The sequence below is a fragment of the Pleurodeles waltl genome, chromosome 8 (assembly GCF_031143425.1).
Source record: "Pleurodeles waltl isolate 20211129_DDA chromosome 8, aPleWal1.hap1.20221129, whole genome shotgun sequence".
Taxonomy (NCBI): domain Eukaryota; kingdom Metazoa; phylum Chordata; class Amphibia; order Caudata; family Salamandridae; genus Pleurodeles; species Pleurodeles waltl.
In genome coordinates this window covers 182,042,948-182,619,663 of record NC_090447.1, presented here as the reverse complement: position 1 = coordinate 182,619,663, position 576,716 = coordinate 182,042,948, and the positions used below count along the sequence as shown (strand labels likewise).

At 44.4% G+C, this 576,716-nt stretch overlaps 1 protein-coding gene across 2 annotated transcripts; it reads right to left on the bottom strand.

Moving 5' to 3' along the window:
- Positions 1–177,753: 177,753 nt before the first annotated feature.
- On the bottom strand, positions 177,754–528,708 carry EVA1C (eva-1 homolog C). Of its 2 annotated transcripts, none has more exons than XM_069204028.1 (8): positions 527,195–528,708; positions 308,982–309,187; positions 306,199–306,322; positions 247,452–247,604; positions 240,999–241,142; positions 209,583–209,654; positions 185,517–185,609; positions 177,754–178,612 (listed from the first exon to the last, which is right to left on the bottom strand). In XM_069204028.1, the coding sequence occupies exons 1-8, from the start codon at positions 527,316–527,318 to the stop codon at positions 178,236–178,238; spliced, it is 1,293 nt and encodes a 430-aa protein (XP_069060129.1). In that variant the 5' UTR covers positions 527,319–528,708; the 3' UTR covers positions 177,754–178,235. The 2 variants fall into 2 exon arrangements, with proteins under 2 accessions (XP_069060129.1, XP_069060131.1); XM_069204030.1 differs by lacking the exon at positions 527,195–528,708 and adding an exon at positions 321,803–321,868.
- Between the last annotated feature and the right edge of the window lie 48,008 nt (positions 528,709–576,716).

The window sequence follows — 576,716 nt, the reverse complement described above, 5'->3', positions numbered from 1 at the left end:
ACGGGTGCTGTAGATATAACGACGGGAGAGTAATATCTCAAACATGTGTCGAAGATCCAGTGTCGCAGTGATGGTACAGTGATGGTGTAAACAATATATGACTGTGTGGTTGACGAGGCAGTGCGCACTATCATGGTGGCGGTGACCTGGGAGCATTACAGTAAAACTGTTAACAATAAATGTAATCCCCTTTCCCCTCAACTCTGTCCTCACCCAATACTTCTACTCCGAAAGCATCTGTTGTCCTAGAACTAATCATAATGCAAACCACAAACAACGCACTAAACTTGGGTATACGATGGGAATTCTCCTCCATTACATGCTAAGTACTGAAACATATTTCCTAGTGTAGTTTAGGTTAGTTCAGCTCCCCTCTGGAACGTGATTCTCCTCTATCATGAGGCAGCATTTTTCAGGTGAATAATCTCAGTAGGTCAGTGGGTTTCTTGGCTTGAGGATCAGAATGGTCTGGTGTGTATGTTTGTCAGCCGATCTGCTTGTTGCTTTCTGTAGTCGTATGTTCCACCTCAGCGCCAGAGGAGTCTGGGTGATTGTGAGTGAGGTTATGGTTTTTACAGGATCTTGTTAGCTTCCTCCTTGGTGGTTTCAGGTCCGAATGGAGAGAACTTTGTTGTGCCCTTGCTGCAATGTCACCAGTATCGCCAGGGGAACAGAGTAGTCTTTTCTCTGGAGCCCACTCCTAGGCTCCCTCGTATGTCTTAAAAGGTAGGCTCTGGAAATAAAGATTACCTTAAGTTTGTCTGGGAAGAGAAGCATGTATTAGAGGTTGCGAGCACAGGGTTTTTGCTTGAGTTTGTCAAAGGATCGTCTACATGGTTGAACTGCCCGGGTGTCATTGGAGAAGACCATGAGATGTGGGTTGTGGAACCTTAGGTTGGGTTGTTTTTTAGCCTCTGTAAAGATGGCATCCCTATTACAATCAGTGGGTGCTCTGGGGCCTCAGGCGGGGGTCTTTGGGCCCACAATATGGGGTCCCATTCCACCACAAACCATGGCAGCACCTTGCTTTCAGGGACCCATAATCTCTGCTATAGTTCCAAGAGGCTCTCTGTGTCAGAGGTCTCCGAGCCTTCTTGGAAGCCACTGAACCAAAAGTTGTTTCTATTTGATCTGTTTTCAACAGCTTCAACTGGCGCCTAAAGCACCGCCATAGAGAAAAGCAGTTTGACACTTGTTTTTTAAGGATATTCACATCATCTTCCGCTAAAAATACATGGTTTTCAGCCTCACTGACTCTAGTGGCAACATTTTGAAGGGCCTGGATTAGGAGTGAAATGTTGATGTTAATTCTATCCACTTTACCCTCAACCATCTTAGATTGCCTGGAGAATGGTAACTGGGTCAGATTGTGCATGGTATTGTTGTAGTGCTGACGAATCAGAGGCGTGAGGTTGACTGCTTGTGGCTGCAATTGCGTACTGGTTCATCCTGGTCTGCACCTGTGTAGGGTCTGTAGGTTTATCCTTCCCCATGGTCCCAGCAGTGTATTGGGTTCAGAAGTAGGACAGAGGCAGTCAAGTCTACCATGGCTTCATACCCAGGAAAGGTAGCACAAGCAGCCAGGGTGGAGGACTGTAGCACAGACCTGAAGGGGGGTGGGGGGGTCGCATTGACGGTTTCAGACCCTGAGAGGGTCTTGGTGCCAGTATGGAGAAGCCTCGCCCACAGGTAGTGTAGGCCGATGCAGCCCTAAAGAATGTCCAGTAATCCTGCTGGTGTGCCACTGTGGCGAGCCCCCATGGGTATCTTATTTTGCACAGTTCCCAAGGGGCTGGTCACTGTTCAGCCTCAATGGTAGGTGCCCCAGTCCTCTGTTTCCCCCCAAGCACTCTCCAGTCTTCAAGTCCCTGTCGGGCTCCAGCATGGAGGTCCCCGCAGTCCCATCTGGGCCAAGTGTCTCTGGAGGGGGGGAATCAGAGTCCCTCAGGCCAGAATTTTACAATCTCTGGGGGAGGTTCCAGTCACTCTCATAGGTGGGGCTCGCTGGGGGTATAGGCCGCCAAACAATGTCTAAGGTCCCAACACATGAGGATGGACCAGTCTGGTCCCCTGGCAGCGCAGGAGGTACACACACACCGGTCCATATGTTACCTACCTCTGTCACCTTACAGCAGCTCCAGCAGGCCCAGGCTTGCACTCGCCTTCACATAAGGGTGCGCCACGTCCCTCTAGGTGGTGCTAGTTTTCCACTCAATCCTCCCAGACAAGCCTCAGGATCCTACGGTGGGCCTCCAGGCCTTTGGTATTGCAGTTGCAGTGGTCAGAGGGCCGCCATGTTGGGTGGATCAGTACCACAATTGTTGATCTCTACCTGCTTCCTTGGGCCCCAGCGGGCCTCCAAAGTCAGGCTCTAGTTGGCCAGCACAACGTAGGGCAGGGAGCATGCCTAGTGGAAGCTGCTGCAGTTACTCTGGTGGCAGATTGCGAAGGATGAAGGTAGAGATTGGGCGCAGTTCTGAATTACAACCGCCATCTTAGCCCTCTTGGCTACTCCTCATTCTTTCAGAGTTGTTTTGTATAGATTGTAAATTTTTATATGTAATTGACATTTAAAAAAAAAATAATAATTAGCAGCTAATTGATGGGTTTGTGGGGGAATAGAGCGGGGAGCAATTAAAATGATATTTTCTTATAAAATATTTTTATCTTAATTATATTTTTAATTGTAGTTAATTGTGTAAATTGCTTAATTGATTCATTGTTATTTTTATTATTTAAGTGTAATTTGAAATTTTTGATATGTAAATTTAATTTTCTAACATTCAATTAGTAATTTGTAAGCAGGTTGTTGGGTTTGTAGGGCAAAACGGTGCTTGGTTATTGAAACGATAAATTGTTTCATACGTTAAATAAGTCTTTAATGCTCAATAAAATTGTAAATATGCAAAATATTTAATTAATTATTATTTACTTATATATGTGTATTTTGCAATTTTAAGGTGTAATTTAAATTTTCTTTATTTTAATTACTAATTTATAATTTAGTAGGCAAAAAGGAGCAGCTTTGTCATTTTAAAAGTATTTAAATGCATGTTTGCTCACGCAATATCACAGAAGTGTACAAACTATGAATAATATTTGTTATAAAATATTCTCAATTTATATTTTGTACTTTGCAGGACTTGCAGGACTGCATTTTAATGCCTATCACCTATAGCCCACCCAATAGTTACAAAAGTGCTTTTTGGTCTGTATAATTGTTTGGTGTTTTCTTTTCTGGCAACAACTACAAATAAAAGCATATTTCAAGAGTAGTTGACATTTACAGCATAAATTTGACCATCAACCTCTATATATCTTGAAAGCTCCTCCTTCTGTCTTCCTGGCTCAGCTTGTTTCTCCTTCCACCCTTACAGTCGCCAAACTCGCCACACCCAGAGGTTACTGCAGCAAAATATCACCAGCAAAGTAATCGGGTCTCGACTTAAGGACTTTGCTTGATGAAAACTACTTGTAAAGTGGGTTAGGATATGGGCTGAAGCAACGCGCAGGGCAGGGAGAAGCACACAGACGAGCTGAGGAATACGGAGAGTGGTGGGGCAGAGGAGCACGTTAACGTAGAGAGTTGACTGGTAGACTTCCACCTAAAAAGGAGTTAGGTTACTTTAAGAGTATCTATTCCCCTTTAGCTTTTTTTTTTAATGAGTAGCAAGTGTGACTGTCGACCTGTACGCAAACACAAGCAAGTAACAAGGACACAAATAGATATGCGGCAGCATTGTAATTAAACTATAGGACCTTATGCAAATACATTCTTGGTTTGTCAGTGCAATTAATTTATTTTTTAATAGGGCCTACTTTCAGCCATACCTTGAAGAGTACCATACCACACTGATGGAGTTATACGATTATTCGTATAAGAACATCCGATAATAAATATTTCTGATGATCAATATTGGGCTAAATTTAATCTCTGTAAATCGTCACATTTACTAAAATAATGTGTGATAAATGATGGAGCGCTCATTCGAAATACTGGCCATAATAAAATCGTATAAAAAGTGGCAAATTGTTTGGAAAGAGTTCTCGTTACAAAGGGCCTCATTATGAACCTGGTGGTCACAAGAACACCAGGTTCGCGGATGGCGGTTGAACCACCTCCAATGCGGCGGTCCAAGCACCATATTTCAACCCTGGTGGTCGGGTCGCCAGGGGACAGTCAACTGCACCAGGATCGGCGATCCTGACGATCTGGAGGTGGTGGCAGTCCTAATCTGCCAGGGCAGTGCTGCAAGCAGTGCTGTCCGGGGGTTTGCGACCCCCTTCTCTGACAGTGGGATCAGGGCGGTACCACTGCCATGAAAATGTTGGCGGAGAACGGGTGCATGAAGCACCAGGGGGACCCCTGCACTGCCCATGCACTTGGCATGGGCAATGCAGGGGCTCCCATGGCCAGCACCATTGCAGTGTTCATTATCTGCTTTGCACCTTGCACTCTACAGCATTGCCGCTGGCTCGATTACTGGCTGGAGACAATGTTGTAGGATGTTTTCCGCTGAGCCAGCGGGCAGAAACTAAGGTTTCCGCCCGCTGACCTAGCGTGAAACTCTTAATGGGTCCAGCTGGGAGGTAGCAAGTGTGGCGGCCACCTTCCCGTAGGAAGTTCGGTGGACCGTGAAATACGCCCACCAAACTCCTAATCAGGCCCAAAATGTTTAACTAGATTTGGTGGTCAGAATAACATGAACTGCCCCTTCGATTATTCAGGAATTGAAAACTGACATCGTATTAAAATATATCAGATCAAACACATGCTCAAATATGTTGCTGGAGCTACTTAAATGAATATATAAGAAATAATTAAATACAGTCCCGATTCTACCTGCACCCTGCTCTCCAGTCACATATCCGTTGAACCCTGTCTTTCCAAAGAGGAGCTTGGTCTGGTTAATATTCCAGACAAGGCTAAATGCACCAGTGATTGTAGACATATTTAGAGTCCCTACAATACAGCTCCTATGCTAGCATAAGCCTACCTTTCCCACCGGTACCTGTGAGCGTACAGATGACTGCAGCAGTTGCACTGGCGGCAGCAAGCCATGTGTTTGGAGGCTTTGAAGAAAACTGACAATTTATTTCCTCTGGAAAAGAAGAATCATAATAATGGCGAAGATTAAAGGGCTTTTGGAATGATTGGTAAGAGCTGTAAGGTTCTGAATGAATGGCTGTGTGTACAGGAGTGTATGGGCGAGTGGAAGTTTAAATTAGTAATTAGTCAAGTTGACCACTGCCCTCTTTACAAAAAAGAGAGGATGTCATGGGCTATGACCATGGAGAGAAATGTGGTCCCTTTGCCTGGTCAAGCTAGCCATGGATGGTGTAAAAAAAAATCTAGTTATACCCCTAGTGAAGTCTGAGCAAGTTTATTTAAGGAAAATTAAAGTCTGTCAATCACAGAGTTCCCCCTGAACCAACTGATCATAAATAATGCATATCTGTTCATAAACAAATGTATGAGTTTTTTTACATTGCTCAAATAGTGGTTACAAGGCTGTGTGAAAACCTAAATCCTGTTTGTATCGTGCTTATGTACATCTATGCATATTTTCACAAATATACCAATGGTTCACAATCAAATGCGGATGTTGTGTTACAATTGCTCAATCAATCAAACAGAACTTGAATAACGAAGCACTGTCACCCCTAGAGGTATCTGGGGGCTGTGGGTAACAAGGGGGTCATTCCGACTCCCACCGGCGGCAGTAACCGCACGCCCGGCGGGAGCCGCCAAATGACCACACCGCGGTCAAATGACCGCGGCGGCCATTCTGGCTTTCCCGCTGGGCTGGCGGGCGACCGCCAGAAGGCCGCCCGCCAGCCCAGCGGGAAAGCGCCTTCAACGAGGAAGCCGGCTCCGAATGGAGCCGGCGGAGTTGAAGGCGTGCGACGGGTGCAGTGGCACCCGTCGCGATTTTCAGTGTCTGCTTGGCAGTGTCTGCAGTGGGGTGCAGGGGAGGGAGGGGCCCACTAAACCCTGACTGTGGCTGTTTTCTTGTGTACTTGCTGCATGTCGCCGGCACTACTGTCCTTATGGACGAGCAACAGGGAAATGGGCTTTGACTTTGTTTGCCAGGAGGGTGCTTTTGTCTACATATATTTGGCCCACAGACATTGCCACGTGCTTTCAATGTCCCTGACAGGGAGCAAAGGCTCATCCCTGAGAAGGCAGACTAGCCACTTCCAAGAATTTTTGTTACATCTCCATTTGGTGCTAGATACTACTTGGAGCCTCCTGTTAAGGAAGGTGGAGATACCCATGGACGTGTAAAAGTGGAAAGAAATGAATTTGCCTCCATAGTCTGTATGTACTCTACTATAGTGCTTAGAGTGGTTCAGGCAGAAATGTATTCATACCCTATTTCCTGTGGAGAGAGAAAGAGTACCAGCCATCAATGTTGAGAGACGGTACTAGTAGGAATAGAGGGCTGCTCTATAAAATAAGCTAAATGCAATTTTGATTTAGAAGATAGTACCACTGAAGGCTGCATAGTGTTTGTACAAACGCTGCAGTTGATAATTCCAGGCTTTCGAATATGCTATTTCCACAGTAATCATCATCTTAACAGTGACCCATACTTTCTCTTAATGACCTGTTTTTTTCTTTTTTTAACTTGTGAACGTTTTTTTCAGCTACTGAAATAGCCAAACTTCACGTTGCATTGTTCATGGTGTGGTTTGTAGTGGTGGCTGGTGACTGAAAGCAGTGGTGGGGCACAAATACAAGACGGAATTGCACCTTGTGAGAGAGCCTCACTACCCACGTATTTCCATTCACCTACTTACCCACTGCCTTTGGTCACCTACCCATTTACTCATCCACATTGTCATCCATTCACACAACTCTTATACACAGACACCCACATTTTCTCAGCCACTCTGTGAAGCCCTGCAAACACATTCAAACAAACACACATTGCCTCACCCATACAGTATCCAGCAGTTTCAGTGATAAAAGGTACACGTTTATTTGAGCTGCAGATTACATGTTTAATATGACATATCACGTCATTAGTCTGCAGAAGAAATAAAACAATAACTAGCCATGATAAATTACTGGAACCATTACTGCCTTTGAGAATCACCTACAGAGGCAGTGAAAGGAGAGGAGAGCTGAGAGAACAGATTTTTTTCTTATTGTCTGTAAAAAAGATAGATCTCCAACTTACTTGTGTGCAGGGTTGTCTTTGGCATATTTATGACTTGAGGTCTTCAGGTCACACTCCTGTCTCCAAGAGAGCCCTGGATGGAGTTATTTATTGTATTTATTCAATTTCTCTGCCACAGACTGCTTGTAATGCAGGAAAAGGGGATTTTCTTTGCACAATGCCACATTCTTTTAATATAATGTGATCTCTGGTACGTAGACCCTTCTGATCACACCCCACCATTTGAGTAAATAGGAAAAGGTGGAGAATAATATCAGAGTGACATGAAGTTTTCAGAAACCTGGGCTGAACAAAAAACGCTCCAGGCTGTTTAATCACTCAGAAAATGTTGTGCAGAAAATGTTTTACTTTCATCATGTAATTAAATATATGCTTCACTAGAGAGGCCAGAAAAGGCTAGGGGCGCAGCCCCTTAGCCCTTGAACACCAGCTGCCCCTGGTGGTTTGTCATTTACCTTTGGTCTCCCATGACCTTGGGTGCAAATACACCTCAGCTGGATTGACCAAGTACTTGTTTTGCAGGCCCGACTCTGAAAAGGTAGTTGGGGCAACCAATTAACCCTCGCTTATGAATTGTAACTTTAGAATTCAGATATAATATGACTGTCGCTCAGAATATAGATCAAAGTCCAGCCAGAACTATACTTTATCAAAATATTATGATTTTTGTGAGTATTTTTTAGGTGAGCACAATTGCATTCTGGGACTACCAGGTGTCACTTGTGGCAACTGAGGTCATTTACCACTGGCATCCTGTAGTCCATACACTTTTTATCCCAAATCAAAAACCAAGCACACTCTTTCAGTTCTTGACTGCTAAAGCACCGAAGATGGAGCAGACCAAGACTCGCTCACAGAGGTGTGATGGATTTGAAACCCAAAACTCATTAACACACATAATGACACGCCATAAATCATTGCTTACTCAGTGCTTCTATTTTTTATAAAGGAAAACTACTTTATTGAATGCAAAACTAAATACTATGCACAGAATCACAAATATATAAACATTAGTTGACAAAATAGTAGACTAAAACATAATCACCATGACAGTGGGTACTCTGTTTTAACATCTCTCTTCAAGAGAGTCTTGCGGATAACCAAAGCAAAATCAAGCCTACAGATTTTGCCCCGGTAGCTCACAATCAATGATGAAGGCTATTGCCTATGGAAAGACATATGGCATGGTAAAACACAAGCCGATTAGATTTACCAGAATTATATTTGTCACACATTATTAAAAGCCACGCCAACCGGCTCTACCAAATAGCATTCATGAAAAATACATGTCTCAGCAGCAACACACTTTTCTATGTTTGAACTTTGGTGCCTAGCAACCTCTGACAACACAGAACACTAAGGGGCAGTGTTTTCAAGGCTTTGCACTCGTAAAAAGTCACCAAAAGTGATGTAAATAGGCACAAGTCTTTTGTTCTGCAGGAAAGTTGCCTAAAAGTGGTGCAAATGGTGCTTAGTAGTACTTTGTGTTATTTTGCATTAAGGGTGCGCACCATGGGGCATATGTAAGAAAAGTGGAGCTGCACCTAGTGCAGCGCCACTTTCCTTGCGCCCCCTTAGTGCCCCCCTTACTGCCACCAAGTGTGTGCCATATCCAAGATATGGCGCACCATGGCGCAGGGTAGGGGGGCAATAGCGTCATTTTTATTGTTGCTTTTGATGTAGTCTCCAGGAGTAGCGCCAGTATTGTGGTGCATAGGGCCCACTATAAATAATGGAAGCTCCCTTTTAAAGCCTGCTCTGAGCAGGCATTAAAAGTGCCGTAAAAAATGACACAAAGAAATCTGTTACATTTCTTATGGCCAATTTTTCGGCACCCCTAATGGGGGAACGTCCCCTTTACATACATTATGCCTGGTGCAGGCATAATGTAGTGCAAAGGGTTACACAGTGGCGCAATGCATGCATTGCACCACTTTGTAAATACGGTGCAAGGATTTTAGCTTGGCTGGGCAACATTATAAACCAAAAGGATGCTAATGTGGCGCAAGGTGGTATTAAGGGGTTATTAAGGGGTTATATGCCCCCATGTGTGCTATATGGGCTCTCCCATGCAACCACCTGCGTATTTTTTATGCAAATCCTACATACATTTGTAGACAGGGCTTTGAGCCAAAACATAGGCCCATATTTATATATTTTTAGCGCCGCATTTGCGTCATTTTTTGATGCAAAATTGGCACAAACTTACAAAATACAATGGTATTTTGTAAGTTTGCGCTGCTTTTGCATAAAAAAACGACGCAAATGCAGTGCAAAAAAAAGTATAAATAGGGGCCATAATGCCTCCCTGAGTCAGGCATTAACTTGGGCTAGTGTTTTAATTTCTCCAAACTTTTTTAACTTTACATAAATGCTGCACTGTACAGCATATACAAGATGTTTAAAACATTGTAAAGTATTTCTTAGTACAGTTTTTTGTATTTGAAGCAGTGCTTAATTTGTGCTAGTTGTTGCCGGTGCTGTGCATTTTTGAGGGCCGGGGCTTATTCTTCTGCCTCAAGCATTTGCTGCAAGCAAAAGACACATATGGGAAAGACGGACGAAGGGAAAAACGAAAAAGCGTCACAAAGGGAGAAAGTAGAAAGCAGCTAGAGCGAGCTGAAGGGGCAGGGAGTGGCTTTATATGGATTGAAGAGGCCGGAGATGGCTTCAGGATAACGCTGCCTCAGTATTCCGTGTTCACATATTTAATTGCAGCAGCCACGTGTTTAAGAGGAGGGCTTTAGGCACTGGCACCTTTTTATTTACAAATTAAGCACTGATTCGAAGCATACCGCTCCAGTACAAAACTTGAGCTAGACATCACACACACACACATCTTTACACCATGATGCAAAGGCGTGTGTGTTGCATTAGGCAGTCCAAAAGAATGCTGAGGATGAGAGCAGTAGCTCCGTATCCAAACAGATTTGGCGCTTTTCTGCTTTCTCCTAGCACAACAACTTTGGTTGTTGTACAATGTTGTGTTAGATTTTAGTAAATCTTCCCCAAAGTGTCCCACTCTCCCTAGACCTTCACTCAAGTACATCACTGTGAGTTCTTGAACCTGACCCAGCCGCTCTCTGATCCATGGCCCCAGGAGACATTGTGTGCAGTTGGTTTCCCTGCCACATAAGAGGGCACGCCACAATTCCAGGGGCCCTCCAGAACTTCATAATGTACTCTGGCCCATATTTATACTCTGTTTACGCCAGATTAGCATCTTTTTCTTTTTTACGCTAATCCGGCGCAAACCATACTCCATATTTATTCTTTGGTGCTAGACCCGTCTAGTGCCAAAGTTTTGGAGTTTGCGTCTGTTTTTGCTTACAGAAAACTACCTTGTTTCAATGAGATGCAAGGTAGGCGTTCCAGGGCAAAAGCCCACGCTATGGCCCTAGCGCCATATTTATCCTCCCTTGCTGAATTCACGCACGGGAGGAGGGCCTTAAATAATGGCGCTAAGCCTGCTTAGAGCCATTATTTAACACCTGGGTATGGGCAGGCTTTAGGGGACCTGTGGGCCTTTTTCCATGGTCAGAGACCATGGGAACAGCCCACAGGAGCCCTTCCCTGCCCCCAGGGACACCCCTGCCCACCCACACCTGGAGGACACCTAAGGATGGAGGGACCCATCCCAGGTAAGTATTTCTTTTTTTAAAGTGCCACAGGGGGGGGGGGGCTAACCTGTGCCCCCCTACATGCCACTGACATAAGTCCCCTGGGCATGGCCATTGGGCTGGGGGGGCATGACTCCTGTCTTTAGCTAGACAGGAGTCATGTCCATGGGAGCTGTGCATGGAAAAAATGATGCTAATCAGGCTAAGTCATTTTTTTTTTACTCTAACCTGACTAACACCATTCTTTCATGCACAACCTCCAGTTTCCCTTAAGCCTCCCCCACCCGGCTAGCGTCAATAATTTTGAAATTAACTGGGCCTTACCGCCGGCCAGCGTCATAGCATAAATATGACTCCCGGCTGGGGTCCAGGAATGGCGCTAGCCGGCGGTATACTTTTGACACAAACCTGCGCTAACGCAGGTTTGCATCAAAAAGTATAAATATGGGCCTCTGTGGTTTACCCTGTATTTCAGGGAGCACTAAAATAAAAATATACAATTTTCAGGCAACTCCTGGACCTCATAGGCCGTGCCTTTAGCTCACAGCACTTTTGAAGTGGTTAAGGGCTGGAGAGGAGCTTCCTTCTCTCTCATCTTTTTATATTTTTAAAATGAACCATTTTAAAAAGCTTCATACATCCAATAGGGGTGCCAGTATCCCTCCTGTGGGGCACTTGCACACAGTTTTCACAAGGGATGCAACAATCACATACCCTCTAGCTCCTGTTCTGCCACCACACAACTCTTCAGTGGTGGATAGGAGGGTCAGCTATTATTCTCACTCCACTCTCCACAGACAAGGGTGTGTGATGGTTCTTCACAAATCTGGGATGCCCCTGCTGCACAAAGTCAGTTTGGTTAGGCCTGGAGTGGGGGGCTCCCTCAGTGGGTAGCTGTTTCTGGCTGCTCACACCTCTTACTTACGAAGACTTTTTTGAGAAATAGTGCTACTGTACTGGCGGTCCCCTGGGGTATCAACCCTCCCTAGGGGATATAAACCAATCCACTGTATGTGATTGGGATTTTCTGTTGTGGTGATTTCCCCAGTCCTCCAGACAAGGGCACGGGGATCTCACAAAATCCTCCATGAGTGGGCTTTTTATTTTTAGTTTGTTTCCAGCCATGGTGCACCACGGTGCATGGATTTTCATGGGTTTTTTAGCCAGCTGCTTTTGCTGGTGAGCTTACACCATCTTTTCCACCTTCCATGGGCCTCCTAACACCTAGATCAGTTTGATATTATTTATTTTTATGTCCTGAACAGTACTTCTTTCTTTTCTAGCCATGGTCCTCCTGCAGGACTCTGGCAGCACCCCTTCACACCGAGTTGGCCTTTTCCCTCATCTCAATCAGGTTTAAGATTACAGTCCCTTGCACAGCTCTTTAGTCATCAGACAGCAGAAATTATTACTGAGAAACTAATTAGGACCTAATTTACAAGAATTTGGTGCATCAGAATCGATGCACCAGTTTTCTTGTGCCAGCCCTCGACCACCTAATGACAACATGGTAGCACTGAATTTATGATAAAGCACTCCATGGGGCACGTTTTCACAGATGCATCAGAAATTCTGATGCATCTGTGCCGCTAAACTGACGCATTGCTGGACTAGCGTCAAATAAATAACTCCACTCCAGCAATGCGAAGGGGGTCCAATGAGCAGACGTTAAAAAATTGACACTGTGAAGGCACAGATCTTGTAGATTTCACTGCACCAGTTCTGCATTGCTTTTAATGGGGAAAATCCTAACTTGCATACATTATACCTGGAGCAGGTAGAATGTGGCACAAGGTGATGCGTCAGTTTGTAGATGTGGTGAACTGTAGAGGACTGCTTTGTGACACCGCTGTGTTACAAAAAATGACGCAATGGTAGAGCAACAGGCTTGTAAATAAGCCTCTAAGCTCTTGTAGGAAATGCAGCAGTCCCATTTCAGTTTTAAAGCCAACCCGACTCTAAAGAAGCCAAAGGTAATGGAAAATAGTTCTTAGAGAAGCTCTCCAGTTTCTGACTCTCACAAACTCCCTAACTATGAAGCAGTGGGCAGGTGAAGTCTTAAAAGTTGGCTGCAAACATCTCAGATGAGAACCATATGGTATAACTATACTACAATTGGATTGGCCCGCCTCCAGGTTTTCTCAGCACTGGTGTAATTTACAGACAGGGGACAGGCGGGAAACAGGCAGACAGGGAATACAGACATGTAAATATATATAAAAGGGTCCTATTTGTGTAGTCATATTGTTTCTGCTTGCTTAATGCTGTTCATGTCACCAGATATCGGGGGTGTTGCATCCTTATACTCAATCCTTTTATGTGCTAGCCCTAAAATAAAGTGAGATGCCTTTGAACAGTGACTCTCTTTATACTCATTTCTTCATTTGTCAGTAAATGACAGTGGATCATCTGAGAGAAACTTGTTTTCATATAAGTCTGCCTGAAGTACCTTTTCTGTAGAAAATTATTTCTGTGAGAAAATATTTAGTTGCATACACTATATCTTTGATTTCTTTAGGGATTTGGTAGTTCCCAAAATTGAATTAAAATTGGTACTACATTTCCTTCAAATGTTTAGTTTATTGTATCTATGTATAGGGACACCAATGCAGTTGTCTCCTCTGTTTGACGAATCCCCACATAACTTTCCAGAAAGTTTCTTTTTTTGCTTGTCAAGTGACAGAAGAGGAGGCATTCCAGAACACAAAATCCCCCTGCATTTCTCATTGATTTTTTTTAGGAAGCACTACCGCAAAAACTTTTAAACCGAATTACACCAGATTAGACAGGAAGCTAGATCTAGGTCCAGAAACTGTGTTTTTTGTGATTTGATGTAAATCAGTTGAGCAGTTTTGGGGAAATTAAGTGGGAAAAATATTTGTATATCTGGACGGTTGGGTTCGAGGTACTCTTGTGAGGGTGCCTCAAATCCAATTTTAAAAAATAGAGCATTCTGATTGCCATAGAAAGTCTCCCCTCCCATACGAAACACTCTCTGATTGGCTGCCAGCAACATGAAGAAAAATATTGGAGGCAACCATTACAGGACTGGGGGACTTAGGGCCTGATTTAGATCTCGGCGGAGTGGAATATTCCATCACAATTCCATTACATCCTATGGAGATCGTAATGCTGTGGATGGGATAGCTGCCACGTTTGTGACAGAGTATTCCATCTGCAGAGATCTAAATCAGGTCTTTATTCCCCTGTGCTGCGTTTTGTTTTCTAAAAAAGGATAAGAAGGCAGAATAAGGATACCCTGCTCCCGAAAGCCCTCTGGGTGGACCCAGAGGGGCCCACTTAGGCCCGAAATAAAAAAATAAATCTGCCATTTTTGCCTTGATCCTGCAGAACTCTCAGGTCCCCATCCCTCAGGTTGAACTGAACAAAAAAAGGGGAGAGTGCTATCTGTTCCTGGGGCCATGTGCTTTTTAAAAGGGGAAGGGGCCACATGGCCCCCGTCCCTAAGTCTTAAAAGGCCTGGGGGACACCATCCCCCTGGGCTCACTGAATTACCGTGTTCTGGGTAGCCCAATCCTGGGACGAAAGAGTTTTCCTGCCTACATCAGTGAGGGCAGGAATACAGATGTTTGCTCCCGCCCAGAGGGAGCATATTTCAATTTCCCACTGGGCGGGATCAAACATAACTTTCTTGCCTACAGCAGCTTGGGCAGGAAAGGCTTGTCTGGTCCCTGCTGATGGATGATTTAAAATTGCTCTCACCGGGTGGGAGCAGACTTCAGTTTCACTGCCCGCACCTCCTGGCTTAACATATGGTGATATAATAGTACTCTACATAATAAAACCTTAAAAATTCACTGAAAAATAACATTAAACATAGGTGAAATTGGAAGATAAGTCAAAACATTTAAAACTATAAAAAAAAACTGAAATTCACAGAAACTATAATGTGCACCCTTCCCTAGCTTTCTGCTAAATTTGGTGTAATTTCGTGCAGTTGTTTTGGCTGTAGCCTTTTTCAAAGGTCCTATGGGAATTAACATGGGAAACACAACTTTATTGCCCCCCCTTTTTCTCAGCCACTGCTTGATGAATCACCACGAAACTTTCCGTGCATAAAAATCACAGGGGCATTTTTTTTGGTAAATTTTATGAAGGTTAGTCATACGGTGCCTAAGATATAGGCAAGTCAAAAAATGTTTTGTCTGGGGAAACATGGTCCTAGGTGATATATACATACCATTAGTTGATGCTGTTTTGAGTATCTACTATCCTCTTTCTCTATAGTTTCAGTATGGGCACACTTAAGCATTACTAGCTTCACTACCTAGTTTTAAGGCTCAGAGCAATTCATCAAAATAACGTAAAACCACTTTTTCTTGAGAGACAGATTAAAATAAACTATTAGTGTGGTTTCCAATCTTAAACATTTTTCATTCACCTAAATTGTGAACCTTTATTATATAGGATGAAGAGCTGTAAATAAATAAAACATTGTTCCAAGATGGCACTGCTGGTGCAATGTTGCATATGATGACCCATGATGATGCCACCTCGCTCTGGGAGAGCTCAACCGATTAAATCAGGAGTCTTCAACTTTTTCTGAAATAGCAACTACCTATGTTAAATGAAAATCAACAGAAGCTACTAATATTATTAGTCTTGTAATAGTGACCGTAACAGGCAATATTGCATTAGTCGCCACCATATACAAGATTATCAGCAGTGATCACCTCAGTTCATCAGGCAGGGTTTCTAGGAGTAATGTAAAAAAGGCTTTAACATTGTGGAACAGATATTCATGGGTAATATGAAATAGCCACATCTGCTGCAATGGTCTTTGCATCAAGGTAATAATGTTAGTAATTACCAGCTTTAAACATGGTTTGGAAATTCCACCAATATTCTCCAAGCTAAGCTAAGCTTAGCTAGTGAGTTCTGAAATTGTGCACATTTTCGTTTCAAATAAAAGCTTTTACATTTACATTTTGATATACATATACTAATATATCCAAGCAAAAGTCTTCAAGTTAGTAGTCCGGGCTGCATACACGAGAGCTCGGTATAGGTAGTTGGGGAGTTACTAGTAGTTTGCAAGCTAATTTTTGGAGATGTTTTGGTGAAATAGACCAATGCGCTCCTTGGTATTATCTGAGTGTGGCATTCTCCTGTTGAGTGACCCTTGGGCTTAGGGTCAGCTAACTTGATGGAGGGCACTGGCGAGGCTTGTCCTTGTCACCCTCGGCTCTCTATTTAGATTCCAGTGCAGAATCACAGAAGACCACTAATAACACAGCGCCACGAAAGGTACAGTCTGGAAAGGATTGTGTTTATGCTTGAGTGACAATTGACTACGAGTATGAGCTTACTAGGGCACATAGGGGCATATTTATACTTTGCGTGTGCCAAATTTGCATTAACTCCATATTTATATTTTGAAGCTAGAGTTTGCACCATTTTTGGGATGTGTGAACCCACCTTGCATCAATGAAATGCAAGGTAGGCGTTCCCATTCAAAAAACTACGCTATCTCCATAGCGCCATATTTATCTCCCTGTTCTAAAATGATGCACGGGTGGGAGGCGGACCCAAATAATGGCGTTAAGCTTGCTTAGCGCCAATATTTAATGTCTGGGTCAGACCAGGCGTTAGGGGACCGCTGGACCCATTTCCATGGTCAAACACCATGGAATGGGTGCACAGGTGCCCACTCCAAGTCCCAGGAACCCCCCACCTACACAAGAGGGACACCAGAGGATGGGGTCACCAAGTATGGTTAAGTATTTGTTTTTGTTTTTAATGTGCAATTGGGGACCCAACAAAGGGCCCCCTGCCTAGCACTGGGCGCAATGGCCATGCCCAGGGTACACTGGTCCCCTGTGCTGGCCATTGGGATGGTGGGCATGAAGTCATGTTTTAGGATGGTTGTGTGTCAGGAAATGATGCAGGGCTGGTTAGCGGCATTTTTTTTGCCGTTAACCAGCCTAACGTCATTTTTTAACGCACAACCTCCTTTTCCGATACCGCCACCTCTACCCGGCTAGCATAATTTTTGTTGATGCTAGCCCAAGCTTACCACCTGCTTGTGCCATTCCATAAATATGGCACCATGCTGGCGCTCACGAATGGCGCAAGCCTGCGGTAAACTTTTTGGTGCAAAACGGCCCCATATGCCCCATAGTGCTGTGTGACTGTGGCATATATGCATATTTTCTAGATACATAGTAAGGCGCAACAGAGGTTCTTTTTTGTAGAAGATAAAGGTTTTTGACAGTATGGATACTCCCACTTCAGTAGTCTGAGGTTATGGATCTTTTATGTGACCTTCAGCATTGCCTATACCTTGTAATGTGTAACTGTGTGTCTTTGTTTGTCTATGACATACTAGTGTGTGTACGCTTCAGGAATGCAAAAGACTGCTTCTCTTTGTCCTGTTTTCCTTTCAGATGCATATGTGAAGCACTCATATTTAAGCTGATCAGTCCTTTTTTGATCATAATGAAAATTGGCATAAATTGTGCTGGCAATGAGACATGTTGGCCTTTGTCATTACAGGTCTGAGCGTGACCTGAATTTTTAAAACCCATGCTAGAGTTGCAACACACAGTAAAATAATTAGGCATCAACCTGATATGTGTTTAATAAATGTGAGGACAACCACTGCAGCTCAACCAACATCTGACCCTTTATTTCTTTGTTGTAAAAGGGCTAGTCAGTAGGAGGTACGCTTACTCAAGGAACAACTGTTCAGCTCTGTGGAACTAGCATCAATCACAGGACTGTTATTGCCTTCTAATGAGCAATCACCTATGATGAGACACCAGGAACACAGCTGCAAGCAGCACTTATCCTTTTGTTGCATCCACGAGGTGCCTCCTCATAACTATGGCAGTTGTGTGCAGGAGCTTTATTGTCAAATGTAGCTGCTACTGCTGATAACATGTTGAAAGCTGCACAACTAGCCAGAACCAGGTAATGGCAAAGTTGTCTAGTGTAGATGTTTTTTCATAAGAAGTAGCCTAGAGGCTCCAACTTATTTACATTGTAATATTCTCCCTGGGGTACGAGCCCTCGCAGGTGGTGTGTGGTGAAGAACACGTCTATGCAAGTGTGTTGTAGGTGTAGGTTTGAATAGTAAGAGTACTCCCAAGGAGTCGGAAAAGCAGCTCTTCAAACCACTACCTGGTCCCAACCCTTTGTCCATTCCACCACTTTTTAGGTTGAAGCCTACCAGACAGCGCAGCTGTCTGGTTTGCTAAAGACATCTCAGGGACATTCAGACAACTGACATAGGAATGCATTCCGCTTGTTGCTTACCATTGGCTTTGTGTTTTCTAACTCACATTTTCTGGCTTTCTATTTACTAACTTTATTTGCTTTCGGCTGTGCAGCTTAAGTTCATCCCTCACATTGCCCAAACCTTGTTTACTGCATTCTTCCACAAACTTGCTTTCTGTTTTTATCTTGTCACATTTGCTGTGCATTCAAAGACAGATGTCAAATGTCAAGCTCTCTCTTCTGAGAGCTTCATGTTTTCTTTCTCTGGCTTCAAAGGGAGAGGATTTAAGTGACAATCTTGCGTATCCATGTAAGAGGAGTTGGTATGGGATGTTTTTTTTCCCTACCACACAAAAAACAACTGTGCTGATGTTTCAGAATATATAAGAATTAGTACAAATGAAGCATGTTTTTTGTAATTCTGAAGTGTGGCGGAAACAAATATTTGAACATGATCAAACTATATCTATACACTAGGTGATGACATTTGCACACATTATTGTTTGTATGCAATAAAACTGTATTACGGTGCAAATGTACTCGTCACTTCAATTGAAAATGTGTTGTCTAGAATGGCAGTGCACTGCCATACCATGCATACTCCACACTATGCCGCTCCACTCCACTCTAGTCCATGCCCTTACACTCTATGCCATGGCATTCCATTCTACGATACTCAACCAAACTCTAAGACATGGCACTCTACTCTAAGGCACTCTACGACACACCATGCCACTCGACTCTATACCACTCCAATTTACACCACTCACTCAATGACACAACATGCCACTCCACTCTAAGCCCCTCCATTCTACACCACTTGCCTCACTCCACTCCAGTCTACCCTACTCCACTCCAATCTATTCCACTCTACTGTACTCCAATGTACCCCAATCTACCCCACCCCACTCCACTTCACTACCCCAATCATTTCCGCTCTAATATAGCCCACTCCACCTAATCCACCCCTCCTCAGTTTACCCACTCCACCCGACCCCAATTTACCCACTCCACTCCAATCTACCCAAATCCACTACACTATGTTGCAATCTACCCCACTCCACTACAATCTACCCACTCCACTCTACATAAATCTACCTCACTCCACTCAAATCCACCGCACTCTACTCAATCTAACCCAATCAACCCCACCTTACTACAACCTACCCCACTCCACCCCAATTTATCCCACTCCACTCAAATCTACCCCACTGTGCTCAAATCTACCCCAGTCTACCACACTCCACTCCAATCACTCCAGTCTACCTCAATTCACTCCACTCCACTCCAATCTACCCGGCTCCATTCTAGTCAACCCCACTCCATTACAATTTACTCCACCCCACTCCAAACTCCACTACAATTTATCCAAATCCTCTCCACTCTAATCTACCCCACTTTACTCCAACCTACCCCAATCCACCACAATCTATCCCACTCCACTCCAGTCTACCACACTCCAATCTGCCTGATCTACCCTACTCAACTGTAATCTACCACACTCCACTCTACCATACTCTGCTCTACCCACATCTACCCCACTCCACTTCACTCCAATTCACCCCACTCTAGTCTACCACACTACACTCAAGTGTAACCCATCCATTCTAACCCATTCCACCCCAATTTACCCCACTCCATCCTACTTCAATCTACCCCAACCCACCCCAATCTACCATACTCCAATCTACCCCTACCCAATCTAGCCCACCCCAATCTACCCTACTCTAATATACCTCAATTTACTCCATTCCAATCTACTTAACTCCAATCTCCTCTCCTCTATCCAAATCTACCCTACCCCTTCCCCACCTCACCGCAACCTACCCTGCCCCACTCTACGTCACCTCACTCTACCCCACCCCATTTTACCTCACCCTGTTCCAATCCAAGCCTCTCTACTCCAGTATACCTCACTTCACTCAAATCTACCCAACTCCACTGCACTCCAATCATCCCTTTTCAATTTACTCCGCTTCATTCTCCCCCACTCCAATCTACCCCTCTCCATTCCAATCTACCCTTCTCTAATCCACCAAATCTACAGCAGTGCACCCCACCCCACCCCACTTCACCCTAATCTACCCAACTACACTGCACTCCAATCTACCCCATTCCACTCTTCTGCAGTGTAGATTACTTCACTCCAATCTTGACTCCACGCCAATCTACCCAACTCCACTCCAAGCAACTCCACTTCACTCCAATCTACGATATGCTACCCAAATCTACCCTGTCATATCTAACCCACTCTACCCACTCCATCCCACTCAAATCTAACCTACCCACTCCACTCCATGCTGCCCTACTTAATCTACCTCAACCAATCAGCCCAACTCCATATAACACACTCCAGTCTACCCAAATATACTTCACTAATCTACCCCACTCCAATCTACACAACCGTAACCCAATCTAGCCCACTTCAATCTACCTCACTCTAGTTTATCCTACCCCATCCCAAACTAGCCCACACTACTCTTTCCAACTCCACTTCAATCTACCCTACTCCAAACTACCCACTCCTATCTATCTCACTGCAATCTATCCCACTCCACTCCAATCTACCTCACTTCACTCTAGTCTACACTACCATTATCCATCCAACCTATGCCACTCCACTCTACCCGAGTCCACCTGAATTTACCACACTCTACTCGAATCTAATCCTCACCACTTCTGGGTACCCCATGCCACTCAAATCTACCCCACTCCAGTCTACACCACTCCACTCCAACCTATGCAAATCCACTACACTTCACGTTTCCCCCATCTACCCCAATATATCCCATTCCACTCTACTGTGATCTATCGCACTCCAATCTATCGCACCCCAATCTACCCCACTTCCCTCCAGTCTACCCCACTCCACTCCAATCTACACCACTCCACCCCAGTCTACTCCACTTCACCCAATCTACCCCAATTCAATCTACCCGTCTCCAATCTACCCGCTCCAGTCTACTCCACTCCAATGTACTCCACGCTATTCTACCCACTCTAACCCAATCTACCCCATTCACCCCACTCCGATCCAACCCACCTTAATCTAACCCAACCCACTCCAATCTACCACACTACCCCAATCTACCCCATTCCAACCTATCCCAAACCCTTTCCATTCCATTCCATTCCATTCTACTGTCCTACAATCCACCCAATCTACCACACTACAATCTACCCACTCCACTTCAATCTACCCGACTCTAACTCCAGTCTACCCCACTCCACTCCAATCTACTCAATCCATCCCACTCCACTCTTCCCCAATCTACCCCACTCCACTCTAATCTACCCCAATATATCCCCTCCACTCTACCCCAATATACCCTTCTCCTATCTAACCTATTCCAATCTACTCAACTCTACTCTACTCCAACGTAATCCATTCCTTTTCATCCCACTCCACCCCAATGTACTCCATTCCACCCCATGTACCCCATTTCAGTCTACCCCAATCTAATCTACCATGCTAACCTACACAACTCCTCCACTCCAATCTACCCCACTCCAAACTACCCTAATCTACCCCACTCCAATCGACCTGAATCCACCCCACTCCATTCTACCCCACTCTACCCCTTCTCTACGTCAATCTACACCACTCCAATCTACCCCACCCCTCTAAATTTTAGCCATGCTGAATACCAGCCACACTGGTGTGAATAATGGACAAAAACACATTGTCATAGTCACTGGCTCTCACATTGGTGAGACCTTTTGGCTTTGCCAATGCTTGTTCTGTCAGTACCTTTGTAGGTACTCCCTGCAGGGTGTGCGTAACTTATCTGCAGTCACACAGTTAAAGGTCCCACCTAGAAGGAATAGTTTGTGTGGAGCTGTTCATTCAATGTGGTGATGATAGTAAGGTGACTTGTTTGGTGTTTGGGGAGTGGAGGTCCAGTGACTGAATTTGCTTGCCATCTAGCTGTCCACTGCTGTGTACATATTCCCTTCCATGCTAACCTGCTGTTTCTCCATCGTAAAATGAATGCTTACTGATAATAGGATGTCTGTTGCATAGGCTGAGTATGTCATAGAAAATAGATGCATTTCCATCTGTAGTGTATCCTCCAAACTTCTGTTATGTTAAAGTGCATATCCTGTAGGAATGTGAAGTGGGCCTGTGTCTTTTCAAATGTGTATAGATCTGATATCTCTTGGCTATATTACCCAGTCTTCTAAGATTTCAAGTCAGTAGGGTATTTATGTGAGTGTTTGACACGTATGTACTGTGATTTGGTAAGATACCCAATTAATAGGGTTCTCATGCTTTTGTTTAGTGGAGGGTATAACGTCTTCAGATGTGCCAGGATTTCTTAACATCTGTCTCCATTTATTTGAGCCTCTGTGCATTGGGAGTGTGTGCTAGTTTTCTTAGTGTGTCCCTGTCCCATGCAATGAAATAGTAAACTCAAGATAGCCCAGGGCGAGGCTTCAAACTCCCTCCTTCCCTGGAAAGTACTAAGGCCACTTGGAGTGCAAATTAGACCTGCAGGTCAGTCTCTGGTGGTGACAAGCAATGATTTGGGTAACATGATAGGGGTAAGATGGGGAAGTGGGTGTCACTATCAGTGCTGTTGTGGTCAGGGGCGTAGCTTGGTCAGTAAGATTGGGGGAGGGTTGAGCTTCAAATTTCCCAAAAATCACCCTAGCATATCATGGTAAGATAGATTATATGAAAAGCAGGGCACGAGGGGGCTTAAGCAGCAGTGGAAAGGGAAAGCAGTGAGGATTAACATTACTTAAAAGACAATGGGGGTTGGCTGAAGCCAACCTGCCAATGTACCACTCCGAGCGCCATGGCGGTAACAGCTGCCGGGCTGGAGATATCTATCTCCAGCCCCGTGGCCGTCACTGTCCGCCCGTGGGATTATGACCCCGCCTACCGTCATGGTTTTCGTGGCTTCCTTACCGCCACAAAAACCATGGCGGTAGGCACCATTCCTTCCCTGTCACTGATAGGGGTCCCCCTACCTCTCAAGTTACCCCCCCTACATTCCCGCCCCATCTCACACACACACACATACACACACCCTTTCCCACAAACACATGCATACATCCACTCACACACACACCCGCACACACTTTCAAACATACACGCAGACACAAAACACAACATACACGCACTAACCCCTTCATACATGCACACTCGCATCCAACATGCAACACACACCCACACACACACACAATAACCCCCACCCCTCTCCCCTGTGTAAGACCCGACTTACCTGTGTTCAGGGGGTCCTCCGGCAGGAGACAGGACGGGGAGCTGCTGCCACCAGTAGCGTCCGCTGGCGTGGTGCTGCTGGTGGCAGCAGCGCCACCTTACCGCCATCCGCCAGCATGGCCGAAAACTGGATTTCCGCCATCCTTATGGTGGAAATCTGGCTATGGTCATAATACGGCAGACAGCTGGTAGCCGCAGCGACGGTCTTTTTGCGGCCGTCGCCACAGCGGTAGGCGGTTTTTACCGCCATTGTCAAAATGAGGGCCAATATGATGTAAAATAACCAACAGTTTTAAGAATTTAAAAACAGAGAGGAGAGAGACAGAGAGTGTGTAGGATTCTGCATGTGTGTGCATGCAAAAATCCTGGATTAAATCTGACAGATACAACATCATACCCCGATGAAAGCAACTGTATGCAACTATTTACTAGGTAATCCATTTATTAGGGGGTATAACACCCCCAAACCCCTGTAGCTACGCCCATGGTTGTGGTGAACATCTCCACCCAACCACCCTGGATGACTATAGTTGGCACTTCCTCCTTGAGTGTAATGTGCAGGTGTTATGTCATCAACTCCAGGATGAACAGGGCATTCTTCATTAATCATACAACGTTGTCTGCTGTTTCTCTCAATCAGGTGAGGAAGGGTGTTGTTATGGTTATTGTCAGTTTCATAGATGTGGTACTAGATTCATGCACCCTCTTGACTGAGTCTATGTTGTCAGATGACTTTGGGCCCAGGCCAAGTGTGGATGCCTCAGATAGTGCTTCCCTCAGCACTGTGGTTGCTTAGTCCTCCAATGGTCTGCTCAGGGATGTACATTTTTGTCTCTTTCATCTTCTTTGGTGCCGTTGTATGGAATCTTGGTTTGCAGTCCCTCTGATCTTTGCCTTTCTCTGTTGAGTCAAGTTCCAGGCTTCCTAGAGGCTTGTGTAGAAGATCCCTTCTCCCTTGGTGATGATCTTCATTTTTGCGTTTGAAGTACAGTTGAGACAACTATGCTATTGCTGCAAGTCATAGTGTGGTCTAGGAACAGCAAGAATCTGAACCATGGGTACATGCTTACTGTGGGAATCTCAATATCTATAATGCAGCAGTCTTGCTACCATCATTCTGGGCAGAGCTCCTGCTTTCTGACACGACAAGAGCCAAGTGCACCCTCTTAGCTTTGAAGATATTGGATAGCCCTGCCAGAGACAAAAAATGAGCTAGACCAGGTTTCAAGGAATGTCTCCATGCTCCTTCTCTCTTTCCCTTCAGTCAGCCCAGCAGCCTTATCAGAACCAGTTTGCCACAGCACCTCAAGACCCTCACTAGTGATTTCCCATGCTCTATACATGTTTGATTGAATGCCATCGTCAGCCTGCTACTCTAGGAAGCTTACTTCTTCTAACACATCTGCCATCTGGGTTTTGATGACAGCCATCTCTGGGGTGCGTTCTGCCAATTGTGCTTCATTTTACGTGAGTCTTTCAGCTTAATTCTTATAGTTTGCATGTATTCAGTGTAGTTTATTACGTTGTGTGCATTTGTCTCTGAGTAGTGAAGCACCTGGGGATGCCTGAAGGCAGCTCTTTAATTGTTTGGGCAGATCCCAGGCGAAGTCGGGTGGATACCACTTTTAAGCTGTTTGGTTTACCATCTCTTTACTTGGAAAGTGGCTGTCAAGCCTAAATCTTGCCATTAGGTTTTGACTTTTCCTGAAGTGTTTAGCTCTCAACAGTTAGCAGCATTCCTTCGCTCTTGCTTTCCTCTTTGGGGGACCTGTTGTTGACTGAAGGGGTCTCCAAACTTTTCTGTAGGAAGAGCTAGTTATGCTCAATGAAGATCATAATAAGTTACTAAATATTACCAGTGTGATAGTGACCACAGACAAGATGGCCACTCTATTCAAGATTACCAGCTGTGATTACCTCAGTTCATCAGGCAGAGCTGCCAGCATTATTGTGAAAAAGGATTTATCATTTTGAAAAGTTAATTATCATGGAAATAAGCCTCTCCATCGACTTTTGATGTATCACTCTGTTGGAAAATGGCTCTCTCAGATGTCCCCCGAACTTTTTGCCTTCCTCCTCCTCTTTTTCTGACCTCATTTTCGTTGGCTTTAGGACCCTGGGCAAGTGCATTTGCTTTCTCCCTAACACATGGTAACTTGTAAGTCTGAACTAAAATGCACTACATGTGCCCTGGGCCTATAAATTAAATGCTACTAGTGAGCCTGCAGCACTGATTTTGCCACCCACATTTTTTTTGCTTGAATCTTTTTATTGTTTTAAATCTAAATTCACGGCTAAGAGCAACATATGATGATATAGAGAACATAAGTATTACAGGCAGCTTCATCAAAGAACTGCATTTCAAGGTGGAGATTCAGCATAACTGGGATGCAATTACAAACCAACAATTGACAATTGGAGTCCATTTTGAGCACCCCTCCCCCACTCTCTCCTCACCCCACCCCCCACAGTCCCAGCATATCTCAAATGCCCAACATCCTTTTTCGCCTGCCCATGGGGGTCTGTCCCCCCCATCCTCCCCCAAGCAGGCTGGTCCTTGCAAGCAGGAACAAAAGCAGTACAAACGCGCTTCTGCAAGTGCGGCAATCAACCCCTATGTGCGGACATTGCATCCAGTGACGGGCAGTTTATCATTGGCTGCCGTGGTGCCCAGGTTTGTCAGCTGTCCCGCCTCCTTCAATTTATCAAGCATCGCATCCCAGCTAATGGCCAATGGATACTTCCGAAGGCCCAGGTAGTCCTTCCTGCCCAACGCCACCCCCTCCACCTCCACCCATACTGCAAAGGAGTTCTCCTATGCCGCTAATGTGGGTGAGACCGTGGCTTTCCAACCTCTGGTGATGAGATGCTTAGCGGTCAGGAGACCAAAGTCAAAAGATATTGTTGAGGCTTTATGCTTCCTGGTCCTGAGGTATAACCCCAGGAGGCAAGCCTCCCATGTGGACAGAAGTGGGCGCGACATGCAGTCCGACAATCGCGCTGTGACGCCACACCAGTAGGCTCTAAGAGAGGGGCTGGACCAAAGCATATGGAGCAAGCCCGCTCCCGCCAGCGCTCAACGGGGGCATGCAGCATTTAGCTGCTGTTAGTATTTGTTTAGGGTGGCCGGCATGATAGACTCTGTGAAGAATGTAAAACTGGATGAGGCGGAACCTAGAGTTAGGGGCTTGTTAGAGTGGCTAGACAGCACAGCAGCTCATGTCGTGTTGGAGCAAGCCCCAGTCAAGTCTGCCTCCCACCTGGCACGCAGAGCAGCGCAATTGTGAGCCATGTGGGAGCGGAGGGCACCAGTGAACCACCCTACTAGGTGCCTACCTAGCTCCATGATGTGCATGTATTGTAGTAGTAGGTGTGTTGATGGTTCGACTGTTATATCCCTCCAGTGTATCTTCAGTGTCACTATCAGGGAGCTATGCAGCAAGAATTGCCCTGTGGACAGACCTGTCTCCGCCGCCAGCATGGCGAATGGGATGAGCGTGACCTCCTCCTATAGGTCGCCTAATGTGTGGAACTCAGTCGCACGCCAGAGTCTCAACGCAGTGCTGCTGGTGTATTGCAAGCCACGTGGCATGCCCAGTAGCTCCACAACAGATGCATAGGTGGTGCTTAGGCGAGTAAGGTGCAGGCTTCTGAGGTAGCAGCGATGCACTACGCCCAGCAAGGACGCCTTGGGCTGCTTTGATTTTGTAGGGGGGTGGAAGAGGTGTAGAATTTTGGGTATTGTCCAGGGTGGTGCTTTAGTCTCCGTGTCCGCCAATTGACTGCCACACAGTCACCACGCCACCCACTGAAGTTGGGAGACCAGATAACACTGCTCAGTGTTCAGAACTGCCAGGCCTCACCTGTCCAGGGGCAAGTACATCTTACTCAGTGCTACTCTATAACGGCCCTTACCCCAAAGGAATTCTCTGATTCTAGTCTCCAGCTCCCGAAATAATTTAGCTGGAACATAATAGGGTAAATTAGAGAAATAGTAGAGCAGCTGGGGGAGAACTACCATTTTTAGGAGGGCAATTCTGCCCATCACCGAGAGGGGCAGGGTTTGCCATATTGTCATCTGTGTTCTAATGGAGGTTACTGCTGCTTAAGGTTGCCATAATGTAGGTCATCTTCTGCGTGAACTACATTGATGCCAAGATAACAGAATGTTCTAGGTTGCCAGGGGGTAGGCACACCGGACAAGCAGAGGCCGGGTCAGGTGTGTCAGGGGTGAAAGAAAACAGACATGACTTCACCCAGTTGATCCGCAGTTCAGAAAGTGAGGCAAAGTTTTGCAGGATATCCACAATGTCAGCTGGGATGTTTTCAATGTCTCTGAAATATAAAAGGAGGCCGTCCGCATATAAAGACACGATGTGGGATCTGTCCCCTAACGGGATGCCCCAAGCTTCCCTCCTCCAGCGAAGCTCAACCACCAAGGGTTCCATGGCAAGTGAGAATAATAATGAAGAGAGGGGGCAACGCTGTCGGATCCCCCTGCCCACCTCAGTGGGGTCAGAGATGTTTACACTAATCTTAACTCTAAGCTGTGGTCGAGTGTATAGCAGTCTTATCAGGCACAAGAAGCGGGGCCAAGTCCGAAATGCTGCAATTCCTCAAACAGATAGGACCACTCCTGGGAGTCTACATCAAGCACTAGGCAGCCTGCCCGGGGCCAGTCCTGGATCGAGTGCCTCATGACCCTTAATAGGTGCCATATATTCAGGGACGTGCCGCGATCCGGCACAAATCTGTTTTGGTCCGAGTGTATCAGTTGGGGCACTAGGGGTGTTAATCGCGTTGCCAGAGTTTTGGCCAGAATTTTATAGTCCATATTGAGCACTGCAAGGGGTCTGTAAGAACCCATTGTCAGCGGCTCTTTACCAGGTTTGGGGAGTGACACCAACAACGTCTCCCGTTGCGATGCAGACAGGGTCGCCACTCTCATCACCTCCTCATAAAGGCCAAGGAGGCGAGGGGCGATGGCAGAGGAGAATATCCTATAGAATTCTGACGGAAGTATGTCAGGGCCCTGAGTTTTGCCTGTAGTCAACTCACGGACACTGTCTTGTATCTCAAGGAGCACTAGAGGCGCATCCAGGTCTTCGTGCTGCTCATCTGTCAAACAGGGAAGAGTGTTCAGGGAAAACAATCCATTGTAGTCACTGGAGGTAGCTACGGTGAAAGAGCGATATAATGTTTTTTAGTATTTGGTGAATTCAGCATGTATCTCAAACGGGGTATGGAGCGACACACCCGTCACCAAGCGCAGCTCTACCACAGGGCCATGATCCTGCTCCTGGCGGTTCAGCCAGGCCAGCAGACAGCCTGACCCGTGAGCCACGGCGTGTGTGCAGGCCGAATGCGCTGCATAGTTAAGACACCTCAACCTTTCCGAAAGGAACATGTGCTCCGCCTGGGCAGCTGCCAACTCGGAGGCAGCTGTGGGGTGCCGTACGACCCTTTGTTCATGCGATAGCAGGGACCTTTCCACCCCAGACCAGGTCATGTTCAATGGATCTGCACAGGTTCCATTGTGCGCCCAGACAGTGCCCTCGTATAAAGACCTTGAACGCCTCCTACTCAATGAGATTTGATGATGCGACATATAGTTCAAAATATTCAGACATCACTTTGTCTAGCGATGTCCTGAACGCAGCGTCTTCTAGCAATTCTGGCCGCAGTCGCCACGTGGGAATCGCGGGAGGAGATATGTCCCAACCAAGCTGAAGGAATTGTGGGTTATGATCAGAATGAGTGCGGCCTAAGTAATCTGTCTGCAAGACCGCAGAGTTTAGGTTGGGAGTGCATAGAATTCTGTCAAGTCTCACATGAAGCTGATGTGGGGCTGATAAAAAGAATAGACTCTAGCTTCCGGATTACGCTGGCCCCAGATATCCAGCAGCTGCAAGTGCTTGAGACACTCTTGCAGAGCACGTGCAGCGACCACTGTGGGTGCGGTGGGTAGCGGGGGTAAGGAGCGGTCCATCCGGAGGTCCAGGACACTGTTGAAGTCTCCTCCCAACTGCCAAGGGAGGTCACTCCATCTAGAGAGAGGGCCAGAGAGCCTGCTGAGAAAAGAAGCCTGATCCACATTTGGTACATAAATGGACCCCAATAATATCATCCTGCCTCACAATCGCACACGTACTAACACATATCGTCCCTCAGCATCAATCTCACAGGCGTCAGTCACAAACGGAGTACCAGGTCGAATCCAGATCAGGGGCCCCTGGCATAGGAAGAGTACCTGGTTGCAAACAGCTGCCCTCACCAGCTCCTCCGCAGCTGCGCAGCCTCCAGGTGCGTAAGGTGGGTTTCCTGTAAGAGCGCTATTTGAATTAAATGTCTCATAAGGTATGAGTATATGGAATATCTGCGCACTGGCGTGTGATTGCTGTGCACAATCCATGTCAGGATGTTGGTAGAGGTCATGCTGTGTGATGTGTGAGCAATGCCCTAGAGATTAGGACCCGGGGGGGGGGTCAGACCCATGTGGCCACTGAGCAGGGCGCATGGGGAGGGTACAAAGGCGGGGGACCTCGGGCCCCAGTCAAAACCTAATTTGCGCAGTGCAAAACGGACTGATGTCTTAACAATAAAATTGTGAAATACACTTGGAGTGGAGGAACACCTGGTATCCACCCAAACTATATACCTTGCCTATTGGTGTCACCAGTGTAAGCAGGAGGGCCTACTAACAACAGGTAAAATGTAAGGGGGAGGCAGCCGGATGTCAGCTAGGGAGCCTGTGAAGGTGGAGGCCCCAAACATGATGTGGCTGTGGGAGGCGGATGAGCGTGCCGTGCAGTGTCCGACATGAGATTAAGTGGTCCACGCGGGAAGCCATTATATCATCCCTAGCAATTGTAAAAAGCAGTGCAGCACTTCAATGCCCAACTAGTCTGCATGAGGGACAAATAGAACATATGACACCACGCATTTCCTAGATCTCGCTGCGCAGCGTCACCGCATGCCCGACAGTAGGCCGGAGTGACCATACATGCCAGGCGCGGCAGTTCAAATAATGTTGTCTGCAGTTTGCGCGTCATCAAAGGGGAAGCCGGTGATCTGGTGCCCGAAAACAGGTCAGCAAGGAAGCCATTCTCAGCGTCTAAGTCCACCAGCTCTGGTTCTGGGTCAGGTGTGGCCAGTAGCTCAATGATAGTGGCCACATTCTGTTACACCTGCCTGCGTTCCCATATGATTTGCTCTAGGTCAGGAGCATGGCAGGCATCTGGGAGGGGGTTTTGCATCGTTTGCAGTTTCTCCACCTGCGTGATTGAGAGCTTTCTTGCGTGGTGCTCTCCTCTGTTGCCTCTTGCTGGCTGCTCAAGCTTGTCGATTCCAACCACTCCTAGGCATCATCCAGACTGCTGAAGAAGTGCGTTTTTCCATGATGCACTACTCGCAACTTACCGGGGAAGAGAAGGAAATATGCGGAGATGGAGGGTCTGAAGCTTATGTTTCACTGTCAGGAAAGATGCTTGTTGCTTTTGTACAGCGACGGTGTAATCCAGAAACATCATGACTTGCATATTGTTCACCTGAAGTGCCAGGAGTGATTGCACCTCACGCAGAATGCTACCTCTGTCTGTGAAATGTAGCAGGCAGATAAAGAAAGGGCGAGGGCCCGTCCCCGGCGGCCTAACTCTTGTCAGGACCCGGTGGGTGTGCTCCACTGAGAAGAAGAATGTCAGTGAGCCCTCAGGGACCAGTGCCCTAAGCCAGTTTGTGGCGTAGGCAACCGCATCCGTGCACTCTACACCCTCCGGGAGACCCACGATGCGGACATTGTTTCTTCTGGCGCGTCCTTCATCATCCTCCGCGCTGCATTCCAGTGCTGTCAGTCTACTCACCACCTCCTACATGGAGGTCTCAAAATGAGACGTCTGAGGGGCAATTTTGTTGAGGTGGCTCTCCAGGGAATGGGTCATGTCCGCTAGTTTGCAGAGGTCAGTGCGAAGCAGAGTGAGATCACTAGCCACCTTGTCTCTTTTACCCTCCAGTGAGGTTCAGGCCTGATCTAGCGAATCCCCGATGCGGTCCATTGTCGCCAGCACCACATCTAACTTGTTGGCCTCGGTGTTTAGAAGTCTGCCCTTGAGTGCTGGGTGTTTGGCCTCCGTGCCAAAGCGTAGATTGCCCATATCTGCTGATCCAGGGTCTTGGTGATCTAGGCTCATTGAGACACTGTAAGTCTCCGTGACCGCTGGGGCACATTGTTAACAGCTAGTTGCGCATGGGGGCCCACTTGCGTGCACGGTGAGCAGGTCCCAGCACGCAGCAGCATGAGCAGCCCCCCGAAGTTAGTGACAGGATGCAGCCTCTCCTTTGTATGTGCTCAGGACCAGGTGTTGTGCCAATTATATGGCAGGTTTGTGAGTTTGGTGAGGGGTCAACAAACATCAGCCCAACAACAGAACAGTCAGTTGGCTAGACACAGTCCACTTGGGATGCAAGAAATGACAGGCTGGTGGGCCGACCAGTAATTTCCACGGTCCCAGTAGCTCATATAAGTGAGAACAAGAGTAGGGCCATGGATCAGATGTGCATCAAGCCCACGACCATCAAGAGTTTTCCCAGTTGCAACTGGCCTTCAAGGCCCCTTTTGCCTCATTGTGACATAAGTAGCCCCTTAATCATGTCTCAGGTGTGCCATTGCAAAGCCTGTGTGTGCAGTTTCACTGCCTCTTCGACTTGACATTTAAAACTACTTGCCAAGCCCTAAAACTCTCCTTTTTCTTCATATAAGTCACCCCTAAGGTATGCCCTAGGTAACCCATAGGGCAGGGTGATAGGTAAGTAAAAAACAGGGCTTGTACTTATGTTTTACATGTCCCGGTAGGGAAAAAGTCACAAATTTGTTTTTCACTACTATGAGGCCTGCTCTGCTCATAGACCACCATTAAGACTGCCCTTATAAACTTTTAAGTGGTAGATTCAGATCTGAGAGGAGTAGCCCTGTCATGTTTAGTATGGTCAGAATGGTGGTAAAAATCCTGCTTGCGGGTGAAATTGTATTTAATATTACTATTTTAGAAATGCTACTTTTAGAAAGTGGGCATTTCTCTGCACTTACTGTCTTTTATGCCTTTCAGCCTGTCTCCAATCCATGTCTAGGCTGTGCTGGTTGACAGCTCCCCTTGTGTATTCCGCCCAAACAGCCGTACACACAGGACACTCAGCCACATCAGCATTCATCTGCATTCTGAATGGGTCTTCCTGGGCAAAAAGGGTGGAGGGGCTCTCGCCTACACTTCAAAGGCATGTGGTCTGACCCCACACAAAGGACTGATAACCGCCCGCAGGGATCCTAGCAGACAGGGCTGGGTTGAAAGGGGACCTTCTGCACTTCAAAACCACTCTTTGAAGTTGCCCCCACTTCAAAGGCATTTATGAATATATATACTGGGTCTCTGACCCCACCAAATTAAACACTTCTGGATCTACACCTGGACTCTGTCAGAGAGACTGCCTGGCTTCCCAAAGGACTCATCTGACTGCTTTGATGGAAGTACTGCTGCCCTGCTTGTTGCCCTGCTACCTGCTGACCCCTGACTGTGCTAGAAGTACTCCTCCTTCCCCACAAGTGCTCTCCAAGGGCTTGGGTTGAGCTTGACTCCTGTTCTGAAGTTTCAGGGCCACCAAGATTTCACCCAAGAGAAGAAAATCTCTGTGCGTCAGAAAATTAATGCAACACCTGCAGAAATCTGATGCAGCGCCTTATTTTTCAACGCATTTCCTCCTCTGTCCCTGTGTGTCATTATTTTTGACGCAGCCCAGTTACTGTTTGTTAACAGGATACAACCACTGATTCTTAAGGATTGAGACTCATTTAAACCTTGACTTGTACATATTGGATTTTTGTCGTTTTGGTCTTATTTTATTCAGATAAATATTATCTATTTTCCTAAACTGGTGTGGAGTAATGTTTGTGGTGTTTTCACTGTGTTACTACTAGAAATAGGGTCTCTAGTTGGCAGTCAATTTGTACCCTGCCCAAGTAGGGGCCCTCACTCTAGTAAGGGTAACGGAGATGCACAGCTCAGGTAACCCCTGCTCACCCCCTTGGTAGCTTGGCAAAAGCAGTCAGGCTTATCTCAGAGGCAATTTGTAAAGTATTTGTACAAAAACACACAGAAACACAGTGAAAAACACCACATAAGGACTTCACACCAGTTTAGAAAATTGCTAATATTTATCTAAATCAAACCAGATCAAAACAACAAAAATCCAACATATACTAGCACAGATATGAATTTTTAAAGTGAAAAGAGTCTTAATCCATAGAAATCAATGGATGAGTTGTTTTAGCACACTGTACCTGGTATGTGTCAAAAATAAAGCGGCATTGGTGAGCGTGCGTCAGAAAAGCAAGGGATGCATCGATTCCTTATTCTCAAGTGAGGCAGTATGTCGATTCTTACCTCGCAGGGAAGGGATACATCGATTTCCAGGCAAGTAGCCTCAGGTCTGTGCGGGGATGTGGAAGACTTTGACGCCCAAAATCGATGTCTGTAAACATTTTGTCACCCTGTGCGAAGGGTCCGCATTGAGAACAGTTGCTGTGTTGATTCTCGAGCCGCGAGGCAGGCGCTGCATCAAATTTTAGGCCACCAAACAGGTGCTGCATTGATTTTTCTGACGCACACACAGCAGTGCATGGTTTTCCCCTTACAGGTTACCAGCTTACACTTCTAAGGGCCCAGGGACTGGATTTGGTGCCACTTAGCCTGTCAGGACTCTCAGAAGAAGGGCCCAGGCTCTGGCAGATGAAGGGCCGTATTTATACTCCGTTTGCGCCGAATTTGCGTCGTTTTTTTCGACGCAAATTCGACGCTAAACTAACGCCAACTAACGCCATATTTATACTATGGCGTTAGAGGCGAATAGCGCCAAAGTTCCCGGAATGTGCGTCATTTTTTAGCGTGAACCCCTTCCTTGCGTTAATGATATGCAAGGGAGGCGTTCCCGTCTAAAAAATGACTCCCAGGCCTTTACGTGGTATTTATACTCCCGGGCAAAAGAGACGCCCGGGAGTGGGCGTGGCTAAAAACGGCGCATTTGCGCCGCTTTTTAACGCCTGGGTCAGGCATGGCGTTAAGGGACAAGTGGGCTCAAAATGAGCCCAGAGTGCCGTCCCCTGCCCCCAGGGACCCCCCCTGCCACCCTTGCCCACCCCAGGAGGACACCCAAGGCTGGAGGGACCCACCCCAGGGACATTCAGGTAAGTATTTTTTTATTTTTTTTTAATATTTTTTTTTGGCATAGGGGGGCCTGATTTGTGCCCCCCTACATGCCACTATGCCCAATGACCATGCCCAGGGGACAGAAGTCCCCTGGGCATGGCCATTGGGCAAGGGGGCATGACTCCTATCTTTACAATGATAGGAGTCATGTTGATGGGGGATGGGCGTCGAAAATAAATGGCGCAAGTCGGGTTACGACGATTTTTTCGACGTAACCTGACTTGCCCCATTTTAAGACGCCCATGCGCCATTTTCCCCCTACGCCGGCGCTGCCTGGTGTACGTGGTTTTTCTCGCGCACACCAGGCAGCGCCGGTCTGCTTGCGCCGGCTAACGCCATTCAATAAATACGGCGCCCGCATGGCGCTTCAGAATGGCGTTAGCCGGCGCAAAACTTTTTGACGCTAAACTGCGTTAGCGCAGTTTAGCGTCAAAAAGTATAAATATGGGCCGAAGTATTTGGGCCCATATTTATACTTTTTGACGCTAAACTGCGCTAACGCAGTTTAGCGTCAAAAAGTTTTGCGCCGGCTAACGCCATTCTGAAGCGCCATGCGGGCGCCGTATTTATTGAATGGCGTTAGCCGGCGCAAGCAGACCGGCGCTGCCTGGTGTGCGCGAGAAAAACCACGTACACCAGGCAGCGCCGGCGTAGGGGGAAAATGGCGCATGGGCGTCTTAAAATGGGGCAAGTCAGGTTACGTCGAAAAAATCGTCGTAACCCGACTTGCGCCATTTATTTTCGACGCCCATCCCCCATCAACATGACTCCTATCATTGTAAAGATAGGAGTCATGCCCCCTTGCCCAATGGCCATGCCCAGGGGACTTCTGTCCCCTGGGCATGGTCATTGGGCATAGTGGCATGTAGGGGGGCACAAATCAGGCCCCCCTATGCCAAAAAAAATTATAAAAAAAAAATTAAAAAATACTTACCTGAATGTCCCTGGGGTGGGTCCCTCCAGCCTTGGGTGTCCTCCTGGGGTGGGCAAGGGTGGCAGGGGGGGTCCCTGGGGGCAGGGGAGGGCACTCTGGGCTCATTTTGAGCCCACTTGTCCCTTAACGCCATGCCTGACCCAGGCGTTAAAAAGCGGCGCAAATGCGCCGTTTTTAGCCACGCCCACTCCCGGGCGTCTCTTTTGCCCGGGAGTATAAATACCACGTAAAGGCCTGGGAGTCATTTTTTAGACGGGAACGCCTCCCTTGCATATCATTAACGCAAGGAAGGGGTTCACGCTAAAAAATGACGCACATTCCGGGAACTTTGGCGCTATTCGCCTCTAACGCCATAGTATAAATATGGCGTTAGTTGGCGTTAGTTTAGCGTCGAATTTGCGTCGAAAAAAACGACGCAAATTCGGCGCAAACGGAGTATAAATACGGCCCTTGATCTCCCTGAGACTTCAGAACAGGGGACATGCTCAGTCCAAGCCCTTGGAAAAGCTTCACAAGCAGGATTTCAGAAAGCAAAGTCCAGTCCTTTACCTCTTCAGGCAGAAGCAGCAGCAGCAGGCCAGCACAGCAAAGCAACAGGCAGGGTGTCTGGTCAGCTCAAGCATCAAACTTTTCTTTTTTGCAGAGGTTCCTCTTGATCCAGAAGTAATCTGAAAGTCTGGGGGTATGAGTCCACTACTTATGCTCATTTCTATCTTTGAAGGAGGCAAACCTCAAAGGAAAGTCTTTGTAGTGCACAAGACCGTGCCTCTTCCTGGCCCTGCCCCAGACACACAATAGGGGTTGGAGACTGTATAGTGAGAGGACAGGCACAGCCCTTTCAAGTGCAGGTGACAGCTCCTCCCTGCCACTCCAACACAGGAAAACCCATCAAGATATGCAGGACACACCTCAGCTCCCTTTGTGTCACTGTCTAGAGTGAATGCACAAACAGCCCATCTGTCATTCTGACCCAGATGTGTATTCAGTAGCCAGGCAGAAGTACAGAATGGTTAAGCAAGAAAATGCCCACTTTCTAAAAGTTCAGAGACCTCAAACTCCAAATATCTATCTGCTCCCAATGGGAAATTACACTTTAAAGATATTTCCAGGCAATCCCCATGTTAACCTTAGGGAGAGATAGGCCTTGCAATAGTGACAACTCAATATGGTAGTACTTCACTATCAGGACTTGTAAAACACACAAGTAAATGTCCTACCTTTTAAATACACTGCACCCTGCTCATGGGGCTACCCTAGGGCTTACCTTGGGGGCAACTTACATGTAGTAAAAGGAAAGGGTTGGGCATGGCAAGTGGGTACACTTTCCAGGTTGAATTGGCAGTCCAAAACTACACACACAGACACTGCAGTGGCAGGTCTAAGATAGGTTTACAGGACTACTCATGTGGGTGACACAATCAGTGCTGCAGGCCTACTTGTAGCATTTGATTTCAGGCCCTGGGCACACATAGCACACTTTACTAGGAAATTACAATACAATTTAGACACAGAGCATATGCACTTTAGCACTGGTTAGCAGTGGTAAAGTGCCCAGAGTCGTAAAGCCAACAAAAACAGGTCAGAAAAAGTAGGAGGAAAGCGGCAAAAAGTTTGGGGATGACCCTGCAAAAAGGTCCAACAGTAACTGTATGAGTTATTGCACAAATACTTTACACATTGCCTTCTAAGTTAAGCCAGCCTGCTCTGTGCCAAACTTAAAGAGGGTGAGCGCAGGATAATTTGGATTGTATTGTGACTTACCCTGACTATGATTGTGGTCCCTGCGTGGACAAGGGTGTGTACCTCTGCCAACTAGATACCCAATTTCTAAAACACTCAAATTCAGGTTTTAATATGATTGGCAAATCAAAAAAAAAATTCCAACACCAACTTTTGAGTTCTAAAAAATACACACATTTTTGTCTCAAATACATGTTTTAACTTTGGGATGCATATAATAATTCAACTTAGCAAACACTGCTAATTTATGAGGCTGGGTGCACAGAGGAGAGCTACTTACAGGTAGTTGGAGAGCTACAGATAGCTGATGAGCTACTGGTTGAAGATGTCTGTAGCCTTTTTGGCCATGTCATATTCTTTCTGGGAGTGTTTTCTCTCTGCATGGCTCTGTGTCATTTAACCCATCCAATGTAAATATTGGCAGTGCCCCTTTGTGTTTTTGGGTGGCATGGGCAAGTCACAGACCGCCAGATTTTTTTAGGGTCCCGGATGGGTCCAGTCACTGCTCTGGCAGTCTATCTTTTTCTGCTTTCACTGTCAGCTGGATTTCTGGCCTATTCTCTGTGGGATGCTATTGAAAGCCCACCAGACTCTGCTCTCCCTCACCCGGGGCTTATATCCAGTGAGGGTGCCTCTTCTTGCCAGTTCTTACTCTTAGCATCCCTGGGCCCGCCACATTTCTTCAGGCCTCCATCTATGATTTGTTGCCAAGTGACCACATCTACTCAGGTGATGCAGGCTCCGATCGCAGTCTGGAATCGTTATCTTTTCACACTGGACATGGCTGCCATCTAAGGTACAAAGCATGTTGAGTTAGCATCTGCATTTAGGAGTGTTTGCTTTGTTCACTATCTGTTGGTGATCTGTGGTTGATTCTCTATAGAAGCACAATATGTGTAATATCTCAGTCAGGAGAGAAGCCCTTTCAATTACAGGATGTTGATCAATGCAGGGCAGCCACCTGAACAGCCTGCTTGGTGTGTGTGTTATCCCTTCATCCATTACCTTTTTGCCCTAGTATCAGTTTCAGTTATGTTACCTAATCCCAGGGTTTGTCATACCCTCATTGGGATGTCCTTTTCTAGATATTATCCCTGTCAGTTGGTGTGGCCTTATCTGTGGATTACTGCAAGGATCTTCACTCCGCCTGTCTCTCTTCCAAGTAACCATGATCCCTCTTGTAAGCATTGTCTGCACCCATGACATCTATGTCCGTTTTTTCGCTGATAACACCCAGTTCATTTTCTGCCTCTCACATACAACCCCAACACCCAGAACAAGCTCAGAGCCTGCGTGACCAAAGTCTAAAACTTAACTCTGACAAGACAAAAGTTGTAATCTTTGGAAGGAACCCATCATTGTGGGACTCCACCTGGTGGCCAGCGGAAATAGTACTAACTCTCACCAGCCTAGCTAAGAACCTTGGAATCAGCAGCAAACTCAACATATCCACCCAAGTCAACACTTTCTCAGCCTCCTGCTTCCACACCGAGTATGCCGGAGAATATCTTCAAATGGCTCCAGACCAGCAACTGCTAAAACTTCGCACAGGCCTTTGTCACCAGCAAGTTGTATTATGTGAACACCCTTAATGCTGCGATTATCCTGCAATTCAGCAGCTGACTGTACACCATCCAAAGCACAGCAGCAAGAATCAGACTTAGATCCTGTTTTAGAGTTTGACGAATGGCATTATTCTGTCACAAATGTGACGGATATCCTGTCTGTCGTATTACAATTTCATTATATCCTATGGAAATTATAATATGGTGGATGGAATACCCATCCCGTTTGTGACAGAGTAACCCGTCCGCCCAACTCTAAATCATGGTCTTAATCTCTCACACTTAATCTCCCACACCCCACACACATCACATCACACCTCAATGAGCTCCACTGGCTCCCAATACACAAATTCAAACTTCTCACACATGCATTCAAAACATTACACAACGACATTGCAACCCACCTCATTAGGTGTATGTCTTTCCACAAACCAGCCAGACATCTCAGCTCAGCTGGACTCCTACTGACACATACCATGCATATACAGAACCACAGCCGACCATCTGGCTTTCTCCTACATTGTCCTAAAGCATGGAACAACCTGCTGTTATATATCAGAGCCTCTTCTTCAATTCTTGGCCTTCAACTATACCCTTTTACCAGTCACAGGTGACACTAGATCCACACTTTCTCAGTGTCAGGATACCCTTCTGGGTGATTTACAAAATAACATAACAGACAACACAGACAAAAACACATAATAAAACACATAACACATAATCAAACACATAACACAACACTTAACGTAATACATAACACATAGTATAATATATAACATAATAAATAATATAACATATAACATATAACACATAACATATAACATAACATAACACATAACACAACTCTGTGTCTCTCGCCTTCCTGTCCTTAACCAGTTGGTCAACCCAGCTAATTACTTAGCCAATATTGAGAGTGTTCCGTATGAAAAGGCTCAAGTTGTACAACTGAGCAGCTGGATATGTAAGCAATACATGTGCGAATCAGACAAGAACAAGGAAAGCACGGTGACCCTTCCTAAACTGAGACCAGAAAAGGATGACTTAGTGGAAGGATGTACTCTCACCTCTTCTCGCTGTTCTTGAATTAACTCTGGTCTTCACTGATAAGATGATCAGTGAAGAGAGTTCTCCTCCAAAGAGCAAAACATATAAGAGGCCAGGAAAAGTATATAAACATAAAGGCTGAAGTGACTACGATACAATAACAAGAGTAATTAAGCTTTCCAAAAGTCCATTGGCTAGTCTCTTCATGTTATTTCAAATAAGGGTTGACAAATCTAGGCTTCTTTGTATACAGTTAGTGTTAAGACTAAGATTTAGCACTAGAGGACCTCCACCAATTTAAGGGTATGGCCTTTAGGATAGCAAAAGCAAAAGTCTGCTACACCAGTGTACCAACTGAACTGGATGAACTCTGTGTCACCTTTTTGGATGATATCGCTATCTTTGGCACTCGGGGTATGGGGAGACTCCAGAAAGTGCTGGTAGAACAGAATATAACATCAAACAATTCAATCCTAGATTGGTTAGATGTTTGCATTGTACCATTAACACTAGCTGCAAAGTGTCCAACCTTCTAAAGATCCAACATGTGCTAAACCTGGAGGTCGTCATAACCCAAATTCAGGTAAGTGTTTTAATGGGACCACTGGCTGCTATGAAACATTTATAGCAGCTATGGCATCGTAGCTGCCCCTTGATTCCTGAACCATTAAAAGGAACTATTTAAGGCAAATTTTATTCTAGTGTGTCAGGAGACCTTTGAGGTGATGAAGTAGTCTTTGTGAAGAACTTGTGCAAAAGGCCTACTCTAGTCAGCTGTTCGCAGAACACCAATAAAGAGGCTTCTCATTATATATGTTGCTCTGCCAGCACAGCATTAGTCTCTTTTAAAGGAAGTTTGGATGTACAATGTCCCCCCATCCACAGTAAAGGTTAGCTTCTGCCCTCCTTACAAAGCTTTGAGAAGATAAATGGTTGGTAGGGGCTAGTATCGGGGGGCCTTTAGTTTCTCGATTGTTTGCTGTGGGTTTGTGATTAGGTGAGAGATGTCTGGGAGTCCATGTGTGGAGCTTGTGATTCCCTCATTGATGTCATACTGACTGATGCACAAGACAGAAGTTCAAGTTACTGTAGTTATGACAACACAAATGTACCTGCTTTTGACACTCAAACATTGAAGACCCTGTTGTTGCATTGAAAGGCTGAGGCAAGCCACACCCTTACAGGCCCTGTCAATAAAAGCACACTGTTGTCACTGTGTGAATGGCTTATAAAAAAGAACTGGTCCTCTCAACAATAGTGAAAAGCCAGGTGCTAATTGAGAAATAAAATGGCCACACAAAGATGAACTGTAAGTATTTAATCAGAGGCATGAATTGCGATTATGAGGGTAATGAAACACAACACTATTACAGCAGTGACCAGGAAAGTTAAACACAGGAAGAGTCCCACCATATTGTCACAATAGGGTCTCTAATATCCCTATCTACCCTACTAAGTTTCTACTTGAGAGAAAATAGCAGTGGTAGCCCTAATCCACCCATCTAGTCCCTGGAAGGAAGCCCAAACCCCATACCTGTGCCAGAGATAACAAAGAGGTCTGTTAGTCTGCTGCAGTCCTCTTGCGTAGACAAAGAGAAAGCGTGAGGTTTCAGCAGAAACTGCAACGAAGTACATCATGAGATGGTAAGCTAGCTGGAATGTCCCCTCTAAGTTGGTTGGGGCAGCATGTTGTTTTATAACAAAACATCTTGTTGTTCTGAGAACTGCCCTGATGTGACAACACATATTATTTTGTGTATGGTAGACATTGTACTCTCTGGACTGGCAATACTCAATAAACTATTGTGTATAGCCTTGGAGTAAGCACAGGATGAAATGTTGTGCACAGAAATGAATAACAATCTGCGTTGAAGGGGAACTGATATAAAATAATAAAACATTTCCACAAAAAAGAAGCCTTGCTAAAATGATAAGTGGAACACAATGACAAGTGACTAGGTGAGAGGGCACAGGCCTCAGACTCAAGCTAAAATAAATGTGCCTACATAAACTCTAAAATAACCTCATGACACCCTCCCCATTTTTCGGTCAAGAGTGCCAAGGTCTACAAAAATATATCCTATTGCTAAAATCACTATTTCTGCACCAAGTCTTATTAAAGCAGCTAATTTAAATGTACATAAAAGGAGATCAAGGGGGTGATTCTAACATCGGCGGGCGGCGGAGGCCGCCCGCCGATGTTCCCCCACCAAAATACCGCTCCGCGGTCTAAAGACCGCTGAGGGTATTTTGGGATTTGCCCTGGGCTGGCGGGCGGCTGCCAAAAGGCCGCCCGCCAGCCCAGGGCAAATCTACCTTCCCACGAGCCGGCGTAGTGGGAAGGTGCGACGGGTGCAGTGGCACCCGTCGCGTATTTCAGTGTCTGCTATGCAGACACTGAAATACTTTGTGGGGCCCTCTTACAGGGGCCCCTCGGCACCCCCTACCGCCATCCTATTCCTGGCGGGAGACCCGCCAGGAACAGGATGGCGGGAGGGGGTGTCAGAATCCCCATGGCGGCGGAGCGCGCTCCGCCGCCATGGAGGATTCTGCAGGGCAGCGGGAAACCGGCGGGAGACCGCCGGTTTCCCGCATCTGACCGCGGCCGAACCGCCACGGTCAGAATGCCCTGCGGGGCACCGCCGGTCTGTCGGCGGTGCTCCCGCCGACCCTGGCCCCGGCGGTCAGAGACCGCCGGGGTCAGAATGACCCCCAAAATGTCCATGTTGACAAGCAGGACAGACCAAGAGCAAGCCAATTTTAAATTGGTCAATTTTGAAGTGTGATAAAAATGTCTACCAAATTAAAGCCGAATGTCAGCAAATATCATGATCTTTTTTTTAAAAAACGATGATATCATCAATTTATATTGAATCTAGGAAAGGAATCTACTTCGGCAGGTAACAAACTAATCAAGTAATTGACAAGGAAAGCAAGGGAGTGCTCATGCTCCGTTGCCTCAGCCACAGCTCCAACCGAGGCGGCAGCATCCTGTGTAGTGCCAGGTGTTGTAGCTCCAGGTGCCATTTGATCCACAAAGGGCAGCATATAGGAAGCTTCTCTTAGCAACCATAATCTCAATGTGCAACTCTAGTAATGAGCCCTCATCAAGAACATTAAAAGATATGCGTCCAAAGAAGGTACGCGCTGCATAGCAAGACACACTTCTGGTGCATGTCCAAAAGGGCACCACAAACATTGAAAGATGGGCTGTAATTCAGTACTGGTCTGAATGACAAAGACCAGCTGGACTCCAGTTCTTCCAGGAGTGGTGCTCTGAAATACTGCATCATGCGTTCACGACACAGTTGGGCTGGTGGGAGCGATATCAGTCCTCCTTGTTGAGATGGGGCAACTGTTGCGAAAGAAAAACTGCAACAGCAAAATAGTGCCAATTAATGCCAAAGTAACAGGGAATCCCCCCAAAACACTCAAAAATATGGAATGTATGGCTGAAGGTATTATGCGAAATATAAAGTAGAAGGTGCTGACAAAACCAGAACTGACAGCCTTAAAGAATTGTGCAATCACAGCAGTTAAAAATAAAAAATGTGACATACGAGTTCACTGAAATGCTTTGAAAAGTTAGTATTTAAAAGGGACTGTGTCTCTGCAGATGACATTGCCACTTGAAGGGCATAGGTCTCAAGGACAGATGTGAGATCCACGCATTTTTTAAACAAAAGGGCTTTCAGTCCAGTCAGCTTGTTAAAATTTACATTTGAAGTAGCAATATGAGGACATACTTCTGCTACAATTATCTATCGCGTGGGGGGGGGAAGTACATTTACGCAACAAGTTACAATTTGAGAGACCTAAAATACGTAGGGAATTTTGGCTTGCATTCCACAACATTCAGCATCACATAACTCCCTTTCGAGAACACCTGGAAGGCTGGACGAATCAAAGGGATAGGAACACCCTTCAGATAACAGGTTAAATTCACAGCTGAAGCATTACATGCTCCATGCAAGGACAGCTGTTTACAAATCATCAAATGACTCACAGAAGTATTGCATTCGCTTCTGCTAAGAATGACCTCTTTCATGCTTTTGAAACATTTGTACATAAAGGGTAGCTCCCACACCTCATGGATGTAACTATCTCCTTCCAAGCTAAATCTTCCTACAGGAATGTGCTTGAAACACAAGGGGAACTGAAATGTTGAAATCGGCAGATTAATAAACCTGTGTATTATGCAAACTGCAAATGGTATTTCCGCCACAGTGAAAGGCAACTTTTCACTGTTTAACTAAGTATAAGTGCTTCTTTCTTAGCCATTATTTGTTGCTTTTGCATCAAATTAAACGCAGAAAACCGGTCTGTGGAGCTGACATGTTGCCAGGGTACACAACCACTTTTCAGAACTTGTAACGTCCAACGACCTAACCTTACTGTCCTTGGTGTAAAAATGACATATTGTTTTGTATGATGTCAAATGCAAATTAACAATTTTGTTTAGGGTGTAAATGTGGTTGGACAAAGTGTTCCTACCATTTTCTACAACAACTAGAGCTTTCTGGAGAATGTCCTGATCTATTTGCCTCAAGTGGGTGGAGGCTTCTATTTGTGAACGTTTCCAATTTTTTGTATATATTGCATATAAAAAGCACTTTGTGCTTGGTTTTCTTTGACCCAACAAAAAATCTTGTAAGTCTGTGTGTTCTGACAGTAGACTAAGTTGTTCTTTAACCGCTGCTAGTGTGGAAGCTTACTACCATTGTTGACCCAAGCTATATGTGGTAATGATGTTGGAGTGTTGTTTTGAGGTATAACTTGGGTCAGGTCCATTCGTTTTAAAACCCTGTGTGGAGTTTGCAAAATGCAAATGACAACAATTTGTGTCCACTGGCCACAATAGCCACTCGTTTGGACTGGAAAGTGTTGAGTTAAATGTTCCATTTAAGCACCCACCCATTAAGCTGTTCTTCAGTGACATTTAAATCTTTTGCCATTTGTCAAATTTAGCAGGTGACAGTATACAGGGCTCATTCAATTGCTTAATCTTTGATAGGCCTACACCACTTGAGCTTGATTACGAATTTGGCGGCCCACAAAGCCGACTCCCAGACCCGTGGGGAGGAGGCCACCCTAGAGGTGGCGGCCTCCCCACTGGCCCTACTACGACATTTGCACTGGGCTGAAGGGCGGGATCCAAGGTGCCCGCCCGACAGCCCAGTGGGAAAAGTGCAGCAGTAATGCTGCATGTTCATAATAGAGCCGAAGGCAATGCTGCTGCACGCAGAGGGCACCAACACCCTCGAAATGCGCACTGTTTGCATAGAAGACAGTGCACATTTTGAGGGTGCAGGGCAGGGGGGCCCCTGCAATCGTTCTCTGCCAGCTTTTTCATGGCAGTTTAACCGCCATGAAAAGGCTGGAGGAGAACAAGGTTGTAATCAGCAGGGTGGCACTGACTTCAGCGCCGCCCTGGCTGATTAAAACCTGCACTGCTGTCATCCCGTCAGGATCAGAGATCCTGGAAGGGACGGCAGTAGGTTGGCAGGTCTGCCTGGCAACCTCATAATGTGGCAGTCGGACCACCACAACCACGGAGGTCCAACAGGCAGTAGAGTCTGGCAGTCTGTTGGCCGCTAGACTCGTAATAAGGCCCCTTGTTTGTTGTACTGTGTAATTTAAAAATATAATCTGCAACAGAATAAGACATGCTCTAAACAAAGCTTCTCGTCCCTGTATTTGCTCATTTCTAGTCCCACACACCCTTTAAGTCAATTAATTTTAATTAATTTGGTGTTAGTTAACAATACATTTGCTGATTGAGTTGGACAATGTTCCCATTGTATAATTGTAAGCAGTTTTTGGTGTGCTGGCTTTATGTATAAAAAGGTGTACGGAATTATGGTAACAGAACATTTCCCCATAACTTGCTGTTGTTTGGTAAACATCTTCACTTTCAAACGCACTATAATATTCAAGCTCAGAAAGCATAGAATCAACTGTTTTCACGTCCCAATCATCAGAAACCACCCCAGGTGTTATTATACAATTAATTGAGATTTAAAATATATGGAATTTTAATAATTTTCATGGGCCCAAATATACCCAAAGTAACTTTATCCTAAACAATCCCATCAGGAATTGGAATAGCTGAAATGTTCACTAGGGACAAGTCTCTTCGGAACTTATGTGAGGATAGGTGAGGCTTCAAAATCTCACCACCAGTTCAACAGCAAAGCGTTCAGGAAGGTAATGACCAATCATCAGCAGAACAAACACAATGACAAAACCAATCCAAAGAAGGAAGGCAAGCACTGTTAACAGGACTCATAGATAACTCCATGGACGAATCAGATAGTTTGTTTTAAGCCAATTGTATAGCATACGTGCTTTTGATACAGGTGAAGTTAAAAATGCTGAAGAATTTGAAAAGGAATCGTTGATGTTGGCAAAATATCCAGAAGTGGTTTGTGCAAGTACTGGATCTGGTGTTGGAGAAGGAGAACTTGCAGATGTATCCCTTGGTGGCTCAAAATAAATGATTGCATCCATTTGTGTAGTTTAGATAAAGATAACTCAGAACTTTGGGCATCTCTTGACAATGATGTAGAGACAGGTACAGAAAGTTCATTTTCCACCCTCCCCAAGGTCGTGGAAGTCTCACCATTATTGCACAAATTTTGAAGAAGTACATCCTGGCTTGCAGTGAGGGGAAGTTCGGGAACTGCTCAGGAGTCCTCTTGGTCTACTGTGTAGGACTGGCCACATGGTGTAAGTTGACATTGTCAATTGATACAAAACAGCTTTCTTCGGAACCAGGCAGCAGTGGTAAAATGACAGTTCTGGTATTGTGTATTCCCGGGACTAGAACCGGTATGCAGGGCCAAATTCCTTCTTTACAGCAATCTTTTCATGCACTAGATCCCCAACTTTTGAAATCCAGCCAGTAGATGTTGTTGGTGAATCGCTAGTTCCCATGCTGGCGGCACATGCAGATGAATCTTTATCACAGAGTTGCTGTAATCCCTGCAAGACAGTGAAATGTTCATTTATGTCAAAAGATGTGGCTGCTGCCACTGCACCTGGGCCATCAAGATCAGGGACATACATAGGTATGCCGAACAGAACCTCATATGGGGTGCACCCTGCCAAAGACCTTCTGGGCAGATGATTAAGTGCTCTCTGGGCTCCAAATAGGTGGTTCAGCCAAATACGACCCATACGTAGTTCTCTTGCTCTTAAGGATTGCTTTAAGCCTTGTTTTTTCTGTTTAACTCCCACATTTCCCTTGGGATGATAAGGAGACGAGAAATGGAGTTGAACACCCATCATCACCATGGTCTCCTTGAACACCCTTAAGGTAAAGACAGAGCCCTGGTCCGAATGGAATGCCACAACTGCATTTGTCCCGATGAAGACTTGCAAATCTTTCATAACAGTTTGAGTGTCAGCTGATCACTGTGATCATACCCACAGAAGTTTGGAGCAAGAATGAACAACAACTAGGATGTATTTGTATGCACCACCAGGTGTTAAGGGGTCACAATGGTCAAGGTACACACATTGTAGTGGTTTGTTTGAAATTAGGAGGGTGTCTGCAATGGGCATTTTGCGACGGACCCTCTTATTTGTTGGTAGATGTCACAACAAATGACATACTGTCTGGTCTGTTTATATAGACCTGGCCACCAATAGCATTTCTGCAGGAATCATATTGTAGCTGCCACACCTGCATGGGCAGAAGCAACCCTTTCATGCAATGCTTTTATTAGATCTAATCTTTGGTCTTGGTTAGGGATTACACAATCACCCACCCCTGGTATTGTTATGAATGCAAAATTTGGGGCATTTAAATGGTGGGACTATTTGTCAGGATACACCTTTGGCAAGGGCTTGCTGTCAGTCGAAGCTTTCACAGTAGCAAGTGTTTCATCATCCATCCTCAGCTTAGAATGAGTACTCAAAGCAACAGAAGCTGGGGCTACTGCTTAGTTGGCGGCTTAATCAACCAAAGTGTTTCCTGCAACGTGTATTCCTACACGTTGATGGTCCATTGTATGTACTACATGGGTATTTGGTAGCATCTGCTTTAGATCTGCTACCTTCTCCTACAGAAGTCTATGTTTGACAGGGTTCCCTTTTGAATCTTTGAACCCATTCTGCTGCGAGTACTGTAGATAGTCAATAAAGGACTGGACAGAATAGTACAAATTGGGCACAATGAATTATCAGAAGTTCAGGATCAGTGTGTTCCAGTGCCAATATTAGAGCATTAAGCAATGCCATTTGTGCCGTGCAGTTCCTAAGGTATGTGTTCTGAGGGTGGAACTAGCCATCCTTCATGTATCCGCTCACAGCAGTGCAAGCGGCGGTGTATTGTTGCTTAGTGCCTACAGCTGGTTGTGCTGAACTGTCAATGTAAATAATCATTTGGCATTAATCAAGAGACAAAGGCCCTCTTTATGACATCGTCGGTCTTTTTCCAAGACAGCGATGCCATGTGCGCCAGAAGACCGCCAGTGCTGGCGGTCTTCCACCAGCCATAATATGGACACTGCCAGATTTCTGCCACAATTAGGATGGAAATCCAGGAGAAGCCATGCTGGTGGGCGAGACGCCTGGGCGGTGCTACCACCTACACCACCCTGCCAGAAGGACGCCGCCAGCTGTAATATGGCCATTCTTATGGCTTGGCGGTGTCATGCTGGCGGTAGCAGCGCCCCTTCCCGTTCCCTGCCGGACGACCTCCTCGCCGGACAAGGTAAGTCGGGCATCAGCCAGGGGAGGGGGGTGGGAGGTGTTGTGTGTGAGTGTGTGGTGTCTGCATGTGTGATCAATGTGTGTTTGCACGTTTGTATACATCTGTGAGTGTTGTGGTGTATGCGTGGTTGTATGCATGTGAGTGAATGCATGTATGAATGTTACAGTGAGTGCGTCTGCATTTCAGTGTGTATGCGTGTAAGCATGTGTGGGTGAATGCGTGTATAGATGAGTGTGAGTGAATGTGTGTATGGATGAGTGTGAGTGAATGCGTGTATGGAAGTGGGGGTGCATGGGTGCATGCGTCATGTGTGTTTCCATAATTGCGGGGGTGGGAGTTGGTGGTCGCTGTGATTCTAGGGGGTGGGGGATTGGGGAGCGCTGCGCTTCTAGGTGGGGTGGGGGTGCTGTGATTCTAAGGGGATGGCAATGGGGGCGGGAGGGTTTGGTGATTGCTGGGGACGTGGGGAAGCCTTCTACCGGTGATATGGAAGGAATTCCCTGTCACCGGTAGCCCTACCACAATGGTTTTCATGGTGGTGGTCAATGTTCCCGCTAATTTTTTTCCACTGTGTGCAGCAGTGTGTGGTCTCTGTGCGCTGCAGCCAAGGATACGTGCGCCAAGAAATTGACCATTCACGCGCGCGCAGCGCATAACTAGTCAAGATCTTTGGCATTAGCCTCTCCATACCACTAAAGCAAAAAAGGGATATCATTGCTCCATGCAATAGGGCATCAAGGCAGTTTTGTGACCTGGTTGCACACCCCAAGGACATGACCTGTTAAGTGCCACCTACACCCCAGTTAGAGAAACCAGAGGAACATTGCCCGCGGCCTTTAAACGCTGTTTTCATTGACTTTAATCCAGATTCAAATATGAGCATTTTCTGCAATAGGAGAGCACGACTATCGCTCTAAAAGGCTTATTTGAGCTGAGAAAGTGATAATGCATATAAACAACTATGAAGTATGACAATGATGGAAAAGTTGATAACAGCACATTTCCTACTGTTCTGAAGCATTTCCTAGCTCATTAACCATTAATTTTCAACATAAATATCACTTGCTCGCTTGTATGCTAAAGTACGCCAAAGGATGTTTAAAACACTCCCCGCGGCCTTTAAACGCTGTTTTCATTGACTTCAATCCAGATTCAAATATGAGCATTTTCTGAAATAGGAGAGCACGACTATCGCTCTAAAAGGCTTATTTGAGCTGAGAAAGTGATAATGCATATAAACAACTATGAAGTATGATAATGATAGAAAAGTTGATAACAGCACATTTCCTACTGTTCTGAAGCATTTCCTATCTCATTAACCATTAATTTTCAACATAAATATCACTTGCTTGCTTGTATGCTAAAGTACGCCAAATGATGCTTAAAACACTCCTGCGGCCTTTAAACGCTGTTTTCATTGACTTCAATCCAGATTCAAATATGAGCATATTCTGCAATAGGAGAGCACGACTATCGCTCTAAAAGGCTTATTTGAGCTGAGAAAGTGATAATGCATATAAACAACTATGAAGTATGACAATGATGGAAAAGTTGATAACAGCACATTTCCTACTGTTCTGAAGCATTTCCTAGCTCATTAACCATTAATTTTCAACATAAATATCACTTGCTTGCTTGTATGCTAAAGTACGCCAAATAATGTTTAAAACACTCCCCGCGGCATTTAAACGCTGTTTTCATTCACTTCAATCCAGATTCAAATATGAGCATTATCTGCCTTAGGGGAGCACGTATATCGCTCTAAAAGGCTTATTTATTAACGTGCGCGCTTGCCGAAGGGGCCTGCGCGATGGGGGAAGGAAAGGTGCGCGCGCGCTCGCGCCTTACAGGGAACATTGGTGGTGGTACCACCACAAAAACCATGGCAGTAGGCCGGTTCATTATACCGCTGGCGGTCATGTGTGGACCACTGAGTCGGAGATGCTCATCTCCGGCCTGGCGGTCCATATCACCATGGCGGTATGAGTGATGATGTGGCGGGGTGGCTGCGGCCACCCTTCCACACATAATGTGGCGGTATACACCGCCAGCCTGTTGGTGGTGATACCACCGCATTAACCCTGGCGGTCAAAAGACCGCCAGGGTTCAAATGAGGGCCAAAATGTTTGTAGAAGTTGGGTATTCACGTTCATATTGAAGGAACTCTTATGTCTGAAGTTTTGGATCAAAAACATACAACATCGGTGGCAGTCAGAGAGGTGGCCCATTGAATCCAACATGGATGTAATGCATTTGTGTTTGGAACGCTGTCTTTTGTCACAGCCGCTAAGGCTGGTATTGGGGTCAAGACAACAATGCGTTTCCCCTGGACCAGAGGTCTCTCTTTTATAGCCTCCCGTTTCAAGAGCAGTCAAAATATTCTGGGAGCAAAGCGTTGTTCGGCTGTTGAATACAAATGTGATTTGGATGCTATGGGGACGATATCACCTTCATTAAATGTCACTTAGGTGAACCCAGTGGTACCAGCAATTACTCTGATGACCAAGTCTGTTTTGTTATCACATGTATAAGTGTTTTGCTTCAAGCATATCCTGTTGTAATGCTCTGAGAATGCATGTGTTCAACTGTCCAATATTTACTTGAAAAGTCTGGATGTATCAAGTCATTAAGTGGTTTTATGCGTTCTGCATAATCTGGAATGTAAGTTCTGCCAAAATTGAAAAAGTCCAATAATGATTGTAGTTTTTTTAGGGTATTTGGTAGTTGTATTGTGCACTAATTTCTAGAAAGGGGGGCCCCAGGCTCTTATCTTCATCTGATAACTCGTATCCAAAAAACAGTACACTGAGGAAAGCTATTTTTGTTTTCTTAAAATTAAATTTGTAGCGTATTTCAGCAAAACCCACCATGATACGATCTACCTGTCTTAGGTGTGTGACCAGGTCGTCGTCTGTCAGGTAGATGTCATCTAAATAGGACAACGTCTCAGGGTCAATGTCATTTAGTGTGGATGTTATACATGCTGAGAACAGTCTAGGACTGTTCTTATGCCCTTGTGGGAGTCAACAAAATTTCCACTGTGAGACTAATGCGCTTAAGGAAGTCAATACGGTGCTTTCAGGCACAATATTTTGGCAGACAAAATATTGGAAATATCCAAGTTGTTTTGTATTTTCAGTGCACTAGATTGCTGTTATGTGCTGTGCTGTGTGCATATTCTACAGCAAATGTGCATGTGTGACTGTTTAAATGTCTGTAATCTAAGACTATTCTATATTAATGGTTTGGCTTAGCTATGGGGAGTGAAGTATTGTTCATTGGTGATACACAAGGTTCTATTACAACCTTGTACTCAAGTTATGTCGGTATTTCCCTCACTGGTACCTTAGCTTCATGTTTAATGGGGTACTCTAGGTGTGGTAATGGTGTTCATCTTACTGGTACTGTGTGGTAGGGGGAGTCTTTCTCCCATCCTACATGATTGAAATACAGTGCTGGGGCTTGTGCCAATGCCCAATCTACTGTGTAAGCTTATCTTAATTCTTCAAGAACAAGGACCGAGAAAGATGGCACAATGACATCTTTCCCGAGCTGGAGTTTACAAATAAACTCTGGTGGTCAATCTTTTTCTGCCAATAGGATGTCATAACATAACGTTAGTTTTTCCCAGAATATAACTTTAATTGGCACTCTATGTCTCCCTCAATATGTATTTTCAATTGGTAATTCTATCTGGGGGGAGACTTGCATGTCCGCAGTCTCAACTTCTAAAAAGTTGCTAGTTCCTGTCACATCCAGATCTAAGGCAAGGGCAGCCCCATATTCAGTCTGAATTTGTTTCACTACAAGTGTTGGTGTACCGTGTATGGTAGTGTAGAGTGCAGCAAACACTGCACCCCAAGTGGCACAGTTGTCCATTGAGGGAACCTTCCCAAATGGCAAGCATATCATGAGAATTCTGTGTTTATCTTGGGATCCCGTATGGGGACCCACTGCTTCCAAAGTGCAAATTTTTAGTGCTAACCAAAACAGAATCTCTTCATATTTGGTGAGTACTTTACCCATAACTGAATACATGGCAGCATGAGAATCCCTTGTTGGGGTGGAGCTCAAGGTCTGCATAACAAATTGTATTAATTGTCTATATATTTCGACTAAATCAGTGTTTAGGTGGCAAACGTCTGCTACTGCCATTGTATCCGTGTTAGAATGTGGTGTATAGATAGCCACCTCTGGCCACTTAGGTTCGTCATTCTTTAAAGGACCTAGTCTAACATTCTGTGGAACGTGTGGTAGGGTGCATCAAGACACTTTTGGTGTTCTTGATACAATAGTGATATTTCTAAATACCCGTAGCATCTGTAATGTGAGGGTGCATTTACTGGAGTGTAGTGATGAAATGCATGTGTGTTCCCATCTACTGCGGGAAAGGTGACCCAACAGCATCAGTTCTGTATGCTGCATGAGCCTTAACAACAAATGTAACTTGTCCTTCCTCGTCTGTGAGGACAGTATTTCTGAAGTGTGTTGTGAGGGGAAGTCTCATGTTTGCTGCAATTATGACCCTGTTTGGTCTGCCATTTTTAAAAATGGAATTGAATAGTTTAGATGAAATGAAATGTAGATTTATATAGTGCAGCTTATCACCCGTGAAGGTCTCAAGGCGCTGTCCGTGGGCACAGAGAGATTAAGGCCCTCATTATGACATTGGCAGTAAATCCCACTTACCACCGCGCTGACTGCCGCCAACAGACTGTCCCGGCGGCAGATAACCGCTTACCATATTATGACACACACACATACCAATCCGTCAGTATTCAGTCACACACACAAGTCCACCAGCCCAAAGGTCAGTGATAAACTGGCGGTATCAAAACCCACACCGTTACGCCAACAGCACAATGCCCACAACATTATGACCCACGAATCAACACAGTGGGTATTCAAGGGACGCAAACCATTGGTGGTACATACCGCCATGCTCAAAATACACACACACATACAAAACACCACCACGTTGGACAATTTAAATAAAACACACCTGACACCCATACACACACCACACCCACACCAATATAAAGCACGCACCCACACTACACACAACCCTTTACCATTATAAACAATTACCAACAGAGAGAGACAGCAAGAGCACTCACAAAACCAGAGCCACATACCACCATCACCTATACACCACCCACGCAATGTACATCACACATCCCAACACATCACCCTACACACCCTCACCAACACCACTCACACTACACCCATGGCACCACAATGACACCCCAGATTCTCTGAGGAGGAGCTACGGGCCATGGTGGAGGAAATCATCCGGGTAGAGCCACAGCTATTTGGATCACAGGTGCAACAGATATCCATTGCTAGGAAGATGGAGCTATGGCGGAGGATCGTGGACAGGGTCAACGCCATGGGATAGCACCCCAGAACCAGGGATGACATCAGGAAGAGGTGGAACGACCTACGGGGGAAGGTATGTTCCACTGCAGCAAGACACCAACTCGCTGTACAGAGGACTGGCGGTGGACCCCCACCTCCTCCCCCACAATTAACAACATGGGACGAGAAAGTCTTGGCAATACTGCATCCTGAGGGCCTGGCAGGAGTAGCAGGAGGACTGGACTCTGGTAAGTCAACTCTATACTACTATTACCCCCTACCTGCATGCCATCACATACCCCTACCCTCACTCCCATCACTCCACTTCATCCCACACACTCCACCATCACAACTCACCCATCCCAATGCCAAGCCCTGCATGCACCACCAATGCATGGACACCACTCACAGACCTCCATGGACACCTATCACTAAAGTATGCACACTAGAGACAATCACCTAGCCCACCACATAACAACTCACACAAGGCAAAGCTGCCAGGACAATAACAACCATAGAGGGCAACTCACCCATGCACAGTATCTCACACACAGAAACAATAACACTGCATTTACATCCCCACAGGTATCCCAGCCAATGTCACCAGAGAAGAGGTGCCAGCAACATCCAGTCCCCCCACAGTGATGACATCTGCTCTGGCCGCCTGGATCTGGATGAACAACCCGGCCCATCAGGGACCTCTTGACAGTTGGTTACCCAGGCACAGTCACACACCACCACAGAGCCTCCCCCTCAGGAAACACCACCACAGCACCCACCCAGCGGGCCCATACTTCTGTCCCCAGGACACGTCAACCAGCAGTGTGTCCACCACTACAAGGACTCCAGGGCACCCCTCAAACCCAAGACAATCAGGTACCTGGGGTCAGTGGCAGTGGGCACATGGTTCAGGGGATGGAGGCACAGGACAACAGCGAAGCTGGGAGGACTGCTGTGTGCCACGGTGAAGACAGGCCCATGGATCCGACTCTCCAGGAGGCACTCACCGCGATCCTGGGAGCATACCAACATTCCCAACATTCCCAGGATACGCTGGGCCAGATCCTGGACAAGATGCAGGAGAACATGAGGCTGCAGGAGGGACAGTGTCTAGGGATCAGGGAGGACTTGAAGTCCATTAACACCAAGATGGTCTTCATTGCAGTGGTGCTGGCAGGCATGGGCAACAGTATGAGGGAGGCAGTGGCACACCAGCAGGCCCGTGCCACTAGCCAGACTACTGAACAGCCCTCCACCTCCGCTGTCGCTAGTGGACAGGAGGCCCCGCCACAGGACCAACAGGCCACCAGCACCCCTCCCCCTGCAGAAGGAGAACCACCCTGCAAACGTTCCCTGCGATCTAGGCAGAAACCAGAGACTATTGCCAAGACCCCCCACCAGGAAATAAGACTCTCCTGACTGTCACCCTTGTGTCCCACTCTGCTACCCTGTCCACCTTAAACTGCCATTGCTCCCCTTCCTATGCCCCCTTGGACAATGCCACTGTGCTACAAATAGACTGGACTCTAACCTGGACTTTCCTCCATCATCACCCCAGCCCACTGCACATCCCCCTGTTCGTCAGAGTACTGCAATAAATACAATTTGAAAAAACTACAAGTATGGAGTATGTCAAATGATTTAAGTATGTATTCGTTTAACAAGGTTTCAACATTGCAATTCAACTGTACAGTAATGTATACATAGAAAAGACCTGTAGTTGGCTGCAGTGAACACACCAGGAGCAATAGTGGGGCACCAATATCTGCAAAGAGAGATGCCAAAAGGTACAGTGAGTGGGCATAGAAGTAGGCATTCACAGCCTGCCAGTGACAAGGTCAAACATGACATTGTCAATGAAATGTGAAATAACATTGTCTTACCTGTGTGTCATTGGAAGTATTGAAGAATCACCGCACTTCTGTCATCATCCTCATCCTCTGCCTCCTCATCTTCACTGTCCACAGGGTCCACTGCTGCCACATGGCCATCTCCCACCTCCTCCTCCTGCAGAAAAGGCACATGGCGTCTCAAGGCAAGGTTGTGCAACATACAGCATGCCACGATGATCTGGCAGACCTTCTTGGGTGAGTAGCACAGGGATCCATCTGTTAGATGGAGGCATCGAAACCTTGCCTTCAGGAGGCCAAAGGGGTACGTTCAATAATCCTTTTTGTTCGCCCACATGCCTCATTGTAACGTTCCTCTGCCCTTGTCCTGGCATTCCTCACAGGGGTCAGTAGCCATGATAGGTTTGGGTAACCTGAGTCGCCTGCAAATAATGAGGGACAACTGTTAGCCACACACTAACCCTTATGGCCCACACCATACCCATACACCAACATCCACTGGGTGGGAACCAGGGCTCACCTCTTGGCCATACCCTTTGCCTCTAGAGTTGGGCCATCACAATTGGAATGCTGCTATTCCTAAGGATAAAAGCATCATGCACCAAGCCTGGATACTTAGCATTGACATGGGAGATGTACAGGTCCTCCAAACACACCATCGGCACACTCTTCGAGTGAAAACTTTTTTCGATTTCTGAAACCTGTTCATTTTGCCGGGGCGGGGGACAAATGCAATATGTGTTCCATCAATAGCCCCAATGATGTTGGGGATATGTCCCATTGAATAGAAGTCACTTCACTGTGGCCAAATCCTCCACCAGGGGGAAAACGATGTAGCGGTACATGTGTTTGATCAGGGCAGACAACAGTCTGGTCAGCACTATTGAGAACATTGGCTGTGACATTCCTGCTGCCAAGCCCACTGTCACTTGTAAAGGACCTGTTGCCAAGAAATGGAGCACTGATAGCACTTGCACAAGAGGGGGGATCCCAGTGGGGTTACGGATAGCAGATATCAGGTCAGGCTCCAACTGGGCACACAGCTCTGTGATTGTGGCACTGTCAAGTCTGTAGGTGAGGATGATGTGCCTGTCCTACAATGTTGCCAGGATGTTGTTCATCCGCAGCGATTGCAATCTATGGGGCAAAAGAGTGAGCAGCTGGTCATTATCTGTACATTGTAACCACTAAAGTTCAATGCATATTGTGATTTTTTTAATTTATTGGTGGCATATGTCCATAATGTGAAATTGTGAACTGTGACGCAGTTAGGATCTATGGCCTGCCCCCACCATGAAATGGCATCTGCCTGTCCTGTATGGATGGACAGGTGAGAGTGAGGTAATTCTGCTGACGTTGTGTGCCGTTGCGGGAGGCGGTCAGGAACCGCCATGCAACTCCTCATTGGTTAGAATTGGGCCCTATGGGGTCAGTGGCCAATGGTGATGTACGTCTGCGGTGACGGTATGCACTGCCGCGGATGTCACCGCCAATTTCTATCTGTTCACTCACTTGCTACCTGACCTTCAACAGGAGAGGACCTACACTGCATGTGCTGCTGTGACCTGTGTCTGGAACCTACCATGGGTTGTGTGACTGGAGAAAGGGTCCCTGCCTTCACCTCAGCGGAGTTGGAGGGACTGGTGGATGGGGTCCTACCCCAGTACCGGCTACTGTATGGGCCTCCAGAACAACAGGTGAGTACACTGTGAGTAGGATCCATGGAGCACAAATGCATGGAGTGGTGTGTGTGAAGGCCTCGTGTAGGGGGGTTGGTGGATGGACCCTGGGCAGCGTACAGAATGTATTCTGGGCCATGTGTGTGCAAATGGGGGTGGGAAGGGGTATGGTGGGCCATGAGTATAACAGGCAGGACGGTGTGACTAATACCTTTCCCTGCGTAAATTTCCTCTGCAGGTCAGCGCCCATCAAAAGAAGGGTATATGGCGTGCCATCGCCAAGGACGTGCGGACCCTGTGGGTCTATGGCAGGCGGAACACCCACTATCAGAAATGGTGTGAGGGCCTGAGACGCTGGGCATGGAAGACGGCGGAGGCCCAAGTGGGGATGGCCTCCCAACGAGGAAGGGGTGCCCGTCGAACCCTGACCCCCCTGATGGTGCGCATACTGGCGGTGGCCTACCCGGAGCTGGATGGGTGCTTGGGGGCATCACAGCAGCAACACGGGGGTGCGTACAGTGCCCTTCATTACTACATACGCCTGGTGGGGTGGTATCCGGGTGGGGGATGTGTGCCTGTGGGTGCCCCTAGGACAGTCCTGATATTGTAGAGTAGGTCCCATGTTGGGCAGGGTTCTGATGTGAAATTCCTCCAAACTAGCTAGTAGGCATCCACTACTAGGCAGGGGTGTGTGGGTCCCAGATATGCTGCAGTTGACTGTATGTGTCCCGTCCTATGCCCAGGCAACTAGCATTGTAACTGGTAGTGCATTGCATAGTGCGTAGGGCAGTTCCCTGTGTGTGAGTGTGTTGTGTACGGCAACCGTGATGTTGGTGGCGCCATTGACCAAGTGTGCCCTTTGTCTCTCCCTCCCCTTTCTTGTTTTGTCACCCTGTCCTTATGTGCATTAGCATCATCTGGTGGAGGAGCAGAGGCACCGTCGACGGAGGGAGCTGCATCCCACAGGACCAAGGAGGCAGAGTCTTCCGACGGTGTGGGCACCAGTGGGATGGAGGGGGAGGGGAGCACCACGGTGGAGACTGGAGGGGACATTTTGGACACGGATACCTCCTCCGATGGAAGCTCCCTGGTAGTGGTGGACACCCCAGCTACAGGTACAGCCTCCCCCTGTACCAGCACCGCCCTCCCAAAAGCCCCACTGCTAGTTGCCCTTGCCCTGGAGGGTGGGCATTTCCTTTGCCCCAGGCACCTCAGGCCCTCTCCCAGTTAGCCCTGCTGCCCTGAGTGAGGAGACTATTGACCTCCTGCGATCCATCTCTGTTGGTCAGTCAACCATTCTGAAGGCCATCCAGGGGATGGCAGCCCAAATGCAACAGACCAATGCATTTCTGGAGGGCATTCACATTGGCTTGGCAGCCCAACAGAGATCAATCCCTGGCTCTGACCTCCTCACTGATGGCAGCCATTGTCCCTCTTTCCACCCTCCAACTTCCTCTACCCAATCCAATTCCCCTCAACCCCAACCTATCCCAAGCACACAGGCAGACGAGCATGCACACAGGACAACACACCAGAGTGGCACACGCAAACACAAGCATCACACTTCATCCCCCAGGCAGCCACACAAACACCATCCAGATGCAGACATTCCAACATCCACTGCCTCCACTGTGTCCCCGTCCTCCTACTCCTCCACCTCCCTCCCAGTTCCTTCTACACTCACACCTGCATGCATGACATCTTCATCCACTACCTCCATCACCAAAACACATCACTGGCAGTCACCACCCTAACAGCCATGCACACGTCCCATGTGTCCTGTCCCACTGTGTCTGTGCCCCCTCCTCCAAAGTACACAAACACAAGCACTCAGACACCCAACAGCCATCCACCTCACAACAGCATCCAGCCCATGCACCTGCACCCAAACACAGCAGACAGACACCCCCTACAACCACTCCAACTTCCTCCACTCCCAAACCTTCTCCCTCTTCCCGCCCCAATGTCCCTAAGAAGCTTTTCATCTCCACCGTTGACCTCTTCCCTACCCCTCCTTCCCCCCCATCCTTCACGTCAGGCCTGGGTGGTCAACACCCAGGCAAGCACCTCGGCCACCCAATCGACGGGCCCGTGGTGTCCCCAGCAACTCCAGGAGGGAAAGGATCCCGGGCACCAGACAGGCAGACGGAAAGGGTGCCTGCACCAAGTGCTGCAAGGAAGGGCAAGGAGGCACCCCATCTGCTGCAAGGAAGGGCAAGGAGGCACTACCAGCTGCTGCAAGGAAGGGCAAGGAGCCACCCCCAGCTGCTGCCAAAAGCAGCAAGGAGCAATCCTCAGCTGCTGCAAAAAGGAGAAAGGAGAAATCCCGAGCTGCTGCAAAAAGGAGCAAGGAGCAATCCCCAGCTGCTGCCAAAAGGAGCAAGGAGCCATCCCCAGCTGCTGCCAAAAGGAGCAAGGAGCCATCCCCAGCTGCTGCCAGGAAGGGCAAGGGTCCTGCACCAGCAGGCAGTAAGGACAAGGGGCCTGGTGCTGGGACTCTGTCGGAGCTCACACCACCAACCATGGTGGTGCAGCCGTCCGAGGCTGCAGGGGACAGGCAGGAGCTTCCCTCCACCACCAGCTCCGCCAGAAGCACCGCCACGAGCAACACCACTAGCAGCAGCAGCACCAGTGGGCAGCCGTCCGAGGCTGCAGGGGATGGGCAGGAGCCTCCTCCCACCACCAGCTCCACCAGCAGCACCGCCATCAGCACCGCATCAGCACCGCCACCAGCAACACCACCAGCAGCAGCAGCACCAGTGGGCAGCCGTCCGAGGCTGCAGGGGATGGGCAGGAGCCTCCCCCCACCACCAGCTCCGCTAGGAGCACCACCACCAGCAGCAGCACCAGTGGGCAGCCATCCGAGGCTGCAGGGGATGGGCAGGAGCCCCACAACTACCACCAGCAGCACCACCAGCAACACCACTGAACAGCTGTCACCGCCTACGGACATTGTGTAGTCCTCCCTCCATGGGCTGTTGTCCGACCTGCCCCATGCAAATCCTGTGGGTATGACACCCAGCTGAGAGACTGTGACCTTGCACTCCCCAGGATGTGAAGGACAGGGAATGATGCCCCCTCCAGAACCAGTGGAGAAGCCATCCACTCACCCCATCCTCCCCAGGATGAAGCTCACAGGGCATGATGCCCCCTCCAGAACCAGTGTGTATTGCACCCACTCACCCCATCCTCCCCAGGATGAATCTCACTGGGCACAATGCCCCCTCCAAAACCAGTGGAGAAGCCATACACTCACCTCATCCTCCCCAGGATGAAGCTCACAGGGCACGATGCCCCCTCCAGAACCAGTGGAGAAGCCATCCACTCACCTTATCCTCCCCAGGATGAAGCTCACTGGGCACGATGCCCCCTCCAGAACCAATGGAGAAGCCATCCACTCGCCCCATCCTCCCCAAGATGAAGCTCACAGAGCATGATTCCCCCTCTAGAACCAGTGGAAAAGCCATCCACTCACTCTAACCTCCCCAGGATGAAGCTCACTGGGCACGATGCCCCCTACAGAACCAGTGGAGAAGCCACCCACTTGAGAGACTGTGGCCTTGCACTCCCCAGGACCAAGCACAGGGCATGTTGCCCCCTCCAGAGCATGTGGACAAGTCACCCACTTGAGAGACTGTGGCCTTGCACTCCCCAGGACCAAGCACAGGGCATGTTGCCACCTCCATAGCATGTGGGCAAGTCACCCACTTGACAGACTGTGGCCTTGCACTCCCCAGGACCAAGCACAGGGCATGTTGCCCCCTCCAGGACCAGTGGTGTTGTTCCATCTGCCAGCTGAGATGCACCCCGTTCCCCATCCCCCTGAGGTGCCTGCCTATTTTCTGACTGATGCCCCCGCAGTATTCTCTCTGTGTTGTTGCAGGAGTCAAGTGCGGCCTTGGACTTTGTAATGTGGCCCTGTGGCCCACGAACATTGAGGACTGGGCAGTGGCCCTTCATTTTTAAATATGTATATACTTTTTGTTTTGGATGCACGTATTGCTACTATATTTATCTTATTATGTTCACTTTGATCTATTGGAGTTTTCCTTGTATTATTCCTGAGGGGTACGGGGTAAATATGTTATGTTACTGCATCTGAATGTGTGTATGGTGTTAAGGGCGGGGTGTTGCGTGTGTGTGTCATTCTCCTTTTCTTCCCTCCCTCCCCTGTGTGCTAGGCGGCTGTACTCACCATGGTCGTCTTTGCTGTCGTTGGTGTTTGTGATGGAGCAGCATGTAGAAGATCATGGAGAAGACATGCAGCTCAGGCTCCATGGCGGTGTGGTTCTTCCCTGAGTCTCCACAGGTGAGTCCTTTGACTTCTGAAGTCTGTTTCCACCAGGCTTTGGATGTTGTTGGTACCGCCCCGGAAAAGGTGGCAGATTGGACTGTCATAATACAGTGGGCGGAACATTGTTTTCTACCTAGATGTAGGCGGTTACCACCGTAGTGCCTGTTGATTCCGCCTGGCGGTCGGTGTGTTAAAGTGGCTGTCTGTCTGAGCTCTTTCCGTCATGGTCATAATTTGGCAGTATTTACCGCCAACCTGTTGTTGGTATTACAGCCACTTTATCACCAACCGCCAGGGTTGTAATGAGGGCCAAAGTGATTTGGCCAGAATCACAGGACGTTCCATCCAGGCTCGAACCCAGGGCTCCAGCTCCCGAGGCGTTTGCTCTGAGCGCTGAACTACATCCTCACCCCGGTACAGGGAATAGAAACACTGATTGGGAAATACTTTTGAGAGTCCAGGCTTGAACAACCTACAGAGTCAAATAGGTACTACCTATCTAGCTAAGGAGGATATTCCCTAATACCACAGACATATCCGTATAAGGTAATTAGAGTGCCTTTTGCACAAAATGAGACAGAGATATTTGGGAGATCTGTAAAGTTGGTGCCTAACCAACGTTGGTGGTACCATGTTGTAGACTCCCGTTATAGTACCAAGACTGTTGGATTTTGGGTGGTAGCACCGTCGAGTCTGGGAGACAGTCTGAGCCCACACTGTGTGACAGCTGTCTGCCTAACCCTTCTGACTAGCTCGCAGCACCTCACAAATGCCAAAGGTAGAAGTGATTTATGGCAGCCTATGTCATACCACTCAGACTCCTCAGGGAAATTGTGGTAAAACAGATCACAGCCCTTTCTTTTAGTGATACACGTTTCATACATGCAAAGACAAACAAAAGCAGAATCTTAGTCCAATAGGTTTTATTGAAGCAACTGTGTTCTATGTAAAAAGGCATAAATTGCGATTATGAGGATAATGAAACACAACACTATTACAGCAGTGACCAGGAAAGTGAAACACAGGAAGAGTCCCATCATATTGTCACAACAGCATCCCTAATATCCCTACCTACACTACTAAGTTTCTACATGAGAGCAAAAAGCGGTAATAGCCCTAATCCACTCTTTTAGTCCCGGGAAGGAAGTCCAATCCCATACCTGTGTTAGAGGTAACAAAGAGATCTGTTAGCCTGCCAGCAGTCCTCAAGCCTAGACAAAGAGGAAGTGTAAGGTTTCAACTGAAACTGCACTGACCTGCAGCATGAGACGCCAAGCTGATTGGAATATTCCCACTAAAATGTTGATGGGGGCAGCATGTTGTTTATTAATAAAACATCGTGTTGTTCTGAGAACTGTCCTGATTTGACAACACATATTATTCTGCGCAGGGTAGACATTGTACTATCTAGACAGGCAATACCCGGTATACTATTGTGTATAGCCTTGGAGTGAGCACAGGATGACATGTGCAGAGAAATGAATAATAATTCTGCTTGGAAGGGCAACTGATATAAAATAATAAAGCATCACCACTAAAATGAAGCCTTGAAAGTCAGTGAAAAGCCTTTCTCTTTGGAGGTACATCAGCTCAAGTAAGGAGTGTCGCAGAGCTCCTCTTTGAGCCCACTCTCTTCAATGTGTACGTCCGTCCTCTATCAGACATCAGCTGCACATCAGGTTTTACCATGGAGTCATACGTGGATGACACTCAGATTAGTTCCCTGTTACCTAATATTGACTCAATATCTGAAAGACTGTTCATCTGTTTGGAACAGGTAACCAATTGGATGCCAACCAACTGTCTCAAGCTGAATAGTGAAAAAACAGAGGTCATGGCAATTGGTAACAACCCGTCACTCTGGGATAAACTCTTCTGGCCCCCAGCTTGGGTGTGAGCCCCTCCCAAACCAGAAGTGAAGAGCCCTGGGCTAATATTGGACAAAGATTTGACCATGGCCTCCTAGGCCAAGAAAGTTGCGGGTACATGTTTCAGCCTCTTAAGAGCCCTTAGAAAGATGCTCAAATGACTCCCTATGGAAACTCGGAGGACAGTGGTCCAAGGCCTTGTACTCTCTCGTCTAGATTATGGCAACTCTCTTTATCTAGGCAGACCCTCTTATGTGATCAAAAAGCTGCAAGTTATTCAAAATGGCACGGATTGAGTTTTGCTGGGTTGACCAAAAACCTAATCAGTGTGGTCGGCTTAGGCCAAACTTCATTGGCTGCCAGTTAACAAAAGGATTACATTTCAAGCCTCATGAACTGTACATAAGGTAAAATATACACGTTCCACATATCCGTAGGCCTCTTATTGCCCCATATAACACCTTGAGAGAGTTGAAATCAAACAACCTCTCCCTTATGTCCATTCCCGGAATCAAGAAACTAAGAAGTGAAGGTCGGTCGTTTGCATACTTGGGCCCATATTTATACTTTTTTAGCGCCGCATTTGCGTCATTTTTTTACGCAAAAGTGGCACAAACTTACAAAATACCATTGTATTTTGTACGTTTGTGCTGCTTTTCCATCAAAAATCAACGCAAATGTGGCGCTAAAAAAGTATAAATAAGGGCTTTGGTGTCCAAGCTCTGGAACTCCCATCCTATCTATCTCAGAACAAACAGCAATCTGTTAAGTTTTAGGAAGCAATTGAAGATCCATCTTTCCATGTAAACAGCTTATTTTCATCTTTACTAATCTTGTCAGCGGTTGGAAGCCCCTTTTGGGTAGCTGTGCCCTTTACAAGAACCTGATAATAATAATAAAAATATATTTTTTAAAATAATGATAAATAACGTCTTTTTAGCAAGCCAGTTTATTTTTCCAAGGAGAATTGATGTTAGCCAGTTAGTAATGAGATTCTTCCATCTGCAGTTGAAAGGCCATATCTGCTCTCTCACCTGCTGGACTATCAAACCCTTCATTGCTTAGAAGAAAAAATACAGAAAGTCAGGAACAAATTTTTAGTGTGCGTTTAACAATTAAGACAAGTGGCACTATAACATATAATACATCAGCAATTCCTGGCTTTTCAACCAACACCATATTGTGTTGTGGGACCTTATCACTGTCATTATGGACTCAAAACTCCGGGATGCTAATGGCTGTTGGCTAAAATGCCAGAATTGGCCGAATGTGTTACACATGAGCTGGAGCCACTTGTCAGCTATGTTTTAAAAATGTATAAAGTTTTTTAGACCATTCCAAAAATGTATTTGGCGGGGTCTGGCTGCAACACACAACCTGATGGACATCCAATCCTGGAGCTCCTGGCACCGGTCCAGCCATCCGTCATCATCCTGTGGTGATCAGGGGCCCTCAGCCAGTGGAAGTAGAGGGAGGCACAGCCAAGGCATGACAGGAAACACCCCCCCGAACAAGCAACAGATGCAGGGCACCCACAGTAGAGCATAGGACTGCTGTAACCTACAGGCGGTGGGTCGCAGTGCAACCACAGCCACAGGAACGCCACGCTGACAGATCCAGTGCACTGAACAATAAGGGGAGGACCATGGGATTCTTGTAGGGTCTGGTGCAGCAGAGACAATGCAACAGCGGTGGGGGCCCGTGCACGGCTGTGCACCCGTGATCACCTGGGAATGATAGATGTGCACTGTGGCCACAAGGGACAGAGCCCAGATAGTGACTGGCCCCCCGCAGAATGGAATAGCTTAAAGGCCCAAACACCCCTCGCTCTACTACAGCTCCACCGGGACTTAATGAGCCGCATGTGTGCATCTCGGCCTCGGAAAAGGCCATAACATAAACACAGAGGAGAAATAGGAGGGCATTATCCTCCTCCTGGGGGTTGAAAATGTAGGCCCTGCTTCAAGTCGGACTCCATATATCAGCCCACATCACTGAGGAACCCCTTAAGGGCACAAGGAGGGGAGAGGCCCTCAGAGGAAACAAGCAGATGCTGGTGTCTCATGACTATTTGAGGGCCACTAATGCTGCCCCGTCTGCCCGATTCTTACCTTGAGTGGGGTAAGAGGGAATGGAGTGGAAGGAGGTGAAGGGTTGTTCATCCCCCTTTACAACTCTGGGGGCTCACTTGCCTTCTACCGACTGACGGACACCTCCCCCCCCCCAAGACATTCACCAAGGAGAGCCGGTAGGGCTGTCTTCCCCTACCTCAAAGCTCACAACCTGGTAATGGGGACAGACAAAGCCAACAAAGACAGCAGCACCTTCTGTGGGCTCCTTGGAGGGCGTCCTGAAGGAAGTGGAGACTGCACTCTGAAGGGGAATACTAGATGTCATATTGGCAGCCATGGAGGATCAGTCTGGAAACAAAGGCAGAGGAAATCGACCAGCTCTGATATGATGATAAGAAGTGCTCAGACCGATGCATTCTTACAGAGAGGTCCAAAGCAGACCTACAGCCACAGACATCTGACTTCCAAAAGCAACTATGGGACCGCACAAAGAGGGTAAAATTACTAGGAACAAGGGTAGAAGACGCAGAGGGGAAGGCTAGGCACAGCAATAACTGCATAATAGGACTCCCTGAGAGTCATGTGGACCCAAATTTGGTGAATGATCTGGACATTGGTTTAAAGAACTGGCCCCAACAGGACAGCTCACTCCACTCTTTTCCATTGAAGGTGCATATTGGGTCCCGATACGGTGCTCAACCCACCGGAGTCCCACCACATCCAATTGTGGCCCAACTTCTCCACTTCAAGGACCGTGACACAAACATGAAGGCGGCTGAACAAGCAAATCCCATTCTCCATGACAATCAACAGATTCTCCTGTCCCAGACTATACCCTGGCAGTTCAACATAAACAAGACTCCTTTTTGGGAGTTAAACGTAACCTACGTGACCTGGGTCTACAATATCCACTCCTGTTCTGCCTGGGACTGGCTGGAGGCCGCAATACTAGGCGCAAGCAAGCCAAGAGACCAACCGGGTCCCACTGATCACAGTCATACCCATATTCAACTATGCCACTGGATGCAACGATGCCAGGCTGACTGAGAGCCACCACGGAACTTGCCTTCACTTGAACAGGTCCAGGATGGCCATCAGTCAGCACTGGAGGTGGAGGCATTCCTGGGAACTATCCAGGGGAACAGTCAGTCTCCACCTCAATGACATCAGAGGAGGGTAGTTCTTGTACCTCTGCCCAGTCAGCCATAGAGGTGCCCCCCGCCATGTGACACCCCAAACAGCAGACAAGGTCATATAGGTCAGCGAAGAGTGGGACGTGGTGGATCTCAGAGAGGCCTAAAGTATGCGGCATCGCCCCATCCAGGCCTGACTAATGGGTGCCCAAAGAGCCAGGGACCTAGCTGTGGAACACCTCTGGAAATGTCTTTCCTGACACCACTCCCTCACTTAAGACGTCTTGGACATGTTGTTTGGGCATCATGCCATAGCCTTGCTGTCCGCAGTATTGCTGTTATTTACTGTTTGATGTTACTTTGCCTGCAGTGTTATCTTTCATGACCTTCTTTTGTCACTTCTTGGATGAGCTTCCCCTTTGGCCCTCTCCATAGCCCTCCACTCAAGATAAGTTGAACTCCCCATGGGAACAATGGAGAGGGACCACTACTTTGGACCCTTGATCTCTCGATCTAAAACCTGCTATCCTGGAAAAGCTCAGAATGCATACCCCTGCAAAATGGCATTGGGTCCATACATTTCTCATGAGCAAAGGGATACACATTGGTCAGTTACAAGTGTTACATATCATGCACATTGAGGGGACTCAACTACAATTGAGATGGTGGGCACAGGTGTACACAGCTAATAACTGCATTTGCCAGGAGGTCCTAATACGGGTACGGGCGGGACACTAGTGGAGGTACTGTCGCAAGAAATAGACCCAGAGGGCAGATTTGTTCTCAGTCACATAGGTGGTCATTATGACCTTGGTGGTCAAGTGACCGCCACGCCGGCGATGGCGGTAATATGGTCGCCAGGCTGGCAGTAATGACTGCCAAATAATGACCATGGCGGTGATCCCTTCCATAGACAGCAAATGAACCACACCAACCGCAGGCACGGTATGACCAATGAACACGCAGTAGCCACCTACAGGCAGGCGGAAGACAAGGATCCTCCCACCATATTATGACATAGCACACCACCAGGATTTCCGGGGCAGTAGGAACGCCACTAAAAGCCTGGCGCAAGCACATCATATAAAAAGGAGACACTCACCTTCAGGGACACAGGGGAGTCTGCGGTCGTCATGGAACCAGAACTGCAAGTCTCCCTGATGCTGTACCATGCCATGGCCGTCCCGGGGCACCAACGCTGACGAATACGATGATGGTGAGTACAGCCACCTAGAACACAAAGGAGGGAAGGAGGGATGGAGGGAGGGAAGGGGGCAGAGTGACACACACACGCACAACACACACCATACATGCACACCACACATCCAGAACCAGCTGCAGAGTAAATTGACTGTAACAATTTCCAGGAGCAAAGAAAGCCAGGACACATACCTCTGTTCGAACCACTGTAATCATGTTGGATGAAAATCCCAAATTCAAAAACATACACAACTGCATATTTACATGCATGCCCAAAGGCCAGTTCAAAGTCTGTAATGCCCACATGGCAAAGTCCAAGCCCGAACTTGACGCCTGACAACATCGGGACTCCACTGTTCCAGGTCATCATGTTGTAAATGGGCAGCCACCTCAGATGGCAGGGGGGTGGGTAGATGGGGCTCTCACTGGGAGGGGCCTCCTTGGCCACCGGTTCTGGAGGGGGGTCCTTGGCCTCTGGTGATTGAGGAGGCTCCTTGCCCTCTGGTGATGGAGGGGGCCCCTTGCCCCCTGGTCCTGGAAGGGGCTCCTTGTCCACTGATTCTGGAGGGGGCTCCTTGGCCTCTGGTTCAGGATGGGGCTCCAAAGCCTTAGTTTTGTGAGGGGCCTCTGTGGCCTTAGTTTTGTAAGGGGCCTCCTTGGCCTTAGTTTTGGGAGGGGCCTCCATGGACTTTGTCTTGGGAGGGGTCTCCTTGGCCTGTGTCTTGGGAGGGGTCTCCTTGGCCTTTGTCTTGGAGGGTTCTCCTTGGCCTTTGTCTTGGAGGGGTCCCCTTGGCCTTTGTTTTGGGAGGGGTCTCCTTGGCCCTAGGTTTTGGAGGTGGCCCCATGGTCTTGGTTGTCTGTTTGGGAGGGGGTGGCACTTTAGCCCTCTGTTTTGGGGGCAGAGGAGTGTCCTTGGGGAGGGGGGCTGGTGTCGCATTCATGTGCCCCTTAGTGGCAGCTGGAAACTTTGGGAGTGGAACAGTGTCAGACTGGGTGTTTGAGGTACTGGGCTGGGGGAGTGGGACCTTCCTCTTCCAGGCAGGACAGTGAGTAGGGGGAGGGAAGAGGTCAAGGTGGGAAAGGAAAAGCTTCTTGAGGCCAATGGAGTGGGATGTGGTAGGAGGGATGGGAGTGGAGGTAGAGGGAGTGGTTGTAGGAGGAGGAGGTGTGCTGGACTTGGGTGCAGGTGCATGGACAGTGTGCGTGTGTGAGGAGGATGGCTGTTGGGGGTCTGAGTGCAAGCATTTGTATGTCTTTGGAGGGGGCAGACAAGGTGGGGGAGGTCAAACAAGACGTGTGGATGGATGTCTGTTGGTGTCTGCAAATGAGGTGGGTGTGCTGAATGAGGTGGTGATGGTGGTGACTGCGCATGTGGTGTGTGGGGTGCATGTGTGCGGGTCTGCTGTTGTGGTGACTGTGGGGAGGGGCTGTGCAGGTTGCAGGTTCAGGGACTGTTGATGCAGTGCATACAGGTGTGAGTGCGGATGTGACTGTGAGGGAGGAGGAGGGGGAGACAGTGAAGGCAGTAGATGTGTTTGTGGGCTGAAGTGTGCTACCTGTGTTTGTCTGTGCGAGTCTTGTGTGATATTTTGTGTGCATGCTTGTCTGAATGTATGCGTGGGATGGGGTGCGGGTGAGAAGACTGAGAAGTAGTAGTTGGAGGGGGGACGGAGGAAACAGGGACACTGGCTGCCATTGGTAAAGAGGCCAGAGCCTGAAACGATCTCTGTACGGCCGCCAAGCCACCGTGAATGCCCTCCAGGAAGGCATTGCATTGCTGCATTTGGGATGCCAGCCCCTGGATGGCATTCACTATGGTTGACTGCCCTGCAGAGATGGATCTCAGGAGGTCAATAGCCTCCTCACTGAGGGCAGCAGGGCTGACTTGGGCAGGGCCTGAGGTGCCTGGGGTGAAGGAGATGCCCACCCTCCTGGGTGAGCGGGCACAGGCACCTGGGTGGGGGGCTACTGGGAGGGCACTGCTGGTAAGGGGATGGCAGTAGAACCTGTAGCTCGGGTGGTCCCAGAGGGGTCCACCACCACCAGGGCGCTCCCATCGGAGGAGGAATCAGAGTTAGTGGTATCTGCTCCTGTCCCCGACATGGTGCCCCCCTCCGCCCTCCGTCCCACTGGTCCCCTTGGCGCTGGTGGGCTCTTCCTCCTGGCTGCAGCCACCTCACTCACTGGTGCCCGTGCTCCTTCACCAGATGATGCTAATGCACACATGGACAGGATGACAAAAGTAAGCAGGGTGGGAGAAAGAAAGAGAGCACAGGGTCAATCACTGCACCAACAGCACAGATGGTATACCTATCACTGTCACACACTGAGACTGAGAATGGGCAGTATGGACCACACAAGCATACCATTGGCTACGTATCACAGCAGGTAGGAGCCAAAAGCTGCTAGCTACACACCAACTGGCACCAACTAAGCCCTGTCTGCCATGGAAAGCCAGCTACCTCGCTATCAAAAACATGCAATTCACCCTATTAACCTAAGTTGGACCACGCAACAATGTCTTTTTTTTTTTTAAGACATTTATTATTGAGTGAAATACAAGAACATTAACTTAACATCGCCAGAACAGAGATATGCATTTGTGAATATATATGAATAAAGAATATTGTATTTATAAATGCATATATGTAAATGAATAAGGCATATACCGCAATATAGTATCAAAGACTCCAAGGGTCTCATTCTGACCCTGGCGGTCCTAAACCGCCAGGGCCGCGGGCAACGGAAGCACCGCCAACAGGCTGGCGGTGCTTCAGTGCCCATTCTGACCGCGGCGGTAAAGCCACAGTCAGAAAAGGGGATCCGGCGATTTCCCGCTGGAATACCCCTGGCAGGGCTGAACCTCCATGGCGGCACTGCAAGCAGCGCCGCCATGGGGATTCCGACCCCCTTTCCGCCAGCCTGTTTCTGGCGGTTTTGACCGCCAGGAACAGGATGGCGGGAACGGGTGTCGTGGGGCCCCCTCACAGGGCCCCAACATGATTTTCACTGTCTGCATAGCAGACAGTGAAAATCGCGACGGGTGCAACTGCACCCGTCGCACCCCTGCAACACCGCAGGCTCCATTCGGAGCCGGCCTCTGTGTTGCAGGGCCTTTCCCGCTGGGCCGGCGGGTGCTCCTTTGGCGGGCGCCCGCCGGCCCAGCGGGAAAGCCAGAATGGCCTCCGCGGTCTTTTGACCGCGGAGCAGCCAAATGGCGGTGACCGCACGCGGTCAGAATGACCGCCCAAGTTTGAATAAAGAAAGAAGAGAGAGAAAGGCAGAGGGAGAAGACCTATAGGGATAGAAAAGGGAATCAAGTGATAGCCATGTGGAGAGAGAGGTAATAGACAGTAGTTACAGCGAATGTAAGATGAAATAAGTACATACAAGAAAAACAGGAAATATATTGACATTTTTAAAAAGGAGGAGGAAAATCCATTTCCTTCACAGTGCGTGGTAGAAAGTTACTTAATGGCAACCATAGCTGATTATATTTGAAGATTGTTCCTGTTGAATCAAGCTTGTGGCTGTCAAGTCTATGATGATAACACAGAATTCCACCACTGTCTGAGAGTAATGTTCTCTGAAGATTTCCAGTTAGAAGTGATACTAGAGCTTGCAATAGGAAGCAAGAGGTCCACCAATTTTCCAAGAGGCTTGAATGAACTCTAGACTTCGTGTATGCCACCCAAAAACAGCAATTCATGTGACATTGGTAAGGAGATGTGAGTTATTGCTGAAATGCGAGACTATATTGAGGACCAAAAAGTAGATAGGGATGGACAATAAAAAAAACATGTGAAAATCAGTACCCTGCTGAGAGTGGAAGCGCCAACAATTGTCATTTTTAGTAAGTTTGAGTTTGTAAAGGAGTTCAGGAGTGTAGAAAAGTCTATTATAAAACAATATAGGATCTGCCTATGAGGCTTGCAGTCTGTGCAGTGGAATGTATCTTACACCATATTCTATCCCATAAAAAAGTTAGCCAAACAATACCAAGATCTGATCCCCATAATGTCTCAATAGGTGATTTGAGTCTAGGTGGAACAGACGTTCTTAAAATATTTTAAATCTCAGCTGCCCTAGGATAATTAGAAGTTAGGATCAGGTGTGGAGATGATGCAAGAGAAGAATGATTGTGATGTACAAGTTTATTGAGGGCCTCTTGGACCAGAGTAGAAAGAATGATAAATTGGGATTTCATGCAAATAGGGAGATTACAAGTTGCTGAGAGAGTAGTAAAAGGGATGAGAGAGTCTTTATGATATCATTGGGAAATAAGAAGAATACCTTTAGTCATCCAAGCCTTCCAACACAAGGTTTTACCTTGTTTCCTAAGAGAACTATTGTGCCAAATAGGACTGTTAAAGTATTGATTAATGGGGGTAATATGCAAAATAAAAAAAGGTTTCAGTAAGTTGACTGAATGGGAGATTGTGCTGGGCAACCAGAATTTTGGGGGGTTAGACATAAATATAATTTTATCAATTGAACTAAAAATAAGTTTAGGTATCTTAATAGTAAGCGTCTAAGGAAGAAGTTAATGATAGTGAGAAGCATCATCTTAATGGTGTCGAAGCGGCCCCACTACGTGAGATATAATGTGCAGATAAGATTTCTGAATTAGTCTTTAGTGTACCCTTGAGTGTAGTGCAGCACCATACCCCCAGGCATTTAATCTTAGAAGAATTCCAAGATAATCCTGCATCAAGGAGTACAGAGCCAGTGCAATGAGCATTAAGTGGTAAGACCACTGTTTTGTCTATATTAAGTTTATAGCCAGATAAATTAGAATATAAGTTGAGCTCATGCAGGAATGCAGGAAGAGAAGTGTCAGGGTGAGACATGAACAAAAGAATATCATCAGCATGTGCCATAAATTTAATGTATGTATTACTAATTTGAAACCCCGTAAATTGTTCAGAAGTTTTTAATTGGTATAGAAATGGTGCGAGAGGCCATCTGGGCCTGCAGTCTTACGCTTGGGGAGAGATTGTAAAGCTGTATATAGTTTGGTAAGTTGTAGGGGTTGGTCTAAAGATGAGAGGTCAATCTGCAATGGCTCTCTTGGTTTGAGATTAGAGAAATATTGGTTGATAGATTCAACTGATGGTGTGTGTTCTGGAGTGTATAGGTCCTTATAGTAAGAAGTGAAACACAATGCTATATCTTTGGGGGTCATTCTAACTCTGACGGGCGGCGGAGGCCGGCCGCCAGAGTTCCCCCCTCCAGAACACCGCTCCGCGGTCATAAGACCGCTGCAGTGATTCTGGGTTTCCCACTGGGCTGGCGGGCGACCGCCAAAAGGCCGCCCGCCAGCCCAGTGGGAAACATCCCTCCATGAGGATGGCGGCTCCGATTGGAGCCGGCGGAGTGGAGGATGTGCGACGGGTGCAGTTGCACCCGTCGCGAATTTCAGTGTCTGCTCAGCAGACACTGAAATTCTTTGTGGGGCCCTCTTACGGGGGCCCCTGCAGTGCCCATGCCATTGGCATGGGCACTGCAGGGGCCCCCAGGGGCCCCACAACACCCCATACCGCCATCCTGTTCCTGGCGGACGACCCGCCAGGAACAGGATGGCGGTATGGGGTGTCAGAATCCCCATGGCGGCGCAGCAAGCTGCGCCGCCATGGAGGATTCTGCAGGACAGCGGAAAACCGGCGGGAGACCGCCGGTTTTCCTGTTCTGACCGCGGCTGAACCGCCGCGGTCAGAATGTCCTGAGGAGCACCGCCAGCCTGTTGGCGGTGCTCCCGCCGACCCTGGCAGAATCAGGCCCTTTTTCTCTAAAGTGTTTAACACCATTGTTATCTGTGATAGATTTAATAGCTGTTTTTTCTTTTCTTAGTTTCAAATATCTAGCTAGAAGAGAACTAGCTTTATTGTTACCACCATAATATCTGGCATTTATTTTCAGGAGGGTGCTGCATGCTTGTTCAGTGGTATATTGGTTAAACTCCATTTTAGCTGAGACTAGTGCATCAAGATGTGATTTACTAGTTTTGTGAGTATAGTATTCATGTTCAAGGAACTTTATATTTTTAAGGATGGAAGTCGATTGTTGTTGAGCAGACTTTTTTTTGAGTGAGCGTAACTTTTGATGAAACCCCTCAAAGCTGCTTTGAATGCATCCCAAACAAAATGAAATGATAGTTGATCACTATCATTGATGTGGAAGTATTCTTCTATAAACTTACTGTAGGAAGCGATAAAAGTAGCATCAGAAAGTAGAGAGTTATTAAACCTCCATGAAGCCGTTTCAGAACCATTAAGAAAAAGATCAAGGTCAGTAATCACAGAAGCGTGATCTAAGATCAAAATAGTACAGATTTCAGAGTTGACCATATGTTGCAATAAACCTTTACTCAGAAAGATATAATCCAGCCTAGCATGGGAAGGGTGGGTAGGAGAATAAAAAGAGTATTCCAAGAAGTCGGGATTGTATATTCTCCAGGAATCAGAGAGAGAATGCTATAAAATAAAGGCCCTCATCATGACATTGGCGGTAAGTACCTCTTACCGCCATGCTGACTGCCGCCAACATACCTCCGCTGCAGCAGATTACTGCCACCACATTGTGACCCACACATAGCAATCCGTCACTATACAGCCACACACACAAGTCAGCCAAACCAAAGGTCAGTGATAAACTGGCCGTAGCAAAACCCACACCGTTACACCAACAGAACTACACCAAAGGCATTATGACCCACGAATCACCACGGCGAACAATCAATGGCGCTAAACCATTGGCCTTACATACCGCTGAGCTAAAAATACACACAACCTAACAAAACTACACCACATTGGACAAATGAAACTACACACACCTGACACACATACACACCACACCCACACACACACACCACTATAAAATACACACCCACATCACCCACAACCCTTTACCAATACAAACAAGTGCCACAAGAGAGATAGCAAGACCACAGACACACACCACCATCACCTGTACATCATCCACGCACCTTACATCACATACCCCTACACAGCACCCCACACACCCTCACCCACACCACTCACAATACACCCATGGCACCACAACGACACCCCAGGTTCTCTGAGGAGGAGCTAAAGGTCATGGTGGAGGAAATCATCTGGGTAGAGCCACTGCTATTCAGATCACAGGTGCAGAAGATGTACATTGCTAGGAACATGGAGCTATGGCGGATAATCGTGGACAGGGTCAACGCCATGGGACAGCACCCAAGAACAAGGGAAGAGGTGGAACGACCTACGGGGGAAGGTACGTTCCACAGAAGCAAAACACCAACAAGCTGTACAGAGGACTGAAAGTGGACCCCCATCTCCTCCTCCACAACTAACAACATGGGAGGAGCAAGTCTTGGCAATCATGCATCCTGAGGGCCTGGCAGGAATAGCAGGAGGACTGGACTCTGGTAAGTCAAATCACTATTACTATCACCCCCCTACCTAAATGCCATCACAAACCCCCACAGTTTCCCTCACTCCCATCACTTCACCACATACTCCACCATCACAACCCACTCATCCCATTGCCAAGTCCTGCATGCAACACCAATGCTTGGACACCCCTCACAGACCTGCATGGACACCCATCACTAAAGCATGCACATTAGAGAGAATCACCTAGCCCACAAAATCACTACTCACACAAGGCAAAGCTGCCAGGGCAATAACAACCATACAGGGCAACACACCCATGCACAAGATGACACACACAGAAACAATAACACTGCTTTTACATCCTTACAGGTCCCCCACCCAACGTCACTGGAGAGGAGGTGCCAGCAACTTCCAGTCCACCCCCAGAAGAGGCCCTCAGTGATGACAGCAGCTCTGAACGCCTGGATCTGGATGACCAACCTGGCCCATCAGGGATCTCCCGACAGTCGGTAACCCAGGCACAGTCCTATACCATCACAGAGCCTCCCCCTTCAGTAAACACCAGCACAGTACCCACCCAGCGGGCCCATACCTCTGTCCCCAGGACACGTCAATCAGCAGTGTGTCCATTACTACAGGGACCCCAGGCCACCCCACAAACACAGGACGATCAGGGACCTTGGGTCAGTGGCAGTGGACACACAGTTCAGGAGACAGAGGCACAGGACAACAGGGAAGCTGGGAGGATTGCTCTGCGACAGGGGGAGGACAGGCCCAGGGAACTGACTCTCCAGGAGGCACTCACCAACATCCTGGGAGCATACCAACATTCCTAGGAGACGATGGTCCAGATACTGGACAAGTTGCAGGAGACCCTGCGGCTGCAGGAGGGACAGTACCTGGGGATCAGGGAGGAATTGAAGGACATCAACACCACCATGGTCTCCATTGCAGGGGTGCTGGCAGACATAGCCAACACCATGAGGGAGGCAGTGGCACACCACTGGGCCCCTGACACTAGCCAAACTGATGAACAGCGTTCCACCTCCGCTGCCGCTAGTGGACAGGAGGCCCTGCGACAGGAACAACAGGCCACCAAAACCCCACCCCCTGCAGAAGGAGAACCACCCGCAAACAGTCACTGCGATCCAGGCAGAAGCCAGAGAACATTGCCAAGACCCCCACCAGGAAATAAGACTCTCCTGAATGTCACCCTTGTGTCCCACTCTGTCACCCTGTTCACCTTGAACTGCCATTGCTCCCCTTCCTATGCCCCCGGGACAATGCACATGTGATACAAATAGACTGGATTCCATCCTGGACATTCCTCCATCATCGCCCCAGCCCATTGCACATCCCCCTCTAATCATTAGCACTTAAATAAATACCATTAGAATAAATACAAGTTTGGAGTCTGTCACATCATTTAACCATGTATTCGTTTAACAAGCTTTAAACACTGCAATATAACTGTACAGTAATGTACACATAGGAATGACCTGTAGTTGGCTGCAGTCAACACACCAGGAGCAATAGTGGGGCCAAATATCTGAAAATGGAAATGCTAAAGGGTACAGTAAGTGGCCATAGAAGTGGGAAAATCCGCCTGCCAGTGACAATGTCAAATACAAAACTGTCAATGTAAAGTATATTAACAGTGTCCTACCTGTGTGTCATTGGAAGAACTGTTGTATTATTGCACTTCTGTAGTCCACATCCTCATCCTCTGCCTACTCATTTTCACTGTCCACAAGGTCCACTGCTGCCACACGCCCATCTCCAGCGTCATTCTCCTGCAGAAAAGGCACCTGGCGACGTAAGGCACGGTTGTGCAACATACAACATGCCACGATGATCTGGCACACCTTCTTGGGTGAGTAGTAGAGGGATCCACCTGTTAGATGGAGGCAACAAAATCTGGCCTTCAGGAGACTGAATGTCCTTTCTATTATTCTTCTTGTTCACCCATGTGCCTCATTGTAACATTCCTCTACCCTTGTCCTGCAATTCCTCACAGGGGTCCGTAGCCATGAGAGGTTGGGGTAACCAGAGTCACCTGAAAATATTGAGGGACAACTGTTAGACACACACTAACCCTTAGGGCTCACACCATACCCATACACCAACAACCCCTGGGTGGGAACCAGGGCTCACCTATTAGCCACACCCGGTGCCTCTGCAGTTGGGCCATCACATATGGGATGCTGCTATTCCTCAGGATAAAGGCATCATGCACTGACCCAGGATACTTTGCATTGACATGGGATATGTACTAGTCCGCAAGGCACACTATTTGCACATTCATGGAGTGAAAGCTCTTTCGATTTCTGAACACCTGTTCATTTTTTCCAGGGGGGGTACAAATGCAATATGTGACCATCAATAGCCCCAATAATGTTGGGGATATGTCCCATTGCATAAAAATCAGCTTTCACTGTGGCCAAATCCTCCACCTGTGGGAAAGCGATGTAGCTGTGCATGTGTTTAATCAGGGCAGACAATACTCTGGTCAGCACTATTGAGAACATTGGTTGAGACATTCCTGCTGCCAAGCCCACTGTCACTTGGAAGCAGCCACTTGCCAGGAAATGGATCACAGATAGGACTTGTACGAGATGGGGGATCCCGTGGGCTGACGGAGAACAGATATCAGGTCAGGTTCCAATTGGGCACACAGCTCTGTGATTGTGGCCCTGTCCAGTCTATAGGTGAGGATTATGTGCCTGTCCTCCATTGTTGCCAAGTCGACCAGGGGCCTGTACATGGGGGGGTATCTCCATCTCCTATTCATCTGCAGCGGTTGCAATCTAGGGGGCAAACGGTGAGTAGCTGGTCAGTATTCCAGATTTCCAAACACTACACTGCATTGCATGTTTTGACTGTAACACAATATTGTTGTATAGGCCCAAATGGTGCCTATGTGTACTGTGACGCAGTACCCCCTGAAATGGCATCCGCCTGTCCTGTATGGAGGGACTGGTGTAAATGAAGTAATTCTGCTGCGCTGTTGCGGGAGGGGGTCGAAAACCGCTGTGCAAATCCTCATTGGAACCCATTGGGCCGTATGGGTTACAGTGGGCAATCGTGATGTACGCCTGGAGTAATGGTACGCACCGCCGGTGACATGACCGCCATTTTCAATCTACACTGCAAGTGCTGCTGTGACCTGGACCCGACCATGGCTTGCGTCACTGGGGAAAGGGCCCCTGCCTTCACCGCTGCGGAGTTGGAGAGACTGGTGGATGGGGTCTTACCCCAGTACCGAATGCTGTATAGGCCTCTAGACCAACAGGTGAGTACACTGTGAGCACGATAAATGGGGCATGAATGCATGGAGTGTTGTGTGTGAGAGCCTCGTGGAGGGGGGGAGTTGGGGTAAGGGCCCTGGGCAGCGGGCTGCATGTATGGTGGGCAATGTCTGTGTCTAATGGGATTTGAGGGTCTATGGTGGGCCATGAGTGTAACTGGCAGGACGGTCTGACTGATACCTTTTCCTATGTGTATTTCTCTGCAGGTCAGCGCCCATCAAAAAAAGGGTATATGGCATGCCATCGCCAAGGACGTGTGGACCCTGAGGGTCTACGGCAGGCAGAGCACCCACTGTCGCAAACGGTGGGAGGACCTGAGACGCTGGACATGGAAGATGGCGGAGGCCCAGCTGGGGATGGCCTCCCAACGAGGAAGGGGTGCCCGTCGAACCCTGACCCCCCCCTGATGACCCGCATACTGGTGGTTGCCTATCTGGAGCTGGATGGGCGCTTGGGGGCATCACAGCAGCTGCAAGGGGGTGAGTACAGTGCCCCAATATACTACTTGCGCATGGTGGGGTGGCATCCAGGTGGGGGATATGGGCCTGTGGGTGCCCCTCGGCCAGTGCAGAGTAAGGCCCATCTTGTGCAGGGTCTGATGTCAACGTCCTCCAAACAAGCCAGTAGGCATCCGCTACTGGGCAGGGGTCTGTGGGCCTCAGGTATGCTGCAATTGGCGTTAGGTATCCCTGTCCACGGGCTGGTGACTAGCATTGTGACTTGTAATGCATTGCCTAGTGCGTAGGGCTGTTTCCTGTGTGTGAGTGTACGCCAACGGTGGTGTTGTTGCCGCCATTGACCAAGAGTATCCTTTGTCTCATCCCCCCCTTTTTGTTTTGTCACCCTGTCCTTATGTGCATTAGCATCATCTGGTGGAGGAGCAGAGGCACTGGCGACGGGGAGAGCTGCATCCCACAGGGCCCAGGAGGCAGAATCCACTGATGGTGAGGGCACCAGTGGGACGGAGGGCGAGGGGAGCACAACGGCAGAGACTGGAGGGGACAGTTCTGACAGTGATACCTCCTCTGATGGAAGCTCCCTGGTGGTGGCAGACACCTCTGTGCCCACCCCAACTACAGGTACAGCCGCCAACCCCCGTACCAGCACCGCCCTCCCAGCCGCCCCTCAGCGTGTTTCCCGTGCCCTCTCACCCAGGAGGGTGGGCATCTCCTTCGCCCCAGGCACCTCAGGCTCTGCCCCAGTTAGCCCTGTTGCCCTGAGTGAGGAGGCTATTGATCTCCTGCGATCCATCTGTGTTGGGCAGTCAACCATTGTGAATGCCATCCAGGGCCTGGCAGCCCATTTGCAACAAACAAATGCATTCCTGGAGGGAATGTCTGGCTCTGACATGGCTGCCCAACAGAGATCAATCCAGGCTCTGGCCTTCTCCCTGATGGCAGCCATTGTCCCTGTTTCTAGCCTCCCCCCTCCAACTTCCTCTGTCCAATCCCATTCCCCTCAACCCCAACCTATCCCAAGCACACAGGCAGACCAGCACGCACCCAGGACAACACACAGGACCACACATCTTCACACAGGCTCTCAGACAAACACCATCCAGATGTAGACATACCAACATCCACTGCCTCCACTGTGTTCCCAACCTCCTCATCGTCCACCTCCCTCCCAGTAGCGTCTACACTCACACCTGCATGCACTACATCCTCATCCACTATCACCATCATGCCTATCACTACACACCCCTCACTGGCAGTCACCACCCCCACTTCCATGCACACGTCCCTGTGTCCTCTCTCGCTGTGTCTGTGCCCCCTCCTCCCAAGGTACCCCAATGCAAGCAATCAGACACGCAACAGCCATCCACCTCACAACAACATCCAGCCCATGTACCTGCACCCAAACACAGCAGACAGACACCTCCTACAACCACTTCCTCTTCCTCACCCCCAAACCTTCACCCTCTTCCCGCCCCAATGTCCCTAAGAAGCTTTTCCTGTCCACCATTGCCATCTTTTACCTACCCCTCCTGCCCCCCGTCCTTCACGTCAGGCTAGGGTGAAGAAAACCCAGGTAAGCACCTCAGCCACCCAGTCCAGGGGCACAGTACTGTCGACAGCTACTGCAGGTGGGAGAGGATACCGGGCACCAGGCGGCATCACTGACAGGGTGCCTGCACCAGGTGCATCAAGGAAGGGCAAGGGGGCACCACCAGTGTGACTAGGAAGGGCAAGGAGGCACCACCAGCTGTAGGGGTGAAGGGCGAGGGGCAATCCCCCACTGCTGACAGGAAGGACAGGAGGCATGGTGCTGGGAATCATTCGGAGCCCCCACCACCAACCAAGCCATCCGAGGCTGCAGGGGATGGGCTGGAGCCTCCCCCCACCGCTGCCAGCACCGCCACGAGCACTGCCACCAGCACCACTTGCAGCAGCAGCAGCCCCAGTGGGCAGCCATCCGAGGCTGCAGGAGATGAGCTGGAGCCTCCCCCCACCACTGCCAACACCGCCACCAGTACCACTGCCAGCAGCAGCAGCACCAGAGGGCAGCTGTCCGAGGCTGCAGGGGATTGGCTGGAGCCTCCCCGCACCACTGCTAGTCCGACACCAGCACCGCCACTGCCACCACTGAGCAGCTGTCACAGCTGGCGGATAGTGTGTAGTCCTGCCTCCATGGGCTGTTGTGCATCCTGGCCCCTGCAAATCCAGTGGGTCTGACACCCAGGTGAGAGACTGTGACCTTGCACTCCCCAAGATCTGCATCACAGGGCTCAATGCCCACTCCAGATCAGTGGAAAAAGCCGTCCACTCACTGCATACTTCCCAGGATGAAGCACACTGGGCAAAATGCCCCCTCCAGAACCAGTGGAAGAAGCCATCCACTCACCGCATCCTTCCCAGGATGAAGCACACTGAGCACAATGCCCCCTCCAGAACCAGTGGAGAAGCCATCCACTCACCCCATCCTTCCCAGGATGAAGCACAATGGGCACAACACCCCATCCAGGAGCCAGTGGAGAAGCCACTCATGGGCGTACCAGGAGGATTGTTGAAAGGACCTTTGGGCTCCTAAAGGCTAGGTTCAGGGGCCTCCATCTGACAGGTTGATCCCTGTGCTACTCCCCTGAGAAGGTCTGCAGGATTGTTGTTGTGTGCTGCATGTTGCACAATTTGGCACTCAGATGGCATGTGCCCTATCTGAAGGAGGAGGGGGTGACAGTGCAGCTGTGGAGTCTGAGGACAGCGAGGAGGAGGAAGAGAAGAAGGATGTGGACAACAGGACACATATGATCCAGCAGTACGTCCAATGACACTCAGGTAAGACTATTGAACTAAACATTGCTCCATTTCAGTGTTGTGCTGTGTGGCTGTAGCATAATGCAAGTCATTACCTTTGCATCCCACTTGACTGTCACCCATGACTTTCCTTATTGCAGATGTTCCTGTGGTTACAACAGTGTAATGATGTCATGTGTACAGACTGCTGAGACACATTTGTAGGATGGATCAACATATTACTGGATATTCACACAGGATCATGCAGTTCATTACAGTTCAATACATTGTACATTACCTTCAGATAAATCACTATTACTCAAATTGTGTACAAGGGTGTTTTTAAAAATATGTGTCTACAATGCAAAGTGCAATAGAGAGGGGTTATGGTTGGGAATAGTCCAGTGTAGTGGGCCAGTCTGTTTGTAGTACATGCCCAGTGTCCAAGGGGCCATATGAAGGGGAGCAATGGTGGTTCAAAGTGGACAAGGTGACACAGTCGAACACAAGGGGGACATTCAGGAGGGGCTCATTTCCTGGCGGTGGTCTTGGTCTTGGCAACTGTCTCTGGTGTCTGTCTGGGTCGCAGGGACCGTTTGTGGGGTGGTTCACCTTCTGCAGGGGGAGGGGTGATGGTGACCTGTGGGTCCTGTGGCAGGGCCTCCTGTCCACTAGCTGCAGCAGATGTGGAGGGCTGGCCAGTACACTGGCTAGTGGAAGGGGCCCCTTGATGTGCTGTGTAGTCCCTCATGATGTTGGCTATATCACCCAGCACCCCTGAAATGGAGACCTTGGTGGTGTTTAGGGCCTGCAATTCTTGCTTGATCATCTGGTGGTGTTCCTCCTGCAGCCACTGGTTCTCCTGCATGTTTATCATCTGACCCATCTTGTCCTGGGATTGTTGGTAAGCCCCCAGGACATTAGTAAGTGCCTCCTGGGCAGTCGGTTCCCTGGGCCTGTCCTTCCCCTGGCGCACAGCTGTCCTCCGACCATCCCTGGCCCCCTGTGCCTGTGTCCCCTGAACGTTGTGCCTACTTCCACTGACCCCAGGACCCTCATTGTCTTGCCTGTGAGGTATGGACTGGAGTCTCTGTACAGTTGGGCACACTAGTGATTGATGTGTCCTGGGGACAGAGGTCTGGGGACGTTGGGTGGCTGCTGAGGGCAGAGGCTCTGTAGTGGACTGGGAGTGGGCTCGGATAGCCGACTGACCAGTGGTCCCTGACAGGCCAAGGAGTTCATCCAGATCCAGAGCTCCAGAGTTGCTGTCATCACTGGGGGCACCTTCTGGTGGGGGACTGGGTAGCTGTGGCACCTCCTCGCCGCTGACATTGGCTGGGGCACCTGTGGGGATGTAAGTGGTGTATTATTCTACATGTCTGTGACATATTCTGCATCACTAGCTTCCCCTATATTTTTGCTGTTGCCCTGCCACCATTATTTGTGCATATGATGGATTGTGGGATTGTTAGTCCTCCATGCTGTGCATGCATTGGTGATGGGTGTACATGCAGGGCTGGAAGGGATGTGCATGCAGTGGATTTGGCATGCAGGGCTTGGCATTTAGGTTTGTTAATTGGGGTGGTGTGGAATGGAGTGGGGTGAAGGGAGTCAGGGTGAAGGGTTGAGATGGCATGCAGGCATTGGGGGAGGTGATAGGTAGTAAATATTGACTCGCCTGTGTCCAGTCCTCCAGATACTCCAGTGAGTCCCTCAGGATGCAGTATTGCCTAGACTTGCTCCTCTCATGCTGTCAGCTGTGGGAGGAGGTGGGGTCCTCTGGATCTAGAGCTTGTGCCTTGCTGCAATGGAGCACACCTTCCCCCGTAGGTCGTTCCAGCTCTTCCTTATGTCGTCCCTTGTGCATGGATATAGTCCCACGGTGCTCACCCTGTCTACGTTCCTACGCCATAGCTCCATCTTCCTGGCAATGGATATCTGCCTGACCTGTGCTCCAAACAGCTGTGGCTCTACCCTGACTATTTCCACAACCATGACCCGCAACTCCTCATCGGTGAAACGGGGGTGACTTGTGGGAACATGGGTGTTGTGTGGTGTGTGTACGTTGTACAGAGGGTGATGCCTGATGTGGTGGGGTGTATGGTGCATGTTAGATGAATTGGTAGCTGTGATATGTGTGATGTTCTCTTTTGTATTAGCATCACAAAGTTTAGCCGTCTTGTTGTGTTAGCAAAGGATTGTGGGTAATGTGGGTGTGTGTTTTATAGTGCTGTTGGTGGATGTGTGTATTTGTGTCAGGTTTTTGTTCTGGCCAATCTTGTTTTGTTTTGGATTTGGGTGGTCATGCCTGCTGCGGCGGTGTTCACCGCCAGTGGTTTACCGCTGTTGAATGTCTGCTGTGGTGATTCGTGGGTCATTATTTGGAGGGCATAGTATTGGTGGCGTAACTGTATGGGTGGTAGTTCCGACGGTTTATCACGTACAGTGGGTCTGGTGGATTTGTGACTGTGGCTGTTTTCTGTCAGTTTTGTGTGTATGTGTCATAATTTGGAGGACGGATGTTCGCCTCGTCAGTGGTATGTTGGCAGCAGTCACTGTGGCGGTATTCAGAATTTACCGCCAGTGTAATAATGAGGGCCATAATGATAGGTAGCATGTATGCCCCCAGTATAGGGCATTCTCAGTTTCTACATCATCTATCACTCAGCCTGGCCAAGTGGGTGCATATTCCATGGTTTCTTGGAGGAGAAATTAACACAGTGTTAGACCCCAACCTAGACCGATCCAATTCGATCCGCCACTCCCCACTGCCCACTCCCTACTCCCCACTGCCCCTGCGGTCATCATGGCTCAAAATCTACAGCTGTGGCTGCAATAATGGACCCTGATAGATGCCTGGCACCAACAAAACCTGCATCCAACTGTATTATTTTTACTCTCCAGTCCACAAAGTTTGTGCTCAGCTCGACCGTATAGTTTGCTCCCACACTATCTGCCCCTTCATAACATCATGCCGTACCTGGGCAGGGGAATCTCTGACCTTAACATTATGGAAGCAACCCAAACTACATTTCCCAAGGCAACAGCACTTGTGCCGAATATCTACAAAGCATTTTACTCCCTTAACTGGGATTTCTTATTTGCGGTCTTGGAAGGGGCTGGCTTTAACCCCTACATAACCAAATTAATCAGCTTGCTCTATACTTCCCCTACAGAGTGCCCTCATTTCTGGGGGTGCCTATCCGACTCCTTCCTGATCGGACGGGGAACCAGGCAGGGTTGCCCCCTTTTGCACCTTCTCTTTGCCCAGGCAATGGAGACTCTTGCGGCTAGGGCATGAGCTGAGGGGGAAGAGTGGTGTATTCCTCTCGCAGATGGCCCAAAAGCCATTTCTTTGTATGCAGACAATGTTCTTATCTACTTAAAGGATGTGACCTCTGACCTAGCACCTATAGCCACAGTCCTCGGAGAGTTTGGTGCAGTGTCAGGACTTAAGTTGGGATAAGTCATGCTTGTCCCTCTGAGGGTAGAAGCAACCGTGTTCGATAAATCAATAATGGGGGGCCCTATTTCCTGGGAGCCATTCTCAGTCCAGTAACTGGGGATCCGGGTATTTCATATGCTCTCAGATATGAAGGACGGCAGTTTGGGGATGGCAGTTGCGTTCCTTTGGTCCTGCCTGCCCTTCTGGAAGTCCCTTCCTCTATCATTGGCAGGTCACATGGCCAATGCCAAGATGGTGGAACTTCCCAAGCTCCTTTCTTCGTGAACCTACCGGTGATCCTCCCCAGATCCTTCTTCCAAGACCTTCACACTCTCCTGGGAGAGCTAAGTTGGCACACATCACACAGGTGCATCGCCCTGTCTAAGCCTCAACTCCCACCAGACAGGGGCGGACTAGGGGCGCCTATTTTAGAATTCTACTCTCAGGTTGCCCAACTACACAGCCTCATAAATTGGTTATTGATCTAGCTCCTAGAAGAAACGGTCTCAACTGACCCCCCCACTGACTCGGGGCTCTTTTTCGACTCATACACCCATGTTCTCAAACCTACCGGGGAGCCCCTCTTCTCATGAGGGTGGCCCTTTCCTGCAACACCACGCATCCCACCTATCTAATCTCTCCCCTCCCTATGCCCCGGCAATCCCATTGCTCAGCCTTTCAATGAGAGAATGAGAGAGGGCCATATCTCCAGCCAACAACTGAAGCCTTGGGAGGAGTCAGGACTGACCAGACCAGTGTGGGGAACTGTTTCAGAATTGCCAGTTAATGATGTTTCAGACCTTGACTGAGCAATATGTCCTCCCTGAAGGGGGGTGCTCAAAAAGAGACCCTGGGGGATATGTTGGTGGCCCACAAGAGCGAATCAGAAATGCACCAACTTTTGCAAACATTACACATGATGGGAGAGGGTCAGAAGCTGATCGGCTGGATCAACCAAGCTTTAATCGTGCACACTCAAATGTCATTGCACCTTTTGTGGGCACCTGGGGGGCAGAATCTGAGTGACTATTTTAAAATAAAGAGGGGGGCTTGGCTCTGCTATATCCATGGAATGGGTCCTGCAACACTCAGCTGAAGCTGATCCTGTTCTATATTTTGCATAGGGCATACCTTTCTCTGTAACGGCTTGCTTTCATCTTCCCTAGAGCCGCGGACACCTACACCAGGTGTGACACCCAGCAAGCTGATCTGAAGCACATGTTGTGGGTCTGCCCACAACTTAGACACTACTGGACCTCGATTATATCCCATATGGAGCATATCACAGAGATCATGGGCATTTTCACATGAGAGGTTGGACCCTGGGCATTTACACAAGATCATGCAGAACCAAAACGGTGAGGCGTTTCCTAGACCTGGCCCTCATGATAGCCAAGAAGTTGGTCACAACATGATGGATGCTCCCAATTCACCTAACCTAGAACACTGGCAGTGCTGTATGGACCTTCGTAGCTCAATGAGACTGCTGGATTTGGGGTGGCAGCACCTCTGCTTTTAGGTGACTAAGGGGGTCATTCTGATCCTGGCGGTCATGGACCGCCAGGGCCAACGACCGCGGAAGCACCGCCAACAGGCTGGTGGTGCTTCCGGGGCAATTCTGACCGCGGCGGTAAAGCCGCGGTCAGAAAAGGGAAACCGGCGGTTTCCCGCCGGTTTTCCCCTGCCCCAGGGAATCCTCCATCAGCGCCGCCATGGGGATTCCGACCCCCTTACTGCCATCCTGTTCCTGGCGGTTTTCACCGCCAGGAACAGGATGGCGGTAACGGGTGTCGTGGGGCCCCTGGGGGCCCCATAAAGATTTTCAGTGTCTGCTTTGCAGACACTGAAAATCGCGACGGGTGCCACTGCACCCGTCGCACCCCTTCGACTCCGCCGGCTCCATTCTGAGCCGGCATCCTCGTTGAAGGGGGTTTCCCGCTGGGCCGGCGGGCGGCCTTCTGGCGGTTGCCCGCCGGCCCAGCGGGAAAGTCAGAATGACCGCCACGGTCATTTGACCGCGGTACGGTCTTCTGGCGGTTCCCGCCAGGCGGGCGGCTTCCGCCGCCCGCGGGGGTCAAAATGACCCCCTAAGTCACTCCCACACCAGCTAGCAGCTGTAGGCTCAACCTTCACGGCTCTCTAGTGGAACCTCACCCAAACCCAAGCGGTAAAGGTGATTTGTGGCAGCCTAAGGCATGGAACTCTGAAAACCTTTCAGGGAAATCGCGGCGAACAAGCCTTACTCTTTTCTCTCCAATTAAATGTTTCTTACATACACACAGAAAGAAAGAAGATGCAGGATAGTTTTCAATATATTGAAAAGACTGCAATCTATGATAACATGCATGAGCAGCAATTATTAGGATAATGAGGAATAACAAAATCAGGATTGCAAAAATTAGAGAAGTGAATATAAACAACCTTGATATATTGCAAAAAAATGAATATATAATTCCTACCTAAAACCTATTCTTAACCCCTTAGCGAGAGCATGGCGGTGTAAGCCAAATCTGTCCATGCAGTGTCCATGAGAAGCACACTCCACCCCCATTACCTTGGTACAAAGTCAGGCCTCCAGTCTCCAGATCAGGCTCCGTAGAGACACAAAGGCTGAGGTCGGCTGCAGACTGACATGCAGTGTGGATGAAAAATCCTTGCTGGATCCCACTCTAATGCCCTTTGTCCTACAAGATGTTTTTAGAGGGAACATGTTTTGCTCTTGCAAAATAAGCCTGACGTGGGTGTGTACCTAAGTGCTAGACTGTATACGCAGTCTTGTGGTGGCAAATCAAAATATTATCTTGTGTATTTTGCATTCTGTCGTTAACCTCAGGTAGAAGTACACAATGAAAAAGATGTCATTCATAACACTGACAATGACGCTCTCGCAGAATAACAACTGATTATGAAAATAAAAACATTACTGCTAAAACAAGCTGTGCTAAAATGAAGAAAAAAAATGAATATAGAGCATGTTATCTGGGTAAATAGGCAAAGGCTGCAAGCATAAGCTAAGCCAAATACTGTCCCCAGGCAGGGAGCTAAAAATGGACCCACGACAAAAGAACATCCTCTACCCCATGAAGAGGCCAGGGGTATCCGTTGTCAGCCAATGGCCCATGGGTGGGAGACACTACTCTCTCTGTTGACAGAAGCCCCCTCTGACTCCTCCACCTCCCATTCTAAGGTGATAGAATTTAGCACCCCCTCTCCAGGCTCAGTAAAGACCATTATCTCTCTTCAGGCTGCCCAAGTGAAACACACACCTCTTCACATATTCCTGTCCCTTACTCCCACAAAACAACACTGGGGTAACCCAAGAGCCACATCCCCTCCTCCGCAAACCCTGATCACCAGTGGCCTTGCGTGGACTGACTGGCCACCTGCTTCTTTTCATCCAAACTGACCTATTTCTCTGGCACTCCCCATTAGGCATTTAGGCCCATTAGGCGATCTGTATTACCTCCAAACACAGAGAGGCATTATGTTTTGTTGAAGTTTTCTTCCAAATGGTTGCAATAAAAGATAGTGACATATTTTTGTACCATAGAAGAGAGTACAGTTATGTTTACTACAGTTGCAATTTCGCTATATACATGTCAAAAATGCTTTATTAATGTACAAGTTAACAACAATTGTTTCACACGTAAAATCAAAAGTAAACACTGCTTATATATTTTGTGAATGTTCACTATTTCATTCACATCATGCATTTAAGCAAGCTTTGGGAATTCATATCTTTGTCTTCTGTGTAGTGGAAACCTTTACACCAAGCTTCCCAACACAGGACAACATTGGTAGCAGAAATGTAACCTTCCCTAACACAATATATTAGCAAAGGACTTGTTGCAGTAGCAGGAGCAACATCACACAGTTCTCTCAAACAAACAGAACAATTTCCAAACAGGTAACTAGAACACTAATGATTGACAGCGAGAGGTTAAAGGGCTGTTGTACGCTCTCTGTAAACAAACAATACAAGAAGTACATCACTTCTGGGAGAAACAGCCAGCCCTCCCATGCAATTACCATACAATAATGTACTCACACATTTTAAGGAACCCTCACCAACATTGTGTGGTATACTTCATCAGTGTGTTACACATCTAGCACTGGGAAGAACCTCAAAGTAGCACTATTCACTGGTTTCACATCATAGTAATAAGCTGAACAGTTTGGGTGAGGTTATGCTCCTTATATTGATATGTATGTTCTCACTTTGTAAAAATGTTTTTTACTTGTGTCTACTTACTGCAAGAATAAAAACTAGACGGTAGAACAGTGACCTATGCATCTCCTCTCTGTCAACATATTTTGGCCGTAGAATCTTGCTCGTTAAGCGGCAGACACCTTCTTCAGGGTATTAGGTTTTAGTATTACACATCAAATATTGTGATACTTTCCGTAGTTCATAGAGCATGTTATGCAATTATATTCAATATACCCTCTGTTTTCACATAACCTCATGCAACTGCACTGGGAAACACCCCTTCTTCATGCACAACCTGGACAGAAGCAGTGCAAGCACCCTGTTAAGAACACGATTCGCCACACACTACTACATGAAAGTAGAAATTTAACTTATGCTTTATTTCTTGTGTTTAAAAGGAGCACAGGAAATAAGGAGCTCCATTGCCAGCCTCTGTCCCCTTGACAGCCACCGGATAACCGTCATTACAGAACCCTCAGCTGGTCGTTCCAATCATTGGAATTCTCAGCATGAGACACAATTTCTCAGAATTCCTTCCTGAAGTACAACACAGCCACTCCCTTTATATAAAAAAAAATACATTTTGCCACATATGCTATAAAACAAATACAAAAATACATATAAAAAACATGTATAGATTAATAACCCACTATATAATTTATAACATTTAAAAAAGATACATACTCCTCTGACTGACTATTAAACTATATATAATAAATTAACACAACCTTCGATCCACTGCCCTTGTATGAATTGATATTTACATAACATAATAAGGCAAATACTTTGGAAGTCTGTGATACCTTGGATTCACCTCTCTTATTTGAATTCTATGACTGATACCCGGTGTATGACAGATACCCGGTGTCGGATCACAGTTCCCTCCTGTTGTTCCATTACCATTCAACAATTCTTCATCACTCATAAGTAAAAAACTGCTACACCTCTCCCAATCAGCTTTCCTCTCCTTCCCATTGTTACTTCTACTGTAAGGGGCTACTCTCCTTTTATTCCACCGTTCATCTTCTCTAACACAACATAAAAATCATGCACTTCCTTAACTTTGTATGGTCCACGGAATATCTACTACCTACACGCCCAGATCTTATTTTCACTAAATCCCCTCTTTGTATGACCCCAAGTCCTGGGTAGGTGACCCACCTCACCTTCAATTGCACCTTCCCCATCAAATAATGTAGACATCCAAGCAGGATTCATTTTCATGGCCACCCACCTTCTTCTCATTACTTCGAAAGGTATCCTGCCTGTCACACCATTTTTAGTAGTGCAATAAGCCCATATCAAATCATTCACCATTGTACGGTCATTCTTTCCACTGCTTAAAGCCATTTTAATAATATCCTTCACCTTCCGATTACATCTTTCAACTATTCCATTTGCCTGTGGATTATATAAAGAGGTGAAATAGTAACATATTCCATACTATTTTAGAAATCTTTCCATCTCAATAGATACCAATTGTGTCCCATTATCTGTAATCAATCTTACAGGGCATCCTTCCTCTCAAAATATTTCTTGTATTACTCTAATAGTGTTTACAGTAGTGATCTCCCTCAAGAATTTAACAGTCAACCATTTCGAGTGTACATCCACTGTCACTAGTGCACGTTTCAAATCAGATGCAACTCCACCAAATGGGCAAATAAAGTCCATGCATATGGTGTGCCAAGCTTTTCCAGGGTCTGGTATTACTCCTGTTATGTTTTGTTTCCCCACCTTCAATTCTTTTCCACTTTCTTTACAATCTATTCATTGTCCAACCCAATTGTTCACATCACTATCAATACCAGGCCACCAAAAATGTACCTTCAGCCTTCTCTTAGTTAGAGTTTGGCCTAAATGTCCTTCATGTGCTAATATGAACAATTTGTGTCTTACACCCTCAAGAGGAATAAATCTATACACCTCACAACAATATCCTTTGTAATCAAAGACAATTCTTCCAATATCTTTACAATTAGTTGTATCTGAACACTCACTCTACTTTCTCTTCTCCCTCCTTCCTTTATCATTTTAATCACTCCCTTCATAACTACATCATCTTCCATACTCTTACACCATTACTTTTATGATACTATGCATTGGGTACTCTCTATTACATCATCAACACCCGCCACTGCTCCTTCTTTTTCACACGTTCTTTTTCTATGTCTTGCCAATCTTGTGGTAGATGGGATAGACAGTCTGCCTGGACATTGCACTATCCTGGGATATACTCAATTATAAATTGGTATTCTTGCAATCTTGATGCTAATCTGGCTAACCGTGCTGACACTTTGCCAACATCTCCCGGCAATAACAGCCTTAATAATGGTTTATGATCTGTGCAAAATATTATTCTCCAACCCCACACATAGGTCCTAAAATATTCAATGCCCCATGTAGCAGCAAGAGTCTCTCTTTCAAATACAGAGTAATTTCTTTCTGTCTTAGTCAATGATTGTGAAGCAAATGCTAGTGCTTTCTTCTTCACACCATGTACTTGTGACAAGATCGCCCCCAAATCAATAGCTCTTGGATCAACAGTAACAATAGTTTTTGAGTTCACATTGAATGGCACCAACACTTTTGCTTCACACATATCCTCTTTTATGTTTTGGAAAGCAATTTTCTATTCTTCTTCCCACTGAAATTTTTGTTCTTTGTGCAAAAGCTTTCTTAGACTTTCTGTTTTGTCAGCAACATTCCTTATAAACTTCCAATAATACTTGATAAGTCCTAGAAACACCCTTAATTGATACTTATCCTGGGGAGAAGTGGCCTTTCTGATTGCTTTCAGCAAACTTTTTTTGGTTTTACCCATTGTTCTGATAAAGTATAACCCAAGAACTCAGTTTCGTTGACCAAAAATGTGTATTTCTCTTTCTTTAATGTATGGCCTGCCCTCTTGATTTTGTTCAGCACACACTTTAAGGTGTTGTTATGGTTCTCTATTGTGTCACCAAAAACGAGTATATCATCCTGAAAATAAATAACATTACCTACACATTTAAATACTTCACTCATCATCCTCTAAAATACCCCCGCAGTGGAGGCAAGACCAAATGGCATCCTCGTGAACTGGAAGACTCCTTCCATTGTGATAAATACTGTAAATTATTTGGAATCATTATTTAATTTAATCTGGTGGTAAGCACTCCTAAAATCTAATTTCAAAAAATGCATTCCCCCTTTTAACAATAAAATTAATTCATTTATGTTAGGTAATAGATAGTTGTCTACTACCATATTTTGATTGAGTGAATGCAGGTCAAGACCAAGTCTCAAACTACCATCTGATTTTTCTGTAATAACAACTGGAGAGATCCAACTAGATGTTTCAATCTGTTCAATAATACCTTCCTGCACCATATTTAAAATCGTTTTTTGTACTTCCTCATGAGCAGAAATAGGTACTTTCCTCAACCTGTGTTGAATCAGAACTGCATCCTTTCTTACCACAATTTTATGAACATATCCCTTGAGTTCTCCTAATCTATCAGTAACAATGTCCTTATTTTCCTCCAAAATGTTCTCAAGAGTCCTGTCTTCTACTAACATAACCCGATTATGTGCCCATGGGTTTACTTTAATGTGTAAGTCAAATTGGTGATACCATCTCAAAATTGGTGGACCATTGCTCGCTACATAAACCTTTCCCTCTACCCGTCTCTTTTCAAATTAAATTTTTGCCAACATGTAACCAATTATATTTATTTTTTCTACCCGGTAACCACCTGGATTAATGTCTTTAGGTAGAAGACGCACATTAGGCTATTCTTGTATAAACATTTCTTTGGGTATGATGGTATACAGTGATCCAGAATCTACCATAAGCTAAAGACTCCTCCTACTCACCGTAAAATGTGCTGTTGGTGTGGGTGGCCTGACTAAATCATTATGACCTTCTATTTTGTTATCCACTGACAACACTATCTGTTCCTTCATCCAATGCTAAACATTATTCGTGGACAACTCCTAATCTAGACTTGGATCCAGTTTTAAACATGCGTGCAAAATGCCCCTTTCTCCCACACTCCATCATAATTTCTTTTGCCCTTATTTTCCATTTTCCTCATGCAATATTCAGATTGCTCCACTATCTTCGCTATTTCAACAGCATCTTTTAATGTTGGATTTTTCGCTGCCCACAACCTTTCTTGCATTTTTTTGCTTCAACACTCTACGGTCAATTGGTCGCGTATTAACTCATCAGTCATTGTTCCAAATTGGCATTTAATAGACAGTTCTCCTAATCTTGAAACAAATTGATCTATACTTTCGTCCATTCTTTGTGCTTGGGTATAAAATTTGTGCCTAGTCATCACAAAGTTAACTTCTTTTGCAAATCTTTTTTCCAGTCTTTTGCTTCTTTGTATACATCTGCCACTTGTTGCCCATCCTGCTCTAGTGCTAGGGGCAAATATTTGAATATACGTTGTCCTTCCTGTCCCAAAGTGCTGAGGAGGATTGCTTTTGTTCTTGCAGGTCTCACATCTTGGCTATCTAGTGCCACCAAAAGTGTTTCAAACATATCCATCTGCTGTTTCCATGGAACAGGTAGGTTGCCTGGCTGAGTAAGGAATAAAGGTGGTGGTATTATCCCTTGGTTATTATTAGCCATTATAACTATTATCAATATAAATATCCAGGGGTTATTTATATTTTTTTTATTTTTTATTATTTTGATTATTATTGTATATATTTTGTGCTCATAATTTGCTGGTAAGCAAACACTGTTCAATGTCTCATTAACATTAATGGTTTCCGCATAGTTTGTGAGTAATCTTGTTCCCAGCTTCCCAAAATGGCTGCCACAGCGTCGTTGTACGTCTGTTTCTGTAGGTAAGCGTGCCTGTCGCTGATATACAAGCATGGGATGTATAAGCATACCTGTCGCTGATAAGCAAGCACTGTTCAATATTTCATTAAAATCAATGGTTTCCGCATAGTTCCTTAGTAATGTTGTTCACAACTTCCCAAAATGGCTGCCACTGCGTCGTTGTACGTCCGTTTCTATAGAAAGTGGGACTTATTATGATGCTACGTGCTTGCACGTGGATCTTTGCAGTCACACGCGCTTGTTGTTGAAAGAAGAACCAGCGGCTCGTGCACCGTAAGTGTCCGTGTGCCAACGCCTGTATTAACTAAGGTGCCTCAGTGCTGATTACAATTTTATAAAAAATCTGTTGTTGAAGACAAATTTCATACCTGTATGCGAACTTCGATGTTTCTCAAAGGTATTATGTTCTTTATTCAATTCCTCCTGAGTCCGTTGCTCCCTTGACCTGTGTTCCTTTTATACCGCTGGCGCTCGCTGCCAATGTTAAGATGACGATTCTCCACACACCACTACACAAGGAGCTCCCTTGTCAGCCTCTGGCCTCTTGCCAGCCTCCGGGTAACCGTGATTACGGAACGTTCAGCTAGTCGTTCCAATCATTGGAATTCTCAGCATGATACACATGCTGAGAATTCCTTCCTCAAGTACAACACGCTCCTCCTTCAGAAGAAATATACAGGTAGAACAGCAACGGCACAAGTGTTCGCCATTACAGGACACATACAAATCAGGCAGCTGCAGCACACGCGTGGCTTCCTCACAGAATCAGTACAGTATGGCAGTAGCAAAGCAAACTTCTCACAGAAGGCTGCAAATGTATCTTCAGGTCCCTGCAGAACACACTCAGCAGGCCAGATTAATAAACGCTTTAATCACTCACAGAACATGTATAGTTAAGCTTTGAGCGAAATGTAGATTGTAGATTGATCTCAGGAGTGGAGCTTACCTCGCAGAGAGTAATGTATAGGTGGAAGCAAATATGCAAGTTCTAACACCATTGCCAGTTAGGTGAGGCTCCACGTTAGCATTCTGAAAGCTATCTGGTGATGTTACTTAGAGACACCCTGTTGCTGCTGTAAACCCTGTTATTTTATATTGTGCTCTTGCTGCTGTCACTTCCTGTAGATCCAGCTGCTACCATTCGCATGCACATTTATCATTGAACCTAAGATATTAAACTCTGTACCCTTGCTATGCCAGTAGAGACCTTCCCTACTTGTGGTGTGAAAGGTTGAAGCCGCAGATGCATGTGACCATTCTGGCCTTTTAAAGACAAAATGGTAAAAACAAAAAAACACACCTTTGTGCTACTCTTTTGTCCCCCGTCGCCAATTGCCACATAGCTCTATATTCCTCCTCTCTCTGCTATATATTCTACCTGTATCTCCCTTCCTGTCTGTCTGTCTCTCTCTCTGTCCAGTCTCTACCTGTATCCATTATCTCCTTCCTCCCTCTCTTTCATGGTCACTGCTTCAGCTTACATTTCTCTCTCCTCAGACTGTCTTCTTTTTCCTTTTGTTTCACTTTCAATTGACTTTCCACCCCTTTTTCTTACCCTCAATCCCTCCTATTCATTCTCACCTGCCTCTCTTTTGCCCTCTTGTATCCAGATGCAATCTATTATACATACACTCTGTTACACTGTTGTCATTTTTCCCCCCTATTTTACCATTTATATCATTCATCTACCTTCTCTCTTACTTCCTTCGCACTAATACTCCCTCTGCACAACTTAGGATCAGCAAAAGGATATGTGCCATCCTAGTTCAACGTACATTTTTCTATTCCACCCAATCTAGTAATGGTGCCACATTTGCTGCTTTGGTTGGTAAATTGACACCCCAGCTGTTGGCAGCCTTGAACATCCACCTAGAATGCTCTTTCACCAAAATGTTCTGAGTCTCACACCATCCTCTCTTCATAAAGCTACTGAGTTGAACTCATTTATTATTCTTCCACTTTGCAAATGCTTAATCCTCATAATTTCCTTTCTAACTCCTCCACCTCCCTTTCTCTGTCTCCCATACAACCACAAACACAGCCAAACAAAACTGGAACAACATCAAGGTCGCCACCTGGATAGACACCCTACCCTCAATCAACCAAACTCTAAAAACGGCATTAAAAACCAGGACAACTGGATCACAAAATGTGCAGACTCCTTGGCACAACCCATAAAGAAGAATATGGAAGCAAGCCAGCTGGTATACAGAGGAACTCTACACAACTAAATAATGCTACAACCAACCGAAAAGGAAATGGAGAATGAAGCACCTGGAAGACAATAAAAAAATGACACGATATCCCTGAGACGCTACCACCAACAAACCAAAGAAACAAAGAAGGCCTTAGCGGAGCACATAGACAGCAGCTCCAATAGTGGAAAATAAATCTTCACAATCATCAAAGAGTTCACCTCTCCAACTGCTACCATCAACTGCATCACCCCCTCACAGGATTTGTTACAACCTCTTGTATTTCTTCAGTGACCAAATCAAAATCACATACAATAACTTCGACCCTCAACTAAACCCTTACACCTCCTGTCAAACACCAACGGCAAAACCATGATGGCCTGGAAGACACTCACCACAGAAGAAATGGCTAGCATCATAAGGGGGCACCTTGTGGTATGTTGAGTAGTGAGCATGCAGCAGAGTATGGAATTCTAAGTGGTAGTCCTGATGTCATCTTTGATGTCAGGTTGGAATGTAGAGTGGTGGAGATTCTGTGGGGAAAAGAGCTGTTGGTGAGAAGCTGCTTTGCTGTGTTGTGGATAAGGTACTTCTGAATAAAGAACCATCTATCAAGACTTAAGACTACTGCGTCTTCACATTTGGCGACGAAGGTGGGATGGACTGAAGTACCTTAACACTAGGATGTAAGAACTTTTAAATTTGAGACTTCTACTTCACATGGATCATCATTTTTCATTTTAATAATATAATATTGGAAGTTAATTCGGTGGTGATCACCATCTAAGATTTTTTTTGTGTATTCAACTCTGGCACCGTGGTGGGAATCGATGTCCTGTTTATTTTGCTCATTTTGGGAGATTTTAAGGGTGTGCAACGTTTTTTTTAAAAATCGATCTTGGTCTTCAAAGAAGGAAAATAACTAATCACTTTCTGCAAGGTTTTGAGCTCATCCTCATTTTTTTTTCTCAGAGTTTTTTTTCTGCCTAGTTTTCAAGATATATTTATTTTTGACTTTCTGTAACTGGCTCCATATCAAGCTCGAGCGCTTCTGATTCTGTAGCGCGTGCTGTTTGGAACTCAGCGCTCGCAGCTGAACAATGAAATGTGAAGCGCGTGTGATTTTACATGCGTTTCACTTCGATGCGTTTCGGATGCTAAGGAGTGTTTTCTTTTAAGTATTATGGACAGCTTTTAACGCGTGTGTAACAGCGTGACAGTTGTTAACGCTTATGCTGGAACTGCAAACGCGTTTACTACGGTGTAGTTAGAAAGAAAATATTGCTGGAACTGCTTACACATTTCTACGGAGTAGTTGGAAAGAAAACATACCGTCTTTTTCCTCACGTTCTGTAGATTCGTGTTCAAGGATTAAAATGCTTTGAAGCTGTGAGTGCACAATTTTATAACTTTGCTATGAAAATGAACCAAAAGCTGTGATTTTACACAAAGACTACAAGCGCTTACAAAATAAAGATTTAGCATAGTATATTTACGATGCAGAACATTTCACCACCACCTTTTTTTAACGGTGCCAGGGGAACCGCTTATCAAGTAGTCGAAATGGAAGAAAACGTTTCTTCATTATTCAAGAGTGTGTGGAACAAATTTATCTAACGAGAGGAAAACAGCCCTCCTTATGCATTGTTTGGGATGTGAGGGTCAAGAAATTTTTGGAACTCTGCCTGATACAGGTGATGAAGACAATGAGTTAAATGAATTTGAGTTATGTTTAAAGAAATTAGACTTACATTTTCTCCCAAAAGTAAGCACAATTTTAGAAAGATATCATTTCCGTATGAGGGAGCAAAAACCTGGAGAAACGATTGAGGAATATATCACTGCTCTCAGGAAACTAGCTTTGACGTGTAAGTTTGGGGTAACCATAGAGGAGCGGATTAGGGATCAATTCATGTTAAGATGCTCAAGTGATAAAGTGAGAGAGGAACTGTGGAGCAAAGATGATCCACCTCTTCATGAAGTTGTTGCCTTAGCCAAAAGAGTGGAGCATACTTTGGCTTGTGTTGAAGAATTGGAAAAGGGAAAGAGTTTAGCGGTGAACAAAATCTCAATGAAGAAAGAGATGAGCAAAAAAGAAGGAGATTGTGAGAAACAGGAAGATAAAATTCAGCAGGAACAATGTGCTAGGTACAAGGACATGAAATGTTACCGTTGTGGGAATATAGGTCATTGTGCGTCTTACAAAAAATGTCCAGCCATTAATGTGATTTGTAGATTGTGTAACAGGAATGGACATTTTGCAAAATGTTGTAGTTCTTTTAAAAGCCAAACATCGATCAAAATGGTGGAAGACTGCATTCTGTCAGTGTCTTCTCCGTCTCAAAAGAAGAATTACCCGAAGGATACAATTTCTATTCTAGGAGTTTCTAATGAAGTATTATTCGATTCAGGAGCTTGGTTGACTCTGTTATCAAGCGATATTTTTGATAAACAATTCAGTCATGTGATACAGGTAAATGAACCTGATGTTGTTCCAGGTGCATATGGTGGAAAGACTATTGATTTGAGAGGGTATTTTGAGTCGGAAATAACATTTAAAACTAACACCATTTTTGGAAAGATCTATGTTCCTGTAAAAGGAGATAGTGTTTTGAGCTGGCCACATCAAAGAGATTTGAAAGTCATTTTGGATCCTAATTCGTGTACTCCTGTCATGCTGAAGGATGATTTGGTTAAAAGTCTTCAATGCATCTGCACAGTTACTTCAAATGGTTCCAAGTTTCCGGAATTTATAAAGGAATACAATGAAGTGTTCAGTGATAAGCTTCGTTGCTTAAAACACTACGTTCATCGGATCAAAGTGAGGGAAGGATCAGTACCAAATGTGGCTAAAGTGAGACAAATTCCTATATCAATGAAAAGTGATGTTGAGCTAGAAATAAAGAGATTGTGCGAGGAAGATATTATTGAGCCTGTAGAAGCTTCGGAGTGGGTTTCACCGATTGTAGTAGCCTGTAAACAGTCTGGAGACATCCGTTTGTGTGTGGATTTGAGAAATTTGAACAAATGTGTGATCACTGACCAATTTCCGTTGCCAAACATAACAGAAATGGTCACGTTGTTACATGGTTTGAAGTTTTTTAGCAAGGTAGACTTGAGGTCAGCATATCATCAAGTTAAACTACATGAAGACTCTAAAGACTTTACAACTTTTATCACCCCTTTTGGGACTTACAGATTTAAAAGAATGCCTTTTGGTCTTGTATCTGCAGCGGCAGTTTTTCAACGTATTATGCATAGTTTGTTCGGGTCAGAACCAGGGGTTAAGTTCTTCCAAGATGACATTCTGATACATGGTCAATCAGAGGAAGAGCATGAAAAGAGAGTCCGGAGAGTTTTATCCATTTTGAGAGAACATGGTCTAACTTTAAAACTTAACAAATGTTCATTTGGTAGAACAGAAATCGATTATTTGGGCCATAATATATCTTCGTGTGGTGTTCATCCTAAGAAAGATCTGGTGGAGAACATTTTGAAACTGAGAGATCCAGGGAAAAAATAAGAACTTTTGTCTTTTCTTGGGATGGTTGAATTTCATGCAAAATTTCTCCCAAATTTGGCATCTAAAACTGTACACATGCGCAATTTGCTTAAGAAAGGATGTGAATATGTGTGGAATGATGCTTGTAAGGCAGAATTTGAGAATGTCAAGAGAGAGTTATCCAATGCGAAGAGTTTGAAATCTTTTGATCCCAGTAAAGAAAGTATTGTTATGACTGATGCTAGCATGTTAGGTCTTGGGGCAGTTTTGTTACAAGAAACTAAAGCAGGTGTGCATGAACCCATTGTTTATTGTTCAAGAACGTTACAAGGTGCAGAAAACAACTATTCTACCATAGAAAAAGAAGCTTTGTGTGTTTACTGGGCGATCAACAAACTTAGAATGTTTTTATGGGGCAGGTCATTTTGTATTTTCACTGACCATAAACCGCTAGTAGAAGTGTTTTCGAAAAAGGGTCTTGATACCATTTTGAGCAGGATTAGTAGATGGGTAGTTGGTTTGCAGGAGTTTGCTTTTGATGTCCTTTATGTACTGGGTACTACAAACAGGAGAGCAGATTGTTTATCGAGACTCTGTACTGAAACAGATGGTTGTGAGGATAAAGTCAGGGATGATGTAGTAAGTGTTTGTAGTGTAACTGAAGGTATAATTGGACGTGATGAATGGATTGAGGCGGTAGGAGAAGATTCTATGCTTCAGAGTGTGTGTAGTAGTCTTAATGAGGGTTGGAACAAGAACACTAAAGGAAAGGATTTGGATGGTTTTTGTAAGATAAAAGATGAATTGTCAGTAGAAGATGGCGTTCTTCTGCGTGGGTCAAGATTAGTGGTTCCTGCAAGTTTGAGGGAAAAGATTATGGAGTTGGGACATGTGGGGCATCAGGGAATGAGTAAAACGAAAGCAAGAATTCGTCTCAATTATTGGTGGCCAGGCATGGACATAATGATTGAGAGGAAAATCAGAGAATGTATTGATTGTTGTAACAGTGACAAGATATATAAAATCAGAGTGCCACCTATGGAAATTCGAGAAACTTCGCTGAAACCCTGGGATGTTGTTGCAATAGACATTGTGGGACCTATACATATGAAAGGTGGATGTAATTATATTCTGGTTGTCATAGATCAATTCTCTAGATGGGCTGAATTGTGTATCAGCTGTAGTGTAGAAACTCAGAGAATTTTGGATTTTTTGGGTGAGATCTTTAGTCGTGAAGGTTTTCCTAATGCTATTGTGACAGATAATGGTCCCCAATTTGTGTCACGGGAAATGGAAAAGTATCTTGAAGACAGGGGTATTAAACATAAGAAGTGTTCCTTATATCATCCTCAAGGGAATGGAACAGTTGAGAGGTTTAACAAAAGTGTGAAAGAGTGTATACAGTTGGAAAGAGCAGCAAATAGAAATTGGAAAGTTGGTCTGAAGAGTTTTTTGCAAGCTTATAGGGTTACCCCTCATGCCACTACAGGTAAAGTTCCTTTCAAATTGTTTAGAGGAAGGAAAGCTAATACTTTATTAGCTCCTGGATGGGTGTTTTGGGGCAAGAATGAGGGGGTTATGTGGAGTGACAGGAAAGGGGAAGAAGAACAAGAAAACAAGTGTATAAAAAAAAGGAAGGAATATTTTGATAATAGAAAGAACACAAGTGTGATTGATGTGAATGTTGGTGATAAAATTTTAGTAAGACAACCTCTTATGTGTAAAAATGAAAGCAAATTATTTGGTCCTTTTAAAGTAAGAAAGCTATTTAGGAATGCTTCAAAGGTCGATGATGGGAGAGTATGGAATCTTAATCGTGTAGTTATTTCAAAGAAAAAGTAATGTTGTAATTTTTATTCTAACCTTTGCCCGTAATTCTTATTGTTATATATTGTAATTCTTTATTGTATTGTTGTTATGTTATTTTCTGTTGTTTTATAGTGTTGTTAGATTAGGTTGTTAAGAGGGAAGGTGTGTGGTATGTTGAGTAGTGAGCATGCAGCAGAGTATGGAATTCTAAGTGGTAGTCCTGATGTCATCTTTGATGTCAGGTTGGAATGTAGAGTGGTGGAGATTCTGTGGGGAAAAGAGCTGTTGGTGAGAAGCTGCTTTGCTGTGTTGTGGATAAGGTACTTCTGAATAAAGAACCATCTATCAAGACTTAAGACTACTGCGTCTTCACACACCTACTGCCACCATATCTACAGCACGGGAGCCAATCCCATCAGTGAAGTCCTCACGTGCATCATGAACACTTCCATCACTTCTGAGCCGTTTCCAGATGCTTGGAAACATGCAATCGTCCATGCGCTGCTCAGAAAACCCTTGGCAGACCCTGCACAACTAGCAATATACCGCCTGATCTGCCTTCTACCATGCTCGGCCAAAGTAATGGAAAAATCTATAAATACACAGCTCTGGCACCACCTCAATGCACACCAAGCTCCTTGACAAGTCGCAATCAGGTTCCTGATCAAATCAGAGCACTGAGACTGCCCTCATCACAGCAACCAATTAAATCAGGATGATCCCAGACCTTGGAGACACAGCAACCCTCATACTACTCGACCTCTCTGCCACTTTTGACACAGCCTCCCACCCCACCCTAATCAGAAGACTACATGAGACAGACATACAAGGACCTGCACTCAACAGAATCTGTTCCTTCATCGCAGAAAGACACCTATCACCCCACGCAGCAAACTCTAGGTAACTCATATGTGAAGTATCCCAAGGATCATCCCTCAGCCCAATGCTGTTCAACACCTGCATTCCCCCACTAGTGGACCTCATCAGATCTTACAACCTCAACATATTGTCCTCCGCAAACGGCACCCATCTGATAGTCTCCTTCTTGGGCAAGACCCCATCATGAACAACAGCTTCACACCATGCATTACCACTGTAGCCTCATGGATGTAAACATTTTGCTTCAAACTCAAAACATCCTCAGGACTCCACCTGGTGGCCTACTAACCTCAGACTCTCACCCACCCCCACCAACAACGCAAGACATCTGGGAATCATTCTAGACACCAAGCTGGACGTGTCAGTCCAAGTTAACGCAGTGATCTCCACCTGCTCCCACATCCTCAAGATGCTACAAAGGATCTTTAAATGGCTTCCGGAAAACACCAGGAAAACAGTAAGTCAGGCCTTGATCACCAGCAGATTCGACTATGGCAACACACTAAGAAGCAACTGAACTGGCTCCAGACGATTCAAAACACTGTAGCAAGATTATACTCAATCGCTCTTGCTGCACCCACATCACCCCATAAACTGGTGCTAGCTGGACTCACTGGTTGGTTAGCTATCTGCTTCTTGAAAGACTCAACACAACATGGCACAGACCGTCCCTGCTCCTTAAGCAGACTCCAGAATGAAAAAAACAGTGAGATATGAGCAGGTATGCTGGTGTCGGGCCAATTAGGAAAGTCCTATTGGTGGCATTTTGATAGTAATCTAGACATTTTCTAGGGAAAAGATTCCATCATAGATTGATATAATCTGATATGTTGCCATTTCTAATGTTTTTTTCACGTATTACATTTATTCTATTGACCATAATTTTAAATGGATTTATTCTCTTATTAAAACATGTCACATTAATTTCAACACATATCATAATTCATACTAGCACATGTAAGATAAATTTCAACATGTCAGAATCTTTTCAAAGCATGCCATAATCATTTCAATACATGTCAAATTCAGTATACATGGGTCTTACTTATTTTAGTAGAGACCTTAGTCATTTCCTTGCATGTTATAAAAGGTTTTGCATTATCTTCAACAAGTGTCATTTTAATTTTAAAACACATCGTATTCATTCTGACATGGGCAGTATTTATTTTAACCAGCGCCATATTCATTTCAAGAGGTTATATTAATTTCAGCGCAAGTCATATGCATTCAAAATGTGTCATATCTATTTCAACCCCTGTAATAAACATGTTAGTGTGTTATATTAATTTCAAGATGTCATATTAATTTTAATGCATGCCACATATGTTTCAACAAATGTTTATATCCATTGCAGTGTGGATCGTATTCATGTTAAGGCATGTAAAATTCTTGCCACTGGGGTTCCTTTTATTTTCAAAGTATGCCATATTCATTTCACTGCATGACATATTCATATCACCATAGGACATGTATAATTTAATGCTTGTCATATTCTTTTGAAGAAGGGTTACATTCATTTCATCCCATCATAAAGATTTCAATGTATGTCAGATTTTGTTGAACATGGTTCATATTACAAGTCATATAAATTTCAATGCATGTCATATTCCTTTAAGCATAGATCATATTCATTTTTGCCATTCTCATATTTATTTTATTAACGTGTTTCATATAATTTTACAAATCTTTGATTACTTTCAACACATGCTATACTAATATCAGTGTCCAGTATGTCTCTCAGTGCATTCCATGTTCATTTCAATACATGTTACATTCATTCTGCGTGGGGCACAATCATTTTAACACTACATATATCAGCACACATTCTTTTGAACATGTATCATGCATTTCTGCATGTCTTATATTCACAATGCATGTCACAGTCTTATCAGTTTGGTCCATAGTACTTTCTATACCAGTCTTGTTAAATGCATTACATTTAATGTCCCTTTGAAGATATCATATTCTATTGAACAAGTATTACACTAATTTAAATAGTATTTTAACATGTGTCATGTTAATTTCATTGAAAGTTATATTTCACTTGATTGGATCATAATGCTTTCAACACATCGTATTTTTCTTAACACTTGCCAGTTACCTTAGCAAAATGACACCTTTTTCATCTATATCATATTTTTATATTCTTTTCAGTGAGGGCCAAAATCATTTTTATATGGTTGACATATATTTTAGTATATATTTTATTAAATGTATCAAATTATATTCATATAATCCACTAAGTAATGTTTTGATACTACTGTGTTTTGTATTTGTTTTCACACATGGTATGTTGATTCTATCACGTATTGTATTTGTTTTGAGACATGTTATATTCATTCTGGTGAGTCTTATGTCCATATTGCTTTGTGCTGTGCATTTCAGGATTTGTCATGTTGTAGAGCCGGTTACTTGGGAAGAATTCCTCTAACTGACCTTGCAATGCCAACAATGCTTTTCACAGCTCTTGCTGCCATCTGGCCTTATTTCATATGGTGCCTCCCATCAACGTTAGCATCACCTCCTTTGCAGGGTTACCTGTCACGCAGCCCATCCCCCTGAGATGTGTGCAGGCCAAATATTTCCTCCTCACATAGAAGGCACTGGCATGACAGCTTAAGAAATGTTCTTAAGTAACACCCACCAGTAAAGTAGTGTAGTGCAAATAATGCAGCTGATTTAGGGCCACATATACGTAGCTTTTTTCCTGGTGCAAACGGCCCAATTTTCAGGATTGGGCTGTTTGCGACAAGAAAAAAACATTCTGGTATGTACAGACCCTTTTTTGCGATCCGGTAATCTATTTACCAAATCGCAAAATAGGTTTGCAAATCAATTGGGGAGGGAGGTTCCTTTCCTAATTGCGAGTAGCAGTGCGATGTAGGATTGTTTTGTGAATGCGGTCACAAAACAATTGCAGTTAGCACCATGGATCCCCTTCCCCTTTGTGAATGGCAGCGAAAATGTTTTTTCAGAGCAGGCAGTAGTCCCACGGACCACTGCCTGCTCTGAAAAAAAGAAAAGAAAACTTTTCATTTTTGTTTTTGAAATGCATCCCGCTTTCCTTGAAGGAAAACGGGATGCATTTTTTAAAAAACTGCTTTATTTAAAATCAGTCCCCGAAATGGTGGTCTGATGTCCCCAGCATGCCAACATCCCTGTGAGTGCAGCCATTCCTAATAGGATCGCAAATTGCGACATACCTCATGAATATTAATGAGGTAGGCCATTTGAGACCCCATTGGGAATCGCAAACAGTGTGAAGTGTACTGTTGTACATTTGCGACTTGCAAATGAATCGCAAATTGCAAGTGGCATAATTCTGGGTCGTACATCTGGCCCTTAGATCCTTCTCTCCATTAGCACTTTCCTGCTGGTGCAGTGAGCAGCACAGCTCCAGCGATATATCTGTTAGGTGTGTTACTTAGTGAGAATAGTGACATGCTTTTATACCTATGTGTGAGGGAAATATGCAAAGAAACTAGCCAAGAACTGCTCCACACCACAGCATCAAATTTTATGAATTCCGTTCCATAAGAGGAAAAGTGTTTACTATCCACAGGAAGAGTGATTTTCTACTAGATGCTTATTTCAAGTGACCCATATTCAGAAGAAACAAACATACCAGTGTCCTTTTATATCCACACCCATATCCACCTTCAAAAGCTCATTGAACTATGCCGGAAAATGGATTGGAATTTAGGGAAACAATGTGGAAATCCATGTGATGACAATGATTTCTGCATTTTATTTCCTATAACAAACATTAAAACTCATAATGAGTCAGCAAAGACATGGAAATCTGCCCTTTACCGGTTATACGGTTTGCAGTATTATCAGGCCCCATAGGATTGATTACAGGTGGATCTGTAATCACTTTTTTCACCCAAAAATCTACTCTTTTCAGTTGAAGTGAGATTACAAGTGTCTCAGTTATTCCGGACACATATCAACTTGAAAAAAAGCAAGTGGACGTATGTTTGGAAAATGGACTAGGATTTAAGAAAAACATGAGAAAATCAGCATTAAACTGCCCAGTATTGGTACTACACTGTGCATTGTTACTGTTTTTATTAGAGGGGCTCTTGTAATGAGCTCCTAATGCAAGCCTTCAGTAATAGCTCTAAATTCTTCCCATTCTATAAACCAGCAACCAGGCACAACCTAGATCAGGGCTATGAAGTGCTCTACAAATAAAGCACTTTACACATGTGGGTACAAAACTACAAATACGGTTCAATCTGTATTCTACCACAAAGATGTCTCTTTGGCAATATGCCATGAATCTTGGCTTAAGAATGGTGGCTGAGAAAACCAGAGGTGCTCCCAGCCCTTGCTACTTTGGCAAACACATCTGGGAGTCATTATAATTCACCAAACAAATCGTTGTTGCTGCTACCTTTTTCTGGATCTTAAAATATATACAGTTTATTGTGTCTTTTATCTATGTCCTGTCTTGCACTCATGTTGCTTGAATGAGAATTTACCTTAAAAGACAAAAGACAAAGGACCTCTTGCTAAACAGGAATGGGTGTTTGATTAAACATTATGGTTGGGAGAGCAGTTACAGAACCACGCACTGAGGACGGTCTCTCAATGTACATCAGGTTGGAGTAGGTTTTTATACATTTCTCTGAGTACCATAAAGCAATAAAAAACTTTCCTTTCTTGCTTAAAATGTGAACAGTTGTCATGGAGTCATAAATATAGTTCCAGTTAGCGAATGCAGGTTGGCCTCGACCTTGTGTGGTCACAATAGGGACCAGCAAGTATGTGTCCAGATGTCTGGCCTGAGGGGTGCACGGTTGCTGCCTGTGCTGTCTTGAGTGGCTATGTATTCCTAACTACATGTGTCATCTAACTTTATGGTGTATTGGAAATGCATGCACCCCTTGGCCATGTGTGTTTTATTGGGGCCAATCTCCGGGGACAATTGGGATGTCGCTGTGCCTATCTGCTGGATGTGATCTAAGTTCTCCTGTTTGTGTGTGTCTGCCAGCTAAGTGTTACCCTGCCTGTGACCTTTCAGTCAATAACCTCATACTTAGGTCTCAGAGCCTGCCCAACCATGTACCTATGTGCCGGGGTTGACGATGAGTACACGACGGGGAAACCTAATAATGGTGATGCAAGTTTGTTTGTTTGTATATAAATGTATTGCTGTGTGCATCAACATCGATTATTCCAATGTTAACATTCCCCCCTCTCGTTGAATTTTCAGCTACACCATCAAATCCAACCGTCATGACAGCTAAATTGCTGGGAGCTTGTTGGCCCACTTCCTAACTACTTGTACTCTAAACAATATGGGACTGAGAGCATATTTATAGTCCCCTAGCACCACCTTGCACCATATTAATGTAATTATTTTTTACATTAATGTGGCCTAACAAGGTCGTCATCCCCGCTCCGTATTTACATGCATGCATGGGGCACTCTGTAACCCTTTGCATACATTATGGCTGCAACAGGCATAATGTATGCAAAGGGGGTTTTCCTCCTTTAGGGGAGCCGGAAAAATGGCGCAACGAAATCTATGAGATTTCCTTGCGCCATTTTTTATAGCATTTTAACACCTGCTTAGGAGCAGGCGTTAAAAGGGGGCTTCCATTCTTTAGAATGGGACCCTTTGTACTCTTCAGGAGTAGCACCAACATTTTGGCACTACTCCTGCAGAGTACATCAATAGTGTAATGAAAAATTATGCTATTGCCCCCTACCCTGTGTCATGTGTGCACCATATTTTAAATACGGCTCACACATGGTGGCGGTACGGGGGTGCTAAGGAGGCAGGGAAAGAGGCGCTGCACTCAGTGCAGCGCCACTTTCCATAAATCTGGCCCTGTGTTTTTACAGCAGGAAACCTCCACTTGCAGGAAACCACACAAAAGAAGTAATACGACAAAAATGGGTAACAGTGATGTGCACAGACGGTCCAGCCACTGGGAGAATGAGGAGAACCAGTTCATGAACCACCTCCCTCTTCATGCATGTCTTTCTGTAGTCGGTGCGGTGTTTGAATGGCAAGTGTCAGATTTCCACTGTCCATCTCATTGGTAGGTATGAAAATACAGCAGGATGCACCAATCTTCATGCAAACCCCACCCTCCATTGGGGTCATCAAGCCCAACACATACCAATAATGTATCACCATGAGGCAGAGGGCCATTAGTTCTTCTTTGATTGCATTAAGGCTGAGGTCAATGTTGTTCATCATTTTGAGCATTTTCCATTGGGTTATTTGCAACCAGCGGGCATTCACTTTTGTCTGCAAGGTGAAGAAGGGTGTGGACGCTCCGCCTATACTTGGGCATCGGTGAACAGTCTGAACTCTTCAAGAATGTCCTTGAGCTGAGCCCAGCCAAAATAATCAGCAGGTCTTTTCTCTCAAACCTGATGCTACTGTGTTGTTTTCTTCCTCAGTGGGTGTTGGAAAAGTTTAGACAGATCTTTGTTGGGGGTAACCAGGGCTGGGGTGTGTCTGGTGAATAGGAAGCAGAGGCAACACCATCCAGGGACGAGCTGGGTATAGGCAAACTTGCTGGATTGCCAGTAGGTGCCCATCAGCGTGGAGATGCCCTATTGCATGCCCAGAATGTGCAGTGTTGTGCCACAATTTCCCATTTGTACCCAACAGGAAGGTTACTTTACCTCTGAAACATAAGGAATACAATGTGAGTTTCTGTACATTTAGCGGTTGCCCCTTTCCTTCCATCCATGTGCACCTATCTATCTCCATGTCCCAGATCTCCTGACACAGGGTATCTACACTGTTGTTCCAGGATCCAAGTTTCCCTGTCCTTTTTGCTTTTTGGCCTGAGCTCTTGTAAAAGCAAAAATATGCCCAGGAATGCCCAGCATTGCTGCATGAGCCTCCAACTCCACTTCAGCCCAAGCTGATGTCTCCAAATCATTGCCTAGTAAGCAATCTACAGGTAATCCAGCGGCTACCACAACTTTCTTTGGACCAGTAATCCCCCCCCAGTTGAGATTCACAACAGCCATGGGGTGGCTAAGTGTGTTATTGTGAGCATCAGTCACTTGGTACTGCTGACCAAGTAGGTGTTGATCAGGGTGAACTAGTTTCTCTAGAACCATAGTTACACTGGCTCCTGTGTCCCTGTAGGCCTCAACCTCAACACCATTAATTAGGGGTAGTTGCTTGTACTTACTCATATTAAGGGGACAAGCAATCAAGGTGGCAAAGTCAATGCCACCATCAGAGACTAAAACAGCCTCTGTGGTCTCCCTAACAAGACCAACCCCAAGTACACTGCCAATAGTGAGCCCAGCTACACCCGTGGATTGGCTATTTGTAGTAGACTTCCCACCACCACTGCTATTACTAGGGGCACAAGAGGTTGCAGTTGGGGTTGTGGTAGTGGGAGCCTTGGTGTTTTTCTTTGGACAAGTGGCATCACTTGCCCAATGGCCTTTTACTTTACATAAATAACACCATGGCTTTTTCTGATTGTGAGAAGAGGATTTGGACCCACCACCCCAAGAGGATTTTTGTGGACCTGTTGAAGACTCAGAATGTTTTTTTATCTTTGTCCCAACCCTTGTCAGAAGACTTACCATCCTTCTTCTTGCCATCCTTGTCACCCCCTGTATGAACTTTTCTGTTCACTCTTGTTCTGACCCATTTGTCTACCTTCTTTCCCAATTCTTGGGGAGAGGTCAGATCTGAGTCTACCAAGTACTGGTGCAACAAATCAGACACAACATTGTTCAAAATATGCTCTCTCAGGATTAGATTATACAGACTTTCTTGGTCAGTCGCCTTACTGCAATGTAACCAACCCTCCAAGGCCTTCACTGAACAGTCTACAAAGTCTGTCCAGTCTTGAGATGACTCTTTTCTGGTGTCTCTGAACTTAATCCTGTATTGTTCAGTGGTTAAGCCAAATCCATCCAAGAGTACATCCTTCAAAACTTTGTAATTGTTAGCATCACTTTCTCTGACAGTAAGGAGCCTATCCCTACCCTTACCAGTGAAAGATAGCCACAAGATAGCAGCCCACTGCCTTTGAGGGACCAACTGTACCATACAGGCCCTCTCAAGTGGAGCAAACCACTTGTTAATGTCATCCCCCTCCTTGTAAGGGGGGACTATCTTATGCAGGTTTCTGGAATCTTGCTCTCTAACAGGATTACTATCAAAAACACTGCTGCTGCCACCATGGGGAACTAACCCCAACCTCTGCCTTTCCCTGTTCCACATCGAAAGATTCCCTGTCTAAGGCCAGCTGTTGCTGTTTAAGCTTCAGCCTGGCCTCTTCCAACCTCAGCTTTCAGAGTTCCCTTTCCATTAAGTTATCCTCAGGGTTAGAGGCTTGGGAATTGTGAGACACAGAAGAAATGTGGGAATTGGCAGAGAGAGACCTGTCCCTAACTGTCTGGACTCTAGTAACCTGGCCTTTAGGAGTGAAAGGTGCCCTACTAGTGTGTGACCCCCTCCCACTACCAGTGTCACTAGATGGCTTGTTAGCTGACAGGTCCTTGGAAGAACCCTCTCCAGCACCCTCAGGGGACTCCTCTTAGTCCTGCTGGGTACCCCCCTCCTCTACCTTCTGATCCTGGGGTGGGCCAGACTGGTTCTGGTCACTTTCTAGGAGAAGGCTTAGGAGAAGATCTTTGGTAGGATTCTTACCAATTGCTAAACCTCTTTCAATGCAGAGACCCCTCAAACTTTTAAAGTTTAGATTCCCATATGTTGCCTGGACAACTGTGGGAGTAGGCTCTACTGCAGACATGATAGAAAAGGTTTAGGACAGAGAGAGAAAAAAGTTTTTAAACTTTTTAAAGAAAGGAAAACACTTTTTCAAACTTTTAAAAACTTTTGAAAGTTTTCAGAAACTTTCAGAAACTTTTTAGAATGTTTTAGTGAAGGAAAGTTAAACTGTTTAGGTTACTGTGTATATTCTGAAGTATTTGGTATATGTTTTTCTTATGAAAAGCACCAATGACAAAGTGGTAAAGTGCCACCAATATAGGAGGCTGGCCTGACTTATAGTGGGTACCTTGTGGTACTTAAACCTTGTGCCAGGTCTAGTTATCCCTTATTAGTAGATTAGTAGTGTTCTAGCAGCTTAGGCTGATAGAGGTAGTTATAGCAGAGCAGCTTAAGCTGATTTCTTCTTGGCTTCCAGTGCAGGGTGAAGGCAGACAGCCCTCAGAGCATGCACCACCAGGAAACAGTCGAGAAAGCCGGCAGGATTAGGTGCTACAATGTTGTCTGAGCTCCCTATGGGTGGCAAAAGGAATGCTGCAGCCCATAGGGATCTCCTGGAACCCCAATACCCTGGGCATATATTGTACCATATACTAGGGAATTATAAGGGTGTTCCAGTGTGCCAATCAGAATTGGTAAAAATAGTCACTAGCCTGCAGCGACAATTTTAAAAGCAGAGAGAGCATAAATACTGAGGTTCTGGTTAGCAGAGCCTCAGTGATACAGTTAGGCACCACACAGGGAACACACATACAGGCCACAATTATGAGCACTGGGGTCCTGGCTAGCAGGATCCCAGTGACACAGGCAAAAACAAACTGACATATAAGTAAAAAATGGAGGTAACATGCAGGCAAGATGGTACTTTCCTACAGGGCCAAACAGTGTCTTCCCCTGTAGCTCCCTTTCTGCGCATCATGTCTAGCTCAGTTTGGCTATTGATAGGCTTGGTGAGAAGGTACAGTGCTGTAGGATTGGTATAGTAGTGGGTCAAATTTGCTACTACCCTATGGGGCTCTACTCTATTAGGTTGTATTTTGTCCCTAATTCTACATAGGTACAGGTGCGTTTTGCTTTTTCAGGGGCTGTCTCTTGTGATAACTAAAGCCTATCTGCACCTACTGAATGTGGTATCAGCAAACAGACATAACAGTACCCGGCTGATGTCTTGGAATCCCATGTTGGTCATTTGCTGGTACCACATGTTATGTAAAAGGGTGCTGTGTAGTGTGTGTGGAATGCTGGTGTTGGGTTCAGTGTAATTACAGGTGATGTGGGAGAGGTCCCCACGCAAGCGCTGTGACATTTTCTGAATAGATTCCATTAGACTAGACTGTTCTTTGGAAATTAACTGGATGCTTCAGTACCCATAACAAACAAAGAATGTACATGTAGGCAACAATACATAACTTTTGAACATCTTGGTATGCATCGAGGGGGGATGTCAGTAGCCCTCTGGTGGTTGGTGCTTGCCAGTTTCAACAGTTCAAAAAAGTTTGTGGTGCAGTTCATGGCGTGTTTGCTATGAAAGATTCAAGTCGTACTTCAGATAGGTGGACCCATGCATCTCTCCCATGGACTTTGAGGGTTGTGATTACTCAGTAGGGTCCTTCAAATTTGGCTTGCTTCCATTTTCTTACAAAGTTTTGAATGTAAACTTCTTATCCAGGTTGAAGTATTTGATATGGTAGCTTGGAGGTGGTGCACTTGGAGTTCTGATGGGTTTTGGTTCGTTCTGAGAGATACACATGTAATTCGTACCCTAGTGCTTGAGAGCTAGCCTCAACACTCAATTTTGCCTGAATTTTTGGGATGCATGTCCTCATCAGTCTACCGTTTACTATCTGGGGTGGTGTGAGGTGGTGATCGCTGCTTGGTGTGTTCCTCTTTGCAAACAAGACTAGGGGCAGACAGTGGAGCCGCTTATTGTTGAGACTGGCACAAATTTTACTTGTTTTATTTTTTGACAGGCTGTTGAGCCTCTCTACTATGCCGTTGCTTTGGGGGTGGTACACTGAGGCTAGTTGTATGTAATTCCTAATAGCATACAGATGTGATCAAACATGGAGTTAACAAAGTGCTTTACGCTGTCTGACCGGATCACATCTGGTACCCCCTACATGGGTATTACCTCTCTAATCAGAAACGTCGCCATTGTCTTGATGTCACAAGGCAAGCAATGACATGCTTTGATCTACCTAGAGTATGGGCAGACCACTACAATCAGGTATTAATAGTTAGCACATCGATTGATCATGTCAATGAAGTCGACGTGTAATGACCTGAAAGGCCCTGTTGGTCTGGGGACAGCCCCGTTGGTCGGGGATAGCTGAAGTCACAACCTTGACAGTAGGTTTGAGGGAGTACAACTGAAAGACAGAGAATTAGTTCAAGTACATTGTCACAGTTTCAGTGAGGTTGGAAATAAACCAGTTGCTTTGAAGTTCTGCTAGCATGTTGTCTTTGGCTGTGTGTTGGTAAGTGTAACTGCAGCAAAGGTATATTGACTAAGCTCTGTGGCATGACAGGTTTCCCTGTGGGTGTGTGTCTGTATATGAGGTTGTGTGCCTCTGTGCAGTCCTTGGCTACCGATTTCTCCTTTTCTTCAGGCAATACAATTTACTGCAACTCCCTCAAGCACAATCCTGTGGTTTCTGTGTAAGGCTTGTCCTGAGGGGTTCGCCTTCTGATGCCTGTTGTAAGGGGAGTACACGAGCCTCCTCAGCCATACCATATGCTGCCCCTTTTGCAATTTGGCCAGCTAGTGCATTTGTATGCTTGCCCCCGGTATGAGCAGCTTTTTTTTTTACCAAGGTCATGCATCTAGGCAGGATCAGCACATTGATGAGTAACACTAGGAGGTCCCGGTCTGCGACAGGTGTGCTGTCTGACTTTAAATCCCCCCTCCTTTTCTACCTTCCTATGCTTGAGTGTACCATGGTGGTGACATATGCTAAGTCCAATAAAATTGTTACTATCTCAGCAGAGCTGTAGGCGAGGGCTTCAATTATTGCTGTCAGTTCTGCTGCCTGTGCTGAGCGGTGGGGGAGGAGAGTTAGCTGCAAGATAACCTGCAGCTTTTCCGAGGGCACTTGGCTATGGGCCAAGACTACCGCTGTCTCTGTTTGTCTTACCCCCGTCTCTTGATCAATCATGGAGGAACCATCGATGAACATCGCCCCACTCTCTAGGATGGGATCCTCCTCTGTATGGCTGATCCCCTTGGGGGTGTATGTCAAATAGTCATGGATCTCCTCCCCCTCCTGAACCTCGGAAGGCGGCTGGGTTTACTGGGTGGCACAGTACTACCTTTAGTGAAGGCCTGTAAAGAATCAGCTTGTAGCCCAAAACCTTTTGTGTAGTCAGCGTACTCTTGCTCTTTTGGATAACTGCATACACTGACTGGTCTGTATTTAGCATCAGCAATGCCCCAATCACAATGGATGTTCTTTTGTCGACAGCAAAGGTCGCTGCTGCTAGCGCCTGCTCGAATGGAAAATGAACCTGCATGACTAAGTCAAAGAGCCCACTGTGGTACATAAGAGGTTTGTGCCTGAGGGGATATTTTGGAGTCAGAACTGCTGACATGACTCACCTTTCGCTGTGGCTGAATAGGAAGCATTCCTTCCTATAATCCAGCACCCTTAATGCTTGGAAATTTGTGAAGTTGTTTTGAGTTTGCAGAAGGAATTGTGCATCTCAGGTGTCCAGGTTATTTCCTCATGGCCAGTTTTTGCCTATATAATAGCCTCGAGTAAGGGGGCAACAAGTGTGCTGCAGTCAAAGATCCACTGCTGGATATAGTAACACAACCTTAAAAACTTTTGCATGCCCTTTTTTGTTATTGGTGGTAGCATAGCCCTAATACAGGCTGCACAAGGTCCTTGGAGAGACTGCATATCAAACTGTTGTCAGCATACCATAACAGGGTGCTGTTCGATTGGAAGTTAGCAAGGTCCTTCCTCAGTAATCTATTGAAGATACTGGGGACTCTGTACCCTTGCTGTAGTCTCCAGTATAGCAGCTGAACCCCCTTGGAAAGTAAACAGGGTTAGGCACTCACTGTTAGGATGCAGCAGAATGCTAAAGAATTGATGTCTATCACAGAGAAATAGCGGGCTTCTGAAGGTATGTTGGTTAGTATGATGGAGTCAGGCACCACAGCAAATTCCTGGGCCATGATGTCGTTGAGAGGGTGCAGGTCTTGCACCATGTCCCTCCCTTGCTATTTTTGACCAGGAAGATTGGTGTATTGCAGGTGACATGGTGGACCCACTGATCAATTAGTGCTTTACTGTGGGTGCTATACCCTCATCAACCTTCTTGGAGAGCAGGTACTGACGCGCCTGGGGTAGGATGACCCCTTTTGCAAAGTTATCCTTACAGGCTTGGTGGTATTGATGTGCCCCATGTCATAAGGGCTCTTCACCCATAGCTGTGGTGGTACTGCTGACAAGTCTTCTTCCTGCCCTGTTGCCAATACCGCCATGGGCAATGGATCCCCATTCCGCAGTTCTACCCTAACCTTGACTGAGTCAGCAAAGATGACGTTGAGGCTCCTGTACACTCGCTGAACAGCTGTTCCCGTACACTGAAACCGACTGTTACGAAGATGATGCATGCCCACATGGCATCCGCTTGATCAGTGGCCAGTAGGACCTGTATTCAGACTGCACCTCGAGGGCCTCCAAACAAAGCAGTGCCTCCTCTTGGGGTTTCATATCAAGGAGACCCTCCCGGCAGTACACAAATTCGCTGGGGAGCTGTAGCCTACGACCCAGCAGTTTCGGTGTGTTAGCGATGATTGTGAGAAATGTGTCAATCAAGGCCGTCTGGCAGGAACTGTGCTTATCAAACGGTCTGTGTAGCGCAGGCAGGTTAAAGACATTAGCCTTGATGGGGTAACCCTAGGGGTTGAACCGGTTATTGTCCCATCTTCTGAGAAATAAATGGTCATGTTTAGTCTTTGGACACAATCCCTTCTTGTAAACACAATTCTGTTGCCCCTTTATCATTTAGGAAGCAATAGGGTATTGTTAAAAATGGGGTCTTTGGTTGGCAGTCAGGTTACCCTCTGTCCAAGCAAGGACCCTCACTCTAGTCAGGATAAAGGAGAATCACTCTCAGTTAACCCCAGCCCACCTCCTTGGTAGCTCCTTGGTAGCTCAGCAGAAGCAGGTAGGCTTAACTTCAGAAGCAATGTGTAAAGTATTTGTACCAACACACACAGTAATATAGTGAAAACACTACAAAATGGACACCACACCAGTTTAAAAGAAATAGGTGATATTTATCTAAATCAAACAAGACCAGAACAACAAAAATCCAACATACACAAGTCAAGATATGAATTTTAAAAAGAATAAGAGTCTTAATCCTTAGAAAACAGTTCCTTCTCCAGTCAGGTCGGCATGCGTAGTTTCTTCTCTCCCGGAAGAGAGCGATGCATCGATTCCCCTGACAGGCACCTCAGGTCCAGGCCGGCATTGTGTTGATTTTACAGACCCAGTGATGTTGCGTGGAAATCGGGTTGCACGGTGTCAGGAAACCGTGCTACATGGGGCTTGCATCGTTATTGGCAGACCCTAGCGGGTGTTGCACATCGTTTCTCTAGCTGCGATGCATCGATCTCCCAGCGGCGATGTTGGTGGAGCATCAATTTTAGCCGCGAGGTCAGCGTTCTATCAGCCGCGTTGTGGGTGGTGCGTGGAATGTTTCCCTGCACGGCGGTCTGTATGTGGATTTCTGTCCTTTTCCACAAACTTCACCTTTTAAGGGTCCGGATATAGGTTAGGGCACCACTTGGCAGGGCAGGAGTCTCAGCAGAGAGTCCGGGTGCTGGCAGAGAGAGGTCGTTGATGTCCCTGAGACTTCAACAACAGGAGGAAAGCTCAGTTCAAGCCCTTGGAGATTCTTTATCAGTGGGAAGTCACAGAAAAGTCAGTCTTTGCCCTCTCTCAGGAAGAAGCTGCTACTGCAGGCCAACCCAGAAAAGCACAGTCACAGGCAAAGGGGCAATACTCCTCCTCTAGCTCTCCAGCTCTTCTCCACACAGAGGTTCCTCTTGGTTCCAGAAGTAATCTTGAAGAAATCTGATTTTCAGGGGGTTTTGGGTCCAATACTTATACCCCTTTCTGCCTTTGAAGTAGGCCTACTTCGAAGGAAAGTCTCTGTTGTTCACAAGATCCTGCCTTGCCCAGGCCAGGCCCCAGACACACACCGGGGGGTGGAGACTGCATTGTGAGAGGGCAGGCACAGCCCATTCAGGTGTAAGTGACCACTCCTCTCTCTACTCTAGCACAGATGGCTCATCAGGATATACAGGCTACACCCCAGGTCCCTTTGTCTCACTGTCTAGAGAGGATTCACAAACAGCCCAACGGTCAAACTGAGCCAGAAAAGTAATCCACAAACAGGCAGAGTCACAGAATGGTTTAAGCAAGAAAATGCCTACTTTCTAAAAGTGGCATTTTAAAACTAACAATCTAAAAACCAACTTCATTAAAATATGTATTTTTAAATTGTGAGTTCAGAGAACCTAAACTACAGATTTCCATCTGCTCTCAAAGGGAATCTGCACGTTAATGATATTTAAAGGCATCCCCCATGTTACCCCAAGAGAGAGATAGGCCTTGCAAAAGTGAAGACTGAATCTAGCAGTATTTCACTGTCACTGTTAGGACCTGTAACACACATCAGTACATGTCCCACCTTTAACATACAATGCACCATGCCCATGAGGCTAACTAGGGCATACCTTATGGGTGCCTTGCACGTATAAAAAGGGAAGCTTTAGGCCTGGCAAGTGGGTACACTTGCCACGTCAAATTGGCAGTTTAAAACTGCACACACAGACACTGCAGTGGCAGGTCTGAGCCATGTTTACAGGGCTACTAATGTGGGTGGCACAACCAGTGCTGCAGGCCCACTAGTAACATTTGTTTTACAGGCCCTAGACACCTCTAGTGCACTCTACTAGGGCCTTACTTGTAAATCAAATATGCCAATCAGGGATAAACCAATCACCAATACAACTTACACAGAGAGCATATCCACTTTACCACTGGTTAGCAGTGGTAAAGTGCCCAGAGTCCTAAAGCCAACAAAAACAGGTCAGAAAAAATAGAAGGAAGGAGGCAAAAAGGGATGACCCTGCAAAAAGGGCCATTTCCAACAGGTATGTTAGTTACTAGTACTGTCACGGTAGGCTCCTCCTCAAACTGACAGTATGGGACATGTGAGAGTGGGTGAGTGTGTGTCATCCACCGGATGCATGGCTGACCCATGTTGGCCCGGCACTTATCTGGTTCTGGGATTAGAAGTGGGATTGAAACCTGGTCCTGGCTTTCAGAGGCCTCTGTATGACTTCCTTAGATCTTGCTACTGCGTGCTTTATTCTCTTTGAACCTCTGCAGTGGTACCTTCTGTGCCATTGAGGCCACAGCTGTTCAGACCAGGACCGTCTGTTCCCACCTCAGAGATTTTGCAGTAACAACCTGGTTTCATCCTAAGCACTTCTTGCTCTCTCTCTTCCCTTTGTGCCTTAACCTTCCTTCTCTCCCACCTTAAAAGGTAATGCTGCATGTAGGGGAAATTGCAGTCGGGGTTTCCCTTCTCTTATCTGATGCAGTCCTCTACCAATCAATCAATCAATCAGTGTTTTTAAAGCGCAGCTACTCACCCGTTAGGGTCTCAAGGCTCTGGGGGGAGGGGGAGGGTGTAGCATATACCGGTGAGGTGGTTCAAAAAAGCCATGTATTCAGTTCTTTAGTGAAGCTGAGGAGGGAGGTGGTTTGTCTGACGTGGATGGGTAGGGCGTTCCAGGCGGTGGCTGCAAGGTAGGAGAAGGAGCGTCCTCCTGTTCTAGTTTTCCTGATGCGGGGTACTTCTGCGAGAGAGAGCTGGGCTGAGCGTAGGGCCCTGTGGGGTACGTGAAAGTTGAGTTGCTGGTTCAGGTAGGCTGATCTGGTGTTGTGGAGGGCTTTGTGCGTGGGTGAGGATCTTGAAAATCATTATTTTCTCTATGGGGAGCCAGTGCAGTGTACGTAGGTGTTGCGAGATGTGGCAGTGTCGGGGTAGGTCGAGGACCAGTCTGGCCCTTTGGATGTTTTGCAGTTTGCGGGTCAGTTTTTTGTTGATACTGGCGTAGAGTGCTTTGCTGTAGTCCAGTCTGCTGGTGAAGAGGGCGTGTGTGACGGTCTTTCTGTGTTTGAGGGGGATCCATTTGAAGGTCTTGCATAGGAGGCGGAAAGTGTGGAAGCAGGTGCCATAACCATGTCCTCTGGCTCAACTACCGTCCCATAGGCCATGACTGGTCATTGATTCTCCTCCATAGTCCAGTCTGCCAGCAAGTCACAGAACAGGTGTGCAAATAATTTCCCATGGTTTTGCGCTACTATCTCATGAGGGGTCAGCCTGTGTTTGGGCCTGGCAATGCCCATTCTTGTTGTTGGGTCCTTGAAAACTGGGATCCCTTTCCTCACCGTCACTAGTTGTCTTAATGTCAAGAACTTCTATGAATCTCCCTGTCACTCAGGTGAGTTCCCCGGAACCAGTGGTAGTGTGTTCTCCATGCTGCTGAGGTTTGGTGGCCTGAAGGCGATGGACGGGGGGTTAAACTTCAGGGAGTTTTAGCGCTGGACTGGGGTGCTGCAGTGAGTGCTTGGGATTGCTGGCCTGTTGGTCTGTCGTGTCTTTATCTGACAGCTTGTTGTTTGGTAGAGGCCCCTTGGGATCCTTTGACTGGCAGATTGGTGTAGCCTAACACTGGGATAGCAGGCATCGGGGAGAGCACCTCCATACCTACATCTGGTGGGGGAGGTGCGGACGCCTTGCTTGCTGATGGCAGGTCAGTGTTATCGGCCTGGGCTTCCTCAAACATAGCCCAGAATTCTCGTACTGCTTCTTTTTTTTTACCTTCTTTTGCCCTGTGTATTTTGTTCGTATGTTGTATTCTTGTATGTTCAATTGTGTTGGTGTGGTAGGTTCCTTCTTTTGGCCCGGGCAATGTGTGTGTCTTGGTGTGTGTGTGTGTAACGTGTTGCAGAACTTGCTAAGCTTTTAGCCTGTGTGGGGAACCTGTTTTGCATATGATTTAAAGTTGATTCCATGATGAACTGGGTAGTATTTTAGGAGATAGTTACTCTTTTTACCTTTTACATTTTTTAGGGATTTTAAGTTTCATGTGTTCTAACTTTTCTGTTTATATAGAATTTTAAGTTTTACTCTGGTGGCGGGGAAATATGTACACAGGAATTACTAGATCTACTCTTGTAGCGGGAATAATATACACAAGGGGATTACTGGATCTAACCTGGTGGGGGGATATACACATGGGGATTACTGGATCTAATAATCTCAACATTATTCACAGACGCATCAAAATAAACATTTAATGAACACAAACATCAATGCATATGAAGAATCACAACCTAGGAAAAAGTGCAATTGTGAACTTTAAACAGCATGAAAATTGGTGACAAAATAGCAAGCCTTACTTTGGCATCACATAATAATTTGTAAGAATAAGCAATGTCTTTATAACATAATAAACCATTGACAAAACACAACACTCAACACTCAAGGCAAACACAGTCACATTAATCTACCAGTATCACAATATCAAAACAATACCATTTCAACTGGTAAGAAAAGCTGACAAGGCACAAAAAATAAAAGGGACGACCTGTCAGAAATACCTTAGCCTGCTCCTACCTCACTGTATCCTGTGACCAGGGGAAGCTATGCGCAGTGCTCGGGACTAAGTGAGCCTGATACTCTTGTTGAGATCAGGTCTGGGCGAGGATTACAACAATTTATACGGAGAAAGAAAAGAATAACTTCAACAACCATGGACCTTCCTTGGCCAACAACAAGCTATGCCTTATCTTCTAGATCCCAATTGTTCTAATTCCCTAATGTCCAAATTAACCCTATGTCACACCCTGGGGTCCTGCGTACCATCTGTGTCACACCCAGCAGTCCAAGAGAACACACCTCTTAGTTCTTTCAGATACTAACAGTGTTAAGAAACTGGTAGCACTGAGAAAACCTCTTTACCTAGTAAGATTGAGGTGGGGGTCCCATATCTCACCCAGAGCTTATGCATACCATCTGTGTGACGCCCAGTCGTCCAAGAGAAAGGCACCCTTTAAAACAGAAGTGCTGGACCTATATTACACTCAGAGCCTTATGCCCACCCTTAGTGTCACACCAAGCAGTCCAAGTGATCAATAACCCAAACCAAAGAGAAAGAGACAAACAATATTCACCTTTCCCATCACTGACAATTAAAGAAAGTGACTCCCGCGGGTTATGCTTTTCCCTAGTTTGCCACATGCCAAATGCTAGGGCTAAAGCTCTGATGTACTCTATTATCCTTCTGATGGCGGCTTCAGGACACACCTACGCCCTGCGGATTCAGCAGAACCTCCAGTCAATTGCGGCGTCTGCTCATCTTTCTTCTTGTGCAAATGTGAATCTGTCCTGCAGGGTTCTCTTCCTTTGGTCGCAGTTGGGTCCGAGGAACCAATCAGCTCCTATTTGTCTTGCCAAAATGTTGCTCAAATGAGAATTTACCATAAAAAACAAAAAACAAGAGGTGCCTGGCAAAACAGTAATGGCTTGTTTAATTAAGCATTACAGCCGGGAGAGCAGTTACAGAACCAGGATCTGAGGACGGCCTCTCTATGTATATCAGTTTGAAGTAGGTTTTTATACATTTCTCTGAGTACCATAAAGCAAAAAGAAATTCCTATTTTGGTTAAAAATGCGAACAGTTGTCAGGGAGTCATAAATATCTTTCCAGATAGCAAATGCAGGTAGGTCTCAACCTTGCATGGACGCTATATAGGCCAGCGAGTACGTGTCTAGATGTCTGGCCTGAGGGGCACGTGGTCGCTGCGAGTGCTGTTTGTGCTGTATCTTGATTGTTTAAGTGTTACTAACTACATGTAGCATCTACCTTTATGATGTTTTGGGACTGCACGCACCGCTCTGGCCATGTGTGTTTTATTAGTGCCACTCTCCAGGGACCATTGTGGTGTTTTTGGGCCTATCTGTGTCATGTGATCTAAGTTTCCCTGTTGGTGCATTTGTCTGCCGGCTAAGTGTTACCCTACCTGTGACCTGTCAGTCATTAACTTCAGGCTTAGGTTTCAGAGCCGGCCTGACCATGTAACTACGTGCCGGAGTTGACAGAGAGTTCATGGCAGAGAAATCTAATAATGGTGATCTGACTTAATTCGTGTATATAAATGCATTGCTGTATGCATCTATATCGATTACTCCAATAGCAACACTCACAAAACAGTCCAAAAGGAAAGGCCCCTCCTACATGACATATGCATTTTGTATGTGCCCATTCATTGGTAGTCTTCAGTCAGCCAAGAGTCTAGTGCGATAATCTTTTTTGGCACCCCACAATGATCTCCTTCTCCACTGATTCCCTCACTACCACCCTCCAATAGTGCCCCTCATCTCTCTATATACTTTTCCAAATTCATTTAATTTGTTTTGTAGTCCAATTCATATCAGTGAAGGGAGTCAGAGCACTACATAGTGAACACACATAATTTGGAGACAAAGAATCATACATGTGTAAATCCGTCTATAGAAACTATTACATAAGACAATGGGGTTTACAATGTCTGGGAATCATGCCATCCATACTAGTAGGCAGTATATTTTAAGCGTGTTTGGTCTGGAGAAGCACAAACTCATGATTTGAAATGTATCACAATGGTTGGTACTGGCTTTACTAACAAAAATGTACTTCTACTCAATTAACCCTTTTTAGCAACATTAGGATATTGAAAGAATGTGGATTAAAACATAACATTCTTTACCATGACGTTGGAATGAAGCTCTTTGATGACAGTTCATAGTTCACTGTGCTATATTAGGATTGTAATTTATGAACTGCAAGTAACAAAAGGATGTCCACGGCAAAAGCAGTTGCCAACTGAGCTATCCACATAAAATACAGTTGTTATCTGCAAGGTATACTTCTTTGCAGAAGGCTCATTAACCCCTCTGCTCTACCTTAGGATTAATCAAAACGGCCACTTTTCAATGCTCTGATCCCTCACCAGCCAAAACATAAGTCACGTCATCCCAATATCTTGACATTTTTACTGTTGCCTGAAAAGTGCTGAACACACAAAGAACTCTGCAGCAGATGCTTTTAAACACACAAGTTATTTCTACGCACAGCCTCCCGCCCCAGCGGCCTCCTCCCCCACCGTCTCCGCCCAAAGATCAGAGCTCTGAGGCAGCCTCTGGGCATCTGGTGGTTGTTTTAAAAATCTCATGCTGCTCCTTACAAGCTGCTAACCCGTGAAACTCTCTACCCCGCCATCGAAGACCTAAGGTCATTCATAATCTGTTCAGCAAAAATATCAAAATGTGTATATCTCAGCTGAAACCTTGGTGCTCTTTACACCATTCTTAGCTGAAACTATAACGGAAAGTTAAGTATTAGGTGCATGCTATAAAACTCTTTTTCATTCATTCATTCATCTCTCGATACTCACATCTGCCGTGATCTGAAGGTCCGAAGGTAAAAAACCGGCAAACTCAGCCTTCATAATTTAGTGACGTGAAATTGATTACCATTAAATGTTGTAACATAAACATCTGTTTTTTTTAAAGCGTTTAGAACCGCAGGTGTGATTTAAAGCGCTACATAAAACAAGTAACACTTTTAAGCAGCATCTTCGGCATCAATTCATATATCCTACGTTCAAGTGTATTGGAGGTTGTTCGTTTTTCTACATTTTCGAAAGCAGGTGCCTTTTTAAAATACAACACTTTTCTTTTCTTCCCTTCTGCCCTTTCCGGCAATCTTGCTTGTAATAAGCTAGTCGAAAAACACAATACGCTTCTCTGATGCCTGCCCGTTAACCATCTTCCCCTGGAAAGCGAAAACTCAGATTGCCACAAAAGACACATTTTTGCTAGAACCGAACAAAGTCCAGCTCTGTGTAGGTCTGTGCACTGAATAATGAATTCTGCATATCTTTGTAAACGTGTGGGCTTTACATGACTGTCGGCTCAGCCGCAGTGCTCCAGAAGTCCGCGGGTCACCCCACATTCAAAGTGAGCTGCAATTTATTCTCACCTCCCTTTCACCTCGGCTCCCTCCCTTCCTGGGAATCTAATCAGTTGGGGCTCTTTCCAGTTCAGCGTGAGAGGCTGCTGCTTAGTCATCTGGGCAGGAGGCCCTTCCGCTTTCTCAAGATTCAGTTAGGCGTTTTTCCAACAATAGGAAGTAACCTGCCCTGCTTTTCCCTTTCTTTCAGAGAATTTTCTTTTCGCTTTTGTGATACCCATTCTCCAACCCTGGTGACCTCTGACCTGCTCTGAATTAAGCCTGCAAAGAAGAATGAAGTCAGTACATTAGTACTACTCACCGGAAGTGACGTGTTTCCCCCTTTTGTTGAAGTGAGCTCCTGCCGACAGCAGTTACCAAAATTGGAGCCATTAAAAGGCAAGGCTGTGTTGAGAACTCGGATGTATTCATGATTTCATACTCTGTTCCATTGAACTAAATTTGGGATACTGAACCAAGAACTGCACTGAACGCAGATATAAAAGTTAATCAGTTACAGAGATTCCACACAAACCATAGGTCATTGATTCCATCAAGACTATATTTGATTTAATTGTAACGTGCTGCATCAGAAGAATTTGAGTAATAACTATTAAAGTATGTTCTGTTATGCAAATGTATGGTATTTGTACTGTATATCGGTACATCAGTTTTTTTGAAAGTCAGCGTCAGTTTTTTAAGACTCCCCTACAGACAGCTTTCTAGTCTCCTACGACTTTGCCAACGGAAACACCAAAACAATACCAATACAGTAGGCTTAGGGTCAGCCAATTGCTTCTCATTGGTTGGCTTTCCTGTCAAACTAATTTGCATCCTTCTTGTTCAATAGCGTATGAACTGCGTTTGCCTTTCTGCTGGAGTAAACTCCTTTACTACCCTATTGATTGGATATCTTGAGGAAATGCACTATTGTGCTTTTGTGCCAATGCAGAATAGCAAAAAGCATTTGCAAAGCCAGCTCTTGCAAAGCCAAAAGACGCAACCTATTGGCTTTGACAGTGCTTGTTAACAGTGCAGTAGAAATTGTAAGACATTATTTTCTTAAAGTCAGAAATCTATAATTGCTGATATATGACTTAGATTTGTACATATTTCTTACTTTTTGGAGATTCTCAAAAATCCAAGGACTAGTTATTAAAATCAAAGTCAAAGTGGTGCACTTCCAGTAGTGACTGGAGTGTATATGTAGAGTCCAGGGCCGTCGGAAATTCGTCCAAATTTCCCTAGCCTTTCTCATTAATTATGCCTATTGTAAAAATGATCCTGGACTGTTGGACCTGGCCTTCTCTGGCCCCAAATGTTTTGCCTTTACCCTTCACTTTTTTGCTCAAATTGTTTTTTTTTGTTCCTAGGATTCTGTGTGCCTTACCACAATTAATCACTGCGAATGTGCTTGTGCTCTCTCTCCTAAACAAAGCTGGTTGGCTTACAGCTGATTGGCATATTTAATTTACTTATAAGTCCCTTGTAGAGTGGTATATCGTATTCACAGGGCCTGTAAATTATATGCTACCAGTGGACCTGCAGCACTTTAAACATGTCCCAGACCTGCCATTGCAGCCTTAATGCAGTTTTAAACTGCCATGTTGACTTGGCATTAAAACCCCCTTGTCAATCCTTAAACTCGCCTTTTACTATGTATCAGTCACCCCTAAGGTAGGCCTTGGGTAGCCCCTAGAGCAGGGTGCTGAGCAATTAAACAGTTGGACATGTACGTTTAAGTTTTATATGTCTTGGTAGTGACAAACTCCTACACTTGTTTTTCACTACCCCACTATCCCTAGGATAACATTGGGGTTTTTAATTACATTTAACAAGCTGTAATTTCCCATTAGGAGCAGGTAGCTATCTTATGTTTGGTGTCTATGAAATTGTAATGATAAATCCTCTTTAGTGGTAAAGTCAAGATTTTCATTAAAATTTTGAAAATTGCACTTTTAGAAAGTTTGTATTTTCCTGCCCTTTGTGCCTATAATCTGTCCCGGGACACATAACTGGGTGTATTTGACAGACTTTGTGAATTCCTCCCAGACAGTCACACAAAAGATGGATTAGGTCTGCCTTAATGGGCCATCGTCTGGCAGGATGAGAGGGCAAATCAGAGCACAGCCCCACTTGCATCTTAATAGGGTGTGCTCTGCCTTCACAGAAAGGGCCTAACACCTATCCATTTTCACTGCAGCCAGCTTGGAGCCAGAGAAGGGGAAGTAGGAAATTCCATGCACTTTAATACACCTTTCTAGAAGCTTTTCCCACATGCAAGAAGGAGGGCACCAGGGTATAAAAAGGGGACCTCAGACATCAACTGTTCATTTCACTACTTGACCTGCGACCAACTTTTCAGTTCACTACTTGACCTGCCTGCTGCTGTGACCTTCTGTGCACTCTGCCAGATTGCTGAGGTACCTGGAAAGACTGTTTGCTGCCTGGGGCCTGTCTTGAACCATCAGAGTCCAGCCCTGGTGTGGAGCCCTACATCTTCACCTGCAACCAGGGCTACCAGAGTGACTCCAAGGACTAGTTTCCTGGCCTCCTGTTCAGAACCACATGGACATAAAAATCCCAAAATCCATATTTAACCCACACCTTGACCCAGCCTGAGTGAGTCCTGAACCCCCACAAGGTGTCCTACCAGTCCTGTACCGTTGGTTGTGGTGCTAAAGGTGCCCAGATGGCCAAATTCCAAAACTTAGGACTTAACAAAATTTGCTCTAAGAACAGGAGGCGATAAGGACCAATCTGCTCTACTATCTGCCCGAGGTGCATCACCAGTTGGATTGACCTGCCGACTTCTCCTGCTACATTCTTTTTTTTGCAGCAACTCTTTTTCAGCAGTCCTTCACCATAGAGGTATCTGATCTTGTGCAACCTGCTTCGGCTACAGCCCTCTACCTCATCCTACTGGAGATTCTCGACTTCCATTTCAGTGACTAAGTCCAAATGTAGAAATCTTCAACCAAGGTCTTCTGATGATGGCACTCTCTCTTTTTACACCTCTGCCCCACTGAACTTTACCTTCTCAGACACATTTTCTCAGAATTTCTTTTAAGTCCTTAGGTAAGCACTGACAGGGCCAATCCACTCTTTATATCTAAACCAAGCTCCATTGAAGTCAGCCATATGTTTTGATTTTGACCCCGGTCTCGCTTGACTAGATGTCAGCAGTTGGCACTTTTATTTTTTAGGGGCAATTTTTTTACTAAAAACTCATAACTCCAGTTCTACTGATTGGATTGTTGTTGTTTTTGTGTCAAATAATTAATTGAAATTTACTCTATTTTTCAAAAAAAAAATTCAAATTGTTCTGTTTTTGTGTTTTCACTTTGCTATTGTTTGTGTGCTGCATAAATATCTTACTTCATTGCCTCTAAGTTAAGCCTGCCTGCTTTTTGTGGTTTATTTAGTGTCTTTTTGTGGCTCCCCCTACAAGTGATTGTGACTGTTGCTTGACCAGGGCTCACACCCCAGTCAATGCAATCAACAACCAAATTAATAACATGGGCCAACATCACAGGTCTCCTGTGCCTCCTGGAAAGTAAAACATAACTCTTTTCGGTAGAGATCTACCAGCATGTGATACTCCTAGACCTTTCAATGTGCCACTGACATGTCTTGGGTTATGTTTTGAAAGGCTACAAAACCCTGATCTTCAGATCTCTCAATAATGGCAATTTTCCATCTGTTGTATAACATAGGGATAACTGCTCGATATGACCCGTCCACACATTTAGTAATAATGGAACTGAGGCTATTGTCTGCCTTAGGTATATCAGTTCTTCTAAAGGGCTAATTTTGACTTTGATGAACAAAGGGTTCTCTCTCGGGATGGCAAAGGACATTGACCTCACCATCCTGAGGAACCTCCCCCACCAAATCTAGGTTTGTCTACCAGCCCCTCAGTCAAACCTTAATATTGACAGTAACCCCACCATGGAGCTTCCTGTCAATTTTGTAAGAGTTCAACGAGCTGCTCCAAGGCCAACTGGCAAAATTTCACATTCTTTTTTATTTTTCAAAACCACACTCCCAAACAAGGAGTTTGTTTTAAAAAAATGAAAAACTAATGACCCTCCACCCTTTGGTGTGGAGGGAGTCATTATTTCTTTACTGTCTTTCAGGGCCAGGTTTTACCAGGCAGTGACAGAAAGTGAGAAAACAGTTACCCAACCACCCATTCTAACTAGAGTGGGGTGGCCAGGTGGCTAACTTTCAATGGTTTATACTGCATTGTGGCATTAGAGGAGTATGTCTGCGATGGAGCTGGGGTAGGCTCTGTCATCAACATACTTTCATTCCACCTGCATATAAATAAAATGGGTGGACTAACAGTTTGCAAAGGGGGTACACCATCGCCGTTGGCCCGAATACCCCCGATGACAAACTCTAAATCAGGTCCTATATTTTCCATCTGCTTCACTCTAATTTACCACATTTGGAGTACCTCTCTGTTTTATAATACTAGAGGTGCCACTGCTGGAGCAAATAGCAAGGGCGAGAGTGGACACCCTCTCTGGTCCATGCTCCACCCCTCAAAAACCCTTCCTTGAGATTTAACCCTTGTTGGTGGGTTGGTGTATAACACCTGCATTTAGACCATCAGATATGGGCCAAGCCGTATATGTTTCAATACTGCAATTAGGTAAGCCCAACTCAGTGCGTCAAATGCCTTTTCAAAAACTATAGGGGTCATTACGACACTGGCGGTCTTGAGACCACCAGGGTCGCGTGGCTGTCAGACCACTTCCAATATGGCGGTCTGACAGCCACAATACGACAGTGGCGGTAGCGCCACTGTCGGACTTCCAGCAGCACCAGCTTTCCTCCACAGAAGGGACTGGCGGTGCTGGCGGTCCTAATCTGCTGGGGCAGAGCTGCATGCAGTGCTGCCCTGGGGATTACGAGTCCCTTATCCGCCAGCGGGTACATGGCGGTAGCACCACCATGTAACTGCTGATGAAGACAGGGTGCAAGGCGGCCCATGCACTTGGCATGGGCAGTGCAGGGACCCCCCTGGCCAGCCCCATTGTGATGTTCACTGTCCGCTTTGCAGACATTGAACATTGTGACGCGTGGTGGTGCACCCTACGCACTACAGCTTTGCTGCCAGCTCTATTATGAGCCGCGTCAATGTTGTAGGCCATTTCCCGCTTGCCCAGTAGAAAACTCACAATGGGGCCTACGGAAAGGTGGCCGAACTGCTGGCAACCTGACCATCGGGACTTCGGCAGACAGCCTTTTCTGTCCACCGAAGTCGTAATCGACCTCTATGTGCCCGATTACCACCTTCGTGGATATCCCGGACGCTGTTTTTCAAGTTCCATGGGATATAATGGAACTTGTAATGCGGCGGACAGGACATCCGTCATGTTTGTGATGGAGTATCCCTTCTGCCAAGGTTGTAATCAGGCCCTAAGATTGAAACTGTGCATTCCTCCTGCCATGCGTTCACAGAGTTAATTACATGTGTAAGTCCATGGTTGCTCATTGAGATATTACGGTCCGGAACAAATCCACACTTTTCCTCATTCACCAGGGAAGTCACAGCTCTCTGGAGCCTGTTAGCAAAGGCCTTGCACAGGAACGTAGTAGTGATGTTTATTAGATCTTTACCAGGTTTTGGAACCATGCAAATGATTCCTTATCTCATTGTTTCAAGCAACATGCCTGCCTGTCTAGCTTCATTGAGAATGGCAAGCAATGTTCTACCTTTTTTGGTGATAGTTGGATAAAGCTCAATCAGGAAACCATCACTGCTAGGCCCTTTGCCCTTTGGGCATCTATTGTATTGCCTTTTTAATTTCCTCTAATTGTAAGTCTATTTACAGGCTTTCCATCATTTCCTCTGGTAGTTGATAAAGCCCCACTTTTTCTAGACAGGTCTCTATCAAGGGGTGCACGTGCCCGGTCTTTGAACAGTTGCTACAAGCGATAGCTCAACAAGTTAAATGTTTATCACCTGAACAAAGTGGTAATCATCAAGTCAAAATTTCAAGTAGTCAATTCCTTGAATTATGTGAATGAAAACATGACAGCTCTTTAATGATAATCCCGGCAACACCACCAATCTGCAGGGTACACAATGCAGTGGTGCTTGGAAGCTCTGTATCTTTGGACACATTTAGCAGTAATTTTTACTTTAAACTTACAGACACAAAGTAACAAAGGCTCAGCGCCTTCTGGACCAAAGGCCAAAGTCACTGTTTTCTGTCCTGTTTGGGTTTTGTTAAGGTTAAGGTTAAGGTAAGAATGAAACATAGTGGCTTACTCTGTACTTTGGAGATAGTAGAAATCAGGACTGGGTCATATTCCTTCTCAATGTACACCATACTCCTTAGAGTTTTTGTAATAAACAATAACAGCATTAAACATTATTACCTTCATTGATGCTTAAACGGCAATTCTGGTTTCTGTACATCTCACCGATACACTCACAATGAAAGTCTAACCCATCTCAGGAGCTTGTTACCCTTCATAGCTCTTTTCCATATGCCTATCCTTGATTTCAATCACCATCCCTAGGTTTGTTACCTCACCATCAGAGCAATGTCCCTCTGCGCTCTCCAGACACTATCGCCAGCCTTTATCATCCAATAATCATTCAGCCTCAGATCTCCTCTGATACTGTGTTCTGCTCTCTACTGACACCAGCCATATTCAGACCATGCCACTCTGCCCTGCTCTTCCTTGTCACTACCCAGTCACCTTACCATCACTTTATCTTGGCCTCCTCTATACCTCCCATCAGCCTATACCTAGAACTACTTTCCTTACATTAGCCCTGAAGAAACGGTTGGTGAGCCACAAAATACCTGTTGGCTGTGACTATATCAGAATATTAAGAACTATCCACGGGACTTGTACTTTGTTTTAAAATGTGATATAAAAGTTATCTCTGTACAAAAATGTATGGTATGGAATGATATTGCAAGTAAAAAGTGTTTTGAAAGAGAATTTTGAAAGAAAATAGTTTTTCAATAAAATAAAAAGCAAAAAGAGTGAAGGTGTGTAGGTTAATTAATATGTAGCTAGTTGACAAAGTCTCCCCGCTGATGTGTATGTATGATTCCTTGCAGCATATCTGTTAATTGGGTTACTAATATAGTGGGTAGTAGCATAGCACAGGACTGTTCACATCTGTAACCGATAATATAATCAAACTGTTGATATATACCCACGGTTCTTCCATGCGGCAGTCATTCCCCACCCTACAATCGCACATTCAAACACTTTGTTGCCTTTTTTGGACCTCCCAAGACTTCCCAAAATAACTTAAAATCTGGATTTGCCCAAATATTTTCTCAGCTAGCCTTCCTTTACACAAAATCTTACCAAATTCAAAACTTGATGTTTTTCATGTGAGCTTTTCCACTCTCCCCTAGTAATCTCTAGAAATAGTTAAAACTATGAATGATTGTAGCAACAACTACCAACATCCACATCAAGCACACTCAGAGTACTCCGGTTTTGCCAACTATCTTCATCACTCTCTCTTATGGGAAGAGGGATTCTGCTCAAGAATCGGCCACTACTTTTTTGCACCATACAGATATTCAGCACTGTAGATAAAATCTTGCACTGACATTCTTTCAATTGCACTGACGTTCTTACAATTGTTACCCACACCCAATGTACAATGGTTACAAACAATTTAGTCAGTTTATTATACACCTACTGCTTCTGTCTTTCTCATTCGATGGTGCCTCTTCCCAAGGTTTCTTATTTTACATCCCTAGATGGAAGTACATTGTAAAGGTGGAAATAGAGTTAAATTACTGATGCATCAATAGGAAGGTAAATTCAGTTTGCAGTTCATGGAGTAGCAGTGGAGTCCACAGACACAAAGTGAAGCTTTTCGAAAAGGGAAAACGGGGATGCCCTGTAGGAGCAGAAGGAGAAAGAACAAATACCTTTTAATTTCCTGAAAGAATAAATGTACACCTATATGTAAGTGCATAACTCACCCATGACCAGCCTTGTTGTTTTGGGATGTTCAGATCCTCAATTTATTAAGTGACCATACATGGGCATTTGTACTGGTCCTGGCCTCTTATTTAATGGAAGAACAATGTTTGCTGTTCTGGAGATGCTCTTTCTCTGAGCTGAACAGACCTTGACCTTCCACTCTCATGCCATGCTCTTTCCCACATCCAACCCACACTTCACAAACCCATAGGTATGACCCTGCCGATAGATTGTGTATATATAATGATGCCTTTTGTAGAGCACACCTTTGTGACAAGGTACTCTAACAACCCTTACTACTGAAATCACTTGTGAGGATTCAGTAATACCTAATGTCAAAGCTAGCTTCATCCCGTTCTGAAAATCCTTATTCAGCACATACAACTTTCATCTTTTGTCGGGATAACCCTGATGTGGACATCTAGAACCATCCATCTTTCTATTTGCCCTGCAGTAGCTTCCCAATAAAAGTTTGGAACCTGTGATATACCGTCTTAATCTTAACATGCAGTGACTATCATTTTCATCACATTCATTTGCTTGATAGTTGTATGATGTGCTGTGTGTTACCTTTTAGATATATGGAATAAAGTGCACACATAGCAAGGATTTTAAAGAGCATTGTTAGACAATAGAGACTGCATCACTAAGGATATTAAAGGTGACACATTTTTGTAGCAATTTCTACCCAACTCAGAAGCAAGAAGTAAGAAAAATAACTGTGCATTGACAAAAAATATAATAACAGAAACTGAAAATGCTTGCAAAATGTAAAATTGTTGTTATTGGAACTATCTTACATTAAACCACTAACAGATTGGAACTCACTTCCCATTAGCTCCTGGTCACTTCAGCCTCTGATATTTTAGAATGCATGCTGCATAAAAAGTGGACACAACAGGAACAAACTGAATATTTCTTAATGATTCAAATGTAAATCAAGTTAATATAGTGTACTGCACACTCTTAACATCCACTGTTTCTGAATCTGCCCACTGCAGCATTTATGCTCATAGCTGCATGAATTTTTATGTGTCAGACATTTTCTCTTATTAAATGCAATCTAGGCGTAAAATAGATCGGATGAGCAAATTTGTAAGGCCTGCATGAGTGAAAGCAATTGCATATTGCACTACATGGATTAAATATTTTAAGGACTTTTGTAATACATTTAACATTGTATATGTATATGACTGCATTACATTATGTATATTTATTGGACATTGAAGCATATTTACAAACCCCTTGTGTTATTTTTTTGATGCTAAGGTGGTGCTAAGGTGGCTTTTCTTCAGCACCATATTTACAAAGTGGCCCAATGCTTGCATTGCGTCACTTTGCAACCCCTTGCGCCACATTATGCCTGCATCAGGCATAATGTATGAAAGGGGGTGCATCCCGGTGCAGGGAGGCCTGAAAAAATGGTGCAGTGAAATGTACAAGATTTCACTGGGACATTTTTTCAGTAATTTTTAATGCCTGCTCAGAGCATCCATTTGGAATGACACGCTGGGGTAGGTGATGGAGGAAGGGACTGACGCAGAAATATTAGCGACAATCCTATGCTTGTACCTCCTAAGGAGCCCTTCCTACAGTTGGGGATGGGTGACCTATATGTGTTTAGTTGACCGGTTGGACAGTACGCCTCATTGTAAGTGACTGCTAAGTTTTGTTTGGTTTATTTGATATAGATAGACTGTACTAGTTACTTTCTTCCTTGTGATACAGGAGAAGTTTCTTTGTTCTTGATGGTCCTGAAGAAGCATCATAGGATCTGTTAGACCGCTAGACGTGAAACATGTCGACCAATATTTAGGTGGCCATGAGATAGTTTCCCACCCCCTAGTATTCTAGAAAGTGTTTGAGCATTATTTCTCATTTTACCACTTACGAGTTGTTTTTAATCTTGGTCTTATCCCTTTGTTGATTATTAAATTAGTGATTTTGATGGGGTACAGAACCAATTTTAACTCTCTCCTGTCTTGAGCTATTACCTGCCTGTAGGTTTTAGTTTCACACATTCCACCACGGCAGTAATTATAAAAGATCTCCAGCAAAGAGCCCCCTCACGGGGAGACCGTCAGACATTGCAGCGCCGGTCTGACGAGGAGCACCCCGATGATGAAGCATGACATCCGAATGGATGTGTGAGGGCTCTTGCTCCTAAACCAGTGGGTTTTCCGCTTTTCTGTCAGGAACAGTGTATTAATTATTGTTTATCGTTAAAATTATGCACCCATTATATTCAATAGGCCTCCCTGTGCTTTGGTGCACTAGCTTCAACATTTTGGATGCTAGTGTGCAAAGTGCCACAATAGCATCAAAAATATTGATGCTATTGTGCTAATGACTGCCAATGTGTGTCATTTTGTAAATACGTTGCAACAATGGTGTCGTTAGGTGCCGGTAGGGGGACCCAAGAAAAGTGGCACATCAATTATGATGAGCCACTCTCTTGTAAATATGCCCCACTGTTCTTAAATATCACGGATTAGTAGTTATCCCATACGTGCCTACTTGCATGTATTCGGATGTATCCAAAAAATGAAACCAGAGCTTACAGGATAACCTCATAAGAGGAATATTCAAGCTTCTTAAATTCAGCCGCCAAATGTGAAAACAGCAACAGTGCTTTTTTTTCTTTTTATAGGAAGGAAGTGTGCTGCATGATCTGTGATATAATTTTAGAAGTATTTATTAAAATTGAACTTTGTTAAGGCTCCTTACCCAGTCAGAGGTCTGGTGTGGCATCTGAACAAATCACATTCTGCAGACTTATAGAACAAAGGCAGGGTGGGGGACTATAAATTCTTCCTATAATTTTCATCAACCAATCTCCCAGTTGAGGTTGGTGCCTGGTGTGAAGTGAGTCACTACTATCGCACTTGACACAACTAGAGGCAGCAGGGACGTGATGAAGATGGCTGGGCAAAGATGAGTGTAGAAAGTTTTGAAGTAAAATAAAACATTTTCTTACCAACAATTTATTTGGCGTTTGAATATCTGAAATGCATCAAACTGCATTTGTAGCTTTATAGAGGCACTTATTTACAGATTTTGATCAACAATAAACTTGAAAAAGCATTTCAAAGTAACCATTCTGATAATAATAATAGACACCAATTTTAATGATCTGATCACATCTGTTGATGTCATCTGTTAACTAAACTTCCCACCACCCATGTTTTGTTACTGAAGCAGCCCACCCAACTGTGCCTCCTTACTTGCCAATGCAGTCTCGGGACTGTGGACCGTGCCACGCTTCTCTATTTTCCTCCGTCCCTTTGCAGCCCTTACTGCCCCACCAAACCCTCACAGGAGACATAGCCCTAGTGATTAATTTATTAACAAAATAGAGAAACACCCCAGGGACTGCCACAGCCCTTGTTGATGAATACAAATGATGTTTAGTTTGGATCCTGCTTCTTGCCACTTTCTAACCCCATCAAATGACACTTCCTGTCTCTTTAGCGTGCTGTCACAGGTTCCTTTTCATCCCTGCTTTCTCCCTTTATCAGTTTTCCTAGCTTCCTCGTCCTTTCTCTCTCTCTTGCTGTTGACCAAAGACTGAAGAAAAGTAAGTCAATGTCTAGACAAAAACAACGATGCTTCAGTACCCTTTTGTATTGTAAACCAAAATTACAGACCATTTATTTACACCTAGAACCAAATGATCTGATTTTATTACAAGGCACGGAGGCTCCTATTATGCTTTCTTTCCTTGCCTTTAATTCAATAGCAGCCAAGAAAAACTACAACTCCCAGCATTCCCAGCTGGAGAAACTACACAATATGTCATAAAGAATAAACAACCAATCAGCATACAGTATGACTATAAATGGCTTGACTGAGAGCAACAAGTCCTTTTTTCTTGCAGCTCGCAGTCAAGATAAGTACTATATTTTCTTTGTCTATATTTATACATTTATGTATATTGTATAGTATTTTAGTGGTCTTTATTATTATGTGTAAATTCTATTTGTGTGGTGCTTGTTATTGCCGTTTGTCAGTCAAGACGCGACGTTCTAAACGAACGCTGTTGTCTATCAGAGCATGCTCCTCTAACCGTTGTTTCCAACGGAACCGTGTTGCGGACCTGCGCATGTCGTGGCTGTGTGGAGAAAGGTGCTGACTCCTTTCTTGTTCCCCATTGCTTCTTTCAAGCCTGTTTCTCAATTCCTTCCAGGTCGCATTGTTGCGTCCATCTGCCTTGGCGTTTAAACACACGCCCCTTTCTCTATTTAAGACAAACGCTTCCTGCTTCTGGTGTCGGCTTGAGGAAAATTAACCCTTTCAATTCTGGTGGGTTATTTCTTTCCCTTTCTAAATCCTTAACTCTTTTGTGCCCTCATCCTTTTAAAAAAAAAATATGGACATTTTTTCTGAAGGAGAAGAAGCTCAGTTATTCAAAGATAATTTGGATTCCTTTATTAAGGACTCTGTATAAAATGCTGTATCAAAGTCTATGACAGATTTTTCCAAATCTTTTGAGGCTTCTGTAAAACAATTATTAACATTTGATACCTCTGGTACTGGTACTAAAAAAAAACAAGAAAAGGATGGCAGATAAAGCTGATTTAAATATTGGCTGTCCATTTTTTTCTGTTTCTGAGCCTGGTACTTCCAGTAATCCTATTTTTCCTTTACATATCACTAAGTTGGGAGATACAGATGATGATATGGGTGATTCTGATAAGGATAAGGATGATCCAGACATAACGATCTGGTCAGGGCCTGTGGAGAAGAGGCGTAAAACTTCTCTTTCTGAATTGGGAGAGTCTTCAAAGGCTGGTAATAATGAAACCATTTTGGACTTTTCAGGTAATCAAATGATCCTGCTCTTATCCATCACCTGAACTCCACTGAGTGGTCGCCTTGTGAGCATGTTGCCTCTTATGTCTCTAATAAATTAAGGCAACCGTTAGATAAATTGTCATGCAATAGAATTAGATCAGAATGTCCTAGACCATCTTTGTCTAATAACATCTCAGCTACTCCAGTTATTGATCCTAATACGATATGTTCTTTACTAAGTTCGGAAAAGACCCCCCAAAAAAGGGGAGATAGAGCCTGGACCCATTGCCAGGACAGATTGTTGGAACTTTATGGTCCTCTCACAAGGATTTTAGATTTGGTTGAAGATGCTAGGATGGAGGGCACCAAAGTCGACCCTGTGATTCTATCCAATTGGGCACAGAGAGCGATTTGCCTATTAGGTAATACCAATGCAGCAATGGCACAAGAGAGACGTAAAAGCCTTCTTTTGAAGATTGATCCCAAGTTAAGAAATTTAGGCCCATATTTATACTTTTTTACAGCCGCATTTGCGTCATTTTTTGACGCAAAACCGGCGCAAACTTACAATATAAAATTGGATTTTGTAAGTTTGCGCCGCTATTGCGCCAAAAAGCAGCGCAAATACAGTGCTAAAAATTATAAATATGGGCCTTAGCTTCATAAGAGATGGGTCAGGATGCTAATGGATTGCTTTTTGGGGACTCCTTTATCAAGGAACTTAGCAAATATGTGGCCACTTTTGCATCCATTGACAAAGCTCAGACTTCTTTACAAAAAATATTCAAGTCTTGTGTTTTTGGCAGGGCTGGCAAAGGTAGGAGTCGCTTTGCTGGCCGATTTGGCCACAGGGGTGCGGTCAATCAGACCAGAAGCTCCTTTGGATCCCAGCAGGATTTCAAGCTACAATTCCATCCACAGACGAATCGATCTTTCAGACAACGTGGATACAGAGTCAGAGGGTTCCAAAATTCAGGTAAGAGGTCTGTGTTCTGGCCAGTTGTTCGTAGGAGGTTGGACAAGTCTGTTTCTGTTTGGCAAAAGATAACAGCAGATCCGTGGGTTTTGCAAACTGTTTCAGGTTATTGTATAGAGCTCTATACCACTCCAGTGCAGGAGTTTCTACCAAAACCGCTTGTGTTTTCCAAAGAACAGGAAAGGCTTCTCAAACAAGAGATTCAATCCCTTCTTCACAAACAGGCTAAAGAAAAATGTTCCCCTCACCCATCAGGTTTTGTAAGTACTTTGTTTCTAATTCAAAAGAAGAACAAAAAATATTGACCGGTGATAAATTTAAAGTTACTTAAAAATTGCGTAGTATATCACCATTTCAAGATGCAAACTATTCTACATCTCAGGAACTCGTTGTTAGAGAAAGATTGGATGGCTTGTTTAGACCTCCAAGATGCGTATCTTTCAATTCCAATCCATCAGTCTTTCAGGAAGTTCCTTCAATTTCAATGGAAGGACCAGTTTTACCATTTCAAAAGCCTTCCCTTTGGCCTGTCTTCAGCTCCATGGTCCTTTACCAAGGTTCTGAAACCAGTGGTGCCTCACATGAGAGCTCAGGGGGACAGACTCTTGGCTTATCTAGACGACTTTCTAGTTTTACATCAAGACAAATTTATCCTGAAAGAACAGTTAACAAGTTTTGTATCCCTCTTGCAGAGTCTGGGTTTTATCATCAACAAATAAAAATCAGATCTCAACCCTTCTCGTCAGATGGAATTTCTAGGTTTTCTAATAGATTCAGACAATTTTATTCTCCAGCTTCCGGTAAAGAAAATGTCTTAAATAAGGAAAGAGATTCTCCATATTTTGAACCAGTCAGGGCTAACTCTCAGGTCGTTAGCGCACATAATATCTTCTATCCAGGCTATTTTTCACGGTCCTCTTCATTACCGAGCCCTAAAGCTTCTAAAAATCCAACATCTTCGCAAGGGTCGCGGTTATGGAAACCTTGTCTCATTAGACCAAGACTCGCGTGTCAAACTCCAGTTGAAGCTAGATCACCCGGAAGCATGGAACGGGAGAGCAATTTTCTCTACAGCACCAGATCTTGTCTTAGAATCCGATGCAAGTCGGACTGGTTGGGGTGCAAGATGTCGCCAGTTCTCAAAAGAGGAGTTATCGTTGCACATAAACTGTTTAGAGATTCTTGCAGGTTCCTTTGTGATCCGAACATTTGCCAAAGACAAGGTAAGTTGTTCTATACTCCTTCGAATGGACAACCTATCAGCGGTTCGGTATGTAGATCATTTGGGAGGCACAAAATCCAAACCATTGGCCGAATTAGCAAAGTGTCTTTGGGAATTCTGCCTCCAGAATCAGATATTTCTTTAAGCAGAATACCTTCCTGGAAACATGAACACAATAGCAGATTGGTGCTCCAGGTTTCTTCGGGACTCTAGTGACTGGCGTCTTCATACTTCAATTTTCAGAAATCTTTCTTCCAGATTCGGTCCCTTCTCTGTGTACCTTTTTGCTTCTCGCTTGAACACCCATCTTCCTGTTTTTTACAGTTGGAGACCGGATCCACAAGCTCTAGCTACCAATGCTTTTCTTTAAGATTGGTCCAACCAGACAAATTATGCCTTTCCTCCCTACATTATGATATCCAGGGTTTTGGCTCAGATCAGACGCCAAGCTACAAAGGTATTATTGATCACCCCATTCGGGCAGGGTCAACCTTGGTTCCCGTCAGTTCTGGAGTTATCAATAAACTTCCCAGTCCTTCTAACCACAATTTCCTTCCCTACTTCAGGATCCTCAGGGTGCTCCTCACAATTTAATCATCAATCAATTGCTATGGTTAGTAGAATGGATGGTTTTGTGTCTTCCTGGAGAGCCCCAGGAAATTCGTAGGTGGCTGCTAGCTTCATGCGACAAGCCTGGGCTCCTGGAACAACCAAGGCTTACAAGTCAGCCTGGGGAGTGTTGAATAATTGGTATATGGACAGGGGTGCCAATCCCTTTTCAGCGGATGTAGTTTTGATTGTCAACTGTCTGGCTTCCTTAGCTTCTCAGGGCAGAGTGTATAGAACGGTTAATATTTATATGTCAGCAATCTCAGCTGAACATGCTCAAATCAATGATGAACCAGTTGGAGAGCAGCCATTGATATGCCGCCTTTTGAGGGGAGTAAGATTTTCTAAACCTCCTTTACCAAAGTATAGTTCTATGTGGGATGTTACTGTTATTTTACAATATTTTCTGAAGGAACCAGCTAATTCCACTTTGTCTTTGAAATTTCTTTCTGCAAAATTAAGTGTGCTTTATGTTTAGTATCATTAAAACGTATTTCAGATGTTAAAGCACTAGATGTCTCCTCTGTACAGTACCCTGCTGCAGGTGTTTTCTTTCAGGTTCGAAGAAGAACAAAAATAAATGTAATGTCTGTATTCTATCCTTATTTCCCAGAACATCCAAACTTGTGTGTAGGAAGTTGTTTGAGAGAATATATTTCTAGAACAAAAGATTTGAGAAAGTCAACGGAACCTCAACTCCTCATCTCTTTTAAAACCCAGCACAACCCTGTCTCTTCCACTGCCCTAGCCCATTGGGTGAAATGAATTATGAATTTGGTGGGCATTGATATTTCTGTGTTTGCAGCACGTTCTACCAGAGGTGCTATGGCATCCAAAGCCTTTTGGGCGGGATTGAGTTCAGCTGACATTCTGTAAACCTGTGTCTCATGTGGCCAGTTCTTTAGTTTCTATGATTTGAACTAGCATAATAGGAGCCTCTTTGACTTGTAATAAAATGGTGATTTTCTTAGCTTTCAGTGAAAGAAAGTCTTGATTTTATTAAAGACACAGAAGCGAGTATTATCCTTCCACCTTTATTAACCCTCCCTTTGTTCTGTTAGGTACAGCCGTTACTCCTAACCAGATGTCTTAGGAAGGATCTTCAACCTCGCCTCTGTCATCCCACTGGTTTGGTTTCTGCTGCTCTCAAGTTCACGTTTATGGAGGTGCACAAAGATGTTGCCATGTTCCCGACTTCAGTGTTAAGACTTTTAAAGTTATCAGTTATTTAAAAAGCTTTTTTATGGTCGTATTGGCTTTCTCCATTGTGATGCTTATATGTCCTTTATTTAGAGTTTATTAACTGCTCAAGCAAGAAAAGAGGACTTGTTGCTCTCAGTCAAATAATTTATAGTCATACTGTATGCTGATTAGTTGTTTATCTCTTATGACATACTGTGCAGTTTCTCCAGCTGGTAATGCTGTGAGTTGTAGTTTTTCTTGGCTGCTATTGAATTAAAGGCAAGGAAAGAAAGCATAATAGGAGCCTTCGTGTCTTTAATAAAATCAAGACTTTCTTTCACTGAAAGCTAAGAAAATATTAGATTCTAAAGCATTTAATGTATTTTGCTGCACCATTTTCATGAATTTATCAATATCTATTAGGGAATATAAGTGTCAATAGAATCTGGAGACCCCTTACAGCAGGTGCAAGCTCTGAAAGTGTTCAGTGTTGTAACAATTGAATTAGAACTTAATGAAGTCATATTAGGTTTATCTGCATGTTTACCTGTTAAAACACATACGATTGTACGAATTGTACTTAGTATTGAGCAACAAAAGTGTTCCATAACCCACACACATAAAAAATGGCACAATAGTTTAAAACAAAAAATGATCCTTCAAAACTGGTAAATACTACTACAATTAACAATAAATCCTTAAGGGACCTCTTGAGGGTCTAATGTGCACCTTTGCACATTTAGTCCCATATTTATGGAAGGTTAGCGTCGCCTTAGCGCCATTTATTTTGGTGCTAAAGCGGCGCTAACCTAACTCCATATTTATAGTTTGACGCTAGACCCGTCTACACCCCATTGGATTACATAGTGTAAGTGCGTTTCAGGAGATGCTACTGGAGTGGAGAACAAGCTGAGGTTGTGGAGGCTGGTGCAGGGGTTGTTTGTGGAGGAGCCAGTGCAGTTAGGAGAGTAAACTGAGGATGTGGGTTGGTGCAGGAGTGGGGGGGCTGGCAGGAAGCTTTTGGACACAGCAGCCATTTTGGATGAGGGAAAACCCTTTACTGACATGCTTTATTCACCAATTCTTCTTCCAGTCATACTGCTCCTGGCTAACAGAGTAAATAGTCTTAGTCAATACAATCAGAGCATGATTGAGGAGTCCTCCTCTTGCACATTGCCTGGGCATTACGTTTTATGACCCAGTTATGTTAGGTAAGAAAACACCCTTCCAGAGCCTATAGCAGTGCATCAAGCACTCTTTCTTGACAGCAGCACAAAATGTCTACGCAATCAAGTGCTGTATTCAAGGTAAACAACATGGGCAGAGGCAACACACACTCTCGGTTTTACTCCTTAAAGCTCTTGTTCTGTTGATCACACAAGCTCAGCGATAACTGCGCCATCAGGCCAGACCCAGAAAGTAAGGGGCATATTTATAAGGCCCTAGCGCCACCTTGTGCCACATTAACGTAATTATTTTTTATGTTAATGTGGCACAACGAGGCCGTATTTACAGAGTGGTGCAATGCCTTCATTGCACCACTGTGTAACCTTTTGCACTATATTATGCTTGTTCCAGGCATAATGTATGCAAAGGGGGCGTTCCCCCATTGGGGGAGCCAGAAAATTGTGTCATTTTTTACAGCACTTTTAACGCCTGCTCAAGAATGGGGCCCTATGGGGCACATGCTTGGTAGAGCCCTCCAGGCCATAGGGCAGGTCCAGTACCTCAGTCAAATTAAAGGACATCATGGGCCTTTGCACATACACTAGATTGCCATGCGGCTAGTGATAAAATCAAAAACTGGGATGACAGGTGATCACAGTCTGCTACTCAGAATAGGGCAATGTGACTGCACAGATTGCAGGGTCATTCTTGCCCCAAAAAAGCATGTTCAGGCAATGTTATATTTTCTCTTATGGTTTTTCATTCTGACATGTAGTTGACTCCTGTGAATCTGATGTTTTATGGATAAAGTTAATGAACCTCAAGACCTGATGTCTGCCGGGGTTCAGGGAGACATTCTCTATGTCTTAGAGAGCTGAGCTGCAGCCTGGAGAGCTGACATTGGCTAGGAGCCCATAAAATGGGACAGGAAATCTAAATAGGGAGAGCAGTGGAGGAGCCTATTGACCTGGTGAGGGTTATCCAGGTCACAAACAACAGTCCCGCTTGAAGAGTGAAGAGAATCTTGGTTCCTTGGCAACACAGCAAAAGGCATCCTCACCTCTGACCCTTGCTGTTTGCAAGGCACACCTGAATTACTTTCCACCCAGCACTGTCTGTCTCCTTCCTTCCCTTTCCACTGCTCAACCACAATTCCAGCAGCAGACCTCAGTTCACCAGATAGCAAAAAATTAAAGCAAATACAGTTGATCACCTTTATCCTCTTGACCACATAATGCTTGATCAATGCTGCAAACACGTGTAGGCCAGCAGAACAACAGCAGATCAATGTCCTCTTGAATATCTCTGTAGACAATCTAGACAGAATTGTCACCAACTCATTGAATATAGGTGTCTTCCAAAAGCAATGTCTTACATAAAAGCCTAACTAAAACAAAAGTTTTGAAACAAGAGGTCCTTCTCAAATATGGCCAATAACAGACTTTTTAAGTCAAACAGATTCAAAGATTTAAGACAAATATCTAGATGGGAGTACAAGCATGCATATGTTAGCTCTCCCTTGCTTTTGAAGCTGTTCATCATTCCAAGCTTCTACAGAGACTTAACAACATTGGAGTGCAGGGAGTGAACTGAAACCGATTGAATCTTTTCTATCAGACAGATCATTATCTCACTTTATACTTTCAGGTCTCTCCATTCAATACACAACTAATGGACCTGACAGTTATACCTCCTCTTTAACATCTGACTTAGCTCTCTACCAGACCAAGAGCCAGATTTATGGAAAGTGGCGCTGCACCGAGTGCAGCGACACTTTCTCTGCCCCCCTTATCACTCCCTACTGCCATCATGTGTGCGCTGTATTTAAAATACGGCACACCATGGCGCAGGGTAGGGGGCAATAGCATCATTTACCATGAGGCTATTGATGTACTCTGCAGGAGTAGCGGCAAAATATTGGTGCTACTCCTGCAGAGTACATAGGGACCCATTCTAAAGAATGGAATTCCCCTTTTAACGCCTGCTCTTGAGCAGGCTTTAAAAGTGCCATAAAAAATGGCGCAAGGAAATCTCATAGATTTCCTTACGCCAATTTTCCAGCTCCCCTAACAGGGGAACGCCCCCTTTGCATACATTATGCCTGGTGCGGACATTATGTATCGCAAAGGGTTACAGAGTGGCACAATGCATTGCACCACTCTGTAAATATGGCGCAGAGATTTCTGCCTAATGTGGTGCACGGTGGTGCTAGGGCATTATAAATATCCCCCTCAGTGTCATCTACACAGATACGACCATCATATGCTTCCCATAGTCATAGACAATTAGAGACTAAAATGCACAAGCATGCCCCAAATGCTCATTTGACCCTTAAACAGGCATGCATAAACTTCATATAGCCAACTACACCAAACATAACCTGGATTTTAGCCTCACAACATCAAGTGTAGCTGCATATGTCATGCGCAGTCTTTAGGATGACCATGTTACTCAAGGTCATTACGAACACTGTCTATAGTCCTAAACTTTTTACCTTTGGCTACGCTAGTGCACTTGGCTCAACTGAAGTGAACCAAAAATACAACCAGCAGAGTGCATTTAGTTATATGTAGGCTCAGGACTGGAAACGTGAAGTACTGCCATCTTGTTATGAATTGGCAAGCCCTAGGCATTTTTTTATGTACAGAGGTGTGAGGTAATAAAGTCTAAAAGAAGGAGAGTACCCTATTTTCCCAGGCGAAACAGTGCAAATGAATGGAAACTACAGGACCATGGCCATGACAATGCAATGAGGACACATCTTCAAACACCTTTTGGTCAGGGGAGCATTCTGAGAAACTGGACACAACTTTGCATATAGGACAAATAACTACCATTTTTATTCCTTGCCCATCGCACCCCTTTTACTCCACAACCCCGTTGCTGAAAGAATCATGAATAGAGTTCTGAATTGTTCTCACAAATCCATGTTCCAGTTGAGGTGGATTTTTGTAAGGCTAGAATTTTTCTCGATGATCGTTCTCCACAAGAGACCTTCTACTACTTACATTTCTTTTTGAGCCCTGCAAACCGCTGCCACACTAGGCTGTAAATCCTATGCAAACCATTACTGAGCTGTGTGAAATAATCCCAGTTTTCAAGTGTGAAAAATCAGAAGGCCCTTTGCTGTGCATAATCTGCACAAAAAGCTGCATGCCATCTGCAGGCCCCCCTGAATTGTAAAAAATCTTTTACTCCAATACTGCCCTCCCCAACCCTGCCTCAACAATTGATGAACAGCGGAAGTGGTTGGCTGCAGCCACTCTGAATCACCTCCCTTCTGTGTCCTTGGCTTCAGTGAGCTACAGGTAGCAACATCTGGTATCACCCCAAGCCCTTATAGTAAACATCTCAGACCATCCTGAGGTTATGATAAACTCTATCGACAGACCCTCAAGTCAGCCCACTCCTCACCCATCTTTTGGTTACAACCCTGCCCCCGTCCAGGTGCTGTGAACCGCGAAGGGGATATCTGCTTTAGAGTTCCAGCATTTGAAGTGCAATTTAACTCCAATTGTCTCTTGTGTTTCACACGAACACTGAAGTGTTACTGCAATTAACTGTCATAGTTTATGCAGTCAACAAGCAGAAGAAATGTAAAGGGCTACAATGATTCAAGCACATTGTCCCTTGCTGTGTTAGGAACACAAATCTTTAAGCATGACTAGCCACGCCTATAATTCTCTAAGATCTGGGCTTGACACACTGTGTCAAATGTTGCACATAATAACAAATGTAACAGCCCATGGAAAGCCAGGTCATGCTGGGTGGCCGAAGGGGCTTTGGAAGTGGCGGCTAGGTGATCAGATAAGTTGTAGCAGTTTCCAAACGCACGTGTTTAAATACGGCCCAGCCAAAGGCAGCTGGTTTGAAAAATGGAAAAAAAGAAAATGGCACCAGGATCCATTTTTACTGACTGTCTTTGTGACTACAGGGGCTAGGGGTCGCAAGGCCAATGCCAGGGGTTGCAGGGGACAAGCCAGGGGTCGCAGTTGCAGCCTCTGTCGACCTCTAAATGACAATGGACAAGTAGCCTTTAAATATGTTTTTAAAATATTTCCAAGTCGAGAGGGGCCCTGAGTCGTTCCTGCATGCCAGGGCCCTGCTCCTTTCAAGTGCCCATGCACACCCCACCGCCAGACATCCCTGAGTGCCCCAGCGTCACCTCTGCCCTGGGAGCACAAGCCATCAGTCGGTGTACGGATTGGACGTTTCATTGGCACCTTTCGGTTTGATTGTAATCGGAGGGGTAAAGTGTTGCCTTGTCTGCATGTTCTTTAACACGATTCTCTGTAGGGCTTAGGCAGCAGGGAGGTGGGTAAAACATGACAAAAAATAAAAGAAGCGTAATAGTCACAGAACCAGCTGAGAGCCGTCTCAGGTGACAAGAGCAGGCCACAGAGGGGGGAAGTTGCCCACACAAAAGCAGTTGGAATCAGTATGGAGTATCTGGAGACCAGTCTGGCCCCAGTACATCTTCCGATGCCAGTCTAATAAGTGCCTTTTAGATTAAATCACAGGCCGATATTATGTTGACCATGGCAGCAAGTCACCCTGCTGTGCTGACCTGCGTCAAAGGGAAATGTCAGGAATGTGCGGTATCCGTGGCAATTGCACACTTCTGTCCTTTACCACTGCGTTGCATGCAAGGTTGTTTTTGTGCAGGAAGGGGTACGTTCCTGCACAAAAACAAACCTGGGAGGCTTTTTCCTCTTTCTATGTGTGCTACAAAATACTGCACACATAGAAAGAGCATCTCCAGGTATATAAACTCTTGTATATGTGGGGACGTGTCAGAATTCATGGGTGTTGCATGGAAACACCCACTGCAAAACCTATTGAACGCCTCCCTTGCACAGAGTAAAGCAATGCGGCCATATGCTCTGTCTTCCCTTACTCCATATCTATGAGGCCATACAAAGCCATGCAAAGTGGTTTTGCGTGGCCTCATAGATATGAGTTCAAGGTTTGTGCCGCCGTTGCATCACAAAAAGTTGACTGAATGAACACTGGCCCATCAAGTGCTTCGCCCTTTAAAAGCCAGTCCGGGATGTGCTCTCATGTCAGGGAGAGCAAAACGGGATTATGATAGAAAAGTGTTTTAGACAAATGTTCAACATTCTGTACAGCCTCATGCCCCACTGAAAAGCAAAAGAATGAGTCGAGGCGGACATGTAACTCATGCATATCGGAAAAGAGTAGTCCCTGTCAAGAGGGTGTGTGGATCTCCACGTTTCAACCAACCTTGAGTGAAGCTGCCAAGTGGAAAACATTTGTGCTAGGCAGACAACCAGGGAGTTGCCTAAAGGATGTGGGTTCTATCTAGTGCGGGGACTGCAACACTTTGAAGCCCCCCAGGAGCATGACATTCAGCATGTATGGGGTCAGGACCCTAGACAACTCATGTAAAAACCCCAGTTGGTCTGACTTAGGAGAAGAGATACTGACCACGGCCAGGTCTCGGCCAGGCAATTTGCCATGACCGCCACATATCTCCCAGCTTGGTCCACTAGTTCTCCAGTCTTCTGGAAAGGGATCTCAGGTTGTATCCCCAGTAGAACACCCCTCGCAAAAGCTGAGTACATAGTAGCACAGGTCTGACCCCACCATCGTTTATGGAGTGCCAGACTCTTAGCCGCAGTCAAATGAGTCTCCTGTCGGAGGGCGATATGAATGCCTCACCTCTTGAGATAGGCATAGTCTTTGTATTGTTTGGACATATTATTAAGCCCATGGACATCCTGGGATATAAACTGGGTCATATCCCGTATTCTGGGTCATAGGGGCAGCCATAGTTGGATGGCATACAAGGAACCCAGCAGCCAGTTAGGGGACCTCGCCCTCACCCAGGGCTCATACACCCAGGGCCATGGCTCCTTGAGAACACAGCAACAGGCACGGCATACCCAACCAAAACAATAACATCCCCAAACCTTGGACAAGGAGGAAACATACTCCAATGCAAACCAGTAGAATAACAATCAGCTGAGGTGCAGACAACACAGCAATAGGGGGCTACACCAACGGGGTGCCTCCCAGCGTCACCACACACCATCCAGAGGAAGCAAGTAATTCAGTCATATATCAGACCAGCCCAATGCAATTGTAAAGGAACAGTATGTGTCACATATTTCTCATCCTCCCAACCCGCCCCATGCATTACAGTGGAAACCATTCCTCTTTAGAATAGCTCATCAGCAGTTCTGAGAATAACCTGGGGCAAGGATTCATCTGTGTCCTGTGTAGTGGCTGTGGCCCTGTCTGAGTCCAAGTCTTTTATTCCTTCATCTCCCACCATAGACGAATGGCTTGCTCCAGCCACACTCATGGTTGCTGCCACCGCTCTCATTTGTTCATGGTGAGCCTGGGTTTTGGACGGAATCGCTCTGCTGCTATTCTGCCCCCTTCTTCTGGGCAGTCTCCGGGAGTACCCCAGATCAGCAGTACCAGGGATATTGGTCACCTGTAAATGCTAGTCAATCCAGCCCGACAGTTGCTATGGTGACGTGAAGAACTGTACCCCCTCCCCAGTAACCACTCTCAATTTCACTGGGAAAAGAACTGCATACTAGATTCCCAGCTGGCGGATGCATTTCTTGGTTACCAAAAAAGTGGCCCTCTGTTTATGCAATCCATGAAGTCTGGGAATATCATTACTCTCTGGTTGTCTACCATTAAATCATTCCTCTACCTGGCTTGGCTCAAAATATCATCCCAGTCTTTGTAGAGCAGCAGTTTGGCCACCACTGGTCTGGGAGCCACCCCAGATATTGTGGAGCTGTGCTGGGACTCAGTGTGCATGTTCCAGTGTAAAGAACGGGGAAAGACCCTCTGGCGCCACCTTAGTTTTTAGCCACGTTTCCAAGAAAGTAAGCACATAGGGACACTCTGAGTGCTCCAGCAGGCCTATCACTCTATTTTTGTTCTGCTGGTCCCTGTTTTCAGCGTCCTCTTCCCTAAATTATAGTGTCTTAACTCTCCATTCCATGTCCGCTAGACTTCTCTGCAATGATTTCATCTCTGGTGGCAAGAATCCCAAGGTATGTTCCATGGTTGTGACTCGCTCCACCAGTCGCCGCTAATCATCTTGCAGAATCCCCAAGTCCCCCACCATGGTATTGTTTTTCAGCTCAAGGGCCTCCCAGGAGTCTGCAATTTCCTGCAAGAATGTATGTAAAGTGGCGCAGGGTGCCCCCGTGTCGGGGACGACAAGGTCTGGTCGCCCTCCTCCATATCACTGGTCACAGGCATGGGGGTGGAAGGTATCGACAATTTTTTTTTTTTTGAGTATTTGCCCATGGTGTTGATCTGTTGGGGTGCCAGCAAGCACTCCTCAGCGCTCCCACAGAAACTTGCAGCCACTCCCCACCCCCGGTAGGTAGGGCAAGCAATCCACTCACTTGTGTCGGAAATGCAAAGTTCGTCAGCACTCTCCGAGCTAGGCCGATTTAAACTGGAGCCCAAGTAGCAATTAGGGGGGTCCCCTGAGGTAGGTCCCAACAGTTTTCCACCGAGATAACACCTCCAGGGGCCATAGGACTACCCTCTCTATCACTCTGTGCCAGGAGGATTAAAGCAGGCACTGTTTACTAGTGTTCGCCACATCCAAGCAGGCCCACATTCGACAGGCGCTCCACAGACTTCAGTCTCTCAACTTTCCGCTGACCCTCAAATCACTACCAATAGCGCATGTCTCTCATAGGTATCGGCGCAAACCTAAGATGTAGCCATCCAGCGCTGCTATTGTTAGGGCTGCTTGTGGCTGCTCCTGAGACAATTGCCACAGTAGCTCAGTCATTCCAAACGGCACGCTCCCGTCTCAGCAGGGCTGGCAGCAGAGCTCACCACACTCCTTCAGCGCCCAGTGAGATGCAGGGACACAGGCTCTCACAATTGTGCAGCCTCAGCAGTGCCGTACAGATCCTCCTATGCCGCTCGTTACACCCATCGGGGCTGCGGCTCCACTGATGTCCCTCCAGGTGAGTGCATGATCCCACAGGTCTCTAGGCTCGCCTCTCAGCCCGGAGGAACTCAGAGTAACAGCTGCGGGCAGTGAATGTGGGATGGGGAACCTTGGCATCCACCTCACCCTGCCTGAGTCCAGGTGAAACACAGGGATATGCACGCTCACCAGCCTGAAGCTCAAGGGTTATTTGCTCGAGAAGCCCACGCCGCCAGTATCTTTTTTGCAGGCCCATGGCGTCGCCATTTTGTGAGGAGAGCGCTCTGTGCTATCTGTCCCCGCTCTCAGGGCCTCTTGCACTGCCCCAGGGACACATGTAGGACACCGGGGATACGAGGTAGGTATGGGGAAGGGCATCTTCTTCCTTCTGGAGGCAAATCTGGGCAGGATAGACACAAGATTCCCCTGGATGGTGGTATTCAGCCTGGAGCACCACAGCTCTCATCCTACTCCATTGGCATCGGACCATGCCCCCCCACTAGTTGGATTTGTTGTGTGTACAGTGAGGTTTGTACATGTAAGGTAGGGTACTACTTACTGGGTTAGCTGCTTACAAGGTAGAGTACTATTAGTTAGATTTGTTGCATGTAAGATAGGATACTCCTACTGGGATTTGTTGCATGTAAGGGAAGGTACTGCTAATTAGGTTAGTTGCATACTAGGTAAATTACTACCAGTTCGATTTTTGCCATGTAATGTAGGATACTCCTAGACGGATTTGTTGCATGTAAGGCGGGTTCTACTATTTGGATTTGTTATGTCCAGTTTGATAACAGCCTGTATAGTGCACTTCTCAGATGCCTATGTAAATAATAGTGGAAGAGATAAACGAATGTTTTGTGGGAGATAAACAGTAACACTTCCTTCAGAAAAAGAAAATAAGTACAAATGCATGGATGCTCAAAAATAACACTCCTGGAATATTTTCTCGAGGCGCCGTATACCAGTAATCGATGATTACCTGCAACAGTGAAAAGCTACTCAGAGGCCAAACGTGTCTTTGTGCATTAACTTTTTTTCCTGAAGTTTATGGACACACCTAGTGGCACAGTGCCTAAAAATGTATTTTAAATAACCCTGATTTAAAACAGATGCCTTTCATTCCAGTTCTAGTTCGATTTCTGACATTCAGAAAATATTATTTGCGGCTGACAGATAGGGCCACACCTGCTTTCTTCACTGAGTACTTACAATATCCCAAACAAATAAACATGGCGCAGGGGGAGTCCTGAGCAGAGAAACGCTCAGTCATCCCACGCGTAAGGTGATCCTGCATCAACAGAAGCGCCCACGGTGCAGTGCTCTGCGTAGAACAAACCTCCTGTGTGCTTCAAACAAAGATCCCAAAACTGCTCAGGACCGAGACACAACGAACACTTTCCAGCTGGCAGGATTAACACGCTGCCCTAGCTAGAGGGAACATGCACTGAAAGCCGCCCTTGCCCGGGTAGGGCAGCTTGTGGTGCCACTCCCAGGCTGTGCTGGCATCGAACAGTGTTGTGTGGGACTCAGGCCGCATTACAGGAACGAGGCTGTGACGTAAACCTCGAACTGTGACAGTGCTAAACAGCACAAGGTAGGCTTTGATTCTACTCACCCACACATATTCATGTTACAGCTATGCATATTTATATTATACCTCCACAGCCTGAGCCACAATGGGTCAGATCACAAGTTAATTCACTGGCGCTCTTACGTTTACTTGGCAGAAGTATGGAAGCAGACATGTGCGATTGGTATTATGTGAAAAAATACATTTGTGTATATTTGTTGTGTTGGTGGCATGGTACGCCGTTGTGCTTTTGAACTGCATTTTTGGATTGTATTATTCTTGTGTTGCACTGTCATGTTGCATTCTGTTTTGGTTGTGTTCTTGAATTGTGTCATGTTATTTTCGTTGTGTTTTTTTTGTGTTGTTAGTTATTTTCTGATGTGCTCTGTACTTGCCTTTCTGATGGCAACAAATACTGCTACATTTCTAGTCCAAAAGCACAACCATGCATGGCCCCCTCTATAATACCAAAGTGTCCTGGTTGCGCAAAAAGTGGCTGCACACTGCTTTTGTGCTCTCGGGGCACTTTTTGTAATACGACAACGAGGTGCTGAGGTCAACAATCAGCCAGTGTTACCAGAGCATGTGGGTGGTAGTGTTGTGTGACAGTGCATGTATGAGTATGATTTTACTTTTTTGTTGTAGTTGCATATTCCTAGGGAGAATGTGCTGTGCTGATGCACACATGATGCCTTGTGCCAGGGGTTTGAAGTGCAACTACCGACATCTATGTAAAATGTACATGACTGCCCGTGATGGCGGGCCTTGGATGTATAAGTACTATGGGGCATATTTATACTCTGTTTGCGCCAAATGTGCGTCAAAAATTTTGACGCACATACGGCGCAAACCTTGCCCCATATTTAAACTTTGACTCCCGACCCCGTGGACGTCAAAATTCCACTGTGTGTGTCACTTTTTGGAAGCGGGAAACTGCCTTGCGTTAATGATATGCAAGGTAGGCGTTCCCTTCCAAAAAATGACTTTAAGGCCTGTGCGCCTTATTTATACCCCAGCGTTATTTTGACGCACAGGAGGGGGTGGGCCTTAAAAACCGGCACACAGCTTGATGTGCGCGTTTTTAACACCTGGGTCAGGGCAGGCGTTAAGGGACCTGTGAGCTCGGAAGGAGTCCAGAGGTGCCCTCCCCTGCCCCCAGGGACACCCCCTGCCACCCTCGCCCACCCCTGGAGGACACCCATGGATGGGGGGACCCATCCCAGGTAAGTTATGGTAAGTTCAGGTAAGTATTTTTTTAATTTTTTTTAAGTGGCTTAGGGGGGCCTCATTTTGGCCTCCCTACATGCCACTGTGCCCAATGACCATGCCCAGGGGACAGAAGTCCCTTGGGCATGGCCATTGGGCAAGGGGGGTGTGGTAGGCTGTGTTACGAGCGGATCAAGTAGAGTCAGAGAAGGGGTATCTGCTTTTTATATTTGAAGTTTTATTCTCTGTTTTATTCACAGGACATTCCCTTATTCAATGTTTTTATATATTTGGTAAGCCTTGGTTTTCTGCTCTTCACAATTTCTTTCCCTTTTCCTTTAGGTTTCTTCTCCCTCTGGTCGGTCCTGGTTAGGAAGGATGTGGGCGTCTCCCTCAAACTCCGGGCATGAAAGGAAAAGAAAGGAACAGGTAAGTCCTTCTGTGGAACTGGGCTGTTTATTGTGCTCGTGAGGGAAAAGGCAGCAAGCAGGGTGAGTCCGTGAGGGGGTGGTCAGTGGTGGGGTTCAGGGTTCCTGGTGTCCATAAAGTGCTGGGTTCCCTTCCTTTCCCTTCCCTTGTGTCTCACTCACCCCCCAGTACTTCCTCCCGCCTCCCTCGTGCCTTTCCCGGTGCCCGAGGTTCCCCGTAACCCTCCTGTCCCTAGGAGGGACCGTACCTTGATAAGCCACGACCCTCCGAGGTCAAGGCGGCACTCTCGTCTCTCTGGCGTCTCTCTTTTCGCCGTTTCCCGTGGTTTGGTACGCCTCCGGCGGTCCAACTCCTGTTTCCTCGATGTGGCTGCCGTGACTCTGTTCTCTCGGTTGACGTTCTCTCCTGTTCGCACTGTTTCTCTGACGCGTCTCCTCTCCTTCCTGGATCGTTGTCCTTCTTTTGTATTGCTCCCGGAACCCGGAAGTCGTCGTAGCTGTTCCGGCGTGGCGTCCCCTCGTTGTCAGGGGAACGCAACATCGTCTCCAGGGAGTCTGCCGAGTAATGGCGAATTCGGGGTAAGTTAGACGCGGTCTCCGAGACCCGTCTACAATCCCCTACCCTTGATCGGGACTGCTCGAGGACCGAGGAGGAGGAAGGAGGAAACCGGGAGAGGTAGTCGGCTGGACCTTGTTGGGAACCAGGGATGTGGCGTACCTGGAACGTAAAGGGTTGGAGTTCTAGGAACCATCTCAAGATTCTGGAGTTAGAGTCTTTGTGAGAAGCAAGCCATGTGAGAGGAGCATGGTCAGTAAACAAAAGATAATATTGCAAGGAGTCTACCGCCCATTTGATGGCGAGACATTATTTTTCAATAGTTGGGTAATGGGTCTCTCGCGGAAACAGTTTTCTACTTAGAAAAACCATAGGGCGGTCGAATCCCTCTTCATCTGGCTGAGTGAGTACAGCTCCAAGACCGACGTCCGAAGCATCAGTATATAAGTGAAATCTGTTTGAAAAATCAGGGCATTTTAGTATCGGGTCGGTGGGAAGGGACAGTTTTAGCCTTTCAAAACTACTCTGTTGGGAGTCGGTAAATGGAGTCAGTTTCGTGGGTCTTTGTTTGGTCAGGAGATCAGTCAGAGGGGCTGCAACGGTAGAATAATTGGGGATAAATCGGCGGTAGTATCCTACTAAGCCTAGGAATGATCGTAGGTCTTTCTTCGTCCTGGGTTTAGCTGCTTGAATTATGGCCTCAACCTTGCTTTTCTGCGGTTGTAAAGTGCCACTCCCTATGATATGACCTAGATATGAGACTTCAGTGTTACCTAGTAAACATTTCTTAGGGTTGGCAGTTAGACCGGCTTCCGTTAAGGCGGAGAAGATTGAATGGAGATACAATAAGTGATCTTGCCAAGTTTCACTAAAGATGACAATGTCGTCTAGGTAGGCCGCGGTAAAGGTCTGGAAGGGTTTTAAGATTTGATCCATCAGGCGCTGAAAAGTTGCGGCAGCGCCGTGAAGACCAAAAGGTAAAACAGTGAATTAATAAAGGCCGGAGGAGGTTGAAAAGGCTTTCTTTTCTTTGGCATCGGGGTGGAGGGGTATCGGCCAATATCCCTTGGTTAAGTCAAGGGTTGATAAATAACGAGCCTTCCCTAATTTCTCTAAGATGTCATCCACTCTGGGGATAGGGTAGGTGTCGAACAGGGAGATCTCATTAAGTTTGCGAAAATCAATACAAAATCTTATCGATCCGTCTGGTTTAGGAACCAACACTACTGGGGAATTCCAGGGGCTGTTAGAGGGTTCAATAACCCCTAATGCTAACATTGTTTCGACTTCGGTTTCAATGATGGGTTTTCGTGCTTCAGGGATGCGATAAGGGCGAAGACGCACTACATGTCCTACAGGTGTTTTAATGTGATGATGTATCAATGAAGTTCTTCCCGGTATTTCTGAGAAGAAATGGGGATGTTGTTCGATTAGGGTGTTTAATTGGGTTTTTTCAGTTTCGGTGAGTTCTTTATTAATACTGGGTTTCTCTTCTGGATGTGTTGTTCGTAAAGGGTATAGATCTATTTCCTGTTCTTCGGTAGAAGAGACGAAACAATCGGCGTTCGTTTGCTCTTCAGTCTCTTCTGAAGGTCTCCATTGTTTTAATAAATTTATATGGTAAATTTGGGTTTTCCGCGGGCCGGTGTTTATCTCTAATAGATAAGTAACAGGAGAGACAGCTCTAAAAACCCTATAGGGTCCTTGCCATTTAGCAATCAGTTTATGTTCAGATGTCGGTCGCATGATGAGGACCTGGTCATTGGGGAGAAAAGAACGCATTTTGCTTCCCTTGTCATAGTAGGATTTTTGTTGTTTTTGAGCCGTGGCTAAATGACTATGGACATCCTCCCAGAGGGTCTGCAACTGACTTTTGAGTTGGTGGATATAGTCAATCAGGGGTTTCCCTTCTTCCTGTTCTTCCTCCCACGTCTCAGCGGCCATATCTAGGAGACAACGAGGCTGTCTCCCGAAAACTAATTCAAAGGGACTGTGTCCCGTGGAAGATTGTTCGTGGGTTCGTATGGCATATAGGACCAAGGGAAGTTTCTGATCCCAGTTGCGACCTGATTCATCCACAGTTTTCCTCAACAGTGTATTTATAGTACGGTTATATCGTTGTACCAGCCCGTCTGTCTGGGGGTGATAGACCGAGGTCCGTAGTTGGGTGATCCCTAATATCTGACATATCTGTTTCATGAGTTTTGACATAAAGGGTGTACCTTGATCTGTCAGTATTTCCTGGGGAAAACCTATTCGGGAGAATACTGTTATCATGGCTTGTACTATTGTTTTGGTGGTCATGCTGGAGAGGGGTATGGCTTCGGGGTATCTCGTCGCGTAGTCAACTATGACTAAAATGTAAGTATGTCCTTTAGAAGAGGGAAGTAAGGGTCCTACAAGATCCATACCCACCCGTTTAAAAGGGATATCAATAATGGGTAAAGGGTATAGTGGTGCTTTCCTGGGCATTCCTGGTTCAGTTAATTGGCATCTAGGACATTGGGAACAGTATCTGCGTATCTGTGCATACACCCCGGGCCAATAGAATTTTCGCATCAGATATTCTTCTGTTTTTCCCCGACCATAATGACCTCCCCCGGGTTGATTATGGGCTAAAAACAGTACTTGGGCTCGAAATGGTTCAGGGACTACTAACTGCTGCTTGGTTTCTCCCTTAACAGTTATAGTTATTCGGTATAGGAGGTTTTTCTTGATAAGAAAATAAGGACCCACCTCATTGGTGATTTCCGTTTTGGCCGAGTTCCAGGCGTGGGAAAGGGTAGGATCTTCTCTCTGGCTGGTTTGAAAGGAGATGGGCCTGCTGCTAATTTCCGCTACTAGATTAGGAATTTCCTTCGTCTTTCGGGTTTCCTGATACTGTCTTCTCTCAAGTCTTTTCTCCTTTCGTGTGCGTTTCTTTCGGTGGGGTGGTACTTCTATGGTAGAATCGGAAAAGGGGGCCTCGGTCCACCACTCAGGAGTTACAGCGGTTCTGCGGACTTGATCTAATAGGTCATAGAAACGAGTATAATCCGTCCCTATAATGCAGTCCTCGATTAATCGATCCATCACCCCTATCGAAACCATATCCTGAAAGGGACCCCATTCAATTTTAACCATTGTGAGGGGATAACTTCCTTTGTCTCCATGTATACAACAAATGGAGACCCAGCGGTCAGTACCGAGGTATCAAAAGGGATTAGATCCTTTCGGATTACAGATTGGCTGCACCCTGAATCAATTAATGCCGAAATGACCTGTCCATTTATGTTGACAGCATATCTAAATTTCTCATTCCCTTTCCCTGTACATAGGACTCTATGTTGCGTGACCCCAATTTCCATGGGTTCCGGTCCTTCAGCTTTCCTTGGACACATTCTTGCAAAATGGCCCCACTCTCCACAGTGGAAACATTGTGGGGACTGCATAGGGTGATATTCAGCGGGTTTAGGGAACCGTATTTCTTCTGGGATACACCTGGGAACTGGTTTTGCTGGAGGGATGGGAGGTTTTTGGAAAGGTCTCGGAGACAAAGGCTTAATTTCTGTGGAGCGATGGAAAGCACAAGCCAAATCAATAGCAACCTCCGTGTCCACTTTTGGATGTTGTCGTATCCAGTTCTTAGTACTAGGGGGTAGGGAATCTAAGTACTGCTCTAAAGTAATTGTCTTAATGACATCCTCCCGGGTTGTCCCTATGGGTCCCAACCATTTTATGGCCTAGTCTTTCACCCGAAAGTAGAAGGAACGAGGGTCCTCGTTCGTACTCCATTTTATTTTTCTAAATTTTAAACGATAATATTCCGTATCATGTCCGACTCGTCCCAGGATACTTTTTTTTATATCTTTGTAGAGGGTAGTCCCATCAGGGTTGGCGGATTGGTATGCGGTCTGTAGGAATCCAGTAAGCAGGGGTGCCACATACTGACCCCAGCGGTCCTCTGGCCATTGAGCAGACGAGGCTACCCTCTCAAAATTAGTAAAGAACGAGTCCGGGTCTTCCCCCTCTTGGTACTTTTGTAGAACCGAACTGGGAACGTTTGGATGTACCTTACTGGTCGCTATTGTATCTGTTAACTTTTGTAATGCGGTCTCATGCACTAGTTGGTTACTGGCTAAGATTGTAGCCTGACTTTTTAAGGCCGATTGTAAGGCCTCCCAGTCTTCCTTGGCCTCTCTTTGGTGTGCTTCCCACACCAACTGTAGGTGTCTTTGTCCTTCTGCAAGTTGCTTAATCATCTCCTCGAGGGATGGAGATTCACTCATGATAAACCACGCTCGTAAGCCCACCGGGAACTGAATCCCACTTCTGACACCCCTGTGGTAGGCTGTGTTACGAGCGGATCAAGTAGAGTCAGAGAAGGGGTATCTGCTTTTTATATTTGAAGTTTTATTCTCTGTTTTATTCACAGGACATTCCCTTATTCAATGTTTTTATATATTTGGTAAGCCTTGGTTTTCTGCTCTTCACAATTTCTTTCCCTTTTCCTTTAGGTTTCTTCTCCCTCTGGTCGGTCCTGGTTAGGAAGGATGTGGGCGTCTCCCTCGAACTCCGGGCATGAAAGGAAAAGAAAGGAACAGGTAAGTCCTTCTGTGGAACTGGGCTGTTTATTGTGCTCGTGAGGGAAAAGGCAGCAAGCAGGGTGAGTCCGTGAGGGGGTAGTCAGTGGTGGGGTTCAGGGTTCCTGGTGTCCATAAAGTGCCTGGTTCCCTTCCTTCCCCTTCCCTTGTGTCTCACTCACCCCCCAGTACTTCCTCCCACCTCCCTCGTGCCATTCCCGGTGCCCGAGGTTCCCCGTAACCCACCTGTCCCTAGGAGGGACCGTACCTTGTTAAGCCACGACCCTCCGAGGTCGTGGCGGCACTCTCGTCTCTCCGGCGTCTCTCTTTTCGCCATTTCCCGTGGTTCGGTACGCCTCCGGCGGTCCAACTCCTGTTTCCTCGATGTGGCTGCCGGTGACTCTGTTCTCTCGTTGACGTTCTCTCATGTTCGCACTGTTTCTCTGAAGCGTCTCCTCTCCTTCCTGGATCGTTGTCCTTCTTTTGTATTGCTCCCGGAACCAGGAAGTCGTCGTAGCTGTTCCGGCGTGGCGTCCCCTCGTTGTCAGGGGAACGCAACATCGTCTCCAGGGAGTCTGCCGAGTAATGGCGAATTCGGGGTAAGTTAGACGCGGTCTCCGAGACCCGTCTACAGGGGCATGACTCCTGTCTTTGCTAATGAGGCATGATTTTTGCCTCAGACCTGACTTGCACCATTTTTTGACGCACAACCCCCATTGTTCCCTATGCTGGCGCTGCCTGGTGTGAGTAATTTTTTAAAACTCAGACCAGTCCGCAGCGCCGGATAACGTAATTCCTTAAATAAGGCACCCGCACGCCGCGTTGGAATGGCGTTAGCCGGCGGTAAAATTTTTGACGCACAACTGCTTTGGCGCAGTTGTGCCTCAAAAAGTATAAATATGGCCCTATGTGACTTTAAAGAAGTATTATGGAGAGGGGTGCTAAGAAACTGTTACCTGTGGGTTGGCCTGGGGTATGTTATGTTTGACTGTACATATTTCCAGAACGGCTTTTGAGTTGGTGTGTGCATGATGTGAATCGATGTCTAATTTGATGGAGTGATTCTAGGTCACTCATGTGCATGCTATGTAGGTATGCTGTTTGTGTGAGCATATGAGGGATTTCCATCTTGCTCTGAGTGGACTCCTGTGAGCGGTTCTGTGCGAGCCACGTGTTTCCTTTCTGTTCTTACACTGAGAGTGGTTTTGGTACTGATTCTTTGTTTTTCTAGCTCTCTCATTCTGGAGGAGACTTTTTGCTTTCTTTCTTTTCAGTGCTGATGTCAGGCCGATTCCAATAATTCAACGTGGGAAACGACAACCCCTCACTGCACGAGCCCACTGCAAACAGTCTTGAAAACAACCAGGTCCAACTTAGTGTCTGCCATTCCCTCAGTGGAGTAAATTAATAAAATTACTTTTTGGTGAATTTGTTATGCCTAGTCCTTAGAGCCTCTCCAGTTTCCAGCCTATTGATACCATGTTGCCTAGGGTTGGACTTAGAAACTTCTCTTCAAAACTCTTCAGCTCAGAGCTTTGCACAGCCACTACCAAGGGTCACTGCTTGCACATGGTGGCACTCTCTTCCCACCAGGAGTGGCTCCTCCATGACAGCGAAGGACCGTTTCCACGCTAAAAAAATGCTGCCAGAGCTAAAAAAATAGAATGGTAATAAATACATTTTATTTATTACCATTTTATTTTTCAGCAACCCGTACAGGGCGGGGCAATTATTGCTGAGTGACAGCAGTAGCTCTGCACTTAATTTTAAAGTGTTTATGTCCCTTTGGCCAGCCGTCTTGCGACGGCCAGCCAGACATTCGCATTTTAAAATTATGTAACACAACTGGGTTAGAGAAAGCACAGGCCCCCAGCGCTCTTATGAGCACTGAAAGAGGCCTATCTCTCCAATCCTGACACTTGTCTCATGCTGTTTAAAAGCATGAGAGCAGGGTTGGTTAGTGCAGTGTCCTGGCTCTTGCGTTGCAGCTTCGAGAAGAGGCGATAAGTACGCCGTGTGGCAAGCCAGGAAGGTAAGTGACTTTTTTTATTTTATTATGGTACCACTGTAAATACTGCTTCCCACAAGCAGATGTGCAACCTAGCTAGTTCCCTCTTAGAGCCCAGTGGTGAGTTTTGAATAATGCTTAAAGGTAGTTGTGATGGTGTGGTGAATAGAGAATCCCTTACACTTGAGGAATAACAATCACAACAGAGGTAACTTTATCCTACTCTTACATCCAAGGCTTTTTCCTGTTCCTCATCTGTGGTTGGATTCAACAGCACAAGAAAAAGTTAAGGGAAAAGGAGGATTGGGTATCCAGAGAGTTAAGGCCCTCATGTAGAAGGGAGAGGCAGCCAGGCCATAGGAGGATTTGGCCTCCACTCCCCTTGCAGAGGAATATGTGCCACATTTAGAGTATCCTTTCTGCCTGCATCAGAGCAACCACACATGCAGTGGTTGTGGTGAAGGATGGACAATTGTCAAGCAAGTGTCATGATTATTACACCTGCTCTGCAAACTAATTTGTGTTTCAACAGCAAACTCTTTAAATGGGAGTTTGTTCCTGGGAAACAAAACGCTGTGGCTCTAAAAGGCAGGCAATTTTTATGCAGAGCTCTGGGCCATCCTGCCCTAAACAGGGTAGGATGAGAGTCACTATGACCTTGCGACCCAGTGACGGGTCAGGTTGAGGGTTTCTGACTGTGGTGCTGGTTGAATGCTGGTGCCCAAAGCTCTGCTCCTGATGCGCTATTCAAAATTGTCACTGCCTATTGTTGAATTCACTCAGCCCTCTTGAATCCACAACCAGACACTGCTGTCCCTTTATCTCACTCTTGCTGTTTACCTTGCACCCGTTTTTTGCATTTGTGTGTTTTTCACTCTCTTGCTCGCAATCAATATCTTATGAGAAAAAAATAAGTGCGAGTCCCCACAAATGAGTGCAAGTGGGCTCTACTGGATCAATTTAAATATTGCTTCACCATCGGGATCCCTGTAGCTCCCCCACCTCTCAATCTTGTTTTAAGGGCCACAGGTTTAGTTGGCGTGGCATCCACCATTTTTTGGCAGATGTTCCTCATCCATTAAACACTGAACAACAGCCTACATGTTCAATTTAGCATAACCACTGGAAGGAGCATCTAGGACATTGTGCTTACAGAAGGCATGTAGAGTGGCACATTTAGCTGGCCTGACAATGTTTCTGACAGGACCCTTACTGGAGAATGCAATTTCCCAGGTGGAAAGTGCTAGTAACACTCAATAGAAGACACTTTCCCTAAAAAGCATGACAATTAGAGAAAAAGGAGTGATCCATCTGGCAAAATATTTTTGGATGCAGGCTTTCCTGCTCCTATAGAGCCATAGATGGCAGGCTGGTTACGAGGACACAGATCACTTGTTCTGTCCAGTTAAAATCTGACAATATACAAATGATCAATGTTGTTCGAAACAACTTTGGCTGTGGAGGAGTATGGGTAGAGGAAGAAGTCTGATAGAAAAATCTTCTCATTCAGATGAAATTCAGTCACCACTTTTGTGATGTAGCATAGTTGAATCCTGAATACTACCTGGTCCATCAGAAAATAGTGTATGCTTTATAAGTCTATGGGATTTGCAGATATTGTGGTAATCAGGGAAGCAGTTTTCCAGCTTTATCTCCCGAAGGAAGTACTGTTTATTAAAGCTTGTGCTTTCGACAGGATTGGAAAATGCTGAAACAACTTCCAATGCAGGACTTCTGACAGGAGAAAACAAATGCAACAGACCCACAAGGAGACGTTTGATGACTTCAGGGGAGAGAAGCAAAAATATTCCCTCAGCCTACTTCTGTGTGCCCCCGCTGGCTTCCAAAAAGGTCTGCAGGTGTCTATAGAAGACTTCGGGCCTGATTCACAAAAGTTAACTTACACATCACAAAGCAAGTAATATCTTTACAACTGTGGAGTCTCTGTACTCGTGGTAGAGACTCAGCACAAAAATATTGTACACTTATACAAACGTATAAGTTTACCTTTGTGAATCAGGCCCCCAGTTAATTACACTTGAAATTGTCTAAAGACTAATGCTCTTTCACCTGATTTGTACCAACTTGCTTTTGTGCTGTGACCTGGGCCCAGATTTACAGGCAAAAAATCTGCACTCCACGGGAAGTAGAGAGCTGGAGAGTATCATATTTACAGAAATCTACACTCTGCTGCCCTGTCCCCTCTCCATAGGGCAATGTGCATGAGTCTAGCATAGGCTTTGTACTAGAGGGATACCCTTGCAGTACAAAATACTACGCGTAGACACACTTTAAAACTTTTCCTACATTGTATGTGTGCTGCACAGTGCAGCATGCATGCAAAAGTCGGAAAAGAAAAAAGAAATGAAAACATTTCTCCTTTGTACACCTGCTTTCACATGGCATTAAGTTTTGGTGAAAAACCATGTCTACTATTGTTTGTAAATACGGTTTTGTGTCAAAAGTCATGGGTGGTTGCACAGGAATGCCCATGTACCACCCATGTAACCTACTGCCCCTTGGCGCTAAGTAACGCAAAGCAGTGCTTTGTGTGTGCTGCTTTGTGTTACTTTTAGGGTACTATCCAGTGCAAAACAAGTTTTGCGCTGAAATGTGAATAGGTTAAAAATAATTGCGTTGATTTGCATCATTTTTGTGATGCAAACATGCAGTGAAATCTTAGTAAATAAACCCCTTGGTTGTGGGTTTTCTGACAGAGCCAAAATCCACAGCTTGTCAGTGAAGAGACCCAGATGAGCAAAGGCAAGCTATCTAAGAAGGCACACAGGCCAAGTGTCTACAGGGAGACGTGTGCTCTGAGGTTTTTTAACTGAATGGATTTAACTCCTCTTTGGATCTTGCTCTTTGCTTGCCATTCAGAAGCCCTCTATGTGGCAAAAGTGAGCAGTGAGATTTATCTTCTTGAATGATCCTCTGGATGGCAAATCCTCTCTCTGTCATTGATTAAGTTTGGTGCTGTTACATTAATGAGCACCCCTCAATGCCGAATACCTTTTATAGGACTTTTTGAAGGAGTCAGAGGGAATGCATTGTCCACCATGAACCCATCATCTGGGTTTAAAGGTGTCAAATTCCTTGTTCAGACATCTTCCAACAACATAAACAACACAGAAGATTGCCTGGTTCAGTTCTAGTTTGTGGAACGAGCATAGATGCCTAATCAGCTTTCTTCGACCCTAATTTAGAAACTCTGCAATGTGGTAAAACAAGGAACAAGCCCTGTCTAATGGCCATTCTTACAGGTACACTGTCAGCCAACGGGAGTTGAGAAGAATAAGTGCCCATGATGTGCAACAGGGCTTTGTCGTTGATGTTCACTGTCACTACCTTTCCCTTGAACACATAAAGGAAAACTTACAACAGCAAGATTTCCTTGATCTCAGACATTATTAATTTAAGTATCAAATCAAATTTGTAATGGAAGGAACGAATCATGTCAACAAGTCCGACCTCAATATGTCTTTGGTGACAATGACCTGCAGTTTTGAAAATTAGAACGTTGAGACCATGGATTCATCATCTCAAGGAATGAAAAATCTCCTGGTGAGCTCGAATGGAGTTGGACTCACTCTCCATGAACTGGTTCCAGTTATCTGCAGGTGACACAGAAGGGATTAACTCTCTGTAGTTAGATGCATGCAGTAATATAGACTTCTGAAACCACCTGGCTAACATGGAGCCAGTTTCCCTGATATCGAAGACGCTTTTTTTCCTGAGAGGGTCATGCTTTTGTTAGACCTGCTTACAGAAATGATCTACGGGCATTGGACCTACTTAAGTAGTGCCAAAGAGGATTTTGAGTAGTTCACTGAGAACCCAAGATGGTAAAGAGTTTTGAGTAAAAAAGGCAGTTGTTTGCAATCAAGGCTGCAAAAGTCACCTTTACAGGAGAATATTTCACATTGGTGTGTCAATGGCTAGTCTGCAGCCTCAGAAGGCTGATACTGGAGCAAACGTTTTTGCTAAAGACGAGTGAGGTGCTTTCAGGCTGCAACGCAGCATTGTGTAGTGATAGTGTTGATTTACCAGGTGCAGCCATCTCAAATATACATTCAGAAGGAAGACAGAACACAACCATTCATTGGTATAAACTGCTTCTCCCTCCTGAATTAGATGGACCCCCACCCTCAGAAGCTTGACAACCAGACGCCATTGCAAGACCTTATCAGGTGACAGTCAATTCATTGTTGTTTGACCTGATGTGTTTGTTTTCCCAGGTGATACATGCACATGTTGCATATGAAAAATGTGGGTGTGCACCACACACAAGACGGTTGTTATGGTAGGTTTTTTCTTTTCACCATTGACAGAAACTCGCTGTGTTTCTGAACCCCTGTACCTAGCTCGAAATTCATCATCTAAACAATAAGCGGGAGATTTACAAACATTTTGCGCTTTGTTAGTGTCACAAATGTGATGCTAACCAGCAAAGAAATGTTTTTTCCTCCTTTAATTTCCAGTGCAAAACCTGTTTTGTGCTGGAAAGTACCCTAAAGGTAACGCAAATCAGTTTGAAGCATTGCTTTATGTTACTTAGCGCCATGGGGGCGTTAAATGGGTCGTACATGGGCGTTTCCATGCAACCACCAATGCTTTTTGATGCGAAACCCTATCTACACACAATAGTAGATAGGAGCTAGCACCAAAAGATAACACCTTTTGAAAGCAGGCATTAAAAGAAGAAATGTTTCCATTTCTCGTTTCTTTTCTGACTTTGCATGTGTGTAGCACACATACAGCATGGGAAAAGTTTTTAAATGTGTCTAAGCACAGTATTTTGTCCTGGCAGGGTACCCTTCTAATACAAAACCTATGGTAGAGTTACACACACACACACCCTTGCACTATGGTGCAAAGGTATGTGTGTGGTGCACGGCAGCTAAAATCATTGCCAGCGCTATGGAGAGGGGAGGAAAGAGCCATATCTCTGTAGATATGGCACGTTCCTGCTCACTCCATGTTATGTAGCACAGGACAGCATTTTTTGCTGCTGCACTGTGCTGCTTGGCTATTTGGCAAAAATGGACCTAAGTCTGCATTCACATGAGTCGTCTTTACAGAGAGGTTGGCTAGATCTTCATCCACAGTGCAGGAATGCACCAGATAGTTGTTTCACAGATAAGCTGTGCCATAGATATGAGTAAATGCATGTCAGCTGCTGCAAACGTCTTGTGGCACTATGCTCATAGCTTGAACTTAGGCCCATATTTATACATTTTGACGCAAACCAGCGCCGCCGCTGGTTTGCGCCCAAAATTTTACCGCCGGCTAACGCCATTCCAACGCATCAGGAGGGCACCTTATTTATGGAATGACATTAGCCCGTGCTGCGGGCTGGTTAGAGTAAAAAACAATGACTCTAACCGGGCAGCGCAGGTGTAGGGAAGAATGGGGGTTGTGTGTCCAAAAATGGTGCAAGTCAGGTTAGAGTAAGAAATCATGGCTCTAACCGGACTTGCGACATTTTTTTACGCATAACCCCTATTGAAATGACTCCTGTCATAGGAAAGACAGGAGTCATGCCCCCCTGCCCAATGGCCATGCCCAGGGGACTACAGTCCCCTGGGCTTGGTCATTGGGTACAGTGGCATGTAGGGGGGGACAAGTTAGGCCCCCCAATGCCACTTAAACAAAATAAAAAAGAATTACTTACCTAAAATTACCGGTACTTACCTGGGATGGGTCCCACCATCCATGGGTGTCCTCCAGGGGTGGGCAAGGGTGGCAGGGGTGTCCCTGGGGGCGGAGACCATGGAAATGAGCCCACAGGTCCCTTAACACCTGCCCTCACCCAGGCGTTAACAAACGCGCAAATCAGGCTGTGCGCCATTTTTTAAGGCCAGCCCCCTCCTGTGCGTCAAAATGACGTGGGAGTGTAAATAAGGCGCACATTCCTTAAAGTCATTTTTTGGACGGGAACACCTACCTTGCACGTCTTTAACACAAGGCGGTTTCACGCATCCAGAAAATGACGCACACTGCTGAATTTTGACGTTCGCGGGGTCGGGCGTCAATGTATAAATATGGTGTTAGGTTTGCGCCGAATTTACGTGAAAATGTTTGAAGCAAATTCGGCGCAGACAGAGTATAAATATGCCCCTTAGAGTGCTATAACTTATAATGCCCAAGTTGACATAAGTACTTGATCCTAGGTTATCCATACCCAAAAATTAACACTATAAAAATCTATATATTCATATATATAAAAGAAGTTGATAGGTATTTAAGAATGAAAAATAGTGAAAAGTTTAAAAATTCCCAAGTTTAGGTACTATCTTTATATTGTGTCCAGCCCTACTGTACTTAGTCGACCTAAACTCCGACTTATTAGTTAATAAAGCTGATCGTGTGTTGTCTTTTTGAGGCTAATTAATTCTATTTATAGGTGTGTGAAAGGTTTGATGATTTTGTGATAAAATTTATTAAGTAACACTATTGAGCATTGTTAAATGGTGGTTGCGTGGAAGCATGTTGGTTAACATATCAGTATAGAAAGGTGATGTTGTTAGTGTATGTTGGTAGATTTACATGTGTATCGTGGTGAGCGTTTGGATGTATGCTGGGCTTTGAGGTTGCGTGGGTACATGATGGTGTCTGTGTCACCTCTGTTATTACTTGAGTAAGCTTGCAGTGTCTTGTGTTTGAGACAATTGCTTATTATGTTTGTACGTACACAAAAAGATGCATGATTGCATAATTAAGGTTTTGTAGTCACACTGTTTAGCTCTGGTAAATTGAGTTGGTATATGAACATGGTATGTGATAGCTGAGGTGTGGTTGTATCCAGATTATTGTGTTCACATATAATGTTGGTTCAGCAGTCCTACAAGGTGCTGGGTTGATGGCTGTTGGTTATTGGTGTGTTGTCCTGTGATGTTTGGTAAAAGAGCCTGAGGAACACCTCTTTAAAGAACACTACATAGCAATGCATTAACAAGTCAGCAACCAGCTAGCCTTCCTATCACTCACAGACTTTACGGTTGTCTTCGAATCGGTAGAGCACTTCGCTGTCTTTTGGCTAGCTTCGGCCTATACACATACCACATTCATACAAACATACATACATAGGCAGTATCCATGTAAGACTGTGGGTTGATTGTATGCACCAATATATGGTTTTGCCATATGATTCACTCGATGATGTTTTATTTTAGAGGTGAGCGATACAACAAGAGGAAAGCTGACTTCATATGGAAGATTTGGGACACGAGGAGGAAAGTAGCAATTTAATAGGGTCATTTCTGAACATTTTATAGGCTTTATGGCAAAGCCATTGTAAATATGTTTGTTAACCTTAACTACCCTTCAACTTTGCTTTTTCAGAAAATGTATTTTTTAATGGTTTTGTAAGAAATGCCTTCACATGCTAGAATGACAATGGATAAACAGGATGAGGAAGAATCCAAAATCAAATTTGAAGAGGTACTAATTGAAAGTATAACGAAGCTAATACTGGTAAAATCGAACTGTTATACTAATAGCATACTGGAAGTGGCAAACAAACAAAAAGAGACGTTTAGCATTTTAAAAGAACTTACCCTCCCCAGAAAAGATTTCGGATAATGTGAGATACAGTCCAGAATTTTATGGTAAACCTAAAAGTTTTTCATAGAAGCAATTAAAACGATCTAGGATAGTATAATTTCTAGTCATAAACATTTACCAGAGCCCAAGAAGGTATTCAATAATGCAGCATTAACTTGCTTTGCTAAAATTGATGAAGCTCAACTAAGTGAATTAAAAGCCCAATGTGAAATCTGCATCACCAAGGGATTCTTGTCCGCCAGTCATCTTAAAAGAAATGTCCACAGTAATATATAATTTGCTGAGGACTCTAATAATAAATCACTCCCACAAGGTATTGTGCCGAATACCTTTAAGCATGCAAAAGTAATTCCTCTAATGAAGAAGCAAGTCGAGGACTCCACAGTGTTGAAAAATGATAGACCTATATTCTTACTTCCATCCCAGCAAAGCATCTAGAGCCCCACGTTGCTGAAGAACTCTGCAGACATTTACAGAACACCGCCTTCCCCCCTTCTGCGCAAACCGGCTTTAGACCTTTTCATAATACAGAATCTGTTAAAATGTCTGTTCTAGACAGGGGCTTAATGAAACGTTAGCTCCCCCCTGCAAAGTACATGGAGGGGCCCCACTCCTCCCTGGCTCACCACCTACCAGTTGTGGTAAGGGGTCCCTTTGGAGTTTGGAGTCCCCCTCACCGCCGGGGCTGCAGTGGCTTTTGTTATGCCACTGGTTCTAGATAGATGAACTGAGATTGGAAGATGAAAGGGGATAGATATAGCCCTGGTGTTGCTAGATTTATCAGCAGCATTTGACACGGTCGGACAGAAGTCATTGATGAACTGTGTGTAAGGTGCAGGTATGTAGGGCGGTTCCTTGAATTCAATTAAGTCCTTCTTAGCCAAGCATACACAGGCAGTAAAATTAGGGCTGTTCTGAGCAAAAGCAGTTAGGCTAGACTGCGGAGTTCCCCAAGTATTATCTTTATTTCTACATCTATTTACCTTGTATATTAAACATCTGATAGTGGAGCTGGTATGTAGTGAGTGTGGAATTAATGGCTAGGTAGACGATTGTCAGCTATTTCATCTAGCTGGCACTGCCACATCATGTGAAGAATTTCAAAATACTATGAGATTAATTGCCAGCTTGATGAGTATTAATTAAAACTGATTGTGGGCAAAACGGAGGTAGTTTTACTGAATTATTAAACCAGTATATGGAACCTTGTAAGCTGGCTAAGTAAACTTGGCCCTTTGTCGATTCATACAACCTCTGCAAAGAGCCTGGGCACTGTGATTGATGGAGGTTTTATGGTGTCTATTGTGTCTTTTTTACTTAAAATGCTGAGGCAAATTGCCCTCTTTTATCTGTCCAGACATAGAAATTGATAATGATGGCAAGCATCACTTCTAGATTTGACTATGCCAATTCTTTCTATGGAGACTTCCCTAATATCACTCGGTATAAACTTCAAATTATCTATTGTTCAAACGTATGACTGGGATAGCTTCCAAATTTGTGACCAAAAAAGTAGAGAAGTATATTCATATACGTAATTTGAGAATGACATATGGAAACTGGATTTTGGTCCCAATGTTCCACAAATGCAGATTAGGCTCACAGAGCTTTTATGTAGTCTTGTAACTTGTAGCTCGCTACCGGATAAAGTTCAGTATGAAACTTACTAGGTTATTTCATAGATTTTTAAATACGTGGCTTTTTAAACAAGATTACAGGACAAAGTAACCCCTAACTTATTCTTACCCTAAGGGAGTGTTATTTATAAGCACCAAGAAACCACAGGTGAATGTGCACTTTATAAGTAGCACTAACAACATGGTGTCATATCCCCACAGTAGTCAACTTTAGATGTGCTTGAAAGAATCAATAGCTACTGTTGTGAGAAAGGGCCTTTTTACATGGTTATTCCCAATTTATTTGGATTGCTGTTCCTATTTTTTTACTTTGCACCCCGGGACAATGCTGTTCAGTCTCCAGTTTATATGTTCTGGCCCCTAAAACATGGTAAAATTGTCTAATCCCTAATTTACATATTTAACTTTGCAGTAAAGCCATTGAATACGGTGCAGGAAACTACAACAATGGCATGGAAAGTTAAATGTCACCTGTAGACTGCAGCACATATTGTGCCATCAACTAGAGGGACAAGGAAAACATGGCTTCAGGCCTACCTGTCCAGCCTGACTTTTGAAGCTTTCAAATCTGCTGGTGAATCTATCAAAATACTTCATCTTGACAGGAAAGTACACTTCTTTTTATTATTAAATAAAACACTCCTAATTAGGCCTTGTAGCTCACACAATAGGGTGCTGAGTATTTAAAAATGATAGATACATGAATTTAATGATGGCATCTACCCACATTAATTAGTCCTCAAAAGCTAGTTTCACTGTAAAGGGACGTGGCTGTCCAGTGGAAAAAAACTTGAGCTCAGAATTAAATCATAGCAATCTCTGGTTTGGGACAATTCAAACACTATTTATAATGTTTAATAAAAGCCCAATTCAGTGGTGAACTAAGCTTTTCAATTAATGGTGTGGAAAAGTAACTTTTAAGAGACACACATTTATTTTTACCAGCCTGAGCCTCCAGTAGGCTACTTTGCATTAGCTTACTGTTAGATTGCCCTTCCAGTGTTCACCCTCAATGAGGTGTGAGAATTAACTGCTACCTGTGTAGGAACAGTCCTTTGGGCCTTTTTACAGGATGACCTACTGGTCAGGTGGGTGACAGCTATCAACCGAGGATGGCCACCTTGGAAGGGTCCAGGAACGTCATTAACTTGAATGGGACCTATTCTTGCCATTGTGGTACAGCACAATCATGGGGCTTCTTCTACAGAACCTACTGTGTCGTGTATGTTTTTGGCTGCAACAATGCAGTTTTATTTGTGAAGCCAGAGAACATACCAGAAAAACTCAAATTGTACTAGGCAATTGTGGGTGGTAGTGTTTCAGTGTCTAAGAAGCACTCTTTATCATTTTAGTTGATAGTTGTTCAATTGGAAATTGAGGGTTACATATTAGGCAACTGCTATAAGTTGTAACGAATGGTGATTTAAGATTTCTAGAGTCTTCATGCTTCTTAAAACATATAGGGCCGTATTTATACTTTTTGCTGCACAACTGCGCCAACGCAGTTGTGTGTCAAAAAATTTAACGCCGGCTAACGCCATTCCAAAGCGCCATGCGGGCGCCTTATTTATGGATTGACGTTAGCCGGCGGAGCTGACTCGGAGTAATTTTTTAGAAGGGAACGCCTACCTTGCATATCATTAACGCAAGGAAGGTGTCCACGCAAAAAAATGACGCAAACTCCAAGATCTTTGGCGCTAGACGGGTCTAACGCCAAAGTATAAATATGGAGTTAGTTTAGCGTCGGATTTGCGTAAAAAAAAACTACGCAAATCCGGCGCAAACAGAGTATAAATATGCCCCATAATCTGGCAACTGGTAATATTCAATAACTTGCAGCGGTGATATTGTGCAGACCTCATTTGGTTAATGGTTGAGACATGAACTCACATATACCATCCAGAACTATGTTTTTGCGTTAGTTCAACATTTCAGAATTATCATGGATGCCTCATTGGAAAATTATTTCTTTTTTTAGTGATGCATGTTCCTAGGATGTCGATTTGCATATGCGTGCATGGTTCTAAAAAGTGACTTGTACTGGTTAGGACATATGATCATGCAGCTTGTTTAGTGCTAGATCTAGATAACCAGGTCCTAAGAGTGACAACTAATTTCCATTGTCGAATACTAACATCTTTCAATTCAAAATAGACACCAAAGAAATATGTTGGACGCATAACCGAACATATGATGAGAGTAGTCACAGAGCACAACAGAGGTGTCCTATCATCTTTTTAAGATTTTATTTGATTTTTCAAAACATGTGTCAGTCATTTAACATGAGAGGGCTTAATCTTTGTAATAATCCCTCATCTGCTATTGTACTTGCATGGCAAATGAATGTAATCTGCGTGTTTTCTACAACTTGTGAAAACTATAAATTCTAAATCAATTATAAGACTTTTAAAAATAATGTAATGCAAGACAAGGATTCGTACATCATATGCAGTATTTCTCTTTAATTGCTATTTCCACACAGAGAGCAAGTACTTTTACGTCATAGCAATGTAATCGCCAAATACAACTCTGCTGTGTATGCTCCTGGCCTTCTTTGTAGCTGCTACCTCATCAAGATAAGTGCCTTTTGCTGTTATTAGCTATGTTTTTCTCCAATTCTGCTATTATGGGCTTTCATTTGCAATTAGCCTTGTATCTCCATTTAGGACTGCTGTGTTTTTGTTGTACCCTTCCATGTCTCCTTTTGGGATTGTGTGTTTTCCTGCCCCAGGATTACTACCTATTGGGCCTTACATTTCCTGTTGCATTTCCAACTACGTGTAATAAATAATTCTACCATTCCACCCCATTTCTTGTGTCAACGTGGTGTGATTCAGTGTCACTTACTGTGTTTGTGAGCTTACCAGTCCAAGCAGCTTACGCCAGTTGTGCAGCCTCCTACATGGTGTCAGGCACTGCTCACATTTTCTCTTGGGTGTGGTGTCACTCAGAGCCGGCTTTAGAGTTGGTGGCCCCTGGTGCGCCAATCTTTTTTGCCCCCCCCATGACCTTCTCCTCGGATTCCCTCACTACAACCCGGCAAAGTGCCCCTCATCCCTCCATAGTCCCTCTCTCACATACATTTCATTTGTTTTAAAGCGCTGGTAAAGGCTTCCTTTGCTAATTCACTCATCTGTTCACATGAAATACAGATCTGGTCTTTGCAGCAGGCATATTAAACCTCTGCACTACTTTACGGGAAGTCAGAACTTCCACTGGAGAAAACTCAGATCTTTCTCTCTAGCAGAAACATGAATTGCATGAGTAAGCTTGACTTTTTTTGTTTCTTGAAAGCTGGAAGCACAAGGAACTCTGCAGTAGGTTCTTTTAAATTGTAAGTTATTTCTAAACACAGCACCCCCCCCCACCCTGAGGTCAATGGTCAGTGTCCCCCCTCTAGGTCAGCTCCCAGTGTGGCCGCATGGTGCAAAATGATGCTCAGTGTCACTGTTTTGTCATGCTCAATGTCACTGTTGTGTTTTCACATGACAAAAGTGAGATGATGCACTCATATGCATAGCCATCTTTGCTTGGGCTCCTTCCCTTTGCCGTCTACAAGGCAGCCATCTTACATTAGACTTCAGTTCCTAAACTAAAGCCCTACACCCACACATCTGCTGCTGTACCAACACAGCCTCTTTGTATTCCACTCACCACCACCCTACTTGAGTAACTTTCTTATAAAAAATAACATTGAAAACAAGGGATGAGAAACAGAATTTAATGGAATGAGTGTCTGGTACTTACAAGCCTTTTTGATTTGGCCAGGACGGCGTGTACATCACCACTTCCCATACCAAGAAACCGATGACATGAAATTAGTTGGCAAAACAGAGAGTGGGAGCATTTCATAATTTCATATTTTTTAAACAGAATCATCCAATAAGGGGTTTAGGAATCATAATTGTTATTTCAGAAAGTTGATGACATCACTTGATATAACTGATGATTTAACGTGCTGTGATGAGCCACTTTAACAGACATCACTTGGTATAACTCTCTAGTGATCCAATGTGCTGTGATGAATGACTTCAATAACCATACCGTGGAGATGGCTTTGTCCCCTTACATTAGCCTCAATTTGGTACCCCAGGATCATGTGGGGCAAGCCATGTCACACTCCAATACCCACCTACAGGCCATTGTTAACACCACCATGGGAAAGCTTGTTTTCCACCTGGCGTTCTATTCATGCATTCACTGGGTATCTGAAAGAAATTCGCCTCACTCTAATTTTCCTCCTTCACAACTTTCTATCACATTTGTTGAAGTACTGAAATTTCTACCAGCCAGAGTAATACCAGCAAGCCATCTGAAAAATGCACGTTACAAAAGGCCTTTCGCCCGGCCTCTGCATTTTGCAAGAGATTGCACAAGGCTAGAGCATCCAGGCTGCATGATTTTCATCATGATCCTTGTTTAAACAGACTTCTCCTGAGGCCTTACCAGCTGGATTTTCTTGTAATGATGACTTCCATTCACTAACCACAGTGACTAGTGGTGGCAATTGGGAAAATGAGAAGGAGTGGTTTCATCTGGTCCAGACCCTCCACTCTTGGGCATTTTTCCTTCCTTCAAGCTATTTCAGGGGCTTGGCTGCCAAAGCAACCCACATTATCTAACTGCTGAGGGATTCTGTTGACAACCCTTCCAAGCTGAACCACCTAACTTTCACTGAATGGCTACCAACCAATTACACTGCCGTGTTTACCTGCCCCTGGCTCAGCACCCCATTAAGAATTCAGTGCATAAGAATATGTACATTGAAGGTTCTTGACAAGCAAATAAGGTCAGAGTGCAGTCGACGCCTGAAATTGCTTGAAACCTCCTCTTCTCCTTTGAGTGGAACCTGGAAGAGCTCTGTCTGTCAGTAATGTAAATGTCAATTTAGTATCGTCAAGAATTCGGACAATGATTATCCCTTTGACTCTAGTAGAGTGGCTTCTTCGCTGGGTGAGGAAAACCTCAACTGTGCATGTGGCTGGGGCCATCATGCCCTCTCTGTGTTTGAGGATGCTGAGATGTCTATTTCTGTGAAACACAGAAAGTCAGAACTCCATTTTATATAGCTAAAGTTGCCAACAAATGTGCAAAGGACGTTATTGGTCAATTCAAAGTTGTTTGACATGTGTATCAAACTCCTTGCAAATAACCTTCCTTGAAAGGGCACCTTTCCCACTTAGAGGGGCTTTCTCAGAACTTATGTTTTTAGTTTTCCAGTGATTTTTGGAAGTCCTCAGTTTTCCTGTCACTGAACTTGCTGTAGCCAACCAGAAACAAAACAGTTTACATCCCACCTGAACCATCAGCTTCCGAAGTTCATCAGCTTGCACAACACCCAAGTGCTTGGGTGACCTGTCCCTTTCTTATGTGACTGGACAAAACTCTTTTGCTGTGCAGTGCCATATTCTTATTTTCTACCCAGACTGCTCATGATTTTGAGGAGATCATGGAAATGATGTGGCATATCACCCTGTCTTGGCCAACCCTTTCAGAGATAACTACGGACAATCCTAGCATCTTGTCCACCTACAATAATCTTCCCCGAGTGCAGACGGACTCAATCAGCATATTGACTATTTCCCTTAGAAGTCCTCGCCATTGATGTCCACTCCTCCTTTATTCCCGTGGGTGAGTTTGAACTGATACCAATGCTGATAAAATCCACAGGACAATGGACACCAAACTTCTGACTGGGCTCAGAACAGAGAACACCTTTCAAGAGGCCGGCTATTCCTGTGTCTTTTTTTGTTGTAAAGTATTCTACTTAAAACCTTTAAACCTGTAGACCACACAGATAGCAGTCCTTATTACGTTTTAAGCATGTAATGTGTGTTTCCTTGTCTTACCTTGAAATAGGCATTTCCGAAGAAAGTGCAGAGAAAATCTAAAATTGTATTAAAGACAAGGAAGCAGATTTTATATATCACCATCCTTCTCCTTTGAGACCAAAAGTTCTTGCTCGTATGGCAGTGTCAGTTTCTGAAATTCTTTGCCGATACTGTACATTAGATGTCCTTTTTATCTAGGTATTCAAGTTGTTCAATCTTCATTGTCATACAATGCTTTGCTTTTAGCATGATTTCTAGCCTTATTTCTAATATTATTTTTCTCTGTCCCAGACTTATCAGAAATTCTTGTGGGTCCAGATCAAAACTGAAGGAGGGCCCACTTTTTCCACTTGTGTCAGGTGGCATGAACGATGTATAAAAAAGCACTGGCAAAGCAAATAGGTCTCACCTTTGAGACCTATTGGCTTTGTTTGTGTTTTTTAGCCATATTGTGCAACACTGTCGATGCTGTGCAGCACTGGTAAATATTATTTGCTGATCCAAGTTGGCCTGGCAAATAAAATGAAAAAGAAAAAAATGTGTGAAAGCATTTTGTGAAGCCCAGGTAGAGCACACGTGGGGATGAGCAACATGGAGGGCCTGGGAGGCAACACAGAGGACATGGGTGGGAGGAAATGACGTGGAGGTAGAGAAGAGAAGCAAGGGGAGACAGAGAAGGAGGTCAAAACGGAGGGGCACGGGATGGATGGAACACAGAGAGTGGGGATGGGGAGGAGAAGTAATGGGGGATGGAGTAACGTGTTGCAGGAAAGGGAGGAGCACACGGGCAAGAAAGCGATGAAGGGAGGACACGAATGAGCACCACATAGAGTGGGCAGGGAAAAGCAGACAGCCTATAGAGAGCAACACAAAGATGCTTACCCAAAAAAATCCATGGGAGGGGCAAACACAAGATTGACAAGCTAGGACATGAATAAGAAACAGGTTAGTGAGAGCAACTGGAAAGGAAGGCAACTGTAAGCAATGAGCACACTGCATGCCCATGTATGTTCTTTGTAAGCCCACAATACGTCTTCTGCAAGCAGATAGCTGCGACGTCTGGTTGGCTCCATCTAAACACTAGCCTCTAGGGAAAGAGAAAACAGCAGCTAGAGCATATGGCATCACCTAGTGGCTGTCCCTTCATTGGCAAACAAAAATGGTAGGCTTGTTTTTTAACAATAAATAGATTTGGAGCAGGAACGTGGGGCTCTACAAAAGCAAGGGGGTGGGGGCACAATGCCCGTTCTACCCCCGGCCCCTGCTTTGGGCTACAAAAGTATCAGGGGAATGTAAAGCAGAAGACTACTTTTTGTTAATACCAGAGTGCTGCAACAATGCTTCCTGGTGCTGCAGAGGGAACAGTGATGCATACAATCCCCTCCTTTCCTTAATAAATCTCAGAATTTCTTTGCACAAAGTTGAAAAATTCCCATTGGACAATCAACGACTTGTGAGTTTAAAGGCACACCTCTGATTTAGCCCCAAAAATGCTGTTACTGGTTGAGAAGCAGGGAATGCCCAATGTCAAATCGCTGATCTTCTTAGCAGCGGAAGAAGCCAAATCCTAAAATTAGACTCCCACGTTTTGACATGGGAGAGGAGTATCTGGCCAGCTACTTCAGAGCAATGGAAGGCAAACTTTGGAAAGGACGTGCTCTTGAAATTAAGAAGGCCTATGTTTTCATTTAAGCTTATCCATCCATTGGCCAAAGTGTGTTCTAGCACTGGCTACGGAACCGATCGCAGCTTGGTTTTCATGGTGACAGAATAAGTAAATTGTGGATTTCCAGAAACGTTTGTACCCCTTTTCCAGGTGTGGCTAACAATTTTGCAGTTATTGTGTGTGTTCCTATGTTTTCTTCTTTTATGTGTTCCTATGTTTTCTTCTTTTATGTGTAGCAATAATCGTATCCAACTTCAACAGCAATATGTGCGTGTGGTTGGTGCCTGTAAGGTAAACACTATATTTTAATGTTCCTCAAGTGCAGTAAGTGTTGGTTGTAATCCAGTGTTAAGAGTTACTGCAAGAGCAATGCCCTGGCATGCCTCGCACAGGCCAGAAATCTTCCTTGGATGGAAACACTCAATGCTCTGCTCTTAACCAAGAAAAGCTATTTACTTTACAGTACTAAGTGATCTCTTAAGATGGTGCTGATAAATACAAATCAGTAAAAAAATATAAACGTAAGCCCTACACCTGTTCCAACAATATCCCTGAAAAGGATGCATATAAACATGGTCTAAAGCCATTTAAATACCTGTTTCCTTACAGATGTTTGGCTCACACAATTCTCCCTTCACAGAAGGCGTAGGTGAGAAAAGCAAAACAAATCCAACACAATGTGTATTATCCTTTCAACATACATTGGTTCTCTAGTAATATGTGTTCAGATGTCTGGCAGCAGGCATATCCAAACCACTGTTCATCCAGATTTCTTGTATGATCTGTTCTCGACGATCAATTCTTTCTGCCAGATCAGCTGGATCCATTGAAAAGTGAACAAAGTGAGAGGACTTGCAGAGTCCAACCATCTCATCGGAACTGTCTGAAGGTGCTGGGTCCTCCTCCTCGTCATCCTCCTCACTGCTGTCCTCTTGGTAGACACTCTCCTTTGGTAGCTGTCTTTGCTTTTGGTGACGCTTCTGGAAATCTGCGGTGCAGGATACCCTCACAACCAGGGTGCACAATGTCAGGACTAAGCCAATGCAAATACTGGACATGAAGAGCAGGGCCGCTCGCTCAGGATGGTCTGCAGAGAAAGAAGAAGTGGTCAGAACTGGAAGTAATAAGCGATAAAGACAAGGTCCTGAGTATCCAGATTATTTGGAACCTGTTATTTATCATTCATTAACCAGGACCAGCTATTCAGTCAGGAGGGGCCCAATTATAGAGAGCCACAACATTCCATATGCTCGGGCAGTCAACAAACGGTCAATCGCAGGGTACCAGAAAAAGAAAGAGTCCACCACCCCAAAACCAAAGTGGTTATTTAACTCATGGCAAATCATAGTTCTATAACTGAGCGTGCGTGCGATTGAGCAAAAGCTAACCTTACTGAGAGACTACCCCGATCAAAACTGAGAAGATCGAGTCTCTCCGAGAGTAATGATCTCTGAACAATACCAGCTTGTGTCAATATATGTAAAACATTTCCTTTTGTTAAGAAGTGAGTGGGCGCCCTATGGGACAAACATCCAGGGCTACAAGACCAACCGTAAGACCATGGGGTACCTCGCTATACAATCATATTAAGGCAACAGTGGTTTTCAGTGAAAACCACTGGTGCCCTTAAGGAACAAAACCATGGGAATTGTGAGGTCGATGACAGGGGAGCAATTATGTAGTGGTGTTGGGGTTCACCTAAGTGGATATGTCAACGCTTAACCAGAGAACTATGCAATATTATAAATGGTTTAGCAGATCAACGAGAATTCAACATGAGGTTTGATATGTGTTGTTTTCCACTTATCGTTGTCGGACTGTAAAGTTCGTTTCAGTCCTATACAGTGTCAAATATAGTGTATCCTTTAAATTGCACATAAAACATATCACACCGAAAAAGTTTTTCCATTTTGAAAAACTTCACTAAGAGTTAGCACCCCCCCCCCTGAAGATGCGACAATGATTTACAAAGGAAAATGGATGGAAAGGGGACGCATTCTCCTTTGCGAATCAGCTACCAATCCAACTTGGGAGTCAGTAACTTTTCAATGGTTTGCGGCTGGAATTACAGATAAACAGGATACTAATTCTGAATTTAGAAGTAAAATCCATAACACACCAGTTCCAAATTGGAAATCGGTATTGATTCCTAAACCCATTTAGTGATTCAGAAAACTGCTCTTTGATTTGCAAAATAGGTTTGGTGTATTACAAAAATATTTTTAGCCGTTGCAAGCCTTCTCATTTAATAAATAAGTTTGGTTGTGAGCGTTAAAAACATTCACACATCTATCCTGCATTATCTCTTCTCCCAACTAAAAAACAAGTCTGTAACATGAAGGTTTTACATTTATTTGACGCTCAAACGTAGTGCTGCAATAATCATGTGTGACTTTAACCGAACTAATAAAGATTGGACGGGGACAAAATGTGCCCTCAGAGTAGTTTGCCGACATTTATAAGCGTGCTTTATATAACGTGATGTATTGGAATTGCACTAATCCGACATAATCGTAAACGTGTGCTATGATTTGCTTGTTTGAAATGTTTTAGCTTAGCCTAACTTTAGTGGAGGCTTCGGCCTAGTTGCCTGGTCTCACGATTTAGATGCTCGTATTTTTCCAATGTGCTGTTAAACGTGTATTTTTGCTTGAAGCTGTACTTTTCCACTGAGATCGTTCACATGCTTATCTTAAGGTTTCGTGCCAGCCCGGCATTTTTCTCTTTGCTCCAAGGTCAATCTGCAGGTGCGGACAATGGAAGCTCTGAAAATGAGTTACTTGGTATAAAATGTTGCAACTTGCGTACCCGTCTCCAAGGATAATGTATGCTTAAGTAAAAGCTTGAGAACTGTTGTTTTTGATTGGACAATTTGAAGCCAACCTATGAACCCTCCAATGGAAGACCCTACTGGATTTGAACTGTTGTCTATTTAAACTAGGTGCACGAGAAGAAAGTAGCCATTACCAGCTATTGCAGCCATTACCAGCCCGATACCCGCCATTTTGCAGGACATTGCAGCTATTATGGCCCACCTTGCTGCGACGCCATTTTGAAAGAGACTTTGATGCTTTCTCTAATCGAGAGAAAGAGACTTAAATGATTCTTACCCTAGAGACTTTAACTTTGATTTGTCCCTTTGCATGAAGTAGTAGTTTATCTTGCCGCCGTGAGGCAATTGCCCCGTCCACCTTGCCCCTTTGCCCCATCCCATGCTGATCGAGAAACGGTACCTGTGAGACGAAGACTTCCTTGAATGCTGATTGTAATTGGTAAATATGAAAGGAAATTGTACAATTGCATTGTGTTTCTTTTAGGTATCCAACTGCTGATTTTTTGATAAGAGCCCTAGTTAGGAGTTTTTCTAAATTAATGTTGCTAAATTGTTTTTGCATGAAGTCCCACATGCCGATGCTAATTTGAGGTTAGATGAGGATTCCTTTTGTTGCACGATGCAATTTGAGACCTTGTTATGCTGACCAATGTATGCAATTAGCCCATTACAGATTATAGTTTTAGTGATTTGCATTGCTATTATCGAATGCCTTGTTATTCAAATGCTGCATAGATTGCATCTGTTTCGCCGTTATGGACAGCTATTAATGTTCATTTACGTTTATCATTTGGTGTTGAGACACATCTATATTGTGCTAGCTTTGTTAATATAGGGAAATAAATTCACTAACTTTGAATAAACTGGTGTGGTTATTCCTGACTGAAAGGCCAGGGTTCGCCGAAATGTATTCTGGATTAATTGTTAAGTGTTATGTTGATCAGGGCATTGCTTATGTTCGTTATTGATTATTGATTTGATTAAATTGACTGTTAAAGGGTGGAGAAGGTCCCACTTAGCCAAAAGATTCATCGGCCTAAAGAGCGTCCAAATACAGGTAAATTATTGGTACGGAGGTTTGATATGTGTTGTTTTCCAGATGCAGTCGTAGAACAATCACAGTTACCACCAACTTCAAGTTGGTGGTACCCCATTCCCCTTTGTGAATGTGTGAGCAGGCAGTGGTCTGTGCTTAAAAAAAGAAAAGAAAACTTTTCAGTTTTATTTTTGTAATGCATCCCGTTTTCCCTTAAGGAAAACGTGTTGCTTTATTTAAAAAAATATTGCTTTGTTAAAAAGCAATCACAGACATGGTGGTCTGCTGTTCCCAACAGGCTACCATCCCTGTGATTGTGGCCATTCTCAATGGGTCACAGAGTGCGCCCTGCCACATGAATATTAATCAGGCCGGTCTCTTGCGACTCATTTGGAATTTCAAATAGTGTTAAACACACTGTAATACATAGCAGTTTGCAATTTCCTGAAAGCGAATCACTAATATATGTTATTAGGAAATCACAAAGCGCTTTTTTTAAACATCTGGTCCTAAGTCCATAATGGAGTTGGAAAATTTAATCGTAATGAACCCTGAATTTAGAGACATTAGGTACACATTAGACACCTAGTTCATCTTGGATCTTTTACTACTTAGAGTGCTGTGGGGCATAAATTCAAAACCATTTTGGGATAAGCTATGTAGTTAAATTACAATAGGGGGATCTACAAATTTTACCAGGGAGATAGCTGGTACAAAACAGTGATCCCTTTCTTGTAAGAAAGTATCTGTGGACTTGTTCAACCAATGACACTAGTATTACTACCTCAATGTGAGTTGGAAGGGAAAAGCAGCTGCCTTTTGGTCAATGTGCCTATACATTCAAACTTCTGTGATAATACTCTATTCAGGCAATGGTCCCGCAAAAACAAAGAATGATAAATAATACAGGTGCTAGTGGTCACACAACCCTTCTTATTTATTTTGCGCAGTGCATTACACACCACATGGACCTATTTTACCACTTTTTGTTATGATCTTACTGTGTGTGATGTCTTTACATTACAGCAGCTCATCTACAGAACAATGCCAAATGCCAAAAAAGCAAACAATGTCTTTAAGGGGTACATCTTAATTACAGATATCTTGTTTGTTTTTAAATCCATGCGCAGTTACACTGTGTCTGAAGAAACAAGTGCAATGTGCACCAAGTAGTTTTGCTGTTGCAAATTCCACAATTCACAAAATCCCAGGATTTTATACTGCAAAATCCCCTTTTCATATGTATTAAGCCCATTTTGTTATATGGTTTTGTTTCCAAATTGCAAAATGGAGTTTCTGATCCATGCCAATCACAGATTTACAAGGGTGTGTAAGGGGCCTCCCTTCCAAATTGCAAGTCCGAATGGTAAATATCAATGGTTTTTAATCACATTTATTTTGGCAAATCATTGATCAGTTTCTGACTTCTAAGTTGGGATGGTAGCTGATTCACAAAGGGAAAGGGATTCCCCTTTGAACCCCTTCCTCTTTGGGAATAGGGGGTGCACCTTTGAGGAGGGGGGTTAGGCTTCTTTGTTTTAAGCAATCTTAGGCTACATTAAAAAAACACATTTCCATGTTGAAATGCATTTGTAGGACTGGTGGTCTTCTGTCTCTTGCAGTCCTTCATCCCTTTGATTGTAGCCAATCGCAGAGGGTCACAAATAACAACCTGCCTAAATGTTTTTAAATAGGCAGGTGGTTTTGTGACTCCTTGTGATTCTTTAGTTTGAGAACTGAACTATTAGCACATAGGTCAGCGGGGAAAATAAAAGAGTGGTTGCAAAAGTAGGTACGCAATTTGTGCTTGCTTTTAGTGAACAAAAGGTTAGTACCGCTGGCCATATATCACCATAACACAGAATGGAAGAAAAGCAAGTATTTATTTACCTAAGTATTTATTTACACAGACACACATATAAGATAACCTAAGGGTATCTTTTGATGGTTGAGTGGCAGCAGAGAAAACGAGATAGGGTTAGTTTGCAGAATGGCAGAACAGGGACCAAAATATACATGTACTATATGTTGCCTATATCATAGGCTTTTCCCAGGTATTTGCCTATTACAAGGGAGCTTGTAGCCCGAAGAAAGACATTGTAGCTCTACACAGCATTTGCAGTTTTCGTAATTGAAATTTCATAGTTGAAGGTGTCTCATTTCAGATGTAACTTTATGATCACTGGGGTGCCCATATTAGTTTAAGGGTGGCGGGTCCTTATTTGCACCATACAGACGCAAACAGGGACAGTGTGCCCTATTACTATGAATGTGTGCCAGTGGGGCTGTCCCAAACTTGCGCTGCCCTGGCAGTAGCGCATTCAGTGAAATACCAAGCGGCTACTTCCAAGTTGCTCCGTGTTTCACAAAGCAAGAGGCATGCTGCCTGCACTTTAAAGAGGGAAACAGACCCCCATGCAGGCAGGTGCAGTGATTCACAGCAACTGCCTTCAAGGTTATAGCTGAAGAGTGTCCATAGGACCCCTTTCCCCCTCTAGAACGCTGCCCTGAGGGGGCACACACACAGGGTGTAACCTTTTTGAGGTGCACTCTCAGTGTGCCTCCTAAAGGGCATGTTTGCGAACGCCACGAAAACCATGGCGGTAGGCAGGCTCAAAATGCTGCCGGCGGTACAATAGTGGCCTCCGGGCTGGAGATTGTTATCTCCGGCCCGACGGCTGCTCCCGCCATGGAGGTAGGAAAGGTAAATTGGCGGGTTGGCTCCAGCCAACCCGCCAATGTCATAATGTGGCGGTATGTACCGCCAGCCTATTGGTGGTAATACTGCCACATTATTACCTACTGCCGGGGTCATAATGACCCCCTTAATGTGTTACTTCTAATTTTATGTGTGTATGTGGAAAAAGTTTGCAAAAGCGGGTTCTAACTCTATTAGCGCTTACTATGCATCATTTCTCAGGACAGCATGATAAATCCAGAGATGAAGCCCAACATAATCAATAATTGAGTTGTCATTTTTGCCTCGTAATGTAGCACCAAACAATAAATGAGGCCAAATATTTATATGATGGTCCCTATATCCAGAGAAGCCCACATTCCAATTGGGAAAATTCAAGGTTTAGACATGTTTCTGCTTCAATGGCGAATTTAAAATGTATTATTATGTTGGTGGATTATTATTTTAATAGCAACTACATTTGAAATGACATGTCTTGAGAGGTATAAAAAGATCACATTTCCTTTGCGTTGCTGAAACCTTTACTGTGCTGAATTTCATGCAGTGATCATTATTGATATCAAGGACCGTTTAGCAGGGCGGTAGTCATTTTTCCCCCTGCAGTGAATGATGCTAGGGTTCCTGATCAGTCGCGGCTCGCTCTCATTTGAAAGGGCAGGATGGGTGCAGCGCATGGGGGGTGTTGAGCGGGGCAATTAATAATACAAAATAAAAAATAATAAATAAAAAAAGTACCTTCTCCGTTGCTGACGCCGCTCCCCTCTCCTCATCGCTGCCGCTGCAGGCACAGGCTCCCAGCCTGCCCTGTGCCAATCGCGATGCTGCTCAAGTAGCGCCAGGATTGGCTGGGCGCGCCCAGCCAGGGTGCTACCATACAGACTGGGAGCCTGTGCAGGCTCGCTGGAGAGAGCCTACAGCATATGTGTGTTTGGCCACACATGCACTCTGAGGGGAGTACTCTGTGCACTCCCCTCCGAGGCTGTCATCCCCTATGCCCCTTTCACCCCGAAGGAATAATAAACCTTGTTTATTATTCCTTTGTGGTGAAAACACTACCGCTTCTGCTGATGGTGGGGGGGGCGACGCTCCTCCGCCCATATGGAGGAGCCGCCCCTATTCCTGATAACCAATGTGATGCAGAATCAACAGGGTTTCAGGCTGAACGTGGCGAATCCCACGCAGCTTCTCAGGATTTACAAAGGGATCACTAATTAATGGTTCAGTTCCAATCGTAATTCATAATTTTCCCCTCCAGTGTCCAATTTCAGCCGCCAAAATCTCCAGGGCAAATTTAAAAAGGCTGTGGCAACACCCCAGACCTTATAATTCCCATAGTGGCCGGTGACAAGGGTACCCGCCTCATTTCAATTACTGGCCTAGCATAATGTGGACCTTAGTTAAAGGCACAGAAATATGTTCCTTACCTTTAATGTAGGCAAACGTAGCCAGAAAGCTGCTGAGGATGATCCCATCATTTACTGGAATCCTGGATTCTCTTGGATGGATAATAATTTCAACTACAAAATATACAACACACAGTAAAAGTTAATTATCTCCTCAGGACATTGGAAATTAATGCATTGGGTAATTTCAATTTCTTTTTTATATAACTTTATTTTTATTTTCCATTATCAAGAATACCATACAAGACAAACACGTGTTCCCACATGAGAGTCTTCAATTGGTTGTTTCGTAAAATACATAACTGAGGACAAAACATAACAAACAGTGTTTAAGATTTAAGACGGTCTAGTGCCTCTTTGCACCACATTAGCATCATTTCTTTTTATGCTGATGTGGCCCAACAAGGCCAAAATCGGAGCGCCAGATTTACAAAGTGGCGCACTGCATGCATTGTGCCACTTTGTAACCCCTTGCACCAGATTATGCCTGCTCCAGGCATAATATATGCAAGGATTGCGTTCCCCCATTAGGGGTGCTGAAAAAATGGCACAAAGAAATCTAAAAGATTTCTATGCGTAATATTTCGGCATTTTTAACGCTTGCAAAGAGCAGGTGTTAAAAGGGGGCATACCATTATTTGTAAAGGGCCCCTATGTACTCTGCCAGATTAGCGTCAACATGTTGGTGCTAATCCTGCAGAGTACATCAATGCACCAAAAATGTTGATGTTATTGCCCATACCCTGTGCCATGCTGCGCCGTATATTAAATCCTGCGCACACATGGTGGCGGTAGGGGGGCACAAGGATCCGCAAGAAAAGTGGTCCTACATGTAATGTAGCGCCACTTTTCTTAAATTTGGCCCTCAGTTTTTTATCCATGCTATTGGTGTAGGGGAGTTTTTACTGTCCCAGTAGATTGATATTTTCCGTTTAGCCAGGAGGAGAGCACTTGCAGCAAATAGACGTAGTGATTTAGGTATGTCTCTGACATAGCCCAGGAGGGCTAGTAGCGGGTTGGGCTCAAGAGTAACATGAATCATCAAGGATAGATTATCGAACACCTCCCTCCAGTATGATGCATTGGCTTTGCAGGTCCAGGACATATGCGCAAAGTCAGCCCTCGGTGCCCCACATTTCAGACACTCCGTGGATCATGTAGGGTCTACGTGTATCTGTGCTGCAGGCGTGAAGTATGCTCTGTGTAGGAATTTATAGTGGATGAGCTTATAGCGATGGTTGAAGGAAACTAGCTGCATCTGTGAGCAACAGGAGTACCAGACCTTGTCCGACAATGGATGGCCCAAGTCGGCCTCCCAGGTGGCCTGAAGTCTAGAGTGTTGAGTCTGCAGGAGATTAAGGCATGTGTGATAGAGTTTGGATATCAGCCTATCTCCGTCACCATCAGTGAGTAGTGAGTAATGAACTCATCCGGAGCGAGTGGATATGACGGGACCCGGGCTCTAAGCACACTCTTAAGGCAATGGAGTACAAAATGGTCCATCTATGTGGCAGCTTGGAAGCTATTGTTGTCAGTGCAGGAAAACATGTGGCCTTGGGAAAGAGTCATCGAGGGTATGTAAAGTGAATTTCGTCAGGGTGCGCTGCACTCATTAAGTGATTGCGAGTCAGGAATTGCTAGCCAAAGGGATTGCTGGAGAGTAGAGAGTCTAATCCCCCAGCATCTGAGTACGTTTACGCAAAGCCAAGCTAGTAGTGACCAGTGGCTGTATGTTCTACAGGTGTAACTGCAGACCTGCAGGTAGCAGCGCTTTTAGGGGCGTCAGATCTGCAACGTTTTTTTCAGGTCGGGAGTAGGATATTCTTATATCTGCGTGGTACCAATGATGGGCAAAATAGCACTGCGCAACTAGGTAATATAGGTGGAGATTAGAAGTTCCAAACCCCCCTCACTCCTATTACAACACCAGAGTGTCCCAACTCATCTGTGGCTACGTCCCCACCCAAATGAGTTGCAATTGCGTACACCGCATTGGTGAATGGGATGAGGGTGCTACGGAAGATGTGTAGAAAACTGGATGAACACTACTATTTTAATGATAGCAATACATGCAGCTATGGATAATGGGAGACGGATCCAGCGCTCAACCTGTATATTCGGGTCCATTGCCGGCCCATATACCCTGTTCCTTGTGCAGGAGGATACATATACCCAAGTAAAGGACTGTATCCTCACACCAGGCAAAGAGAAATCTGAGTGGACCTGAGTAGTGACCTCAGTGAGGGGGAAGAGCTCTGATTTAGCCCAATTGATATGTACCCCACGTAGCGACCCAAATCTGTCCACTTTGCGAAGAATTGATCCAAGTTGTCACCGTGGTTTTGTATGAAGAATAAAATGTCATCCGCGTAGAGCGAAAGAAGTAACGGGCCCGGTTTGAATTGAGGCCTCTGTGGAGGTCTTTTTTCCTGCAGTTGCCACACCAGGGGATCCATCACAACTATAAACAGTAATGGTAAGAGCGGGCATCCCTGCCTCATCCCTCTGGTGATTGCAAATGGGGACAACAGCGCACCATTTATCTGAATTCGAGCTGTTGGTTGCTACAGATCGCAATGTAATCAAGAAGGAAAAGTAGCGTGGAAAGTCCATTTTGCAGAGAATAGCATGTAAAAAAGGGCATTCTATGGAAATTAAGGCTTTTCAGCATTTAATAACACAGCCGCAGCAGGGACTGTAGGGGAAATTCTATTAAGAAGTGAAAAAAGTGTACTTAGCTTGAGAACTGTGGGGCAGTGTGGCACAAATCCTGACTGAGCTGGGGAGATGATCTGGTCCATAAGGTACACCAGGCGGGTGGCCAGTACTTTGGCCAGGATTTTGTTATCAAAGTTAGGGAGGGATAAGGGTCAGTAAGATCCGCATAGCTGGGGATCTTTATCAGGTTTGAGAAGAAATGTGAGTACTGCCTCTCATAGCGTAAGTGGGAGTACTCCTGTCTTTAGAACTTCTGAATACATAGCAAGCAGATGTGGTGTTAGCACATATTTATAGGCTTTATAGAAAGAGCCTGGGAAGCCGTCCAGGCCCGGCGCCTTGGAGCCATCCATTGAGTCTATGGCTGTAGTGACCTCCCCACAAGAGATTGGTTCACTGAGGAACAGTTGCTGTGCAGTTGTTAGCCATACCATGGCCACTTCGAGATAGGCCACCCTCTCGTGGGGTCATCAGTCAATTATGTGGAGTAGAGACAGGAGTAATAAGTAAGTATTTCAGTCCATACACCCACGGTATCCTCAATGCAGGTGCCATCTGAGCTTTGTAGTTCTGAGATATATGAAGCCTCCCAGGGTTGCCGTTTTAGTCTAGCAAGTGGCTGTTCCAGTCACTCCCCCTCACAGCACCTGCACTATCTAGCATACTTACCCAGATAGTAGGCCTCCTGTTCTGTGAGCTCACAAAACTAATGCGGGACAAGCTTTTCCGTATGTCACGCAGTACTCTGGAGTAGTAGCCAAAAACACGGCCCTAATATAGTGTTGTCTGGGATCTGGCATGTGGGTTAAGGAGCATGTTGAAGTACCCACCCAATATGATGTGGTCTGTGTTCATTTGATCAATCTGACTCTGCGATGCCTGGAAGAATTCCGGGTCATCAATGTTGGGGGCTTATATGGTGGCCAGCAACAAACATGCATCAGTCTGGGTGGCAAAGGGCTTGAAAGTTATATTTTTATGAACCAATGTGCACTCCCCGTGAGTAAGGGCTGTAGCCGGCAGAGAAGCGATGTGTCCCCAGGGAGTTTCAATGCTGTGGGAGGGCCTGGGCACCAGGTGGGTCTTTTGTACAAAAGCAATATTTACATTGTGTTGTTGTAGATATTATAATACTGGCTTCCCCTTGCAAAGATTATTGAGGCCCCAGATATTTCATGATAGGAAGTTGACATCAGCGAATGGGTGTATAGCACTATGTGGAGACGTGTATGTGTCAGAAATGTACAGAAACAGAGCGTGTATAGTGTGTATGTGGTGTAGTGTATCACTGCTAAAGAACAATACCAGTTAAGCAAACAACCCAATGAAAAACACCCCCCACCAGCCACACCAGGCTATAATACACCAAGTGTATCCCAAACAAAAACATAAGCAAGAACACAATTTCCCCATTTTATCCATGGTGTAAAACCTGAGGGTGGTGGCAATGCCACGGCGGTGAGGGTCCGACAACAAGAATAGTCTGCTAACCAATGAAATTAGAGATGAGCACATACAGGCTACCTTGTACGAGTGGCGTTTGTGTGCTTACAACATGTGTGTGTGACACAAGGGACTAGGGTCCTGGATATACATTTAGTCCAGTACTTAATGCACATAGGGACAACGTGGCTCAGTCTTGTGGAAAGAGTTCCATACTTGCGGGGATTTGTGATGTTGAAGGAGAATGGTCTTGTGGGAGTGCGTCCCGGGGACTGGCAGGCGGATGTTCGCTGCTTGCAAAATGCCATGGTTTCCGTCGGGGTGTCAAAAAATCTGCCCTCCCCATCAACATTCATGTGGAGCTGGGCCATATACAACATTCCATATTGGAGACACTGTTTGAGTAGCATTGCCTTGGCTTTAATAACTTTTGTTGGGTCCCTTGGAAAGCCATGGTGAAGTCTGGGAACATGGAGATTACGCTTTCCTGATACCGGAGTGGCCCTATCTCACGTGACCGTCGGGGCACCACATCGCAGTGCCTGAAGTTGAGGAGTCTAGCGACGATCGGGTGCGGGCCACTGGCACTGGGAGCAGGCGAAAGGATCTATGTGCATGTTCCATGACAAATGTAGGAATTAAGTTTTGACGTCCCAGGAGCTCCGAGAACAGTTTCATGACAAACAGGTCAAGGCGCTCTGTGCCCGTCGACTCTGCAATACCCAGAATGCGAATATTGTTGCAGTGTCCCTTTGTCACCAAGTTCTCATTCTTAATCGCCACTGTCACCATGCAAGGCACCCCTCGCTGATTATGCAGGTAGCGAAGGCATTACTGCATGGGCTGCACAGTGAGACCCACCCATCCTGCGCATCAGGCTCACCTGAAGCCCCTATCAGCTTCGGGTTTCCAAGGCACGTGGCAGTTGCTGAACTGCATCTTCACCACCCCATGTGCCTGCGGGGCCCGCGCCCATATTTTCGGCTCCTGTGTCTTCAGGGCATGTTTAAAGGGCACAGAGACCTCAGGAGTTTTCTTCTGGTTCTATCTGAGCTGTGTGTTGTGTCCACCACCACCAGAGCTTCAACACCTCATGGCCGTCTTAGTTGCTGGCATGACCATGCCCCCACAAATCTAATTTCTTAAGGCTACTCACACTTACCATAAATGCGAGTTACAATACTGCGTTAAAAAGATGGGCTCAAATAAATAGGCAAATACTTCACAACCCAGCATATGGATTATTCATCCAAACACATACTGTGTGCTGACTCACATTTGAACATATTCAGTCCCAAATAACAAGTAGTGTCTGAAAAAACATTTGTTTTTTATCATTAGTGACATTAGTCGTTGTCACTCATCATCAGCTGACTACAATGGCAATATATAAGTGACACACATTTCTTACGGAATAGGTGGAATTATGTTTTTAGTGGCACAAACGGTGTAAGCATGCAGCACCGTCACAAAGAATGGACCACTGACACAATATTGTGGTAAATAATATTGTTGGCAAAAATATTGTTTCCCATAATATTGTGCATCTATACTTATAAAGGTAAGTACAAAAATATTGTAAAAAAATATTGTTGTCACTAACATCCTCCAAAAATACACAGAAATATTGATTTTTTTTCAATATAAATAGAGTTTACAATGGTGAATGTTAAATAAAATTTTAATATAAAAATTGAATATAATGTACATTAAATATATTCTAATATATATGTATGTGAACTAACAAACGCACATTTATATGTTTAGATAGATATATTTTTTCAAATATATATATATATATATATATATATATATATATATATATATAGTGTAACATAATTATTAAAAATATATAACTTTCATTTTATCAGATTTTGGTATATTTTAAATCATTACTATGATTCTATATATTATATATATAATGTAATTAATTAGATTATTTATTTTACATGATATTCCTTTTTAAATATTTGAAATGTATTAATATGGAAATATAAATATATACATATGTATGTGGTAATATGTAGTTAATAAAATGTAACTACAACTATAACTACCTAGCTGTCGCCACCAGGTAATTATAGTTATAACCTAGTTCCTATATAAAAGTGTTTTTTTACTTTCCTATATCTTTGGCGCGGCTTGGTGAATCTTTGCAAAACATTAAAAAAAAATGTGCCAGTCACATCAGCTGCTGTCTTGAAAGTTTCGGGGTGACTTGTCCGGGGGGTGGGAGGGGGCGGTCAGGAAAAGGGGGGGGGGGGGTCACAAAACACTTTTTCCCCATTCATTTTTCCATAGGAAAAACTGAACAGAGATAGCGCCGAAACTACTGGGCGGATTTCACCAAATTTGGCAGAAAGGTAGGTCCTGATTCAGAAAGCGACCTATTTTACTTTGGTGTACATCCGTTCAGTAGTTTTAAAGAAATGAAAGAAAATCCAAATGTGTATATCTAGTGACGCGAAGGATTCGCAAACCTCCTCAATCTTGTGCAGAGATCTGATTGGCCGACAACACTTCAAGAAGCCGTTGAAATATTGTCAGCCATGTTGGGACTTGCCTTCAGCTGAGCCCCTCAAAAAAAGAATAAAAAATACAAAAGGGACCAGGGTACAGACACCCTGACCCCTTAGCTCTGGTGCTGGGTTCCCAAAGGGACCCGCCCAGGGCTAAAAAGCATTTATTTTTTATTTTTTATTTTGCCATGGAATTGCAATAAGGTCGCAAATCCCTTGCAAATGTTTTTTTTTAAATGATGTGCGGACTGCTGCGCTTCTTCTTTTTGAAGCTCCCAGGTGGGCCAAGTCCTGAGAGCATTAGTTAAGTGCGGGGGGCCTCCCGGGGACCACCACCTCTCCAGGGCATTAATGAAAGTAAATGCGGGTAGGCACGAGCCCCCCGCAGCCTCGGGACCACCACTTCCCCGGGGCATTTATGTCATTGTATGCGGGGAGTCCGCACGGCCACCCCAGCCACAGGGACCACCACCTCTGTGTGGCCCCCCTGTGCCCCAGGGATCACCACCTCCCCAGGGCTTTGTAAATATTCAGGGCATTTATGATATTCTGTTCAGGGGGGCTGTGTGGCCCCCCTGCATCCCCAGGAACCACCACCTCCCTGGGGCATTTATCTCTTGTACGGGGGTCTGCATGGCCCCCCGGCGCGCTGGGGATCACCACCTCCCCAGGGCTAAATTCATTACTGGCGTGGGGGAGGCCCATCGGGGAGACCTATACATCAAATTAGAGCAAACAAAAAATAAATATCAGACTCTTGGTATCTGAGTAGAAAGATGACAAAAGCGAAAAAAATAACAAAAAGCCGGTACAAAATGGTCTGTCACTTACCCTGCTCCGGTGAGCTCAACTTAGTCAAGAAATAAGATGTCACTCAAAGTACAATCCTGTCTCAGCTCACGGAGTCGCTCAAATGCTCCTTTCCTGTTCTGCTCAAAAAGCCAAAAATGTTATGGTCACAGAGCAGCAGAAACAGACACCACTCATTCCGCACTCAGCAGCAAAGAGTTCTGAAGGTTATCAACAGCGTCGAAGGGACAAATTCCTGGCTGACCGGCGCTAGAAGAAGGACAAACCTTATAAAAGCGTCCTCCTGGAGTTCAATGAATTAAACAACCAGAGAAAGGATCGTAAAAGTTGTGGCCATCTTGAAGTGCAGCTGTATTTAGTGAGGTCGACTTGGATTCGGATGTCCAAGAAATTACTGACCTCTACTAGGATCCAGTTGCCAATACCAAAGGAAAGGCAAGTCTATTCGAAACGTCCTTCTTGTGTTTGATAGGTTGAAGAACACTAAAAAAAAAGGATCGTAAGAGGCAGCCACCTTAAAATGTAATGGTGCTCGATAGAGTGGCCTCAAATTCAACTATCCATGACATCACTAGCCTTTACTGAGGTCCAGTTATCAGCACAAAAGGAAAAACAATTATTGTAGAAGCATCTTCCTCTTATTCAATTTCTCAACGAATGAAAAAAGATTGTAAAGACGGCGGCCATCTTAAAATACAGTTGTACTTAACAAGGCCAACTTGATTTGACTATCCCTGAGATCACTAGCCTTTTTCTAGGTTCCAAATGTGAAGGAGGTTATTAACAGGAGCAAAAGGAAAGAGGGATAAAAAGGAGAAAAAACTCCAGGAATTTGATTGGATCGGGGGAGGCTCAGTACTACATCGCAAAAAGTGAATTTAAATGCAAAACACCGTTCATACTACATGGCTCTATGATTATAAAGCAAAAACAGGTCAGAAATCAGGCCGTTCGCCACAGGTCAAAATAAAAAAAAATGGAAAAGTTAAAACTCTCCTAAAACTTGGTCATGGCACCAATTGTATACCTTGAGTTTGTCTCTCATAGAGTGAAATACAAAACAGACTAAATTAAGGCCCACATTTCATCCAGATCATTGAGTCCATGGTGGGCTGTTCCATATTTCTCAATCAGTCTTGCTTCCATTTTGTCCAAAATAGTTGACATAGGTTTTCCACTTTGATTTGCGAGTGCTCCATAAAGTACTGACCACCAAATGTCGTCTTGCTTGTGGTGCAATTCACTGAAGTGTTCCACTAGAGGTGTGCCCCTTATTGCTCATCTGATCTTAGATCTATGTTGAAGTATCTGTGATTTTGCTGGCTCACAGGGGCATTTAACACAATAGATCACATTTTTAGTATTACAGTTGGAAAAAGATGACTGGTTGTGTATTTTCCCATTCAACAATACATCTTTGGTTTCACTGGTGAACTGACAAGCTACACAATTTGTACATTTATAATGGCCATTCAAGAGAGGTAGTTGAAGCATTGCCCTAAGACCCTTCTTCTTTGCTATGAGAAATGCAGCTTTAACCAGATATTCCTATAGGTTTTGCACCCTCTTAGATGCAAACAGTGGTTTCTGACTACCCAATGTGGTCAGAATTTTCCAATTTGTTTCTATGATAGCTCTAGGAGTATATGTAATCACACAAGTCAGAGGGGTTTCTTTTTCCTTGTTTCACAGACTAGTAAGGTGTCTCTAGGGGGAAACCACGCTCTCTTAGAGGCTGCTTTAACCAATGTCTGCGGTTATCCTCTGTTCGTCACTTTCTGCACCAACTTAGTGGCATTTTCAAAGTAATCATCTCTATTAGTGCAGTTCCTTCGAATGCGAAGGAACTGACCATAGGGTAAGTTATTTTTCATGGCCCTAGGATGGCCAGATGAAAGCATTGCTCCAGCAACCAGGCAGCTGCTGTTAAAAGCTCTTGAGGAGTCCCCTGCGGTCCCTGGTAGCCCGTAAAGGTATATTACAAAATAAATTCAAAAAATTGTGAAGGGCCGCGGGGAAGGGCTTGAGGCTTACCCCGCAGTCCCTGATAGCCCATAAAGGGCTAAAAATAAATAAATTACATAGCTCAAGTATGAAGATCGCAGACCTTCACACTCAGCATTGAGGGTTTGAATCCAGATGTGTCCCTGGTTGTTTCCTTCTTTTGTTTTTTTATTCAAGTGTTTAAGGCTCATACCGAGAGGGGATCTTACTCTTTTTCATTGACAAATACATTTGACTTTTTAATTTGTGCAGAAATATCTCATTCTAAGAATATCATCCATCAAAGCCTACAAAACTCCCTGTCTCCCTCTCACTCTCTTTCTCTCTCTCTTTCTTCCAATCTCTTTCTCCCACTCACGCACCCACTCAGACACTTAGGCACCCACTCACAGGTCCACTCAGACACTCACACACCCACTCTCAGACCCACTCAGACCCTCGTGCACCCACTCACAGCCCCACTCAGATCTTCACACATCCACTCACAGACCCACTCAGGCTCTTCGTGGTGACCACCCTGCTGGACCTATTAGGAGTTTCCCGCTAGGCTGGTGGGTGTAAACGTCGGTGTCAGCCTGCCGGCCTAGCAAGAAACAGACTACAGCATTGTCTCCAGCTCTTAATTGAGCTGGCGGCAATGCTATAGCCAGCAGGGTGCACCAGCAGACAGTGAACATTGCGATGGTGTTGGGCAGGGGGACCCTTGCACTGCCCATACACTTGGCCTGGGCAGTGCAGGCCCCCCGTGGCCCCTGCACCTGTTCTTTGCCAGCCTTTTCATGGCGGTGACACCGCCATGAAAAGGCTGGTGGAGAACTAGGTCGTAATCCCCAGGTATGATCTCTGCTACTGTCAGTCCGTGGGGATCACCGATCCTGGTGAAGACAGTAGAACCCTGGTGGTCTGACCCCCAGGGACCTAATGTGGCGGTCGGACCGCCACAGTAGCAGCGGTCCTGACCCCCACCGTGGGGCTGGCAGTCTAAAGATCTCCAGCCTCGTAATGATGCCCAGAGGCCTGTAGGAATAAGCAGACCTGCACATTGGGAAGAATGGTTTCTACCGACCTGTCTTAGAGAGGGATGGTGACAGAACTTGTTCCAGAAACAGTACAAAGTCCTATCTACCAACCTCTACATTCCCCCGCCTTTGTACAAGGGCAGGGGAAAGTGGCTTTCCTATAAGTGGAGCACAGCCAGCTCTACTGTCAGGAATGCTCCTGGTCAAATATAATGCCATGAAAATGGCGTCAAACCAGGCACCCATATTGCTGAGATGCACTGTATGAAAGACAGAGATCAAGAACTACACCATATTTAAAAATATGTGGTGCATTTCTGCTGCCTCCTTGCACTGCACACTTTGTACTGCTTAGTGCCAACACAGACTTCCTTAAAGCACAAGGCAAAAGTGCCTGTGGTACAAGCAGGATTGATTTTTTGCAGGAAGGGAAATATTCCTGCACAAGGAACAGTCGTTAAAGGCATTTTCTTTTTTCTATGTGTGATGCAAAATGTATCACATATAGAAAAATGAAGTAACAAGGGGCAATAAAGATATTTCTCCTTGTTAAATCTAGTTAGGTAAGGCGTACCATTTTGACAAATTCCCAGGTTTACAACTCTTTGTAAATCTGGAAACGCCCCAAAATCCATTTGTGTATGCATTGGAATGGTCACAGTTCACCCATGGAATGCCTCCCTGTACCAAGGGAACGAATGTCAGCGAAATACGCTGCCTTGCATTACCGTGAATTTACTGAACCATGCAGTGGCAGCAAAGTGGCTTTGCATGGCTTAGTAAATCCCAGTTAAGGGCTTTTGTTGCCTTACGCTGTTGCCTTGTGTGACGCAGGGTCTTTAGTAAATATGGTTCTTTGTGTTTGAGAAAAAATTGAATAGGAAATGAATAGTGTTGACTTCAAGCATTTAAGAAATTCAGGGAAGCAGGGAAATAGTGTGTCAAGTGAATGGCTGATATTATACATTATTTTGCTTTATTCAGAGATGTGAAAACTCTCACTTGCATTCTAGTTCTGTACACAAGGAAATTGTACTGTAAATGTTGAGAGGTACATGCCTCCACTGAGTCATTTGAAAATAGCTTCAAGGATGAAATAAACTAAAATAAAATCCTTCAACAATCTACTAGAAGTGTGAGAGGTGTCTGTGTTCAAGTCATTAATTGTTGGTGGGTAGTCAAATGACATCACCTAAAACTCACTGAGTCAGGCATTGTAAAACGTGGTGAATTAAACAAGAACTCAAAAACTGTGAAAGATTAACCTGTAGTAGAATACGTTAATACACAGATTATGTCCCTAATTACGACTCTAGCGGTCTTCTGACTGCCAGGGCAGTGGTGGCGGTCTGACTGCTGCCAAAGTGGTAGTCCGACCGTTCTGGTGGCGGTCAGACAGCCATATTATGACCATGGCGGTTCGGCCAAGGTCGGACCGCCAGCACCGCCAGTTTCCCTCCACTAGAGGGACTGGCGGTGCTGGCGGTCCTAACCTGCCAGGGCAAGACAGCAGGCAGGGGTCCCATGGAAGTCCCTGCACTGCCCATGCACTTGGCATGGGCGATGCAGGGGCCCCCATGGAGAGCCCCATAGTGTGAAAAGTGCGACGGGTGCTGTTGCAACCTACACACCGCAACATCGCCAATGTTGTGTGCTGTTCCCCGCTGGGCCAGCGGGCAGAAACACAGTTTCCCACCTGCTGACCTAGCGGGGAACTTGTAATGGGGCCCACGGGAAGGCGGCTGCACTGGCATCATCCTGACTGTGGGAGTATAGCAGGCAGGCTTTTCCACCTGCCAAACTCAAAAGGACCCCCTATATATTTAAAAAGTGACATATTTTATGTGTCATATTATAAATACTTAGAATCAACCCTTTTTATGCCCAAGAAAACAAAAAGCTAAGTTGACGCTTATTTTAATACAAGCAAACATATGTTTGATGTACAGGTCACCTCACCCACTCCTATCTGTATACATATGACTGCACATTCCATACTGCTGGTAATGAAGTCCATAGGCCTGTAGTAACTGTACCCTACCCTGCTACTGAAATATTTTCTTTTTTCCAATACATTTAGAATTCCTCTGAATAGTTGACAAAAGTCTGCCCACTTGTTTTTAATTCCTTCCTTAAAGATTGTCTATGTGGTTACATGTTTTAACCCTTACTCTCATTCTGTAATTTTACTTAATAGTTGTCACTCTATGTGCAGTTCTCCTCACTCATACCCAGCAAATGAAGCATCTTAAAGCTGTTAGGGTTAGGTATGCAAGGCATAAGCTGCATCCCCTACAAAGCTAACTGATCCACAGTTATAGACAAATTACTTGTATACCCTGTTGTTTACCCTTTGATGTGTGGTGGTTGTTTCTCGTTGAATCAAATTAAAAACGCACACAGATTGAGCCGACCAGGAATTAGGTATAAGGAAATGCAGGAACTGGCTGCCTCAACTCTGTATTATTTCCTAATCTAATGCAGACCTACATATCCTTTATGGAAGAGCATCAGATTACTCCACCAGGTAAATAATGACCTTCAAGGGTCCAATACTCACTTTCTTACGAGGCAGGGACAACCCTCGACATATAACTTGGTTAGGTATGGGATGTCTCAAGACTGACCCCTACTATGGAATACCACAGAGAGGAAAACACTCATCATCAAAAAACATCACTCGTACTTATCTAGGCCACAGGACAGTCATGTGAACCCTCCATCATGGAGAATCTCTGTTTAAGAAACCCTCAACCCAAGTCCTAAGAATGGTTTGAGGCCAAGTGATCGGCACCGAGTACAGAGCTGGACAACTAAACAGGAGTAATCAGCATGGAGTGCCATAAATAAGAATAACAGAGATTTGATGGCTCATCTGAAGGTGATTGTCAGACAGAGTTATTTATGTTAAAGATAGAGGGCAGAAATTCCAAAGTTTTGAGAACATTTGTAAGTTGCTATCATAATTGCTTACACTGGTGTCTTAGGGAGGAGGTAGAAGAGGACCTCAGGGAACTGATGGGACAATGAGTGAGAATTTGAGGAAGGTCTGCCTGGTCCATCTATGGGTGCAAATGGAACAGGATAATGCTGTAGACTCAATGTTTCCAACTGGCGAGAAGAGAAATAGGTCCAGTGTTGAACACATGGGTTTTAAAGCAAGTTAGCTTTACAGTGTGTGGCAGCGTTCTGCCGGTGTGTTTTTGGGGAAGATCAAGGTCAAGTCATTTTAGTGAATAATTTGTTGCAGGACCACAAATCAGCTCAGCAACTTGTGGGAGTACGGCGAGTTGAAAGTCACAGCTAAGTTTCATATGTAATCTGAAGTCTATTTTGTGGAAATAAATTGTATAATTACTTCTATCTATCAAAGCGAAAAGGAGAGAGTCTAAGAATGAGTTGTGTATCATCAGTGCAATTGTGAAAATTAAAAAGTATTTCAGTTTAACCAATAGCTGGACATATGTATTGAAGAGTAAGGGTAACAATGTCAATCTCTAAGGTGCCTCCCAGGTGGAGAGTGAAATAAATATATCAAAGGTGGCATAGTAAATGATGAAGAACTGCTGTGGGCAGGACTGCCAGCTACTGGCCTTACAGATAGAGATGCTGACCTTAAGAGTTTCTCCCAAAAAGGTCATAGAGATGGTCTTTTATATATTTGAACAAACGCTGATCCACTGAGGGACACGACTCATGCTCACTATAACAGAGTAGAAGACCTGTAGCCACGCCACCAGCAATGTGATTGTGCAGCGATATCCCTGCAGGTGGTGTTAGTTCTACATAGTTTTTCTACCATTGGTAGGCTTCCGTAGTAAAGGAAAGGCTGAGACTGTGGCACTAATTTTAGGGTTTTTAAGGTTTGCTTGTATTTCTGTATGTTAAGTCCCTTGTGAAAGTATGAATGAAGAGCAGTGAGTCTGATAACAAAACAGGCTCTGAAGTCCTAAATCATTACTGGTTGGAAATCGTCATCTTTCAGGATTAAACCGCACAGTGCAGGCAGATCACTCTACAAGTATTCACGCTAAGGCGGTGGACACAGCAGGCATGCTGAGAATAAATGTAACAATGTGTGCTGGGTGCAAGTGTTTATTTACTAGTAAGGCAGGGAAGAAATATAGTTGCACAGAAGTGATTTCCTGGCACTTAGAAATGACTGCAGTGCCTTTGGTATGAAAGGCCACTTCAGGAAAGTCCACTAGTCGCTCCACTTGACAGGTCAGACTACATACACTGCTCTTGCTGGTTCCTCTAAGAGATAAGGAAATACATTTTAAACACTCTAGAATGTCACAACAATGTAACAGAAACATTGCTGTTCAGATCACAGAGAATGATATCACAGACCCTTTTCTGGGCATTAACATTGGTGACACAGAAAGTCCATTCCTGGTTCACACTGGGGTATCTGTTACTGCCATGATGGACATAGTTTGATAAGCTGCCAAGTGGCATTGTGGTTCAGCTTGTTCAAGTGAAGGTATATGCCTACAGCCTAGAGTCTGCTGAAAAAGAGAGATAAGTTTTCATTCGGTAGTAATATTATGGCTACTGCAGGTACTCTATCCTCTCATTGCAACTTCTGAATAATTTGATGTTTGAAGCATTTCCAAAAACTGTTTTAAGGCCATGGAAAATGAAGGTCAGATGTATTTGCTGCCACGTGTTAAAGGCGTCCCTTTTAACATTAAAAAACAGCACAAGCAGAAATCAACAGACTTCTTCAATAAAACATCGCTGCTTCGGTGACAGGTCTGACACCATGGATTTTTCTCCCTGTTCCAACGCTTAAGAGGCAGTTCGATGGACAAATTTGTATTTTTGTGGACATGCAAGAGCCCAGCGTGGCCATACATAGGGCGCATCACCTAGCTCCTAACATTCCGGACATAGTCCACCAGCTTAATGGAGCACAAGTATTCTCGAAAGTGGAGTTGAACAAGGGCTGCCATCAGCGTTAGCTGGAAACAATATCAAGATATGTCACCACATTTATCACACGTACGGGTCTCTTCTGGTACAAAAACATTTTGTGCATATCGTCCGTTGCTGAAGTGTTTCAGGAATATATATGTAAGAAAATTCAACGTGTTCAAAAGTATCTGAATAACAGTTATGATATACTGGTGTTTTTGCAAGACTCAACAGGAACAACAAGGACAATTTGGATTTAATGTTGCAGCACTGAAGTTCGACAGCCACATGTTCTCCCATGACCCATGAGGCTGGATCACGAGGAGACAGAAGTGCTCACCTCAGCTCCCTTTGCCGCAGGTGTTTACGCCATCTCTTTATTTCTTAGCATGGATAGCTACAAAACTCTGAAAGGATCAGTGCACTGATAAGGCAACTGACAAAAACAAGGGTATGATTTTCATTAGTCCTTGCACTAACAACCATGTATTGATGACTTATGCTCATGCATTTCAGATGCGAACAACATTGCCTACTTTCAACTAAAAATATAGTTGATGCTATCCGAGAACAATGCAATTACGAATACGGAGCTCCTGAAAAAGTCATTATCTATGCCAACCTGTGGTCCGGGGACTCCTGGGGGTCCGCAAAGTCTCCTCTGGGGGTCCGTGACTGCTTAGAAAATTAAATATTATTAACAGATTTGGTCCCCAGCTTTCAATAATGAGTCACTTAGGGGTCCCCGGATTCCAGTAATGATTCAGTGGGGGTCCCCGGGCTCTAGTAATGATAAAATGGGGGTACACTGAAGTCAAAATGTTGGGAACCACTGATCTATGCCAATCAAACTCTCATCACACCTGTCAGTTGTTTGGATGAACAACAATTACAATTTTTGTTTATAGAAACTCTATGGAAATTCATTGCGGTTACCGACCACCAGGCCCTCATCATCATATTTGTGAAACTAAAAGCAGTGCTGCTGCAGAGAACTGAAAAGTCGGGCACGTCTTCAAAAGTACCATCTTGGAACAATACTGATAACCTTTTCTCCTGCTTACTACTGAGAGGTAAATCATCAAGAACCTAAATTGCATTAATATATTTATAAACTGATCAGGCCTGACAAAATAAGCAAGGGCGGCATTATTCCCAGCATATGTGCAGATCACACACTCAATGTGTTGACTGAATAATTGATTCGCCGAGCTGGAGAGGTTTTGACATCACTTAATAACATTGTGAATGTGATCTCAAATGACTCTGAGATCTTCGTTGTAAGGGTCGACTTTTGTGAAAGAATTGCGATATCATCCCTCTGGCCTCAGAAAGAACTTTGTGGACCTGGCCCATTACTGCCCATTAGAGCCACATAAGCATTGCTGCCACTAAGAGACTGCTTTGTCAAACGATATGATTTCTATTCCTTGATCTCTTGGTTGACAAGATGCTTGCACTGACACATATGCCAGAGTTTGAGCAAACAACACAGCTTTGGAGCATCTTGAAAGGGCCCACATACATGAATGTGAATAGAAAAATATAGCAATTGACTCTGTCTGCCCAGCACCTGTTGGGGATCATGGACAGATATTTCAAGTTTCCTCAAGTTGTACCTGTATTCAGTGCCACGTCAGGGGCTGTCACTGTGACAATGAACTGGATCTTGGTGACATATGGTATTCTGTTTGTCCTGAAGTGTACAATTGGTCGCCGTTAAATGGAAGACACCATGATAGCCACAAGCACATGGAATGGTTGAACCTATACTAGCCACTTAGAAGTGTAGTAGTTTGCTGGTTTAGGGATGACAGCACTTTTGTTTATAGGTGACTGGGCCAATCCTACAACAAGTCGCAACTGTCGGTCCAACCCTCCAGGCTCACAAGCAGCACTTAACCAAAAACTCAAATGGTCAAAGGTGATTTGTGGCAGCCTTTACACATGGGCTCAAGAGTGCAGCATCTCAGGGGAGTCGTGGGTAAACGGAGATTACCCTTTTCTCACCTGAGCAACATGTCTCAGTCACACACAGGCAATAAAAGAGATGCAGTGAAGATTCCAATAAGTTTTATTAACAAGGCTGCAATCTACTGTAAATTGCATGGGCTGCAATAATTAGGATAATGAACAATGCAAGAAACAGAATTGTAAAATCGAGTAATGAAAAAAGGAAGACCCCCACTATCTTGCATATAACATATAATGTAAAGCAGGTGTGAAATAAACCCTAATGCCCTAGCATCATGAACCTAATCTCTAACCTAAAGAGAGCTAGGTGTGTTAAACCTAATCTGCCAGTACCATGTCCATGAGAAGAGCCCCCAACCCTTGTTACGTTGGAATGATGTCTCTAGATCAGACTCCATGGGGACATGAAGGCTGGGTCTGCATCAAGGCACATGTAACATGGAGAGCTTTGATCGCATCTGGTAGGAATCCCTCTGATAATCTTATCTGTGTGAGCTGTATTTATACAGATCTTGTAAGACCCCGGATGCAGGTATGTTCCCAAACAATAGATAAGAAGGCATGCTTGAGGCAGCAATTATATAAACAATTCCCTGAAAAGGTGCATTATGTGACTGTCACACGAAAGTTGCGAAAGTACATGATGTGAATACCTACGCATTTATCTTTGACGCTGATAGTGATGCCTTTACAGAGTGGCACTGATAATGTGAAAATAAAACATTTTCCTAACTATAAACATAACAGCCACCTTGGAAGAAATAATTAAATAAATGTGCTAAAACGGAGCAAGCTAAGTAGCTTAAAAGTCACTGTGCGACGGGTGCACAGGCTTGCATGTCAGAAGGCTAAGCTAAACTCCTGATTCCCATTAAACTAAATAGGATCCACTACAGAAGAAAAGTTATAAAATAGCACAATTAATCAGAGGTTGCATTCAAAGCCAGATATTAAGAGTCTATTGAGAACCCCATACAGCATGACCACCAAGTTCCCTCTGAATTCTTGCTTGAATAAGGGGTAAAATAGGAACACAAATTCCTGAAATGGCATCTGGGGGTGCCCAAGAACATGATGAAAGGTGTGGAAACGATGTTCACAAGAAGCAACGAATGAAGGAATATGGAGAAGGAATTATTCAATTCAATTCAGTCAGGAATTTCTAAAGCAAGGCTAATCACTCGTAGGGTCTCAAGGCGCTGTTTGCGGGTGTGCTGCGCAATCGAAGAGCCAGGTCTTGAGGTCCTTCCTGAACTGCTTCAGTGATGCGGTCTGTCTGAGTTTGAGAGGTAGCGTGTTCCATGTCCGGGCAGCGAGGTAGGAGAAAGATATTCCTCCAGCTGTGCTTTTCCAGATCTTGGGTACTGCTGCGAGGGCGAGCTGGGAAGAACAGAGTTGTCTGTTTGGTACGTAGAAGATGAGGTGGTGGTTAAAGTATGCTGGTTCTATGTTGTGTAGTGCCTTGTAGGTATGGATCAGGAGTTTGTATGTGATGTGCTTGCTGAGTGGGAGCCAGTGTAGATCTCTGAGGAGGGAGGAGATGTGGCTGTGTCGGGGATGTCCAGGATGAGTCTGGCTGCTGCATTCTGGATTCTTTGAAGTCTTGATTGCAGTTTCTTGGTGATGCTGGCATGGAGTGCGTTACCGTAGTCCAGTTTTCTAGTGACTAGTATGTCAGTGACTGTCTTCCTCATGTCAGAGGGGATCCACTTGAAGATCTTTCGAAGGAGTCGGAGGGTGTGGAAGCATGACGATGAGGCGGTGTTGACTTAGCGGGTCATGGATAGAGAGGGAGAAGACTATCGAGGGTCCCTGGTATAATACGTAGCCCATCCAGGGAAATACTTGAATACAAGAGAAGAGAATGAGCTACAACTAATGCTCACTGTTGTCTACAATATAAAACAACCAAACAATCAAGATAGCCTAGGCTTAGTTCCTACAGTTGTTACAATGGATTATGAATTTTGATGGATTATGAACTTTAAGGTCCAAGTAATCAACCTCTCTTTATGAATTAGGTGGAGACGCTATATTGTTTTGAGTTATAACATGTCATTTGTTTGAATATTATTAAGGCTTTAGAAAGAGAAAGTGTATATTCAATTTATATTTTATTTTATCTTGTAAAATTTGGATTTTCCTTTGTCAATGTTATGTTTCTATTATCTTTTGTGTCCTGTCTTGTGTAATTTTTGGTCTCTGTCTATTCACTATATATGAGTGTGTGTGTCCTTCTTTGTGAATATGTAAATATTTATATATCTAACTTTGATTATTGCGTTTTTCATGTTGTTGTACATACATATGTAATAAATATCATTTTTTCGTATTTCTGTTATCTTGATTGTTTGGTTGTTTTATATTGTAGACAACAGTGAGCATTAGTTGTAGCTAATTCTCTTCTCATGGATAGAGAGGGAGCAGGGGCGTTTCCCAGTGCGATAGGGCCCCCAGGAGTCGTTCCAGGCAGAAGGAGTGGAGCTGATTACGAGGATCTCTGTCTTGTCCGAGTTGAGTTTGAGGCAGCTGGCTTCCATCCAGGTGGCAACTGCTGTCATCCCATTGTGGAAATTTCTCTTTGCCTTTACAGGGTCGTTGGACAGGGAGAGGACCAGTTGGATATCGTCCTCGTAGGAGATGATGTTTAGCCCGTGTCTTAGCTAGTGGGGCCAGATCCCTTGGGTTGGTGGTGGGTTTCTTGAGTTACGGGGTAATCTCGGCATGCTTCCAGTCTGGTGGGAAGGTGGCAGTCTTGAAGAATCGTTTGATAGTTCAAAGGAGCTCAGGTGCCATGGTGACACTGGCCGGGTTGAAGATGTGATGAGGGCACGGATCCGAGGGTGCTACCGAGTGGATCGAGTTCATGAATTTTTTGGTGTCCTCTTTGGTGATCGGGGGACCAGCAGTTCAGGATCTGGTGTGGTGCTGGGTCCGTGGTGGTATTTGTGGGTGCGGGTGGGTTATGATTCTTGAAGCCTTCGTAAATGTCCTGGATTTTTCGGTGGAAGAATGTGGCAAGGTCATCGGAGAGGTCATGGGAGGGAGAGATGGATGAGGTGTCTGTCCTGGGGTTTGTGAACTCTTTGACGATGGCAAAGAGCTCTTTGCTGTTGTAAGTGCTGGTGCTGAGGCGTTCTTGAATGGCAGGTTTTTTGGCACCTCTGATGTTTTGGTGGTGCGTGGTGACTGTATACTTGTAGGCTATGCTGTTCCTCCATTTCCGTTCCAGTCATCTGCAAGAGCGTATGGACTCTTGTAGATCTGCTGTGAACCATTTAGGTGTTTTGCTATGTTGGTTTTCTGCTGGTTCCCTGAGGGGGGCTACACTGTTGGTGCATTCTGATAACCAGCAATGTATATTACGTGCAGTTTCATTAGCATCTGCTGCGTCCAGTGGGGGGGAGTGGCTGAGAGCGCTGACTGAGTTGTGCTTCTGTAACTTTGCCCCAGTGTCTGCCAGTGGGTGGGGGCATAGTGGCATTCAGTGTTCTTCATGAAGGTAAAGTGGACCCATTTTTGGTCGGTCGAATGGTGTTCAGAGGTGTCAGAGATGGTGATGTTGTTCCCAGCTGAGAAGACTGGGTCAAGGATGTGTCCGGCTCTGTGGGTGGGGATGTTGACAAGATGTCTGAGCTCGAGTGTTGCAAGGTTGTCCAAGAGGTTTGTGGTGTTGTGGTTCTTGTGTAGCCATTTAAGGTTATAGATTCATACACGTTATTTTAGCAAACTAGGCCTGCCGCTGTGCACTTTAACCTAGACATATTTTATTCAGCTTCGTTTTTATTATTTTCTCAATAGCCACATTTGCGGTCTTGTTTTATTTTCTCTATCAAGCTGTTTTTTGCCTAGGCCAACACTGCGTTCTTAAACAAAACATTTCTTTCCCTCTTTGTTTTTCTCAAGGCTGCAGTAAAATAGGTTGCTGGCAAATGTGGTACACTTTGGGGGTTATTCCAACTTTGGAGGAAGTGGTAATCCGTCCCAAAAGAGACGGTAAAGTGACGGATATACAACCAGCCATATTACGAGTCCATTATATCCTATGGAACTCGTAATACGGCTGGTGGTAAATCCGTCACATTTGGGACGGATTACCACCTCCTCCAAAGTTGGAATAACCCCCTTTGTCTCTAATGTTCACAGAAACATGCACACTCTTATGTGGAGATCCTCTCTTGGAACATTAGCTGTTTTATTATAAAAACACTACTTTGACCCATGTACGTTAGAGAGATTCCAGCCAGATGACCACGACTATATGCTGATTGCTGAGTGCTTTGCTGCTTATGTAGACTACAGGCCTCTTGCTCAGGTATGAGGGATGATGTCTTCCCAGGGGAACCTGAAGGGCAGAATCAGAGCTTAACAAGCTGTGCTCTAACATAGCCTAGGTAGGAGCTATTCTTAATGATCGTAGTGACAATATGGTAGCGTTATTTTTATGCTTTACTATCCTTGTCACATTTTTAATCCTGTCATGCTTGATCGTCCTAGTTATTGCATTTCATGCTTTATTATCTAAAATGCAGTTACTTCAATAAAACCTTATTGAACTATATTTTGCCTCTGATAGTCCTTGCATATGTGAGACTAATGTATTTGAAAGGAACGGATGAGATCTGAGTGACCACGATTTCCCTGAGAAGTCATTTGTGTCATGCGCTCGATTGCTCAATCATCTCTGCTCTTGGGCGGAGATGAGGCACTGCTAGTTAGCCGGGAAAAATTTCAGAATAGCCCGACAGGTGTCACCTGGAGTGGATTCGGACTCGGTCCCCCACAGAGTGAGTGATTCTGCCACCCAAATCCAGTAGTCTCATTAGAATAATGAGAGCCTATGCAACAGGGTTATTGTGGATATCAAGGTGGAATTTGAGGTTGCTGAGTAGGATGTAGTCGGAGGAGGTGAGCGATTTGGGGGCAATGAGTTCGGTGATGTCTTCGCAGAAACTGAGGTTGGGGTCTGGGCGGGCTGTAGATGAGTGTGTCATGGAGGGAGAAGTTGGGGTTGATCTGAATCTGGAGGTGTAGGTGTTCATAGGTTAGCTGAGACTGTGACTCGTTGGTGGTTGTCAGGCAAAAGGTGTTCTTGTAGACTATGTCAATGCTTCCTCCAGGCCGGTTGGCTATGTCCTTGTGGATGATTTTCGGGAAGTCCGGGATGACCATGGCGATGTCCGGGGCTGAGGTGGGGGTGATCCACATCTCCATGAGGAAGGCGACGTCAGGGTTACTTGAGTTGAAGAGGTCCCAGACTTCTACTACGTGCTTGACGAGGGGGCGTGTGTTGAGGAGTATGCACTTAAGGTAGCTGTCTGTGCTTGGTTCGGGATCGTGTGGTGGTCGTTGAAGAGTGCGGGATCATACGCGGCATGAAAAAGGTCCATGAGTGTTCCTCGGGTGGCTAGGTGGCAGGCTGAGAATCTTTCCGGGCTGAGGGTGCATAGTGTGTTGAAGTTGAACCGGCGGATGGAGTGAGGACCAGGGTCCATGGCACTTGGCACGGTCCAGGTGCAGATTGGCGCAGACCGGCTTGCACACCAGCAGCGGTGCACCTGTTGTGCCTGTCCATTGCACGGCCATGCAGCAGGCGCCTTTAAGAAGGGGAGAAAGGCTGGGGGTCCGGTCAGCTGGGAGGCTGGAGGAGAGGAAAGCGATTCACAGGGAGGGGCGGAGGGGGCCACAGTGACAGTAGCAGTGCAGGAAAATGCAGGGAGAGTGAAGGGGGAGAGAAAGAGACAAGAGGAAAGAAAAGCAAAATGAAATAAAAAAGACAGAAAAATAAACAGAAGTAAAAAACAGAAGTAAAAGCAGGAGTAAAGAGAAAATTAGAACATTGGATTTGTGCCACTGGTACTGACCAAATCAAGAGTCTAACAATAGTGATCCAGTGTTTGACCCACAATCTTACTCTATTACAGATTTTAAATGGTCCTTTCTTACTGTGGTGAGAGACAGTGACACCACATAAAGGAACTCTGCATATTCCTGTGTGCTTAATGGTAACTTGTGCATCCTGTCATCTGCTGAAGAGTACACAGTGAACCAAAAGGTCCTAAAGACAGTAAATATTTTGAGAACTTCTTTCTTTCCCTCCAGGAACTCCAATCGAGAGACTCAATCTCTTCCCGTAGTTCTACTTCGCTGTCTGATTCCACTACAATTTTCACGCCTCCGCTCACACATCCGCAATGTAACATCAGAACCCCTGAAACACTCACCACAATCATAGACTGATTACAATTTGTTGCCAACGAAGGAAGAGGTAGGTGTATTATCACGGGTAGTGTGTCTCGGACACAGTAGACCTGACCCATCATTCCTGTGTGACCATTCTGCTAAGTGATCACTGGAAAGACCTGGTTAGGATGAAAGCAGACAGCAGAGAGCTCACTCCTATAGAAAGCAGATGCTCTTTCCAGGCTGATCTCGCTTATGAGGAAGGATAAACATGAACTTTCTCAGTGTACAGCAGAGCGCTGTGTGCAGATTAATAGTCTGGTCTTCACTCAAATTGATGTGTGCGTGACAGAGACACAGATGCAGTACACCCCATCCCTAAATTCCCCAAAAGTCAGATAAAAAACTATTTTTGTAGAGAAAGGTTTGGCTCCTAACCTGCTTTGCTGTGATGGCTAGGTTCATACATGGCACAAGTAACCAACAAACATGCTCACCTTCGTTCTGTTTTGGGGAAGGACTTGTAATAGAAATCTTTGGATCAACAGCTGTAAGTATGATTTTTGGAACTAAAAGAAGAAAAGACAAAATATGACTTTGTTAATTAAAAAGAATTGGTCTTCATGTTATTGAAATCAGGAAAGTCACACTGAACTTCACTTAAATCATTCATGTTTTACAACCCCAACCCCTCCTTTAGGAACGTGAAAATAATGCAAATATTTTTCATTAAAGACCGATGCCTCTGAGCATTGGAAGCGCTTTGCTTTTGGAATACTGCAGTGCATGTTTTGAATACTGTACAGACCATTTTTTCCTTTGCTATTTGAATCCTAATGCTTTCAAAACGACTGACTGGAGTCCCTAAAGGCCTTCTGAACCTTATTGTCCGACTTCATGAAGGCACTTTTGCCCAAATTAGGAGTGGCAAGGATGGCGAATTAACAGACCAGTTATCATTGAGAGAGGAGTAAGGCAAGGCTGTGTCCTTGCCCCCACCCTCTTTCTTTTATATATAAATAACTGTATTAAGTATTTAACAAACTGTAATAACGACTCACCTAGGTTGGCAGGCCAGAAAATCCTAGGGTTGCTTTAGGTGAATGATACTATCATCTTGGCAAAATCACCCTTGGGATTGCAAAATCTGGTTGACCAATTCTGTTTATTTTGCAGAGACTTTAGTCTAGAGGTCAATGTCGGGAACACCAAGTTTATGGTCTGTAGTTCGCGAAAGAAGAAAGTGAAAGCTAGTATATTAATGAATTCTATTCCATTGGAAAGGGTCAACGAGTTTGATTATTTGGGGCTCAGGCTGATGGACTTGGGTAGATGGAATGCACATATCAGAAAAGGAGCGCACATCATATGCCAAAGAGGAGGAGCTCTGGGATGCAAAGCCAGAGCTGTAGTTAGCCCCCCATTAAACCCCATTGTAGAAATCTACAAAGTTCAGATCTGGGGTGCTTCACTGTATGGTGCAGAGCTATGGGGCTTTCAAAGACAGTTGGGTGTCTTACAAATTAAAGAGAACGATTTTATCAGACATATAGCCAGGATGGGTAAGGGTACCCCGATGATCCCCCTTAGATTATAACTCGGGATGAATAGCATTAAAGATGTTGCAGGTTTGAGGCCCCTCTTATATTGTATCCGTCTTTGGAGGACAGAGGAACTGGAACCTTTCTGCAAGGCAATTAAAGACCTTATAAGGAATCAAATTAGCTGGAAAAAGGTCAGTTGGCTGAGGGAGATGAAATTATTCTGGGATGACTTGGGTTTCCCCCAATTTTGGGAGAGGCCTGAGTCGATCCCAGCTAACGCTATTTCACTGGTCAAACTGAGATATTGGGAGAAGGCCGACAAGCAGATCCTTCATAGTAATGGGGTGGGCCATCTAACATCAGAATTTTTGCTCGTTAAACAGGAGCCATGGCCTGAGCAATTCCTTGACCTGCCAATACATGCACGTGTTCGCACTTTATTCCTTCAGTTTAGATACAGTATTTTACCAGTTAATATTTTTACTGTCCGGTGGTCGCAGAATAGCTCTGAGGCCAATAAATGCAAAAATTGCAATTTATGTGTGGAGTCAACCGAACATGTGCTCTTTTTCTGTCCCCTATATAAAAGTCCCAGGGAAAAAATTATTATTCCGTTGTGCAAGGCTCTGTTTTCACATGACCATGCCAATGCTCACAGAATTTGCAAACATGACCCGTCCACACTGGTAGTAAATGCAGTTACTAAATACTTGTCAGCAGTTTGGTCCATTCGCCATAGGGCTATCACAGTACCAGGTCACAGTGTTTAGCCTGTATTACGGGTAAAGAATTATTTAAACTTGTGGTTTGGACAGGGCTTTGGAACAGAGTTCTTTTAGACAGTATATGGGTAACCATCCTGTGTGTCTGTCATTTTATCACCAGTGTTAGCTGTAAAGTGTTATTTTTATGCACTTGTTTAGTATCTGTGTCATTTTAACATGAATCTGAAAGCTGTTTTAAGTTATGATATATGCTTTCTGTCACGCTGTGCACGTGTCTCTAATGATTCGATCGTGCTTAAACTAAGTGTGGTTTTTTTTTGCAAAGCCTGTCCTCCACTTTCTTTGTTTATATGATTGTGCAGGTAGCAGGCTCTTTTTGCCAAAGTATGTTATTTAAATTTTTATGAAATTGTATCACTTTAAAACACTATCCCAGTACTTTAGATCCTGGGTCGGACTATTTGCTTTTACTTTGATGATGGCATTATCTAGGAAAATTTTAATCTGTAATCACTTTTTATTGTTTTGTCGGATCTTAAATACTTGTACTATTTTAACATTGTGATGCAGATGTGTTAGAAACCTTGGCACCTAAGAGCTAAGTTATGTACCGGGAATAATGGTGGAATATTGTAGGCCATGACCTATGATTGACTTTTTACTTCCAGTGACTAGGGACTTAGAGAAGCTATTTTTATTTTAAATTCTATTTTAAGCCAGTGTGGTGCTTTGCAAAGCACAAAGATAATGAATGCACTTTCTTTTTCTACTGTTTTATGTGTAAACATTTACAACTTATGGTCGAAATAAAGTATGATTTGACTTTGACTGACTGGAACAAAATGGTACATAGAAGTTTGTACTTAAAGGGACCTTTTAGCATTAAGAAAGAAATAGACAGTTTTCTTTGTCCAGTCCTACTCTGCTAAGAGTCACCAACAATTAGCTCAGAATGTTGCTTTGCTTGAGGATGTCAGCTTGGGTTCTGAGACCTATCCTGACTTGATGCACCTTGATGGATCCTTTAGATAGCGGGGTGCCTTGGTTGGACAGTCAGGGGAGCAGGGACACTCAGACAAATAGGATGAGCCGCGTTTGTGTACGTGAAGTCCCAACCTAACTACTTTGTGTAATTAGTTTATATATGGTTATGTATGTTTTTACCTGTAATGTTCATCACAGTGGCCTACGGTGAAAGAGTGACGTTATTATGATCAGATAAACATGGAGGAATTACAAAAAGATGATTCCAAACGGTGCCATTCAAGTTGCTGCACTTCGGAACAATGAGAACTATTTCTTCCAGCAGCATATTTTGTACTCTTGGATCCTCCAAAATAAAATCTGAACAAAATAACGATTTTCAGATTTCAGAGTCCTGTTTTCTTTCAGCTCTGCCGCTGTTTCCCAGAGAACATTCAATAATGCTTTAATAGGAGGCCGAGGAAGGGTAGGTCGTGGCTGGACGCGGGAAGGAAGTAAACACGATGCGGATAACAGGGAGCTGATAAGGTTAGGTCATTTTAAATGGCAAGAAGGCCTATGAATCACAGGACAGACGGAAGGAAGTATAATGAAGGAATCTAATAACATGAACAGAAACATAACTGTGTTATGCATTTCTAAAATGCATACGAATGTGACAATTTTACAAATTAATACCATGTTTTCATCGTTTGCCATTAAAGGTGCATACCGCGAATTCATATCTTAGTTAATTTTTAAAGAGATTGCACATAAAAGCGCAGCATATTTTGGTTCATTGGTTGTGAAGTACAGTTCCAAAACTCATCTATATATGGCAAATTTGCCAACACGTAGAATTGCTAAATCATAACCGGTGGCAGAGGCAGGAGCATGTTAGACAGTCTATCTGTTCCAACTTCTAAAGAAAAACTAAGGAATGAGCCAAGTAAGGAAGAGGCACTGACCATTAAAAAGGATTCTCTGGTGTTTCCATCTTGTAAGGATTTACAATCTTGTTTGAAGGGGCTGTCCATTGAACAATGTCACAGCAGAATTAAACATCCAACCAGATATTGTCAAATACTGGGACACTGAGCAATAATTTAGTTTGGAACTATCATCTCAAGCCAATATATCAAGGTTTGTTTTCAGCTGTGTCGCCCTATGCAAAGTGCCTATATATAGTTAGGGACATTTAGGCAATTTACAAATAACTCAGAGCAAAAAAGGTAACTTAGAGAACTAACAAAGTTGGACGATAACAAGATTAGAGGAGAATAAGGGATGGAGGATGCAGACCAAGTGGTCATGAGGGGGGTGGGGGGGTAGAGCTAAAGGAAGAGATGCACTGCCTGAGTATGGAGGGCTAAAGGAGACAGCTACTGATTAATTTACCCAGATGCTGTCCCCTTCCTTGCTGTGCCTAGAGGTTGGTTCCTTGTGCTTCTATTCATAGAGGACATGGTCTAACATTTTAGCCTGCACTGTTCCATTTGGAGGGGGGGGGGCAAGACAGATGTTGCCTTCGAGTCTCTCTCTCACCATTGACACTGGTGTTTGGCAAATTGATGGAATGGCATTAAATGCTGCCTAAAGAAATGACCGGAAGATAACATTATTTTATGAATTACCATGCATCACTTTTTTCTAGGTGAGTAAGACTAGCATCATAGGTATGCATAGCTGTATGTCTCTGTAGGATGATGTGCCAAAGGAAATCCAACTACATCTCACTTATGAAACCCTGTAATTCTGAGAAATATGCCAGGGTTGCTTGTGGACTTGTTTAGAGGAGATGGGACATACCAGTTCAGGCTGTACTGATATTTGTGCAACAGGACCAAGACTGATTCGAATATGGTTAGTTCTTGTCTGCACAATGAGCAGAAAAATACAATGAAATAGAGTGTTGCTCATAGTATCCAACAGTGGGTCAGATTAATTCAAACATGTTCCCTTTCATTTATGTCTTGCCTACCAGACAGTGCGACCTATTTGGTTGTGAAAGACCTATTATGGAAATAACAAAAACTGACAGTAGGCATACAGCCTACCACCTGGTAGCCATAGGTTGCCTTTATTGTCAATCGTATTTGCTTCAGTGGTTTTCCTTGTTCCATCTTGCATTTGTCCCTCCCCTGGAACATAACCTCTTTTGGTTAGCTGACTAGTATTCATCCACTTCTCACTTTTAGGCAACTAGGCTTTGGTTTTTGGTTAACCATTCCATGAGAGAGCATATATTTTTGCAGCTGCCTTTTTTGTGTGCTTCTCCGCTCACTAAATACCTGCCCCGTGCTCTATTTCTCTCCTTTGTGTGCTTCTCCCCTCCTTTTAGTCCCATGTTGCTCTCTCTCTAATGTGCTACCTTTCCTCTCCTCCCTCACCCAGCTTAATTTATCTTTTTATTCCTTCACCCACTCCACGTTGATTCACTCCTACAGACTCTGTCCCCCCTCTCTACCTGCTGGTCGTTTTTCCATTTAAAATGTTTTCAAGTGTTTCTTGGAGGGTGCTGCAGCAGATTGCTGCCATCCCTTCTACCTTACAAAAACGCTTTTGTGACATCAAACAGCATGAAACTCTGGAATACATAACACCTGCCTCTCTTATACTGAAGGGTAAGAGGTGGGACAGGGAGGGAAAACAGGAAGTGAGACCCCAGTCTTCAATAAATAAAAAAAACACAAACAGACTGGAGCCAATTGGATTGCTTCTTTGACGATTCACTTGGGAGTTGTATATAGCTGTGCATATGAGACTACTTTCACGGGAAAACAAATACTCCTTCATATTGTTCGATGTTAACTGAGTAATAAGTGAGTTATTAGTGCAGAAGGGTATGGCTCCTCTTTAAATATTTCATTTAACATAACAATAGGGGGTTGTGTATTTATTTGTCTTAAAAACGTAACCACTATTCTTTTGGGAAGTAGGTCCACTAGAACCAATGCAAATCGCATCTCTCTCTTGAGACCTGGCAATGGACCAATGACTCTATGTACTCACTATGCCAAGCCATACCTGGGTCCCTCACTTCTCCTGCCGAGACTGCAAACCCACTCTCAATCTTGCCTCACCTTCTCTACATTCCACACATTGCTATACCCATGTTGATATATCTCCATCCATTCCTGGCCATCAAATCTCAGCTTTCAATCTCATTTTAGTCAAAGTTTGGCCTAGATGACCCTCATAAGCCATATGTATTAATTTTCTGTGTAATCTACCAAGTGGCACAAACATATGTCCCTTCATCAGCACCTGTCAAAGTATTCAGAGAACTCCTCCAAGACTTTGGGGTATGGTCTCAATGGCAAAGGCACACATGTTTACCTCCTGCCACCATTTGAAACTAGAAAATGCACTGCAACCAGAACAGCAGAGTCTTGGGGGCGGGACCATAGGAAAAATGGTGGAGGAGTGGTGGGCACTGCTGTCAGTGCGCATGTCGGTTTCAACCGACATGTGCATTGACATCTCTCCAACCCAGCTGCATTACTGTGTGGAGAACATCAGCAGGCACAGACAGGCTCCGAGTCTCCCTGGGAGCACAAAACCAACCTGCTCTGCCCAATCCCGATGCTGCTCTCATGGGTATTACCTGCATGAGGGCATCATCTGGATTGGCTGTAGGGGAGTCTGGGAGCCTCAGTCTGTGCACACACAGCAAACGACGAGCAGCAGGTAAGTTCTTTTTTTTTTTAAATATTGCTCCCCTGCTCAACTGCCCCACAACCTTTCCCTGACACCAGCCACTACTGCACTAATATCTCTTCTTGAAAGTACAAAATAATTTCCATGCCCCTAAATATACATGACTTCATTTTTTGAAACACATACAGCTAAAGATAAGTTGAGCACACAACTGTGAATTGAAAAGTCTTCTCTATGGTTATAAACACCATAAAACTCTTTATGGAGCTGAATATAATGGTAAACATTTTTAAGATCGAGCTTTGAGAAGTATTTCCTCCATTTAAGGAGGAAAACAAGCTCTTTCATTTTTCACAATAGGAAATTGTCAAAAACGATGTTCTGATTCATACTGCATAGATGGACATACATCCTCAATTTCCCCACAGCCTTTTCAGAAATAACAACAGGCGAGATACAACTTGAGGTTTCTGTTGGTTCTATAGCCCCTTCATTCACCGTGTCTTCACCATTATCTATACCTCATCACGCACAACCAACGGTATCCTTTTCAACTTGTGCTGAACAAGTATGGAATTCGGTTTTCCAACAATTACATGAACACAGCCTTTCAGCTCCCCAAGCCCTTCCTGGAAAACTCCATTTGTACTATTAATTATTTTATCAATTGTAGTCTCCTCCACCACCGGCACCTGATTATTTGAAGGTCATACTGATGGACCCATCCAAGAAATGCCGGACAGTCCTCAGCTATGTACACTGTTCCATGAATCGTACAATATAAAAAGTTTATTTCTGCAGACAAATAACCAAAAATGTAAATCTTTTTACCCTGATAACCTCGATGGTCGATGTCTTTCTCCATCAATTTTGTTCTGGCCCATTCATCATGAAACATACATTTAGGTACTATTGTAATTACCCTGTTAATTATCAGTCACTAAAGGCACTATCCACTCTTCTGTGCTGTTACATCCATCAAACTACTCTGTTGGGCAAATCCATACAAACTCTGCTTCCCTTATTCATATTTCCATGAGCATCAAAAATTTTATTATGCACGTTTCTAACTTTCCAACAAAATTGTATAAGTACTTCTTTATTCACTAAGGCCTCTTTCGACTGCACAATGGGAGTCTATGATTCCTGCAGAAGATGCACTATGTAAATCAATTAGATAAGATGTGCCAGTAGCAACACTTCAGCTGCCGTTAACAGAAGGCAGCCAGTGCATCACCAACAAAAAACTTTTACTTCGTTAATAAACGAGTCATACAATTTTTTTATATTATTTAGAATTGTGCATCCTTGTGTAACAACTAATGCCATGGAAACAATGTGTAACTAATGCTATTCCATGAAAGTCAGCAACCAGTAAGAAGTGGAGAAACATGAAAATGTTGTATCTGTTATCTTTGAAACCTGTGTCATACTGAGTGTTAGAACAATTCTTGACTCACAGCAGTTTTTAAGCAGTGTGTTATGTCTCCTTATTGTTCATGATATTTTAGTGTAGCGTACAAAAACAAGTGACTGCATTTTTAAGAGTCTGTAAAAAAATGAGAGTGGGTTGTCATAATAGACAACTATTAGCTTTCACAATTGGTAAAAGAAATATCATTGTGAACTTAACATAAAATTAGCAAAAAAAGTAAAATGTAATAAGGGCTATTGAGAGATGTCATCACAAGGCAAGGAGAGAGGCTATCCCTCCCAGAATACACCAATGGAAAGCATAGCAAGGTGCACATGGAGCCAGTTCTAAATATCAGTGGTAAGGACCTTTCCCACTGACTGGAAGTATACAACAATAGGATTTGATACCAGCAGAGAGCTGACAATAATATATACTTTTTATGTGTGGGCTTAATAAGTTCTCTTGAGGGGGCGGAGCCAAGATGGCGCCGCAGACGTATGCTCTGTGAAGAGCTCGGCAGAGGCCTCTGCCTAAAATCCTGCAAATTGCATCCTAACCCCTCTGGACCACACGGGGGCAGAGAAAGTGTCCCCCGTCCACCCATCACCCCCCCTCCGAGGAGTCGCCGACCGCGGCAAGACGAGAAGCTGCGGAGAGATCGAGGCGCTCCCGGGCAGCTGCGAGAGCTGTGCGGCCAGGCCTGGGGCCTTGGGAACTCCCCTCTGCAGGGGATTGAGTGGAGACGGAGTGCCTCGGAGGTGAGGAGAGTCCGGGACGAGGGAACTCCGGTCGGTGCATCGGCCGCTGGAGCGTCCCGCAGAGCGTCAGTACTGGGATGACGAGGGAGGAGGGCAGTCCCCCGCGGAATTCGCAGGAGAGCTGAGGCGGCGTGGGGCCCTCCCCCCCACCCTCAACCTTCTTGGCTGACTTTGGTGCAGAAACCGGGGCCGAAGGGAGGCGGAGGCCCGCTGCCTGCAGGAACAGGAGAAGGGGCATGGGAGGCAAGACCCCCTATCTATTCAATTGCCAGGAGATAACCGGTGCTTGTAAATAGGCCCAGAGAGCGGTGGGGAGACCAAAGCTGCCTCGGGACCACAAGAAGGTCGCGAGAGTTGCAGAACGAGAGGTGCTCTCCCCCTTGGTGAGGAAGGAGAAGGAAAGCCCGGCTGCCAGACGGTGAAACTGGACACCCGGGGGGTCAGAGGGACCTGGAAGCTCTTCACCCAGGTCTCTCCCAGTGGCTGGGCACCACAGCATATTGCCTGACAAGTGGTGAGTGGATGGTCCTCCAATGGCGAGAGACAAGGAGCCTAAACCGCCTCGACAAGGCAAAATGGATCAGTATACCAAGGTGGTGACTCCCCCGCCGCTGGTGACGGATCCCTTGGTGGCCCCCGACAACGCCGCCCTCCTATCGGCGATCCAGGCATCCAGAAAGGCCCTGGAGGGGTGACTGGGCAAAGTGCACTCAAAGATCTTCCTGCTGCAACAAGTCCTCCGGAACGTGGCAGAACGAGTTACGACTGCGGAGACGCAAATATCGGATCTGGAAGACACCGTTAGAGACTTGCGAAAAGAAATGTCGGAAGCCAGAGTCCTTAACAAAGATATCGTGTGGCGGCTAGAGGATGCTGAAAACCGAGCTCGGTGAAATAATCTATGATTTGTGGGTTTTGCGGAGGGACTTGAAGGGACTAATATGAAGCGATTTTTGGATACATGGCTATGAAGAGTCCTCCTGCCCGAAAAATTCTCTACTTGTTTTGTGATTGAACGTGCCCACAGATCGCTGGGAGGGAGGCCTCCTCCTAGGGCACCCCCTAGGCCGGTGATTGCCCGTTTTCTAAACTACCAAGACTGGGACATGATCCTAATGGAAGTACGTAGAATGGGCGAGGTCCGGTACGAAAATTCTAAGATCCTGGTCTTCCCAGACTATACTAGAGAAGTCCAGAAACAACGCTGTACTTTTGACTTGGTTAAAGCCAAGCTTTGTGGTCTCCAGCTCCAGTACATGCTCCTCTTTCCCCCCAAGTTGAAGGTCCTATTCCAGGCAAAAGCTTTCTTTTTCCAATCTCTGGAAGAGGCCTGGGGGTGGCTGGAGGAACGGCCCCAGCTCTCAAGGAAGGACTGATGAAGTTTCCCAAGAGAAAGAAGGATTGAGGCCCAAAAAGTGGTCTCTCCCAAGACGCAGAGGACGGCGATGACAGAGAGGTGGTAGAGACACGCCGTGGCGGCTCCGTTGACGGGTGGGGAAAGGGGGACAGACACAACTGATTCAAAGGGGAACCACAGTGCAAGTATCCGGAAGAGAAATAGAAGTGCGGATACGGATTCTTTCTCTTCTACTCTAGGAAGTTTTGTTCCCCTTGGGTTCTTCCATTGCATAGTTAACCCACAGACACAGGTGGTTGGGCACTTTATTCTTAGGGAGGTTGGTTCTCGTGCTCCCCCTTTACATTCCTGGAGGCCTGGGAGCTGCACGGTTGCATAAATATGGGTGGTTGTCTTAAATGCCCCCCATGAGTAAAAACTAAGAGACACCTTGTGAAGGTGTGCAAGATTTTACGGTCCTCTCCTGGAATGTGAACGGACTGGGAGACAAGGTTAAACGCAGATTAGTGTCCCAATAAATAAAAAGGCAGCAATTGGATATAGTACTCCTTCAAGAGACACATCTCCGGGGTACGAAATGTGATTTCCTGAGTAGAGGCCCCTATGTTATGTTGGTGCATGCAGGATATACATTTGGATCCAGGGGAGTGGCTATCTTGATTCATAGGTCGCCCCCCTTCCATGTCACCCACCAATGGTCAGACCCTGAGGGCAGATATGTAGGAGTGAAGGGGTTCTGGGTAAGTCAGGAGGGTTTGCTGCTGAGTGCGTATGCCCCACCAAGACTCCAGGCCCCCTCTTGGAGAAGTTAGCAAAGATCCTGTTAGAGACTACTTCCCTACTCCACGTTTTGTGAGGAGATTTCAATGATGTGATGGAGGCAGCTCTGGACAGATCAGGAATGGGGAGATCATTGGGTCCCACCACCCCACTGTGCGAGTTTGCTACAGCACTGGGCTTGTCGGATCTGTGGAGAAGGGCCCATCCCACGGACAGAAAATATTCCTACTTTTCAGGGGCTCATAGGGTGTTCTCCCGACTGGGCTTTATCTTTGTCCCGGTAGGAGAGGTGGGCATCATACAACAAGCCGACTACCTAGCAAGAGGGCTGTTGGATCACTCTCCTCTGATGGTGCGTCTGGGTAGACGGATGACGGGGCGCAGAGGGTGGCGGCTATGACCCTGGGACCAACAGGACTGTGAAGTGGCATGTGGGCTTCGGATAGACACTGAATTATACTTTAAAGAAAATACAGGGTCAATTGGCTCAGCGGTCGTGCTGTCTGAGGCTTATAAAATGGTACTTCGAGATAGTGCTCAAAATTTAGTAGCCCAGAAAAGAAGGAGAGAAAATGGACAGCTGAGTAACATGGAACATCAGCTCCTAGTTCTAGAAGAAAATGTAGAACAAACGCCGACACTCTTGACACTTCGACAACTGGAGTTGGCGAGAACTGAATATCGGGAGACGCCAGAAAAGGAGGCTAAGAGTTGACTGCAGGTGGTCCAACATAGGTTGTTTGAGACTGGGGATAAAGCCAAAAAACTCCTGGCATGGCTTGGGAGAAGGGAGAAGAAAACTAGGTGGATACAGGAGGTGGAGACCCAGGAAGGGACTAGGGTGTCCGCCGACAAAGACATTATAGAGACCTTTGCCTACTACTATAGGGACTTCTATAGAGAAAGATTATTAGAAAATTTTCGACGGCATCACAGAATATCTAGACAGTATAGACGTCCTTGTCTTGGAAGCGGAGGGGCGAGAAGAGCTGGAGGGAGATATCACTTTAGAAGAGGTCACAGCCGCCTTGACAAAGCTTAGACCAGGCAAAGTCCCAGGACCGAACAGGTTTCCGGCAGAGTTCTTTAAGAACCTCCGCGAAATCCTGGCTCCTCATCTCTTAAATATGTTCTTGGAAGCCCGAGTACAAGGAGTACTCGCCATTGACCAAAGAAGGGCTGAGATAGCAGTGATACATAAGGAGGGGAGGCCCAAGTGGATGTGCATCATATAGACCAATATCCCTTCTGAATGTGGAAGTGAAAGTTCTGGTCACAGTATTGGCAGCTCGTCTACTAGGCGTTATTTCTCCGCTAGTTCAAATGGACCAGAATGGCTTCATGCCGGGACTTTCCACGAGGCATAATCTGCGGCGAGCGCATGTTTGGCTGACCACCATAATGGGCCGCCTGGACCCCCATGTATTTCTAGCCTAGGATGTGGAGAAAGCATTTGATGTGGTGCATTGGCCTTTTCTGTAAGCTATCCTAAAACGATTTGGATTTGGTCTGAGATATAGGGAGTGGGTGCGACTGCTCTACTGTAACCCAGCGCGGCAGTGAGAGTAAATGGGGTCCTTTCTTCTGACTTCCCCATTGCGTGGGGCACGAGGCAGGGATGCCCACTGTCCCCCCTATTGTTTGCCCTCACCCTGGAATCCCTAACGTGTAAGATGCGTACTAATCCGGGACTGCATGGTTTCAGACTGAGAGAGGAGGAAGATGGGGAGGAGCGTATTTCTCTATATGCGGACGATATCCTTTTATATGTAGCACGCCCAGAGATATCCCTGCCAATGCTTTTTCATCTGTTTGAGGAATACGGGCGGCACTTAGGTTATCGTATTAATTGGGACAAGACAATCCTATATGCTCTGTGGGGAGATGTACCGCTCCCCCCTCTCCCGGTATGCCTGCAAAGCACCACTGATGGTTTCAAATACCTTGGTATTTACATGACACATAAGGCTGACAGCTGCCATGCTCATAACCTGGGAGGGTAATGAGGGAGTGCAGGGCTGATTTGGAAGATGGAGAACTCTGCCTCTCATGCTTATGGGGTGGGATGCCATGATTAAAATGATCCCTTTACAAAGTTCCTTTATGTTTTACAGAACACATACTACCAGATCCCCACAAGCTTGTTCAGGGTCATAGACCGAGATATGCGGCTCTTTTTGTGGGTAGGTAAACACCCGAGAATAGCTCTTAAGACGCTACAATGCAATCACTATGCAGGGGGACTGTCTCTCCCTGACCTAGAGGCATATTACTGGGCGGCGCACTTGGTGAATGTCAACGACTGGTTATTCGCATCGGGAGATCATCCTACCTTCCGCCTAGAGAGAATACAATGGGAAGGGAAATCATGTAAACACTACTTATACGAGGGAGGGGGGGACCAGGCATCTTTTGCCAGCCACCCAGGTGGCCTTAAAGGCTTGGATCAGAGCTACTAAGATGACGGGGTGGCACCAAAGTACCACCAAGGAAACCCCTCTATGGGAGGGAGGCTTGCTGCTGGAAATTAGGAAATTGAAAGGCTTTGAGTGTTGGGATCGTATTGGTATCTCAAAAGTGGGAGACATGGTGGAGGGGGGAGATACTATGTCCTTTGCATCTCCCCAGACTGAGTATGCACTGAACAAGTCACAATTCTATCATTACACACGCTTGAGACATGCATGGAGAGCTGAGGGTTTCCCGGGAGAGGGAATACCTGATTATGCTCCTCTAGAAGGTAGATTATTAATGGACGGCTTAGACGCTAAAGCAACATCCCTAACATACAAGACTATTAATAACAACCTGCCGAATACACTTATAAACCTGGTTAGTAGGTGGGAAGCGGAGCTGGGGGTTCTAGAAGATAAAGGGGGTCATTTTGACCTCGGCGGTCTTTTTACAAGACCGCCGAGGGATCGCAGTGCTGAAGACCGCCAGTGGTGGCGGTTTTCCGCTCGGCGCATTATGACTGCTGGCAGCCCTCCGTCCTTTTTCGGACGGAGAGCCTCCAGCAGCCATACTGGCGGGCGGCGGGGAAGTGGAGGTTGCTCCACCTCCACCGCCACGTCAACAGAACACCGCCCACCAAATCATGTCCTGTGATTCGGCGTGGCGGTGTTCTGTTGACGGTGTGGTGGCGACAGAGCAGCCCCCATGGATCCCGTCCCCTCCCGGAGGATCAACGGACCAGGTAAGTTGATCGTCCGTTAGGGGAGGGGGGTGGGGGGTGTTGTGTGTTGTGTGCGTGCATGGGAGTGTGCGTGTATGTATGTCGAGGAGATGTGTGAGTGCGTGTATGCATGCGGGGGTGTTGTGGGTTTGGCAATGAGTGCGTGTCTGTCTGTATGTATGTCTGTATGGATGTGTGCGTGTATGTCTGAATGAGGATGTGCGTGTATGACTGTGTGTGTGGCAGTTGGCATGTATGTTAGTGTGTGTGCGTGTATGTGTGTTGGTGGTGCCTGAGTGCGTGTTGGGTGTGTATGTGTGAGGTAATGTCGGGTAAAGGGGTGGGGAGGGGGGTCCTGCCACCTTTGGGGGGGTGGCAAGGGTGGTGGGGGGTGTAGGGGAAGGACTCGGGGTGGGGGTGGGGGGAGACCCCTATCAGTGCCAGGGAAGGAATTCCCTGGCACTGATAGTGCTTACCGCCATGGATTTCATGGCGGTTCCAAACCCCATGAAATCCATGGCGGTGAGCCGGGTCATAATACCGCCGGCGGTATTGTGACGACCGCCGGGCTGGGGACCCAGGTCTCCAGCCCAGCGGTTGTCTCCGCCCTGGCAGGCGGAACGGAGAAGTGGCGGATGACCATGGCGGTAACCGCCATGGTCATAATTTCTAAATTTTTACCGCCAGCCTGTTGGTGGTAAGACCGCCGCTTCTCCGCAGACCGCCAGGGTCGTAATGACCCCCATAGACTGGGAGGCTGCACTGATGTTCCCTAGAGAGGTGGCTATCCGGTCAAGACTCAGGTTGATCCAGTTTAAAATTCTACATAGGGTATACTATGATAGACAACGACTACATGTGATGGGAAGAGCGCAGCATCCTAACTGTATTAGATGCCGAGGCAACATTGGATCCTTCTTCCATGTACTAGGGGAATGCCCCAGGATTAAGGAGTACTGGAACGAGGCGATAAGAGGGATGGAGGGAGTGGTGTCGGCGCAGATTCCCCCGGATCCCAAATTTACCCTATTGGGAATACCCAATGACATTGACCTGCCCCGACGAAAGCTCATGCTCTGTGGACTTTGACTGATGGTAGCAAAAAGGGACATCGCCCGCCTTTGGGGCTCTGAGACATGCCCATCAGTAGATGTGTGGAGGAGAGGGATGGATGGGTTCATGATGGGGGAAAAAGTGACCTACAAAAATAGAGGATGCCCTTGGAAGTTTAAAAAGATATGGGGAGATTGGATGACGTACTATTCCCTGGAGGTGTAGCTGCTTGTCGAGTGTGGACTCCTGTGACAATGAGAGGGCCATATTGTATTATACTGAAACATGAGAGGTCTCCGGGCTGGACGGGGGAGCAGGGATTGCTCAATGTGCAGATGGGTTCTGTGTCTGGGGATGGTTGGAGAGGGAGGGAGGGTGGATGTTTGATACATGTTCTTAGTTTAGGAGCTTTGCAAAGATACTGCTATGTAATGTCTATTTGGGTATGCTATGCACCGGTTGAAAATAAAAAACAAAAAATACGTTCTCGTGAGGCTCCTTGAGAACATCTAGCATCCAGAAAGACACGCTTTAGCCATCATTTTTCTGATTTATTTATACAACCAGGGTTGGAAAAAAGGATGGCCTTCAAAGGTTAAAAAGGAATTTTTAACATATGAAAGCCATGGAATACTCTTCCCATGCTCGCAGCTTAGGCAGTCCATGATCACCTGCTGAATGAAAATAGCCCATGGGTTGTACCATATTGACAACCACAACATCAGTGGTCTAAGCGTAATGACATCTTAAACATTGGTGAGTCCTAGCTCCTTATGGCAAACAAAGTGGAGGGAGCTGGCTCCCAGTTGAGATAGGAGTGTGCAAAAGATGCAAATTCCTTCAATCTTTAAGCTGTTTACTTTGGCATAACCCCAGACTCATGCATCAAACGTAGCAACAGTGACACATTGGGTCTTATATACTGTAAGCAAAACTGCTATCGGTGTTGTGTCTTGCAAGTATGTATCATGGAACCTTTTTGGATCCTGAAAGACTCTGTGGAGTGATGACGTATGTTTTATAACATAATGAAGTGAGAATGTGGAGTTCGCGTTTACACGCTGAAGAATAAAGACGTGTAATTCAAAGCTCCGTGTGTGGCATATTCATTGGCGAGGACCCAGGCTGGGGAGGATGCTGCAACTGGTGACAAGATAGGGGATAAGTAACCCGATGATCAACAGTGATTCTTCTGTGATCCAAGCAAACTGCTTGTGAATGCCACGTGTGTTTTCGTCGAAGTGCTGAATCTACAGATGGAGTATGTGGAGTCAAAGCGCAACTCCATTCGGCGTGCAGCATCTGAAGATAAAGAAAGCTTTACTGAAATGTCTACATGTCAATGGCCAAGAAATACCTATCAAGGCCATACAGAAAGGTATCACACTACTACTCAATATAGAGCGATACAATATACAGAGCACTACTGCTAAAGGCAGAGGTCAACCAAAGAGCACTAGCTGGCAGAATGATTGGCAGTAAGGCACAAAGTAGTTCCATTTATCTGAGCATCAAAAAATAGTTTTTTGACTTCAGTGTCAGGAAAGGAAACCCAAGAAGCACAAGTTTGTCCTTACGAATCTGTCTAATACTTAAAGAGGCACACCACCTATGCTGCTGGGTGGTGGCTCCACATAACTCCAGAAGTCTCGAGAAAGTGAAAGGCTCCTATGGAGACCAAGAAAGAGGCACAGCTTCACAGACTGCTAAAGATGATCCAGAAGCCAGCACGTCACAAGACATCAGAGATGGTGTGCATGAACCAATTCACCAAGATCACCAGGTGGAGCCGGAGAGAACTCCAGCCTCTGTGTTAGCCAATCCTGTGAACAGCTACAATGCTGCCATCTTCCTGAAACAACCTCCACTCTTCGATACCACCAAAAAGCACAATATTGGCAACAGATGGACTGCTTGAATGGAGACATTTGATGATTTCATTGATGTGCTAAAAGAAACAGATAATAAAATTATCAAATTCCTCAAGAATCAAGTCATAAAGAAACTGTTGCGCACTGATGAAGTTACGTACTGTTAAATTAAAAACACGTTAAATCTCAAGTTCAATCGAGTGAGGAATGTAGATTACAAAAGGTACATTTTCAGTCAAGAACAAGAAGGAATTGGTGAAACCATAGATATATTTTTTGAGAGACCGGATACGCTCATAAAACACTGAAGATTCAATGAGGTTAATGACGAAGAAGCAATGCATCTCAGAGCTATTGACGGATGCTTGTCAGATTCATTCAGATGGCAAATGCGGAGAGAAACTTCTAGTCTGGAGTGATTTTTCACGGCTGTCAGAGCTGAAGAGCGTACTGATCGACAAGCCGCTGACATGGAGGCCGGAGGTGCCCAAAGTGAGTCAGTCATGAACACGCAAAGTAAGCAGAAATGTAAAGTTAAAGGACAAAAGGTGATGTCTCCATGGAAAAAGAAGTTGTGTTTCAGATGTGGATTGACATTTCCAATTGAAGGTAAATGTCCCACCATCGGACAGATATGAAAAGGCTGTTGTAGAGAGAACAATTTTGTGATGGTTTGCAAGGTGAAAGAAAAAGTAAGTGCATCACGACGAGAAGACAAAATGTTCGACTGAAGGTTCCAGAAGCAAAGTTCGACACGCACCCACAAGGCCAAGGACAACATCAGATGAGACAAATTGACACCCAACAAAGTTGATCATATTCTAAATCATCATTGAAAATGTTGTCAGTACCTGTATCAAGTGAAAGTGAAGACAATGAGTGTGTAATGCCGATTTTTACCTCAAAGAAATATGCACATGTTGGACTGGACACATTGGAGGATAAATACCAGTAAAAGAAAAATCAACACGAGAAAATTACACTGCAAATAAATGGTTGTGCAATACTTTTATTCATTGACAGCAGTGAGCTGATAAATATTATGCCTGAGGAGAACTACAATGAATTAGCTCCAATACCACGACTGACGCCATCAAAGACAAAAGTGTACACATGGGCAGCATTGACTCCTTTGAAAAGTAAAGTTTAATTAGTAACGAATATGAAGCACCAGATGATAAGACTGCAAGCGTCCATTCAAGTTCTTCAGGGTACAGCGTTAAGTGCCTTTCTACTTAAGTTTCAGCACAGTTGCTGACATGGAACTGATATTAGTGAACTACAACATGAATTCTCATCATGAAATAGGAAGTCAGTTCCCTTCATTTTTTCATGGGCTAGGAAAACTTAAAACTAGGAAAGTACAATTGCATATCAGTGATGATGCTCCTCCTGTTGCTCAAAGACACAGACAAATTGCATTTAATTTACAAGCAGCTGTTGAAAAGGAACTTGAATCACTGCTTAAACATGATATCATTGAGCGGTCTACTGGTCAAACACCATGGGTTTCTCCCATAGTGGTAGTAACCAAAAAGTACAGTGAAGAAGGTGTACACATTTGAGTGGATATGCGTCAAGTGGACAAGGTGATTGAAAGAGAAAAACATACTGGTTTGCACACTGCTGACATAATAACACAATTGAATGGTGCGAAAGTCTTCTCTCAGCTTTATTTCAGTAAATGATATCATCAGTTAGAATTCAAAAGGAGTTGCAGGTACATTAAAACCTTTTCTACACATGTTCCAATACAAGAACTACGTTTTGGTGTGCCAGATCAGATAAGAATAAACTTTATTTGGTTGCCAAATCAGCCATAAAAGGTACACAAGATTATCAATAAAAGCAATAAATGCAAGCACTGTTTACATAGTTACTTAGGTACGAGTTCAATTGACTTTATAAAAATCTCATAGGATAGTACATTAGTAATAATAATCCATATATGTACACGTGTTGGAACGATGAGATAAAAGCAAGCGCTGCTTACATAGTTTCTTGGGTACAATTTCAATTTACTATGTAAAAATCACATAACATACAATAGTAATACAATTCATATATATTTAGGTGTCAAAACAGGGAGATAAAAGGCAATTATTCAGGATACATAGAGCTACACAATCGTACTGCAGCTCACAAAAAAGAGATAATATGAACACAGGTCTCATCATTAGATAATTGTTGCAGAAAGTCAAAAGCTTGAATACACTGCCAACAATTTCTGAACCTTATATGAGTTAGTAAAAACATTTTAGTGAATCTTTTGTAAACACCACAAAAAAAGTAAAATGTATCATTGATTGCCCAGACCTATCATTGCAGGGGCACTAGTTGGATTCAAGATTTCTCTGGACACCCAATGGGAAGCAAAGTAGATATTTAATTGTATCTTCCCTGAAACGAAAAAGTAAACAGCCTTCCCAGAGCCCACAGGTGTTAAATAGATAATTGGTTGGGCAGCTGTCGGTGCTCAAGTACAAATAAGCTGCTATAGTGGGCTTTAACATTTCCAAATTTAGCCTGTTGGGTCTCACCTGGGCTTGTAATAACCCCTGCCCGTACTTTCTATTTAGGTTACCACTCATGTCTGGCTTAAGAGAGGCATGGAATAATCCTGTCTCTTTAAAGGATTTCTTTTCGTAGCCTATCCGTGGAATAGAGCCTTTATCACAGGCCAGACAATCACTAAAAATATCTCTTGAGAGAGATGCCTTGTCACTTTTCAAGATGAATAACCATAGCAACGGTGGGCGTGTTCTAATTCAGCTCCCTATGACAGATAAAATGGGAGGAAGATAGAAGGACAGACAGAATTTTCCTACAAAAGTGGTTTTCCTCGACCAGTATTGCTGAACGATTTGCAGTACCCAAAATCTCTGCCCCATAGGCTGTCACAGGGACACATTGAGTTGTATATATCTGTAACAAGGGGGAAAGTGCCCTTCTCCTTGGTGGAGATGGGAGACTGAGGAGTGAACCAACTGTCCTAGTTAGTTTGTCCTGCAATGAGTAATGTTAGGTACCTATGAGCCTGCTCCATCAAAAACGACACCCAAATAGGAGAAAGTGTTGAGTCTTAACAAATGGTTTGTGCCAACTCGAATGCCAAGTGAGGCTTAGACTGCATGCCATGAAAACTGATTTAGAGAAATTAGGCCCTCATTACGAGTTTGGGGGTCAGTGGACCGCCGTGGTGGAGATGGCGTCGCACCGCCGCAGATATTACGAGTACTGGGAAGGCACCTGCAGATGCAGAACACAGTCAAGTTGCCGTCCGGACTGCCATTGTGGATGGACTGCTGTTGCCGGTGGAAGGCCTCTTCAGGCTGAAGGTCAGACAGTTTCCACCCACTGTATTATGAGGTTGCACACCGCCAGGACTTCCGGGGCGGTGTAACCGCTGCGAAAACCATGGCGGAAACGAACAACATAAAAAAAAGCACCCACCTTCTGGAACACAGGCACATCCTTAGGCGCCATGGCACGCAAATTGCAAGTCTTTCCAATGCTCCTGCTGGCCATTGACATCCAGGACCAGCAACGCTGACATAGACACCAGCCGTAAGTACCCCAGCCTACCACACACTGGAGGTAAGGACATAGTACCCACACACACGCACAAACGCACAGTCACCACACATACATGCACAAGGAAAGGCAGGACAAGCTATGTAGCACTGACACCAACATTGGAGCTGTAGATAAATATAATATGAAATATAAAATAAGTAAATAAAACAACTATTTACTAAATGCCACACGGGCCAGCGCATGAATGTCCAGATCTCCCAGGCACACTGGGCGTATGAGGAGCGCCCAACTTGAATCCTGACTGCAATGTGCGGACCTCCACAGGGCAGGGGCATCAATGGGACATGTAGGCGCCTCAGGGTTGGGGAGGTGAGGGGGTGATCAGGGTTTGTAGGGGGGGTTCCTACTCTTTTTTTCGGCTTCCCCTCCTTACTGTCCTGCTTTCGGGGGGATGCCTTAGCCTTGCCCCTCTTTCCTGCCTTCTTTTATGGGATGGTGGTGGAGGCCACAACATCAGGGGACCCAGATGGAGTGCTACCAGGGCTGGAGGTGTGAGGGGCAGGTGTGCCTGTTGTGGCAGCACTGCAGACTGCTGTCTGCGGGGCATGGCGCAGTCCAGAGGAGGTCAGGAAGGTCAAAGGCAGGGGTCTGGCAAGGGTAGCAGGGCCTTTGGGAGGAACAGGGACTGGACTAGGGGGTGGGAAGAGGGAAATCTCATGGAGGAATGAGGGGGAATGGGTAGGTCATGGGTAAGACGTTTGGGAGTGGAGGGAAAGGGGATGGTTGAAAGTTGTGTATGTGGATGTGGTTTGGATGCTGGTGCGTGGGTGTATGATATGTGTGTGCTGGGTGTGTGTTAGGTGGATGAGTGTGGGCATATAGGTGTAACATACAGGGAGTGCAGAATTATTAGGCAAATGAGTATTTTGACCAGATCATCCTCTTTATGCATGTTGTCTTACTCCAAGCTGTATAGGCTCGAAAGCCTACTACCAATTAAGCATATTAGGTGATGTGCATCTCTGTAATGAGAAGGGGTGTGGTCTAATGACATCAACACCCTATATCAGGTGTGCATAATTATTAGGCAACTTCCTTTCCTTTGGCAAAATGGGTCAAAAGAAGGACTTGACAGGCTCAGAAAAGTCAAAAATAGTGAGATATCTTGCAGAGGGATGCAGCACTCTTAAAATTGCAAAGATTCTGAAGCGTGATCATCGAACAATCAAGCGTTTCATTCAAAATAGTCAACAGGGTCGCAAGAAGCGTGTGGAAAAACCAAGGCGCAAAATAACTGCCCATGAACTGAGAAAAGTCAAGCGTGCAGCTGCCACGATGCCACAATGCCACTTGCCACCAGTTTGGCCACATTTCAGAGCTGCAACATCACTGGAGTGCCCAAAAGCACAAGGTGTGCAATACTCAGAGACATGGCCAAGGTAAGAAAGGCTGAAAGACGACCACCACTGAACAAGACACACAAGCTGAAACGTCAAGACTGGGCCAAGAAATATCTCAAGACTGATTTTTCTAAGGTTTTATGGACTGATGAAATGAGAGTGAGTCTTGATGGGCCAGATGGATGGGCCCGTGGCTGGATTGGTAAAGGGCAGAGAGCTCCAGTCCGACTCAGACGCCAGCAAGGTGGAGGTAGAGTACTGGTTTGGGCTGGTATCATCAAAGATGAGCTTGTGGGGCCTTTTCGGGTTGAGGATGGAGTCAAGCTCAACTCCCAGTCCTACTGCCAGTTCCTGGAAGACACCTTCTTCAAGCAGTGGTACAGGAAGAAGTCTGCATCCTTCAAGAAAAACATGATTTTCATGCAGGACAATGCTCCATCACACGCGTCCAAGTACTCCACAGCGTGGCTGGCAAGAAAGGGTATAAAAGAAGGAAATCTAATGACATGGCCTCCTTGTTCACCTGATCTGAACCCCATTGAGAACCTGTGGTCCATCATCAAATGTGAGATTTACAAGGAGGGAAAACAGTACACCTCTCTGAACAGTGTCTGGGAGGCTGTGGTTGCTGCTGCACGCAATGTTGATGGTGAACAGATCAAAACACTGACAGAATCCATGGATGGCAGGCTTTTGAGTGTCCTTGCAAAGAAAGGTGGCTATATTGGTCACTGATTTGTTTTTGTTTTGTTTTTGAATGTCAGAAATTTATATTTGTGAATGTTGAGATGTTATATTGGTTTCACTGGTAATGATAAATAATTGAAATGGGTATATATTTTTTTTTGTTAAGTTGCCTAATAATTATGCACAGTGATAGTCACCTGCACACACAGATATCCCCCTAACATAGCTAAAACTAAAAACAAACTAAAAACTACTTCCAAAAATATTCAGTTTTGATATTAATGAGTTTTTTGGGTTCATTGAGAACATGGTTGTTGTTCAATAATAAAATTAATCCTCAAAAATACAACTTGCATAATAATTCTGCACTCCCTGTATACATTTTGGAGGCATCACATAAGATTCTACCGTTAAGGAAAGTCACATCTTTTTAAAAGACACCTTTGGCCCATTGGTATTCTGATGGTCCTAGAGAAGCTAAAAACGTACGTACAATTAAAGATGTCACCCGGCTAGCTGAGCCTTTTATAGTCAAGCCATTAAGAATTATAGAAGACTAGTGAAACAAGTTTTAGCAGAATTCTAAGATTCACGCATTACATTAAGTACTAATACTACAAGCGAAGTATGCAAAATTGTTAAGGAGTTAACTCATCCTACATCAAGCAAAATCACCATCATCCCTTCAGCAGATTTATGTGAATATATTTCATTTTTTGCAACTAAATTCATTTGCATCAGTTTTGAGTCACATTCATCGTCGCATCTTCCGCCATGCTCCACACATCCATTTGCATATGGCAATGAGTGAAACATATCGACAAGACTAATGGAGCGCATGGTATGCGTTGCAAACCATAAGTTGTGAATTTAAGTGATTTGCACATATAAGTCAGACCATAACTCGGTTTCTAACAGTTTTTTAGTGGAAATATATATATGGGGCTCATGAAATGCAAAGGTGGGGCACAATGTCCCTCCCCTACCTCAACAATGATAATATATGGCATAATATACTCTGCACATCTGCGTATGGGCTATATGGCATGCCATTTTTTTCACGTTTATTTGTTTTAAGCAAAAGATGTTTAACCAAAACCAGGATGCAAAGGATTAAGCTGCATACAGTACAGACTTGACCATTTAAGTAGAAATTGCACACCGCCCTATTAATGCAATTTAGGGGAATATTCACCCCACTTACTACTATGGCCCCGTAGGTGGTTAGTGTTGTGTATAGGCAGTGCTTGGAATGGAAAAAATAAAGTGCAGGTACTCAGTGCCAGAGTACCCGCTTGTTTCCGAGAAGTGCCGGTACTCTCCAATTAAAAGTATTACATTTTTCTTGAGATATGCCGGTACTCTCCCTATCTAAATAAAAAAAGTGCTGGTACTCAGTACCGGACAGTACCGGACATTTAAAGCACTGAGAAAATGCAATAAACGTTAATCTTTTGGGGAGCTTGAATCATATTGATATACTGTGTGGCAAGGTGGCTAGCGCTTCCAATTGTGAAACCTGGGGGTTCAGGTTTGAAACCCAGCCTCCACATTGTGTGATTCTAGGCACATCACTTAATCTCCCGGTACCTAAATATGTAGAATGTAATGTGTGAATTATATTTTTGTGATCCGTAATTGATATACACTCTTCCCCCAAATCATTTTCAGCACTCCATTTCTTCCTAGTTAGGTTTGTACGATATAAACACCAAAGCATGCATTTATTTGTTGAACCAACCGAGTTTGAGGATTCAAGTCACTGTGCTTTAGATTTCAAGATGTTCCAATGTGCCTGATGAGGAGAGCATCTGCCTTATGCTGAACCATTACCAAAAGTTATTTAATTTAGGGGCTGTCTCAGAGAAACAGAACTCTGTTATTGTTTCCTGAGCATCCAGACTCAATGAAATGTGAGTTTAGTTGTGCATCAGTCCTTGTTGTAGCTTATTTACATCACAGAACATACTGTATTACAAGTACACAAACCCTAGATGCACATAGATGATACGCAGATCATATTCACCATCTCGTGATGTCAGAATACTTGTACATCAAACTGACACCATGAAAAACCAAGCAATTTCCTGGCAATCACTTAGTGATGAATTTCCTACCATTCTCTGAAGCTCAATTCTCAAGAAAACCGAGGTCCTGCTTAGCTTAGCCCCTCATTACTGAGCAATGAAACAAGAGATTCTAGCCCTATCAGTGGGCCCTTGTTCTAGTCCTGTTAATGCTGTAAGCAGTTTAGGGATCCACCTTCACTCTTCACTGCTATTGGAACTTCAGGTGGCAAAGTCAGCAAACAATTGAGTCCTTCGGCTCAAATTTCTAATTCTCCCTTTTCTGGAAGCTCACTTCCATATATCGATTGTTAATGTACTGATCCAGTCAAGACTAGACTATGATAATTTAGTGTACTTGGCTTCATCTAACATACATATCTAGCATCTTCAACTTGTGCAAAACGCAGAAGCTCATCTTTGGGGTGGTACGCCAGGTGGAGCCATGTTAAGATCCATTCACTGGCTAGCTGTATGGCACAAACTCATTCCTTCTCTCTGTCTCGAGATCAAAAACAGCCTCCTGTGGTGACAAAGGTACCTGCTGCAAAGCTTTGGAACGCACTACCTCTATCCCTTAGATCTGGAACCTTAACACAACAATTGATAGCCTGACTTTTTAATCAATAAATGTCTATAACCACATGTTGTTACTAGGTTGTGTTAGTTCCATAGTGTCAAGAAGCTAATGAGTGCCAGTGCTTCACAAATACCCCATACATGACATGACATGTTACTAGGTTGTAATAGTCCTATAGTGTCAAGAGGCTAACGCATACCAGTACTTCACATATACCCCATACATGCAAGACATGACCTAACATAACTTAGCATACCACAACATGATTCAAAGCACCCCTCTGTACGTAACACTTGGCCACTCTCTAGTGAACTTGTTAAGGCATGTCCTTCACCATGAACCCTCACATGTATGATATCATCACACTCCTGGTGTCTTGCTCAGCCTCAGCATGTGGTCAGTGATGGGTCAATACTGCATACCTGGCACATGCAAGGAACATGTGTATCACATCATAAAAATCAAATTTTCAACATTTTACAAATTCCTAATTACAACACTTGTGGTCAGATAAAGCCCTGCTCCCTCCCCAATGAAGTCAACACATTACACAGATCTTCAGTCCCAGCTGTTTGCATATTGATGAGTTTCTAAGGTAAGGCTACATGTCGTGGGCCATGGCCCCACTAAGCAAGGGTTTCAGTTTCAAAACATCCCTTCATGGAGCTTTAATAACACTGACTTGGAGACTTTGACTTGTGCTTTTTTATTTAACTTATTTGACTTTGCATCAGCAAATCGCTCAGCACGGAAGGGAGAATAGCATTATTGAAACTTGCATTAAATTCACAGCAGGAACACTTTTAAATATGTACAAGTCCATAATCATACAGTAACATAAGGTGAAAACCCTCAACAAATTACACTTTATGGCATGCTCAAAACTGTTCGTAGGTCTACAGAGAGATGCATTACAACATTCTGGAATCCTTGGTGCAATTGTGTGTACACAATAGCTGATCAAGTAATATATGCATTTCTGGGGAAGTCATATTTATTCCTCCCTGACGCAGCCATGCTTGTAGATCTGCTAAAACTGTCAAGACAGAAAAAATGATTCTAAAATGTAGGCTATGAGTTAACATTGTACGCACGACCACAAAACATTTTAAAAATTGGTACCCTTGAATCGCGATATGCACACATCTACTCAAGAAGTAACATCACTTGTTAAAATACTACAACTCTGCAGTCTGTGTTTAGGATCTGTGACAGGTATGCATATATGTTTATGCATGTCCAGCAGATTTACCCAAACCATACCCCTGGAGGCACAAAACGCAAAGACCCAAACTGAAATAGAGTCCATATACAAGCCCATTTCAGCTTTGCAATTCAACTGTATTTTTTGTAGATCAGTTAAAGTACAAACACTGGACAAGCCTGTTGTATGGCTGCACGTTAAACCAACAGGACCCAACAGTCCTAGAATGTATGTCCTTATGAGCCAGTGAATTACAGGATGCGTCCTTTCTCATCCTCCTTAAGGTCTATGCCCTGGAATTCTGTGCCCCGTGAGACTCCTTAACCCTAAACAAAGTCCTGTCCCGTTGAAGGAGATTGGTGAGGAGTTAACAGATGGACGCTCCTCCCAGCAACCTAGACCAGCATAAGTCTCGTATTGCAAAACCTGCAGCAATTGAGCTCTCAGGCGAGGCACTTGTAAGCTAACACATGTACTTGACTCTGTGTCATAACGACTCTCAACCAGACCCATTGTCCTTCTTCTAGAGATTTTCACAGATATATAGTTACATTACTTGCCATACCTACCACTGCTCAACCCCCTGATGTACTAAATAAATAATCTCACTTTTCACCTAAGGGCTACACTTCCCTTAAGGGTCTAATGCAGGGGATAGCTGGGAAAGGCAATCTAAGATGCTTGTTCAAATGTTCAACTGTTTAACAAGAATAGCTGGGATATGTTTTATTCCATACTGGGATGCAGTTCTTCATAACCAGAAGGTGTTTGTAGGTTTGCCTTGGACCTAGCCAGGTGCTTGAAGAGTTGCCTTGGAACTATATATTTACAGACTGTTACTGGATTGTGCACCCATTCACACCATGATGAGACATCAATTATACAAAGGGCAATATTCCACATAGCGCACCAGTGTATATAATATAAATAAAGAGACAATATGTTAAACTGAAAAATTTGAAACGTCCCGTAAATGTGAAAGAATTTAAATTTTGAAGCTAAAAATTAAATTGTTGTTCTCAGATTGATTAGTGATAGCAGTGCAAATGCATCAAATAAAATATAGGATGGACGATGGGTGGCCTCAGTTGAATTTAGTAAAGTTCCAACCTTTTCATTAAAATGTTTTTTTTATTTAGATTTTTTTTTATATTCGTTTGTGAATTACATAACATATTAAATCATTTGTGTATGTGTTTGAAGAATATTTTTCTTTATTTGTATGTATTATTTACGGATTTCACTAATGACTCAGTGCAGTAGAGCATTTCTTTGTTTTAGGCAGAATCAGTGTTGATCACTGGCCACATAGTTAAGTTAAAACGTAAGAGATTTATTTCTCAAGGGATTGTTTAATTACTATCTATCTGTACATTCTAACAACTTCAGAAGGAATTCAAGTATGTACTTGAACAAAGTCACATCACTTTCCAGCATCACATGACTGTAGCAGATTTTAACTATGGCTGAGTTATTCTGCCACTAGATACACAGCTGGCACGGGTGACGTCAGTCACATGAGGTTATAGCTGTAGTGAGAGAAACTGTCAACCTCCCATCCTCAATCAACACACAAAGTCATAAAGGATCTGTCAGGAACTGGAATTAGAAGGAGACGTTCAAGGCGAAAACTTCTATCCACTTTCTTTGTTGGGTATTGTCCAGGCAGGGATTGCATATACAGGAATCAAAAATTATGTAGTGCATATGTGTAGTACTGCACATCAATGGAAGTGCGCATGCACTCAAATCAGATCTGTTATTCATTAATTGCAAAGGATAATGCATTTAGACCATAACAGCAGCCCAGCGAGATGTATGCCACACTGCCTGTGGGATGGAATGCCTGGACAGTCAGGCAGACTAAGGGGGTCATTCTGACCCTGGCGGCCGGTGACCGCCAGGGTCACCGACCACGGGAGCACCGCCGACAGGCTGGCGGTGCTCCCTCGAGCATTCTGACCGCGGCGGTTCAGCCGCGGTCAGAAGCAGAAAGTCGGCGGTCTCCCGCCGACTTTCCGCAGCTCGGGGGAATCCTCCATGGCAGCGGAGCACGCTCCGCCGCCATGGGGATTCAGACACCCCCTACCGCCATCCTGTTCATGGCGGGAAACCCGCCATGAACAGGATGGCAGTAGGGGGTGCCGCGGGGCCCCTGGGGGCCCGCAAAGTATTTCAGTGTCTGCTATGCAGACACTGAAATACGCGACGGGTGCCACTGCACCCGTCGCACCTTCCCACTACGCCGGCTCAATTCTGAGCCGGCGTCCTCGTGGGAAGGTTGATTTGCCCTGGGCTGGCGGGCAGCCTTTTGGCGGCCGCCCGCCAGCCCAGGGCAAATCTCAGAATCCCCGCAGCGGTCTTTCGACCGCGATGCGGTGTTCTGACGGGGTTACTTTGGCGGGCGGCCTCCGCCGCCCGCCAAAGTAAGAATGAGCCCCTAAATCCTCAATCCTTCAGTTCATTTATGCTACTAAAAATAAAGGATGTCACAAAACGCACTCTCAGAACTGTGCATATTGCATGTAGGTGACTAGCAAAAACACCCACCAGAACACTGATTAATAATGATTCAATAACAAGTGTAACGTTGATCAGTAGGCTTCGAAGAATTCCTATCATCTGTGTCAAGTGTGCTTTAGGTCCTAGTTTCAAACATTCTTTTGAAACTAGTACCAGTTGTTTTAATAGTTACATCATACCTTCTATGTTCAAAGGAGTTTGAGGACAGGTTATCACACGAAACCTACGACCAAATAACAGAAACAGCTTTGTTAGGACTCCTTGAACAAGTAAACCATTGTTCTTGCAAAGGCAAGTGTTCAGTAATTTAGGGACCATATGCTTAGGTTAAAGCAAACTGAAATTTAGCTGGGTAAGTGCACCTCCAGGTACCAAAACAGTAGTTTCTAAGAGTGGAGCTTGGCACATGTACACTAACATAGCAAATAGCACTGATCATTCACTGCAATTGACAACATCCACTGAAAAGACTTGATACTTGAAGATAACAAAAATACACATCATAAATATATTTCTAAGCAAAACTCCTTCATGTCCAATCTTTCTGTCCTCTATAAAAATCAACATAACGTTTTTATCTCCAGCCTGGCATCTTAAAGCAAGGAGATGAGGCCATTTTATTCATTGCTTGGTGTTCTTTATAAAAAAAAAAGCAGCTCCACAAGGTCTAATCACCCTATCAAAATTAGTGTTAGTCTAAATATTACATCAACATGTTTTGCTTCCTCGCTTTTAAATGTGCAGTGGGCCTTCTTCGAAACCTGGCTGGGAGCAAATCAACAGTGTTCTAGGCTGAACATTACAGCTGCCACTTTGTGGCATTTGTCCAGAAAAGAAATTGCTAATGTAAAATTAAGCACTGCTGATTTCTCTCCCTGTTGAGTTGTACCCTCTCAAACCTACAGTGAGCATGGTGGAAGCAGTCTACCTGCATTCATCTTCGCTATTTTTAATGCATAGGTTAAACTAAGAGCCAGGGATATACTTCACTATAATTGAGATGCACCCCTTGTTTTGACCACATCCCAAACTGAAATATAAAACAAGGTTATTTGGATGTAAGTTGAGTGCCAGGTGGAAAATGTCATTGTGCACCCATATTTCATCCTTGGAACTGATGTAGATGTCATTGGTGTTTTTCTTGAGACCTTTCCTACTAGTTCATTTGACAATATTTTGCACTAGATCAGATTATTGTTTGTTTTTACTGTTATATTTGTGCTGTGTGTGAATTTATTCCAAGAGGAGAACGAATCTTGTTCACTTGATCAGGTCATTTTGAGTGCCCTTTTATATACAACCGTTCTTGGTCAGCAAAAGCCCTGAGATCTTTGTTAACTCATCCTGAGTGTGAGTGGTAGCATTTCGACGTATAAAGTTTGGACTAGGGCTGCCTTGTGATTAATGGTTCATCCAAATCCAGGTGTCCTCCTTAATCATGTTCCTACAAGTCTGTTGGAATACAGACTAAGGTGGTCAGGAAGAGTATGTTTGGTTCCCCTGACTCGTGGTGTAGATATCATGTTACACATATAGCCATTTACCTGGAGTACTGCACAGTAAAGGTTCTGCTGTGAGGCAGAAGAGTACTGGGGTTTGGAGACTCTGGTGGCCTGGGGAACCATGAGGGGAACCCTTGGGAACCATGAGGGGTCATGCGTAGACAGATTCTATAACTGATCCTGTCTCCATGTGAACCAGCTATATTGGATTCTGAAAAAAGGTATATTGGATTCTGGAGAAAAAAAACATTGTGCTCTGCTGATACAATTCAGCATACGTTTCCTCTTCTGGGAATGAGAAGCTGTGGCACTATTTGAGGCAAGAGTTCCATTCATTCTGTGCCTCACAACATTACATGTTGAAGGCCCTACCTTGCTCTTGTGCCTTTCACAGACAGCCAACCTCTGCTGTGCACCTTCCTTGTGTTTTCCGTTGATCCCTCTTTTCATTCTCAATTGTTGGTGCTTGTGTATTTTTTAATTTGTGTCCCACTGAGATGCATTCTATCAGAGTCTCACCGCTGTCCTGGACCTAGTTAAATACATTCTCTGCTCGTTTCTTTGTCTCTTGACAGAACAAGAGTGCATATCCTGATGCACTCAAAGATGTTACATATCCCATGCCCAGCTTTCCTCATCCAGTGGCCAGCATCTAATTATCCTAAACACCTCTCTTGTTTTGTTCCCCTATTTCTCCAGAGTCCTTGATTCCCAGTGTCAGTTCTAGGCATAGGGGGTAGCTAGAGGCAAGAGATCAACAACAGGGCCTGTCTGCCCTTTTGGTTTGCTTGTTATCTGACAAAACCTTCTTGATTTCTTCAATCATGACCCTGATGACTTTCTGAATAAGTACCTGCAACATCTATTTTCCTTGATGCACACACTGGCTGTGAACCTTCAAATGTCAGATCTGATTACTTTCATTAGGTCTCTTAATGAACACTGTTTTACCACTAACCCTCGATCAGATTTTGTAAAATTACGAAATTGATGTTGCAAACCGTGAATGTTTAGGAATTTTATGCTAGTTCACTTACAATGTTTTTGTAGGATAAGAAAGTTAATAATTGCCTTCACTAGGATCAAAACTAGAATCAAGCACATTTCTTACCACAGGCATAGTTAACTGTAAGATATTTCTTCACTCCAGGAAGACATGGACTCCCAAAATGCTGGTCATTGACTGTGATCTTACACCTCTGCTTGCCGTAGCACTGCTTCGATAGTACTTCTAATGCAGAATGAGACCAGCAATCTAAAAGATAACAAAATCAATGTTAGATCCTTTGTGGAATCTAACAGGGAATTCTCCCTCCTCTAGTGGTCCACCATGGCAAGCAGTGAAGGTGAATCATGCAAAGAAATTCAAGATGACTCGCTTAAAGACATAAATTGGCAAAAGACCACTTCAGAGTGCTTAACTTAACAAAGAACAAAGTTAAGGTAAAACAAAAATACAACTGTGTGACATTCAACATTCTGGGTCGCATAACACTCAAACTACTCTGTGATAATACATTTATCCCTTAGCTGAATTTCTAGAGGTTTGTTACCCATAGATAATGCAGTAGGACGGGCTTTCTGTTAGGTTTCTACATGTACTTACTACCAACAATGGTGTTTGTCCTTCACAGGGACATCATCACAGGTCCACCACCAGCTACATGGGACACCTCTCCTTCAAACTTCACATCACAGCCAACTTCACACTGCACCCTAATATACAGTCTCCCCAATACCCATTGCCAACTTTGCCAATGGCATATCAGTCTTCATTGCCCCACTCTTTATCAACGCCAAAGCCTTAATTGACCTTGTAGACCTTAACTTGCACATCGAAAACCACACCAACCTTTATTCAACAGCCCTCATAGAGAATCTGGGCAAACTAGATCTCATTCAACACGTCTCCTGGCCCACTCACGCTGCTAAATACATCCTACAACCCCATCTTCACCTCCCTCAACAACTTCACACAATCGCAAGCCTCTGATCAGCTTCAACATCCCTGTCCCACACCACCACCACAGAACAACGTCCATCAAATTTGCAAGCCAAAACTGGAAAAGAATCACTGACGCAGACTGTATCTCCAGCCTCTCCTCACACCAACCCAAGCATGCAACAACCTGCTGGATGCCATAGAAAATATCAACTGTATCACTGATTGTGCTAACAAACTAGCTGCACTCAAATGGAATGCCTCTGTCATACAGTTTCCACTAAAATGTAGGACTACTTATAAGGGTGATAGAACTTCAGGACAAGGGGACTGAGTCCTTCTACACCTCAGTAACAACTACCCAATTCCTACCTAGCTCCCAGTGCCTCACCTGAACCCCAAACCTTCCTAGGGTAACAGAGGATTACAGCAACCTCAAACATAACATACTGACTCCCAAGAAACTCATGGAACAGATCTTACCTTTTTAGTTGTCTACTCATGCTTGCCCAGGGTAAACACAAGAAAGATACAAATAAAGGTTTTCAAACATTTATTGAAATAATTGTATTCTTGCATAGAAAGAATGAGCTGCGATAATGAGGCAGATGAAACAAAGCATTGTAACCAGAATAGCAGTCCAACCATGATGATCTTTGACCTACATGTTTCTACCTAACTCTATCTACAATCTGAGAGCATAGCGGGTGTACTCTCTGCCCGATCTAATAGTATAGCCTGAGAGCCCCATACCTGGAAAGGTGGACCAGGGTGCCGGCCTAGAGTGGAGTTGGCAATCCTTCTCTGCCAGATGAAAGATCAGCATCAACAAGGCTGCATGTTGGACACAGCATTCGTTCGAGAATAGTAATGGCTGGAGCGCTCCTCTGACCCCTGCCCCAGGTAAGTGCATTGTTTATATAATTAAAGCAAAACTGTATTAGGGGCACAGCTCTGATGCAATGATATGTCTAGATGTTAGAAGCTGTATATGAACGGGCAATCCAAGCACTAGGATCATTTGTGCTGCGTTCCTAGCCTTGAACAGAGTGTATGGATTACATGTCAAGAAAGGCTAACTAAAAACAGTCGGCATGTACAATGTATTCTTGGCATAATATTGTGCAAGCCTAAATATGTAAAATGTCACTGCTAAAAGTGATGTCAGATAAAACGTGTAAAATGTAAAATATAAAACTATGCCAAAATAGAGGGCCCAAGAATGACTAACAACGCCACGAAAAGATTCAGACTACAAGTTAGCTGATATACAGAAGAACCTAGACTGACCAAGTGTCACTGGAAATATTTATAACACAAACGGAGAACCACCCTAAATAGAATGGACAAAGAACACTTTTAAATCCACACTACGATGCTACTACCACCTGATCCAAAGCATCAAATGCTCAGCCACTGCAGAACACATCGCCCTCTGCTTGAACAAGAAGGAAATCTTAGCCATTGTCAAGGACGTCACTTCCCCCAGGTGTCACCAGAAACTTGACCCACCTAACAAGACCTTTGTGACAGATGCTTTGAATTCTTCAACAACAAAATCACCACCATTTACAGCAACCTTAATTCACAACCAGACATCATCACTCTAGCCGAGCAACTCCCAAACAAGACAAATGGACAAACACTAACAGCTTGGCCAGCCTTCACCACAGATGAAACCGCAACCACCATGAAATACACCCACTTAGGCCCCACATTAGCCCCTGCCCCACTATGCCTTCAACAAGGGACTCTGTCTGATCAGCTAAACTCTGATGTTGATACTCAATGCCTCCATCAACACAACCATTTTTCTGGACTCTTGGAAGCATGCCACACACTTCTTTTTAAGAAACCCTCTGCGAGCCCCTCCACAATCCATAATTATTGACCTATCTCCCTCCTGCCTTACCTAGTCAAGGTCCTTGGAAAGCTTGTCAACCAGCATCCCACTAAACACCTTAACAATCACCATCTCTGTGATACAAAACAATCAGGATTCATGACAAACCACAGCACTGAAACAGCTGTCATCACTGCTACCAACAGCATCAGCATGATCCTGGACAGAGGGGACCCTGCACCACAATTCCTGTTAGACCTCTTGACAGCCTTCACCACTGTTTCTCACCCCATCCTCATCAGACACCTTTGCAAGTTCGTGATCCAATGCTCCAGTCTACGAGGGCTCTGTTCTTTTCTTATGGGACGAACTTAAGCGATCAGATCCCTCATTACTCCTCGAAGGCACACAACCTCATCTGCAGAGTTCCCTAAGGCTCTTTCCTTGCCCCCATGCTATTCAAACATAGGATTCCACTCATTAACGTTGTCCGTAATCACAGAATCAACATTCTCTCCTACGCTGATGACACTCAGCTGATACTCTCGCTCTCTGATAAATCCCCAAACACAAGAAAAAATTTCACATCCTGTATAAAAGAAATTGCAAAGTGGATGAAATCTGACTGTCTTACACTAACAAGACAGAAGTGATAATCTTTGCCCACAACACCTCACCATGACTCCACCTGGTGACCAGCTGAACTTGGACCGACACCTACATCTAACACGCATGCCAGGAACCTTGGAATCATCATTGATAACAAACTGAACATGACCCCTCAAGTCAATGGAGTCACAGCCTCTTGCTATCACACCCTGAATCTAGTGAGGAAGATTTTCAAGGGGCTTCCCAACCACACCAGGAAAACCATCAACCATGCTCTTGTCACCAGCAAACGGGATTACGGGAACACAATATATGCAGGAAACAATAAACAGCTAACCAGCAGACTACAAATTGTCTAAAGCTCAGCGGCTAGACTTATAGTCTACCTCCCATGCGGTGCCCATATTACACCTTTCCTCAAGGAGCTCCACTCGCTCACTATAAACAAAATAGCACAGTTCACACTGCTTCCACACTCTGTTGAAAATCTCCATAACCTAGGCCCTGCTTACCTCAGCACCTTCCACCAGCCCACGTATACAGAAGAACAGATCACGGTCAGGCCTATTCATACACTGATCCTAAAAGATGGGGCGGCCTCTTCCTCACATTTCGAGTTCTGAAAGACTGGACTCTTCAACTAGCCAATCACAGCAGTCCTAGGATACGTACCTGTTCAGCACCTGTATACCAGGAGTGAACTCTACAAATCAACACAAGATAGCACAGTCCAGTTTACCAATGCATCTGGATGACTTCGGTCATCATAATGTGTTAAATATTGGCCCTGTTAAAACCAAACTAGGGAACTGCAAGTTATCAGTTCCTGAATGTCACAAAGGTGCACATGAAACCTTTGCTGAATCCTTCACTTTATTTTCTATTCATAACGCATGGCATATTCAAAGCTTCCAATAATTCATTTCTAGTTGTAAAGTGCCTCTATGGGCTTACTTCTTGGCACAATAAGAAATGAAACAGGAAATGAAAAAGACTACATTGTAGTAACAGAATTGTTTTAAATATTACAATAAATATAGCAAAATACACAAGTAAGTTCAGCCCTTATATGCTTTCTTAGGTTAAGGTTAGTGCCCCAGCGGACTTCATAAAAACAGCACATTATCTTTACAGTCATGAGGCCCCGAATTACTTAAAATGGGGTGCATTAGCGCTGCGGGAACATCCAAAGTGCTGCAGTGCATGAATGAGAGATAGCGCTATATTTAATAAGAATTGTGTACTGATGATGTCATCGGCCCCACTCGTACAAATAATGCAGTGCAAGGCAAGTTGGTGGTTCTTCCGTGACATCTGAGCTCCCTGTAGCTCAAGTTTCAACATGCACACAACTACCCAAAGGGAACTGTGCATAAATTACTAGAACACGTGGTCATTTCATGAGATATCCAGCTTCCCCGCTGTGTGTACCTGATTTTATTTGGCGATAGAATTACACACAAAGTCAGGAGGTGTCTTCAGTAGATCTCGATTTGCGTGGAATCCTAGTGGTCTGTCCGCAGTTCCTGGCCCATTACCCCCGGCCCCCCTCCTTTGCATAGAATATCGGAGGTTTCACACTATGCAAAATAGCATAAAATGGCTGTGTATGACTTGTGCTGTCATTTGCGTCACTTGGCGTCACAGGAGTACTCACTATACATAACAGAACATCTGTGCCTTAGTTTTCATTTACAAACAATTTTAATCTGGGACTTTTTATCATGTGATTTAATTGAAGTGAGCAAACAGTGCAAGTCGAGGGATACTTTAGAGCTGTTGTAAGCATCATCTATGCGGGTTATAGGGCAAAAACAGATCAACACAGCCTATTCGGCTTCTGGTGATTCTGAGGGTCTCATTGTGGGACGCCTGACAATTAGAAGGGAAAATCCCAGTTGGAGTTGATTCTATATCCTTCTGGGCCCCTGCAAAATGTAGACATTTTGGATGGCCTCTAAAGCTGGTTTTATTCCTACAATGTTGGCAAAGGTCTGGCCTCCATGTAGACATCCTAACTATAAACACAAATACGTAAAAAGTGGAGAGTTTTCAGTTCCCCTGACGTCCACAGACAGTGCAAGTATACTACCTATGGGAATTCACAAACATTCCCAATAGTATACATGGAAAGCTGCACCTGGTGCAAGTTTCCAGGCGAATTTTTGGGAAAGTCATGTGATGTGCCCAGGATTGTACAAAGTATACAATTCTGCCCAGAGGAAATGCAGTTCAATGTGCAATTGAAATTGTATTTACTTTTTCTTATGAGGTAAACAATTTCCTATACAGAAAGCCCTTCTCTTCCAAGTTTGGAGATTATCTGTTGCCCTTCCCACCTTGAAAGGGGAGTTGCTCCAGGCCTTTTCTAAAACAACTCTTCGACCGTTTCCACAGAGGGAAAAATCAAATAAATCATACTTTGTGAATGCCAATAATCTCAGAAGTTTGTGAGTGTACATAAACTTTCATGACAGATCATGCCTAAATCGCCCACTCTCAACCATTTCCGTGGGGTTGGTTGAACACTTTTATTTGAAAACAGCATGCTCGAAAACAGTTTTTTTCCTGTTTATATTACACTTTTGTTGAAACAATATTGTAACACCTTGCCTCTTGAAAAAAGGCAAATGTGCTTTTAATTTCACATTTTTTCATAACTTCTCTGGAACTGAGTTTTGTTATTCTATGATGTTTTGAAGTCGATTTTACAGCAAAGATAAGTGGCTAAAATCAAATATTCTGCTTTTTAGAAGATATTTTGGTTCATTGTTTTGTTTTGCCGTGGTTGCTCGACCCCTTGCCTTAAACTTCAGATGTTGACCACTTTAACTTCCACAAGCCTTACTTTGACTTTGGAACCTGGCCATCGAAGAGTCACTCTTACTCCGACTTGAACATTTTCTATTCTACCTTCGGTCGCTGCAGTGTTGGGCCTGAGTGCATCTTCACTCAACAGAGGCTCTAAGGGATGCCTTCGTTGAAGTAATGGTACTCAAAGTAATGGTTGGATGTAAAGGGCGGTGCATCCTGGTCTTATTTGGTTTTCAGCCACAAACTTTCTCATAAAAACCTTTTGATAAAATTGTTTTTCAATGACATTTAATTCAAAATATAGTTCTCAATCTATGTTTCTACAAAAGGGAGGTGTTCTCAGGATGGTACCTTACCGAACTGGGCAGCGCAGTCTGCGTTGGTCGAGCAGTTATTCCTCTCATATGCCAGTCGGCCATACACCGCGGAGTAAATGTTAAGGGAGCGCGACTCGATGCAGTGCAGTTTAAGCTCGTCGTTCTCACACACCGACCGGGTTTTGTATTCAGCTAAAAGAACAAAAAGCACAAACACAACTGCTGAAGCGAAATTAAGGAAAATGAACATTTCATATCCATTAAACAGGTACAACTAAACGAAGCTAAGTTCTGCAGTTCCTAAAAACAGACAGATATTTTAATCACAGAGGGTATCGTTTAAACCCTGGTGCATGAACGTCAATTCACCAAAAGGCCAGGGTAGTGGAAGAGCCATCACACGTCATTTGAACGTTACTTTTACTCCCCAGTGGCATAACGAAACTTGAGCCCCCCCTTGCAAAGTCCCTGGAGGGGGGCCCTCGCCCCTGGACCCAGTCAGGGGCCTGCCGACCGAGCACAGTGTAGTGTGCTGAGGGGGTCTCCTGTGGCTCGCCCAGCTCCCCCCCCCCCGCACCCTGCACCTGGCACTGGCATTGATGCAAATTCTGGACAGGGCTGTAAAAAATTCAGGACAAAGGGTCAAAATTCACGACAAAAATTCAGGACAAAGGGTCAAAATTCACGACAAAAATTCAAGAACAAACTTCAGTTTTACAGACACACAAGAGAGGCCATGCCTCACTATGTTGTCAGTGCATTTATTTACTCTTTTTCAACATAGCACTATTTATTCACAGTGGTCTTCTTGTGATTGCCTCCTGGTATGCTACATTCAGGAGTAAAATTGCGTCCTTGTTCAGTAGTAAATTAATGCCCTTCAGTACTGGGGCAAGGCCATCACCCCTACCCAAATCTACCCAATCTTTCTTGAAGAGAAAGTAACAGCAAATATTTTATTATGTTTCTCAACATTTTAAAACCCCATGCAAATTGTTTGAGAAACATTAAGGTAATTAACCTTAAGTAAATTTAAACAAATTGAACCAAAACATTTGGCTTACCTCAACCGCCTATCGACTTTCAACCAATTTTTTTTTAAAGAGGCAGGACAGATGGTGTGGGCGACAGTCTCACGCCTAATGTCAGGATGTGAGGTACCCACAACTTGTCTGTAGTCTCACAGCATTAGAGTGTATGTCTGGGACTCTACATTTATCTCATAAGTCTACTCTGCACTCTATGATACCGCATCGCTCTGCATTTTTTCACTCTCTGCCACTCTATTGTATGCCACTCCACTGCACTCTATGCTACACTACCCCATGCCACTCTATACCCCTGCACTCTGCGCCAATGCACTCTAATCAACTGCACTGTATGCCACTGCCCTCTACTCTGCACCACTGTACTCTACGCCACTGCTCTCCGTGTCACTTTACTCCACTCTACATCACTGCACTGACTCTACTTTGCAACATTGCACTATTCATCACTGTACTGTACACCAATCTACTTTGTACTACTGCACTCTATGCCACTGCACTCTCTGCTACTCTACTCTGCATCACTCCACTCTACGCAACTGCACTCTACAGCACTAATCTCTACTCGGCATTGTACCACTCTACACTCTCTGCCACACAAGACTATTCTGTACTCTATTCCACTGCACCACTCTACACTACTGCACTCCCTGGCACTCTACTGTATGCCACTCTACTCCACTGCACTCTATGCCACTCTACTCTGTCCCACGGCACTCCATGCCACTGCACTCTAAACCACTGCACTCTACGCTAATGCACTCTAAACAACTGCACTGTACCCTGCACCACTGGGCTCTACACCACTGCTCCTTTGCCACTCTACTCCACTCCACACCACTATGCCACTAACTTTTAGCCATGAACAGCAGCCACTCTGGTGTATAACATGACTAAAACACATTGGCAAAGCCAATAACTCTTGCGTAGACGAGACCTATTGGCTTTGCCAATGTTTGTTAGTACTATTAGGTACCGAGGCCCCTGAAAGAACTGTGAATGTGTAAGTCTTTATTTTAAACATGCATTCGACGCCTCGTCAGGGATAGTAAGCGCTATATAAATACAATTACATCATAATATAGGCTGCTACAAAATGTGCAAATACATTTTGGTTAAATAAAAAAAAAGAGCTTCTCAAATACAGATTTTAATAATATACAGTTTATACCTAGTACTAAAAATTTTTATAACACTCCATTAAAACCACGCACTCCACGGCTCACCTTGGAACACCAATGCACTACCCCTCTAAAAGAAAATATCTTTGCCATCAGAAAGCTTGAAGTGACTCCTTTGGTTAAAGTAGATGCAGGTTTTCAAGCCCCTTTACATTTGCAAATTTACCAGTTCCCCACATTTGCATTTCTTTAGGGAAGAAGACACTCTGGCAAGAAGGTCTGTTTCTTATCTGTCTGCCCCTCCCTCCCTCCGAACACAAGAGACTCCCTGCCTCTCAATCCAGCTGGGGAAACTGATCTGCCCGTAATTTTGTCCTACCGTGCATTGTCCTTTTGGTGAAAGGCTAAAATTATGGACAAATGCGCACGGACAACAGACTGCAGGGCGAAATTACGGGTAGTCCGTGAAATTTACGGACGGGTGGTCACCCTGACCTCGGGGGCTGCAGGGGCCTTTGTTACACCACTGTCACTACCACACACATACTCACACAATAACATATACACACACCCTCCATCACATAAGCACACTCTCAGCTGCACGCATGTGCACAAAATACAGTTAAAGGCATTTTTTACTTACCTCGGCTGCAAAGCAGGGTCATATATCAACTAATTGTGCTCCATTTTTGTTACACTAACAGTGAATAATATGGTATTATTATTATTGTAAGTGTGATAAAAATTGACAAAAAAACAAGGATATTGGAGCCCCAACCACTGTCCATAAGGGCGAGCTGCCCCTGTGCGTTTGACACTGATTTTGTCACCTCTGAGGCCATGGGTCGCAAATGCAGCCCCAGGTAACTCCCTAATGAGGTCCATGCCCTGGTGTGTAGCATGCCTACTCACAGATCAGCAGAGGTTATGGCTTCTGCGCTCCTCAGGGAGGCCACTGGCCTTTTTAAGAGTTCCTCGCCTGCCTGGAAGAAATCTCTCTGCCTACACTGCAATCACCAGTGAGCATTTGCCCTGAATGCAGCGTCTTTTACTGAGCAGGCTGCATGTTGTTTGGCCCAGAGGTTTCCCTATTCCAAATGGGAGTCAGGGAGCTGTTTGTTCGCAGGATAGCAGCACAGCTGACTTATGGTGGTGATCCCATAGCGCCAAACCCTAAATGGTCACAAAGTGTGTAAAGATTCTTCTAGGTGCACTTGTGACAACTTCATCTTGCTTGGCAGCGGAGAAATGCATTCAACATCTCCGTAGAAACCACAACACAAAACGTAGTGATGTTAGTTTACCAAAACAGAGTCAAATATTTTCAAATAATTTATGTTTTTTTCTGGACATCTGCTGCCACATTTGAATTTCGGGCTACAGTAGAGAAACACAGGACTTGCAGTACCAAGGAACAAACCAAGACACAAAATTGAAGGGCAATAACTAAAACCAATGGGGAACTGCCTTTACCACGCTGCTTTTACCACAAAATGCTTTTACCACAATGCCTTTACTACACAGGTAAGTATTTGGACCTTTCCAAGATGTACTCTACCACACAGGTAAGTATTTTTTTAAATAACATACTTTTTATGTTATTTTTTTTAAAAGGTGGTTTATGTGTGAGTAGCGGTGAGGGAGGTAAGGGTGATTTTAGGGTTTTGGGGAAGTTTAGGTAAAGGGAGGTGAAGGTAATTTTAGGATTTATGGGTGGATAGAGATAGATGGTAGTAAAGGTGATTTTAGGGTTCAGGTCTGGGTAGAGGTAAAGGGAGGTAGGGGACATTTTTGAGTTTAGGGAAGAGTAGAGGTAGAGGAAGGGAAACCGAGATTGGCCTAGGGAGGGGGGGCTGAACATTCACCCTTCCCCCCAAAAAATTTAAATATTTAGGCTGGGCCCCTGGGGTGTCCCCGGGGTTGAGATCAGCCTAGGGAGGGGAGGCACGCGGCCCCTCTCCCCAAAAGAAAAGAAAATATTCCGGCCTGGCCCCAGTGGATGGGGTCCCCGGAGCCAAGATCGACCTGGGGTAGGGGCTGAAGGTCGTGGGCAGTGCATGGTTAGGTGGTTCTAGGGGTTGGGTGGCTATAGGGATTGGCTGTTGGACCTGGCCACAGGCCAGGCCCTGCGACCAACTCCTGCTGTGCATGGCAAAGGCCATGCACAGCATGTGGTTGGGTGGGTATAGAGGTTAGCTACAGGGCCTGGCCACAGGCCAGGTCCTGTGGCTAACTGCCATTGCACATGGCCGAAGGTCATGCACGGTGGTGGTTAGATTAATGTTTAGTAATGAAAATTACTATACGTTAAAAAAAAACATAGAAATTCACAGAAAAAAACAAGGTTTACATGAACGTTATAGTTAGGAAATACATTTTTAGAAAACATTGAAATTCACTTAAAGAAATAAAGGTTACAGGGACGTTATAGTTAGGCTCACATTTTAAATGTACAAAATCTTAGAAATTGACTTGTTATAGTTAGAGTTATCTCAAGTAACTATAACTCATGCCCTGAGGTAACTATAACTCACGCCCTCGCCATGCACTGTTAATTACCCCAAAATTATGGCACTCATCACATCTTTGATAACATAATTCATACTATCAATGTAATATTTGCAGTAAAATATTTGATGAAAAAATTGTGCATGGCGGGAGTGAAAGTTATAGTCACCTTAGGGCACCAGTTATAGTTACTTGAGATAACTCTAAGTGTAACCATTGAATTTCTATGTTTTTTGACGTTTAAAATGTGAGCCTAGCTATAACAGCACCGTAACCTTTGTTTTTTTTTAAGTGAAATAAATATATATACAAGGCTAAAGGGATGTTACAGTTAGGTGAAAATATCTTTGAAAACATACAGTTTGAAACAAATAAAATCACTGAAATTCACCAGTTATGCTTATCCCAATCAAGTAACTATAGATCGTGTCCTAAAGTAACTATATCTCGTGCCCCCACTACGCACAGAGTTGTCATCAATGATGTAATTTCATATGTTGCAGTGATGTTAAAAATAGTGTCACAGAACATGTCACAAGTGAGGTAATATGTGAGGCAGTTAGCAGAGCATGGCAATGGCATGAGTTATAGTTACTTTAGAGAACGAGCTATAGTTCCTTGAAATACGTATAACGTGAATTTCAGTGGCTTTGGTTATTTAAAACAGTATCTTTTAACTGACGTTTTCATTGAACTATTATGTCCCTTAAAACTTTGGTTGTTTGGGTGAATTTCTAAGTTTTTTTAAATGTAAAATAACACATTATTACAATTCCTAACTATAAAGTCACTTTAACCTTTGCTTTTTTAGTGAATTTCTGTTTTTTATAATGTAAAGTAAGCTGTTGATCGCCATGTGTGGAAGGGGGTTGGGTGCAGGGTCTGTCCTGTGGCCAGGCCTCAGTGCAGTCCCCTGAGAGCGACCTACTCCCCGCAGCACAGGCCTTTGACCAACCCAACCCCACGCGGCTGACTATGTTAATCTACAATACAAAGGGTGTTATTTTAAGTATGGCAAACTTTTTGACCTTGTCAGAACACCAAAATCTAAAAAGTGAGCGTATTGGCTTTATCAAGGGATCACCATATCAACGTATATAAAGCAGGCCTATTGTCTTTGTCAAAAAATCACCAATAACCATAATCAAACGTATATTTCATTAACTGACACAATGCAATGTTTACTAAAAGTGAGTATCATAAAACAAATAAAGCATTATTAAAATACAAACTCAACATGTCTTTCAGTCTTTGTTTGAACCTTTTTCAGCCCACAAAATACAGCCATTAAAACACAAGAAGTCCCTGCATTCCAGCTGAAAAGCACAGACCTCCAGATAGGCATGCTTTAAAAATTTGGTAAGCGTTCCTGTCATCATGGATTTAATGACGTACGAAACTTACTGTTTCTTTTAAATGTTGCTGGGTGTGGCTGCTCCACTCCCTGCAGTTCCCAGAATATAAAAAAATGCTTGGTGGTGGTACCGCCCCTTCTAGGGTCATCTCCAGGCTCAAAAAATAATTAAAAGCTCTTGAAGGGCATTATGAGGTGCTCCTTACGTTTAACAGTGAATAATAAAAAGAGTATCTCCTGTAGTTTATTTATTATCAATTCATTTTGCAATGTTTTCCCGGTGTACCAGTACCCACCTGGGACACCCACATATGTAATTTTTCATTCATTATTTCATGGCTCCCTGCAAGCGGCCCCATAGGTAGCTTTTATATATAAATTTTGGGATGCCCTGGTGCCTTTCCTGTGCTCTCCCTACCATTTTCAATGCTTGAATCCCTGCATGCACCAGTCTAAGGTACGACGAAAGCTGGCATTGCTCCCAAAGGTCAGGAAGAATTTTTCTTTTGCTCCTGCTGGGCGATAGCAATTCTAAGTTTCCCTGTATGCAAGAGTGTGGGCAGGGAGAAATCTATGTGGGCACACTTAACACTTACCTGCCCTCGCTCTCATGGTCAAGGAAACCATGGTGTTCCAGGGGATGGGGTCCCCAGGACATCACACAGGACTCAGTCCTGAGGTTGGGGTGCCCAGGACCATACTATTGTTCGGAGAGGGAGGACTCAATTTAAAACAAGGTCCCGGAAGATGGGGTCCCTGAGGTCACAACAAGGTTCAAGGAGGAGTCAGCAGGACCCCTCCCCAATTTACAACTCCGCCCTGGAGGATGAGGTCTCCAGGGCCTCATCTGGAAGCTCAGATGAGGAGGGCCGCATGCCCCATCCCCTTTGTTTACATTTCTGCCCCAAAGGATGGGGTCCTCAGGGCCACACGCTCCACTCCCCTATAAAATTGTACCCCCCAGGCCCTGACACACCCGAGGGAGGGGGTTGTTTTCTCTAAAGCAAGGGACCCCATCATTTGTTTAAAAAAAGCACTTACTACACACAGGGTGAAGCCTGTGTGTAGTAGGAGCTTGGACACCTAATGGAGGTTGGGCATTTGGAGGTAGTGGACTTTCTATGAAAATATGTACACATTGCAGAAACAATACACATGGCTGCAGAAGGAATCAAACACAGCTGGAAAGCTCCATGCTCACCATTAACGTAGAGATACATCACAGAGAAAGTCAATTATTGTCTAAAATTTCATATTTAATTTGAATGCTTTTGTACACGTTTACAATAAAAACATAAAAGTAAACAAATGGTGCAGGTCATCAGTGTACAGAAATCCATTCATAATTATAAAAAACTAAGTCCAATGCCAATATGTATACAGCAGTGATAACCAATATTATATAAATATCATAGTTTACTTCATCTTAATACCAACTATATTTATATGATAGCAGACAGCATTATGGGCTTCAGTCGCAAACCTGAAAAGTTACTGAATCGTCAGAGGTGGTGGTAATTCATTCACAAAGGGGAATGGGTCCCTATGACCACTCTGAAACAAACTTTTCAAAAAAGTAAACTTTTTTTATTTAAACACATACCTATTTTCTTTAAGAAAAGCAGCCTGCAGGTTTAAAAATGTTTGCTTTATTTGTATGGGATCAAACACATGATGGTCTGGTGACCCCAGCATGGCACCACTCTTCTCATGGTACCATCTCGGAGTAGCTTGAAATTTGCAACCTACCTCATTAATATTCACGAGGTGGGTCAGTTCACAACCCACTCCGAATTGTAATTTGATTGTGCGAGTCAACCGAATAGCACATAGGTCAATTCCCCAAATCTCCCTGACTTTGCAAATAGGCACACAATTTGTGACTACATTCTTTCTCTATACGATCATAATGTAAGTTGTATCTTGTATAACATATTCTTCTGCCATGTTTCATTTCTAATGTTTATGTGAATGAGACAGAGAGAATTTGGCTGATGCAAAATATGAGCCCACATCCAGCTATTGTTAGGTATTAAATGTGAAGAAACCACTTTAAATGTGTCAATTGTAACATAAGGAGGTAGGCACTCATATCGAGCAAGGGAAACACATATATGAGAGGAAGACAATTAAAAGCCAAGGAACACTGTCAGCAAGCGATCATGTGTCCAGTCACGACCACTAAAGGAATCTGTAGAAGAGAAAACCTTTGGGTGAAATATTGAATTAAATACCAAATGACCCTTCATACTAATTAGCATAGGTCTGAAGCTGTGAGCTTCAGCACCGCTGGAAGGCTTTGTATTTTCATCGAGGGCACACCCATCTATCCATTCATCCATCCTCACATCCATGCATTCTACATGCTCATTAGTAGAATGTAAATAAGTTGCCTCATCTCTTTCAGGAACTAAATAAATACAGGGAATGGTGAACGTGTATTGTTGTTATGTTCAAATAGATAAGGGAGGAAAGGGGGTGTGAAGGTGGGGATGAGAGAAGCCAGGAGGCACTTAGGATGGGATGTGTTCTGTTGAATGCCCACACAGGCCCTCATTTACAAGGGCATTGCGCCACTGGAATGTCACTTTTACTGACGTGTAAGTGGCGCAGTGCCCTGCCCCATATTTATAAAGCGGCGTTAAGCCTCTTTTTGTGCCTTAACGCCACTTTGTAAATACGACCCCTTTGCACTCATCACTTTGTGTGAAAGGGGAGTGCAACTGGTGCTGCTGTGGGTGTTCCACTGCAACACCCATTGCATTTTGGCACTGCCCCAGATTGTTTAGGATTCGTAAACCTGAGGCAGCACCAAAAACTAAAGCCATCCCAGCGGTGGCGTTAGCATGGTGTAACGAGCATGGAGCAAATACTTTTATTTCTCCTCATTTTTGCTTTTCCCATGTGTGCTGATTTCTACAGTAAACATAGGACTAGCAAATCGACATTATTGATTGTTTATGTGCATGAAGGGGCACCTATCTACAGATGAACAATCATTCCACGCAAAGCAGGCACCCTTGCACTATAGTGCACAGGTGCCTTCGTTGGCGCTAGGCAGCTAATTTTAGTGCCACCACTACCGAAAACAACACAGGAGTGCTCCATAATGTATTAAATGTGGCACATCCTGGCGTTTCTGAAGCGACGCAGCGCTGCGCTGGGCCACTTCTTAGTAAATGAGGCCCACAGTTTGTACATGCTAAGAAACGCACACTAGGCTCCACTATATTCAGTTCTTTGTTTCAGATATGATCAGTAGTCAATGGTCCTTGCTAACTGAGTGTGACCTTTTAATGCACAGTCCACATTAGAGGAAAAAGTAGTAAGTAAAATAATCCTCATTTGAGCCTCTCCATTAAATAATACAAAAATATTAAAGGTATTTCCATTCCTGAAAACCACATTTTTGTTAGAAGTTTACATCAATTTATTACACGACCAATGCTCACATATGAAAAGAAAAATATGAATGGGCAGAGAACTACAATTAGCTAAATTGTATAGCTACAGCCGTCAAATGTTCCTTGTCTCACAGATAATGCTTCTTAGTTTATAAATGTCACCCAGGTCTTGTAGGCCCAGCATAACTAACACACTCTCATGCCTAATCCTTATTTTTCTCCTAATCAATAGGGTCTGATAGGCTGTCTGTCATTTTCTCATTTAAAAAAACATTGATTCTTCATGCCCCCACCCCAAACCTACAGCCACAAGTAGTACCATTCTGGATATCTTCCTGACACTGCCAAGGCTGGTTCCCCAATGGGAGTAGATTTAATTTGTGATTGTTAACACTCTTTGATTTCTCTAGAGCAGTAGTTCCCAACCTGTGGTTGGAGGACGTCTGGGTGTCCGCAAAGCCTCCTCAGGGGGCCCGGGATTGCTTAGAAAAATAAATAACCTGTATTTTTCTGACTACAAGCACAGTTCATTTGGGTGCTTGTCCTATTTTATGCAGTGAAAAATAACATGTTGAATTGATGGACTTCAAACTAATGGATGAGGGTAAAATGGTGGTGTAGCCTAATGGTAATAGAGCAGTCAGAGAAAACTGCTTCCTCCTATATCTGTACCGGTTGAGATTGGGTGGTGGGTACCTCTAACCTTATTGTCCACATTGTTTCACTAGTTAAGTGCTGTCAATTGACCAGCCTACTCAATATACACCCTCACCATCATCACAAGCAACTGGACATTACACTTGATTTACTTTTTCTTTTTTAACACATTTTGCCCAAAAAATATTTGCTTTTCACAAATAAATGTTAGATCAATTGAGATTTTCCTAGCCTTGATGTCAGAAAGGCTAGATTTCATTAAGGACACAGAGGCAAGTATTATGTAGTCTTTTATTGCTTTATTGATACTGCAGCCAAGCAAGACCTACTTTTCACAGAAAAAAAATAAAACATTAGAACTACAATATGATATCACAATGGGAATAGCCAACATGATGTTGAGTAACATAATAATGTTGACTGCGAACAACAACTTCTCTTTTCTTGAAGCAAATAATCAAAGAGGTATAGAAATAAACAAATGGATGGAATAAAAAGTAACTAACATGGTGAACAAGGCTGTGAAGCAGTCAACAACGAGGTAAGGAGCATCAAAGAGACCCAAGTGGAAATATCCTTAGCGGTGCATTTTCCGTAAGTGAAATGAAACCAACTGGATTAGGAGGAACCAATGCTGGAGGAAGGTGCTGGTATTGCAGAAAATAAAACAAGGAGGGTAAATAAACAGTGGTGGGATAATACTCGCCTCTGTGTCTTTAATAAGATCTAGCCTTTCTGACACCAAGGCTAGAAAAATCTCAATTTTGTTACAAGACCGGAGGCTCATACTATGCATGTTCAAAGCATTACAAAGACAGAATCAGAGACGTAAAATTGGTTTGCAATAAAATGTCCTAAAGTATTCACATTGGACCATCTGCAGATTTGAGAATATCGTGCAAGGAAGCACCAGCTGAATAAGCCTCAGAGGCAATAGCTCCTCTGGCTGAGTGGGCACCAAAAGAATCCATGTTAATTACAACTAAGTACATATTCCATTTTATCCAATGTACTAAGGTGGGAGAGGAAATGGGCTCATGGGTTTTTGTTTAAAAAGACATGAGTAACTGATTAGAAGAGCGGGATTTCAAATCTGCAGTGCAAGTAACACAAGATGTTAAGCAGTTTCCAACACTCAACTTGGGTTGAGAAGGCAAAAAAAGATAATAAATGGTAGATAAATTGGTCTTGGTACATCTGTGAACCTGAAAAGAAACACCACGAGGAGAGTAATGGAAAAAAGAGACATCCAATCCTTTAACATCTGAAAAACGTTTTAATGAAATCAAACCTAAAAGCATAGTTAACTTTGCAGAAAGTTGTTTGAGAGAGAGTGAAACATTGTCTGACGAAGCAATAAAAATTTCAACACCAAACTGACATCCCAGATTGTACTATATTAGGGAATTGGAGGTTTAACAAATCTTACTCCCTTTAAAAGCTGTTTAAAGGGGCAAGTTAATTAACTATCAAAGTTACATCTGCTGAAAAGGGATCCAAATTGCTGTCCATACACCAGCTACACCAGGTGAGCCAGGCTGATCTGTAAACATTTGAAGTGCCAGGGGTCCGAGATTGCTGAATAAATTGAATATCCTCATTTGAAATTCCTGGGGTTCTCCAGGAAGCCCTGAAAACTTCCAGGTGATTACAAAAAGGAAACTGTTGAGAATCATGTTGTGCTGACGATCCAGACAGTTGATCAGTAAGTCAGGGAAGTGAGGGAGCCAAAAGGGAAGATCCAATGCCATCGCCAACAGAGTTAGATACCAAGGTTGTGCCTGCCAAAACGGGGTTATGATGATCAGAGAAGAGTGTTGCATGTGTGCCTGAGCAAGGACTTGTGGGATGAAAAGAAAGGTGGGAAAGACATAGAGAAGAGTCTGTGGCCAATATTGAAGGAAAGCATCCAAAGCAAAAGCCTGGGGGTCTGGTCTCCAACTGAAAAAGGAAGGAAGTTGAGAATTGAGGTGAGAGGCAAGAAAATCTATTGACATGTTGCCAAAAATGAAATAAAGACGACTGAACACTGAAGGTTGCAGCTGCCAATTGCTTGAATCTTGAAGATGTCTGGAATACCAGTCTGCTATTAAGTTTAAATTCCCTGGGAGATAAACTGCTCTGACTGAGACATTCCATTGTAAGCAATACTCCCAAAGATGTTTGGCGAGATCTGCTAGAACCTTGGACCTGGTGCCCCCAATGTGGTTGATATATCTGACCACGGTGAGATTGTCCATTTTGAGAAGAATGGTGCAGCTTACTCCTTCCTTTGTAAAAGATTGGATGGCAAAGGAACCTGCAAGCATCTCTAAACTGTTGATGTGCAAGAAGGACTCCTTCTGAGAACATGTGCCTCCAGTCAAGAACTGACCACATCTTGCACCCCAACCTGTCCGACTAGAATTGGATTCAAATACAAGATCTGGGGTGGCAGATAAAATTGTCCTCCTGTTCTAGGCATCTAAGTCAGTCAGCCACCAAAGGAGTTCTTCCCTGGACTCTGGATCTGAAGGAACTGGGTCTGAATAAGCAAGACCTTTTGTGAAGATATCAGATTTTTAATCGTTGAAGGCTCCGATAGTGAAGTGGGTCTGGAAAGATCACTTGGATTGAAGAAGCAAGAAGGCCTACCGGGCAGGCTAAAGACCTGAGGAAGAAGTGAGGAAGGGTTAAGGAATGACAAATCTCCTTTTTTAGAGCGACCTTGTGTTGCAGAAGTTGAGGGACAGAGTGAGAAGTGTCTATTAGAAAACCCAGAAATTCCAATTGCTGGGCCGGGACTAGGGCTGACTTCTGGACATTGATGAGAAACCCTAGACGAAGAAGAAGGTCTTGGCAAGGATGTAAATAAGAAAGAAGAAGATTCATCTTTTGGGCCATAATAAGAAAGTCTTCTAAATAAAGAATAAGACGAACTCCCAGATCTCTGAGAAAGGCCACAATCGGTCTGGGAATCTTGGTGAAACAATAGAAAGATTTTCCCCTTTGAAACTGTAGAAACTTTCTGTGAGAAGGATGATTTGGAACAGTAAGGTATGCATCTTGAAAGTCCAATCTGACCAACCAGTCATTTTGAAGTAAGATATCCCTGAGATGGAGAATAGTCTCCATTTTGAAATGGTGGTATACCACAAAATTGTTGTAGATTTTGAGATTCAAAAGAAAACAAAATGTTTTGTTCTTTTTCTGAACTAGAAAGAAGATGCTGAGAAAATCTGAAATGTGTTGGTTCTATGGCTTGTTTCAAAAGGAGAGACTGAATCTCGTTGCGGATGAGTTGCTGTTGAGCTTAAAAAAAGAAAAGAGGATGAGGGTTTTGAAACTGGACTGGAGGTTGGTAAAACTCTATGAGATATCCCTAAACTGACTGAATTACCCAGGGATCTGTGGTTAGAGGAAACCATGAATTTAATAGTAGAGCAAACCTGCCTCCTACGGAAGGAAGGCCAGAACTGGAAGCACTTACCAAAGTATTGTTCTCCTTTGATCTTATATAACTTCTGGATCGGTAGCCTCTGACGTGACGGGGTAAAACTGAGGTTTGTATGCGGAGTAGGTGTCAAGGTAATTTTGCTGGTTGAAGGAGCCTCTATTGGGATACTGGTCTACTGGAGAAGCAGATGGCAAAGCGACTCCGACCTTTGCCGGCCCTTGCGAAATCCAGAGAGGAAAATATATTTTTCAGGGAAACCGAGCTTTGTCCATGGTGACAAAGGTAGAAACATATTTGCCTAGCTTTTTGATGAAAGAGTCACCAAACAGTTCCTTGGCCAACAGATCTTCCTCTTTGGAAGCCAGAGAACAAGTTTAGGGTATATTTTCAGGAGGAGGCTCTTTCTTTTCTCCAGGGAGATGTGAGCATTTGCGTTGCCCAGAATGCAAATCGCCCATTGGGCCCAATTAGAAAGACTGACTGGATCACTCAAAGTGCCTTCCATCTTGGCCTCTTCTGCCAAATCCAAAATTCTGGTAAGAGGATCCACCAAATCCAACATCCTTTCCTGGCAATTACACCAGGCTCTGTCCACTCCTTTTTTAGGGCATTTACCAAATTTAGTGAAAAAATAAGCATATTAGGGTCAATAATAGGGTTATCCATGATATTATTAAGCAGGGAAAGGCAGGTACACTCAGGTTTAAATTTGTTACTAGTGGACTTATCCATAGCATTATGTAAATAAAAAGAAACGTACTCCGCTACATGATCTGCAGGGAACCATTCTCTTGAATTGGGATGACGAATATAAGAGGGATCGAACATGGGTTCACCAAGGTGATCCACTAATTCGTGAGACACTGAGTGAGAATTACCACCATCATGAGGAGAAACTTCCTGCCTTTCCTCTGAAGGTTCATACACAGTGGTATCTGTGTCATACAACACCACCATCGTCATCAGTGTCTCTTAACTGCAATATATGCATTAGAGAAAAAGGGGGCCTCAATTTAGAAACCTCTTGGGTGGGAGGGCCAAATGTTATAGAAATGCCTTTAGAGGACCCAGAGGGGGTTGCAACACCTTTCCTGTCCTTTGTAGAAGGATGTTCGTTAGAGGAAGAAAGCATTTTTTAAATGGAGGCTTCTAAATTCTTAGAAACCTCCAGCATACAGACTGATACAGCCTGCAGAACAGAGTCTGTGATAAAAGATTTTAAATTGTCTTTAAAAATTTGAGACTCTTCCTCCTCAGACATGGTAAATAACAATAATAACAATACATTTAATAAATGTAGTTTAATAAATAACTATAAACAATTGTGAGGCCAAATTGATTAAATAAAGGGTTAACATTTGTGAGAAAATGATGAGGTGCAGCTATAAATGAAGGGGCGTGGATACAGAAAAAGGGGAGGGTAGCAGGTGCTAGGAGTGCAAACAGTATTGTAGAGCAAGGGTGGAGAAAAAGAGAAAGCCACACCACAGGGCGGGCTCAACTTCAAAGTCTCCACATCTGAAGCCTTTGACCAGAGCTGCCGAGAAGATGCCCAAAGGCGCGGAGGCAACGGAAACAAAACACAGGTTGGGGCACGAACTAAGAGGCGCCACAAAGAGGAACAGCTGTGCTGAGCGTACCGTAACGGCAGATTAATGACTGTTACAAGACGCAAGAAGAAAGAAGAAAAAACATGGAGTGCATGAAGTTGAGCACTCAAAGGGAGAGAGATAAAAGTCAGTTGAACAGTTAGAATAATTATAACATAACACCTCAAATATTCACAATGAAAAAAATGTATAAAAGGGACATGAAAAGTATTCATCATGACTGCAAGCAGCAAGAAAAGGGAAGTTGTTGTTCACAATCAACATTATTATTGTGTTATTCGATGTCCTATTGGCTGTTCCCATTGTGATATCATCTTGTAGTTCTAATGTTTATTTTTTCTGAGAAACGTGGCTCTTGCTTGGCGGCTGTATAAGTAAAGCAAGAAAAGACTGCATAATGTGAGCCTCCGGTCTTGTAATAAAATCACTCTATAATCATGTGAAAAACATAACTTTCTGTAACAAATGTTTGCAACTTCAAACTCAAATAAATGACTAAGGTCAAATTCAGAAATGAAAATATAAGATGAACAGAAATATATAAAAGGCAAGTATAAAACATATATAAATATGAGAAGAACGACAATCTAGCTTTAATAGTCAAGGTAGTCTCTCCAGGTACCATCAAACAAGCAAAATCAAACAAAAGCTTGTTGAGCCACTCCTTAATCCTCCTTCACCAAATACAATGCTGTAGTACAATTCACCAAAATAATCATTAAAACCATTGAGAAAACAGTATAGGAATAAATGTGAGATAGAGAGATGAGGAATCATATTCGGACAAACTTAAACATCATGCCCCCCTCTATAACCATTGTACAATTGAAGAACATATGTTTAAATAAATACTTTATAGCAGTCTCCAATAGTTCTCAATCTGTAGACAAGCAAGCCATATCATTTTGAATTGTGAATAATAATCATGGTGATTATGTTGCATCATGTGGTATCATATTAAATAAGATTTATTTAGTCTCCATGTAGCAAGTGGTTAATTATTTGCAGTTTACTGTTTTAAACACATTTCATGAGACAGCTGAGTATGATTACTGATAGGTAGGATTAGGATATAAGATTAATTTAATAATTTTCTGGAAAGGCAATAATTGCTGGTTGTTGGACCTGGCCCTTTTTACAGGGTCATCCCCCAACGTTTTGCCTCCTTCCTCCTATTTTCCTGACCTGTTTTTGTTGGCTTTTGAACTCTGAGCACTTTACCACTGCTAACCAGTGTTAAAGTGCACATGTTCTCTGTGTAAATTGTACTGTTGATTGGTTTATCCATGATTGGCATATTTGATTTACTAGTACGTCCCTAGTAAAGTGACTAGAGGTGGCCAGGGCCTGTAAATCAAATGCTACTAGTGGGCCTGCAGCACTGATTGTGCCACCCACATAAGTAGCCCTGTAATCATGCCACTGCAGTGTGTGCAGATTTAAACTGTAAATTCGACTTGGCAAGTGTACCCACTTGCCAGGCCTAACCCTTCTCTTTTTCTACATATAAGACACCCCTAAGGTAGGCCCTACGTAGCCCTATGGGCAGGGTGCAGTGTATGGTTAAGGTAGGACATATACTATTGTGTTTTATATGTCCTGACAGTGAAATACTGTCATAGGTTAACCTGGGGGCTGCCTTTAAACATGATTAAAGCGTAGATTCCCTTTGGGACCGGATAGACATGTGAAGTTTTGGACCTCTGAACTCACAATTTTAAAATACATCTTTTAGTAAAGTTGGTTTTGAGATTCTGTGTTTGAAAATGCCACTTTTAGAAAGTGGGCATTTTCTTGCTTGAACCATTGTTGTGACTCTGCCTGTTTGTGGATTCCCTGTCTGGGTTAGTTTGACCGTTGGGTTGTTTGCACCTCTCTCCAGTGACACAAAGGGGACTGGGGTGTAGCCTGCATATTCTGATGAGCCATCTGTGCTAGGAGGGAGGGAGGGTAAGAGTGGTCACTCGCACCTTAAAAGGCTGTGCCTGCCTTCACACAATGCAGACTCCAACCCCATGGTGTGTGTCTGAGGCCTTGCCTGGGCAAGGCAGGATTTCACAAACAAGTGAGACTTTTCTTTGAAGTAAGCCTGCTACAAAGGCCAAAATGGGTATAAGAAGAGGACCCACAACCACAGTCTTTAGACACTTCTTGGGGTAGACACTCTACCTCACAGACACTTCTTGGGGTAGACACTCTACCTCACAAACACTTCTGGACAAGAAACCTGCTGGTTAAGAATCCCTGAACCAGACCTGCCAAGAGGAACCACCTGGCTGCCCAAAGGACTCACTGGGACTGCTTTTTGACAAGGACTGCTGCCTTGCTGTTGCCCTGCTGCCTTGCTGCTCCCTGGCTATGCTGAGAAGTGCTCTCCAAGGGCTTGGATAGAGCTTACCTTCTGTTCCCAGAAGTCTCAGGAACAAAAAGACTTCACTCCTGCAACTGGACTCCTTGTGTGGCGAAAATTCGACGCGCAGCCTGCTAAAAACGCCGCACAGCCTGTCCTGCGGTGAGAAATTCACCGAACCGGAACAACGCAGCCTGAGTTCGCAAGGAGAAGATTGATGCAGCACCTGCTTTGCGACCGGAACGTTGATGCACGGCCCACCGGATCAACGCAGCCTGACTTCCTGAGGGGAATCAACGCATCGCCTGCCGTGCGGGAGAACTTTCCACTCACCGCCCGCTGGATCGACGCAGCGCTTGTGACTTCGCTCCACAAGCCCAGGATTCCACACACAGTCCCCGGGCCACTAGAAAACCCTGCAACCCGAAGAGGAACCAAGTCCACTCGCTGGAAATCGACGCAAAGCCTTCCCCTGCGTGGAAAATAACAATGCAAGTCAGTGTGTGAAGGGGCGAAACCGACGCACACCTCCCTGTTTTCCACGCATTGCCTCCTCTGCAGTCCCTTGCAGAGATTTTGAGCGCGAACCAGGTACTTTGTGCTTGCAAGAGACCTTTATTGTTTTTAAGAGACATTTATTTGTTTTGCAAAGTCTTAGGACACTTTATATCACTTTTACAGTGATATCTCAACATCTCTTATTGCATTTTAATTGTTTTGACCTGCATCTTATCAGATAAATATTATATACTTTTCTAAACACTGTGTGGTGTATTTTTGTGGTGCTTTATGGTGTTATTGTATGATTTATTGCATAAATACTTTACACATTGCCTTCTAAGTAAAGCCTGACTACTCAGTGCCAAGCTGCCAGAGGGTGGGCACGGGATAATTTGGATTGTGTGTGACTTACCCTGACTAGAGTGAGGGTCCTTGCTTGGAGAGGGGGTAACCCGACTGCCAACCAAAGACCCCATTTCTAACACTGATGTAATTCATATTATTTTTTATTCAGATATGACATAAATGATATTAAATTTGCTGTACACCTCAAGTGGCAGAACTCAGTCACACTATGGCTATATCAGCATAGCAGATGCTGTTATCTCTCTCCCTCTGCCCTTTTCCCCTAAGAAATCTTGAATCCGAAAGGTTCCAAAATTGTGGTAGATAAATGTGTGTATTCCTAGAACTTGTGGCACCCTTGTGAAATTTTCAAGTTAGTGCCAATATGTTCATGAAAAAATATGTTAATAAAACATTTGTGCTTCTTTTCCTGTGACAAATGCTCAGATTCTCTTGAAGTTCTAAAAGTTTGGTGCTTTGCAAGTGAGCTTATTTCAGAAATTCTTTGTGACACTTATTTTTTAGATTTCCTTCACTGCTGTGACATACAATGTGGGTGTTAAGAGGGTATTTAATTATGGTGCAGCTAAGTACAGTGGAGTGAATAACAAGTGTTCAGAGAAATACAATATCAGAGCTAGAAAGCCAAGGCTGCATAGTACCAACTGTCTTTACTGAAACACTTCCTGCCCACAACAGACAATTCTGGAAGGAAATGACCAGAGAGCAGACCTTCTGCATCCACACACCCAGGATCTGAAACAACATCACCATGAACCTAAGAATGGTTCAAAACCTTCTACAACTCAGAAAGAAATTGAAGACCCATCTCTCCAGAACACTACCACCTCACACATTTGAGTGTATTGTAGTGGCCCTATGCTAAACAATCTTTAATTGCACTGCTTGTATCTCGCTCTGCTCAGTGCTCTGTTTCTTCCTGACCAGGTTTGTGCTATAAAGGTACTCTTATGTACATAAATACATACATACAGTAACAGAGTAAATATAAAGCAAGGTATAGAACTGCTAACGCGTCCTTCTATATTAATTTATTACACATTAGGACTCGTTTTAGGCCAATGAATCTTGTGACCCAGTGGAGAGACACCGTAGGACGAGATAACTGATCAATATGTCAAGCAATATATCAATAATGTCATCAATATTTACCACCACAGTGCACTTTACTTTGGATAGAGACATTAATCAAATTGTCGGTGCAACCATGACCTTTCAGCCATGAATAACCACACCTTTAATAGAATTTTTATGAATTTTATTCCCTATTGATTACAATCTACGAGCAAAAGAGTTAATCTTAATACCAGGAAGCATAAGAGCATAGACACAATATGGCAACTGTGATAAGATTTCATTAATGCAAGAATCACAAACATAAGAACATAGCACAGCGTGAACATAGATCAGAAAACAGCAAATGTCATATACGTCTCAGTTCAGCATAGCGTAATGTCAGTCATTTGTCTATTTGCGTCAGTCTAAATGAACTCCTGTCCTAACCACAGATTAGCATCAGCATGTTGGGCTTCATGCGAAAACAATTTAGAACACCAATTTAGAAAACATCTAACTATGGCCTCTATCAAAATGAGCAGTTGGTACCTAGAAAGGAAAAGCAGACAGACAAATTACAAATTGCATTGTCATAATTACCCTCCAAGGATCAGGTCAGCACACAGGATCAGTCTTCGTCTTCAGGACATCAGTCAAAACGCCATCAGTCTAAACTTTATCTAAAGGACAGGGAACACTTCCCTCATAAGGAGGAGAAGCGTAGAGGGGCAGTCTATGGGTAAGGATGGTTTTAATAAGTTACAAAGTCATCGAACAGAGTGTCAGAGTTTCTGGATAAAATCAATAGCATTCCCTACCTAGTTCCTCTGACCCTTCTGTGACATGGGTTTTTATCCCTTTTTCGTAATACCTTCTCCCAAAATTCTATTGGACATTTGCTATACCCCGCTATCTTTAACCTATCAAATTATACATTAGGTAATCCTAATTGTCACCCCACATTTATTCACAACACTTTGATTGGTCTTCATAATTGACGTCTTCGGAGGTGGCACATCCGGAGGTTACTTCACAGCTTGACACGTCTTCTCGGGTCAGCAGTTCCTTTGTCCACGGTTTAAACATCCTTGTACATTACATTAATCTACATTTGTTTCAATTTTGTATACAAAACCTATACTTAAAGCAGCAAGCATTCGGATGAGAACAGAATTGTATTGATACAATCATCTTCCAAGTTGAAGAAAAAGAACATTTGCAGGGTCATGGCCCTTTGCGAATCAGCACACTGGAAAACAGAAAAATGCCTTTAATATGAGGGCCAGGCAGCTAAAACCCACAGCTCACGCTAACTTAAGGCCTATAAGGTTTTCAATATAAATGCAATATCGTAATTGTTAATATAACTTGATTAACCATATCATTAATGATTCTATTTATTAGCTTGTGTATACATTGGTGGCCACACACATTATAGTCATAATTCAAGTGCACGTTTAAGCAAAATCACTATTATTGTCGTTTTCTATGCAACATCGTAAGCATTGATATGAGCATTTCATTTTAATATGTATTATTTAAACTACGCTCTCTCAGTAAAGTAAAACATTTCTTAAAACACAATAGTCTAAATTGGTAAAGGAGCCAGCAACATTATGTTGCAAGCGGTCGAGGAATGGGCACATATCACTGGAAAGGAGAAACAAATCAAATGTTTAGCGTATAAAGAGGAATATGCAGGGCATTGGAGACGCATAAAAAGAAGTATAAATTGTCAAAAAATGCAACTGGTGGCAGGCCACTGCAGGGGTAAAAATAGGGCACAAACTGTAAATGAGAAAAAGCTTTACCTGAAAATGTATATTTACAGACCTTCAGAATGACCCCTCTACAAAAACTAGTGGTCGGCGTAACTCACGTAATTCTGTGTGTCCTAAACACCCGGAATTACCCAAAAAATCTGTGTGATTGCATGGAATTACGCAAGAAAAGAGAGTAATTCTGCATTTAGTGCTGTTTTCTGAACACAAAAATGGCTCTTCACCTTCAAAAATGTACACAGGGATGCATTTTCTGCTAAGAAGTAGTGCTAAATGCAATAGAACATTAATAGCAAGCAAGCGTAAGCAGCCACTTGCGCTCGCTAAATGTGCACTTGGAATAGGATTACCCCCAACTCAGTCCCAGCTTTTAGCACTGTGCAAAATGGACACAAGGATGCATCCTGTGCCAAGTAACAGCGCTAAATGCAACAGAACATGAATAGTCAGCGTGCACAGTCGCTCCCGTTTGCTAAATGGGCCCTTGAGGTAGGATTATTTCCTTTAAATTACTCTTAATTACGCAAGTGGTGTCATTGCGTTATTATTGGTAATTTCATGTCAAAGTGTAACGCAGAATTGCCGAAATTAACCTGTAATTGAAATTCCACTCAGACCTAATAAAAACTAAGCATTTAATTGCGGAAAAAATATGACATTTCATGGTTGAAAAATGCATATTAATGGGAAAGTCAGGGAATTATTTTCAGTACTTCACTATTTACCATCTCATTAAAATTCACGGAACTCTACTGAGGGCGGCCAAATAGGGAAATCCATGAAAATTCACCAAAAACAAGATTCAGATTTCAGCAAATCAATAGAAGCTCATGAAACAAAACCCTAGCAAATCATATTAAAATAATACCAAGCATCAGTTAGTTTGTATTAGAAAATGTAGGTTATATGAATTTCAATACTTCATATTTTTCCTCAGCAACTCAAGAACATTTCAGAGATGGAGAGTCAGGCCATAACAATGTTATGTGTAACCAAGGCGGCTCTTTCAAGTACTTATAAGTACGAATATTTGGAAGCTTGACGTATATATGATATATAAATTACTTGCAATGGATTTTTGGATTACTTTGCATTATAATTTCAAATAACCTCTTATCTACTAGCCCCAAGATTTTAAAAAAAATTCTCTTCAAGCAAAGAAACCAGTGCAGTCCTGGGTCCTGAGACCAAACCATTGAGCAGAGGCGGTTTCCCCGTTAGAACTCCGGGGCTCTGCCCCCCTGCTTTGTTACACCAAGAGTAAATAATATTATTTTAATCACTTTTGGTATAAACAGAAAATGCCATTTAGCAGCAGCCCTAGGCAGCTCTGCTAGAGAGAATGTCTGAGGTCTGGAGAGATAATCAAGGGCTGGTGAAACCCCCAGCCCTGGCATGCCTCAGTTCCTCCCAGTCTGTGACATGTTGAATCGTCACATAACGTTTACCATGGGAATTGCAGGCTTAAGCCCTGCAGTGCATGTGGCTACATGTCACTCAGTCAGTTACCCACCCTTTCTCAACTCGTCCCAGAGTTTGGAAAGGATGGGGTGAATGAGCAGAGACTGAAAACTTAAATCTGCAACGGTGCAGGTTTGAAGTTTCAGTTTCGAGTGAGGGAAGCTGAAAGAAGCAACAGGACTCCAAACGAGACCTGCACAGACAGCAAGGTAAGTTAAAAATACTTTGAAATAACGTGTTTGTATGTGTGAGTCTGTGTTTGTGAGAGTGTGTATATGTGAGCATGTCTGTGTGTCTATGTGCATATGTGTGAGTAAAAGTAAGTATCAGAGAGGGAGTGAGTCAAAATGAGGGCAATGAGTGACATGAAGAGTGAGTAAAAGTAAGTATGATTGAGTGGGAGAGAATGACAGGGAGTGTAACTGAATGACTGTGTCTGAGACTGAGTGAGTCAAGTCTGAGTGAGTCTTAGTGAGTCAGAATGAGTAGGACAGAGTGAGTCAGTGTGAGAGGGAGGCAGACTGAGTCAGACAGTGTGAGAATGATTGCATCAGTGTGTTTGAGTTAGAATGAGTGAGAATGAGTGAGTGTGACTGACTATGAGTGAGTCAGGAGTGAATCAGAATGAGTATGACTGAGCGATTCAGTAAGAATGTGTATGATTGAGAGCAAATGACTGAGGCTGACTGAATGAGTAACACAGTCACAGTGAGACTGAGTGAGTCAGAATGTGTGAGAGTGAGTGGGACTAAGTGTGAATTAGTGAAAATGAGTTTGAGTCAAAGTGAGATTGAATTGGAATCAATAGAACTGAATGAATCTGGGAGCACAAGTGAGTTATGAGGAGTATCAAGGAAATTAGGTGAGCATGAGTGAGACTGAGCGGGAATGAGTGAGTCAGAGTAAGACAGAGTGCAACTGAGCGAGTCTCAGTGAAACTGAGTGAGTCGGAGTGATACTGTGTGAGTCATAATGAGTGGGACTGAGTAGGAATGAGTGAAACTGATTAAATATAAGTGAGTCACAGTGAAATTGAGTGAACCGGAGTGAGATGGACAGAGTGAATCAGGGAGAGCGAGCAAGTTGTGGGGAGACTCAGGGAAATTAGGTGAAAATGAGTGAGACTGAGTGAGAATGAATGAGCCAGAGTGAGACTGAGTGAAACTAAGTGATACTAAGGCTCATATTTATACTTTTTTTGCGCCGCATTTGCAGCATTTTGTGATGCAACAGCAGCACAAACTTACAAAATACAATTATATTTTGTAAGTTTGCGCAGCTTTTGTCAAAAAATGACGCAAATGTGGCGCAAAAAAGTATAAATATGGGCCTAAGTGAGTCAGAGTGACATTGAGTCAATCAGAATCCATTAGAATGAGTGGGATTGAGTGAGTCCGAGTGAAAATGGGCAAGCCTGCATGAATCAATGAAACTGAGTGAGAGTAAGTAAAAGTGACTGATGATTAAGTCCGAGTCAGAATAAGTGAGAGATTAAGTCTGACTGCAGCAAGTGTGAGAAAACCTCTCAAACCCTCCAAGTAAGTGAGCCAGTCTCATCCACTGGAATTCAACCCAAGGATTACACCCCATCACTTTTTTAATGGTCACTAGCCACCACTGGCATTGGGATAGGAAGCAGTTAGGCCGAAGAAAGCCCTGTTTTTGCTCTGAAACGCAGATAGAATACTGATTAACAGAGAATTTAGATTCAACTCAATAAAGAATTACAAATAAATAAATGTTTTGCGCCAATATAACAATGGGACATTGTGCTAAATGTACTGTTATCACCAATAATATATGTTGCCTCTCTGTAATATATTCCTGCACGCACCTCCGCGAACACTGGCTCCAGCCTTGGCTCTTTAACTGTGGCACAAGGGGCGCAGTCAGACTTAAAGTGCATGTATGCAGCCAGAGTGGGCAGTGGGGGAGGCTGCCCGCTTGTGATGTGCCATGGTGCCCTGACTAGTCATGCTGTACTGAAGTTCAGAAACAAAAAGTACAAGTTTTATTGTGTGGGAGCCTCGGTTAAGCATGGCATACATTAATATGATAATTCTGACATTTATGGCACTTACATTTTAAATTAATTCATCAATTTATTCACTAGAATGTGTCCATGTGGGCTAACACTTTCTGGAGGCTTTATGAAGAACAACTAATAAAGATACATAACTGAAAATATATTTTAATATACATATTATAGAAAAGGTGAAATTGAACGTGTTGTGTTTTTTATATGTTAAATTGGTCTTAGCACAATAAAGACCATATTATAGGACACATGTTCAATGGCAAGTCTCTTTGAGAGGACAATCCAAAATTGTATACATTATTTTTGTAGACATTCCTGCCCTTGCAGACATGTAAATGGCAGAAAGTTCTAAGAATACCGAAATTGTTTCCTTATTCCACACATCCCAGTGTTCATGAAACTATGATGTTGTGATATCTAACTAGGGGCCAGATGTAGGTATTATATGATTTTGCGACTCGGAAATTGCGAGTCGGAGTGACTCGCAATTTGCGATTCACAAAATCATATGCAGAATAGTGTCCATGACACCATCTGTGAATCGCAAGGGGGTCGCAAAGACCCACCTCATTAATATTAATGAGGTGGGTCGCAATTTGCGACCCCCTTGCGATTCTCTGCACTCACAGGGATGGTGGCCTGCTGGAGACAGCAGACCTCCATGTCTGTGACTGCTTTTTTAATAAAGCAGTTTTTTTTTTTTTTTGTATTGCAGCCCGTTTTCCTTAAAGGAAAACGAGTTGCAATACAAAAGAAAAAATTAAACCATTTGGTTTCATTTTTCCAGAGTAGGCAGTGGTCCATTGGGCCTGCTCTGAAAAAATAGTTTTGGTGACATTCACAAAGGGGAAGGGGTCCCATTGGGACCCCTTCCCTTTTGCGAATGAGTTAGCACCCAATTGACATGGGTGCTAACTGCAAATTGCTTTGCGACCGCGTTCGCGGTCACAAAGCAATTCTGCATCGCGGTGCGAATCGCAAATAGGAAGGGAACACCCCTTCCTATTTGCGAGTCTCATTCCCATTTTGTGAGTCTGTACCGACTCGCAAAATGGGAATGTGCAGCGCAATGCCCGTTTTGCATGGGGCAAACTGTGAATTTCGCAGTTTGCCCCATGCAAAACGGTTGCTACATCTGGCCCTAAATCTTGATCCATGGATAGGTTCTCTGGTAAAAATAAAAAAATACAGAAACCTGAGAGAAAAACAGCAAGTGACAAAACAACGAGTGCAAAGAAATAATGATTTCTTATGCTGAGATCTGATTCTGGCCTCTATTTTCCCACTTGTATGTGGTCACAGATCCTTTTTTCAGCTTCACGGATCGCCTTCAGAGGTTTCACCAATATCATCAGCAACAGAGATGTAAGGGTGCAAAAGTGAGGCTAAAAGCAATCTTCTAGCAGTGAGAACCTCTCAATTTTTCAGTAGTATCTTTCGTATTTCGAGAAGTCAGGGTTCACTGTAACCTACTTCAGTGCTGCATTTTGCAATACTAAATGTGAGGACCTTTACCTCTGTAAGGTAACTGCCTACGGTAAGTTCAAGTAAAAAAGGGAAGAGAAGCAAGACGTTACATCACTGCATTGTTTTTTTTGTGTTTTTTTAATAAAAATGTTTTATTTGAGTTTTAACAGAAACATAGCATAGCCAGTTAGACATTACATGGCAATCGTGTCAACGAATGTCAAACATCCCCAGCCCTTCCTCTCCCCCAAACCCCCGTAAAGCACCCATCAGCACTTTGAGCAGTCCCTGAGTTCAGTTCTCCCAGCACACTCATCTTTCCCTGAGGTCTCTCCTGTTGCCATGTGCCAAGAAGTATCTCCCTCATCCCCCAGGAGTCCATAATCACCAGTCGGCTAAATCTTCAAGGAATAATACGTCATCCATGCTCCCCATATCCTTTCAAAATTCCACGGGCACCCTCTATTCATGTAAGTCACTTTTCCCCCCATCATGAACCCGTCCAACATCACTGCATTGTTGATAAAAACCTGCCACCCACTGCAGCATCATCTAAGCCAGGTCTAGGCCTTGGACCTCCACTTCCTGAAGCAGCTGATTTGGCTGTCGATTCTCTCCAGGGCAGAACTCCTGTGCCATTTCCCCAACAACCTGTTGGACTTTCACTTGCCTCGACCTGAGGCAAAATCCAAGCCCAGTAACCACTACTAAGTATGTTGTTGAGATATATATATATATATATATACATATATATATATATATATATGTCTAACTGTAATTAAAAAAAAGAGAAACTAAACCTATGTTTTTCCTCATTAAGGGCTCTGGTATGTTTCCTTTTCGGTGAGCGTTCTCCACAAGGTCCATAGCCAAGGAGTATATTTATCAAAATCTTGTGTATTGAACTTCTGTTAAGTCAATTCAATGCACACCTTGACTAGCATATTTTACCTTTTGTAAATACGTAGGGTCAGTACTTTATTGAGTTTTTGTGTGCGTTTTATTCTGCAATTTAAAAATTAGTTTTAACTTCTGTGTTATGATAATTTTTGTAATGGATTTGATTGACTGTGCAAAAAAAAAAAAAAATTCATATTCACATTGATCTTAAAAATATGCTTATAAATATACTTTTCATTGGCCACACCAAAGGAACACTAAGGCCGTAACTGTCTTTTGCGATGTCTACTCATGGGAATATATTTACATGATAACAACATATCTCTCTACGTTTTTCAGATTCTTGCTAGAAGAGTGGCTGACAATGATCAGTTAATGCATATCGCTCACATCCATATTTCCAGATTAACTGATAGGAGCATTTTTTCCTTGCCTAATATGTACCTTCTGATGGTTGGCGTGAATCAATATCTTCAATTGAAAACATGAAACAGTTTTACTGTTATGCTAACAGCCTTTTACGCTAGAACATCTTCATCGATCAATCAATCTTCCACCAACCAAATATAGTGAACTTGCCGAATGCCCATTGAGGGTGAGCCCGACATGACCAGGAAAAATCTATTGTTATGAAGATGTCCAGCTCTGAGTTGAAGATGCTTTCTGCTGAAGCCCACCATTTAACTATTATTATTAATTTGATTTGCTACTGCACACGAATCATCCCAACTGGGGTATGTCGGCAGGCAGTCAACCTAAAGCAGCTGAACGCAAGTTCTAGAACAGTGCCGGTTTTAATAGTTTCCCAAATTTGCTGCAATCAGGGCAGATTCGAACTGAGAAGGGCAATTTATTCCACAGGGTGGAAGCCAAGTAGAAGAGGCTCTTCCACCACATCTAATTTGTCATATGCGTTGGACTGATAATTGCTTTAGAGACCTATCACTTTAAAGACCTAGGAATTTGGAGTGATTGTGCAAACTTTTCCTGTATCTTGCGCTGGACAATGTACAGCTCTAACTAGCACATCCTTCCATGAGGAGATCACCTAAATACAAGATGCCAGGAGTCACATAGCACCCAACAGCAACTGTACAGATGTGGACCAAAGAGGACTGATGTCATTAGAGACAGGATGAAAGCCTTTTTCGCAGCCACGTATAGCATCCTTCTAATGAATGAGATCATCAAGTTCGAATAAACAGTAACGCTGCTGGATACACAGAGAGGTTCAAGCTGGAAGCCTGCAATATAATTTGCCGCAAGAAAATAATAAATGACTGAAGGGATACAGCTCTATAGAAGTGGTGATCCTCTTTAACCTGAGGTGCATTGTTACCTCTGTCATGACGTTCATGAGAAACGGAGACCCTCTTACTGCTATAAACTGCAGGTTTCTTCTGGGGCTATGCAGAATGGGATATGGAAGCAAGTACTTTTCAGGTTTAGGCAGCAGAGCCAACCACAACATGATGGACAGGTAGTCAAAGTATCCTCTTTAAGATTTCTCTCTTTTTTGTGCTGCATTTCCATCACTTTTTGATGCAAAAGTGGCGCAAACGTACAAAATAGAATTGTATTTTCTAAGTTTGCGCCGCTTTGTGTCAAAAAATTATGCAAATGCAGCACAAAAAAGTATAAATATGGGCCAAAGTCTGATAAAGTGGGGGGGAGGTCTATGGTTGATCAAATATGTTTGTCTTCATAAAGCAGTGGGTTTAGACCACAAAGTAAGCCTCTTCTGTAGTCATCTTCCCTTGGGAGAGCAGTTTCTCCCATTCAATCAATAGCTATGGAGAGACTAACTCATAAAATAGTAGAAGGTTGCCCAAACCCCACCAAGAGCATAATCATAGATAATTGACATCCATAACTAGAGCAGGGAGATTCTGCTCACCACTGGGGATGAATGGTGCCAAATTACATGTGAATGTAAAACTGACTGCTAAATATAAACTTAACATTAACATACTACAGTAAAGGAAGGTAAAATGTTTAAGGATACCTACCAAACCTTCTAATACCTTTTGCCAGACATAGTAAATCCATAAAGGGCAATCAAACACTGGAAAAATATTAACACTAAATCAAAATAAAACAGAATGAATAGCAGCCTCTCGTTTTAGTCATTTTTGTTTGTGGTTCATGGAGGAAGAGATAAAAAGTGTACTGCGTAACCAAGCTAGCCCTAGAAGACTTCCCCTAGACCCTAGGCAATACAGGTTTGCCAACTTACCATTTGGAGTTGGAAAATGCACAGGTGTGTGTAAACATTGTACACCTTACCTGAATAGATCCACGTTCAGACAAACCTGCCAAAGACAAAAGGTATATTTTTCTGGGTTCCCACATACAGAAGATATCTAGACTACTATTTTATTATAAGCCAAATTAGGGCAGGGCATTTGCAAAATAATGTTAGCGAATATCACAGTACTATGAGCAAAAGTTTATGAAAGAAAGTAAATATTGTGAAATGAGATAACAGGGTATTTTTCTAATTCTATTTCTTACTGAATCTATGCAAACAAAAATAAGTATCAAAAACATTTGTTTGCCAAGGGTGGGCAGACTTCAGCTCACACAGCTCAGTGTTTTAGAGCCTAGTGTGGTTATTTGCCACAGCGTACTTGGAATAACAGATCTCTGTCAGATAGCACATGGTTTCCTATTTATAATTATGCTTTTGAGTAGGATAACATTGAGAAGGTGTCTTTGTAATACATATGCATATCATATGAAGACCCTCATGGGAATTCCTAAAGTATTCTTTTAAAATAACACTAAGGGCCTTATTATGAGTTTGGCAATACGGGCTGACCGGCAGGAACAGTGTTAGGATATTGGCCTTGGCTCCGTTAAGGGAGCTGAGGCCAATATTCTAACACTCCAGCACCATTGGAATGCACACTGTCTGCAAAGCAGACAGTGCGCATTCCAACGCTGCTGGGCAGTGGGGCCCTTTCAGTGCCTATGAAATGGTCGTGGGCAGTGGAGGGACCCCCTCCTGTGGCCACCAGCACTTCTTTCCTGCTGGCCTTTTCATGGCAGGCTCCCCGCTGAGTTCAGTGCCGCCATGGCTGATTACAAGCTCGATCCCCGCTATGCCATCGAGAACCATGCTCCTGGCAGGGATGGTGGTCCTTTAGTGGTCCAACCACCACCACAAATCTGGCAGTCATGAGGCCATACCTGACAGCATCACTAATTGCTTGGAACCCATCTTTTACAACTCAAAGAAAGGAAAAGGTGATACTAAATACTTTACATGCAGCTCTGTAATATTTGCGCAGGTGCACTTACACATGTACATTGCAGCCAAATTAAAATGAGAAAGCAAACCTGACCTTTACCCTATTAATTTACAAACATTCTATTATTGAAGCCCATAAGGACATTTTCTCTCCTTTGTGCCTATGACTCCATTTTATCTCCTGTGACCTCAATGCGTGGGTTGGTCTGCTCTGTTTGAAGGTTTCATCAATAGAGCTGGGATCCAGGCTTGTGCAGAGAGGCTTTGGGTGGCCCGAAGTGAAAGTGAAGCCTCGTTAATTGTAACAAAATTGTTCCCAAGCCACTTGAGATTTCAAAGGCACTTGGTGCTTGTATCACTTGAGATGGGCAGGGGCCATCTTCTCCTGCTTTACTCTCACGTGGGTTGTTGGGATGCTTTGTCTTTGAAGAAATCAAATGGGAAAGCACAAAAACCTGCCCACTTGCATCCTTGCTGTGCAGTTCAATCAACCACTGGAATCAAAACCTGCCGAGGCCTTTTACCTCTGGTGCGCTGAAGGCTGCACATTCTTTCATCACTTGAAAGAACTTAGCTGGGCTCATTATTTTCTGTCTCCTAATTATCCAACTGCAACTTAAGAAATGTACAAATAACATGATCTTTCCAGAGTAACGGTGGAACGGCTTCAAAGTGACTGTAGGAAAGGCAGAATTGCAGGGAGGATTTTAAGATTTGACAGAACTTTTTTAATTCTGGCTAGTGCAGAGAAGACGAACAGGCAGAGTGGATATATATTTTTATTTATATTTTATTTATGGGGGAGACCTTCTATCTTTTTATCTTTTCTGTAGTTCCCTAAAGTAATGGTTAGCCAATTTTTGAATGGCTAATAACTTTGGCACGGCGTGATGAATATCCACAAAAACGTTTCAAAACAATGAATTCAATTTATCAAATTAGACAAAATTTGGTATGAAATTCGAACTTTTAATTTTTTTTAAAATATTTCTTTATTAGGTTTTTCAACATACATAATACAGTACCATTGCAGTGAGGTAAAATGAAATGCTGCGTTACTGTACATTCACTTGACTAGTTGTGTCCCGCAAGAAGTGTTTATGAAAGACGTTGCCTACAATGCAAGTTGTGAAATTAGGTAACAGTAACACAGTGGCATCTGAGTGTTGCATAGTGTTCATTCTGATTCCATAACCCACTTAACATGAAAAGTAGAACTTTAACGTTAACTTGCGCCGCCCATATTTCTGCTTGTGTGAAGGGAGCACGTATATAGGCGGGAGGGTTGGGTGGCTGGTGTCGATTAGGTGGGGGGGGGCAGCCCCACCTTGTGGTAGCGGAGCCACCCACTGATGCATTTGTCATTCTCGTGCACAAAGCCAGTATCCGGGATCATTTGTGTGCAGTTTCAGTGTCGGTGTGGGGAAGGTGTAAACCATAATGGAGATCCAAGACACGTATATGGGGAGTGTGTTGAGCATACGTCTTTTGTGGCAAGGGGTAGTCGACTGGCAGCTATGGTGGCCTAGTGTCTGATTTAGCCTCAGTTTTTCCAAGTAAGTCTGACAGTCTGTGGGTGTAGCAGGTTTAGGACCCCCAGACCCACGTCTCAGAATATTTGTTGCTCAGCTAACACACTGGATCAGAGGTCCGATAGCCACAGGCAGACAGAGAAGGGGATGGCTGACTTCCAGTACATGGCTATTCTGCGGTTCACCAATACCCATGCTAGGTCTATAAATCTATTAATGGGTTTGTGCACGGTCGTGCGGGTGGTATTTCCCAGTAGGCAATGAGTGCCCTCCCTCCTGTGCCCGTGGCCTCTGATATGAATTCTGTGATTGCTTCCCAATATGGAATCAAGTATGGGAAGCTCCACACCATGTGCACAAAGTCAGCTGTGGTGGTGTGGCAGCAGGGGAAGATGTCTGGCGTTCGTGGATACATGAGCGTTAACCGGTGTGGGGTGAGGTATGTGTGGAGTAGGTAATGAAATTGGGTTTATTTGAGCATGGCATTGGTGAAGATACGTTTTGTTGCTGCCAGACATTGCAGCTATTTTTAGTCTGTCCATGTCGTCGTGAGGGCATTGTCCCAGTAGGCCCAAAGTTGAAACAGGGGGGGTTTCCCTGTCTAAGGAGTACAGGCATGTTGCTGCCTTGTGGCCACCTCCCTGTGTCAACAAGACCGGTAATAAGGAGGAGGTATCAGGCTCAACATGTGTTTTGTGCCATATCCTTTGTAGGAGGCTGGTAAGGGTGGCGTACATCAAGAAAGAGCCCTGTGGTGTCCCGTAGTTGGCTACAGGCTCTCAGACATGTTAAGGATCTTATCTGTGAACATGTCACCCCAGACCGTAAGGTCTGTGTCACATGCATGGACGGAGGTTTGTGTCCGTCCATGCATGTAAGGCACAGCATCCAGGTATTGCCCACAATGGCAATTCTGGTGCATATGCGTCCACGGCGTGCACCATGGTCACATATGTAGCCCAGGAGGTTTTGGCCACCTTTGTTAGGGCGTTTCACCTTTTCGCTGGTAGCCCCCTCTTTGGGTCCATCAGCCACTGAAGCACGTGTGGGAGTTTAAGGCTGTCTGGTCCACATCCAAACTTGCGCATATGTTGGCCTTTCATGGGTCTTTGGCGCTCAGCAGCTGCGTATTAATATGCATAGTTTGGGACACCAAGACCGCCACGTTTAAGTGGTGTATAGAGTTTGTTCAGTGCTACCACACACCTGCCCTTGCCCCATATCAGTGGAGTGAGGAAGGTACATATGTCTGCAAAATTTTTGAAATGTAGCATCACCGTATAGAGAAGAAGAAATATAACAATCAGTGCAGGATGAGCATCTTAGTCATAGCTATCCTACCTGTTGGTGAGAGTGGGAGGGACGTCCAGAACGTAAGGGACGTCCACACCTTTAAGGGCCCTGCCGACATTGACTTCAATCTGATCCTTAGTGATGTGATACACCACTAAGGATCACAGGAATTTAATTCCTATACCTATCCTTTCAAGTACCGCCATTAAATAGTTTCACGCAACGGTGTAGAACGCCTTTTCTATATCTAACAAGGCTACCCATGGGTTGGCACCCGAGGAATGTGCCAAATTCATCAGCATGAAAAGGTGTCTTAAATTCAAGAATGTATTCCTTCCCAGTATAAACCTGTTCTGGACCGGGTGTGTTGGGCGATAGATAGATAGAATCAGTTTTTTAGCCAACATTTTCCCTGGGATCTTATAGTCCATGTTAAGTAGGGAAAGGGTGTGGTATGATCCCATTAATAGTGCACCTCGGTCCGGCTTGGGAAGAAAAACCAGTGTGGCCTCTCACAATGAGGTCGGGAGTATGACCACAGTGAGTGCCAAATTAAACACTGTCAGCAAGCGTGGAGCCAGTGTAAGCTGGAATGTAACATAAAATTCTACCGGCCATCCATCTGTCCCTTGTGTTTTGCCACTTGCCATCTGTTTGATAGAATCTGCAGTCTCTGCAATGGGCAGAGGGGCTTTGAGGGCTGCCTTGTGCGGCTCCTGAAGGTGGTGCCTAGAAATGGTTTGATCAAAGCATATTGTGGCAAGTGTGGGCCCAAATAGAGCTCGACATAATAGGCTAGAAAGGAAGCATTAATAGGCTCCTGAGTATTCAGTATGTGGCCTATCTTGTCCCGGATGGTTGTAATAGGAACCCTGGGTGTTTTTCAGCGAAGTAGCCAGGCCAGCACTTTGCCTGCCTTACCGTCCTCAGGGTGTTTTCCGGCCAAGTGCTCTCTATAGTCTACTCTACTCAGCTTCTCCGATGGCTCCTTATGGTGCAGACATGTACGTGCCAGTGGGGCAGCCACCATCCGATCTCCTGGGAGTCACTGTTCATAGGTGCAGATGTCCGCTACTATGGTGTGTAGCTCTCGTCGCAGAGCTATTTTGGAGCCATGAACCATTTTGATCGCATGTCCCTGTAAAACCACCTTGAGGGTGTCCCATTCTATACCTGGGTCTGATGCTGTACCTTAATTGTCAGTAAAATAAGCAGTGAAATCAGCTGTGATGAACATTGATATGGAGGGTTCAGCTCAGGAGGTGTTGTGTGAGTATGCAAGGGTGTCCGTGTCCTCAAACCAACTGCAATAGCAGTGGGCAATGGTCTGACATAGTATGCCCCAGGTATTCAGCATACATTACCATCGCAAGTGCCTCCAAACTGCAGTAGATAAGTATATCCTTGTGTGCAGGTCATGCAGTCCCGAGTAGTAGGAGTATTCTCTGAGAAGGGAGTGCAGATTGCGCAATGCGTCTGTGAACTGTGTATGTGTAGCCCAGTGCATGAACTGTTAGTGTTGGGTCACCTGTGCTCCAGGTACCGGTGGGCAGGAGCAGTCCAAGGTTAAGTCAGGTATATAATTGTAACTCCCCCCAGAATCAATGCACCCCTGTATTGTTGAGGAGGGCATGGGTGAGGGAACAGACCAAGTTTGCCTGATTAGTGTTAGGTGCATACAGGTATATAAAAGCAATAGGAAGACCATCTAAGATTCCTTCCAGTATTGCGTACCTCCCCTCGGGGTCCAGCCTAGTATGCATTACCTCTAATAGAGTCCATGGGGCAAACCAGATGAGGACCCCCTGTGAATATCTGGAATAGGCAGTGACCACCAACGTGCCCCTCCATCGCCTATGCATGCCGTCTAAATCTGGTGCGGTCAGGTGCATCTCCTGTAGGAGTGCAACTTGTATGCGCTGCCTGCATAGGTACTGGTACACCCGATACCGCTTCACATGACTGGTTAGCCCTCTCACATTCCAGTGAATATTGTGTCCCTGTCTAGTATCTGATACAGCCATGTAGTCTGGAAGTGTTTGATGTTACACACTTCATGCCCCCTAACCCCTGCCACATTTCCCCCTCCTTTTCATCAGCAGCGCGCATGCCGTAGCATTAATAATGGACAAGAAAATATTATCAAATAACCAGGTAAAGTGAGTAACAGTGTTCGAACGTCCCATCCCAACAGGCATCTGGCCAACAGCACTAAAATGTCACAAAAGGAAAACAGAGTTTGAGTCAATCAATGGTGGTAACACCGTCGGTGTGTGGGGGTGGTGGGGAACAAATGGTTCCAGATACCCTGCTTTGGGGCTGCGCGGCACCAAGCCCAAAGTATCTTCTGGCATTCTCCACCCCACAAGTGGTGCAGATCATATCTGAGAGACATGAGCTGGTACTGGGTGCAACAGAAAGAGAGAACCCACATTTACATCCCGTCCTCTGCCGTTTGGCAGGTAACGTCCGGGCCTTCCCCAAGTAATGCCTTTACCAGTGTGTGCAGGATGTCTGACAAGTCATCTTCATGTCTGGTGAACACTGATCCCTTGGGAGAGGGGTCGATTTTCTCATTTTCAGTTCAGGTACCACGTGTGCCCTCTCCAATGCTACCTGTTCTTTCATGGGACCCAATTGTGGCTGTGCCTTGCAGGGTTGGCAGCGTTTCCTCCCTGCGCATTCACCTGAGTTTCAGCCCGCTTATGTGGTTTGGTGGGTATACCTTTCCTTTCTATCCAGTCCCAGGCCTTCTCTGGTGTGGTACAGAAGGTAGCTTTGTCACCCTGTATGATTCTGAGTGTGGCTGGGGAACTGTGGAGCGTATTTGATGTTGTCATCGCATAAGCATCTCTTTACTGGAAGGAAGGTGGACCAACTGCATTGCACCTCCATGGTGTAATCAGGGAAAATTTTGACCTGAGCTTTTTTCACCATCCAGTGGCCCTTTGCACATGTTACCTGCAATATGTGATCTCTGTCTCTGTAATTAAACAGCCGAGTGACCACTGTGTGGGGCTACGGGGGGTAAGTGGTCTTCCAGAGACCATGTGGGCCCATTGCATGGAAAAGAAAGTCAAATGTTTACCTTGTAGGATCGTCCTTGAGAATCAGTCCTCTGAGTACAGTTCTATGCTGGGGCCTTCAACCTTTTCTCGAAGGCCGACTATCTACATATTATTGTGCTGCGATTAATCCTCCTTATCGTCAGCTCGTAGTCTAAGGTAGTCTACTTCACTTTTGCAGAGTCTTGATGTGGGCTGAGGCTTCTGTGACCATGGGCTAAAGGTTCGCTGGTGTGGTTTCTGAGACAGTGACTGCCTCCTTCAGCTTCTTGTGGTCTTCATGGAGGATGCCCATGTCGATTCATAAGGCGTCGATCTTCAGTCCCAATGTATTCTTGACATTAATCACCATTGTCAAGATCTCATTGAACCGCTGAGATTGTGTTGCCGGGGTGGCCTCTAGTGGTCCTCCTGTAGTACAATGAGGGTCACTCATTTTCACAGATGGCTGTACCTGAGGTGTCACGATGCATACCGATCCTGCTTCACACAGACCATGGTCTGTGGTTGCCCTCCCCGCAGTGGGGGAGGGTGACTGGGCAGTTCTGAGAGTGTCCTTGTTAGGGCTGCTGCTGGTTGCTGCTTTGTGCACTGAAGGGGGGAGAGGACGCTGGAAGCAGGCCTGCATCTTATTGCATCTCCTGCAGTGTCATTCGGCCATCTTTAACCGTCGCTGTCAGAAATTTTGGAATGTTTACCTTGCAGCTTCAGGGGCCGCTCACCAGTAGCGTGAAGTCAAGTCTCCTTGTGCTTCAGCCGTCCGTGTACGCAGGAGAGTTGTTGATGCTTTCGGCAATCACGACCGGGCCTTGGGCAATCATCGCCACAGTTGGGCCTCATCCGCTGCTCCCGGACAATTCTGTTGGTGGCTGTGTTCCAGGCTTCAGGTTAGGAGTACAACCCCCGCTTTGTGTTCTTGGGAAGTGGGTGAGTCTCCGCTTTCTTTTTAGGTAGAGGAGAGCCAGCTAAACCTGATTAGGATAGTGTTTTATGGGGCCAACGGCTGCAGAGCCCCAAACAGCGCAACTCACTCAGTCGCTATTTTCCATGAAATTCGAACTTCACCCAGAGGAGTTCCTTTGATTGGTTTTGTGTAAATCAGTTCAGTAGTTCTTGAGAAATTCGCATTATCAAAGTATATTGGGAGGGCTTTGGCAGTGTTTGAACTGTTATGGGAGGCCCAGGGCACGCAGAGGTTAGTAGGCTACAATCGAGGAGATAGGCCTTTTAACATTGATTTTCCAGGGCCTGACTTCCTCTGGTAAATTAAAACTGATCACCAAGTACACCACAAGCAGTCAAAGGCTTTTCTGTGAGGTAGAGTGGGAGTAGAGACTGAAAATTCAACATTCCACACTAGAACTCAAAAATGACTGCCCAGTCTAGTGTTTTAGCTTTATGAAAAAAGTACTTTGTTATGTCTACTACATAATGCAACAGAAATAAGTTATAAACAGGAAGAAAAGATTTTAACAAGGGTTCTTTTAGGAAAGGCAAAAGGCGATCTATAATGGCAAGTCATAGGTGCAGGTTCACAGTAGGAAATGTGAAATTTAGAATGTTTATGATCTGCAGGTCCGTCTCTGAATGGTACACAGTTTGTTTGTGGTTAGAGCCCACAGATTAAGTTTTAAACTGCGTGTGTCTCTTGGTCATTATTCAGTCAGGTTTTACCTTCTTTGGTGTCACAGAATCCTACTGCAAGAACCTCACTGGACGTCCTGTGTTCTCATACCCCTGTCTTCTCTCCCAACATGTGGTTTCAAAGATCCTAGGGACATTCAACTACAGGAACTGTAATCTCTGGCTGTACAGTCCAGACCCAAACACAAACCCCTAATCCAAACAGTGATTAAACACGCACAGGTCTCTTGTGAGCACGTCAGCGGCCCGGGTGGGTCAATAGTAACAGGTGGCACAGACATGGATCACAGTTCTTAAGGACACAGTATGAGGAAGCTCGCAGGAGGCAGTAATTGCTCTTATTCTTAGCACAGTGTGCCATACTCACAGGGTGAGGCAGGGAAATCCACATCAGGACCCGGGTAGGCTCTTGTGCATTCCTCCTGGTTGAGGGTAACCATGGGCAGCCCTCATGCTTGGGATCTTTGGGACATGGTGTCAGGCTCAAACAGGGGGGATGCAGGAAAACCCACTAGTCCTCGGCTCAGATCCTGCGATATAACTGTATGTCATTGCAGCTGGGCTTCTCTTCTGGGCAGATTGTAGGGGTGTTCTGTTTCCCTCATTCAGCAGCCCAGGTAGACTGTTTTCCAAGGCAGGCCCAAAATTCGACTCCAGCAAGATGTTTTGGTTTTCAGGTAATGCCTTCTCACCTCTCGGAACTGGTTTTTACCAAACACCAGCCATGATTCCCAAGAGCTTCTCTCACACTCTGCAGAGTAACTGTTCAGTCAATAAAAAATTCTGGAACCATTTGAGGAAATTTCAAGCATTCTCCTACAGCCCATTTCCAGACAGGGAATGTTTATTCCAGTGTCACTGTTTTGGACCTGATTTGAGGTAATTAACCCAGTGTGTATATTCTCCCCTAATAGTCTTTATCTTCAGGTGGTTGTCTCACAACAGGTAGTTATGAGGGGTGTCTCCAGGGAGAACTCCAATAACAAGAGCACAATTAGGAGTGACATCCGTTCACCTAACAGCCATCCACCTTTCAGAGTAGTACCTCAGGCCCTGGCCTCTTGTCCTGACGGAATGGCTCAGCCTGCACTTACAAAGGAGACTAAAGTCTCTATCTCCCCACATCTTCATCTATCCTAATGGGGGTGTAAGCTAGGGACAATCAGGCAAGCCACTGCTCACAGATCATTGCTACATTTATATAGGTTGCCCTGCCTCCTTCCTCCTACAGCATAACAACCAGTACTTCACATAAAGTTGAGAATCGTGAATAATAGACTTTGCTTCCCTGCAAGGCTGACATCCAGCCTTCACCTTGTACCATATTTTACCAGGTTAAATCTAAAATGGTCCAACTGTTTTTAAAACCACACACTTGCAAGCCATAACGATTCATAATGCCGCAACCTATTGCTCATTGCACACATACCATGCACTCAGGATATCAGCAAAAGGTCTGGCTACTGCACTTTAGAGGAACTTTGGGGAGATTTAAGAACAGTATGCTGCCACCACCACCAAGTGCGAACCAGCAAATGGTGTATAGTAGTCCCATGTAAAAAGGAAGACAAGCTTGGTGCACCCCTTCAGACCAAAAAGTCACACTCTGGGTCTTCAGTACTTCCTTCAATTCCTCCAAACAGATGCATGATTGTTGTGTGTGATGAGCACTAAAAATGAAGAATACTGTGGATGCTTTCAGAATGTTAACTCAGGGCAGTGGTGCACAATTCAAAACAATGTCAGGGACCTTCCTGTGCCAACAGAAGGATTAAACAATTGAGATTTCTTGACTGTTTAAAAGGTGCCTATAACTTTATTCTCGTTTGACAAATTTACACACAATTTAGCAGAATACTTTGCTTACTTTTAGTATTTTTAAGTTTGTGCAAATCCATTAAGGGGGGCACAATTAAAACAGGGCATGAAACAAGTGTTCAATTGATAATAATTGCTGCATTTCAATGACTCCAAATGAAACATGAAATACACTATGGCCCATATTTATATTTTTTTGCGCCACGTTTGAGTCATTTTTTGACGCAAAAGCGGCACTAACTTACAAAATACAATTGTATTTTGTAAGTTTGCACCGCTTTTGTGTCAAAAAGTGACGCAAATGCAGCACAAAAAAGTATAAATATGGGCCTTTATATGTTTAGTCTTCTGTTAGTGAGGCACATTTTGAGCAGACATATCAAGCGTGTGGGTCAAAGTTAAAAAGGGGGGAAAAACGTTTTCATTTGCTAAAAGCTTTGATGTTGTTTAATAGATAAGCTCAGTGTAGGAACTGAGTTTTCAGGCAGATGTGACAAAGCGGGCAGTCTTGAAGGAGGGGGCAAAGAATTATTGTTTGCTAATAATGTTTGTGCCGTGTCATAGAATTGCATAACACTTTGCAGACACTTGCCATGTTTAGTTTACTGTTGATATTTTGATTTTTATGAACCTCTGCCAGGAGGGGCCAGTTAATGTGGTGGCCGGGGGGGGAGGGTTCAAGAAAATGTTAATTTACTGATAGTCATGATACTCCTTAATGAACCTGCATAAAGTTGTGCAGGTGGTTAGGAAGTTAAGCACAGTGCTGGGTTTTCAAGTGTCAATGATATCCAATAAGGAAGGGGAACATTTGAAATGACAGTTAAAAATCTTTGATTTGCTGATAACTTTGAAGCAGTTCAATAGCTTAGCAGGGGCGGCTCCTCCATGAGGGCGGAGGAGAGTCGTCCCCGCCAGCAGCGACAGCTGCAAAACCTTTACAAGGAAACGATAACAAACAGTGCTTGTTATCGTTTCCTTTTAAAGGGGCGGGGCCACAGGGGTGACGTGCTCAGCACTCCGCCAGCACTCCCCCGCAGAGCACATGCGTGTTTGGGCCGTCACGGGGCGGACAAACACACATGTGCACAGGGCTCTCTCCAGCCCAGTAACAGGGCTGCTGGGCTGGAGAGAGCCTGCACAGGCTACCAGCCAATCCTGACACTTCTTTGAGCAGCGTCAAGATTGGCCGCATGGCAGGCTGGGAGCCTATGCCTGCCTCCAGCCAGCAGAGGAGCAGCGCGCGGTGCAGGAATCAGGGTAAGTTTATTTTTTACATTTAAAAAAAATGTTATTACTATCCCCCCGCCGCCTTTCTGCACCCCCCCACCAACGCGCGCCACCCCACCCCGCCCCCTTCAACACCCACGAGCCGTATCTGTAGCTTAGGGTGAAATTTGGCAGGCACTTGGTACGATTAATTTACTTATAGAATTTTGAATTTTGTGTAGATTCATCAAGGGGAGGGGGAATGTTTAAAATATTATCCCATGGTAATGGGGGAATATTGAGTGTTCATTTGCTTATACGTTTTGCACACTTTGACAAATCTGCAAAAAATCATCAGTAGTTTATATATTTAGTTTTCACTTTGTGCGTCAAATTAAGCCCAGTGTTGGTAGCCCAGGCATGCAAATCTGACAATAAGAGGTAAAGTTAAGGGGGGGTCAAAAAAGCTGATTTGCGACTACCTTTGGCACCATTTGATGGATTTGAATGAAACCTTTAATATCAGAATTGGGTTTAACATTCAAACTTAAGCCCAGACTTAAGAGGGCCTGGCACTGTTCCAAAGCCATATTAGCGTCATTTTGTTTATGCTAATATGGTGTTGGAAGGCCATAAACGTCGCGCAATATTTACAAAGTGGCACAATGCTTGCATTGAGTCACTTTGTAAGCCCATGCGCCACATTATGCCTGCACCAGTCATAATGTATTCAAGGGAGGCGTCCGGCGCTGGGAGGGGGTGGGGGGGGGGGGTTAGGAAATGGCACAAAGAAATCTAACAGATTTCTGTGCATCATTTTTATCGAAATTTTTAACTCCTGCTAAAACTAGGTGTTAAAGGGAGCCTCCCATTGTTTTCAATGGGCCTCTGGGTGCTTTGCAGGATTATCAAAGCACCAGACTAGCATCAAAAATTATGATGCTAGTACCCCTGATTACCTCTATGGTGCCCCGTATTATAAACACGACACAAACATGGTGACATTAGTGGGGTGCTAAGTGGTGCAAGAAAAGTGGCACTGCACTAGCTGCTGTGCCACTTTTCATAAATCTGACCATTAATGACAACCTGGAGGAAGCCCAGCAGGAAGGTTGCCTTCGTGCAGAAAACGACCAGTGCAAATAACTGAAAGCTATGTACACCACTGATTAGTCACATGGTGGGCTTGCATAGGGCCTGTGCCCAGACCCTGAACTCAATGTGTGCTGCACATAGCTGAAGGCCTCGTAGACCATAAAGCAGACTGCAATGTGATATTGAGGCATTACATTTTCACGTTCCCATCTAAACAGCACAGTAAATATGAAGTTATGTTTACCTTTGTGTAAAGTAAGGTGAATATTTCCTAGAATGAACAAATCCATGGAGACTGAGACCCCAAAGGAGCAGAGTTTAATCCTCAACAATTTACCTACAACGAAATGAATGCCTAGTGGTCTTTTCGACCCTGCAGGACCCCTACCCAACGTCACCGGACAGGAGGGTCCAGATATGTTCACTCCACCCACAGAAGAGGCCCACAGTGATGACAGCAGCTCTGTCCAACTGGATCAAGATGACCAGCCCAGCCCATCTGGGACCTCAGGACAGTCGGTTCCCCTCACACTGGCACAGGCCACTACAGAGCTTCTCCCCTCTGGAAACACCAGCACAGCACCCACCCAGCGGGCCCATACCTCTGTCCCCAGGACACGTCAATCAGCAGTGTGTCCACCACTACAGGGAACCCAGGCTAACCCACCACCCCAACAACACCAGGGACCTGGGGGCAGTGGTAGTGGGCACACAGTTCAGGGGACAGAGGCACAGGAACACAGGGGAACTGGGAGGGCTGCTGTGCGACAGGGGGAGGACAGGCCCAGGGAACCCACTCTCCACGAGGCCCTCTCCAACATCATGGGAGCCTACCACCATTCCCAGGAGACGATGGTAACGGTACTGGCCAAGTTTCAGGAGACCCAGCGGCTGCAGGAGGAACAGTATTTGGGGTTCAGGGAGGAACTCAAATCCATCAATTACACCCTGGGCACCATTGTAGGGGTGCTGAAGGAACTTGTGAACACCAGGAGGGACACTGTGGCACAACAAGGGGCCCCTGACACTAGCCTGGACAATGAACTTCCCACCACCTCCGCCGGCGCTAGTGGACAGGAGGCACCGCCACAGGACCACCACACCAGCACCCCACCCCCTGCAGATGGAGAACCACCCCGCAAGCAGTCGTTGAGATCCAGGACAAAGACAGAGAACAATCTCAAGACCCCCGCCAAGAAATGAGACCACCCTGAATGTCATCCTTCTGTCCCACTTTGTCACCCTGTCCATCGTTTTCCTGCCCCAGTTCCACTTCCTATGCCCATTTGGACAATCCACCTGTGAGACTGATAGACTGGACTCTGCCAGGGACATTCCTCCACCATCACCCCTGACCATTTTACAACACCCTCCAATATTGAGCACTTAAACAAACACCCTTAAATCACAAGACAATCAGGAGTCTGTCTGTGATTTCGAAATTGTGTATTAGCAATTACAGTGGCAAAATGCTATATCAAATGTAATGTCAACATACCTATGTCACACAGCTCTAGTCCATGTGGAAACAAAGCAGATGTCACACAGTGGGACCCACATCTGTGAAATAGTAAGGGAAAGTGACAACTCAGTGACCATACACTGCATGAAAATGACAGACAGATGAGAGGTAGTAGAATTAAATCAGATGTAGCAGGCAGTGTTGTCTTCTTACCTGTGTCTCACTGGAAGTATTGCAGGATCACCATGTTCCTGTTGTCTATGTCCTCTTCTTCTGCTTCCTCGTCTTCACTGTCCACAGGCTCCACAGCTGACACAACACCTCCATCTGGACCATCCTCCTGCAGAAAAGGCACCTGTCGTCGCAAAGCCAAGTTGTGAAGCATACCTTCTTTGGTGAGTAGAACTGGGGTCAGTAGACATGACAGGTTGGGGTAACCAGAGTCACCTGCAAATGTCGAGGGACAACTGTTAGACACACACTAACTCATAGGGACATCCCCAGACCCAGACAACTATTCACACTGTATTGGGTCCATGTCCTCACCTAATAGCCACACCCGGTGCCTCTGGAGTTGCCCCATCACATAAGGGATGCTGCTATTCCTCAGAATGTAAGCGTCATGCACTGAGCCAGGGAATTTGGCATTTACATGGGAGATGTACTGGTCTGCCAAACACACCATCTGCACATTCATCGAATGGTAACTCTTCTGGTTTCTGTACACCTGTTCACTCCTGCGGGGGGGACCAAGGCCACATGTGTCCCATCAATGGCACCTATGATGTTGGGGATATGTCCCAGGGCATAGAAATCACCTTTCACTGTAGGCAAATCCTCCACCTGAGGGAAAACGATGTAGCTCCGCATGTGTTTCAGCAGGGCAGACAACACTCTGGACAACACGTTGGAAAACATAGGCTGGGACATCCCTGATGCTATGGCCACTGTAGATTGAAATGACACACTTGCTAGGAAATGGAGTACTGACAGCACCTGCACTTGAGGGGGGGATTCCTGTGGGATGGCGGATAGCTGACATCAGGTCTGGCTCCAACTGGGCACACAGTTCCTGGATTGTGGCACAATCAAGTCTGTAGGTGATGATACACATGTCGCTCCTCCATTGTCGACAGGTCCACCAGCGGTCTGTACACCGGAGGATGCCGCCATCTCCTCACATGCCCCAGCGGACGGTGCCTATGGAGGAGAACAGCGAGCAGAGAGTCAACCAACTCTGAGGTACGTAAACACAGCTTACTCTGAAAATATTAGCAAATCGACATATGCCTGTATGAGTGTTTAGGCAAGGCGATATGTGTGACGCAGTCCAAAATAATGCCATGTGGGCCCATTAAATGGCGGCTGCCTGACCTGTAAAGTGGGACAAGGGGATATGAGGTAACTGCGCTGGCGTTGTACACTGTTGCGGTAGGCGGTCGAAGACTGCGTTGCAATCCTGCATTGGTTAACATTGGACCCTATGGGTCCCAGGAGCCAATGACGATGTATGCCAGCGGTGACGGTACGCACCGCTGTGGACGTGACCGCCATTTTCTCTCTGTTCAATCACTTGATACCTGATCTTCGACAGGAGAGGACCTACACTGCAAGTGCTGCTGTGACCTCTGTCTGGAAGATACAATGGCTCGTGTGTCTGGGGAAAAGGCCCCTGCCTTCAGCACGGAGGAGTTGGAGAAACTCGTGGATGGGGCCCTCCCCAGTACACGCTACTCTACGGTCCTCCAGACAAACAGGTAAGTACACTGTGAGCATGCTGTATGGGCAATGCCTGTGTGGAGTGGTGTGGATGAAAGATAGGGGGGTGGTGAGAATGAGGCGTGCATGAAATGACGGTGAGTGCATGTGCGTCATGGCAAGGGTAGGGATGCGGGCCAATGACTGTAACGGTGCAGACGGTAATAACTTCTATTTTTCCCCTGTACTATTCCTGTAGGTCAGCGCCCACCAGAAGAAGGACATTTGGCGTGCCATCGCCAAGGAAGTCCGGACCCTGGGGGTCTATCACAGACGGAGCACCCACTGCCGGAAAAGATGGGAGGACATTCGCCACTGGAGCAAGAAGACGGCGGGGCCCAGCTGGGGATGGCCTCCCAAGTGGGAGGGGTGCCCTTCGCACCATGACCCCTCTGATGTTCAGGATCCTGGCGGTGGCGTACCCGGAGATGGATGGGCGCTTGAGGGCATCACAGCAGCCACAAGGGGGTGAGTACACTCTCATTCTGCTGATTCAGCGTGCATTGTAGGTGTCTGGGTGGGGGAGGTGGGCTGTGGGTTCCCCTAGGCCAGGGCGAGTTTAGTAGGCAAGGACCCTTCTTAAGGCAGGCCCTGTGGCACCCCACCTCACCTGTGTACAGTGCCAACTACACCTAGTCAGGCTCCTGTGACATACATGTGTGCAGCAATCGGGCATAGCCTTGTAGCCCATGTCCCTGGGATTGAAAAGGGGAACTCCAAGTGCGCGGCATAGTGCAGGGGGCTTCTGTGTCTGTAGTGTCCGCCAACTGTAGCGATATTGCATGCACTCAACATGTCTTTCTTCTGTCTTCCCCCCTTTTTGTGGTCTCCCTGTTCTTGTGTGCATTAGCATCATCCGGCGGAGGAGCTGTGGCACCGGAGAAGGAGGGAGCTGCATCCCACATGGCCCTTAAGGGCGACACTACGGAGTCTGAATTCACCAGTGGGACGGAGGGCAAAGGGAGCTCCACGGCGGGGACAGGAGCTGACACCAGCGATACGGACTCCTCCTCTGATGGGAGCTCCTTGTGGTGGCGGGCCCATCTGTGCCCCCCACATCTACAGGTACAGCCGCCACCCCCCCTACCAGCACCGCCCTCCCAGCAGCCCCTCAGCGTGTGTCCCGTGCCCGCTCACCCAGGAGGGTGGGCATCTCCTTCGCCCCAGGCACCTCAGCCCCTGCCCCTGTCACCCCTGCTGCCCTCAGTGAGGAGGCCATTGACCTCCTCAGGTCCCTCACTGTTGGGCGGTCTACCATTTTGAATGCCATCCAGGGTGTACAGAGGCAGTTGCAACAAATGCATGAATACGTGGAGGGCATTCACTCTGGTCAGGCAGCCCATCAGCGAGCTTTTCAGACTCTGGCCTCAGCACTGATGGCAGCCATTGTCCCTGTCTCTAGCCTCCCCCCTCCAACTTCCTCCACCCAGACCTAAAACCCTGTACCTCAGCCTATCCCAAGCACACCATCAGACCAGCATGCACACACCTCAGCACACAAGGGAAGCTCTGGCAAACATAAGCACCACACATCCCACAGGCACTCACGCAAGCATCAGACACATGCAGACACACCAACATCCACTGCCTCCACTGTGTCCCCCTCCTCCTCGTCTCCCTCCTCCCTCTCTGTCTCGTCTCCACTCACACCTGCATGCACTACATCCTCAGCCACTACGTCCATCACCAGCACACCCACCACCACACCCCGCTCACGTGCAGTCACCACCCCCACTACCATTCACACGTCCCCTGTGTCCTCTCCCAGTGTGTCTGTGAGGCCACCTCCCAAGGTACACAAACGCAGCCACACACCCACCCAACAGCCACCCACCTCACGACAGCCTCCAGCCCATGCACCTTCACCCAAAGTCACCAAACGTACACCTCCTACAACCACTACCTCTTCCTCCACTCCCAAACCCCCTCCAGCTACCCGCCCCAGTGTTCCTAAGAAACTTTTCCTGTCCAACATTGACCTCTTTCCCTCACCTCCCCCACCCCTTCAGTCTCCTAGGGCCCGACTCTCCAGGTCCCAACCCAGCACCTCAGCCACAACATCGGCGGGACCAGTGGTGCCAGTAGTAACCGGCTCCTGGAGTGCGCCAGGCAGCAGGGCAGCCAGTGTGGCAAGGAGCCAGAGCACGGACAGTCCCCCACATTTAAAGCATAAAAAGTTGGCCAGTGCCCGGCGGGAGAGGGGAAAGAAATCAGCCACCAAAGCGGCTCCCAGGGGTACAGTTGGGAGTGTGGAGACAGCTGCACCACCATCCAAGGTGGGGAAGGGGCACAGTAAAACCGGCAAGTCTGGGAAGATCTGCACGGCGGAGGACAAGACCGCCACCAGCCCCGCTGCCCAGGACATCCCCGCCACCAGTCCCGCTGCCCAGGACACCGCTGCCAGCAGAACCGCTGCCCAGGACACCGCCGCCAGCAGCACCGCAGGCCAGTGAGCGCCAATGATTGCGACGCTACTGAGGCTGCCACGGGCAGGATGAAGCACTCTGGGCACAGAGCCCCCTCCAGAACCAGTGGAGATTGACATCCACTACCTCTGTCCTTGGCAGGATGAAGCACTCTGGGCACAAAGCCCCCTCCAGAACCAGTGGAGAAAGACATCCGCTGCCTCAGTCCTTGGCAGGATGAAGCACTCTGGGCACAAAGCCCCCTCCAGAACCAGTGGAGAAAGACATCCACTACCTCAGTCCTTGGCAGGATGAAGCACTCTGGGCACAAAGCCCCCTCCAGAACCAGTGGAGTATCACATCCAGTCACACAGTCCTTGGCAGGATGAAGCACTCTGGGCACAAATCCCCCTCCAGAAACCAGTGGAGAATGTTATCCACTTGAGAGACTGTGGCTTTGCACTCCCCAGGATTGAACAGTGGGCAAAACACCCACTGGAGAGACTTGAGAGACTGTGGCTTTGCACTCCCCAGGATTGAACAGTGGGCAAACCACCCACTGGAGAGACTTGAGAGACTGTGGCTTTGCACTCCCCAGGATTGAACAGTGGGCAAACCACCCACTGTAGAGACTTGAGAGACTGTTGTTGTGCACTCCCCAGGATTGAACAGTGGGCATGGAGCCCCCTCGTGGATCTGGCGTCGTGAACTCATCCGGCTGAGGTGCCCCCCCCATTCCCTTCCCCCTGAGGTGCCTGTTTTATTTCTATCTGATGCCCCAGCAGTGTTCTCTCCGTCTTGTTCGGGTATTGAGTGTGGGCCTCGGCCATGCCTTTTGGGCCCAGTGGTCCACGGACTATGATAGTGGAATACCTTGGACTTGTATTCTTGGTGTATATATTTGTTTATAGTGTGAATATCTTTATATATGTATATATTTTTGTATACCTTCTTTGGATATATTACAATCATTTGACTCATTTCCTTTTGTCCTTGCATTCTTCCGGGGGGGGGGTTGGGGGGAGTGTAACTGTAATGTATCATGATGTATTAGTGTGTGTGTTGCCGTGGGTGAGGGTGGGAGTGTTGCGTGTGTGTGTCACTGTTTTTTCCCTCCCCCCTCCCCTGTGTCGTAGGTGCAGTACTCACCGTGGTCTTCGCCGCCAGTGCTCGTGCTCCTGGTAGAGGAGCAGGAAGATAAAGGCTGGAAGAATCTGAAGTTCCGGTTCCATGTCGTCCTGGTTCCTCGTGGGATGTGTAGAGGTGAGCGTTTTCCTTTCCAAGTCCTGTTTCCGCCGTGTTTTTGTTCGCGGTGAATCCGCCCCGGAAAAGGTGGCGGATTGGCCTGTTGTAATTCTGTGGGCGGTACATTGGCCTCCGCCTGTCTGTTGGCGGTTACCGCCGCAGTGTTTGTTTGTACCGCCTTGGCAGTCGGAGTGTTAAAGTGGCTGTCTATGTTGCCGGTTTCCGCCAGGGTCGTAATAATTTTTTTTTTTTCACTGGTCTGTTGGCGGTTTTACCACCGCTTTAACACCGACCGCCAGGGATGTAATGACCACCATAATCTTGTAACCTCGTGGGCATTTTGCGTGTTCTACTACACCTATGCGTGTCACTCGCTTCAATCATCCTACCTTTTGCAGAACTTCCAGTTCCAGTTCCCGCTGAGTCCTTTCTGCAGGACCCTTCTCCCACATCTAAAAACACATTCCTGCTGCCACTGCCCTGACTAGATTTGGCACTCCCACCCTTGAACAGAGATACTCTGTCCAAATTCCACACACCTCCTCCAGCCACACAAACCATATTCTTGAAAACTTCAATCATGCAAGGGAGTTCAGACCATGTTATTAACCCCTTACTCATATTTCCCCCTTTTTTTAGACAAACCATATCACCCACCAGCACACTCTGTTTACTGGGAGCCCCTCTCCTTTTGCGCAAAGCGTCTCTCATTTTTGATTTGTACTCTTGCACCATTTGTCTGATTTCTTTGAAATCTGTTTCTGATACCTGCATACCCTCTTTCTTCCTGCCTTTCAACCACCAAGGAACCAATTTTGTGCTCAGCTTCCTTAATAATTTGAATGGACTCAGCAGTCACAGAGTTGAGAGAAGTTCTATAAATAAGTAACATAGATTGCAGTGATTTCCTCCCATCCAGACCCCCCTTTAACTGGTAATTGGATCACTTCCTTGACAATTCTATTGAACCTTTCCACTTGACCATTATATTAGGGGTGGAACACAGCAATTCTCTTGTGCAAAATACCACACCTCTCGAAATTACTCTGGGTGTAATCACTAATGAATTGAGGCTCATTGTCAGTCACCACTTGTTGGAGAATACCCTCTCTGCAAAAAACCTCATCAATCCCACAACACTTTCAGACGTAACCTCCCTTACCATTTTGATTTCTGGCCTTTTAGAAAAATAGTCCACGAAAACTATGACAAATGCTCCCTGCCTTAGTAGAACCACAAACGGTCCATTGATGTCCAACCCATGTTTCCTCCATGGTCCCAGTGGCAACTCCACTGATTGGGATTCTGAAACCAATGCTCTAACAGAATTATCACTTGAGGAACACACTTCCTTACTAGGTGTTCAAAATAGTCTATGCCTGGCCACCACAAATCGGCCCTGACCTGCCTTCTAGTACCGGATATACCCATATGTCCCTCGTGGGCAATGTCTACCACAGCTCTCTTCAGTCCACATGGAGGCACAAATTTGTCACCTCTCATCACAACACTGCTCTCAAAGGTCGATTCCTCATGCACCTTGAAAAAAACCTTCAAATTCACAGGACTTTTCCTTTCCTCAGCCCAACACTGCTTAAGGAATTTTATGACCTGGGTCAACCCAACATCTTTTTCTATCTCGCTTTCCCAACTACTCTCCAACATCACAGGATGATCTGAAGTCACTAAGCTGACATCCCACAAAGTAAAAGCTACCTCACACTTGTCCATGTTGGTGTCATCAGACCCACTTCCAGGCAGGGTTAACATAGACATACAGTCAGCATGTACATTAGTCTTCCCTGGCACATATTTCATATGATATTGAAAAGTTTGCAAATTAGATGCAAGCCTGGCCCCTGAGGCCAGCATATGCACTAAATGTTTGTGGTCAGTTTTGATAATAAATCTAGTATCCCACAAAAAGGTCCTGAAACGTTCCACCCCACCCCCTCCAGACACACTCAACAGTTCCCTTCCAATTACGAAGTGGTTTTTCTCCACATCCTTTAATGCCCTAGATGCATATGACACAATCCACTCTTTGCCATGCTCTCTCTGCATCAGTACACCTCCTAATCCACAGTTACTTGCACCAACTACCAAAATGCACTCCTTCCCTACTTCAAAAGATTTGAGACAAGGGGCACTGACAATCAATTCAGTCCACTTAAATTTAGCATTTTTTAAAGAAGACACCTGAAAGGATCCACTCTGGAGGCATTATTCGGAATAAATTTAGCATAAGGAATGCAACCAGCTGCTCTTAATACTCAGGCAAAGGACCGTTGATGATGCTTTCCACATGGCAACGTTTTAGTTTCATTCCCACACCACTTATGATATGTTCCAGGTATTCCACTTCAGTTTTCCTGAATTCACATTTCTGTAACTTTAATGTGAGGCCTTTGGCTGATAATGCTGTGAAAACACATCTTTAACTTGTCATCATGTTCCTTAGTGTCTTGCCTAAAAACCAAGATATCATCCTGTAAAGCAATTGCTCCTTTCACACCCTCCAATGATTCTTTCATGAGCCTCTGAAACACAGATGCTGTGCTAGCTAACCCAAAAGGCATGCAGCAATATCTGAATAATCCTTCAGGAGTAATAAAAACTGTTAAATTATTTGAGTCACCTTCCAATTTAACTTGGTTATATGCACTTGCCAAATCTAATGTTGAAAAGACTTATGCCCACCGCTAAGGTTGTAACCATCTCATGCAAGATAGGTAGGGGATGGGAGTCCACCCAGATTGCGCTGTTGAGACTGCACAAATCAACACACAATCTCAACTCCCCTGAGGCTTTCACCAAAATCACAACTGGAGAAACCCATGGGAATGATTCCACAGGTTTAATGCTACCTTTCTCACACAAATCCTTCAGCATTTCATTTGGTTTCACTGACTACGTTCTTGACATTTTTCTTTAATTGTTCCACAAAATGACCCACATATGTACCTTCTCCTTCCTTAATAATCCCTTTGTCATTACTAGTAGCGTACACAGGAAGATTAGCCCTGGGGTCAAACCTAATTCCCATTTCCTCCTGGTGGGGCCACCCTAAAAGCGTCTGCCCATTCTTGCCACATATACAGTTCCGTGAGCGTAACGTCCAGAAAAACTCAAATCCGCCAAAAAATATCCCAATAAATCAATTGTATATCCTGTGTAACCATCAGGTGTCACATCAGGGGGTAATAAAACCTTGTTTGGCCACTTCTCCCTGACAATGGCCTGGGAAATAATGGTGTACCATGCACATGAGTTCACCAAAACTGTTACTTTCTTTCCATCAATAATTATATCACAGGATGGAAATCCTCTCTTCCCATCACTTATGCTTAAAACAGTGTGAGGATCCTGATCAAAATCATCAAAAACTGATACCTCATCATCCTCTTGTTGTACAAGATTGACTTTCCTGATGTTGGATTTACACTCTCTATTAAAATGCCCCTTCTTGTTGCATTTAGACCACACGTTATCACTAGCTGGGCAAAATTTTGCATTACTTAAGTGAGGCTGACTTCCACATCTATAACATAAAAGCACTCTTTTTTTCCCATTCTTCTTCTTCCATGTGGGTACCACCCAGGGCCGGCTTTAGCGCTGGTGGCGCCCTGTGTGACAGTCTTTTTTGGCATCCCCCACCCCAGAACCACCTCCTCGGATTCCCTTACTATCACCCAGAAAATGTGCCCCATATCTCTCCATAGTCCCTCTGTCACATACATTCATTCGTTTCAAGGCGCTTGTAAAGGCTGCTTTTACTAATCCACTCAGCTATCCACATAAAATATAGTTCTGTTCTTTGCAGCAGGCATATTAACCCTCAATGCTACTTTATGGTGAGTCAAAGCTGCCACTAGGCAAAACTCCAATCTCTCTCCTTGGCAGGGACATTAATCACAAGAGGTATCTTGATATTTTAATTGCTTCCTGAAGGCCGGACGCACAAGAAACTTTTCAGCAGGTGCTTTTAAATGGCAAGTTTCTAAATTATTGCTAGACACAGTGCCCCCCAGAAGTCAGCCCCCCCATCCAGGTCAGCACCTAGTACAGCCGCATCGCCTAAAGCCAGCCCTGCCACCACCTCATGCTTCTGCCCAAGAGATTTCTTTAGTTTACCCCCACCATGTTTCACAACCACATGCACATCATTATCTTTACCACCTCTAATTTCCTGCACAAAATTTTCTGAGTGTTGAATTGCCTTGGGTATGTCAATAGCAGCATTTAAAGACATATCAGAAGTGGTCCGTAACCTTTCATGTATTTTTTTGTTATTGGTCTTCATGAAAATCTGATCTTGGGACCTGCTCATAGGTGATATGGTCAAAGTCGCAAGTAACTGCCAATGATCTTAATGCTGATACATAATCTTGTAAAGACTCATCCACACCCTGTTTCCTGGAGTAAAATTTAACCTTTCCAAAACCACATTGCTTTTTTCCCCATAGCGAAAATACAACTGTTTGGATGCATACCAATACACATTAATTTCCCCTGGATTAATCAAAGCCAGCAGATTCTTGAATGAGCTCCTTTAAGCCTACACCTCCCAAACAATGATTTAATAATGCTAATTTTCTCTCAGGTTCACAGCCATCCCCTTCTAATACTTCTACATAAGCTAAAAATACAAGCTCACAAATTTCCCAGTCCACTGGTGGCTCACCAGATGCTTCTAGAAATGAGGGTAGCGGAACAACACCTGACAGCGGTGAAGAGATGAGAAGAAATGCTGCAGAAGAACGTTCTGTACAGCAGATACAGTTCCCCAATGAACACGAACCAGCGCACCCATTCAGATGCTCCTTCTTAAGTTGTCCGCTGAAACCCTGGAGCAATAGCGATCATTGGTTGCCCGATGAATGGAAATGCCCCTTTTTGCACTGTATCCAATTAAATAGCTGGATGAAATACTCCTTTCCGTACTGTTTCCACTGAAATAGCCAGATACAATAGGCAATGAAAACCCAAAACACGCCTTGTATCCAACACGGAACTAATACGTAAATTCCTCACCATTTATCGTCATGGTGCAGACAAAAGTTAAGGGGCATATTTATACTCCGTTTGCGCCGGAATTGCGTCGTTTTTTTTGACGCAATTTCGATGCAAAACTAACTACATATTTATACTTTGGCGTTAGACGCGTCTAGCGCCAAAGTCCATGGAGTTAGCGTCATTTTTTAGCGTGGACACCTACTTTGCGTTAATTATATGCAAGGTAGGCGTTCCCGTCTAAAAAATCGACTCCGAGGCATGTGCGTCGGATTTATACTCCCGGGCAAAAATCACGCCCGGGAGTGGGCGGGTCAAAAAAAATGACGTACGGCCGCTTTTGCGCCGTTTTTTAGCACCTGCAAAAGGCAGGCGTTAAGGGACCTGTGGGCTCTGAAGGAGCCCAGAGGTGCCCCCCCCTTGCCCCCAGGGACACCCCCTGTCACCCATGCCCACCCCAGGAGGACACCCAAGGCTGGAGGGACCCATCCCAGGGACATTAAGGTAAGTTCAGGTAAGTGTTTTTAAAAAAAAAAAATTGTGGCATAGGGTGCCCCCCTACATGCCATTATGCCCAATGACCATGCCCAGGGGACAGAAGTCCCCTGGGCATGGCCATTGGGCAAGGGGGCATGACTCCTGTCTTTGCTAAGACAGGAGTCATTTCTATGGAGGTTGGGAGTGAAAAAAAATTGCGCAAATCGGGTTGAGGCGAAAAAATTGCCTCAACCTGACTTGCCCCATTTCTTGACGCCCAAGCCCCATATCCCCCTACGCCGGCGCTGCCTGGTGTACGTCGTTTTTTTTAACGCACACCAGACGGCGCCGGCGGCTAACGCCGGCTAACGTCATTCAATAAATACGGCGCCTGCATGGTGCTTCAGAATGGCGTTAGCCGGCGCTAATTTTTTTGACGCAAAACTGCGTTGGCACAGTTTTGCGTCAAAAAGTATAAATATGGGCCTAAGTGTGGTACGAACCTACGCACCTTCAAACCTCCATGGTATGAAATTGGCTATAATCCATGATGGTATACATAGTGTTATTAATGCATGAGTAAATCGCTCTCTCATGGCTAGTGTATATTAAGGTGAGTATTTCCTAGAATGAACAAATCCACGGAGTCTTAGACTTTAAAGGAGCAGAGTTTAATCCTCAACAAATGACATACAAGCCAGATGCAGCCCATATTTATACTTTTTTAGCGCCGCATTTGCGTCGTTTTTTGACGCAAAAGCGGCGCAAACGTACAAAATACAATTGCTGCTTTTGCGTCAAAAAACGACGCAAATGCGGCGCTAAAAAAAGTATAAATATGGGAAATGTCTAAGAATATTTTCCACCTTTTAAATACATTCCCCACATTCTCTCCCTGCGCTCCAGTTCAGTCATAACACAACACAGTAACAGAATGAAATCCGCAGTATAACCAAGAGCATTATTTAATAGGTGTATCTTATAATGACAGAACAATCACAACGTAACAACGCTGCCGAACACGCGCTAACCATCAAAAGATGCATGTTATTACACGAATACAAGAACATACGTGCTATCGCATATCATGTGAGCATATGAATATGTAACACTTTGGTCATAACACCTAAGAGTATATGTAAAAAACCTCTAAACGTCACTTAAAAAAACAAATATTTATATATAATATTTGCCAGTGGATTCAAAGTTCACATTCCACAGAAAAGAGGTCTTTACTGTGAAATATCTCCTGTAATTCACCGTGCTGAATTTATTTGCAGGACATTTAGCTTTCCGAAACAAATAAAATAGTTAAATGCATGGTTAACAGAGCATTTCTTCTTTCTTTCCGTTCTGGTAAAAAAATAAAAATAACGCTTTATCAATGTAAATACTGCTCTCTGCCCATTAATCGGCACAGGTGGCAAGTTCAACCTAGCAGGCCCACCCTTGATGCAAACATCAAGCCATGATTCCTCCACAGTGTGTGAAAATGAGCACTGAAAGCACAGAACCGTCAGCAAAAAGTTACCCTGTCCCACGATGACATTTATTTACTTTCTTTGTATATGTCTTGTTGAGCCTGCTTTACAGTGTTAGTGTACTACAAGACAAAAACACATTTTAGAATATGTTTTAATTGCCTTACAATGCGAGTTCAATTTAAAAATGTTTATAATAATACACATCATTGCATAAAACACATCTTAAATAGTACCACGTTATTATCAATGTAAACACATATTTCTAGAAACAGTGACCGACATATCTGCAGTTTCAGACAAACAGTGATTACTAAACAAACAACGCCTGAATACTCCAACGTTTTATAAATAGTGCTAAAATCAATTAATAAATCATGTAATATATAAAATATATAATGAGCAACATGTGAAGTAAGGGCCAATGTAGCTATATCGGGATCCAGGTAGATAGATAGATAGATAGATAGATAGATAGATAGATAGATAGATAGATAGATAGATAGATAGATAGATAGATTTAACAACCATAATTTAAAAGCAGTTATGGTTATGTAATAAAACTGAAATCCCCCTGAAATTCCCAGTTATGGTAAGCACCACCAACCACAGCTCGCACACTTGCTATAGAAACCATAACTCACACATCGACTGAAATTCACTCCTTTGTGAGTGACCATACCGTATGACCATAAATTGTAATTTGTTTCAATGTATGTTTTATGTATTAAGTGTTCTTATTGCTCTTGTGAAGAGTGTTTGTAAGTATACTTCGTTTCCACCCAATGGGTCTTCTCTACCCTGAATAACACTGCTATTAAACACGTGCCATTTTTCAACTGAAACAAGGGCAATTTGTGAAGGCATGAGAAATTGAAAGTTAGCGCAAACAGACGAGTTTACAAGATTTGTGGTCTACAATAGAAAATACTATATTTTCACCTCCAAAAATATTGTTGCAATTTATTGGTTTTTTTACCATAAAATATACAACTATAAAATAATAAGAGAAACAAAGGAAGACAAACATTTAAAAAATAACTTTGCGGAGATAAAGCTACAATGTACAATTACCTGTTTTATCCATCTCAATATATCGGTTAATAAAATTACTTTAAAGCATATAGATTTCAACATTATTGTGCAACGGCCTTGAACATTATTTTACTATCAAGAAAAACATGCAGAATATGTTGAAAAGAACACAACTTCCTGCAATTCAGCTCAGATAGTGAGAAACACAAACATTACAAGTCCCCTATGCACTTCGAGGTATTCATTGCCTTTACTTCAGTTATTCATCACCTACAACAATGGTGGCCCATGCCATGCCACTCATGAATAAGTGGGTGTCCAGTGCTGTTCTTCAAGACCCCAGTGAGGCCTTTCCCTCATAGTCTAAGGCTCCTGACGAGGGGCTTTGCAAACCACAATACTCCAGCCCTCCCTTGTCCCAACCCCGTCTCGAACTCTGGGCCCTTCAGGCACATGTAGCAATTAGGCAGCCACTAGGGAGGGCCGGCTTGTCCCTGTAAACATGGGCAGAGGTCTTGCAACACTTGGATAAAGGATACATTGCCACAGAGATGAAGACAGCTGCAACAGGTCAAGCACGCCACCACACAGCAGCATCACAGCAAAGCCAGTGATAACACAAAGGGACCAGCAATCCCAAGCAGCTAGTTGCAGAAGCACCAGCAACAATGTTGGGCTACACACTTCTGAGAAGTACTTGCCGCATTTACAATGTGTTACTCCTTTCAAGAAGTCCTCGAACTTTTATATTGCAAGTGTGGCAGCTCTCCTAAGACATGTGTTTTTTCCCAGCACCTCCTCGAAGATAATATGGAGTTTAACAGCCATGGTCTCTGCTGAGACTTACAACAGATATAGAACCCTAGAAAACACATACACGTGTGTATGAACCAAAGCGCCTTGTTCGTGCACCTCAAAAACTGAAGACACATTACTCACTTCTCACGAGCATCTCCGATCTCTCTGGTTAGAAACAAAGCATAGTAAAATAGAGCTACAAATCTCAGAGAAAGTGTGTGTAAATCAATGCAGTGGGTCTTACAGTGACAGTAAATTAATAGAGGCTATAGTATTTCATAAAAATAAAGGCACCATAATATACGGTCCTACGACTGCAGAAAACTAACATAATCTCGCATGCAGTTACTCTATTTCAGAACACGAAGATCTTGATTTCTGCATTAGGCAGTTCCGTTTAGGTTTGCTTTTAAAACAGTTTTTTGATGAGGTCAGTGGCTTTTCTAAATTTTTGAACTTACTACATGCTTTTCAATGATGTGTTTGGGCACAGAGTGGCTTTATACAACAGATATAGAACCCTACAAAACAAATGCAGACAATAAATACCCACAGCAATACCCTGCCTCCCTCTGTCTACTGTTACCATTGATGAAAGTACCTGTATTGCATAAAATGAATCATCCTCAGTTAATGCTAAGGCCATCACTACTCATGCATATTCAGTGCTTAATTTGTGCAGTTGGTTGCAGGGGCACTCCTTTTGAGCACCAGAAGTTATCAACAGATTTTTACCCATAGCATGAGAGAAAAGATAGAAAACAGAGAAAGGAGAAAGCACGGATGAAAAGCACCTGCAAGAGTGAGATAAGGAGACAAAGTGTGGGGCTGCGGAAGAAAGAGACCCGAGGTGGAATCAAGGACAGATAGCAACATGGTTTGTGAGTAAAAGTTTGGGCCAATGCTTATATTTGTGCATTGGGCTCCTTGACATTTTTTTCTAAACAAAATTAAATACATCCCACCTCGTCTCGTGTTTTTCTGCTACACTTGAAAGGCATCTTATCATAGATAAATTGAAAGATCACAAAAACAGGCAGATTTAAACAGACACACAAAAAAGCAATGCTAGCTCTCCTGTAACAGGCACAGTACAATGCAAGGCATAAACCGCGCTTGTCAGGGGCAGAAGATTATCTGTACTTACTGGGTTTGCATTTAAAGGAAACAAGGAGGTACTTAGTGGTGCCTGGGCAGGGGTCGGGTCCAAAAACACGGCTAGTGACAGGCACTTGGCAGGCTCGCAGGTTCTGGCACTCGTCCAGCATTTTCTACAAGAATAAGGATTAAAGATGAGAGCCTTGAAAGAGAGCCCTAGAGAGCAGCACACAGCACGTTTGTGTGACCCAAAGCGCCTTGTTCATGCACCCCAAAACCTGAAGACACATTACCTACTTCTCACGAGCATCTCCGATCTCATTGGTTAGAAACAAAGCATAGTAAAGTAGAGCTACAAACCTCAGACATAGGGGGTTATTCTAACTTTGGAGGAGTGTTAATCCGTCCCAAAAGTGACGGTAAAGTGACGGATATACCACCAGCCGTATTACGAGTTCCATAGGATATAATGGACTCGTAATACGGCTGGTGGTAAATCCGTCACTTTTCCGTCACTTTTGGGACGGATTAACACCTCCTCCAAAGTTAGAATAACCCCCATAGTGTGTGTAAATCAACGCATCAGGGCTTACAGTGACAGTAAATTAACGGCGGTTACAGTATTCCATAAAAAAACAGAAACCGTAACATGTAGTCATACTATTGCGGAAAAATAATATAATCTGACATGCAATTACTCTATTTCAGAACAAGAAAATATTTAGACCCTGATTTAAGCTGGCCTCCCGCCTCCTTGCGCCACATTAGCGTAATTCTTTTTAAGCTAATGTGGCACAAGGAGGCCAAAATCGCCACGCCAGATTTACAATGTGGTGCAATGCATGCATTGTGCCACTTTGTAACCCCTTGCCTCACATTATACCTGCACCAGGCATAATGTATGCAAGCGGGGCGTTACCCTGTGTGGGGCGAAAAAATGGTGCAAAGAAATCTAAAAGATTTCTTTGTGGCATTTTTTGCAGAATTTTTTACGCCGGCACAGAGCAGGCGATAAAAGGAGGCACACCATTATTTATAATGGGCCTCAATGAGCTTTGCAGGATTAGCGTAAACATTTTTTATGCTAATTCTGCAAAGCACCAAGCTAACATAAAAAATGTTGATGCTAGTTCCCCAACTACCGCCATTGTGCGCTGGATGTTAAATATGGCACACACATGGTTGCGTTAGGGGGGCGCTAAAGGGCGCTGCATTTAATGCAGCACCACTTTTCTTAAATCAGGCCCCTAATTTCTGCATTAGGCAGGTATGTTTAAGTTTGCTTCCTAAACAGTTTTTCGATGAGGTCAGTGACTTTCCTAATTTTTTGTAACTTACTACATGCTTTCAATTATGTGTTTGGGTATAGAGTGGCTTTATGCTTAACTCGGCTTCTAGTGGGAAGCAGCCAATGGGGCTGCCCATTAAATAAAATAAAATGGACGTACTGCCAGTATCACTGTTTAATCTTGAACGATGCAAGAGCAGCACAATTAAACACATAGAGAACAAAACCACATGCTGATACAAAGGACTGGGGCCTCAATGACAGAGTGTACATGTGAAACTGTGGAATACTGAGATAGTGTCCAGTATCCACAGTATACCTCTCAACGCATCCTCGCTAGAGGGTGGGATTCTCCAGGAAATAATCCTTTCCGATCCCACAAACCAAATAAATCCATTGACATTAATGGCACTCTCCTTGCAAACCCGAGTCACCTTTCACAAGCATTAGCCATGCCAATAAGGCTTGCTTATAGCTGAAAGTGCCTTTTCAGTCACTGATGACTTTAGGAACTCAGGCCTAGATTTATAAAGAGTTCAAGCAATGCAGGGCAGCAGATAAAGTTTCTGTGCTGTGTTGTGTAAACGGGAGAGAGCACAAATGGGGTATATCTACTATAGCCTTAGAACCCGCCGTAGCGGGCTCTACCGGCTATTAAAGGCCCGCTCCCCGCGTTAAATGCCCAAGCCGAAGGCCGTATATTGAATACGGCGCACACATGGTGGCGTTAGGGGGGCGCAAGAAAAGTGAAGCTACCTGAAATGTAGCGCCACTTTTCTTAAATCTAGGCCACAGACCTTTATTAAAAAGTCTTTGCTATGAACAAAGAGGTTGACCTGAAGAGGAGAAGGTTAGGTGCAAATTGGCTCACAGATCTGCAAATGAAGTGATGCAAACCCCTTGCAAAATAAAACCACAATGATTATTCAACTGGTTTTCTATGAAATATATTTCTTCTTGATAAATACATAAAGGAAGCTAGTTCTTCCACATTTTAACTTTCATTCTTCCACTTGTCACGCCTCCTCTGGTACGCACATTTACATCCAAGATTCGAGGGACCCAGGATCCTCTTAACTTAAATTTATGAGGCATAGTAGCAACGAGGCCAAAGCAAATATTCCCCTGGTCACTACAGCCAGCTCTTATGTGGTGGTCATTTCAATGCTGACTGGTGCCTTGTGAATCCAGGATTTAAAAGTTAGAAGGAGGGCGAGGGGAATACATCATAGAAGTGACACACAGGGGGTATCAATTTCATAGTCACCGTGCCTCAGAATTCTTTAGCCTTTGCAAGGGTAACTGATGGGCTGGTAGCATCCAGACCATACTTGAGGAAATTAAATCTTAAATTACTTGTTGCCCTTGCTTTTGCCTCATGTGACTTATGCTCTAGTAATTTAGCTGTCAAAAAAATGAAGAACTTGGGCCAGGTAGTGATAGAAATCAATTTCCCTTAAGAACAAACGAGAAGTGTAAAGGACACTTAAGGAATATTATATGTAGCAGCCTCCACTTTCCAGTTATGTTACTTCATGTAGTACCTGTAAAGTGGTTTCCGCGAAGCAATCCACACTTTCTTTATCCATGGCTTCCGGCTCTGACGTAGAACACATGTGGTAATTCTCAAGTCTATGTCCGTAAAAAGCTGACTGAATACTTATTGTTGAATGACGAGGACACCGCAAGCTTATTTGGTCCCCGTCGCAAGCATACACTGTATGATTCCGTAGAAGTTTAGTCAGGTAATCTGCAAGAAAGATACCACAGTATTTGTACTGCAAAATCCGGGTAGAAACATTCAAACATCAAAGGGATACAAAATTGTTTACAAAATCTGAGCACTATATCCAAATAAAGAGCATGATGGGTGGTTAGTTTCCACTTTTTGGAGAAAAAGTTATTACAGGCAGAACAACAGGACAAAATACTCCCCGATGTAAGGAAGGCATGCCACAGAGTACCTCCAAAAGATTAGTTGTTTTACTGAGCACTAGTTGTGAAAGGTGTTGTAACCAAATGCACTGTGTCTGGTGAGCGTGATCATGCTTCTTGGTAGAGAGTGCATAGCTGAGGGTGTCCTTCTTGAGATCCTTGAAACAATCATGACAGATGGGCTGCATACATGAGACCACATGTGCTCCTAGTAGGGTGTTGACTTGGAATGCAGTTGCTTATCTACATTGCAGTCCACCACCATGACCTATCACTACACCTGCACCATTGCATCTAACTACCACTAGTTATCCAAAACACAAATGCCAACACTAACTCTAAGCCTAACCCTAGCCCTTGCCCTAAGTCTATCCCTTACCCTAAACCAAGTCGACCATGAAGTATAACTCTCCCCTTTATGCGGACCATAATCCCGATGCATCTCTAGCCCCAATCATAAACTTACCCATGGCCTTTTCCTGAGCCCTTATTCCTATCCTTATGCCTAGATGAGTCAGTGTAGTGTATTCTTAGTGGTGGAATGTTCAATGTATTGTCTCTCTTTTAATGTTAAGTCAGTGTAGAAGATTCAAGGTGGTGTGAGTGCAAATTAAAAGTTAGTAGAAGCAACCTCTACCCAAGACCCTCACAAAACTGGTATGTAAGTCAGCACTGCACACCACCACACAAAAATGGGTTAGGTTATGTATCTGAAGTTATTAGCCTATCTTCATAATTGAAGGACCTTCAAAACTTCCAACTATGGCCGACTGACTGAAAAAAAGCTGAATACCGTAGGGAGTAAGTCATAAAAAAGTTTTAAAAAACATACATAATCAGCACAGCCCTAAGAAAATCGTCAGTAAATAGTTCACAAGAGAAATTACTCATGCCAAAAACGTTGTTAACATCTTGAAAGATGCTGGGGAAAATTGCATTCCATAGTAGATACGTTTTTCAATGCCTCCACCACCAAGATGGTGCAGAAAATCCATTCTTTAAAAAAAGGAGAATTAGGGTACTGTGGATGGTCCACCAGGTCAGCAGAGGGATATTCTCAGCTGATATGGTGTAAGATCTCCCAACGTAGAACTTAGAGATCTGCCCCAGGCAGGCAATGATCTCCATGGTGGTGGTTCCACTAAAGGCATTACAGCTTTGCTGAGAGGCTGCCATCTTTGTATTTTTATTTTTATGAAAACCACAAAAGAAATGTCCTGACACACTAGGGCCTCCCTGTATGAGGGTCATTTCTTTGGTTCCTGTAAGGGACTGGAAGGCTTTATCATGTGTCTCTGAACAGGAAAATATACCTCATAACATTTGCAATAAATAGGGGAGATGTTTTAAAGTATATTTACAGATGGCCCAATGTTAGACGGCAAGACGTTGGGCAGGTGTTTCACCGACAGAGCCAGAAATGGCTCTGCTGTCATAAGCAAGGCACTTCCACAACTCTAAATAGAGTGGAGGAACACCAAGTTTGGCATTGGATGTGCGACATCCACTGCTTTTTCATGGATGTCACACATTGACCAAATTGGAAATGAGTCCTTTAGTCCTCAATCATTAATGAAAATATAATTCCACTATGATGTTCTTGCTGTGCAAGTTATTCAACACTTAATCACACCTACTTGTCCCACTGAGTGCTAGCTTCCATCCAATAACAAAATTCATTCTTTTAAATTAACAAAATAGTGACATAAGGGTAACAATGGCTTCGATTTTTCTTCCCGAGAACCCCTAAGCCCTCTCCTTATCAATTACTTCAGCCTTCACCAGGTCAAACCAACTTCAGATCAACTTTCCTTCCTTGCCAAGGAGCATAAAGCATTATTGGTTAGTTGCAGGCACTTACAGAGTGAACTAATCCCATGGGTGAAAATCATTATGGGAGCAATCTTCCCTTTGACACTCAATCACCTCTAATGATCTTTAACTATTACTGTGAAGCCCTTTTGGAACTTCTGCAGTCTTGGACGGGTTTGTCAGACACTGGTGAGTGCCAATAATGCTTCTTGGAAGAGGAAGTGAACATGTGAAATTTAGAGGATTCATGTCACCTTCTTGTCTTGAACAACGGAGAGCCAACAGAGCTTCCCCCTTCCTCCTGCTTCTTATGCGTATGGCTTTGTTCTCCGTATTTCACATAATTTTGTAAGGTATGAGGTCTCCCTCCTCCAGCTTTTGCCTCAGTTGCCCTATGTTTTCTTTTAGTGGTGTACACTGGTCAGTACATAACCCTTGCTATGGGTAAGGCCTTTAACATGTACTACTAAGCAATGTGTTTGTGGGGGTAGTAGGGTACGTGGAAGCGCATATTCAATAGTTAAGTGTATTATATACATGCAATCATATCGTAAACAAATTTACATAAAATAACCTGATATGCAGTAAGTTTGAGTATCATATGTAAGTGGTCATATTGGGATACATATTTCAGAGTTAACACAAGGTGGAGACTGCATTAAGATGTACATATGAAATGGCACCTTGAAAAGGGTCTTCCTAGTTTATACAGATGTGGTCCAATGCTTGTTTAACACTACTTTACATTTTCTAGCACTTTGAACTTAGCAAACACTTGTTTCGCCCTGAGTGGGGGCTTTCCCAAGGATTTAAGTATGTCTGTGATTATTTGCCCATTCCTACCTGGCGTGAGTTGCTCTGTCCATGTTAGGATTGTCTCTGTGCTGTCATGAGTTAAGACGTCATTGTGCGGTTTGAGCTGTAATGGTCATTTGTCCGTCTTAGTATTGGTCAGGCTAGCCTTTCAAAAATACTTCAACATCATCCACTTACTCCCAAATCTCAGAAGGAGTGCAGGGGAGAATGATAAATCGTTGGCACTTGTAACCAACATCTTTGACTAGGTGCCACATTAGGTAACACTTCAACTTGGTGAGGAACATATGACAATCTGACCCTCATGTGCTCTCGTAGGGCAATCACCATTTCTGCAGGAGAAAAACACTGCTCACAGGTCTCTGTGGCTCACAAACACACTATGAACAGGGTGAAGTAATCTCATGACTAGATTACTGTAAAGGATCCCACATAGGACTTCCGTAGAAGATAGTACACCAGCTCCAGCTCACACTGAACAGAGCAGCCAATGTGATTCCTTACCAGTGATGCTATGAAATACCGCAAATACTTTTCAGTTCCTGCTGCAAACAAACAATATTTCAAAGAATGTCCATGTGTAAAAAAGCATGTCTAAGTTAGAACATTCCTAAAATAGAATATCTGTTGTGATAATAAAATACAAGCGCAGATGATAGAACTTTTGCTGCAGTGACTTTTAAATCACATGTGCTTCTGAAAAAGCAATTTTGTCTTGTATTCCCTAACCCTGAAAAAACATAATTGTAAGCAAAAACCATTCTGGTAAGACCTAATGCCTTATGTGATGTGTGACATTGTGAAATCAAGATAATTCCAAGAAGTGGGGGTATAGTCCCACAGGATGAGTGAGCTGGATGTGATAGAGGTTATGCATTGTGAAGGCAGGGGCTGCTGGTCATGCAGACCAATCAGGATCACCAGTAGGTCATGTAACAATTAGCTTCTCCCACTCCTTCTTTTTCCCTTTTCTGAGACAAGACACAAATCCTGAAAAATCGTGGAACCTGTCATAAAAACCAAGTGCATTCCAAGAGAGAGACTCCAACCACCTTGTGAAGGTGCTGAGATGGCACTAAGGAGTCGCCAAGGAGACATCAGCAGCAAGGCAGCGGTAGTGTGCAAGTGGTTGATCAACCAACTATTTGTTTCGATGAGAACCTTAAACTCAAGTTCTTTTATTTTATAGATTCATGACTGAAATTGCCAATTGTGGCTTGGACCAGCTCAGTGATGAGGAAGGTTTCCTTCACCTGAGATAAGCTGATATCACCTATAAATCTTTAGAATACCTTATAATTTCAACTAGATTGAAACAATTTTTTTCAATTTTCAGGTTGCTAGACATACAGCAGTATCCTGAAGAGACTCTCAGCTTGACTCCATAAAGTTGAAAAGTCAGCATAACCTCAAGGGTGTCTATTGTGAACATATGTCTAACTTCAAATCAAATATTTTGTATTAAACTAGTAACCTCTACATCATTTATGAAACCTTGGGTTTTTGTTCATGCGTAAATATTCATATGGGTCCGCCGTTTATGTTTATACTTATAGGTAACTGATCAATGTCTTGCAACCCCAATTACTTTGATACACACCATACTGAATCACAATTAGTTGTGAATGACCAGTGCACACTCATTTCTAATTGCAATTCAGTTGGGCCAGTTTTGGGAGGGGAATGCACCCTGCATGGCAAATGGGCATGCACCTCGGCCCTGAGTGACTCAACTGCATGTGAAACTGGTATCCTGATTTTTGTTGGCAAAGTCCGCAAGTTAACCTAGAGTGTATGCTGAGTCATAGTGACTCCAAAGTCCAGTATCTGTGATCAGGAGGATCACATCACAAATGCCCTCTTTGTTGACATGGAACTATTGACCATGGGATATATACAATAATGATGTTTGTGAATTGATGGTTCTAAGCAGGCTTTTGTTCAGGGGAGTGCAGCCTAAATGCCCTATTCATGTTAAGTTCTACCCTAATGTGACAGCCATATCCTTTTGTTGACATCCCATACATGCATGTATGTTTGGTGTGGTTGTCAGCAGCACTCTATATTGTGATGAGAGCCTGACAGCTGTGACCAATGGGATAGTGCCTAGATTTGACATAGCACAAAATGTGGAAGCGATACAGCTTCCCTGGACAGTGGAAGTGTACTGCCTGTACTCCTTAAGCTGAAGGGAGGAGACAAAGATACTGAAATTAGGGCAGATGGAGAGATGACTGTCCTTAGAAAATATAACCTTTTTGGCAAAGAGTTTATAATTAGTCCTTTCTGAGCATTGACATTTGGTGGATAGGATGGAACGAGGGTTAAGTCAGGAGATTTTGTTATTAAGCGTCAATTTGTTTATAGGCAGGGCCTGCACTTTTGTCTTTCCCTCATTGTTACTTCAGGTAGATTGATGTCAGCCAAGTACAGAGACTTCACACTTCATTGTCCACTTGTTTTGGATACTCATGCTTGGAACCAGCATCATCACTACCTGCTGTGAGAGGATTCACCTTGCATAAAGGCTGTCTGCACTACAGCCAGAAAATGACATTAGAAAGGGAACTACTCAAGCTGGTTTCAGAACCTTAGACAGTAATCCAGTTCACCTGTCAGGAAAATGATTACAAATGTGGAACACTTTGTTTTAGTTCAAAGTACCTATTCTCCACAGAGTGTTTGAAGAAAGAAAAGGAAAGTGTCTGTCCCTGTAGGAGAAGACCGTCCACGAGGAGAAGTCCAGCAGTGTTCTTAGCATGTGGAGCACTCAGAAGCTGACTTGCCGGGAGCGCAACCAGCTCTGACCCGAGTAGAGACCTGGCCTCCCTGCATGACTCGTGGTGAACTGCATGAAGTATCTACAAATCCAAAGTAACAACAAGCTAACGGGCACCCCTGCAGCATACCAAGAGTGAGATTTATGCTGCTGCTCCCTCGACAAGAGGTGCAACCACCAAGAATCCAAAAATCTGCACTAGGAGGCGGCTTGCCCCATAGCATAAGCCCATCTATGCTAAAAGTCCAAGCATCCTGAAAGAGAAATGAGGATAGTACCCACAATCCTGCTCTGCTGATGAAGATACTGAGGGTGCAGGAGTGAGGAGCGTATCAACCAATTTCACACCAAGCTGACTAACAGCAAACAGGCAAAAGGGGCCCTGCAATCTAAAGACTGAGAGACTGTATCTTGAACTTTAAAATGATAAGCATGCTGTTAGGAGAATTAGGATTGCAAGATTGAACTCTTTTGCTCAAGATCTAAATGAAATGACCTATGGGTTACCCATGTTAGTGGCTTGCATAACCTGACAGCGAACTGTGTGCTTGATGATTGTCTTTGACCCTTGATCTCTGTCAGCACACTTCAGAGGTTGGGGTACACCATAGGAGTGGGGATACAGCACTAGAGAAAGTGTTAACTTGACTAAAGCCTGTAGATGGAATTGTAGAAACGTGTACCCAGTTCCCCATGACTGTGTGTAGTATTTAGTTTTGCTATTCATTGAGTACTTCTCTTCTAATTAAGACAAGCATTAGCTGGACAGTGAGGTATTTTGTCTGTTGTTTGATTATTTGAGTTCTGAGTGTCTGCTCCCTACACCTCCCTGGTGAAGCCTTGGATTCCTCGTCAAATACTGAAAAGACTGACCCCAGGACACCTACGACAAACAACCCCAACCACCATAGTGGTTGCCCAGTAAGTCCTGCTTGCCCTGTGGCCCACAAACAGGATCTAACAGTCATTAAACTAATTTTCGGAGTCAGAAATGCTTTATTGACTGCACAATTGCTTTGTATATCTGGACCGATGTTTCAAAGCAATATGTTCTTAATGTTCAGTCTCTTGAAGTTAAATTTCAACATCCTGCAGTGCACCCCGATAAATTCTTAAATATCCAAAACATAGTCCCCAAGTCAGCCATACTACCTAGCTCCTCTGCGTCTGGTACAAATATGACAGAAAAACTCACTAGGAGAGGCTCCTGGTGCTGAAGAAAACCACTTTAAAGAGATGGAAGAAATGGCACTAGTTAAACTCTGTGATACTGAGGGTCTCCAAGCTGATGCTGCAAGAGCAAAGAAAAGCATTGGCCTCTTTATTAGAATCGATTTCTCTAAAAGAAGACTTTGCACTGCTAGGTGATTTTAATTTTTATTTAGAAAATTTACAAGATCATGACACTGAGTCAGTAATTGACACACTATTGTGCCTTGGTCTTTCTCAAAAAGTTGTAGATCTGACTCATACTGTAGGGCATACCCTTGATGGTATTTTCACTAATAACCCTGGCATCCTGAACACATCCATTCTAGTAGTAACCTGAACTGATCTGTTTGATATTCTTATTTTTTTACGCCCTCTGCTAATAAGGCTGCACATCAGTCGTATAGTTTAAATGCTTGGCATAAAATTCAGACCACTGATCTTGACTCCTTACTAGGACACGTATGACCAGTTCTTGCAAATGACTTAGATCAAATGTCTGAGGATTATTCATCTTGGTTGAAAGCTGTTGTAAATACTCTAGCACCCCCTAAAATCATAACCAGTTAAAGGAACAAATCATCAGCACCTTGGTTTAGTGAAAACCTTAGAGCCCTCAAACAGGGCTTTCGTAGGCAGGAACGGTTATGGAGGAAGGACTACAACCCCCTGGAGAGACAAAAAATATGAACAATGCATTGCAGAATACTAAAATCAGTCTCTGAAGTAAAAATCAATTTACTTTGCCAAGCGAACTGAACAGGCGAAGAACTCCACCAAAGAAATATTTCAGACAGCTATGAGGCTCAGTTCTACACCCACTAGTAAGGTTGAATGTGTTAGTAAGTCCTTTTGCAACTCTCTTGCCAATTTCTCCCCAAAAAGGTCAAGGACATATTTGACAAGTTTGCTTCAATTAATTCTATGGTTCTCATAGATAGCAGTACCATACCAGCTGCTTCATCCATTTCAATGCTGGAGGAATTTGCATACTTGACCTCAGATCAAGTAAAACGAACCATCCTCACTAACAAATCTGGGTCTCAGTTTGATCCTTGCCCACCAGCTCTAATACAAATGGTACTGGATCCAGTCATTACCATCCTGACTATAATTTTTAATCAGATGTTTAAATCTGGCTCCTTTCCTAAAGTCTGGAAGTCGGCTTCTATTCTTCCCTTAATAAAAAAACAGTCTGAACCCCTTAGACACCGATAACTATCGGCCAATCTCTGCCTCCCATTTCCAGACAAAATCATGGAGAAAGCCATGAACCAGCAACTGGCCTCTTTCATAGAAAGTAATCACTAGCTGGATGATACTCAATTTGGTTTTTTTCAATGGCCACAGTGCTGGGACTGCATTGATTGTGACCACTGATGAAAAGAGCTCTACTTTGGATGGAGGAGGCAGAGCAGCTCTTATCCTCTGTGACCTGGCCGTGGCCTTTGACACAGTAAACCATGACCTTTTGGTTGACCGGCTACTCAAGCTTGGGATCAAAGGTACAGCGTTATCACTGCTCCGCTCTTTTCTGTCTGAGCCTGTGCAAAAGGTCTCTTTGGGGGAATTTACCTATGAGCCTTTCTCTCTGCCTTGCAGGGTTCCACAAGACTCTTCTTTGAGCCCATCCCTGGTTAATCTCTATGTTACGCTGCTTGCCACTCTAATCAAGTCATTTGGGTTTTCGTTGGTTTCACATGCACATGGCACCCAGATTGTTGTCCTCCTCTCAAACAACAATCAGCCCTCTGGGAGACTTTTGGAACTGAATTTCTGCGGTTAGCAACTGGATGAGCAACAACTGTTATAGATGAACTCCTCCAAGACAGAAGTTCTTTTATTAGGGAACAACATCTCATTCTGGTCCCCCTCGTGGTGGCCACATGATCTTGGAGTTTTACCCACATCAGCCAAGAAGGTAAAGAGCCTGGGTTTCATTCTTGAGGAGAAACTCACCTTTAAAAACAAAGTAAATGCAATCATCTCCTCTTCTTTTTATATGTTAAAAATCATAAGGAAGATCGTGCAGTTCATTCCTCCTGATTTACAGAAAATAGTGGTCTCTGCCCTAGTCTTGGCCATGGTAGACTACTGCGATGGCCTGTAGCAGAACCTGCAAGCCAGCTCGTTAAATAAATTACAAATCTTGCAGAACTCTGCAGCTCGACTGCTGTTTGTCATCTCTAAGTTCCAATGCATGGCTTTGGCCCTTAAGAAACTTCATCGGCTTCCTGTTAAGCAACGTATGACCACCAAAGTGCTATGTATTGCTTTTAAGGCCTTCCATGGAACTGGCCCAGACTATTTGCACAGAAGGTTTAATTGGTATCGGCCTATTAGATCCTTGCGTTCTTGCTCTTCTAACAATGTTTTGATTCCACCTTTTAAGCACTCTTTCTGGGGTGGCAGAAGCTTTGTTAGATGTATGGCTTTGCAATGGAATAGCCTTCCAGCCAAACTCAAATCTGCCACCTCTTTACTAACTTTCAGAAAGATGCCTAAAACATGGCTTTTTAGCTCTTAGCCGTGCTTGGCATATTGTTGCAATAAACCTATTTACTAGTTTTTCTGCATTATGGCTAGATGTCTTTCCCTCTTTGTTCACACAGGGCAAGCCGCCCCTGGGCATTACAAGTTTCATCATCATCATTAAAAGTTGAAATGATCAACTGGATTCAGGTTAAAGACATGTGGGTAAGGGAATACTTGACAGGGAATAAGATGCAGAGAGGAGGGTTAACTCCCCACAATCACAGAGTATTCCTCACACATTAAAATGAGCACTTAAAAACTATGACTTCTGACAGCTTCTAACCATTTTGGTAGTAATATCCAGCACACTAGAATCAAAGCAATGTGTTTAGGTGTATACAACTGCACCTACAGACCTGACACAGCTACCCTACACTCTGGTGAAATGAGTGGGAAAATGTCTACCTACACTTTTGAACTTCTGTCTTAACTGGACATTTTACCATCTCAATCAGCACAGCAAAGCTATTACTGATCTATTTGTCATGCCCTTCACAATAAACTATAAAACTCTACTCATACACCCAACACTACATAGATATGCTATATATTTGAATATTGATATGTCACGAAGACTGAGGCATATTTATAGTCCCCTAGTGCCACCTTACGCCACATTAACATCATTATTCTTGACACTAATGTGGCCTAACGAGGTCGAAATCCCCACGCCGTATTTACAGAGTGGAGCAATGCATGCATTGCGCCACTCTGTAACCCTTTGTGCTATATTATGCCTGCGCCAGGCATAATGTATGCAAAGAGGGCATCCCCCCCTTAGGGGAGCCAGAAAAATGGCGGAAGAAAATCTGTGAGATTTCTTGGTGCCTTTTTGTACGGCACTTTTAATGTCTGCTCAAAAGCAGGCGTTACAAGGGCTTCCATTCTTTAGAATGGGTCCCTATGTACTCTGAAGGAGCAGAGACAATATTTTGGTGCTACTCCTGCAGAGTACAGCAACAGCGTCATGAAAAATGAAGCTACTGCCCCCTACCCTGCGCCATGGTGCACCGTATTTTAAATACGGCGCACACATGGTGGCAGTAGGGGGGTGTTTATGGGCGCAGGGAAAGTGGCGCTCTACTCTGTGCAGCACCACTTTCCATAAATCTGCCCCTAAATCTTTAATAACGCCTCAACTGTGAAGCATGTAATGCCACACAGAACATAGCACACACATCCAACACAGCAGAGATACGACACTTCAGTGCCAGTACTCATCAAACAGAACACTGAATGTACATTAAACACAACATAGACATGTCACATAATGGGGCACCACCATCCACACAATATTATGCACTGATATATACCGCACTTCTCTCCTATGACAGAGTACAAAAATGCATAACTCTGATCACACATACAACAGAGCCTGAATGTGCAACTAACTTGATACAAAGGTGTGTTACTACAAAAATGCAGTTTGTGAATACCAAAAAGTAGTAAACTTGCTAAAAAGTGCATGTTGCATTTGTGAATTAGGTCCTGAAGGATAATGAGAGGAGTAAACATCTCTCTCCTACTTTGCCTCCTCTATCATTCACCCTTCTAGAATGAGCTTCTCTCTCAAAACATAGGGTGCATTGTTTTCAAGCATGTGACAGGAACTATTTGGTGAACACAGAAGCAATATTGAAAACAATTATATTCATGTTTTACAGGTTCAGATCACAACAGTCCCATGGAAGGTTATTAACACTCACAGATATGTAAGCATCTGATACACATATGTTGACTCCTGTGGAACCAGTATAACCTGATGTGCTCATTGTGGGATATATGGAAGGCTGTTAATATATTTAAGCACCCGATAACAAATTCTAGCCCTGGAGAAGCTCTATTTGAAAGAGCGAAACAGATCGCCTGTTTGTTTGTTGTGTTGCTCAGGACTACATTATCCAAAAAAAGATCACTGTCTCAAGAGCTTCCCCAACAACTCTATGAACTCCTGAGAAACATCACAAGTTAATCTATGGTTACTAGGTGGTGCCTGCTCTTGTTATATCATTCTGAAGGTCAGGCTGAGGACAACCAGCCCTTGAAGGTGGGCACAACACGACAGAGTGTTAATTGTGTATGGTGAGGTGCATAGGCTGTGAGTTGTCCTGTTGAAGTTTGCACTATTATGCACCCTTGTAGTCCTTCTTAAATATAGTACAGTCATTGAATTAACTAATCCGGTCCTGCTGATGTAAATGCTACCTTATTTGTTGAATATCTTTGAAAGTATACGTTACTTTGCAGTGCAATAGTAATAAATTGTCACTACACTTTTTTTTTCATTTTGGTACACCTTGTGGTACTCCACTCATGTTACCTAGCAGCAACCTGTGGGACTGCAGGTTTATGCTTCTCACATTTGGGACTCTTAGTAATAGATTGAGGTAGAGCATGCTTGTGCTGCCCGCTCTTGGGACACCTAGAAACAGTCCGCGCCACAGCAGCCTTGTGCTGCTCAAAGCACCTAGCATTGACAAAGCCAATAGATCTGGCTTTAATGTGCTAACACATGTAAAAAACATTTGTGCATGCTTGTGTTTGCATGCATTGACACATTAAAGCCAGGCCTATCGGCTTTACAATACTTGTTTACTAGGACTATGACGAGATCAATAATTCTAATAAATACAGTCCCCAAAAATGTAACTAAAAGTTTGAGAAAGTTACACACAGCGCTGAAACGTAACCCACTTATTTTGCTGGCATGGTTCAGCTCACCCTGATATATTAATTTTGACATAATTTGTTGTACGCACTATGGCTAACCGCAGTAATTAGAACCTTGGAAGATCTGTTTCAAGATCAAACGCTGACATTTCTTCAGCAATTACATCAGCAATTCAGTCATAACCAGAAGGAATGTGGGACCTGTCCTCGGCTGAAGGGGTGCACGAAGCTCTTACAATCATCCCCTTACAATCACTTCCACAGTGAGGGCCGAGTCACAAGAATACACTGGCGTACATCTACGACGTGCATGTTAGTCCACAATTTTGAAACTCCCATAATCCCCAGAGGTATGCTGGGAAAACTGTGGCTTTTGAAGTTTGCTCTGGTATGTGCCAGCTATCCCTAACCTTACAACCGTGTACTTTACAGCAAAAATAAGCAGACGGGGACAGCAATGAATTTGCAATTGCACAGTTATTATTTATTATTATTTTTATCCTTCACCTGGATTTTATTTTTTCACGCGAAGCACAGTCAATTCCTTCGACCTCCGAAAAAACTGGGGCGCTGTTTGGGGCACTTTGACAAATTTATTGTGCCACTTACCTGTTTGAAGTAGTCGTAAGGTTAGAAGTCCAATAAGTGTGCTTTGAAATCTCTGTATCCAAAAAGATTTTGTTGAAATACTAGAGGAACAATGAAGAACAAAAATAATAAATACAAACACTTGTTTCTAGGATATGAAACTGAGAGTACAATTAGAAAATTCAAAGGACGTAGTTGGTTTATATTTTAGCATATACATGTTTAAATGTCAGTAGAACTATATATGTTTCAAAATGTCTGGACACTAGAAGAAAATCTATAAAAATGCCCCCTTGTGCATAGAAAGTCTCATTATGGTTTTATCGTTTTTACCATCCACTCTGTGATTCTCCTCCAGGTCTCCAACAGAAGTCCCAAGAGTGATCTTTTTTCTTTTCTTTTGCAGCAGTAGCCTCTTCGCCTTGTACAGGCGGCAGCTGCCTTATCCCACCGTTGTAGACATAGCAGACCTGCAGCTACCAATCCTTCAGTTCCAGCACAGCTCATATAGGGATAAGTGACAAAGAATTGATATCCTTAACGTTCAAGAGAAATGATGTCCAGGATGCTCAAAGAATATCCCTTCCCTCTTTGAACCCTATCTCCTTCACATTATCCACGACAAGGATGTCTGGCGCTGCAAAATAGTCTTGTGTGCGCCACATCACCTAGGAAAGAGGCCATTTTTTAAACTGTTGACTCTAATTTGATGCCTTCTACTAGTAGCATCATAAGGCTCTTGCCTTACTTTGGAATTATGGGTGAGTAGCTCTGCTCATTACTCACAGAAGGCTATGAAGCAAGCAGTCATAACATCCGTCTTAAAGAATGCATTGATTCATGCGACTGACTTATCCAACTTACTTGCCAAGCTCCTTGAGTTGAGCATCAAAGAATAGCTCCAAGAATTTGTTGACTCTCACAATCTTTTGGATGCTCTCTTGGGAGGTATGACTGTGATGGGACATCAAAGTAGCGTGATCCTTACATACGGTAATGGCTGCATCACAGCCGGTAGCAAAAATGTCTGTGTCCATATCAAAATATTGAGATATATGCAAGACTGCAGCAGTGAGAGTGCTGGGGGACCGGAAGGTACTGATATGTACAACATTCTGCATCAATACAGACATAGCATAACAAGCATCCCCAGGCAGCTGGTCACAAGCTCATTGTGCCCCCATTGAGAACTCTATGGCAATAAACCACAAACAGAAGGCAGCAGTCTGGAGAACAGGGAACACAAAGAGAACAAGAATGAGGTTACATGACCAATGAAGCCTCAGACATAGGAACAAGAAATACATATAAGATAAAAAGAGAAAAACGCCCTCAGCATAATACAGCACACTTAAAGGTGGGATACGGAGACATAGATGCGAGATCCATCTATAAAGGCTGAGAGCCACATCAACTGCTTCTTTTTAGGTGCATCCTGTGGAAAGTCCCACCCATCCTCAGGTTGATAAACTCCAAATAGCACCAATACAACAACTTCATGACATAGGGTAACTTTAAACGCCAGCAACTCCTTCAATTAATGCACCAACAGGTTGGGCCTGATCTCACCTACAGTAAGTGATGTGCTCGCAAAGTCTAGCTAAAAAACACAGTTTAAACCTCAAGCTTTCACTCACTTGCCAATTGATTTATTTGCTTACCCATCAGCATTACAACCAGGTCTAAAGGGGTGATGAAATGCGATCGGTACGCAACAGGAGTTTGTGTAGGGAATGGAATTCAGAATGTTGAGGGAAACACTGCATCCCTGTTATTTTCTTCTGACTAATTTCGGCAGTTCACCTGACAAAATTTGTCCAGGGCAAATGTGCAGATAGCTCAGACAGAAGAAAGAAGGTGTCATAGGCACCTCGTTCTATATGTAATTCCTGATTTTCCTCTACAAACTCAGAATTAGTTATTTTCTGCAGCAGGTGCCAGCACACACATTGCCACCTTGTGTCATATGATATTGGTTCCCTTTACACGGTCACAGAGCCAATAGCACATGGCGGAACACAATGTGAGTTGCAACCCTCTGCAAAGAGGGGGTTTACCCCCCCATGTTTGGAGTCTCTGCGCAGTTGGTGTGCGTTACCGGTTTTGATACCTTCTGAGGACAACAGCCTTAAACCAATCAATCAATCAATCAATCAGGGATTTGTAAAGCGTACTACTCACCCGTGAGGGTCTCAAGGCATTGAGGAGGGGAGGGGGAGAAGGTGGAGAGGGGGAAGTGCTGCTATTGCTCAAACAGCAAAGAGAAGGTTCCTGAAGGTAAGGAGGTCTTTGGTCTGGCGCAGGTGGGTGGGAAGAGTGTTCCACGTTTTGGCAGCGAGGTGTGAAAATGATCTACCTGCGGTTGTAGTTCTGCAGACTCGTAGGACGGTTGCGAGGGCGAGATCAGCGGAGCGGAGATGCCGGGTCGGGGTGTAGAAGGAGAGTCATTTGTTGAGGTATTCTGGTCCAGTGTTGTGCAGTGCTTTGTGAGCATGGATGAGGAGTCTGAAGGTGATTCTCTTGTTGACTGGCATGTTTTTCAGGTCGTCTGTGATGTGGCAGTGGTGGGGGATGTCCAGGATGAGGCATGCATAGGCGTTCTGGATGCGTTGCAGCCTCTTCTGGAGTTTGGCTGTGGTTCCTGCGTAGAAGGCATTGCCATAATCCAGCTTGCTGCTTACGAGGGGTGTGGTCGGTGGGAGTCAGAGCGGTTCCGAGAGTGGCAGTCCACCAGGAGTCATCCCATGCGAAGGGGGTGGAGCCGAAGATAAGGACTTCCGTCTTGTCAGAATTGAGTTTGCGGCAGCTGCTCTTCATCCATTTGGCAATGGCCTTTATTCCTTCGTAGAGGAAGGTCTTGGCGGAGTCCTTGTTGAGGGAAAGGATCAGCTGGGTGTCGTCGGCATATCAGATGATGTTGAGGTTGTGGGATCAGGCGATGTTACCGAGCAGGGCCATGTAGACCTTGAAGAGGGTCGGCTGAGGGACGAACCCTGGGGTATGCCGCAGGTGATTTCGGTGGCCTCTGAGCGGAACGGGGGGAGGCGGACTCTCTGGGTTCTGCCGGTGAGAAAGGAGGTGATCCAATCTAGGGCTCTGTCATGGATTCCAGCATTGCGTAGGGTGTGGTGGCAGATGGCGTTGAATGCGGCCGTGTGGTCCAGGAGGATGAGGGCTGCGGTTTCGCCGCTGTCCAGTATGGTTCTGATATCGTCAGTGGCAGCGATGATGTCGGTTTCGGTGACATGGTTGCTCAGTGAGTGAGAGTGGGGGCTTTTGTTTGATTTGGGAGATGGTAGGTGGGATTCATAGATGTGCCTCACAAGCAATGCTCGCCACAAAGTCCCGAGCCTTCCAAGGTCCCACTCCCTCCTCTCACTCACTGACATTTTTCTAAATGCTGCCTTGTCTGCTTGATAAATATCTCGTCAAAAGTAATCCGTAATTAGCTCGTCCAGTAAATAATCCCTGATATTCACCAAACATGGATTCTGGGCTTCAGAGTAGAAAATGCTAACTATTCCTAATTACAGCTAAATCTTCAACCACTGCAAAATATTTTTAGGTCAGATATATGCCTCTAATACTCCTAGTAGTGAGCCTACAGCTCACAGAGACTACTGAATATACCTCAATAAGTGGTGGTTTTCTAAGTAAACCACTGACCATCGACCTCCACATCTGAGCTGAGCAGCTGAAGAGTAAAATACAGTTGGTGTCTAGAAGGGCCAAGCAGGGCGCGTATGTGTATTGCTCATAAACCGATGAACAACATGACATGTGGCAGACAGTACTCTGCCTCATCACCTTGCACAGAGGACTTCCCTGAATGTTTTGAAGTAATCAAAAGAGTAAGTGTGATAGCGTGCCGGTGCTTAATTTGAGTTAGGTAGTGGGTTAAAGAGGCATGAGGTGGATTGAAGACTACGCAGCCTTGGTATTCGTTAAGCTGTCATTTAATGACACCAGTCGCAGTCTGAGAAGAATTTTGGGCACCGGAACTCATTTTTTTACAAATTAAGATCATTAACATATGTTTTGGGTCTGGCTGTCAACAGTACAGTTTGTACTCTTGTCATAGCTGTGATCTGTCGCTTCCTAACGTATCATAGGTATTGCTACATTGCTTGCCTATTACTCATTTCTTTTTCTGTTGTGTTGAACCATATTAACGAAATAAAAAGATTTATAAAATTATATTTTGGGTCAGACTTCACCTTTGCCTGTGGCTTAAGCCAATAATTCGAAAGGGCATTTTAACACTGGTATTATTCCGCAAGAACTCATAATAGGTGTTATTTATTAAACTTGATAAATAACGTACCCTGTGGTATCGTTATTTATCAGGTGCGATGAATAGCACCTAAACTTTTAATCAGGGCTTATGGGCCACATCTGCAAAAGGTTTTAGAGGTCGCAAACGGAGAATCGGCTCATTTGCGACCGCTAAAAATTATTTCTACATTTGCTAACCCTATTTTGCGAGTCAGTCACCTATTACCGACTTTCAAAACAGGGTTTGCGATTCCGTATTAGGAAGGGGAGTGCTCAGGATGTCCCTTCCTAATAGCAACTCGCAGTGGTATGTGTGAATGCTTTCCGACTGGAATGCGGTTGCAAAACATTCACATTTTACCGACTCCATGAAGGAGGTGGTAATCCATTTGCAACTGGAAGGGGTCCCTTGGGGACCCCTTCCCGTTTGTGAATGTGAGCGCAGACTGCTCTTAAACAATGAAAAGAAAACTTTTCATTTTTTGTGTGAAACGCATCCTTTTGTCCTTCAGCAATCACAGACATGGTGGTCTGCTGACCCCAGCAAGCCACCATCCTTGTGATAGCAGGCCATACCCAATAGGTCACAAGCTGAGACGTGCCTCATGAATATTCATGAGGCAGGTCCATATGCGACTATCTGGGAGTCGCTAAATGTGATGACACATTTGTACATAGCAGTTTGCGACTTCCGAACTGCAAATCGCAAAAAGTCACAATTAGGAAGTCGCAAACCAAATTTCTACGTACATGTGGCCCTATATTTCTTATTGCCTGCGGCAAAGTGAACATCAGCCCTACATTAATTGAGAGTAGTTTCTATATGACAAACAAACATGAGGTGAATAGTGTATAAAAATATGTTCAATTTCCTTTATTGTCTGACACCAAGACATGCTTCAACTCTTAACATTTGTATCTTTCTTTGGCATTAATGCATTTGCTCTTAAAACAAATCCCCAGCCATCTATTCTGAGAATCGGTTTAGCCTCTACTTGAGAAAACAACTCTGCTACTTGCACGATATGTTGCTTTTCTGGTTCAATGCTGCAGCTTTCTTTGACATATTATATTAATGTGATTGCATTTCAGTGAACACAATTATTAATCTCAAAAGATTCGTCGTGTCAGGCTACCCCTTTCCTACATTACTTCCCTCAGGGCAGTATTAGAGCTTGTGTTAAATGTACAAGGAGATACAGTTAACTTTTCTCTCCGGCAAATATGTGTTAAATTACCTTTTTCTCCTTCGGAGAAGATAAAGGCAGTAAATCCTGAAGAAGGCTACGCCTTTCCACAGCTATAAAAACGATAGCTTTTTAAGCTCAGTCATTTCTTCCCTTATTATGGAAAGAAAAAAAATGATCTGATTTTATACTATCCAATTTCAGACTTGCGTGGTTGTATGTGCCACAACATCGGCTACAACAATAATCCTATTACAAGAATATCTGAGCAAAAGTATCCATACAAGAATGTCACAGCAAAAATATTGATACTGAAATATCGTGGTGGAAAGTATGTATTGGAATTCATTTATGTATTTATTTATAAAGCTTTTTATATACACTGATAAGACCTCTGAGGGCGAGAAAGTGTTTGCAAATTAATATTACTTACATATATACAAATTCAAGGCAAGAAGAAGGGGTAACGAAGTTATTCAACAAAAATAGGTGATATCTTTAAACATAACCACTTTATGAGGGTGATGGAATTGTTATTATGCAGATTTTGGAGTGTTTAAAGTGGCCACTCAATTTTGGACGTGATGCTGAAACAGTAAGGTTTTTAGTTTTGAAGGCTTCAAAGAAGGGCATTGCCCTGGTGGCTTAGTGAATGAAGTTCCATACCTTGGGGGTACCACCTGAGAATTACTTCTTAAGATTTTTTTGGTTTCTTTTTTTGGAGCCAGGTATTTGAAGAAAGAAGGCTATTGTTATTTCTCAACTTGAGATGGTAGGTTTCGGGGTGAGACTGCTTGGAGTTCCTCTGAATAAGGCTTTGTGTATATGAAGCTGGAAAGTTTGTAGATGCTTCTCACTTCAATTAGGGGCAATTTTAGAGTGAATTGTATCAGCACAATAGGGTCAAATTTCCTAAAGCCTGTGGCTATCTTGGCAGCCACATGTAGTGCCGCTTTGACAGAGTTGAGATGTACATTCAGAACTCCACAAAGGAGGTTGCATTGAAGTTGTGCTCCTTTAGCTATTGTGTTGAGTTGGAGGTTATCAAAGTAGAAGCCCAATGATATTGGCAGTTCCCACTATTTATGATTTACAGTTCAATACTGAGAAAGCAATAAGCCAAGCTTGAATTGGGATAGTGAGAGGTGAAGGTTGGGATTAGGAGGAAGTCCGTTTCTACATTGTTTTAAGTGGTACTGAAACACGCAAGACAGAGCAGTTTCAAGTACAGTTGCCACATGTTTCACGTCTTCCACAGAGGATATTTTCAGGTGAGGCTGGATGGCATCAGCCTAGATGTGAAATTAAATCAGTTGAGTGGCAACTGTGACTCCACATACAAGTTAAGGAGAGTTGAAGAGAGAATAGAACCTTGGGGGACACCTAGTGAGATATTTAGAAGGTGTTAGACCTGGTATCCTTAGGGTGGACTTGCCCCAGACTTTTTGCCTTTTACCTCCACTTTTGCAGTAATTTTATGTTGTTGTTAGGACTCTGAGCACTTTACCACTGCTGATCAGTGCTAGTGCTTCTCCCCTAAACATGGTAACATTGGTGTATCCATAATTGGCATATTTAATTTACTTGTACGTCCCTTGTAATGGGGTATACCATATACCCAGGGCCTTAAATTAAATGCTACTAGTGGGTCTGCAGGACTGATTGTGCCACCCACTTAAGTAGCCCTGTAAACATGTCTCAGGCCTGCCACTACAGACCCTGTGTGTGCCACTAACTTAAATATGTCACCCCCAAAGTTGTTACGACTCGGTCGTCCCATTTCCAGGGGGCGCTGTAAGGGGGCTGTCAGAAGCCTGGGAATCACCTTGAACACCTATCTAGAGTCCCTTGCTGACTCCTGTTTGTTTCTCTTTTCTCCATGGTACACTTGTGTAGGACTACATTTGCTTCTTGGGACTGCAAATCCCATAATGCACAGCTTGGTAGTCAGGAAAACCCGGATTCTGTTTCCCATTGTTTTCAATGGGAGAAGTCCAGTTGCTCCTTTTCACTGGATCCTCTCCTCCAGGACTTGCAAGTGTCCGAAACCACACACACCTGAAACCTCTCCTGTGCAGCCCAGCTTGGAACTGCTTATAAGCAGCCATTTCCTCAAGCTCCCCGTTGTGCATCGGACTTCAATTCCTTTGTGTTACAGACCCCTTGCCGGATGGTGTTCCAGTTTTGTTCCTGTTCTGTTCCAGCCTGATCCTGTTTCCTGTTTCTCTGCCCTGCTCCTGATTGTTCCAGCCAGAGTCTGCTCCCTACTTCTTAGCCTTGTACCTGTTTGTTTCTTCCAAAGCCTGCTCCATGTTTCTCTGCCCTGCTCCTGCCTTGTTTCAGCCTGAACCTTCTCTCTGTTTCCCAGTCCTGTTTACTGCTCATTTCCTACTCCCTGTATTCCAGTCCTGTCCTTGCCTGTTCCAGCCAGAGCCTGTTCTCAGTTTCCCAGTCCTGTCTCTGTCTGTCCCAGCCAGAAGTTTGCGCCCTGTTTTCAAGTCCTAGACCCGCCTTTGCTTCAGCCTGAGCCTGTTCCTAGTTCTTGCGTCTGCCTCTTTGTTTGTTCCCTTCTGTTTCTGTTTCTTCTTGGTTCTTTGTGTCTGGTAAGTGTTCTATCAGTCTTCACCAGTGTATACGTGTCCTCCTGTGTACTGGGGTTGGCTCCTGGTTTCCAGGAGGCAATTCCAGCCCCCATCCTTGTCCAGTGTTATACGTTGTATTTCGTGCCTAACAGTGACAGTGTGCTATTGCTGTTTTCTCAGGAATCACCACTGTGTTTCCAGCTGGATCCACAAGAGCGTGTCCTGTGTATGTAAGTACTATCCTTGTTTGTGCTCTAGGGTCCAGAGACAGAATCACTTCTGCTGCCTCCTTTCTATGGGGCTGGCAGGGTGACTATCTGTAAGAGCAAACTGCACAGAGGCATTGAGATTCCCTGTCACTGTGGGAGGTTCTGTGCCTTACTCTGTGTACAACCCCAGCGTGTTTGTCCACTAGTAATCCGTTTCCTATTTGTTCACACAAGGGTTGCTCTGCTTTTACTTTCCTGTTTCCTGTGCCTGACCATAGCTGTCCTTTCCGTGTATGCCTTTAGCTGCTCCTCTGCCCCAGTGTACTACCTCTTTAGGATATTCAGTGACCTCAAGGGGTGTCCCAACCAAAGTCCTGATCAGACCCGCCCGAAACCGTGACAAAAGTAGGCACAAGTAGTCCATAGGGCAGGGTGTTATGTAAGTAAAAGGCAGAACATGTACCTTTAAGGTTTACATGTCTTGGTAGTGAAAAACTCCCAAAGTCATTTTTCACTACCTGTAAGCTGAAATTTCAGATCAGAAAGGGATTAGCTACATCATGTTTCATATCATTGGAATGTTAATGATAGATCCTCTTTACTGGTAAAGTCGGATTTAACCTTACTATTTTAGAAATGCCACTTTTAGAAAGTGGGCGTTTTTCTGCACTTACTGCTCTGTGTGCCTTGCAGCCTGTTTGCAATACACGCCTGAGCTGGGTGACAGCTATGCTTTGTGCATTGCCTCTAGACAGCCATAAACACAGGAAGGGTGGCTGTGACAAAGGACTCATATACGTTCATCCGCATGCTGATGGGTCTTCCTGGGCAGGATGGGTGGAGGGGAGCTGACACTTACAGTTGAATAGTAAAGTACCTGTCCCCACACAAAAGGCTGATTACCCCCTGCTGGTAGTCTGGAGCCAGGGCTAGGAAGAAAGGATCTCTGTGCACTTCAAAGGCCCTTCTTTGAAGTCAACATCACTTCAAATGCACATTAATAGGCTCTGCTCCTACCAAATCAGTACACTAATGGACCTGGGAAGAGAACTGCCACCTTGCCTGGACTGACTGTTTCAAGGAACTGCTTCTCTGCTTTGCTGAGCTGCCCTGCTGCCTGCTCAGCTCTGCCCAGCTGGGGACAAGGACTGGACCCATCTCTCTTGAACCCAGAGTGACTCCAAGGGCTTGCTGGCTTGCCACCCATTCTTCTGCAGTCTCAGGGGCATCAAAGACCTCTTGTAACTCTCCTGTTCCTGTTGGACTCTGCATTTGTGAGTCCTACCCTTGCCTGAAGTGCTCCCTCCAGTCCTGGGCATCAGAAGCAGGTTCTACAGCTGATTTCTGCAAAACTCGAAGCAATGTCACCACCGTGCCAGTCGGAACTGATGCATTACCCTGCCGATGAAGAGGCTGTTCAACGACAGCAGACTCACAGCCTGTGTGGCCGGGAGATGATGCTCGGTACAGCTCAACAACACATTGCATTCATCTCCACAGAGCTTTATGCCGACGCAGGACCAGACTGCGTGGAACAGATCACTGCATCACCTTCCCATTTGCTCTTCAATGTTGACGCTGCTCCATTGTCAGTGGACCCTGCTTGGATTCTGTAGCCAGCCTACCCACCATCTTGATTGGCCTGGACTTTGGATTTGCACTGGTCCCTCAAGACCTCAAGTATTGCCTGCTAGTGACTTTTAAGCACTATTTTCAATCAATCATGCACTTATAGAGTGCGGCAAATCACCCATGAGGGTCTCAAGGCACTGGACCTGTTTGCTGCTGTGTGGGAGCCTGATCAGGTGAAAATCCCGGTCTTTAGTTCCCTTCTGAATTGCTGGAGCGATGGAGTGGTCCTGAGGTTCAGGGGGAGGTTGTTCCAAGCCTTGGCTGCCAGGAGGAGTGTCCTTTGCTGTTGACCAGGCAGATCCATGGGGTGTCTGTGAGGAAAATGGAGGCTGATCGAAGGTGTCTGATCGGTTGGTAGAAGGTCAGGCGTTTGTTGATGTATGCTGGTCCTTCGTTGTGCAAGGCCTTGTAGGCATGGGTCAGCATCTTGAACTGGTATCTCTTCTGAATTGGGAGCCTATGTAGCTTCTTGAGATTGGGTGTGATGTGGGCCCTTCTGGGTAGATTGAGTGTGAGTCTTGCCACCGAGTTCTGTATTCGCTGGAGTCCTATCAGGAGACGTGCCGTGATTTCTACGTAGACTGTGTTCTCATAGTCCAGTCTGCTGGTGATGAAGGCCTGTGTGATGGTTCTTTTAGTGTTGACTGGTAACCACCTGAAAATCTTGTGGAGCATGCAAAGGCTGCGGAAACAGGCAGATGAGACTGTTTTGATTTCTTTCTTCATGGAAAGCTTGCTATCCAGGATATTGCTGAGGTTGTGTAGATGGTCTATTAGGGCGGGGGTGCTGAGCTCCACAGTGCCACCACGTGTTGCTTCATGGTTAGGCGCTGTTCCCAAAGACGAGGACTTCCGTCTTGTCCGTGCTGAGTTTGAGACAGTTGTCTTTCATCCAGTTTGCTACGCCCACCATGCATCTGTGGAAGATAGCTTTTGTGGTGGAGGGGTTTTCAGACCGTGAGAGGATGAGATGTGTGTCCTCGGCATAGGAGATGATGTAGAGTCCATATGATCCAACAGTTTTCGAGCCCGGTAGACCATGTAGGGGGTTGGGATGAGGGACGATGCTTGGAGGATTCCATAGATGGTCTTCTTAGACTCTGAGGTGAATGGTGGAAGATGTATCCTTTGTGTTCTGCCGCTGAGGTATGAGGCCATCCATTTGAGGGCAGGGATCCCGATGTGGTGGAGTCTGTTATTCAGGTTGTGGTGGGAGAAGGCCCATGAGGATGAGGGCTGCTGTTTCCCCGAGGTCTAGGAAGGCTCAGATGTCATCGGTGGCTGTGATCAGGGCTGTCTCGGTGCTGTGGTTGGCTTGAAATCCCGATTGGGAGGGGTCCAGGAGGTTACGGTCTTCTAGGTGTTGGGTGAGTTGCTGGTTGATCACTTTCTTGAGGACTTTTGCTGGATAGGGGAGAAGAGATATGGGCCAGTAGTTCTTTAAGTTGGCTGGGTTGGCGGAGGGTTTCTTCAAGCGGGACCTCACTTCAGCATGTTTCCAGTCTTCAGGGAAGGAGGCTGCAGTGATGGAGGTATTAAGGACCTTTCTGAGTTTGTTGCCGATTGTCTTGCTTCTGAAGGTGAAGACATCGTGGGGGCAAGGGTCTGTGGGTGCTCCCGAATGCATCGAGTTCATGATGGAGATAGTGTCTTGCGTGGTGAGGAGGTTCCAGTGTATGAAACGGTGTTTGGGGTTTGTATTCGTGTGAGTGAGCTGGTTGATGCTGTCGGCTGCAGAGGGTTGGCATCTGAAGCTCTTGTGGATAGCGGAGATCTTGTTGTGGAAGAATTCAACGGGGTTGTCACACAGTTCCTGGGAGAGAGTGATGTTTTTCTCGGTGGCTGCAGGATTGGTGAACTCCTGGCGAAGAGTTCTTTGCTGTGGTTAGCGCTGGCTTTGATGCGGGCTGCTAGGGCGTTCTTCATAGTTTCTTTCATGAGGTGGTGATACTGGTTGAGGGCTGTTCTTGAGGTGGTGCAGTTTTCTGTTTTTTTTGCTGAGGCTCCACTTCCTTTCCAGTTGTCAGCAGTTGCTTTTGGTGGAGTGAGTTCCTTGGTCACAAGCTTTTGCTTGGTCCTTTGATCTTGGCTTTCTTGGCTGGGGCAATGATGTTGGTGCATTCTGTGATACACTGGGAGAGGTTCTTTGCTGCTTGTTCTGGGTCGTGTGTAAAGTCTGGGGGAGGAGGGGCAGAGGGTGTTCCACTGGTCTTTTGTTACCTTTTTCCAGTCTCTTTGCATGTATCTCTGGGGCGTTGTGCCATAGTAGGTGGGTCCTGAGATGATGAAGTGTACTCTGTGGTTGTCAGTCCAGGTGAGTTGTGCGGTGTGATTGTACCTGACTATGCTGCTGGAGGTTAAGATGGGGCTGAGCGTGTGTCCAGCGATGTGGGTGGGGTAAGTGATGAGCTGCTCGAGGCTGATGTTGCTCACGCTCTCCAGGAGGATGGTGGTGTTGGTGTCGGTGGGATCGTTGAGGTGGATGTTGAGGTCCCCTAGGAAGATGTAGTGCTCAGAGTTGATTGCGAGTGGGGTGATGAGTTCTGGGATGGCGTTACAGAAGCCGGGGCATGTTCCTGGAGGTCTGTAGGCAAGGGTGCCTCTGATGGTGCTTTTTCCAACTGGGCTCGGAGGCGGTTTATTTTCTTAGGGTGGAAGAGCCAGTAGTCCTGGAGCTGGGTGCAGATGTGTGCAGACGGACTTTCCTTTGGCGCGCCAGCGGGTGAGCACATGTTAATTTAGAGTGTGTATCTGACTTACTCTGACTAGCGTAGTGGTTCCTCCTTGTTCAGGGCGCATACTCTGACAATCAGAAACCCCATTTCTAACAAAAGGTTAGTGAGGTGGTCATATTTTTTTAATGAATTAGCTCCCATTTTCCAGGTGTGAGAAGAACTATTTGAGGGTGGCTCTATTCCGTCTCATTCTTGTGCTTAGAATCTTGAGGAGGGTGGAATCGTTCACTGTATCAAAGGCTGCCGACAGGTCAAAGAGGACAAGCATGCATGACTCGACTTAGTCAATAATGCTGAGAGCATGGTCTACTATTTTTAGGGTTGCTCTTTGTGTTGTGGCCTGGATGGAAGCCAGTATGCATTTCACTTAGCAGATTTTTTTTCAGTAATGTGGTTACTTTGTTGGGATTCAACGCAGCTCTCAAGAACTTTGGCCAAAGCGGGAAATTAGGAATCAATCAGCAATTGTCATATCTGTCAGATCCACTCCTCCTTGCGCTACTTATAAACAGGCAAGGATCTTTCCTTATGAAATTGAGGCATTAATTCGAATTGACCAGAAGGGAACAATGGAGGCAATGATTGCCTTTAGTAGTATCACAAGAATGAGTTTGGAGGAGTGAGAGGATGTTAGCTTTGGCGATCATTTTAGTCAATTTTGAGGAAGAAAGCTCTTACGATGGACCAGATTGCTGTGGCTTTTGAAGAAAAAGCACTGTGATTCTGGGGTTGTTAAGGGTTGCAAGTGGGAGAGTCCATTCTTCTTCACTTTCTCTATAAAGAAATTACATAACTGCTCACATGTTTCAATGCTTAAGGCTTGGAGAGAGTGGCTTGTATGGCAATCTGGAGTAGTCTTGTTGGTGTTTTTAGCTCGGTCAATCTCTTTTCACATGATTAAATTTCACTTTGAATATCAGTGTTCTTTATTTATTTCTCTCTGAACCTAGGTAGATGGATTTTCTGTTAATGGGGTTTGTCACCAAGTCTGCTCATGTGACCTCACAGATTTCCTGCTCTCATAATGTTCTTCTGGAAACCAGTATGATGATCTTTGGACTTTTTTACTTTTAGGTTTCGTTGGTGCCAATGAGTCGACAATAGTTGATTTGAAAATTAGAGGGCATGTCTTGTAGTACTTGTTCTATATCTGAAGGCAGCAGGGCAGTGTTTATGTTTATCAGCTCTCTTATGAACTGTTTTTTTTGGTTGCCCAGTGAAGGATATTTCAGAGGAAGGGAGTGGAAGGGTGGAAGTTTGGTGGTCAGACCAGTCAACCTGAATAGGAATGTCACTTTTAATTCTTCCTTCATTTGCAATCAAGAAATCCAGGATGGTTCCATTTTTATATAGGGGGGAATGAATAAAGCTGGCTGAGATTACTGACAACCAAAAAAGACAACAATCGAAAAGTCAACTTTCAACGAAAGTTGAAATCTCTGAGGAAGATATTGCTGTAGGACTGGATGGTAGACTGGGTGATGAGCTCAATCAGCTGCTCTACAAATAGCTTAATGCCTTTTAATGAGTGATAAATGATGCTGAGCTTAACTGGCTCCAGTTCAATCCTTTTAATAGTAATCAAGTGGCACTGAAGCTAGAAAATTGGTCAGCCATTTATAAGTTTTCATGACTGCTACCCCATCACATGTTTATTTTTTTGTAAAGTTAGGGATGGATTACTCCTGTGATACTAGGATGTCCATCACAGATAGAGATGATTCACCAAGCCAATTCTTGGTTTGGAAGTTCAGGTCAAGGTTCTTAGAGGAAATAAGATCTACAGTCTCTATACTGTGGTTTACTGCTGGCCTGCAATTATGAGGGACGCATTTGGGGGTGACATGTGGAACTGCTGAATGAAGAGGTAAGAGATTTTATTTTGGACAAGTTATCATGATGTATACCTTTGCCCTGTGCTGCAGCTGTTAGTGTTTAGAGCTTACAATGGCTGGATTGGTGTGGTTAACCTCTGCAATATTTGGTCTTGAGCTGGATTAATTTCTTTAAGTAGATTCTCAACATCAGTCACAGACAACTGCTGTTTCGGTCTTTTAGAGCTTTGTTCCTTTTTCCTGCAAGCCTATGTTTCAATTGTGAATTTGATTGGAGTGGTCGTTTGATGAAGGTTATGTTGATTAATGATAGTGATGGATTTCTCCTTCCAATTGATGTTTGTGTATTTCAGGACATTAACAAGTAGCTGTACTTCCTTATTTAGTGAGTTATGTTTTGTTAAAGGAAGAGCTGGAATTGGTGTTCAAGGGCTAGTCATAACATTTAATTAAATTGGATTTTCTTAGCCGAACCTGAGATTGGTGAGTGTGTTTCGCTGTTGGTGATTTCAATAAGGAGGCTTCAGATTCAGATTTAATGGGTGGCTGTCTGCTGCTGTGTTGTTCAAGAATGGGGAGATGAGTGGGAGCACTGCTGCTCTGTGGGAGTTCTGGTTTCAGAGAGGTGTAGTCTGTAGACTTGTAACAGATGTTGGGTGAAACATGTATGGATTTTGCAGTGACAACAGGATGGGGTGTTTAAAGGGCATGAGGAATTTAGGGGGTAGACAATTCTGTAATGGGGGTGAGATGTTACAATGGTAAGGATTCAGAGATCTCAAGGTGGAGAAGGCATCTGCTATTGTGATTGAAGAGATCAGATGGCGGCCAGGATACAAGAAGAGATTGTGTCTTTGTTAGAGTTAGATATCTTGTGGTAAAGGAGAGTTCAGCTGGTGTACATGTTATATTAGATATGAGATATGTGGTGATAGGCTGCATTATAGATTGGAGGAGAGAAATTAATGGGGCTGAGTGAGGTAGAGGAGGACGTTTTGTTTTGGAGTGGGGTGAGAAGGAATAATGTAGGTTGCCTTTTGAGACAGGCTTACTAGAGATCACAGGAAGGTTGGGAAGTGTCTATCTAATTTTCTGAGGTTTTCATCCATGCCTTGAATCAGGATTTTGACATTATTAAAAATGGAGTTTGTTGGATTAGTATAAAATACAGGACAGGGCATGATGGTGACTTTCCATCCATATGGAGCTACGAGTGATGTTCAGGTCATTCGTTAACAGAATTGCCAGCTGTGACATGCTGCGAGTGATAAAGATCAGTTTCATTGTTACCTTTTGAGCAGTAGTATCAGTTGAAAATTGATATTTCTGGGTGTTTAGGAAGTTTGAAACGTTTCGTTGCAGATTTCAAAAGGTCCGATGGGTAAATTATCTTAAATAAGTTGGGTAGTGATTTGAGTAGGTGACTAGTTAGAAAAAGGAATTTGTCTTGACCCAGGAAGGAGTGGGCTGTATTCTGACAGATCAGAAGCAGTGCCAAAAGGTGACAATTTTGCACATTAAGTATATAAACCCTGAGAGGACTAAGTACTTACTAAGCAGAAGGAATATTGGGAGGCAGAAGACAAATGTAGTTCTGAAAAACATAGTGGTATAACAACAAAGAACAGATAATGTCAGTATGTAGTCCGTAGACCGTGCTGGGTAACCACTCACCAAGACTGGTCAATTGTGCAATCCTTTGTTAAAATGGTTTAGCAGCTCTAGTATCAGGTGCACTGCAAAGATATGTAGATGTGGAGTTAAGTGAAAAAAAACTGTACTTGCCTATATATAGTTGCTGTAGCAAATCTACCATTTCTGCATGGTCATCCCAGATTTTTCACCTTTTTCTAGACCGTATTTTTACTGTTTTTTAACCCCTTCTAATCAGGAGTGAAGGGACTGTGCCCCCCCCAAACATGTTTAAATTGGCTTACCCTTATTGGCATATTTAAGTTGCCTATGAGCCCCTACTGTATGGCATAGGAAATACACCCAGGCCCTAGAAGTAAATGCCACCTGTGAATTGCAGCCCATATGGTTCTGTCCACAAGGTTCGCCTGTAAAGCATGACTTCAGGCCTACCATGACAGCTCCAGCTTTAAAAAAACAGCTGCCAAACCTGTCAAAAGAAACTTTTTTGACAGGCGGGAACAACTGCTTTTAAATTTTAATAAGTCACCCTAAATGTTGCCCACAAGCTAGGGTGCCTTATATGTAGAAGTGGAACATGTGCAAAAATAAAGTTGCCATGTTACACCAGGGACTAGCCCTCCCAAAGCTATTTTCACTGGCAGGGTTGTAGCTGGATACCTGAAAATGTCAAAGTACAAATTATAAACTTTGCGCTATAAAGTTTGACAGGAAAATGCTAAGATGATCATTCCAAAACAGTTGTTCATACTTATTTAAAATTAAATTAAGTGGTGAAGTTAGATTTGTAATAAACATTTAGGAAATGTAACTTGTATAAAGGTGCCTTTTCCCTTCCTGAAGCTCCTGGATACTAACTTGCATTAATCAATATTATTCAAAATTGCCACAGTTGAAGCACACTAGATCAAGTCATCATTGATATATTCACTGACACCTGCAATAAGCCTTGTCACCTATGGTAGTCAGGCCAACAGGAAATGTCATTCAATAATAAATGGCAAACCTTCCCATTAGGACCAGCCAGGACCTTTACACATCACTTCCTGAACTTTCAGAAAACAATCCTGTATACAGCCTACAGCAAGCACTCATCTCAATACCAGTGGCAACATTTCAAGCCACAAACACCATACTACGGACTGTTCACAATGCCTGTTGTCAATTTGGCTTGGCCATCCTCCCTCCATCAAAACCAACAAGCTGTACAGGAACTCAAGACAGATCTATTGTTTAGACAATGTATTTATAGATAAATCTTCCTAGCTTTTATGGTACGTGTCACATACTTTCTTTAAACTTGATGATGTCATGTCTTCCTGAGGGTGACTAATCAGTCATTTATCAATAAGAATGGATGTACGTCTATTGTAAAGCATTTGGAGAATTTGGTTTTGGTGCAGTTCACTGCTTTTCTATTAATCCTGTGTGTGCTGACAGAACTCAGCATTGTGCACCATTTCTCATGTGAATGTACAGGCACAGTAAGCATGGTCAAGTATCTGTGACTGTGGAGCTGTAGTAGATTAGGCATCAGTGTAGGACTATGCACTTTCCCCGTGCTCTGCTTTGCTGGCTCTGCATGCTTAGCACCATGTCCAGTCCTTCATATCATACAAAGAGAGGCCTACTCTGCCTACAGACTGGATAGAGTCCCTGAAGCTTCTGTTGCAGCCCCTGGGTTCTCTTGGCTTCCAACGTAAATGTCAGACAAGAGAGACAGTAGCCCCCATTGAGAACACCTGGTCCTGGACTGCAGTTTCTTTTCTGCCTCAATGAAGGATGTTGCTTGTACACTCAGAGTTACTGAGATATAGGCCCTGCTGTCAGAACAGCACAATGTTGTAGAAACGTATGATCACCCTCTCATCAAGGTAGCAGCACTCGAGTATGACATGTGCATAGCAACAGCGTGTGCATACTTATGGGTTTTGCAGTAGCCACATGACAGAGGGATAGGACAGTGGCTCTAGCTTGGCATGCATGAGGGAGCTGTGATGCCCTTGGGACTCCCCCATTTTATTGAGCTGTGCTATCAAAATAAAGTTTATTTTGAGCTACACACAAAGATGAAGAATAAATGTATACCTCATTCAGAGATGCTTTTTTTCACTGCACAGAACAGGGAGGAGATTTAGACACTATGGTAAACTACTCTGCTGGCTGCTGCCATAAAAGGGCTGGAATGCAGACTAGACAAGCATTGGCAAAGCCAGTAGGTCTGGCATTGGCAGCCAAGCTGTTGGCAATTCTTGTTCTGTCATGGTTTTTGAAAGTGGTTATTGTTCTGGAAGCACCCTCCTCATTCTAAAAAACTTGACTAAAGGCTATTCTTTAGGTCTCAAAAAAGCACACATTGCCACAGCACTGCCTAACACTGAAGAGAACTACTTTGCATGTGGATGTGCCCCTTGTGAAAGGGCAGCAAGCCATAAATTATTGTGAAGTCAGGCAATGGCTGATGTGGGTCAAGATATTACCCCTTGATGCACGTTAAAGTGGGTGAAAGAAAATGTACATGACACAATCAAAGACTAATGGATGAAGTCTGGCTGAAAACCCAAACAGATAAGTATGTTATATGCACAATTTTAGTAAAATCAAAATGTCTTGGCTAACACAGACTTAAACAAATTATGGACAGGCATCGGCTGCCAGGCTCTTGCCTTTGAGATGGAAGGAAGACAGGAAGGAAGGGGGGAAGGGGGGAAGGCAGGAAGAAAAAGAAAAGGAAGAAATAGTAAAAGGAAGAAAACAAAGAAAGAAAGAAGAAAAAGAGGAAAGAAAGAAAGTACAAGACAAGAAAGAGGAAGCAAAGAAGGAAAGAAGGAAAGAAAGAAAGAAAGAAAGAAAGAGAGAAAAGAAAGAAGTAAAGAAACAATGAAAGAAAGAGGAAAGAAGGAAATAGAGAAGAAACAAAGGAAAGAAAGAAAGAATGATGGACAGGGATGCAAAAAGACTTAAATGCAGAGGTTGTGTGCACTAGTAGTAGGGTGTGGAAAAACAACTGTCAGATAAACAAAGACAACTTCAAAAGGAATTTACAACAGCACTGGCAGGAGACAGCAACTGAGAAAGCTTGAATGTGCCTTGTGCTGACATCTGGCAAAGCAATCCTACTATCACATCAGGCTCTACAACCAAAGGCAACAGTAAAGTAATAAAGTAAAAACAAAACCCTGACACAGAAGTGAACTGTCCTGTGTGTGTGGATATACTCCTTGTAAAAGGGCTAAATGCAGCCACTCGAAGTGAAGTTAGACAGTGGCTGAAGTAGGCTGACCCATTTCCCCATGTGTATGTAGTGGTGGGAGGATCCAAGATGTGAATGACACAGGTGGGGTTAAGCCACTTTGCATGGCCTAACGCCGCTTTGTAGATATAACCCCCCGAAACAGTTTGCGGCAGAGGGGCGTGCAATGGGTGTTGCTGTGGGTGTACCCACCCAACACCAATTATTTTTTGACACTGCCCCAGATTTACAAGGAAATGTAAATCTGAGGCAGCGCACCCAAAGCTAACGCCACCCCAAGGGTGGCATTAGCATGGCGCAACAAGGAGAAATACTTTTATTTCTCCTCATTTTTGCTCTTTCTATCTGTGCTGCGTTCTGCAGCACACAAAGAAAGAGCAAAAGGTCATGAATGTTTGTTATGTGCATAAAGGTGTCCCTTCCTGCATATAAACAATCATTAAATAATGACGATTTGCTACTTCTATGCATTCTGCAGCACATATAGGAGTAACAAATCATCATTATTGATTGTTTATGTGTAGGAAGGGAAACCTTCCTGCACATAAACAATCATTCCCTGCAACGAAGACACCAGTGCACTATAGTGCAGGGGTGCTTGCCTAGGCGCTAGGTAGCTAATTTTAGTGCCAGCGCAGGGAGAGAGGACAGAAATGCGCGGTATATTGTAGCTATAGCGCATTTCTGCCCTTTCCCTGTGGCGCAGGGCTGCGCAGCAAGACACTTGCTGTGCCATCCGGCGTCACGGGGCTTGCGAATAAACCCCTATGTGTACAACATTATCCAATGTGGCAAGAAGCACTGAAAATGGAAGCACTATTTTGGGAAGACAGAAAATGTGAAACATGTTGAAAATTTTTTCACCATGTCTCTCTCCCGTAATACCAGTACCTTGGCAGAGTGATGCTAAGGTAGTAATGTGCAGAAACTAAAACCGTTTTAAAAGTCTGCAACGCTGAAAAGAAAAAACTGCCACAAAAAAAAGAGACACAATGGGGCACATTTACAAGAAAGTGATGCATCGGTCCTGATGAATCACTTTTCTTGCGTCACCCCACCTAACGACACCATGGTTACACCATATTTACACTGCGGTGCACCATGGCAGTTGTTAAGTCAATACCGTCAAAATTTTTGATGCTATTGTGGTGCTTTCTTGCACTAGCGTCAAAAATGTTGACACTAGTGCAGCAAAGCATAGGGAGGCCCATTGATTAAAATGGGTAAGTCATTTTAACGCCTGCTCTGAGCAGGCGTGAAAAATGATGGAAAAAATGGCGCAGTGAAATGCTGCAAATTTCACAGAGCCATTTTTTTAGGCCTCCCTATGTAGGAACGCCACCTTTGCATACATTATGCCTGGTGCAGGAATAATGTGGTGCAAGGTTTTAAAAGTGGCACAATGCTAGCATTGTGCCACTTTGGAAATACGGAGTGGGAGAAAAGCCTCCTTAACGTAGCTTTAGCGTAAAAAAATGACACTAGGGTGACGCAAAGTGGCACTAGGGGCTTGTAAATATTCCCCAATATTTGGATTCGTAACGGCGATAAGAAACGAGCGACGCCTGATGTATCATACAATTTAATTGATTTTTAGGTCTTTCTGAGAGACAGCGTTACCTGTCTCTCCAGCTTCATTTTTACGAAAAAATCTTTAAAACGATAATACATGCATATATACATACAGGGGGTTTTGGTCAGCCCTCTTCATCCACTGATCTACTTGTAATTCACATTTTCGTTTCGCAAGCATACAGCTTGGGGGGATTTGTGAGCCCACTTCATCCAGTTGCTGTTTGGCACTGTGGGTGACATCTGTAAACAGCTGCCTGAAAAGCAGTGCACTTCAGTATTAGCGCTAGTGTACATGGGCTGCTGGGCCACTCCTTTATTTCTATATTTTATATATGTTTGACAGGTTTTTTACGTGTTTCCAAACAACATTGTAGGCTTGACATGCTCAGAGCTATTGGCTTTGTCATAGATTGTTATAAATGTGTTCTAACTGCGCAAGAGCCATCCCAAGGCAGATCTTAATATTCAAGAGAGGCGCTATGCTATATGAAGAGTTCTTCAAAGAAAGGGATATTTTACAGCAATGATATTGGTGGCGGACCAAGCTGGCCAGCAGAAGCCCAATAACAAGGAAGATTATAACATTACTGTGACCCCCCCATGGATATTTTCATACAGAGTTCATGTACATGGAGTGGAACTGCCTGCAGGCAGACGCCTCCACATTAGCATGTTCTGGCTTATAGTTTTTTTTCCAGTGGAACTCTTTTCTATGTACGTAGGTCATCATTTTATCTGGCATCTTTGCAGCTGGGAGCATCTGTGACAGTGGCGTCAATAGTCTGACAGCTGCCTGTAACGTCACATTAGGAAGTTTGATGTCTGGCTCGATTTGCCATCTGGAAAGAATCTAGGAGATGAGCAGGAAGTACAGGGCACCTGCAGTGTGTGCAGGAATCCTGAGGGGGCTCCCAGCCGTGAAGACCCTACGGTAGTACTGTCTGATAGCACCAACGGCTCCAGCCTTGCACCAAATGTATCTCCCACATTTATGGCAAGGAGCAGTGGTGCCCCCTCATTTTTTCAGCAGAAGGGCTCGAGGTTTCACCCTATTAAATGAAATGTCTTTATTTGTTCATGAATAAAAATGATTACAAAGTTCTGTATAAGTTTCAATAATTTACATTACTATAAAAAAGCATGCTGCATTATTCACGAATCGCTGCCCATATTACAATTTACATTTCAGTCAATGGATAATAAAATAATTAATAAATATGGCTAGTGGTCATTACTAATTGGCCAGAATTTGATGTGTGTACATAGCAAGACAATAGCCCTAGTGTTAAAAAATAAAGGACAGTGCTGTTTCTGAACTCCCTTCTGCATTTTGTTGATTTAAGTACCTATCCATCTTAGAGCTCATTCTGTGTATCCTCAACCACAAAAGCGTTATACTAAAATAACACACAACGCAATTCTTTATCTCCAACCAACATAAATCACCAATGATGATTGGCCTGGGTGGAGTTCGGGGAGTTCCGCTAACCAGAACTCCAAGAAGTGACCAAAAAACTCCTCCCCGCTACGCAGAGTTTTGAAAAGCAGCAGAGTGTGTTATGTTGCACGGTTCGTGCTGAGTTTTAGCACTAGGAGTTTGTCCTGCGCTGTAAAATTGGCACCAACGGCACCACGTGCAGCGCAAGAGGACACTGCTTCTTTTCTGCCACTCGAGTAGATTTTCTTCTCAAGCGGCAGCTTCCTCAACACGAATGGAAGGTTTCTCAACGCTATTGGTAGCGACCATCCATGACTGCCCGCGTTGAGTAATCTCACAGGAAGGTGGTCTGGAGCGAGATTTTCCTCGCTCATGCTCACTAACTTAATGTTGGCGAGCACAAGCAAGGAAAAAATTCCGCTACACAGAGTTTTTTGGAACTCCGTGCTCTAAGTGGAGCGCAAAGTGGGAAAAATACTGCAAACTATGTGAGTAGAGTTCACCGCCCACCCCTAATCACCATTACATTCAATCTGTCCTCCAAGTGTTAAGATAAAGGATTACACAACACAATTTTACTCTAAAAACAACATAATGCACAGGTGAAATGAGAAGAGGTTAACCAAGTATCCGGACTATTATACCAGAATAGTGGAGGTGGAGATCTGCAGACCCTGTTTAATCGACTGTATTTCTTATACAGCAGGACCGCACAAACTTCTTTCTAAGATACAGCGAGTAAGGCCATATGCAGATGACATGCATCAGTGACTCAAGTCGAAATACACAACCTCTACAACATTGTACAGCATTACATTGTTCAGGTAACTTCCAGCGTTAAGGAATAAGAGTGGAACACAGAGGCATTTTAGTTAAATAAACTGTAACCTGATATTTTATTTTAGTGTCATAGTCAGAAAATACGGTGGCAATGGAGAATGGAATGCTGATAATAGTAGATTCCCTCTAGACCAGTGCTTTTTAACCATTTGAATTCTGTCGACCCCCACTTAATCATTATTGGAATCCAGGGACTCCCCCTGAGTCATTACTGGAAGCTGGGGCCCCAATCCAAGCAATTTTGATGATTTGAACTGCAAAACAATACATAAAAATACCGATGAACGCATTAATCAAAGGCCAAAATTCTGACGTATTTAATTTAATTCAAATAAATATTTTAAAAACTACATTTTCATAGAAAGGTTTTAGCTTTTGTAAATTCATTTGAGGCTACCCATTGCCCATATTTCATTCTGCTCCCATGAACCAATCTGAGGAGACAAACTTAATTTTTTCAGAATGTTTTAAAATTTTCAATTTCGCTTCTTTATTTATGTACATTTTATTAATCTATTAATATAATTTTTAATTTTCTAAGCAGCCATGGAGCCCCTGAGTAGGCATCCCGGTCTGCCAAGGGTCCCCGGCTCACGAGTTAAGAACCACTGCTCTCAACAGTTTTGATAGTTCCTCATTGTTCTTGCTGAACGAAATAGGGTTTGTGGTGGTTCAAGACACTTTTTTAAATGAACTACACCTTATGTTCATGTTCCTTTCCCCCTTCAGTTTCATCACTATCAATATTCTGTCAAGACTGGGTATGCAATTAGTCATATGTGTTTTGGGTTATTTACATAGTTGTTTCGATATGAGTTTTTTAGAGAGTGTGGGCTGATTTCTTCAATCTGAAGCAGTATTCTGTAAACTGAAAGTATGTAATTATTGCACGATTGATTAGTCCAAATTCTAGTCTAAGTTGGCTAATTGGAATGGTATTAGGTAGACTAAACACAAACTTTACTATTGCTATGAGGATTTTTTCTAATTCTTTGAGTAGTTTCGCTAAATTAGTAGGAAAGCCATAAATTAAGGCTGAACTGAATTTCGCCCTTATTACCTCAAGAATGGACTTGCCCGCTGATTCTGTAGACTCCTGAATAATTTCCTTAGATGTTGATGCGGTTATCTCACACGATTGCGCGTGGTCTGTACTTGACTATTTAGATTTTGTTTTTGATCCTGCTACACACCCAGATATTAATAGGTATCAGTTTGTATTATTTTTTCCAATTCAATCCACCAGCTATTGCGGCCAGTTGGGTTTCTAAGGTGCACTATCATGGTTTAGGTCAGATTAAGTTTTAGTTTGTTTTTATCACTGTAGCTATGAAGACTGGTTAATGCCTTTTCTAAGTGAATGGGGGTGTGGTCAAGTAGGACAGTATTGTCTGCAAACCAGAGAGCTGGAATGAGTAGGGCACTTAGATTCAAGGGAAACATCCTTCACCTTTTGAATGAGGTTAATAAGTCTGCCGTGTACAGGTTGGATAAAATTGGAGCAAGGGCACAACCCTGCCTGAGCCCCCCCCGATTGGTTGATATTTTCCCAGATACTGTAGTGTCATATCAGAGCTTAATTCTCACCCGTGACTTTGTGTGAAACTTTGTGACTTCTTGATTGTACTGCTTGATGTATGGTGTCACTTATTCTAACAGCCAAGCAAGTAGGGCATACAGAGTGAGTGAGGGATGTGTTGCGTCCATAGAGAAAGTGTGCCCTGTTCTTGTGCCAAAACATGGTAAAATCCAAGGTGTCCCCTATACACCCAGTCGATCCTGAAATTTCAAGAGGGTTTTTCAATACTGCTCCGTTATTCAGATAACCAAATTATTTTCAATGTATACAACTTACCCAAACCCGTTCATTCACGCTTCCTAGTACTACATTCAACAGAAACACGCAACACTTAAGTAGCAAAATTCCTTACCTCTGCCCACTCCATCCCCCTTTCATCTAAGATCATGCTCAGGCTCTCAGCAATGATCAATACTGTAGAACACTCCACCCATTTATCCACTCTAAACCTCTCTCAAAATCCCTTGGCATCACTGATGCAGCAGTTGATTATTTTTTTCCTGTCCCTCTGGTCAGTGCTTCACAACTTCATGAAGCTTACCTGTCAGCATCCCAAAGGTTAAGTCTTGGTTTTTTTTCCCCTATATACCACATACCTTGTCAACATCATTTCTTCTTCTAGGTTCTCCTGGAATGGATGATGCTAAAATGTTTTTTTCACGTTTTCTTGTCCTACTTTTATTCCTCAACTCACATTACAGGTCTCCAGGTGCCTCATAGCCATATGCCAGTGAGTTGCACTGTGTTCCCTTATGTTGAACATATCATAATGGAAATAATCCCATGCTCAACATCTACATTTCTTTTAAATCCTATCCTATTCAATCTTGACTGTGCCACCATTAGGGAAAAATCTTATGGTACTCTTGATCCCCACCAGGCACATGTAAGAGAGCTCGACCACATCACCTTTTTACCTTTAGTGCCATCTCCTAAAGCATAGAGACATGTGTATATGGTACAAGAGAACTAATTAATCGTTGCACTGGACTGGTGAAATGCTAAATCTACATGCAAAATTTACCATGTGGTAACACTGTGCCAGTGGCATGGCATTATAAGTTGAACCATATGGAACGGGGAATTATGAAGTGAAACCGGATTTGACGTCATCAAACCACACAGAATTCTCTTTTCTAAGGGGTTAAACATATACCTTTAAAACCTGCTTCTAAGAAGGTGATAGATATATGCTGCAACCTCTGTATGGGGTAGGGATGAAGGGATGGTAGAGTGGGGAATAAGGAAGGGGAGGGGTTACTAAGTTGTGGCAGGAATGAGCATTGTATGCTCCCTCCTGCCAGAAAAAAACCAGCACTGGCAAATCCAATAGGTCTTGCCTATGGGCGAGCTATTGGCTTTGGCAACTGAGTGGGGGTTAGCAATGGGATGGTTGGTTACAGGGGCATGGGTGGGTAACAGGACGGATAGGGGTGGGTAGGGGAATGGTTAAAAAAACACTATGAAACGAACAGTGCTGGCCAGGTGGGAGAAGAAACAAGGATGGGAGGGCAGGTGGTAGGTGGTAGGTGGGAGAAGAAACTGGGACTGGGAAAATGAAACAGGATTGGGAGGACCGAAGAAACAGGATGCAGTGTGTGGAGGGAAAACTAGTGCGGGTGTGGGAAGAAGAAACAGGGATGGCTGGGGGAATTGTAAAAAAAAAGCACAATGACACAGCGTTGACTGCAGTACAGCACTTTGTTTTAGAAGAAATAGAACCTGAATCGCAGCGAAAGCAGTGAATACCCGCAGAGGGAGACTAGTCAAATGTAATTAATCTGTTCTTGGTCCATGTGTCACAGAAAGAAAAGGAAGAGATGCATGGCAAGCTCTACCCAATCAGAAGGCAGCAGAAAAGAGTGGCAGTAATACCAACGAATGGTGGGTTCCAAACTCATTACAGAACACAAAAGTCTTGCAAGCGAAAGCACATGAGCTAGCGCATAGTCATGCAGGGTCAATCTTAATAAGGGGAAAGAGGCTTGATTGTTGCTGCAGCCAAAACATCATGCGATTTTTCTGAGCAAAATTGCCACCTGGTAAAATTGGAACCAGTGTATCAACATTCGGAAAGGCAAGGTATTGGCCTTGTCAGAATCGGGCTGAGCAGAATTCCATACACTGATTGTACTGCGCCTGTCTCATAACCAGGGCCACTGTCTTAAAATACATGAAGGCTGTGTCAGATGAATTTTCTGTTGCCATGGCTTTTAACTTGTATACCGTGCTGATGAAAGAGCTCTAAATTCACTGAAATAAAAATAAATATGTCAGTCTCTCAAAATGAGAGAGGGAGTGAGTGCCAGAATAGGTGTGTGCACCAAATTGGAAATGATGGGTCAACTCTATTTCTGTGCAAAAGTGGGTCCTTTCTAGCAAATACTCTGATTATTCAAATGTTATGAGCCACGCAGCTAAAACTCAGAATAAAGCATGTCAATAATTTACCCCACGATGATAGAACATATTTTTGAGAAATACAGAAATGAAATAAAAAATACATGCGATAGAACTTGAGGGGGATGGGGAACGAAAGTGGAACGATAGAACGAATGCAGCGTTTCCTTATTCGCAGACAGCGCGGCATAAAAATAGCCCAGGAGGTTGGGTGCCAGCCTTCGATAACATGACGTCCTGTATCTGGACTGCTTTAAGGAAAGTGTAAACCAGCCGGCATGCTGCCGCCTCGCTGGACCGCGACCAGGAGAGCCACACACAGCCATTGTTGTGCTAAGAGCTCCCTGACCACAAATCACTTATGGCAGGTTAATGGATAAAGCAGCCATTCAGCAACGACAAGCTACAACGTTAAATTGCCTTACAGTATGGACGGCGTCGTCGGGCCCGCTGTGTAATGTTCAAGAAACAACTGTAGATGGAGAATCGAGCCAAATGTGTCACTCATCTGCAGCATCGCTGTTATTTGAAAAATGAAAGGCATCTGGGGAGGAATTTATCAGAGCAATGGGAAACCTTGTGCCAACAACTGTATGGAGCGAGGCAGCAGCATTTGGCAAAAAGGATAAAGCACAATCATTCAAAAATGCAGGCACCTGTGACTAAATTGTGGATAGCAGATCAGGGAATACAATCTGGATAGAAGATTAGGAAAGTGAACACACAGTGTATTAAGAGGTCTACTGCAAGTGCACAGAATAAGTCAAGCTTGGAGGTGGAAAACTAATATAGGCGAAAGTTTCAAACACAATGTAAAAGGAATCAAATGAAGGAAATGTATTGAAGAGAGATAACTTTGGGGGTTCAGGACAGGTGGATTGACCTTTCTGTTGCTTTGCAGGCAGGAACTCTCATTTCTCCCACCTGTCTATGACATCAGTAAGGTACAAAGGGCCAGATGTAAGTAGATATAAAATTGCGAGTCGGAAATTGCGAGTCGTTGCGACTTGTAATTTCCGACTCGCAAAATGGTATCCAACAAGAAAAAGCGACTTCATTTTGCGACTCGCAAATGAATTTGCACCGCAGATTGCGAGTCCGGTGTTTGCGAGGTCGCTTTTTGCGACCTCGCTAAAAATGAACACGCAAATTGCGAGTGGGTGTCGCAAATTGCGACTGTGCCGCAAATTGCATGCAGGTGCAGCAGAACCCTCTGGAAAACACTTCCTGGCTCTTGATGATGACATCACAGCCAGGAAGTTTACTAATACACCTGGGAGGAGGGAGGACCACACCCATTCCCAACTGCTGAACAGCCAACAGGAGGAACAGCAGCTACAATGGAGGAGACAGCCAGAAAGAGAAAGATAAAATTTTCAGAAAAAGAACTGGAGGTGCTGACGGATGAATGCTGCCAGCACCATGATCAACTCTTTGGGAGAGCAGCCCTCAGTGTGCCAGAGCTGGAAAAAAGGAGGGTTTGGACTGAAATCCAAGAAAAAGTAAATTCAATGGGTGTGAGCCACAGGAGCATTGAGGAACTGAAAAAAAGGTGGTATGACCTGCGCTCCCGCACCAAGGAGAGGGTGGCAGAGCGCCTCTGGGAGATGAGGGGCACTGGAGGAGGACCATCTACCATACCACCACACACACCCTTGGAGGAAAGAGTGGAAGAGACCCTGGAGCCAGAGGCAGTGTCCGGAATAGGAGAGCTGGACACGTCAGCGCCAGGACCTTCAACCAGTGAGTACCATGAAACATGCATGTACACCCATATCTGCCACACCCCCACCCACCTAGTACACAGCAGCATGCACAACCAAAATAGCTCCATGTCAGAGTAGCAACCACCAGCATGATGCATTATGGGCAATGTAGTCAAGTAGGCAGCTGATAGGCAACAGATCATACAACAGCCACACCTCCAGCCACACCGTCCAGGGGCCAGAGGTCAGCCACAAGGCAGCACAGGACCCAGGAGCAGCCACCACAGGGACCTGCACCACCCAACCACAGTCCCCTCCAGATGCACCAGTGGCCATACTGGAGATTGAGGCAGCACCCGGTCCCAGCCACAGAGCCAGCGTACAGGACACAGATCCACCACTGCGTCGTAGGCGACGTGTCAATGTCGCTCCAGTGTCACAGGGAGAAGGAGGGGACGCCTCCATTTCTGCCGCCGAGGCTGCACTCATCCAGGGTCAGCGCCTGCAGACAAGGCAAATGAGACTGATTTCAGGGGCCATGCGGCGCATGGAAAGAAATCAAACAACAGGGCTGCAACAGGTCCACACAGAGCTACAACACCTGAACAGCAATGTAGGTGACCTTGCGCTCTCAATTAGACAACTAGTGGCTGAACTTGTCACGGAGAGAGAGGGTGCAAGGCGCCGTGACCGGCAGCTAATCCACCGCCTAGACCGCATGGCTTCCTCCATCGTCCGCCTGGCGGTAAATACCACTGGGCTGTCACGTCGCACAGTCAGCCTACAGGTGGACATGGGCCACTTTGCCAGCGATGTGGCTCGTGGGCTGGGACGCATAAGCCATGCAGTCGACATGATGGAGGCACAACAGGTGGCCAGGGGCGCGGCAGACACGCCGCAAGACAGTGAGGAGGGCTCTACTATAAGTAGTGCATCTGCCACAGACACCAGGGTGTTGCGTAGTGGAAGTGCACGGCAGGGCACTGCAGACGCTCCAGGAACCAGCCATGCTGGGCGTCCCAGGCGTAGGGTGTGAGCTACTCACTGACATACAATGGGGGCACATGAGGTTAATGTGTCCTCATAGCAGGTGGACTTTTTCAGCCCCTGATCATTAGTTTCTGTAAATAGTTCATTGGTTCACATCATTAAAATTCTTGTTTGTTCCACTTCACACCTGGGCTCTTTGTGTGTGACATTTGTTTGTGTGGTGACAGTTACCACGTACCTTCCAAAGTATTGGTTTGCAATGTGGTCCCGTCTCTGTCTGCCTTGATTTGCAATGCTTCTATCCCCATGATGGCGATGTGGTAGCTCTTGCTCGTCATCCTCCGAATCTGGGTCTTCTGGTGTGATATGAATGCTGTTAATGGGGCATACTGGAGGGCACCTCCACTTCTGTGGAGGCATCTGAATCTTGCCTTCAACAGTCCAAAGGTCCTCTCTATAATATTTTGGGTCCTCCTATGTGCACTGTTGTATCGCCTCTCTATCTCATTGCTGGGTGTTAAGTACGGGGTAAGTATCCATGGTCGTAGTGCATATGCACTGTCACCTGTTTGGCACAAAATGTACAATGTTAGCTGGGCATAGATGGGTTCCACATTGACCTAGTGTGTATTTCTGCAAGGTGTATTCAGCTATACCTAGGAGGTATCCTTCTCCAAACTCCCCACGTTCTAGGCGTTGGTGTATCCCACTGTGCCTGAAAATGTAAGAGTCAAGTGTACTCTCTGGAAATTTGGCTACCATGTCCCTGATGACATAATGGGCGTCACATACCACCTGTATGTTCAGTGAGTGGGTACACTACCGGTTGCGGAACAGATATTCCAGATTTGCAGGAGGGCATATTTGTATATGTGTCCCGTCTACACACCCTATACCATGTGGGACGTTGGCAGTCCTGTAGAATTCCAACTTGGTACTGTTGATTTCTGCCTCATTCCTGGGTAGGTATATGTATCTGGACATGTGTGTGAGTATGGCATCTAGGAATGATCTGAAGAACCGTGAGAGTGCACTTTGAGATACCCCACCTGCCACGGCAATGACCCCCTGATAGCTTCCCGAGGCCAAGAGGTGCAGTGAGCATAGCACTTGCACATGTGTGGGGATGGCGCTGCCGCGCACAGCCTGGCGTTGCAGCTGCGGATTGAGTAGATCTATTAATTCTAATATTGCTGCACTGCTGAGTCTGTATTTATCATATATCTCCTCCTCAGTTTGTTGGAAAAGTGTCTGTCTGGCTCTGTATATCTTCTCCTGTCTCTGGCTCCTCCTCCTCATCTGCTGTGCGGCATGGGCTCTCCTCCTCCTTGCTATCACATATATCTCCGCCATTTTGAGTGACCCAGGTGCCTTCTGGGTCCCCTTTTATACTTTGGTTCTGGTTACCACCTGCTCTGAGTTAGTGGTAAATTGGAAGTGCAAAATGGGCTTTTTGCGACTAGTTGCAATTTGCGAGTGGCTATTTCATATGGTTTGCGACTCACAAATTGCGACTTCCTATTTGCGGGTCGCAAAATGGGGTCGCTATTTTTGCGAGTCGGTAATGGCTCGCGTCGCGATTTGCGATTCGGAAATGGGATTTTTGCATCCCATTTCCGATTTTGCGTGGTCGCAAATTGCGATTCGGGCCATTTGCGACTCGCAAAAGTTTGCTACATCTGGCCCAAAGTCCCATACATGACTATGTCATGGACTTAATAAAAGTAATGGCTTGCAGACGCCACAGTCAGAGGGCACATGCCTTTTTATCTGCACCCTAAATTGTTTACACAGTTCAATGGCCCTTCCTGGTAAATCAGTTCCGGCGTGTTGGGTGTACATGAAGGGCTGGTGCACCCCAGGCTGGAGATCTCCTTATATTGAGTTTGCTCCAGAGAGCATTGATGGTATCTGTCATCCTTTGTCCCCCAGCATGCCCCTGATTCGTTCCTTTCTCTCCACCCTTTCCACACAGGCCACTGTAACACGTTTTTTTGTGTGTGGCTGCGATTAGCATTGCCATCAATGCAACATTGAATACTGTTTGCTTCAAAGTGTTCAGCTCACTGGATCAAGTCAGTTTCAACAGGTCAGTCTGTGGACTGCAAGAAGCAACATTTTAACAAAATGTGTTGGCAATGGCAACCGAGTGAGTAAATTGTGCCACCTGCCCATCTCAGATAGTCTGTGTTCAGCTCTGGTTTATGGTATAAAGTACCTGGTCAGGGAATATGTGGCTTTCTGCACTTCATTATCTCACTCTGACCAACCAGATATGTTTTTGTGTGCAGCTGACTCATGTCAGGAGCGCCACAGCAAGCGCTGTACTTGATTTGTACATGTTGCTCATCAACTGGATGCTAGAATATGTCAGGCGTTGGGGTACTGATATGTCCTTTGACATGTCTTGTGTCTGCCACATTGTTGTCCTTTGTGTGCAGGTTTTTGTTCCATAATTACGTCAGGCATTAGAATGTAAGGGGAGCGCAACAACTGTTTGAGTCTACTAGTACGCTGCCTGAGTCGCTGTAGGCCCTGCTGCGCTGTGGATTTTTAAAAGAAGATTTCCTTCAACTCAAACTGGCATGACTGAGTCTTTGTGTTGACGACGAGGCTCTGGAAGTAAATGCACAGACCACCAACACATTGATTTTTCCTGCTGTGGAATAGGTTTTTACAGTAAATTTGATTTCTTCAGCTCTTCCGCTGAGCGGTGCCTCTGAAGTGGGTTCTGTGGCAGTACTGGGAAGAGAAGAACATTCTGAGCTGGTGAAAATCTCAATTAGTGGGCTTAATATATACCCCGGAAGAAACACAACAACTTCTACAAGAAGTCATGATGAGGAGTTCAGCTTTGTGTTACACTCACTGGTTAAGCACTAGGCGGTTGCTCATAACGTAAGGAGAAACTGCCATCTTATTCAACTGGATCACACATGACATGACTAGGCCTGAGCAGAATTTCAATTACACAGGAGTAATCAGAGTATTTTTGGCAATTCCAAGTTACTCTTTGATGTGGAATTACCGATAATTACGCAATTACTCCTCCTTGCATAAATTGGGGGGAAAAAATCTTATTGCGAGAACACATTTAGCGAGCACCCGCCCATGCTCACTATTGGTGTTCTTCTGCATTTAGCGCTGTTTCTTAGTGCAAACTGTATCCTTATGTCCATTTTGGGTGTAAGACGGCGTTTTAGTGCTAAGAAATAATTCTAAACCCAGAATTACTCTACTTGTGTAATTCTGCGTATTCTCATGGAATTCCTGGGTAATTCGACATGATTTCACTACAGGAATTCACACAAGTTACCCCACTCCTAGACATGATCCTATGATGAGCCATTTCGGGTGGCTTTCTGTTGGCTTGAATACCATACCTGCATGGAGTATGGCACAGTTAAGATAACAAATCTGGTTGCTTCCAGGAGCTTCCAGCAAGGAGGCAAGCTTTCTGGCAACCATGGAACCTCTGACTATATGATCCAAAATGGTCAGAAAATAAATACTGCAAATCTGACAGAAAAAAACACTCTTCATTGAGCACTGGCCTTTGTGTAAGGCTGAATACATGGACATACATTTTGCAAACTGTTTGATGAAAGGGTCCATAATATGAGGCCCAGAACCACTGAAATTGCTTTGGATCGGGCCAGTGGCACAGTTTCGAGGTGTATCCTCAGGAGTACGCCTTAGCAATGCTATGCAAAGATGCCACAACTAGCATTCCTCTATGTGCAGGTGGTGCGTTGTGTACATTGAGCCAAATCATCTGGATTAAATGGGCTGCTTGAGGCTTTAGTCTTTTACTATCTCCATGGTCTTTCGCAGATGTACCAATATGACGAGGGGCTTGTCCTGGCATGAATGCTGGGGTCTTTGGAATACCTTCCTTGAATTACTGGTACGCACTGACAAATAGATCACCATCTGAGGGCCACTTCTAGTATGGCCACCACTCTATCCTCAATTTTAGTCCTGGGGCATTTAACATTGAATCTCACTCTGACATCTTTTCCTAGAGGTTTGACAGTCTATGATCCATGTTTTGCAATACCCGGATGGCCTTGGGAGGAGGATATCCTCTTGCTCAGACATAAGGGGGCTCATTACTGCATTGCCTACCGCCGCGGTGACGGATGGCAACACACCGCCATGGCGGCTACCATACGTCCACCATATTATGAGCACTGCCTGACTTCTGCCACAATAAGGGCGGAAATACAGCAGTGCTCATGGTAGTTGACGTGGATAAGCGGGTGCTGATAACACCAGCACCGCCCCGCCAGAAGGACTCCGCTAGCCGTATTTTGACCTGAAATACGGCCTGGCGGTATTCTGCTAGGGGGTGCTGCTGGTGGTAGCAGCGCCCCTTCATGTTCCCTGCCTGACAACCTCATCGCCGGACAAGTTATGTCAGGTGTCCTAAAGGGGAGGGGAATAGGAGGGTAGTGGGTGTTGTGTTTGTGTGTCTGAGTGTGTGCATGAATGTGTGAGTGTGTTTGAATGTGTCTGTGAGTGTGGTGGTGTATGCGTGGTTGTATGAGTGTGAGTGAATGCGTGTAAGAATGGTGAAGTGAGTGCGTGTCTGCATGTTAGTGTGACTGTGTGAAAGAATGTGTGTAAGTATGTCTGGAAGTATGCGCATATGAATGTGTGTATGCCAGTGTGTATGAATGCATGTATGCCAGTGTAAGTGAATGGGTGTATGCATGCTGCATGTGGGTGTCTGTGTGCGTGTATGCGGGGAGGGGGGTGTGGGGTGAAGGGTGCTGTGACTGTAGTGGCTGTGGGGGGTGGGGTCAGTTGTGTGGTGTGTGCGTGTCTGCAGGTGTGTACATGTATTTGGGGTGGGGGTGTGAATGTATCGGGGTAGGGTGTGTGAAAGTATTGGAGTGGGTGGGGGGCTTAGTGTGTGTATGGGGTGAGTTTGGATTGAAGGGGTGTCAGGTGAATGTTGGGGGGGCGCCTAACAGTGACAAGGAAGGAATTCACTGTCACCGGTAGGGCCTACCGCCATGTTTTTAAACCATGGTGGTAGGCCGGCTCATAATGTCCTAGGCAGTACTATATCGGCCGCCGGGCTGGAGATAGACATCTGTGGGCCGGTGGCAAATACCGCCATGGCAGTATGAGTGGAGAAGTGGCAGGTTGGCTGCAGCCAACCTGCCAATATCATAATGTGGCGGTATGTACCGCCAGCATGTAGGCGGTAATACCGCCACATTAACCCTGGCGGTCAGAAAACTGCCAGGGCCATAATGAGACCCAAGGTCCTTAAAATCTGGTCCGTTGGCAGCTGACTAGAGAGGCCTATGCCCGGCTATGCCTGGCTGGAATTGGGGGCTTTTTGGATATGACACCGGAAATATCCCTCCGATACTTGATTTTATTGTCCAAATATCTGTCATCAGAGGTAATGTCTGTCTTAGCGTCACTACGAGAAAATAACTCAGGTAGTTCTCCCACTTAGTTCCTCCTCCCTGTTTGAAGGTCTGCCAAACAGAGGCTTCCTACTTCTCAGGAAAGCTATCACTACCTTATCAACAGGGTCTCCAGAAGACTATTGTTCTAGATTGGCGGCTCCCTGCTTTCTACAGGGGCCAGGGACAACCTCCGCTAGCAGGGCTTGAAGTATCTTCCCTGTCATATTATTCTCATCATTTGGCACTTCACTCTAGAATTCCTGGCTCCACTGGTGCTAGTAGCCATCTGACTAGGGAGATGCAGAAAGGGGCCTGGGCTTGTACCTCCTCTATGCTGAACTGAAGATTAGATGAGCAACATGAACTCAGATGTTTAACGAAGAGGCATCAATGTCTCAGAGATGGCCCTAAGGAATGCAGACCCCATCAGGTCGTAATTTAAAATGTGGGCCTGGACTCTATGCAAGGATCTGGGGCACCGCTCAGGACTCTCCAATCGAGGACCAATACTACACTTCCCTGTGAGCTCTTACAATAGACATAGGTACTGTGCTTTCCTCGTGATTTTTTTTTATTTTTCTGCAATCACTGTTTAGAATATGCTACCTCCTTTACACGAAAAAATCATCTAGAACCCTAATATTGAGTGAGGGTTATTCAGTCTGACTGGTTATTCACATTTTTCCATAATAACCACCTGGAATAAAACCTATGAGTCCTAACTTATTACCTGCTGTCTGAGAATATTTGGAAAGAGCAATTGTGAGGGTTGCTATGTTTGCAATCTCATTAATTAGTCGAGTTTGCTTTAGCTGAGTTTTATTTGACTAATTGCCCCTGCACCGCGGTAAAAGTGTAATCTGACCTGCTGTGGGGCGGCGGGTTAATTTAAACATTTCCGTCCTTCCTCAAACATCTGTAAAGACTTGTTGAACTTTATTCTCAAGTAAAAGTGCCACATCAGCAGGGAATGCGAGTAACAATTGTCGTCACCGTCTGGAGTTAGGAGCTAAGTACTTATCAAAGTGGCACTTTCGTCAAGAAAAGGAGCCCTATCAATAACTTCCAGCAAGTAACATTGTCCTTTATCTGACATTACAAACACCGGCTTAATCATTCACAAAGAGTGTCGAGTGGGCTCTTTTATAAACAGTATTTATTTATCACGAACATGAAAGTTAATGATGTTTTAATCAGCCGCATTAAATCCACTAAAGACAATGTTTGCACCTCATGTTCTTGAATGCATTAGCCTGGTTATAAAATGTGCTCGGAATGAGGGAAACAAAATAGAAATGTAGGCTACGGCTTCGCAACAGGGTAGCAGGTTCTCCTGAAAGACATTTAAATCCAGCATGAGTTTCAGAGACTGCCAGCCCTGCCCTTAGCGTCGGAAGAATGACAATAGGTCTTTATGGCGTGAATGTCTAGGAAGTGCTGTTAAGTGCGAAAATGATTGCTTGGTCACGCATTCTAAAGGGGCTGTGGGTTGTTTGCGCGCCTGTGGTGCATACAAACATAACAACGCCATCCTTAGTTTTGCTCACAGACATGGTACTATGGGGGCTGGGATGGGACACGTGCTCCGATAAATAATTGATGCAAGCACTTCAGTCCATGTTTTGTCTGTGTTTTGGAGTGAGTCGCCCAGTGTTCGAACGTGGGTCCCACACTTTCCTACGCTCAGGGATATAGATGGGGCGAGGTTTCAGAGTGGGACTGTCCCTCACAGAACGCGACCAAAACATGATGCAATTATATGCGCCCACCAATTACCAGTGGTCAATATTGAAGGACTACCACGTGGCTTTTTTTGCATATTGGTCCTTCCTAACACCATGAAAGCCTTGGCTCAAATCCCTCATTTTCTGACCCTTTCAGTCAAACCTAATGCAAGATGGCTTCACCGTGAAGAGACTCCCCTATAGCAGGTTTAATACTGAAAACTTCAATAAAGCAGTAATTGGCCCACTACAAAGAAACTCGTACCTTTTATAGGAAAGTGCACTCTTTTTGGCATGGTTACCCCCACTTTTTGCCTGCTATCAGTATGCTTATACTGTTTTCACTCGGATCCTGCTAACCAGGACCCCAGTGATTGTCCTCTCTCCCTCCAAATTTGGTTACCTTGGACCTTTGTGCACTCCATAATTGGTATACTAGTGTCCCCTTATAAGTCCCTATTATATGGTACTTAGGTACCAAGGGCATTCGGACACCAGGGGTCCCTCTTGGGCTGCATCATGTATCATGCCACCCATGGAAGCCCATGCAAAATGTGTCTGCAGGCCTGTCATTGCAGCCTGCGTGAAAAGGAGCATGTACCCTTTCACCACAGGTCACCACATCAGGTTACTGTAAGTCACCCCTATGGTAGGCCCTTCCAGGCCAAAGGGCAGGGTGCAGGTCCCTGTGTGTGAGGGTACCCCTACATAAGCAGAGGTGCCATTACGAACTCTAGTTCCATTGCACTAGACTTCGTAAGTGTGGGGAAGCCACATAATGGTTACTCAGAACCTGGGCATGTTTGATATCAAACGTGTCGGAATCATACCCCAATGCCAATGCCAGTATTGACTGTATGATTCCATGCACTATGGGGGCTCCTTAGAGGTCCCCCTTGTATTGCTCCTACCAGTCTTCTAGGGTTTTCAAGGCAGCCCGCACTGCTGCAGCGCTTCAGACAGGTTTCTGCCCTCCTTCTGCTTGACCAGCTCAGGCAGGGGAAGGCAGAACAAAGGATTTCCTGTGGGAGATGGGAAGTAACAACCTCTCCCTTGGAAATATGTGTTTCAAAGCATGGTAGGGGTAGCCTTCCCAAGCCACCAGTTTGCTTTGAAGGGCACATTTGGTGCCCTCCTTGCATAAACCAGTTTGCACCAGCTCAGGGACCCCAGGTAGTTGCTTTGGTGCAAAAGTGGACAAAGGAAAGGGGAGTGACCACTCCTCTATCCATCACCAACCCAGGGGTGGTGCCCAGAGCTCCTCCAGGTGGCCACTCGATTCTGCCATTTTTGAAAGCAAGATGTGCAGAGGCCCCTGGGAATATCTGAGTGGTCAGGCAGGTGACATCAGAGACCCCTCCTGATAGGTGGTCACTGTGCAAGGTGATCAAGCCCCCTTTTAGGGATATTTAGGGACTCCTTTGCAGGTGGTTTCCCAGATTTAATGTGCATGACTCCGCCAGAGACATACTTCCACTCCTGGCCACTGGAACCGCAACTGGGCACTTCAGGAACTGACAAGACTGCAACTCACGAGTCGACCTCGCCTTGCAACATTGTTTCCCTGGCTCCTTCCACCAACTGCAACATTTCCCTAGCTGTGCATCCTCTGGGGTCGGCAAGACTTCAGCTGCACCCAGAAGCAATAAGGAATCTCCCTTGGAGTGAAGGAGTCACTTCCCTGCATCTGCAGGCACCTACAGCAATGATGTCAGGCTGTGTGGATCTGCTCTCCCCTGGAACTGTGAGGATCTTGCATCACAGGTGGTGGTCTGGTGTGGTCCCCTTGGTCCTTTCTGCCTGCTGTCTAACTTGGGAGATGGTGAGCCCTTGCCTCTCCTAGCAGGACAGTACCCCTGTGCATCGGGACTCTTTCAGCAACCAAGGATTGTTGCCTCCTGCTCCAAGAGATCTTCAGGCTCCGAGTAGCCCCAGCCCCCAGCACTTCACCCTAACAAGGACAGCCTCTCCTCTGCTGCTCCAGCAACGTGGGACTCCTCAGCAGGTGTGCTGATTGGGCCTTACTGCAATTTACTGTGCCTGCTGCCAATGGGTTGCCTGTGGGGGCTGCGACTGCTTCTGCTGGCTTTCCCCACTGCTGAGGGTCAGCCCGACTCCCCTCAAAGGATCGAGTCCCCTGGACCTTGCTGGTCCTCTTCAGCCTTGCAACTCTTTTTCTGCCTCCTTTTGCATTTGCCAAGGCTTGTTGGTAGTTCTCCTGACCACTGACCATCTGTGACCCGGCAACTGATGGGGGACATCATCTGCACTGCTCAAAGGACCCCTCTGCAGCTCCTGGGCTCCACAGCTGGTCATCTTCTTCCTCTGTCGACCCAGATCTTCATCTACAGAAGGGTGCGTAGTGGCTCCTGCCCCGAATGGACACACCATCGTGGGCTGGATTCTGTCCCCTTCTTTTGCAGGTTCTCTTCTTCCAGAATCCACCTTTGGTTCCCTCTGGTCTGGTCCTTTTCTTGTACAATCCATTTTCTAAAGTCCTCTTGCTAATCCTTGGGAAGACCAGGTACTTACCTCTGATCTCCTGGTCGCTGGGGGTCACTTAGGTACTCACCTCTTGGGGGTCCCAGTTCTTCCAGCTCCCCTCTATCTACTCCATACCCTTGGGCGGGGGAGTTCACTTTGCATTCCACCATTTTAGTATATGGTCTTGCCCTCCTCAAGGGCCCTCACTATTTTTCACTAATTCTTGCCACTTCTGGTTGGGGGTACTGCCTATAAGTGATCTAGTGTTGTGTTACTATAATAAAGTACCTTTAATTTTGTAACACTGTGTGGTTCCTTTGATGTGTGATAAGTTCCTGTGTGATTATTGTGGTATTGCATAAGCATGTCTCTTAGATAAGTCTTGGCTGCTCAACCACAGCTGCCTCCAGAGAGCCCTGGCTTCCTAGACACTGTCTTCATTCACTAAATGGGGTTGCCTGGGTCTGGTAAAAGGGGCCAACACCATAGGTGTCCAACACACACAAAGCCAGCTTCCTACACCTTTCACGCAATCTCTTGTTTCCTGCTCTTGACAGTACAATTTCCTACACATGCTGAAATATGAAAGCTGCTCACACTTTCCAGCATGAGCACATACTGGCCCATGGGAGGGAATCAGACTAAATTATTTATTTATATTGTATAGTGGTGCTTGCTACCAAGAGCCGCTTCATGGCACTAATGTGTTATCAGAAATCCAGGTTATATTTTACATCCATCCCTTTGAGTTGGTAGTTGTAGGATACCTGGCAAGGTGGTCTAATTCTTTCATCGTTGTCCCCCAGAAAGGAGGAACTGTGAGTCATGGACTTGTTCCTCGTAGGACAGTGTTAGTCTCAGTAACAACTACTGAAAGTGTGACGGCAACTGTTGTATTTCATGGACAGTGAGGGCCCACTAGTCTTGATTGCTCTTGACTTGTCAGCTGCGTCCAGTACTGTGAACCACAACATGCTTCTCATCTTCCTCTCTAAGTGGTCAAGCCTTTCTCTGTGGCATAACACACTTGCTATTCACAGAGACCATAGACTCTCTCATTCAGTGCTTTAAATGGGCCGGTACTCTCCGGTACTGAGTACGGGCACTTTTTTATTTTGAGAGGGAGAGTACCGGCACATCTCAAGAAAAACGTAATACTTTTAATTAGAGAGTACCGGCACTTCTCAGAAACAAGCAGGTACTCTGGTACAGAGTACCTGCACTTCTATGTTTCCATTTAAAGCACTGCTCTCATTCCAATCTCCCCTAATTTATAATTACCACTGCTGGCAGTGGTCATACTCTCAAGCTTGTGGTCCAAGTTGTGGTTTAGTAACAGGGAGCTAAACTCAATGCACAAGTGTCTTGTTGAGATCTATGAATAAATGAAGCAATATTGACCACAACTGAACTACTGCAAGAATAACATTGTGTTGCCTCAATTTCCCTTCTTCTCGTTCCATATGTTAGGCTGACTCACAAGGTCTGGAATCCGGGAGTCATTTTGACTGTAAAAGCATTCTTCAATACAATGCCAATGTCTTGTTATTTCTACCTACAATATGTAGCGAATAACAAAGATGGATATGGAACAAAGTCATTGGCTTCTTGAAGTTCTCTTCCTAGCTAAGTTAGAATATTGTTATTTCACAGATATAGGCACTACACAGAAGAGGCAAAGGAAGTAAATACAATTAAATACAAAACAAAACAACCAAATTCTAAAAATAAAAACCAAAGCAGCAAATATGAACAGTTTTCTTGTCATCTCAGGAGCAGAATGGAGAGATGCATGCAGAGTCACACACTAAGATCAGAACTCATAGATGCCTTTATTATGAGCTGTTCGTAAAAATACATGTTATTTCCCAGCCATGAGATTTACTGATAGAGAAGGTCCTGCTAATTCTGGTGGTGGGGTATCAATGAGAATTTCAGGATTTTGAGGAATACCGTGGGGTAATTGGTGTCTCTGAACTAGGTAATTAGTTTCCTCATGGTTTCCCCAAAGTTCTGCAGCAGAAATCTCCAGGTGAAACACAACATTTATAATTCTAGTGAGATGAGTAACCTGTGTTATAAATCCCATCAGACTTTATGAGTCACTCAAAGTTTTTCTCACAAACCTTCCATAATTCTTGTGAATGTCATGCATGCCCCTTGTAGGGTGTGACATTTTCTGCATGTGGGTTTTTATATGAAAAGCATGACTTTTGAGTGCTTTTGAGGCTGTACAAAATACCAAATACTGCCATCAGCGTTCTGGTCTCAATGTCACATGGAAAACAGTGTTAAGGCTCACTGAGTAGTTACAGCACAGCACTTGCCAGGACATATTGACAGACCGAAGAGGTAAATTGCACCAAGGGTTAGACCCAGAACAAGCGGGAATGCTGCGATCTATAGGCAAGGGTAGCAATCAGGCTCAACACAAGACTTTCTTCTGATAACAAAAAACATGTCCTAAATATATAAGATTGTAGGAGTGCTTTGCTTCCATACTCATCCTTACTGCAAATTTTTCTGAACTGAAGTTGTGTGTGTAAATTAGGTGGCAAAAGTCTTTGATGTTTTTGAGAATCCTAAAAGGTTATGTTATTGTTCACAAAGGCATTTTGGAGTATGTAAAGTAGTACTTCTTTACGTGCTCTTACATGCCTGTGAAAATTGTTTGGTAATAAAATAGGAACATCAACCAAAACAACAAGCATTGGAAGTGCAATGGGTCTCGTGTTTACTCGAGTTAAAGTGATTACCGTTGTAAACTCCTAACCTGACTTTTTTGCCACATAAACTGAAAAGTAAAACAGCTTCACATAAGTGAGCCAACAACCGTAATGAGCGTAAAGCAAACACACAAAAGGAAACAGAAGTTTGCTAGCAGAGAAATGTATCAGCAACTGTGCAATTATCCATGTAACCGGCAAAAGTCATGTATAGCGCTCTACTACTGCCCAGCGAGATTGCGCTGCCTGCGAAATAGAGAGAAAAAATAGTGCAGAAACCATACGGAAAACATGGAGCCTCGTGTGTTTTCAGTAGTTGGCCGGTTTGCCTGAGGCGGGCTAAACACCGGAAAAGGCATGACGTATGCATGCCTTTCACTAATTAAATCAAGCTAATTTTAGAAGGCAAGCCCACAAACCAACCAAACTGATGGGCTTGACATGGGCATGGTTAAAAGCCCACAGAGAGATTACACCAGGGACTGAGCGATTTGCGCTTGACCCTAAAAATGGTACGTGAATTGTTCACAACTAATAAATAAATCGCTTTGGGCATTATCTAAACTCATACGGATGATTCATTTCATACAAACATATGCATGTATGGTTATAATACACATCTGATTCCCCACACCAACCCTCCGAAAGTTAAAAACCTGTATCATCAAATTCAGTATTCGCTTGAGTATTACCCATAAATGACAAATAGAGAGTCTGAATTCAGAATTTAGTAGCATCTATTCGATCTTCCGTAGAAACTGTAAGAAATATACTTCTGCGACTCCTCATCTCCCAAATATTATCTGTTTATTGACTATGATGTCAGAGGTTCAGCTTGATTACTTAACCCATCATCATCAGGATAACAGCTCTCTAGACTGGTAATGATTCAATCAAGGTGAGGCACAGATGTGTCTCAAGTAAATAATGACACATCCCCTTATGAGCAGGACTGGGGTCCACATTAACCTGTCCAGGTCTTTAACCGTAACTTATGAGTCACACCCATTTTGGGCTCTCCTAAATGGCCCAGCTCCCAATCCTGAGTACCATTGAATCACTAGTTTTCATCTCTTAGGTGAGGAAATTCCAAATATATGTTTCACTGCAGAGAGTTTATGCTGATCTCACTGCAACCATCTGGCGTGCTCCTGACTCGTATGTCTACTTCAAATAGAATAGAATGGTGCCCTCTTTGCACATTTATTATTAAGGAGTTGAATGTTATGAGGTTGATTCCTAAAGGAATGTAAGAGTATGTAAAAGAGTGCTTCTGAAGTACTATATTCAGCACTCATAAATGCTTTTGTGACTAGACCCCTGGGTGTTTTTCCATCATTCCAACTCCCCTGGAGACACTAATGTGTCTCCAGTTATTTCCTTCATGTGAAAAATGCCATCAACTTAGTGTATATGGCAAAGAAGAAAATTACATTTAATTTGGGGGTCAGACAATTCAACACCATCTGGTTTCGGGAAATTAGGACACAAATGCCAATTTATTTTTGTGGTCTTAATTTACACTGACCTGCACAAAACCTTTGTGAATTAGGCACCTAAAATAGAATAAGGCAGGGAAGGTTTTAACAGAAATGTTCTACTGTCTCCTGGAAATCTTTGCTGCATCCAAGAAAACATTGTTCTGAAAAAAGCTGACAAGGTATTTCTTTGGCAGCAGTTTAAATAGCCACTACCTCCTGATCCTTGAAGAAGCCATTGAAGCATTCTTAATGTAAATCTCTTTTTTCATCCAGTATGAGGCAACCTTTGCTTTTTCTTAGTCGCTTCACTGGATAAAGCGTGCCAATGCACATGGGTTAGCAGCGCTATACATGTGATAGCAAAAGTTTGACCAGATTACTCCATAGTTTACAGAACTCAAATGGCTCACACTACCAGCGCCTAGTTTGTTAATGCAAGCTGTATCACCGACAAACCTGCCATTGAAGACACTGCACAATCTCTGCCAAGGTCAGCACCTCAGGAGACCTCAAAATGACTTACAACAAGAACATCAACACACTCGAGTTTACAGCCTGCAGAAAGGAGAAGACATAGCAGTCCTTCTGCTACGCCTCTAGGATCTGGAATGCCATGCCTGTAGAAATTCAACAGACTCCTTCTGTTATACACTTTACGAAAGACCTTGAGACCCTTCAGTTCAAGCAACACCTTATCAACATGAAACTATGGCTCGCTTTGTTCAATGCATCTCAACATTGTGCCCATTTATCTCTTTACTAGTGCAGCGCTGTCAGAAGCATCACTCACTCCCTACCTTAACCCATTTTCCTCGTGTGTCACTTTCTAGATACGTTTGCCACATATAAATATACATCATGTAGTATGCAAGATCCTCACCATAACTTTACATCCATTTACACCTGTTTACAGCATAACTCAGCATAATTTCACATCCTTTATATCCTCTGGGATTTGCTCTTGTTAGCCGCTAGGTAGAATCCTGCCATACCTGCCGATGAATACAACTATTTTGTCTGTTTCTGCTCTGGCCAGTGTGCGCAAACCACCAATGTGAGTAGTCGTCTCAGCTAGAACATCAACCACGAGGTGTCCAGAACATGACCTCTATCTCCTCTTCACTGCTCTCCCAGTGCGGAGCACATGAGGATCACATTCTCACATTCGGAGCTTGGAATTTCCTGTAATGCCTTCGTCTTGGGGTACAAGGGAAAGATTTCTGCTACAGCCCGAGGATTTCTTTTTATGATGATCTTGCTCTGTACTCGGGGCTACATCACCAATTTGGATGGGAGAAGTGGTATCAGAAAGAGGAGAGATTAGCCTCCTTCTGTGGTACGTCTTCTTAGTGGATTCCTACTCGGGGCTCACCACAGGAGGATGATTCCTGAGCAGAAATCCACTGCACTGTGCCACCTGGGATCCTATCCCATGGAAAGCAGTCGAGCCAAGGATAGGTTAATGCTATCCCTCCACCAGGAGCCCATAGAGTCTTTTTGTTCCGCTCAGGGAGCCAGGGTAGAAAACACATTAGACACCAGAAAAAGACTAAAAAAAGGAATTGGTCGCAGTCTGGCCTATTCTGGCATTTGACTGCCCTACTCCCACTTCCAACCCTGGTCTTTAAAAGTCATTCTGCACCCCTCAGAGAGCAGAAGGAAGGATTTTACCCACAATCTGCTTGCCCCAGAAGTTAAATAAATAATGTGGTGAGGGACCTGTCCCATCCTCATACTGGATGCCATCCCTTACCTCAAGCCACAGAGAGTCTTTTGGCCCCTTAACAGGGGTATAGTCAGGCAGAAAACACACTAGACACAGCGATTGCTATGAAAAAAGGAATGGAGTGGGGGGTCAGACTGAGTTTGAATCTGGCCACAACCTTCCATCTGTCGGGTAACAGACAGCTTGTCTACTGCAATGACTCTGGGAGCTGTGGGGAAGAATAGGGATTTAACCCAATCTTCCCCTCCGAGTAACACTGGAGCACTAGGGATGTTTTTTTCATATAAAAGGAATGGAAGGCTTGCCCTCTCACTATCATGTTTGCTGCTTTCACTTGAATTCTCGGCAGAAGATGTGGAATAAGAGGAATCATAGAAAAAGGAAGGAATAAAACAAGAAGAAGCAGCAAGAAGTAGACAAGAACTAGAGAGTGGATTCACTGTCTAACTCATCAGGCTCTTGGGACAAGAATTTGAGAGCGGAACCTAGTTGTACATTCTTTGCAGATGCAGCTAGGTCTCTGTAGGATTCTTTGAACTTCTGACAGATGGGCCTGATTACTTTCGGACATCGGGACTGATCCTGAGATGTGAGGACAACTTTACTCAATGTGTCTGCCTTGGCATTGTCCTGCCCTGCGATATGAACTTCCTTCAGGGATAGTAAATGATGCTATGCCTAGGCTTTTAACGTCATTGCCATCACACTAAGAGATGACCTGGGTCCCAACTGCCTGCTTATGTAAATCATAGTCACTAGATAGTCTGTCCAAACTAGCACGTTAATGTGCCAGGACAGATTTAAAATCAGTCTCTGACTGGATAACAGCAGGGATTTTTTTCTAATTTACAGATAACCAACCTCCTTGATACTTCAACAACCCTGAACTGTACGATCTTTCTGGGTTGCACACCATACCTTTGCATTGGCCCGTGTTGATACATTAAAGGAAGGCCTGTTTGGAGGAGCATGGATCCCAGTTTCAGCCAGCAGAGAAGAAGAATGGTGAGATGAATTGGTATCTGATATTAGTTTTTCAAAGTTCAAGGAGTCAGGTGATGGTGAACTCTTGCCCATGGCTCCAGAAACACTCACTAAGACAAGTGCTCCTGGACCTTTAGCCAAAGATGTGTTTGTGATTTATGTTGAGATAACAAAGATGTAAGTACCGTCCTTAGTTTTTTCTGATCTTTTCAACTATTGTAAATCATTTAATTTAACTTTATGCCCTATGGGGTTTTATTTTAGGTCCCTCGCTCCCTTATTGTCTACAGGAGGGTGGGTGTTGCAGTACCACTGGTAAGTTACCAGTAGTGCTCGACTTACTACAAACGTGTAAATTACTACAAAACTGTAGTTTGTGAATCCCACAACGTAGTAAACTTGCTCGAAAGTGTAAGATAGCTTTGCAAATCAGGTCCCCAATTTTTATAACTTTTTTCCCAGGCAGGAAGTTTCATTCCAAGGTCACCGGAAACACTTACTGAAGGAACTCATGTCACTAAAATAATAGCAGGGACACGTCAAGTGCACAGTTCTGCAAGGAGTCGGCGCGGAGGTCACAAGTGCACATAGCGATGGAAGGCGCAAAGCTTAATCCTCTTCTGTTCTTCACAGATCTTCAGTCTGTTTTTTTTTTTTAACTGAGATTATTTGGTGGCATTCTTTCTTGGGTCACTGATCTTTCCACTTTGTGGAATCCCATCTTCAGATCCCTTTCCTACTGCTCATAACGTCTTGCTTCTTTCTGTAACATTCAAAGCCCGGCTCTAATAACCCCCCGGCCTGCGTGATAGGATTTAGGAAGCTTTTTGTCATTTTTCAGTCCCCTTGACGGAAACTGGACAGCATTCAGTTTGTTAGGAGGCGGAGGTGCCCCATCCCACCGGCAGCATCCGGTGCCCTCTCCGAGCCTCGCAGCTACAAAGTCTGATCCGTGGTTGTTGGACACTGCACTAAAATTAGGAACGTGCACAGTTGCGACCCCTTTCCTTGCTACCTTAGCATAGTTAGGATACAACTATTTAAAGAAACACGCATAAGATAGAAGTATTACCCATCTGGACTTTCACATGAAAACAGGGCTTTTCATTTTCCTTAGTCACCATTTTTATTTAAAAAAAGTTTTCCTTTTCATCAGAGAAAACAATTTTAGGCACCACTGTAAGTAAACATGTTTGTTTGTCCGTAAATGTACTAATTTGGTGTATACCTCAGTCGCGAGCGCTAGGGTGATCCATCCCTTTTCCCAGTTACAAGGACCACGTAGCCAATGTATATATCATTCACAGTAAACTTGTGAGCAACTGCACATGGATTTATTCCATGCGGTACTAGAAGTCACGAAAAGTTTTAGTCCATACCGGTAAGCCTGGGGAAAATATATTGGGTAAGGTCAAAGGAGAATCAGCAAATTATGTTAACTGGAAATAATAAGGAATTCTCCAAAACTTGATTTAGTTAATAAAACCTTGGCATATTCAGATCGTATCACATTCCCTTTTATAAATGGAAAGTGTGAGAGGGTTTTTATTTAAGTCACCTAGTTAGTGTGTTCTGATGTGGAATCAATTTCAGTTCTGGGAAGCAGATTGTTTGCAGTTTTATGTAGTGCAAACTTGGCCATGCATAAGACCCTGGCTGAAAACGGAGTTCTACCAGCTGTTGCCTAGGGGGAGAGTGAGGAGGTTACCAGCTGCTTCTCAAGGCTTTTCTAGCACTAAGACTGACTCCATGCCACCGCAGGTCCCCCCATCAGAGGTACAGTTGCCTGGTTGCTGAGTGGTGGTGGTTTACTCACAGTCCTGGGTATACTGGAGGGGGTTTCCAACTTTTGTGCAGGACACTTTTTCACTCCCTACTGCCTTTTTTTAAAACTCTGGAAGCTTTGGACTCAGTGACCCCGAAAAACCTAAAAAACCTATATGAAGTTATAAAAAGTGCATGTTTTTGACTTTGCTAATCCACACAACACATAACAAGATATGGCTAATGCGCCTGCCTGGGGCACCCAGACCACAATCCCAGCTACTGTGAACAACATAGTTTTCCCTGAATCACCCTTCCTTTAATTGCTCGTGAACAGCTGTTGTGTGGTATGGGAGCTATATCACGCACACAGATAAATACATAAAAATGAACATTTTCATTAAACACATTACCTCACTCGTTCTCTCTTTCTCAATCTCTCTTTGGACTGGGCAAACTATTGCTGTACCCAAAAATACCCCCAAATTCCTTCACTTTATATTCTAGCTAACCTCTGCAAAGATGCCTTAACCATGTGGGGCCTATTCACAAACTGTGTTTTGTAGTTAGTAAAGGAGTACTACAGTAGTTACACACTTAATACAAAATGCTATTCACAAGCCTACTGGTGCAGACTCCTGACTTCCCCAAATTTTCTGTGTTGAAATTGCAGCTATGGTGGAGGAGATCTCCATAGGATATCATGGGACCGTAGTAAGGCAGACAGGATATCTGTCTGCCCTAAGTCTGTTTCTCCACAACCCTTCAGTGTCTTGAGAGAATTTTGTCTTTCATTATGTAATTGCTGGAAAAAAACTATAGACAGTTCAGATCATATGTTGGATATGTTATCAGTAATTCTGAAAGCACTTCCAATGAAATGTGAGGGAGTTGATGCATCAGCTGGTAAGCAAGTAGGCCAAGTTAATGCTACTAAAAAGATTGATGTTGCCCTTCAAGTAGGTGGTCCCACATCAAAAGTACCAACACTTCTTAATAAATCAAATGTGGAGGGAGATTTGTCATCATTAGAGTACCTTTTTATGGAGAAGGACCTTTCTCCCTGAGTTCCTGCAAAAGTGGCTTCTGGGAAATAATCATTCTTCCACCTAACCCATAGGATCTGAAGTTTTTCCTATTCTTAAATCGAAAGGAAAAGGTGAAGAGGCAGTTCAAAATCAAGCGACTCGAGTTACAATTCCTAAAAAAAGTAACGATCAGAGAAAAGCTAAAAGAAAACTAAAAAGACAAAGCAAAAGGGGAGCTAGAAAAATCCAATTCCCTGAGGAGACCTCACCTACTCCTTCTTCAATAGACCCTGGGGAAAGAGAGCAGTATACTGCAGGGTTGGGAAATCCACAGTTAGTGGTCCCTTCTGGGACCCATGGTGGCTCAAATAATCTAAATATTGAGGTACCATCAAAGGAGTCAGAACCAGAGATTGGAAAAGATTTTATTTTAGAGATGGCTGTAGAAAAGATGTCCTATGATCTCATGATCTTCGTACCATCTGTTCATTCACACTGAACAAGATGCCATGAACGATTTTAGAAAGGAAACAATAATTCCATCTGTGGCATTGTAATCGACGTTAAAGGGCTTTGGGCCATGCAGAGCACCTGATCAAGTGGAAGATGGTCATCAAAAGCATCAAATGTTCTAGAACCCAATGTAAAATAGAACAGAGGAAATTAGATATTTGGATTTTATTGTCTTTTTTGAGGACAATTCTATCTTTTTGAATCAATCTTTTGTGTTGAATCTTGTGGCTGAGGTAGACCAACTTAAAGTTGGTGAGGAGTAGTTAAGATGAGTTGGTGGGACTATTATACTCTGGCCTAGGGAAGAAAACTATGGTCTTATTTAAATCACCTGTTATTGCAAATTTTATTTTGACTAATTGTGACTTTTTAATGTCTCAAAGAATTTATATTATTCTCTCTCCTCTTAAAAATAAGGTTGTATCAGTGGTGGAAAAATTATTTGTAAATGCAACGTTCCATTAAAAATGCTCTGTTTCCCAGGAAGAGATGGCTATTGATGCTAAATTAACACTAATTTCTTTTAATGCTGACAACAGGGTGGTCTCATGTAATGATCAAAAAACGGGAACGTTGTCAAAAAGTGAAGATATACCTCAATGGGCCTGGTTAGCTAGTTGGCTAAATTTGGGGAAAGCTTGTACCCCAATGTTGTTGAAGGGGGGTGTTAGGTAGTATGCCCCACCCTATTAATATAGGGAATATAGGTGGCTGCTGGACTAGTCTGTGGAAAATTCAGAATCTGGATGTATTAAGTCCTGCAAGAAACACGGACCCCTGCTGCTTTTGATGCTAAAAATTGTTTTGTGATTAGTTGTCCGGCTACCAAGTCACAAAGAGGTCATGCTAGTGGTGGTATAGCCACACTTCTGTCCATAAACATTTCTTGGACACATCAAGCATATTGGCATGAATCAAACTTGTTACATTATGTTGTATTCCCAGAGCAGAACTGGGGTCATCTCTTTATTTTCCCTTTTATTCTGGTTAATCTTTACATCTTACCGGGTCAAGAATATACCCATGTGTTAAGTGAAAAGTGTGTTATGTGAAAAGTGGGTATCTCCAAGGTTCTAATAATGGGAGACCTACATGCCATTGTCTCTAACCATTGCATTGCTCTTTTCGCGGACAAGGAACAGGAGCAGGCCGTTAATATCCCGGCTAGTGTGTTCCGTTTTATTTCCAGGACTATTAGAGGAGGAGCTGTGCTCCTTGGGGCATGTAAAGAGCGTGGTGATTTCATTGTCCTCAATAGGAGGTTACAGGGTAATTTCCAAGTTCACTCCACCCATATTACGGAAACATCAGCAATGATAATTGAGTATGTAATTAGCTCATAGATGGTTTTTCCTATCTATCTGAACTAAAGATGATAAAGAATGCTTGGAGTGATCACAATATTCTCCTTTTTACCATCAATGGGAAACCTGATGATGTCCATTCATGGCAGATTCCTTATAGTGACGATGTGTTCTTTAGTGTTGCTAATGGGAAGGTCTTATGGACGAAGAAAGATAAACAGCTGCTCTCAGTATAAATCCCAGAAAAATTAGAGAGAAGAACCCCAAACCTGGAAGGTAGTTCTAGCAAAAAAACTATAAGGCAATCCAATAATTTTAATAAAATGTTAACCACCAGCCAAAGAAGGCAATTCACTTTTTACTCTAAAGAATTAAATAAATGGATTTCCCGTCTAAAAAGAAGAAGATTGAGATGGATGAGAATCCAAAAAAGACATAGCTGTGATAACATCTGGATAAAATAACAGAGGCAGGAAAATGTAAAAATTCAAAAGCTTTTTGGAAAATTTCAGAAAATATTGGCTTTGTCTCTACGTCAAGAATAAATAATATTACTAGTATGGAATGGCAAGAATATATAACTTCTCTATGCTACGAATAGTCAGATTCCTTGTGACAGTGTCAGAGTCCCTAAAAGATGGAATCAGCTGAGAAGTGTTCCTCCATGTTCCAACCCCACCCCCACTAGAGAGGTAGTGTTGCTCTATCTTATAGCAGCTAGGAATACGGGGGCATGAGTTCCAGACCAATTACTAATTACCATCATAAAATTAGATTTGGATCCTTGGGTAACCTATTTAACAGTGCTTTTCCATTACTATTATACTGGTGTGGGCCCTAGTTCGTGAAGGGATAGTATTATTTTGCCATTGCATAAAAAGGGCCCTTTAAATCTACTGTGCAACTACAGGCGGATCACTTTGTTACATACCTAATCTACTAGAATGGGTGGAGGAAAAATATATTATACCTTTGAAGCAGGCAGGCTTTAGGGTTGGGCACTTGACCATGGAATATATAATTGTGATCCACCTCTTATAGGAAAAATATGTGAACAGAGGGGGATGCCTGTCTATGTGGCCAATATAGATTTTTCTACAGCTTTTGATCGCGTAGGCAGGCAAACCCTTTGGAAAAAGCTGAATGCCATGGTTATACAAGGGGTCCCCTAAAACTTATTATCACCCTTCACACATACACCTGGTGTCATGTTATGCTAGGTGGTAGGCGGGCATGACTCTGAAGATCTTGACCAGAAATGGTCTGGAGCAGGGTTGCCTGTTGGCTCCTCTGCATTTTTTCTTACATATGGCAGATCTGCCCGATGTGTTGAGTAAGGCTGATGGTGATGCCCCAAATAGGGTATCTATCCTTTAGGGACTCTCCTCCATGTAGACAATATTGTTTTGCTACATGTGACCCCTGAAGGCCTCCAGCAGCGTCTTGATATTTTGTCATCTTACTTTGATGCCAAGTTTCTGAAGGTCAATATAAATAAGGCCAAAGTCATAAGTTTTGTCCAAAGGGGTATTCAACCGGCAAAAAGTATCAGTGGTTTTATTATAACTCTACTTTAGAAATAGTAAAGTCATATCCTTATCTGGGAAGAATTATATAAGCAAATCTGGCTGAAAGGAATCATATTGCACATATATTGAATAAGGCTTACACCCACGGTATGTGAGGCAGCTACACCATAGGTATATCTAAATTGGAACCCGGAACACAGGGTGTGAAGGTATATCATGCTATGTGGGCTGAAATGTTTGCCACTAAAAACTGTAACGGATACATGGCAGAATATAGCCTGGGATGAAAGAATCTAATTTTTTGCCATAATGGTGTACAGATGATTGAGCATGTTATATTTGTCTGTCCTCTTTTAAGGGTCTAACAGAGAGCCCAATCAACAAAGGTAAACTTAGAATTTTTATCTAAGTTTAGAACAAAAGTCTAAGTTTACAACTTTTTGGTATTCACAAAGGTAAGTTACGAGTAGTATCTTTAGATTCTACTCGGCACCCAGAGTGTAATCTCCGCACCCGGAGTGTACTCTCCGCACCCGGAATGGAATCTCCTCTATCGTGGCGGATCTCTGTCCCGAGTGCGGAGATTCTGCTCCTAGTGCAGATGTAAAGATACAACTCGTAACTTACCTTTGTGAATACCGAAACGTTGTAAGTACTAATTTATTATAAAGTTTATTAAACTTTTTTAATGTTCCCTACATTTTACCATAGGCGATCCCTACCCCGACTGTGTGGTAAAGTATAAGCAAAAATAAAAAAAATGTTTATTTAACTTAAAATAATAGTAAAGATAATTAATGTTAAATTTGAATGTATATTAATTTTATATACTTATTTTAAATGTAAAAATAAAGATACAACACTATCAATTTAGGACCTGATTACCCATGTTGGCAGTCCGATCGCCGTATAATGATGTTGGCGGCTTGGTGAACTAGAGACTGTCCGAGTCCTGTCAACACCGCCAGACATCCGCTGACAGTGGCTGGGGAAAAGCAGCTGTCACGGAGCGGTATAGACAAGGTTACTGCCGTACACATTACCATGTGCTTTTCCGCTTCTTTTCCCTTCAGTTTCCAACATAGGCCCCTTCGTACAGCCCCCCCCATTCACTGCTGCAACTTCACCCCTGAAAAACAAAATATACGTAAGCACAATTTGCATTTTTCTGCCTTTGACTAGACTGGGCATATATGGCTCAGTCTCCAGTAACGTAATGGTACATGGACAAAGTATTTTTACACGCTGTGCATTTGTGTACCTTTTGGTCAAAAAGTACACACCTGCATCAACATAAATGTAAAAATATACCTTCTAATGCAAACCGTGTCCCCCACCGGTCCACTGCCATCATGTACACTACTGCTGGGCCAGCGGTAACATTGTAATATGCCTCTTAATTTTGAATTATATTAATTAATTCATATGTATATTACATTAAATTAAAAAATCCTAACGTTTAAATAGCAAAATAAATTCCATCTTAAGTAATAAAAAGTATTTTCTTTTTATTATGTAGTAATACTTATCAACAATCATGTATAAAATATAATAAAATGTTAAAATAAATTATAAATTTAAAAAAGGTTGTAAAATATTTAATAATTAAATAAATTATTAACTTTTAGATCTTTTTTTATAATTTTTAAATTATATTTTTTATATCTTTTATTATTTCCTATTAGTTTTATTAGAAACTATTTCCCCATTATTTTCTATAGAAGGGTGTTGAGGTACTAGTGGCTGGCCATGTGTGGTGCCTGACTTACTCCAGGCTATAATGATGAAATGTACTACTCTTTTCAGTTCCTTATTGGCTGTAGTGACTTTAAAAGTGCAGTGTGAATAGTCATGAGTTTACTCTTTTGTAGGTGGGTGCATGTTCCTCCGTAAACCCCTTGCTAAACTACTCCTTACTCCTCTATACGCACCTCCCATTTATGAGTAAGTATCCACCTTTTTCCAAGCGGAGCGCGGAGTTCCAAAAACTCTGTTAGCTCTGCCAGCGGAGCAGAGCTCCCCGCATAACCCTATACAGAACATGAATTTAGGTCCCCATAGGCACCCTTTTTAAAGACAATTTCTAATTACTGTCACATGTGAGTCCTGGCTGTCCATCTTCATAAACCACTCTGCCATCCCAGGCCCAGTTTTAGAGGTGGGTGTGCCAGTGAAGGCTTGAATCAGATGTCTGGCTCAGATCGATGTCTGCTTGGACCCTCCAGCCCAAAATGAGCTGAGGTTTTATGTGGCTTCTGCCTGACCACACCTTCTAACCTCATGCTCCAAGAAGCAAAGACAAAGCACTGACCTCTGATATAAAAAAGGGTGAGAGAAAAAGATGTGTATCTAATAGCTGAATTGCACAAAGTGAAACAAGAAAATCTGATATCACTTCAAGAAATTGTGTGATCCTTAGTGGTGGGCGTAACTTGCATACTGTGTAGCATAACATTGCAGAATTACCTAAAAATTCCATAAGATTATGCAGAATTACACAGGAAAACTAATTCTGCATTTAGCACATTTGTTTGCTAAAAAAATGCCCCCTCGCATTCCAACGTGAAGAAGCATTTTTGTGCTAAGAAATAGTGCTAAAAGCAGCAGAAAATTAGTTAGTATGAGTAGCTGCTTGCCCTTGCTAAATGTCCTTTTAAGGCAGCATGTTTCCCTAACTTACTTCCAGCATTTAGCACTATGTTCTCAGTGCAAAATGCACCTGAGTCCAAAATAGAGGCAAGAATGTATTTTTGTGCTAAGAAATAGCACTAAATGCAGCAGGAGATTAGCAAGAAGACACTCGTGCTCGCTAAATGTGCTCTCACACACTCTCTTACCAAGAGTAATCATGTAATTATAGGTCATTCTGCATCAGTGAGTAACACAGAATTACCTAAATTAGTTTGGTTACTCTAGCGTAATAAAAATTCCACCCAGGCCTAATGATTCTAAGCAAACGTTTTATTTCTCTGATATTTCTTTTTCTGTACTGTCACATATCACTTTACCTTTGAATGGGTGATTTTAGGAAATGTGCTGCACAAAAACCTCTCATGTATGATTTAACAGACTACAACACAGCTCTGTTTTCTAGGCCACATATAAGGTACACATGACAACTGACTTGCCTTTGAGTTCACTAGGGGCATTTTTGTCGGGGACATTAATATTTGTAAGTGTATGTTTTAAACTATCTCAAAATACAGTGATTCAATCTGAAGTATTATGGTGAAACACTTCAGCATGTTCAGCAAATACACTTTTGAAGCAATTTTATCTTATTTTTGCATGATGTTTGTTGCCTGACTTACATGCCAAATGTTTTCATAGCTCGGCTAATGGACAGGCTCTTAACTCCTACGGTGCCTTTGACGAGGTGATCTCGTCCAAGGCACCGGTTCCCAGGTGCCTTGGACGAGATCACCTTGTCCTGCACCTGGGAACCGGGGTGAGCGCTAGCGCTCCCCCCATGGGCCCCCCACCCACACACCCCAATCGTGGATGGAAGGGGAATCCCTTCCCCTTCCATCCCCAACCCCCTCAACCCCCCCTGTGACGTCAGCGCGCATCGCATGCTGATTGTCACAGAGGCCTCCTCCTTCGCGCTGGAAGCTGAGCCAGCGCGCTCGGAAGAGAAATGATCTTCCGATCACGTGGAGGAGGCCGGAGAGGCTTCAAAGGGAAGGAAATTAATTTCCTTCCCTTTGAAGTCTCTCTCAGCGTTTCAAAAACCGGATTGGGCAAGGGTCGCTCCCAGGGGGGGCTTTTTTTTTTAAGGCCTTTTCTGCCCCCCCGGGGGTAGATCGGCCTATTACTAGGTCGATCTGCCCCCAGTGGGGGCAGAAACCTCTAGGCACCAGGGATCTTTTTTTTTTTTTTTAGGCAAGGGTCGCTCCCCTAGGGGGCAAATTACATTTAGGCCATTTCTGCCCCCCTTGGGGGCAAATTGGCCTATTTTTATGAGGCCAATCTGCCCCCAAGGGGGACAGAAACCACTAGACACCAGGGAGTTTTTTTTTGCGCCAATGTCACGCAAGGGGAGTGACCCCATAGGCAAGGGTCGTTTCCAGGAGGTTTGGGGGGTGGGGGGGGCAAATTTATTTTAGGCTATTTCTGTCCCCCTTGGGGGCAGATCAGCCTATTGTTATTAGGCCGATCTGCCCCCAGGGGGGGCAGAAACCTCTAGGCGCCAGGGCTAATTTGTTTTGTGTTTAATTTTTTTTTTTTTTTAGAGATGAGGAGCGACCCATTAGGCAAGGGTCGCTCCACTGGGGGGCAAATTGTATTTAGACCATTTCTGCCCCCCTTGGGGGCAAATCAGCCGATTTTAGGTCAATCTGGACCCAAGGGGGCAGAAACAACTAGGCACCGGGGATCTTTTTTTTTGCGCCAATGTCACGCAGGGGGAGCGACCCCATAGGCAAGGGTCGCTCCCCGGCGGGGTTGGGCGGGCATATTTATTTTAGGCCATTTCTGCCCCCCTGGGGCCGGCTGAGTTAGAGGCCAAAATCCACAGGTAGGCACTTTGTAAAAAACACCTCTGTTTTCTGTGAAAAAATGTGATGTGTCCACGTTGTGTTTTGTGCCATTTCCTTTCGTGTGTGCTAGGCCTACCCACACAAGTGAGGTATCATTTATATCGGGAGACTTGGGGGAACACTGGGTGGAAGGAAATTTGTGGCTCCTCTCAGATTCCAGAACTTTCTGTCACCGAAATGTGAGTAAAATGTGTTTTTTTAGCCAAATATTGAGGTTTGCAAAGGATTCTGGGTAACACACCCTGGTCAGAGCCCCACAAGTCACCCCATCTTAGATTCCCATAGGTCTCTAGTTTTCAAAAATGCACAGGTTTGGTAGGTTTCCCTAGGTGCCGGCTGAGCTAGAGGCCAAAATATACAGGTAGGCACTTTGCAAAAAACACCTCTGTTTTCTGCCAAAATATGTGATGTGTCCACGTTGTGTTTTGGGGCATTTCTTGTTGCGGGCGCTAGGCCTACCCACACAAGTGAGGCATAATTTTTATCGGGAGACTTGGGGGAACTCTGGGTGGAAGGAAATTTGTGGCTCCACTCAGATTCCAGAACTTTCTGTCACCGAAATGTGAGGAAAATGTGTTTTTGTAGCCAAGTTTTGAGGTCTGCAAAGGATTCTGGGTAACAGAACCTGGTCAGAGCCCCACAAGTCACCCCATCGTGGATTCCCCTAGGTCTCTAGTTTTAAAAAATGCACAGGTTTGATAGGTTTCCCTAGGTGCCGGCTGAGCAAGAGGCCAAAATGTACAGCTAGACACTTTGCAAAAAACACCTCTGTTTTCTGTCAAAAAATGGGATGTGTCCACGTTGTGTTTTGGGGCATTTCCTGTCGCGGGCGCTAGGCCTACCCACACAAGTGAGGCATAATTATCAGGAGACTTGGGGGAACATAGAATAGCAAAACAAGTGTTATTGCCCCTTGTCTTTATCTACAATTTTTCCTTCCAAATATAAGAGAGTGTGTAAAAAAAGGCGTCTATTTGAGAAATGCCCTGTAATTCACATGCTAGTATGGGCACCCCGGGATTTAGAGATGTGCAAATAACCACTGCTCCTCAACACCTTATTTTGTGCCCATTTTGGAAAATACAAAGGTTTTCTTGATAGCTATTTTTTACTCTTTATATTTCAGCAAATGAATTTCTGTATACCCGGTATAGAATGAAAACCCACTGCAGGGTGCTGCTCATTTATTGGCTCTGGGTACCCAGGGTTCTTGATGAACCTACAAGCCCTATATATCCCCGCAACCAGCAGACGTAACAGTATATTGCTTTAAAAAAACTGACATTGCAGGAAAAAGTTACAGAGTAAAACGTAGAGAAAAATTGCTGTTTTTTTCAACTCAATCTCAATATTCTTTTTTTTCAGTTGTTATTTTCTGTAGGAAACCGTTGTAGGATCTACACAAATTACCCCTTGCTGAATTCACAATTTTATCTACTTTTTAGAATTGTTTAGGTTTCTGGGATCCAGCATTGGTTTCACGCCCATTTCTGTCACTGACTGGAAGGAGGCTGAAAGCACAAACAATCGTAAAAATGGGGTATGTCCCAGTGAAATGCCAAATTTGTGTTGAAAAATTGGGTCTTCTGATTCAAGTCTGCCTGTTCCTGAAAACAGGGAAGCTGGTGATTTTAGCACTGCAAGCCCTTTGTTGATGCCATTTTCAGGGGAAAAACCACAAGCCTTCTTCTGCAGCCCCTTTTTCCCATTTTTTTGAAAAAAACTAATTTTTCACTGTATTTTGGCTAATTTCTTGGCCTCCTTCAGGGAACCCACAAAGTCTGGGTACCTCTAGAATCCCTAGGATGTTGGAAAACAAGGACGCAAATTTGGCTTGGCTAGCTTATGTGGACAAAAAGTTATGAGGGCCTAAGCGCGAACTGCCCCAAATAGCCAAAAAAAAGGCCTGGCACAGGAGGGGGAAAGGCCTGGCAGCGAAGTGGTTAAAGCCAAACCAGCTCCTTTGCTCAATTCTGGCTCGGTTCTCCCTATTAATATGTAAACTCACCTACTTCTACTCAGTCTTCCGCAACAGTGACTAAGGGCCTGATTAGGAGTTTGGTGGTCAGACCGCCAAGGTTGTGGTCCCAAAAAGTCCTCATAGTCAACTGTGTCTCGCCCGCCATATTACAATGCTACCACTGGCCCAGTGGCGGTGTACACGACTGCGGTGGACTGCCGGTGGACACGGTGAGCAATACAAGGTATATTTTTATATTTGTGTCGATGCAGATGTGTACACTTTGACCAAAAGGTACACATATGCATGACACATGTAAAAATACTTTGTGCATGTACCATTCCATTGCTGGAGGCTGGACCATATATGCCCAGTTCAGTCAATGGCTGAAAAATGCAAATTGTACTTACCTGTATTTATTTTTCCATGGGTGAAGCTGCTGCCATGAAGGGGAGGGGGGTCCTGGACGAAGAGGCCCACTTTGAAGACTGAAGGTAAAAGAAGGAAACGGGGGACCTAGCACCCCATTTCCTTTGATTCCACCATCTCGAAGCACGCGGTTTCGCCCACCACAGTCAGCTTGGTGGAACAGCACAATGTAATGTGCACGGCGGTACCCTTGTCTATAACGCCCTCTACAGCTGCTTTTCCCCAGCTGCCATCAAGACAGTTGGTGGATGGTTGGAGGTGTCAGCGGGACTCCGGTGGTCTCTAGTTCAGAAAAATGGCAACATCATAATACAGCGGTCAGACTGTCAGCACGATGGCAGTCGGACCACTGCATTCTCTATGGCAGTCCCCGGACTGCCACACTTGTAATCAGGCCATAGATGTTGTTGCAGAATTTCACTGCCACTTTAAGATCTGACTAAGAAGATATGTGGGCCCCATCCTGAAGTAATGTTCCTTTGCACTGAAAACTGTGAAATCCAATCTCATGAAGAACCTATGGTTTATGACTGAAGACCAAAGCCTACTTCTGGCTCGATTTTAAAAGTAAAACTGGAGCATGACAATTACGATTTAGTGCAAGGCTACCCTGCAAATTATTTAAAAACCCTCCATCTAAAATCATCTGCTATATATTTTGTAGTACATTTTTAAGACACTAGAGAATACAGAGGGTTAAGTGTATCCATGTGGGCGACGCATGTGGTTGGGAAAATGATCATAATGACATGCCTATGGCAAGCACTTATATTACACGGTCTTGGAACAGCTTGGAATACACCCTTGACACAACTATTGAATAGCAACACAGCTTTCCTGTAACTAATAGGAAATACACAACCACAAAGGGACAACCACACCTCTCATTTAAACTTTGCGAATCCACTCACAGTTTATGTGATGTTATGTTCTATTATGTTATATTTAGTCACCTAAGGGGGTCTGGTACATTTTTGCCCATTTTAGAAGATTCTGACATAGGCACTGATTTAGAGTTTGGCTTACATGACATTCTGTCTACCATAGGATGTAAAACACTTGTATTAAGGTGGATGGGAAACCTACCATGTTCAAGACATAATAACACATCCACCAAACTCTAAATCAGGCCCTTAGACTGGAACCTGCTGGGATGAGGAAATGTAATGTCGGTAGTGTATTTGTGGTGGTATTGATGTCTACAATACGCAGGTTTTCATAACTGATCAGTGGAGTTTTAGAGTTTATTTGGTCTGCCCCAGGACTTGCCAAAGCATTTTTGATCCTGTTATTTGGCTTGCCCATTGCCTAGCATGTTGGTAGGTGATTGCAGGTTTGTTCTCAAGTAACCACTTGCTGCACCACACCAAGCACTGAGCCGTGCAAAACAGTGCCTTGGAGTAAATAATGTAGCTGAACTTATGGCAGAACAGAAAGTGTAAGCTACTTTTTTTAGGTCTTGCCTACAGACAGCTTTAGCTGTCTGTTGTTGAAGACCTAATGTAATATACACCTCAAAATATATAAATATAGTGGGCTTTGGGTCAGCCCTTTGCCCTTGATGAAATGGCTTTCTATAAACCCCAATACTCTTCATTTTACTTCTCCTGCCAACTGTTCTATTATGTCCTCTGCCACTCGGGTTTAAAAGCCCCCTCCCCCCCACTCTTCTATTGGTCTCCCAACCCTGCACCCCACTGTTCCTCACCCTCTGAGGCATCGATTTCCTACTCACCAATCCCTGCTCCTCTGTTGCTCCTCTGCCCCTCTCTGTCATGTTCTTTGAAAAAAAAATATATATGTATATATATATATATGTTTTTTGGAGAACCCAGAAGCTGCACTTTGCTATTGGACTGCACCTTCTGTGTGGACTACAAAGCATATTTTTTTAATGTACTAAGATTGGAGGCTGCCATCTGGGAACTGACAATTAAAAAAAAGGCCACTGTGTCATATCATATGCAGGTGCATGCAGTGTGATACATGCATGTGTATGTAGCCTCAAGTGCTAGTTATTGACATCATGATGATGCATACACATACATCAGAACACATGCATGTGTACACATCTTCATGCCTTTAATTTTTCTGAAGCTGTCCAGTATTGGCAATAACATTTTTTTTCCCTTTTAGCTGATGCTGAACAGCATTGGTAAAAACCAATGGCAAAGCCAGGAGACCTGCATTGGCAAAGCAAAGGAAGCCAAGACCATTTGGCTTTGTCAGTGCTTGGTTAGTGCTGCTTAATTTGTAAATAAAAACGTGTCGGTGCCCAAAGCCCTCCTTTGAAAGACGCGGCTGCTGCAATTAAATGTACAAACAGGGAATACTGAGGCAGCTTAATCCTGAAGCCATCTTGGTCCTCTTTAATCAGCCACTCCCTGCCCCTTCAGCTCAGTCTTGCATTCTGCTTTCTCCCTTTGTGACGCTTTTTTGTTTTTCTCTTCCTTCGTCCTTCCCATGTGTCTTTTGCTCACAGTAAATGCTTGAGGCAGAAAAATAAGTGCCGGCCCTCAAAAATAAGTGTAGGTGCCCGCACCGGAAACCAGCGGCTTAAATTAAGCACTGGTGCTGCTGTTTTGGTTGACTGGATATATAACTCACTAACCAGTTGCTTTTGCTGCAGATGTCTGCGTGCTCCCTGCACACATGTTCGAGCAATGTTAGAGCAACTCACCCCATCTGCCTCTGAAGCTTGTCAATTGTGGAATAAAATCACCTACTATTTCAGCACTTCATAACTTGCTTTTTTGCTCTATATAAAGTGGCTACGGGTTATTATTAGTGGATGCTCTGCATGTGCTAAATGTTTGCCTGAGACACAGCCCCCAGCTGGAATGTTGATGTCACATACGAAGCAGTGCTCTCTGCAGACTGTACAGCTGTTGGATTCGGACATCTCCTTTTGGTTTAAACATATGAATGCAAGAAACCATTTGCTCCAGCAAAAATAGCAAAAATATTCATTCCTTTGTGATTGACACGGGGGTTAGTTTCATGAAAATCCATGATTTTCTAACTGGTTCCAATCCAAAATTGTGAACTTTATAAGATATGCCATTGTTTACAAGTGTTATGGTAATCAGCGGGCTCTGTGAAAATAACTGTTTACAGAAGAGTTGATGTTCCAAGTGTGGCCGAGTTTACCATACCTGGTAATGCGTCCATTATGGGGTGATTGATTTTAACAAATGCGGCAAATATTTCATCCCCCTCATCTGAGACACTCGCATTTGAAGCCCAGTCACTTGTTCAGCATAATTCAATCAAAAATTCAACTTTGTTACCAAATTTCTTTGAAGCTATTGCCCTGCTTGAGTTAGGCCGCTGTGTTAATTGGCGCTATGCTGTGGCTTGTTTTTAGATTAGTTAATTTATAATGTGCCAAAGAAGCAGTGATATGTCTTTGAAGCATGGGAAATCTCAGGGGATATTAGGGGACATTAGAACTATCAAATTTACCTAATTATTCCTAACATCTGCAGGTTCGAGGTGTTGAAATTTATTTTTATTATTGTATTTGTTAAAATGTTTCATAAATCTTTAATCTTGCCAATAAAGGCTGACGGAGAACTGGACAACCCATTAAAAATAGTTAAACAATTGCAGTGTATTAAAAAAAATACAAAACAGATACAAATAAAAATAAACCACAAAAGAGAAAAAAAAAAATGTGCATTGTTTTATGGCCTTTTATTTCTAAAAAATATAATGGTCACACCCCATGCTTTCCCGTTTCTGACCCAGATATTCAGAATATGCAGGCCAGATTGCCACAATCTGGAACTAAAATTAAGGGCCCGATAACGAGTATGGTGGTCTTGGGACCGCTATAAGACCACTGTAACCACCAGGATCTTGGAACCTGCAGCGGCAGTGGTGGGGAAAGTGGCTGTCAATTGTAGCGGTGCTGATGCCAGCACCCCTATGCTGATCATGACCTGCCTTACCACCTAGCTTTTCATGAGTGGGATCCTGCCATGAAAGGCTCAGCAGTAAGGCAGGGTAGGGGCCCCAAACAGGGCCTGGGGCGATTTTGCCAACTGGGTAGTATGGCTGGAGGCACAAGTTGAGTCTCCCCCCCTATGCCTGCACTGCCGATGTACGCTGTGTCCTAGGTGCATCTGGCGCTGCACTCCGGCGGCATGTGCTTCAGGCTCACTTTCTGAGCGGAAGCATGCAAGTGCAGTGACACCGTCGCAGACACTACCGTCAGCCCGGCCATAGTGTCATAATACGGTGGTCAGGAGGCTGCAGGCATGGCAGTGTCCTCCCGACCGCCATATTGGTGGTCTGCCATTACGATCGCTAAACTTATAAACAGGACCTAAAGTTTGCAATCAAGAGCAAAGACTTAGGTGAAGATTTCTTAACATTTTGTGTAGTGGCTGCACCATTTTTTTGTTAGTAGAGATTTACAAAACCATGCAAGGGTCAATTTGCAGTGGCTTCCATTTCTTTGTAAAAAAATCAAGTAACTTAAGGCAGCACATAGCGCTGCCTTGTGTTACCTTGCGCTAGTGAGGCCTCCTTTGGTTGCAGCAGGGGCTTTCCCAGGGATCCACCCCTGGATTTTGATGGAATCCCAGGCCTACTAAGGTCAGTAAACATGGGATTTGATGAAAATGGTGTGCCTCTCAGACCCATGCATAAATATAAGAAATATCTTTATTTCTCCTTTTACCTTACTTGTTCTATGTGTGATGCATTCTGCTTACTGCTTCACTCATAGAAAAAGGAAAATGCCTTTAAGGATTGTTTTGTGCAGGAATGTACATTTTCCTGTGCAAAAACAATCCTGCTCGTAATGCAGGATCCCTTGCAACAAGTCACAAAGGTGACATTTGTACTAGGCAGCCTCATGTGTGCCAGTACAGTGAGGGAGCAGAAGCGCTTCATTTCTCGGTAGATATGGTGCATTTCTACTCTCCGATTCATGCAGCGCAGTGCAGAAACCTTACTACATCTTTCCCTTAGCATCTCAGTTAAGGTTTGGCTTCACAGTTCCAGTCACAATTTGCACACAGAATTCAAAGTTTGCTGCCAGTCAAGTGGACCCTTTTAGTGAGAATGCACAATTTCGGTCAGTCAGACAAATCAGGGCAGCATGCAACAACCCTTAGCATATTATTTTGCTTTTCAAAACCATATTTGCCAAAAGGAAATAGATTTTTTTCCAGCATGTTAGGAAAAATCATATTTTTTTCCTGTCTGGGGCCACAATGCCAGGCATGGTGGTCAGGGCAGAAAAAAAGTGTAGGCCTTGTGATGCAAAGCAGATGCCGAACTTCTAAAGGACATGGGGGAAACCAAGGCCAGAATCAACAGGGCATGTGTTATTCTGAGACAGACCTCCTCTACAAAGTGCTTTAATCTAAGCCGCAAGACAATTCACTCCTTTCAACAGTGGTGACTTTCCATTAAGGAGAAGGAACACTTGCAAGGTGGTTAAATTCAGTGGCACAGTGAGCAAGGGACCCACGTCGCAGAATCCCCTGGCCACTTAGTGCCAGACTTTAGCAACAGAAAAGGATGATGGACAGAGTGCTGAAACTACCACCTATCCTCCCTTTAAAACATTTAATTCCATGCAGTAAAACCCACCAGCGATTCCCCACCTGCCCCTAGAAGATACCAAGACATCCACATACCTGAACATTTAGCAAGTGCACTTAATGAGAAATCCTTCCTTTTACATGGCAAGCTAAAAGATGAAAATCAAATTCTAATCTTTTCTACTGCAAACAAATTAATGAAACGTATCCAATTTCAAACCTGGATGATGGATGGGACCTTCAAAATGCGTCCCAAACCATTCACTCAAATATACACCATACATGGTGAATCAACAGACCAACATCCCTTTCATACAATCCTTTACTTCCAAATAAACAAAGCAACACCTACTATGAATTCCTAAACTATATTAAACAACAAAGAAATAACCACTACCCCAAAAATAGATCATAGACTTTGAACAAGCCATGATTCATACAATTCCATATATCCTTGCACCACCACACAAGACTGTCACTATCACTTTAATCAAAGTATATGTGGACAACTTCACAAAATCTACACTACGGGCCTGATTATGATCTTGGCAGATGTTATAGTCCGTCACAAATGTGACAGATATTCCATCCACATTATTACAAGTTCCATAGGATATAATGGAATTGTAATATTGCAGATGGGATATCTGTCACATTTGTGACGCAGTAAACCGCAGTAAACCCGTCCGCCAAGATTGTAATCAGGCCTTTAGTGTAAAATATTCCACAAACAGTCCATATCATTCTTTGAAATCAGAGGAATGATAGCACTAGATTATGTCCCTGTCACAGAGGTAACCAACCACTATAAGTTACTAAAAGAAAACCGTTTCTACTAACAAGTTGAAGACTAACCTAGGGCCTCATTAGGAGCTGGGCGGTCGGACCACCCGAACTCCAATATGGCGGTGGGGAGGCAGCCGCTAAGCCGGTGGCTCCCTACACCCTGTATTAGGATGTGGCAGCATTAGCCTCTGCTCCCTCGGGGAGCTGAGGCCCATGCTGTTGCACAGACAGTGTCCCCAGCAACCTGGCAATGTGCACTATCTGCCATAGAAGACAGTAAGCATTCTGAGGGCGCTGACAGGGGGGCCCCTGCACTGCCCACGACATGGTCCTCAGCAGAGCAGGGGCCACTCTAGGGCCCCAACTCTAGCTTTCGCCCCACCTTTTCATGGCGGTGCCCCCACCATGAAAAGGCTAGTGGAAAGGAAAGTTGTGATCAGCATGGAGGTACCGAACTTGGCACTGCCATTGCTGACCGTGACTTTTGCCGCCTCCAACCTGTCGGGACCTCTGATCCTGGTGGTGGCAACAGTGTGCTGGTGGTCCAACTGCCAGCATTGTAATAGGGCAGTCGAACCTCCAAGGTTGGGGCGGTCCGACCGCCACTATGGGTACGGCGGTACATGAACCACTGAACTCGTAATCAGCCCCTTCCTTCCCAAATGTACTATTTCGAAGACACTTGAGTTGGCAGACTGCATTGGTCAGGACAGAGATGCCCAGCCAAATTCCTGATACCGTGGTGGAATGTCTATGACCGCACCCCGGCACAGGAAGCCAAAACAAACAATGCAGTGGATGTATGGCACAATGCCGTCCAGTCCACACTAGACAGAACTCAATCTACAGTATACAAATTTATTGAAGCATTACAAAAAGAACCATGCTACCAAGGACTAAGAATAGAACAATCTGTTACCCAAATTGGCCTTAAACTTAGCAAACAAACTAAAATAATATACAGCATGCTAAAATATAAAGTCAAACTCTTCAGAAATAAGAAAGGAGTAGACTACTTAGAAACAATAGCCAAATCCATCCTCCAAAATACATATTAACCTACCAAGAACCTGAAAAACTACAACATACTCTAAACCCACAAACCAAACTTTTTAAACAATATTATGAATATTTTATTACATCAGTGAAACAATTACATAAAAGCATGAAGTTTATAAATACTGATATGATAAAAATATACATATTAATTTTATTTTTAAAACAAATGTAACAATAACCAATGAACCAACTTTCAAAACTCATCACATCAAATAAATACAATAAATAATCCAAACAATCTACATAATAATAACATAATCATGACATAAACAATATAACATCATATTTCCATCCAACAAGTAAAAATGAAAACTTACTGTTTTGTAGCTGCAGATTCTTCTCCATCGCCACAAAACAGTTTAGAATGACCCACAGAAAAATGAAAGAACAAATCCAAAAAGCTGCAGCAAAAATATAAACAAGTCAAGTGAAATCCCACAAAGCAAGCAAAAGTCTATAGGATCCATAAAAAACTCAAAAAAGCGTTTAAAAAAAATAACTGTTCCATGAAACACAAAAAAGGAAATCTTAGGGCCTCATTTCGGGTTTGGTGGTCCCTCGACCACCATGACGGTAGTGGCAGTCTGCAGTCAGACCGCCGTATTATGAGTCAAGTGGACCTATGAAGCCAAGACCACAGCGGTTCTGCCGCCACCGCCAGGCAGCACAGACCGCCACGGTCACAGGACTGCACTAGCAGGCCGGCGGAGCCTGTGTTTCCACTTGACTGATTACAAAGTTGCACATTGCCAATGTGACCATGGTGGGCCAACCACCATGTCTCAGAAGGTGGAAACGGACAGTATAAAGGGAGAAACTCACCTGCAAGCAGCCTCACTTGTCCAATGCCACCATGTAGCCCATCACACATGTCCTGCCATTACTGATGGCAGGAAGGTGTTCGAAACCAACACCACCATAGATGCCACTAACCGTAAGAACACACACTTACCCATATCAGAACGCTTAATAATATTTTGTAGCGCTGTCATCAACATCATGGGGGAGGGGAGGGGCACGCCACAGGCACCAAGTACACGTCACATCCCGTAACAGCCCGAAATATACATTAAGGCTGACACATTCACAGACACAATACGCCCCCTTTGGGCACCTCACTCACACTGCAAAGCAACACTTAACAAAAACACACGGCCACACATCTCTGCCACAGGGAAAGTAAAGGCTCCAAAACATTCACCCACACGTCACCAACAACATACAGACATCATGTATACAAAAACAACTCACACACACACATTCCACAGAGGCCAGGGATTGTTGTCACATACAACACACGTATGTATCAGTGTGTCATGAAACACAAATACCACCATTAAATAGACAAGAGGCAACAGTGACTTCTTTTAGCTGCAAATCCCTCCAGTTTTTTCAAATTAAATTGTGCCTATTTGTGGTGCTCAATCAATATAACACATCCGTTGCCACCATGTGTGAACTGGAATCAGAAACCAAACCAGTTAATAGCAAAAACAAAAAATAGTGGCGCACACGATAACTCCATTCTTTTACACCAAGCTGTTTTAATAGCATTTGTTATAGCCACCTGAATAATTGCATTCAGTACACAAATTAAATAGGGGGATTGATGAAAGATAAAAATCTATACATAGACAAGTGGGTGTATTTCATTTTAGTTCTTATTATCTTTGATGATTCCATTTGCAAAAAAATATAAATATTTGCATTCATAATTTATGTGGTTTCATACATTTACATAGTTTGGAACAATTTAGAAAACAGGTAACAGTTCACCTAAGATTTCATTCAACAGCAGATCTCGGGTGTTCAATCTTTGTGAATTCTCAGCCAATGAATATAAACTTCAGTTGACACGTGTTTCGTCCCATTCCAGGACTTCCTCATGGCTTATTTCCATTCACAAAAACATCTTAATTCCAATGGAACACAACACTAATAATTTCCTCAAAATCTGTTTTTCAAAGTCTCAATTTGACACAACGTTTAGTTCTGTATTCCCAAAAAGGATCCTCCAAGTTCCAATAGTAATCTACACTATGAGTGATTTGCTTGTACATACCGTGCAAGTTATGTGGGGTCTCCAGTAGAATCACGTAAATACAGATGCGCATGATCATATGGCCATGACATATGTTGTCAGCAAGTGCAAGCCAGGCATTAACCCATCACATAGGCTAAACACTCTTCTTGTATGACCTGTATGTAGCATCATGTATGTTTCATCATTGCAAGACACAGTGCCTGTGCCACAAAACTGACATATCTTTGTATGATAGCACCAGATGCATGGTCATTGGATTATGATGGCCCTGTGATCAGGAACTGTTGTACTGCCCTCTGTCTGTATCTTGGATTATGTGATGTTGGATTACTTGGTTTTGGTGTAATAAAGCTCAAGCTGGTGACACCATTTACTTCTCTGTTTGCCTATTATACAGGACACTGTGTCTGACAAGGTCCTATCCTGTCTGTGGTCTGGGGGACTGTACCTCTTCATATCTACCTTGACACAATATGAACCAGCCATCATTGGCTTTGACAGTCCAGACATATGGACTGCCTATGTGCTATATTGTGAAATAAACTGTTTGGTGTAGCCAGACACTTGTACCAATGTGTTTGCTGGTTGTAATCCTTAGCAGGACACTGCACCTGTAACACATCACTCCTTGCACTAGTATCTTGTGTCTTCATCATTTGCTTCACATGGTCTTACATCTCTACATAACAACAATTGAAACCAAAGCAAGCAGACATAAACTTTGTGATAGGTGGATTTATTAAACATTTGTGCATAAACTGATTTTGGCGCATGATGGAAAAGAAAAGTGAAGGGTTTGGTCATGGTGAATGAAATCATTGGAGTAGATGCCACAGCATTGTAAGTCCAAAGGCCAGTGTACTCCTCCCATAGGAAATGGAAGGTAGATGAAAAACAGCCAACAGAGTGCATATGTGGCACCAAAAGAGTTACTTCAGGAAGAGGTAATTTGCTGGCAGTGGTCGGTGTCTGGCCATCTGCACTTCCTGCATTTTTTGATGGAGCTACAGAGGCAGGGGTGTCTGTGGTGGGTTCTTGCCCTGACAGCGGCTGGCATTGATAACAATGGGCTTGGTGTTGCTGCGCCAAAGGGAGGGGTAGAATGTTGCTGACTATCCCTGATCAGGGTACTGCTAATGACCCCCAAGACCCCTGTTAGGGAGACCAGGTTGGTATTGGTGGCCTCCTACTGCTCACACATATCCCTATGGATGTCCCTCTGTAGCTGCTTGATCTCCCGGAGTTTGGTAAGTACCTAGTCCATCACGCCTTGGGACTCTTGATAGACCCTGAAGACTTGGCTGATGGAGTCCTGACCAGATGCATCCCCAGTGACCCTACCCAATGGCCCACAATATCCGTACCACACACCCTTCCCCCACGGGTCTGTGCCCTTGCCACAGGGTGCGCACTCCCACTGGTTCCGGGACCATCATTGTTTGAGGTGTTGTGCTGCGACTGGTAGGCACTGTCCTAGGAACAGAGGTTGGGGGGTGAATGGCTGACTGTGATGTTGAGGCAACCGGGATGGGAGGTCTGGATGCGGGTACAGTAAGGATCACTGTAGTGGTCTGACCAGGTTGCCCAGAAGGGCCAGAACCGTCCTCCATGCCCAGATGTTCAGGAGTGTTGTGATCACTGAGGGCTTCATCCAGGGTGATGGTGGCAGTCTTGTCTTTGGTCCTTATGTGCTCAGTGGCAGCTCAACCTGTTGATGTGAAAGGTACAATGTTACTGGTGGTATTGTGACATCTACATCCAAAAGTTTACAGTGACATTTTGCACAGCCGGTGTACAAAGTTGATTTGCAGGTGATCATATTGTGAAAGGTACCCATGCTATTGGTTGTACTGACCTGATATTTGTGAAGCATGCCAATTCCATTAAAGTCCAGCAGCTGATGAATTCAGCAGTTCAATAGCACTTGGGAGGATGGGCAGAGATTTACATCTTGCCAGCAGTGCAGGCAAAACAGTAGCTGGGCAGGATGTGACTTTGACAATTTTGAGGCCTAGCTGATTGTTATGCAGGCAGACCCAGGAGTTTGTTGTTTATGTGATAGGAGTCAACATATGGTCTGTGCATTCTGAATGTCTCTGCAGCCAATACCATTCTGGTGATGCATCTTGAGGCCCTGGTTGATCATTTATGTTGCACACTTTGCACACTGTGTGAGCTGTACTTCCTGTCCTCAATAGTTTCAACTTGGCTTAGTTCAAGATAGAGCTAGGTGGGCAGCCAAATCTCTGAGTTGATCATGATCTGTATCTTGGTCCCTCCCAGGTGAGCAAACATGATTTGAGAGTGAGGAGGCTAGGATGTTTGGACCAGTGCCCACTGTTCTGCTATTTGGAGTCACATGAACAGTGGTTCCTGGTAGTTGCATTCAGGTCACTCCCCTAGTTCCCAACACTAGACAAATGGTATCCTCTGAGGTGAATAAGCTTCCTTTGAGAGTTCACTAACATTCATTGATGCAAGTGTACACTGGGCTGCTGATTGGGGTTAGCAAAACAGTCCCATTGTGCTTTACATTCAGGTCACTCCGACTAGTTCCCAACACTACAGAAATGTGGTGCTTCCAGGAGAGTAGACTTCCATTGTGAGTTAACAAACAGGGGTATTTGGGCAGGTGTACACTGGGCTTGTGTTTGGGGCCTTAGCAGTCATGTCACTCACTCATACACTTTAGAAATGGCAACCCCCCCCCGGCGAGTACACTTCCTTTGTGATTTCCCAAACAAGATTGGTATCCCAGGTGAGTAAACATCAATTGAGAGTTGAGACTCAGGCGTCCTTGGACAAGAGAGCACAGTGTTGGTGTTTGGTTTTCTAGGAACAGGGCGTCCTGGCATTGGCAATATTGTAACTCCCTGTACTACACACACTGTACAAATGATATCCTCCAGGTGAGTTCACTCCAACAGAGAATTCAGACATAGTGGTCCTTGGGCAACAGACCACTGTGTTGGTGTTTGATTTTCTAGGAACAGGGCCTCCTGGCATTGGCAGTCACGTAACTCCCTGTACTACACACACTGTACAAATCTCATCATCTCAGGTGAGTACACTTCAATTGGGAGTTGACAAACAGGGGTCTTTGTTACAGAGGCCCCTAGGCTGGCTGAGTGAAGTACCAGTAACAGAGCCTCCTGTCCTTAGCAGTCATGTCAGTCCCTGTACTACACACAGAATAGAAATGTTATCCTCCCAGGTGAGTAGACTTCAATTGGGAATTTACTAACAGATCTATTGGGTCACGTGCACACTGATCTGGTGCTTGGAGTTACAGGAACAGTGCCTGGTGGGAGTTGTAGTCATGTCAGTCTCTGTTCTACACACAATATAGAAATGTTATCCTCCCAGGTGAATGCACATCAATTGAGAATTGAGTAACAAGGGTCTTTGGAGCAGAGGACACTGGGCTGGCTGAGTTGAGTAACAGTAACAGCGCCACCAGGCCTTATCAGTCATGTCAGCCCAGTGCCACCCACAGTATAGAAATATTATCCTCACAAGTGAGTACACTTCAATTGAGAGTTGACTGTCAAGGGTCGTCTTTGTTGCAGAGGACACTGGGCTGGTGAGTAGAGTAGCAGTGAAGGTGGCACAAGGTGAGCAGTGAGCATGCATGACATAACATTTTGATGACATTTTTCTTGTTGTGACTTACCAGACTCCACTCCCTCAGGTATTGCCCTCAGGATGCAGGCTGACCTTCTCCTCACAGGGAAAGAGTTGCAATGAGGCACTGGGAGGGCCACCGCCAGGCTAGTGCAAAGGGGTGTGACTGGACAAAAGTGTGTGCAGTGTGTGTATGGGATGGTAAAAAAAAGTAGTGCCTAGTATCTTTCCCATGTGGTTAATACATCGCTCTTGCTTGTGTGTTTTGTGCTGTAAATGCCAAGGATTGTGGTGGGTGTAGGGGTGTTTTATAGTGTAATTTGCAGGTCTGTCAAGTGTGGCAATGTGAGTCAGCTGTGTTGTTTTCAAATCCATCCAATGTGCTGTTGTGTATTACTTTGGTGACCACAGATCGCCATGGGTGCCTGCCACTTCAACTCTGGACTTATAATACAATCAGCGGTTGGTCGCGGGGCTGTCAGTGAAGGAGTTTGAGCTGCCTATTTCCATCTCTTCACACCAATGCCAGTATGCATTTTTTTGCTTGGTGGTCGGCAGTCTTGCCTGTATAACTCGTAATAGGGCAGCCTGGGAGACCGCAAACATGTGAATCTAGCGATCCGACAAAAAATAGAGCAAAACACTAACAAAAATACACCTACATATATCAAAAGCTTTTAAACAACCCTCCACCCAGGTATTAACCATGCATCCTAAACCCCCCCTAATTTCAAAACCCTTAAAAAAGAACGTACCCATTCTGAAGAAAAGCAGCACCTAACCGCAACTTGGTTTCAGGAAGATACACCCAAAATAACACCAATAGACTAGAAAATAAAAGGTAGCCGTAACAAAAAAATGGCCACCAATTCAAACTAAAGAAATAGTACCTCCCATAGAAATTAATGGGAAATATAGCAGAAATGTTTAATAAATGGGAAAAGTGTAAATAAATATTAAAAACATTAAACATGTCAAATTACTTACAAAAAAGTCTAAGGTATAAATAAAACAATAGTACAAAATATATACATTTATTTAATATAGATATCATAAACATATGTTGAAGCAATGTTAAAAAGGTATTTATAAAAAAGTTTAAAAATGTTTAATAATTATAATCAATGAAAAATACCATTTGAAAATGTACATTATGCAAAAATGGATAAAATCTGATTTACTTATTTTTACAATTAAAAAATAAAAAATATTTTATTTACTTCATTTTATAATTGCTTTTATTTTTACTGAAAATATATTTGTCAAAATGTAAAACTGTACATTAAATGGAAATTGTCAAAAAACTTTAAATGTGTGACATCTATCTATTATACTAAATAAATTTGGGCAAAATATTGGATACTAAAAGGGTGACATGTACTATTCAAACTCCAACCTGAACCAACTTGTGAAGGGGCTGATTACAAGTTTTGGGGTTGGAAATACCTGACTGCAAAACTACCGTTGAGGAGACCACCAAAGTGCTGGCGGGTTCCCCACCGGCCCCATTACAAGTTTTCCACTTGGCTGACTGGTGGAAACAAAGGTTTCTGCCGGTCAGGCCAGTGGGAAACGTGCAGTGGTATTGGACTCGGCTCCACATGGAGCCGTGTCCAATGCTATCATACAGGAGGACACCCTAGCACCCTGGAAATGCACACTGTCTGCACAAAATGTTATAGGCAGTGCAGGGAGCCCGTGTGCCTCCCACACAGTTGAAATGCCATGAAAAGGCTGGGGGAGAACATGGTTGAAATTCAGCCCCGCCATGGCTGATTACAACCACGACCTCTGTCATCCCATCAGGATCAAAGATCCTGGCAGAGAAATCAGTCTTTTGGTGGACTGACCACCAGGGTCGTAATGTGGCGGTCAGACCGCCACAGCTGAGGCAGTCCAACCACCACCACAATTCTGGCAGTCTTCAGACCGTCACACTTGTAAAAGGGCCCTAAATGGGTGACATTTACTATTCCTACTCCAATCTAAACCTACTTGAAAAAGGTGTTGAAAAACAAAACTTCAAATTGCATAAACTCAGTTCAAAATAAAAGTTTTTACTTAGAATATTATAAATTTAAAATGTAAAATACACAATTAGTACTACACATTCTCACACTTTAGTAATTTCCAAACTTTTAAAAAATGTTACATTAAAATACACTATTTTAAACTACTAAACTTTATATAATACATTTTAACTTTAAAAATTAAAATCCATATTTGAATTAGTAACAACATTCTCAAAATGTGTAAAAAAAATACTTCCTGCCATTCATTCAAATAATAAAAATGTCTAAATAATGTTTTAAATATATTTCATATATTTTTACAGTGTAAAGGTTTTCAAAATATTATTTTATTTTTCAAAATATTTTATATTTTAAATATTTTACAATTATACCAATTTAATTAAAAATGCAGTATTCTAAATTTAAACGTTCATATCACAAACTACTTTATAAATACATTTTAAAATAATTTAAATATTTTGAACTATTTAATTTATTTTCTAAAAACAACATTAAAAAATATCCTATTATATTTAAACTAAAATAGAAATGTCATATAATAAAATACATTTTAAAACTCAAAATATTTTATTTGCATATCTTTAAAATTATTAACCTAAAATTAAAAATTAAAATATACATAATTAATAAGTCTCCCCACCCTTATACCCTATTAATCCAACATGAACTCAACATCCTCCTACTAAAATAAAATAATTGTAATAATTAATAAGAAACATTAGTACAATTTATAATACAAATTGTAGCAACTGATAAATAAAAAAAATCTAAAATGAAAACATTTTTTTTTTTTAACGCGTAGAATAAAAAAACTACTAAAATACTAATTAACACTAAAAAGCTATATTATATACAACAATATATACTGCATCGATATTTTTGACAAAAAAATTAAAAACAACATTAAAAATTGTATTTTTACCATCGATATCTGATATTTTGACCCACTATTTCTGCAGCACTACCTTTCTTTTACGATACTTTGTCCAAACACCACCACATATGCTGCCCTATCATTTCTGACACAAACACAGATACCATTTAAAGGGAAGTCCTGTTTTAAGTCATGACCAAAATCTGATCTAGTGGGTAAAGCAAACTAAAGAAACCTTGCTGGGTTCATTCCCACGATGTGGAAGAGCCAGGGTGGTTGTATGTAATTCTTTGTATAGTCAGTCCACATTGTTTAGAGTTTCCTTAGTGAAGCACAGTGATTCCTTGAAATACGTAGAATGAACTTTTGTTTGACGATAGGGAATTCTGAAGGGCCTTTCAAATAAGAAAGAATGCCTACAGCCTGCCTCTTTATCTTTTAAAACCCAGGTAATGTTCAGGAGGAGAATGTTTGTCAAGTCCACTCATTTATTTGCCATTTACAGTATAATGGCTACCGACAAGATGTTTTCCAAATCTAGAACATCAAATCACAGGACTCCATCAGCTTCAAGAGAAGTTTGTCACACATAATTCCCCAACTAAACATAACTGCAAGTATATTAAATTCCTTTTTCCCATCTGAACAAGGAAACAATTGATGCTCAATTGCTTCTACACAAGCTTTTTAAGAATGAACATGAATGTCTATTGTAATGAGTTGAAAATATTATTAATAAATGTGAGACATAGTTCTCCTTTTAAAGTGCAATGGATTGTCTTGGGTAACCTACATCACTTGAGAATCACTGGTGTAGGTGTGCATGTGTGTGAGTGTGTGTATTTGTATTCTTGGTGCTAGTGTTAGTTAACGTGTGGTGTATGAGAAGAAATGAAATTATGCTGAAGATCTGGGTGTGGATTGTGCTGTGTCTTTAAATAGTGGTGGAGGATTTCATTGTGCAAATTGTAGGAATTTAGGGCCAGATGTAGCAAAGTTGGAAATTGCGACTTGCAATTTGCGAGTCGGAGCGACTTGCAAATTGCAAGTCGCAATTTCCAATGCAGAACGGTGTCTCAGACACCGTCTGCGAGTCGCTATGGGGTCACAAAGACCCACCTCATTAATATTAATGAGGTGGGTCGTAAATTGCGGCCCCATAGCGACTATAGGCACTCGCTAACATGGAGGCCTGCTGTAGTCAGCAGACCTCCATGTTCGTGACTGCTTTTCAATAAAGCAGTTTTTTTTTTTTAAGTGTAGCCCGTTTTCCCTAAAGGAAAACGAGCTGCACTTAAAAAAAAAAACGAAAGCTTTAGTTTCGGTATTTTTTCAGGGTAGGTAGTGGTCCCTTGGACCACTACCTACCCTGAAAAAATAATTTGTGGTCCATTCACAAAGGGGAAGGGTAACTGCGACACCATTTGCGACCGCATATGCGGTCGCAAATGGTATTGCATACCACTCCGAATCGCAAATAGGAAGGGAACACCCCTTCCTATTTGCGATTCTGAAATGCATATTGCGAGTCGGTCCCGACTCGCAATATGCATTTCTGCATGGCAAAGAGGCATTTGCGCCTCGCAAACGGCGATTTTCGCAGTTTGCGACGCGCAAATCCTTTGCTACATCTGGTCCTAAATTCTATGTTAGAACTTGCCTTGTTTGTTAGAATCTGTGGTGGATTCCCATCTAGTTGACATCTAGCAGTCTAGGGAGAAACACCACCTTTACTTCTATTTGTCATTAAAGATCTTTTGCACTATTGACTTGTGGTATAACACATTTTAGTAACTTCTAAAGTGCATAGAAGGTGTTTGCACTATTGACTTATCCTGTTTGGTATAACATATTGCCAGTTGAAAACAGGAGCCTTAACTGTTACTGTTACTGGCTCTCTGGTCTGGTGAGTAAAATTCTCAGGGACTCATTATGAGTTTGGCGGTCGGACGAGCTGACTGCCAAACTTGCGAGGATGAGGCGACCATCAACCGGGCGGCCTCACTCCCTGTTGTATTACAATGTTCTCATTTGGATGACTGGTGGGAACATCGTAATACAATACTTCCGCCGGTCAGACCAGCGGTAACAGTGCTACGGTATTGGTCTCAGCTCCTTTTAGGGAGCCGAGGCCGTAGCACTACAGCACCCTTGGAATGCGCAGTGTCGGCAAAGCAAATCATGTGCATACCAAGGGTGCTGGGCAGGGGGCCCCCTGCACTGTGTTTCTCCCAGCCTTTTCATGAAGGGGTCACCACCATGAAAAGGCTGGCAGAAACTGGACTTGTGATCATTGCGGCAGCGCTGAACTCAGTGCCACTGTGGCTGACCACTACTCCAACTGTCGTCAGCTCGTCAAAAACCATTTGCCTGGTGGGGAAAGCAGTCCCCTGGTGGTCAGTCCTCTAGGGTCGTAATGTGGCAGTTGGACCACCTGGAGTGCGGCGGTCTGACCGCCACCGCAGCATTGGCAGTCCTAGGTCAGCCAATGTCATAATGAGGCCTTCAGTTATTTATATAGCATCTCCTGCTGGTTGCCACCTACAATAAGGTGACATCTGCCTATGCCCTCAAAAATGCCACATCACCAAATTGCTATTTTGTCATCGAGGCTGTTGTTGTGTCACATTTTGATAAGAAGATCTAGCACACAAATAATAACAGAACTGAGACTATGGATGTGCATCATGATTTCCTCTGTCACAGGATTAGGAAACACACAGGAGATGTTATGAACAGTTAGCTGTCCCCCGAAAGGATAGCGGTCACATTTCTTCAGTTTGAAGGCTGACCACTCTACAGAAAATATGCAAAAAACAGAAAAGGGGTTGGAAAAACCCCACCTCGTTCCCAAAGGAAATGTAGTGTGTCCAAAATAAATTAAGATTACCACAGCACCATGCTGGGTTTAATTCAGATCTCTGATCGTTCGGGTCCTTTCCTGGAATGAAAAACAGAATAAGTACACAATATTACTAGACTTCGAATAGGCCTATTGTATTTATTTTTTCTTAAAGTGTTTATATCCTTCAAATCTCTGTTTATGTCTGTTCCCACGATGAATGTAATGGGCTGGGTTCCCCTGAGATTTCTGCGAAACCAAAAATGCAAATTTTTCAATTAAAGGGTAATTAAAAGATCGCTAAACTTGTGGAACGTTTTATCTCTTCTGTGTCTCCAAATCTGAGATGGATAATTAGGCAAATAGATGGAACGTCTTGGCAGATCAGATTTAAACTGTAAACTATAGGGAGTCACAAACGTAAGCTTGATATTTCACTGGTATATAACTCATACGTGCTTCCAAACTGGTTTAATACAGAACATATTTATGCACTGTTACTCAAACGGTATAATTATACACAAAGATATATACCGGTATTCTGGATTTTGGCAAAACCGGAGGAGCACCGTGATCAGAAAAGGAGAGGGCACACTGATAGTGAGTATTGCAAGTGGATGATGAAAAATGTCAACACAAAACACATATTCAAAGGTAATGAAAAAACGTTGGGTGTCACACTTTGGCCCTCATTACGAGTGTGCTGGAATTTGGGACCGTTATAACGGGAAAATCTCCAGTTCGAGTATCTCCATTTACAACCTACCACAGTTCTCCATAAACACCTTCCACCCCCAGAACTGGGAATAACATCACAGACCCCTTAATAGTGGGTCCTACACCCTGCCGTTTTCACAATTCCAACAAGAAAACTGCTTGGGATGAAGGTCTGCTCGCGTTTAGGTGTTCTACATTGCATTTAGAGCTGAGAGTACTGATGAGGTAGAGGTTTAGGGTGATGGAGGCCAGGTGGAATGCCAACAATCCGGGCACAGAAACTATGAGGAACCCCACAAGATGGGAACTGATGTCTTGAAAGTCACATCACCTGATGAAAGGAGGATTATTAAAAGTAGGTAAGAACGTGTTCAATCAAGAGAAATGTTTTTTTTTTCTTAACTTCAAGTAAAGGTTATCTCTTTAAATGAGATAAACATAAAGGGCCTTATTATGAGTTTGGCAGTAGAATCGCCCAAACTCCAATATGGAGGTGGGAAGGCTGCCGTCAACCCAGCGGCCTCAACACCATTGTAGTATGATGTTTCTGCCGTTCTGGCCGGTGGAAACAGTGCAGCGGCATTGGCCTTGGCTGCCTCAGGGAGCCGAGACCAATGCTGTGGCACACAGCACCTTCAGAATGAGCACTGTCCGCATTAGCAGACAGTGCATATTCCTAGCGTGATGACAGGGGTGCAGGGGCCCCTGTAGCCAAAACTCTGCCTTTCCACCAGCCTTTTCAAGGTGGGGACCCCCAGCATAGAAAGGTTGGTAGAAAGAAAAGTTGTGATCAGCACGGCAGTGCTGAACTCAGCACTGCCATGGCTGACTATGACTTTCACCACCGCCAACCCATCAGGGCCTCTGATCCTGGTGGTGGAGGTGGTTTCCTGATGGTCTGACCACCAGCATTGTAACCTTGTAGTTGGACCATCAGGGATGCAGCAGTCAGACCATCACAGCAGGTATGGCAGTCCTATGGAACCACATACTCAAAATCAGGCCCAAAGACTCCACAACTGCAATACTAGTAAAGTCTTTGCCAGTGTAGCTTAAGTTGGAGTGAATACAACCTTTCCAGCAAAGTGCTCCCATTTCAGTACAGAATTTGTAATGAAGTCGACAGAACACAATGGCAGTGCTCTGAGGAAATTCAGAAATAAAGAACAAATCATTTAAAAAAACTATTCCCATATGCTATATTAGTACTAATAATAATAATAATAACATTAATAATAGTAATAATCATAATGATGATGAAAATACTACTACTACTAATAATAATAATAATAAGAAATGTATATGACATATACATAATAATAAAAAACATCTCCACGTGCTGGCAATCATACTGGCACCCAGCATCCTAAATGACCATTAAAAAGAAAGAAAAAACAACACTTAGGGCCTCATTTTGAGTTTGGTGGTCCAACCGCAGGACTGCCAAACTCACAGGGAGGACGTCACCACCAAGGCAGTGATACCACCCCCATGAGCGTAATACAATGTTCCCACCTAGCTGACCAGCAGGAACGTTGTAATATGCTTTCCAACTGTGCTACAATATACGACAAAGCAGAGAGTGCACATTCCGACGGTGCTGGAAAAGCACTCCCTTGTGGCCCCCGGCACTGGCTTTCAGCCATCCTTTTCATGGTGGGGTTGCTGCCATGAAAAGGCTGGTGGAAAGTGGGGTTGTAATCAGCCAGAAGGCACTGAGTTCAGTCCCGTCCTTGCTGAGTACAACCCTGACCACCGTCACCACGTCAGGAACGATGTTCCTGGCAGGTACAGCGGTCTTTAGGTGGGTCCGCCCACTAAGGTTGTAATTTAGCAGTCAGACTGCCTAGAGTGCGACGGTCCAACCACCACTGCGAGGCTGGTGGTCCTAGGTCCGCCAGCCTCATAATGAGGCAGTTAGAATCACTGCATATCATAAAGTAGCAGTTTTACAATTTATAAAGTTGTATTTGTGTTAAATCAATAACCTAAAATGAATAATCAGTCATCAATAAACGATCATTAAATATAAAGTGGAGGGGAAAACCATTGTTAGAATACACTGGCTTTTTCAAATGAGGGTGTTCTTTTGTAGATATAGGTACATTTTTTTCAACAATGCCTTGTCTTTCCTGTGAAAATGCAGGTCTTTTAAGGGACCACTTTCTACACTGCACATAAAACAATGTTATGATCATCAGGAAAGAATTTACACACTCAGCGATTTCCTACTGGACAATATTGTTTTCATTTCCACTACTAAAAAGTAGTTTATTAAGGAGTAAGTCCAAAGAATCTAGATCAGCTAATAGGCAGTCTGTGAAGATACCCCAGGTAGCCATTATTAAATTATTGTGGAGCTTCACATGCCCTTTTTGTTCTATACACAACTTGGTTTCCATTCATAAAGGGAGAGTGAATTTGCAAAAAAACCATGATGGGCCTCATTACAAGGCCCTTTACTCTAACTCTGGATGTATAGCTGTCTTAAAGGCCAGGGCCATTCGAACAAAAGAGTCACCCAGTAAATATGTAAGGGCCTCATTACGAGTCTGGCGGTCACTAGACTGCCAGACTCAAGGTAGCAGTCAGGACCGCCGCTGCTGTGGCGGTCTGACCACCACATTTGGACCTTGGCGGTTAGACCGCCAGGGTACTGTAGTCCCTGCCAGAATCGGTGATCCTAACGGGCTGACGGTGGCGGATTTGGGAATCAGCCAGGGAGGTGATGAAGTCAGAATTGCCCTGCTCATTACAACCTGGTTTTGACCAGCATGGATAGGCTGGCGGAGAACAGGTGCAAGGGGCCACATGGGGGTCTGTGCACTGCCCATGCACTTGGCATGGGCATTGTGGGCACACCCCTGCCCTGCACCCTCACAATGCTCATAGTCTGCTGTGCAGACAGTGAGCATTGGGAAGGTGCTGGTGCACCCTGTGGGCAGCACTTTCTCGCTGGGCTGACGGGCAGAAACTTTGGTTTCCACCTGTCAGCCCAGCAGGAAAGTCATAATAGGTCCTGGGGGGAGGTCGCCAGTAAGACGGCAACCTCCCTGTCAGAAGTTCGGCTGGCGGGCATCCTGGCCACCAAACTCGAAATGAGGCCCCAAGTACCACCAAATGCAGAAAAGATCAACAAAATTGTCATCTGGTGGTTGGACCAGATGACCTTCTCTGGGTCCAGTACCACTGCCACTGCAGCTGAATTCAGTTGTTTAGCTTTTTCAATGATAGGACTAAATAGTTGCATATTGTCACTTGAAAGTCTCTCCTTCAAAAAGCCTGTCTTTGAGGTATATATAACTACCTGTCACATTAATTCATGCTAGATTCTAGAACTTTCCCATAAATGTTATAGTCTGTGTTAATCAGAAATATACTTCTACTTTTTTTTTTTTTAAAGTGAGGTCATCCTTGTAGATGAAACATGGGAACGGTCAACAAAAGGGGTTTAGGATTTGGAGGTTGAAGGAGTGGTTATCTGGTGTGTGGGTGTAGATGGCTTGGGTGGGTGAGCGTGTGAGGTATGCTTCTTTTTGGATGGCGTCTGTTGCATGTGTGAGTCTGAGTGCGTGTTTTGGGGGGCTAGGAGGTGGAGAAGCTGGGTGATGTGGGAGTGATGGATGTGTGTGTGTGTCTGTTTGGGGTGGTGCCTTTGGGTATGCTAAATGCTGTGGATGTCTGTGTGTCTCTTGGGGTGTTGTCTGTAAGTATGATGGATGTGGCAGATGTCTGTGTGTCTGTTGGGGTGGTGTGTGCAGGTATGGTGGTTGTGGTGGATGTGTCTCTGCCTGTTGTGGTGGTGCCTATGGGTATGCTGGATGTGGTGTGTGGGTTGGTGGGGGTGATGAGGATGTCTGCTGAAGTGGTGGCTCATGTTGTGTTTGTGGGTTTATTTTGAGTTCCTCCATGCAGGTGTTTCTTGTGGTGTCTGTGTTTATGTGTGCTGCTTGTGTGTATTGAGGTGTGTGTGTGTGGATGAATCTGTGTGCTTGGAATGGGAAGGGGAGTGGGGGATATGGATTAGGAAAAGGGAGCTGGAGGGGGGCGGAACATGGAGGGTGACTGGCTGCCATCAGTGAAGACGCCAGAGGCTGAAAAGTTCTCTGTAGGCCACATATGGTACTATGAATGTCTGCAAGGAAAACATTGGTCTGCTGAATTTGGCTGGCCTCTCTCTGGAGGGCATTCACAATGGCAATCTATCCCACAGAGATGTTCCTCAGGAGGTCAGTAGCCTCCTCACTCAGGGCAGCAAGGGCGGAGGTGCCTGCGGCATGGGAGACGTCCACCCCCTTGGGCCAACTGGATGGGGAGCAACAGGGAAGGTGGTGATGGAACTTGAGTTGGCAGACAAAGATAGTACAAGGGTAGGTCCCGATGGGTCCGCCACTACTAGGGTGTGGCCACTGAAGGTAGAATTCGATGATGTGTTTGTAGATCCGGTCTCCTCCGTGGTACTCACCTCACCCTCCAGGCCACTGGGTCCCTCCGTGTCAGTGGTGTCTTGACCAGAGGTACCATGGCCAGATGCTTCCCCACTTTGTTGTACCTTGTCTTCTTCATTTGCCTGGGCTGATGCTGAAAATATAAAGAGGAAAAGGGTCACCACATGTTCCTGATCACACTTGAACAACAGCTCTGATTAGAAAACATTACCATAATGTCAAGTAGGCCCCAGCAACAAATTCCACCTAAGTGACCCCTACATATACCATACCATATGCGTGCATGCCATCTGAAATGTCACAGTTGCCCACAGGAAAATCAGGATCTCAGACAACTACAACTGCATGACTGAAGTTGTGCAATCACAGTAACCACTGAACAAGTAGGAAACCACATCACCGTCAATGCTTTGCCTCATGGAGCATACCTCAGTTACCTATTGCCATACAATAGTAGCCCAATGCCAAGTTTATTTCCACAAATCACACACAAGGTTATGCAGACATTTATTTGTCATATACACAATAACACGCCAATAAGAAATGATGCTCCCAGAACATGCCATGTTGCTGACAACAGTATGGTAGCTTGGAGAAGGTGCCATGGAAGTACTTATGTCACAGTGGAAACATATCAAAATTGCACACTTCAACATGTAACATTTTTATCTCAATGGAGTCATGGTGGTAGTACTTTTTTTTCTCAGATACACCACACATTTGGCATGGAAATAGACACTGTAGACATCATGTGCAAATTGACAGGGATATACATACCTAAAATCCACAACACAACAAATCAGCTAGCCCCAGGAAAAGCACCACTAATGTCTAGCATCCCTTACAATTACATATTCTGAGTGCACCAGTAGATGTCATTAGTCCTTTGTATATCATGGTGGCCCAGATGTTTGCAAGTACTTGTAGAAGGCCCTCAACATGTTGCCCAATGGGAAGCTACACTATCACCATTTTGGTCCTGCAAACCCAGATGTCTGTGGATGAATGGTTGTACCCAATCACATGTGATTCCAACATAATAGCAAATCACTCTGTGATGCATGCTAACAGTCACGCCACAAACCCTCCCCATTACATATGTGCAGTGCATTTTGCCACCTGATGCCACATCAATGGCCTGGAAGTGTATATTGTGGCAAACAAATCTAGTCATACACATCTGGTCCCTCATTGCTACTGCAGTTGTACATATCAAATGACATGCAATGATGGTTGAGTGTATGTGTCAGCCAACAATCAATGGTGACACACTCCTGTCTGTGGCACCACATGAAATGTATCCCCATTTCAAGTGCCCCTTTCCACACATAGGTTGGCATGCACATATGTGTGAGGGACCAGAGGGCATACATAAATCATCCCATGAACACAGGTAGACCATGCATGAAACAGTAGCAAACAAATGTTGTCAAAAGAGAAAGGGACACATGCTGACATGTAGGGACAAGGAATCTGTTGGCAACAGTGATGGCACACAAATCATGTCCAGGGATATTCCCCACTTACCAAGGGAAAGTATTAATCTGTAGCTGCACCCAGAGAGCAATTTATGCTCTGTCACATGTATTGTGGCCATATTCACATTACAGACAGTAGTGAGGAACAAGCACCTGTCACACACTGAAGACAAGTAGCCTCTGGGTGGCAGATGAAAATATATTCCTTTGACCAGACACATGACTAAGGAAAGTGATCCATCACTTCCTTTCTTTTGGCCTGTAACACTGAGGAGTAGTGGTCTGTTGCATAGAATTTACAACCACCACAACAACAAACAGTACTTGATTGATCTATGTACACAGCGATATGTTGTCCCTGGCGAGCAAATTGTTCATGGATTGTACACAGTTGTGTCCTAGATCCCAGGGCCAACAGCCAAGGCACATCAGTATGCACCACATTACATATCTACACAAACAGTCACTCATCTACTGTGTCACACTTGGTTCATCCCTAATTGTTAGGGGGAGATGTCAGAAACTAACACACTAACTTTGCAATGTGACAGGCAGGAATATGCCCTGTACTCACCCCTTGTGGCTGATGTGCTCCCCTCAAATGCCCATCAAGGTGTGGGTATGCCACAGCCAGAATGCAGACCATTGGGGGGTCATCGTCCTACATGCCCACGTTGGGAGGACAACCACAGCTGGACCTCAGCGATCTTCTGGGCCTCCCACTTCTTCTGACAGTGGGCTCTCCACCAGCTGTGGAACCCCAGGGTCCACAACTTCCAGGCGATGGCTCTCTGTATCTCCTTCTTCTGATTGGCCTTTACCTTCATGGATGCAAAAGACAAATCAAGAGATTACAATCACAAGTTTTCGCACAAATGGTTGAGTAACACGCGTCAAAACACCAAGCTAGACATTTTTCAATTTGTAAACACACCACAAGTGTAAAGCACACAAGCTAATAGGCACAGGGACATGACTACAGACTTTTATATCCATCTGTAGACTAACCCACTACCCTGCTCAAGGCCTACAATAACTAACCAAGCCTACTGACATCAGGTAGCCCGTTCTCCAGCAACATGTACTGTGATGTGAGCCACAATGAAACACTACACACATATGTGGCTTCTGAAGGGTAAACTCCTTAAGTCTGAATGGACCAACACATTCAAACTCTGCGAAATTGACTCACTGAAGGAGTCCCTACAGGCAACTTCCATAGTACAGACTTCACCATTACACTTGAGTGACAATGAAGGGGCTGGCATGGTGGGTACAGAAAGTGTCTTCCTTGTGCATGGGTGGACCTACCTAATCCTACAGAGATGACATTCAACATACAAAGGTATGCATTGTCCAATTTCTGTTATGGAACCAAGGTACTGACACCCAGGAATCAACACACTGTCCGCACTGTGGGACTGTCATTAGTGCAATAAGCCTGTACTGGACAAATGAGACTTATGTGAAGATACACATTGACAATGATGCACAATGCACATATGGACTACTTCTGGGATATAACTCAGTACACATTACTAATCTAGTCAGTGGACTGAGGCATTCTGGGGACATTTTGCATCTAGAGCATCATATTGTCCATGTGCCAGGATCTGCTGGTGTACAGGGAGTGGGCACAGTGCCACAGTTCATAGCCACAGGGACTCTCCTACAGCCTATAAAAGATCTTATACTGGGAGATACATTTGACAGGCCCTGGTCTCTGCAGGCTGAGCATACAGAACCTACATGTCACTCACATTTCCATCTTGTCCGTGTATTACAGTACATCATGTGGCCATGAGTAATTTGGCCAATTTGGCATAGGCCTTACCTAGCTATGTGCATCCAATAAAGGAGGATCTAGGACCCCAAAAAACCTCACACAACACTATGTGACTGAACTTAACATATAGTACTGGCCATCAATACCTGCACAATGTACATCCCATTGATGCCACACAGACTGTAACAACAGGCACACAAGAAGTCTTACTGGCACACAGAGGCACATTGTAGCCTGTGAGGAGGGAAAGGATGGTGTCAAACAGAATAATTTGTGCCTAAGAGATTCTTACCTGCTCCTCTAGTGAGCCAAAGAGCTGTTCATACAGGGGTAGGACCTCATCAACAAGCTTCTCCAGATCCTCTGGAGATACGACAGGGGTCCTATCACCTGTTGGGCATGGCATGATTGCTCCCGGATACAGCACACAGCAGCTCAAGTAGTGGAGGTGTTGCTGGCAGACGTGTCAGAAGTCAAGTGAGTGAATGTGCACAACATGGGTGACACATTCACTACGTACGCGGTCATCACCGACGGCGGACACAGCCATTGAGCCACAACCGCCCCATCAACAACGTTAACCTATGGCTGTGTCTGCCTTGACTGTAACCACCTACTGCCCTGACGACTTCTGCCGGCAAGTCGCAGGCGGTTTCTAATGTCCAGTGAAGTAGGTCAGGCTTCTGCTGTTTTGGTGTCATGAAATACTGTATATGGCTTTGTAAACTGCGTCACACCTAAAATAGCACCCCCTCCTGTTGCGATAGACTTGTTCAGTGGCCAGTTGTGGCACCAAGCCAACATGTGTGCTATCAATGGCCCCCACCACATGTGGGAGATGTGCAAAACCATAAAAATCAGCCTTCACATTGGCTAAACCCTCACGCTGGAAAAACCAGATATAGCTGTCAAGGTGTTTCAACATTGCTGAGAGGACATCCTTCAACACCAAACTGAACATCGGGTGGGACATACTAGCAGATAGGGACACTTCAGCCGCCCGCCAAGGTTGGACCGCCGGGCAGCCGCCAATGCGGCCGCACTCCCGCCACGGTCATTTTGAGACACCCGCTGAGCCGGCGTGTGGAAACCTAGTTTCTGCCCACCGGCCCAGCGGGGATCACGGCCGAAACACAAGAGCCGGCTCCAAATGGAGCCGGCGGTGTTGCGGCTGTGCGACGGGTGCAGTTGCACCCGTCGCGCTTTTCACTGTGTGCACAGCAGACAGTGAAAAGTGCAGGGGCCCCCAGGGGCCCCACGACTCCCCATACCGCCAGCTTTTTCCTGGCAGTTCAAACCGCAAGGAAAGGGCTGGCGGTAGGGGGACTCGTAATCCCCTGGGCAGCGCTGCAACCAGTGCTGCCCTGGCGGATTAAAACCGCTGGGACTGAAGTGGCGGTAAACCGCCGGTCCCGGCGGTGCGACCGCGGCGCTTCCGCCGCGGTCGTAATACCATGGGAAGCACTGCCAGACTGTTGGCAGCGCTTCCTTCGGAACAGCCCTGGCGGTCTTTAACCACCAGGGTTGTAATGACCCCCTATATGTTGGAAGGACCTTGTGGCTAGGAAGTGCAATACTGACATGACTTGTACAATGGGTGGTATGTTGGGTGGATAACTAATAACTGGCATCAGATCTGCCTCCAACTGATGACATACGTCCTCTATAGTTTGCCTAACCCAGCGGTAGTACATGATGATATGCCTTTGCTCCATTGTCTGAAGGTCTGACAGTGGACAATAAACAGGAGGTTGTCACATCCTGCCTCTCGAGGACTACCTATGTATGACAAGACATGATTTCTAACATTAATCAGTGTGGCCACCACAACATACATGATACATGTCAATGAAATAATGTGACAAAGCATTTCTGACTATACAGACATGAAACACAGTAGAAATCACAGCTGCCAACTAGACACGGGTCACATGTGACCCCCATGGTTTTTAACACATGTGTGTAAAACATGGATTTGGACAACACTCAAAGATGTGCAACACAATTGCCCCTCAAAATGTGACTGTATATCCTGGCTGTCAAATTGACTGTCGGTGGTGGTGGACTGTGCCCCGATGTTAAATGGCATCTGTGCCCTGCAACATGCTACAATGGTGGTTGAGTAGTAGGATCTACATGACAAGACAGGATAAGGATGTTTTTGAGGTTAAAAAACATGTTTTGCAGGTGTGACGCATTTTATAAAGCCCAATACAGCATTTCAGGCCACCAAAATGGCGGATGCCTGACCTACTCCACAAGACATTAGGAACCACTGGCAGAAGTCGTCATGGCGGTAGGCTGTTGCAATCATGGCAGGCACAGCCATAGGCTAACGTTGTTGCCAGTGGTGGTCACAGGCGGTGATGACTGCGTATGTCATGGATGGGACTGCTATTTTCTGTAGATTCACTCACTTGACTCCTGACTCTGCTGCCAGAAACAACTCCACAACCTGAGCTGCTGTGTGCCACTTCTGGGAGCAATCATGCCATGACCAGCAGATGATAGGGCCCCTGCCTTCTCTCCAGACTAGCTGGAGAGGCTACTTAATGAGATCCTACCCCTGTATAACAGTTCTATGGCTCACTAGAAGAGTAGGTAAGTACCTCATGTGAACAAATTTAAATGTATTTCACAATCCTTTTCCTCCTCACAGGCTACAATGTATCCCGGTGTGCCATTTAGACTTCTTGTGTGCTTGTTGTTGCAGTCTGTGTGGAATCAATGGGATTGGTGAACAGTACCATATGTTAAGTTCAGTCACATTGTGTTTTGTGGGGGTTTTGGGGTCCTAGATCATCCTTGTGTTGGATGCACATAACTAGGTAAGGAGGCATTACTGCTAACCCATGGCATCTCTTTCCTCATGATTGTTGTAAATGTTGGATAACGTGAATGTGCATGACAGCATGATCAGGGTATGCATCTTGTATGTGTCACTTGAAAATCATGTCAGCAACGTGTATTATGCCACAGATTTTTCAAAGCACACCTGGCCTTGCTAAACTGTTTTGTGGAAGGCATATAATGACTCACTGTGCCCTTCAGGTTGCCACACACACCACATGCCAAATTGCTGATGGCCATCATGTACTGTCATGCAAGGAAGTTGTGGGAATTGAGTGTCATGTTGGTTTGTATGCTCAGCATGCAGAGACCAGGGCCTGTCAAATGTATCTTCCAGTATGAGACCTAGTCTAGGCTGTGGGAGTGGCCCTATGGCTAAGTAACTGTGGCACTGTGTTGAATCCCTGTACCCCAGGAGATCCTATCATGTGGCCAATATGATGCTCTAGTGGCAACACCTGCCCTGAATGCCTCATTCCCTTAACTAGCCTAGGAATGGGTACAGAGGTAAATCATTCATCTAGTCCATAGGTGTATTTTGCATCATTGCCAATGTGAGTCTTAGACCCATGACAGGTCCCTTACTCCCACAGCTCTTTTGTCACCTTCACACAGGTCATGTTTGTCCTGCACAAGCTTATTGTATAAATGACAGTCCCACAGTACAGTGTGTTGATTCATGGGAGGTCATGATATATGACTTGGTAGCTTGGTCACATAGAAGAAGCTGTACAATGCAAGACTTTGTATATTTGATGCCATCTATGTAGTATAGACAAATATGTCTAAAGGACTATTGTGTGGTACAGGTACATACCACAGAACCCATCCCCTGAAGTGGCATGAGTCTGCATTGTTATTCCACATGTCCACACATGATAGGGAAGACACTTTCTGTACCCACCATGCCAGCCCCGTGATTGTTTCTCAGGTGTGATGGTGAAGTTTGTTCTATGGCAGTTGCCTGTAGGAACTGTATGCAGTGAGTCTTTCTTACAGAGTGTAAATGTGTTGGTCGAGTCAGGCCTAAAGAGTTTACCATTCAGAAGCCACATTGGTGTGTAGTGTTTCATTGTGGCTCCCACCACAGTAGAGGTTGCTGGTGCAGGGGCTACCTGATGTCAGTAAGCTTGCTTAGTCATTGTAGGCCATGAGCAGGGTAGTGGGTTAGTATGCAGATGCAAATACGTTTGCCTGTAGTCATGTCCCTGTACTTATGGATTTGTGTGTTCCACACTTGTAGAGTGTTAAAAAATTGAAAAGTCCTAGCTTTGTGCTTGTGACTCAACCATTTGTGGCAAAAATTGTGATTGTAATCTCTTGATTTGTCTTTTTCATCCATGCAGGTCAATGCCCATCAGAAAAAGGAGCTATTGAGAGCCATCGCCAAGAAGGTGTGGACCCTGGGGGGTCCACAGCCGGCGGTGCGCCTATTGTCACAAAAGCAAGGAAGACCTTAGACGCTGGGCCCAGAAGATCAATGAGGTTTAGCTGGGGATGTCCTCCCAAAGTGAGCGGGGCACCTGTTGGACCATGACACCCCTAATGGCCCGCATTCTGGCGGTGGCCTAACCACACCTGATGGGCGTTTGAGGACAGCACAGCAGCCACAAGAGGGTGAGTACAGAGCATATTCCTGTCTGTCACATTGCCAAGTTAATGTGTTAGGTTCTGACAGCTCTCCGTGACGATTAGGGATGAGCCATGTGTTACACAGTTGATGAGTGATTGTTTGTGTAGACATGTCATGTGTTTCACACTGATGTGCCTTGCCTATTGGCCCAGGGACCTAGGACACAACTGTGCACAATCCACAAACCATTTCATCTCCGGTGTCAATCAAGTAATGTTTGTTGTTGTAGGTGGTGTAATTATGCAACAGACCACTACTCCTCAGTGTTACAGGCCAAAAGAAAGTTAGTGATGGATCACTGTCCTCTGCCATGTGTCTGTTAAAATGAGTATTTTGGCCTCTGCCGCCCAGAGTCTACTTGTCTTCAGTGTATGTTGGGTGCTGGTGCCTCACTACTGTCTGTAAGGTGCAAATGGCCATAATACATGTGACAGTGCATACATTTTTTGGGGTGCAGCTATAGATCACTACTTTCCCTTAGTAAGTGGGGAATGTCCATTGACATGGTTTATGTGCCATCACTGTTGCCAACATTCCTTGTGCCTACATGTCAGCATGTGTCCTATTCCCTCTAGAAAAATATTTGTGAGCTGCTGTTCTACATGCATGGTCTACCTGTGTTGAGAGGATAATTTCTGTATTCCCTCACATATATGTGCATGCCAACCTGTGTGTGGAATAGGACATTTACAATGGAGGTACATTTCATGTTGTGCCACAGGCAACAGTGTATCACCATTGATTATTGGCTGACCATACCCTCACCTGTTATAGCATGTCATTGGGCATGTACAACTGCCATTGCAATGAGGCACATGATGGGCAGGCCTAGAGACTATTACCCACAATGTGCATTTCCCTGCCATTGATGTAGAATAATGTTTCAAAGTGATTTGCACATGTGAAATGGGGAAGATTTGTAACCTGTCTGTTGGCATGCATCATGAGGTGACTTGCAGTTATGCTGGAAACATGTGTTTGCGTACAAGGCTTCCACCACAGACATCTGGGTTTGCATGACCAATGGAGACAATGATGTAGCTTCCAATTGGGCAAAATGTTTAGGGCCGTCTACCAGTAGTTGCAAATATCTGGGCCTCTCCAACTTCCAAGGAACTAATGGTGTCTACTGATGAACTCAGAGTATGTAATTGTAAGGGGTGGTAAACATTAGCAGTGATTTCCCTGGGACTTGCTGATTCATTGTTTTGTGGATTTAGAGACATATCTTCCTGACATTTTGCTCATTTTGTCTACAGTGTACATTTCCATGCCAAATGTGTGACATATCTGAGCAACATTAGTACTACGTCCATGACTCCATTGGGACAATTATCCCTCGGTAAAGTGTGCATTGTGGAAGAGTATTTCCATGTCACCTCCTCCAGGCTATTGTACTGTTGTCAGCAACATGGCATGTTCTGGGAGCATTAGTTCTTATTGTTGTCATTGTGTATGTGGCAAATAGATGTGTGCATGACCTTGTGTTGATCTGTGGGAATGAAGTTGGCACTGGCCTACTATTGTCTAATGCCAGGTAAGTGATGTATGCTCCATGAGGCAAAGCATTGAAGGTGATGAGCTCTCCTACTTGTTCAATATTGTTACTGTGATTGCACAACTTCAGCCATGCAATTGTAGTTGTGTGAGATCCTGATTTTCCTGTAGGCAACTGCTGACTGTTCAGATGGCATGCATGCATAAGGTATGGTACATGTATGGGCCACCTAGGTGGAGTTTTTTTCTGGGGCTTATTTGACATGATGGTCATTTTTGCTAATCAAAAGTGTTGTTCAAGTGTGATCACTGACATCTGATGACCCAGTTTCTCTTTGCCGCATCAGCCCAGCGAAGCATATGAGACAGGGCACCCCCGAGAAGGGAAGCATCCGGCTACGCGAACTTGGATCAAGACATTACTGACACAGAGGGACCCAGTGGCCCGGAGGGTGTGAGGAGTGCCACGGGGAGACCAGATCATCCTCTTCATCATCAGATTCTTCCTCAAGTGGCCCCTTCCTAGTGGTGGCGGATCCATCGGGATGTACTGCTGTACCATCTTTGTCTGCCACCCCCAGTTTTATCTCCATCCTCCCTGTTACTCCCCACCCAGTTAGCTGTGCCTGCTCACCCAAGAGGGAGGGTGTCTCCTTTCCGCAGGCACCTCCAACCCAGCCCCAGTTACCCCTGAGGCCCTAGTGAGGAGGCTATTGTTTTTTGAGGTGTCTCTGTGGGTCAGACAGCCATTGTGAATGCCATCCAGGGGTTGTCCACCCAATTGCAGCAAATAAATAGATTCCTAGAAGGCATTTATAGTGCAATGTCTGGCCTTTCAGGCTCTGGCCTCCACATTGATGGCAGCCAGTCACCCCCTACTTTCCCTCCCCCTCCCTCTTCCCAATCAAAAACCCACATTCCGCTACCTATCCTAAGCGCACACACCAATCCGCATGCACCCCCCTCAACACACACAAACACCACAAAACACACCAGCACACAAGCACTCAGCAGACACCAACACACACATCAGCCAACACTTCCTGAGGCACCGCCACCACCCCACCCCCACCGTCCCACACACCACATCATGCATACCCACATGCACCACCACAACAGTCAGTGACAAACCCACCCACCATACCTGCAGACACCACCCCAACAGACACACAGACATCCACCACATCCACCGTACCCACAGACACCACCCCAACAGACACACAGACATTCACCACATCCAGCATACCCGCCGACACCACCCCAACAGACACACACACACCCATCACATCCCCCAACACCTCCACCTCCCAGCACCCTAAGACACAGAAACACCCACCCTTACACATGCAACAGACAGCACGCACACATAAGCATACCTCACACATGCACACACCCAAGACCTCCACACTGACACAGAAGACAACCACTCCCACAACCTCCAAATCCCCACCCCCTTCTTCTGACCGCCCCAGTGTTACTAAGAACGTTTTTTTGTTTGACCTTGCCCTTTCCCCTGTAACCTCCACCCCGTCCCAAACACAAGAGGCCCCCACCTACATCCCAACTCATCCCTTCCTCCTCCAAGTCCTCCCCTGCAAGCACCCATACCCTCTCCCCAAGAAGAAGCCCACCCCTCCTAAGAAGCAGTCCACCCCTCCCCAACCCAAAACCACCATCCCAAATACGACCCCATCCCCACCAAGGATGATCTCTGATGTGCCTGCCAGCTCACTTGATGCCCCTTCCTGTGGAGGATCCCTGGCAGTTAGGAGTCAAGTAACAGCACAATAATGTGCCTGGACAATTCTATATGGACTGGCCAATGGCCTTGGACTTTTCAAGATTGGGTATAAATAAATCGAAACAGTTGTATTTTTTTGGGCACACATTTGTCCTGTAATTCCATTTCTATCTTTATGTTGTTCCTGTTTAACTTGTGTTGTCTACGTACAGTTGTGTGTGTTTTAGCCTGCTTGCTGATCCATTTGCTGTTGTTTGCAGTATCCGGCTTTGTGGGCAGTGTTGGTGTCCCCCAAGACAAAGGTATATGTTGACTGTTTGGATATGTGGGTGTTAATGCAATTGTGGTGTCATTGCATTATGTTCTGTATGGTATGGTAGGCATTTCATCTTGTACTCTTCAATGTGAGCATGTATGGTGTTAAACTTGTGCCCCGGATAGAAATTGTTAGAAATGGGGTCTTTGGTTGGCAGTCAGGTTGCCCCTTGTCCAAACAAGGACCCTCACCCTAGTCAGGTCAAATGAGAACCCTCCTTGGTAGTTTGGCATGAGCAGAAAGGCTTAACCCAGAAGCAATGTGTAAAGTATTTGTACCAACACATGCAGTAATACAGTGAAACACTACAAAATGGACATCACACAGGTTTAGAAAAATAGTAAATATTTATCTAAGTAAACAGGACCAAATACGATAAAAATCCACAATACACAATTCAAAATATGACTTTAGCAATTAAATACACCAAAAATAGTGCCTAGAACCACCAATGCTGCAATTTGATGTTAAGCAGCATCGTGACAGAGTTGTTTCCCACAATGCAACGCCACTGGCACTGTTTACGGAGTCACATCGACCCCCAGGTACAGTACCTCACCAAAATGTGGAAACAAGCTGGTGCACGGAGTCGGGGATCGCGGCATCACTGGATGCGAGGCGCTACCGGTTCCGGTGTTGCTGAGTGAAGGAACAGAGGCATCACAAAGAGGCGTCGGGTCCTTGCTGTGGAGCAGTGGAGGAGAGGCGCAGCGGTGCGAAAAGTCGGATCGATATCTGGCGGTCGCGCATTGTGCAGCAACTTCCAGAGCGTCACGGACTTCAGGTAGGCTGCAGCGGCATTGGGCCTGCAGGGTTGTTGCACTCCAGAGATGGCCACGACTTCAGTTCGGGCGGTGTCACGGAATTCGGCAGCGGCGTCAGTCCAGAGTCGTCCGAAGTTGGTATACTTTGTTTTTCTTGGTTTTTCCACAAGCGTCTCCTTTCAAGGGCCCAGGGACTGGATTAGGCACCACTTGGCACCACTTGGCAGGGCAGGAGTCTCATCAGAGAGTCCAAGTGCTGGCAGAGGAAGTCTTTGATGGCCCTGAGACTTCAAAATGGGGGGCAAGCTCAGTCCAAGCCCTTGAAGATTCTTCTCAAGCAGGAATATACCACAAAGTCGTCCAGTCTTTGTCCCCTTTCACAGGCAGAAGCAGCAACTGCAAGATAGCCCAACAAAGTACAGTCACAGGCAGGGGTAGCACTTCTCCTCAGCTCTTTAGCTCTTCTCCTTGGCAGAGGTTCTTGTTGGTTCCAGAAGGAGATCGTGAAGTAATCTAAAGTCTGGAGTTTTGGGTCCAATACTTATACCCCTTTCTGCCTTTGAAGTTGCCCAACTTACAAGAAAAGTCTCTGTAGTTTACAGGATCCTGCCTTGCCCAGGCTAGGCCCCAGACACACACCAGGGGGTTGGAGACTGCATTGTGTGAGGGCAAGTAAAGTCCATTCAGGTGACCATTCCTCCCTCCACTCTAGTCCAGATGGCTCATCAGGATATGCAAGCTACACTCCAGCTTCCTTTGTGTCACTGTCTAGGGAGATTTCCAAACAGCCCTACTGTCAGTCTGACCCAGACTGGGAATCCACAAAGAGGCAGAGTCACGGAATGGTTTAAGCAAGAAAATGCCTACTGTCTAAAAGTGGCATTTGCAAACTAACAATCTAAAAACCGACTTCACTAAAAGATATGTTTTTAAATTGTGAGTTCAGAGTCCCCAAACTCCATATTTCTATCGGCTCTCACAGGGAAAGTGCACTTTAAGAATATTTAATGGCAGCCCCCATGTTAACCTATGAGAGGGATAGGCCTTGCAACAGTGAAAGCCGAATTTGGCAGTATTTCACTGTTAGGACATATGAAACACATCAGTACATGTCCCACCTTTAACATACACTGCACCTTGCCCATGGGGCTACCTAGGGCCTACCTTAGGCGTGCCTTACATGTATAGAAAGGTTTGGGCTTGGCAAGTGGGTACACTGGCCAAGTCGAATTGGCAGTTTACAAACTGCACAAACAGACACTGCAGTGGCAGGTCTAAGCCACGTTTACAGGGCTACTCATGTGGGTGGCAAAATCAGTGCTGCAGGCCCACTAGTAGCATTTGATTTATAGGTCCTGGGCACCTCTAGTGCACTTTACTAGGGACTTTCTAGTAAATAAAATATGCCAATCATGGAAAAGCCAATTAAACATACAATTTCACATAGACAGCACTTGCACTTTAGCACTGGCCAGCAGAGGTAAAGTGTGCAGCGTAATAAAACCAGCAAAAACAGAGTCCAGCACACAGCAACAACATGGGAAGCAGAGGCAAAAAGTTAGGGGCGACCACGCCAAGGATGCTAGTTCTAACTGAGATTATGGATTTATCTAATGTGTGCAGCTTGAGTTTTGTTTGTGCAGACATGGAGTATGTTCAATTGTGCTACCTTGGTTTGCATTTGAATGTGCATGTGTCCATTTAGCTGTGTGTACCTACTTCATGTAGATGTATGTCCTGTGCAGCTGGAGTTGGATTTGCTGTGTTGACTTGAACTTCCACTTTGTGCAGATTGGCATGTCACTTGAGTGTAGTATTGTTTGTCCCTGAGATACCTGAAGGGTCGGTTCCTGTGCAATGGTTGTTTAAGAGGTATGTGCAAAGTGACGTGTCCCAGTGCAGCCTCTTTCCCTGAGTGATCCTGATGCCCTCATCTCTAATGTGCAGGTATTGTATGCGTAGTGGGCTTTGTATATTTGTCTCTCCGCCTATAGTGCATCCCATTGTCTTTCCATTGTGTTGCAATGTGGGTGATGTGTGGGTCCATTGCAGAGCTGTTTAAAGGGAGTGGTGTTTGTGTTCTATGACACGTGTGTTCAATATGATGACAGTCCATGGCATGTGTGCAATGTGAGTGTGTGGGTTGTATTTGTAGGTGTGATGTTCCTGTGTTGTTGGTGTTGTGTGACACAATGTTGTGTACACTTCGCTGTCCCTGTGCCTGAAATGAGCAGAAGTGTGTTTTTGTGTAGGGTTGCGATGCAATGTGAGTGACCTGCCCAAATGGGGCATTTGGTGACTGTGAATGTACCCTTCTTTGTATATGATTCTGACCTGGGACACAATGACAAGTGTACTTGGTGCCTGTAGCGTAACTCCTATATAATGTGGCTGACGGCGGGATGATCTTTGTTGATTGTAATGACACAGGTAAGTGTGTTTACTTATGGTCGGTTGCATCCCTGGTGGTATGGATTTTGTGCACCTTCGACGATAATCAGCTGCAGCAGGACGTGCGTGATGGGCTCCATGGCGGTACCGGACATGTAAGGCTGTTGCAGGTGAGTGTCTCCCTTTATCCTACCTGTTTCCGTCTGCTGAGAGGTGGTGGTAGGACCTCCACAATCACATTGGCGGTGTGGAACCTCATAGTGTGTCCTTGGAAACACAGACTCTGCCGGCCTGTTTGTGCTGCCTTGTGACGGAGGCGGTCTATAAACTCATAATGAGGCCCTAAGTGATTTGAATCATACCTGGTTTCCCAGCTCTATATTTGGGGGTGGGGAGTGCTCTGTCAGGCCATATATTCTTGTTAGGCCGGATGTGAAATGGTTCCCTCAAAATATGCAGCCAAAAGGTCAGTCTTGTTTTCAAATCATCTTATGAACCAGGCCGGGAGAGAACGTGTAAAAGGTCTCTCCATCTAAGTTCACTTGCATGATGGCCAACGCTAAAAAAAACATAGCCTTTAATGTCGTTCAACAAGATAAAATTCCAGGATTTCCTCTGTTAAAGCCACAGTAACTCAGATGAACTAGACAAACCTGGCTGGGCATTGTGTACTGCACCACAGTCACTGGATAAATATTACACCTTGAAACTACTTGGCCTGTTTGAGATTTCACTGAACCCACAAACCTATTTGCTACATTTAACAAATCTAAGAAAACAGAATATTTGATGTGGCAAGGGGATGCCTGTTAACCGCTATAAAGCTAAAAAACATTCTGGAGGCATGACAGAAATGAGGGCACAAAGAAGGCCTTTTACACTTCATGTTGTTCGCTCCCTTCCTCCACAGATAAGGAAACAATATGTTTTGAGAGTACGTTTTACTACGGAAGTGTTTTTCTTTTTTTCGGTCTTCTCTTCTTTTAATTTTGAAACTGCAAAAATAATTTTTCACTTTGTTTCGGTGGTATTCGAAGTCATACAATTTTTATTCGATCTCTCTTTGCATTTCAAACTTTTGCAAATTTTGCAAGAAAGGCTCAATAAGCTGAAAATCTAATGCTTCGAGTCGCAATATAAAGGGTAAAAGTGTTTTTAATGATTTGCTTTTCAGCCAGAATGTACTTTTATACTTTTTTGAAAATCACAAAATCTTCCACCCGTAAGCTGTTCCAGTTGCAGGTCTCAGGCCTACTCATGAGAGTAGCCTTGTGACTGTTTCAGAGAAATTAACCTAATGTGGAACGGGAAGCACAGTACATTCGGAAACAAAGCTGGTTCCTACGTATAGTTGCATATGTTATCGTTTGTGCTCAAATAAACTTGAACTAGGCTTACACATTGATAGTAAATGATTAGAATCAAAGTATTGATTCCAAATTTAAATTGAACTGAGAAAGTGGTACATGGTTTACCATATTTTACTTAAGTCAATATGTGGAAAAAAATTATCAAAGAAGTTCTATGATATAGGATACATGCAGCAGAGGGTTCTATCCTTATGATCTTATGTCTATTTTGGGGGCAGTAGCAGTGAATAAGTGAAGTTACAGGAGTCCAACCTGTGTTAGAATTGTGGTAAGAACACAGTCCTTTCGATTCAAATATTTTGGAATTGATCAATTATTGTTGTATTTTGGAGGGAGTTGAGACAGCAAATTAAACTGACCCTTGTCCATCTTAATGGAAGATTTAGCCAGGTCTTATCATTTTTGGCTGTAATTTCAATTTAAGTTGGATGTTCTCAATACAATTAAAAAACAAAAGTACATCACTCCAAATATTGACAATGAACTTAAGAAAACTCAACAACTAGGCTGGTTTAACTCAGAGCCTACATTTGCATGTCTGTGGAACAATTGTACTGTCTGTAAATATTTTCACTTTACTATGAGTGAGGCAAGAACTATACAAATTCTGTGCGAGCTATCATCTTTAGAACATTTGTGTTAGCCTAATATATTTTCTTTACACATTTTTTCATTAATATGTTTCTAATGATTTATAATCATATATTTCTTATTGTTATGTTATGTGTATTTTTAAAGCTCATTATCACGCGTGAGGGTATCTTGTGCTGAGCAGGTGTGTTTGTTTAGCCTGCCTACGGTAGATTGGTTAATTTGAAAAGTCAGGTGTTCAGCCTCTTGCAGAATTCATGAGGAGAGCGGGAGGCTCTGATGTGGAGTGGGAGTCTGTTCCATGTTTTAGGGGTATTTTATGAGAATGCCCCTCCTCCTGATTTGATTCTGTGTATACGTCAGATGTGTATGAGTAGGAGTCAGTTGAAAATCTCCTAAGCATCTTGAGGGGTTGGAAGCAGGATGTAATGTCGGCATGGCCTTGGGTGCTCATGTCTAGTTTGCTGTCAATGTTTATTTCGTAGGTCTTGGTGTGGGTTGTAAGAGTGGGTCTGAGTGCAGCCGGCCTTCAGCTGGATTCTCATGGTGAGGTGTTCTTGCAGAAGATCACTACTATTGTCTTGTTAGCATTGAACTTGAAACAGTTGGCTATCATCCAGTTAGTGACTTCATTCATGTAGGCAGTGAACTTGTTTCTTGGGTTGTGGGTCTTGTCCAAGAGGAAGAGTATCAGCTGTTTGTCATTGGCATAGGAGAGGATGTTGATGTGTGCATTTATGACATTGGCCAGAGGGATCATGTATGTGTTGAAGAGGATGGTGGTGAGCAATGAACCTTGAGGCACTCCGCAGATGAGTTTGCAGGTTTCCGAGGAGTCAAGTGCCAGGCTGACATCTTGTGTTCTATCCGCTAGGAAGGAGCAGATTCATTGGCGATCAGGCCCTCAGATGAAGGGGTCTGATGAGGATGGGGTGTTAGACTGTGTCAAATGCTGCAAAGAGGTCCAGTAGAATGAGGGCTGCCTAATTTTTCTGTCAACGATCATGCGAATAACATCTGTGGTGGCTATAAGTGCTGTGTCTGTACTGTGGTTGGGCCTGAACCTGGACTGCATGGCATTGAGGAGATGGTGGTTGCTGAGGTGGTTGATGAGGAAATGGTTGATTCGTTTCTCTAAGACGTTTGTCAGCTATGGTAGCAGGGAGACTGGTCTGTAGTTGGAAAGTGTGCTTGGTCAGTGGATGGTTTCTTGAGTATGGGCTTGATGGTGGTATGTTTCCAGGTGTCTGAGAATGTGGCTGAGTCGATAGAGGCATTGAGGATGAGTATTAGAGCTTTGCTGATCAGTGGGAGTCCTTTGGTGAAGGCATGGTGGGACTAAGGTCAGATCGAGCCCCCAAGTGGATGGTCTTCATGGTAGCAGCAATTGAGACAGTGGTGATCACTTTCTAATGTGTTAATAGCGGTCCTGAGGTGTTGGTCCAGTAGGCGGCCAGCAGAGAAGGATTGGAGAAGCAAATCTGGGCCAGGTGGTGAGCGACAAAGAAAGAGCAATAGGCAGTGTACATGAACCACAACCATCTCTGTTTGGACGCTCAGAAGGTGTCATTTTATTCTGCCATTACATATCAATCCACTTCATGAAACAGAAGGCAAGACATTCCCAAACTATTAGGTTCAGCATATCTCAGACGCAAAGAGCGAGACACTGCCCTTTCTGGCTGCACATATGTTCTCTTTTGACCTTCGCTATGCACCTTACTGTACACTAGTGGTACAGCATGGGGGTTTGGCTCTCAACTCATGAACCACAAAGATACATTTAGGAGCCCCACTACCACCTGCATATGCCTTCTATGCAATGTGTACTCAATTTAAGGATCTGTCAAACATTCCTGTGAGTTGATATTGATGCAGACTCATAGTACCATATTGCACTTACTTCCTCAGACATCCCAATGCTATGAGGTATTCAAAGTACTGAGTGGACCATATGTACTTGCATAACAAACCCTTGCCAAATTTGAATTACAACCAATGTGATCTTAGGCTGTAACAGGCAACTTACAGTAAATGCCTATGAGGTACCTACCTTTAGCCAAAAAAGTTCTACCTTCCAGACCAAGGAAGTGTGCCATGATGTCGAAGCCGGCAAGGCAGCTTCTGTTCACAGAAATAGCCACTGGGAAACCACAGAAGACCCCAAAAGCCACCAATGTGATGGTGCAGTACACTGCCCTGGAAACAATATTGAAAGAACTTACAGCCCTACGGACATCTATCTCTTCAATGGAAAAGATTGCTGCCAGGACATAATCTGATGTCATCTCGATAAGAGTGGACCTCACAGCCTTTAACTCCTGACTGTTGGAGATGGCACACAGACTCACGAACAAGTAGAATGAACAGATGACCATGACAGACTGGGAACAAGCTCATAGGTATGTTCAGGTGAAACTTATGGAACTATAAGATGGAAACAGATGAGATAATGTACTATTTTCAGGGATCCCATAGGCAATAGAGAAAGATAACATGATGCCCTTTATATTCCACTTTATTCTAGAACTCACTAATTTGAATTTTAAAAACCTTTGGAACTGCAAAGTGCTCACAGGACCAGATCTTGGAAAGATGGCAGGAATGATACTCCAAGACAAGTTACTGTATGCTTCTTACCACATGAACATGCACAGGACGTCATCCTGGTGGCTAAGCAAATGGGTCCCCTCACAGACTATGGCAATAAAATACATCATCAAAGACTTTTTTCTTGACACAATTTTAAACAGAAATGGTATTAGTCCTTAAGGCCCTTGATGAAAAAATTGAAAGTCCGATTTGGGCTTTTAGGCCTGGCAACTATGGACAGTCATACAAGAGAATTCAGTGACCTGGGATAACTAAACAAATTCTTGGACACCAAAGGCTCATCCAATATGGACACATCCCAAACCAACAAAATGAAGACACCACCAAGGAACCACTCCAATGGTAATGCTGATTAAGTCCCATCAGCAAAAAGAGAGAGATTAGAGAAAGTCAACTGAGCCTGGGCTGCAGGTCTTAAGTCCAAGCATTAGAACCGAGAAGCACCTGTGAGGGATAAGTTGAGATTGCTGCTAAAACTGTCATAGGGTCTACTTGCTGTTGGAGTATTCCTTGATCCACTTGCTCTGTACATAGACTAGAAATTGGAAACAAGACAGTAAGAAAATTGGTGCAATTGCCTCACTCTGTTTTACTTTTTCTTAAATGTTTTTGAGTCACAGCGGTTCCTGACAATGCATTTCATTGTTTGGTGCAGAGCTATGTCAACATGACAAAGCCCTCACTAAACAGTTTTATTTTTTTACTTTCAATAAAAATTTCTCAGACAGCTCTCACTGTGTTGAGCCATCTGAGGTATGACTATGGCATTGATGGAATAGTCACTGTCGTAGTCTAACCTATGGTCCAAATCGGGCAGGCGGACCATTATCTTTACAGTATAGGTAATCTGTCGCTGCTGAAATGAAGAACCTATACAGCCAAGATATAAATAGAGCCAATAAACTACGAATTCATTGATAGACTTTTGTCAAAACAGAAGGCCTGGCTTAGTTTAGTGGACAGTTACTCCTTCACAAACATGAGGGATTTCCCATCTGCCTTAAAACAAGTGATTTATATCCTACAGCACTTGTAATCTGGAGGACAGTATCTCCATCACATTATGACGGAGTAACCTGTCCACCAAATTCTAAATCAGGCCCAGAATCTTGGATTGAGGTACACCAAAAGGAAGCAGCACCTCCAATGGATGAGGCAGATAGCTCTACCTTCATGTACTCAAATAATGTTTTTAGAAATCTTTTTCAGAAATATTTAAGAATAAAAATGATTCATGGCTATTATTGTTATTCCAATGAGTCCTTACCATCACAGCTAAATCAGCTAAGGTCCCTAGACAAATAACTCATGTAGAGGAACATCATCTACAATGAGTCATTAGTGACAGATGTTGTAAGTAATTAATATTGTTGCATGTGGAGCGGATTGATGTAAGCAGTCTTCCACAGGGGGTATGCACACAGCTGTATGGTGCATGGTGTGGCTTGTTGAGGTTCAAGTGGTTCTTGTGGCCCGCAGTTTTTGTTTACCTGAGCATTTCTGCCTGATATCCTGAACTGATGTTGTGAAGTGAGATAGCTGTGGCAGGGGAGGCAGAGGATGAGGAGATGAAACATAAAATGGGCCAGGACAAAGGAGATCTACATTCTCTTGCAATGTTTTTTTTTTTTAATAACTTTATTTATGCTTTTATGCAAACAAGTGAAGCAGTACAATAAACCGTGCAATTGCAGACTAATACAATCCAGATTACATAATGTGTCCTCCTAAAAGATAGACATCACCCTCCAGAACAGTTCGATGCAGAAACCGACAATGGTGTATGCTTATAACAGGCAAGCCCAACATTTATATACATCAATAAACATGTTCAATACGTCATACCGGTTCCTCACCCTCCATCTCCCCCGTCTCCTTCCCAATAAGGTACTGCTTGTATACATCCCAGAATTTTGCAGGCCTATTTGTAGGGGGAAGCAGTTCACTGTAATTATCTGTCTGAGAGTTGCAATATGCCATATCTCTATGCCATTCATCTACTGTTGGGATCGGTCCACGGTCCCATCGAATGGCAACCCTGCGTTTAGCGAGCAACAACCCAATTGCCACCAATCTGCGAATAGCCCCCGGTAAATGTCCATCCCATCCCACAAGTGCCAAAAACGGTCCAGCTTCTATTGGCTCCCCAACTAGACTCGAACTCGCCAATAACTGCCATCCAGAAGCCTTGCTCTCTCTCACATGCCCAGGCCATATGCAGGAAATCAGCTCGTTCCGCCCCACATCTAGGGCAATTCGCATTGTCGCGCAGTCCATATCTATGGAGACAGTGTGGGGTATAGTATATTCTGTTAAGGAATTTGAAATGAATAAGTCGCTGCCTTAGCACAACAGTAGCGCCACTGCATGTCCGTAATTTGCACACCCAGATTCCTTTGCCACTCTAATCGGGCTTTTGATAGCTCGTGGGCCCACGATTCCTGTATCTGTGCATAGAGGCGGGACACCAGGCACCGCAAACAACTCTCCTGCAGGATTAAAGAGAGCAACATGACTTCGGGGGGTTCCTGCATGTCTTCGCCTAAGAGTTGCGTCTGCGCGTGTCACACCGTATAATATTGAAATTGATGCAGGGGAGTTGGCTCAACAGCAACGCTCCGCACCAACTCCCAGTGTTTCATTATGTTATTTTCAAATAAATCCCCCATAGTATTGATGCCTAGTTCGCTCAGGGAGTGTATCAACTTACAATCACGCCAAAGTGCTAACCAGGTGCAACAACTCAACGGGACCTGTGGAGAGTACAACAAAGCCAATCCTTGCCCATGCACAAGCTCCTGCCAAGCTTTCGCCACTGAGTCCCGAGTCCAGGGAGGCCAATACTTTATATCGCCTGCTCAGGTGTGATACACCCTACCGCACAACGGGACCAGCGAGGCCAGCTCGCTCTCGATCCTAAGGAATGGAATGTCCTCTGGTCCATGAAGCCAAGCCTGCACCACCGCAGCAGGGGCTGCCACACTATAGGCCTCCAGATCTGGGGCCCCCAGCCCGCCCAGCTCGTACGGTAGTGTTAGTATTCGCCATTGTACCCGGGGTTGCTTGCCAGCCCAGGCTAGTCTTATCAGTAATGATCCTAATGTAGTGAAATAATTTCTGGGTAGCACCAACGGTATATTCTGGAAAAGGAACAGGAAGCGTGGCAACACCACCATTTTCATCACAGCTACTCGACCGAGCAAGGACAACGGGAGCCGAATCCACCTTTCCACATCAGTCGCCAATCTCGCCATTGCTGCACCATAATTATCAGCTACCACAATATTAGGATCAGTATGTACCTTAATTCCCAGATACCTAACCGATCCAGTTTTCCATCTAAGTGGGAAACTCACTTCCGTTTGCTTTGTGACAGGGGTCAGTGGAAACATCATTGACTTCCCCCAGTTGACCTTAAGACTGGACAGAGCGCCATATCGCACTATTTCTTGGAGCATCGGGGCGGCGTTGCGCCATGGGTCTTTGATATACAATAAAGTGTCATCAGCGTATGCAGAGAGCACCAGTGTATAATGTTGAAAATGAAGGCCACGCTGTCCATGATATTCCCTCAAGGCACAAGCCAAAGGCTCCGCCGTCAGTGCGTATAATAGGGGGGAAAGTGGGCATCCCTGTCTACTGCCCCTGGTGATGTCAAACGCCTCCGTTACTGTGCCGTTAACGTGGACTCTGGCCCGGGGGTCTCTATACAATGTGGCTATCAGGCGCAAAAACGTGTCCCCCACCCCGAACCGCCGCAGCGCAACCCACAAGAAGTCCCACTCTACCGAGTCAAACGCCTTTTCTACATCTAGAAAGACTTCCACTGCTTGTATATCACGGTTTATGTTTTGTATAGTGCCAAATAAGGTGCACAGGTTCATAGTCAAATTACGTCCAAGGACAAACCCTGCTTGCTCTGGCTTGATCAGAAGAGGCAACACCCTGGCCAGTCAGTCCGCTAAAATTTTAGCATATATTTTGACATCTACGTTCAACAGCGATAGCGGTCTATAGGAAGAGCATTGTTCGGGTGGTTTCCCTGGTTTAAGTAGTGTGATTATCATCGCTTCCCGCATTGATGGAGGCATGCACCTGTCTACCACCATTTCCTCAAACACTTCCTGTAGATGTGGGAGTATCAAAGTTTGAAATGCTTTGTAGAAATACACAGTCAGGCCATCAGGGCCACGGGCCTTACCCTCAGCCATTCCCCCCAGCTCCTTCGCTATTTCGCCTAGAGTGAATGGTGCCCCCAGAGCCTCTCTATCGACTTCCGACAACCTCAGCAGCATAATGTGGGTGAGATAGTCCCATATAGCGTTTGGATCAGGATCACCTTTGGTAGTGTATAAGGTTTGGTAATATTCGCGGAATCTAGCAGCTACCATTTCAGGGTCGCCGATCTCACTACCATCCGCAGCCATTGTGGTGCTAATTGAATTGGCACTTTGACTGGGACGAATCAAATTCGCTAGGACTCTGCCAGGTCTGTCGCCCTCCCCATATACTCAGGCGGTAGCATATTTCCCCATGTGTCGAATCTCGGAGAGGGCAGTCTCTTGAAATTCCTGCAACTTTGCATGAAGATGACCCAAAATGTGTACGTCCACAGTGTCACGGTGTTCCTGCTCTAATTGGGATAGCTCTCCTTCCAGTAGATGTAATCACCGTCGCAATGACCGAAGTACCCCGCATGCTTAGATATAGTGATCCCTCTTATGTACACCTTAAATGTTTCCCAGACTGTACTCACTTGGGCGACTGACCTTTTATTGAGCTGGAAAAATTCACTGATCGCATTGGCCAATTCCTCCTTGAATACAGTATCTGTCAGCGAGAACGGAGGGAACCTCCACGAAAATGGTGGGCGTGGTATAGGGCCTACTGTCAGTAGTATTGTGACCGGAGAATGGTCTGAATAGGTTCGAGGCCAAGGAGCTTCGGGTGTCACTCTGTGTAACAGGCTATGCATGTGTACAAGTCGTGAGCTGCTGAATAATGAGTATAGCCTCCTCTCTCTGGGTGTCTATCTCTCCAGACATCCACCAAATCCATATTAACCGATATGTCCAATATTGCACGTGCGGCAGCAGCCGGGCCCCTGGTCTTACCACCGGATCTATCCAGTGCGGTAGTCAGCGTGCAGTTAAAATCCCCGCACCAGAGCTGTGGGAGGTCCCCCCATCTCATCGCCTGCACCACCAAATCTCTATAGAACTGAGGGTCATCGTAATTCGGTCCATATATTCCTATTAGCAGAAAGGTTAAAGCTCTCCCATTACACTGTGCCGCCACATATCGTCCCCAAGGGTCAATATCCACACCCCTAAAGTCAATAGCAGATGCACAAGAGGCCCACAATAGGACCCCCCTAGAGTGAGCGGTATAACCTGCAGCCAAGAACTGTCCTTGCATTCTACGAGGAGTGAGCATAGGGCTATTCGGGGCTAAGTGTGTCTCCTGCAAAATAGCAATATAAAAGCACTTTATCTGCTGCACAATATATAAAATTTCAAACCTTACTGTTCTAACAACTGCATGTTATGTGGTAAGAAGCATACAGTAACTTGTCTTGGAGTCCCAAACACCCACCCTCCTCCCACAATAGGCCATTCCCCAACCTTCCCATCTAGTCATTTCCCCCGAAATCTCCCCCCCACCTACCCCAGTTAAAACAAACCCCAACAGAACTATAAGTGGATCAAACCTTCGCCTTGTCCAATTATTCTGTTGTGCCGGCTACCTGTACATATTACCATCAGACCACTCCAATGCCGCGGAGCATGAAACATCTAGTAAGTAGAGCGTATGTGGCTGATCTCCACCGCTAGACAACATCAAAGCTATTATAATGGTTAAGATCTCAGTGCAATAGGTCTATGTCTATGGTCAACCCACCATTCGCTGAGTTAGTGTTCTAATCAAATCTCAACAGCAATAATGATATAATCAGCCCTTCAACATTGACTAATCGTCAGCCGAATCAGTTACTGAAACGTTTCTCGTATCCGCAAGTTTACGATTCACAAACTGTTCCAGTTTTTTGTGGTCAGTAAAAAATATTGTACTTCCATCCACGTCCACTCTCAATTTGGCTGGGTATAACATTCTGTAGTCTAGTTTCAGTGACCTCAGTTGCTTTTTCCCTGCTAGGAACCGCTTTCTCGCCTCCTGTACCTGCAGTGTGACGTCCGGGTACAGCGAGAGGGTCATCCCCTCGTATTGCGAGTTTTTAGTTCTCGGGCCCGCCGCAGTGCAGCATCCCTGTCCCTATAGTTCAGCAGTCTCGCTATCACCGGATGAGGTGGAGCCCCAGGCGGCGGGCGAGTTGACAGCGATCTGTGAGCACGTTCCACCACAAAGATCGTTGCAAAGGTGTCCCGACCCAGCAGCTGTACCAGCAGGTTTTCAATGAAGCTCTCCATATGTGCAATCGATGTGGAATATTCCCACGATGCGAAGGTTGTTCCTCCGAGAGCGGGATTCTAAGCCGTCCATCTTGTGTCGGAGAGTGCCCAGTTCTGTGTTCATTTTTAGTTGTCCAGTGGCAAGCGCTGTCTGTCCATCTTCCACAGTTGATACTCTCCTCCCTGTTTGGTCCAATCGCTCCACTTGCTTATCCAGGCGCTCCGACATTCTGTCCATTCGATACGAGAGAGAGTCCATTTTACCATCTATTTGAGCTAAACTTTGTTGCATAGCTGCTAAAATATGCCTCAAGTCTTGATCCTCAGGAGCAGTGACCTCTGAAGTCTTCTCTGGCTCAGTCTCTGTGCCATCCCCAGCCTGGTTGTTCATTTTACGCCTCTCAAAATGCAACTTAGCCTGGGCTTTGTCGGACTTCCCCATGGCACTGCCCGTCTGTCTCACCTTTGCGTGGCAAATACACCGCTCACAGCAAACTCAATAGTAGGGTTGTTTCAATGCTGCAAGTACTGCAATCTCACCGCAAATGAGGGCGACTCTGCGGGGCTCCCACCGTCGAACAGGGGATCCAGACCAGGCTCCGTCTCAGCGAGGCGAGCCCAGACTCAACAAGCACCCCCCCCATCGTCTCCTGAGTGTTCAATGTCCGCTCCGGGGTCGGGAAATAGCCGGAGAGCCCAGGTCGCACTTACAGGGGACCGTTTCCGAACAAATTGAACGCGCCTCCCGAGACCCCCCAGCAATCACCTCCGCCTCACATTTGGTCAGCGCTCATCTGTGACCTAGCAGGCCCGTCCAGTCTGCATCAGCAGAGCGGAGGGCCACTGCATCCAGTCCGGCCCCGCCGGCGCCTCACCTCGAGGTCTCCATCGCGGTCTATCCGCTCCTTTCCGTGCGGCCGGCCCCTCCGCGGCACGCCAACTCGCACAGGCGGCCTATCTCAGAGGTCGCTGCTGCCACGCTGCTCGGCCGCGCGGATGCCCCCCGGCCGCACCTCACCGCCGGTCCCAGGGATTTTTAGTCGCTCCTCCACCTGCCGCCAGATCTTGTTTGCAGCACGCGCGCGAGTGCGTCCCAGCACCGCCGCGCCCCGCCCAGGTTGTTCTTGTCCGGCTACGCCTCGCGCTTTCAGCGCTCTCGCTCGGCCCAGTAATCACCCCAGACACCGTTTGAGGCGTCCAATGTCACAACCTTTCCTCCAGTTTCTTGTGCAGCGGGTGCCACTTAGAAAAACCCGCAACATCAGGTGTGGACCATAGGATTTTGTTCAGATCGTGTGGTAGCCAGCAGAGCTTCACTACAATGCAGCCATCTTGAGGCTTAGCAAGCTCCGCCCCCTTCTCTTGCAATGTTAGCGGCATGGGAGTAACACAGTTTCCTTCAGCCTCCGTGGCCTAGCCCTCCCCAATCCTTAGGGGGAGCCCAATCCTTTGTAGGGCCCACATTCAGCCCAAAACCAATGAACATCCGTGAGACATGAGAGACTCTGAGGTCACAGATCATATTCTGAAGGGGGGGGCAGCATTTTACATTTCCTTAGCAGCTAGTCTGAAAGAATCAGTATATCTGACCCGCATGTTTAAAAATGCTGTTATGTTGATTAGAAATGCAGCATGTAGGTCACTTTCTCTGGCAATTTGTCTGCTTTCCTGCCTTTTGTTCCTCGGGCTCCATGCTCTCTATGTTTTCTCCATGTTCTTTTGCTCCTCATGCCCCTTTTATGTGTTCTTTCTAATCTGCAATTTTACTTTATGTTGACTGCCTTGGTGTTTTAATTAAGTGTGGAAGTCCATTTGCCCGCTATGAAGCCATCTGGGGAAAAATTATTAGTACCTTGTGACCACTGTCTACATGATAGCAGGCTGTAATATATCATGCTTATGGAAGCCTAGGGGAGGTAGTTCCATAGCTGTACAAGAGCTAGAAAAATGATCTTTCAGATCACTGCAAATGGTAGTGCAGAAGATAGTACAGTCATAAAGATACAACCAGAAAAAAAGAGCTAATACGTTTGAAGGTATCTCAACATAAACTTTGCCCATGAGCCACGTCTTATAATGGCAATCACCCAAACAGTGACACATTCCTAGGATGATCACAAGGTCTTAAGCAGAGACAAGCACTATAGGCAGGGGATAAGGGAACAGGGAGGTTTACCGCCCCCTCACAGCTTCAAACTCATCCCTAATTACAGAGGAGCAGCTGAGTGACAGTGTGCTAGAGGCATGGAAGGAAATTCTACAAGCCCCAGATGGTCTTCTTAGGAAATGCAGACAAATATATCATCCCTGAGTTAATTCAAGAAGTGCTTTAACACCTCCACATGTCTGGGTCATATGTTATTCTCAATAGATTTTGATGATGACTGGCGTAAGAGGTGAAAAGCAAGAAGGTAAACCCAAGCAGAGATAACTAAATAATACCCCCATGTCTGTTGTTGTATTCTCCATGGGAAATTAGCTATTCTTGTAAAAGAGCAACACACATGAAGATGGAATAACCTATCTACAGATGTCAAGGACACATGCAATCCCAAGGACCTGGATGAATGCAGCAGTAGTACTAACAATTTCGACCGTCCCATAAAGTAGCAGTACTTAAGAGTGAACTACATCAATAGTTAGAAGGAATAGCACTCTTAATTCAGCTCCCAACCTACTGAATCTACATTAAAAGGTCTCATAGCCACAGGAGAGATTGATAGATTTCACAGAGACAAGGCTCACAAACTCAACTTTGACAATGAAAGACTATGTGGATACACCTTGCACTCTCATGGGGCCTCCTGCAACATGATATACTAAAAGAATAAAGTATCCCCCAATGCCCCTGTTTCAGAGCAGTTGGTCACTTCTCTGCTGATCCTTCAAAACAGAAGACCAACAAAAGCAGAGGTGTCTTCTTGCACATCAGCGAGAAAACCAATCTAGGAAAAAGTTTCTGTCCAAAGTATGTTGAGGCAAAGAACTCCTAAAGTGAAAAAGAAAACAGTGTATGGAAAAATAGCTGCTCGCAAAGGCTAAAATCACTAGTACCTCCAATTAGGAATAAGGAAACCTGGAACCTCCTCAATGATTTACAAATGTGGCCAAAAACACGAACAAAGAGTCCCATGATGCGCCATGGAATAAAGCCCATGACTTAAAGAAAATTTGAGGCTATATGTGGTCACAAGCCACAGGGTCATATTTATGTCCAAGTAACTCAGTGTAGTACAGCAAGTCACCTTGCTGCGCTGCGTGACAGGGAAGGGGCAGGAATGCGCAATATTTATCACAATACAGCACATTCCTGTCCTTCCCCATGCACCCTTTTGGCTACCTAGCGCAAACACAAGCACCTTTGCACCATGGTGCAAGGGTGCCTGTGTTGCATGCAGGATTGTTCTTGTGCAGGAAGGTGCGCCTTCCCGCACAAAAACAATCCTGGGAGGCACATTCCTCTTTCTATGTGTGCTGCATTCTGAAGAAATGAGGAGAAATATAGAAATCTCTCCTTGTTACGCCAACCCTGGGAAGGTGTAAGATTTTTGGCGTATCCCCAGGTTCACAAACTCTTGTTAATCTGGGGATGCGTCAAAATCCATGGGAGTTACCTGGGAACACCCATGCAACACCCATGGAATGCCATCCCAGGGCAGAGTAATGCAACACATCTATTTCAGCTGCGTTGAGTTATTCCAGATTTTAGAAGCCACTCAGAGCCACGCAAAGTGGCTTTGCGTGACTTCACAAATCTGACTTAGCAGTTTGCATCACTGCGTTGTGTGGTGCAAATGTGACACAACACTCTCATAAATACGCTGCAAGGTTTGATTGAAAGGTTAATTTAGTGGAACGCGACCAATGAACAGATTTTAACACAGTATGTTGTTGGCATAGCAACTTTCTTTGTAAGCAGATGCCAGGGTCTGACATACATACTCATTCAAGCTGAAAATGACTGATACTTCTATATTGCTGTCTCTGTCAGAGAATAGCACCCTCACTCCTTTGGTAGATTCCAGGACTTGATTCAAGGACTGTGCCAATGCAGATATACTTATTTGTTACTACCCTCTACTTTTTGACCCAATCTGCTTTAAATTCCATTCCAAGAAAATCCTATTTTCCACTGTTCTTCTCTCATGAATCACGTTTAACTTTCCATTGCCCATGTCAATACTTGAGAGTTCTCAAAGCTATAGCTGGAAATAATTCTTTATTGACCACATCTTATCGTTCATTTGTTTTTGTTGTCAGTTCACGTTTTCAAGCACGCTTGCTTAATCCTCACTTTGATATACATTTTCCCTGCATATACTGTATGCATATTTTGTATTTTTATCTTTCATTCATAAAAGGCCATAATGGCTAAAAGTTTTAGATTAAGTTTTAATCTGAAATCTGCACATCCAAAAAAATTTAATATCCTAGTAACATCACAATTAGTAATGCAAGTGTTTGATTCTGCAGCTTTTTACAGGTATTTGGATGTGTATTAGGAAAACCTCAACTCAAAAGTAGCGAAATCTTAATCCAACATAAATCAATCATTAGTTTATGCCACTCAGATCAGGATAACTGCAATTGTGCATCAATATCACCACATAGTCACAGCATTCATCCACTGGAAAATATGTAGGGAATATAGCATTACAGGGCTGGATAAGCACAGCTGCAGAAAACAAAGGGACCTACTCACAAACTGCATATTTTGCAGCACATTTACTAGTACTAGAACAGTACTTCTAACCAGTGCTTAATTTGTAAATAAAAAGGTGCCCGTGCTCAAAGCTCTCCTCTTAAGGAGGCGGCTGCTGCAATTAAAAGTGCGAGCACATAATACTGAGGCAGCGTAATCCTGAAGCCACCTCGGGCCTCTTCAGTACATTTATAGCCACTCCCTGCCCCTTCAGCTCACTCTTGTAGCTTCCTGCTTTTCCCCTTTCTGACGCTTTTTCGTTTTTCTCTTCCTCCGTCTTTCCCACGTGTCTTTTCCTCGCAGTAAATGCTTGAGACAGAAAACTAAGCACCGGCCCTCAGAAATAAGTTCCGGTGCTCAGCACCGGAAACAACAAGCACAAATTAAGCACTGCTTCTAAGGTGCTTCAAAGTGCTATTCACAAATCTACGTGCACAGGTTCCACCTCCGCCTTTCTTACCTCTTTCTTTGTGCAGTCTCTGCACACATAAGTATACGTTTTAATAGTAAATGGAGTAGGACAATGGATGAGTGGCTGGAGGATGGGGAATGCTTACTACTAAAAAGAAGGGGTTAAGGGAGGAGTAATCAGTGGTTAAAGGAGAGGTGGAAGGGGGCTTTGGGAGGGGCACGCACCCACCCACAAAAGAGTAAGCCCATTCCTATTCACAAATTGCATTTTTAAAGTTATGACAGCCCAAAAGGACCTTAATTTAGTCATACATGTATTCCAGCTCAGAGATGGAGAAAGTCCAGCCCCACACATGGCCAACCAGTGGCACTGCAACCCCCCTCCCATAAACAGTAATAGAGCTACAGACTTTAAATAAGACTCTGTAGGAACAATGTTAAATTAAAATGAATATTTAAAATAGTTAAAAATATAATTATAAATTAAGTTAATATTTAATAAATTATCTAACAATAAAACATTATTTATACTATTTTACATATTTTAATTACTTTTTTAGAAATACAAAATGAATGCAACATTAATTTCATCAATATAATTAAAAATAATTACAGTGTTATGATACAATATTTTGATAACTTTCTACATTTAAAAATAAACAACTTTAATTTGTAAAAAATAATTTAAACATCTGAAATGAATCCTAGATTAATAAACGTGAATAATAAATATATTTTATGTTAAAATGTTATGAAAATTAATTGTGTATCCTTATTTTAAATGCAGCACAAATACAAAAACTTACAGCATTAAAAATTTTATTTAAATTGAAAATGTATTTATTTTTATTGCATTAAATTGATATTATTGTTCAGAAGTTTAAATCATAAATAATATTTCCCACCTAAAGTGAACAAAATATATTTTTTATTATGCAGTAATAATTATTAAAAGTGGTGTATAAAATTAATAAAAATAATTTAATTATGTTGTAATAAGACATAATGTTGCAATGTTTTTAATTAAAAAATGTTATTAAAATATGTTAAAATGAAATTAAAATATGTTTTATTTTTAGATTCATTTAACATTAAATTACATTTATTTATATTTTTAACTATTTTCCATAATTTAATTTAATCTTTCATTGTTTTCTATGTAGTTATATTTTAAGTCACTGCCTCTGCAGAATATTTTCTAGAGTGTTGCAGTATCAGTGGTTGGCCATGTGTGGTGCTGGACCTACCACTGCTCCTTTTTGTGGTAACTTTACACAAGTACATTTTACTCCACCACCTATTTCAGGGTCGGAGACATATAAGTCCACATTTGTGAGTAACTTTACATTCGTAAATTGTGCTTAGCCAAAAGCAGTAAAGTTACTCTAAGTGTTAAGAGTAAACCTAAATTGGTATATTTACCTATGTGTAAGTTTGCCTTTGTCAATAGGCCCAAAAGACTACAATGAAGCATGACACCCCAAACCCAAGCAAAAGAAAGCATGTTGGAAAACTCAGGGCCTTAGTACGACTCTGACGGTCAACAGACCTCCAGACTGGAAGTGGTCATCGGACTGCTGCGGTAGTGGCAGTCCGACCACCACATTACGAGGTTGGCAGGTTGACGGGCTGACGACAGTGCAGGTTGCAATCAGCTAGAATGGCGCTAAAGTCAGCGCCGCCCTGCTGATTACAAGCTTGTTCTCTGTGAGCCTTTTCATGGAAGTACAACCACCTTGAAAAGGTTGGCAGAGAACAAGTGCAGGGGGCCACCCTGCCCAGGACCCTCGAAATGCCAATTTCAAGGGTACTGGTGCCCCCTGCGTGTGACAGCATTGCCACCGACTCTATTATGAGCCTGTGGCAATGCAGCTGCACCTTTCCCACTGGGATGACGGACGGGAACCTTGGTTCCCGCCTGTCAGCCCAGTGGGAAAGTCATAATAGGGACGGTGGGGAGAACACCATCTTGATGGTGGTCTCCTCACCCCGCGTCTGGTGGTCGGCAAAACCAACCGCCAAACTCATAATCAAGCCCTTAGGCCTGAATTAGACTTTGGTGGACAGAGGCAAATCCGCCACTAAGGCAGAGTATTTTATACTGACTATATCAAGGGTACTCTGGCAACAAAATTTAGAGATTTCCACTGGTCCAGTACTCATCTCTTCATCACAGCAGTTCCTGTCAATGTATTAAAGGTTTAAGAGACTATACCGTCAAAATGACCAGGCCATCTTCAAACTTTAAATATGTATTTGTATGTTCAAAACCTAATGAATCCAACACCATGGGAATTATCCCCCACGGTGTGGAGGTCATTTTGTGGTTTTCACTGCCCCTTGCCGCTAGGTTTCACTAGACTTTAAGAGGCAGTGAACACTTGCCATTCGACCACCCATTGTAAATTGCCCATTCTAAATCGGGTATGTCAGCAACAGAGACAGAGTAGTCTTGTTCGCTGACATACTTAAGGTTCGCCTATCTGTAAATCAGGTGGACAGACCTTCAGTTTTTTTGAGAGAGTACCCTCTCTGCCAAACTCTAAATGAACCCCATAGTTCTAAAGTAGATGTTTGTAGAGGTCTCAATCTAAGTGGATGTTCTGTTTGCACGAAGAAAGACACATGTTGATGATATTCTTAGAGGTACAGTCAGGGATTAATTGAATGATTTGTAAAACAACAGAAACTGTCCTAGTCATTCTAGCTGCAACAGACTTGAAGACCTGTGTGTAGGACACATTAATTGGTTTGTTTATAGAGGTGACAACCTACCAATTACAAAGAGACACCCTGTCTTTGGCACAATGCAAGTATTGTGTACAGTAGTTGAACAAATTTCAGATATTACTGATTGCTAGCCATTATCCACGCTTACTCCACCTCTTGAATTAGGTTAAATCTTGACATTTTACGTATGCAAGACAGGACACAACTAACTAGGGGTTGACACTAATATGTGGACAAAGTAGGAAATCAGTTGATGGTGGAAACCTGTACACAGACTACAAGAGGAGGGTCAGATTATGCGAGTACAATAGAGGCAGCTGGCAACATTTCCAGCAACTACCAGCAGGCAAATTTCAAAAGTATCATACCACCCGGGACGAATGGTTCCTTATAATGAAAACAATAATTGAGGAAAGGGTGGCTGTCTGATCATGGGTAGGATAAAAGCTCGGTTACAGACTAAGGGCTTGATTTAGAATTGGTTGGTAACAGGAAATCCTGTGACGTCTGGAGCCAGTGCTAAAACTGAAGGCAGATTCATTAGTAACATTTCCTCTATCATACTATGCCTATCATGGAGAACATTCTGCTGGTGGATTCTTGTCCTTCGTATTTACCTTTACTTCCAGAAATCTGAGGATTTCCTGTTATCATCCAACTCTAAATTTGGTTTATGTGATTGCCGGTGCAACACAGCACTGGATCAGGACAATCAACAAACAGTCAAAGCGGGTTCTTGCTGTCAGCGGTGGCTGATGCAAATCTCGAGGGGTGGGCAGGGAGAAAAGGGGTAATGGGGGGAGGAATATACATATTTTTTTAAACGTACCTTTGCTGCTGCCACCGCCACCTTGCTCCTCTTCCCTCGATGGTGTTGTTGTTCCAGCAGTCCCTGGGACACCAGTACAGGCTCTCCACGCAATCCTGGTGCTGCTCTCATGCTATGCCTAGCATGAGAGAAGTGTCAGGTTTATTCTTAGTGGCTTTGTCTGCCGCTCAGTCAGTGAATGGGAGTCTGTGCAGTTTCTCCAACCCGGATGTGCAACACCTAAGACGGCTGGCCAAACTAACATGCACACTTAGGTGCACTCAATTCCCTCTCCCCAATCCCATAGCCCAGCCCAGCCCCCCACACGTGCTGGCTGAGCCAGCAGCTGAAAAATAAAACAATAGTAAAATATAATTTTATTTTACAGCTGCTGGCTCAGGCAGTGGGGCGGCGCTCATTCAACATTACGAAGGAGCCGACCCTGCTTGCTTGGTGTGTGTATCCACATGAGCCCTTCTTTCATTCTTCTAGTCACACCATCATTTTTTTCACTTGGCTTGGTCACACCACATTGTCTTCACTGGGCTGTTCCTATTCTGACCTTTATCGACTACAGCAGTGGTTCCCAACCTGTGGCCTGGGGACCCCTGGGGGTCCGCAAAGCCTCCTCAGGGGGTCCGTGACTGCTTTCAGTAAGGATTGAGTGGTGGGTCCCCGGATTCCAATAATGATTCAGTGGGGGTCCCCAGGTTCCAGTAATGATAAAGTAGGGGACCTCAGAAGTCAAAAGGTAGGGAACCACTAGACTGATGTAATATCAAAGAATGAGGGCCTTTTACTTCTGTTCGTGCTGCAAATGTGCTTAATTTGTACTTTAGTTTCATAATAATCGGTATGGCCATGCCGTAGATAGGTCAAATTTATGTGGGGAGCAGTTGGGTGTGGATAGCAAGGAGGCATTTACTTTGCAATAAGGTATACTTTCAAAACCATCATTTTAAATGTATTGTAAGTGCTGTCAGTCTCACACATTAGTCATACACTATAACATTTATAAGAGCTGGTCTTCAGAAGGTCTCTTTTCATTCCTCTAGCATGTGCACGTGGACATTGAAATCAGGACTGCATTCTGTCTGAGGAGACGTCTAGTCCAAAGGCTATATTAGTCTGTAAGAAGTCAGTATTAGCTTTTTGTTCAGTTGGTGTTATTGCCCACAAATACCAAATCTTACCATAAGAACACAGACCTAAGCACTGCCACTATGTTCTACAAGCTTTGAAAAACCACGAAGTCCAAAAAGCCAAGCAGGGCAAAACAGATGTTGGATGGGTTTCAAATATCAGTATTGGGAGATTTGTACACGAAACCTGAAGAACCAATGCCCATGCAAGAACATTACAGTATACGCAAACTGAATATTTTGAAAAGGTAGCTATGCTTCATGGAAAAGTAAATTACCCCTTACTATCTGTTAGTTTTCTTATTTACGTTGCCTACACCTTATTACTTCCCACATACGTATTTGACTAGTCGCTTCATGGCACCACTTTTCCATTTGTGTGAACCTACACACGACCATGTGGCTCTCTGACCTAGCCTCTTGCCATTACATTTGAGCATGTAACCTGAAGGTCTTTAGCATGACTGCCCTAACACATTCCCAAAAAATCCCAAACTGACCCAACAACGCTCTAATCAACTATCATCTGGACATTCTACTAACAGAAGTCATTACATTTATTCATCACTTTTTGCAACAACCTCATAATATCTACCCACGTTACATAACATATACCTTCAGAATTAATGTAAAAGCTAGTCATTATGCAAACATATACAGTGCCAACCACGACTGTACGACGAAACAACGACTTCAAAAACAACTACTGCCTTAACAACGAGGTCGGAACACCGACCTCGTTGCTACTACTAATGATTTTACCACGAATGCCTTAACAACGATATTTCGTTGTAAAGGCATTCCTGATAAAATCATTAGCAATAGGCACCATTCACCCTACATCCGTCACCCCACCCCCCCAACCCCACCCCAAAACCTAAAACCCTCTGACCCCCCACCCACTCCCCAAAACCAAAACGCCCCACCCCCCCAACCCCACCCCAAAACCTAAAAACCCCTGACCCCCACCCACTCCCCAAAACCAAAAACGCCCCACCCCCCCAACCCCACCCCAAAACCTAAAACCCCCTGATCCCCCACCCACTGCCCAAAACCAAAAATGCCCCACCCCCCAACCCCACCCTAAAACCCCCTGACCCCCCACCCACTCCCCAAAACCAAAAACGCCCCACCCCCCAACCCCACCCTAAAACCTAAAACCCCCTGACCCCCCACCCACTCCCCAAAACCAAAAACGCCCCACCCCCCCAACCCCACCCCAAAACCTAAAACCCCCTGACCCCCCCACCCCCTCCCCCTCCCCAAAACCTAAACCCACCACTTACCTTCGCCAACTCACTTCTTTTTACCTTAACCACGCATGTTCGTTGTTCAGAACATACGTAGTTAAGGCACAAAAAACTGGAGTCGTGGTTAAAAAAAAAGGTTGTTGCGCTTTCGTTAACAACGACTTTGGGAAAAAAAAGTCGTAAAAAAGGATGTTCCCCGCCAACCACACCTCGTAGGTGATGTGCATCACCACATTCGTGTGTCATAGTTACAGTCAATATATGCAAATTAATCTCCGACTATCGTGTGCTCGGATTATCCTCATTGGGGAGTCAATATTTGCAGATTTTACTTTAGTGCAGACTCCTATATGATCCCACCATAAGGCGCTATGCGAAGCTGTGTAAAGCATAGATCACTGTGAAGCATGGATTATTATGAGGCCATCACAGTGAACGATGTCCCACATTTCATTTCCTGTCCACGTCATTCAATCCATGAACCATCTATGGAGCGTTACCCACACACGGCAGTAACAGGAAGTCCCAGTGAGCAAGAAAAATATCTGATTGTAAAACAAGGTTGTGAGACATTTGCTTCTGCTATGAGGAATGTTTGAGTGATACTGTTAATCAATTACAATTGCATTCTGTAATTTTGCTTGGTCGATCAAGACAACGGGTGCCATTCCTGTGAGCATGTTCACACTCTTAGCCCCTGCTTGTGCCTTGAATCTAGGAGAAACCACTGTGATAGGACTGCATTGCGTTTATTTGATCATAAAAATTATATTTAAAAACACAAAAGAATTATACAATTGAATGTATTTGCCATGGTTAACACATTTGTTTTTCAATCTGAAAGTTCCTTTTTTCACACTATTTATTATTCTGCATTGAGATTGTTCGTGACTTTTTAATATTTTAATTTTCTTCTAATTATATTATTTGTCATTTCCAATTGACACCACCCTTTAATAACGTTGACGTTGAAGTTCCCTTTATTCACGCTTATTTATCATGTCAAGCTGTGGTCCTCCTGTAATGATATTTGTTATCATTTCAAAATGAAGCTCCCCTTGAAAGATACTAATCATGTTAATTTGGAATTCCTATTCACTGTTACAATGTAGCTTCTCAAATTACAATCACTTTTAGAAGTATGTTTTATCATTTAAGCCAAATTATCCTTTAATGATGATGTTTAGAATTTTAAATTGGTATTTCCATTTACTGACACTTTTTATCATATGGAATTTAAACCCCTTTTTAAAGATAGCTTTGTTTATCATCTTAAACTCAAGGTCTCCTTTAATGATACTGTTTGCCTTTTCAAAATTAAGTTCCCTTTGCAGATCCGTTTTTATCATGTTGAAGCATTCCTGGCGCAATCCTCCTTGGGCTGTGCTGGGATTATCGTCCCTCTAACAGGTTGTGTATTTGATCTCTGCTAGAAAATCTACTACAGCTTTTGGCAAGCATGGGTGCAGCTACACAATCTGTTCACGTGGCATGTCAAACATGCTGGTTTGTAGTCAGGGAGTATGTTCTATTCTCTGCAGCCGGTCAGCTTGTGCTCCGTCTCTTCTGTTCAGGACAATACAGCCATGGGAGGGCCTGTCTGACAATGGAGTCAGCTGTTTAATACCTACCCATTGTTTACACTCAACCCTTACTTGTATTATACGCGGACCATTAGGTTTCTGGTATGTAGCGGCACCACAGTGAAGGGACTGCATGATATGCAAACCACACCAAAACATGCCCACGTAACTTACATTATTTCTTTTTAATGTTTATGCCACTAGATGCAGCTGTCTCCTGGGCGGATGAACAGTTGTATATTAATTCTGGGTTTCTGAGCATGCACATTAGCATTATTTCTACACTTATACTAATTTCTGTACCCTTGGTTATTTTTTGAAAGAAGGTCCTTAGAAATATCCCAGATGGTTATCACATGCAGGGTAAGACATTGCATTCTTTCACATTGTATGGAGCTGTTGGAAGCCATTGAAGTTTTGGGATGCCATGGTGAGGTATCATTATATTTCAATGGACCGGACTAATGCTCTTTCAGGTCCACAGTGTGTCTCATGTGGCTGGTTGATCGATCAAGCCACAGCTTACAACCAAGTACAACACAACTTTGATACTAGTTCAAAGAGACTCAGCCATGCAAGAAAGAAACTGAAATTCACCATCACAGGAGAAAGGCCAGGGAGTAAAGTATTTTGCACCCCTTTTTCTCCTTTGACAATTGCATACAATAAGGGAGGGATTACTTCAATCAAAAACAGAGTAAAACCTGGCTGGAGGATCAACACCAGAAGATACTGGTTTTATATGACAGACCTGGGATAATCCTAGCTAGAGGAAAGGCACCAGAATGACAATTTACATGGTAGGTTGATTTCCAGATACCACAGAAGCACATCATCTCTAAACCGTTTACAGTGAAAAGCAGCCTCTTCTACAGCAATCCTTGCAGGGCACTAGTGCATAATTTGTTGGATTACTTGGTACATGAGGCACGTTTCCTGATTACACTTGGCTTACTCTTCGCACCCAGAAGAACGAGTAAACTATTTTTTTAACAAAGATTGAACCTTTTAGAGGGAGCAATTACCAAAGTAAATCCTTTTGGCACTGTGCATGAAGTTTGCTTCCTGTTGACCGAATTTCTAAGGTTGTTTGTAAATTATGATTTATTACGTTTTAATGGTTTATTCACCTTCAGTAGAGTTTGTATGCCAAATAAGTTGTTGCAGCATCTGTTGTATTGTGTCTATTTTGTAAATAAATAAATGATATGTAACACTGCTCAATTTAGACTTTACACATTTGGAAGTATACTATGAAGAAACTGCAGGCTTTACAGTGGTCATGTATGCAAATGTCATTATGTCAGCAGTGAGGGCTGATTGTTTGGGGGGGTGACTCCTAGATGCCTATACCAAGCTCTGTCGACTCAGAATGAGTAAGGGGGTACTTACAATTTTGGTGGATGGAACATCCATCTGCCAAACTCCTGACGAGGAGACCACAGCGGTGCTGATGGTCTCCCCATCTGCTCCATTAGCCCAGTGGAAAACGTGCAGCGGCATAGGACCAAGCTCCACATGGAGCCGCGTCCAATGCTGCTGCACAAGGGGCCTCCCTAGCACCCTCAGAGAGGGCACTGTCTGCACAGCAGACAGTGCACATTCTGATGTGCTGGGGAGGGGGAACCTGCACTGCCCATGATAATGTTGTGGGCAGTGCAGGGGCCCTCTGTGGCCCCCTGCACTTGTTCTCCGCCAGCATTTTCATGGCGGTTGACCCGCAATGTAAAGATGGGTGGAGAACAAGATTGTAATCAGCAGGACGGCGCTGACTTCAGTGCCGCCCTGGCTGATCAAAGCCAAGAAAGCCGTCAGTCCGTCAGGATCAGAGATCCTGGTGGACACTGTGGTCCCCTGGCTGTCCGGCAGCCAGGGTTGTAATGTGGCGGTCGGACCGCCACAGCCGTGCCGGTCCGACCGCGAGTCTGGCGGTCCTGAGATCACCAACCTCGTAAGCAGGCTCTCAATCTAGGGTGCTCCAGAATAAATACGTTCACGCGCATCCCAGGGCACCCTAGATGCTTTCAACACTACCATATTCAGACTATGGGCTCGATTTAGAGTTTGGCAGGCAGGTACTCCATCACAAAAATGGGGATTTTAAAACAGAAAAAAGGAAAGATCGCATCATGCATGGATTGACAGTGAAGCAATTATGAGTACATTTACATGCAGATAACTTATGCACACTGCTAAAAGAAAAAGCTTATGCAATAATGCTTTGTGCCTCATCCGTTCATGTAGCTTGGTACAAAAACAAAAAATCCACCCAAAAACGAAAAAGCAAACATCTGGCTTCAGGCAACTATACAGACAAACAGTAGCAGCTTCTGGTTGCCTTGCTCTTTATAATACCGAGTTCATGACGGATGAGAACTTTTAAACCTTCAGCATCGAGGAGGAATATTTACAGGTGTGGATGACAATGTTCCCAAGTTCACTTTGCAGCAAAAGGGATCAAAGATTTGTGATTCAAGGGATGGATAGTGGTTCTCACCAACTGTTGATTGTGATGAAGCTATGACCGAATCACAGAATTCAGATGTTGAAACTGCAGGAGAACATGGAGTCGAAGGCAGAGTTGAAGGTGTAACTGCACTTGTTGGAGCATTTACCAGAGTGACACCAATTTTATGCCCAAATGACAACATGGTTGCTGATGCAGCATCTGGGTGATGGCATAATTGTAGAATTACAGATGGCGGCACTGAGAATGGGCAGCTGCATTGCGCAGCAGAATGTATGATGCACTTGAATTAACTGAATTAATTCAGCTATACCGACAAACTTCTCCCACAGAATACCCAAGATTACTATGTTATAACAGGACAGGCACCTAAACACATCGCACTCACGGAAGATGAAATCTGTAAAAAAAACAGAGCCCAGTTTTCACTTAGCTTGGTTTACAAATCTACTCTAAAGTAGAATGCCATAGCATCACAGCATTGATGTTCAGTCAAAAAAGATGCAGTCGCATTCACGTTTCCCATGCTTCCATGTCATTTTTATTTCTTCACTAAGAGGAAAAATAAGAATTGCACAGCCAAGAACGAGAAATATTGTTGATGTACCACCAAACGTGACAGCATTGAATTGAAGAAGGAAGGAATGAATCCAAAAATGTTTTAAATCCAGTCAACAAGCCAGATCCAGTAGTCTTAGAAACATAAATTATACCAGTTCTGTTTGAAGCATGAAAGATGGTGTGCAATAGATCAGAAAAGTACATCGTAAATTTAGTCAGAAGAAGTTGCTGAATTTCAGATTCCCCATGGGAGTACCCGTCTGCCCAACTCCAAATCAGACCCTGTGTCACTGACACAACAGGCAAACTTCTGCATATTAAAGGTCTGATCAATCAAGGTAAATCTATCCAAAAAGTGACAAAGTCCCATTCACAGGGCCCTACACGGTAGGGGTCCAATCTTTTTCAGAAAACTGATTTTCCTCTATACTCCATCTAGGAGCCTGCGGTCATCTTCTTTTCGGAATGTTTATATTTTCTGGCCTAAGAGAGCCTGGGGAATTAACTCCTTCTCCAGTAAGGCTGCCCGTCTCTGGAATGTTCTTCCCTCAGAGCTTCGCCATGAATCCTCAGAACGTCTCTTCAGAAAAAATCTTAAAACCATCCTTTTCTGCGACTAACTCACTCCTCTTCTTCCCTTACGTAGCTCCTGCTGTTGTTAGCGCTGGGATGCCCCTGGGTAGCTATGCGCTTTATAAATCTACTAAACTAAACTAAACTATCTGTCCACAGCCTGGCCGGAATGGGCCAGCATACCGCACATTCTGATAAAATGCATCTTTACCTCTTTTTCAGTGAAAAAGAGCCATAATCATGACTCAATTACCCAGGAAACCATATGCAGGAATGTTCTTTTTGAGGGTGGTGAGTGGTAGACTTGAGAACTGCGAAAGAATGTTTTATGGAGGGATAGAAAGAATAGACGGGGCTCCCCCAAACATAAGAAGTAATAGTAACAATGCCAAAGTGCTTAAATACACAAAATTTCCTAAACAGAATTCAGAACATCCACTGAAAACAGTCAAAATATCCTAGCAAATTGGTTTTAAGGTTCCATATATCCACCCGATAACTCAAGATTATTCACTCAGTTACTAAAGTGGCAGGTATTGTACAATTCCACATAACCAGGGTAGCAAGTAAACATATTTTCTCGACTGCTAGTCGCTGCTAACAAACACATAACAAATCTGATTACCAACAAGGACACCTCAATATTTTCATGCTGCCAACTACTTGCTACGTCTCACAAATGGCACAGACTCTTTTTTTGTGATGGACTCGAGCGAAAAAATATACTGACCATGAATTGCTCTGCAAAGCCATATCAGATACATAATGTATGTTATTAAAATATGCTTTACATAAAACACATTATAAAAAATTTCCCAAAAAATCAAATGCTTGGGTAGCATATTCTATCTACCTCTCTTGCCTATAAAGTAGTATTTGTATCGTTCCAGGTTTTGTCCAGTATTCTTCTCCTAAATGGCCTACACATTCCTGTAGTATCCTATGTTGTTTTATAAAACGGAGGGGCATATTTACATGACCCTAGCGCCAAGGAGCATCACTTTTAGCAATGCTCTGGTTGCGCTGTGCACTGTGCTACATTTACAAAGCACCGGTAAGCCACTTTTAGTGGCTTAACGCTGTCTTGTAAATATGGGCCACTCCGATAAAGTTTTCTGCGGCAGAGGGGCATGCAATGGGTGTTGCTGTGGCGTTCCCCCACAACACTGATTGCTTTTGACACTGCCCCAGATTTATGGGAAATCATAAACCCAGCACCCAATACTAACACCACCCATGCATTATTTCCCAACGATTTTTCCTTTTTCTATGTGTGCTGCATTCTGAAGGCGCTCCTTCCTGCACATAGACAATCATTCCTTTCAACGCATACACGCTTGCACTATGGTGTAAAGGATGCCTGCATTGGTGCTGGCAGCTACATTTAGCACCAACACTAGGGTAAACACAGTGGTGCATCCTATTTGTGTGAATACAGTGCATCCCTGTGTTTCAGAAGAGACGCAGTGCAGCGCTGCCAATTTTGGCGCAGCCGTACACTGCACTACTTCTGTGTAAATATGCCCCTGAACGTGCTGTGCCCTTGGTATCGTTCTCCTTCCCTTTGCCCTGCCTTCCTGGTGTTTCTGTTTGCATGCATTCTCACACACAGTGGAACCTTTAGAATTTTACAGGCAGGAGTTGTGATTGGTGGGGAAACAGAATAAACGTGTTGTGTTCTTACCTTGTGTCTAATGTCATCATCACATTTCCTTGGCAATGAGGACAGGATCCCATTACTGTGCTGAGTAATGTGACCCTTCCAGCATGTCTCTGTGGGGGCAAACGTCCTGTTTAATTGTGCCACACTTCCAGTGGTTGAAGTGGGCAGGATCAGAGGGGCACAACGTGCCCATACTTATTTAATTTATAAATTACCATTGCCCTATTTTTTTTTAAAACACAGCCATCTCTGATCGGTTGATTCCGATAGTTGAAATTGTAGTGTAGCCATTTTTAATATAGCTTTCTGCACGTTTGCTTAAAGTATTAGGCCTCTGTGCACTTTGCCCTAGATGCATTTTATTTAGCCTCGCACTTTTATTTTACAATAACCAGTTTCATGGTCTTGTTTTATTTTCTTCTATCACACTGTTTAACTTACTTCAGCACTGAAGTTATCAAACAATACATTCTTGCTCGCTCTGTGCTTCAGTCAAGGATACAGTCTGGTACATTGCCGATAGACGTGGTAGAAGTTTAGTCTTTAGGGTTCGTAGAAAGTACACATTCTTACGTAGGGACGTTTCTTAGAACACCGGCGTGTTAGTTATAAAAACACTTCCTAGTCCTGGTACACATAAGAGGGAGATTCCGACCAGGAACCCCCAACTAGACGCTGACTGCCCTGTTGCAGATGCTGATCCCAATCACAGGCCTTTGCTCAGGTATGAGGGTCGATGTCCTCCAGGGGGAACCTGAAAGGCAGGTTTAGAGCTTAACATGCTGTGCTCAAAATAGAACTTAGAAGAGAGAACGTAAATCTAGCTGCACTATGATAGCGTTATTCTTATGTTTCACTCTCCTCGTTACTATTTCAATCCTACTGTGTTGTATGGTTCTGGTTATTGCGGCTCACGCTTTGTTATCTAAAATGCAGTCGTTTTATTAAACCAATCTTTAAAACTCAAACTGCCTTTGTCATTTAAATATGAGACCACACTGTGTATGAGAGAACTGGTTGGGATCTGAGTGACCACGACTTCCCTGGGAAGCACTAAGATGTCATGCGCTCGGCTGCCCAATTGTCTCTTCCCTTTGGGAGAGATGAGGCACTGCTAGTTAGCCGGAGCTCAACCCGGATTTGGTTAGACTTAGTCCCCCACACTGTGAACGATCTTGCCGCCCAAAAATCCAGTAGTCTCATTAGGATAATGAGAGCCTACGCGACAAAATGGTTGAGCTGAAGTATCATTCACTGTGCTGTGAAACAGAAGGCGGGCATACTGCGGAACAATAAACAAGCTTTCTTGCCAGGGTGCCTGCTTACCTGTAAGAAATGCAAATGTGTGCAACTGGTTAACCTGCAAATGTAAAGAGTACTTGAGAGCTGGTACTGGCTTTAATAGATGGAATCACTTGAAGTCTTGTGATGACAATGATTTACTCTTTTTGAATGGTAGTGCAAGGGAGTTACCAGCAGAGCAGTGGAGTGCTTGCTTTTAAGAGACAGCAATATAAACAAATATGCATTACATACAATCTGGGTATTACTAAATTCTATATTTTAAAAGCACAATTTTATCTTAAACATGTTTGCGCCTTTTGCAGCAGTCTAGTTTGCATTGCATGTAATGCAAATTTAACATAAATACTTGCAAATCTACAGTGCTTTCTGTCACAGACTGGGACCTTGTAGCACTAAAAATACACAAGTAACTATTCTTCACTGCACCAACCAAGATTTAATTTGCTGGCTCTCTGGTTGCCAGACCTCTATAGTATATCACCTAATAGAAGTTTAATTATGTAGTGCATTTGCCACTAAGAACTTTTTTTATTTATTTCTCATTTAAGCTGTGCGGTATTTTGTATTTAGCTACCTAAAGGTGAAAGACCAAAAAAAAGTGCAGAATATTTTGTTATTTTGTATTGGAGGCCTGCGCAGCAACTCTGTGCATGTTGGCATCAACATATGCTTCTAGAGACGCTGATGATGCAAGCTACCTGTACAGAGGCACAAGAAGATTGCTTTGTAACATAACTTCAAGCCTGGCCAAAGTCATCAGTACAATCAAAAGTGTGGAAGGCTCAGTGAAAGGAATATAAATGTTGACAAAACCAGAAAAACAGACTACTGGTGTTAACCCTGTAAGAACCAGAAACAAAGCCACCCATAGAAAAAGCAAATTTTTTAAAAACAATTCCAAGTCTGATAATTACAATATAGCATCATTAATGCAATGTCCTGCTATGAGAAAAGTCTGTGGCAAATGCAGTAAGAAAGCGCATTCTCCCAATGTATGCAAGACAAGTAACTGGTATCAGAGGATCTTTGCTGTTCAGAAAAAATAGATTAATGCTCTCAACACTGAGGAGTACACGGAAAACTCAGTTTTGCTGGTAGCTATCCTCAACAAGTGTTGTGAAAAAAGCCAACCCAGATGTGTGGTACAAATCGATCAATCCAATGTGGAGGTTCTTATGGACTGAGGATCACAATTATTTCTAAGGAAAAATACTTCAACATACCAACTAAGGAAAGACTGTGCCATAGTCACATTATACCTGGTGCACCTGGCGCTTATGGAGAACACAAAATCAGTCTTGTGGGCTTTTTGGGAGAAGATCAATGAAAATGATCTTGACTGTGCATTGATGTATGCCAACTGAACCATCAGATGGTTGTGGAGAATCAACCACTGCCTCTCATCCATGAAATGGTGGCCACGCTTGGTGATGCAAGAATTATTTCAATTTTTGACTTTATCACTGCGTACCACCATGTTTTGCAATAGTAGTCACGAGCCCTCACCCCATTTATCATATCACATGAATCATTCGGATTTTGTTCCATGCCCCTCGGCATAACAGCTACCTCTGTTGTGTTTCAGAAAATCATGAACAAACTTTTTGAGTGCACTGAAGGTGTCTGTGCCTTCCACGATGATGTACTTATTTATTATTTTACTCAAGATGAACACCTAACAACATTGAGTGAGGTCCTAAGAAGAACCCAGAAATTGGCATATCCCTCAAAAAGGAGAAGAGAAAATTCTTGCAAGCCACTGTGGAGTATTCAGGACATCATTAGTGTTAACAAAGGTGTCCCCAAACTAAGTTTCATCTCTGCCATAATGATGTTACCACAACCTAGAAACATCTATGAACTTCTGTCCTTCCTTGCGCTCTGCAAGTTCTACCTGAGGTTCATAAAAAACATGCAGAAAAAGTGGAATCAATGCAATGCTTTCTCAAAAAGAATGCAGATTTTGTGTGGGGAGAGCACTGTGGCAAATTTATGTAGGAACTAAAAAGAAAATTACAAAATTGTCCCGCCTTAAAATCATTTGACAAATTTCTGAATACTGTGGTGACTGCTTATGCTAGTCCGGTAGGTCTTTTTGCCGACTTGAGCCAGATTTGACTACGGGGGGAATGGTTCACAGCCTTTGCATCATGCAAACTACAGGTTTCTGAAGCCAAGTTCTCTGTGATAGAGCAGGAACGTCTGTCACATGTTTGAGGAGTGTAAATTTAAGATCTTCTTGTGGGGGTGGGCCACCAAATGAATGAATGAATGAATGAAAAAATGAATGATTTCTAAAGCGCACGCCTACTCAAGAGAGTGTCCCAGCACTATGCCTTAGAACTGATCACAAACCTCTAGTAAGCATGGGATAAGGGTGGCTCAGTGAAAAGTATCCCCATGTATTGTCAAATTAGCTTACAAGTTACATGAGTTATGTGTTCACCATGGAGTACATTCCAGGAAAAACGAATGTCACTAGTGATTTTTTATTTCAAATGCCTTGTGATCCCAAAGTTTGTGATAATGAATAGTGTGAGGAAGATAAGGATGTTTCATTTGCATACTTGTCCAATGGGCCCAAATGATTTGAAGGCAATGACTATCACCAAGAAAAAATTCAGCATGGACTATTTGTGGCCCGCCATAGATAGGGATATTGATGTAAATATGCAAGAGTGCCAAATGTTCACAGGTCCTAATAAAACAGTTAAGGTGTGCGTAAGCCCTCTGATGCCTATGATCTTACCAGAAGGTGGGTGTAGATTTGATAGGACACATGAATCAGTAACTATCGGTCATGCACTATACTGTAGTTATGGTGAAATATTCCACAAGTAGATCGACCTAGAATTCTTAGAATACCACATCTCCAAAGATATTATTGAATTATTTTAGCAAACAGTTTGTAGAGAAGGCTTTTCCAAGCAAGTTGTCAGTGGCAATTGTAGTTAATTAATTTCTGCCAAAACACAAGAATTTATCAGGATATGTAGTATTACCCATTGCAAAGCACCACAGTACAATCCCCATAGTAATGAAAAAGTAGAGCATGCACACTGGCTTTTGAAGCAACTATATAGTTAACCACAAAGGGGAACTTACCTTTTGAGAACACCTTGAGAATACATGTGTGGACATACCCAGCCACTCCACACAGCATAATAGGCAGCGCCCATTTTGAATTGTTGAACGGTTTTTGGTCATGACCAAATTGCGTCCCTGTAGTTTTAAGGGAGGTGTGAGAGGGACTCAAAGCACCAGACCCAACATGAATGATGTTTTGTATAAAAACATGGATGAAAAGCAAAGGAAAGCTGAAACAGCAGAAGGAGAGCAGTGTCAATATTAGGTATGAATAAATGAGGCTCTCAAGATCAAACGTTCACCTACTAACTATGGTGCTGACAAGTACAGAAGTCCCTTGCATGTGATTTGAATCTGGTTCAGCAATTATGTTGGAGAATGGACAGTGGCAGAATGTCTTGTGTCCTGTGCAGGTGTCACACCAAAGCATACTATTGTTGCCTGGAACAAGGGAAGTGAGAATGTGTTGACTAGTGAGGGAATTGCTGATATCTCTATGCAGGATGGTAGGGTATTGGATGTTGCTTCATGTCAGGCTATAGTAGCAGCAAGAACCACTGACATGACTTGTGAAGATACCCCTAGTTTTGACTGTGGCAGGTTGGATGGTCATAATTCAGAAATATAGTGTTTTGCTTGCCAGATTGATAGAGCGGTCCGTAGTGATAATTTACCTGTGTTCGGACGCTCTTTAGGCCGATGAATCTTTTGACTTAGTGGGAACTCTCTGTACTCTTAATCGATCAATCTCATCAAAATCAATAATCAATAACGAACATAAGCAACCCCTTGAACGACATAACACTTTACAATTAATCCAGAATACATTTCGGCGAACCCTGACCTTTCAGTCAGGAATAACCACACCAGTTTATTGCAAGGTTAGTGAATTTATTTCCCTATATTAACAAAGCTAGCACAATATAAATGTGTCTCAATACCAAATGATAAACATATATGAACATTAATAGCTGTCCATAACGTCGAAACAAGTGTAATCTATGAAGCATTTGAATCACAAGGCATTCGATAATGGCAATGCAAATCACTAATACGATAATCTGTAATGAACTAATTGCGTACATTTAGTCAGCATAACAAGATCTCAAATTGCATCGTGCGACATATGGAAACCTCATCTAACCTCAAATTAGCATCAGCATGTGGGACTTCATGCAAAAACAATTTAGCAACATTAATTTAGAAAACTCCTAGCTAGGGCCCTTATCAAAATCAGCAGTTGGTTACCTAAAAGAAACACAATGCAATTTTACAATTTCCTTTCATATTTACCAATTACGATCAGCATACAAGGAAGTCTTCGTCTCACAGGTACCGTTCTTCGGTCATCACGGGTACCGTTTCTCGATCAGCATGGGACGGGACAAAGGGGCAGGGGTGAACGGGGCAAATGCCTCACGGCGGCAAGGTAAAACTATTACTTCATGCAAAGGAATCAAATCAAAGTTACAGTCTCTAGGGCAAGAATCATTTAAAGTCTCTTTCTCTCGATTAGAGAAAGAATCAAAGTCTCTCAAAATGGCGTCGCAGCAAAGTGGGCCATAATAGCTACGAAGTCTGCAAAATGGCGGGTATCGAGCTGGTAATGGCTACTTTCTCCTCGTGCACCTGGGTTTTATAGACAACAGTTCAAGTCCAGTAGGGTCTTCCATTGGAGGGTTCATAGGTTAGCTTCAAATTGACCAATCAAAAACGACAGTTCTCAAGCTTTTACTTAAGCATACATTATCCTTGGAGATGGGTACGCAAGTTGCAACATTGTCTCCCAATTAGCTTACTTTCAGAGCCTCCATTGTCCGCACCTGCAAGTCGACCTTGAATTAAAGAGAAAATATGCCAGGCTGGCACTAACTTTAAGATAAGCATGTGAACAGTTTCTGTGGAAAAGTACAGCTTCAAGCAAGAATACACGTTTATTAGCACAGTGGAAAAATACGAGCATCTAAACCGTGAGACCGGGCAACTAGGCCAAAGCCTCCGCTAAAGTAATGCTAAACATTTCAAACAAGCAAATCGTAGCACACGTTTATGATTATGTCGGATTAGTGCAATTCTAATACACCACGTTATATAAAGCACGCGTATAAATGATGGCAAACTACTCTGAGGGCACATTTTGTCCCCGTACAATCTTTATTAGTTCGGTTAATGTCACACATGATTATTTCAGCACTACGTTTAAGCGTTAATAAATCAAAACCTTCATTTTCTGCTTCATCAATCCCTCCTCTGATGACTACTTGTCATCACACAAATCATACCCACAAATTTTATTCCATTAAAATTCTGTCAGTTCCCTTTTCCTTTTAGTACCCCTAGTTTGCGCTTTGTATTCTTCTGCCATTCTTTTCATAATTTTCTCTTCTTTTCTTCTTTTAATTCTTTCCATAATCATTATTATTCCCCTTTTTATTCCCCAAATTCCAAATACACAAATTATTACTACTAATATTCCTTCTATTATTTTCAATAATATTCCATTCCAAATTCCCCCAATCCAATGTCCCACTGAAGCAAGTCCCTTTCCAACCTTCTCCCACACTCCTGGTTCTTTCAATTCCTTCAAATATGCACTTTCTTTTGTTAGATTAGCAAGCATAGTTTTAATCTTCACACTATTATCAGGTATATAGGTACAACAGTGACGTGCACCAATCATTTTGCAAACGCCTCCATCCTTTGCTAAAAGAATGTCTAAAGCAAGCCTATTTTGAAGAGTCATAGCTCTTTCCGCTGCAAGTTCAGCATCTATCAGGATTATAGCACCTGAAAACTTTGTCAGCATGTTATCCACTATAGTAGACAACTTTCGTATCTTGATGGAATTCAACACAACTCCCAATGAAGGAATCATGGCTCCAAATATATCTCCTACCACAGCAGCTGCGGTCTCTCTTTTCTGGATACGATGGGATCCAGATGTCTTTTGAATCATCGATACGTCATCCAGTTGATAAACCTTTGGGAACACTATACCCAAATAACATCTCCCCCACCATCCCTTTTGAAGACGATAATAGGCATTATGCCCACAAATGTAATATACACCTGGAATGACAGGGTCAAGTCCGTTCATCATGAATGTCCATTTGGCCTTAAAAATAAACGTATGTTTGCATTCACTCGCTCCTACAAAAATATTGTCATAATAAGATTCTCCTCGATATATACAAAATTTCCCTACATGCCAAGCATCTAAAGCTATTTTCCCTCGTGTCTTTATAGCAGCAAAATCATAATTATCTACTGAAGTCCTCTTATGCAGCTCTTTTTCTAATTTCGCCTTCATCTGTGCCCTTCTATCATCTGTGCAATCTAAAAAGCTTATTTCTACAGCAGAGACTGAGCAAGTAAGGTTTTCCCTATGAGCATGAGCCGTTTCAAAAGGTTGCATTGGCTCGAAAAATTCCCTCATTATTTTAGCATCCCAGTCTTTAGCAATCTGGCTCAGCTGTGCTATTATAGGAACATAAGCAAAGGTAACATCATAATTCGAGTAAAAATACTGTATGTTAGTTTGACCATAAAACCTAGACATTACTATACTACATGTAATCCCATATGTAAGAGGCATGTGGTGATAAGTCACCCCTTCCTTTACTGATGTCGGTATCTGTGTACACACATAACAATCTTTCGCATCCATAGTTTCAACATACTCTGTTAGTAAGCGATAGAAAACGTTATACGAAAGCTCTTTCTTATCGTGCAAGAGCCTCTCATCCAATGCTAGTCTTTTCAATGGTGTTAGTTCAGTGACAGTAACAGGAGCAATAGTAGAAGCTTCAATATTCTCATTCTCACCCTTTCCATGCATTCCAAACACAATTGCCATTATTATTATCACACATGTAATTACCAAGCCTATACACACATATTTACAATATTTCTTTCTATTATTTTGCGTAGCGTACCTAGTCATGATCTGTATAGAATCAGAGAGCTAGAAGCATCTATAAATGAAACTATTTAGCAATTCAGTTACAAAGCTGAACAAGCGCAATGTTCACACCGTCTTCTTCAAAAGGCCAGTCACTTATCGGTTAGCAGCATTTGTCTCAATTCGGCAATAACTCAGTCTTTATCTGTTTAGCAAGTCTCATCCGGTTTAGCAATGTCTCAGCTGGTTGTTTCTTTCACGTTAGATTGTAGCGAACAATATCATTTACTACTCTTTCAATCGACAGAGTCTATGAAACTTTTCTTTTCTATTGGTATCTCTTCTTCTTCTTCGTTCTCGATGCTTAGAGATACAAACTCGTCTGTCCAATCATCATTGACTGCATATGCCCATTCAGGACCGGAATATCTCCTGTTTGGTATCCTTTTCCTTTTCAATTTTGCTTCTCTTTTCGACTCTGCTTCGCTGGTACTTTCCTCTTTTGTCAAGTCTTTTTCCTCACTTGACGATTGTTCCACAACCGTCACTTCCTTTCTTTTCTCTTTCACTTTCGGCTTTCCTCCCTCGTTCAAACTTCCTTTACCCTTTTCTTTTATTGGTGAGATACTCAGTCTTCTCTTTGCACCATGTCCATTTGATGGACCTGCGATCTTTTCTGTGGAAGCTTGAACCTTTTCGTTCTTTTCTCCCTTATCCCCTTCTTCCGGGGAATCGATCACGTTCTCCTTTTCTTTTTCTGTGTCGTCTGCTTCTGGGAAAGCCCTCCTCTTATCAGGCTCTCCTGCCTCTTCACCTTTTCCGAGCCCTTCGTCACCGTTACTTTCTTCAGGCTCTTTATCACTTTCAGCTGCTTCAGGCTCCTTGTCACCTTCAGCTGCTTCAGGCTTTTTGCTACCCTCAGCTGCTTCAGGCTCTTTGTCACCTGCAGCTTCTTCGTCGCTGTCTGAACTTTCCCCTTGGTCTCCCCCAAGTGAGTTGGTGTCTTCGTCGTCGGAGAATATCTCTTTCTCTCCTGCTTCTGCCTGTTCGCTTTCAGTTCGCTTTTTTTCTGTCTCAGCACTCAACACTGTTTTATCAGGCACTGGTAGTTTCAGCGCTTCAACTTCCTCATCTGTGGGACACAACACCTTCTTTGTGTGACTGGCGTGAATCCAGTTGGGAACCCCCGCACACTTCACAGCGGTAGTTGTCGTCAGGATCACTTGAAAAGGGCCTTTCCAACGGGGTTCCAGACACGACTTTCTCACGTGCTTCTTTACCACGACCCAGTCACCTGCTTTCAGTGCGTGTCCTGGACCTTGGATCGGTGGCAAGGTGGTCGCTTCCACCTGGTGAGAGAAAGAGCGAACCACGTCAGCCAGTCCTTTGCAGTAGTCTAACACCATATCATCTGTAATATTCAAAAGCATGTTTGCGGGAACTGCAGGAAGTCTCATAGCCCTGCCCATGAGAATTTCATGCGGAGACAATCCAGTTTTTCTATCAGGAGTGTTTCTCATTGACATTAGCACTAAAGGCAATGCGTCAGGCCATTTCAGATTTGTCGATGCACATATTTTTGCCATTCTCGATTTCAGCGTACCATTCATCTGCTCCACCAGTCCTGAGGCTTCAGGGCGATAGCTACAGTGCAGCTTTTGCTCAATGTTCAGCGCTTCGCAAAGTAACTTTATCACCTCGTTATTGAAGTGACTTCCCCTATCTGATTCTAAAGAGATCGGGAATCCGAAACGTGGTATCAACTCTCTCAACAATAGCTTGGCAACTGTAAGGCTGTCGTTTCTACGTGTGGGGTATGCCTCAATCCAGTGACTAAAAATGCATACAATCACCAGCACATATTTCAGACCCCCATGCACAGGCATCTCAATAAAATCCATCTGCATTCGACTAAAAGGCCCGCTTGCCCTACCAATGTGACTCGCGTTCACAACTGTTCCCTTTCCTGGGTTCATCTGCTGGCAAGTGACACATCGATGGCAAACTGCTTCTGCAGCTTGGCGAAATCTGGGGTTAAACCAATCAGTTTTGAACAATCTTATCATGGCATCTCTCCCTAGGTGAGCTTGCCCATGATAGAACCGCGCAAGCTGTGATAAGAGACTATTTGGCAAAACAAATTTTCCCTCATGTGAAACCCATAACTCGTCTTGTCTCTTTATACATTGCGATTTAATCCAGGAATCTCTTTCATCCTCCCTGACATTATTTTGTAATGCTTTTAGTTCATCTATTGTATCTACGACTTTCAAGGCGAATGCTTCAGCTGGTTCGAGTTCTGGCTCATTTATCGTATTCCAATCATCCCTTAGTAATATACAGTTCAAAGCACAAAATCTTGCGACTTGATCCGCATATGCATTTCCTAGAGACACATAGTCCTGTCCTTTCGTGTGAGCACTACACTTTACCACTGCAACTTCGGCTGGTACTTGAATGGCATGTAACAATTCCCTTATCCTCTCCCCATTCTTCACTGGGGATCCTGAAGAAGTCAGGAAACCTCTCTGTGACCATAGTTGTCCAAAGTCATGCACAATCCCAAACCCGTATTGACTATCAGTGTAAATGGTGACTTTCATCAATGCAGACAGTTGACATGCTCTTGTAAGGGCTACAAGTTCTGCTACTTGTGCAGAATAGACTCCTTGAAGCCATCCCGCTTCCAAGACACCTGTTACAGTACATACAGCATATCCTGCTTTCAAAATCCCCATCCCATCTCTTAGACATGAACCATCAACAAAAAGAATTTGGTCATTTTCATCAAGCTTGGTATCCTTGATGTCCGGTCGGGGTTTTGTGCAAAATTCAGTCACCTGAAGGCAGTCATGCTCGACGTCTTCAGCGTTCTCAATTTCAGCATTTTCTCCAGGAAGCAAGGTTGCTGGATTCAACGTAGTGCACCTTTTCAGCTGCACATTCGGTGAGCCCAGAATTATCGTTTCATACCTTGTGAGTCTTGCTCCAGTCATGTGTTGCGTTCGGGAGCGGGTCAAAAGTATCTCAACTGAGTGAGGGACCATGACTGTTACTGGGTGTCCCATCACTATTCCTTCACTCTGAGTGAGGCTGATACCAACTGCTGCTACGGCGCGCAAACACCCTGGGAGTGCTGCTGCAACCGGATCCAAAGTAGCTGAAAAATACGCTACTGGTCTGTTTACGCCACCATGGGCTTGGGTCAAGACAGACAAAGAACATGCATCACGTTCATGACAAAACAATGTGAAAGGCTTCGTGTAATCAGGCATACCTAAAGCTGGAGCCCTGCACATGCATTCTTTTAGTTCAACAAAAGCATCCATCTCATCTCCTTTCAGCTCAATTTCATCCAAGGCATCCTTCTGGGTCAATTTCAGTAAAGGCTTTGCTAGAGACGAGAAGTTGGGGATCCACTGGCGACAATAGCCCACCATTCCCAAAAACTTCCTCACCTCCTTCCTTGTCTTTGGTGGACTCATTTGGAGTATACTTGTAATTCTTTCCTTCATTATTCTCCGTGACCCTTTCTCTATTTGGTGACCCAAGTATTTCACTTTCTTCTGACAGAACTGTAATTTGGAAGGAGACACCTTATGTCCATTCCTTCCCAGATGGTTCAACAGAGCAATGGTATCGGCTGTGCAGCCACTTTCTGTCTTTGATGCAACCAGTAAGTCATCAATGTACTGTACTAGGGTTGACTCGAATGGCAATTCTAATGTTTCCAAATCTTTCTTTAAGATCTGATTGAAGATTGACGGTGATTCAGAAAACCCTTGAGGAATTCGACACCAACTGTACACTCTGTCTAGGAATTTGAAACAAAAGAGGAATTGGCTGTCCTCATGAAGAGGCACAGAAAAGAATGCCTGTGACAAATCGATGACTGAAAACCATTCAGCATCGCAAGGAACTTGAAACATTATCACAGCTGGATTCGGTACGACAGGGCAGCACTTGACTATGATGTCATTTATTTTCCTCAAATCCTGCACGAGTCGGACCTTTCCACTCGGCTTTATTAGTCCCATTATTGGTGAATTACATGGACTGCTTAACACTTCTTTCAGTACCCCCTGCTTTACAAATTCGTCAATGAGTTGAGCAACTTTCATGAGGGTATCTTGTGGCATGTGGTATTGTGGGGTCTGGGGAAAGATTGCATTGGGCTTTACAGCCACTTTCACTGGTTCCACTCCTTTCATCAATCCCACCTCTTTCCCTGTGATGTCCCACACTTCCTTTCCGACTGTTTCCCGTAATTCAGCTGGGATGTCTTCTTCAGTTATCATCGGGAAAAGACAAATCAGAGGATACTCTTCATCTACAGTTTCCACCTCATCCCCCTCTACACTGTCCTCTTCTTCCCCGTCACTGCTCGTCTGGATTGTTATTCCTTCGTTCGAACACATGATCGAACAACCCAATTTGCACAATAGGTCTCTTCCTAATAGTGCTATCGGGCTTGAGTCACATACCACAAACTGATGCACCCCTTGATAGTTACCGATGCTGACTGGTACTGGATCTGTAATTGGGTTCGTCAGATGTCTGTTTGCTACTCCCACCACTTGAACTGTCCTCCCTGAGAGTGGCAAATTTGGTACTTCACTGCTCTTAACTGTTGAACGTGTGGCTCCCGTGTCAACCAAGAATGAGACACGATGACCCATTACTCTTCCCTCTACGTACGGACCCCTTTGATCAACTTCCAAGGATGCCGCAAGCACACAATCTCCTTCTTCTCCTGAACTTTCACTCTCCCATACGTTGTTTATTCCACTCTCACTGTGTAATGGGAACTGTTGTACGGTGCCATTTGTACTCATTACCTGACCCGTTACCTGCGGAGGAACCATCACTTGCTGCTGACTCATTGGTGCCAATGGTATTTGCATTTGCTGATTAGGTACCATAGGTAACTGCTGTCGCATCGGCTGCATTTGCGTCATCTGCATACGAGGCATCTGCATTTGCTGCGGCTGCATAGGTTGTAATCCCTGCAATTGATTTACGGTCTGAAAATTTGGGCTTGGACCTCTCAGTTTCGGTCCCCTCATTGTCTGAAATGCATTGACATCATTGTTTTGCTGACCAACACCTGCACCTGCACCTGCACCTTCCTGCACCACCATCGGGCACTCGCGTTTCCAATGACCTACTATTCCGCACACGTGACAGGGCATCACCTTCTTCATTGCCTGCACACCCGTCACAACAGTGTTCAAATCCGGACCATTATTCACAAAACCTCCTCGGCCTCTGCCTCTGGCCTGTGGCTGAAACGCCATGTTTCCCTGCAACTGCAACTGCTGTTGCGGTACCTGCTGTTGGAACCCTTGCATCCCTTGCAAACCTTGCAGACCTTGCAAACCTGTTTGAGCTGCCTTAAGCTGCATCATCATCACCTTCTCTTTCAACTTTTTCTGTTTCACTTCAATTTCGTCGCTACAGTATTTCGCATAAGTCAAGACCTTGTCAATCGGTTTAGACTGCCAACAAATCAAATGCGACTTTATCATTTGGCTTATTTCTGGTCTCAGCCCTTCCACAAATCTGAACACAAAATGGAGCATGTCCTTCGCCTCTATTGTTTCCGTGCCACTGTAATTCTTGAACGCCTTCAACAACCTCTCATAGTAACTATGAATCGATTCTTTAGTCTCTTGGGCAGTTCGATCAATCTTCTGCCAATCCAATTTCTTCGCGGGTACCTTCGTTTTCAAATGCTCAATCACCTTATAGTACAAGCTCATCACCAAAGGTGACGGTGCACCTGTCTCCCTGTCCCTCTCTGGTTCACTTGTCGGCCAACCTACAGCTCTTTTGCAATCCTCCCACAAATCTGCCGGAACCACAATCTCAAAGAGAGTATTCAGGTCTTCCCAGAGACATTTTGCAAGCTTCACAAACCTATCAGTCTGCTGATACCATTCAATCGGTTTCTCTCTTAGTTTGGGAAAATCATCCGTAAAGGACTGAATGTCGCTTCTGTGCCATGGTACATATACTAATTTTCCTCCTGCTGTCTCCCTCATTGGTAGCATTGTTACTGTATCACTACTCTGCGGTCTTTTCTCATTGTGCTCTGTAGCACTGTCCCTCCTCTTTTCCTTCCTCTTTACCCATCTGCTTTCCCACTTGTCTAAGCACCTCCACACTTGTGCACTCTGCAGCAATTCTCTAAGGTGGGTCTTCATGCCTGCTGACCTCATGTGTTCAAAATCTGTGGTCCCAAAATCTAACCTGTAGCTCCTGCTCAAGTGTTTCGTCTTGTCTATGTCAACCCCGTTTCTGTCAGCTGCTTCCTGCAAGCTCTTGTGTATCTTGTTCACTTCCTTCGTAATCCTGGGACATAGATACCTCAGCTCTTCTTCCGTGTAGGACTCTAACCTGTTCACACCCATAGTCCCTTCCACCAATTCTTGTGCTTCCATGTTCAACCTGACCCTATTCATATAGTCTTCTCCTTTCCCACTAGCTGAACTTTGTGTAGAATTCAGACTGTTGAACCACTGTGTCAACTGTTGCGCATTCACCCCCATCAGGGTAGCGTTCACATCGACTGCCATCGATGGCTGCGGCAGCTTTTCAGTGTTCGATGTGAGAGGTATTATCAGTGGGGGGCTCGACCTCACCAGTGTTGACTGAGCACATATGGGACTAAACTCCATCAAGGACCCAGACCCAGTTGGCTGAGCCGCTATCGGAGTTATCCCTGGAGTGTTTTCTATGCACCTTCTTTCTGTCCCATTCTGCAGCATTGATCCCTGACTGTTCAGACCCGAATTAGGCTGACTATACAGAGGTACCACTGGACCTACAGTAATGGGTAAGGATATCGCGTCTGGGTTCTGTCCATTCCCCATGTTCTGAGGCAGGTTCATTCCTACACCATGGGTCATCATTGTCGGCATGCCCATCTGGCTCCCCGTCATTTGATGGTGTGCGTTTCCTCCCTGCATCTGCTTTTGAGGCATCAAAAACTGAGTTGATTCAGCCTGTGCCATTGTTGGGTTGTAACCATTCTGTACTCCCCTTACTGTTGGATCTAGAATCATTCCTGCACCGTTATCACTACTGTAGTACCCTGGCATCTGCGGCTGATAATTTTCTGCTGGTTTCAACACGGGCACATCTGGATATATTCTCCTAACCTGCGGTATCTGCGGGGTGAACAGCAGACTCGGGTCCTTTGATCCCGATGACGCTCCTGAACTCTGTGTTTCATTGTTCTGTACCGGTGCTGGAGGGCCAGAACTAGTACTTGGACCTTGTCCATTCTCCGCATAAGGTGGTGGACGGTCGTTCAGCAATTGCATTATCAACTCCTCATCCTCTAACTCCTCTTCTCTTCTCAACTTTTCCTCGTCCTCTCTATCCTTGGAACACTTTCTGTCTGTCTTACAGGTGGCTTTCTTACCTGTCTCTTCTCCTTCCTTAGTAATTGCGGGGAACAATTTTATCCCCTGCAATACATCTGACCTCCACACCTTCTGTGCATTATCCCACCTAGCATCCGCTAGTGTCTTTTCTACCTTCCTCATTCTGGTCTCGAACTTCTTTTGCTGTTGCTGTCTGGCCATTAGTTCCCAAATTGCTAGAGCCTCAAACTGTGCTGGCCTTGGAGGCACCTTCATGTCGTACATCGTGAATCTCAAATTCTCTAAAATCCTTATATTGAATGTCCCATGTATCGGGAACGCTACGCTCCCATGTTTCTCTGTCCACTTGTGCCATTGCTTTAGCCAAAGACACGGAGCTACCCCCTTCTCTTCCATTACAATGTAAGCTGGTGTACCCTCAGGCGGCATCTCTTCTCCTACGCTCGCTTTAATGTAAGACTCCCCCTTCATCGCGCTCCTGAATGCTTTAAAGAATTTCATTTTTCTCGTCTTTTATTTAACCAAGTTTATAACCAATAGGTGACTTCAATTCCACAAAACTGTAATCAATAGGTGACTTTAATTCCACAAAATTGTAATCAATAGGTGACTTTAATTCCCGGAATACTCTTCACCTGCCTTTCCCCTTCCAATCGAGTCCCACGGACTGCGTCCAATCCGTGCGCGACCCTTCTCTGCAACCAACCTATCCCAGCGCGGTTCTTAGTGACGTCACACTCACACACACTGCGGCTGACAAAGCCTCGCGGCTAGTCTTCCTTCACTCACCTCCTCTCGTAACAACTTCTTGCATATATTGCGAGCTACCAAAAAAAATAAAACAGATCTGTCGGTTTACTACAGGAAGGGTAACACAGTCGCTTCAGGACCTTAGGGACCTTTCACTAGCCTCGGGACTTTTCACTAGCCTCTGGCCGCTATTCCGTCTTTCTCAGTCCCCACATTCGCAAGCAAATCTGACCCGCAGACCTACTCTCAACTTGTCAATGATCTGTTCTAGTGCACTTAGAATCTTGTCAAAGCCCGAAGTCGAAGTTTCTTTCACTCCCTAACACACGTACTGACTCGTTGACCACGCCCGATCAACCTACTAAACCGCCCAGACCACAACATGGATCAACATACTCCGGAGTCTCTTGACCTCGCAGGGCCCGTCTCAACAACAACAACCACGTGGACCTTTTTATGCACAAAGCGCCACACGCACATGAAGTTCGACGACTTCCCTACTCTCACACTCGGAGCCGCACCTCCGCTAACTCTATGAAGTTCGACGACTTCTCTACTTCTACACTCAGAGTCGCACCTCCGCTATCCTTAAAAAGAAAATCCTCGCAACCTTTTCACACACCCTGAGGCAATAAGCTGTGCAAGCGCAAAACCCTAACTTTACTCATACCATCACTAGTACCGCCAGCGCTGATTCCACACCTCCGTTCTCTCCATCCGCAAGCTCCGAGATCCCGGGAAAGTCGCGGTGGACCTAGCCCATCATCATCTTGTCAATCCGTTTTATCCAAGAAAATCTAATTCAACTTCTCGAGTGGGGTCTCAAAATGCGTAACCGTTAATTCGACACCATGTACTTTAATAGTACAGGGTCCCAAAAGACGTAACCATCCTCTGCTACCATCTACTGATAGAGCGGTCCGTAGTGATAATTTACCTGTGTTCGGACGCTCTTTAGGCCGATGAATCTTTTGACTTAGTGGGAACTCTCTGTACTCTTAATCGATCAATCTCATCAAAATCAATAATCAATAACGAACATAAGCAACCCCTTGAACGACATAACACTTTACAATTAATCCAGAATACATTTCGGCGAACCCTGACCTTTCAGTCAGGAATAACCACACCAGTTTATTGCAAGGTTAGTGAATTTATTTCCCTATATTAACAAAGCTAGCACAATATAAATGTGTCTCAATACCAAATGATAAACATATATGAACATTAATAGCTGTCCATAACGTCGAAACAAGTGTAATCTATGAAGCATTTGAATCACAAGGCATTCGATAATGGCAATGCAAATCACTAATACGATAATCTGTAATGAACTAATTGCGTACATTTAGTCAGCATAACAAGATCTCAAATTGCATCGTGCGACATATGGAAACCTCATCTAACCTCAAATTAGCATCAGCATGTGGGACTTCATGCAAAAACAATTTAGCAACATTAATTTAGAAAACTCCTAGCTAGGGCCCTTATCAAAATCAGCAGTTGGTTACCTAAAAGAAACACAATGCAATTTTACAATTTCCTTTCATATTTACCAATTACGATCAGCATACAAGGAAGTCTTCGTCTCACAGGTACCGTTCTTCGGTCATCACGGGTACCGTTTCTCGATCAGCATGGGACGGGACAAAGGGGCAGGGGTGAACGGGGCAAATGCCTCACGGCGGCAAGGTAAAACTATTACTTCATGCAAAGGAATCAAATCAAAGTTACAGTCTCTAGGGCAAGAATCATTTAAAGTCTCTTTCTCTCGATTAGAGAAAGAATCAAAGTCTCTCAAAATGGCGTCGCAGCAAAGTGGGCCATAATAGCTACGAAGTCTGCAAAATGGCGGGTATCGAGCTGGTAATGGCTACTTTCTCCTCGTGCACCTGGGTTTTATAGACAACAGTTCAAGTCCAGTAGGGTCTTCCATTGGAGGGTTCATAGGTTAGCTTCAAATTGACCAATCAAAAACGACAGTTCTCAAGCTTTTACTTAAGCATACATTATCCTTGGAGATGGGTACGCAAGTTGCAACATTGTCTCCCAATTAGCTTACTTTCAGAGCCTCCATTGTCCGCACCTGCAAGTCGACCTTGAATTAAAGAGAAAATATGCCAGGCTGGCACTAACTTTAAGATAAGCATGCGAACAGTCTCTGTGGAAAAGTACAGCTTCAAGCAAAAGTACACGTTTATTAGCACAGTGGAAAAATACGAGCATCTAAACCGTGAGACCGGGCAACTAGGCCAAAGCCTCCGCTAAAGTAATGCTAAGCTAAAACATTTCAAACAAGCAAATCGTAGCACACGTTTATGATTATGTCGGATTAGTGCAATTCTAATTCACCACGTTATATAAAGCACGCGTATAAATGATGGCAAACTACTCTGAGGGCACATTTTGTCCCCGTACAATCTTTATTAGTTCGGTTAATGTCACACATGATTATTTCAGCACTACGTTTAAGCGCTAATAAATCAAAACCTTCATTTTCTGCTTCATCAGATTTAAAGACTGCGTAATTGACCTCCTTAGAAAGGGGGAGAGGATATAATAAATGTGTTGTTTTCTGATATTGAATGTGTCATGCCCTTGTTACTTTCACTTCTCTCTACCCTGCCTTCCTGGTGTTTCTGTGCATGTGCTTTGGTGCGTTGTGGAATCTTTAGAAGTTTGACGTCTGAGGAGCAGATTGGCGTGAAAGGTTGATCGATATGTGCAAAAGCATCCTTTGTGCCAAATAAAGTGTTGTGTTCCTACTTTGCGTCTCAAGTCATCACTAAAATCGCCCACTTCTTTCACAGTATCTCAAAAATCCTAACAAGTAGGTAACAAATAGGTAGATTTACGTTTTTTATCACGATTCACACGCTTCATAAGGGTCTCCCTTGCATAACTAGGTCCAGGGAGACCTTCACAAGCTACACTTGAACCTGACCGTTTCTGTGGTCGTGAAGTTCTTACTGGAGCTTGTATTGCTGGGTAGAACCACACGAATGGCACGAAACGGAGAATTCATGGGTCCTTGGAGGATGCCCAATGAACATTTATCGTTTCTTCTTACCTGATAAACGGAAGCAAATATCACAGAATTGTGTAATAATTCGTTTCTACATACCATCGAAAAAAAAAATTCACTCAGCCCTAGTTACCTCACAAACTAAACCTTATTTCACATAGAAAATATACATCAGAAGCAGTAACTGCGCAAGCTTCCCTCACAAGCTGTACAGGTGCAGCACAAGCCATGGCAGCTATTATTAATGCTAAAATAGAAAATGTTAGACTCCCACAGGTATCTACAAAATACGCCCCTCCTGCCTTATAGGGATCAAACAAACTGGTATATTCAGGTATAGTCTATGAGAAGCTAAACACAGCACTAACCCAACTCCCTTCCAGTCATTGTCCACTCCTGTAAATGTCAAGTTACTAATGAATCGTGTCCTGACTTTCAGTTCAGTCCCAGTTCTGATAGATGAAGAATTAAGCACACAAACATTCTATTATAGTTTTAATACTCATTTGAGTTGTGAAGCTGAGATTAAGACACCTAGTTAAATAGTGAGCAGCCTGGCTGTGATACGCCTCTACCTAGGCGGCTTCTCTGAAGGCATTGAATGTTTACTGAGTGCCCGTGATGTTTCATGCGACCAATCAGCAATCTTTTTTGTTTTTACAAAAACAAACTCTCAAAGCAGAAGTTTGTTTCTGTAAAGCAAAAAATCGAATCACCCTTATATCTTGGGGGTTTTCGTACATGATGTCTAGGTCATTTTTCTTTTTTTTGCCTCTTTAGGACCGCAGAACTTTTCCAGGCAGTCATGAAGAGAAAGCAAGCATTTGCAATGCAACGGGTCTCGCGTTTGCTCGCGTTAGAGCTATTAGCGTTGTAAATTCCTAACCGGACTTTTCTTGCCACATAAACTAATAATGAAAAGTAAAACAGTTTCACGAATGTGAGCCGATGGTTGCCATGAACGTGAAGGAAACACAAAAAAGGAAACAGAAGTTCACTTGCAGTGAAACTTATTGGCAAAAGTGCAATTATCCATGATATTGGCAAAAGCGCAATTATCCATGTAACCAGCAAAAGTGCAATTATCCATGTAACAGGGTTGATGTCATGCAAAGCGCTCGACTTCTGCCCCACGAGATTGCGCTGCTCAGGACATGAAAAGATAAAGTAGTCCAGAAACCAGCTGAAACCACAGATCCTCGTATGTTTTCAGTAGTTTACCGGTGCGCTCAAGGAGGGCTAAACACTGGAAAAGGCATGACGTATGCATGCCTTTCACAAATGAAATCAATTGATTTTGAAAGGCAAGCCCACAACTAATGAAAGTGACGGGCATGACATGGGAGTGGTTAGCAGCCCACAGAGAGATTACAACATGGTCCAGAGTGCTTGTGCGTGCTCGATCCTTAAAAGTACATTAAACCAGCCACACTAAATGGCACTAATGACTAAATTAAGTGGGTAGACTCTCAGTTTGGTGGACAGGGTTCTCAGCCACGTTTGTGGCACATAACCCTGTCTGCAAAACTCCGAATCAGCCCCTAAGTTTGGAAAAACCTTCTTGGATGTTTGAAGGTTTCCAATTGTGATACAAACACATCCATTTTTGGTCGCTCCTTCAAAGGTTGTTTAAGTGTTTCCTGTGCAATCAGCTGCATGAACATCATTTAGCGATTGGCGGGGTTCACAGATGTGAGCACTGGCTTGCCCCTTGTTACCCCTTGCATGGTCTTTGCGACTCCTAAACCCTGAAGTGACAAAATCACTACCAATAACTTACAGGGATGGCCCCCCTTAAAGGGTGCCAGGTCTCCGCGTTTCTAATTTTCTGTCCATTTTTTATTAAAGTAATAGTGAATATTATTCTGTTATTCAGTGTTTATGCAATAAAATATGGGGCAGAATTAACTGGAACACAACTTTTGTGGCTGCTAAGGTAAGTACAAAAAAGCTTTTAAATGTATATTGTGTAGATGTGGGTGTAGGAGAGTTTATATGAAGTAGAGCAGGTGTATGTATGAGTGTGCATGTTTGTATGTGTAATCGTGGGTGGGAAAGTGAGTGAGTGTCATGACATATAATTAGTGAGAATTAGTCTAATTGTGTGTCAGTGACTTTGAGTGAGACAGTGAGTGAGTGAGAATAAGAGCCTCATTTCGACTTTGGCGGTCCCACCACGGGACCGCCAAAGCTGCGGGGAGGAAGCCACCGCCATGGTGGTGGCGTCCCCCCCGCCCTATTACAATGTTCCCGCCAGTCTGACCAGCCAGAACATTGTAATAGAGCATTCCTGCTGGTCAGACCAGCAGGAACAGCGCTACGAGATAGCACTTGGTTCCGTTAAAGGAGCTGAGTGCTATCTCACAGCACAGAGGGGGCCAACCAGCACCCTGAGAATGCGCACTGTCTGAAAAGCATGGGCATGGCATGGGCAGTGAGGGCCCCCATGGCCCCCAGCACACCCTCACTGCCAGTCTTTCATTGGCAGTAAAATTGCCATGGAAAGTCTGGTGGTGAGGGGGTGTTGTAATCAGGCGCCTGGCTGAGTACAACTCTGACTGCCGTCATGCCCTGTTCCCGGTGGTGACGATGGTATCCTGGCAGGTCTGCCCACCAGGGTTGTAATTGGGTGGTTGGACCGCTCAGAGTGCAGCGGTCTATCTGCCAACGCAAGTGTGGAGGTCCTCGGACCGCCACACTAGTAATGAGGCCCTACGACTGACTGCATGTGAGTGAGAATAAATAAGTAAGAATGAGTCTGAGGGAGTGTGCATGAGAATAAGAGAGAGTTAGTTACATTGAATGAGTTTAACTAAGAGTGAGAATGAGTGAGCCAGCGAGCATGAGAAAAAAAGAGAATGAGTGAGTGACAGTAAAAGGTAGTCTGGGAGTGTATGAATGAGAGTAAGGGAAAATGTAAGTGAGGGTGTGAATTAATGAGAATGATTGACTCAGAGTAAGAATAAGTGATAAAGAGTGAGGATGAGGGACTGACACTAAAATTGAGTGTGAATGAATGTGAATGGGAAAGTATGAGAGAGTAGGAGAGAGTTAGTGAGTGCGCATGAGTTAGAGTGAGTGAGAGAGAGAAAGGGGGAGTACAAGAGAGTGAGTGTGAATGAATGGGTGCAAGTAAGTGAGAATGAACCAGTGACAGTGAGTGAGAATTAGTGTGAGTGGGTGAATTTTGTACGTTGGCCCTGGCATTCTGAATGTAATTCTTGTTCCATAGATGCACCCATGGCAAAATACTAGCACTTGCGCCATCATAAGCACGTGTGATAAAATACTGGCACTGATGTACTGGAGATGATTCTTGGTATAATGAGCACCCAGGTAAAATACTGATACTGCCATACTAAATGTAATTTTGGAACCATGGGGGTAATTCTTGGCAAAATTCTTGGCAAAAAGGAGAACAACCGTGGCACATGGGAGAGAGGGGTAACCATGACAATATGGGAGTCCTTGCATACTCAGGTAAGTTTTGAAATAATGCTCCACCATGGTATAGGGATGGTATTAACAACAAACTTCACATGCTGGTATATTGTATGTAATGTTTGGCACAAGGTGGTCAACTATGACCTAAGGACATCCATGACAAAATGATGGCCTAGCACACTGCAGCACATTTTGACACATGGGGCATCCATACCACATTTGGAAAAAAACGGAGAAAATTCCTGAGGTGCATCACGTTTATGTGGTTATGCACTCCATGAAAAAACTTCAATTTTTAAAAAGTACTCTTTCAGAGCCTATTACTTTTTTTAAGCAAATTTAAAAGAAAGTTGTGCTTTAAATTTAAAATACAGTACATTTTACCCCATTTCTTTCAAACTCCCTCTTCCCTCCCGAAACTCACTAAAAGAGATCTGGTTCACTGGCTTCACCCACCCGCTACAATTCAGGGCAAGCAATTTTCTCCAGTACTTACAAAGATCACATCAGCGCTCCAATATAGATGGCATCTAAAATGGACTTTTGACTGTAGATGTTAATTGTGCTATTATTGAACTTCTGCATGTTGATTATTGTGATGTCATCACGGTTAAGTTCATTTGACTTGACTTTCTGGGAAGATTGAAGGTCACATGTCAGATAAAGTGACTTCCTGTGATGTTATTAAGGTCAAAGGGTGTGTGATGTCGCTACCGCAACCCCTAGCATTTTGGTGAAATGATGTCCATGTTTGGCAGGCTAATGAAATTCATCTCTGCAACTTCCTTGTTTATATTTCAAAAGGATTATTACCGATAACTAAAGACACATCCTGTTTAAGAAGTACATGTTTTAAGACCCATCAGAGTCAACAAACAGACATTCTCTTCTGAGTAAATTTATGACAGTAAAAATATGGGCTGAGGGGCAAAAAAAAAATAAACCTCTACAAAAACAGCCTGGAGGCAGACAGAAAGTAGACATGTAGTGTGGCACAGACCGAGTTTCATTCTGACTCCCTCTGCTCCAAAGCGTGCAAAGGTTGAATATTTATTTTGCAGCAGTATGAGTAATGCTTGAAAATAACTCATTTACCAATGTAACAAAAAGCCCTGCTAATAAATTAATAACTTGTTTCGAGCTTCTTTTTATCAAAACACAATTAACCATTGTTCACCAGTTTTACAAGTTTTTAAATAATGAAACGTTTCTTTAAAGGATAACTATTTTCTGGCAAGTAGAATAATAAGCATTGTTAAGATATTTACAACTATTTTATTCTAATCATAAAAGTCAAATACATTTTCTGACACTTCAGCAAGTCATCCCCTGCATGTCATTAGGTGTTCGAACATTACTTAAATCCACCATTTTAAAATGGTAACAAACCATCCAATTACAGGAAGCCACATCCTTTTCCATATAACAGAATCACTTCCCGCTCTCCACTCATCCCTCCTCTCTGCTCATTTAGTACATACCTTCAATTCCACCAGGAGTATCTCTTTACGACTGATGCATTTTATTGCTGCCATACATGCCGCCCAAAATAGAGCTAAAGCATTGTTTTGCCAATATCTAAACAAAGTGTGATAGCAAAATAAAAATCTTAAAGGCCTCAATGATAATTATAGATAGGAAAACACCCTCAAAGTTATTCTTGATTGAAAATTGCTGCATCTCTGACACACAAAAGTATACAAAAAGTGATGGTTGAAATGCTTGAATTAAACCCAACCGCTGGTAATTACTTGGTCTGCATCCAACTCCATTGTTATTTTGCACAGCATGCCACATCAGTTTGCACCCAGTCACATGTAAATTAGTCTTGCCTCTGCTTCAATGAGAACACTCCAGTCTGAACAGCCAGGCCAGGTCCCTCCTGAACCGTAACACAAGCAACACAATACCAAGTTCACCCTAGCTAGAGCTCATCAGCCAGATGTAGCTTGGTACCAGTGACACAGTGTGCATGGGACCCACGTCACGGAGGACCCGCTTGGCAGTTTGGGCTTGAAAGTTCCCATTGGAGAAATGTCAAGACTAATTTGCATTTAGCTCTGTCCAAATTGAGGTGGCATGGCGGTCAAAATAACGATGGACTGAGATGCGGCCCAAGTGATTACCAGTGACTTGGATTAATTCACGCATTTCATCCATCACCTTTTGTATATTTTAGTGAATCTATTACAAAGGCATGCACAATACGTGACTTTGCCAATGTAGATCCATTTACTCTCATATAAAATTAACCCGTGGATGTGTAATTTTACGCAGGATTACAATCCATACAATGGGAAGGGAGTTTGTGGTGCAACAAGTGATTTATCTAGTACTTTTGTGAATGTCCACAAATACATTAATTTGTGACCATTCACAAATTTCTCTCTAACCCTTTCTTATCTTGGAAATTGTTGTAGATTTACACCAGGGGAGGGTTGGGGTAAGTTAAATTCCAGGGTGAGAAGTGAAATGGACTACAACAAAATGTCCTGATGGGTAGGAGAAGGGGTTTCTGCAAGTGTAAAAATGTTTTCCGTATGGAAAAAAAGAAAAAGAAAGATACAAAAAAGTAATGTGGCATTTCCAGGAGTGCAAGTGGAAAATTGTTACTGGCGCATCTTTCTAATTGCACACCTGGGAAGCTTTGTGAATTGTTAAAACTTGCAAATTTATACCCATGGAAAAGAGCACATGTGCAGGTGGAAGTTTACGACTTTTCTTTGTAAACCAACATTTGCTTTTTTTAAACTTCATTGTTCATTTTCCGTAACATGACAACAATATAGCAGCATGACAAATCAAATCTCAGAAATGTACAAAAGGTTGCCTAGAGTCCAAAAGCACTGTAAGGCAATGTATAAGGTAGAAATTTGTTTTAGAAATTCTGCATATATAATACATCACAAGCACCTTGACACAATTGAGGCCCCATCCAAAGATGGCGGTCCAGCGCTACGTATTACCTCAAGCTATTGCATCTCACCACCACCTTACAGTATACTTACTGGGTGCAGAGCCATTGTCAGTCAGTATCATTTCCTCTCTATATTCATCATAATTCCAAAGAATTATCTGAAGTCTGTGTAGCACCAGTTTCATCAGAGTTCCATACTGAGTCTACAGAGGTTTCCGCATGTCACAATATTGTCAAATGCCTGTGACTGTAGCTGGACCAACCACAAGGTACTCTCTGCTGCCTCTGGCCCACTTTATTATATCCTTTAAACACCAGGCATAGTAAAGAGGCCTATTTCCTCTACTTCTTAACAATTAAATGTTTGTTTGGAATGAGAGATACACATTTCTCAATTAATTTGTTCAGCTTTTTGCCCAATTGCAAATTGAGTGACCACAATCCTAGTCAGGGCAAGTAAGATACACACTAAACATTTACCTGTGCTCACCCTCTGGTAGTTTGGCGCAGAGCAGTCAGGCTAAACTAAAGGGCTGATGTGTAAAGTATTTGTGCACACACACAGTAACACAGTGAAAACACCACAAAAGGACTCCATGCCACTTTAGGAAAAAGCCAATATTTATCTGAGTCACACAAGACCAAAATGACAAAAATCCAACATACACAAGCCAAGTTATGTATTTTCAAAGATGAAATCAAAATACAGTGCTTAGAAGAAAATAGCTCCAACTGAGGGTATCTGGTTGCGCTGGACCGGGGCAAATCCAAAAGTGCAGTCCGACCGCATTGGAGCGCGGGCTGGGTACAGGAGTCACTCAGACCCGCTGGCAGTACCTTTGTTGCGTCAATGCGCGTGACAATTCATTAATCCAGAGGTGTGGAGGTGTTGTTTCCTGATCGGGCAATGTCATTGATGCGTTGATGTCCAGAAGCGATAAGAATTGGTTCCGATGCATCGGTGCTGAATTGACCAAACCCAGGCTGCGTTGTAAGTCAGGGTCGCTGTGTTGTGCAGTTGGCAAGCGGTGACCATGACTTCGGTGCAGGCAGTACCAAGGCAGCATTTCTGAAGTGGGATGCGTTGGTTCCAAGTGACGTGTTGGTGTTGTTGCATCAGTTCTTGTGTTGCAGCACCACACTCACCTTCAAGGGCCCTTGACTGGATTTGGCACCACTTGAACAGGACTCACAGAAGAGGAGCCCAGTTGCTGGTAGCAAGATGCAGATGAAGACTTCGATATCCCTGAGACTTCAGAAACAGGAGACAAGCTCAGTCAGGCCCTCGGAGAACCTTTAGATTGCAAGATGTAGAAAATTAATTCCAGTCCACTCACTCCCAGGCAAAAGGCAGCCGACAGCAGGCCAACACAGCAGAGCAAACAGCAAAGTGGCAGTCCCTCCAGATAGCCTGGCAGACCTTCTTCGTGGTAGAATGTCCTCAGTCCAGAAGTGTTCTGAGTATATAGTGTCACAGGCCCACTACTTATGCCCAAAATGGCCCTTGGTGTAGGAGTAACTTCAAAAGAATTCTCTGAAGTGCACAAGGCTCCCTTTCAACCTAGCCCTGGCTCGATACTACCAGTAGGGGTAAACAGCCCTTTGTGTGAGGGCAGGACACAGCCTATTCAGATGTAAGTGTGAATTGCCTCTCCATGCACCAGACGACTATCAGTATGCAGATGAATGCAGATGTATTTCCTGTCACACCCAGCCCTTCCTTTTTTGTGACTGTCTGGTGAGAATGCACAAATGTAGCTGTCACCTAACTCCAGATGTGTATTCAGAGACAGGCTAAGGCACAGAATGGTTAAAGTAAGAAAATGCCATCTTTCCAAAAGTGGCATTTTCAGACCTGCAATTTAAAAATCAACATTACCAGAGACACCAAACTCAATTTTTTAAAATATTTACCCAATTGGAAATTACACTTAGAAGATGTTCCAAGGTAACCTCAACATTAGCCTATGGGAGAGATAGCCCTTGCAGTAGTGAAAAATGAATTTAAGAGTTTTTCACTACCAGCACATGTTAAATTTAAAAGTACATGTCCAACTTTTTAAAAACACTGCATCCTGCCCTTGAGCCTAACCAGGACTTACCTTAGGGGTGACTCACATGTAATAATAAGGAATGTTTGGGCCTGGTGAGTGGGTACACTTGCCAGGTCAATAAGGCAGTTTAAATTGCACATAGAGGCTCTGCAACGGCAGGCCTGAGACATGTTTGAAAGGCTCCTGTAGTGGGTGGCACAACCAGTGCTGCAGGTCCACTAGTAGCGTTTGACTTACAGGCCCTGGGCACACACTGGATAGCAGTAGTAAAGTGTGTGGTGTCCTAAAGCCAGCAAAAACTATGTAAAAAAAACAAGGAGGAGGAAAGTAAAAAGTCTGGAGATGATCCATCAGAAAGGACCATTTCCAACATATATGTATATAGGAGCAATGTCCACTGATGCTTTCAGCATTCCACCTTTTATTAACAGCTATGTTAAAGGTTTATGGTCATATCTTAAAATGAACTCTGACTATCACACAAATCACCAGGAGTTATTCATAGCCCACAGGCGTGCATGTTCCTTCCTTTTTTATTATTTACATTTCTTCAGCTGGAGTCAATTGTCTAGAAATTAATTTTATTTAAAATTCTTATTGTTTCATCTTCTGAGACATTGCAACTCCTAATCCCTTTCCTCTGACCAATACAACAGTCAATAAGTGCAGCAACTTCATCCTTCTCCGCAAGGAAAGACCAGGAGATCATACCAAACTCCATTTCTTCATTAAATGGCACCCCACACACTCTCCCCTTGATGAGCTCCCCCCAAAAACACAAAACCCTAACAAAGCCTAATCGACTTCCTGATGGCATCACAGAGCAGCTGAACTCTTGGGGCACTCCCTCGTCTACCTACCCCTACTACAAGACTTCTAGGGTCTGCTCAGTCACACTGCAGCACACATAAACAAAACTCTGACACAGAAAAGTACTGGCCACCAGCAAAGAACTGTCACCTCCAAACAACCTCAAAGTAAATCACCATCAGAAACCTAAAGTGTCTGCATAAGCACCATGCTTTCTTCCCAACATTGAAAACTGTCTAAAATTAGTGATTATGACCACACAGACTATAGATATCAATATTCATCTTAGTTTCCAGGCAAGTCAAAGACAAACTTTGTGGCTACATCGCAGACTATACCCCACTTTCATTCCTACTCATTTACACCGCAGACCACCTGGGCTAAGGCGTTTGTGTGCTGTCACTTTTGGTGCCGCAGCCACACCTGTCCTGCTCAGCCATCCTGCGTCACCTCATTAGTACCGCTCAAGATCAGTCTTGTGTGAAATAAGTCAGCGGGTCAACCCTGGGCAAGGTTAACTCCGCCCTCCGCTGATGAGGTTGATAAACTGAGTAGAAATAAAAGTGGTCAGGGTCCAATTGTTATTTGCAGCACTTGCAAACAACACAATAACAGGCATTTCCAATGCAAAGGGTCTCGCATTCGCTCAAGTTTGAACTATTAGCATTGTTAACTTCTAACAGGACTTTTCTTGCCACATAAACTGAAAATGAAAAGTAAAACAGTTTCACATAAGCGAGCTAACAACGGCCGACACAAGTGTGAAGGAAACACACAAAAGGAAACAGAAGTTAACTCGCAGTCAAACGTATCGGCAAAAGTGCAATTATCCATGTAACAGGGTCAATGTCATGCAAAGCGCTTGACTACTGCCCAGCAAGATTGCACTGCATAGGAAATAAAAAGTATTCCAGAAGCCATGCGGAAAACACAGAACCTCATATGTTTTCAGTAGTTTACCGGTGCTCTCGAGGAGGGCTAAACACCGGAAAGGCATGATGTATATTTGCCTTTCACTAATGAAATCAACCGAATTTTAAAGGGCAAGCCAATGAACCAACCAAACTGATGGTCGTGGTTAAAAGCTTACAGGGAGATTAAAACAGGGGCCAGAGCACTTCCGCTCTCGACCCTAAAAATTTATTATTTGTGGTGGGACACAGAAGGGAGCCGGGAAAGAACAAGGGCGCTCTATGAGCCAGAAGAAACAGCTCCTGCCAAGGCCGTAAGCCACAATAAAATAAAAGTGCAAAGACTTGGATGCTTGCAGTGCAGACTTTCAGCAGAATAAACAGTGCCCTGGGTTCAGGAAGACGCTGCTGGCGCGTGGGGCTTGGGGTGGGGTGTGGCTGCTCTCATCCTTCCGCTTACAAAGCACATTTTAAATCATTGTTTATTTTAATATTAAAATTAAACATTAACCTGCCACACAGTGTGCAATATCCCATCATTCGGACAAAACAGTGGAGTTGCCAAATGCTCGAGTCCCCTCCACTCCCCTGCTCGAAAGGCGGCCCCATAAATATGGAGGGAAGGAGGCCAGGGAGATGTGTAGTTTTCAGTGTCTATGAAGCTTTCCAAGGCAGAGAAGCACCGTTTCAGCATGCCTTCCCCTGACCTTTTATACCATCCCATATATACTGATGATTTATTATTTATAAATTTGCACAGTTTGTGGTGCACAAACCAGGCCTCTTGGGCACCAGAGCACTATTCTGCGTAGTAAAAGGCTGATTTAAATCATGTAGGAATTTAAAGGCACCTTTTCCAAAGGCGTTTTGTTGTATGTAAAGTAGAACTCCTGTAGTACTCTTTCACATGCCGTTGTGAATTGGAACAGACTTTAAAACACCTCGAAACCGTCATGGGGGGAACAAGGGAATCTTTTACACATTGGTGGCTCAAGTCGAGACGGAACACCAACATGTCTCCTTGCTGCAACTTCATAGCACCTGAACTGATTCGATACCGAGGACCGCAGCTGACCTGTGCACCCTTCTAACTTGTACCCCCACAGCACGGTGCACGTTTGCAGGCTGCAAGGTTCAACTCCAGGGAACAAGGAGGCATCTGCTGCAGGCAGAGCAGGATTCTGGGTGCAGTTGAACCGGGGACTCGCTGGACATTCCACCACTCTTTCCTGTGGGCTGCAGGCTTGTGGGGCTGCTTTTAGAGCAATGCTGGCAGCCATCAGCCAGCTATGAAGGAGTCCTATGGTTCCATTCTAGTTGCTGCCTCCTGCAGTGTGGGGCTGGTTGGGTCATTTTTGTAGGGTTCATTTTGGTTTCCATCACTGCTCTAGATCCAACGAGGCGCAATACCTCTTGAGTGGAGGTTCCCACGAGTGGGTGAGCATTCACAGAATGCTTCCTTAAACAGATCATCTTTATCATGGAATGAAAGGCCAGGCGGGTCCTGAGAAGAGAGCCAAGGACATTCCAGAGAAGGGATCCTTCCACTCCGATGGCTTCACCTCAGGGGCGTAACACAAGACCCTGCGTGCAGGGGGGCACACTTCAGGGCCCCCCAACCCTCCAGAAGGACCCCATTTAGACAACAGTCAATGAATATCCTTGAGATATGGGAAACTGCGGGGCTCCTCATCACATTCTGCAAGGGGGGGCATCATTTTGCACTCTGCCACTGCTTCGCTGTGTGCTGCGTTCCCAATAGGGCAATGTGTTTTTCCACGTGCATTACATGACTGTTCATCAACTTTTGCTTAATTTCAAACAAGTTTTAAACACTTATGGAGCGAGAAAAGTTGATGTCAATGAATGAGAGTTCCAGATCATCCGTAGCTCAAAGGAGTCAGGAACAGATTAACTTGTATACTTTCCTGTTCACTCAGGCATCTTTCAGAAAAAATATAATTTTGGACTTTTATTGCACAATATGAGCGACACAAACCAACATTTAGGAGGGTTTCACGCAGGGGCATCTCCTCCGCTATGGCGGAGATGTGTTGCCCCCGCCCTCCAGGTGCAGCAGCTGCAAAACTTTTATAGTAAAAACATATTAAACCATGTTTATTATGTTTTTACTATAAAAGGGTGGGGGCCAAGGGCGTGACAAGGCCAGAGGGGGAGTGCACAGCCTGAGACGGCTGACCAAACATACATGCGCACTAGGCTCTCTCCAACCCGGCACTGCGTTGCCAGGTTGGAGAGAGCAGCCAGAGTCTCTAACTCAGCCTCGGAGCGCCCTGGCTGGGCGCTCCGTCCAATCCTACAGCTGCTTTCTATGCTGCCAGAAGCATGAAAGCAGCAGTAGGATAGGACAAAGGGCAGGCTCGGAGCCTGTGCCTGCAATGCAAGATGGAGCAGAGCAGAGTGGATGAAGCGGTGCGGCACGGAAAAAAGGTACGTTTTTTGTTTTGTAATTATTTTATATTTTTCTTTGGTCCCCTCCCTCCCCCGCCATGCGACACCTAGCCCCTTTTCCCACCAGCGAACCACGCCTAGTTTCACCTAGAGGTTACAGGCCAGGGCATGTCACAAAAATTTGGCAGTTGGCAAAATAAAAAAGCTTTGTTTCTCAATTGCATGTACATAATTCTTCATACCAATAGTGAGACGTTGAATCACTTTCAGTGGATATGCAGCATGCTACTCAATACAATTGCACAATTTTTGCAGCTTGTGTTAGCATGGAATGAAACAAATTGTGCTTGCAGTATTGTGAAATGGTGAAGGTGGAACAAAATGATTTCACACTATTTTTCACATAATAAAAAGGTAAAATTCATTTTTGCCTAATTGTTAATTGTGAAGCACGGGTCTGCATTTGAGGCAAAAACAGTGCATTGGGTTTTTATTACATAAATATCAAAACTAGTACAAAGTTTACTTTTGCGTTTTTAAGGGCTATTCACAGATGATTTATTTGTTATTATCTGAAAAAGATTAAGAATCAATACATTTTGCATGCAGTTTCACAATCCCTTCCTCTATTTTTGATCTGGTGCAAAAATCTCTTTGAGATATAGAGTAGAGAAAAATCTGTTTGCGCCATCCCATGAACAACAAAGATAGTGAAAATGCAGTTGCCCAGTGTTTTGCACCAGTGCAAACCATTTCTAAAAGAATAAGTGTTGGGGCCCAAGGTTTTGATTAGAAGCCTGCAACAGGTGCTTTAGAAGGGTGGCATGCTGAATATCAAGGCTGTGTAAATTCAATTGCATTGCATGTCTCTTTATTCCACCAGCACACACACCCTGCCTCTTTACATCAGTCTTAAAGGATCCTGTTTTCTCCCTAGGTCGCTGTCTTTCTCTTCCTCCCCCCCCACAAATATCTCACCAGGGTCTGCTTTGGCACTGATGGGGCCTGGTGCGACAATGTTTGTTGGCGCCCCCCAGTGACCACCACTACCACTGATTCCCTCACTACCATTCCCTAGCAGTGCCCCTCAAGTCTCCATAACCACCCTCTCTCAGATGCATTTAATTATTTTTATAGCGCCACTCATACCGGTGTCACAGCACTTTACATCACACACACATTACACATAGACAATCATCATACATGTGTAAAGCAGGTTATAGGAAATGTTACATAGGACAGAGGACTACAAGATATAGGTATCACGTCATTTATATTGGTAGGCAGAATAGTTTGAGAGTGCTTGGTGTGGAGAAGCACAAACTCAATATTTAAAACGTAACACCGTGGTTGGGGGTTCTCTTTAATGATAAGAATTGATTTCTACTCAAATTAACCTGTTTTGCAATATTAAGTTAATGAAAGGCTGGGGAAAAATCATAACGCTCTAATCTACACCTTGAAGTTTGCATGCAGATATTGATGACAGCTAATTGGTCACTTTTCTATATTAGGATTTTAACTTGTAAACTGCAAGCAACAAAAGGATCTCTTTGACAAAAGCAGTAACCCACAGACCTATTCACTTTACATGCACTTCATGATCTGAATGGTAGACGTTCTCTGCAGCAGGCATATTGACCCTCTGACCTAGCGCAACCTCATGATGAGTCAAAACGTCCACTAAACAAAACTCCCATCTCTCTCCAGAAAGAACATTAATCACGGAGTTATCTTGAAATTTTTATTGTTGCCTGAAAACTGCTGGAGGCAAGAAAGATAGCAGCAGGTGCATTTGAAACTATAATAATCTTGCAAATACGGCGCCCCCACCCTAAGTCATCACCTGGTGTGGTAGCACCGGTCGCACTGCCCAAGAGCCGGCCTGGTTTCTCGCTTCCTGCCTGGATCAAAGGCTGGTGAGGACAAATAAGTGCTGGTCCCCAAACTTTAGTGCTAAGGGCCCTACTTACAGCTACTAGCTACAATGTAGCACAGGCGCAAAATGTTTTAGAGCAGTACGGCCGACAGAGGCAAAAAATGTCTGGAAAGAAATATTGATCATCACATTGAGAGAGAAGCCCAGGTCTCCCCTTTCTCAATCAGCTTCAAAGCACACTTTAATACGAGGTTAGTCACATGATACAGCTCCCAGAAACCTCCGGGGTGAGGCACTTTAAAGCTCAGTTTATACTTTAAAATATAACCAGTCTTCAATTTAAATAAACAGGGTTATTTTTGTGTGTAGGCACAACAGCTTAGTCAAAAAAGCTTCCTATTTTATTTGACAATTCGCTCAGTATTCTGTTTTTTGAAAGATCTCTAGCACGGAAGTGTATTTTAGTGATATCCTGCCAATACAAACGTTTATCCTAAACAGTAGACTTGGGACAGGAAGTTCCCACTGGAAAACTAACAGTGCGTTCTGTCCCTTGTAAGATTATGCTATTTTAAGCAGTTTAATTTTTTAAGTGACTCATCTGACACGCATCCTCTGCTTGAGAAAGAAAAGCCAATATTATCTCATAGTTGATTCCTTCAAGAAGCACGGCCTTGCTCGTTTCTAACTTGCCCGGGGTCACAGACCCATGGTGAAGGCTGAATAAAGAATACACCGGAAGAGCCTGCAATGGGCTGAATGCTCTACTGATCTGATGACCTTGGCAGCTCCTATCCTGGCCAATCCCAAACCCAAAGATCCCACGTGAGATAAGCGCCCACTGCTGCGATTTCTTGTCCGGACTAATGTCAGGGCTAGCCTTTAGCATGTGCAAGATGGGGCCACGCCCAGGGCGCCGACCACTAGAGGGGCGCTAGACCTTCTTGTGGCAGTCTTTCTATGGCCTAGGTCCAAAGAATAGTGTGTTCAAACTTCCCTGAAGGCTAATGGAGCACTCGTCTGATTTTTGAGTGTTTTTCTTTTCATGGCGCTCCTTAACCTTGCCACCCTCCTTACAAATGTGCAATCACCCCCACTTGCCTCCTATTCCTTCAAATGCGCAACAGAAAGACAATGAAAAGGATGAGGGAGAGCTGGAGCCAAATTTGGTTTCGCCCAGGGCGCTCTCTCAGCAAAGACCAGTTCTGCATTAGCACTCACGCTATACAAGGGGGAGATAAGCAACGCAAGAAGCACAAAAGATGTGAAAAATTATTTTTGCATTCAAAGAGAAAGTGAGCGGAACAGTAAATCAGCATTGTATTGTATACAAAGTAAGGATAATGGCCGCAAAACTAAGCAGCCAGCCCTAGGGGTCCATTCCAAGCCATATCAACCAGGAAGTATGGCAGCACAACATGGCCTCCTGGGGTATAGCACCGAACTGAAACACTTGCATGCAACAGGCAAAAGGTAAATCACATATCCTTGTCAATAATGTGCCATTTCCTCAAAATTGCACCTTATGTGATTTACTTTTTTGCCAGTTTTCTCTTTCTGTAGATTTGTGCTGGAGGTTGTGCCTCGAGTAAAAAACTCAAGCGAGACACAACCTTCCTTTGCGTTGTGGCGCAACAGTAACTCATATTTAGCGTCCAGCTAAAAAGGGGCATTTTTAGCACAACCTTCACGTATGATATTATCAACACATAGGCGGTCATTCTGACCGCGGCGGTCGACGGTTGCCGACCGCCAAGCGGTTCCCACCGAAAGACAGCTCTGCGGTCAAAAGACCGCGGCGGCCATTCTGGCTTTCCCGCGGGGCCGGCGGGCGACCGCCAGAAGACCGCCGGCCGGCCCAGCGGGAAAGCCCCTTCAACAATGATGCCGGCTCGGAATGGAGCCGGCGGAGTTGAAGGGGTGCGACGGGTGCAGTGGCACCCGTCGCGATTTTCACTGTCTGCAAAGCAGACAGTGAAAATCTTTGTGGGGCCCTGTTAGGGGGCCCCTGCACTGCCCATGCCAGTGGCATGGGCGGTGCAGGGGCCCCCAGGGGCCCCACGGCACCCGTTCCCGCCATCCTGGTTCTGGCGGTGGACACTGCCAGAAACAGGCTGGCGGGAAGGCGGTCGGAATCCCCATGGCGGTGCTGCAAGCAGCGCCGCCATGGCGGATACCCTGGGCCAGCGGGAAACCCGAAAGACCGCGGCGGCCATTCTGGCTTTCCCGCTGGGCCGGCGGGCGACCGCCAGAAGACCGCCGGCAGGCCCAGCGGGAAAGCCCCTTCAACAATGATGCCGGCTCGGAATGGAGCCGGCGGAGTTGAAGGGGTGCGACGGGTGCAGTGGCACCCGTCGCGATTTTCACTGTCTGCAAAGCAGACAGTGAAAATCTTTGTGGGGCCCCCAGGGGCCCCACGGCACCCGTTCCCGCCATCCTGGTTCTGGCGGTGGACACTGCCAGAAACAGGCTGGCGGGAAGGTGGTCGGAATCCCCATGGCGGTGCTGCAAGCAGCGCCGCCATGGCGGATACCCTGGGCCAGCGGGAAACTGGCGGGAAACCGCCGGCTCCCCTTTTCTGACCGCGGCTTTACCGCCGCGGTCAGAATCGCCCAGGAAGCACCGCCAGCCTGTTGGCGGTGCTACCGCCGCCCTCCGCCATGGCGGTCATGGACCGCCGTGGTCAGAGTGACCGCCATAATCTGTAGTAAATACAGCGCTGCACAATGTTTTGTCTTCCATGTAACACACTGTTGCAGATTTCCAACACTTCATGACTCCGGGCCTCCGAGATCAGCAGACCAGAGCAGCTATTCCACTAGGGTCAACTCAGTCGTTCATCCGTCTCAGAAAACTGAAATCGACATATCAATGACACAGCAAATAGCTATTTACGTGGTACATTAATGTGACATCAACTATGGGTTCAAATACAGCATCAACGTTTGTTTGTTGCCCATTAATTCCATATATGGAAGTCTACATTTCTGCTAACCTAGTCCCTCTAACTAGTTAATACAGGCAGTGTTGGGGCTTCTGTAACTGACTGTATATTTATTTCAAAACTCCTTTTGCAGTGGCGTTATAAAGGAGAAGTTGGGAACCCAGTGGTGAGACCACAAAGCTCTTCCGCTTGAAGGGGCCCTCCTGCTGTGTGGGGACAAAACACCTTTAATGCAGGATGAAAGTAGTCAACACTCCAGAGATGGTCTTAGGGTTGTCTAGCGCCTGGAAGACCCAAACACCACGGTGGGATGTTTACTTAAAGACAATTTGCAGGTTTTCTTGGGTTGCCTCGCTGAAGATACAAGGGACACACTCTTAGCCTATTACCAACTTCTTTGTATTCTTATTAAGAATCATCTGTCAAAGTCAGTTGACCTTGTCCCAGTGCACCCTCGGTGGTTTGATGCACACTGCTCTGCAGCAAATTGCCGCTTGAGGGAAGCCCTGTTGAGGTTCCTCAGGGACACCGGGAGGTCCGGGAAGTCAGGCTGGCATACAAGTGGGTCCTCAGGGAGAGGAAATCATTTTTGTACAAAACGGACTGGAAAAAGCTGGCATTTGTGGCAGCACAAAATTGCAGTTAGGTATTTTGGGACATAGTAAATAGGCTTAAACAGTCTGAACCAGGGGGTAGAAATCCCACTGGTGAATTTTCTGCTTTCCTTTCTTGAGAATCTAGGGTCCAAGGTACAGAATGGCTGGTCGGGGAGTCGGGGAGCTTTCTGATGTTGTCCCATTAGCCAGTGGGGTGCAACAGAGGTGCGCACCTGCACCCCTGCTTTTTATAATTAACATTTAGAATCTTAACACCAATTACTCATCTGTTACCAGTGATGTGCCTAAAATAGCCAATTCCCTTGTACCAGCATTATTATATTCTGATGATGCCATCCTAATGGCCACAACTCCCCGAGCGTTGCTGATCCTGGTTGAGTCTTGGTTGTATTTATGGGAAGTCTTGATATGTCATCTAATTTTGGGAAGTCCCATTCAATGGCCTGCGGCCCCAGTAGGAAACTGATATTGTTCTTAAAACTTCAGGAGCAGTCTTTGAGTTTGGTTCAAAACTTTTGTTGTCTGGGTGTCATCTTTAATGCTGCCAATTCCTGGCAACCGCAAGACTACCATTTCCCCGTATCTCAAAATGTATAAATTACAGTGTGTGCCTACCCTCAGCCATTCATGGAGCGGTAGCCTGAGGGTTTCACAATGTATCCTCCATACAGGTAGATGAGAATAGGATTTGTAGGAGGGTGCTGAACCTCCCTCCCTCAAGCTCCAATTTCATCTTGCATTCTGAGCTTAATTTCGGATGGATCCCTGATACTATTAAACTGGCTCCCCCAATGCTTTGGCTGAGTGTGTGGACCAATGATAATGCCAGCTTTAACAGAGGTCATCTTAGATTGCCTTGGACAGGATATGGGTCTTTCCATCCCCCGGCTATCTTATGTCACAAAGACCTTCTGTGATATTGGTCTCCCTAAATGCTTAATGCTCCTGGGAATCTTATCAAGTCAGATAAGAGTTTGTTTAAGTCTTAACTCGCTGAACTTACTTGCCTTAAGAACCGAAGAATCCCCAAGCAAGCATTCTCACCCCAAATTATCTAATTTCTCTATCACCTGGTGACCTTGCCCTATATTTAACTTTGACGCTTACCCTCTGGGAGAGGTCTCTGCTCCTCAGATTCCAATCTGGTACAGTTTGGCACCCATTATGTTTTTCTGAGGGTGTTGGGCCATGGTGTAGCAACCTGCCCCCGCCCTTGTGATGGGAGATCAGAGTAATTCTTACTGCCTTCATATTTTTTTTAACCTTTACCACAAGGTATTCCGACTATGTTTAAAGCATTTTGTCAAACCACTAGCTTTTAAGAAGTGCAAGGCTGTTCTAACATACTTACTGTCTAAAAGAAGCCACCTTGTATGTTTCAGCATATGTAGTTGTCTTAAAATGTCAATTTGTAGCAGGAACACTATGGAGCTGTAACAAATGGTATCTGATATTGTACCTTATGGTTAACCTAATCAGTACCAATTAATGAGGTATGTGTTTTATTTCAAATTTTAACTATTTAAAAATGGTTTTCATATATTGTGTGATTTTGCTTGGATTTTATTCATGAGATGTTATGTCCTTTTTAAGGCCGAATAAAGATATTTGGATTTGAACCACTTTATTATATTCTAAAAGTTACTGTACATGACCTCTTACAGAATGAAAAACTTGCACTATAAATGTTTGTTACTGCACGCGTTTTCTATCATGTGGGCTAGCTAATTATTGGATAGTTGTAGTGTCAGTAAAGACACATACGTACCTTTCCCTGGAATGTTCACTCGATTGAGTGGTCAGTTAGGCTCTAGAATCTTTATGATTGTGATTGTTGGGCCTTAGCCTGGACATGGGTTGGAAGCAGGGATTTCCCTGGATGTGACAGAAGTGAGTGTGGGAGACAGTCTTCTGCACTTCACCTTCCAGTCAGCTACATATTTTTTGCTCTGTGTGTAGTATCCACAATACAATTTTGGCAGATGAGTTCATTCTTCTTTTTTTTTCTTCTTGTACAGACATATCTCTTTCTGCTACTAAGGAGCACCCAGAAGCACACAAGCTTTCATTCTGCCCCTGTCACCCATCATCACCTATTTAGTAGTAGTAGTGGTCGTAGTAGTAATAGACGTAGTAGTAGCAGTAGAGGTGTTAACCTAGTTGGGATTGGTGGTGTAAGCTTCAAAAGTCAAGGTCACCAGAAAACCCTGTAAGGCCTGACGCCTACATTCGTGTTGTGGGTGGATGCCGTACCTTGCTCTGGTGGTTCATGGTCATGGATAGCCAAAACCCTTCACTATTTCTATAGAGAAGACAACAGAGGGCGTATTCTCTGATGTCCCCTGCATGCACAGTTTACCATGAAGGGTACAGAAGATGCAGCAAGTAGTCATAGAGTAGCCTTGAGGACCAGGTATCAGAAGAACCCTGGGAGCGAGGTGATATCCTATGGCCTAACGGAGCCAGCCATCTTCTTTCATCAACAGGCATATAGTGCATCCAGGCTGAGATAAGGGGGTCTGCCAACGCGAGGTTCCTGCCTCCCAGGCCAATGAGTGCGCAGATTCTAGAGCTGTCTCGAACTTTATACAGTAAACAGAGTATTTATAATGTGCCTCTGTTTAAGTGCTGCCTCTGTTTCAGTACTATGACACAACACCTTCTCAAAGCAAAGCAGAACCTAAAATCCAAGAGCGAAGTTTGTGAAATCTGGCATGAGGCTACATAGGTCTTGCCATTCAACAATGGACAGTATGTGCCCATAACATTATTTTTTCAACAGCAAAACGTAACTAAAGGCTTAACTAAATTGAAGGCCTTCAAGTGAAAATCAGAGACATTTATAGGCACAAATACGACCCTGACCAGTAAAAGTGCTGGAAAAGGCAGAGCCACAAATAAGGAGCAGATCACATGATTACCAGGTGTGTTTTTCTGTGCCCCACACTTAACGCACATTTCGTAATAAATGAGTTAACGTGTGTACAATTAATCACCGTCTTGAATAAAACTCTATTTGTTTGAGGAAAATAAGGACATATTATTCTTATTAGAGGAAAATAATTCCCTTCTAAATTCAATGTGACAAGATGTATTTTCCAATTCTTTTATTGTAGATAAATAACTTCTAGTACAACAAACATCCACCCATAGGTAGCCCACAAATCTTCAACTCCTCTTCCACCTTTGTCCTTCTCTCAACCGTCCTCTGTGGAATGCCACATCACAGGATTCCACCTATTACCTCACCATCCCTAGAACCCCACATGAACACACAGTGAATTACAGTGCATGAAGCCATAACACATCTCCCCCTTTACAACCCATTAAATATATTACAATAGAAAACATTGTGAAAGAGAATAACTATAGTACAACATTTACATAAAAACTTTGATAGGCAAATTAACACAACAATGTATACATTATAAAAACAATGAACAGAAAAACATTCCCAGGGTGTAAAACATTTACACAAAAATGCAATTTTCCTAATATTTCACAAAATCTGAGAGATGCTTTGGATAAACTCTGTTCCTTACACTCCGCCTCAACTTCCCACTCACACCTGGATTGGTTTTCTCACACACACTTGGATCGGGTTGAAATGAATCCCTTGCATTAGGACACTTGGCAAGACGAGACATACTCCAAACTTCTCCATCCTCAAGAACTACCACATTTTTTTTTATTTCCACAATTTTCTTAGGTCCAGAAAATTTAGAAACACCTTTATGACACCAAACAGGCTTTTTAATATACACCAAATCTCCTTTAGACCAAATCCTTTGTTTTACACACATCCTTCCATCAAATCTCTTCTTATACTTATTTTGGTTCTCAACTATTCTGGCCCGAACAGACTTAAAATCAGGTACATCTTCTAATTTCTGGGATCCAGAATGCAACCATGAAGGATTCAGTTTAGAACCTGCCAATCTGCCCTTCAAAATGCGGAAAGGAGACATTCCCGTGATAACATTAGGTGAATTCCTATGAGCCCATATCTTTTCTCTTAAAACACTCTTCAACAGCAATGTATGCTCAAGTGCCACCTGAACACTCGCTCTCACCAACTGATTCATCTTCTCCACCAAACCATTGACTTGAGGAGCATATAAAGCAGTATGGTGATGAGAAATTGCCAAATCCTTAAGAAAATTCCTCATTTCCAAAGAAGTAAATTGCACTCCATTATCTGTAACAACAATCTTAGGAATACCCTCACATGCAAAAACTTCAGTCAAAAACTCAATCACATTCTTTGTAGTGATGGAACTTACACAGCTAGCAGTAACCCATTTAGAGGTGTAATCAACAAGAACAATTACAAACCTCTCACCAGGCAGTAACAACTCAAAAGGTCCAACTAAATCTAAGCCTAATTTGACCCATGGCTCATCCGGAACCGGTAAAGGAGACAAAGGAGCAGTACGTACCACTCTAGATTTATCATTGCTAGCACATTGCACACAATCCTTAACGACTGCTTCAACTTGCTTGTCTAATCCCGGCCACCAATAGCGCTCTCTAAGACTAGCTTTGGTAAGATTCTTACCCAAGTGTCCATCATGGGCCAAATTGATCAATTTCCCATGCAAACCAATAGGTGGAACCAATCTATATCCCCTGTACAAATTCCCTTCTATGATGCTAAGTTCATCTTTAACACCCCAGAACGCACCAACTTCTACCAAACATTCATTCAAACACTGCCACCCTTGCACCACATAGTTCATCACCGTACTACGAACAATATCCTTGCTGCATTCCTCACTCCATTCTTCTGCATCAAGAGCAGTCTCTTTAATCCATGATATGGGAGTAGGCTCCTCAATACCACAATCCATCACTGCCATTCTAGAAAGAAAATCTGCAGGAATATTTTTTTTACCCGGATAATACTCCAGTGAAAAGTTGAAATCCAGTAAACTTTCAACCCAATGCCTAATCCTAGGTGTGGTGTTCTCATTATTGCTGCATGCAAACAATTGTACTAAAGGTCTATGGTCACTTCTGAGGGTAAATGGTAAACCCCACAGATAAAACTTGAAATGGTTAATCGCCCATGTGCAAGCTAGTGCTTCGCGCTCTATTACCGAATAGCGTTCTTCCGCTCCCCTAAGGGAACGTGAGGCAAAAGCAACCACTTTCTCCTCTCCATCAACCAATTGAGAGAGTACAGCACCCAAACCCTTTAAGCTGGCATCAGTAGATAAAATAGTTTTGCGTTTAACATCAAAGTGACCTAACGTAGGCATTTTGCCAATGTCTTCCTTTACTGCCTTAAATGCTTCATCACATTCTGGGGACCATTCAAATTGTACACCTTTTTTAAAAACAATTCTAATAGGTTGAACAACACATGAAAAGTTCCTAACAAACTTCGAGTAATACTCTGCAAGACCAAGAAATGACCTAACTTGATCTTTATTAGTAGGTGTTGGTTCAGACAAAATCGATCTGGCCAATTCTAACTTGGGTTTAATGCCATCTCCAGATATAGTGTGACCAAGGAATGAGACTGTGCTAACTCTTAACAAACATTTTTCCCTCTTCAAAGTCAAACCATTACTTTTTAGTCTTTCAAGCACAGTTCTTACAACAACATCATGCTTAACTGTATCTTCACCATAAACAAGTATATCATCTTGAAAAAACAAGACTGAATCAAGACCTTTGAGTACCTCTCTCATCACTCTCTGAAAACAGGCAGCAGCTGAGGCCAACCCAAAAGGCATCCTCAGAAATCTGAACGCTCCCAAAGCAGTAACAATAGAGGTAAGATGTCTTGACTCCTCATGAAGCATAATCTGGTGATAAGCTGCTGATAAATCCATGACACTGAACACTTTAGCACCATTCAGCATAGTCAAGGTTTCACTGATATTTGGTAATGGTTGACGGTCCACCCATATAGACTGATTAAGACCTCCAAGGTCAACACATAATCTTATTTTTTTACCATTGTCTTTAGGGACCAAAACTATGGGGGCCAACCATTCAGAAGACTCAATTTCTTCTATGACTCCTGAATCCAACAATCTATTGAGTTCTTCCTGTAATGGTTGTAACATCAAATGGGGAACTTTCCTTACCTTGTATACAATCGGTTTGGCACTTGATTTAAAAAGGATCTTATGTTTAAAATTCTTTATTAAGCCTAATTTGTCACAAAAAACTTCAGGGAACTCAGTGGCAAACACCTCAACATCACCCATATTGGAAACCGAAAGAACCTGGTCAGGAGCATTTGGATTCAAGATTATTCCCAAATCTCTTTGATGACGCCACCCCAAAAGATTATTGCCACGCTTAGCAACATAAACCTTTCATACGGTCTCACGCCCTTTAAATTTAATTGACATTATGGAGTAACCAAATAAATAAATTTTCTGTCTACCATACCCAATAGGAGCAATATCAGGTGGAATCAATTTGATGTTATCATCTCCAAAAATTCTTTCCCAATTCCTGTCACCTATCAATGTAAAAGGGGATCCAGAATCAGCAAGTACCGAAACAGTTCTCTCCCCAATGTCGATATCACATTTTGGCATAACAAGTTTATCACACGTAAATTCCTTAGATTGCAAATCCCCAGTGTCCGTGTTATTAATACACAATAAAATTTGCTGACTATCAACAGGCTCCCCAACCATATTTATCTTAGAACTTCTGCAAACCTTCGCTAAGTGTCCTTTCTTCCCACACCTCCTGCAATTAACATTCCTTGCAAAACACTTGGGATTGTTAGCCAGATGACCAACATTTCCACACTTAAAACATCTAATTTTAGAATCTCTCTGTACATCATTACTGATTCTCATCTTTTCAGCAATTTTATGTACTAACTCATTCTCACAAATGCCATCTGAAGTTGAAATCGCAGCTGACATAGCTGTTTGTCCAGAGTCTATATGAGTACCAGTAATAGGACCCACATCTTTTATTTCCTTAACCCAAAGAATGGCATGTTCAATACTCTCAGCAATTATAATAGCTTCATTTAGCGAAGGATTCTTAGCCAACAACTTTTCTTGAACTCTGGGATTGTTTGTGCAACGAACCAACTGATCACGTATTAAAGATTCAGTTAAATTTTTTTAAAGTCACACGTCTGAGCCAATGTTTTAAGTGACGCAATATAATTTCCAACTCTCTCATCTTTCGCTTGATATCTCATAAACAATTTGTGTCTTTCCATAACAACGTTGATGCGACCATCAAAATGTTTTTTAAGCATCATGAGAGACATTTCATAAACATCTCTTGGTTCACCTTCAGCAGAACCAATGTTTATAAAATCAAGGCTATCATAAATATTACGTCCCTTAATCCCCAGATTGTGCAATAAAATTCCCTGTTTCCTTGCTGGTGAGAATTTCTCTCCGCCAATGCCAATCAAGTAAGAGTCAAATAAGTTTATCCATTTCTTCCATGGCAAAATAGGTTCACCGCGTTCCGACAAAAATTGAGGTGGTTGAGACATGCTGAGAGGAGAATGCTGCGACATAATGTGTGTTGATAAGGGGTAATAAAAATATAAGAAGTTAAGATAGTTTAACTATATACGTTGTCTAAAAATCTTAACACAGTTCAAAAATAGATCAGCACTCTAGTTATTAGCTCTTGATAGTTGTCTAATAATCTTGTTTGGGTTTCATAGTTCAAAGTAGGTCAGAGGTCTAGTTGTTGGCTCCTTATTGTTCTTCCGTTTTTTTTTTTTCCTCACTTCCTGTGAGAAATATCAGGAACGGTAGTGCTGATCTAGGTTCACTTTTCAAGAACGAGGTAAACTGCCCAAGGTACTTATACTTAAAAGAAATACGCGTGTCACAGTAAACGATTCCTGCAGCGTATGTTAGACACAGAGTAAGAAAAAAAAATCACGCGCACACAGTGCCAGCCGCGTTGTAAACACGAGCGTCAGGCGCGTGTACACTAACGGTACAATCTTGAGTTGTAGTCTCAAAGGTTCAGATTAAACTCTTCTGAAGAATAAATGTTAACTTCTCACATGCAGCATGAGCCTCAAATCCAACTCTCATCGACAAGTGCTTGCCGCTTGCATCCGCTTGTATCCACAAATACGCAATTGTTTTACACGCGTAAATCCGAAACACCTTTACTTTTAAAAATGAACACGTCTTCTAAAACAGCATTCCGGCTCATGAAAAGCCCCAGAGATCATACTTGCGAACTCTATTGTAGTTGTGTCCTTTGTTTCCTTTGATGCAGCGCTTGACATTCCAGGAAAGCACAATAAATATACAACGCGTGGAATCTTGGAAAACGGTGGATGTTCGTAGCTCGTCGCCAATGACAAGATGTATTTTCCAATTCTTTTATTGTAGATAAATAACTTCTAGTACAACAAACATCCACCCATAGGTAGCCCACAAATCTTCAACTCCTCTTCCACCTTTGTCCTTCTCTCAACCGTCCTCAGTGGAATGCCACATCACAGGATTCCACCTATTACCTCACCATCCCTAGAACCCCACATGAACACACAGTGAATTAAAGTGCATGAAGCCATAACACAATGTCTTGTCTATTATGAGCCTGAAATCCTATTCTTTTTCGTACTATCATTTTAAAACGCTATTAGTTGCCAAATATTTTTCCAGTGTTTCACCACAATAAAGTCAAACCGCTAAAAATGCAGGTGAGTAACCAGCCAACCTTCATTGATATAACAGATGAGTTACCGCACAACCTCCTTTGGTATTACAGAGGAGTGATCACCCGACCATCTCTGATTTAATGGACTAGTTACCACCCAGCCTTCTTTCATACACCCCACCTTCTTGGATATAACAGTCTTCACAATAGACCTTCTTTTATGTAACAGATGAGCTCCCATCAAACCTTTTTAATATAACAGAAGAGTTACCACTCAGCGTTCTTTGATATAACAGAGGAGTTACTACCTAACATCCACTGATATTACAGCTTAGTCAGAGTCAGAATAAGGAGAACTCTTGTCTCACTTAATGTTACTGGTCCAGGGTGTATATCTCAATAAAGCAGGAGGTGCGAAGAGTGGTGCATCCAGACCAGACGGGCTTTATGTCAGGGTGTAGCACCCGTCAATGCCTCCGATGCCTGAATAACACAAATTTCCTCATGTACTCCCACTACAGAGCATCAGGCCCTTATATCAGTTGATTTCGAAAAGGCAGTTGACTCAGTCTGCTGGAAATACATGTTCCACCTACTGGAATGCATGAACTTTGTTCCACTCTTTTGTCACTATGTCCACGTACTACATGAAAAACCGTGGGCAAGGGTCCGAGTGGATGGAGAACTCTTTCTGACTTTTAACTTTGAACGAGGCAGGGCTGCGGCCTGTCTTTGATTCTATGCGCCCTCGTCATGGTGCCAGTGGCTGAGTGCTTCCAACAAGATGTTCAGTTCAGCGGTTTCTGCAGGAGTTAAGGGTGTCACTGTATGCAGGTGAACTTCTACTCTTCATTAGCGACTTCACAAAGCCTATCTCCCTTGTCTCCTATCCATGTTCAAAATCTACACTGATGCTGCCGTGAACTTGCCTAAATCAACTTACATTCCCTTAACTGACCTTCTACTAGACATTAGGGCCGCCTTCCCATGCACTGGGTGACTCAAGACTTCAAATACTTACAAATGCACAAGGCCCCACTCAACAACAAGCATGTGACCTCAACATCTCCCCTTTATTAAATCAGCTATGGAAGTACATGGACCACTAGGAAAAGATCCTGTTAAATATAGCAGGTAGAAGATAATTATTTACGATGATGATGCTGCCTAGGCTCCTCAATACACTACAGAACTATCCACACTACATCCCACCCACCTTTTTCACACTTTGCAGACACAGTGAATTTCCTCTGGAAATGTGTTCTGAATCCAGATGTTGGAGGGTTGGGAATTGCAGATATATAGCTATATTACTTGGCTAGCCACCTGGTCCCCATAAATGACTAGCTTTTCGATGAACAAGAAGACCACTCTATGGCAGCAGAAATCCACACTCTTGAACATCATGGTGCATTCAGCCTCCTCTACAGCTCCAACAAACCCACAAAGCTTCCACCTGCAACCCAAAGATATCGTGCATGTTGGTGTCAAGCTCTAAAATGGATCAGGTAGCATGGTGTCCCAAGAGCGGAAACACAACTGTGGGCCAGGAGCTGGCTTAAGCATATGGTTACACTTGAGGGTTTCCATATTCAGACACCAATGGTATATCCCAGCTGGTGGATGTCTGGGAGGGCAACTCAATGTGCACATTTAAGCACCTAGCTGATACCTACTCAATGCACAGGACACAATTCTATTGATATTTATAACTGTGCCATGCACTTGAGGCTTTCATGGACTCCCAGCAAACACTTCCACAATCTACTCCTCTCGAGGCACATGTCACGGAGTCACAAATGAGTAAGAAATGCATCTCCAAGGTGTACAGTACCTTGGTAAATAATACCCCCGATCCGATGGTGGCACTACATGACAGATGGGACTGCAATGTAGTTACCTTAGAAGAGGAGGACTGGGCTGGCTCCTTGAGTGCTGGTGATATCCACTAAGCTGTGGCTAATTCAACTCAAATACTTGCATCGGGTCTACTATAGGCTTACATGGCTACATAGGATGAAGGAAAACTCAACCCTTGTGTCTGATATGTCAACAAGCCCCAGGCACCTTTTCCCCTACGATATGGGAATGCCCCACCATAGAAAAGTACTGGTGGAACATTTGCACCACATTATCACAAATTGCCGGTAGGACTATAACAACTGAACAGAAGTTGATCTTACTAGGGCTGATGGACAAATGAGGAGGGAGCGTTATAAGAGATCATTAGTCACCACGGGATTGCCCATAGGCAAGAGGTACACAGCAAGACACTGGCACTCCACACAGCCACCACCAAGGGACACATGGACACATAGGAGGAACTATTGTGCACATCCCGTGGCTGCCCTGACTAACACGAGAGGTTCTGGAGGGAATGGATGTCTAATACAGGCAGCCTTTATTTTAACAGCTAAAAAACTCTTTATGATTTTGGGCACCGGCTATTTGCCAGAATAGGTGAGCTTGATGTACGTGCAGCACTGTTTATGTGTTGTTCTGACATTGTTATATTCGATTTTAAAAAAACAATAAAAGTGTTGTAAAAAAGGAGGTGAAGTGGAGCCAGTGAGAAGCCCACTGCAACTTAATTATGGCTGTATTTGACTACCCAACTCGGAGCAGGGTAGGCCATTTTTCTTGCTTAAGTTGGGGTCTACGACATCCTTGCTATGTCCCTTTACTGATCAGAATATTTCTAGAAGTTGATATTGGGAGACAGTCCATATATTAAGGACTGACTTAAAGAATTAAAAAAATATATATATGGAATTGGGTGTGCTCTTTTGTACGTTTATGGAGTGTGTATAAAAGGCACAGCATTGGATATTCTATTTAAAACAAATAAGATAACAGATGTTTTTATATAGGATCTATGGCCAGAAGCACCTGGGTATTAACAGAGCATAACTTGGCTGTCCTATTATGCTTCCTAGAATGTGAAATAAATAAGTAATCAGCTTCCTATATAACATGTGTAAATATCTTTCATATAAACGCGGTGCACAGAAAATTCATAATCATAAAGTGCATGCAAGAGTAAATTCCTGAGAGTGTTTCATGTAAACCACATTTATTAATCATTTTGCAAGTATGTTTATGTTGTAGTATTTTAGAAATGCTATTTCCATAACCATTTTAAATTCATTGTGTTTATGGGAAATGTGTGAAAAGTCACTGAAATAAATTGTGCATTTTTGTCTATTTTAGCTTGGCCAGAGTGAGGGCCTGAGTTTCTTTCTGTGTTTTAATCTTCAACGTGAAGCTTGTTTTTCTGCATATTTTACTAAGCTGCATGTGCAATAGCACCAATGAAGAAGTCTATTGTTGGTGTTAGATAAGGGAGCCTGAGAAGAAGCGTATTACCAAGGTCGGAAGGAGTAATGTGGAGCCAGTAGTTCCGGAGTACAGGAGTGATTCGAAGACATACAGATACAAGTTGAAAGGATGAAAATGTCATGAAAATGTCAATTTGATGTGCAATTTACAACATTATTTCAAAGGAGAGTTTTGGCTGTGATGTCAGCCCCTGAAAGATTCAAGCTTTAAGTGTTGTTTAGTCATTTGCAGATTCAGATTCCCTTTGCCCCTTGATCAGATCAAACCTCTGAGAGGTACAGACCTCTCTTCTCTTACTAGACTAAGTGGCTTTATGCTGCTCACATCTCTCTCGACAGGGGTTTTTACAGAGGTTTCTGTAGTGCTGACATTTTTCTCTGAAATTCCTATAGGCATTAGAATAGTTAGGAAATTAGATGAAATGGTTAGACAAGAGAACTTCAGCCTAATTTCAATCAAAGCATCATACGATTTTCCTTATTTTCTGCATTGTTGCTATTGAAATATTGATTTTTTATACGTTGATAAAATGTAGTGTTGTATGCTGCTTTAACCGATTGGACCCCAAAGATGTAATGGTTACGTCCGGTGCTCCAGCGCTGGGGTGCCACTGACGTAAACATTACTTCCTGGCACTGGCCCTCAGGGGAAGCACTAGCGCTCCCCCGCGAGGGCCTCCCATCCCCCTCCCCTGGGCAGGGATGGAAGGAGAATTGCTTCACTAGACACCAGGGATTTTTTAAAATTATTTTTTCACAGATGGGGAAGGGTCCTCCCCTGAGAGGCAATTTTATTTTAGGCCATTTCTGCCCCCCTTTGGGGCAGATCGGCTTATTTCTATTATGCCCATCTGCCCCCAAGGGGGGCAGAAACCACTTAGGCACCAGGGTTTGGTGTGCGTGTTTTGTTTCGGGCAGCCCCTTGGGCAAGGGTCGCTCCCTATGGGGGGCACATTACTGTTGCCCACTTCTGTCACTCTTGGGGGCAGATCGGCCTATTTTTGTAAGGCCCATATGCCCCCCAGGGGGGCAGAAAGCCCACTCGACACCAGGGAAGATACCCCCACCCCAAATAAATGGGGACAAAGTTGTTCTGCCCACCAGTGGGCAGATGGGGCAATTATCCCTCATCCACATTCCCCGGGAGGGGGAAGAAAGCCCTCTAGATGCCAGGGAATTAAAAAAATAAAAAATAATGGGGTGGTGGCTGCCAACCAATATGAACATGGTAATGCCCCACCCCAACTGAAGGGGGTAACAGTCTTTCAGCTCTCCCCCGCACACTAAAAGATCTTATCCCAACGGCAAGCAAGAGGACATTTGATTATTTTGGATTTTGGTTTCACATTTGGGCCATGAGAGCTTGGCTAACTCTCAAATTCGTCCCACTTGAAATGGTGAGGGCTGCAAATTTTGGACTTTGGGACGCTGCCATCTAGAAAAAATCTATAAGACCTAGACACATCTGAAAACTAAACATCTGGATGAGTCCCGGGTCGTGTGCTTCACATGCACCCACACCATTTTCTTACCCACAATGCCGTGCAAACCTCCAACTTTACTTGCAATCACACATTTCCCAACATTTTTGTGATGGAAGCTTCCGGAATCTGCAGGAATCTACACAATTCCTATCAGCCAGCATTGTTGCATCTATACCGATAAAAATTCTGTTCCACTTATCAGCCTAAAAACGTTTTTTTTCAAACTGCCCTTTTGAACCTGCTTTGGTTCCCCCCGCAATTTCGACATGTTTTTGGCTTTTCCCTGTCACAGGCACTTGGCCCACCTACACAAGTGAGGTATCATTTTTATCAGGAGACTGAGGGGAACGTTGGCTAGTAGGACATTTATGCCGGTGCGTGATCCCACACAGAAATGTGGGGAAAATATGATTTTTTTTAGCTAAATTTGAGGTCTGCTGAGGATTCTGGGTAAGAAAACACTGGGGGATCTATGCAAGTCACACCTCCTTGGACTCCCTCAGGTGTCTAGTTTTCATAAATGTCTGGGGTTGGTAGGTTTCCCTAGATGGCTGCTGAGCTGAGGACCAGAAACACAGGTGCCCCCCTGTGCCAGGAGTTTTGTAATTGATCATTTTTATGTGTCCACGTAGTGTTTTGGGGCATTTCCGGCCGCGTCCACTAGGCCTATCCACACAAATGAGGTACCATTTTTATCAGGAGATGTGGAAGAATGCTGGGTAGAAGGAAGTTTGTGGCTCCCCTCAGATTCCAGAACTTTGCAGCACCGAAATGTAAGGAAAAAGTGTTTTTTTGCCAAATTTTGAGGTTTGCTAAGAATTCTCTGTAACAGAACCTGGTGAGAGCGCCACGAGTTACCCCAACCTTGGTTCTCCTAGGTGTCTAGTTTTCAGAAAGGTACAGGTTTGCTAGGTTTTCCTACCCACAGCTGGGCACTTTGCAAAAAACAGGTCAGCTTTCATAAGAAAGATTTGATGTTTCCATGTTGTGTTTTGGGGGATTTCCTGTCATACGCACTAGACCTACCCACACAAGTGAGGTACCATTTTTATCGGGAGAGTTGGGGGAATACTGGGGGGGCGGAAAATGTGTTTTTTGCCAAATTCTGAGGTTTACAAAGGATTCTGGGTAATAGAACCTGGTGAGAATGCCACAAGTTACCCCATCCTGGATTCCCCTAGGTGTCGAGTTTTAAAAAATGCACAGGTTTGGTAGGTTTTCCTAGGTGCCAGCTGAGCTAGAGACCAAAATCCACAGCTAGGCACATCAGTTTTCAATGTAAAAATTTGATGTGTCCATGTTGAGTTTTGGGGCATTTCCTGTTGCGGGCACTAAGTCTACTAACACAAGTGATGTACCATTTTTATTGGGAGACTTGGTGGAATGCTGGGTGGAAGGAAATTTGTGGCTCCTCTCAGATTCCAGAACTTTCCATCACTGAAATGTGAGGAAAAAGTGTTTTTTTGCCAAATGTTTAGGTTTGCAAAGGATTCTGGGTAACTGCACCTGGTGGGAGCCCTACAAGTCACCCATTCTGAATTCCCCTAGGTGTCTAGTTTTGAAACATGTATTGGTTTGCTAGGTTTCCCTAGGTGCCGGCTGAGCTAGAGGCCAAAATCCACAGTTAGGCACTTTGCCAAAAAACAAGTTTTCTTTGGGAAAATGTGATGTGTCCACTTTGTGTTTTGGGGTATTCCTGTCACTGGCACTGGGCCTACCCACGCAAGTGAGGTATCATTTTTATCGGGAGACGTGGGGGAACACAGAATGGAAGAACAAGTGTTATTGCCCCTTGTCTTTCTCTACATTTTTTCCTTCCAAATGTAAGACAGTGTGTAAAAAAAGACACCTATTTTTAGAAATGCCCTTTAATTCAAATGCTAGTATGGGGACCCTGGAATTCAGAGATGTGCAAATAACCACTGCTTCTCAACACCTTATCTTGTGGTCATTTTGGAAATACAAAGGTTTCCTTGATGCCTATTTTACACTCTTTATATTTCACCAAATGAATTGCTGTTTACCTGGTATACAATGAAAACCCATTGCAAGGTGCAGCTCATTTATTGGCTCTGGGTACCTAGAGTTCTTGATGAACCTACAAGCTCTATGTAGCCCCAGAAGAGTTCAGCAGACATAACAGTATATGGCTTTTAAAAGTCTGCCATAGCTGGAAAATGTTATAGAAGAAAACATGGACAGAAATGGCTCCTTTTCAGCTTAATTGCAATGTTTTTTTTTTTATTTTAGCTGTTACTTTCTGTAGGAAAACCTTGAAGGATCTACACAAATGACCCCTTGCTGAATTCAGAATTTTGTCTACTTTTTAGAAATGTTTAGTTGTCTGTGATCCACTATTGGTTTCACACCCATTTCTGTCATTAACTGGAAGGAGGCTGAAAGCACAAAAAAGAGTAAAAATGGGGTATGTCCCAATAAAATGCCACAATTGTGTTGAAAAATCTGTTTTTCTGATTCAAGTCTTCCTGTTCCTGAAAGCTGGTAAGATGGTGATTTTAGCACTGCAAACCTTTTGTTGATGCCATTTTCAGGTGAAATCCACATGCTTCCCTCTGCAGCCCTTTTTTCCCAAATTTTAGCTGTATTTTGGCTAATTGCTTGGTCTCCTCCAGGGGAACCCACAAACTCTGGGTCCCTTTAGAATCCCTAGGATGTTGGAAAACACAGGACGACATTTGGCTTGGATAGCTTATGTGGACAAAACATTATGAGGGCCTAAGTGCAAACTACCACAAATAGCCAAAAGAAGGCTAGGCACAGGAGGGGGGTGAAAGGCCTGGCAGTGAAGGGGTTAATTCTCCTTTGGTGATTTTTTACATTTATGCATGTTTTTGAGACTCATTTATGTAAGTTTGACTTTGAGTCTGGAAGAAAGACCTTTTAAATCTCAAGTAGGTTTCCGACATTGATCGTGTGGCCAAATGGGTTGCACTGAAATAAAAGATGATCAATCTGATGTACGTCTCCTCACCCCTCGAAACTTGGAAAAGATTAATCGGCCCTAGAATTTAGAAATAGTGTCAACAGCCAGATCAGAATCATTTTACAAATTGTGTTGTGCTCTTTCGACAGGTGTTTGGACACCTTCAACTTCCCATTCTCTTTTTGTTGTGTGGTACTATTCTGTACATGAGTTTACCCTTTCTGCATGTCAGGGAGTGGAAGTCGGGTAATCCTCTCGCTACAAGAATAGTGTCTAACATTGCTGCTTCATTGGCAGATGTGGGTCACTTCCGTTGCTTGGAACCTGGTATCTAGGCCCTGGAAACACAAAATGCAACTGCAATAGACAATAACATCTTCTCAGACTGGCTGCCACTTCTCCATACTCCATTGATGTGAGGTTGGTGGGCCATTTCACAGTTTAATGTGCCTTCTTTGGGCCCTGGGTGAAGGTGAAATGAGCATGGTTGTCATTTAAATGTTTGCAGACGTATCAGTTGATATCCCTGACCACGGTACATCTGACACATTAGTGCTAGTAATGAAAAGTAAACTTTACTCCTTGTACATAATTTCTGTACATAACATTATTCAGTCCTCTTTGTCTTTCATCTATGGTGTATGTAGTGCTAATACTAAGTCCATAAGAGGTTCAATACAATAAAGATGTAACTTTTAAAGAACTCTCTGGTGCATCTTAGCAAGGGCTAGAGGCCCTGATGTGTGTAAATTTTCGATGGAAAATTGTGTGTAATAAAGTGCGGGCCAAAGTTCTGGTCAGGATGTCTCGGAGCACCAAATACTAAGGCTGCTAATCTTAAACGACCTTGTGCATCTCTCAATAACTAACACACATTTTCTGCCCCTTATTCTCACTCTTGAAGGTCCCTGCTTTCCTCCTCTGTGATGGTTATGGGGTCTTTCTCTTCCTTCATTTTTCTGATCTGTGTGTTTTCCTGCTCTTCCAATGAGTAAATATCTGATGGGGACAAATAAGAACCGGTCCCCTCACCCTAACGGCAGCCACGGTCTCAAATTAAACACTGATAGAAAGATACATACTTATTCAACCAATTACATTTTACAATTTTAACTGTATGTGGCATAAAACATACTATAAGTAAGTTACATCATCATGTACGCTCTTATTTAAGCCAACTAGAGTAAAAATCTGAGGTTTGAGATTTATAACACATTGTACATATCCTTGTCGTAATACATGGGATTTTGTAATCCCTGTATAAAAAACAGTTTCTAATTTCTGTATGTTTCTACACATTCGAGATAGTGCAGCTTTTTTTTTTTTTAACTGACTTGTATCTAACTGTTTCTAATACCTGTTTACAATAAATAACTAAGATTTTTGATGTATTTAATTTTGCACTACAGGTTTTATTCACATTTACAAACGTATTTGCTCTTTCGTATGAAAGAGCTATGCACCATGGTTTTAAGTGGTTCATAGGAGATAAAGTACCCCCTGGCATATATGATAAGGATATTACAAGTCATCTCGGAGTTACGGCTGTGTTACACCATATAACTGAGGTTGTGGAAGTATTACATAAACCCAGCAACAAACCCAGCATTTCTAGGAACTCAGTTAAGTAAACATGTGGAAGTACACAAAGTTCCCTCTGGATTCATTACAACGCAGTCTTGTCTTTGGGAGCCTCAAAGAGTGCCAATGTAAATGTCCCCTTTCAGTAAATGAAAGATGCGTTTCAACAGAAAGATACGCGCATATTTACGGACCATTTAAACAAACCAACATATGCGTATGGGAATAGCTGCTTCTGGTGAAGACGCAGTGCAAGTTAAATGGCGGAAAATGAGAACGATGCACAGAAAATGTTATACGAGTGGCACTCAAGACATCTGTAATTGCCATAAAAGGTAACTCACAAAAAAGTGTTCTGAAGTGATCAATAGTAGAAGGAGTTATGGGGCAATATTAGCAGTAGAATGTAATAGTTCATTGAAAAAGGACAGGGCAGTAACCAGAGCGCAAAGACAGAGCTGAAAACTAGAAGCTGATTCAGAAGAGAAACAGAAATCCAATTCTGGCCATAATCTTCTGTTTAAGGCCAAATATAAATTATAGGTTTTAATGTTTTATTCTGTTTGTGAATATCTTGAGTGGAGACACACACACACACACACACACACACACACAGGCACAATTCAGCCTTTCAAATGCAGGTTGAATCCTTGCCAGTAAATGGCCCTGTATGGGTGAAAACACGTGGACACATATGTAGTAATTTCATATCCTGCACGTTATTCACGATAATCTAATGTTAACTCAGAACAGCAGAGTAATGGTTGGGTGCAAGCATAAGAAATTGGTTCCTTCTGATGTTGAGTTACAACTCCCCTCTCCTCCCAACCATAACTGATTCACTTGTAATCGGGCCCTAAGTTTCAGGGTCAGGCTGGAAGAGAAAATAGGTGAGGGTACAAGTGAATCAAATGGCTAAAAAGTGGCCCACATTTGAAAAGCAGGGCACTTTTGAAATTTTAAAGAAAAGGCTACATAGGTGTTGTGCAAAGTAGGGGAGACTGCATGGATTTGTGCTCCCTTCAGGCAATGTTTGTGACAATATCACGGAAATAACAGTTAAAAAACAGGCCCACAAACAGCCAAATATAGCCAAAAAACGACCTGCACTCTTTCCTGTCAGACCAGCCTATTGGTTAATGCCTGATTGCCCGACCGGCCAGTAGACCTGGACTATTACATTAGATATATGAACAAGCAGACTAGAAAGCCCTTGCAGTGCTCATAAGGCTAACAATATGTGTTTATGTACCTCTATCACACTATGGGCCTGATTACGACTTTGGCGGAGGGGGTTAATCCGTCCCAAATGTGACAGATATACTGCCTGCCATATTACGAGTTCCATAGGATATAATGGACTCGTAATTCGGCGGGCGGGATATCCGTCACATTTGGGACAGATTAACCCTCTCCGCCAAAGTCATAATCAGGCCCTATATTTGGTAAAAATAGAGTAATATTGATTATTTTTGCATTTCACCATGTCCTGTCACTATGTAGTATTCTTGGCATTTGATGATGTACCTGGTATTTAAAACTGCGCCTGGTATTTAAAGTTGTGCCTTGGAATTTGAGCTTGAACTGGCGTTTTTAGCAATCGGATCGGAGCAATCCAAGGGTGTGCCTGGGTATCTGAGGCTGTGACTAGGCATAGAGTGGCTCTTTCACAGTGTATGATAGTTGGGCCTCAGCATCTGATTCTGCATTCGCCACATGAAATTGGATCGGGTCATAATGACCACCCCCTAATAACTAATAGCTGTGTTACTGACATAGGATAACTTAATTTCAGGCATACCAGAGCTACATCTCTGGCTTATCATGGCAGCACCCTCGTTGGTACATAGATACTAATTAAAATTGCATTTTATTTGCTGCAGTAAGTTTTTGGCTTCTCATTTTCACTGAGGTCATTCCTGAAGGGTCATTAGAGTCAAAGGTTCTATACACGTCCTGTAACGTTATTTTCTTCACTTTTCATGATGTTATCATTAGTCTTAGGGCACATGATGTCTCTTGTGCTACCCCTGGTGATTTGGTGAATCACCTTCCATGAAACTCAGAGGGTGATTTAGATTCTGGTGGGGAGTTTACCATTCTGCCAACTTGGCGGAGGCCCTGCTTCCCTGGAAGAGTCCGATCAACCATATTTTGACATGCCTGCCTACCTGGTGGGGAATTCATTGTCTTCTGAACCACTGATTGTTCTGAAGGGACAGTACTTTGTCAAGAGGCCATCATGTTCTTTTGGCTCAACACAAAAAACACCTGATGTACAGTGAGTTTTCCCTGCATTTTGAGGTCATTGACCCTGATTTAGAAGTTGGAGGAGGGAATACTGAAAAACGTGAAAGATATCCCATCTGCTGTACTGTGATCCCCATAGGATAGAATGTCATTGTAATGCGGTGAACGGGATAGCCGTCCCATTTGTGAAAGAGTTTTCCCCTCCACCGACTTCTAAATCAGGCCCATTGTTTTGATTTCACTGCTCAGGACTGCCATGCATTACACCACGTGACGGTCATGGGCAAGTAAATCTAATGATAGACCCCATACCCTAAATATGGCAGGGTTACCATCATGATCTGACTGACAGCTTGCCAGGGCAAGGGTTTCTACAAGGTGTGACACCCTGTGGGTCAGTTTAAGGAAACAAGTTTGGTGGGGCGGGTGAACCACCAATTTTATTCAACTCTACTTGTACCCCCTTTGTCTCTTTGTCTTCTGAGGCCATTGAAAAATGTATCATAAGTAACTAAATACTTTACTGTGGAATCACAACTCAAAAGGTAGGTGATCCTTGAAAGAAGCAAGTTCATGGAAAGATGATTGATTCATAAAAGTGTGGAAAACAATTTAGCAGTTTTTTTCATCATTACTTTTTCCATTCCATACGAAGAATACAAAAAAACGTAAGTACTGGATGGAATGCTTAAATTAATATCAGCCAATGCAAATTGCTCTGGCCCCTGGCCCATTGTTTTTCTAGCCACCATGCCATATGCCCAGCCGTATGCAAATCTGCGGTAGCATTGCTCCAATAGGAAACGTTGAGCCAAACTGCCAGGCCAGATCCGCTCTGAACTGGAACACAAGCAACTTTGAACCAATTTCGGCCTATTAGAGCCTCATCAGTAGGGTGCAGTTTGGTTCCAGTGATGCAGTGAGCATTGGACCCACATCTGGGCATACCCGTCACACTTAGGGCATCACACAGAGCAACACAAAAATGTGATATGTGAATTTCTTGAATATGCTATATAATATACAATGTCCAAACAGTTAATTGTTGTTAGCTCCCTAATAAGATGATATGTGAAAATGCTATAATAAAGCACTTAAAATGAGCTTTAACAAAATTCTAAAAGGCAATTTGGCACCTTTAAAACAAAGTGGTTGACACACCATGGAGAATTACACACTGATAAAGCATTATTGTCTGATTAAACCAAGGCCAGGGTAAGAAAGAGACACATACGTGAATAAGAAAGAAAAGACAAGGAAAGAAGAGGTCAGGACAAAATAAAGAGGATGACCAGAATTTGAAAACTAAAAACCAGGACATTCCAGGACCATAAAAGTAGGACTGCACTTGTGCATGGATTGAGAAACACAGAATGACTTAATTTACAGCACTCACCAAACACAGACAAGGAGGCACCAAAAAAACAATGAGGCACCAAAGGGAAATAAATGCAACTTTTATACACCGTCTCGTATATATTACATAAATTGCTTTCTATTAGGGGCTGCTAAATAATTCTGCATTAGAGCATGTTAAAATGTGCTGCCCTCTGTATTTATAATGATCCTCTCTTAAAAGCAACACCTGCTAATTTACTGATATCAACCAGGACAAATAGTGAAAAAATTGGACTGTCCCAGTAAATCTAGACTGCCTGGTCATACTAACAATATAGCTGTTAACAGATCACCGAGGACTGTAATGGCTATGGCAGGCAAACAAGTCTAGGTTTAGAAAGTGTGTGTTTAGGGTTATTTTACAAACTCAGGGGGAGTTGAGGCGATTTTAGAATCTATGCCATAGACGAGGAAGGGAGAGTAGGGAATGTCAGGCCTGTCTTGAGCCCATCTAAGGTGGGAACTGTGAAAGAGATGTGCCTTATATTATTTAAGTGCTCCTGCTTGAATGCCACCAACCACACCTAACCTCTACGCTTCAGGTTGTGACATAATTTCCTTATAATTCCTTATAAATATGTTGCTGTTTTTATTGATTTCATTCCTTATCTTAAGAACCCGAGGGTCTGTTTTAAGTTTGACATATAGGTACTCTGTCACAAATGTAACAGATACACTTTATTACTCGTGCATTACAACCCAATTCACTTGTAATAAGGCAGGCAGGATATCAGTCAAATTAGTGATGGAGTACCTATTCACTAAACAGTCAATCCGACACTGAGGCCCTCGTCTTCAGACCGCCATATTCGCGGTCCCACCATAGACTGCCATATTACAAGTGTAGACGGCCATATTACAAGTATGCCGCCAGGGCGGTCAGACTGCTGGGCCGGAGATAAGCATCCCCGACCGGGCAGTCCACCTAAGACCGCCGGCGGTATTACGAGTTCCCTTTCCGCCAGCCGGTAGATGACTCCCCCACCCCCCTACATCCAAGAGCCCCCCAACCGTCCTTCCCTTACAACAGTCTCATCCCCCACCCCCGCTCACTGTAGCACCCCTCCACTCCCCTGCATCCTGTACTTACCCTGCAACCACACACACACCCTGAGACTCACTCACTCACAACACCCTCACCCTCGCACACGCACACACATACACACACAACACCCACCCCAAATCCATACACACACTCACACGCGCACACACACACAACACTCCCCTTCTTCCCTCCCCTTTCGGACAGTCACCTTACCTGGTTGTCGAGGATGTCATCCAGGAGGGCACTTGCACCGCCGCCAGGGCCCTGCCAACACAACACTGCCACACCGTTTTTCAAATTGAAATGCAGTACAACTGCTGGCGGCTTTCCACCTGGAAAATGGCAGAAAGTCACCAGCAGACGTAATATGGTGGTCTGAAGACCGCCATGCTGGAGGTCTTTTGGCAGCTGCCAGCACGGCGGTCTTCTCCGCCAAACTCGTAATGAGAACCTGAGTCTTGATATAGGGCCTGATTTATATTTCAGCAGATGAGTTACTCTGTCACAACAGTGACAGATATCCCATCCGGCAAAATATAAATTCCATTATATCCTATGTGAATATAAATCCGTCCCATACTCCTTCCAAAAGTCTTTCCAAAGTCAAATTCTTCGATAATCAGCCGTTTAGTTCCTAAATATTTACATAGATCTTCTAAAGGAAAAGGGGATCCATCCATCAGGCATATAAAACAAGCCCAATACATCTCACACTAGTAAGCACTTCTTCAGGAGCTAGTGGATACATGCACCTTTCAACACAAATTAAATATTCTCAGTCAGCAAACTTTACAAGCATATTACAGGATATGGGGAGCTATTATACTACCAAGACTTTCTGCATAAAATAGACTCAAACCATTCCAATCGTTACAAAGTTGAGCATTATCTTAATCTCTGTGTGTTTCCCAGAAAATCTACTAAAGACTTTGGACCTAATTTAGAATTTGGAGGATGGGTACTCCATCACAAATATGACAAATATGCCCTCCGCCTTATTACAAGTACATCATATCCTAATGCACTTGTAATAAGGTGGACAGAATATCTATCACATTTGTGACTAAGGACCCATCCACCTAACTCTAAATCAGGTACTTTGTCTGTAAGTCAACATGCATTTTGCCCTTCAATGTTCTGCACGTAATGCAGCATACATCTGGATTCAATCTACCACTGTGTGATATTGTTGGTCTATATGACAAATAGTCAAGTATGTCACATCCAATAACTCAAGGGAGACATGGAAGTACTCTTCCCAGTGAAAAGATATTTTGAATCATAATATATCTCTGTAAATCATCCTTAAAAAGTAAAACTGTTCTAAAAATGTAAATCTCTCTGTTAAATGCTTACAGAACTCGAGAATGTGCACTCTTTGGGTTCCTGTACTGATTTTTACACCACTATCGATTCTGGGTAATGTTAAAAAATAAAAGTAAAGAATATGAGAATAACACATTGTACATTGTATTAACTAAACAAAATTATCTATGAGGGGAAACATTTTGAGGATTGACTATGTGCAAAGGAATGTGTTTTCTGATTGTGAAATGTCATTCATTCTGTGAACTTGATCTCTAGATTGTAATGATCAATTGTGCCATTCTCTCTGTGTGCTATAGATAACTGAAGTCAGAGATTGGTAATTTGTTTTAAGATGTTTTTAAAATGAATCTAATTTTCTAATTTATATGTGTTAATTATTTACAGCCTTGAAAAAGTCCTATTGAGACAAAACATGTCGGCTGTCAATGAAATGGTTTAAATGGATTGTGGTGCTGTGGAATGCTAAAGAAATTTTGAAGCAACAAGAGGAATAAAATAATTACAAATTTGAATGAGATTTCGACTGGAGATTTTTGCAAGGACGAAATCATATCGTAAGAAAATAACTTTAATTATACAGCGTTCTCGAATATCACCGAGCCTCTGCCTAAAGGCTATTAACTTATGCTTCTTGAGTCGTGTTCCGTGAAAATGAGGGCCACGAAAGCAATGTACACTCTCAAATGCCTCACAACGTCACTTAGCATATGTGCATTCATTTCTACAGCCATGTTGATTTTTTTTGTCTACTGTCATTGTAGGTTCTTTCTCTAAAGTACCTGTTATGTAGTCAAATGAAATGCCACATTCTGAATGTGCATAATGCTAACATTTTGTCTTTGTAGTTTAATTTTTCAGTCTATGCCTTTCTCTCCATACTGAGCAGGTAGTGAAAAGGGCTATGTAATGAAGAATACTCCTCCAACATATTTCATAGCTGGATTTGAGCTGTTGTCCTGTTCATTTAATTAAAAATGAAAATACAAATAATCTTCAAAATTTGGAAAATCCAACACATACCTAAACATAAAAATGTATACCACGTCTTCCTTCTAAGGTGACTTATAAATTAGTCAAAAGACCCAAATTTGTCCTACGTTATATACATAAAACAGCATTTGATACAAAATGAAAAGACTATTTCAGGCTAATACTAACAGACAGAGAAATTGTATTACATTGGGTAAAAAAGTTGTTAGAAAAGTTTCCTTTTACGTCATACCCGAAATTAATCCTATCAAAAACTTTTCAATACAGCCTTTTCATTCAGACCCTTCGACTGAATCATATCGAATTTTTGAATCAGTAATGTTCTTTTTGGCAAGTAACTTGACAAGGTCCCCACCTAATGTTTATTTGTTCCAAGATTTGAAAACGGATCGCATTCAAATTAAGTTTCTTTTCTGCGGACTGTTCTGATTTCCATTGCAGCTTTTGCATTTGTGTTTTCTAAATCCGTTTGGTATTTTGCAGCTTTTACCAATATAACTTAAACCACTAAAGCAATTTATCATATACATGCAACTTCCAGTGTCACATGTTGTAAATTGATTTAATTTGATCTTTTCCTTGGTTTGGTGTGAATTGCGTTCGTACCTCTAATGATGTTAACACAGTACGTACAATTTGAACAGAGGTACATACAATTCATTTGTGCTTGTAAAAAGTTTGGTTGGTAGCTGTTGGTTTTAAAGCTAGTTTTAAACAATCTCGGATACTTCAAACCCACTTATAAGTCAAAACAAAAGCCGTGTTGGAGGTTCCTGCCAGTACTTTAGAAAGAACCATCAGCTCAGCGGTCACTTCTAAACTTGGTGGGCGGGGATTCCGCCAGCTAAACAGAATAAATTACTCTGTTGTCTGTTGCCCAGACGGAGTTAACCCCATTTGTCAATATATAAATGAGGCCCACAGTATTGATGAACCTGCATCTCCTGGGTATCTGCTAGGTCAATCCTAAAGGTTAAAGCTGTAGCAACTACTCTTTCGTATGAGAAATTGCCCAAATGTGCCTTAAAGTCAATGTACCAGTTAATGCCATGTTGGTTTAGTTGACACCATCTTGTTTCCCATGTTAACTACAGTTTTACAGGCCACCCCACTTCTGATGTACTAAGCCTCTCCATCTCTTGCTTGGCAGCACAAACCGAAGATTCTCAATTCCCTAGCTCAGCATCTGGAAGTTTACATTATTTGTATCCCTTTTCAAGGCATTTCTGCATCTTTCTCATGAGGAAGCTGTACAGCTGCAATGATATCAGAGTTTTGATTTCTGCCACCTGTAAGCTACTGGTTAGCTGTTTGCAAATGTCTAAAGAAACTCCAAAAATTGGGGAGGGGTTAGCACTAGATAATCACTGCTATGAGGGGACACCCTTTTCGCTTTGCATTGTCACTCTTTGCTTATTTTTGCTTAATAAGTTTTTTGGCCTTCAAGTAGGTGTGCAAGCCAGTTTTTCTTCAACAATTACCCTTGGCTCTTGATCCAACAGGCTTTGGAGATTGCCCCCAAAGGGCAGAAAGCACGATCCTTGTTTGCTGTTGGGAATCACCTTATGTCTATCACTGAATCTGACACTTTGCCGGGCCTATTAGTAGGTGACTCCTGGGCCCAGATGTAAAATCTTTCCACACTATGGCACAGGCAATAAAGAAAATTCAAGAGGACATAGAAATGGCTCACCACAGCAAGGTTTTCTGTTCCACCAGATCAGTTAGTTAGGGCTGGACCCTTCCATTTATGTTACAACTGGCGAGGGGTGTATTTAACAAGGTTACTCTTTCTAACTCTGAGGGAGCCTTGGGGGGATCTTCGGTAGTCAGAGGAACCTCAGAGGGTGGCAGCATGGTGCTTACAAATCTGGGGACAAGGATGGCTCCCCCTGAACATTCACGGGTGAACCTTATTCTTTACAGATTGTCCTTGTGCAATGGAATTTACATTTTCTCTCTAGACTACATGCATTCTTGACTGATCACACAGACATTTCTTTTATTTTCACCTACCTCACCAAAGACACTTTATCATGGGACATACATTCTAGTATAATTAATAATAATCTTTTGCTATGGGATTATTTAGCATTGTGAGACAATTTAAAACCACATTTAGGAAGAAACAAGCAAAGAATGATGCTCACATGGTACTCCTCACCCTTAAACAAAGAACCAGCAATTGAGTCTCATATGTCTGTCATTATCTGTCATGATCATCAGTTAGTCTGACACGATGAAGCCACAGTTGCTGCTTTTTATCAAAGATTGAGAGAAATTTCTTGTAGTCAGATTTTAAGTAAGTGTTGAATAGTTGTCTTTGGGTATTGTGTTAAACCTGCAAGAAAGACTGAACTGATAGAATCTTGGAGTGAGAAATAATTCATGACCAATGTTGCTTGGGACACAGGCCTTTGCTTGTGCACATACCATTGCTACTGGCAATAACTCACAATTTATCTTGTCAAGGGAAAATTACTGTGTCACTGGGAGATCAACCTGTCTCCAGCTTGCTCCACAATGAGTCTGCCATGCTTCCTATTTAAGAAACGAATCCTTCCTATAAAAGAACTCATCCTCTTCCCATCAGGTTTGGTTTCCACGTGCAGTTCCCGAAGAGTAAGAGACTCCGGGTTTTGTAAAATACTGGCCTGTCTAGATATCTCTCCTTGAAAAACGTTTGTAACTAAAGTCGAACAATACTACTTTTTGCATCTAGACAGGCCTCTCTCTTGGTAAGATAGCCACTGGTCAGGCAACCGAGAAGGGTCTGCTGTGGCTAGTACACCCCATATTTCCTTCCCGGTCTCTTGTGATCCATCTGTCTTCTAGGGTCCATATGAAATGCTCCAGGTGGGCTGCCTGAGATCTAGTCAAACTGCATCCACCACACTGAGCTCCACGTAGATGTTCCCTGATAATCCATGGAAAGATTTTCTGTCCCACTGACTTTCACAATTTCAATGTATCACCCATTTAATTAAATCTCTGCCAATAAGAGTGGATTTAGTGCTTAAAGTGAAGTTGTCAATCAACCAGGCTAGCCGAATCTCTGCAGATTTCCTCCCTCGAGAAAGGGCTGAGGCTAGAGCAGCTTCTCTGCATATTTCCATGTTCTGTGTAAAAGCCACACATAAGAAAAACCTCTCCTTGTAAAGAATCTGATTTTGACATTTCTAGACAGAATTCATGTTTCTTGTTTGTACCCATGCTTCCTTGGGATGCTTCATGGGCTGAGAAGTTTGAATTGTACCCAGAAAGTGGAGAATGCAGGAGTATGAGATGGGTAGCTGCTGCTTCAGACCATGTTTCTGGGGAGAGGGTATACCTGGAAATTAACTATCTTTGCATATAAATCAACAATATTATCATACAGAGAATTGTGCTTACTGGGCAGATTCAACCACCCAATCACGGACCTCATACATAGACGTTGGTAGACGTTCACACAAGTGTATTGATAAAGCTCACCCCTTGGATACTGCCATGCTGAGCCCCTTGGAATTAAAAATAACTGCTTTTATGGAAACAATACCCGGATCGTCTCCATAAAGCTCTGCTGCTTCTGCACTTGATTTTTTTCCTCCAGACAGCCCAATAATTTTGTGACTGAATTTAAGGTGCTACAGATCGTTTTGGAATTTGCCGGCTCTTGTGCCAGGGGGACACAAAAGTTTCCCCTTTTGTAATGAGGGTGTCTACTGGCCCCCGAAACCAGGCTTTGAAGTGCCAGGTAGTGGAGGTATACAGATTATAATTCAGAAACACATGGCTTTTTACCTATATGCCTGTGAGGAAACCGCCTACCAGCTCTCCATAGTAAATAGTCTGCCCAGCCTCTTGTCATTATGTGTGGCACATGCATGAAACGTGTTTGTGTGTGTGTCTGTGAGCCTATGTATGACGTGTGGTTAACGTGTGGACTGGATATCACATGGCCATTTAGACCCCATATGTATGTTGCACTAAATAGTGGTCTGCATTGGATAACCCAGCTAGATCCCTTTTGGAAATATCAGCCTTTTTGTACCCCTTCATGAAACCCATGTACCTAGCACATAGGGGGGGTGTTATCAGCCCATTTCCAGAGTAGGATTCCATGCCTTAGGCATCTGTATTGTTTTGTGAAGTAGATTATATGAACTACACCTTTTGCATTAACACTAAATTGGTTTAATTCCAAGAGTTAGTGATGTCTGCATAGTTGTCAATCCCTGAGGTCAACCTTAAATACTTCCTTTCTGAAGGACTTATAAAATTTCTGCTGCAATGCATCTGTCCCAGCAGCCATCCAGCTTTGCAGCTTTTCGAATCCTGCTTATACATTGATTAGTCGGTGTTCCACAGTAGAATATTCCTCCCCAAATAATTGTGACATATATACCGCTTATTCAATCAATCAAACAGGATTTGTAAAGATCAACTAACCACCCTCAAGGGTATCCAGGTGCTTGCAGGTCTCAGAGGCTTATTCAAATTGCCAGGTCTTGAGGGCTCTACGGAATTCTGGATGAAAGGTGATGGTCTGGAGATGTGTAGGGAGGCTGTTGCAGGTTTTGCTGCTAAGTGGGATAAGGCACGCCCTCCACTTCTGCTTGAGTTGATGCGTGGAGTGTGGGCAAGCGATAGGGAGGCAGAGGATAGGCTTCTTTAAAATATGTTTCCTTATCACTATTAAATCCCTAAATATCTTACAATTAAGGCCATAGCAGAATTTTCTAAAGACTTCAAAAACAAAAACACATCTCTTGAATTTCAAAAGTGTGTCACTCAAGTATGCCTTTGCAACCCTGTCACAATAAAAACTCATAGCTTATGCCTAAATGGCAACTTGCTTCTTATTTACCTCTTCCTCATCCAAATTACCCTGCTTGATTGTAACTCCCTGAAGAAGTTCCAGTTCAAACAGTCTTGTACCGATCTAAGCAAGTAAGATGGGTGTGGCCCCTCTGGTCACAACTTTCAAAGTATACCAGAAAACAGAATATGTCTTTAACTATTCTGTAACAGTAATGTACTCCTTAATAACTCAATGGATAAAAATAGACATTGGACAAATTTCCAATGAAAACTTGGCCTTTTAATCAGATGATTAAGGGGGCAATTTATATCATTGAGATAATGGTCCATGTGCCAAATGTATATGTGGGCGGACCTTAGGTTTAAGCACGGTGGAGAATACTCCATCTCTGCCATGATTAAATGCCTCTAACAGCCCTACAGAGTCAGGGCCATCTGAGGCATACCTCTACTTCCTCCCACCTAATTTAGTTGGGTGGATTTAGAGAGGTCAGTTCTCACTGTCCGTTGCTGCCAGGAAAAAACTGGTTGTAAGAGGAAGTGAAAACTGCTAAATGCTCCGCTCGCCATTGGAGAAAACTCTCATGGCAAGGGGAGCATTATATTTTTAATTTTCAAAAAGAGAATCCTACGATTTTCTTTCTGAAAATAAAAAACAAAATAGTTTGGTGCAGGGTTGAGTCATGTTGAGGAAGCACTTTACCAAACTGTAAACAGCACTGACCGAATCCGCTGTTATGGCAGTTCCTAGCAATGCCTTAGAAATTACTGGCAACTTGGCAGTCATTTCTAAATTTGGAGGGCAGAACAGTGTTGGCCGGGGGATGTTAAGTCCTCCGCCAAGCCAATAGAGATTACTCCATCTGTCAAAGTATAAATTGGGCCACATCCCATACATCTAAACCAGCAAAGCCTGCTAGAGTTGCTGAGTACAGATTGATGAAAATGAAGGTTTTTATACTATTCTGATATTAATAGCTGTCAAGAGGCCATTGTCAAGTGTGACACCTTCAGTTTCTAATGTTTTTTAATCAACAGAACTTTGAATTCTAGGATCTGGTATTTTGCTGATGATCAAAAACCCAGGACTGTCTGAGGGTGAAAAGGTGATTATTGTTGGGGCCCCCATTTGCAGATCACTACATTGTGGCTGGTAAACTTTGAAAATGGTGGTGTGTAGCATCTGCCCTAAAATACAGCAAGTGAGTGAGCTGCACTGTCTCAGTGTCTCGAGAGGTTTTTGGGGGTTATCCTACCAGACAATGTTGGAAAATACACAGTGTATTTTGAAGCATATTTTTTCACACCAGTTTCCTACACAGCCATAGGTGTTGAAATGTCACTCATAAAATATTCCAGTTCCTTCATGGTGTGCCAACTAAGAAAATTTCTAAGAGTGTTTTGTGTTTGCCTACCGTAAGATAATTTCAAGAACATGGAGGAGAAATTGTGCATTTTATACCCAATTTCCATTCCAAAGGGCCTGATTTAGATCTTGGCGAAGGGGAATACTTCATCACAAAAGTGCTGGATATGCCGTCTGCCTTATTACGATCCCATGATATCCTATGGAGATCGTAATAAGGCGGACAGGATATCCATCACGTTTGTGATGGATTATTTCCTCTGCCGAGATCTAAATCAGGCTCAAAGTGTCTAAAAACTCCTGGGAGATGCTGGCAGTTCTGAAAATTACGTTTCCCTTGTGCCCTAGCTTTACCATAGCATCAATGTGCAGATCTGCAATTCATTTCTTTAAATTTTCTTCACTGCCACTTCCAAACTAAGTCTCAATCATGTATTACTGTGAAAATGTTTTAGAAGGGGCATGGTGGAAAGCTAAAAAAATACACAAAACTCAAACCGGCAAGCAGTACACAGCAGAGCTAGACACATACCAGTGTCATTGCTCCAGTTATAAAAAATATGCATGCTATTGCAGATGACATGTATCTCTAACCTTGCAGATTAGATTTTCAGACAGCACAGCTATCTGCTTTAAATATATACTTGGAACTGCAATGTCTTGTACCAAAATCTCAACTTGTCAATTTATAAAAAATACAGACATTTTGTTATCAAGTACATGCTTTCCATTTAGAAAAACATAAACTTGGGGTTTTCCCAGACACCAGCTTATCATTTTCATTAAATACCCATATATACTACAGCCACATATGGACTTCTTTAACCTTACATGTCCATGTATCACAGCCTCGTGACGTTGAATGTGCCAAACTGACGAGCATTACTATTATGATAGGGCCAGTTGAATACCAAGGGGTTGCATCATCATGCCACGGATGCCCTCAAGAGGTCAGGAATTACTACCTATATGTAGGATCAGAATTATATTATGGTATGCACAACAATACCATGAATGTCCCTGTTGGGAATGGCCCTTTTTGCAGGGTTATCCCCAAACTTTTTGCCTTCTTCCTCCTATTTTTTTTAGGTCTGTTTTTGCTGGTTTATTGTCTCTGCGCACTTTACCACTGCTATCCGGTGTTAAAGTGCAAGTGCTCCCTATAGAAATTGTACTGTTGATTGGTTTATCCATGATTAGCAAATTTGATTTACTACTAAAGTGCACTAGAGGTGCCCAGGGCCTGTAAATCAAATGCTACTAGTGGGCCTGCGGCACTGGTTGTGCCACCCACATTAGTAGCCCTGTAAACATGACCCAGACCTGCCATTGCAGTGTCTGTGTGTGCAGTTTTAAACTGCCAATTCGACTTGGCAAGTGTACCTACTTGCCAAGCCTCAACCTTCCCTTTTACTGCATGTAAGGCACCCCTAAGTTACGCCCTAGGTAGCCCTATGGGCAGGGTGCAGTGTATGTTTAAGGTAGGACATATACTAGTGTGTTTTATATGTCCTAACAGTGAAATAATGCCAAATTCGGTTTTCACTGAGCAAGGCCTATCTCTCTCATAGATAAACATGGGGGCTGCCTTTAAATAACATTAAAGCGCAGATTCTCTTTGAGAGCAGATAAAATATGGAGTTTAGGGTCTCTGAGCTCACAATTTAAAAATACATCTTTTAGTGAAGTTGGTTTTTAGATTGTTAGTTTGAAAATGCCAGTTTTAGAAAGTAGGCATTTTCTTGCTTAATCCATTCTGTGACTCTGCCTGTTTGTGGATTCCCTGTCTGGGTCAGTTTGACTGTTGGGCTGTTCACACCTCTCAACTAGACAGTGACACAAAGGAGGCTGGGGTGTTGATTAGCCATCTGTGCTGGAGGGGACGGGAGGAGTGGTCACTCGCACCTGAAAGGACTGTGCCTGCCCTCACACAATGCTGTCTCCGACCCCCTGGTGAGTGTCTGGGGCCTGGACTGGACAAGGAAGGATCTTGCAAACACCTGAGACTTTGCTTTGAAGTTTGCCAACTTCAAAGGCAGAACTGGGTATAAGAAGAAGACCCAAAACCCCAGACTTTTAGAATCTTTCTGGAATCAAGAGGAACCTCTACCCAGGAGAAGAGCTGAAGAGCTGAAGGAGGAGTACTGTCCCTTTGCTGTGTTGCTTTGCTGGACTGGCCTGCAGTTGTTGGTTCTGCCTGAAAAGAGTGCAAAGGGTGAACTTTGCTGTGTGTCCTGCTTGAGAAAATTCTCCAAGGGCTTGGAGTAGAGCTTCCCTCCAGTTGGAAGTCTCAGGGACACCAAAGACTTCAGTTTCCTCGACCTGCAGCACTGGGAACTGTGTGTTTTGTGCTGTTCAAGAGGAGAAACCACAGCGCTGCCGCCAATGACGCCGCTGGCCTGCACCGTGACCTGCCGATGCCACACGGAGTCGCATTGCCCCGCTTCACACCGAGACCCTGGTCTCACCGACGCCATCATCAGATGACTTCACCAAGCCGCTGCTCACACTGCGACCTGTGGGCCCCGCACTCCGGCATCGCCTGCTCACACTGAAGCCTGGGCATCCCCGACTACGCTCCTGCTGACACCGGCGCTGCTGCCTGCACCGTGGCTTGTGGACACGGCTCGTGACGTACATGAAGCACCGTCCCATCCCATACCGTAGCCCCGGTACACCGACGCCAGCACCATCAACTCTTGTGTCGTCACCAGGTATCCTGCCTGCACCGTGGCCTGTGGACACCGCTGATGAGGGTCACGAAGCACTATCCCATCCCGCACTGCTGGCTTGGGCCTACCGACGTCATCGCTTAAGCAACGACGACGACGCTGCCTGCACTGTGACCTGTGGACACCGCACATCGCACCGCCCCGCTTCACACCGCAGCCCTGGTCACACTGATGCCGCTGGACGCCGTCACCGAGCCGCTGCCTGCACCGTGACCTGTGGGCACCACATGTCGCATCGTCCCACTTCACACCGCAGGCCCGACGTCATCCACGCCAGCGCACCTGACTTCATCAGCCTGGAGTTCGATCTGCAACACGTGTGACCTCAAGGGTTCGACGACTCCTGCACCGACTCCGGAACCGACACCGCGATGTCAGTGACGCCGCTCTCCGGAGCTCACCGTGAGGATCACAACACCCTGCAAATCCAAGGTACTGTTTGTGGGATCTTCCCGACACCGTAGCTGGCCCGCAATGCCGCGGCTGGCCTGAAGTGTTGGTTTTGTTGATCACGACGCCGTGATAGCCTCACGTGGAGCTATTGACTTCAAGGAACTGTAGTTTTAAACAAAATTTTGCAGAATTCATATTTTTCTTACTCTATGTTGGATTTTTATTGTATCTGGTCTTGTTTTATATAGATAAATATTGGCTATTTTTCTAAAACTTGTGTGGTGTCCTTTTGTAGTGTTTTCACTTATTACTGTGTGTTATGGACAAATGCTTTACACATTGCTTCTGAGATAAGCCTGACTGCTCGTGCCAAGCTACCAAAGGGGTGAGCAGGGGTTATCTGAGCGGGTATCTCCCTTATCCTGACTAGAGTGAGGGTCCCTACTTGGACAGGGTGCAAACCGACTGCCAACTAGAGACCCCATTTCTAACAGTCCCTAATATGGCAAGAATTAACCACCAAAAAGCCAGGGACAGTATTATGCAAAATCATGCTGTCCATAGCTAAAATATACCCAGAATGACCTTCAATATGGCCACAGATTTGCACCATATTGCTATGGATAGCCACAAAGTTTCAAGAATCACCACCAACGTGCCAGAGCTAGAGTTTTGCCCAGGGTGGGCACCATCTTGCCATAGGTGGCCCTAAAGTGCCAAGAATTACAACCAATATGAAAAACATACTGAAAGGCACACGTAAAGACATATGCACACACATATGCACTTTACCACATGGGCACATAGCATTCAAGGGATATTTTTACTTACACTCCACTGGCCACCTGCACGGACGCACCCTCCTCCCACCCAAATTGGCTCATTCACTAGGATCTCTCTTAAGCTCTGATCCTCCATGGACCTTTCCATGGGGCTCTCATGTGCAGTTTCCATGACTTTGGAGACCTGAAATCACAGAAACAGTGTGACACTGGGCCTTGCTACTGGTGAACGCTGATAGGCGATTGTCCATTGGAAAGAAGTGAGACAGAGTTTCACCTCTTTGCACTTTGACTACAGAAAATGTACATGTTTATTTGGCCAAGCTTGGGGACGCAGCCAAGAAGAAAGGTGCAGTTTTATTTTACCTCACTTTCTCTTGGATGACTTAATTCACAAGCTGCACTTCGCATTATGGGGGTCATTCTGACCCTGGCGGTCCATGACCGCCATGGCGGAGGGCGGCGGAAGCACCGCCAACAGGCTGGCGGTGCTTCCTTGGCGATTCTGACTGCGGCGTCAGAAAAGGGGAGCCGGCGGTTTCCCGCCGGTTTCCCGCTGGCCCAGGGAATCCGCCATGGCGGCGCTGCTTGCAGCACCGCCATGGGGATTCCGACCGCCTTCCCGCCAGCCTGTTTCTGGCAGTGTCCACCGCCAGAACCAGGATGGGGGGGAACGGGTGCCGTGGGGCACTGGGGGGCCCTGCACTGCCCATGCCACTGGCATAGGCAGTGCAGGGGCCCCCTAACAGGGCCCTGAAAATCGCGACGGTGCCACTGCACCCGTCGCACCCCTGCAACTCCGCCGGCTCCATTCCAAGCCGGCTTCATTGTTGAAGGGGCTTTCCTGCTGGGCCGGCCGGCAGTCTTCTGGCAGTCGCCCGCCGGCCCAGCGGGAAAGCCGGAATGGCCGCCGCGGTCTTTCGGCGGGAACCGCTTGGCGGGCGGCGACCGCCGACCGCCGCGGTCAGAATGACCGCCTATGTCTCTAGTACTACAAAATGCTATTCACAAACTACATGTGGAGCTTATACCTTTGCATTACTTACAGTTATGTGTGCAGAGTTCTCTGCCCCGACTGCAGAGTCTCAGCACACGTAAGTATATGTTTTAGTAGTAAAATAAGAGAGACTGGAGAAAGTGGGTGGAAAAAGTAGCAGACTTACTACAAAAGGGGTTAGGATTAGGAGGGCTTTTGTGAGTATCGGGGAGAGGGTTAAGGAGAGGCTTTACACACCCACAAAACAGTAAGCTAATAGCTTTACAAGGGGAGACATGTAACTTACATTTTTGTAGTAAATTTAAACTCAGCTTGTGAATACTGAAAAATAGAAAACTTACTCCTAAGTCTAAATTATCTTTGTGATCAGGCTCCATGAACCTGAAGTGTGCAGCTTGAGAGCGTCAAACTGAACGAGGAAAAACGAAGGGGCAACACCCTAATGGGTGGGCCACCATTGATGCCCCCTCTGGCCATCATACTGTGTCCCTTGCACATAATACACACTGCTGTGCTCCTGAATAAGTACATCACCTAATGAATCCCTCATACACAGCTCTCAGTGCTCATCTTGTGAACTAGACCCAGAGCTCTACGAACAGCACCCAGGTCTCCCGTAAAATGCATCACTCAATGCTTTTATAATGTGGTTCCTATCTTTTTTTTATAAATCTCTTTATTATTTTTTCCAAGTAAACACAAACATCTGTGGCATGTGCACAACACATTAGTACCATTAGCAGACAATTCCATAGCAGGCTGGGGTACATTAGACATAAAGGAGTACATGTTCCACCTCTAGTGCGCCTCATATTTTGCTCTCCAGATCCTTATGACCCTGTGAGCCCTTGGTGCACATCACACCGGGCTCGTCTGCTGCACATCTCCATGCGCTTCCTGATGCACATCACCCTGTGCACCCACGGTGCACACCAAGCCCTGCTCTTCTCTCCCGCACATCACTCTATGCTTTCCTGTAGAGGTGGACTTCACTCTCATAATTTTGTGTAGTGTAATCATGCGGAATTACCTAAAAAATCTGCAACATTATGCTTGAATTACATGGGAAGAGTAATTCTGCATTTATGGCTATTTCTTGGCGAACAAATGCTCTCTTGCTTCTAAAACGGATGCAAGGACGCATTTTGCTCTTAGAAATAGTAATAACTGCAACAGAACATGATTAACGAGCAGCAGGTTGTGCTTGCTAAATCTGCTCTTGGCGTGAGAAATTTAGCCGCAAATTACTCTCAATTACGCAAGCATGGAGTAACTGCGTAATTATCGGTAATTCCGCAAAGAGGAACATGGAATTACCAAAATTATTCCGATTATGCTGGCATAATTCAAATTCTGTCCAAGCCTACTTTCTCGTGTGAATCTACCTTTGCGTCTCAGATACACACCACCCAGCACTGCACGGTGTAGATTATCATGTGACCCTGAAGCACAGGTTTATGTGCAGCTGCTGAGCTGTGTGCATTAATGTTTGTATATTTGTCTTTGTGCATCAGTGCCTGTATGTTTATTGAACTTTGTGAAAACGAACGTCCGTGGGGAAGCTGGCCTGTGCTGCACGGTACATATATGCCAGTGCATCTATTGTGTGAATCTGTTTCCCATGCACTATACAACAGCCACACCTATTGGCTTTGCAAGTGCTTTTTAAATATGATGCACTGGCAAAAATCACAAGAAAAAAAAATTGGAGGTTCGGGATAACCTTAAAACTAGTTGCTGGCAAGGTTTTGATGAAATACATGCAAAACAAGTAGAGGAGTAAATATGCCTACCAGAAAAGTTCACTTATTTTAACTTATTTAAAACTATGTTTAAGTGAACAAATAAAGTGGCAATATGCATGAAGATGCTTGTCAACACCCAGGAAGCTATGACTTTGGTGTTTGCAAAATTCCCAATGGCCACCCCCGACCCTCCTCTGGCCCTCCCACTTTGCCAGCCCTCGACTAAACTCACGACCACGGAAGGTGCTGCCACCTAGCGATTGTACACGGTTGTAATCTGCACTTGTCAATGCACACAGGCGGTGACCCTGAATCAGGATCCGTCATTAGCGAAGAAGATGACACTGTGATTTTTGGTAAATAAATGTCTCAGGATTTAAGCCTTATGCATGTTATTTTATCTTATAATTGATAAATGCAGAAATAGTGAACTGGCAGCGGGGTTTCAGTTAATGCATGATTCCTCTGAGGGGCCGTTGCCCATACAAAGTGCAGGTCCACTGGGCCATAAGGTTTAATGGCGAAGTATAAACCTGTACAGAAGGGCGACCTTTATCACTGTGCTATCCCAGAGCAAAGGATGCCACATTTTACGCATGTTTTTGATGCAACACTACTCCTAATAGAACTGTTAATTCGACTTCTGTCCTTTACATAAACCAGACGACGGTTCTGAAGTGCTGGGTGTTCTGCTATACAATACACATAAAATACTCTATTAAACAGATACACATACCCAGTGCCATCTTAAGTATTTTGGGTGCATTTAAGGTCCCTTTTTTAGAATAACTTTTAATGTTTTTACCCATGTCCTTATAACTCGAGCATACATGGTGTCAAAAAGTACTGAATTATAGTTAAACTTTGAGAATCTGGCAAAAGCATTTAAAATATGTCGTGCGTGGAGGACACGGAACCGAATATTCTGACCTGTCCCATCTTTTCTGTGAACAGTTCACCGGGTGTGGCTGTACGATACAGAGATACCTGTGCTGCCCTAGTGTGCTTTATTTCTCGCCCTGTGTGCCTGTAAGTCGCAGAGATGCCTGCGCTCTTGCGGGTGTGTTTTGGGCGTCCCATGTCCCTGTAAGGTGCAGTCATTCCTGGGCTCCCCTGGTGTGCTATGCCGCTCGCTCTGTGTGCCTGTAAGGTGCAGAGATGCCTGTGCATCTGCTGATGTGTCTTGAGTCGCCCTGTGTGCCTGTAAGGTGCTGTCATTCCTGGGCTCCCCTGGTGTGCTATGCCGCTCGCCCTGTGTGCCTCTAAGGTGCTGTCATACCTGGGTTCCCCTGGTGTGCTATGCCGCTCGCTCTGTGTGCCTGTAAGGTGCAGAGATGCCTGTGCTCTTGCAGGTGTGTTTTGGGCGTCCCATGTGCCTGTAAGGTGCAGTCATTCCTGGGCTCCCCTGGTGTGCTATGCCGCTCGCTCTGTGTGCCTGTAAGGTGCAGAGATGCCTGTGTATCTGCTGATGTGTTCTGGGTCGCTCTGAGTGCTTGTAAGGTGCAGTCATACCTGGGTTCCCCTGCTGTGCTATGCCGCTCATTTTACAAACAGAGAGAGATAGGGGAGGATCTGGTCCCCATACTACCTCCCTGAGACAAGAATCATCAACACAAAGAGTATGGGGAACTTAGTGGACAGACCGGTCAGGCCTGTTCAGCTGGTCATCAGATCACAGATGTAGTGATCTACTTTAGGCGTGAGGTATGGTAGTGGTAGCCGTGTTCTATTGGGGGGGTCGGGTCCTCCTTACGGAATAGGTGGTCTCACACACATTATTGTGTCATGCTTCATCATTTGACCACCTATCCCCTCCTAGGTAAGGTGGTACCACCTGGGCGGACTCAACCTCGCCGTTAAAAGAACTCCGAGGAAGTGCTGAAATAATATCTTTCTGGATAAAGTGGGTGTTAAGTGGAGTGAAAATATAAGCCAGAATTAACTAAAAAATTACCAGTGTGTCTTGCACCTTTAATAGTGGTGTTTGTTGGTAAGGTTGAAAACACAATTGGGGCACTATTGAGTATAATGATTCATAGTGTCACCTTAGTCCTAATGGCCAACATGTTTCTGCCCATTCATCTAGCCAAACTGGTCTGGGGCATTTGTCAGGGCCTGGGATCCCTCCTATATATAGGGTATGTGCCTTTCCTAAACTAAAGGTGAACTGCACCGTTATAATACAATCTGGGCCTAACTAAGAATTAGCTCAGTTATGGGTGGCCCTACAAGATAAGGGGGAGAAGCTCCTTGTAGTCACACTTACATCAAAGGAAGCATTCTGCATAAGAACCTAATCAGGTCCCTGCCCCAGCCGCTTGCTCCCAGGCACTGACGAATGCCCCAGGCCAGTTTTGCTAGATGAGAGGGCAGAAACATGTTGGCCACTACCATACCTCACTCCTAAGTTAGATCTCTACATCTGTGATCTGATGACCAGCTGAACAGGCCTGACAGGTCTGTCCACTAAGTTCCCCATACTCTTTGTGTTGATGGTGCTATGCCGCTCGCCCTGTGTGCCTGTAAGGTGCAGAGATGCCTGTGCTCTTGCTGTGTTTTGGGTCACTCAGAGTGCCTGTAAGGTGAAGCCATACCTGGGCTCTCATGGTGTGCTATGCCGCTCGTCCTGTGTGACTGTACGGTGGTGCAGAGATGCCTGTGCTCCTGCTTGTGTGCTGTGCCGCTAGCCCTGTGTGCCTGTAAGGTGCAGAGATGCCTGTGTTCCTGCTGGTGTGTCTTGTCTGTCGCCCTGTGTGCCTGTACGGTGCTGCCATGCCTGTGCTCCACTGGTGTGTTGTGTGGCTCGCCCTGTGCTGTGCTCCTGACACTGTGCTATACCGCCCACGAAGAGGGCCTTTACAATTCCATCGTGCCTGTCCGACCATTACATGTGGGACACGCAGATCACTGCATAAGGCCACAGAGTGCACACAGTGCGGTGCATGCCTGCTGTATCTTGACTGTTCTCCCACTGATGAGAAACCGTTCTTCCACCTGCTGAGCATGCAGTTTACAGGGTCATGCCTGCACCGTGCCCATAGTGAGCTGCATGTAAGATGCATCCTTGCCTGTGTCCCACATAAGGGGTGCAATTGACTCTGGCATGCCTGCACAAGTCTTGTAGCGATTCACAGTGCAACAGGTGCAGTTACACCAGTCCGAGGGGGGAGAAGGGCCACCTGCACCCTAATTTGAACAGTTATCACCACCTAACTGGGGTTAGGAGGTATATCCCTTGCTTGTTTTGGGGCCGCCACTGCCGGAACGTTGTGCACGCTCCTGCCTGCTGCCGGTGGCACCTGCAGAGAGGACAGGCAGACAAGCAGAGGGGGTCTTACCTGAGAAGTCTGCCAGCGCGGAGCTCTCCGGGGCGCACAGCAGCAGCAGGGCCCAGCAGAGCAGGGCGGGGGGCAGCGAGGGCTCGCAGATCTGTCTCCGGGGGCAGCCGCCCAGGTCCACCATGGTGCGGCTCCGAGCCCCAAGCTCACATGGTGCCACCGCTGCCGAGCAGCGCCGAACGGCCACAGCTCAAGCAGGGGCTGTCACAGGCACTTCCAGGCAGGTTTCACAGGCAGAAACAGGCAGTTATCGCTGGTACAAAGAGGCAGTTATCGTGAGCATCCCGACGGGCGGTTCTTAGAAGCAGGAGGCGGGAGCTCGCCCGAGTGCTCACAACAGGTGGATCTTCGCAGCAGCAGACACTGTCAGCAGCAACAGGCGGGTCTATGTAGCAGGCAGCAGTACCATTCAGGAGTGGAGGCAGGCTGCTAGGGCTGCAAGCAAAGTTCAACAGCAGTGCAGTTAACTCGGCAGTAGTTAAATCCCAGCAAGAGCAGGCATGTTTTAGACACAACAGGCAATATTCTGCAGCATCGTTCAACAGGCGGCAGCTCATACAGGCTCGGGTGTCAGTGAGGCGACTCAGATGCAGGCACCGCCGAACTGACAGCCACTCTTGACAGCAGGAAGTCCTCAGCAGGCATCAGTGGATGGCTCAAGTGGGCGCAGGCTGAGCCGAGGAGCGGCGATATGCAGAAGGCAGCTCTAAGCGGGCAGTTTTCGACAGCAGGCACTCATTGTTCGGTATAGAAGGCAGCTGCGAGTAACTGAGCGCAGGGTTAAGAAGGCAGATGTCACAAAAAACACCCCCTTCCTCCTGCACTCTCAGAGGCAGGGAGAGCTGAGCAGACACCCAAAGGGAAGGTCTCGGAATCGCACGTCCTACCCTTGTCCTGATGATGGAGAATGTCTCTGTCGCTAAAGGATGTCTCTGGAACTGTAGCCTGCCCCTGGCTCAGCACTATGTCTCTGACTGTTGTTGGCTCCGCGTGATGCGTCAAGAGTATGAGAGTGTCTCTTTCTCTGTGTTTGGGGGCTGTCTCTGTGGCTGCGGGATGCCTCTGGTCCTGCACGCTTTCTTTGGAGCTATAGCCTGTCCCTGTGGTTGCAATAACTCCGGTCCGCGGCTGAGTGTCTCGGTCGCTGTGTGGTGTCTCCTACAGTTTTTGGCGCGTCTCTCGGTGTCTCTGACTGTTTCTGGGGTTGGCAGGGTGTCTCTGGGGCGGCAGGCGCTCTCATCCACTGTGCTCTCTCCCACCTGCCCTGCCTGTCGCTCTCAGACTCGCCCCCCTCAGCGTTCAGGCTGCTGCGCCACAGCTCCCAGCAGCCCGGGCGGGACAGGATAGCGCCATTGGAAGGCACCGGAGGGGGCAGTGCGCACAGCTCACTAGGCGGTCACTGCCCAGGCTGAGCTGGAGAGGTCCAGAGGGAGGTGTGTGACCAGGGCTGTCAAAGACCCCGCTATCAGGAGGGCTCGAACTGTCAGGGAGGACAGAGCCCGCCTCCCTTCTCCGGGCCGCCTCCCTCCTCTTCCACCTCAGAGGACAAGATCGTCCTAGCGGAATGAAACAACTTCTCGACCCTCTGCCCCGCTCATACATTGCAAACCCGTAAATTGTAACTCTGGCAGCGCCGTGTCCTCAGTGTGCTCGCCACACTAGAGCCACTAGGAAGCCCCACAACACAACCCATGCGCCAGGCGCCCTCGCACACAACAAACCATCGCCGTAGACACACCTGATCCACCATGTGCGCGCATATTCCATACTATACCATCCAGGGCCCCAGCCACCCCCCTCTCCCTCCTTATCTGCCCCCACTCCCGTAGATTTCCACTCTTAATATGTAGTGTACATATCCAAATCTATCCCCGCCAGAATCCAAGACCTGCACCCAGCCGCCGAGGTGCATTGAAAAAGTAAAGGTCAGTGAGTGTGGGGCGGGGCGGGGCCAAAGGTGTGGCTAAAAAAACAAAATATTCTGTAAGTTTGTCTTCTGTTTCACCGTCAGATAGCTACATATAAAATAATGCACAACGTAAATAAAAAATAAAAAAATGTTACGCAGTGGGAAATGCACCATAATACATTATGAAACCTTTATTAGATAATGCATTGTAGAGATCTGTGTGTAACCGGTAAGCATAAAATTAAGTCTTGGTTGGTCCAGTGGAGAATAGTGACTTGTGTATTTTCAGTGCTACGAGGTCATAGCCTGTGACAGAAACCAATGTGAATATATAAGTCATTATTTTAAACTTGCATAACACACAGTATAAGATACACTACTACTAGGGATGGGCCAGGGCTTGAGGGTCTTCACTATTATATTTTTGGAAAGGGGACATTAGTGGGGCCGTCCTCCAGAGCCTTTCAGTGCCATGGGACCCCATCCCTCAGGGACAAATGCAAATTTAATGGTAGGGGACATACTGCTCCCCTTCCCAAGCCACTAATGAGACCCAGGGACCCGATCCCCCAGGGCTCTTTGAAGGGAAGGGGGCATGCAGCCCCCTCGCCGAGCCTCTAGTGGGCCCCTGGGACTCCATAATCAGGGGCAAAAAAAACCATCCAAAAAATGGAGGGATGCATTAGCCCTGGGGGATGATGTCCCTGGGTTTTTTAGTGGCTCGGGGAGGGGGCTCTGACCCCTGCCCTTAATTTTAAAAAAGGCTCCAAGGGATGGGTCCCCGGGGCCCCCAGTGACTCAGGGAGGGACAGCAATACCCCCCTTATTAAAAAAAAAATTGCCCTGGGGGATGGGTTCCCAGGGCCTGCAAAGGCTCGGGGAGGACGTCCGCTTTCCCCTTCACTAAAAAATATAACATACAGGTCTCCTGGCAAGGCTCTGGGGGCACCAAAGTAATAAAAAAAAAGAATAATAAATGATCGTCGGAAGCCACATAGGGGCATATTTATACTCTGTTTACGCTGCATTAGCGTAATTTTTTTTACGCTAATTCAGCACAAACTCAACGCCATATTTATATTTTGGTTCTAGACCCACCTAGCGTCAAAATATTGGTGTTAACGTAATTTTTCAGATGCGTGAAACCTCCTTGCGTCAATGAGATGCAAGGTAGGCATTCCCGTCCAAAAAATGACTCTAGCCCTCTAGCGCCATATTTATCCACCCGGGCAAAAATGACGCACGGGTGGGAGGCGGACCCAAAAAATTACGTTAACACCGATTTGCGTCAAAATGTAATGCCTGGGTCAGGGCATGCATTAAAATGAGGCAAACTCATCACTACTTAAGGAGAACACACAGAAGCAACATTACCAACCCACAGGAGAAGATGGAGGTGATACTGATCGAGCTTGCAAGACGACGAAGAGGACAGCAACAACTACAGGAATCACCACCACCACAATACGGCCCACAAAGGTAACGCAGAAGGCAGGTGAGAGTCTTCAGAACCAGGACAACCCTCCTTGGCCTCAGGGACCAGGACATCATTAGGACCTACAGACTGAAGCAACAAGCCATACTACCCCTTCTGTACCTCATTGGGCCACAAATCAGAGCTAGTCCGCAGACCCCACACAACGTAACACCTGTGACAAAGCTGCTAACTGTCCTGCACATGCTGGCAAGTGGCTCATTCCAAACAACAGGTGACCTAGTTGCTGGTGTCTCACAGCCATCATCCTCTACATTCCTGCCAAAGTTGTTAGACGCTATAATCTCCCTGATACCCCTCCACATCAGCTTCCCCAACACCCAGCAAAAGCAGCAGGAGACCATACAGGGGTATTATCAAATCCATGGATTCCCACATGTGCTCGGTGCAATTGACTGCACCCAGGTCCGGCTCATACCACTTGCAGCAACCGAGCACCTATACCGGAATCACAAGCATGCGCATTCCATTAATATCCAGGCCATAGTGGACCACCGGGGACTATTCATAAACATTTTGGGCAAGTATCCTGGGAGTGTCCATGATGCCTTCATATCCCGGCACAGCAGGATCAATGAAAAATTCCAGGATGGACAATATGGAAATGGCCTACTTGTGGGTAAGTCAACAAACCTAGCAATATACACACAACACACCAAGCCTGTAGGACACACAAGATATGCACCACTACATTAACACATGGCCAGGGTAACACAGATGTGCAGGTAATAACACATATGCACCATGCTGGAGTACAGCACAATCAGTGCACACCACAAACACATACACCCACATGTACGTAACACATGTACGTAACACACCCACAAATTGACAGGCACCCCCACGTAAAGGACAGGTGCAGACGTACCATTTGCTAACAGAAGAACTACACAGACCACTACAAGTGCCCACAGGTTGCCTACTATTTACACCTCACACACAGTACACAAAACCAAGAATAGCACAGCCATGTCAATGGCATACACCATGCCCATGTCATGTAAGTTCCATATAGGCACAGATCCCTCAAGTCATGCCATGCAAATCATTGCCAGAACAAACATCAAATACCAGACAATGGCTGCCTATACCAGCTACATCTCATCAACACATACCTGACTTACATGTAGTGTGCAGAGAGATCTGCCTGATGCATTGGCCCACACACACAGAAATACAAGATAAATGCCCATCACATACAATGTGTTAGATGTGTGATAAGTGGTACCACACCTACTGTAGTGCCACCTCACATGCACCACTTACTGACCCACAAGTCAGATACAAAAAATGGCCCACCATGGGGCAGAGTCACTGTCAGACAGTGCAGATCATGGATGCCATAGTGGGGCCCTGTAGGAGAATACAGGACATCACTGACCTCACATGCACTGTGCCAAGGGACACATTTGCTAAGTAGCTGAGCTCCACCCCATAGCCTGCACTGTGCATGTGTTGACAGTATAAATGCTGATTCATGTGTTTGAAGATAGGAGAGGCACTGGTATTAATGTTGATCATCCTGTAACAATGGGATACACACCCTTGGACACCTCATGGCTGCCACAAACATTAGCTGACACTCTGGATCACCAAGGGACCTAGGTAAAAGCCCACAGTGCCATTGTCATGGCCTGCACTGTATGTACAATTTTGCAGATGACAATTTTTTAATGATGTGAAGCTACATTGTAAATCGGCCACCCTCCTATGCAGAATGTAGCATGGTAGAGGTGTGCAATGTGTGTTGCTGCAGGTCTGTCACCACAAGATACATTGCATGACAATGCTAACTCAGATGTAGGCGTCACCTAAAACCTGAGGCAGTGGCAACAATAAACACCACCCCAGGGGTGATGTTTGCAGGTTGCAATAAGGAAGTAGACTGTGCTTTGAACTCAGATGTTTGTGCCACCAATGCATGCTGCATACTGCTGCACACACAGAATGAACCAATTGACCATCAAAACAGCATATGTATAGGGCGGTGTCCCTTCCTGCACAGATACATCCACCTCCACAAGGCAGCTAGCTAAGTACACTAGTGCAAGGTAGGTAGTGTAGGTGCGCAGCTGCATCTGAGTAACTGGCGCAGGGGACAACAAAGGGTTGCCTAGTAACATGTCACACCTGGGGCATTCTTGCATAGTGTAAATGTTGCAGGACAGTGCAGCCAAATTTGGAGACGTGTTGTGCATTGTCACTTACCAATTTCAAAGGCCCTAAGTGTCGCATATCATCTGCAATGACACATGTCAAAATGGATGGGATGTCCAGGCTCTGTAGTGCTACCATGTTGCCACCACATCTGACCCTATTGTGTTGTGAGGATGTGTCATGTCCCCTCTAGTGATAGCACACTGCTACAAAGGTGCACTACAAAATGCATGGTACATACCTACTGACAATCAGTTTGGAATCCAAATCATATGTCCCAGGTCCTTGAGCCAAACTCAAGATTGTCATGTCCAACAACTCAGTGCTGAAGAGACCTTACACAAGGATAGGAACTCACACCATACCACAAACACATATGAGTCACAACCAACTCAAAATATCAACGGCCATGCTACATGACATACCTGTTGCAAGCCCTAACAACAACTTGCTCCTTTAATCTTTTGCAGCGGATCTGGGTTATGGAATACAGTCAAGGATAATGACCCCATTTCCCAACCCAAGCACAGCAGCAGAGCGTGCATATAATGAGGGACATCGGAGGACACAGAGTATTGCGGAGAGGACATTTGGCATCCTGAAGTCCAGAACCAGGTGCCCGGCCATCGCAGGAGGAAGCCTCTATATACACGCGAAAACGTGACGCACAGGGACAGGAAGTGGTGTAATAGGAAATCCTGTTTAGAGGCATGGTACAGTGGGTGTACTTTCACGTTCTCTCTACAGTCTGTGCCTTCTTTGACTGTGTGGTGATGCCCTGGAGTTGGTGGTGTGTTTTTGCTCAGTATTGTATTTTCTGGTGTCCCTCCTGTTGTGTATTTCATATTTTTGACTGTACTTTGTCCCAGTGTCACTTAATGTGTGTGTTTTTTGTGTCTATCATTGTACTTGCACTGTGGGTGTCTGTCCCAGATAGTTGATAAGTTGGGTTAGTTGGGATTCATTTTATGGCCTTAAGTTTCCTTTCTATTCATTTTTTTATTTTTATTTTTGTCGTCAACCTGTACCTGGTAGATATGTCTGGTAGGGAGAGGTTGACAAGGATGGAGGAGGAGGTGCTGGGAGGCTTCATGTAGCTGGTAGCCCACTATCTGCCATTAATGTTGGAGATGGGGGGGGCGTGTAATCCAAGGTTACCAGACAGAGGCGAGGCGGCTGCGGTGGGGCAAGGTGCTCCACCACCTGAAGAGGGTGTTTCGCAGCACCCGCAATGCGCACCAGCTCAAGCATCGCTGGGCAGATCTGGTGGCCAAGGAGCAAAATCTGCTTGACCATCTTGGTGTGGTGATCGGTGGCCATGTTGGTGAGTCTCCCATTGGCATACTATTTACTGTTCACCGCTCTTGAATGACAGTAGCAGATGTGTTAGAGTACTGCATGCAATGCTTGTGGACAGGTTGCATGCAACCAGAATGAAGTGTAACCACGCCAGTCTAGACATGGAGTTCACATGTCCTACCATTTTACCAATGCAGGTCAGATGTTTGGTGAGTCATGCGCAACCATCAATAAGTTACACATTTCAGGGGCCATGGCAACACCTTTGCCCTAGCATAGTGTCATGTATGATATGCCAAGACACCGCCAGCATACCATATTTAACTGGATTGTGTCAACTAACTAGGATAATCCATGTATAGCACTACATTGTCATCATTTCACACTCAAGATCCCTGCCATTATGTTAGGAAAGGGGGCTTACCCGCCTTAGGGGGCACTGGCAATGGGGCATTTGATACCATCAGACAACTTTGTCATATCAGTCATGGATTACTCAATGCATGATCATTGCAGACTAATAATTGATCCGCATGTCCATCACAAAGTGCCTCTGGGTGCCTTGCAGGACAAGCCAGAATACCTGAGTCAATTGTCTAGCAGTGCACCAGGGTAGTGTCATGTATTTGTCACCCAACACCCCTCATACCATGCAGTTCCATCTTCTATAGATTGGCCACATATGGTTGTTGCAGGGTGTAGCACTACATGAGTCTCAGGCCCAGTGTAAGTGTGCAGATGTGTGGCTTTCACTCACCTGAGTGTCATCATGAGTTTGCAGTGGTGTGTCTGTTACACGGTTTTACACCAGGATAACTAGCTCACTCCTCTAAAATAGTACACACTGTAATATGTTGTCCACTAGTAGTGACAGTGATATGACACTAAGCTTGGTTTTCCATCCATATCTTTTAGGTGGACCTGTCCCCTACACCATCGGCAATGTGGCAAGATTTGAGGACCCAGATGTATCCAGTAAGTGAGATAATGTCTGTCCTGGGTAGTGATTGAGGGTTTGGTATGAGTGAGTCTTGTTTGTTGCACACAATGCTAGAAGTGATGAGATGACAAATAATCAGATATCAAAGTAGGCAGGATGGTGACATTGTGTCCCATATAAGGGTTCCCCATGCACGAGCAGAGAGTCAAATCTTGTGAGGCTTGTGGTGCTCAATGGGCAGCATCGTGTAAACAAGGTGATGACAAGCCACATGTAGGCCCTATGTGACTAAGATGTGCACCACTGTGAGAATATTGGCACTGGGACAGACAGTTATTCTCACAACACAGTGATGCACCATTTTGAACACAAATTGGTACATCCCTGTATTGTAATGTATATGTAGGACTGGGTGTGCAATTGTCCCCCATCATGGTGCTCCATATTTTGTACTCACTTACGTGACACTTATGTGGAATGTAATAGGCATGCATGCAGATCAAGGCCAGGTGTGTGCTGGCATGGATATGGCTGGGTAAGGAATAGTATTGGCAGATCAGGTATTGATAGGTGTCTTCACCTGGACACATGAGTGTAGATGTGATAGACCTATGGATCCCAGCGTTCTAGTTGGCAGCCCTCCTAACATATGGTCCCATCCCTGGCTCCATGTATGAGTGGGCATGCCTTGGTGGATGTCCTGAACAGTTTAGATGATGGATTGTAGGGCCATGCCCCCTGAGGCACAGCGGTAGAGGAACAAAAAATGTGTAGGTAGATGTGATGCCCACAGTGTAGGTGACAGTCATATTGATCAGGCTTGCATGTGTACCTATCAGCTCTGACCCCTTATGGTTACCAACTACATCCAATATTCCCAATGACATATTCAAGTGACTGGTGATGTATGGTTGAAAATTGACACAGATGATGAGGAATATTGGCCCTGATCTATGTGAAGTTGAAGTTGCCTTTGCATTGTTACACATGGAACAAAATCAATGAACACCTAATTTGGTTTAGTTCCTAATCTTGTTGTGCGTCGCTTTGGTTTCAATTAAATGATGCTAAAGCAACGTTGTCATTGTATTTATCAGGGCCATTGTTTTATCCGGAATGTGAGTTGGAGTGCATGTGCAATTAGATGTAGAGTGTAAGCTAATAATCTATACATGTTCCACACAGTGCTGACACTGATGGTTGCCTGTCTCAATTTAACAGCTGCCAACATGAACAGTGAGGAACTGCGGGCATTTCAGAAGAGGGCAGTCTGCTATAGGCACATCCTGGCAGTGGAATCTGGGTTCCGGAGGATGGCACGTGTCAGGTTTTGTCCTTGGCTTACCGTCCAGGCCAGAAGGAGATGGTGTGCGGCCTCGGTTCTTGCAGGTCCTGCTCTGGCTGAGGTAGGGGCGACCCCTTCCGGTAGCCACGGTGCTGTTGACAGTAAAACGCCACTACAGTCCGTGCCCTCCAGAAGGAGTCCCAGAAGAAAAACCCCTTAGGGAAAAAACCTCCAGACGGGAACTCCCTGGAAGAAAAGGAGGACACAAGGAAAATTCTGAATCTTGATGCCAGAAAAAAACGCAGGAAGAACAGGAAAAAACAGGAGCCAAAACTGGATTCCAAAAAGAAGACCAGCTGGAGCGTGACAACCACCGGAGAAGTGTTGCAACGCAAAGAGAAGAGAATTCAATGCCCTTATATACCCCTAGACAGGAAGTGACAAACAGGAAGATGAAAAACAGCCATCTTGGATTGGGAAGGGGTAATAGGACTAGATAGGAAAAACACCATAATGAGAAGGGAAGCAGGTGCATGCAGGGAACCAGAGAAGAGAAAGGTATGCTGGGAGAAACAGAAAAAAAATGGTTTCTCAAAGAAGAGAATGAGAATACCAAGGAGTGAATATGAGGTGAGTAGAAGGCCGAGGGGGGGGACGCCTGAGGGCTTTCAACAATAATCCGTGCGCTGCACAAAACGCACGTTCAGAACCGACGCTCAAGTCTGGGCTCCAATCCCTGCCGCATGAGGAAGGATGACACGAGGCCGGAAGAAAGGGGTGCAGCGGGCCCCGCATTCCGTAAAATGGAGCGCGCCCCCGCAACGCAACAGTATGCCTCTATCCCAGAGAGTGATCCACCCAGAAATGGCAGGCATTCACCCAAGGGGGACCCAAACTACCCACACAGAGAGGACCAAGCACTGTGCAGGGGGGCACAACTGCCACCTTCACTACAGCCCCAGCTGCTAAGTTGGACAGTCTGGAGAAGGAGGTAGAGAAGTACACTAAGAGACTGAAGCTCATAAAAAAACCCTCAAGAGGGACAATCTGTAATTGGCTTAATGACTGTCCCCCCAGTTCTGTCCTCTACCTCCTCATTTGTTTTACTGTTTTATGGTGGGTTTTAGGGGGGTTAGTGTCAGGTTAGACTAGGTTAGTAGATTAGTTAGGATAAGTAGGTTTGAGGGTGGGTTTTCTACTTTTTACATGTTACTTTGTGGGTGGGTGGGTGGTTTGTAATGTTGGGGGTTATTTATGTGTTGTATAAAAATAAAAAATAAAAAAAAAATACCAAAAAGTATATATTTGTTTTTATATAGGTAGTATCTGTGTAGTTTAGTATATGCTGTCCTGCATGTGTCTCGTAATATAAGGGATGTGGGGGGGCAATGTTTAGAATGTGTTGTTAAATGTGTTAGATATGTTTAGCATAGGGTAGTTAGGGTCAGTTGTTGGTTATGTATAGTTAGGATAGATTAGGTTAGGATAGGTGTTCTTCATTCTTTTTAGTTTAGTTTAATTCTTATTCAAAATCGTATATGCTCAGGTCTTAGGGTCTTCCCATGAGTGTACAGTGAAAATTGTGTGTTGGCCTAGGGCAGGGTTCTGCAAAGTCGGTCCTGGTAAGCCGGGTCCATGCCATATTTTTAGCATATCCTCATTTAGAATAAAGATGTTTCAGAAATCTACATTTTTCTAAATGTGGAAATGCTAAAAATCTGGCAATGACCCGGCTCTCCAGGACCGACTTTGCAGAACCCTGGCCTAGGGATTCTGTCCTGCCTCCAAATCCCTCTCTTGACATGTTCATCACCTCCTTACAACTGAGATGTCACATTGGCAGCTACAACACATCTACCTGTCTATGCATCTGCCATCCAGTGTACCCCCCACTCAAGGTGACCATGTTAACTATGTATTGGACAGGAAGGTGTGGTAATTCAGCTGTCATTGTTTGGTTCCTGTGTAGGAATATTGGGCACTGTGGGACATCTGACAACAGCCTAAATTTCATATTTATACTGCTAAACTGACAGTGCCAATTACAGATGAGGACAAGTACCTCTGTTTCACACCAATGTGTTCTACTGGTACTCCCAGCTGACGAGATTGCCAGAGAACTGTTTCACAGCCATTCTTGCTGTATGTAGTGGGTGAAGCATACATGTGTTCAACATTTTTTACATACTCAGTGAATTGCTTGTAGGAGATGAGACCAGCATCGAAGTTCATCATGTAGGTACCTTGTGCGTAGATATGTGGCCCCATATTCCTGCACTCTTGTACTGACACTCTGTGACTAAAGACGTGTTACACACATCACAATTCCTAAGCGTAGTAGATGTGTCACAATACACAAAGATATGCTGGTTGTGTAGGTGGTGTTTATTTACAAGTGTCGTAGTGCAATATTTACAATGTCCAGGTCTCTGACCCCATTAGTGAAATCCATACATTTGTGACACAGCACAAGTCTAGGGTTGAGGGACATGTCATGGAACATGCTTGGGTAAAGTGTCATTCAGTGCAGGGGAACATGAATTGCCAATTTAAAAGTGAGAGACAATTGCAGTCCATAGCAGAAAGGTCAACAGTGTGTCGGCAAAGAGTGCATATCTCCAACTGTGCTAACACTGGCATGATGTCAAGCACAGGACAAAGGAAAAACACTGCCCATGTGGCATGAGCTGGTGCTACCGGGATCTCCTGCGGGTGAAGATGATCTGTTCCACATCTTCATCCTCCAATGTGTGTGGTGTCTTCTCTGCCCTTGAGGGTGGTAGTGGGGAGGTGGAAGAGGGCCACACACACTTCAGTGGTTGGAGATGTGGGCTCCCAATTCCCGACAGCTGCCATCTGTGGAACAACATATGGCATCACTGCAGCAATGAGGAACTGCTGATTTTTGAGTACAGCAGCAACATCCCTGTGGTAGGCAGCCATATCTGCCCAGAGGGAGACCATTCCCGGTGCATGGAGTCAATCTTGTTCTCAAGCATGCAGATGCCAGTTTGGGTCGGCAGTTGTTGTGGCCTCTCCTTCATGGCAGACACTATGGGGGTTATTCCAACTTTGGAGGAGGTGGTAATCCGTCCCAAATGTGACGGATTTACCACCAGCCGTATTACGAGTTCCATAGGATATAATGGACTCGTAATACGGCTGGTGGTATATCCGTCACTTTACCGTCACTTTTGGGACGGATTACCACTTCCTCCAAAGTTGGAATAACCCCCTATGTCCCTCAGACACTGCTGGACTCCATGCATTTGGGAGAGTGTGCCTCGGTTAGCTGCAGTCTGTTCAGTAGCCGTAACGATGCACGTGCACATACCCTCTAGGCTGGCTGCCATAGTTTGCAAGTTTCTGTTGTCATGTTAGCTAATTGATTTCCTAAACCGGCCAGCACTTCTCTTATTAGAGAATATAAGAATTATTTACTGAATTTATCACTCATTGAGTTAAGCATACTTAGAAAACATGGACCAGTTCAATGATGACAGAGAACAAATCTTCTCTACAATGTTCTCAGAACAAATGGAGACATCTATAAACACAGGTATAAGGAGTAATCAGTCAGAGGGAATGAGAAAAAAATACATTAGATTGGACACCATTGCTTTACAGTGTAGGTCTACTTTTCTCCTAAATTACAATATGTCCATCTATCAAATTTTTCAACAGTATTATGGATTCCATGTATTAAGCTAGAAATTGTAATCCCTTTCACTTGTTTAGGTGTGCTCCATTCCTAATTTGAGTTATAAGTTGTTGGGACAATTTCTCTTGTTCCAGAATACATGTTTGACAACAGGCATGTTCAGAATGTATTGAGCACCACTACTACACTCTACACTAATGGGAATGTGAGGCCATATAACAAGGTTTTCTGTTGTCATGTTAGCTAATTGATTTCCTAAACCGGCCAGCACTTCTCTTATTAGAGAATATAAGAATTATTTACTGAATTTATCACTCATTGAGTTAAGCATACTTAGAAAACATGGACCAGTTCAATGATGACAGAGAACAAATCTTCTCTACAATGTTCTCAGAACAAATGGAGACATCTATAAACACAGGTATAAGGAGTAATCAGTCAGAGGGAATGAGAAAAAAATACATTAGATTGGACACCATTGCTTTACAGTGTAGGTCTACTTTTCTCCTAAATTACAATATGTCCATTTATCAAATTTTTCAACAGTATTATGGATTCCATGTATTAAGCTAGAAATTGTAATCCCTTTCACTTGTTTAGGTGTGCTCCATTCTTAATTTGAGTTATAAGTTGTTGGGACAATTTCTCTTCTTCCAGAATACATGTTTGACAACAGGCATGTTCAGAATGTATTGAGCACCACTACTACACTCTACACTAATGGGAATGTGAGGCCATATAACAAGGTTTTCTGTTGTCATGTTAGCTAATTGATTTCCTAAACCGGCCAGCACTTCTCTTATTAGAGAATATAAGAATTATTTACTGAATTTATCACTCATTGAGTTAAGCATACTTAGAAAACATGGACCAGTTCAATGATGACAGAGAACAAATCTTCTCTACAATGTTCTCAGAACAAATGGAGACATCTATAAACACAGGTATAAGGAGTAATCAGTCAGAGGGAATGAGAAAAAAATACATTAGATTGGACACCATTGCTTTACAGTGTAGGTCTACTTTTCTCCTAAATTACAATATGTCCATCTATCAAATTTTTCAACAGTATTATGGATTCCATGTATTAAGCTAGAAATTGTAATCCCTTTCACTTGTTTAGGTGTGCTCCATTCCTAATTTGAGTTATAAGTTGTTGGGACAATTTCTCTGGTTCCAGAATACATGTTTGACAACAGGCATGTTCAGAATGTATTGAGCACCACTACTACACTCTACACTAATGGGAATGTGAGGCCATATAACAAGGTTTTCTGTTGTCATGTTAGCTAATTGATTTCCTAAACCGGCCAGCACTTCTCTTATTAGAGAATATTAGAATTATTTACTGAATTTATCACTCATTGAGTTAAGCATACTTAGAAAACATGGACCAGTTCAATGATGACAGAGAACAAATCTTCTCTACAATGTTCTCAGAACAAATGGAGACATCTATAAACACAGGTATAAGGAGTAATCAGTCAGAGGGAATGAGAAAAAAATACATTAGATTGGACACCATTGCTTTACAGTGTAGGTCTACTTTTCTCCTAAATTACAATATGTCCATCTATCAAATTTTTCAACAGTATTATGGATTCCATGTATTAAGCTAGAAATTGTAATCCCTTTCACTTGTTTAGGTGTGCTCCATTCCTAATTTGAGTTATAGTTTGCATACCTACCCGCACCTCCTTGGCCAGCTCCCATTGGACTCCTACCACTGTCCTCTCAAAGCTGGTCCCTGGGTCCTCGGAGTCCTCAGCTGTGTTGGTGCTTTCAGGTCATACTATTGAGGTGTTAGGTGGGGCCTGTGAGATGGCTGTTACATTAATACTCCTCCTTGCGACTGGAGGTGGTGTCTGGAGGTTTACAAGGACTTCTTGGAGGGTCTCTTGGCTGATGGTTGTCAGCTGGTCATCCAGGTCATCGGGGTACTCCAGGACAGGCAGATCCGCAGGAGAGCTATTATCCTCCGCAATGAGATGGTGTAAAATCAGTCTATCTGTGTTGTGGCAGTTGATCTGTCACGCACTGACTTGCTATTTGAGGCTCATTGTCATCTTAGTTCCTAAGCATTGTTCCTGTACATCATGGCTGCAGTCTATCAGCCCTATGCCCCACCTGCGTGTCACATGAAGGGAAGCCCAGTTGGCGCAATTGGCTGTGTCATATCTTCTAGGTGTGATGTATGTCCTTTTTTGTGGCTTGACACCATCTTGTTGTTGTCAACCCTCCCTATGCATCCATTTGCATGGTGAAGCCTTGCAATGCGTGTTGCTGTGCTCATGCCACAGCACTACACATGGCAATTTTCCCATGTCCCAGTCTTACATGTTTCACATACACCCATGCAGTGCTGAGACCTTGTACCACCCCAGGGATGGCACTGCAAGGACACTATGCTCTTGTTACCATTGATGGCTCCTCATGTTGATGTTTGTGTATGTGTGCTCCATTGCATAGCACTCATGGACCTACCAGAGTTCAATTTCATCTTCTGTCTGTGCAGGTGTGTTTTCCTTCCTACACACCTATGCCCCCCCTCAATGCAGCCCTCCTTGCACTATGATACATGAGTGCAGCATGGTGGCACTACAGCTAATTTGACACAGGCACAGAGTTAGACCCAGGGATGGCCAGCATAGGTATGAAATTTCTGCTGTATACATCATTATGTACGTGACAGTGCCTGATAGGAAATGAGTGTCTGGGCATAGCCAGTTAACAGGAGTTGTACTTAGGTCAGGGCCTGAAGCTAGTTTGAGGTGATTCTGCAGGTAGTCATACAGGTCCCTTATTTCTGGTGCGTCAGTCCTATGGGCACCTGACTGCCATTGTCTATTTGACCACAGGTGGTAGTGGCAACTGTTGTCAATGTGAATGCCCCATGGGCCAACGGCCTGGCAGGTTTCCAGCAGCTTACAGACTGCCAATGCCAGCTGTCCTGTGACACCAGACCAGTATTACGTTCAACGCTACCCTACAGGTCTGTTTCCGCATTTCCACCAGCCTTTGCATGGCGGTAAAACCCCCATGCAAAGTTTGTTGGTGATGTGGTGTGGTGTGCCCCTGGGTGCCCCTGCACAGCCCATGCACTTGGCATTGGCAGTGCAGGGGGTCCCATGCCCTGGCCCTTTGCCCTTTCCACTGCCTGATTTGCAGGGCTGAGTGCAGCGTGTCGTATCACACCCTATGCACCCCAAAACTGTCACTGAGTCTATTTGATCCATCAAGAATGTTGTACTAAGTGCTCCACAGAGCTACCATGAGCAGACAGATTTCCAGCCACCATCCCAACATGTGACTCATATTGCCAACCGCAAAGGGTACACTGGACTGGCAGTCTTACCAACATCGGACTTGCCCATCCACAATCCCCCACCCGTCAATGTGGAATTATACACCATTATGTTCACAGTCATACCCAATGTGTTGTATGTGTGTGTTTATTTCCCCATTCATATGTGTCCCACATGGTTGTGTCAGAGTAGTTATGGCCTCAGCCTGGGACTGTTGTGACCTACTGTTTGCTATTTGTGGTACATATTTTCTGTAGTGGCACATTTCAGTTCAGCATCAAGATGTGTGGTTCAACACTCCTGCAGTTTAGTTGGTCTGGGTAGTGGCATGTTACCAGTGATACAGGACCAGCCTGCAAGTCCCCCAGCGGCTGTTCAGTTCATTGTTCCCTCCACCCAGGGGGCACCCGGACTGCATGATGGAGTGGTGGCTGCCTTATGTGGATATGTTGTCAATGTGCTGTGCGGTGGTGCTACTGGCACATGTCTGGGTACTGTTGGGACAGTTGCAATGACTTGTGTGCTGTGAGATGCAGCACACATGCATTTGGGCAATGAGGCAAGGCAGTTGCAACGTGTTACTGCAAGGGACACCACCATAACGTTACCCCAGGAATGGTATTGACTGACTACCTGGACTCTGAGGTCTTGGTTGTGTTGGTAGTGTTGATATGACTATATGCGAGGGACGTTGTGCTGACACAACCAGTGGCACAGTGATTTTACATGCCATCCATCCCATGTGCTGCATATGTACATCTAGGTATTTAGGCCTGATGTTCAACATATGTCCAGGTTGTGTATATGTTCTGGTGAATGGCACTACCAAGGTGTAAGTACATGTGTAGCTTATGTCAGCATGGTGCAACTTGCTTCATGTGCATTGTGTCCCTCTGCGCTCCTTTGACATGCATTGTGTGAATCCTATGTGCCTCCCCATTCTTGCACTTGACATTTTAGCATTAATTTCCCCCATGTAACTTACCCTGCATTTGTGGTGTTTCCTGGTAGTCTGTGCTCCTGTGATTTCTGTGACGATTTCCTCTGGGATGACCACTGCAACCATCTCCTCCATCTCGTCCAAGTCCTCTTGTGGTGCTGGACTCCCACCTCAAGTTTACAGTGCTGCTTTCCGTTTCCTTGCCATTTTTTCCTTTGTCCTTCGCTTGCAGTCAAGTCAGCGTTTCTTGCACTCAGTTACGGTTCTCCTGACCTCTGCCACACTGTTAATCTTGTCTACTGTCTGCTGCCGAATTGCCTCTCTCCTTTCAATTGGCAATTTTGAGGTGATGAAGAGTTGATTTTGATGCTCCGTCACCTCTCTGACCAGTATTTCGTGCTCCTCTGCACTGAAACAACACTTTTTCTTTTTCTTCTCCCTTCCCTGGGTCTTGTCGGTGTCCTCTTGGCTGGTTTCTGGTTGATTGGGGTCTCCCTGGGGTCTCTCCTGGCTTCCTGGGTCCATTTTGCCTCTCCTTTGCACTGTTTTCTCCGCTAGCGTCTGTATTTGACGGTATTGCGGGCAAAAATGGTGCATTTCCGTTTTGCGATGTGTTTACATGTCGTAAAAAGGATTAGAGTAATTTGTCCTCCATTAACGTAATTTTGCCTTACAACAAGGTGCAATGGTTAATGTAGACAAAAATGACTCTAGACTATTTTTAGCACCACTCAGCGTCACAGTATAAATATGACGCCCAGGTGGTGTTAAAAAATGGCTCTAGTCAGCGCTAAACTTTTTGACGCAAAACTGCGTTAGCGCAGCTTTGTGTCAAAAAGTATAAATCAGGGCCATAATGCCTTGCAAGGGCTTTATTTTTTTAAAGGTTTGCTTGATTGTGCACCTAGAATAGGGGCGGGCACCACCAAGCCTTTTTTTAATGTTGATGGGGTGGCAGCAAGTCCAGCAGCCCCCCAGCAACATAAAAAAAAACGGTAAGTCTCCTGGGTCATTAAATCCATGACCCCCTGAGAATTTACCATATATTTTTTTTAAGTACTCCTAGCTGTAACCTTATGCTGATCTACTGGAGTACAGGGCCCTCTTCTGGTTGTTTTTAAGATTGTATTTTCTGTGGCAATAAATGCTAAAAGAAAGACTTAAAGACATGCTTTTTAAACAATATGTCTTTGATTTATTTATTTTAACATTTTTTCACCCACAAAATGCAATAATAAAAACTATGTGAAAAGAAAAATTCACAGACATGTTTTTATTAAAACTTTATTAAACATTTTTACAATAATATTAATAAACATTGCAGTGTTTGAATTATTCAAATATGTATTTGATTAAAATATTGGCAATTTTTGAGGAGAGAGATGATAGATCTGCTTTATGAATATTGATATGCTCATCCCTTAAAAAAGCCAATTTTTGTATATTTTGGTATTGTGACTCTTTGACAAAGTAAGTAAGTCTGCCTGAGTTTGGTGAGGTACTGAGACCAACTGCATGCTGCACATTCCAAAAATCAGTGTGTGGTGTAGGGTTAGCTGCTCACAGGCCTGGCCCTCTGGCCAACCCTACGCCGTGCATGGGGGGTTGGCTGCTTATGGGGGGTTGGCTCCCAAGGAGTTGGGTTTATGTACGGTAATAAAATATTATTTTGCATTAAAATACTGAATTCACTGAAAAAAACAAAGCTTGACGTGATGCTATAGTTAGGTGAATATATGAGTGACAACATAACATTTGAAACTGAAAACATTACTGAAATTTACCAGTTATAGGTGTCTCTAGTAACTATAACTCACTCCCTAAGGTAACTATAACTCATGCCATCACCATGCACAGCTACTTACCCCACATATTACATCACTCATGCCATGTTTTATAACATCATTGAAAACATCTCTGCAACATTTGAAATAGCATCATTCATAAGAAGACTGTGCATGGCAGGGGCACAAGTTGAAGATTCTTAAACCTTTTTGGGCACCAACAGAAAGTAGATCCTTTGTGCAGAGAAAACCATCTCAGGTAGTCGGGGAAAAACACTGCCCCTTTTGAGGCTGAGTCAAAGGTCTGGATTCTCAGACAAATCCAGAGCTCAATCAGGTGACTCACAACATATGATCTATATGGTCAGTGCAGTGGAGAGAAGGATCAATAAGTTTCTATGAAAAAACCTAGTAAAAGACAAGTGGGTGTGATCCATTATTTGAGATACTATTTTACAGAGTTCAGAACTCCTCCTCCTGAGTTGCTCTTCAGAGTAACTCCATTACCTACATAAGAGGTCAGAAAAGAAGCCATCGTGAAGGAGAACAATCTCCGATTCATAAAGGAGCAGTTGTCCCAGTGCCACAGCCACAGAGAGGGCATGGGATATATTCTATAATCTTTAATGTGCCAAAACTTTCAACAAGTTTATTCTTTCTACATCATTCAGGATGGTGACTTCTACAAACTATAATTCCATTATTTCAGTGCTTGAATTATTAAACAAAAAGTGTTGGTTCCAAAACTATTGTTCAGAAGCCCACAGCCAGCAATATTTAAGGTTGCCATGCCAAATACCATGCCTGCGAGGTCTTGATTCGACCTCTTTTCTCTTTAATCCACCACCAGACACTTCTTACATCCTTATCTAACTGTTGCAGGGTAATGCTTTCTCTTTTTGTCACAGGATTTCTGTGTTTCTCTTCCTCATTCCTTCTTCCTCGTGTGTTTTCTCTCTCTTGCTCTGGGTCAAATCTGATGAGGAAGAATAAGTGACAGTCCCCAAAAATGAGTGCCCGATGTCCCCATCTGCAACCTCTGGCTCAAATTAAGCTCTGCATTTGTATCAAAAAGGGATTTTTTGGTAATCCTGGACTTGCAGAATGCATACTTTCATGTACCAATGCACCAAAAAAGTCAACAATGTCTCAATTGTGGTAGGGAACCAGCATTATCAATTGATGGCACTTCCCTTCCGTCCATCCACCTTGCTAAGAGTTTTCACAAAGGTTTTAGCTCTAGTGGTGGTAGCTTTGTATTTGCAAAGGGTACATATTTTCCCTTATCTTGATGACTAGCTTAAATCTGATTTTACTTTTCTCAAGGCAGAAGCCAACCAAGAAAAGGTGTGCAGCTGTCTCGAGTAACTGGGGTTCATCATCAACCTTCAAAAGTCCAGTATTCAGCCAACACAACGGAAGATGTTTATTGTGACCCTCGACAACATAGAGAAAAGACAGGTGTTTCTATTCAAAGCAAATTCATTTAGCACATTTGGTAACTCTCTTTCAAACATCAGCTAGGTATTGGATGAAAATATAAAGTTTAATGTAAGTAATTAATCTCTACTAAACCTTGAGTTTCTTGTCTCCAGTGTCGCAGAAATATGAAAACCTGGTACTGATGTTAAACAATTCAAAACAAGTTACTGTAGTGGCTCGACCCCCAGAACATGCAGTATAGGATTATTCTTGCCATATCAAACACTCTCAATAGTAACCACAGATGTGAGCCATTTGGCAGGGGGATGAGCAACTCTAGATGGGATGGAAGTGAAGAATAGATGTTCTCAGAGAAGAATCCGTCTTCTAATTGGAGGGGATTAATGTCAATTTGGTATGCTCTTCAGGCGTGCCCATGCCCAGCACCTGGTGGGGAAATCGGTGGTGGTCAGAACAGTTAGGTGAACAGGCAAGAGTGGACAAAGAACAGAGCTCTAGCAAACATAACTCACTGCATTTGCTCATGGGCAGGAACAAATGTTTTTTTTTTCCATAATGGCAATGTATATCCCAGACAGGCAGAATCTTCAGGTAGACAGACTTAGCCACAGCTTACCATCCTTGGCGTCTTTTCTCCTCAAACAGAAAGTGTCTCAGGATACAGTCTGGCTATCTGGAAATCTGAAGGTGGGTCTGTTTGCTTCTCTGTGCAATGCTCCTTTTCCCCTATTCTGTAATGAAACAAGTTGTGCAGGCTTTAGCAGTGGATGGTTTATCAATCAATGGTCAGCCAGGATCTTATGTTCTCTTAATTTTTCCTCCTTCTGAGGATGCTCCAGTAGATTTGGGAAGAGAGATAGCATGGCAACAATTTGTGCATCAGCGCAAGGGAAAAGGACAGGAATGCGCTGTATCCTTTAGATACAGCGCATTCCTGCACTTTTGTTTTGATGCAGGGTAGCGCTCAAAAATGCTTTTAGCAGTGCCGTTCTTCAAAACTTTTTAAATGAGGCCCTGAGTGCACAGCATGATCAATATGGGGAGTCGTTTTTTTGGTAAATTCTGTTTTTGTTCGCTGCATGTGCTCTTTCATAAATCTCACGTTTAGTATGGATTATAAGCTACAGGAAAATACCCCTGATAAGTTTCCATTCTCTTTGCCCCTTGCGATCAGCCCTATCCTTCACCAATCCTTGCAATTAAATTTTTGGTGGGAGCCTGACTTCCAAACATTTTGGTTACTGGGGGCTCAGAGCAAAACATTTTTAATGAGTTCTGTACCTAATGGAGCCATGTGATTGCCTATTAACCCAGAAACAAGAGAGTTTTTTTTTAAAGCGCACATTGTGAAAAAAAGAACTTAAAAGTGCTGTCAAATGTGACATTAAAAGAGAAATAGAAACAGTGAAGTAAAATGATCAAACAATCTGGTGAATCATGGAAGCCAGGATTTGAACCCAAGCGTTCCTAGTTAATCATTTGTATAATTTAGCCGCTGTACTGGTCTCTTATGGCCTGATTTCGATTTTGGCAGAGAGGTTACTCCGTCACAACGGTGACAGATAGCTCGTCCACCGAAATATAAATTCCATAGGATATAATGAGATTTATATTTCCGCAGATAGATAGCCCGTCCACTGAAATATGAATTCCATAGGATATAATGGGATTTATGTTTCCACAGACAGATAGCCCGTCCACTGAAATATGAATTCCATAGGATATAATGGGATTTATGTTTCCACAGACAGATAGCCCGTCCACTGAAATATGAATTCCATAGGATATAATGGGATTTATATTTCTGCGGACGGGCTATCCGTCACCTTTGTGACGGAGTAACCCATCCGCCGAAATCTAAATCAGGCCCTTAGTCCCTATCCCAATAAACACCAAAGAACAGTGTTTTTGTTCAGTTCGTCCAAGTGCTAAATAGTAAAGTGTGTTAAATACAATCTCACACTGGAAGTCTTTCTAAAAAAAAAAAGTACAAAGTTGAGTTAAGGCATGACAGGTCTTTATTGTACGTTAAAGTCAATGGCTTCCTCTAACTTAACAAAGAGAAGAATTTTAAGAGAGCATTTGCCTCTCAAAACTTTAGTGAAGACATATACACACATTACTGTAACAAAGAGGTGTCTGAGATCCCACAGAGCTGGCTCTCTGGTTACTAAGACAGGTCAGGGCTTGGCTGCATACCGACTTTCACACACATTGTATGCTACTGAACTGCCAACAAAGTTCAAGGCGAAAGGCACACTTGCGTTTACGTTTGAGCTCAGCTCTCCCACACGTAGTAGATTTGTTTAAAAAAAAAATGCAGTAGCAAGGGGGGAAAGGGCAGAGTCTGGGATGCCAGCTTGGCTCTGAGTCGGACCCCAAAGTAAAGGGCCCGTCCAGGGGCAGGCATTCGGCCACAGCCAAGCTTGAGCACACTTAGATAACTAAATTGCTCATTTATTCACGTTGACAAGCACCCAGGAGCCCCAAAGGAGGTACATAGGTGCTCTTTCTTATTTAGATGTTAAGAACTAGGAAAACATGGGTTAATTATTATTTGACTTCTAGAGTTATTACACCTGTGCATAGGTAGAATCAAACAAAGAATCAACACATCAACGAGACAAAACATATGGTACAATGCTAAGTGGTGCACAGGCTAGCCATGTTTATAATAATGGCCTCAACCTACCTCTGTAGGAAGTGGGCAGGTGGGCTCATCTGTGGTGTGGTTTTCACTCCCTGACTCAGGGAAGGATTTCTTTCCTCTTTACATCATTTGTCATTTCATAATATCATCCATATATCACATATCTTGAGTATACAGGGTTCAGTGCATTATTAATCGCCCATGGATGGCAATGTCTCCTATATGTTGCTTTTTTTTTTGCGCGCTTGCACTCCTGTCCTAAATCACCCAACTGCGAGTTTCCATAACTCCCCTGATTTTCTTTGCCAAGTGCGCACGACAATCATGCAAGTACCCTGAGGCCTGTCATAGATAAAGATATTGAAACACAGAGCATGGGTCTGTGGTCTGGTGAGCACACCTAGATTACCCTCCTTACTACACTGGACTACTATCCATGCAGTAGTTTCTAAATGGTTGCAGCACACTAGTTTTGAAACAGGCAGGTCAAGTTTCTCTCCTTCTGGTAACAAGCGAGTAGCCTCTTGGCCTCAATCAGTAAAGTTCAGCTGAAGCACCATCACTGGGTCCTTGCAGAGAAATCCTCTATGATTCTTATGTGAGTGATGAGAGTGTATGATGACTGATAACATGGAGATGTATGGCAAATGAGTAAATGATGTGAGACCAGTAAGATCAATTCTGGGGTTGCCCCTGGTAAAACTTCCCAAACTTTAGAAATGGAGCAGTGACCTTCACCATGGTCTGCACGATTGTTCCTCCCTGAGCACTCCTATTAGTCCAGATGGAAGTAGTGAGGAGAATGTGGTCTCCATTGTAAGACAGAGGGAACCATTCTGTCATTGTTTGCCTTTGTTTCTCTCATAGCACTACTCCAGAAAGGTGAATGACTACCAGGTGCATGGTCTTCATGCTTGATTGTGATCTTATTTTTGGTTGTCTGTTTGGAAACAGTCCTCATCACTCCCTTATGTGGAACCATTTCCTAGGAACAAAGACTGTGTATGCTCCAAGGAGGATCAATATGGTAACTGAGTAAATCACCTTGAATCAGTTACAGATCAATGACGGTGGAATCAAAATTCCCTGTCTCAAAGCTGTCTATAAGAAAGTGATTGAAACCTTCCAGAGATATTGACCAAAGAGGTGGCACTCCACAAAATGGCAGGTAATCTTATGATTCAGGGTTGGTGTCGCTGATAGCCAGTCTTTCAGAGGTAAGTGGACAACTCCTGAAGTCTGCACTTGCCACTGGAGGATGGTTGTTGGCCTACCTTGGTGCTTGGTGTAGAGACTGCCTGGTCTGCTGAGAGCAGGAAGTTCAGGGCAACTCTGCAGGAGGAAGGCTGGCTAGAGAAGAAGCATAGCTGCAGTACCCAGGAAGAGGGAACTGCAGTTTTGCATCCCCAAATTACTTCTGGAGCACTGCGCAGAAGATAAGCCATAGCACATGACCCTTACCTGTGGTCACCACGACTAGTGGGGCATCACGTACTCTTAATCACATCTGGTTTGAAGCACTGAAGAAATGCCAGGCAGTGTGTCTGTTGCTCATGGTCGCCTCCTGACTAATGGGATGTCGTAGGATCCAATTGCAGGAACCAGTCCCAGTGCTGGAGTGGATCGCCCTGGGCCCAGTCAATGACTGTAATGCTGTACCAACAAGGACAACCTTAACTTCAGTCCACAGTCGCCCAGTGTGGGCCTGGGGATTGGTGACTGTTGCTGACACGTCCCATGATATCCTGTTGTACCACAGAGCCATCTAGCCCCATGATGTCATGGCATTGTGTTACTCACGAAGGGAACTGTAATCGGTTTCCACTAAGTCATCAAATAAGATAAGCAGTTTCTCATATTTGCTGTTTAGTAAGTTTAGCCACAATGAAGGGCAAACAAACTTCACTAGGATAAATCATTTCTGGCATGGGCAGCAGATGGGGGTTGGCATCTGGGAGGGAAAAGATTACAAGTCCATGTGCGCTCACTTGTAGTTTTATACTTTTAGTTTGTTGGGACATGTTAGGGCCATCTTTGGCAGTGACAGTCTAAAGAGTGTAGGTCCCTTTTGCTCAGTACCTGACAACTGTCCATATTTGCACTTGCTTCCTGCTTGCCATTATAGATTGCACTCGGTGTAGGAAGTTGGCTCTGTATATACGATATGAAAATGAGATACAATGTTTACAGAGTCCAAGGGTTCCCCAGAGGCTTAACAGAGGCTAAAGTAGATAATACTAATGCTCTCTTTTGTGGTGGTTTAGTCGAGCGGTTAGGCTTATCAGAGGGTAGTGCAAAGCATTTGTTGTACACACACCGACAATAGAAGAAGCACACACTCAATGACGTAACTCCAGACCAATGGTTTTCATATATCAAAAATGTATTTTCTTAATTTATTTTCAGAACCACAAGATTCAAGTTGCAGGTAAGTACTTCAATAGTTTCGTATTTCACACATGTATCAACAGTACTTTGTTTGAAATTGATAAGTTATACAGTTTTTGAACTATTGGCAATAATCTGTTTTAAAACTTGACCGTGCAATTTTCAGAAACAGTTCCTGGGGGAAGAAAAGTTAGATCGTTTTACAGGTAAGTACATCACTTACAGCTCCAGTCTCAGGGGGATAGGAAGTCCACAGGTTGGGGTTTAAGTTAACCCCAAACACCCACCACCAGCAACACAGGGCCGGCCGGGTGCAAAGGTCAAAGTGTAGGCAAAATTAACATGGGCTCCTATGGAGATTGGAGGCACTTGGTTTCAGACCTGCAGGCAGGTTAATGCCTGTGTGTTTGGAGGGTAGACCTGGGGGGTTCAGAGGAGAACTGTGGGGGCCAGAAGTAGGCACCAGGCATACACCCTCATGGCACTGGGGTGGCCGGGTGCAGGGTGTAAACAAGATGTCAGGTCTCCAATGATTCTCCAAGAGGGGACCCTGAGGTCACTTAGATGCTGCAGGCGAGGTCAAGGAGGTCATCTCTAGCAAACCACAGGCTGGACAGGGAGGAGGGCTGCCTGCTGAACGTTGCTGCACCGGAGGTTGGGTTCTCCAAGGCCTGGGGGCTGCAGTGCAGTGTGTCTTTAGGCGTCAGATATCTTTATCCAGAGCTTTCGCGGTCAGGGGATCCTCGGCATTCCCTCTGCAGGCGTCGTCGTGGAGGGGTGGAGAGGTCAACCCAGGGTGTGCACTTGCTCGGAATCGCCTGGGGATCCTCTCTAGCTGGTTGGGCCACCTGGACACGGGCCGTGGATGTCGGGTGCAGAGTGGTTAGGGCTCACGCATTCGGAGTGAGGTTGGAGTCCTTAGTTGTTGTTTGCTTCTTGGATCGAGCTGCTGTCCACAGGAGTTCTTGGTCCTTTTGGGTGCAGGGCAGTCCTCTGAAACTTGGAAGAGGTCGCTGGTCTGGCTGGATGTGTCGCTGTTCTTTTGCAGGTTCTTTGAAGCAGGAGACAGGCCGGTAGGGCTGGGGCCAAAGCAGTTATTGTCTTCCTTATTATATGCTGAGGTTTTCAGCTAAGCAGTCCTTCTTCTTCTTGTCAGGTCACTAGGAATCTGGGGCCAGATGTAGCAAAAAGTAGATTTTGCGACTCGGAAATTGCGACTCAGTGCGACTCGCAATTTCCGAGTCGCAAAACCATATGCAGAATGGTGTCTCAGACACCTTCTGCGAGTCGCTATGGGGTCGCAAAGACCCACCTCATTAATATTAATGAGGTTTGTCGCATTTTGCGACCCCATAGCGAGTCCCTGCACTCACAGGGATGGTGGCCTGCTGAAGTCAGCAGACCTCCATGTCTGTGACTGCTTTTTAAATAAAGCAGGTTTTTTTTATTTTTCAGCCCGTTTTCCTTAAAGGAAAACGAGTTGCAAAATAAAAAAAATAACGAAACCATTTGGTTTCGGTTTTTCAGAGTAGGCAGTGGTCCATTGGACCACTGCCTGCTCTGAAAAAACCTTTTTGGCAACATTCACAAAGGGGAAGGGGTTACCACCAGTGTGACACTGGTGGTAACTGCGAATTGCTTTGCGACCGCATTCGCGGTCACAAAGCAATTTACCATAGCGATGCAAGTCGCAAATAGGAAGGGAACACCCCTTCCTATTTACGAGTCGCATTCACAATTTGCGAGTCAGTACCGACTCGCAAATTGTGAATGAGCATCGCAAACGGTTGCACCATGGAAGATGTTTGCTACATCTGGCCCCTGGTGACCTGGGTTCAGGGAGGCCCTTAAATGCTAGATTTAGGGGTGTCTTAGGGGTCAGAGGGCAGTAGCCAACGGCTACTGTCCCTGAGGGTATCTACACCCTCCTTGTGCCCACTCCTTTTGGGAGGGGGCCACTAACTTAATCCTATTGGTCCCTGTCCTCCAACCCAAGATGGAGGATTCTGCAGGGAGGGGGGTCACCTCAGTTCTGGACACCTTAAGGGTGGTCCTGGCTGGAGTGGTCACTTCTCCCTGTTTTCCCTAATTTTCCTGCCGGACCTGTTGCCAAAAGTGGGGCTTTGTCCAGGGGGCGGGCAACTCCACTAGCTGGAGTGCCCTGGGGCACTGTAATACAAGGCTTGAGCCTTTGAGGTTCACCACCAGGTGTTAGAGTTCCTGTAGGGGGGAGGTGTGAAGCACCTCCAGCCAGGACAGGCTTTGTTTCTGACCACCGAGAACACAAAGGCTCTCGCCCCATGTAGTCAGAAATGTGTCTGAAAGTGGGAGGCTGGCACAGACCAGTCAATCCTACACTAGCAGTTTGGCAAACATAAAAGGGGCATCTCTAAGATGCCCTCTGTGTGCAGTTTTCAATAAATCCCACACTGGAATCAGTGGGGGTTTATTGTGCTGATAATACATGCTGCAGCCCTTGGGGACCTCCCTGGCCACAGGGCCCTTGGTACCATGGGTATCCTTTACAAGGGACTTAACTGTGTGCCAGGGGTGTGCCAATTGTGGAAACAAAGGTACAGATTTTGGGAAGGAACACTGGTGTTGGGGCCTGGTTAGCAGGATCCCAGCACGCTTTAAATCAAAGCTGGCATCAACACTAGGCAAAAAGTGTGTGTGTGGGGGGTACCAATGCCTACAGTGGCGCTTTCCTACACTCAGCTTTTGTGTTCCCTCACTATGATGTTTTCGTCCTTTAAAGGTTCCTTACAAGTTCATACCCTGGGCTGCTTCCTTTGTGCTTACTGTGATTTATTTCAGACTTGTCTCTCCCTCTTCAAGTATTAAGGTTGGTTCCTAGTCTTCCTTGGGCTTGTTAAAGACTACACCTACAAGGTTACTACTTAAATATTCAACTGACTCCCAACTGTGAATCTTTAATACCCTATAATCACTGTACTGATTGTGAGTTCCTCTCTTTATATAGACGTGCAATCTGAGCCTTAGAGGAATACCTAATCCAAGACTTCTGGGCGTTGAGACGTACTCTCTGCAGCAATGAACTAGTGTTTCTCTCCCCTATTCCATCCTACAGGGTTCTGCAGCTCTTAGGGTCATCTCAGAGTTTAGGGAAAGGTAAGAGTTTGCTTTGGATCAAGTGGCACGCCACCAGTTCATTGAAACCTCCGACTGTCCACAACTGATGACGTCACTGATAATTTGTAGGTGGACTCTTGTCCGTTTAGGGGGAGGGAAGGGTTCTTTGGGCCTGTTTGCACATTCAGAACTTGCTGCTCTACCTGCAGCATTTGGAGCTTCCACAGAGCCATTAGAAGACAAGCCGGCTGTCTACCCTCAGTACACCATGGCGAGGACCTCCTACCAGGGTACTGCGCTACAATAGAAAATAAGTCTGACATAAGGGTATAGAACTGGGGCAAAAGCCTTATTGCTAAGTGAGTTGACACTAAGTTACCCTTCCTTTGCCCAGAGACACCATGATTTGGTTCTGACACCCCCACTAACCACCTCCTATAGTAGGAGCCGACAAGGTATACAAATACTTTGTTGTGCGCATTTTGTCATAAAATATGATATGACCAAAACAGTGGGGATAAACACAGATTGCACACTGACATAAAAATAATAATAACAGCTTGTATGCTGCATTCCTGCCAATGGCTTTAAGCTGCATTCCTGTGCGAACACTGCCCAGTAACTGGTTACCATCCCACGTTGCCTAGAGCCAGGCCCCTAAGTTAACAAGCCATGTAATGAGTAACAAAATGCTCCTACCCAGCAACGGGTTACCAGACACACGTTCCCAGCAATAGTCTGCCATAGCACCCTAACCAGGCAATTTTTATATCCCGACACAAGGACTATGTAATCCTGTCTCTCCAGTGACATGAGGAAAGGCCATGTACTCGAGTAGGACCTGCTTCCCTCTTGAAAGCCAGCAGCTTATCCATATGAGTCCCAGAAAGTGAAGGCTAGGGTTTTACATAACTCAGTACATCTGAGAACATACATAGGATGGGGTTCTCACTAGTTTACTTTAGTATTTGGTGTTTTATATTCTGATTTTGTTTGCTTTTGCTATTATTTCTATTATAATCCTGATAATTATAATCCATAGTTTCTATAATGGGCTATGGTATTATAAAACCCTACAAATATATTTGTCTGTTTGTGTAATGAAATAAATAAAGTGAGCGCCTCCTATTCCATTCGGGGCATCTCACTGGTATGTTGTCCTCCAAATGCTTCCCATCCAAGTGAATATAGTCACAGGGAGAGGTGTAAGATACCTGTTCCTTTTCCAATATTTCTTGGGGCATAAGAAATCTAATGGTGTGCCCCCAAATGAGGGTGGTACACATCGGTGGTGCCCAGCATGGGGCTGGTGCCCTGTGGGCCACTAAGGGCCAGGACACCAGCTTTCAGTTACACACTGGTACCACATCAAAGACATCCCTAATTACTAACAAATTCCCCTTAGGATAAAGAACGGTGTCCCCATGTACAACCAAGGTGTGTTAAGATTTACAGATACAATGGAAATCTACCCAAGATTTTGACAAAGACCTGAGTCTTTGTAAACAATGGGTGATGAAGTAAATATACAAAAGAACATGTCCTTTTGTTCTTACCATCCTGTAAATGTGAAGAGGGTTTCCTCTGTTGGAGACAGAGGTGACATTCATTGGAGTGGCAGAGCCAATGTTCAATACTGAAATCTATTACTTGTGGATGCAGTGGTTTCTAACAAGTTGTTCTTTACAAAGTACACGTCTGCTAATTCAAATGCACAATATGATTCATGCCAGCACACAGAGGTGCCCTTAATATATTTCAAGCACATTAAATGGTGTCAGGATGGATCATAGCATGTCATAGAACCAATAAGGATGGGTGCATCAATGCTGCCAGCACACATGTGGATGGCATTAGTGGGACATGCCTCTCACCTGGCAACAGAAAGACAAGACATTGGAACTTCTAAAAACATGCTGCAAAGAATTTGTAGAAGTCTATAGCAGTTAAAACAATATGTGCTATAGGAAGAGGTAACTGCGATCTTAGTAGGTCCCACTCACACAATGATCCGTATTCCAACAATTAATCCGCAACCCATAAGAATATTTATTTGGCATTGTCCAGCAAGGGAGGCAATATGTCTTTTTGGATAGCTCATAAAACATATCACATGGGTTAGCAGGCGGATAGTTGAGCCAGCAGCAATGTTGCAGTGCGTAGAGTGCACCCATCGCACTGTTCACTGTCTGTAATGCAAACAGTAAATTCCACAACGGGGCTGGCCATGGGGACCCCTGTACCCCTGTACCCCATCTCTGCCAGCCTTTACATGGCGATGCCACCACCATGTAAAAGCTGGCAGAGAGGGTTGTCATAATCCTCTGGGTGGCGCTGCATGCAGATTAGGACCGTCAGCCCTGCCAGGCCCTCCTGCAGAGGGAAATTGGCGGTGCTGGCGGTGCTGGCGGTCCAACCGTGCCGCAACAGCCATGGTTGTAATGTGGCGGTCAGGCCATGAATCTGGCGGTCTGAAGACCTCCAGGGTCGCAATGACCCCCTATGTGTCTTTTGGATAGCTGCAACTCAACAGCAATAATCTACGCTGAGACATGTGCTTGCTGCACTATACACAACCTCTCATGGCACGCCTTCGGAGGAGGTGCTCCCTTAAGTGCTTAAACATAAATAAGGAGAACATGGGGCATCTCCCATTGTCAATGTAGGTATGAAACAGATCTGCCATATTCATACCATAGGTGAGATAATTCTCTGCATTGTAGAAAGGTATGCTTCCTTGCTGGTCATAAGCCTTAGTTATGAAGGAACAATACAGGATCAGAAATGCAGAATTCTCAAAGATGATATCACAGGTATTCACTTCTATGGGAAAAGATACTCTTGGAACACAAACCTCCAAAGTAGCAATTAAAGTTAAAGAGCAAATCCAAAGATATCCCTAAGGGTATGAAACAGGAACAAAAGAAGTCTTGAAGATAGTTCTAAAATCCGAGGTAGGAACCCGATATCATGCTATAAAGGTGAGAAACAAGTGGAATATTAGTTGAGAACCTATAATCAAATTAAACCTTCAGATAGGTGTCAATGTTCTGATGAGTGCTAGCCTCAATCTTCACAGGATCAACGAAAAGCAAGACGCGTGGAGAAATGGCAATAAAGACATCTGCAAGAATGAACAGTTTTCCAAATACAAAATACATACCAAAGGAAAGCTCTGATGAAGGGAACAAAAATATACTAGGAAGAGGGAGGAACAAAGTTCAGGACAAAAAACAGACTTGAAGAAGAAGAAAGTAGTAGCTAACAAGAAGCAGACTGCCTCTGAGGAAAATAGCCCCTCTGAGGAGCGGAGAGGGCACTAGCAATATAAAACAGCAGACTAGAAATAACCACAGCTCGCAATAATCTAGTTATTTTTTAACACAACAAATAATTTTAGTCAGGTGGAACCTAAACAAACCCAATTTGATTTATAAAACTAAAAATTCAAGATGGGGATGATATTGAGAAAGCAATGCAAATTATTTTTTGGTCTCCTCAGTTTTTGATGGACACTCCCACTGGAGAAGAGATCATAGCAGATCACTTTTCACTATTTGGTAACCGCAAGTCATTCTCCTGTGCAATGAATTGTGAATTCAACACCAATACCTCTTGAAGCCAGAACCAATAAGAGATAGTACAAATATTCTAGACAATCTATTGAATTAGGGCATAATTACTCCATGAGAGTCTTCCACAAATTATCCTGATTGTACCAGTATCCAAACCCAATGGATTGGAGATTGGTATCCTATAACTGCACAATTAACTCCCATTGCGGAACACGTGCAGCACAAAACATGCATAGCATCAGGTTAATGGCCCAATTGACACAGCAGTAATGCTAATCAAAAGTTGAGTTTGTTCATAAAGCAGGGTGTCTTAGTGACAATATTTTTTTTTTTTTTTTTTTTTTGTCCTCATAATTATCACCCATGCTTTGGTAGAGGAAAAATGGTACCGGACGGGGGAAACGTAACCCTTGGGTCGTCCCGTTTGGTCTACGTTTTATTATTCTCCCAATCGTATGCCATCAACCAGGATATACTATTTTCTATGAAACCTAGTCATAACCAAAGCATCGCCCAGTTTTGGGTAAGGGGAGTACTAATCATTGGACTTAAGTTGCACGAGGAGGAGACCAGACAGCAAAACAGTAATGTACTATTGGTAGACATTTTCCCAGTTCATCCAGAAGTTATCCCTTCTAGAAAGGGGACCTCGTTGTTCCATTATGCACATTCGATTTACAGATATTTGCCAATCCTTAGAACGGGGGGGAAAGGGGTCAACCCATTTACGACAAATTTCTCGTCTAGCCAAAAGTATTAATACAAACAACAGGTGTTCCTGATGTGCTGACAATTTTTGATAATTCATACCCTGTTCACTGACCCCAAACACCACCATAGAAAGATCCAATTTTACGTTCACATTAAATATTATCTTTAGAGTGTTTCCTATCTCCTCCCAATATTCCCACAACTTTGAACATTGCCAAAACATGTGTATATCGTTTGCCTTATCGTCACCACACCTCGGACAGTTTTTCTGAGTTTTCCCGATAGCTGTTAATCTGGCCGGCGTCCAGTAAACCCTATGAAGTGTGAACAAATGGTTTTTCTTCAACTCTGCCGGGCTGGTCGTGAACCACAATTCTGAGCAGGACCTATTCCATAAAGATTTCACATCTAGAGTTGGAAAGATCCCCCCCCACTTCAACAAGGGAAGGGATGTCCCATCCCTTGTTGCTTCCAACAGAGCATGGTACCACAGAGCAACTTCTTTATAAATGATTTTCTGGTTTAATTTCCCTTCCCATATATTCCTTCCTATTTCTCCTATTTGTTGCGATTTAACCCAACTAGCTATCTGAAGATACTTGAATTTGGAGACTGTCCCTCCAGTCCCTTCATAAAGTGTCGACCAGCTTAACAGTTCTGGTCCTTCCATTATCTGGCCCCATCTTACAATCCCACTCACTCTCAAAGGAATTGATAATTTATCAGTAAGGCATTCAGGAGTGCCAGGTGAATCCCAAATGGGGGAAGAGCTGCAAAAATAGGGTATCTCTAGCACCTTCCGAAAGTACATCCAAATGTTGCATGCATGTCTGAGTGTCTTCAAGCGTACCTTCTTGAAGTACTTAGGATGGCCGAATTTATATAGAAAATGATCTGCTTTTTCCTCGAGGTGTGCCGTTAAGGCTTTCCACGCCGGATCATATTCTGACTTCTTATTCAATAGGTTTCTAATGTTTTTTAATTGAAATGCCAGATAATACTTGAAGAAATCTGGAGACGCAATGCCCCCCCACTCTTTTTTTCTACTCATCTTTTTCCACGAGATCCTTACTCCTTTAGAGGCTCATACAAACGAGGATAAATCCCCCTGTAGTTTTTTAAACCAGCAGTTCTTAAACTCTAATGGAATAGTGTTGAATAAAAAGGTGAATTTTGGGAGAATGCACATCTTCAAAATGTTGGATCTTCCAATTATGGAAAGAGGGAGAGCGGCCCACGTCTTTAGCAATTTTTTGGTTTCTCTGTATGTTATGTTAAAATTTAGTTTAGGTACCTCATTTAGATCATTTGTTAATCGAATACCCAAATATCTGATCTCTTGTTTGACTAAAGGAGAAGCATAAGTAAAATTCCAACACATTATTTCTGTCTTTTCTGTGTTTACGCTGTAACCCGAAAGTTTACCAAATTGCTCCATCAAAGTATTGAACGCTAGTAGGGTAGAACTAACATCCTTGGTGTATAGCATAAGATCATCCGCATATAATGCTACTTTTTTTTCCCAGTCCCCACTTTGAAATGGAATAATTTCCTTACTTAACCTAAGAGAAATTGCCAGAGGCTCAATATATAAGTTAAAAAGCAAGGGAGACAATGGACATCCCTGTCGCGTACCCCGCCAAATCCTAAATTCTTGTGATAACTGGCCGTTGACCAGAATTCTCGCTGAGGGGCATCTATACAATTCCCTGACTGTCCTAACAAAAGGAAATCCCAAGCCTCCTTTTTCCAGCACTAACCTCAAAAAAGACCAATTGACCCGATCGAAGGCCTTTGCTGCATCAAAAGTCAGGATCGCCAGAGGGGTCTTTTCTTGTTCCGCCAGATCTATTGCAGCAAATAACTCATGTGTTACATCCTGGAGATACCTCCCTTTCATAAAACCCTTTTGATCCGTATGAATCAGATTGCCTATGGCACTCCCTAATCTCCTGGCTAAAATCCCTGTATAAAGTTTGTAGTCGGCATTCAACAGGGAGATGGGTCTGTAAGATGCACAAGACATTGGATCCTTACCTGGCTTTAAAACTAGACAAATTATAGCCTCTCTCCAGGATTTAGGCGTCTGAGCCCCCTCAACCAGCATAGAATTAAATAATTCTAATAAAAATGGACTAATAACTTCCCCCAAGACCTTGTACAATTCATTAGGTAGGTTGTCTGGACCAGCGGCCTTTCCTTTTTTTAACGCTTTTATGCCTTCAATAAGCTCAGCCTCATTTATTTTACAATTTAATAGGGTCTTTTCAGAATCTTCTAGAGCTGGAAGGTGTAGTTTTTCTAGAAAATCACTAATCGACTCGTCTGAATTAACCAGGCTTTCTGAGTATACGTCTTGGAAAAAGGATACAAATGCCCCCTCAATCTCTTCTTGCTCCACACAAATCTGATTCGTGTTGTCCGATTTGACTGCTGAAATATATCTTTTAGAGAGGTCTGACTTAACCTTCCATGCTAGTAGCTTACTGCAACCTTCTCCATATTCATGGTGAGCATATCGGCTAGCTTCCCATTTTAACTTACTGCGATTTTCCAAAAAAGCCTCTAGCTTAGTCCGAACATTAACCTCTTGACATATCAAGTCCTCTAATAAATTGACCTTCTCTTCTGCTCGTGCTTTATGGATTGCAGCTTGCAAGGTTTTTAGAGATAATTCCATATCTCCCAATTTCTCTTTTTCTTCACGATGTTTGTATATTGCCAGGCTCATAAGCCTCCCTCTAATATAAGCCTTAAAGGCGTCCCAAACACACCATAAACTTGCCGTACCTTGGTTCAAAAGAAAAAAATCTCTTGTGTCTTTTTTTAATGCTTCTACTACAGAGTCGTCTAATAGTATAGCGCGATTAATTATACATCTAATACCCTTATTTACGACCCTGATATCCAAGTGTAATTTTACAGCTGAATGATCTGAGAGGTGAGCTGGATTGTGGGCTACCTTTCTGACCTCTGGGCATAAACTTTTGTGTATTAAAAAAAAATCTATTCTAGATCTATGCCCATATTTTTTATTGTAAAATGTATACCTGTCTCCTTCGCCTCCTCTGCAGTGCCATATGTCTACCAATCCTAAATCTTGCATGGCTTGTTTCACCTGTGCCCTCATTTTAGGAGAGTTATCCGTACCTCGAGGGGTTGACTTATCGTGTACAGGGTCTAACAAAATGTTGAAATCTCCGCCTAGTACCACTGGATATCTAGCTAGAAGTAAAATATTGAATAACTCTTGAAATGGTGTGGGATCATCTAGGTTAGGTCCATAATAGCCTGCCACTGTGACCCAATAGCCACATACGCACAGTTCTACCACTACCCATCTCCCTCTAGGGTCAACTTGCACCAATCCTATCCTAAGCTTTATGGATTTTTTGATGAGAACTGCCACGCCTTTTATCACACTAGTTTGGGAGGAGCATACGCTAAGAGAAACCCAATTCAACCATTTAACCCAGGTCTCCCACTCTGTTTGTTGGAGATGAGTTTCTTGCAATATGATAATCTCCTCTTCCGCCAATCTTAAATATTAAAAAATCTTCCTCCTCCTGCTTACCACTCTTAAACCATTCACATTCCAAGAAAGAAATTTCAATCTTAAATTCCCATACTTAGACATATCTGTCAGGAGAAAAGGAAAACGTCATAAGCACAGCGCACCCCCCTCCTAGGTAAACAACATATGAGGACTTTCTTATTTTTATCCTTTCAACCCACCTAACCCACCTAACCCAACCCAAACCCCCACACCCAGTGCCTTCCACCCCCTCCACCAACACCAACCCCAACTCCCACCCAAACCCAACCCCCCTACCCTGGGGAACCCTCCCTGATTCTAGTAGGATAACCATCCTGTTATCCTAAATTCGAACTCCCCATCGGACGAGATACTTCCACTAGATCTTATTGTGACGCCTTAATCTGGTCTATAAATGCGCTAACCTCCCCTGGATCTCTCATGTTATACATTTTGTTCTTCCACATGATCCGGAGTGCTGCCGGAAACCTTAGCTGTACGGTAGCCCCAAGAGAACGAAGCTCACGCATAAAATTTCCCAATTCCCACTGTCTATCTAACGTTGCTTTAGACAAGTCCGATCTTATCCTGAAGGCCCAATCCCCCTTGGAAAAAACACCAACTTTAAGGGCTTCAGACAGAATTTTTTCCTTGATAGAGTACGTATTGAAATTTATCAGAATCCTCCTGGGATTCTTCCTCCCGGGATTTTTCTTGAACGGGTCACGATGGACTCTTTGAATATCCTCTTCCAGGTTAAACACTGCTGTATTTGGGATAACCTCTTTTATCAAAGCAATCACATAGCCCTTAATATCTTCACCTTCCAATCCCTCAGGAACACCCAAAAGCCTGATATTATTTCTCCGCATGTTATTTTCCAAAATCTCTAGTTTGTCCTGTAACAACTTTTCCCCACGTTTTAATTGTGAAATATCCTCAGATTGAGCTGCCACCCGCTCCTCATGGGCCGCCACCACAGTCTCGAGTTTACCCATCCGATCTGTTAACAAAGTGATTTTATTTTCCAAAGCCTCACATACTTCCCGAATCCTTGTTTGGTTATTTTCTGATGTCTCAAATTTTTCCCTAATCTCTTTAGTAAGAGAGATTAGCAGGGCCTGTACGTCCATACCATAAGACATTGTACCTCTGAGAGGGTTACTCTCCACTTCTAACAAAGCCGATAATTTAGAGGAATCCTCTCCCTGTCCATCTAGATCCTTGTCTAATGGATTTAGGGGCGACCGCCTAGCCAAACGCATAGCTAAATTTGACATTTCTAAATCATCTGAGGTTAGTTGACTATTTGCCATATCCTGCAATGGAAAGGTAGTGGTCCGAAAATATCTTGTGATCAATGATTCACTCCTCCCCAGAGGTTCAGGTTGGCCTTCCCCCAAGAGAGGGATAGGAGGGCCCACAGATGACAAAATTTGATCAGTCCCCTTTAAAGAGACTTCGCCGTGAGTCTTATATCCAGGATTTGTAACTGCTACAGTCTCTGATGAATAAGCCTGGGGCTTATCACTCACACCCAGGGGGCCGGGCTTACAAGTCCTTGCACCAACCAGGTTTTTAACCTCTGTCCGTACAACCCTGGGGCGGCGTTTGATTGGAGACATGCACCGAGAGGCTCTGCTGGTATCACGTTCTCCTCCCACCCTATTCCTGTTCAAATTACTCCTAGTGGAAAGCCCCAGAGTCTCCGGTAAACTCCCACGAAGAGAACAGCGAGAGGTATAAGATCTCCCTCGTCGCACACCCCTCACTGCTTCAGCCCAAATACTGGAATTTAAAGCTTGATTCCAGGGGACCCCCTGACCACCTCTCGCCGAAGCAATTTCGCCCCCCTCCTTGTTCGCCGTGATTTTTAATTAAATCTCCCGACCTGGGGCGGGGAGATCAATATAGACAAGTACACTCCAATAGTAACGTATTCCGAGACTGGATTTTCTAGGATCCTTCCGAGTCCTTCAAATAGCTACTCCAAGACCGATAGGCAAATGATGCCCAGTGATGCCCAACTCGGTCTAATTCAAGGAGTAGAAGCAACGTTGGAATAACTCTTAAAGCAAAGAGACAATGCTCAAAGTTAATGATAAGAGAGTTTAACATCAAACCTCTGTGGGTGACAGAGGAAGTCTCAAAAAAAAAAAAGAAAGGCTCACAAAGGAAAAAAAAAAAAAAATTCCTATGCAGATTCAACCTGCGATTGTTTTTAAAGATCCGATGTTCCAGTTAATTAACGTTTTATGGTATTCCTACCAATCTGGATTTATCAGTGTGTGTTTCTCACGCAGGGAGCTCTGTCAGCCTCAACACCGAGAGAAAGAAGAAAAAAAAGAAAAAAAAACCGCCATCAACAGCTCTTCCCGGCAAGAGGAGCGACCCGCCCGGGGCGCCGGTCTAGGAGCCCTGCACAATCCCAGTCTCTCCCCTAGTCTCTCCCCCGGCGTCTCTCCTCCAAACCTCTTCCTCGTCACAACAAGGGGGCCCCTCTACGGCCGCGGTGATCCTCTCGCGCGTCGATCCAACTGCGGCACTGCTCCGGCTCTCAGCGCGTCATTTCCAGGTCAGGGGTCACAGGTCGCGTCTCTCGTCCGATGGGAGTTCGCGGTCAGCGCTTCAACCGGCCGCCATGTTCCCTCGTCGTCAAAGTTGCTTCGGCAACACCGACCTTAGTGACAATATTTGACGGCATTCACATTTAGGGGTATCCAATATTTAGATTCCCTTGCAAAGTGTAGTGAGCTCAAACTTCCCATCAGACATGTAAATTGCTGGCCTTCAAGGTCTTTCTAAATGTTGGTCATACCTACTTATCACTTTACACGCAGAGGGATAAACTCCTGTTCCAAGTACAAACTTCTACATTTTCAGGCACAGTGTGATCAGTTAGACAAGCAGGTCACCATTTCAGTAGGCCTTCAGACTGACATGATAAAAGCCTCATGCGTCTGGGGTAGGGATAAAAGGTTTAGTCATTAAATGGTAATAAGTAGGTCACGTGCATTTTAGATAACGAGTGGCAATCAGCTCTCAGAGTGTACGTGTCTCATCTCACTGATAGCAGAAGAGTGCTTTGTACCACTGGAGAAAATTGACACAACAGTGCAAACCATGATAGTTAAAGAGAGATGTACTACCCAAGTCACACATTACTGCTTCACCAATTCCCACATTGGAAGTTGCTACCAAAACAAACCATCATTCCCGGATCCAGAGTCCTGCGCCTTTCTTGGGTGCAGTGGACAGAGCCTCATTTAGCAGTTTACATACACTTTGAGTACGACCTCGCTTTGAATGAGCATGATTTTCAAGAGCATAAAACATCTATTGCAAGTACTCCGCATGTTCGTCCTTTGCATACTTACTAAACTTTAGTTTGCACTGACGGTTCTGCACAAACGGAAGTTGGTGCTAAGCAACACTATTATGTGTGTGCAGCAATACAAACTGCGTTTGAGGGTTCAGAATTGATTCAAACAATCCATACTAAATTCTAGTAGATTACACACCACACATAGGCAAGATAAATGCACTACTTCCCTCCCTGCAAAAGGCTAATGCAAGTGTTCCAGCTCTATTTGTTTCAGATTGTACCTTCTATGAACGAGTTTCCAATGTGGACCCAAAACACTGCAAGCTCAGTGGGTACAAAGACTCAAGGGGAAAGTTGATCAAAGCTAAACAAAGAGTAAGTCAGCCAACTGCTCTTCGGAGTCAGCTCCTATTAGTGTACACACAGCATCTATTGGTTAATCAAAGTAAAGAAATTGTATCCATAGGCAAGGCAGTGACCGAAGCGGGTGTTCTGGCATGTTGAGTAGTAGTTGTTACAGGTCTCAAACTGAAATTGATCCAGACAGTATGCTAGCAATAAAGGCATCACATAAGAATCATGCCTTACCTGCAGGGTTCCCAGATAAGTGTATCTACTGCTTGGGTTCCAATGGGCACCCACAATCTAAATCCTATGAGCTGGAGACTGCATTTTCCTAATGAATCAGTGAGAATAGGATCAATTAAAGGACCTCGTTAAGATTTTGGGGCATATTTACAAGTACCTTGTGCATACCTTGCATTGCCCTAGCATCATGTTTTTTTAAGCTAAGGCAGGGTTAAAGTGGCCTTTCTCCCGCGCTGTATTTACAAAGTGCCACAATGCTTGAATTGCACCACTTTGTAAACCCTTGTGCCACATTATGCCTGAGCCAGGCATAATGTATGCACGGGGGATGTTCCAACGTAGGGAGGCCAGAAAAAATGGCACAGTGAAATTTACAACATTTCACTGCGCCATTTTGTCTGTAATTTTTAACTCCTGCTTGAAGCATGACGCACCCATTTCAATCAACGGGCCTCCCTGTGCTTTCCTGCACCACAATCGCGTAAAAACATTTGACGCTGTTGTCCTAACGACCACTATGGTGTGCCATTTTGTAAATACGGCATAACCATGGTGTTGTTAGGTGTGGCAGGGGCGACGCAAGAAAAGTAGCGCATTGGGACCTTAGTTTCTCTACTTGCTGATGCCTCTGCAACACCTTTACTCCTTCACAGTAAACTGTGGGTCCAAAGCTACCTGACAGTATATTTTACATTGTAAGCTTAGCCAACTAGTTAAACCACCTACCAGTCACTCTATCTAAAGCACTGGAGCTTTTCAAATGGCCTATCAGGATCACATAGGTCTAATTCAACTGCTCAAACAATTCCAACAAATAATAGTTACTGGTTTTTTTACTTTCATTTTATGTGAGTTTGGCTGCAGTGTCATGTGACAGCTTGTCAAGTCATAAACAACTTACTGTTCTTTGTAGCAACTGTAGAGGTGTTGCTTTTCACTCAGACCAAGGCCCGACTTTTTCTTTCAGAGCGCCATCAGAGACTCTAGTCACAGTGGTTGTGACACTCCAATATTTTTTCAGGTTAAACCGAAATTAGTCATATAAAAGGAAGATATCATCCTTAAGAAGACCTTTGCTTCAAGAGTCTTACCTGTACACAGTCCCCAAAATGCCCAGAGAAGTTAAGTTTAAATAAGCTTTGGCGAAATATGTTACTGAACCATACTCTGTATAAAATATTGTATGGCTTTGAAATATATGTTCCTGGATAGCACAAGGGGCTCTAATCTACAGGATAAGTCACATCTCAAACATCTTTTAAAAGATGGCCTCTGGGGCACTGCCAATAAAATATTACCTAACATTGTGATACTCAAAGCTGTAACCTCCAACTTGCTATCATCACATTTAAGTCTCTCTGTATCCACTGTTAAGTGCATTCCATATTCAAAGCTTGCAGTACATAAAGAGATCCAAAAGCTTTGGCAAGAATTGTATGTATTCCCTGAAGAATCCAACATAGTCCTACATTTCCATGTGGTGCAAGAAATTTACTAAATTGTAGTCATCATCATTGATAGTGAAGACTGGTCATGTTGAGTTGCACAGCAGATTTGTGGTATGGGAGGTATGGTTTCCTGGGGACGAGTTTGTGGATTTACAGAAAAAGAACATGACCATGTGGTACCCATTGATTGACCAATACCCCTCTCTCCTAGAACTCCTAAATTTAGAGACAGTGAATGAGGCCTGTAGCTGAAGCATTACACATATTCCGACCAATCCAAAAATCACAGAAATCTCTAGCAAAATATAATTTTAAAAAGTGTAACCAATGAAGGTTTTTATGCATTAAAAATGTAATGCATGAAAAGTCCTTGGGCCAGCCCTTGCTACCCAACATCTAGTAGATCTGCCTTAGGGGAGGCCATAGATTTTGACCTTATCTGATATGGTACCCCAAATGTACCTAAATCTTCTAGGAACTACACAGTCACAAGTAGATACGAGTTATCCATCAGTAAAGAAGGTACTGGGTTTAACCTTTCCAGCAGAGGCATAGGGTGTTTATTTATTATGCTTTGGGATATGTGCAGCACACACTCCAAAGTGTGTTACAAGATATTATTAAAATAGCACAATAAAAATTGAGTCTCAATAAAGGCTCATAAAAATGGGAAGGGGTGACACAGTTTCATCCATGAGGGAGATGACTTAGTGATCTGCAAGGATTTTGTACTCCGAGGTTTATAATGATGTCAGGTTGGCAATGTCAGATTATGAAAATCCAAGACCCAGAGTTATTTTCACATGGTTTCAAAGAGGGCCCACAGCAAGACTTCCCACATGAACACACATTGGTCAAAAATGCAAGTGAGAAATCCAAGCAGCAATGATAAGCCCATTCCACAATCAAGTTGCCTATTTATTAGGTTTCTCCTGCACAGCGCTTGTGCTATGCTTGTGAAATCTATTGTATTTAATATAGTTTAAAAGAGACTTACATCCCACCTTCGCTTCTTATTGGTCCCTGTGCTTGCCAGTTTGATTTCCTCCATTTCTATCGGTAATAGCCTGTTCTCTCTTCTGGTTTCTCTTATCAGTTTCCTGTGGTCTAACTACTCATTTCCATCCACTTTGGCTGTTGGAACGTTTTTTCTTTTGGTTAACGCTGCATACCGTTTACTATTTACATTTTCTTATTGTTAAACCTGACATGCCTTGGGGTGGTCACCCCTAAGTTTTTGCCTGCCTCATTCCACTTTTTGGACTCTGTTTTTGCTGGCTTTTAGACTCTGCGCACTTTACTACTGCTAACCAGTGCTAAAGTGCATATGCTCTCTCCCTTTAAACATGGTCACTTTGGATCATACCCAATTGGACTATTTAATATACTTATAAGTCCCTAGTAATGGGCACTGTATGTGCCTAGGGCCTGTACATTAAATGCTACTAGTGGGCCTGCAGCACTGGTTGTGCCACCCACTCAAGTAGCCCCTTACCTTGTCCCAGGCCTGCCATGGCAAGGCCTGTGTGTGCAGTTTCACTGCCACTTCGACTTGGCATTTAAAAGTACTTGCCAATCCTAAAGCTCCCCTTTTTCTACACATAAGTCACCTCTAATGTGTGCCCTAGGTAAACCGTAGAGCAGGGTGCTGTGTGGGTAAAAGGCAGGACATGTACCTCTGTAGTTTACATGTCCTGGTAGTGTAAAACACCTAAATTCGTTTCTACACTACTGAGAGGCCTGCTTCCTTCATAGGCTAACATTGGGGCTGCCCTCATACATTGGTGAAGTGGCAGCTGCTGATCTGAAGGGAGTAGGAAGGTCATATTTAGTATGGCCAGAATGGTAATACAAAATCCCGCTGACTGGTGAAGTTGGATGTAATATTACTATTTTAGAAATGCCACTTTTAGAAAGTGAGCATTTCTCTGCACTTAAACCTTTCTGTGCCTTACAATCCACGTCTGGCTAGGTTTAGTTGACAGCTCCTTGTGCATTCACTCAGACACACCCCAAACAGAGGGTACTCAGCCTCACTTGCATACATCTGCATTTTAAATGGGTCTTCCTGGGCTGGGAGGGTGGAGGGCCTGCTCTGACACAAAGGACTGCCACACACCCTACTGGGACCCTGGCAGACAGGATTGAACTGAAAGGGGACCTGGTGCCTTTCTAAGCCACTCTTTGAAGTCTCCCCCACTTCAAAGGCACATTTGGGTATAAAACAGGGCCTCTGCCCTACCACCTCAGACACTTGCTGGAGAAGAAACCTGAACCAGAACCTGCATCCTGCCAAGAAGAACTGCCTGTCTGCTCAAAGGACTCACCTGTCTGCTTTCTACAAAGGACTGCTGCCTTTCTGTTTGCCTGCTGCCTTGCTGAACTCTTGTCTGGCTGTAAAAGTGCTCTCCAAGGGCTTGGATAGAGCTTGCCTCCTGTTCCCTGAAGTCTCAGGACCAAAAAGACTTCTCTTTTTCATTTGGACTCTTCGTGCGCCAAAAATTTCGACGCACAGCTTGCTCCGTGGCGAGAAAATAGCCGCCCACCAACGCTGATCGACGCAATGCCTTCGGGGCGACTGGAACTTCGACGCACGGCCCCGCAAGGACAACACCGCCCGACTTCCAGAAGGGAAATCGGCGCGACGCCTGCAGTGAGAACGAAAATTCCACGCACAGCCTCCCGGAATGATGCGCAGCCGGAAAACAAGCTGAAGAATCCACGCACAGACCCAGGGACATTTGGTAATCCTGCGTACCACAGAAAGAGACTGTCCGCGTGCCGGAAAATGACGCCCGACTTCCCCGCGTGAAAAATAATGACGCAAGTCCGTGTGTGCAGGGGAGAAATCGACGCACACACCATTTTTCCACGGATCTCTTCTTCTGCGGCCCTTTGCAGAGATTTTCCACTGTAAACCAGGTACTTTGTGCTTGAAAGAGACTTTGTTTGCTTTTTAAAGACTTAAGACACTTAGGGGGTCATTCCGACCCCGGCGGGCGGCGCCCGCCGGGCGGAGACCGCCAGAAGACCGCACCGCAGTCAAATGACCGCGGCGGTCATTCGGACTTTCCCGCTGGGCGGGCGGGCGACCGCCAAAAGGCCGCCCGCCCGCCCGCCCAGCGGGAAAGCCCCAGCAACGATGAAGCCGGCTCCAAATGGAGCCGGCGGAGTTGCTGGTGTGCGACGGGTGCAGTGGCACCCGTCGCGATTTTCAGTGTCTGCTTTGCAGACACTGAAAATCTGAATCGGGCCCTGTTAGGGGGCCCCTGCAGTGCCCATGCCAGTGGCATGGGCACTGCAGGGGCCCCCAGGGGCCCCACGACACCCGTTCCCGCCAGCCTCTTCCTGGCGGTGTAAACCGCCAGGAAGAGGCTGGCGGGAAGGGGGTCGGAATCCCCATGGCGGCGCTGCTTGCAGCGCCGCCGTGGAGGATTCCCTGGGGCAGAGGAAAACCGGCGTGAAACCGCCGGTTCCCCTTTTCTGACCGTGGATTTACCGCCGCGGTCAGAATTGCCCCAGAAGCACCGCCAGCCTGTTGGCGGTGCTTCCTCCGTCCCCGGCCCTGGCGGTCCATGACCGCCAGGGTCGGAATGACCCCCTTAATATCACTTTTCAGTGATATCTCTACAATTTCACATTGCATCTTCATTCGTTTTGACCTACAATTATCCAGATAAATATTCTATATTTTTCCAAACACTGTGTGGTGTCTTTTTGTGGTGCTATATGGTGTTATTGTATGATTTATTGCACAAATACTTTACACATTGCCTTCTAAGTTAAGCCTGATTGCTCGTGCCAAGCTACCAGAGGGTGGGCACATGATAATTTGGATTGTGTGTGACTTACCCTGACTAGAGTGAGGGTTCTTGCTTGGACAGATGGTAACCTGGCTGCCAACCAAAAACCCCCATTTCTAACACATATCTTTCCCTGGCTGCATGCATTTAGAGAGTGCTCATTTGTTTTGCTGTTTGTCTTATCCTGTAAAAAACACATTTATTTAATAATTTTATGTTGCATACATTTTGTTAAACATTGCTGTGGTAGCAGGACACATTTTATGCATTTGTTTTTTACTCATTTCACCCTCCAATGCCTTTGAACTACTTTTATTGTTTTTGCTAATATGCATTCACTGAATTATTGTTGTGGCAGCAGCACACATTTTATGTGTGTTTTGTAAACTATTTATGGCTATGTTTCCTTTGAACTACTTTTATCATTTTTGCTATTATGCATTCTGTTAACTATTGTTGTGGCAGCAGCATGCATTTTATGTGTGTTTGCTGTCTGTATATTCATCTTTTTGTACTACATTTCTCCTTTCAATGCCTTAAAACTAATTTTGTTGCCCATTTATTTAACAATCTTCTCTGTGATGCCTTGCAACTACTTATGTAGTTTTTTTTAAAATACATTTTGTTAAATATTGTCATGGTAGCAGCATATATTTTATGCATTTTTTTTTACTATTTCTGCCTTTGATGTCTTCGAAATAGTTTTTATCATTTTTGCTATTACACATTCTGTGAATTATTGTTGTGGCAGCAGCACGCATTCTATGCATGTTTGTTATCTGCATATGCAGCTTTTTGTAATACACTTCTCCATTCGATGTCCTAAAACAAATTTTGTTTTGCATTTAATTAACAATGTTGTCTGCGACACCTTGCATTTACTAATGTCGTTTTATGGAACATACATTTTGTTAAATATTGTTGTGGCAGCAGTATTCGTGTTTTTTAGGGTCGAGCCTGCGTTGCATGCGCTCGCGCATGCGTTTCGCAGGGAGACTCTTTTGTACTTATAAAAGGGCTTGGAGCCCTGTCAACTTCACATCAGTGTTTTTTATTGGTTGGTGGGCTTCCCTAATAAAATCTGCTTGCTTTCATTAGTCGAAGGCACGCATATGGCTTGCCTTTTCCGGTGGCTAGCCCTCCTCCAGCGCAGTGACCAAGTACAGAAAACATGCGAGGCTCGCTGTTTTCCATCGGGCTCGTGGACTTTTTTTTCTCTAATTTACAAGCCCGATCTCGCTTGGCAGAAGTCGAGCGCTTTACGTACTTGATTTCACTTTTTCGGGTTATGTGCATAAATGCACTTTTGCCCGATAGGTGAAAAGTCGGGTTAGGAGTTTACAACGCGATCAGCTCTAACATGAGCAAACGTGAGACCCGATGCATTGTAAATGCTTGTTTTTTTACTGTTCTGGCCTCCGATGCCTTTGAACTACTTTTCTCATTTTTGCTATTACGCATTCTATGAATTATTTTTGTGCCAGCTTTGGATTTATATACATCGTTTGAAACACTCTGATAAGAAGAATGTGGTTAATTCTATTACAAATGCATTGCTTTAAGCACCATCAAAGCGTTTGTAGCCTAAGCATTTACACTAGAAATAAATACTACCTTTGTACTCACTTATTAGCCTTTCCATTTTACACATAAGTCACATAGTTAATAATGAATTAATTAATGTTCTCATGCGCTCTTCTCTTCTTTGAGTTAACCTTAACACAGTTGCAAAGTTAGTGAATGCTCAATTTTGCTTGCACACCACTGGGACTGCCTAATCCACACACAAGGTTGTCCTCTGAAATGAATACTTCTAATGTGAACCCATAATTAAATAATTATCGGTTCATCTTTTATTTAACTTGTCAATACATATTTGAAATGAAATGTTTTTCCAGCGGTTTTTACGAATTTTTGGTTCTCTAGTTGACTAAATTTATGGGAAACACCACAATAAAATATTTATCACAGGATAAAATGAAATGACATCGAGAGCAAATTTACAATGAGCCAAAAGTTCACATGAGCCGTATTCTTATAAACAAACATTTTGTGTGATCATGTGATCTTCTGTCCTTTACCAATTTGAACAACGTAAGACATTTACGCAACAACTAATACAACAGGGAAAAAATGTCACTAATTTATTACTATGTGTCCAGTTTCCGCTTTATACATAATTTACACGCAAGCTCCATTCTTCCTGTTTTGCACACAGTAGAAACTCTTGAGCACCACATTACTGGCAAATTATATTTAGGCTTTGGTGAGTACATTTTATTTCTATTTATATTTGGACAAATATTATTAAAAACTGTGTAAAAATTTTCTTTCAGGGCATTACTATTGTTTACAACATGTTCAATGGCTGAATGTGTTTACCTGTGCTAAATATACTTCTTTTTCATCACCAACAATCCTGTGGGGTCGCTGTATGGTCCCAAGGCCTGCTGCGTGCGCCGCTCTGAAAGGAGACTCTGAGGCAGCTTGTTGAAGTTATGGGCTGCGAGCAGGGCTGTTCCGTATCGTGCACTTTTCCTTTCTAGCCCTACCCGCTCGCACCTGGTTCCAACCACAGCCCGTGGTAGGAAAAGGGGGAAACCTCCCTTTCTGGCAAATTTCAATGGTAATGCCCGCGCTCCAGTTCATGTCACTGGGCGCGACATTACATTCCTCCTAAAAAATCAAAACATAATGGAATACAAACTAGGATGGATTCAGTTCAGTCACAACAGAGGCTGGACCATCAAATGAGTGGACCTCCCATGGATTAGGCCACAAAGTCTTGGAGCTTGACAGACGGCAGTGGGCTGCACCTCAAACTGTACCTCGTACGGACAGACCGATCTGGGATCCAGGCAGCTTGGGGCTGAGATGGCTTAGTCTCAGATACCTGGCGGGGGAACGCCAGGGCAGGCACTTGTTCCGTGTCGTCCCCAGGAGTGTCAGGGAAACTGTCATCTGTGGGGGTGCTAGATGGCATGCTCACAGGTTGTGTAATCATCGACATTGGCCCAGACGACTGGGTTGAGGAATGAAAACGTTTGAAAACAGATACATTGCGGGTGAGTTCTTCTGACCCTCGGCGAGTGACTACTAGGGTGCCCTGACACCGCACAATTGTCCAGGCGTGAGGGTCAAATGGCAACCTGAACTTGCTACCAGGGTTTCTCTTTTTCACCAGCACTTTGTCGCCTACTCGGAGATCTGACGTCTTGACACTGCGGTGACGGTTTGCTTGATCATTCGTGACTCTTCGCCTCTCGTAGGTCTGGTCATCATTAATAGAAATGGGTGCCCAGCATGGGTGTTGGGGAATAGAGTATTGCACTACTCGCTCCATAGAAAGATGAGCCGGGAAGCATCTTGTTGTGTCCTGGGAAGTCAGTCGATAGTTTCGTAGAAATGAGTAGATGGCCAGTTCAGGGGATTGATGAGACGCACTGTAAATTCTAACAACCTTGTTGAGAGTCCTCATGAATCTCTCCACTTCATCGTTTGCTTGGGGCCAGCAGGGCGTTATCTTCTTGTGGTGGATTCCCATAGACATCAGGTAGGATGCAATCTCTCGACCTTGGAACGGTGGTCCATTGTTCATTCTCAACTCCTTTATGAGGCCGGGAGTAACTAAATTGTTTTCTATTTTAGGGATCACATCGGTGGCTGTTAGGGACTGGAGGATCTCTACCTCTGGATACTCTGAGTAGTCATCAATAAGACTAACGTGTGCCGACCATCTGGCAGACTTCCAAAGTCAAGAGTCGCTACCTCCCACAGGTCGCGTTCCACGTTCAGTGGTGATGGGGGCCGGAGGATTGGGGCTCCCTGCTGCGTGGCACCATTCACACAATCAGATCATGGTTTCCACCTTTTCATCCATCATGGGAAACCACATTTTGGCCTTCAATCGGTTCTTGGTCTTTACCATGCCCAGGTGACCCGCATGGGCTAACTGAACAGCTTGATCTGTTAGGCTGGAGGGGATGACGAGACGATGTCCAGAGAGGAATCACCCTTCAGTATCCGCAGTGAGTTCTTCTCGAACATGGTGTAACCTCTCCATGATGCGCCTGGATTGCATTGTGAGTTGGGACCACTGTCGTTTGAGAACGTGCCACTGGCCCCTCTGAACGGCAGCAGGCACCTTTTGGAGACACTCATCCTGTTCGGTGGCTTGGGAGAGCTCCT

What these genes read in the sequence shown, in the direction of transcription:
- EVA1C (XM_069204028.1), bottom strand. Translation starts at nt 527,318, where the DNA reads ATGGTGGACCTGGGCGGCTGCCCCCGGAGACAGATCTGCGAGCCCTCG. An exon ending in CGCGCTGGCAGACTTCTCAG is followed by an intron (nt 309,188 to 527,194) that starts GTAAGACCCCCT and finishes TCTTTCTTGCAG; the next exon opens with ATTACCTGACTAAACTTCTA. An exon ending in TTCCTTTAAATGCAAACCCA is followed by an intron (nt 247,605 to 306,198) that starts GTAAGTACAGAT and finishes TTGTTCTTTTAG; the next exon opens with CTGAATACAAAACCCGGTCG.